This window comes from Schistocerca piceifrons, chromosome X (assembly GCF_021461385.2).
Source record: "Schistocerca piceifrons isolate TAMUIC-IGC-003096 chromosome X, iqSchPice1.1, whole genome shotgun sequence".
Taxonomy (NCBI): Eukaryota; Metazoa; Arthropoda; class Insecta; order Orthoptera; family Acrididae; genus Schistocerca; species Schistocerca piceifrons.
This window is the reverse complement of record NC_060149.1, coordinates 451,109,362-451,686,077: the sequence shown is the minus strand read 5'-3', so window position 1 is coordinate 451,686,077 and position 576,716 is coordinate 451,109,362. Positions and strand designations below refer to the sequence as shown.

Sequence of the window (576,716 nt, the reverse complement as noted above, 5' to 3'; positions counted from 1 at the left end):
GAAAAACACAAATTCACAGAACATAATAACACAAAAGTACAGGACAGGGTTTGTTTTACTGCAGTATTTTGCAAACAAAACTTTCTTTACTTCATGGAGATCTTCCTTCATTCATCATTATTCCCAAAAAGTCCTATCTATACCTCCTTTCTGTATTCTATTAATATTTCTTTCAAAATAATTATTTCTCATTGCACAATACTCATTTTGGCCCAAATCTTTTTCATATAACTTCTCAATGCATTCTTTCCCTTTTCTCCATTGTTAGGTTCTTATATAGTCTATCCCCTCATAAGCTACCTTAAATCTACTGAGCTCAGATATACACTCCTGGAAATGGAAAAAAGAACACTTTGACACCGGTGTGTCAGACCCACCATACTTGCATTGCAGCTGCGCAGCATTTGTGCACCGCCGCCGTCAGTGTCAGCCAGTTTGCCGTGGCATACGGAGCTCCATCGCAGTCTTTAACACTGGTAGCATGCCGCGACAGCGTGGACGTGAACCGTATGTGCAGTTGACGGACTTTGAGCGAGGGCGTATAGTGGGCATGCGGGAGGCCGGGTGGACGTACCGCCGAATTGCTCAACACGTGGGGCGTGAGGTCTCCACAGTACATCGATGTTGTCGCCAGTGGTCGGCGGAAGGTGCACGTGCACGTCGACCTGGGACCGGACCGCAGCGACGCACGGATGCACGCCAAGACCGTAGGATCCTACGCAGTGCCGTAGGGGACCGCACGGCCACTTCCCAGCAAATGAGGGACACTGTTGCTCCTGGGGTATCGGCGAGGACCATTCGCAACCGTCTCCATGAAGCTGGGCTACGGTCCCGCACACCATTAGGCCGTCTTCCGCTCACGCCCCAACTTCGTGCAGCCCGCCTCCAGTGGTGTCGCGACAGGCGTGAATGGTGGGACGAATGGAGACGTGTCGTCTTCAGCGATGAGAGTCGCTTCTGCCTTGGTGCCAATGATGGTCGTATGCGTGTTTGGCGCCGTGCAGGTGAGCGCCACAATCAGGACTGCATACGACCGAGGCACACAGGGCCAACACCCGGCATCATGGTGTGGGGAGCGATCTCCTACACTGGCCGTACACCACTGGTGATCGTTGAGGGGACACTGAATAGTGCACGGTACATCCAAACCGTCATCGAACCCATCGTTCTACCATTCCTAAACCGGCAAGGGAACTTGCTGTTCCAACAGGACAATGCACGTCCGCATGTATCCCGTGCCACCCAACGTGCTCTAGAAGGTGTAAGTCAACTACCCTGGCCAGCAAGATCTCCGGATCTGTCCCCCATTGAGCATGTTTGGGGCTGGATGAAGCGTCGTCTCACGCGGTCTGCACGTCCAGCACGAACGCTGGTCCAACTGAGGCGCCAGGTGGAAATGGCATGGCAAGCCGTTCCACAGGACTACATCCAGCATCTCTACGATCGTCTCCATGGGAGAATAGCAGCCTGCATTGCTGCGAAAGATGGATATACACTGTACTAGTGCCGACATTGTGCATGCTCTGTTGCCTGTGTCTATGTGCCTGTGGTTCTGTCAGTGTGATCATGTGATGTATCTGACCCCAGGAATGTGTCAATAAAGTTTCCCCTTCCTGGGACAATGAATTCACAGTGTTCTTATTTCAGTTTCCAGGAGTGTATATACTAAGGGACGAGGCAATGCAGCAGTACAAAACAATTAACACAAACAGCAATGACCAAAAAAATGCAAATTGGCATAGCTAGCAGCAGTAAATCTAAATTAGCAGAGCAAATGCAACATTATCACTAATATGAGCCAATGTGCAGCAAAAAGAAAAATAAATCAGTAGTAAAACTGGATTAACAAAGTAATACAAAGTGAAATTTAGTAGCACTACACCTGGCAAACAGCAGCAGCAAGTGCAATAACTTATACCTAAATATGACATAGCTCAAGCAGAAAAAATAGTACACTAAAGACAACAATGCAGATAAGGGAAATGTCTATTCACATTTTAATATGTATGTCATTAAAGTGGTGCACCACAAGAAGTTATTCTACAATAGAAAATTACCAAGTAGTTGAAAAGAAAATTATGTATGCAGTAACTGTTATTAATCCCTTCTTATTGTTCTTTCCTTTCCAAGTGCTCCTTTTTCGAAGAATGTGGATCATAAAATTATTATTTAATAGATCTGTTGACAGAAAGTTTTCACATTAGCAAATGCATTTAATTTAATTTTATAAAACCAATGCTGCAACACAGCTGGAAATCAGATATTTAGTGAAATAAGCAACTATGAAAAGCAAAGCATAAAAATATCATTCAATAGTCATGTGGCGTTTCATAAGTTACTAGAAATTCTCTCAACTGTCGTAGAAAGACACTTGTCATAATCAGGTCTGCAGATGTAAGAATATTTCCCATCAGTTTATAAGCATTTCAGTAAGTAGCACAAAGTACGCGCTCCACAATATAATCATATGTTTCCAGGTAATGAGCATGTCGTATTTGCGATGCTCTCTACAAGGGAATCTCAATAGCGAGGTTAATGGTCTCTCTTTTTTTCTCCACCTAATGGCTTTTTCTCCAGGCAGGTGGCACAGCTGGGCATCCACGACGCATTACGTGAAGTTCACTTAACTTTCTTACCGAAATATTTACGACAGCAGTGACAGTCACATATTAAAAAAATTTCACAGGTCGAGAATTTGCGTTACGAATGTGTAGAAACAAAATCCTGTAAATATAACAGCGTCCAAAAAATTTTTGCCGGCCTTGTGATACATTACGCATATATACACATTTCATAACTCTTAAAGTACGATTCTTGGTTTCCAACATCCTTTTCCACAAACGAGAGTCGCTAACCACTACTCATTATTCCTTAACTTATTACACATATACATATTCGTCGACACTTCATCAATATTTCATCATAATAAATACATATCATAATAAACATTCCTCAACAGCATAATACACATCGTCGTCGTAATAATAACATCATAATACCTCAGCCAAATCTCAAAAGCGTCGTAGCTTTCTGCAATAAGTTCAAAACCTAAAAAAAATTCTCTGTTCATTTAAATAGTGTCATCTACCTTAAACGTACTTTAAAAATCATGATCCCACACCAAATACATCATTCAAAGCTCTCGTAGTATCACAATGGTTCCGAAAAAATATGAACAGTTCACACAGTACAGAGAAAATACAATTTCGTAAGTGTGAAGTTATCCAACTGTGTAATTGCGTAAACATCTGTCACTGACGTAGTAATAAAAACATATTTGTCTCTCTCAGTTAAATGATCACATAGCTGTGTAATTTATGTTAGAGAAATATGGTACCGATGTGTAAAGTTGTATAAGCAAATACCATATTAGCTAGGGCTCCTTGTGCTTGCCAGGCACATGGTACACAAAGTAAGCGTGTACCCCCTGAGGATTAATGTAATTATACCCTCAGGTGTTACAGATTACAGCAATAGAATGAAATATATCACCGAAAACTTTCTTTGTATCTTTGTAATTCAAAAATCTTTAAAAATAAATGTCTTAAGTACAAAATTAATCACTCAAATGGGTGTCCTGTAGTGCTAAATGTGCGTCATGCTGTAAGATAATTCTGTGGAAGTGTCGTAGTTATCGTCCTCTGTAAGCAAAGTTCTGCTGAAGTCAATGTACTCACCTCATCATAAACAAAAGTGAAATGCTTTGCGTAGATATCGTAGTTATTATGCTTATTGCCGTGATGAAGAAAGTACTGTACTGTAACGTATTGTTGTGCTACGGAAAAGGCTGCCTCATTGTAGCTATATCACAAAAGTTACTACTAAAACATGTTTTACTTTCCAGAATAGTACATAAAAACTGTGCCGATATAAAACAGATACACCGCAAAAGCAACAATGTAAATTGTGTCACATATTAGTAGCGTCGTGATATAATCGTGTAGCTGTCAAAGAAACCAAATACTAAGTCATCTTTAATCTCACAGAAAGTACTTCAAATAAAGAATGTCTTTTCAACTAAATCAAAATGTTGCATTAAAATCTCATTAGCAGTATATGTTCTAAGTATGTAAGCCTTATAGTCGTTACGTAATCGTGCAGTTAACAAGCAAGAATGTACACACAACAATAACACTGTGTCGTCTGTTCACTTTAACAATGCACTCGTAAATGCTGTCTAAATATGTTCCCCAGGTTCTAGACTGGATATTTAACTTCAAACATTGTTGTATGTTAACAGATTATAAGTCTGACAAAGCATACTAGTAATGTAAAGTGAAAAATTTTACAGCAAAGACGAAGTTAAAAAAACAGATTATCTCTCAATAAACGGTTTTACATGTGAAATGTGGTGCAATCCTTTGCTCTTCCTAGTACGCAGAGTTTCAACTTCAACGCAATTATCACGTGGTAAACGTCGAATTCTGTAGGGTCCATTGTAAATCAGAAAGAATTTGTGACTCAGTGTTTCTTCTTATGTTACAGTGAATGAGCTTTAATGAGAACTTTCTGACCAATATATAATTTCTTTGCATTTGGTTTACCGTGTAGTTTTCTCCTTTTGTCTGCTGCAGATTTTATATTTTTAATAGCCAAATCAATTATGTCTTTGTGTCGAAGTTTACATGTATTCGGAAAAGGTACAAGCTCTCTGATGCTGTTCGGAGGTTCTTCATTCTTCAGTACAAGAATAGGTGGTAAAGCAGTGGAGTCATGAGGCATTTCATTCAGCACGTTTTGAAATAAGTGTAAATATCTGTCCCAATGCTGATGCTTCCTGTGACAATAAAGTCTGCAAAGCTTATTGATTTCTTTCATAATCCGTTCAGACGATTACAATGTGGTGAGTACAATGAAATAAAAACAGGTTTGATTTTATGGTTCCAAAGCATGCGTGACCAAACAGCAGACCTGAATTGTGGTCCGTTACCTGAAATTACTTTACTAACGTGTCCAACTTCACGTAAGAATTTTTTAACAAAGGCGTTGGATACAGACCGTCCAGTGGTTTTACGTAACGGAGTGAAAGAAACAAATTCTAAAGTAAGTTCAACAGCGACTAGAACGTACGAAAATCCATTCGATGTTCTGACAAGGGGTCGCAAGAGATCAACAGCAGCAAATTCTTTTAATTTAGAGGGAATGACAGGAAACAACGGAGCATGATGTGAGATAGTAGATGGTTTCGCCTTTTGACAAAGTTTACAAATATACAAGACTCTTCGAATTCTCTTTTCCATATTGTTAAAATAACAAGTCGTTCGAAGAATATGACAACATTTTCGTGGACCAAAATGTGCGTAGCTGAAATGAATGTACCAAATGAGCTTATTAACAAAATCGTCTGGAATGCAATGTACCCTTAGCTTGTCATCAACAGTGCAGCGTTTGAAGAGTATGTTGTTTCTAACCAGATAATAATGCCGAATCTGAGTGTGTGTCTTTTCATGCTATTTGCTTTTGATGTCTTTCCAAATCGGATCTTTATCTTGTTCATGAGCAATGTCGTTTAAAGGTGTGGTAATGAAGTTTTCCAAGGCGACTTTCTGAATGTAAAGAATACTGAAATTTTTCTCGAGGTTGCCTTCTGTGTTACTTTTCTCAAGCCCAGCCAGTGCGCGTGACAGTGCATCTGCAACAATGTTCTCCATGCCGGGAATGTAGAATATTGTGAAGTGGAATTCTTGCAGAAACAATGCCCAACGTTTTAACCTGTCATGATTTAATTTTGAAGACACAAGAAATTGTAATGCACGGTGATCACTGTATACTTTTACGTGCTTATCAGAAAGAAAGAAACGGAATTTGTCAAATGCTCAAACGATAGCTAAAGCTTCTAATTCAGTAATGGACTAATTTTTTTCAGATTTTGTTAGCACTCGGATAGTAAAAGCAATAGTTTTCTGAACAGTAGTGTCATTTTCTGTGGCTTCTTGAAATAAATGGGCACCAAGACCGACTTTAGAAGAATCCGTGCTAAGGCAGAAATCTTGTGACAGATCTGGATGAGCTAGTATTGGCGCGTTAAGTAACGATTCTTTCAAAGAGTTGAATTCCAACTGTGCTTGTTCGTCCCAGTTCCAAATAGTATTTTTTCCAGTGACAGAACAAAGTTTTGGTGTAAGTAGAATTTGCATATTCAGAAAACGACAGTAAAAATTTAAGAGACCTAGAAAACTGCGGACTTGTTTTTTTGTGGATGGAACTGGAATGGTTCTGATTGCTTCTAACTTTTCAGGATCCGGCTGAATGCCTTCAGAAGAAATAATATGTCCCAAAAACTTCACCTTTGTCCTACCGAATTCAGACTTTTCCAAGTTGACTGTAATTCCAGATTCTGCAAAAACATGTAACACGCTGTTGAGGATGCGATTATGTTGTTCCCATGAGGCTTCTGCTATCAGAATATCGTCCACATATAAGGTGATGTGACGTTTAAAGAACTCAGGTAATATGGAATTTAGCCCGCGAATGAATGCTGCCGGAAAAATATTCAAACCAAAAGGAAGTTTTCGAAACTGATAACAAACGCAGAAACAAAGGAAAGCTGTGTATTTTCTACATTCTGGATGAAGTTCGATCTGATAAAAGCTGGATCTGAGATCAATAGAAGACAACACTTTTACAGCATTAAAATTTTGAAGAAGTTCTTCCAACGTTTGCGGCCTGTCTGATTCAGGAATGATGATAGTATTGATTTGTCTCGAATCTAGGACAAGCCTGATCGATCCATTTTTCTTCTCAACAACATGTAATGGATTGTTGTATGAGCTTACTGCAGGCTCAATAATGCCCTCATCAAGCATAGATTGTATTTCTGTTCTAACACGGTCCCTATATTGTGCCGGAATTAGGTATGGTCTAACACAAAATTTAGTATGCTCACGAACACGAAATTGGTATTGAAATCCCTTGATTGTTCCTGTTTTGTGAGTAAAAACTGTGGAATGTGCTTGTAAAATCTCAAAAAGGTCCTGCCTATCAGTGTCATTACAATTCTCAATTGTTTGAATTTTATTCTGAATTAACTCATTAGTATCAAATACGCCGTCGATATCATCCCTGTCAGTACTTGCAGAGTGATCGCTAGTGTCAAGTTCCGTCGAAAATTCCGAACTGTTGTCTAACAGGAGGTAAAGCCGATTAATTTCCTCGTCATGGTTTGAGAGCGAATCTTCAAATTTCAAAGCTTTTGACTTACCTTCTTTCTCTAAACTTATTTCAGCATCGTGAAAGTTTAAGATTGCTTTGTATTCGTTCAAAAAGTCTACTCCCAATATAATTTCCGTCGACAATAATGGAACAATAAGAAAGTTCATAGAGAAGCTGTGGCTTTGACAAAAGAATTCTAAGTTGGTTTGTTGCCGTACATCTACTCTTTTTCCAACGATGCACCTTGTAATTTAATCTTACGTAACGGAAGTCTGGGGCAATCGTTCGATTTGTTGCATTTGATAAAGGCTGTTTCACTAATTACTGAAATGGGACTGCCAGATTCAAGTACTGCCGTAAATTTTACGTCATTTACTGTAATGTGAATCACAGGATATGCAATGTTGTTATGTTTTACGTCGTGTTCCTGGAGTAAGATGTCCCTAACGTCTTCCATTTTTACGTAATTACTAGCTACGGCAGCTGCGTCGTCAATTTCAGAAGTACGTTTTGTGGCTGCCAGCGGTATGAGTCATTCCCTATTGTCTCTTTGTTGGCGCGCGTCGTTATTGGGATTTGGAGACCTAACTTCTACAAAATCACCTTGTCGAGAGGGCCCTGCCCTGTTTGAATCCCGGCAGTTCTGATGCAATTGTGGTCTGTCGTTACGATCATATCGTCTGTCGTCATGTCGGTAGATTCCATAGTTTCTTTCTTGTCGGTCACATGGTGGAGAATTTCTCCCTGAATCGTAACTGCGCGCTGGACCGTTGCGTCTGAAGTTATTCTGTCACCCTTGATAATAATTATTTTGGTTCCCATATTGTCTGTTTCTCTGATTGTCTCTGAGATAGTCATTACTGCGGAGAGGTGATCTTTCCCTGTAATTATTACCTCTCTGCCAACGGTTGTCATATGGTTGGTGTCTGTTTTGGTCACAATTTACGTTGTAAGAATAGCCTTGTCGTGTCCATTTATTATTTCTGTCATCACGGAATTGTGACGGATGTGACCTGTAATTGTTTTGCTCCTGTTTTCGCGTTCCACAATTGTCAGTGTCAATTCAAATTCTTGTAACAGTCCCTGAAAAGCTTCAATGTCGTCTTTGCAACGTACTGCCAAAATAATATGTCGTAAATTTTCAGGCAGTTTGATTAAGCAAACGCGGATGAGTTCTGAGGGGCTGTAAGGGTTTGACAGGTACTGATTCTTGTGCAACATGTCTTCAAAATATTTCACAAGACTGGAAAACTCAGATTGTTCGAAATGTTTCATCATTATGATGCTATGTTTTACTCGGTCTTGTGTGTCTTGAGACCAATATGCTGAGAGGAAGGCATGATAAAATACTCCTTCACTGTGGCAATCGTGAATGACCGATCGCATTCTTACAGCTGCTTCATTCTCTAAGTAGCCACACATAAATTCTAATCTGTGCTCTAATGACCAGTTGGGAGGAAAACAATGAGAGAATTGATGGAGCCACGCTTGTGGATGAATGTCGTTGCCATATTTCTTAAATGTTTTGAATTTACGTGTAGTAATAAACAGCTTACAGTCAAAATCATCATGTCGGCGAGTCGCATGTCGGTCATTGTTACGCCGTTTCGGTGGTTCCATCTCAAAATTCGGTGTACCTTGCCAATTTCTTTCATAATTTCCGAAGTGCCCTGTGTTATTATTTAGTGGCTGTTCCGTATTTCTATGTCCCTCTTCCCGTATTGGAGCGCGAGTGTCCTCTGAAATATGTAATTCTTGTATTACCTGTGTCAACTGATCTTGTACTTCCCGGATTTCTCTTTGGTGTTGGGTATTAATTTGATTCTGATTTTGTTTGAATTTCTTAATTTGTTCATAACCTTCTGTGTCAGTGAAGCCTACAGGTCTTGTGTCATTCAGATCATCATCCATATTTGTAGATAAGTTACTGAACTGACCCGAAAGTTCGGCTACTTTCTCCGATAATGTACTTACTTCCTCAGTGTGTTTTTCTGAACCAAGTTTCAGAGTGTCCATTTGTGTTGAAATCGTATCTACTGTGTCCTTTAAGTTTTCCTGAGATTTTGCAAGTTGCGTAACCAAATCGGTAGATGCAACTGAGTCAATCTTAGCTTGCAAGGTCTCATGATTTTCATGAACAATAGTTTGCAGTTCTTTTATGGCTGCTTCGTGATTCTGTAATGTATTTTCATGCCGCGAAAAAATAGGTTGGAAATGCTCACAAATTTATGTTTTTACGTCATTACAGACTTTTTGACATTAAGATTCGATTTTATGTAACTCAGTAGTTAAATCTTCACGTGTTTGTTCAAGTGTGGTGTCTAACCTTTGAAGATTTTGTTCCATTGTGTCTAAAGTTTGAAGATTTTGTTCCATTGTGTCTAACTTTCGAAGATTTTGTTCCATTGTGTCTAACTTTCGAAGATTTTGTTCCATTGTGTCTAACTTTTGAAGCTTTTGCTGTGTTTTTCCCATTTGTTGTATTAATTGTAATAACAATGCACTGGTGTCTGAAACATGTTCCTCAGTGCTTTTCGGCAGTGAACTTGCACCGGCAACATTCACATTTTGACAAGCAGAAAATGTGTCTTGACTTATTTAAGAAAACGGTGAGGACCCAAAACCTGAATCTACAGTATTTGCGAGATTGTGTCCTGTCATTTCGGATTCCTGAGGCGAGCTGTTGCCGACCGATCGATCGATAATGCTTCCCTGTTAACTAATTGTTTCACTGTCCACGCCATTATTTGGCGCCCGCTCCATTTCCCTATGCATAATTACCAAATTACCACTTTGAATGTCTGTTAATTCATTACACAGTGGTGCTGATAAGCTACGCTCGTCGTCACTATTATTTCTCAGTTTACTTTGGAGCCTAGTGTTACATTTTTCACACGCCATTATTGTCACAATATTTCACACGATAACACAGAAAAGCACAATTTTGAGAGCAAAATAAGAAAACACATTAACATAGCACTGAAAATAATATCTAGTTAATTGCAAGCGCAGCTACGAAATACTTGGTGCAAATCTACATGCATGCCACAACTGTTTTACTGTACAACAATGAAAAACTAGAACTACAAAGGAAATTCTCTCTATGATTACGCGCTAGCAATAAACAATAGCTACACTAATTACAAAAACTACAAGAAAAAAATCAGAAGATTCCAGTGAGGTATCCTCGGCTAAGGGTCGACATATGAAACGTCCCCATAGAAAAATTACACATGACTGTGCTTAAACCTCTTACATTATTTGATTTTCAAACAGCTGAGCAGAACTGAACGTACTCAGACATTTCGCTCTTTACCTGTTCTGATAAAAACTAAACTGACACACAATATTTTTAGCGCAACGCAATCTGACTTTCAAAAATCCCTACAAAAGAATGACCCTGACTAACATTAACCTATACCTTTCACAAATCACTTACCTCACAAAATCGTCGTTACTCGAACTACTGCAATATAGCGAGCGCCACTACTGCCAGCTAAATAAAAGATTCAAACTACTGAAGGCACTAACTACTGATAAGCATAGTTAGCAAATGAAAGATTTTGATAGAGAACAAACAATGTATTTACCTTAATAGTGTTCAAAAGTCATAATATATATAGCAGTTCATGACATCCATTCTTACAAATGTACTGTTTCTGATAGACACACGTCCAGATCATCCGCTCTCAAAAATCCGCCATCTCACTTCCCCACATCCACCACTGCTGGCGGCTCACCTCCAACTGCGCAACGCTACGCGCTGTTAACAGCCAACAGCCCAACACTACAATAGTGAATATTACAACAATGCCACCCAGCCACAGACTGCACACAACACAGCCAGTGATTTTTATACAGACCGCTACATAGCGTTACCAATATAAAAACCTAAACAGCCTACTTACATCTGTAAATATCAACATGGATTCCGCAAACAGAGATGCTTCGAAACCCAGCTCGCTCTGTTCCTCCATGAGATCCACAGCTCAGTGAAGAACGGCGCTCAGGTTGATGCCGTGTTCCTTGATTTCAGTAGGGCATTTTACACAGTCCCGCATTGCCGTTTAATGAAAAAAGTACGAGATTATGGAGTATCGGAGCAGACCTGCGATTGGATTCAAGACTTTCTTGCAGATAGAACTCAATACGTCGCTCTTAACGGAACTAAATCGACAGATGTAAAGGTAATATCCGGAGTACTACAGGGAAGTGTGATACGACCGTTGCTGTTTACAACGTATATAAATGATCTAGTAGAGAGCGTCGGATGCTCTTTAAGGCTATTCGCAGATGATGCAGTTGTCTATATCAAAGTTGCAACGCCATAAGGTAGTAAGAATTTGCAGAACGACCTGCAGAGAATTAATGAATGGTGCAGACTCTAGCAGTTGATCCTGAACGTAAATAAATGTAACATATTGCGCATAGATAGGAAAAGAAATCCACTACTGGACAACTAAACTATTGATGACAAACAGCTGGAGACAGCGTCTGCCGTAAAATATCTAGGCGTAACTATCCAGCGACATCTTAAGTGGAATGACCACATAAAACAGATAGTGGCAAAAGCAGACGTCAGACTCAGATTGATCGGAAGAATGTTAGGGAAATGTAACTCATCCACGAAATAAGTGGCTTATAAGGCGCTATTTCGCCCGAATCTTGAGTATTGTTCATCTAACTGGGATCCCTGTCATGTAGGAATGATAGACAACATAGAGAAGATCCTACGAAGAGCGGCGCGTTTCGTCACGGGATCGTTTAGCTGACGAGAGAGAGTTACGGAGATGCTAAACAAACTCCTCCGCCAGATGTTACAAGAGAGGCGTTGTGCATCACGGAGAGATTTACTGTTGAAATTTCAGGACATTACTTTCCAGGAGGAGTCAGACAACATATTACTTCTCCTCACATACATCTTACGTATTGACCACGAAGAGAAAATGCGAGAAATTAGAGCCAATACAGAGGCTTACCGACAATCATTCCTCCCACCGACTATTCGCGTGTGGGACTGGGTTGGAGAGTACCGAAAGTATCCTCCGCTACACATCATTAGGTGGCTTGTGGAGTATGATGTAGATGTAGACAGTGAGGAGTCCTTAAGCACATTTTGCTCGGTCACAGACGGGTTTCCTAATAAGTCACAATGCAGCAAACAAACCGTTGTTTAACGGACAGAGCGTAACGTTTTCCTCCGTCCAGCCCTCTCGAACCAGTAGATAATTGCGGCTAACAGTCAAAAGCTCACCAGTCCCGATGCGGTCGTCCCATATTTACGTCCCTGGTTCGTTCTGAATTGACCATACTGCTGCAACCGCCCTTGTCTCAGTCGGCACGTGCTGCCATGAGGTCGCCGACCCCGCTGTTCCTCGAGATACGCTGCCAGCCCTTGTTGCGCCACAAGTGCAGCTAGCATCGCTCGCTCTGACCCAGGCCAGCCGTGGCCCTGAATGACGGCGGTGGTGCCAACCCGCCATCACAGCTGACTCTTTGTATGGCAAGGCACGTACCCCACATTGCCACCTGGCCACCCTCTTTCGCTGTTTCCATCCCAACGCCTCTGGAACGTCGCTTTTGGTCGTGGCTCGCATGATCTTCGGCGAGGCTATCGCAAACCGCTTCCTCACATTCTGACCCGCACAGTGCTTACACCAATGTACTACGCAAGGTCTTAAAGATAGCATAGTTACATAGATACGATGAGTTGGGTATAAGAAAATAAATGAATTTTACGCTGGTAATATTTTCTGTACTCCAGTTTTTTCAACTAGTTATTTCCATTAAGTCACGCAGTGTAGAAGTCGTATAGTTTGATCTCACATACTCTCAACTGCGATATGAGTACTAAGCGATGTTAAAACCAGCAATGACCAATAGCCTGTCACACTTCATTGGACTTATCACTTCATACTGCTGAGTCCAAACAAAAAAGATGAACTTTAAAATTTTTGTTTTCACGAGTATTCTAAGATTAAGAGCGTTAGTATGTTAGTTTTTTGGGTTATCTGTTCGTGCTGTACTTTTACTGCAATTGAAGAGTGGCGACATACGAGAGTTTGACTTCTACATCCATATACACTGATCAGCCAGAACATTATGACCATCTACCCAACATACCGGACGGAGTGGCCGTGAGGTTCTAGGCGCTACAGTCTGGAGCCGAGCGACCGCTACGGTCGCAGGTTCGAATCCTGCCTCGAGCATGGATGTGTGTGATGTCCTTAGGTTAGTTAGGTTTAATTAGTTCTAAGTTCTAGGCGACTGATGACCTCAGAAGTTAAGTCGCATAGTGCTCAGAAACATTTGAACCATCTACCCAACAGCCGGTATGTCCACGTTTGGCACGGATAATAGTGGCGACGCGTCGTGGCATGGAAGCAATGAGGCCTTGGTAGTCCGCTAGAGAGTTGGAACCACGTCTACACACACAAGTCACTTAATTCCTGCAAATTCCGGGGAAGGAGGCGATGGGCTCTAACGTCACGTTCAGTCGCTTCCCCAGATGGGTTTGATGGGGTTCAGATCTGGGGAACTGGGGTCTAGCACATCAATTGGAACTCGGCACTGTGTTAATCGAACCATTCCATCACATTCTCGGCCTTTTGACATGGCGCATTAACTTTTTAAAAAATGTCACTGCTGTCGGGAAACATGATCGTCATGAAGGGTTGTATGTGGTCTGCAACCAATATAAGAGACTCTTTGGCCGTTCTGGTACCTTGCACGAACTCCACTGGACCCATAGATGCCCACGTGAATGTTCTCCAGAGCGAAATGAAGCCACCGCTAGCTTGTCTCTGTCCTGCAGTACAGATGTCAAGCAGCTGTTACCCCAGAAGACGACGGATTCGCGCCCTCCCATAGGCATGATGAAGAAGGTATCGGGATTCATCAGATCATGCAACGGTCTGCCACTGCACCAGATGCCAGTATGATGTTCACGTGCCCATCGCAGTTATCGATGTCGTGGTGTTAAAACTGGCACATACATGGGTCGTCGGCTGCGGAGGCGCATCATTAGGCGTGTTAGGTGCTCTGTATGTTCAGACACACTTGTACTCTGCCCAACATTAAATTTTGATTTTAGTTTCGCCACATTTGGACCCCTGTCCTGTTTTACAAGTCTGCCCAGCCTAAGACGTCCGACATCAGTAATGAGGGGTAGCCGCCCAACCACACGACGTGTGGACGTGCTTTCACAATTGTTTCGCTACGTGTTGAAGACACTTACCACAGCACTCCTCGAACAGCCGACAAGTCGTGCAGTTTCCGAAATGCTCGTGCCAAGCCTCTGGTTCATCACAATCTGCCCTCGGTCAAACTAAGATAGATCGTACGCTTTCCCTGTTCTACACAGGGATAGCACGTTCACTGACACTACATGCACCGTGCGTGTGTCTGACCAGCAGTCATTCTTTGCAGGTGACGCTGCCATCGCCTGGACGGGTTTTTTATCGATAGCTGGTCGGTGGTCATAATGTTCTGGCTGATCGGTGTACTTACTCTTGTTACCGCGTCACGTGCCTGCAACGCCAACAAACAGCATCCAACGTCGCGGTGGGCAGTGTTCATAATGTTTTGGCTTGCCTGTGTATATCTCTTAGTGGAATCTGGACATATTCCGTACATGTTGTCACTCTCACTGCGCTGTATAGACTTCCATCATGTGCCCTGTTCCCGGTTCATTCGTTAGCTGGCAAAAACAGCATCCAGCCTTCGTGAGAATAAACATTCTTCGTACGCTCTTCCTGCAACATACAAAGAAAAACGGCTCAATCCGAACTCATAAATTTCACTTCCGTCCGCATTATAGGAAGCAACCTTATTCAGAAGCAACATCACGATAAAAACACGCGGTTCTCTTCCAAACAACGTAAGTCAAACACGCTGAACAGCTCCGGACACGTGTCCGCGTCACCACATAATACATTATTAATCGAAGGACGTGGGTCTACTCCGTAGTATCAGTACATCGATTAACCCCCCCAAAACGGGTAACCAGACAAATATTATAACTCAATATGAATACCAGAATATCATTTGAATAAACTGACAATTACACATTCCGAACCAAGTTCAAAATAAATGTAAATTACTATGTACACATAGGTATTCTCAGCACCATGCATGTTTCATGTCCGCCTTCAGCACGTGAGAAGTAACGGCACTAGCATATATGTAATGGTGAACAAATAAATTAATCATACAGATCCAATATTCTTCCAAATCGTTTTGCTGAAAGGAAAAATTTCCTTAGTACACCTTACCTGTCAACGAAGTCGACCGTAGCTACTAGACCTATTTCGCTCTCTCAATTAAATTCCTAGGCCTTAAGCAAAGCCAAGCGCAACTTTCATAGTCCTGCGCGGAATGGACGTATTCACGGCATACAGGATACACATTATTCACTTTGCTACATGGTGCACTATGATCAGTGAGACTACACTGCGTGCGTTTCGGTTATTGTAAGTATCCTGCTCTAGTTGAATTTCCCCTTCAACTGCCTCATTGCGGTGACTCAGTTCCTTACACCAATCTGAACCGATTAAAGAGGAGATGAGCTACAACGATCTATACGTAATTTCGCGAATTTCTAAAGCATCGTAAACGACGTAAACACTTGTAAGATTTTAAAGGCACTATTCTGACTTTAAAGTATTTGCTCACAGATATTATAAACATGAACACTTCTACATATCGAAACAGTGCATATAATGAAACCTAAGCCTACACATTCGCATTATAAGTAACTACAGGTACCTAAAATAAATTAATAAAAAATAAAAGTAACACAAAATGCGCCAGCAGATATTACTTGCTTCCCAATTTTTAATTACTGGTTCAGTCACTGAATACACCGTACCTCTTTCTTCATGTGATTATCTTTCAACTTTGACTTGTAACAAACATGTGACCCAAATAGCTACATGCTTTGCCAAATAGCACATAAACAACAAATAACCACTACACAAATCATTACGAAATTCAACCACTGGAGTGTGAAGCGATAAATGGAAAAGAAAAATTTTGTCTGAACTGTTCTGACTGCAGTATCAGAAGATGCCATGTGAACGAATCCTTGGCAGGGTCCACCAAATGGGAGGTGTAATTTGTGTGTGAGCAAGGTCGGAAATGAATTTAGGGTGTTAATTAATTATTTCAAAGATATGAATTTAAATTTCCAGAATCTTAGTAAGAAAGAGTTAAAGAGGTTGTTAATGATTATTTATTTTATCACTTACTTGTATGCTGTAGTTAGTTCTTCTTCTGCCATGATCTGCCAAAAATGGTAAAACAGTGAACTATCTACTCTATTTATGTCAAAAAAGAATTCTTGTACGTATCAAATGAACCCTGATTTACTATGTGCGCAAAGTTATGGACAATGCTAAATGATAGTTGATGTGGCTCCTGCTATGGTCATTAACCAAATAGAGAAAAACGCTGTCTCTTCTTTCGTATATAAGTACCGTGGTTTTTTGATCCTGCGATTTAAACTGTGATCCAGCGTAAATCATAATTACTCAAAAGTTTCTATCACGTGGAAAATTATCTCAAAACGAAAACCTCAGAATATTAACCAGAAACGGAGCATACAGCCCATTCGGTGAGGAAGTTTACTTGTCTTAGTTATATCTCAACAAAGTAATCCAGAACATAAGTAACTGGATAACTTCATGCTGGTTAACTCTGATGATGAGAGGATGAATGGAGAACAAATTGCTAAGTTTAACTAGAATGTTTATTGTTATACAGCCTTTATTAACTGACAAAACACAACTCAGTACAAACAGAATGGGCTTTAACTGTGTGTATTTGTATATAGATTGAATCTACTCAAACTGTCCAGTCATCAAACACCGGACTATCACACAACCAATATATGCCTGTCGTTTGTATCAGTAGCCGCACACATTAGATGAAAGATTCATTGTCTCTCACAGCGCAGCGCCAGAGCTGGAACAAATCACCCGATCATGGGTGTTTGGGAACTGCCCACGTCAACAATTTGGCTTGGAGCTGTGTTACATTACTGTGATCTGCTGCTTGCAAGACGCCGCTACCGGTGCACCATTCAAACTGCTCCATCTCCGCCGATGGATTGTCGCCAGTGCCTATGGAATGCAGCCGACAGCAACGTACTTACATCACGGATGGCTGCGTCCATTTTCAAATAGTATCGCGTCCCCAGACTCTATATTCCTACCTTGCATGTGCATTGTATGGCACAACAGCACTAGCTTTCATACTCACTATTAATTACACGCCGGCCGCGGTGGCCGAGCGGTTCTAGGCGCTCAGTCCGGAACCGCACGACTGCTACGGTTGCAGGTTCGAATCCTGCCTTGGGCATGGATGTGTGTGCTGTCCTTAGGTTAGTTAGGTTTAAGTAGTTCTAAGTTCTAGGGGACTGATGACCACAGATGTTAAGTCCCATAGTGCTCAGAGCAATTTGAACCATTTTGCCATTAATTACACACACATTGTACAAATTAATGTGTTCTACAGGAAATAACTTCTAGTATCAAAATAAGAGTAATCATCCACCAAACACACGCATGACCGTGAGTACTGCATGGAAGCACTTGTCTCAAACCTGCCACTTCTAGTACTCACTACCGTGTCTCCGCCACACGCAGACTCCTCAGCCGCTCACCTTATGCCGCCCGCTTGTCTACTACTTGAGGAAAGATCTGAGGCTTTCTTCTTCTACGAGATATTTTGGCGCCACCCTGGTTCACAAAGCGACTGCCAGCAGGATTTCTGTTTCCTTTCATTGCAGACACACCAGCCTACTCTTCATCCACATACTCATATGCAATGTAATTCTGACTCTGCCACCGGCAGTTGCTATAAAATACAGAAAGAAGAAGTTATTATCCAGTTGCTAATCTAATGCATTCATCGCTGCAATTCCTGTCAAAGATTAACAAAGACACTACATGTACAGCCTTAGACAATAAAACTGACCGCCGGCCGGCCGCCACAGAGGCTAAGTCCGAGTCATTCACTTAAGGTGGCCCCTGACAACTCTAAGTCCTGCCATATGCGCAATCTGGCAACACTGTAAGATGCGGAAGTGTTAGGAGGAAGTGTTGTCTACTTCCGAGACGTTGTAGGACTATGTGAGCCCGTGGTCTAGTGGCAGCCGGCACGGTAGCTCAGCGTGTTCGGTCAGAGGGCTGCGTGCTCTCTGTAATAAAAAAACTGAGTCAAGGAACCAACGATGAACTTGAACGGATGTCTTGTGACGTCCACCCCGACCAAACGCAACGAACTATATCGAACAAAAAAAAATAAAAAAAATAAAAATAAAAAAGTGGCAAGCATCGTGTGTTCTAAACTTATAGCCGCCTGTTCGCGTCCAACTGTATTTCTGGTTTTTTTTTTTTACCACAGTCGGTCTCAAGTTATGAGTCTCACTGAACATCAAAGATAATTCGCTTAACATTCTACCCACCAGCAATACCCAGTATTCCAGAAACAATTCCGCAGGACAGTTCATGGCTGCGCCGCGATCATAGCAGCTTACTCTCGAGCGTTTCCTCGCGCTGCAGCGGCTACCGACCACCGGCCAGACGCCACCCGCCGCCTGAAGTCCGGCGCCGCCCAGGTGAACGCGGCGCCACGCTGTCAGTGTATGTATCAACTGTCATTTTCGAATTTGAAGTTCTAGTTATCATCTTGCAGTTAAGCATTGGATTTTGCATACTAGAAAATCATGTACTACAGCTAAGCATTGTAAAATTGAGTCGCAAGTGGAAATAAGTGTAACATCTGCAACACAACGTTTACTTTTGGTATAACAGAGGGGTGAATGCAGAGGAGGCAACTAGAAAGATTTGAATTGTGTGTGGAGCGAGTGCTTTTGGGAAAAATACGTCAGAAAAAGATATTCTTGTTTCAACAAATATCGTTCTGGCATGAATTATTTTTCACATTATGGAAGTCTCGACTACTGATATATGTGATAGATTACCATTTTACCATCATGCGACATTTGCATTCAACAGGCAAAGTTCAGAAGTCTGGTGTAGGAGTACTGCATGCTCCAATTCGAAACAACAAAAATCAACGGAGTGACTATTATTGAACGTCATCAGGTCGCTCATTGAGCGTTCGTATGCAGTACTGTTACTGGTGACGTGTTATGATGCCTTTATCGTTAACTTCCTAAGAAGAAATGAAAGGCTGAGCCCCTCCAAAAGACATAACCTCGAGCAACGAGTAGTGTGAACGTATTTTACATCTGATAGCTCCAAAAGTGTGTTTTGGGCTACGAATTCTGCCCCAAGGGCTGTGTGCAACACAGCTGGAATTTGTTGCCAACAACTTAGACACCTTCCGGTCTCAGCGTAAGAAAATCGACCAACACAACTACGAAAGCAGCTTGCACCTGGTAGCCAAACATGTTTCTTGGGAACAGGCTACTTCCTAAAGTGGGAAGACATTCTTTTGTGGTTGAATTGTTGGCAAATGTCAGACGTGTTCTGTTGGTCTAAGCGTTTCGGTGTGTTGAATTAGTACCAATGACTTTTCTACAGGATTTTCTGTCCCAAATAGAAAGTTGAAGTCTTCCATTAGTATTTTCACGTCATCTTGGTGAAGTTTGCTCATAGCATTTTCGAGTGTGTTCCAAAATTTTTCGACATTTTCGGTGTTTTCCTTATTTTAGATGTTGGTGGGTGCATATGCATTTATGAGTGTATATTTTTTATAGGGGCTCTGAATGAGCATAGTCATAACTCGATTGTTGATGGGTGTGATTTCTTCGACAGAATTGTTGATAGATCTGTGTTCGAGAAATGCAATGCCGAAGAATGATGCGCCTTTCGCTACCTTTTGTTGTATTTTGGTCTTGAAGATGCCATGGTTTCCGTAATGCAAGTTTTAATTGTCAATTAATCGTGGTTCTTGAAGAGCAAGGATGAGAATTTTTTGGGGGACGATTTCTTTTGTGAGCTTATTTAGGTTTCTTGTTTGGATCAATGTATCGATGTTTAGTTTTCAAATGAATGTTTTCTGCTTGTAGGGAAATTTACCAGAGATCTTCGATATTCTCTGCCGTGCTAACCTGGACTCCCGAGAGTGCGAAAACCCAACTGCCGCCTATCGGCGGCCAGGTTGTGTACCACCTGGGGTAAAGTTACCTTTGCTTGCATAGTTCATGTTTTCTTGTGTTTCATTGGTTTGGCCTGGGTGATACCGGGACCAGACAGGACCAGAGGGTGTTGAAGCTTTTGGGAAGCAAATATTTTCAGCCAAGCTCATTGAGATAGCAGACGGTGACCAGAGTAGCGGTGATTTTCACTCAGATGTGTCTGGATTTTGGGTTCAACGGATTGAGTAGCCGTTCAGGATTGTGTTAGTATTTGGTTCACCCCAAGTATTTGATTTCCTCGGTACCACTCATATGGGGGAGGGTTTCCCCTATCGGCCACACTGGATTATTATTATTCTTGTCATTATGTCATCAGCTAATCTGATATGGAGTATCTTCCCAACACTGAAATAGATGAGTATTGTTCGATTCAATATTTCCATCAGATAAATATGGGTTATAATTACGTTACATTGCTGCTAGTCGACATATTTCTCACTTTTTCTTAGACAGTTGCTAGCTGTTACTCCATCATAGGAATTTGTGCGCAGCATTGTTGCAATACAGACGTTCAAATTATCCGATTTCTGTAATTTCAATTTCGATACAAGATCGTCCTAATCGGATTCAGCCAGTCAGTCTTAATTTGGATATCCGACTACGACTCTCATCATATGATAGACTGGGTGAACCACATCCTTAATCGGACTGTTGAATCCAGATCACTTATCTATGACAGGGAATGAATTCTTAAACACTGTGGAAAATGATAATCCAATGTGCTTATTACAAATACGTTATTTAAATAAAATATATGAACTAACGAGATAACAGATTATTTACAGGAGCAGAGACCCATCCATCATTGCAGAGTAGTGCGAGATTGGTTTCAGGGCCAAGAGAGGATAAAGCTGTTGCCGTTTGTTCCACGATCACCGAACATCAACCAGATAGAGAACATGTGGGCAGAGGTAACAAGGTCATTGTCATGTGTCCCTACAAATGCGAGCGACCTTTGGACGAATATAGAAAACGTATGGTTGGGAAATAAACCATCACGCTACACTGTCGACGACTTAATGAAATCAATTCCCCTACGCCCTCGAGAAATCTTACGTAATGATCGTGGGTCGGTTGGTTACTAAAAGTATACTCGTCCACAAAACCCATGAGGGCAATTATCTGATAATCGGTCAAGCTTTGCTTTGTCGCAGCTCTTTAGCATACAGCAAGTCCATTTACTTTCAGTCTCCTGCTTACAATTCTTGCAATGCAAGGTAATTGAAAAATCTCATCCACTCGACGCCAACTCAGGAACTGACTGGTGCATGTGTTGTTCGACACACAGTAGTTGTCACCCTCACTCGGATCAATGACTCTGTGTGTGTGTGTGTGTGTGTGTGTGTGTGTGTGTGTGTGTGTGTTTTCGTGTTCACGCACAATCTGAATCAATACTATTAACATTAGAGAGACAACCAACAATAAATATTGCATCAAATATGACTGAAGTATTTTAATGCGATGGGAAGTTACAAACTGAATTTTTACCCATCCCACGTCCTGCGTATTACGTTAAGTAAGATGTATTAACTTCATAGTATCGTTAGCTGAGACAGTGCGCTCTTGTTGTCGAGGCTCGCGACGAGTGCAGCGATTAGCAGTGCCCAATGCCGCCGCGATTTGTTTATGTTGGCTGAGCGTGATCACTGCAGCAGACGCTTCGCCCTAAACAGAAAGAAATCACCTTTGCTCTGACTGCAGTGAGCGGATGTCACTGCCTGCGTGTTCTTATAGTAACCAACGTGAGACTCTACTCACAGGTGGCATGGAGCAATTGCAACGGGTATCATGTCATTAGTCATCAGAATATTAACCAGTGATGAAATGTCCACTCTGTTTGAATCCCAAGAAAATAGGAACCGTCTCACAAAGGAATGTGAGGTGATATCAAAATTTATCCAACATACAAAAATTAACTGCTAGGCTTTCATGTATGCAGTAATAGCACACAAGGAAATATTATGTCTTGGAAGCGTATATTTCATTTCCTCTTCTCATATTAACGCCCTTGTTTTAATATGAAGTGAGAAAATAAACACGAAAAACTAAAGTTCCTGTGAAGGATATAAGTCATTTCCTCTTCTCATATCACAACTTTTGTTTTAGTATGAAGTAAAAAAATAAAAAGTTAGAGTTCTGAAGCATAATACGACACCAGATTCTTATCGTAGGCGCTATCGGAAACGCCAAAAGCAGGGAGCTGTCCATTCTTTTGTCCAACAGTCTGTTTCCTTTCATGTATTACTCCCGCTAGGAGATTCTTATTTAAAGACTTGTGGGCATCAAGTTCTTCAGCAGAACAAGCCTTATGTTATTGTGCTAATTACGGTATGGAAAAAATGCAACAAAGACGAGTTCCGCTAGAGCAGTGAGGATATTTGCACATGTGTGTATTCAGCAATGACTGCCAGCTGCCACAACACTTCACAGAATCCTTGCGGCAGGCAACACAACTGTGCGTGCACTTCAGACTTCATTCAGTGAGACGTCAGGAGATGGATGAAAACGTCAAATTAACGTCGCTTTCCGAGTCGTATTCGATCCAGAATGAGGTGTTAAGGTAGTTGAGCGTTCTAGCAATTACACTTTTATGATTCCCATATGAGTATTTCGATAGCCAAAAGAACCCGTTAGTGTGAAACTATCGGGAACTGCATTATATCAAACTGCAAGAACTTGAGACAATACGTGGACTCTTCTCTTCGCAGGGTGACCTATTACTGTTATTTAGCATTCTCTCCGTCCTAGTCGTAATGCAAATGGAACTTCAGAGGCGCTTTCCGCTATTCTTGACAAACATCAGCAACCTGTAATCACTGAGAGTCACAACTGCGTGATGATAATGGTTCAGGCTGTCAGGAATTGTGGTGGTGTTATGCTGTCAAACTGCTTACAGTAACGTTAATGGTGGCGCACATAATTTAGCGCTGACTACCTACTTAAGTAAAGATAGTGTTGTGGCGTCATCGCTTGTCTTTATTTGGCCTCAGCTTGAGTAATCCGATTCAACGAACATAGTACTCCAATCGTGGGCTCCTAATACAGTATGATTGCAGAGATTATCGTGCGGGTATTACATTAATTCTGCAATGAAATGCTTAACAAATCTTACCCTCAGCTATGCAGCTGGAATGACTCATTACACAGGTACTCCATGTTGAACTTGGTTAAGTGATCAGTTCGCTGCAATCCTGCTTGTACTGTTCGTAAATACTCGTATACTTCAGAAATGGTTCAAATGGTTCTGAGCACTATGGGACTTAACTTCTCAGGTTATCAGTCAGCTAGAACTTAGAACTACTTAAACCTAATTAACCTAAGGACATCAGACACATCCATGCCCGAGGCAGGATTCGAACCTGCGACCGTAGCGGTCGCGCCGTTCCAGACTGTAGCGCCTGGAACCGCTCGGCCACCCCGACCTGCATACTTGTATACTGACCATTCTTTATTTGACTAAATATGAACTACAATCTAATTCGCATGTATATGACATGGGTTAGTGCCGGCACAAAGGTATGACTAAGGGTTGGATGCCGTTGAAGTCCTGTTACATTGATGGCAAGACAAATGTTCGCAAATCACCTCTATTGCCTCAAAAAACAATTGTATCTTAAATATCGAAGGACCGACGTCCACACTGTCACAGCACGTTGAGATACAGCAACGACGGCAGATGAATATTTGTGACCGACTGGGCTTCGAACCCAGACCTCCTGCTTACTAGACAGACGTTCTGATCACTGGACTATTTTTTTTTTTTTAATGTTTGATAAGACTTTCAGCACCAGGTAGGCGAGTCGAAGATCCGAGGCCTGGCCACAATGCCTCTCCCATACCTGGCACTGAGCAGCTGCATTATTCCCATGTAGTCCATGTTTGCACCCGTATATTTTTTAAATTGTAGAACAAAATTGAAGTAGTAATTTAGGTAAAATAAATTACAGATTGCCGCCTCCAATAGGCTGCGTTCCTTGTAGAACATAATTTATAACAATGGAAAGGGTGACGGAAAAATACATAACGAACATTCATTCCGAAATATATTCACATTTTAATTTATTATGCACTGGATGCATATGAGGTCTGTAAGGAAGCCATATATTTTTCAACAAATAAAAGAAATTTCGGAGCCGGTGGGGTTTTGCCAAATTAGAACAGTTCTGATTTTAGATCCAACGTACAAGAATATTCCAGGAATAAAAAAAGTGAAAGAATAGTTTTCCTCTTCTAATGAATAAAACTGCCCACCTCTTTGTAGCCCACATAAAGCAATAGATAAAAAATTTAAAACCATTCCTTATATTTGTTATTCTTCTTCAGCTTAAAATGTTCTACTGTAATATAGAACACGTACTCTACTAAGTTCTAAGTTTTGTTTGTTATGACGTAAAACACAAACTGTCCCAGAAGCCACGAATAACTGTTATTCTTTGCGGACGGGTAACATTTCCAGTCGCGTTGTAAAGCTTCAGTTATCGGTATTTGACTTTCTGCGGTTCTATTGACAGTGCTAATATCTTCCTGGTCCAGTTCCAAATTCTGATTCCATTTTCACATGAGAAGATGTGCGCTACAGTTTCTACAAGCCGTCATTTGTCGCCGTATGGAGATGGTCTCAATTTGATTTTCCATACTCGTTCCGCTGTGGGTATGGTTTCGTTTAGAAAGTCGCACCATACGGCACTTACTCTAGTTGGTATAATTTTATTTTTGATATTTTTCCAGACGTTCCTCCAGTTTTTTGTAGGTTAAGTTACCGGAATTGGTTTGTGAAGACGATGTCTGGTAATATAATCATAAACGGTTCTAGTGTTGGTTTGTGCTGGTGGAAGTCTTATACAGCTCCAATCGCCACAGTGCTTTCGGACGTAATGTAGGCTGGCATGCTACATTAACAGGAGCGTTCCTATCCCCAGGATCTAACGAGAGGAACAGAAGTTTCGTGATGCCTGTCTTAGTGGCGTGTATTAGTTTAAAAGCACGTCTTTAATTCCAAGTCCTCCGTTTTGCCCCTGCAAAGTCGACGTGTTGAAGGATACTTTGATGATATTTTGTTTCCACACATACCAAGAGGCTACAGCTTATATTTTTATGTGCAGTGACCTGCAGTATCGGTAAGACTGCTCCGATGTAGCATATTTTTCTAAGTATGTATGTATTTATAATCTGAACTTTGTGCAGTCGGTCTAACGATCGCATGTCATGGTCCTTCAACAAGGTTCTGATGACATTAAGCTTCCGCTCCCAATTGTTCGTGGCCATGCGCTTGGGATTCGCCCTTAACTACAATCCGAGTTGGTGTCTTTCTTCAGTTACATCTAACCAGTGCGCACCTATTGCACTATTGTAAGAACCGAGATGCAGTATTTTGGTACTAAAATTTTGTGAATCCGGGTTCGAATCTGGTCAGGTACAAATTTTCATCTGACGCTGTTGTTCTATTTTAATGTCCATGACAGCCTGGACATCTGTCCTTCAATCTTTAATTGATTAAGAAGTCTGTCTATTTCGATTCGTAGTGTCTGTTCTTTCGGAAATGTCCTAAGAACAGACACACACACACACATTTATATCATAAGTGCTATTCGGAAAACGTTTGGCAACTCAGTGATAGTGCCAGACTGGAGCTGCATCAACATACTCATTTCACTAGATATTGTTGTAATTTTCTGAACAATTCCTGTTCAATAAGTGACAGGGACAGTGTCTCCCATCGTTTACTTTGTCGGAAACCTGCTTCTTTCTGCCCTAGGATATACTATAGCAAAGGCAACTTTACCACAGGTGGTACACAACCTGGTCACCGATAGGCGGCAGTTGGATTTTCGCACTCTGGGGAGTCCAGGTTAGCACGGCAGAGAATATCGAAGATCTCTGGTAAATTTCCCTACAAGCAGAAAACATTCATTTGAAAACTAAACATCGATACATTGATCCAAACAAGAAACCTAAATAATCTCACAAAAGAAATCGTCCCCCAAAAAATTCTCATCCTTGCTCTTCAAGAACCACGATTAATTGACAATTAAAACTTGCATTACGGAAACCATGGCATCTTCAAGACCAAAATACAACAAAAGGTAGCGAAAGGCGCATCATTCTTCGGCATTGCATTTCTCGAACACAGATCTATCAACAATTCTGTCGAAGAAATCACACCCATCAACAATCGAGTTATGACTATGCTCATTCAGAGCCCCTATAAAAAATATACACTCATAAATGCATATGCACCCACCAACATCGAAAATAAGGAAAACATCGAAAATGTTGAAAAATTGTGGAACACACTCGAAAATACTATGAGCAAACTTCACCAAGATGACGTGAAAATACTAATGGAAGACTTCAACTTTCTATTTGGGACAGAAAAAACCTGTAGAAAAGTCATTGGTACTAATTCAACACACCGAAACGCTTAGACCAACAGAACACGTCTGACATTTGCCAACAATTCAACCACAAAAGAATGTCTTCCCACTTTAGGAAGTAGCCTGTTCCCAAGAAACATGTTTGGCTACCAGGTGCAAGCTGCTTTCGTAGTTGTGTTGGTCGATTTTCTTACGCTGAGACCGGAAGGTGTCTAAGTTGTTGGCAACAAATTCCAGCTGTGTTGCACACAGCCCTTGGGGCAGAATTCGTAGCCCAAAACACACTTTTGGAGCTATCAGATGTAAAATACGTTCACACTACTCGTTGCTCGAGGTTATGTCTTTTGGAGGGGCTCAGCCTTTCATTTCTTCTTAGGAAGTTAACGATAAAGGCATCATAACACGTCACCAGTAACAGTACTGCATACGAACGCTCAATGAGCGACCTGATGACGTTCAATAATAGTCACTCCGTTGATTTTTGTTGTTTCGAATTGGAGCATGCAGTACTCCTACACCAGACTTCTGAACTTTGCCTGTTGAATGCAAATGTCGCATGATGGTAAAATGGTAATCTATCACATATATCAGTAGTCGAGACTTCCATAATGTGAAAAATAATTCATGCCAGAACGATATTTGTTGAAACAAGAATATCTTTTTCTGACGTATTTTTCCCAAAAGCACTCGCTCCACACACAATTCAAATCTTTCTAGTTGCCTCCTCTGCATTCACCCCTCTGTTATACCAAAAGTAAACGTTGTGTTGCAGATGTTACACTTATTTCCACTTGCGACTCAATTTTACAATGCTTAGCTGTAGTACATGATTTTCTAGTATGCAAAATCCAATGCTTAACTGCAAGATGATAACTAGAACTTCAAATTCGAAAATGACAGTTGATACATACACTGACAGCGTGGCGCCGCGTTCACCTGGGCGGCGCCGGACTTCAGGCGGCGGGTGGCGTCTGGCCGGTGGTCGGTAGCCGCTGCAGCGCGAGGAAACGCTCGAGCGTAAGCTGCTATGATCGCGGCGCAGCCATGAACTGTCCTGCGGAATTGTTTCTGGAATACTGGGTATTGCTGGTGGGTAGAATGTTAAGCGAATTATCTTTGATGTTCAGTGAGACTCATAACTTGAGACCGACTGTGGTAAAAAAAAAAAGAGAAATACAGTTGGACGCGAACAGGCGGCTATAAGTTTAGAACACACGATGCTTGCCACTTTTTTATTTTTATTTTTTTTTATTTTTTTTTGTTCGATATAGTTCGTTGCGTTTGGTCGGGGTGGACGTCACAAGACATCCGTTCAAGTTCATCGTTGGTTCCTTGACTCAGTTTTTTTATTACAGAGAGCACGCAGCCCTCTGACCGAACACGCTGAGCTACCGTGCCGGCTGCCACTAGACCACGGGCTCACATAGTCCTACAACGTCTCGGAAGTAGACAACACTTCCTCCTAACACTTCCGCATCTTACAGTGTTGCCAGATTGCGCATATGGCAGGACTTAGAGTTGTCAGGGGCCACCTTAAGTGAATGACTCGGACTTAGCCTCTGTGGCGGCCGGCCGGCGGTCAGTTTTATTGTCTAAGACTGTACAGAAAGATTGATGTCATTCAAACGCTGTTCAGAAACATAATTAAATGTTAAATATAAACCTAGCAATCCGTTTGCTGTAAGGGAACCAAATTGGCGACCGCTTAATTTTTGACGCATGAGAGGACCATTACACGTGACATTAGACTCAAATTATCTCGTATCAAATATCAGACACAGTGGTTAACGTAATGGACTTGCCGTCGAGGAAACGACGGTTCCAATCCCCGTTCGGCTATCCAAATTCATGTTTTCTATGATTTCCCTAAATCACTTAAGTTAAATTCCGGGAATTTTGCTGTAAAAGGGAATAGCTTATTTCCTTCCTTATCCTTCCTAATCTAAGTTTGTGCACCAGCTCTAGTCATTTCGTTGTCGACAGAATGTTCAAATGGGTCAAATGGCTCTGAGCACTATGGGACTTAACAACTGTGGTCATCAGTCCCCTAGAACTTAGAACTACTTAAACCTAACTAAACTAAGGACATCACACACATCCATGCCCGAGGCAGGATTCGAACCTGCGAGCGTAGCAGTTGTGCGGTTCCGGACTGAGCGCCTAGAACCGCTCGGCCACCGCGGCCGTACGAGGACACAGAACATCTGTGACGTGCCGCTCTGCAGTCAGAGTTCCCGCAATCACGACAACCGTGATCTGAAGTCATATTCGATGGCTCCCGACACCATATCGCCAGAAGTAACATCGTTGCGCCTCACCCAACCTCTGGAGGTGTGGGACCTCTCCCCATGTCGCCGCAATACTCGACGATGTTGGTCATCCAGGGTAGTATAGATCCACGATTCGTAGCTGAACACAATGCGACGCCATTTATCAGCATTCCATGCTTCTCATTCGCTGCACGACTCAAAACACAGCGGTTCGTGTTGTGGTGCAGACAGCATCTTCGCACTGGATAGTGATTCCCTCGTCACGTTGCTGCGCTTGGCGTACAATACGGCGATCCTGCCTTGTGGTGGTCAGATGTGGTCGACTGGTAACTTCACAATGCTCGTGCGTGCCCACATTCCCATGCAGTCCAACATCGGGGTACTGTCGCATCCGAATGCCCCACAAATCTGGATATTACAACATTTGACCAGCTGTCCACAAGGAGAACCACAGTGATACAGTTCCTCAAATGTAGTGCTGATCAGCTTCACTGAAGTTTGTATTTCATTGTATTAAACGCTCAGGGTATTAGTGTTAACAACATATTTCTTGAAAACATATACAGTGTCGACTACGAGTAGGGAGACGTTACTGATGGAGAACAGACTGCATCATTCCAACGTATCAAAGGGAAGTCCCACCATACAAGTGACATAGCAGTAACCCGTCAGCAGCAAGACTCTGTATCCAGTCACGACATGGAAAATGTGAGCAACATTCAATGAAATCTATATCGCAGGTGATAACAGTAGTTTGAAAACGGCAAGAGAACAAAATGGTGTATGTATCCCGAAGAAGAGCGGCCATTTGTGAAAAAAATTCATAAACTTCAGTTACTAAGCAACGTAGAAAATTTCCGTGACCCGTACAACTGATGGCAATTGATGTTTAATTCGAGTTCAAGGCAGTGTTAGTTGTCTGTTAACAACGATACACAGCACTATGAATAGGTCTGGTGATGAAGAATTGGCCAATATGCACCTACTGTGTGTGTAGTATGTCGTAAATTACGGCTGTATACCCGTTTATATTTCTCCTATTTAAGCGCCATCTGTGGCGAAACGAAGAAAACGCTTCAGACCGAACGTATACAGATTTTCCCATAGAATCGTAATCTGCAATAAAAAATGGGGCTTCCCATTGAAGATTTCAAAGTTGCCGCCCGCTACCCACGCACGGTATAGGGTGAAGGGTCGAGTGTGGTAGCATTGGATGTCATCCTCCGAGACAAACAAATTGGAATTAAAACCTTTTTCATCCAATTATGTAGTTTTCGAGATATTTCAGTGTCTTCAGTTAAAATGAGCAGCTTGTATCCGTACAAGCAGATAACAATGAAACCATGACTAGTGTATCTTGTATAGTTAAAGGCGCAGTAACGTCTTGAGTTTACATGCTTAGTTCATGGCGTTCACGGTTCTTCTGAAGTATTCGTAGAGATCTAACATTTTATGACTTCTTTTGTGGCTGAAAGCACCACAAATACTAATCTCTACCACGTAACAATAGTGACTGTGAGAAACCAAATGCCCCATTAGCGTTCGTGTATCAGCCTGCCCTTCTTCCAATTTCAGAGATTATCTAAAAGTGTCTGGTTCAAAAGAATTAGGCAACACATGGTGGTGGTAGGTGTATCACAGCAGTTAGCAACCTCTCAAATAAATTTTATAACATAAGCTCATAGCTTTACAGGTCACGTATCGACATCTCCCATAATATAAAGGTTCAACTGAGAAGTGTTAGTTCTCAGACACACATGGAAAATGCGAACTCACCAAATCAGACGACATGACCAACATATCTATCACATGCAACTCACGTCACAGAAAGACGGAGAATTATTTGTTTAAATCATTAAGATCAGCCACGTCTTCAACAGTTTTTAAAAATATAGTGTCAAAAATGTCACGGATAGATAAAGTAATGACGCATGACAGAGCTTTGCAAAAATGGTAGGTACCTTCGTTATGAAATGATAAGTACAATTACTTTTATCCATAACTTAAAGAACGGAAATCTTACAGGAGTCTATTCGTACGCACCAAAAGCACACAGGATTTGTGATGATAAAATTGCCACTAACAGCTCAATTAACAATAGCCGTAATAATGGAAATAGGGCACTAACAATGACAATGGAAATTATACAGGTAAGGTTGACTGTCGACTATAACATTCTAAAGGAATATACTGCAGAACCGCTACCGATCATGGGACCTCCAAAATGGAGGAATTTACTGGAAACTTTGAATTCATGTTTACTGGAAAATAGACAATTTCTGTTTGCTGTGCTGAATGCAGTGAGAGGTCATAGGGGGAGAGTATTATTCGTAAGGAACAGAGAACTGGCAGCTATGGCTGCTCAGAGGGAACTGGGTTCGCACCAATGACGACCTCATAAACCGTGACTGTGGCTATAATCTTAGCAAGGCTTGGGAACCAGCGATTGGGTTAATCAAGATTAAATTGAGCAAACGTATAGTTGTGACGACCACGGCGGACAGAGCCATCACTCCGACGTCATCTCAGACGCCGTCGCAATCTGTTCCACCGCGCGACCGTGGCGCGGGGCGCGGACAGCGGAGGGAGTGCGCCGCGGGCGGAGGGTATTTAAATCGGCCGCCGCCGCGACCGAACCCATTTCCCTCTGAGCAGCCATAGCGTACGAATCTCCGTGCCGGCACGTTCACAGGAGCTCAGTCCGTCAGTTCACCTGATGATGGCGACATGTATGATCGCCGAAATATTGTGCCCGTTGTACACTGTAGACCGGCAGTACACCCGCGTATATTTTGATTAATTTTTTACTGTTCTGCTCGTTGCACTGACCATAATATAGCATCGGTACAAATGTAAAAATGTTTGAGACAAAGAAAATCTACTGACTATTGAAGGTAAATGCATATCACTGAAAGTGCGCAGTACAAATGTGTATGGTGTTGATAGCTTAACAACCGACGTCACATCGAAAGGTGCAGGAAAACAGCTTGCATCACAGCATCTGTCCAACCCTGCAGTCGTGATATTTTGTGACATGCACTCAGTTTACATTGAAGAAGCAGACTGTCGTAATTATTAAACCGCTGGTGGACAGGAGATGCACATACTTTTTGAACGTTGAGACAAGTCAGTGTGTGTGAGATTCATTTCGCCAAATGAAAATTTGTGGGAGTTCAATTTTATTTATCTCTTCTCTCTACATTCTATGTATAGGGTGAATCACGTAAAACTAGCGCCGCAAACATTGCGGAAATGGAAAGTGCTACTGATGTGCGCTTTTCATTGAATGGGTAGGTAGTCAGGAGCTCGTATTGTTAGCCAATAACCAGATTTTAATAACACTTAGAAAGAGTATTTTCTGTACAAACATACATTTTTCTTAAATGGATCAATGCCTATTGACATTAACATACTAAGAGCAGGTTAAATTGGAATTCGTTGGTGTTGTAGCATGCTACAGCGAGTCGCTTATGAGAACTCGTATTCCGAAAATTTTCCACACCGATACTTATCAGTGCCATTCAACCTGCGTAGCTGTTGGGTACGATGTTATTGCGTTTTCTTACAGTGTACTTGTGTGTTCCTTGAGTGCATTGCGACCTGCTAATTAGTTAGAATGTGACAGTACAAGCGGTAAGTCGTGAGTGGACGCTGGGATTTTCCAATGTAGAAAAAGCCGCCCTGCTCATGGTGTATGGAGAGTGCAGGTTGAACGTATTTCGTTCTTCTACGGTGTATGCGGCAAGATACCCCAACAGACGTCAACCATCTCGGCAATTATTTATCAGTCTCTTCAACCAGGTACGTGAAAGTGGCAATGTAGCACCTAGACAACGTAAGAGAAGGAAACAAGGGGTGACAGAAGAGTGAGAAATGAATGTTCTCGCTGCTGTTGAAGTTTATCCGCAAGTTAGTTCCAGCGATATCGCACGAGGAAGTGACATGAGTCAGGCAAGTGTCCTACGCATTCTCTATCGATGTAGGTTCCTTCCATATCACACCTTCCTCCGACCAGAACTGCATGGAAACGATTATGAGAATCGTATTGACTTCTGTAAATGGGCGCTAAGATACTCTATACGTATCATGTATCCTGTTTCGTGATGAAGTCACATTTATCAGTCTTGGCCAAGTAAACCGCCGAAACATATACTACTGGTCTGTTGACAATGACCGTTGGATTTGACAGGTGGAATGTCAGCTTCCATGGAATGTAACCATGTGGTGTGGGATAGTGAACCATCAGTTCATAGGCCCGTGTTTCATAGATGGAACACTGAACTCGCCCAAGAATCGGAGCCTCCTAACGTACTGTCTTCTGCGGAGGATAAAAGATATTCGTCTCCAGGCTAGGAGGAACCTGTGGTACCAACATGATGGCTGATCAGCTCATAGTGCACGAAGTACCTCAGCATGTCTTCAGGAATTATTTCCAAATAGTTGGATTGGACGCAGGGAACCTGTACCTTGGCCGGCCCGTCCCACAAATTTGATGCCTGTAGACTTTTTTCTATGGGGAAAGCCGCAAGATGTTGTCTACAAGGACATACCAACTGCACCCGTTGATATAGAATGACGTATTACTGCAACCTGCTCGGACATCTCCGCTGAAATACTAGCACACATGCAGCAGTCGTTCCACAGCATACTGGAAGCGCGTATTGCCGCTGCCGGTTGTCATTTTCAGTACAACCGGTGATTGTCAATTGTCCCGTTACTAGTCAGAGTCCACATAAATAGTGTATGCACTTAAATGGTCTGCACATATTTTTTTTTCTTTCATCGAATTTTTATGAAGCCAAATACCAATTTTCAATGATGTAGCTTTAAAATGGTTTCACAATGAAATATTCTCATACAATATTTAACCCCCTATTCCATCCCCATAGGGGTTGAATTTTGAAAAACGGTGAAACACATAGTTTTATATTTCTAACTGAATAGTCAGATACTAATTTTCATAGATGCAGCTTTAAATACTTTGATAGTTGTTTAATAATGGCTTATTTTCCAAAACATTTACACCCCCATAGGCGTTAAGTTTCCAAAAATACTGAAATACGTTTTTCTTTATTTCTAACAGAGAATTCAAGTACCAATATTTTCATAGGCGTATTTTCAAAATTGCTTTAGTAGAGACGTATTTCGAAAAACCTTTCATCCACTATTTCACCCCACCCCCCTTAGGGGAGGAGTTTCGAAAAATCCTTTCTTAAACGACGCCAATAGTGTAAGATCAACACCCTCAGCAACTTTCAATTGTCAATCCTTAGTGATTTGAGCTGGGCGATGATGAGCCATTAAGTGAGTCAGTCGGGCGGGACATTGCTTTTTATAAATAGAGGTGAACTGCCGGCTCTCTCTGCAAATCCAACTGTTGACTTACTTTCTGGCCTATAACTACATTCGAAGAAAAACACGAAGCTTATTGTGAGCTGCAGTTTTGGGGAACGTGTATCTTAAACATAAAACCAGTCCACAGGACCTGGTGGGGTGATCGGTACCAGCCGACCGCCGTGTCAGCCTACGCCAATGGCGTCATTGGATGCGATAATGGTGGCGAGGGATCAGCACCTGCTCTCCCGGCCGATGTCAGTTACCGTGACCTGGAGCCTCTACTGCTCGATCAAGCACCTCCTCAATTGGCTTCATTCAGGCCTCTAGTCAAAGGAAAATCTCTGCAGTACTGGGAACTGAATCCGGATCCTATGTATGACAGTCTGCCGCTCTGACCACTCAGCTACCGAGGCGAACTAGTAAAGATGTGCGCTGACTGTAATAATGGTTCAGAAAAACCGATATCTCTGCTGAACACAGAACGTATACAGAACTATGGGAGATCGCTTGATGCCAGTTGCAAAGAGCGCATTAAGCCATAAAGATATCATAAGGTACTGACAAGAAATCATGAATGAAGCTCAAAATTTCTGCACTAAGATAATGTAATTCCATTTAAAGCATAATTATGGGCGCCATGATACATACAATATCCGTGTGTGGAGTATGTAGTATGATCACAATCAGTGAAGAATTCCAATATGCATAAGAAAGTACTGAAAAAGGCTCACCAAGAAAAAATGAGATGAAATCAGTAGACCTAATATTCGGATGTATGAGGACTTTTCGGAAAGTAAGGAGCGATTGGTCGCGAAATGGAAACCACGGTGAAAATACGATCAAGTTTTGCACAGATGTGTTGGGCCGTAGTAGTAGTAGTAGTAGTAGTAGTAGCTTTATTCATCCGTAGATCTCTTTTTACAAGGATGTAGGACATGTCAAAGTATTCACAAGTTTAGACCAATTTAAAATAAGCCAATTCGTATACACATACATTTACAGATTTCTACTTACAGACAATCATTAGACTCTTTTTTACAAATAACAAATTAAATTTTGTAATGCCACACTGTTCAATCATATCTCACTATCAGTCACTGCACACACTATACACACATTGTTTCATAAGACTTCACTCACTACACACACAAACACACACACACAAACACACTGGTGAACTCTGGGCCATTTTCTGTACCACAACTTCCCATTTGCTTCCCTGAAAAACTGAGTCAACATCCCTGTATAATGAGTGAGATGTTGAGCTCAGAAAGAGGAAGAGGTGTTAGTATTGTGCATTGCATAACTTGGGGGTGAGATTTTCTAGAAAAGGAAACAATAAGGGAAAAAACCGTAGTGTGAACGTGTTATGTGCAATGTTGGATGTTTTATAATAATAATTATTATTTATTTCTATAACTTTTTTTACCAAAGCCCTACTCAATTTTATCTAAGAAATCCTTCAGTGTATAAAATGTATTGCATAACAGGCACTTGTTAGCTGCCTTTTTAAATAAGTGTATTTTTGCAATTTCTTTTATCTGTTTTGGTAATTTATTGTACAGTTTTATTCCTTGGTAGAAAATGCTGTTTTGAGTTTTATGTTTATTTTTTCTTGGCAAATGTAAGTTGTTTTGAACAGATCTTTACAATGAGCTCGACTAACATTTTTGGTTATGATACTTATGGCTTTATTTCTGGAGTTGGAAAATAGTGTTCATATTTTGTGCATTTGTTCTCCAAAAAGGAATGCCATAGCTAAGAATTGAGCGTACATATGAATAGTACGTAACTAGAATAGTACGTAACTAAAAGGCACTGCATGTTACACACTAATGATAGGATTCTGAGGACATGACATGCTGAAGACATTCTGTTTGCAAGTACCTTTTTATGTTCACATCACTTCAACTGAGAATCAATATTCATTCCTAGAAATTTTGCATTTGTTACACAGTCTATAAAGGTGCCATCTACATTTAATTTAACATTGTCATTTTCCTTCTTCAAACAGAAGTTCAAGGCATTAGTTTTCTTTATGTTCAATTCCACTTTATTGCCTATTGACCAGTTCTCTTGTATTCTCAGTGACTATTATATTGCTGTTACCGACGAAGAGAATTTTTTCACCATGAGAAACACTACTGAGAAAGTCATCGATATATATCAGGAATAGTATGTGTCCTAATATACTACCTTGCAGAACCCCTATATTAATATATTTGGTTTCTGATAAGTGTTTTACTAAATGTAGATGTATTTGAAGTATGTGTTAACTCTATTCTTTGTACTCTATCTGCTAGGTATGATCGAAATCAATCATTAGCTACCCCTCTTATTCTTAATGATTCTAATTTATTTAATAGAATCTTGTGCTCAACCGTATCAAAGGCCTTAGAAAGATCCAAAAATACACCTGTGACACACTCATCTTTGCCAAGAGCATCAAGTACAGCCTTTGTGAATTCTACTATGGCTGACTCCGTATTTTTGCCACTGCGGAAACCTGAACTGTGATTCGCTTAAAAGATCGTATTTATTCAGGTAATTTATTAATCCGTCTTTCATAATTTATTCTATTATTTTTTAGAATGGTGACAGCAGGGAAATGGGCCGGTAATTTTCTAGGTCTTCTGCATTACTTTCCTTAAGCAATGGTACAAATCTTGCCTGTTTTAATTACTCTGGAAATGTCCCTGACGTGAAGGATTCATTTATTATATCTGTTAAGGGGCCTTGTGTAATCTCTATGCATTGTTTCAGTACACACATTGGTACTTCATCTAAGCCTGCTGACTTTTTGTTTTGTTTTTGAACAGTTTGATTGACGTCATTCTCTATGGTTGGAAGTAACATCATTGTACTTGGTGCACCATTATTTACAGATTTTATATTTGTTTTGGGGAATTTTTGCTGTAACTTCTCTGCAATACTTGAAAAATGCTCATTTACATAGTTTGCTAAGTGTTGTCGATCATTTATTACCTTATTCCCCTCCCCTAGCAGTATGTTATTCTGCTTTTCTTTACATATCCCCATTTCCTTTTTTATAGCATCCCAGACTGCTTTGCTTTTATTCTCTGCATTACACATTATTTTCTCATTAAATGACTTTTTTTGCAGCAATCAGCACCTTCCTAGAGATCTTTTTGTCTCTGTGATAGAAATTTAAGAATTCCGGATCATTGCGACTCATTTTCATGGGACTGAGGTATTTAAGTGTTTGGGAGTTATCCATCTGTTTTTGTGAGATGTTGATACAGACATGTATACTTTTGGAAAAGTCTTTTCAAAGTTCAATTTAAATAATGTGCAGAATTTGGCAGTTGTTCTTGATTCGAATTCTGGAGTATTTGTTTCGACTTCTTTTGTGAAGGACTTTTCGAGAAACAGTGTTTAGTAACTCTTCTTTAGTGGCACTATCATCAATAACACCTACATTGTTTTCACGCAGTGAAGGTGTTGCGAGTTTATATCTGTTTTTAAATAGAATTATTTTGCGTTTATTTTTGGTGGGTTTGGATGTGATGGTATTCAGTGTAGCTACAGCAACCTGGCAGTCACTAATCCTTGTATCTGTCGTGATGCTCCTTATTTGGTCTGGATTATTTGTTGCTAAGAGATCAAGTATGTTTTCAGAAACATTTAGATATCGAGTGGGTTTCTGAACTAGATGTTCAAAAAAATTTTCTGTGAAGGCACTCAATACGATTTCGGCCGCCGTTTTGTATCTACTACCGACAGTAAACATGTATTTTCGCGAACGTATTTAGGGTAGATTGAAGTCACCACCACCTATTGTTGTGTGACTGGAGTACCTATTTGAAATGACTCACAAGTTTTCTTTGAACTGTTCAGCAACCGTATCATCTGAATCGGAGGGTCAGTAAAAGGAACCAATTATTAATTTATTTCGGTTGTCAAGTATAGCCTCTGCCCACACTATCTCACAGGAACTATCTTCTTCAATTTCACAACAAGGTAAGCTACTTCTGACAGCAATAAACGTTCCACCATCGACGGTATTTAATCTGTCCTTTCTGAATTCGGTTAGGTGCTTTGTAAAAATTTCGGATGAACTTATTTGCAGTTTCAGCCATCTTTCCGTACCTATAACGATTTGAGATTCAGCGCTTTCTATTAGCTTTTGCAGCTTTGGTTCTTTCCCAACACAGCTACGACAGTTTACAACTAAAATATTAATTGTTCCTGTGACTGATCTCTTCCTGTGCTCGTCCTGTGCTCTTTGAAACTAAAGCCCTTTCCGCACTTTCCCGAGGCCCTCTATCCCAAAAACTCCCAGTCCCCACCACACAACCCTCGCTACCCGTGTAGATGCTTCATGCGTGAAGTGGACTCCTGACCTATTTAGCAGAACCCGTAAACCCACCACCCTATTGCACAAGTCGAGGAATCTACAATCTACACTGTCACAGAACCGTCTGAACCTCTGATTCAGTCCCTCCACTCTGCTCTGTACCAAAGGGCCACTGTCGGTTCTGTTGCCGATGCTAAAGATGCTAAGCAAGACAGGCAGTCTTTATTACCTCTGTTACCCAGCCGAAACCTTGGAGAATCTCTTCAAATCCAAAGTACGAACATGAGCCACCAATTGCAGTTGTCTGCGCCCAGTGCTCTTCATCGCATCCAGAAGCACCGGTTCCACATCTGGAATGACTCCTTTCGGTATGCTCATAGAGTACAATGGATTCGTTCCCTTCCTTTGCAGTCATATTCCTAAGGGACCCATTACTCGACTAACGCTGGAGCTCCAAACTATCAGTAATCCCCCCATCTGTGAATCCTCAGACCCTGCAGACCGAGAGTATTAGTGTGGAACTGGCTCAGGAACTTGATCAGCCACAGGTAGTACCAAAAACTTGTTCGTCAGACGAACCGGGGAGGTTTCCCGATCGGCCCCTCCTTGAAATAAGCCCCCACTCGACCACAGGTGAGGGATCAACCTCAGTTTGGGTTCAAATGGCTCTGAGCACTATGGGACTTAACATCGGAAGTCATCAGTCCCCTAGAACTTAGAACTACTTAAACCTAACCAACCTAAGGACATCACACACATCCATGCCCGAGGCAGGATTCGAACCTACGACTGTAGCAGTAGCGCAGTTCCGGACTGAAGCGCCTAGAACCGCTCAGCAACCGCAGCCGGCCTCAGTTTGGGCAGTACCCATGGTGGCCACAGTAGTTGTCCATCTGTTCCCCGACAGTGATACCCATTGGCAACGGCCTCAAGCTGCTTCACCGAAGCCAACACTGCCTGGAGCTGTGAGTGGAGGGCTGCCAACTCGGCTCGCATCTGGACGCAACAATGACAGCTCCTGTCCATACTAAAGATGGTCTGATTAATACACAGACTCGCACAAAATATAGGAGTTGAAGCTAAAGAAAGCTGACGAAACCTAAAGTAAGTCCCTTTTTACGAAAAGCTGTGTCAACAGTACTCTGATGCACTATTGCTACTAGGACAGCATGAGTTTCTGGTGGAAGTATTTTGGTCAGAAAATGCCAGGCTGTGTCATTGAAGTTGTACAGATCGTTCACACGATAATGCAAACTATAAATGAATCACATTCCATTCGCATATTGGACTCGTTCAAGCGATATTTTCTTTTATATACACGAATTTTGGTTGCGCTCATTACTTTCGCTGCAGTGGATTTATTTCTCTCATTATGACTTAGGTTTCCTATCAGTCTAGCTCTAAAGGCTCACTTCGTGAAAGCTGAGAGAAGGAAAGCCTGGAAACTGACCTATCATAACAAAGTATGTTTGGAAAAGGATATAGACCGAGCATCAGTTTCGACAGTCCATATTAAGGAAAATGCTGAATTACGAAAGCAGTCTCGTCAGTTTACATAGTACCGCACTTCTCTCCTTCTTTATTCGATATCTATAACAAAGACAAAATTTCATTAACGAGGCTAAATACGTCGTGTTACTATGTGAAATATACATTTGAGACAAGAAAAAAATTAAAACTACCTTTCTGACACTGCGTTATTCACGAAAGTACTGTAACATTTGCTATTCAAAACTGCGGTTGCATGCACATCACCAAATAAGGACAGTAGCCGGCCGGAGTGGCCGAGCGGTTCTAGGCGCTACAGTCTGGAACCGCGCGACCGTTACGATCGCAGGTTCGAATCCTGCCTCGGGCATGGATGTGTGTGATGTCCTTAGGTTAGTTAGGTTTAAGTAGTTCTAAGTTCTATGGGACTGATGACCTCCGATGTTAAGTCCCATAGTGCTCAAACCCATTTGAACCACTTTTTTAAGGACAGTAGTCCGCTAATGTTTCGGATTATCCAATATGGCAGCGCCAGCTTCAAAGAAATTTACAGCTTGTTGGTTGGTCGGCTGATTTGAGGCAGGGGACCAAACAGCGGTCCTATCGAGTGAGGGAAGGATGGGAAGGAAATCGGCCGCGCCCTTTCAAAGGAACCATCACTGCATTTGCAAGTGTGATTTAGGAAAATCACGGGAAACCTAAGTCAGAATGGCTGGACGCAGGTTTGAATCGTCGTCCTCCCGAATAAGAGTCCAGTGTGCTAACCATTGCACAACCTCGGTCGGTTTTGCAGCTTCCCTGTAACGTCATCTCCCCTTATTATACCTCCGTGGTCAAAGACATTCATGCGTTCAGAGATCGATCGTCCTGTACGGAATATATATTTGTAGAGTGTACGTGATACAGAATATGCGAAAAATCACTGTGACTGACTACTTTCACTGTTGAAGCCCACTTTATATGCATGTGGGTAAAGAAGGCAATGCCAAAAAATCTATTGATGTTTAAGCACGTACACTTGTCTGAAAAGCAAGAAGTCACCAAGAAAAGCTATACCTTTAACGAGATACCTACGCCACTAAGAAATAAACTGACTTTGTTATATACCGGCCGAAGTGGCCGCGCGGTTCTGGCGCTGCAGTCTGGAACCGCGAGACCGCTACGGTCGCAGGTTCGAATCCTGCCTCAGGCATGGATGTGTGTGATGTCCTTAGGTTAGTTAGGTTTAACTAGTTCTAAGTTCTAGGGGACTAATGACCTCAGCAGTTGAGCCCCATAGTGCTCAGAGCCATTTGAACCATTTTTTGACTTTGTTATGAAACCGTTTTGTAGAATCATCCCTGCTATCCCGCGTTTGAAGTAAACGATGTAAACAAATTTTTGGATTGTTAAGTGTTTGATAATACGGACACATGAATCAGTTTGTTAATGAAGTACGTGACAATGATATGTAACATTCTGTGGTTCCTTATCGCCGAATAAAGTTTCTCCTTTCGATGTTAGCAATACCTGTACATTGAAAAGTTACATAGCGTTGTAATACTGCGATGAAGAGAACAAAGTATCATTTACGGCAGGTCATAAATGTTTCTGTGTAATCCAGGTAGAATGCCTTGAACATGTACTACAGTATTTTAAAACCGCAGATTAGAAGTATGTATATATATGTCGCAACACACAAGCTGAAAAATCGGTATTCATATGCTGAATAACGTGTATAGAATGACATGCTAATTAAAGTATTGACAGTTGCTCTCAGTTGCTGTACTCGATTACGAGCTTTCAGCTCTGTTCCTGCGAGCTAGATAATTATTTCATATGGCAGTTTGCATTCTGAATATGTGAAGGTTTAAAATTTCACACACCTTCTTTTAGATCTTGTTACATTAATTTAGAAACTAGATATTAAAATAGTTTCTTTACTTCTATAAGTTTTATTTGTTTATTTTTATAAATACGGACCAATTACTCCAATCAACTATTAATTAAACAAGATTTAACAGTGTTTTATTTTCGTTCGCCAGCTCAGTTCCGCACAACAAGAAAAATTTCAAATGATATTTATGTCTGGAAAACTTCCAAACCGAAGCCTGTACCTAAACAGGAGACATTTATTCCCTGCACAGTCTTCGCTTCCTCTGTGGTAAGTTGTTGTGTGATTGTTACTATTCTGACTTGATGGCTCTTGTAATGATATGATAACTGTGATGCTCTGTCTGTGTTTTTTGTTATAGGTGCGGGTTTTAATGGTGCTGAAGATCCACAGGAGAATTGAACGAGAGAGTACCTCTCTGTATTGCTAATATCTTCGCCACAAGGAAACATACAACACTTCTGAGTTCCAAGATACCATCTACCTCGACGTAAACTTTCCTATACCTATAATGCAAACTATAATGATCAGTTACGTAATATCCAACTCAAACTGTTAGCTCAATGACCCCAAAACTATAGATAAACTCAAACTGTTAGCTCAATGACCCCAAAACTATAGATAATGGTTACCATGTGGTTTATAAGTTTCTTGACTTATGACAGGAATTCAATCCATCCATAAATTTTTATATTATTAGATAATATCTTTGCAACACGAAGGATGTTACTTAAATAACATAGAAAGAAATCACATTGCTCAGTACTTTATTTAGAGTAATTAATAGTGAACACTGATGTTTTAAAGTACCTTCTACCTAGAAATATAAGTTATAATGTTATGATAAAGTATCACAATTTTTTTATGTCTGCAAATGTGGAACTGGCATCATTCGAGTTTATAATAACAGATTATGTTAAACTGGACGAAATCCACAATGTTCATAAATTTACGAACTTTTTTCATGTCGCTCCACGATAGTTTTTCCCCTTTGTAGAAGCATTTTATAAGCGAACTTCACACACACACACACACACACACACACACACACACACATACAACACACACTTTAAAGGAGTAAGTAAACTACTAAGGCAGATACACGTGACTGACTGGTCATTGGACTAAATTAGGATGGGCGAGCCATTCTGCAAGACCCTAAAACGTCCGACATATTAGCTAAAGCTGTGACCTGGAGAATGCATAAAATTTCAAAAGATTTTCTGCACTGTCTCATCAGCTAAAACGGAGGGCAGGTTCATATATAAATTTGATTTCGCAGTCCCATCAAGTTATGAAATGCAATACGTGAAAACGCTGCGTTTGTGTGCCAAAGAAACTGCTTATTGTCCCTCACTGGAAGCCAGTCCTGTACCCAAAGCTTAACTGCTCTTTGGCCCAACAGCGCAATAACAGCCTGTAGCGGGACGCCATATGTTTTTCCCGTAGCCCTCTTTGGCTGTTTGGTCCTAAAATTCCCATGTGCTCTGGTGCCCAGCAGAATGATACCCGCTTTCCGTTCTGTTTAAGTAGGTGCGGTTTGTTGCTTGAATCATTTTCTCTGCTGAGTACATTTGCTGGAATACCTGTTTGACATGAATGGGAATATTTCTCTTTTGATTAGACTTCCTCTGCTCTAATGCTTTCAGGATCGTATGTAGACCAGCACTAAAGTTGTAAATTGGTTGGGAAAACGAAACCTGAAGACACGGCGGTGGAAGACTACTGAGCATTCAAAGTTTCCCCCTTACTTCGAGGAATTCCTATCTACTGCAATAAACTTGCGGATATGACCTAAAATATTATCTTAAAAAATATTAAAAATTTCATTTGGGGCACATAATTTCCTGAACATCATCAGTTCTAACACAATTCTGGACCTCTTAAGACGCCAACGAGGGATTTTACTTCAACCTTGGTATAGTAGACCAATATGTACCACCCGCATTTATAAAAGAAGTCCGTGGCATGTACCTTCAAACTCCTCGTCGCTTGTCGACGGATTATAGGTGATTATGTTAGTGACAGGGGGTCGGAATACAAGTTGTATGCTTGTAATGACAAATGTTTTGTCTCCAGCTTCAGCATTGAGGTTGGGAATAGGTTTGGTCCTAAATTCTGTCATGATAGGCAGCATTCAGTATACGGAAAAATAAAAGGGGCATCTTGTCGAAGAAGTAAAATATTCAGTACAAGCAAAAACGTTAGATAATTCCTAAATATCTTTTTCCATTTTTTGCATATTATAGTAACTAACTTCATTCTTTACACACTGGTATTAATTTGAAAGTGGTTTGAATCCAATAGGAGTCAACAATAACACAATCACCAATCGACGTCATTCTTCCGAAAACGGAACTCTTTTCGTTATGGGGAAATAACATTGGCCCAACAAGAGGCTCCTATCCCAAATCTCGCAGATGCGTGTGCAATGCTTCACAAAATAGTATCTCCTGAATTTTAGAGACATTTTAATAAGCTCACAGTAGCTTTGAATAAAGGAAGAACGTTTCGGGATTACGATAATACCAAACAAGGTAAGTGGTCCCATTCTGTATCAGAGATATAAACGCCTACAGATGTTGCCAATGTGCAGTTAGGAGCCCAAAAAGACTGCTGACAGCTGACGTTACGGTAGCAACAAAAACGAGTTTACACCCCGCTCAGTTTAAAGAATAAAATCAACGAAGACAAAATTGTGAAAGCACTACATAACATTGGTGTTGGCTGCAATTTATGTGATGAAGACTTTCAGGTATTCCAAGATTATTTCTCTGAAGGAACACACCTAGTAGTGACGTGGTAACAACGAGCAAGTAGTAGATGAGAGTGATGACTTGGAAGACTTTGTCCTGCTCGTGATCGATGACTGCACAGATTTTATTGACTCTTCTGGTGCTGAGAGAGCACGTGGTTTCATTTCAGAGGTTTTAAAAACGAGTTGTGGATGCAAGGAAAAATTTGGCAATAACTCTTGGGTTGGTGAGTATTTAGATATGTGACGTGAGTGTGCTGACATTGATCATTATGAAAACAATGTCAACACAATAGCTCAAGTAATTTTAGGCCAAAGGCTGCGTGTACCTTAGGATTCTTGAAAGTTAGTAATTAAATTATGGACAGAGGATACAACCACGAACTAAATACTTAGTAAAAGGCCGGCATGTTTTTAAAAACATTCACATGTTTGCCCACAATATCAAAATTAAAAGACTGAAACGCCAAAAATTGTATAAAAATACAGGTTTCATTTCCGAGGCACACTGTAAACCAAGAAAACTTATTTCTGAATCAGAGTTTGTTGTAAGCTTTATACACAGTTACACAGAAGAATATCTTACGAGGCAGAAGTAACGCTGGCCATTACGCAAATTTAAATCTTCTAATTGCAAGTGATAGTTAAGCTAACCTTTTTTTTTTACTTTACAAATGGCATGCCTCTAAAACTGTATCAAGTAGGGTGTTTTCTAACATTTGGAAGAATATCTGCCCACAATTAATTGTCATGAAGCCCAAATAAGAATTTTGCGCATTTTTGCAAATGTATTTCACATGTGGTACTGCAATTGCTTTACTGCCTGAAGGAACTAAAACCTAACTATTGAAAAAATTAGATCCCACGTACAACTTGTTGTAAAAGAAAAGGAGTTTTACAAGGGAAATATGAAAAACAATAAGGAAAATTCTGAAGATGGTGATAAAACTTTTGTACACTATAGTTTCTACATTGCCAAGCGCGTTTGTAAACCCAGTAACCTGTAATAGCCTAGGGCTATTTATTTCTTGGCCCCATTCAGATGTCTAAATGTGGGGTTATGTGTGAAACTGTGTGGGGTGGCGGGTAAACAATCATTATGCCCAATTGATGAAGGTTTCTTGGGTCCCCAGCCGGATGGTAGCGTTGATATCTCGCGACGTTTCTGGAAGTGTCATACTACCCATCTTCGCCAGAAGATGGGTAGTATGACACTTCCCGAAACGTCGCGAGATATCAACGCTACCACCCGGCTGGAGATCCGAGAAACCTTCATCAATAGTTTACGCCGGGAAAGCCTACAGTCACATTATGCTCAATGTTTCAGTATGTCGTTATGATAGGCACTTAAACTGTCTGTGAGTGCCTTGCACCTAACTTCACCGTTTACAAAAGCCTGAAAACTATTTTTGCGGAGAGCCATATAGCGATGAAGAACATACTGATCATAATTTCCAGTCTGCAAGTTTGCATTACTCTTTGTGCTATTGACACGCCGTTTGTCAACATTACTGGTGGCAAACGAACTGCTACTCTCGTGAAATCTAAGCGATCCAGAACTGTGTACAATCCTTGCGAATTCACTTACTACTTTCACCGTCCGCAGCTGGTGGTCTACTGGCTAACTTTACTGCCTCTGGATGACGGGATCCCCGGTTCGATTCCTGGACGGGTTTGGATTTTCTCCGCCCGGGGACTGGGTGTTTGTGTTGTCCTCATCATTTCGCCATCATCATCACCGTTAACGACAATGGCTAGATTGGACTGTGTAAAAACAAGAGCTTTGTAAGGGCGCTGATGACCGCGCAGTTCAACGCCCTTAATAAAAAAAAAATAAAAAAACTACTTTTACCGAAGACGCCTTCAAGTCTGTTCTGTTCTGATGTCTTCCGAGGTTGAGGCACAACGCGCACGGCCGATAGAGTGACGCTCGCAGTTCTATATGTCGGTGCGAAGCGTCTCTTCTTACTGCCTCTCTGGCTCTACATGTATATGTGGTGTGGGCGCATCGGACGGCCAAACGGAACATCTGCTATCAACCACCTTAGGCACAGGTAGCAGCATCTGAATTGCCCCGTTCTCGGACACCTAATAGTTAATATCTCCATCGTTTTAACAGTTTACAATGTCCTTAATTTTTATATAAATAGAGTTAAGTTTGCTTTAGTTACTGAAATGCTTTAGCTCGATTGCACTTAAACTTTGCGGACTAGAATTTTTACAACGGAAATGACAGTAGACCATGACCTCTCAACTGTTTCTTTATATTGCAACCGTAGCTGCTTACAACATAGTCTTGAATCTTGGTAATTCTGTTTGCAGCTTGAATCTAGTCAAGTGCTGTAATTAGAACTTTTTATTACAAATACAACTGATACTTAATCTACATTGAATGAACATGTTTTCTTTCAAAATTTGGATCTTAGTAAATAACTTGAAAACTAATGGAGGTAACTTATTGGTGTCACATATATAGGGTTTTTACTTGTAACTGAGGTTACATACGAATTTTCATCTCTCTGAGTGTAATATTTTGCGCGTTAAAATTTTCGTAAAAACACTGATTTTGACCAAAATATTGCTCTGATCAAGCTGAGACTTGTAAGTTTTAATTGTGTCATACATTTGCATATTCCGACCAATTTTTATCTTTCTAGTTTTATTATTTAGCGCTATTTATTTTTCTTGAGTTCGATATTTTGTTTAACATATTTATTTGATCATTCTGAGGCCTTAGAATGTTAACATTAATATACTGAAGCATACACTGACGGTTTGTTGTAATAGTTATTTTAATTTTTAATTTCACTCTTAGATTATGGTGCAATCCTTTGTATGTTAAGCACAGGCGCGGTAGGACGACGTGGTGCTGGTAGTAGTGAACCGGGGTAAGCCCTGGCACACTCGTCTCTGTACCTATTACAATGATACAGCGCTTGTATCGCCGCAACTGAACAAACAAGTGAACTATCTATTCCCAGAAAGTTTGAGAATAACAAAGGATCCCAATTGTTGTCAATACTTTCCACAATTATTTGGAAAATTAGTCATGAAGTATACAATGTCCACCCATGCCGTCAATTTTGTAGGACAAAAGAAGAACAATATCTTATTAGTATATCTCACTTCGATAATCTGTAGCGACGAAAACAAGAGAATTTTTTTGTCATTCATGCCAGTAGGCCACACGAAATTCGCATGTGACAGGGTATTTGGGCTTTTAAAGAAAAGATTTAGGATTAGTTATGTCTTTTCAATACAAGAATTCCCTAGCTACAGCGAGAAATCGACACCTACAACACATGTTAACTCTGGTGTAGTTTTTGGAAATGGAAAAGGTGAAGTTGGATTGAATACAATCATAGCTAAATTTCTTAAAGAATAGTAATTCTAACGAAGTACCTCACGTAACTAAAGACAGCCACTTTGAGTTGAACGTTAGCTTTAAACGTAGTGCACTTTGAGTATGGATACTGATGGATGGAAATGAATTTTGTGCACTGCATCTTTTCCGAAAACAATGTGCCCGTTGGCGTCCATGGTGAAGTTATTCCAGCATGGAGAAAACAAAAATTTTGTCTTTTTAAAAACAGCGGGATCTATTGCAAAGAGAAATACAAAGATATTCTGTGTCCTGAAGTAGAACCAGAACCTGAAACAGAATCTGAAGTCAGTGACAATGAGAATCCTGAGGGAAAACCTGACCAAACACATCCTCCAGAATCAAAGAAGAGGCGCGAAAACGTTGTTTCTAAACGAACCAGAACCCTTCCAGAGACAAATTTTTTAGAACCAGAAAATCAGATTCTTTGACCACTACACAATACGGGATCTCAGTAATCTATTTCTGGGGGTCTGTGAATTCAAAATTTTTGGTGGTTCTGGGCCCATTAATGGCTCCAAAATCAAAATTTAGTACAAAATATGCCACAAAATATAGTAAAAATACCAATATTTTGCATAAAAAGCAATGCAAGGTTCCCTAACGTTTTTCAGTTATTGCCAGTTTGTCAGATTTTAGATTTACAGGGTGTTTCAAAAATGACCGGTATATTTGAAACGGCAATAAAAACTAAACGAGCAGCGATAGAAATACACCGTTTGTTGCAATATGCTTGGGACAACAGTACATTTTCAGGCAGACAAACTTTCGAAATTACAGTAGTTACAATTTTCAACAACCGTTGCATACTATATTTTCGGCTATATGACTCATATGCATCTTCCTTTTATTTTTTAGCATTCATGTTCTAAAATTGTCGCACAGTCGTCTCTCAGACACCCATTGTATACTTCATCGAACCCATTAGAAACAGAATCCTTTCTTCATCATTCTGCCCTTACGTTGAAACATGAGCACGTAGGAAACTGTAGTTGTTGAACTTCTCTCCGATTCTGAGCCTGCACAATGTGGCAGTTTCATCTAGAAGTCCAGAATAAGATGCTATTTTCCTCCTTTTTACAACAAAACCACTGCCAAACATGTTACCTCTATTTGGCAGCTATAACATATCATATGACTTTTTTCTTCTTCACTTCCTCACCTAACCATCTCACCTTGAAAGCTGCATGTTAAACTGCACTTTCATTTTTACCCACAGTTGTTGGTTTTCTTTAAGAGGGGACGTTGATGAAATTGAACAAAAATGTCAATTTTCGATTTATTTTTTATTTGTTAATACAACTTATGGAAAATATGTTCCCAAAGTTTCAATGTTGAAATCGCATCCGAAGTGCCTGAAAATTAATTAACAGTGTGACGTGGCCTCCCTGCCACGTCCACGTTTTGAAGCAGCACTTCAATACCAGCTCAGTGAACAACGATTCTGTGTATTACTTTCAACCAAACGTGTGCTGGATACATCTAGAAGGCCGTGATACATACTCTTTGGTTTATAGATCATCTTTGGCCGATCCTGCACTTCTCAAAAAGTGTGTTCATGGCAAAACCCAAAATCCAAATGAGTCTCTAAATTCACTCACATGGGAACGATGCCCTAAAAACACATTTTCATCTGCTACAGTTGTCAGAATTGCAACTTATGATGCAGTTATTGTATTTAATGATGGCAACGTTGGGAGGATGAAGGTATTAGAAAGAATGGTCTTCAAGGTAAGAAATTTTACTCAAGACATCCTGAGAAAAATAGATTTACAGCGCGTCTCTGCAGCTGAAATGTCAGTTGAAGACCGGGTAAAGGAAAGAAGACAGACAACAAGAAACCGGAAGAGAAGCCTTGAAGGTAAAGACGACCTATAGTACAAATGTGGTGCCTTCTGAAGAAGTGACATAAGGAAAAAAGTTAGGTTGAACTTTAAATTGCGTTTCCTAAAAAGTTTGTTTTCTTGAAGTTTATGTACCTTTTCCTCAGATTCTATGAATGCTAGAACTATGAAATTTTGTACACATATTTCTGTAAACCTAATAAATGTTGTCTCAAGAGCAAATTTTGGAATTCAGATTTAAAGCTGAGATATGGGGCAAAATGAATACTTTCTGAGAAAAAGGAACATACATAATTTTTGAAAATAAAACTCCAAATTTCATTAAAAAGTTGAATATATATAATCAAAGGATTTTATATGTAAATGTGTTACTTTCACGTAAAGCGTGGAACAAAATTTCATTGCCATATCTCCAAAATTGTGGATTTGGTGCATTTTTGAAATAGTGTGTGTTTTTCATCAACGTACCCCTTTAAATTGTGTAGTAGTGTTTGGTATGTTCAGCAAGAACATCCAGTAATCAGTATCAAATAGTCGTGAAAACTCTTTAAGTTGTCTTTTTGTGGCGTTGCTGTAGTATGTTTATCACCTTTGGTGAGACACTTGGTCTCTTAGCCAATCGGGGATGTGTATAGTTTCCTGGGCGATGTCGCCAGATGTATTAGAAAACACCCTGTTCTGTGTTCTGGGATTCGAAGCGTAGCAGTTCAGAGGCGATAACTGGTTGTGGGGCAGCGGGTGGTAAATTTAGTTCTATTGTTGCCATTCTCTACACAGGCTCTCTAACTACAATGTTGGCAACAAGAAAGTGATGAGTAAAAACGTGATGCCTGTAATTAAAGTTCACTGTGCCCACTCTGATGGAGAAATGAAGTTACTGATCATTGCAGTTCATTACGCTGAGGATTTTGGATGATGTCTGGGATGCACAGAAAATGCGGTTTACTATAACAATTTTCACTATATTATGAAAACGATAGAGCGTAAAGTTTCAAATAGATATTTAACCAAGCAATGCTACTATCAGCTATTGTACTATCAGAGCTGTTCAGAGTCTACTGCATGGATCCGATCATCCCTAGATAACGAAACTGTTCAATAACTGTTATCGATGTAAATGTTCAAAATGAATGCTCGCCAAACTTTGATGTCGTCCTTCCGCATTTGTGGGGTTGTGTATGAGAGTTAGACGACGACGTCGGTGATCTGTGATGAGGTGGTACATTGATGATGTTTCGTGAAGCAGACGGTCATGGGACCAGGACCTGACAAGGGTCCCTTCCAAGCGTCGTCGCATCAGTGAAATGATCCGTGCTTTAGTACGACGCACTATCGACTGACGGGCGGGAGAGAATGCCGTCGAAGTACAGTCAGGCAGCATTTCCATGGTACTCGTATGTCAATCCTGGACGTCTTCACCATATCCCATCATGGTCCTGCATAGAGCCGGTTTCGTCCAGTATAGGCACCAGGACAGGGTGGATGTGTAGGTGGGGCAACGTCGACGATGGAGGGCCTACACATCCTCGACGATCCGTCAGAAGTCAGGAAAACGTTTAATTTCCACTGGCCACGACTGTACCACACATGTTGGAATGCTAGGTCGACATCGCAGATGTAGGAATCATGGTCGGAGAAAGCCAGAGGTCAAACAGCGGCATGTTCAGTGTCGCCATGAAGGGAACGTGTGGGTACGTATGATGAAGCCGACTGGACGAGCGCACTGTGTATTACGTGAATGTGAAGCTTGCGTGGGTGTCATGAACCTTTGTCCATGTGTCGATAAGCTGGAGACAATCAGTGATTACCGACACAGTCGCACACGGGGAATGTGGTGGAAGTTGGTCAGTAGGCCCCTGTATGTAGTTGAAGTCGCTACTGAGGATTATTTCATCCACTAGACCCTCAAAAGGAGCTTTACCTCGTCGACAAAAAGGTGTGTCGTTCGCGACGTCGACTGGAGCCAGATGGTGCATATACATTTAGGATGCAGACGTGAGGGCCATATCCCTAGCATTAGGAAGGTACACTACATTTTCAGCGCTGAGTCCTGGGTGGAGGAGGATGGCCACTCCACTACCATTGTCAGAGGCATGGGAGATATGGGCCGTGTAGCCAGGGGAGGCGTAGAAATCGGTGACTATCAGTTCTCGTAGGAGGGTATGTCGACATCAGCAGTGTAAATGGTGTCTCGGAACATTGCCAGTTTATGTGGAGTCTGAATGGTGACCAGAGTCATTGTAGCAATGCAGTAGTGTTGTGGACATGTTCCTCCTATTGGTATGGAGGGTACTGCAGAAACGTCTGGCTGGTGTGAAACATCTGGCGCAGCCACTGTGGCTGCAATCACTGGGTGGAAGCTAGGTCGGGCGCCACTGTGGGGCACTCTCCGACGGATGTGCCAGCTTCTCGATCTGCTCCATCTTCGACATCGCCAGCCCAGGAGATCAAAATCAGTGGCAGGAGACTGTCGCTCTCATCGAGGGCAATGGGTGGTTACGCTGCCGCAGCGGAATCCAGGGAACCTCCCTCCATGGGGTACATCATAGTCAGGTGGGATCGCGGGTGGTGGAAAGGACGCTCCTCAGATGGGACATCAGGAGCGGCAATTCCTGTCGTCGGGGCGCTCGAAGAGAGATCACTGTCTTTTAGCTGGTACACTGCCAGTGATGCCACATAAAGAAATGTGTTGTCGGAGGGCGTTCGATGTCGCTTGTTCCGTTTTCGGGGCCACCACTGCTTTCGAAGGTGCTGTTGCATGTCCGAATGTGGACTTTCGTTTCCAAAGATGTGCCCTTCTGAAGGAAAGCAGAGCTAGACACCGCACTCAATTCGATGTCTAGGGCAGTGGATGGGTCGTTCATCGAACTCTGGAGTGTCGATGTTCTCGTCGCTATCAGAGAAGACGGTGCCAGTGAGGCCTCGACAAACCCGTCGTTCCCGAAGGGGAGTGCCGGTGGATGAACAGGCGCGTCGTGAAGTGACACATCAGGGATGAGCACGGCTGAGGCGTAGGTGTCTGGTACGGAAGTGATAGGCGCTTTGAGAACTACGTCACTGTTCGGTATCTGTATCAAACAGCAATGGAAAAAATCGGACCTAATATGGCTCTCTTGTCCACATCCTGCACATGTGCGTGGCTCACTATCATATAGGACGATGACTCGCACACCACCTATCAGCAGATAGAATGGTACGTGTTAGGACAGTTCGATCTTCATCTGCTTGACACCAATTAACACGTAGTATGTCGTGAACATCTGCCATTTTTCCGCACTGTATCCCACAGCTTTGCTATAGGGTCGGAAGCCTTTGACGACCACGTCTTGAGGCACTTCACAAGGGAGCTCGAACACCCGAATTGTTCGATGGCCGAAACCAGCGTGGTCTATCGTCACCTCCCCAACATGCCCGTCAGAATGCTTAAATCTTAGTCCCTGTGCGTGTCGTCGAACTTCGTCAACACGTGCTTCCTCCGTTGACATTTTAATGTAGACGATACTGCCGGTGATAGAGAAGTGAATACTTATCAATTCTTGTGGGTCCAGGTGTAGCTCTTCGCGAATGAATTGTTCGGTTTCATAAGCGAGTGGTCGTGCATGTTCGGCTTGGAATGTTACTTTAACTATCGCCCGGAGGTAGGACTGCGCCATGGGGTACGATATTGATGGACGCTACACAACAGAAATACCGCGACGCGGTAGTTAACAAGCCGACTCTACTTATCGCGAGAGGTCACCTTACCATTGGGCTATGAGAGCATGACCCACGGTCCAACCCAGACTTCCATATGTCGTCAGCTATATGTCTACAACCTTTGTGTGTATTGTATTGTGTGTTAAACCGGGGACCTAGAAACGACGAAGAGGCTTCGTCCCGCCGTAGCCCTCAGTGGTTCACAGTCCCACAACAGGCCACAGCAGTCCATCCATGACACCGCCGCCCCACACCAAACCCAGGGTTATTGTTTATTGTGCGGTTCGGCCCCCAGTGGACATCCCCCCCCCCCTCCCCCCTCCTCCGCTGGAACATTTCATATCAGACGAGTGTAACACGAAATACTTGCGTGGTAGAGTAATTATGCTGTACGCCTACGTGGAGACAGTGTTCGTGCAGCAATCGCCGACATAGTGTAACTGAGGCAGAATAAGGGGAACCAGCTCGCATTCGCCGAGGCAGATGGAAAACCGGTTTAAAAACCATCCACAGGCTGGCCGGCCCACCGGACCTCGACACCAATCCGCTGGGCACATTCGTGCTGGGGACCGGCACGCCTTCCCTCGCGGATAGCAGCGCATTAGACCGTGCGGCTAGCCGGGCGGGCTTCTACAACCTGTACTCATACGTCCATTCTGTATATTCCCGTACGCATGCATGTCCGAAGGAACATTGCACAGTAATCCACAATAACACAGGCACTGCAATATCGTCTCAATCTTACAGTTCGATTTGTAAGAGCAAGGAAAACTAAGGTCTTTGAAATGTGGATTTACCGCAGAATACATAAATACAGTGGGCAACAAGATTAACTAACAATTAAGTATTGCGAAGAACGCACAAACAGAGAGAAATGATAATAATGTTTAACAGAAGAAAAACGGCATACATAGGACATGTCTTACAGAGCACCAAATATATGTTTCTGCACTTGACAACAGATGAAAGAAAGAACGAAAGAGCGAGACTGAATATCTTGGTTAGATAACATAAAGCGATGGACGGGATTACCAAATGCAGATCAACACACTGAGATTCACAGAATTATGATGCATCATGTTGTCAGCAACATCAAAAATGGTTCAAATGGCTCTGAGCACTATGCGACTTAACTTCTAAGGTCATCAGTCGCCTAGAACCTAGAACTAATTAAACCTAACTAACCTAAGGACATCACACACATCCATGCCCGAGGCAGGATTCGAACCTGCGACCGTTGCGGTCGCTCGGCTCCAGACTGTAGCGCCCAGAACCGCACGGCCACTCCGGCCGGCTTCAGCAACATCGATGGTCTGAGATGCTGCCTGATGAGCTTTGAGATCTTCCTGACATATTGATTGATGAGGGAAGGATAGGGGGAACATTTAGTGATCCTATATAGCTCATCATGTGCGCCTACTGCTTGTAAGTTGAGGAGCGATAAGTATCATCATTCAATATGACTACTCACCCTTTACCTCCTCCCTTATTAAGGCTGCCATTCTTGTGGAGGCAATATGCAGGTAGCACGGGGGGAGGGGGTGGGGGATACAAATTGAAAGCCTCAAAACTGTGTCACTTGAAGACACAAGCGAAATTGTTTTCGCTATACTTTTGGCTCTGAGCACTATGGGACTTACCGTCTGACGTCATCAGTCCCCTAGAACATTTTAATGTAGACGATACTGCCGGTGATAGAGAAGTGAATACTTATCAATTCTTGTGGGTCCAGGTGTAGCTCTTCGCGAATGAATTGTTCGGTTTCATAAGCGAGTGGTCATGCATGTTCGGCTTGGAACCTACTTAAACCTAACAAACCTAAGGACATCACACACATCCATGCCCGAGGCAGGATTCGAACCTGCGACCGTAGCGGTCACGCGGTCCACACTGAAGCGCCTAGAACCGCTCGGCCACATGGGCCGGCTCCCTATACTTTTGAGATGTTTCGTTTTCTCAGCATGAACGCTTTATTTTTCCCTCTGTCTCTGCCTAGGTGGAGAAACTGCGATGGTTGAGGTTTTAGTAGATGCGCTGGATGATTTGCATCAATCAGGCTTCATATTGTATCCCTCTTCGACGACCTCGTTCTCGAAGGGACGTTCAGTCCTAATTTTTTTTTTTTTTTTTTTTCCTTTTTTTTTTTTTTCCTTTATTGAATTTCAATTCCCCCCGAAGGGGGCGGGCTGGCAGCAGCTTAGGACGCCGCTCTGCAGCCTACAGGTTTTCTGACAAAGAGCAGGAGAATAAATAATAATAAAAAACAGGCGATATAATCGGGGACTCATTGAGTAACAAGGTGAAAAGAAAATGGGGAAATGAAAACAAACAACAGAGGGATGATGAAGCGAATAAAAATACATACGGAGCAGAACAATAGACAATTAAAAAACACGGCGACAGTCTGGATTCTGTTCGCAAAGTATATAAAACGCACACCCAGCGACAGCATGGTTTCTGTTCGCAACACAACACTGAATAGTCACTAGAACACAGCACGAAAAAGTCGGCAAAGGTGACACCACAGTCGAGAGCAGGTGGGGGGAAACTGAACAGGAGATGGGAAAACAAAAAGGGGGGGGAAAGGAGAGTAAAAGCGAAGGGGGGGGGAACCGGGAAAGGAGCTGATGGAGGATGAGGACCCATAAGAGGGGTGGGGGGCAGACGCGACAGGGAGGGGGGTAGGCAGAGGAGGGGAAGACAAAAGGACTGGGGGGGAGAAGGGAGGTAGGGAGAGGCGTAGTGGGGAGGAAACAGGACGGAAGGGGGGGGGGAAGAGGGAGCCCAGGGAAAGGACAGAGGAAAGGAGGGGGAGGGAGGATCAGAGTTGATAGGAAGGATAAATGGAGGGAGAGAGGGCATCATCCGGGAGGGGGAGTTGACGGAAGCCACCTTGGGAAAGGAGATGGAGGGTGTAGAGATGGAGGGTAGGGGGGACACAACGGTGAAGACGGGGCAGGGGGCGAGGATGGGAGAGGAGAGGAGCAACCAGGGGTTTTTTTTTTTTTTTTTTTTTTTTTTTTTTTTTTTTTTTTTTCCTTTATTGAATTTCAATTCCCCCCGAAGGGGGCGTTCAGTCCTAATCTTTCTTCGTTCGTTTTATACTCCATAGTCTCTGAAGCGGAATCATAAGAACCGGGAAACAAAATTATTCTGACGGCTTACAACGTGCTTCCTTCTCCGTTTGATATTTCCATCTTTGTTTTCTTTTGGAGTAGGCTATACGAGGTGCATTCAAGTTCTACGGCCTCCGATTTTTTTTCTCTAGACTGGAAAGAGATAGAAACAGGCGCATTGTTTTAAAATGAGGCCGCGTTCATTGTCAATACGTCCCAGAGATGGCAGCACCATACGGCAGATGGAATTTTACCGCCAGCGGCGAGAATGAGTACTGTTTTAAAGACTTAAAATGGCGACGTTTTCCTTACTTGAACAGCGTGCCATCATTCGTTTTCTGAATTTGCGTGGTGTGAAACCTATTGAAATTCATCGATAGTTGAAGGAGACATGTGGTGATGGAGTTATGGATATGTCAAAAGTGCGTTCGTGGGTGCGACAGTTTAATGAAGGCAGAACATCATGTGACAACAAACCGAAACAACCTCGGGCTCGCACAAGCCGGTCTGACGACATGATCGAGAAAGTGGAGAGAATAATTTTGGGGGATCGCCGAATGACTGTTGAACAGATCGCCTCCAGAGTTGGCATTTCTGTGGGTTCTGTGCACAAAATCCTGCATGACGACTTGAAAATGCGAAAAGTGTAATCCAGGTGGGTGCCACGAATGCTGACGGACGACCACATGGCTGCCCGTGTGGCATGTTGCCAAGCAATGTTGACGCACAACGACCTCATGAATGGGACTTTCTTTTCATCGGCTGTGACAATGGATGAGACGTGGATGCCATTTTTCAATTCAAAAACAAAACGCCAGTCAGCTCAATGGAAGCACACAGATTCACCACCACAAACAAAATTTCGGGTAACCGCCAGTGCTGAAAAAATGATGGTGTCCATGTTCTGGGACAGCGAGGGCGTAATCCTTACCCATTGCGTTCCAAAGGGCACTACGGTAACAGGTGCATCCTACGAAAATGTTTTGAAGAACAAATTCCTTCCTGCACTGCAACAAAAACGTCCGGGAAGGGCTGCGTGTGTGCTGTTTCACCAAGACAACGCACCCACACATTTAACTAACGTTACGCAACAGTTTCTTCGTGATAACAACTTTGAAGTGATTCCTCATGCTCCCTACTCACCTGACCTGGCTCCCAGTGACTTTTGGCTTTTTCCAACAATGAAAGACACTCTCCGTGGCCGCTCATTCACCAGCCGTGCTGCTATTGCCTCGGCGATTTTCCAGTGGTCAAAACAGACTCCTAAAGAAGCCTTCGCCGCTGCCATGGAATCATGGCATCAGTGTTGTGAAAAATGTGTACGTCTGCAGGGTGATTACGTCGAGAAGTACCGCCGGTTTCATCGATTTCGGGTGAGTAATTAATTAGAAAAAAAATCGGAGGCCTTAGAACTTGAATGCACCTCGTAGATCTCCCATGACAATGAACGTGTTTGACTGGTTTCTTAAGTCTGCCTGTTGAGATATCGGAAGCCTGTTGTTATTCGTTAATTCATTTCTATATTTTCGAGAGATTAGAGCCAATACAGAGGCTTACCAAAAAACGGGGCAGCCCGTTTTTAGGTCCATGCCATTTCAAATTGTATTTAAAGTTCAAATGGCTCTGAGCACTATGGGACTTAACATCTGTGGTCATCAGTCCCCTAGAACTTAGAACTACTTAAACCGAACTAACCTAAGGACATCACACACATCCATGCCCGAGGCAGGATTCGAACCTGCGACCGTAGCAGTCGCGCGGTTCCGGACTGCGCGCCTAGAAACACTAGACCACCGCGGGCGGCTGTATTTAAAGATGCGGTTGTTTGTGCAGGCAATACTTACCTACTTTTGTGCAGAAGCATCGGCTTCTCGTTGACTTTTTGCTAGGTGGTTGCAAATGAAGTAAGTATTGCAGAGTTACGTAATTTTATAGATCTGTACTTGTTCACTGTAGGTGACGCACTTCTTATGTTTTTAGATCCTCTATGCGAGACTGTATGCGAGATATACATAGTGCTGCGTACTGAGGGTACTCACGAAATTCTGACGAGCTGAGTTTCAGTATGTCATTGGATGCTTGAAGAAGGCTGGAGCCAACGAGAATGGTTGTTAAACGAATCCAGACAGTAAGTTCGTGATCGGAATGCTACACGCAAGTAAGCCTCGCTTAAAGGCTAGTGAATAGTATTTAGTCGCTGCCAGCGCAGAGGAAAACGCAGTACATGTTCAAAATATTTAGGATAGGCAGGTATCTTAGAAAATTTTCTACTGAATGTGGCAGCATTATTTAAAGGAAGTGGTGACGAACGAAAAATGGATACGAAGTACCAAATAATGTCTGCTATCAGTTCTAACCAGCAGAGGGGCTTTTCTGATTCTGACGACTCCACGAAGATGTTCGTCACAACTTTATGGTCTGTTCTGATGTATTCGAACACTTTACTTCATAGGTGAAGTACTGGGAGTTGAGCAGTGCTTTGAATCAGACAGGGAACCCTTGCAGTCTTCCATTGACAACTGCAAAGAACTCCGAACAGAACAGCGACACATTCAGAACATCACAGGGCCAAAACCAAAGACGACTGCCGTCAACGTACATTTTGCGTGAAGACCGCGAAGACAAGCTAACAGAAATTAGGGTTCTTACGGAAGTATATAGACTTCCGTTTCTCCCTCGCTCCAATTGAAAGTGGAACAGGAAATCTGACCATCTGTGGTAGCTCAGTCAAATATATGTTTGTAATATGCCTCTTGTTTGTTCTACTAACAGTCAGATGTCTCAGTGAGTACACTGGAAGTCTCTTCGATTAACCTAAGTTTATTTATATTTTTTCAATCAGTTTATGTTCTTTTCCAGGAAATGAACGTATTGGCTGCCCGACTGTGGTATTCAGTGTCTGGCGGACATCACCTAATTTTTCCTGCTGAATTTTAATTGTTTATATGCCTGCCTTACATTTCACTAGAATTATATGTGATCTTGCGATTATTCCTAATGAAATTACTAGTAGACGAGGGACGACATTGGTTGTATAGTACAACATTACAATAAATATGTGTATGAATTCATAGTAGTTCGCAACGTAGTAACCCATAAAGGAGATACGACGTCAGTACTATAGTGAACATTACACGTAAATGAAAATCATCACAACTGCGGTTCTCGGAGATATGTAAGATCCCAAGATCCCATAACTTTCTACTGAACTTCGGAAGTTTTCTGTCACAAATTTCCTTGCGCATGGGAATAATTGGAGGTCAGTGACTGCTAAATCTGACGAGTGAGATGGATGATCCAACAATTCGTACTTGATACTATTTACAGAGTATGTGCCGCTGTGTCGTTACATTTATAAGGTAATAATAAGAGTAAAGTCTGTATAATTACAGAAAACGTGGACCGTAAACTTTCGCATTTATGAAATCGTCTAATCTTTTTTGTATGGGGACACTAGTATATATTGAGTGCTTCGAGAGTTACTTGTTTCCTGGTGCTAGGTTCTGAAACCACAAGAAGTAATTGGCGCACGAAATCAGCAGGATTCTGTTTCCGACGACCCACATGATCATTGTCACATTTTCCTTTGGTTAGCATTCATCAAATGCAGCGCAAGTTGTACACAAAGATTTCACATAGGCGATTCCTCACGTGAAAGTTGCTGGCTTTTCTGTTTGTGATGGCTGTGAAGTCAGGTATATCATTCAACATTAACAGTTAATCACCTAATTCCAAATTGTGTACTTTCTGGGTGTATTTATCCATGTGTCCAATTTCGAAATGTCGGTCACGTGAATTAACTTCATGAGACGGACAGCCGTATTTGAATGCATCCAACCATTCCTTAGTTGTCTGAACTGATTGGGCTACTTGTAGACATTAAACAACTTCACATGAATTTCTGTTGTCGAATAAACGTCAATAAACAAATGTTTTGTGACGTAGGTATTGCCATAAATCAATCTGAACAAAACTTCTACATAATTACTTTAAAAACTGTTTAATGACACTATGTTGGCAGACCGAGTAGAAACTTGAGCTACATTATTTTGCGACCTTCACAGTCATACTAAAAACAGAATTTAATTGATATCAACCACATCTCTTCGTCAGGCCAAGAATTTTTAGAGATACAAACTGTCATCATTCCATTTGTTGTCGCAGTTGTGCACAAAAAAATCTCCTAATGCTCGTTCACGGTAACCAGGACGGATCGGTCGTTGCGGAGCTACAACCTCCTTATTGGATGTTACTGATTACGCCGACCACATCAGTAGACGTCGTACGTAACACCATATTGCCGAAAGCATACGTTTAACAGCACGTGTAATAACTCAGCTTGACCGTTTCAGACTTCTTTTCGAGAGGGGGTAACACAACGAATTTGAATTACTACAATGATCGGTTAAATTAACTTTCCGCAAGCTAGGAAGTAGAGAGAGGCAAAAATTCAATAATTTGCATAACGTCAGTTTCACAAAAGTTCCGCGAGTTGTCAAAAGTTGATATTGGGTGTATTATTTTTGTTCTTGCCTTTAAATATCGATAACTGATTCACTCTGAACTGCTATAACTGTAGTAATTTCAGCAAAACTCAATCACAAAGAACAATCAATCTGCTTCTAATAAAATTGGATTCAAAATAAAATAACTTTCTTTCACATAAATGTTCACTTCAACTTTATTGACAGATAACTAAATCACTTTTCACTTTCAATGAATTTTCTTATTCGAACACAATCTTTACTATAACCTCGAGGTTGATTGTAACTGGTCAAAGTAAGAACAAGAACTAAACTAACCAAAATTATATTTTGCTTCAAAACATTGATCTTTAATTTTTTTGTTAGTTACATACAATTAAGTACATTTATTTTATTTGAATGAGAGGGCGATAACTCACGCCATCAGGTCCTTCTACCGTGGGATGGCCAGGTGGACAATACAAGATTCCAGTTTCACAAAAGCACAAATAACATTGACACTAATCTTGTTTTGTAACTAACATAATGCTCATAGAATATGCGCACATGCAACATATGGTTACCTGCGAAGTGGGGAGACATGGTGTACCTCTATCGATATCTGGTTACACTACATCTTCCACTTTCGTTACCTCTGTTTGGCCCGTGATAGACTAATACTATCCCCTTTTGCCCTTTTTAAGAATTATAACAGCTTATTATTTCTCTATAGTGATTATTATGTAGTGCACAGTCAGTACTGTGCATCATTATATTATATGCTTCCAAATACAGCATCCATTATCTCTCCCAGCTTAACTCATCTTTACTTGTTTCTCGAGCTTCTAGCTAACGTCTTAAAGATCACAACATACCTTTCCGAAAAACCAGCACTTGAAAACATTGCGTTCTTAGGCAGTCGGTACCCTCCACCGTCCTTTATTCTTACATTAACCTGGCTGCAGTCTTTATTTTAATTATCCCTAAGACAAGCATTGACCTTACACTGTTAATTAATGAAATTATTCTAGACGTACTAACACTACTCTCTTTAGTTAGAAGCGTACATGCTACTCCCGTATCTAACATTAAGACACTCTACATATAATAAGGTTCCCCTTAAATTATAAATTGTCAGAACATGAAATTACGATTTTTTCTTTGCCTGGATCCACAGTATTTGAGGAAAAACTAGTTTCATCGTTTGTTACGCTTTGAACGGCGTCTGCGTCCCAAAAGTTGAATTTGGTAAACACTGTTTCTCTGTTTCTCTGTACTACGTTTTGTTGCAACACATTTTAAAAGCTGGTTACTTCCTTGTAGGAAGATAACCGGTGTGAGCAAAAGCTGACGCCCCTAGTCCTATTCGTTATCCGTGTACTCTTATAAAAATACCATTGGAAGTATTTTCTAAATCTGGTTCTGCTGATTCGGTCGTACCATTCGAACAATCGAAAACTCAAAACACATTTTACTACCTGTAATATAAGGGCTCCTGGATACTTTCTGCAAACGCTCCTCTGTCTATTCTATTTGTCATAGCAATGATGCCTTTTCTGTTCAGTGATCCTCATCACAGGGTGAAGACTCGTCACTAATGTTTTCTTTTAACGTATTTATTGGTTTATTGTTTCCAGTTACTTGTGTTTTTAATTTCTCTATTTCTCTATGTTCTTCTTCCACACGATTAATGATTATTGCCATCTCCCCACTCGGAGACAGTGCGTGTTCATCACCCCTAATGGAAGCGTCCTTCATACTTGCTAGTAACTGATCAAAAACGCGGTCAGTTCAATCCAAGATCTCTTCATGTATAAAAATACTATTTTTATCGTTATTTTATTTTTTATTATTATTTTTCCACGCAAACTACGACTCTCATATTTCCGCTCTGCCGAGTCCAACTAACAATATGCTTTTCCATTTGTGATTTCTCTTCTCTAGATTTTGCGTGAGAATGTGGTCTTCTAGTCTGGAATGAGTATTCGCAAGCTGAGTATCTAAGCTAGTTTATTCTGATTATAGTTAATTCAGATTTTGTCTTTGAGCTCAGTTTACCATTTTCCGATTCACTGCTTCATTTGACAGTCTTTCAACTGGCTGTATTTAGATTATTACCATATATTTTCTGATTTAGTATTCTGGCCCGCAAAGGCCATTCATCCATATCCAGTATGCTGTCTTCCGCCTTTGTCACTATTAATTCAAAACTAAGATCTATTTCCTATATGACAATACAGTTGTAATATCCCACCCGCCACACTGACAAAGCTAACTCTGATTCCTCGACAGAGCGAGGTGGCGCAGTGGTTAGCCCACTGGACTCGCATTCGGGAGGGCGACGGTTCAATCCCGCGTCCGGCCATCCTGATTTAGGTTTTCCGTGATTTCCCTAAATCGCTCCAGGCAAATGCCGGGATGGTTCCTTTGAAAGGGCACAGCCGACTTCCTTCCCCGTCCTTCCCTAAACCGATGAGACCGATGACCTCGCAGTTTGGTCTCTTCCCCCAAAACAACCCCAACCCCAACAACTGATTCCTCGACGCAGTACAAATTACTTGTATTGTTTATAGATTTGAATTATACCCACCTAACAAATTTCTGTAGACGATGAACTGGCTCGTGAAGTAGACTGCAACCCGCCATCAGCTGGAGTTCCGCCCGACTGCTACTACCCGGTCGCGACGTGCAGACCTCGTTGCTCACAAAGTCAGCTCTGCGATGGCCCCAGCAGGACGCGTTGGTCGATGCGGTTGACGCCACACAGCTATCACCGGGACGTGTTGCTCGTGGCCGGTGACGCCTGGCAGCTAATTGCTAGAATGATAAGTTTCCCTATCGAAACTACTCAGCTGACATCACACGAACGCGGCGTCTCGTGGTCGATGCACTCGAAGTCAGATGTCACAGGTGCTACCACCAGGAAGCTGCGCCTTGTCCCCGTCACTCGCTGGCCGAATGTCGAATGCAGTATGCTCCACGGCAGTCACTTACATTCCTTTCCACTCGTACGTCAATCGATGTCTATTAGTGCATCGCTCCTGGGTATTTATATCACACATCACCGTCTCAGTCATCACTATGTCAGTTTCCACTTGCGGCACCAGAGAAGGTTGGATGTTATTACTTAAACCGACGACATCAATAGATGTCATACGTAATAACCAGTTGACGAAAACTTTCAATCAGGTATATATAATAACTGAGCTTGACCGTTTCAAGCTTCTTTTCCAGAGTGGGCACCACAACGAATTTGAATTACTTCATCGAATTGGTTAAATTAACTTCCTGCGCCGGCCGAGGTGGCCGAGCTGTTCTAAGCGTTACAGTCTGGAACCGCGAGACCGCTACTGTCGCAGGTTCGAATCCTGCCTTGGGCATGGATGTGTGTGATGTCCTTAGGTTAGTTACGTTTATGTAGTTCTAAGTGCTAGGGGACTGATGACCTTAGAAGTTAAGTCTCATAGTGCTCAGAGCGATTTTTAACTTCCTGCAAGCTCCGAAGTAAAGAGAGGCAAAAATTAAGTCATTTGCGTAACATCAGTTTGATAAAAGTTACATTCTTTCTCAGAAGTTGACATTTCAGGTATTATCTCTGGTCTTGCCTTAAAATATCGATAAATGATTCACTTCAAACTGCAACAACTGTAGTAATCTCAGCAAAACTCGACCGTGAAGAAAAATCAATCTCGTTCTGATAAAATGAGGTTCTAAAGCAAATTATTTTATTTCAGATAAATGTTCACTTCAATGTTCTTGGCAGGTGAATAAATCACTTCTCACTTTCAATGACATGTTTTAATTTAATGTAGTCTTTCTCGTAACATCGATGTTAATCGTAAGCCGTCAAGATTAGAACAAGGACTTAACTAACTACCATTACATTTTCCTTTACAGCACTGATGGTCAAATATTTTGTTTGTTGCGCAGAATTAACTAAACTTACTTTATTTGAATCATAGGGCGATAACACATGCCGACAGGATCTTCTATCGCGGGATGAGCATCTCCTTGTGGACAATAGTGGTCAGCTCTCTGCTTGGCGGCTGAGCCAAATTTGCTGCCGTCGTCATGATACTGCGTTCTCCTCCACATGAAGCAGATGCATAACAAACCATTTATATACCTAATTCCGATTTTACAAACACACAAATAACCCTGATAATAATCTTCCTAAATACGTAACGTTATGCTCGTAGAATACATGAAAGACATGATTATCTGCAAACTGAGCGATACATTTCATGTAACTGTCTATATTTTTTGTTACGCTACTTCATACAGGCCTGAATGCAATTTGTAATATCACTAACAGGGAATTTAGTATGTACCAGACAGTATGACTTGCACGTAACAAATGGAAAGTGCAAGTGATGCTATATACACTATGTGAGCAAAAGAATCCGGACACCTGACTGAAAATGCCTTACAAGTTCTTGCCGCCCTCCATCGGAATGCTGGAATTCAATAAGGTGTTGGTCCACTCTTAGCCTTGATGACGTCTTCAACTCTCGCAGACATACGTTCAATCAGGTACTGGAAGGATTCTTGGGAAATGGCGGCTCATTCTTCACCAGGTGCTGCACTGAGGAGAGGTTATCGATGTCGGTCGGTGAGGCCTGGCACGAAGCAGCCGTTCCTAATGTTCCCAAAAGGTGTTCTTTAGGATCAGATCAGGACTCTATGCAGGCCAGTCCATTACAAGGATGTTATTGCCGTGTAACCATTCCACCACAGGCCGTGCATTATCAACAGGTGATCGATTGTGTTGAAAGTTGCAATCGCCATCTCCGAATTGCTCTTCAACAGTTGGAAGCAAGAAGGTGTTTAAAACATCAATGTAGGCATGTGCTGTGATAGTGCCAAGCAAAAAGACGAACACTTCCATGAAAAACAAGACCACACGTTAACACCACCACCTACGAATTTTACTGTAGGCGATAGATACACTGGCAGATGGCGTTCACCGGGCATTCGCCATATTCATACCCTGCCATCGGATCGCCACATTGTACCGTGATTCGTCACTCCACACAACGTTTTTCCACTGTTCAATCGCCCAATTTTTACGGTCCTTATACCAAGCGAGGCGTCGTTTGTCATTTACCGGCGTGATGTGTGGCTTATGAGCAGCTGCTCGACCATGTAATCCAAGTTTTCTCACCTCCCGCCTAACTGTCATAGTACTGGCAGTGGGTCCTGATGCAGTTTGGAATTCCTATGTGATGGTCTAGATAGATGTCTGCCTATTACACATTATACGACCCTCTTCAACTGTCGGCGGTCTCTGTCAGTTAACAGACGAGGTCGGCCTGTACGCTTTTGTGCTATACGTGTCCCTTCGCGTTTCCACTTCACTATAACATCGGAAACAGTGGACCTAGGGATGCTTAGGGGTGTGGAAATCTCGCGTACAGACGTATGACACAAGTGACACCCAGTCACCTGACCACGTTCAAAGTCCGTGAGTTCCGCGGAGCGCTCCATTCTGCTCTCTCACGATGCCTAATGACTACTGAGTTCGCTGATACGAAGTACCTGGCAGTAGGTGGCAGGACAATGCACCTAATAGAAAAAACGCATGTTTTTGGGTGTGCCCGAGTACTTTTGATTACATAGTGTATTAAGTACTACATTGTGAACACTCGCTGTTGTTTTTATTCTCTGTGGGTGCTTTTAGTATTTGGAAAAAGGGACCGATGACCATAGCAGTCTGGTCCCTTTAATCCCACAAACCAACCACTCGCTGTTACGAAGTTAGACCATAGAAAATATTTCGAAGGAATAACTCTTATCTAAACGAAACAAGAGGAAAAAACTGAAGGAAAGGTAGCTTGTGATAGGCCTGTCACACGTCGGAAACCGTAGATAAACGCGCACTGCCACATCATACTCTATCCTTTGCGTTTCTTTACTCTTCCATAACTAACTGTGCTTCAACAATTATTATGTATTGTTTTTAATGTACAATTCGCTATTTGCTTTGAAGTTTAATTAATGTTAGTATACTCTGAGAATGTCAGAACAGACGTTCTATCTAGATATGTTTCCGTAGGTGGATATTAGCATAATAGACCAAATTAATGTGACGTATCCACCAGTATCCTGTCTGCTTACAATACCAGTGAAAAGAATGATTATTCACTACCAATTACAGACATAAAGCGCATAACGATGTGGATCTCTACCTAGTTACTGCATTGATTCAAAGTGATTGTTACGTATCAGTGGTTAGATCACTTAGCATGGTTTGTTTATTTGCAGTTCCCACTTAATCGTTTATTTATGTCTATGTTTCGTACCGAGCGGGATAGCGCAGTGTTTAGCATACTGGACTCGTATTTGGAAGAATGAAGGTTCAAACCCGCGTCTGGCAATAAAAAAAATGGTTCAAATGGCTCTGAGCACTATGGGACTTAACATCTGTGGTCATCAGTCCCCTAGAACTTAGAACTACTTAGACCTAACTAACCTAAGGACATCACACACATCCATACCCGAGGCAGGATTCGAATTTGCGACCGTAGCAGGTCTGGCAATCCTGATTAGGTTTTCCGTCATTTCCCTAAGCCACTTCAGGAAAATCCCGCGAAAAGATACGGCCCGTTGCCTTCTCCATCCTTCCTTAATCCGAGCTTGTGCTCCGTCTCTAACGATCTCGTTGTCGATTGGACGTTAAACACTAATTTTTTTCCCCTCCTCGTCTAGGTTATAATACATGATACCCATATCATAGCACGTTGGCCACCATTTGGACACAAGGCAATAGTCAGTCACATGGTCACTTAAGCCTTTGGTACTGCGGTGGCATGAGATGCACCCACGTTTTTTACGCATTTCCCATAGATTACGAACAGCTATTAAGTGAGTTGTGAACTGGCATGCGATCTGTTCACCCAGTTTCTCTTACGATTGATAAGAGGAATTCAACATCACAGTATTAAAATCACTATAGCATCATTAATCGTCTAGCTGTGAAGAATCATGTTCAGTGGAGCAGATACCAGCCACAAAGAAACGGAAATGGTCAGTATCTAAAATTATATGCACTTCAAATACCTCGATGAGTTGTATAGCTACCGAATATCATAAACAGGCTTAAATGAATACAAACACGAAGTGGCCAGAATGTTTTATTTGCATACCCGGATCGTGTTCAGTACCTCGATATGAATCATACATATATTCGCTGCAATATTTTAGAGAATCCGTGGATGCAAACTGTTTTATTGTAGGTATCATATCTATGGGATTTTAGTCGCTTAGCCTGTTCTTACAGCTGCTGTTGACATGGCACAGCGGACTATGTATTGAAAGTACCCTTGAATTCAGTATCTGGAACAGAATCTGGATTTCAACAACAAAGACATCCAGACTAAGTTATTGCCCGAAATTGTGCGAAATTAATTACTTAAAGCAAAGTGTGACATATTACTTAGATAAAGTGAGAAAGCGTCAAATCATAATGAGTTTCTGTATGGAATATAATTGAGTGATTTTCTGGGCCCATCAACATAGTTTCAGTTATTTTTTTGTCATACCCATAACAGGACGATTGCACATTGTCATAAGTGACAGTAAGTCCAATGAAGGCTGCGCACCATCTTAAGCAGAAGCTAGGATTAGAATCTTTGTGCCTGTCTTGAAGCAGCGTCTCCGACGGCACGCAAATACCCGACTTTATACTGCCAATATTTGAGAATGAGAGTTCTTAGAGATTTTCAACAATCTTTAGACATAATTTCAAACCTTTAGAAATCTTCTTCTCAAGCTCTGGACGTTACGTTTTAATTTATTACTTTTTACTGCCAAATTTATTCCCAACTCAGTTTGCAGAAAACATCCACATATAACACTTAATGTATATGCAAAATTACTTCATTGTACGACATATAGTTCAGGAGATATGACGTCATACACAATTAGATGCGTGGAAAACTAGCTTCTGCTTAAGATGATGCGCAGTAAAACTTCAACAGCAGACATGATGTTTTAATTTATTACTTCTTTACTACTAACTATATTCGCAACACATTTTGGGATTCCATCAAGGACATTTCAACCCTTTTAAAGCTGTTCAAATCGAATGATGGCGATCTACTAAGGAGACTGCCTACACTATGCTTGTCCGTCCTCTTTTAGAATACTGCTACGCGGTGTGGGATACTTACTAGATAGGATTGACGGAGTACATCAAAAAAGTTCAATGAGGGGCAGCCCATTTTGTACACTACTGGCCATTAAAATTATTACACCACGAAGATGACGTGCTAGAGACGCGAAATTTAACCGACAGGAAGAAGATGCTGTGATATGCAAATGATTAGCTTTTCAGAGCATTCACACAAGGTTGGCGCCGGTGGCGACACCTACAACGTGCTGACATGAGGAAAGTTTCCAACCGATTTCTCATACACAAACAGCAGTTGACCGCCGTTGCCTGGTGAAACGTTGTTGTGATGCCTCGTGTACGGAGGAGAAATGCGTACCATCACGTTTCCAACTTTGATAAAGGTCGGATTGTAGCCTATCGCGATTGCGGTTTATCGTATCGCGACATTGCTACTCGCGTTTGTCGAGATCCAATGACTGTTAGCAGAATATGGAATCGGTGGGTTCAGGAGGGTAATACGGAACGCCGTACTGGATCCCTTCGGCCTCGTATCACTAGTAGTCCAAATGACAGGCATCTTATCCGCATGGCTGTAACGGATCGTGCAGCCACGTCTCGGTCTCTGAGTCAGCAGATGGGGAGGTTTGCAAGGCAACAACCATCTGCACGAACAGTTCGACAACTTTTGTAGCAGCACGGACTATCAGCTCGGAGACCATGTCTGCGGTTACCCTTGACGCTGCATCACAGACAGGAGCGCCTGCGATGGTATACTCAACGACGAACGTGGTTTGCACAAATGGCAAAACGTCATTTTTTCGGATGAATCCAGGTTCTGTTTACAGCATCGTCATGGTCACATCCGTGTTTGCCGACATCGCGGTGAACGCTCATTGGAAGCGTGTATTCGTCAACGCCATACTGGCGTATCACCCGGCGTGTTGGTATGTGGTGCCATTGGTTACACGTCTCGGTCACCTCTTGTTCGCATTGACGGCACTTTGAACAGTTGACGTTACATTTCAGATGTGTTACTACCCGTGGCTCTACCCTTCATTCGATCCCTGCGAAACCCTACATTTCAGCAGGATAATGCACGACAGCATGTTGCAGGTCCTGTACGGGCTTTCTGGATACACAAAATGTTCGACTGCTGCCCTGGCCAGCACATTCACCATATCTCTCACCAATTGAAAACGTCTGGTCAATGGTGGCCAAGCAACTGGCTCGTCACAATACGCCAGTCACTACCCTTGATGAACTGTGGAATCGTGTTGAAGCTGCATGTACACGCCATCCAAGCTCTGTTTGACTCAGTGCCCAGGTGGCTCAAGGCCGGTATTACGGCCAGAGGTGGTTGTTCTGGGTACTGATTTCTCAGGATCTAAGCACCCAAACTGCGTGAAAATGTAATCCCATGTCAGTTCTAGTATAATATATTTGTCCGATGAACACCCGTTCATCATCTGCATTTCTTCTTGGTGTACCACTTTTAATGGCCAGTAGTGTGTTATCGGGAAATAGGTGAAAAAATGTCACTAAATGATGCAGGATTTGGAATGGACATCATTAAAACAAAGAAAGGCGTTTTTCATTGCGGAGGAATCTTCTCACGAAATTCCCGTCACCAATTTTCTCCTCCGAATCCGAAAATATTTTGTTGACACCAACCTACATAGGAAGAAACGATCACCATGATAAGAGAAGGGAAATTAGAGCTCGTGCAGAAAGATATAGGTATTTGTTGTTCCCGTGCGCTATATGAGACTGGAATAATAGAGAACTGTGAAGATGGTTCGATGAACCCTCTGCCAGGCAATCAAATGTGATTTGCAGAGTATCCATATAGATTTAGATGAGACTGCGCTTCATAAACTTCCTACCCTCACCCTTTGTCTAGCGTTCCTAGTTCCCTTGACACAACAACAAGACTGTACAACCATCACTTACCAGTTGGGACACAACGAACGTATCAACGCTGTGTCAGCGACCTGTACGATTGCAAGAGAAATTTAAAGCTAACAATGGCGTTACAGCTATACCATGGGGATACTGCATACATCTCTCAGTGCATTGCAGTTCCTGTCTCCCTATCGATTTGTCAGTAGCCACAAACATTTAACATTGGTTGATACAACACAAAAAATTTAATATCAAAATTCTTTTTGTCTTAATAGTTACGTTCGGTTGACCACCTTACCATGGTAACTTGCCATCCTGGCAGGGTCACTATTATCTAAGATGTGTGAAACTGGTTCTGATCTATCTTCCTAAAACAGTTGTGCAAGGACGCTTTGTGAGTGTTTTAAGAATTTGGTGTTGAACCTACGGACCGCAAGGTAGGATGATACCATCTCATGCATGCAGAGTTCAGAAGAGTGCAGCAGTATCGACAGTGATGTAATCTGACTACGATCTCAATGTCGGTTCCACTACACTGCCTGTAAAGGAAACGTTATCGCTAACAGAAATTAGTGTACAGGTACAGGCGTAACTATATCTTAACAAAAATGAAAATGAAAGCTCCTGCCAGAATAAAACTGTTTGCCGGACTGAGATTCGAACTCGCGGTGAAGGTCTCGAGTTCGAGTCTCGGTCCGGCACACAGTTTTAGTCTGCCAGGAAGTTTGATATCAGGGCACATTCCGCTGCAGAGTGAAAATCTCATTCTGGAAACATCCCCCAGGTTGTGGCTAAGCCATGTCTCTGCAGTATCCTTTCTTTCAGGAGTGCTAGTTCGACAAAGTTGGCGGAAGAACGTCTGTGAAGTTTGGAAGGTAGGAGACGAGGTTCTGGCAGAATTGAAGCTTTGAGTAGGGGAGGGCGAGGGAACGGTTTGTGAGTAGTGCTTCGAAAGCTCAGTTGGTAGAGAACTTGCCCGTGAAAGGCAAAGGTCCCGAGTTCGAGTCTAGGTCAGACTCGGCACGGTAGCTCAGCGTGTTCGGTCAGAGGGCTGCTCGCCCTCTATAATAAAAAAAAACTGAGTAAAGGAATCAACAATCAATTTCAACGGATGTTTTGTGACGTCCGCCCAGACCAAATACCCGGCCAGGGTGGCTGAGCGGTTCTAGGCGCTACAATCGGGAACCACGCGACCGCTACGGTCGCAGGTTCGAATCCTGCCTCGGGCACGGATGTGTGTAATGTCCTTAGGTTAGTTAGGTTTAAGTAGTTCTAAGTTTTAGGGGACTGATGACCTCAGAAGTTAAGTCCCATAGTGCTCAGAGCCATTTGAACCATTTGAACCAGACCAAACGCAACGATCAATACCGAACAAAATGAAAAAAAAAGAAAAAAAGAAGGTCCGACTCACAGTTTTAGTCCGCCAAGAAGTTTCATATCAGCACACAGTACGCTGCAGAGTGAAAATCTCATTCCAAAAACGAAAATTTTGGATTTTCGTTACTAAGGTTTATTTTTCCTCTGAGTGTGACTTCATGACATAGCAATGTCAGCAAAATTACATGCATGATGGTAAAATATTTATATTTGGTGTTCACACTTGTGAAGCGGAATTCCTAACTATTATTCTATTATAAGGTTCTTTAATGTTAAGATTGTTGATGACCATACACTATGTGATCAAAAGTATGCGGACACCCCCGAAAACAAACGTTTGTTATATGATGTGCATTATGCTCAGCTGGCGGCTACACGGGTAGCGGAGGCTGTGTGGCGTGGACTGGACGGTTTTTTAGGTTAGAAGGCCTTGGGAAAGTACGGGGTGGGCTGCAATCTCAAAGGGTGCATGGCAAATACAGGACGTGCTTGGATCAAGGAACAGTCGGAATTGTATTTGTAAATTGTTGTAGTTGTGCGGGGAAAGTCCCTGAGCTTCAAGCGCTAATAGAAAGCACAGAAGCTGAAATTGTTATAGGTACAGAAAGCTGGCTAAAGCCTGAAATAAGTTCTGCAAAAATTTTTACGAAGTCTCAGACGGTGTTCAGGAAAGATAGATTAGCCAGAATTGGTGGTGGAGTGTTTGTGTCTGTCAGTAGTGGTTTATCTTGTAGTGAAGTCGAAGTAGATACTCCGTGCGAATTGGTATGGGTGGAGGCTATACTTAACAGCCGAACTAAGTTAATAATTGGCTCCTTCTAGCGACCCCCAGACTCCGATGATATAGTTGCTGAACAGTTCAGGGAAAATTTGAGTCTCGTAACAAATAAATACCCCACTCATACGGTTATAGTTGGTGGGGACTTCAATCTTCCCTCGATATATTGGCAAAAATACTTGTTCAAAACCGGTGGTAGGCAGAAAACATCATCCGAGATTGTCCTAAATGCTTTCTCCGAAAATTATTTCGAGCAGTTAGTCCACGAACCCACGCGAATTGTAAATGGTTGCGAAAACACACTTGACCTGTTAGCCACAAACAATCCATAGCTGATAGAGAGCATCATGACTGATACAGGGATTAGTGATCACAAGGTCGTTGTAGTTAGGCTCAATACCGTTTCTTCCAAGTCCACCAGAAACAAACGCAAAATAATTTTATTTAAAAAAGCGGATAAAGTTTCACTAGAAGCCTTCCTAAGAGACAACCTTCATTCCTTCCGAACTGACTATGCAAATGTAGACGAGATGTGGCTCAAATTCAAAGATATAGTAGCAACAGCAATTGAGAGATTCATACCTCATAAATTGGTAAGAGATGGAACTGATTCCCCGTGGTACACAAAACCGGTCCGAACGCTGTTGCAGAGGCAACGGAGAAAGCATGCGAAGTTCAGAAGAACGCGATATCCCGAAGATTGGCTAAAATTTACAGATGCGCGAAATTTGGCACGGACTTTAATGCGAGATACCTTTAATAGGTTACACAACGAAACATTGTCTCGAAATTTGGTAGAAAATCCGAAGAAATTCTGGTCGTATGTAAAGTACACAAGCGGCAAGACGCAGTCAATACCTTCGCTGCGCAGTGCCGATGGTACTGTTACCGACGACTGTGCCGCTAAAGCGGAGTTATTGAACGCAGGTTTCCGAAATTCCTTCACCAGGGAAGACGAATGGAATATTCCAGAATTTGAAACACGAACAGCTGCTAGCATGAGTTGCTTAGAAGTAGATACTTTAGGGGTTGCGAAGCAACTCAAATCGTTTGATACGAGCAAGTCTTCAGGTCCAGATTGTATACCGATTAGGTTCCTTTCAGATTACGCTGATACAATAGCTCCCTACTTAGCAATCATATACAACCGCTCGCTCACCGATAGATCTGTACCTACAGATTGGAAAATTGCGCAGGTCGCACCAGCGTTTAAGAAGGGTAGTAGGAGTAATCCTTCGAACTACAGACCTATATCATTGACGTCGGTTTTCAGTAGGGTTTTGGAGCATATACTATATTCAAACGCCGGCCGGAGTGGCCGAGCGGTTAAAGGCGCTACAGTCTGGAACCGCACGACCGCTGCGGTCGCAGGTTCAAATCCTGCCTCGGGCATGGATGTGTGTGATGTCCTTAGGTTAGTTAGGTTTAAGTAGTTCTAAGTTCTAGGGGACTTATGACCACAGCAGTTCAGTCCCATAGTGCTCAGAGCAATCTGAACCATTTTTTTGTATTCAAACATTATGAATCACCTCGAAGGGAACGATTTATTGATACGTAATCTGCATGGTTTCAGAAAACATCGTTCTTGTGCAACGCAGTTAGCTCTTTATTCGCACGAAGTAATGGCCGCTATCGACAGGGGATCTCAAGTTGATTCCGTATTTCTAGATTTCAGGAAAGCTTTTGACACCGTTCCTCTCAAGCGACTTCTAATCAAGCTGCAGGCCTATGGGGTATCGTCTCAGTTGTGCGACTGGATTCGTGATTTCCTGTCAGGAAAGTCGCACTTCGTAGTAATAGACGGCATATCATCGAGTAAAACTGAAGTGATATCAGGTGTTCCCCAGGGAAGCGTCCTGGGACCTCTGCTGTTCCTGATCTATATAAATGACCTGGTTGACAATCTGAGCAGTTCTCTTAGGTTGTTCGCAGATGATGCTGTAATTTACCGTCTAGTAAGATCATCCGAAGACCAGTATCAGTTGCAAAGCGATTTAGAAAAGGTTGCCGTATGGTGCGGCAGGTGGCACTTGACGCTAAATAATGAAAAGTGTGAGGTGATCCGCATGAGTTCCAAAAGAAATCCGTTGGAATTCGATTACTCGATAAATAGTACAATTCTCAAGGCTGGCAATTCAACTAAGTACCTGGGTGTAAAAATTACGAACAACTTCAGTTGGAAAGACCACATAGATAATATTGTGGGGAAGGCGAGTCAAGGGTTGCGTTTCATTGGCAGGACACTTAGAAGATGCAACAAGTCCACTAAAGAGACAGCTTACACTACACTCGTTCGTCCTCTGTTAGAATATTGCTGGGCAGTGTGGGATCCTTAACAGGTGGGATTGACGGAGGACATCGAAAGGGTGCAAAAAAGGGCAGCGCGTTTTGTATTATCACGTAATAGGGGAGAGAGTGCGGCAGATATGATACGCGAATTGGGATGGAAGTCATTAAAGCAAAGACGTTTTTCGTCGCGGCGAGATCTATTTACGAAATTTCAGTCACCAACTTTCTCTTCCGAATGCGAAAATATTTTGTTGAGCCCAGCCTACATAGGTAGGAATGAACATCAAAATAAGATAAGAGAAATCAGAGCTCGAACAGAAAGGTATAGGTGTTCGTTTTTCCCGCGCGCTGTTCGGGAGTGGAATTGTAGAGAGATAGTATGATTGTGGTTCGATGAAACCTCTGTCAAGCACTTAAATGTGAATTGCAGAGTAGTCATGTAGATGTAGATGTAGATGCTGCCACCTACTGCCAGGTACTCCATACCAGTGACCTTAGTAGTCATTAGACATCGTGAGAGAGCAGAATGGGGCGCTCCTCGGAACCCACGGACCTCGAACGGCGTCAAGTGATTGGATTGGGTGTCACTTGTGTCATACGTCTGTACGCGAGATTTCCACACTCCTAAACATCCTAAGGGCCACTGTTTCCGATGCGATAGTGAAGTGGAAACGTGAAGGGACACGTATAGCACAAAAGCGTACAGGCCGACCTCGTCTGTTGACTGACAGAGACCACTGCAAATTGAAGAGGGTCGTAATGTGGAATAGGCAGACATCTATCCAGACGAACACACAAGAATTCCAGCCTGCATCAGGATCCACTGCCAGTACTATGACAGTTACGCGGGAGGTAAGAAAATTGGGATTTGATGGTCAAGCAGCTGCTCATAAACCACAAATCACGCCGGTAAATGCCAAACTACGCCTCCCTTGGTGTAGGGAGCGTAAACACTGGACGATTGAATAGTGGAAAAACGTTATGTGTAGTGATAAATCACGGTACACAATGTAGCAATCCAATGGCAGGGTGTGGGTATGGCGAGTGCCCAGTGAACGCCATCTGCCAGAGTGTCTAGCGCCAGCAGTAAAATTCGTAGGCGGTGGTGTTACGGTGTGATCGTCTTTTTCATGGAGGGGGTTTGAACCCCTTGTTGTTTTGCGTGATACTGTCACAGCACAACCCTACATTGATGTTTTAAACATCTTCTTGCTTCCCACTATTGAAGAACAATTCGGAGATGGCGATTGCAACTTTCAACTCGATCGATCACCTGTTGATAATGCACGGCCTGTGGCGGAGTGGTTGCATGACAATAACATCCCTGTAATGGTCTGGCCTCCTCAGAGTCCTGCCTGAATCATGGAGAACAGGAACGCCGACTTCGCGCCAGGCCTCACCGACTGACATCGATACCCCTCCTCAGCGCAGCACTCAGTGAAGAACGGGCTGCCATTGCCCAAGAAACCTTCCAGCACCTGACTGAACGCATGCCTGCAAGAGTGGAAGCTGTCATCAAGGCTTAAGGTGGGCCAACACCATATTGAATTCCAGCATCAAAGATGGAGGGCGCCATGAACTTGTAAGTAATTTTCAGCCAGGTGTCCGGATAAATTCCATCACATAGTGTATCTGGGGTGTCGATAAAAATGCTAACAAATTAGATACAGTTGGGTCCAGAGATATCAATTACGCTAAAATGCGTAATGAAAATACTCCAAATTGAATGGGGTTCGGTACAGAGCAATCAAAAAGGAGTACACAGTTAAAACAAGTCCATAAATTAAGTGTATAAAGCACTCTATAGTGGCTGATGAATTTTTTTTATTAAATCTGATATCTTCCTGCTTCATTTAAGCCAAACAATCGTGAATATGTTTAACTACAGGTCATGGTTGAAAGTACAAAGATTAGGAGAGACGGAGACGACTGCAGTGCTAGGTGTCAATTGAATATCACTTGCTGGCGTAGCGCAAGCGCGTGTGTTTTCCTTTTATTGGCAGCGGCAGTGCCGGCTGTCGGCGCGAGATGTGAACCTGAGAATCTATTCTAAATCTCTCTCGACTGATAAACACCAGTCCGATTCATTTCCTACGTCGTCAGTGAAGTCGAGACTCCTAGATATACCCGAGCTAAGTTAATTGGCAAATGGTTCAAATGGCTCTGAGCACTATGGGACTCAACTGCTGTGGTCATAAGTCCCCTAGAACTTAGAACTACTTAAACCTAACTAACCTAAGGACAACACACACACCCATGCCCTAGGCAGGATTCGAACCTGCGACCGTAGCGGTCGTGCTGTTCCAGACTGTAGCGCCTTTAACCGCTCGGCCACTCCGGCCGGCGTTAATTGGCATGCTACACGCTATTTGGATGGAATAGCTCGTACGTCGTTGCCCTCAAATCGCTCGCAGGCGTTAACTGTGAGTGCTCGGTGCCATTCTGCGTACTAGGAGCCTTTGCAGTTTAACTCCTTATGAGTTAAGAAATCAGAATGGTTCAAAGGGCTCTGAGCACTATGGGACTTAACAGCTATGGTCATCAGTCCCCTAGAACTTAGAACTACTTAAACCTAACTAACCTAGGGACATCACAGAACACCCAGTCACCACGAGGCAGAGAAAATCCCTGACCCCGCCTGGAATCGAACCCGGGAACCCGGGCGCGGGAAGCGAGAACGCTACCGCACGACCACGAGCTGCGGACCATGAGTTAAGACGAGTCTGTGAACAAGTGCCCATGTAATGACTCTCGCAAGCGTCTCGCATGGCGCGAGTCGCCTTGCGCTAACATTTGACGATTTTCAGGAAGTGAAGAAGCGAATTGCTCTGTCTGCAGTTTGTGTTTATCAAAACTGGTGGCTACGCGTTTTCTTTCTGGCCAATCAGAGCGTTCGTACTTGTTATAACTCCACCCAATAGAGTTTTTGTAGCCTCTCACAGGCTTCTTTCGTAGGGCAGAGTTTAACTTCTACTCCGTAATACTGAGATAAACGCTTTTTCTTTCATGTGAGTTTTAACACATGTAGCTACGGTGAGCCACCAATGTTTTGAATTGAGCTGCTCCAGATGCTTATCTGGCATCTCCCATCTGTTCCTGTAGAAGGGGTTTCAGAAGGGTCGTCGTTAAAAGCAGGGACCAGAGGCGGCTTTTGCCGACGGCCTACGCAGTGGTTTCGGCGTCTCATTGTGTTCCGCTGTGAGGTTTCAGCCGAATGCGGGATATGCCATCGTAAAATTCTCCTTCCCTCGGAACTGCATCTCGTAGCCCTGGTCTGGGAAATAACTTGCATGGAATGATTACAGTGTGTTAGTGGTTTATAATCATGAAATCTGCATGTCAATAAAATTCGTGGATTTTCACATAACTATGTCATGTGAAACATTGATTTAACCGGAATTGTTTCAGGAATTCAATGAAGTTGTGCTATTTGTCTGACATTTTTTTTTTTATTGGTCATCAGTCCTGGTTTGATGCGGCCTGCCACGAATTCCTTTCCTGTGCTAGCCTCTTCATCTCAGAGTAGCACTTGCAACCTACGTCCTCAATTATTTGCTTGACGTATTCCAATCTCTGTCTTCCTCTACAGTTTTTGCCCTCTACAGCTCCCTCTAGTACTATGGAAGTCATTCCCTCATGTCTTAGCAGATGTCCTATCATCCTGTCACTTCTCCTTATCAGTGTTTTCCACATATTCCTTTCCTCTCTGATTCTGCATAGAACCTCCTCATTCCTTACCTTATCAGTCCACTTAATTTTCATCATTCGTCTATAGCACCGCATCTCAAATGCTTCGATTCTCTTCTGTTCCGGTTTTCCCACAGTCCATGTTTCACTACCATACAATACTGTACTCCAGACGTACATCCTCAGAAATTTCTTCCTCCAGTTAAGGCCGGTATTTGATATTAGTAGACTTCTCTTTGCCATAGCGAGTCTGCTTTTGATGTCCTCCTTGCTCCGTCCGTCATTGGTTATTTTACTGCCTAGGTAGCAGAATTCCTTAACTTCACTGACTTCGTGACCATCAATGTTAAGTTTCTCGCTGTTCTCATTTCTACTACTTCTCATTACCTTCGTCTTTCTCCGATTTACTCTCAAACCATACTGTCTACTCATTAGACTGTTCATTCCGTTCAGCAGATCATTTAATTCTTCTTCACTTTCACTCAGGATAGCAATGTCATCAGCGAATCGTATCATTGATATCCTTTCACCTTGTATTTTAATTCCACTCCTGAACCTTTCTTTTATTTCCATCATTGCTTCCTCGATGTACAGATTGAAGAGTAGGGGCGAAAGGCTACAGCCTTGTCTTACACCCTTCTTAATACGAGCACTTCGTTCTTGATCGTCCTCTTATTATTCCCTCTTGGTTGTTGTACATATTGTATATGACCCGTCTCTCCCTATAGCTTACCCCTACTTTTTTCAGAATCTCGAACAGCTTGCACCATTTTATATTGTCGAATGCTTTTTCCAGGTCGACAAATCCTATGAAAGTGTCTTGATTTTTCTGTAGCCTTGCTTCCATTATTAGCCGTAACGTCAGAATTGCCTCTCTCGTCCCTTTACTTTTCCTAAAGCCATTCTTCTGTATATTATTCTTGTAAGCAGCTTCGATGCATGAGCTGTTAAGCTGATTGTGCGATAATTCTCGCACTTGTCAGCTCTTGCCGTCTTCGGAATTGTGTGGATGATGCTTTTCCGAAAGTCAGATGGTATGTCGCCACACTCATATATTCTACACACCAACGTGAATAGTCGTTTTGTTGCCACTTCCCCCAATGATTTTAGAAATTCTGATGGAATGTTATCTATCCCTTCTGCCTTATTTGACCGTAAGTCCTCCAAAGCTCTTTTATATTCCGATTCTAATACTGGATCCCCTTTCTCTTCTAAATCGACTCCTGTTTCTTCTTCTATCACATCAGACAGATCTTCACCCTCATAGACATCTGACATCTTACAATACTTTAAACTTAAAAACACTGGACGTCCATGAATTCTACTAATTTGCCTTTCGCTGAAGTATCAATGTCTGGTACCACTTTCATAGCAGTGCTAATTTTAAGATAAGCTTTAATGATGCAGTGTGTGGGTGAACCTCCGAGGGTAGACTTGCTTCTCATCAACGCGATAAAAACTTGCTCAAACAACTATGAAGGTCCAGACATCGACATAACGGTAGCTGCAAACTTGTGGAGTGGAAATTTATGTTGAGGGAAATTTTTCTATGAGTCTACAAGGCTTGTGGTATTTTATTACAAAATTTGTTACACAACTGCCTGTCAAACTGTAGGTCTGTAGCTAGGTTGTTGGCATGTCTGTCCTTCAGTTTAAGTCCCTTACTGGGCCATAATGCAGCTTTTCGTCGATTCAAAAAGATCTGCTTTCCACATTACTCTGAAGACAGCTCTCAGGCTGCACTTCCTCTGCTCTACATAATGACGTCTCACTGTCCCGTTTTACCATGAGTGCTAACTACACAGGCAGTGATACAGTGTGAGCGCTCGTGTCCCCTAGCCATGTCCTGAACAAACCTGCTATGAAGTGTGTGGATGAGGATTCTCTCATTATATTCCTGATGCGTGGACTATATATATACCATTGATTACATGATTTGAAGAAACTAGCCTCTCAAAGAATGTCCAGCTGACACTGCAGAAAAATAAGGATAGCAGTTGATATATCTTAGCCTTTTAAAATAAGTCCATGTTTGCTAGAGATATTGATAGGTTTCAGTTTCAGCTGATCTTTAAGTGTATATAATTGTTTTATTTATGGAGTAAAAGTCATTTTATTTGCGAATAATGTCTGTATTGGGCTTTGAAGTACAGAGATGAGGTATTAAGATTCGTTGTAGCGTTTTGCAGAAGCGTCCTGGATCGATGTGATGCATTCACAGCTTTATCCTCCGGTGCCATTGAGAAGGAAGCAAATTTCGGCTAACGAGTACCGGTGACGTCCTGCAGGCTACATCTGTTCAGGACTACATATATATCGAAGCTGCAGTTCATATACACTTCTGGAAATTGAAATAAGAACACCGTGAATTCATTGTCCCAGGAAGGGGAAACTTTATTGACACATTCCTGGGGTCAGATACATCACATGATCACACTGACAGAATCACAGGCACATAGACACAGGCAACAGAGCATGCACAATGTCGGCACTAGTACAGTGTATATCCACCTTTCGCAGCAATGCAGGCTGCTATTCTCCCATGGAGACGATCGTAGAGATGCTGGATGTAGTCCTGTGGAACGGCTTGCCATGCCATTTCCACCTGGCGCCTCAGTTGGACCAGCGTTCGTGCTGGACGTGCAGACCGCGTGAGACGACGCTTCATCCAGTCCCAAACATGCTCAATGGGGGACAGATCCGGAGATCTTGCTGGCCAGGGTAGTTGACTTACACCTTCTAGAGCACGTTGGGTGGCACGGGATACATGCGGACGTGCATTGTCCTGTTGGAACAGCAAGTTCCCTTGCCGGTCTAGGAATGGTAGAACGATGGGTTCGATGACGGTTTGGATGTAACGTGCGCTATTCAGTGTCCCCTCGACGATCACCAGTAGTGTACGGCCAATGTAGGAGATCGCTCCCCACACCATGATGCCGGGTGTTGGCCCTGTGTGCCTCGGTCGTATGCAGTCCTGATTGTGGCGCTCACCTGCACGGCGCCAAACACGCATACGACCATCATTGGCACCAAGGCAGAAGCGACTCTCATCGCTGAAGACGACACGTCTCCATTCGTCCCTCCATTCACGCCTGTCGCGGCGCCACTGGAGGCGGGCTGCACGATGTTGGGGCGTGAGCGGAAGACGGCCTAACGGTGTGCGGGACCGTAGCCCAGCTTCATGGAGACGTTTGCGAATGGTCCTCGCCGATACCCCAGGAGCAACAGTGTCCCTAATTTGCTGGGAAGTGGCGGTGCGGTCCCCTACGGCACTGCGTAGGATCCTACGGTCTTGGCGTGCATCTGTGCGTCGCTGCGGTCCGGTCCCAGGTCGACGGGCACGTGCACCTTCCGCCGACCACTGGCGACAACATCGATGTACTGTGGAGACCTCACGCCCCACGTGTTGAGCAATTCGGCGGTACGTCCACCCGGCCTCCCGCATGCCCACTATACGCCCTCGCTCAAAGTCCGTCAACTGCACATACGGTTCACGTCCACGCTGTCGCGGCATGCTACCAGTGTTAAAGACTGCGATGGAGCTCCGTATGCCACGGCAAACTGGCTGACACTGACGGCGGCGGTGCACAAATGCTGCGCAGCTAGCGCCATTCGACGGCCAACACCGCGGTTCCTGGTGTGTCCGCTGTGCCGTGCGTGTGATCATTGCTTGTACAGCCCTCTCGCAGTGTCCGGAGGATGTATGGTGGGTCTGACACACCGGTGTCAATGTGTTCTTTTTTCCATTTCCAGGAGTGTATAAACCTAGAGAAAGATGTCTGTGTTACCCAGTATTGTGAAAGTTACTAGTGTTCCCCCAGTCTGTGCCAAAGGCATTAATGGGCATCTATATCGCCATTCATCATGCATGAAATTGCTCGCCAAGATACATCTTTACATCAAACACATCTTATTCAGCAAGACACACAGGTTAAAAGATGTTTTGGCTTGTGACACTAAGAACTCGTAATTGTTTGATTATGCAGGGCGTTTCAAATTCTTTACATCAGACGTCAAGGGATGATAGATCACATCATGAGAAACCCCTTTTGTTCGAGAAAAAGTGTTCACTGGCGCTTCCTGGCGACGCCAGGCCCTGGGACGATGAGATTTCACCGAACTACCAAGGTGTACTAACCACGTGTGCTGCATACTATCTACCCCAGGAAACTGATAGTGTGATTTTCAACAAGAGAGGCTTAAGAATGGGTATCTTGAAATGGAGAAACATACTTTAGAAGTGAATAAGGGACAGTAATTTTGCTGGGCGTACCCACTTCCACAAAGAGCACGTGACTGGACTATAGGCAGTTATGTTATGTTATGTTTACCCAGGACCTAGAAACGACGGAGAGGCTCCGTCCCCGCTGCAGCCGCAGTGGTCCACAACCCCACGACGACTATCGCAGTCCACTTCACCCATCCGCCATCCCACACCGAACAACTCTTTCAGGGTTATTGTGCTGTTCGGCCTCCGGTGGACCCCCCCCCCCCCCCCCCCCCAAGGAACGTCTCACACTCACACCAGACGAGTGTAACCCATATGTTTGCGTGGTAGAGTAACGGTGGTGTACGCGTACGTGGAGAACTTGTTTGCGCAGCAATCGCCGATATAGTGTAGCTGAGGCGGAATAAGGGGAACCAGTTCGCATTCGCCGAGGCAGATGGAAAACCGCCTAAAAACCATCCACAGACTGGCCGGCTCACCGAACCTCGACACAAATCCGCCGGGTGGATTCGTGCCGGGGACCGGCGCTCCTTCCCGCCCGGAAAGCAGTGCGTTAGACCGCACGGCCAACCAGGCGGGCTAATTTGATTATAGGCAGTACACAAGGCATGTGCGCGTCGCCCGTTGCCTACACCCTGCTTCCCCTTCGGGGCTTAACAAATACGATACAAGAGGACTCCTAGAGTTGTCAGGAAGCGGCTGCGTATAACTTGTTTCTAACGAAAGTCGTTCCGCATGACACGATTTATTACCCCTTGACTTTTGATTATAGTTGTAAAGCTACCGAAGGCTTCTGTAGACTACCGCAACTAAGCGTAGTTTCGTTAGTTTTCCTAGTAGCTTTGGTAAGTTATGGTCGGACTCGCACTATCTGTATATTGTCTCATAACGATCGCTTTCTTTACATATACGGACAGTGTCTTGCTAGATTCTCCTAAAAACCGGAAGTCGTGAACCGTCTAGAAACTGAATGAGGATATATAAAAGGCTGGGTAACCTACGGAACATTTTTGTCCTACTTAATTATCCTCCTTTCTGGTACTTAATAATAATTAGTATTTATAGCAAAACTGAAACTGCCAATGCTTAGTTGTGGTTTTGTTAAAAAAAATGCTGATTTCTAATGGACTAACAGTGAACGATGTGGGATTCTAACTACGTGCAAAACAAACAAAAGAAAGTCGTCAGCTCTCATTTTCTCTCTTACACATTCATTTATGTTTCTTTCCCTACCAATTCTACCAATACTACTGGTAATCCTACCATCTGCTACGTCATTTCTGTGGTGTTCCTAAACTATCAAACCGTATTTAGGGTAGAGCACTACTCTAAGTTTGATGTAAAGACTTTGGAACGTTCTGCATATCTTTCGATCAGTAAAACTGTTTGTATTTAGGTTTCGGGTGTAGGTGTAATTTTGTCATGTAGTGCATCTAGGGCTTATAAAACGTTAGTACGTAATCAACTATCTTGTTGATTGCACGGTTTTAATTCTTGGACGATAAATCACACCAAAATGGAAGAGTTTTTTAATGTCAACACCTAATTGAGAAAAATAAGTGACTGAAAAACCGAAAACAAAGAATAGTAGAGTATTGATGGTCTGAATTTGATTTTCAGTAGCTATAAGTAATGTAATACATATACGTAACGTATTTTATATGGAAGTTTCTGGTGCCACATTACAGCAATGAAAATAAATGTACGTCATCGCCAGTACTATGATCACATCGAACAACCATAAATGCTCTGTAAACCCATTTACGGCCAGTGCTATTCGTACAGGAGCCATCGGCTACAAACCTATTAAGATATAGTAAATTTCACCAATACCCACCACATAAATTGTCTTCAATCCGTGTTCCGTAGAAATCGGAGGGATTGTGAAGGTCCTTGACTGCAACTGTGAGTAATGACATACTGCCTTAAGCTCGGTCTTAAGAATGATGAGGTTTTGGACAACATGTATTCTAATGTTTTGTTTACATACACGTCAGTTGCTGGTAAGTGTAGCTTGTAGCTCGACGGAAAATACGTTACTAAGGGGTAATAGTTTTTGCTATTTTAATCTGCTTAGCTTGCAAAGTAATTGATGTTTGAATTTGTAACTTACCATTACTAAAAGGAAATATTCCCAGGTGTAAATAAACGATCTTGCTAAAACTTAGCGGGTATGTACAAGTATGTACAAGGTTCAAAATAATGCAATACTTTTCTTTGTTTCCCCCAATTTCACTTTTACTGGGTAAAGCACACCCTGAAAGGTAGTTTGGGATATTATGTTTAGAGGTAAGATCTTCGAAACCCTGAATTATATAGAACGCGTTTCACGTAAAAGTTGAAATGTAGTTAACGTTTTTGAAAGTTGTATAATTGTCTTCCGCAACAACGTAAAATTTTGCAAGGTATCCCACCATCATCAATTAATTTTGAAAAATGAAAACTCTTGTTAAAACATAAACTAAAGAATCTTTCACACTACATTTATTATCCATGTGTAATAAAGCTGCTATCTGAAATATGATTTTTGGGAAACAAGCTGTACATGATGTCCTGTCCGAGCACTTTCGACATAAACAAAAACTAGAAAAAACCGCTGTGTAAACAGTCTTTGAAGGCACAACAGTGCCGACTGCCCGCCGTATCGTCCTCAGCCCTTAGGTGTCACTGTATGCAAATATGGAGGGGCATGTGGTCAGCAGACTGCTCTCCCTTCTATCGTCAGTTTTTGAGACCGGTTCCGGTACCTCTCCATCAGGTAGCCGTGCAATTGGCCTCACAAGGGCTGAGTGCATCACACTTTCAGATGGCACTCGGCAGTCCCGGATGGTGACCCATCCAAGCGCTAGCCAAGCCCGACAGCACTTAACTTCAGTGATCTGGTGGGAAACAGTGTTACCACTGTGGCAAGGCTGTTAGCATTTTCAACATATCTAGTTAAAATACCTAAAAGTTCATTATTCATCTAATTGTTTGCTTTACTTATATTTGTTTTCTGACATAAATTTTTATTTTCATTTTAAATTCATGTTTCTTTTGTTTTTTGGTTTACCATTTCACGTAAGTACATTTTATTAAATCAAAATAATAAGTAACTCATTATTACGATACAAAACTACTACAATAATGATTACCTGGAAAGAAAAGCTTGAAACATAACTTTTTTAACATCACATACATAAAATGAAGGGGTTTTCTTCACATAATACACACGACGGACAACGCAATGTAAAACAAAATTCAGTAGGATACGCTAATTGAGGCAGGCGATGCTTTAAATATCCTGATCTGTATCGGACATATTTTCGTACACTGGAAAACTTTGACGAAGAGAATTGATTACGTACTAGTGACTGCAGTTTGAATAAATCGTTTCACAAGTGGGACATCATAATCATTAAATGTAACTAAATCTTAAAATCTTCTCACAAAGTTCTTCCAAAATCAAATGAACAAATTTCTTCTCCTCAGGAACGACGGACAAAACGATTCTTTCCCACTGACGAAACCAAAAACCTAACAATGAGACGGATTTCTCTCCCGCACTGGGAAAGAAAACTTCTGTCAGATATCTTTTGACGTTGTCAGACGTTATTTTACCAGATTTCGATGCCACCACAATAGCATATGGGGCTTGAAAAAGAGATTTTCGAATTCTCGGTCCAAACTCTCCATCAGTTTCTCTTAAAACTATGAAAACGGGTAGTCAGTGTGAAAGAACGTTTTTGAACATTGTACCCGAGGACATGGAACTTCTTCATCTTGTGATTCCAAACGGCTCTACGGCGCAGATACAGGCACTGGACGTATACCGCTGCAGACAATAAAAGAAATTTTTGAAAAGATTTTGCCGGCCGGAGTGGCCGAGCGGTTCTAGGCGCTACAATCTGGAACCGGGCGACCGCTACGATCACAGGTTCGAATACTGCCTCGGGCATGGATGTGTGTGATGTCCTTAGGTTAGTTAGGTTTAAGTAGTTCTAAGTTCTAGGGGACTGATGACCTCAGAAGTTAAGTCCCATAGTGCTCGGAGCCATTTGAACCATTTTTTTGAAAAGATTTTAAAATCTAGTGCTGCTGAATGATTATGAAGTCACGCACCACTTGAGAAACAATATAATCAAGCTGCAGTCACTAGGACATACACAGTTCTCTTCGCCAAGGTTTTCCAATGTACTAAAATATGTCTGATACAAATCAGGATACTCAGAGTATCGTTCACCACAATTGTCGAATCCTGCTGAATTTCTTTTATATTTAGCTGTTCTACGTATTTATTATGTGAAGCATTTTCGTTTATTTTATGTACATGGTGTAAAATAAGTTAGGATTTAAGTTTTTCTTTATAGATAATTATGTTGTAATGAATTTGTATCTATCGTAATAATGGGTTATTTATTATTTTAAAGCAACAAAATACACTTATGTAAAATGGTAAACTAAGAACCAAAAAAGAACACGAATCTAGAACGTGACGAAAACAATTTAAAACATAAAAACAAAAATAAATAGAACAGATAGAAGAATAATGAACGATTAGCTATTTTAATTAGGTATGTTGAAATATTCCTATAACACGTTACCTACAGCTTACTTTCCAAAAATGATATATCAGAAAACAGCTTTATTACGCATGGATGAATGTGGCGTGAAAGAGTCTTCAAGTTTTGTTGTGACAGAAGTTTTCAATTTTCGAACTAATTGATGTTTGTGGAGTACTTTGCAGAACTTCAGATTATTACGAAAGTTGATTATACAGTTTTCAAGAACGTTAATTACATTTCAGCTTTTATATGAAACACATTTTTATAATACATGGTTTCGACGACGTTCCCTCTAAACTTAATATCCCAAATTACCTTTCCGGGTGTGAAACTGGACAAAAACAAAAAACGTACTTATTGAATTATTTTGACCCCCGTACATACCTTCTAACTTCCATAAAGGTCGTTTATTTACATCTGTAATGTCCCTTTGTGAGTCGTTTTACAAATTTAAGCACAAGCCGTACTGTGCAGAATTTAATGAATATATATTGTGACCTCGCCGTTTAGCGTCCTAAAACACCAATCACAATACATCACAGTTCAGCAGAACCACCTTCTCGCATCATTACGGTAAAGCGTTCTGCGACATAGCCAATGTCCACTAATGTTCATGGATTTTAGATTTGAATGTCTTGGAGGACTAGCGACATTTAGCCCACAAAACATTCGAGAATAAGGGATTTTTTTGTTTTTGCCAGCATAGATTGACTATGGGCATGAATATCGATCCCACAGTCGTCCACCGCATCTGAATAAGTCTAATGGTACTGAGGTTTGCATGGGTCTATGGAAAATCACTCTTGTAAACACAGACCGCTTGTTTCATACACAGCTTTGCTGATAGTAATTTTGGGTGATTACGTAGATTCCATCTTCCTAGATTTGCGAAACACTTTCAGCATTGAAACCACATTATTACCTCATCACCGAGTTACGGATGTACGGAGTATCTTCAGAAAATATGATCTATTTGAGGAAATTTTGTGTAATAGTAGATGGTGAATGTTCAGAAGAGATGAAAATCACGTTGGGTCTCCCCCACAGACACATAACAGGACAGGTAATACTCTCCATGTACATAAACTACACTCCTGGAAATTGAAATAAGAACACCATGAACTCATTGTCCCAGGAAGGGGAAACTTTATTGACACATTCCTGGGGTCAGATACATCACATGATCACACTGACAGAACCACAGGCACATAGACACAGGCAACAGAGCATGCACAATGTCGGCACTAGTACAGTGTATATCCACCTTTCGCAGCAATGCAGGCTGCTATTCTCCCATGGAGACGATCGTAGAGATGCTGGGTGTAGTCCTGTGGAACGGCTTGCCATGCCATTTCCACCTGGCGCCTCAGTTGGACCAGCGTTCGTGCTGGACGTGCAGACCGCGTGAGACGACGCTTCATCCAGTCCCAAACATGCTCAATGGGGGACAGATCCGGAGATCTTGCTGGCCAGGGTAGTTGACTTACACCTTCTAGAGCACGTTGGGTGGCACGGGATACATGCGGACGTGCATTGTCCTGTTGGAACAGCACGTTCCCTTGCCGGTCTAGGAATGGTAGAACGATGGGTTCGATGACGGTTTGGATGTACCGTGCACTATTCAGTGTCCCCTCGACGATCACCAGTGGTGTACGGCCAGTGTAGGAGATCGCTCCCCACACCATGATGCCGGGTGTTGGCCCTGTGTGCCTGGGTCGTATGCAGTCCTGATTGTGGCGCTCACCTGCACGGCGCCAAACACGCATACGACCATCATTGGCACCAAGGCAGAAGCGACTCTCATCGCTGAAGACGACACGTCTCCATTCGTCCCTCCATTCACGCCTGTCGCGACACCACTGGAGGCGGGCTGCACGATGTTGGGGCGTGAGCGGAAGACGGCCTAACGGTGTGCAGGACCGTAGCCCAGCTTCATGGAGACGGTTGCGAATGGTCCTCGCCGATACCCCAGGAGCAACAGTGTCCCTAATTTGCTGGGAAGTGGCGGTGCGGTCCCCTACGGCACTGCGTAGGATCCTATGGTCTTGGCGTGCATCCGTGCGTCGCTGCGGTCCGGTCCCAGGTCGACGGACACGTGCACCTTCCGCCGACCCAGCCGGGAATCGAACCCGCGCCGTCGCGCTGACCACTCAGCTGCCAGGGGCGGACTTCGGTGTGATCACATGCCGTAATGTTTTCAGTCCTCATGTAATTATGATATGGAGATGTAGCTGTCACAATTCTATGTAATCTCTAGTTTACACTCAAAAGGTAGTTTAACCACACGAAATATGGAACTCAATATGCCAAATGCACACTCCGCAGTTGGACGAGCACGAGAAAGTCTGTAATTTAAAATTTTGTCTTTGTTATTAGGAGTAACTCTCCATTTGGGGTAGGGTAGCATTAGGTCTTATTAATAACGGAAATGTCTTATCACTTAAGAAACCTTAAGGGGTGCTAGTAGCGAACCAGCGTCAGAATCTGTGTAAGTAACTGCAGGGATCTGTGTTCACTGCATAGTCAGACTCACAGTGAACTTCGCAGGGCGCTCTGCGCTTCGCGAACACTGAGCCTGTACTGAGCTCTGCCGTGCCTCGGCTGCAGGCAGTGCAGTGTGGGCTGACCTGCAGGAACTCTGTTACTCTGCCAGGTTCCTGCTCTGCCTCTATTGCGTGCAGACAATGGCGGGACAAACAGTTCTGTGAACTGTGTGAATGTTTTACACTCAGTCGCTGGGTTTGAGTGATTGAGTTCACTTATTATTTCAGCCTTCTTCGGCCCCGGGGTGGCGACGTCATTTGTAACCGTGAGTGTGGTACCGCCGCCGGCAGACTCCGGCAGGCAGGGTTGCATCCGACACAAGAAGTGGCGTAGCCGCCGGGGAAGTGCGAAGTGCTGAGGCATGCGGCACGCGCTAGCTTGCCACCTCCCCGCGACGGATGGGACCCTGGTAGAGAGGCTGCTGACGTCGAACGCACGGCACACACGCACCGTCACCACTATCATTTTTAATTAATTAATTAATTAATGGACACCATCACACCGTTTCAGTATAACGATATACAACCAGTGGCTAAAATGTGGCAATGTTCTTTTCTTCCTCACGCACCCCTAACGAAACTTCTGCTCAGTTTTGTACCCCCAACGATACTGTTGAGCGCATCCCGAGCACCTTAAATCCACAGCAATGTGTTAATCAGTTTTAAAAAATGGCTCTGAGCACTATGGGACTTAACATCTGTGGTCATCAGTCCCCTAGAACTTAGAACTACTTAAACCTAACTAACCTAAAGACAACACACACATCCATGCCCTAGGCAGGATTCGAACCTGCGACCGTAGCAGTCGCGCGGGTCCGGACTGAGCACCTAGAACCGCTAGACCACCGCGGCCGGCGTAAACAGTTTTAAATGATAAAAAGAGGAATTTATCTATTCAGTATATAATTAATTACATACGTATAACGCTTATTTTAACTTTCGTGTACTCCCCACGCTGTCTTCACATAGTCAAGGGGAAGGGCTACATACCAATTCAGAAGAATGACTGAATAGAATAGCTCAGTGAACTAAAGTAGTAAAGAGTGGTTTCAGTTGAATGAGCGAATAAAGTGCATGGTCCAGGCAACAGAAACTGTAAACTGGTTTCACTCGAAAAGAAAGAAGGGACAACTCGGTCAATACGCGAAACTATGTCGACTGTTTTCATTCGTTTGCTCCCACTAAGTGGTATCACTCGAAAGAAATGAATTAATCCAATCGATAACAAGTTTGTTTGTGTGGCCATCTTTCGCAGCAAGAATATAATTACTTGTTTTGTAAATAAAACTGCCTTTTCCTGCTGCTAGTTACTTTATTTATCCCAGACGCGTTTCGCCTTCTCCTGTTCTAAGGCATCATCAGTGGGATCTATAACTATACAGTTTTGTTACTTATAGATTATCAAACAGTTCACTTCGCGATTTTTTGTAACAAAAAGTAATTATTTACGATTTGCTGATGTGCGTTTCCTCAGATCTGGTCTGTTGGTCGCACTACCTCCAGACCAGATGTGAGGAAACGCAGATCAGAAAAGCGTAAGTAATTACTTTTTTTACAAAAAATCGCGAAGTGAACTGTTTGATAATCTATAAGTAACAAAACTGTATCGTTATGGATCCCACTGATGATGCCTTAGAACAGGAGAAAGCGAAACCCGTCTGGGATAAATAAAGTAACTAGCAGCAGGAAAAGGCAGTTTTATTTACAAAACAAGTAATCCAATCGATATTTAAAACTGCAACCGACTGAATTAATTGTTTTCATTCAGTTGTTCAAATAGATTGGTATAGCTGGAGGAAAAGGAATGAACTCGAGAAAAAGGAGTGAATAATTCAACTGATACGTAAAGACACATGCGAATTAAACGACTGTTTACCAACAACTGCCTAAATTTATTGTTTTCATTCCGTTGTCCCCATCGATATTCTTCAACGTGAAGTAGCGGCTCCAGGTCATGAAAACTGCCGGCCGGGAGAGCGGTGTGCTGCGCCCACGCCCCTCAGTACTGCAAAAAATGGTTCAGATGGCTCTGAGCGCTATGTGACTTATCTTCTGAGGTCATCAGTCGCCTAGAACGTAGAACTAATTAAACCTAACTATAACCTAAGGACATCACACACAGCCATACCCGAGGCAGGATTCGAACCTGCGACCGTAGATGTCGGTCGGTTCCAGACTGTAGCGCCTAGAACCGCATGGCCACTCCGGCCGGCGTCAGTACTTCATCCAATGACACCATTGTTGTAGGATGACACGGCTGTCGGTCGGTACCGATGGGTCCGAAAGGGACTGTGAACGTTGTTCATGTCAAGACCTGATGTTACATGGGACAAAGCTTTGAAATAAACGGTAGGGAAGGAGAATGGAGGTAGATTTATTGGTGCGGTTCTGAATAAAAATTCAGTGTTTCTGTAAAGGATACAAGACGCCAGTGCAAGCAATTGTGGAATACTACCCAATGTTTGAAATCCTTAGAAACTTGACATGGCAGCAGATATCACGTGAATACAGAGACGTGCTGCTAGTATTATAACAGGTCAGTACAGTTCACATAAAAGAATAGCAGAGATGCTGAAGGAACTTATATAGGAATATTTGAAAAAAAGACGACTTTGTTCTCGCCACATCTTTATGAATAAGGCCAAAGAATCAGTATTCGGGGTAAACTGTGCTACAGTTCTGTTGTAGCCATCACATACCTCTTGTAGGGAGGTATACGGATAATCCGTTTTTCCTATCGCGGCATACGAGGCTGGTATTGGGACAAAGTATCACCGCCATACGTGGCACAGTGACTTGCGGAGTAGTAACTTACATATCGCGTCAGTTCTCAGCCAACTCCAACAAAACTAAGATATTATATGTGACGCTGGTGAGGGTGTACAATTCCATGGCAGACTGTGTGGTGCGGTGGTTCGGTGTTCGGCTAGACCCGTGACGGGAAGCAGGCGGCAGCAGAGAGGCAGCTGGTGTTGGCACGACTCGCTGGCCGGAGCGCTCCTGGCGAGAAGTTAGCGTCTTAAAAACCACTGTCTGTTTACCGAATTTTGCTCCCTAGTGGAAAAACATGAAAGGTGTGCTTTAACGATGTGTATAGGTATTCTACAAGAGAAATGTATCTCCGGTACTGTGAATAGTATGAGAAAATACTAGCTCCGCTGGAATTTCATAGCTTTTGCCTCCAGCAATTTGATTTTTAGATTAGCGGAAAAAACAAAAATGAAAATAGTTTTACCGGAGTGATTCCGGGTTGAAAGGTGTAAAAATAGACACGTGGCCAATTGTGATTGGCATTACATTGAGGCAGATCAGGACCTTTACGATAAAACGGAACATATGATGTTAAGTTACCTTTGTTAATCCTAATGTTATACAATCGTGGGATCCTATTACATTATTTCAAACTGATGTCTTGCATTGCGGATTGTCATCTGGTGATACCTGTCCTTTAGCGTTTACGTTGTACTCTAGATCAAGCCGTCAGTTACTCTGTCACAGCCAAAATGACATTAAACGATGAAACTACATTATGTGGCATGTATCTGTTTTGTTCATGCCATAAAAATTCTAAGTTGTACATACATTATGGTTTATTATCTGGTATGTTATTGTAATGACTTGGCTTGCTTATGTATGTTCTTATTTAATTTTACTTATTAAATGTATTCATTATTGTATTTTGACTCTGGACTGCATCCATATGAACAGAATTTCATAAGATTTCTTATCTTACAACACTTTTATGTTCTTCTTGTGAAAGAGTGGTTTATATCATTACAAGATATAACTACGACTGCCTGGTTTTATGGATGCGTTATTTTATTGCCATTAAGTTTCTGTGTATGCCCTACTGTGTTTTTGTATTGCTTCAAGCATGTATCCTAGACGTATTTTCTATTATAGATGTGAAGATGGCAATATATATTGCCGAAACTAGTAATCAACTGATGGGTTACCAGAGCGATCTCAGTACATAAATAAAAGTGTCCATAAGAAGACTACAGTATAAATATATGAAGCACAGAATCCGTAGAATGAACACAAGTGAATCTGAAAATCAGTTATAAATATTCCAGTAACAGTAAATATGTGTTAGCAATGCGACTTTAGGCAGTTGCGGCCCAATAAGGAGTTGCGGCCCGATGAGGATGTTAATCCCGTTTTCGTGATTGTAACAGTCAAATGCTGCGCAGGGTGGCTGCATGGTTAGAGGCGCCATGTCATGGACAGAGCGGCTACTCCCACCAGAGGTTGGAGTCCACCCTCGGCCATGGGTGTGTGTATTGTTCTTAATATAAGTTAGTTTAAGTAGTGTGTACGTGTAAGGACCGATGACCTCAGCAGTTTGGTCCCCTTGGAATTCACACACATTTTTGAACAGTCAAATATGAAACACTGGACATAAACACTCCTGCAGAATCACGTGCGGCGCTTCTCCAAGTAGCAGTAGCGTCATGACCTACCTTATTTTCCGTTAAATTCTTACCGTAGAACGGAAATAAGTAATTTTTAGAATAGGAGATGCTACACGAAAATAATCAAATGCATCAGTTAGCGGAGATAATTTTGTGTTCCGCAACACGCGGTCATGTAATGGCGGCAAAGGCAAGGTTATGCCATTACACTTAAGTGTCAAGTAGGTGACCACGATAGTTTAAATGAGAGAAAATATCTGAGTTACACGTTGAATAATTAATTCAAAATTCAGATGAACAGAGTAACATGTGACGTTTTAGCGGCATAACAACACGTGGCAGATAGGCCAGATATGCCAAAATCTTATGAAAGGAATTCTGTATATGTGCCATGTAAATCGTTCATAAGCTCAAATGAATGGGACAGTGAATGAGTTGACTGAACTACTTTTCTGATTAAATGACTGAATGAGTAATCTATACTACTTATCTCATAAGACAGAGACTTAGCAACGATATCTGGAACATAATTTCATGCGTAGTGTGCATGACACCTCCGTTGCGTAAATCAGTGAAAATTTATCTACTAGATGCATATACCTCAGGAACACTTAACAATCTCACTTTCCCGATTGGTAATACCTGTGGATAACCTCAATAACATAAAACACCTCAAACAGCAAAAGAAGCAATCGGCTCCAATAAACACACAATGACTAGCACACGAAAGCTCTTATTCAAAAATTAACGTTGAGTTCCTCACTCGGCGGGTGACGATGAGATTGGGTCACTGAACCAGAACAAAACACAACACTTTCCATGAGCTTTAAACTAACCAAACTGTTTGGAATCGATTCTTGATACAGAATATCATATTTGCATTATTGTAGCAATTAATTGTTCACGAAATCCATACAAATTGTAAAAATGTATATATGTATGTGTATGTGTGTATGTTCCACATCTCCTCCTAAACTAGAGAACCTATTTCAACTAAACTTGGTACACATATCCGTTACTGTCAGGCAAAAATCGCTGTGGGAGTAAGAATCACCTGCCGGCCGCGGTGGTCTCGCGGTTCTAGGCGTTCAGTCCGGAACCGCGCGACTGCTACGGTCGCAGGTTCGAATCCTGCCTCGGGCATGGATGTGTGTGATGTCCTTAGGTTAGTTAGGTTTAAGTAGTTGTAAGTTCTAGGGGACTGATGACCCCAGATGTTAAGTCCCATAGTGCTCAGAGCCATTTTTAAGAACCACCTAAGCACCATAGTGCAACAGATATGACGTCATAAACAATGAGATGCGTGAAAAACTGCCGCATAATGCTCGTTTAACCGCATTACTTCTGTGCTAGCACTTTTATTTTCAATCAATTTCGCAGGTGGTATCCACACATGCCCCTGAATGCCCCTACAATATTATATCGTGATACCACACGTAGTTCAGGAGATATGACATCATAAACACTGGGTTGCGTGAAAAACTGCCGCATCATTATGTTTAAATTTATTGAAAAATGAAATGATCGTGTGGCACTGTTGGCCGGGAGGTCCCATCCGGGAAGTTCGGCTGCCGGGTTGCAAGTCTTATTTCAGGTGATGCCGCAATAGGCGACTTGCGTGTCGGTCACGATGATGAAATAATGATGACAACACAACACGCAGTCCACGAGCTGAGAACATCTCCAAGCCGGCCGGGAATCGAACCCGGGCCCGCAGCATGGTAGGCAAAAAACATTACCACTCAGCTAAGCAGGGGCACCTACATTTATTATTTCTTTGTAACTAAATCTGTTCGCGACATATTTCGCTGACGGTATCCACGTATGCCGCTGAACGTACTTGCACACATACATCACCCTAACACACATACTTCAATAGATATGACGTCATAAACACTGAGGTAGGTGAAAAAATACCACATCGCGAATGAAGTTTTAATACATTTTTCTTTACTTCTAATACACTCATACCCTCCATTCAACTTAGGGAAATCCCTGACACTTGGGAAAGCTTTTAACAGCTTTGAACTGCGAAGAGCAAACGGCTGTATGTGAAAACGATAGGCGTCTATGCTGGGTGTTCGGAAATTTCCGTTACAAACTTCTAGGACTTGCAGAGGGGAGTGAGTAGATAATATTTTGAAGGGGAACTCATGACCGGAAACATAGCGTTCCGCGCTACAACCATTTGAAAACATGTTGGTAACGCGACAACGTTTACCAGTAACTGGTTAGGCATTAATCAGTTCATCACTTGTTTTGCAGTTCCTCTCATTAATAGCCAAAGAAATTGTTCGTATACTCGTTGACTGGTTCTCTTCAGCGTGATGCGGCACGGCCTCTTCCAATTCGGGTATACGGCCAATCCCTGGAGCACCGCCGTCACGCTTGCTGACGGTGAAGCCTCGAAGCCGTTGTGTATTTGTGGCGAGAAGCGTATGCGATAGACACGGACATTGTATAGGACGTTCTTGATAATAGCGAGGAGCAGCTCTTCTATTACACTAGTCAACAGTGGTTTTGGTACAGGCAACGTACATATAAAACTTAATTCTGTAGTGTAATGTGACATAAAATGTGAAATCAGAAAGCGTTCATCACGCCAGGATTAAGAGTTATGACCTACAAGTTATATAACATAGTTCAATTTACTGTACAATTTTAAGTGCTTTATGTTTAAAAGGACTGTGATAGAAGTTAGTGCAGTGACCTTTTATGTTCTCAACTTTAATATGAACTACTTTTTGAATGTAATATCTAACATTAGTGTACGTTACATTGTGTATTTAAATCCTCCAGTCACATAAGTCTCTGAATTTCTCTTTTCTTTTTCAGGAATTGATCTGGCTAAGTGCATTCGACGGAAAAGTGTTCCTTACGCATTTAAAATACAACATGAAGAAACCAGGTCGTGGATGTACAAACTATACCCACTCATTTTGTTATATATATGGTGAATTCACAACAAGGAAACAAAGACGACCAATTTCTAATTTACTGAAGACGTTTATCATTTATACTTCAAATGCCAACTGGGAGATTAGGATAGAGATTGAGCACCTCATATAACTTGCACTAGGTGCAATTCTAAACTAACACAATGGCTGAAAGGAAAAAAAAAGAGTACTTACCATTTGGCATACCAATGATCTGGAGAGTGCCTCATAAACATGTTGATGATTGCTACTTCTGTTTGACTAAAGTAACTTGCTTTTCATCAAAGAATAAGAAGAATATTAAGCATCCTAACCTACCCTCAGTAATTAGACCTGTTCCCCACGGTGAAAACCTGCCAGTTCCAACTCCTCCACTAGTGTGGAAGGAAGTTCCTTATTCTGATCGTGAATCAACAAACGCTGAGGAAGCACAATGTCAATCAAGTGAAGAGGAACACTTTCCAGAACAAATACCACATTTAATTACACAAGCAGACTTCAATGACCTAGCTCGTGAATTATACTTATCCAAGGAGCGTGCAGAAATTTTATCATCACGTCTTAAGGAATGGGACTTACTTCATGAAGAAACAAGAATTACTCACTTTAGGCAACGAAAGAAATATCTGACGACATATTACCGGATGGTGGGCAACGTTTGTGCTTGTAGTGACGTAGTAAGATTAACGAAACAATACCATACGATATTGCTGAGTGGTGCTTGTTTATTAAAGCTTCCAAGACAAGTCTGAAGGCTGTAATATGGTATAATGGTAATACGTTTCCACCTGTACCTCTAGCGTACTCTGTGACGATGAAAGAGAACTACGTAAATTTGTCAGAGATACTTGAATTTATTAAGTATAAGGAAGAAAATATATGGTGATCTTAAGGTGATTGGTTTACTAACTGGTCTCCAAAGTGATTTCACAAAGTATTGCTGTTTTTTTTTTTTTGTCCTTGGGACAGCCGTGCAACAGATAAACATAATACAGTTAAACAGCGGCCACCACAAGATAAAGTGTCTCCAGGGAGAAAAAATGTGAAATATGTACCTTTGGTGGATTCTCAGAATGTTTTCCTTCCCCCACTGCATATTAAGCTCGCCCTTATGAAGAATTTATTCAAGGGAATGGACACAAATGTTAATGGTTTCATGTATCTACGTGAAGTGTTCTCTGAATTAAGTGACGACAGTTTAAAAGAGGGTATTTTTATTAGGCCGCAAATTAGGAAGTTAATGCATGATAAGAACTTCGAAGAAAAATTAAATCAGTTAGAACTTGCAGCCTGATGTTCTTTTAAGGATGTCGTTGAAGGTTTCCTAGAGAATACAAGAGCAGAAAAAAGTGACATATTAGTGGAAACTCTTTTGGAGAACTATAAAAATGTTGAATGCACAATGTCACTAAAAATGCACTTCCTTTAGGTTCAGGTTTCTTCCCTACCAATTTGGGAGCGGTTAGTGACGAACACGGAGAAATGTTCCATCAGGACATTTTGCGAATGGAAAGCCGCTATAAAGGTAGATGGAACCCTTCAATGTTAAGTCACTACTGTTGGTTTTTGAAGCGTGAAGGATATACATCCCACAGAAGGAAGTTGTTATCGAAAAGACTCACCCCTCCACCATCTACACCATCATCGAGCAAATAAATGTTGCAAATTTTCTTGTTAAAATGTACATTAGTCTCCGGACACTACAGTAACATAGTTTTATGGCATTAAGTATGTTATGTATTGTATAAGTTTAGTGTATACCACCCTAGTCTCTGTTTTTAGATACAGGCACAAAAAATTGGAGGTGAAAATCAAACTGCATTTTCAGAGTGAGCAACTCCATATTAGTTAGGTCCACCATGTTTTATCTCTGTACCTAAAAAACGTTTTTTGTTGTTTTGTATAGCGTTACCGGAGCTTCACCTTTGAGAAGGATCATGTCGGAGTGTTTTACAAACGTGTATTCAACCATGTCGCTCTAATACATGAAATGTATTCACAGCTGGGAATATAAACAACCGTCAGCTGTATTATGGAATGACGACAATGAAAATTTGTGCTGGACCGGGACGCGAGCCCGGATTTCCCGCTTATTGCTAGCGATGGCCTTACCACTTGGCTACCCTAGCACGACTAACAGCCAGACCCAAATTTCAGTATGTCGTCAAGCATGTGTCTACAAACTATACTTATACATAAATTATGTATATTCCCGTTCAGAGAAGACATTTTACTTCAAAGTCGCTTTCCCCTTGTCGGTGGATAAATACGATATTGCAGTAAATGTGTTATTCCGAATTATGATGCATGATGTATGCATCGTAATTCGGAATAGCACAGGCACTGCAATATCGTATGTTGCTCTAACTCTCACAGACACGTGAATGACTCTCAAACCAGGTCAAAAAGTTAACAGCCGATCCGACATAACCACCACCCACCATACCTACCTACGTAACTAGCAAACATATTTTCAAACGGCTGTAGCAGGAAAACGGTACGTTTCCGGACACGGGTTCCCATTCAAAATACTACGCACTCACTCTTCTCTTCAAGCCCTAGAAGTTTGTAACGGGAATTTCGGAACAGTCAGTAGGGCTACAAAGAGGCGGTGCCATGAAACGTTTACAAAATCGCGCTGTAGACACTCGAAGCAGCTGCACTTAGCGTACAGAAACTGTCCGGGAACATGTTACTTACGACGGTTACCGTGAAAGTAATGCAGCGCATTTCTTTTTTCTCAGCCGAAAACAATGCTACGAATGCGAAACGTTACGTGTATATTACTTGAAGTCACCACAGAGAGCGCGCCAAGTATCCACCACTTCCGACAAATCGCGTAGCTGCAGGACAGTTTCAAAATGGCGTCTTTAGAGTAGATTGGATTAGGTTCAGTTTTCGTTCCATAGACCCAAAAAATGACATGATTTTCGTGGGTGTGGAACACGTCAGAAAGTATAATACAAAAACGTAAAACATTTGAATATAATACTTACCACCCTCATCATTTGCCAAGAGATTCTCGAAATAGGTGAATACAATGTGGTAAAATGGAACAGCTATTATTTACAGAATTAACACGCTGCCAGAATGAAACACTGTTATACACTATTAATAAATTTATCATACATAAAATGCCTAATCTTGAGTGTTGTGACCAAGTGCTGTCACAAATGAAATCTAACAGACATTTTTACTTAAGCTGGCTTAACAGTTACTGTTAAGATATTCATCTATGGAGTAGAAGGAGTAGCCTATCAAAAAGTCTTTCAAACTCTGTTTAAACGGTGCTTTATCTGAAACCAAGTTTTTAATGGTTGCTGGCAATTGATTGAAAATGTGTGTTCCTGAATAATGGACCCCTTTTTGGACCAAGGTAAGTGATTTTAGGTCTTTACGACGATTGTTCTGATTACTAGTATTTATACAATGTATTGAACTATTGGTTGGAAATAGAGATGTACCGTGAAATGTTCAAATGTGTGTAACATCTTATGAGAGTTAACTGATAAGGTTATCAGTCCCTAAACTTACACATTACTTAACCTAAATTATCCTAAGGACAAACAAGCACACCCATGCCCGAGGAAGGACTCGAACCTCCGCCGGGACCAGCCGCACAGGCCATGACTGCAGCGCCTAAGACCGCTCGGTGAATTCTGCGCGGCAGAGATGTATTACTTGGGTCAAATTTCATTAAGGAATAAGTATATTGAGAAGCAGTGGTTAGAATACAAAGTTTCTTGAACAGGTTTCTACATGATGTTCTTGAATCACAAATGATTCTTATCACACGCTTTTGCACCCTAAAATCTTTTGCTCGGTTTGATGAGTTACCCCACAATATGATCCCATATGATATAATAGAATGAAAGTAAGCAAAGTATGCAAGGTTTTTATATTTATATCTCCTACATCTGACATCTCTGTCACTGCAAATACAGATTTGTGTAGGCTCTTAGGCAATTCTGTGGTATGCCCTTCCCAACTGAATTTAATATCGAGTTGTAATCCAAGAAATTTAACACTGTCAACCTCTTCGATTTGCATGTCTTCATATGTTATACACATGCTGGAAGGAAATCTCTTACAGGTTCTGAACTGCATAGAGTGGGTCTTCTCAAAGTTTAATGACAGTGAATTAGATTTAAACCAGTTATTAATGTCAGTGAAAATTTGATTAGCAGCTATTTCTAAATCTGTACTTCACTTGCTACTTATTGCAATGTTTGTATCATCTGCAAACAAAACAAATATAGCATCTGGCAATGTAACAGATGAGAGGTCAAGTATGTATACAAGAAAAAGCAATGGACTCAAGATGTAACCTTGAGAAACACCACATGTAATTAATTCCCAGTCAGATGAAGACTGACTGCTTACTACATAGGTATTTCGCAACGGCAACATCCTTTGTTTCCTTGTTTCCTATTAGATAGATAAGACTCAAATCATTTCGCAGAATTGGCGGTGACACCATAATATTCTAATTTACTTAAGGTGGGGTACGTTACAAGAATTTCTCACCGCAGAGAAAGGGTATATTCACAAACGCTTGTGCAAAGTCTATGGAGCATCTGCTGTCGACAGAAGCTGGGCACGGAGGGTGAGGTCATCAGAAGACGGTTCGGCGGAACCCCACGATTTTCAGCGGTCAGGTAGACCATCCACGGCTGTCACACCTGACGTGTTGCAGCGAGCTGATGTTTGGGCTATTAAAGGGTGCCATTCGTAGAAGACGTTTTGAGGACGATGAGGAGGTGATTCACACAGTCAAGCACTGGCTCCGCCAACAGGACAAGGGTTGGTACCGACAGGGCATACACGCCCTTGTTTCGCTCAGGAGAAAGGCCATAGAACGGGATGGAGATTAACTGTAAAAGTAGGGTGTGTAGATAAAACACCGTTATTTCGTACTTCTGTTAACGTGGGTATACTGCCACGAAAATGAGGCAAGAGAGACATCAGTACGTTCCGGTTTAAGGTGTTCGAGATTCATAACCTTTACAACTTCTCCAAATTTGATGAAGTCACCATAGACGATGAAGACAGTGAAATCTATTGTAAATATACACAAATTTTCTCTAAATTCAATTTAATTTCTTGTTCCTAGACACAGTTATCGTTCTTATTATCCGCCTTCACACAAGCTGAAATTATTCCATCATCTTTCGGGTTTTCATCGGAGAAAGCAATGCTTCATTTTCCAATATGTCGGCTGTTAATCGTGCTGGTATCTTCAACATCAATCTGTGGCTGGCAAGGTGGCCGCTCCTACACGCCGTAACCGATTTCGTCCAGATTTGTTTTATATGCAAGGCTTAACCACAAATAAACGCGATGGAAGAGGGAGCTCCAGATGACAAAGCGTTCAGAAAAAAAAGCATGTTTGGCGCGGGTTGGTCAAAGTATTAGCGATTTACGTTGACGTAAGTTGCAGGCAGCTGTTGGCATAGCGGAAAGTGTGAAGAACGGTAATCCGAGGGTTGTGGGTTGGAGTCCCAATGTGACAAGGTATTTTTATTTTCAGATCTATCATATCTTGTACTACAAATGGACCGAAATGGTTTATTAATATTTTTAAAGAAGAGATGAAAATGAAAGGCAAAGGAAAATTTGAGACTGAAAATACTTCTTAAGACTAGATTGTAATTCAAGCGTAAAGGACTTCGTTGCGGGTGGTTTGCTTTCAGACTGCCCTGTGAGAGAGACTGTTTTATAAATGTAAATCACGTTTTTCCATAGAAGCTTTAAAAATGACCATTATTTATAAAAATGCACCGTTTCTAAAGTGTTCAAGATACCGAGAATATTAGTTTCTCCTGTTTTTACGACGAATGTTACCCCAGCAATAGCAAGCATTTTAAAATGTACAAGTATTTAATTTTATGTACCAAGTTCTCGGCACGCTCTTGAATCCCTTCCTGGAAATTTATTTGCAATCCAAAATTTTCCTTTGTCTTTCCTATTCATTTCTTTATGAATATATCAGGAGAGAAAGTGTACTGAGCGTCATTTCGGTTTATTTTCAGTTATTTCAGCATTATGACACGACCCTGCGGATTTGCGGATTACCGTTCTCTGCTCTGTCCGCTACGCCAACCGCTACGTGGAAACTGCGCTGACATAAATGGCTCATGACGCGCCCTATCCGTAACAAAAATGCTATTTTTTGTATATACTTCGCCATTTGGAGCTCCCACTACTGTCACTTCCACTTCAGGTCAAGCCCTGCATACACCACAACTTTGGGAGAATTCGGTGATGACGAATAAGTGCGTTCCCCTCGTGACTTAAAACCATTTGATACAGTGATTCACTTTGGAGTAAAATGCGCTGCATCAAAGATAAGGCAGACGGCATAACATCACCAGTCACAGTTAGAAGTCTAAGAATGGACGTCTAAGAATGAAACACAGCAAGCGCCAATTCAACAAATCCACAGTTAGTAATTATGTGGTTGATTACTAAAATGGATGGCATGTGGTGGAATACCTAGGAGCGAAGAATCAGAACAACAGTCGGTTAAACAGCTTCTCTGCTAATTGTCTTTTCTCAAAGAGCTTGAGAACTAAATGTCAATAGGATGAAGCTGTGGCAAGTTCCTAGGCCTTCCCGTAATACATGGAATGGTCAGCGGAAATACGATATTCATCCATTGCAGATTTGTTGGGCTGTTGAACGTGGGTGTGTCGCTGATGTTCGATGCACCGTTCTTGCGCAATATGTGTTGTTTTTCTATCTAACTTCCACCACAGATACAAGTAATATCATAAATACCTACCTTTCACTGATCCCAGAAGAGTTGTTGTCTTTCCGGTGGGCCGAAGATCCTATCGACTTTATGCTTCTTCGTTGTTCTGGCAATTTTTGAAGAAAAAGCTTCCGCCTGCCAGTCACGACTTCACCATGGACGAGTGCCGGGCATATCAATACGAACCCGAGACAAAGGATCAGAGCAAGCTGTGGAAAGCTGTGGATTCACTACAGCTGAACCAGGCGAGCATCTAGCCCTCATAAGGCAGCGCAATGATGAGTAAATTTTGGATATGTCACGGTGTGTTGCTAACAAATTATGTTCGTAAATGACAAACCATCACTGGAGCTCGCTACCCCTATCTCCTTACGAGATTAATGGAGGCTGTGAAGGCGAAGCGACGCAGGAAGTTGTGAAGGCGGTTGCCTTTGCTCCGCGACAATGCCACAGCACATTCTGCACAGGGCACAGACACATTTGCTGCTTCTTTGGCCTATCAAATTTTACTTCCCATGCAGTATTCTCCTAACATTACACCGAATAACTTCTTCCTCCTTCATCGAGTAAGAAAACCGTTGAGTGGTAGTACTTGTAGAACGATGACGAGACGATTTTCCAGTTGGAAAGTTTACTGAATAAATTTTTGATAGTGGAACAGCTACAAGTGTTTTGTAAATTGTTGATGATTGAAAATACCGCTACAATTGTATTAATTTTTATCACTGAAGTTTTGTCACAATGCTCCTGTGCTGCTATTTTTGTAGTGATATATTTAATTTCCTTATGCGTCTTGCACAGAAAACCGATTTCACAACAGTTTGATCTGTAAAGATTTTGTGTTCGTTATTTTACTGGTTTAAACTTAGGTTATTGTATTTCCTTATCCGTATTGCGTATACTGCTCATTTTCCATTAGCTTCGCTCTGTGAAGACTTCCGCATTCGTTGATTTTAGTTGTTTACCTTAGGTTTCATTTACTTTTTGGTTACCTTCAATTTTGTCGACTATGTTCTTTATTGAGTACGCATCTCTTGCATAGGTTCTGTCACCTTCGATGGATTACTGTTTTTTCACCATCTCCTTTATTTTGGTTTTTATTTGGCTCGTGTTGTGCGCTCCTTGCACTGTGTTTACTTGAGTGCAACTCGTAGTCACATTATTCAGTCTTCGTTCTGTTGATAGTCGGGACACATCGGAACTCTCTGCGAGTAACTGGTGTGTGCCAGATGTGCGTGGTTACGTCAATGTTTGACACTTCATTACTTAATTTTGGATTTTTGGATAGAGTTTTCTTCCTTTACAGTTACGTCAGTTAGCGGCGTTCAGTGACACCGCTGTACAAACTTGGCATCGGTTGGGTCTTTCGTAAGCGTAGTAGTACAGCTTTTAGCCTTTCTCCTCAGCTTTTGGCTAGTTTTTAATCCTGTTTTATTTGAGTTTACTTAGACTTCTGGCCCTCGCCGATGCTTACAACTCATGGTGGGGCTACGTCGGATACATCTGAAAGGTGGTTACAGCGCGGACCCTTTTCCGTGCGCCCTCTAATGAACCATGTAGGATAGACGCACTACCTGTTAATTTACCGTAGATGTGTACATTTAGGGCTGTTGTGTGATACGTTTAAGATTGATATTTTTGGACCTCTTTGTTTTTAGTAATGGTAGCTTTTTTTAATGATTCTTAGTGTTTAGACAACTGACTTCATTTCAGTTTACAGTGAGTGGCACCTGAAGATGAGACTGTGGCCCCGAAACCGCGCTGTGTAAGAAACGTTAGTAATAAAAATTAACACAACTTAAATTGTATTTTGAAATCACGAACAGTTTACTGAATAGCCGAAACGCAGACTTCTACAACCAAGATTTCAGTGAAGTCATTAGTCATTGGAAAAAATGTGTCGTATTGAAGGGTGAAAATGTGGAGAAGGACTCACATCATCATCAAGTTTCACGGTTGCAGGTTAATTTTTTGTTAGGTGGTGATTAATACTCCTTGACAATTCGTCACATAACCACACAATACGCATTTACTGTGAAATAATTTATTGAGAAAGCTGTTTACAAAAGGGCCGAGTGATGCTGCGGCTACTTGTTGGCCCAGTGCGCCATGTGCGCCTGCTCGAGCTTCTTGCTGGACCAGTCGCGGCGCCGGAGTGCCAGCTTGTCGCGGAAGTCGCCCAGTGCGGGGCCGTACAGCTGCGGCGCCTCGGCCGCAGACTGCGAGAACAGCGCCGAGTGCGTCAGCCGCCGGCGCGCCGCCGACCCGCCTGCGCAAACACACACAGCCACAGCTCGCTTCTCTCCCGCAGCTCCGCCAGCTCAAAGCGCGCTGCCAGTCGCAAGCGTAGCTGAACCCCAGGTACATTCCGCTTTCAGAGTTTTTTGAGACGACATAGACTGAATAAAAATTAGCGGGTATTTAACAGGAACAGAACGTGGTGGCGCAGTGGCTAGCACACTGGACTCACATTGGAGGAGACGATAGTTCAAATCCTCGTTCGTCTATTTAGATATGGGTTTCCCGTTATTTCCCTACATCGTTCCGGGCTTAGAGCTGTGCTCTACTAAAACTACGGTTCGGTAGTTTTGGTACATTACATAAACGACGTAGGAAATGGTAGGATTTCCGGCAGTATTGGTAGCGTTGCTAGGCAAAGAAACCTAAGTGAGTGTGTGAGAGAGAAAATAACCGAACACCATTCAGTGTTAGTCCACTGCGTACATTACATCCTTACAAAATACAAACTGCAATTTATAAGTGAGAAAAATTAGTTGATCAATGGCAAAAGTTTCCTGTTATCCTTGATAAATGCGAAACATGTTCATGAACAACAGAAACACAATTTATATAAGCTCCACGAAGTATTGAGGTGATGTTTTATATGTTTCTGTTATGCGCTTGTTTCAATTTTACCTTTTTCTTTTCTTTTGAGCAAATTGCGTTTTCTAGAGCTACATGATAAATCTGTATTGGTACAAAATCCACTGTTTCTACATCTACAGCTACATCTACATCCATGCTCCGCAAGCCAGCTAAAGATGTGTGGCGGAGGGTACTTTGAGTAGCTCTATCGGTTCTCCCTTCTACTCCAGTCTCGTACTGTTCGGGGAAAGAAAGATTGTCGGAATGCCTCTGTTTGGTCTCTAATCTCTCTGATTTTATCCTCATGGTCTCTTCGCGAGATATACGTAGGAGGGAGCAATATACTGCTTGTCTCCTCGGTGAAGGTATGTTCTCGAAATTTCAACAAAAGCCCATACCTAGCTACTGAGCGTCTCTCCTGCAAAGTCTTCCACTAGAGTTTATCTATCATCTCCGTAACGCTTTCGCGATTACCAAATGATCCTGTAACGAAGCTCGCTGCTCTCCATTGGATCTTCTCTATCTCTTCTATCACCCCATCTGGTACGGATCCCACGCTGGTGAGCACTATTCAAGCAGTGGGCGAACAAGGGTACTATTACTTACTTCCTTTGTTTTCGGATTACATTTCCTTAGGATTCTTCCAATGAATCTCAGCCTGACATCTGCTTTACCGACGATCAACTTTATATGATCATTCCATTTTAAATCACTCCAATTGCCTACTCCCAGATAATTTGCCGGCCAGAGTGGCCGAGCGGTTAAAGGCGCTACAGTCTGGAACCGCACGACCGCTACGGTCGCAGGTTCGAATCCTGCCTCGGGCATGGCTGTGTGTGATGTCCTTAGGTTAGTTAGGTTTAAGTAGTTCTTAGTTCTAGGGGACTTATGACCACAGCAGTTGAGTCCCATAGTGCTCAGAGCCATTTGACCCATTTTGAACCAGATAATTTATGGAATTAAGTCACTCCTAATGCCTACTCCCAGATAATTTATGGAATTAACTGTTTCCATTTCCTGACCTGTTATATTGTAGCTAAATGATAAAGGATCTTTCATCCTATGTATTCGCAGCACATTACACTTGTGTACATTGAGATTCAATTGCCATTCCCTGCACCATGCGTCAATTCGTTGCAGATCCTCCTGCATTTCAGTACAATTTTCCACTGTTACAACCTCTCGATATACCACAGCATCATCTGCAAAAAGCCTCAGTGAACTTCCAGTGTTATCCACAAGGTCATTTATATACACTCCTGGAAATGGAAAAAAGAACACACTGACACCGGTGTGTCAGACCCACCATACTTGCTCCGGACACTGCGAGAGGGCTGTACAAGCAATGATCACACGCACGGCACAGCGGACACACCAGGAGCCGCGGTGTTGGCCGTCGAATGGCGCTAGCTGCGCAGCATTTGTGCACCGCCGCCGTCAGTGTCAGCCAGTTTGCCGTGGCATACGGAGCTCCATCGCAGTCTTTAACACTGGTGGCATGCCGCGACAGCGTGGACGTGAACCGTATGTGCAGTTGACGGACTTTGAGCGAGGGCGTATAGTGGGCATGCGGGAGGCCGGGTGGACGTACCGCCGAATTGCTCAACACGTGGGGCGTGAGGTCTCCACAGTACATCGATGTTGTCGCCAGTGGTCGGCGGAAGGTGCACGTGCCCGTCGACCTGGGACCGGACCGCAGCGACGCACGGATGCACGCCAAGACCGTAGGATCCTACGCAGTGCCGTAGGGGACCGCACCGCCACTTCCCAGCAAATTAGGGACACTGTTGCTCCTGGGGTATCGGCGAGGACCATTCGCAACCGTCTCCATGAAGCTGGGCTACGGTCCCGCACACCGTTAGGCCGTCTTCCGCTCACGCCCCAACATCGTGCAGCCCGCCTCCAGTGGTGTCGCGACAGGCGTGAATGGAGGGACGAATGGAGACGTGTCGTCTTCAGCGATGAGAGTCGCTTCTGCCTTGGTGCCAATGATGGTCGTATGCGTGTTTGGCGCCGTGCAGGTGAGCGCCACAATCAGGACTGCATACGACCGAGGCACACAGGGCCAACACCCGGCATCATGGTGTGGGGAGCGATCTCCTACACTAGCCGTACACCACTGGTGATCGTCGAGGGGACACTGAATAGTGCACAGTACATCCAAACCGTCATCGAACCCATCGTTCTACCATTCCTAGACCGGCAAGGGAACGTGCTGTTCCAACAGGACAATGCACGTCCGCATGTATCCCGTGCCACCCAACGTGCTCTAGAAGGTGTAAGTCAACTACCCTGGCCAGCAAGATCTCCGGATCTGTCCCCCATTGGGCATGTTTGGGACTGGATGAAGCGTCGTCTCACGTGGTCTGCACGTCCAGCGCGAACGCTGGTCCAACTGAGGCGCCAGGTGGAAATGGCATGGCAAGCCGTTCCACAGGACTACATCCAGCATCTCTACGATCGTCTCCATGGGAGAATAGCAGCCTGCATTGCTGCGAAAGGTGGATATACACTGTACTAGTGCCGACATTGTGCATGCTCTGTTGCCCGTATCTATGTGCCTGTGGTTCTGTCAGTGTGATCATGTGATGTATCTGACCCCAGGAATGTGTCAATAAAGTTTCCATTTCCTGGGACAATGAATTCACGGTGTTCTTATTTCAATTCCCAGGAGTGTATAATGCGAATAGCAACGGTCCTACGACACTCCCCTGCGGCACACCTGAAATCGCTCTTACTTCGGAAGACTTCTCTCCATTCAGAATGACATGCTGCGTTCTGTTATCTAGGAACTCTTCAATCGAATCACACAAGTGGTCTGACAGTCCACATGCACTTACTTTGTTCATTAGACGACTGTGGGGAACTGTATCGAACGCCTTGCGGAAGTCAAGAAACACGGCATCTACCTATCTACCTGGGAACCCGTGTCAATGGCCGGCCGGAGTGGCCGTGCGGTTCTGGGCGCTACAGTCTGGAGCCGAGCGACCGCTACGGTCGCGGGTTCGAATCCTGCCTCGGGCATGGATGTGTGTGATGTCCTTAGGTTAGTTAGGTTTAATTAGTTCTAAGTTATAGGCGACTGATGACCTCAGAAGTTAAGTCGCATAGTGCTCAGAGCCATTTGAACCGTATCAATGGCCCTCTGAGTCTCGTGGACGAATAGCGCGAGCTAGGTTTCACACGATCCTCTCCAGAAAAGTCATTATACTCGAACATAATACGTGTTCCAGAATTCTACAACTGATCGAAGTTAGAGATATAGGTCTATAGTTCTGCACATCTGTTCGACGTCCCTTCTTAAAAACGGGGATGACCTGTGCCCTTTTCCAATCCTTTGGATCGCTACGTTCTTCTAGAGACCTACGGTACACCGCTGCAAGAAGGGGCGCAAGTTCCTTCGCGTACTCTGCATAAAATCGGACTGGTATCCCATCAAGTCCAGCGGCCTTTCCTCTTTTGAGCAATTTTAATTGTTTCTCTATCCCTCTGTCGTCCATTTCGATATCTACCATTTTGCCATCTGTGCGACAATCTAGAGAAGGAACTACAGTGCAGTCTTCCTCTGTGAAACAGCTTAGGAAAAAGACATTTAGTATTTCGGCCTTTAGTCTGTCATCCTCTGTTTCAGAATCATTTGAGTCACAGAGTGTCTGGACATTTTGTTTTGTCCACCTACCACTTTGACATAAGACCAAAATTTCTTAGGATTTTCTGCCAAGTTAGTACATAGAACTTTACTTTCGAATTCATTGAACGCCTCTCGCATAGCCCTCCTTACATTACATTTCGCTTCGTGTAATATCTGTTTGTCCGCAAGGCTTTGGCTATGTTTATGTTTGCTGTGAAGTTCCCTTTGCTTCCGCAGCAGTTTTCTAAATCGGTTGTTGTACCACGGTGGCTCTTTTCCATCTCTTACGATCTGGCTTGGCACATATTCATCCAACGCATATTGTACGATGGTTTTGAACTTTGTCCACTGATCCTAAACACCATCTGTACTTGAGACAAAACTTTTGTGTTGAGCTGTCAAGTACTCTTAAATCAGCTTTTTGTCACTTTTGCTAAACAGAAAAATTTTCCTACCTTTTTTAATATTTCTATTTACGGCTGAAATCATCGGTGCAGTAACCGCTTTATGATGGCTAATTCCCTGTTCTGCGTTAAATGTTTCAAATAGTTCGGGTCTGTTTGTCATCAGAAGGCCTAATATGTTATCGCCACGAGTCGGTTCTTTGTTTAAGTGCCCAAGGTACTTTTCAGGTACTGCACTCAAAAAGATTTCACTGGATTCTTTGTCCCGGCCTCCCGTTATAAACGTTTCAGTCTCCGAGTCTATATCCGGCAAATTAAAATCTCCACCCAGAACTATAACATGGTCGGGAAATCTACTCGAAATATCTTCAAAATTTTCCTCCAGGTGCTCTGCCACAACAGCTGCTGAGCCAGGGGGCCCATAGAGACATCGAGTTACCATGTTTGAGCCTGCTTTAATAGAGACCTTCACCCAAATTATTTCACGTTTCGGATCTCCGTCAATTTCCTTCGATACTATTGCACTTCTTATCTTTATAAACACGGCTCCCCCTTCACTGTCCACCTTGTCTCTGCGGTATACATTCCAATCTGAGTTTAGAATTTCATTACTGTTTATATCTGGTTTCAGCCAACTTTCTGTCCCTAGTACTATGTGGGCGTTGTGACCGTTTATTAATGAGAGCAGTTCTGGGACCTTTCTATAGATGCTCCTGCAGTTTATTATTAGCACATTAATTTTGTTATTCCCTGTTGCGTTTTGCCTAGTACTACCTTGTCGCGTCTCAGGAGGCGTCTTGTCGGGCCTAGGGAGGGAATTCTCTAACCTAAAAAACCCACACCTGCACTCCACACGTAACCCGCTACACTTGTAGCCGCTTCCTGCGTGTAGTGCACGCCGGACCTATTCAGGGGGACCCTACATTTCTCCACCCAATAGCGGAGGTCGAGAAATTTGCACCCCAGATTTCCACAGAATCGTCTGAGCCTATGGTTTAAGCCTTCCACTCGGCTCCAAACCAGAGGACTTCGATCGGTTCTGGGAACGATACTGCAAATAGTTAGCTCAGATTCCATCCCTCGAGCGAGGCTTTCCGCCTACACCAACTCCGCCAACCGCCTGTAGGAACTGAGGATGACCTCTGAAACCAGACGGCAGGAGTCATTGGTGCCGACATTAGCAACAATTTGCAGTCGGGTGCACCCAGTGCTCTCTATCGCTGCCGGCAGGGCCTCCTCCACATCTCCCCAGCAAGCAGACACAGTGAACACTGGTCTTCTTCCCCGATCTTTCCGCTATTTCCCTAAGGGGCTCCATCACCGGCCTAACGTTGGAACTTCGAATCACTAATAAACCCCTCCCCCCGTGTGCCTGCTCGGACCTTGCTGAAGGAGCGGTCACATGTCCACTCACAGGGTGAGCGGGCGATGCCACTCGGCCAGCCTCCACATTGACCCTCCGCCTCGTGCGACGCGAACGCCGCTGAACCCGCCACTCCCCTTGTGGAGAGGGTGGCCCAACCGCGCCCGGTACGCGCGAAGATGTCTTTATAGCAGGGACTGTGGGCGAAGCAAGTAACACCTGGGGTGTACCATGCGACGCACCAGACTCCCCACTGCCGCTACACTCCGAGGCAGCAGCCTGAAGACGGCTGACCGCGGCCATCAACACGTTCAGCTGTTCGCGAACAGTGGCCAGCTCCTCCTGCGTCCGTACACAGCAGTCACACATCCTATCCATCCTAAGAAATGAATTTACTGTAGAGAGTTAATCAACAGTTAACTAGAGTGCCAATTCACTAAAGGCGGCTGATAGCTGACTAAACTGTGGTTACTAGACACTTCATGTTGAAAACAATGAAAATAAGCATTACCTGTCTCTCGACTGTATTCAAAACAAACGATAGCACTACTGGCACTACAGCTGACTAAAGGGACTCTCTCTGACTGTATTCAAAACGAACACGAAATCTATGGAACACTATTACTAGTACTCGAAAATTAAAGCTTCCTAAAAACAAACACGGAAGAAGAAGTGAAAAGTAAGAAAAATATAGTTAATACTTAAATTAACGTAGCTTGCTGGACAGCATATACGAAGCAGACGGCAGTTACGACGTTACAAATCAACAATTTTCGACTAAAACTTGTACTAAACATTGACAACTTCAATTTTCATATAAATATTGTTTACTTCTAAGTAAAAGTCTGGAGGATAACCATGTAAAGCAAAAATGTTCCCTGCAATACGCCGCCAATTAAATATCATCACTCAGTTTCTAGACAGTTTACTCCTTATCGTTTCCAGGGGAATCTAGTAATACATTTAAGGTGAGTTAGAATGGCAATTTTTTTCACATTTTCGTATATTTATCTCATAAAATTTGCAATTTTCCGAATAAAATTATATATGTGTTGGGTCTTGTCCAGAAGAGGATGGGCACCAGGTTGAAGAATTTGAAACAATGTTTGAGAGACAAGAAACTTTATGACGGTAAAACAATAAGAGGCAGGCTGACAGACGAAATGATTGATGAACTATTGCAGTATTATGGGATGGCCATTAGAAATGATACTGAGAATTTGTTGAAAATGAAGCAGGCAATATGGGCTACCTTCTTCCACAAACTGTCAACTGATGAAAAACCAGTACACCACCTTTGCCCTCCTAGACTTCATTCATGGTGCAATTACCGCAATGCCCAGTACTCAAACAGTTCATACAGCTATAAACATCCCATCACAGCAACAGTCATGGATATCATAAACCTATTTAAAGGGTCCTGGCAAACCCTAAATTAATGAAGAAGACTCAAATGGTCAGACTCAAAATCCCAATGAGTCGCTGAATAATCCTATATGGACTCACTTACCAAAACATGTTTTTGTTGGAATGAAGACACTAAAGTGGGGGGTCAGTGATGTTGTTATTGTTTTTGATGATGGCAATATTGGTAGGGTGAAAATGCTACAGCATATGGGAATTAATCCTGGAGCAAACTGCATCAGAGATGTTAACGGATGGACAAGGTTCGCATTGATAAAGCAGAGTATGCAGCACAGTTGGCCAGTAAGGAGTCGAGAAAGAAGAAAAGAAGAAAAAACTTGGAAAAAGATCGAGTATGGTGCAGGGTGTTTCTGAGTGAATAAAAATAAAAAAAAAAAAATTAAGCATATATTAAGTGAGTTACAGGCTTTTGAAATTTTAGAAGCCGTTTCTGAAAATTTACATTTTCAGCTGCATTTTTCTGTGAATCTCAGAAATCACTTCGAGTAGAGTATTCAAATTTTCAGGTAGTAATAACATACATATCCTAGGTCTACTGAACTAAAAGAAGAACATAACGTTATGTATAATTAAAATTATATAGGATAACGTACAAAATAGTAAACCCAATTTTAACCGTGTAATTAAAAAACTATATTTTCGAAAGCAGAGGTTGAAATGCAATTATTTTAGTTCAGTAGACTCATAACATACAGTTTAATGTCCTGTAAAAGTTTCATGTCAATGTCTACAGTGGTTCCTGAAATACAGGGAAGCCAAATCACTAAATTTAACATTGTCGAGATAGGGCGTTCCAACTACCCTTAACGCATACGCAGCCAAAGCTATCGAAATGAGGTAACGCCCGATACGTAACACACCTAACGTACAGGTAACGCGAGTAGAATATAAACTGAACAAAGGCTTTTGAGAAAGCTACCGTAGTCTTCGTTTATTTACGACAGTCTACGGTAGCCTGAGGTAGTTCTACAACTCAACTCCAGGCAAATGCCGGGATGGTTCCTGTGAAAAGGCACACCCCAGCCGATTTCCTTCCCCATCCTTGAAACATTCAGATCGTGTGTTCCACTCTGTCTCTAATGACATCGATGTCGACGGGATGTTGAACCCTATTCTTCCACTTTTCGTTTCTTTTCTTAGCCAGTATAAGCAATCTGTATTACATAACGGATAGTGCGGTGCACTGTTCCAGTTGCAAGTTCTCTATTTAACAGGTTTCAGTGCAGTATAAATTTGGTTTGCAATAATTTTATTGAAAATTTTAAAACTTTGTCATAATCTACTCACTAAAAGCAATGATCTATTGTTAAAGATTTAACACAATAAGATAAGTATTACCGTTAGATACCGTGTATGTCTTGAGGCAGTGTAATTCACGGCACGTAAATTACCCACGCTATACTTGTCCAGTACCTGAAAATTAGAGCATTATCGAATTCCAACAAACTTTACACATGCGAGGGTGTGCTCAAAAGTAATACCTCTGAACTTTTTATGTGAATATTCTCAAAACTTTTTAAATAAAACAAACGTTACTAACGTTTTACACCTTCATTCTTCTTGTCTACAAATTTGCAGTCATTTGCCGCTATAGGGCTCCAAACTATAACGTCTTACAAGGCGGTGTGTGACGTAATTACGATAGTGTGCGGAACAAATCATGTTGTAACTGAGTTTCGAATTCAAAAAGTTCGTCCGCACATGGAGCACCCTCTGCTTCAGCATGAGATTGAGAGATCACACACGAGTGCTGTGACATTGCAACAAGCCGACGCCAAGTGTTCACTGTCATAGATCATCCTCTATACAGTCCCGACTTGGATCCATCCGATTTTCATCTTTTCCCAAAACATGAAGAACGCCTCTGAGGGCTTCACTTTGACAGTGATGAAGCGGTGCAATCAGAGGTGAGGCTTTGGCTCCGTGAACAGGGTCAAACATTCTACAGTGAGGGTATCAACAAACTGGTCTCTCGTTGGGAAAAATGTGTTCGTCACCAGGATGGTGAGAGATAAATATGTAGCCACGAAGAATAAAGATCTAGAATGTTGATAACTTTCGTGTTATTTTAAAAACCTTAAAAGTTTTCACACAAAAAATTTGGAGGTATTATTTATCAGCACGCCATCGTAATTCCAAAACTTTAAGAAAATGTTTCTCGGAGGGCTATTACATTTTCGCTCTTCACGTAATAAAACTTTAGCATTAAGCACGACGTTTTAATTTTGTACTAATTTACTACCAACTCAACTGCAGAGGCAAAATTTCACTCAGGAAACATCCCCCAGGTTGTGGCTAAGTCATGTTTCCGCAATATACTCCACTCCAAGAGTGCTAGTGCCGCAAGTTTCGCAGGAGATCTTCTGTGAAGAAAGGAAAGTAGGAGACGAGCTACTGGCGGTAGTAAAGCTGTGAGGACGGGTTGGCAGTCATGCTTGGGTGGCTCAGTGGGTAGACCACTTGTCCGCGAAAAGCGAAGGTCTTGAGTTCCAGTCTCAATCCAGCATACAGTTTTAATCTGCCTGGAAGTTTCATATCTATTATCATTGATAGTCCATAATTTTCTGTAGTATTCTGAGACTTTTTACATGAAGGACCGATCCTCATTAGCTCCCTTCCACGTTGATGGTACCAAAATACATTGCAAACGGCAAACACAATAGACGCAATATGGCACCGACATGTAAACTACAACGACCATTTGTGACAGACGAGCCTCAGTACTTGAACCACAAGTCAGCTGTCACGATAGTGGAGGGCCTTAACAAACGATAAGAAATGGAATGATCACATAAAATCAGTATCAGGAAAAGCAAATGGAGAGCTCTGATTTGTAAGAAGAGTTCAAAGAAAGTACAGTGCACCTGTAAAGAAAATTGCATGCAAAACCGTAGTGCGATCAATCATAAAATACTATACCAGGTTTTGTATGCAAGTGGAGTTATGACCATAGACAGTGTATTAGGTCAGAGACGGGCTGCTAGAATCGTAACTGGCTGAAAGTGTAACACTACTGTATGGGGACTTAAAATGAGAATCTCTGGAAAAAAGACGACTTAGTCCTCGCGAAACCCTGTTGGATAAATTTAGAGGGTGTGTTCAGCTTATTGATAGTCATTTGAATAGGACACAAAATCGATAATATTGATACGATATGCCTTCCACCATGCAATATATATTTGCATGATTTTATATATATATAGTTTTCTCCACAATATTAGTTTCTGAATAAACTAGCGGCCCTCCTCGGCCCCGCACGAGTATCTACGGCGGAAGACTTGTCTGGCGTAGCGATATCGACTGATGAAATCCGTATCAAAATTCCTGTAGCAGTTTCTGAGATTCGACTTTACAAACGAACACAAAAACTCGGCGAGAGATTGCCATTCGTTGCAGGTCAGCCAGTTTGAACAAAATATCTGTAAACTACACACACAAACCTTCCTCGTGAAACTGTCCATGTGTCAGTGATAACCATACCACAATCCCTGCAGTAATTACTGAGATTATCTTTCGCATACAGCTAGAGAAGTGCAGGGGAGTTAAATACACAGGGTGGTCAGAAACAGTCTGAAAAGCTTGTAAGGGTGCTGCAGGAAACGTTGTGCTCAGAAATAATTGTTAAGAAAAAAATTCGATGAGTTGCTACGTTTCCAGGTTGATCAGCATTTAAGTTAGGCAATCGGGCCGTTGAGCGCTCAAATTCAACCGCCCCACCAGAGTTGGTGTCACCAAACGTGTTTTTCGTTTGGTTTCCTAGAACCGAACAAGAGAAAGACTCAAAGATTGGACATAGGGCAGCAGTAAGAATCGAATCCAAGTCAAAGGTTGAGCAGTCTCGTGTGCTATCATCCACTCTCCGTGAAGAACTGACACTAATTGTATTTAGCGTGCCGCTTGAATTTGCGTAAGCAACAACATGATTGGCTAACTTCAGTACTAATTAAATTGGAAACGGCGCAAGGTATCAAACATCTTTTTTAACAGTCGCTCCTCAGAACAACCTACCCTGCAATACCCTTACAAGCTTCTCAGACTGTTTCTGACCACTCTGATTAGATATGTAGAAGACGTCATGATAATTCTCTTGGCGGTACACGGCGAAACCTGTTTTCGTTTTGCAACTAGACTGAACCACTGCACAGAAGTCATAACGTGTAGTTTTCGGAATATACCCTATAAACATCACTATGAGGTACACTGTTGGCGCTAACGAAAAGAAACACAGAAAGCGCCCGGAAGGTAATTGGTGTTAAGATCATCAGTTAAAAAAACGGGGCTAGATGCCTGACAAAGTCATGAGGACATCATTGATAACGGTTTGCCCGTTTAGTCTCTCTTCAGGAACGTTAGGGAATGGCTGAAAATGCACATCAGTTTAAGATGGGGCATCTTTTCACAGAATGTAGTCATTACCCCACTGGTTTTGAACGACTCAAGCTTAGGTAGAGACGCCTCTGAGAACGAGCAGACGTAGGAAATCCAAAACGCATTATCTTCCAACGCACATTATTTAACACCTCTAGACAGAACATCCCGTTTACATCCGATCTGTACGTGGCTGTAACAGACTCCGGGAAGAGGTGTGCAATTGGCGACCTAGGAAACAAAATCTTTCTTGTCGTTGTGTCAAGGGTGACTCAGATAGTAAAAGGTAAGCTCTTAAGTGACGACACGATGCGTCTGGAGCCCATACATCCATGGCTGGGTGCCTATACACACTCCAACACTCACACTTCCGACGCTGCCTAAACAACAGTAAAGGAGTGGTGTTTCGACATCTGGCGCAGGTCAAACACTTAGAGTTAAGGCAACTACTAACATTACCTTAGTGTTATGGTAATACTATAGACGATAGAAGAGACACCCTACATAACAGTGTTCGTATCACAGTAATATTGTTTTCGCGTTTATGAGAACTGCAGGCAACAGTGTGTCTCCTTCCGAATCCGCTCTTTTCGGTTTTATTATCTTATTCCGTCTGTCATCTACGTTTACAATTTACTTCCATATTGTTAGTACCATTATTGGTAATAGAAGGTGTTAACCTTTTCAGTTACAGCATTTTCCCTAGATTTTTTGTTGAAAATTTTATAAATGATAGAGGGTCCACCAATGAGTACTTTGACGTAAGAAACTATGGTCTAAATTAGATATGTAATTGTTTTACCATAACGTTGGCTCTTTCCTCATAGCAACAACTTGAGACAATAGAACCTGTTCCGAGTGATGACCACCAGTTTCAATACATGTTCAAAACTATTTGAGAGATATAGTGTCCCATTTACCTTGTTCGCCCAAAATAACTGTTTTCTGGTGGGTTAAGTGAAAAATTGTTTCAACCAATATTTTTTAACATCACTGGGTAGTTCTTGCTGAGGGTATACATTTTATGTATCCCACAGATGTAGGAGATGTAGGGTAAAGGCTAAATTTTTTAAATGGAACGATGCACATTTTATTTAAGGATACACTTACTCTACCCAAGAGCTATTCAAAAATATTTCACACTGCATCAGTTTTGTCAATAAAACGTAGATGTGGAAGCGATGAATAGTACACACGTTGTGAAGAAACCGATCTGTTTACTGCCTTGACTGTAAGCATGAAGTACTAGTGTAGTGCTGTCATAGAGGTGTGGGTTTTGTGTATGATTTCCGGCTCATGTAAACAAAAGTACTCATCTTCCCCTATCCCCCCCTCCTCCCTCTCACCACATTTGTTGTTGCTTTAGCGAACAGTACAATGCATATCAGTGTAGTCTTGCAGCAGCGTAACTTAGTAACTGCATGGCGGTAGTACACATTGTGAATACAATTTTTGATGTGTAAAGGTGTATGATGTACACGCATAACGATAAGGTAGAAATGCTGCTGACGTGCTGCAAAGCTACGTTGAATGGAAATAATTTAGTAACCTTCATTTTAATGTTCAGTACTGTTAGAGAACATATGTTATTATGTTTATTTTGTACTCTACTGTACACGGGAAGTTTAAATGCGGCGTCTCGAAATCGTCGTAGAACACGAACAGACGAAGCTGCAGAGGTCGCTGTGTTTACTGCCGTAGCCATGGATACTCAAGTCAGTGCACGACAAAAACAAGTGCCCATCGCATTCTGTCCTTAACATGGACATTTCGCTAAGAACTTCATGGAAATGACCTCAAAAGCAGGATTCAGGTTTGTCAGTGGGCTCAGCAACAACTTCTGACTATTCCTAATTTCTTCTTAGGTGTTCTTTTTAGCGACGCGGCGTCATTCTCCAACAAAGGAATTGTGAATATGGGAAATATGCATTATTGGTCCATCAACAATCTACGACGGCTCGAACACGTAGAGCATCAACGTCCATGGAACGCTAATGTTTGGTGCGGAATTATTGGAGACACCTTTATTGGACCTTCTTTGTAAGTGTCAACCAAAATGGTAGATAATATGCCCCATTTTGATGACACAAAATTCCTTTTCTCCTAGACGCCGTACCTCTGAAACAGCGGATAGTCATGTGGTATCAGTATGATGGATGCTCTGCACATAACGCCTTACGAGCACTAATCCTGGACCATAAATACCCTGGTTGGTGGATTTGACGTGGTGGGTCAGTTAGTTGGCCTGCTCGATCTCCGGTCCTTACACTGCTGGATTTTTTTCTGTGGGGAGCAGTCAAGAATGCTGTCCAGCAAAATGTTCCAGTAACACCAGAGAACATTCAGCAATACATCCGAATGATTTATCGAAAACAAATTTTCAGTTTTATCGTAAGAATGCATTTTTTATTTGAATCACTATAAACATTTTCCGCACATTCAGTTCAAGTAACAGTGAATTTCACGGGCTTCATTTGGATGTACTTTAAATTATCGTAATTGGACAACGGATACAGATAGTTGGATAAAAAATTTCCTTTCTGAGTTCGTGCATTTGTCTGCCTTAGTGCAATATTTTTAACCGATTCTTACAAGTCTAAATAAAGAAGTGACGTGCTCTAAAAGCCTCTCAGAAAAACGTGTTTCTTCACATGTTTCGAATTTTTTTACTTTTTAGTATTACTCCCCATGTGATGTTACATGATGTCGTCCTTTCAGTAACAAACCCACGCCCAGAAATTTTACTCCATCAGAAAAACTTTTTAGCTATTCAATGCAAAGTAGCAGAGCGTAGAAACTGTACTTTTATATGATAGAAGAGACAAAAGTGGCAAAAGAAGCTTGGCAAAGAAATGAATCAGAAAAATACAGTGACTTTTTGTAAACAGAAAGCAAACGAAGACGCTACAGGTGTTTCCTTGCTTTTATAAAGACAGGAGCTAATGAGGAAAACACAAACAAAAAACTGTTTTTGATAACGGCAACGTGTCTGAAACGATAGCTGTAGAGGCTAAAGTTAGAAGTGAAACAAACAAAACCTGCAGACGGCGTTGAGGTACTGAGAGAATGTCTTTGAAAATCTCCTCAGTAAACTGTTTGGTGTCATATATGATAGCGGGAGACTTCCCGAATATTCCGATGACGCGAAAACAAGAGCTTTGGAGACTCTAGAGGACGACTAAAACAAGAGCGGCATATTTGTTTTGAAGTTGCCTCGTGCCTCATTAATTTCCTGCGGCAATTTCACAATGGGATGCGGAAGTGTTGGAACCTACTTCAAGTAAGCGCTCTATGCAAACCATCTTGGCCACTCGTTTCCTCCCCGTCAGCACAGTATTATATTGTTTAATCACTCCGAGTGTCATTGCTCTGGTGACAGAAAATAATTTCTGCCACAATGCGCAGTTAATATAACTGCATCTCATAAGTGTCCAAGAATAATGATTTTGTTCGAAGCAGTAATGACAAAATTTTGGTAACAACAGAGGGACAGGAAAAACCATTACGATAAATATCTGTCCCAATGACGGCTTCAGCTGTTGATGAAAACCAACACCAGCAAGGCCAGCATAGCGAAGTAAGCAGCGCAGAAATGTACGATGCTGCGAAAAGCGTTGTGAGATTGTACACCACGGCTGCAGATAGGATGCTGAACGTTTTTGGTCCAAAAGTAACTAACAGTTTATTCCGGTCGCAACCGTGTTAAAATACACTCTGAGACAAAAAGGGCGACACACCACGAAGAATTTATCTGAATGGTATGGAAATCCGTAAATGTAATGTACTGTACATGTACAGAGAAACAAGTAATTACAGATGAAGAAAAAATGGATGAGTTATTCAAGATGGTTCAAAAATGGTTCAAATGGCTCTGAGCTCTATGGGACTTAACTTCTGAGGTCATCAGTCCCCTAGAACTTAGAACTACTTAAACCTAACTAACCTATGGACATCACACACATCCATGTCCAAGGCAGGATTCGAACCTGCGACCGTAGCGGTCGCGCGGTTCCAGACTGTAGCGCCTAGAACAGCTCGGCCACCCCGGCCGGCAGTTATTCAAGAGAATGAGCTTCATAAATAGAGTCAGTAACACGTAGGTACACTTCTGGCCCTTATGTGGGCAGTTATTGAGCTAGGAAATAATTGACAGAGTTCTTGGATGTCCTCCAGAGGGATGTCGTGCCAAAATCTATCCAACTGGTGAGTTACATAGTCAAATCCTGAGCTGGTTGGTGGACCCTGCTCGTAATGCTCCAAACGTTAGCAACTGGGGAGAGATATGGCTACCTTGCTGGCCGAGGTAGTGTTTGTAAAGCAGAAGGGCAAGCGGTAGAATCTCTCGAAGTGTGCGGGCGGGCATTATTTGCTGAAATATAAGCCCAGGATGGCTGCCATGAAAGATAACGAAACGTGGCGTAAAATAAAGTAGACGTACTAATGTGCTGTAAGAGTGCCGCAGATGACGACTAAAGGGGTCCTGCTGCGAAAAGAAACGGTACCCCAGATCATCACTCTTAGCTGTCGGGCCGTATGGCTGGCGATAGTCAGAGTGTTAACCCATCGTTGCCTGGCGCTTCTCCAGACACGTCTTCGCAGGTCATAGGGGCTCAGTTCATAGCGGGACTCACCAGCGAAAACAGTCCTACTCCAGATAGTGAGATTCCAGACCGAAGACGTGTCTGGAGATGCGGTGGGATACCAACATAACTGTCGCCCCGAATACGGCCCGACAACCAGGAGTGATGGTCTGGGGTGCTATTTCTTTTTTTAGGAAGATCCCTTTGGTTGTCATCTGCGGCACCTTTACAGCACAGTGGTGCATCGACGATGTTCTACGTCACGTTTCGTTGCCCTTCGTGGTGAGCCTTCCTGGGCGAACATTTCAGCAAGCTAGTGCACGGCACACACAACGAGAGATTGTACCGCTTATCTTCGTGCTTGGCAACAATGCCAATAATATTGAAGCATGTATAACTAGGGGAAAGATAGATATCGCCTACAAGAAAATTGGAGGGACCTTTGGAGAACAGAGAAGCAACAGTATAATATCAAGAATTTAGATGATAATCCAGTACTAAGCAAAGATGGGAATGCTAGAAGGTGGAAGGACTATACAGAGCGCTTGTACAAGAGGATTGAACTTGAAAGCAATCTGACAGAAAGGGAGGGAGAAGCAGATGAAGATGCAATGGGAGATATGATACTACGTGAAGAGTTTGACAGAGGAACAAAGCCCCTGGAGCATACGACATTCTCTCAGAACTACTGACTGATATCCTTGGAGGAGCCAGCCATGGCAAAACTGTCCTCCGAGGTGTGTAAAATCAATGGGACAGGCGAAATACCCTCAGGCTTCAAGAAGAACGCGATAAATCCAATCCCGAAGGAAGTTCTGACAGGAGTGGTTATTACCGAACTATCAGTTTAATAGGTTGTAACGCAGCAGAGGAAACTGTGGCAAACATTTGTAGAAATCTTTTTATTTTATCTGAAGTGTGGCAGATCGATACAGATGTGTCGACTGGTCAGAAACTCAGTTCTCTGTGACATCATCTAAATGAAGATGGATGACTAAATCATTTGTTATTAATTTAAGGCTTTTGCAACGTACGTTAATGTAATATAAAATGATTGTAGCTATCCCAGGCTAATTTAATATCAAAGAACAAAATATATGTAAAGGGAGACAACGTTGGGATACACTATGCTTTTAGCTCCGCGTTATCTGGAGGACGGTGCAGCGATGCATAGCGAGCAAGCGAAGTACCACTGTGAGTAACTCGGAGGCAGGCTTGAAAAGGGTGCGGACGCGGGCATCTGAGCATCCCTCCGCTCTGAGATGAAATTTTATATGTGCTTATTGAGAATCTTCGACGACAACATTAGATGTGGCTATATATTTCGTATTTAAAATTCGTCTCTGAAAAGTGCAAGCCGTAGGGTGCAACATTTTGCAGACTTTAAATACATGGAAACGTTAGGCGCTGCAACGTGAAGCGTAATGACGGCGGTGGCCAAAATGGCACGCTGCATTCTTTTTCTACATTACTGAGACATGAAGAACCAATCGTCGTTTCGAGCACGTGGTGCAATATTTTATTGAATAAATGCATGTTGTTCAAATTATTTATAAGGTTGTTCCCTTGAGTCAATACGTACATATTCCACATCCCCTCCTAAACCAATGGACCGATTTCAACCAGTCTTGGTACACATAACACTTAATGTGTGGAAAGAATCACTGTGAGGATAAGAACAGCCCGTCTATCAAAGCGGTGAGGATGGGGATGAGAAAGCAGGGCAGCCCACAACGCCTGAAAAACCATAATTTAGTCATTAAGTATTTCAGAATGGGAGCACTTAGACACTTGTAACAAACTTTACACTTTTCACGTCGACAACCTCCGCAAAATGAGGAAAGCAAGAAAGATTATCGTTTTCTACATGTTCACTGTTCATGCAGTAAAACTGCTGCATGAAACCATGAAGCATGACGTTTATACACTTTTATGCTACTTACTATATTCGTTACACATTCTGCAGATCGTATTCACATACTTGTATACCGATAAATTTCTCAGAAAAATTACATTGTTGTACGATATTTAGTTCGGGAGATATGACGTCAAAAGCACTGAAGTCTGTGAGAAACTTGCCGCTCCATGTATAACGTCGTAATTTATTAATTATTTTCTACTAACTCTATTCACAGCACATTGCACAGAAAGTAGGCACATACACTGATCAGACAGAACACCAGGACAACCTATGTAACAGCGGTTACGTGCAGCTTTGGCACGGATAACAGCACCGAAGAGTTGTGGCTTTGGAACAACGATGCCGTGGTAGATAGCTGGAGTTCGCATCACATCTTCACACACAAGTCTCCTAATTCCTATAAATTCTGGGGAGAGGGCAATAAACTCTGACGCCATGTTCAATCACATCCATGAAGTAGTGGAACTAGGGGGGCGTCGCCCCAAAGTACCGTAGTCCAAGATGGCGATGATGTCATCCAAGATGGCGGGAAGATCGGTCACTTGGGCTACCTCCACTATCCTAAGTCACGCGACCGCTACCTCTTCCTAGGGATTGGCTGGAAAATGACTCAGCCTGTGCTAGGCTGCTGGACAGATCAAGGAGGGTACTTTATCCATTTTGGGACGATTTATTTAGGGATGGTTTTTGAGAGATGGTATATTTATCACAGTGATAAAGAACACACGTTCTGACGTGGTTGGGGTCACACCACACAGCCTACAGACCTGTAAACTACCCCTAAATTACCGAAATAACCCATGTATAATGCTCTGCAGACGCGCTTGCTAACTGTGAACTGTCGAAATAATGCATGCAGTGCACAGCCCAGAGACCTGCAAACCATTCGTAAATAATGCAATACATTTATGTACAGAGAGCCAAACAACTCATAAATTGTCAAAATAACAATCCATCTAAAAGACTCTGCAAACATGCTTGCTAATTGTCAACTGTCGGAATCATGCACCAGTCTTTATTTAAACAATTTGAGGCACTACCGCCATCCAGTGTGTTTGCCACAGTCCAGAGTCCAACTGACCTATTACACAGTACAAACACCAGGGGGTGCTGTCGTCCATTCCGTGACGTAATCCAAGATGGCAGCCATGACGTCAGCTGATGACACAAGTACCATTATCCAAGGTGTGGCCGAGCGGTTCTAGGCGCTTCAGTCTGGAACCGCGCGACCGCTACGGTCGCACATTCGAATCCTGCCTCGGGCATGGATGTGTGTGATGTCCTTAGGGTAGTTAGGTTTAAGTAGTTCTAAGTTATAGGGGACTGATGACCTCAGATGTTGAGTCCCATAGTGCTCAGAGCCATTTGAGCCATTATCCAAGATGGCGCATTTTGGCGGGAAACAGTGAGTCCACCACGAAGTCTGGACCTAGTACACAGTACTGTCACCAGAGTGCACTGTCATCCCTCCCATTACATAAGCCAAGATGGCAGTCCAGGGTGTAGGAAATGGCGGGAACCAATAAATACCCTTAATCCAGTCATGTGATAGATTTCACCCAGTAGGATGGTAGTATCTGGTAACGTCATTGGAGGGGTTATAGGGATGGCTCAGCAGCTCTGGGATCCCAATGTTACTCAGTCAGCGGCAGCAGCAGAAGAAGAAGAAGATCCATGCAGCTTCAATAGCAGTTGCAATCCAACACAGCGCTGCAGAACATTAGGAAACGGAAAAGTAAGCATCGCAAATCACATCTTTTTCTGTGGTTAGCACTATTGTTATTACTATTCATTGTTTTCACGTCTTGGTCCATGTCTAATGCTTCCTCGTCTTTGTTCAGCAGAGTCGAGCGCCAACATGTCCATATCTGCCGTGTCCGGACCTGTAGCAACCTCGGTTGCCATCTTGTCAAGACCTGCACCGACCTCTAGACCTGCGACAGCGACAACCTCCAGCACGTCTGAACCAGTGGCGACCACATGGGATCCTGTAGCGCACGTAGCCCACTTGGTGGAGCAGCAGGACAAGGAGCTGCTATTGTCCATCCCACTCATCGATTTGTGTGATGAGGACACGCGATCTGACCCCGACACATCAAATGCTGGTGGTGGTCGTAAACAACATCAAGATGGAGGACAATACTAGTAACCAACATATAACCCATCCCAGCAGAACATCCCTGTGATAGTGCAACCACAGAGTGCAGATGCTGTGGATAAGAAGGCATCGAGTGTACCCATGCTTTTCACTTCTACGTACAACTTAACTCCCTGTGGAACGAAACATGTAAACGGTATTATGGAAGCACATCATGTCTGGGACTTGCATACGAGAATGGAAATTGAAAATGTATCGAAGGGTGTTAAAGTGCCAATTTCCGAGTTCGACTGGAACTAAATATGTCGTGCAGAGCGCTACATCAGTCAGTAGATGACTACAGAGAATTATCCAACTCGGTCTCTCCCACACATTTGCCTTACTGGTGTGACACTTTCTATTACAACAGCGTATGATGACTGTGCATTATGTGTGAAATCTGGTGACAAATGTATTTATCTAAGGCATGCCTCAGTTATGAAGTTATACGATCTGGATACTGCGTTACATCTTGCACTGGAGAGACTGAATCGTTGGTTGCCGAGCATAGACTCTGCATACAATGATGTTGTGAACTCCCTACGTGTGCACAGTGTACATGTTGATGATTTGAAGCAGCGCCTTTGTTTGCACATGAACGCTGAACCTAAAGAGAAACAGATTAAATGTGGTCGTGTGGCCGTGCGGTTAAAGGCGCTGCAGTCTGGAAGCGCAAGACCGCTACGGTCGCAGGTTCGAATCCTGCCTCGGGCATGGATGTTTGTGATGTCCTTAGGTTAGTTAGGTTTAACTAGTTCTAAGTTCTAGGGGACTAATGACCTCAGCAGTTGAGTCCCATAGTGCTCAGAGCCATTTGAACCATTTGTGGTCGTGAAAAATGTGAGTACTGTGAGGCATCCATTGGCATGAGTGAGATACGTACGGAATTTATTGCTTGTCAAAAAGCTTTGTTTGGGAAATATTGTACAGGTGTGAAGAAGAAGATACATAAAGAGTGTAATGATTTTCCTGAAATGCAACATCCTATGTATGACATTTAAATAAAAAACAATAATGTATGTATATATAATCTCAAACCGTGTTTGTGTTTTATTTCATCCCTCTCTCATTATAGTCAAAGTATAATACACTTATTAATATTTTTTTCAATGCTATACCAGTTATTAACATAACGAATGATCAAGTTACTTCATATACAGGGTGAGGCAGCTAAGTCATAACACCCCTTGTATCTCCCCATGCGTAATAGATACAAGGATGCCGTTTGGACAGTGAATTGAAGGGACAGGGGCTACTTGAATACATCACATTTCATGTTTGTGCTATTTTTAATTACAGAGATATGAGGCCATCATTGGTCTTTTTAAATGGGACCCTACGTTAAATTTTAGCGTAACATGATTGGCTTAAAAAGACTGTTTCAAATATGTGTATATCATAATATTTAGGCGAATAGTTTTTGAGACACAGATATTTTCTCGTATCGTGTTAGTCCTTCGTAGCGGCGTTGTCCAATGCGACCTTTCCTGTTGTGAGAGTACATGGTAAACGTCGCTAGTCCGTCCTTACACAAACACGCCCGTTAACCCGACAATAGTAATACATACTGCGATATTATGCGCAAAAATTAACTGATGATGTCACACAAATATTATTCGTTTATTTGACAACTGTGATACCAAAACAGCAGACAACATACCGTCTTAAAATACTACAAGACGTTAATACATTTTAAGTAACAGAAATACAAATGTAAATGAGGAGGCACTTATTGGTAACAATTATTTCGTATGTAGTTGTTATTTATTTGATAATATTTACTATTGTTCACAATACGGAGCAAATACACGCAAAGATGCAAAATAAATACTATACATGATACAAAACTTTACTGAAGCATGTGCTCAAAATGCTTCCCCTGTGCTCCAATGCACATTTGTAGTCGCCGTTCGAATGATTTGTGAACGGCTGCGAGGGTGTCAAGTGAGATATAAGTGCACGCTTCGATGATACGTTGCTTCATATCGTCTGGCGTAGTTGGTATTTGAGCATACACTTTATGTTTGATTGTTCCCCTTAGAAAAAAATCAAGAGGGATCAAATCAGGAGACCTGTCTGGCCAATTCACTTCAGCACGTCGTCCTATCCAACAACCCGGGAGCTTTTCATTTAAGAGCTCTGTAGCCATACGGGAAGAGTGAGCAGGACAGCCCTTAAGTTGGAACCACATGCACTGACGCGTAATTAGTGGAACCTCTTCCAGCAAAATGGGCAGAACGTTTCGCAGGAACTGTGCATAGTTATTGCCATTTAGTATACGAGGAATGACGTACGGCTCCACAATGATATTTCCGACGATTACGCACCACACGTTAACAGTCCATGGTTGCTGATGCTCTACTTGTCGAAGCCAATGAGGGTTCTCTATTGACCAGTAATGCATACTATGCAAATTCACATTCAAACCGGTAAAATTCCTGGCCCCGTTCAAAATCCACACCGGAGAGTACTTGATGTAATGAGAGGTGAAACGGGTGAAATCTATGCCAGTGCAATATGCGTAGAACAGTTCTCTGACTTATACCACAATCCGAGGCGATACGTCGCGATGAAACAGTAGGGTCGTTATGCGCCAACACTAGAACGCCCTCTTCATGTACCTCGCCAGTTGCAGTTTTCTGCCTTGTCCTCTCTATTGCGTTCCATGATCCAGATTCAAGTAGTTTCCTGCAACAAGCTGGCGCGTAGGACGCTCACGATCACGATACAGCTCTCCATATCGCTTTATTGCTGCATCAGCATTTCTTCTGCTTTTATCATACACTAGAAGCATATCTAACTTTTCTTCGTTGGTGTACATATCTGCTCATTACCCCAGCAGTACATTTATATCATTCTCTCCAGCTACCTCGTGCGTCACTTTGCGGCGTTATCGAGAAGCTGGAAAACAACGCCTTCTCTGTAAGTTCCTCAGTGGTCAACAGGAAAGGTCGCATTGGACAACGCTTCTTGGAAGAACGAATACGATTCGGGAACACATCTGTGTCACAAAACTGTTCGCCTAAATATTATGATATACACATATTTGAAACCGTCTTTTTAAGCCCATCATGTTACGCTAAAATTTAACATAGGGTTCAATTTAAAAAAAAAAAACAAAGATGGCCACATAGCTCTGTAATAAAATATAGCACAAACATGAAATCTGATATATTCAAGTAGCCCCTGTCCCTGCAATTCACTGTCCAAACGGCATCTTTGTATCTGTTACGGTTGGGAGATACAAGGGGTGTTATGACTTAGCTGCCTCACCCTGTATAGCTGTTTTCTCTGTGTAGCCAATATAGCTCAGTCGGTTAAGTGATGGAGCTATCGTGGTTACACATACTAATACTGTCTCTTCAAATTTATCTTTCTATATATGTCAACTACTTGTCAGCACCTGGCGTGGTTAGTATCACGGCAGGGTGGGTGAAACATCCTCATCACGAGGACTTTATTGGTGATTGGTCCTGTGAAGATGCAAAAGAAGACCTGAAGAATAAGAACGGAATTCTCCTTCCTGATAATATACGAGCAATTATTGTAGGTCCATGCGATTGTGGGAAGACTAACGTCCTTATGACGCTGCTAACACATGTAGATGGAGTGCAATTTGAGCATGTTTGCATATTCCCAAAACACCGTTTCACCCAAGTATCAGCTATTGCAAGAGATATTGCGCGGTGTAGATGGTGTTACATACACGACATTCAGTGAAAGCGGTGATATCCCTCCACCTGAAAAAGCAAAGCCAAACACAGTCTTTATATTTGACGATGTTGCTGTGGAAACCAGGACCAAATCTGAAAATATTTCTGTTTCGGTCATCATATGGGTGCTGATGTATTTTATCTAAGTGAAACATATTCCAGAATCCCGAAACAGTTGGTTAGGGATAATGCAAACTTCATTATAGCCTTCAAACAAGACAGTCTGAAATTAAAACACATTTGACAGGCACATGTCGTAACTGACATGTCTTTCAATGATTTTGTAAAGATATGTGCTGATTGCTGGAATCATTCACAGTATGGGTTTCTCGTTCCTGATAAAACAAGAAAACTGAGTGACTGTAGGTACAGACGAAACTTTCAAGAGTTTCTGCATATATAGCACTGTAAGAGAGTTTAGTACATCTGTATACGCTGCACCATGGACAAATTTGCGCGCATGTCTAGCTATCAACCCAAGAGAATGGGTGTACACAGACAGAACATTCGCCTATGCATGGATGCGAAAATTCCGGCTATAGTGCGTAAAGTTGGAGGTATGCGCAGGGAACTAGAAACGTATTACCAGACTCTTCTGAGAATGGTGAATGCGTTATATGAGTTAGTTAATGAAGTCGGTAAGAAAGTAGCCGACTTAACTGAAAAGGTCGAGGCTATTGAGGGGGAAATAGATGTAGACTTCCTTGTTGTTGAGTGAGAAATTACGATTGCTGAGGCTAGGGTATATGGATCGACAGCAAACACTAAGAGAGACCCTTAAGTCGGTTACTGAATCTCTCGGACACCTCTCATAAAAACCAAAAACACCCGATAACGATGGTGTTGCCATTGACGAATTCATTATCCGTCACGCCCCTGGTCAGATAGATACAACATTCGGCATTATCAGGGGTTCAAATGGCTCTGAGCACTATGGGACTTAACATCTGAGGTCATCAGTCCCCTAGAACTAGAACTCCTTAAACATAACTAACCTAAGGTACCATCACACACATCCATTCCCGAGGCAGGATTCGAACCTGCGACCGGAGCGGTCGCGCGGTTCCAGACTGAAGCGCCTAGAACCGCTCGGTCACACCGACCGGCATTAGCAGGGGAAGTCTGTACATGTTGAGTACACATCCTATAACTGTAACTGATGATACAATCCAGATTGATCATAGGCGGTCTGAGATAACACTTGGTTTAACGAATCTTATTTTTCTAAGACCTACAAAAAGACCTATAAATTATTGAGTTAATGATAGGAAAATCTACCGTGAAGTACTGCACATGACTGGTGTGAAGGCTAAAACAAAAACAGCAGCAGCAGCGGTGATGGTATTGACATTGAACATAAAACAGTGAACAATCGAATCCCTCAGTATATATATTATGACGACCCCAACGAGGTAATAGATCGACTACGGCTGCTCATGGCATCAGCTGGTGCAGGTAATACAGCTCATTCGAATGAGGTTGTTTCAGTAATCTCTGAGCTTAGAGAGCGAGGTATCATCGAATAAGATTGGAGACAGTAGTTCGAGAAGTGCACAAACCAGCACGCAAAACATACCCTCGTAGGCGTGTTGTGATCAAAGGTTTGGATGACTTATGGCAAACTGATCTTGTAGATATAAGGGAATATTCACATGAGAATAATGTATTGAAATATATTTTAATGATTATTGATACATACTCCAAATTTGCCAGGGCATTACCTGTCAAAACAAAAACCTGGTAGAAATGTCGCGGGTGTTTTTGAGCATTTCCTACTGACGGGGACGAATCCATGCCGAGACAACCTCCAAACCTATCACGGTGGGGAGTTTTATAATAGGTATTTCAAGACCGTGATGCAGCGGTACGGAATACATCACTACTCAACATTCATTCACCTGAAGGCAAGTATGGTGGAGAGTCTGAACAGAACAATAAAAAGTCGAATGTGGATGCGTTTTAACCTTCGCGGGTCATACAAATGGACAGATATCCTCCCAGAAATAATTGCTCAGTATAATCGAATCTAACATACCACAATAAAAGTGGGACCAATCGATGTTCGTGATAATGGACTCATGGATACGGTGTACTATGGCGTTAAAATGCTGGATCCACTCAGACAGAAATTTAATGTAGGTAATTTGGTACGTTTCTCAAAAGAAAAGACGATATTTGAGAAATCATACCAACCGAGCTGGTCAACAGAGATATTTACAGTTTCAAAGGTGCAAAGAACCATTCTTAGAACTTATATATTGAAGGATAGTAAAGGTGAAGAAATTGCAGGCTGCTTCTACACCGAGGATTTGCAGAAAAGCTCAGAACCGGATGTTTCTCTCGTGGAGAGAGTCATAAGACATCGTGAAAATAAAGCACTAGTCTAATGGCTTGGTTTTCCTGCTACACGAAACAGTTGGATTGATGCCTACGATTTGCTATACAGTGGGCGCGCATAGTCCACAACCACCGCAGTATCATAACATGCATGCTAGTAGGCGCATTAGAGGAGGTGGCGGGATTCTAGAAAACTGCCAGTGGAATTACACATACCTGGGTATAAGAACTGTGGACTTGGGAAAAAGCTTCAGAAACGTTTGGCACGAGGTGATACGGGGGTTAACCTGCTCTATGAAGCGTGTATGGAACATCACATTGCATACGCTGCAAATAAAGATATATGAAGTCGCCACATTGCAGATAGGATTCTAGCTGATAAGGCTAAGGCGATACCGAGAAGAAAGGATATTGGTATAGGTAAACGCATCCCAGCATTTACAGTTGATAAAACCATGCTAGGAAAAGTTAAGTTGGATATAGGAGTGACGAATTTCAAGCGAGTTATGAATGCTGTACGTTGTGCACTAAACGAGAGGGAGGACAAGGGCGGGAAGCAGGGCTGTTTGAAGAACTGTATCCTGGCAGTGATGAATGCAGCTAAAAACGCACTTAAGGAGAAAGGTGCGGGAAGAAGAAGAAGAAGAAGAAGAAGAGCAGGAGGAGGAGCAGGATCGGTTAAAGCACCTCGAGTTCTACCAATACCCAAGACATCTTGCGGTTTTCTTCCATTTCTCATCCCAGTCCTCTCCGCGCTCTCGGCTATAGGTTCCCTCGCTGGTGGAGCTGCAGCTATCGCTCGAACGGTCAAGAACGAGCAAAACTCCCAAGCGCGATTAGAAGAGGCAAGAAGACATAACGGCATGATGGAAGCCGCAGCCACCTGAAAAGGACTATACTTGAAACCGTACAGGAAAGGGCCTGGTCTATTCATAAATAATTTAAAAAAGCCCATTAGCGGTCCAACCAGATCGACCACTCACAAATACTGATCTTCTTAAGTTTGTTAAAAACAAATTCAACATACCAAGATTCCGTGGTGTGTTTATGCGAGGTTCATTACCGAAGACTATGTGGAAAACTGGTGATTGTGGGATTGTGAATTTAGATGTTGCTGGAGGCCTCGGCACCCACTGGGTATCATGTTATGAAAAATGTGAATACCGTCTACTATTTCGATTCATTTGGTGACCTGCAACCACCAGAAGAATTACAACGATACTTCACTCACAGAAGACGTGTGTTTTACAATTATCGGTGATATCAGGGCTTTAATACATACCTCTGTTGGCATCTATGCATCATGTTTCTCTTGACATTTGCAAAGAAGAAGAAGAAGAAGAAGAGGAGGAAGAAGAAAAAGTGCACTATATAAGGAGGAACCTTAAACATTCCTTCATCAGTGGAGGCTCAGATGCAATGTCCTACACTTTGACGTTAAAAGAACGATCATCTGTATTGCATGTAAATTACTACCCGCCAATTGATCTGAGCGTTGGTGAATGGAGTGTTGCATTGATTGGACTGGAGACGTACAACAGCATCCCAAATATCACTGAGGTTAACAACAAACTACATCTGGATATTAACGGTGAAAAACATATTCTGGAAATAGAACCGGGTGCATACGATATCGACGATTGAAACGAAGTCTTAAAACAGTCTGGAAAGCGTATTGAAGTACGTGCAAACATCAATACACTTAAATCTGAAATAAGGACTGTAAATGCAGCGATTGACTTTAACTAGAATGGTTCAATAGGGCGCCTGCTGGGTTTCGCAAAAAGGCAGTTTTTGAAGAAGGATCCAAGTAAATTTTACAAGTCAGATCAGACTGTGGACATACCTCCCGTCAGCACAATCCGAGTCGAGCGTAACATTGCAAAGAAATCCTATCTCTACGATAGTCTGATAGATACTATTTACCGATTCTTCCCCTCAGTTGCAATGGGGTATAAGATTGCTGAGACCCCTGCCAATGCAATATATCTTCCAGTGGCAGCTTAGACATTGGATTATTTGAAGCTGCGTATTGTTGGCCAGAATAACCAACTTGTTGACTTTCATGGTGAGGAAATCATTGTCTGATTTCATCTAAGGCAGCATGGGCGTACGGTATAAAACAAATGCACGCAATCCACAGCATGTCACTTTGCTACCGAACAGCAAAGTGATAACATGTGCAAACTACTAGTTTCTTAAATCAGTTGGCTTGAAACCGCGCAATGACGTCCTCACTCAATATAACCGGTCCGGTAGAGTATGATGAAAGAATTAGACGTCAGCAATACTTCTCTAATAAACCTTACGCTTCAACCACATTTAACAAGAACGATGAAATTAGGATTGTCATCCAGCACTCACGCTCCCATGCAAGAGTTTCATATGTCTACAAGGGTCATTAAAGAAAACCGACGGCAGCGATACAGCGGGATCGAAGCTTACACGTAATGTTTTAGCATTCCTGTTCCAAGAGATACGCTATGAACTCGATGGGTCTGAGTTCGACCGTACACGCAATGTCGGCATAACATAAACCGTCAAAACGTACGTCTGTGCATCACCCGCAGATTTGAATAGTTTAGAAAATGCGGTATGGTTCATAGACGATCCAGAGGATAGAACAATTGTTGAGTACAAGCGATTTACTGCATGCATACCTCTGAAAATGCTTATGGGGTACTTTGAGGACATGAGACAGATTATTACAAACGCTAAACAGGAGCTTATTCTGGTGCGGAGTGCAACAGACAATAACTCACACATTCATGGAGCCTAAGAGGAGAATATGATCACTATCAGTAAGATAATATGGAAAATGCGTCACATCAGCGTATCCGACGAGGAGCGCTTGAAGCTTTTAAAAGTTCTGAATTCCGGTACATTTCTGTCACTGACATTTCACTCATGGGAGATTTTCGAGTACCCAGCGTTACCGACTGCGAGCAGACAAACATGAGCTATTAAAACCTCTTCGCAGCTGGAGACACCTAGATTCATTATACTTTCGTTTCAGGCTGATAGAAGAGGTAATACAGTAAATGATTCCACCATGTTCGACAACAGCAAGTTAACTAATGCCAAAGTCTACCTCAGTTCAGAATTGTACCCTTATGACAATTTATATCTGCAGTGCAATCAAAATGAGTACAATCTAGCTTATGACATGTATGCAAGGTTTCGTGCTTCTTACTATGAAATTGCCGAAGGAGAGGGAGGAGGGTTTCTACTCAGTCCACGTAAGTTCAAGGAGCTTTCACCAATCATCGTAATAGACTGCTCGAAACAGAACGAGATAATTAAGTCTGGACCTATAGATGTGCGAATTGAATTTGAATCATCGACAAATTTCCCAGAACACACTCTCCAGTGTTGTACAACGAGCTCTATAAATGAATAGGTGCTGCACGATACCTAGCGCATTTCACAATGGCGTCTCAAGGTGTGAACATCATTGCGGATGCTCAGGGTTTTTATGATGGTGAGCATAGACAGTTCGTATTTAAAGATGTTGCATTTGTAGTGTACACACAGGATGCTGGAATGATAGAGACATTCTTAGCAAACATTGCATCACCAAGGTCTTTCAAGTATGTGAGGTGAGCTAAAACATGGAAGAGTGGAACATGGTTAACACATTTCTACATACTAGGATGATCCTGACATACCCTATAAAGAAATAGTGACTGCTCGTAAATTATTCGATCACACATATCCATCATGTATGTGAAGGGGAAGGAGAAGATCTCATGGATGCGTCGAATCTTTAAGTTTTCTACTATTCAATACCTGGAATTCTACGGTTGTCCTTCTCTCCATCGACTGAAGATAATGTATGAAACAATTGTTGTTGTATCTGTTTATGAAAATGTAAACCTTCTTTTAAGTTGGATGAGAAATTAATGGGTTTTGTACCTCACAACATCTGTTCCTTTTTTTTGTCTGGCAACCATGTTCCCACTGTGACAACATGCTATATCTGTGCTTTTCCTCAAGCACAGGAGATGTAATTTTAGACATGTCTGCTATATGTCTTTGGAAGCAGACACGGTCACATGCCTCCCGCTCCCATAACAGAATTCATGCTGTACTATAGATGTAATTCCATCTAACCATTCTATATATTTTGTTATCTTCCATGTTAAACTTCACCTCCTTAACAGCACTCATCTTCAGCAAAACTAATGGCATTTGACACGTGCACAGCCTTTATATATATATATATATATATATATATATATATATATATATATAATGGAATAGGGACAGGGTTTATTTTTGTAAATAGCTACAAAGATGTATGGTAACTAATTTTTTTCTTGCTTTATTCAGTTCACACAAATACGATGTAGTATTGTGGAGGTACAATATAGTATTCTTGAGATACAACATAGTATTCTTGAGGTACAAATTGACTCTGCTATTCAAATGCAGAAATGCATTTAAGCTACACGCTAAAACAGTGACACTGGTAGGAAATTTCTTTTTTGATTAATCTATGCTAAAAACTAAAGCGGAGATACTTTCCTTACTACTATAACTACATTCGACAGCCCCTGTGGCATAGCTTTTACAATAATTCTGATGGACTGCGCACACTTAGAATCTAATTTCAAGAGTCCACAATAGTAAAGGTTTTTACAATTACAATTCTTATCGACTGTGAGCTACATATATATATATATACACTTAAAAACTATTTTGACTTGGATGGCTAGTGGCAGGTGAAAAACGTAAAAATTATTCCATTTAAAACACGCACATGTTGTGTATATTTCCAGGGTACACATACGTTGCATATGAACAAAACAATATATAAATTTTTTTCTATTTTTGGGTTTATTTTTCAATTTTTTTCGGTTATGCTTTTCTCTTTCTATCACACACATGGTGTGCACATATCAACATAAATTTAGTTTTTTTCGTTTCATCCATTCTTTTCCACACATTCTCTCTCTCTCTCTCTCTCTCTCTCTCTCTCTCTCTCTCTCTCACACACACACACACACACACACACACACACGCACACTATCATTCAATCAGAGTTCCCCACCCCTTCTCTCACTACAAGTGAGTAGTGTGAGTACGGGTGAGTTTCAATCCCATCGTCACAAATGACCCTTTTATCGTCATGAGGCGACAGACCGATTTTAGACTGCAGTACAGTGTACACCTCGTGTCCTCTCAATCGAATACTGGTCTGCCGTTCCATATGCGGTGGTTGCGGTGCAGCACTGTGAACACCACTGCGCAGGCACTGCAAATAGTCTTCAACAGAGAGGGCTCTCGATGCCATGCGACGCACACCCTTAGCTCGCCTCTGGGTGACATCTTCCAATGTGCGATACGCATACATTTTTGAGTGTAGACCTACAAACTCCACAATCGACAATCCATTTGACTCGTCCTTCATAAGACCAATAACCTTTTTGTTATGCGGAATAATAGCATAAGGATTATCGGCTGTGTATGAGGACATGTCGAATTCAATTACTTCACGTGGGTCGCAGTTCTTCACCCAACAGATGAAGCTATCTGTATCTATATAGTGTAATTTAGGATCTGCAAACAGAGTTTTCGCAAACTCATAATGAAAGTGGAGGTTTGGATTGGTCTAGTATGCACATCCCCACATGAATAGGTTTTGTAAACTCTACTACTGTCTTCCCCATCTCCACAGCAACAAAGTTCTTGAATATGGTGAACTACTTAAAATTCTGTCTGGAAATGCATTTTCTTACGCCATAATGCCCATCCAATTCGGTTCTAATCAAAATTTCACGTCGTCCCCTCAAATTCTCCATTGTTTTACCGAAAACTGAATCATTCTGTATCACTGTGCTAAATATACTATCTCTCAAAATTCACCCCTAAATACATTGTCCCCAAATAAATGAAGTACTCTCCTTCCTGTGTCCACCAGGTCAGTGCAGGCTGAGTCAAAAATGGCTGGTTCAAATGGCTCTGAGCACTATGGGACTTAACTTCTGTGGTCATCAGTCCCCTAGAACTTAGAACTACTTAAATCTAACTAACCTAAGGACATCACACACATCCATGCCCGAGGCAGGATTCGAACCTGCGACCGTAGCAGTCGCGCGGTTCCGGACTGAGCGCCTTAACCGCGAGACCACCACGGCCGGCAGGCTGAGTCATTTTCCCGCAAATCCCTAGGTAGCGGTAGTGGTCAGGTGACTTAGGTTAGTTGAGGTAGCCCAAATGACCTATCTTCCTGCCATTTTCTTAGGATAGTAAAGGTGTGTAGCATTGTCCTGATGGAATTTGAACTTCCCGCCATTTTCTGGGTGAGGGGACGGGAGGATGGTTAGGTTAGTGGAAGTAGCCCAATTGACCTATCTTCCCATCAGAATTTAAACAACTGACCAAAATCCGCCATCTTGGATGATGTCATCGCCGCCATATTGGATGGCTTCATACGCTGTTGACAAGTCTACATGCCGCCATATTGGATGACGTCATATCCGCACATCTTGGATACATCTGACAACAATGGAGAGTGGGGTGACGCCTGCTTTGTTCCACTACTCCCAGACGTATTCAACTGAGATCTGACGAGTTGTGGGGCTAGTAAATCAATTGGAACTCGCCACTATGTTACTCGAAGCACTCCGTCACACTCCTGGCCTTGTGACATGGCGGATTATCTTGTCGAAAAATACCGCTGCCATAGGATGCATGATCGTAATGAAAGAGTGTACGTGGTCTGCAGCCAGTGTACAATACTCCTTGGCCGTCATGGTGCCTTGCACAAGCTCCAATGGACCCATGGATACCGACGTGAATGTTCCCCAGAGAAAAACGCAGGTGTCAAGGAGTTGCTGCCCTGGAACACGACAGATTCACGCCCGCCCATCAGCATGATGAAGAATGTATCAGGATTCATCACACCATGCAACACTTTGCCACTGCGCCAACGCCCAGTGCAGATGGTCATGTGCCCATTTCAGTCATAGTTGCCAATGTCATGGTGTTAACATTGGCACATGCATGGGTCGCTGGCTACTGATGTCCATCGTTATTAGTGTTGGGTTTACTGAGTGCTCAGATGTACTTGTACTCTGCCCAGCATTAAAGTCTGATGTTAGTTCCTCCATAGTTCGCCATCAGTCCTGTTTTAGAGTCTGCCCAGCTAACGATGTCCGACATCTGTAATGAGGGGTGGCCGCCCAATACCTCAGCCTCTAGACATGGTTTCACCTGGGTTTCGTCACGTGTTGAATACATTCACCAAAGAAGCACTCCTTGAACACCCGAGAAGTTGTGCAGTTTTCGAATTGCTCGTGCTGAACCTTAGGGTCATCAGAATCTGCCCTCTGTCACAATCAGATAGGCTGTACGATCTTCCCGTTCTACACATGGACAGCACGCTCACTGATACTACATGCAATGTGCGTGTGTCTCACTAGCAGTCATTCCTCGACAGGTGTCGCTGGTATCGCTCAGATGAGTTTATATCGACAGCAGATACGTTGTCACAATTTTCTGGCTGATCAGTGTATATCACCGGATATACATGAAAAATTGTGGCAATACACTACTCTTAGATAAGGAGATACGATGTCATAAACATTCTGGTGCGTGAAAATGAAACTGCAGGGCGAAATTCGCTAGACAACAGGTGAAATATATGTAGACACTCTTGCACTCTTGTGAAATGTATTAAATAATTGTAAAATATGTCTAACACATGTGTAGGCGGTAAAGCCACGTGTAAGCTCATCCTTAATCCCTGCAATGATCAGTCACATTTGGCACACATATTACTCACAATGAAAGAAATGTCCTAGGGATAAGAACCACCAGCCTCCTTTCGGATGGGAGTGATAACGTGAAGTGAGAAGGGGGAGGAGTAGATGGACACAGCGGGTGGGAAGAACGGCATAAGCAAAGATCGGAGGAGGAGTAGATGGACAGAGATAGGAGAGAGAGAAATGGACAGTGAGAGAGGAGAAGAAGAGATGGACAGAGAAAGAAAGGAGGAGATGGACAGAGACAGTGAGAGAAAGAAATAGGCAGGTAGAGGGGGAGCAGGAGATGAACAAACTGAGGGGGATGAAGAAATGGAAATAAAAATGGAAGAGGAGGTGATGAGAATGGAGAGGGGCGAGGATGAGATGGACGTAAAGAGGGGAGGAGGAGAAGGACAGGGAGAGGCGGAGGAGGAGACTGACAAGCAGAGGGTGAAGAGGAGTTGGAATTGGAGAGAGGAGGAGGAGATAGTGTTCCAGAGCAGAAGTCAAGCGCCGGCGCGACGATCAGGAACGATAGAGCAGAGAAGGCTGTGAGGAAGACATCAGCCAACAGTACACTGACCGACCTCTCTCTAGGTCGACACCGAGACAGCAGCGGACTCTAGGCGAAGAGAACATATGCCCTACGCCGCCTGGCCAAGGTCCGGTTGAAGATTAGCCGTTCTACTAGCTCTATAGCAGCGACTTGGGAACTGCATTGTTTCACTTGTATTAGGAGTTGTGTGCACTGAAGAGATTTTCTTATTTTGTCTGTCGCCCATTTCTTGCGACACACCATTCTCATTAATTAGCTTATTTCAATTAATATTATTTGCTTGATTTGTCATCGAGCGATCCGAGAAAGCAGGTTTTGCTATTTGGGCAGTAAAATAACTCATGATGACCGGAGTAGAGAGGATATAAAATGTAGACTGGCTATGAAACAATGATGCTTCGGAAGAACGATACCATGGAATACAAATTTAAGTGTTAAGATGTCTTTTTTGGAGGTATTGGTCTTGAGTTTAGCCTTGTGTGGAAATGAAACATGAACGATAAGCAGTTCAGACAGGAAGAGAGTAGAAGCTTTTGAATTGTGGTGTTATAGGAGAATGCTCAAGAGTAGATGGGTAGATTGCGTAACTGACGAGGAGGTATGAATTTATGGCACAACTTCGCTAAAGGAAGGGATCGGTTGATAGGACACATTCTAAGACGTCAAGGAATCATCAGTTTAATACTGTAGGGAGGTGTGGAGGGTAAAAATGGTAGAGGGAGATCAAGAGATTAATACAGTAATTGGGTTCAAATGGATGGATGTTCCGTAGTTATTTGCAGATGAAGAGGCTTGCACAGTATAAAAGAGGGTGGATAGTTGTATCTAACCACCAGAGTACATGCCATCGCTGCATGCAGACTAAAAGGGAACAAAAAGCTCAAATACCTTAGCTGCCTGAAGCTGACTGTCACTCTATGTGAATATCTAGTACTTCGACCCAAATGGTGTGTAACTAACAAGCGTAAGTCCCCATTGCAGCCCTTCAGGATTTAATCGTAAGATGGCCCAATGTATAGCCCGTGAAAAACTGAACACAGATCAAGCATGAAAACAGGAAGAAGGCATACTGAACTGTGAAAATAGAAGCAAAATAAAAAAAAGTGAAAGGTTCCGCTCACGATGTGCAACATCGAGCGACTGTGAATAGTCGTGGTTATGTGGTTATGTGATCATGGTGCTGGACGGTGAAGGGCGATATCGGTGTTCAAATCTTTCCTTTTAACCAAATTATGAACTGTTCGTCCCGTCGTTGACGTGTCTGTTCGCTGTAATCAAATTTGTATTTATTTCGTGGTGTAACCACCGTTTGCCACAACGAGGTGTAACGAAAGCACCTCCAGACGTACGTACCTCCACTTTGTTCTACACGAGTACCACGCGTTGTGACTCTTGAGTTCCGTTTTGGATGTTTTGACTCTTTAATTCCTTTGTTGCAACATGGTTCACACCCGTTTATTTGTTGTTTTCATGTCTGCGGCATCTCGCTTGCTCTCACTATTCACCACATTTCCTTGTTACGGTAACATATTCTTACCAAATGACTCATATTCTTTAACCCCTGTATAGTACGACAACTGTCAAGACTACAGAACGAGATCAAGCACGTAAATGACTGTACGGACAGTTCTTACTTCTGTAGAAGAAAAATAATGAGAGAGATTGAACACGGATCTCCCGCTTTGCACTTGAACACCGTAACTACGCAAACACGACGTGGTAGCTATTCAAACTCGCTCGATGTTACGCATCTTGAGCTTGGAAGATTCACTGTCTCTACTTTGCTTCTTTTTTTACAGTACACTAAATCTTCTTCCTTTTATCATGCTTGATCTGTGTTCAGTTTTTGACGGGCTATCCACTGGGCCATTTTGTCACTAAATCTGAAGGGGGTGTGATGTTGAGTTTCCCTTGTAACTATAAATGAAACGCATGGATTATGGAAGACATGGGCAGTGTATCGTGTATGACCTGAAATGCATGTATACGGTGTTTACTGTCTTTTTGAACACTAATCGTACCTGTTCTGTTGCCTAATTTCTGTTCAAATGGCTCTGAGCACTATGGGACTTAACATCTGTGGTGGTCATCAGTCCCCTAGAACTTAGAACTACTTAAACCTAACTAACGTAAGGACATCAAACACATCCATGCCCGAGGCAGGATTCGAACCTGCGACCGTAGCAGTCGCGCGGTTCCGGACTGAGCGCCTAGAACCGCTAGACCACCGCGGCCGGCCTAATTTCTGTCTATAGTGTTAAGCAGTCCCTTAGTCGGAGAAGCTGCAGACACAGTTCTGGGCACCAAAACACTGACGAATGAGAGAAATATGTTCGACAGAAAAAAATTACAAGCTCGTGATGTTAGAAGATAGAACATACCAGCATCCAGTCTCTCAACCATAACCCATAGTGTATGCTGATATTTTCAACGAAATTTAGCAAAGTTCCATACACTTTCGACCGGGAAACAGCTGGTTCTCTCATGTACCTGGATACTAAGAAATCGATAAACCAAAGAAGTGTATTCTACCGAACGTTCATTAGAGATCGCATACATCAGAACACCAGTAACACAAGCAAGGGAGTGGCATCTCTTCTCTAACAATTCACGAGATAATAATACAGCGGATCGTATTCTACCGGAGACAGCAGCGATGCTAACGAGAACTTCCCAGGAAGGGGTACGGAGATAATGAGTACATAACCTTGTGGATTCCAAATAGAGAGCATGCAAACTAAGATTGATAATTGATAGTCCACACGTAGGACCTGTATGAAATTATCATAATGTAATACAATGTATTGCAAAATCACTAAAGAACAGGGACATCCAAAATCGCGGGATCTGTTAAGAGTACAGCGCATCGATATATTCGCTAGACAAAAAATAAGAAAAACACCTTTCTTCATTTTGCAAGACCTAATAATCATGGGTACATCTGAAATATCGTTACTGCCAAACGAATGATTTCTTTTCCTTGCTTAGTTGTAATTGAAACTGAAGTGAATCTCATACAAAATCTGTATATATGATCCCCACTTTAACAGTTACACCATACAAGAAGGAGAGTATTATAAATGTCATGTCAATTTATAACCCACAAATGGAGGCTTTAATGAAATAGCAACTCAGAACTTTGTTTCATCTGGTTGCGCTTCCTGAAATACTACTGTTGGATTTCAGTGCTCACTATCTCGCTTGCGGCTTAGAGCGGGTAAACGCTCTCTCTTGAATGACAGTGGATACCTTGGACTAAAAAAATGGTGTATGTTTGATATCACCTAGGATTAACATTATACTTCACATTGCAGGCAGCACTAGAACAGTATAAACACAATCATCCACTTTAGCCGTGTCGCTGGAGCGACAAGTGGTGTCAACGTACCAGCTAGAGAAACATTCGAAAAGTAGCCTTGCATAAGCACACGACTATGCTTACGAGGAGACTGTAATTTTCAGAAAATGGCAGATTTAGAACTAAGCCAGATTTTTTTGCTTTCTTGAATTGAAGAAGCTGCAGTGGTTTCCGCAGTTCAGAGAAACCAAAGCTTTACCAAATTGGAGGAAAGACAAACGCAATGATGCACTGATGGAACAAAGGAGCATCTCTGGCCACTGTATGCTACCTAAGGACATCACACGCATCCATGCCCCAGGGAGGATTCGAACCTGCGACTGTACCAGCAGCGCGGTTCCGGACAGAAGTGCCTAGAACCACTCGTCCACAGCGGCCGGCTCCCCATACTTCTGCCTGCAATTACGGTGATAGCCCATGAAAATGAAGTATGTTGTGGAAAGACTATACAGAGTCGCACCGCAGCCATCATGTGAGTAGGATGCGTATGTGGGTGAGTAAAGGTGAGAATGTAGAAGCTCAGGAGGAATTTCGTTTTGGGGCGTTGTTATATAATTGAATGGCGATCGCACAGTAAAGAACCGGCATCAGTTAACTCCTCTAAGTTCGTGACAGATGAGGGAATGTAATCGTAGTGTGGGTGCCCTCTGAACATGTAGGAACGTGATACTTGAATTCAAAGAGGATTAAATTAACTGTGTCTCACAAAAGTGTGAACACATTACAACATTTTCATTGCTCTTAGAAAGTTTCGGCAGGGAATGAATTATAGAACAATGTGAGAAAATAGATGGGCTCAATTTTTTTTTGTCCAGCCTTTTAGCAGGAGGTCTCTGGGACGACGGCCGTCTACTATCGTGATGTTGTTGTTGTTGTGGTCTTCAGTCCTGAGACTGGTTTGATGCAGCTCTCCATGCTACTCTATCCTGTGCAAGCTTCTTCATCTCCCAGTACCTACTGCAACCTGCATCCTTCTGAATCTGCTTAGTGTATTGATCTCTTGGTCTCCCTCTACGATTTTTACCCTCCACGCTGCCCTCCAATGCTAAATTTGTGATCCCTTGATGCCTCAAAACATGTCCTACCAACCGATCCCTTCTTCTAGTCAAGTTGTGCCACAAACTTCTTTTCTCCCCAATCCTATTCAATACCTCCTCATTAGTTACGTGATCTACCCACCTTATCTTCAGCATTCTTCTGTAGCACCACATTTCGAAAGCTTCTATTCTCTTCTTGTCCAAACTGGTTATCGGCCATGTTTCACTTCCATACATGGCTACACTCCATACAAATACTTTCAGAAACGACTTCCTGACACTTAAATCTATACTCGATGTTAACAAATTTCTCTTCTTCAGAAACGATTTCCTTGCCATTGCCAGTCTACATTTTATATCCTCTCTACTTCGACCATCATCAGTTATTTTACTCCCTAAATAGCAAACCTCCTTTACTACTTTAAGTGCCTCATTTCCTAATCTAATCCCCTCAGCATCACCCGATTTAATTTGACTACATTCCATTATCCTCGTTTTGCTTTTGTTGATGTTCATCTTATATCCTCCTTTCAAGACACTGTCCATTCCGTTCAACTGCTCTTCCAAGTCCTTTGCTGTCTCTGACAGAATTACAATGTCATCGGCAAACCTCAAAGTTTTTATTTCTTCTCCATGGATTTTAATACCTACTCCGAATTTTTCTTTTGTTTCCTTTACTGCTTGCTCAATATACAGATTGAATAACATCGGGGAGAGGCTACAACCCTGTCTCACTCCTTTACCAACCACTGCTTCCCTTTCATGCCCCTCGACTCTTATAACTGCCATCTGGTTTCTGTACAAATTGTAAATAGCCTTTCGCTCCCTGTATTTTACCCCTGCCACCTTCAGAATTTGAAAGAGAGTATTCCAGTTAACGTTGTCAAAAGCTTTCTCTAAGTCTACAAATGCTAGAAACGTAGGTTTGCCTTTTCTTAATCTTTCTTCTAAGATAAGTCGTAAGGTTAATATTGCCTCACGTGTTCCAACATTTCTACGGAATCCAAACTGATCTTCCCCGAGGTCCGCTTCTACCAGTTTTTCCATTCGTCTGTAAAGAATTCGCGTTAGTATTTTGCAGCTGTGACCTATTAAACTGATAGTTCGGTAATTTTCACATCTGTCAACACCTGCTTTCTTTGGGATTGGAATTATTATATTCTTCTTGAAGTCTGTGGGTATTTCGCCTGTCTCATACATCTTGCTCACCAGATGGTAGAGTTTTGTCATGACTGGCTCTCCCAAGGCCATCAGTAGTTCTAATGGAATGTTGTCTGCTCCTGGGGCCTTGATTCGACTCAGGTCTTTCAGTGCTCTGTCAAACTCTTCATGCAGTATCTTATCTCCCATTTCATCTTCATCTACATCCTCTTCCATTTCCATAATATTGTCCTCAAGTACATCGCCCTTGTATAAACCCTCTATATACTCCTTCCACCTTTCTGCCTTCCCTTCTTTGCTTAGAACTGGGTTGCCATCTGAGCTCTTGATATTCATACAAGTGGTTCTCTTCTCTCCAAAGGTCTCTTTAATTTTCCTGTAGGCAGTATCTATCTTACCCCTAGTGAGACAAGCCTCTACATCCTTACATTTGTCCTCTAGCCATCCCTGCTTAGCCATTTTGCACTTCCTGTCGATCTCATTTTTGAGACGTTTGTATTCCTTTTTGCCTGCTTCATTTACTGCATTTTTATATTTTCTCCTTTCATCGATTAAATTCAATATTTCTTCTGTTACCCAAGGATTTCTATTAGCCCTCGTCTTTTTACCTACTTGATCCTCTGCTGCCTTCACTACTTCATCCCTCAGAGCTACCCATTCTTCTTCTACTGTATTTCTTTCCCCCATTCCTGTCAATTGTTCCCTTATGCTCTCCCTGAAACTCTGTACAACCTCTGGTTCTTTCAGTTTATCTAGGTCCCATCTCCTTAAATTCCCGCTTTTTTGCAGTTTCTTCAGTTTCAATCTGCAGTTCATAACCAATAGATTGTGGTCAGAATCCACATCTGCCCCTGGAAATGTCTTACAATTTAAAACCTGGTTCCTAAATCTCTGTCTTACCATTATGTAATCTATCTGATACCTTTTAGTATCTCCAGGATTCTTCCAGGTATACAACCTTCTTTCATGATTCTTGAACCAGGTGTTAGCTATGATTAAGTTATGCTCTGCGCAAAATTCTACAAGGAGGCTTCCTCTTTCATTTCTTCCCCCCCAATCCATATTCACCTACTATGTTTCCTTCTCTCCCTTTTCCTACTGACGAATTCCAGTCACCCATGACTATTAAATTTTCGTCTCCCTTCACTACCTGAATAATTTCTGTTATCTCGTCATACATTTCATCTATTTCTTCATCATCTGCAGAGCTAGTTGGCATATAAACTTGTACTACTGTAGTAGGCATGGGCTTTGTGTCTATCTTGGCCACAATAATGCGTTCACTATGCTGTTTGTAGTAGCTAACCCGCACTCCTATTTTTTTACTCATTATTAAACCTACTCCTGCATTACCCCTATTTGATTTTGTATTTATAACCCTGTAATCACCTGACCAAAAGTCTTGTTCCTCCTGCCACCGAACTTCACTAATTCCCACTATATCTAACTTTAACCTATCCATTTCCCTTTTTAAATTTTCTAACCTACCTGCCGGATTAAGGGATCTGACATTCCACGCTCCGATCCGTAGAATGCCAGTTTTCTTTCTCCTGATAACGACGTCCTCTTGAGTAGTCCCCGCCCGGAGATCCGAATGGGAGACTATTTCACCTCCGGAATATTTTACCCAAGAGGACGCCATCATCATTTAATCATACAGTAAAGCTGCATGTCCTCGGGAAAAATTACGGCTGTAGTTTCCCCTTGCTTTCCGCCGTTCGCAGTACCAGCACAGCAAGGCCGTTTTGGTTAATGTTACAAGGCCAGATCAGTCAATCATCCAGACTGTTGCCCCTGCAACTACTGAGAAGGTTGCTGCCCCTCTTCAGGAACCACATGTTTGTCTGGCCTCTCAACAGATACCCCTCCGTTGTGGTTGCACCTACGGTACGGCCATCTGTATCGCTGAGGCACGCAAGCCTCCCCACCAACGGCAAGGTCCATGGTTCATGGGGGGACTATCGTGATAAAAAATAAAAACACCTACAGCCGTCCTTATGATTTAAATTTATTTTGTCGCTACCAGTTTCAACGGTTCATTGCGTCGTCTTCAGGCTGTCTGTGATGCTGTACAGGTTGATAAGATCCCCATGCAAAACTCATCAGTTACCAGCATTAATAAATGGAGGTTGTAATCATGCATAATCTGCGAGGGGAAGTCGTTACAGGCTCCGATTGTTTGGTAGAGAACAATGCAGAGATAGATTACGAAGGAGAAAAGGAGAAAAAAGTGCAAATTAATGACAAAACAACAACAGATAGAACACAAGGTTTTTCCCGCATATACCGTTTAGAGTCTTGTGAGGATCAGGTAGAAGAGGAATGTTATATCTCCGAACAGTGATGAAGAAGTAAATGTGCTCACCTAGGAAGAAATTAACAGTAAAATAAGTGAGATTTCTAATACAGAATGTGTAGTAGCTGGACAGCTTTCCTTATTAGCTGGAAGATTCAGGGAGGTTTTTGGCAAAAGGCGGAAATAATAAGAGGCCAACCAGATCGTATAAAAACGAAGCCTCATACACAATATTTTAAGCCACCTTAAGCGATTCCACAGGCAAGAGAAGAAGCAGAAGAAAAAGCAAATACGAGGAATGGAGAGGACTCGAAGTCAGTACAATAGGTGTCATTGTGATCAAGAAAAAAGAAACTGGCAGTGTTGGAATAGCAAAATCTAACTGTAATAAATGTGACTGTCAGGAACTGAACAGTGTCAGTAACGGGTAGTTGGATTTAGATTCGTTTCTCTTAAAGGCAATAAATGTATGACTGCATGGTGTCTGTTCTTTCGGACATGTCCGAGATTCACAGATGTGATACATATTGCGTATACTGCAGTTGGAGGTGGAAGAAATGAAGGAATTATTGATGTCAGCTGCATCGGGACTTTAAGTGGAATCAGCGGCAAGTTGTGGAGAGGTGTGTGGGACTGGAATCCGAACCCGAAAGCTCCTGCTGATTGGCCAGTATAAGTTTACAATGACATGCGTTTATCTTGAGTCCGTTAAGGCCGTTGGCGAGACTTCAAGGCAGCGCCTGAAGGAGCCGACGGGAGGGGGAGAATCCGGCAGCCGGCCGGAAGTCTCACGAAAGCCATCGACCCCATCGGCTGACAACAGCAGGTGCGGGCCAGATGCGGCAGCTCGATTAGTCGTCGCAGCTCTATGCCAGTGCGGCGTGTGAGGGGAGTGAGTTTGCGCGCAACATGGTGATTAAGTACATGCGCGAACGCCGATCCTGTTTGATATCCCAGTTGTGCCTCCCACTGAGTTTGTGTAGTTTAAAGACGCGCTCTTAAATACACGAAATAATTTTTTCCTTATTTTTGGTAGTTTTTCCCCCTGTAGCAACTTGAAATTTTCGATCTCTGACATTTTAATGTTTATTGAATTTCAAATGTTCAAATGTGTGCGAATTCCTAAGGGACCCAACTGCTGAGGTCATTTATCTATTTACACGTCAAATTGCGTAGGAACAAATTGAGGAGCAAATCGCTAAGGTCATGGAAAGTATCAGTACATGAAATTACAGCATAAAAGTAATAACAGATAAAAATAAAATGTTTATGATCCCGAAAAAAGTCAATCCACAAGTTTAAGTAAACGCAGTCAACAACACAACAAGAATCAGCTTAATTTTTCAAGGAACTTCTCGACAGAATAGAAGGAGTGACCCATGAGGAAACTCTTCACTTGCGATTTCAAAGAGCATGGACTACTGCTAAGATTTTTGAATTCGAGTGGTAGCTTATTGAAAATGGATGCAGCAGTATACTGCACACCTTTCTGCACAAGAGTTAAGGAAGTCCGACAGAAATGCAGGTTTGATTTCTGAAGAGTATTAACTGAGTGAAAGCTGCTTATACTTGGGAATAAGCTAATACTGTTAACAAAAAGTGACAGTAAGGAATATATATATTGAGAGGCTAATGTCAGGATACCCAGACTCGTGAACAGGGGTCGAAAAGAGGTTCTTGAACTTACCCCACCTATTGCCCGAACCGCCCGTTTCTGAGCCAAAAATAGCCTTTTAGAATGGGAAGAGTTACCCAAAAATATAATACCATACGATATAAGCCAATGAAAATAACTAAAGTAGACTAATTTTCGTGTCGAACGATCACTCAGTCCAGATACCGTTTGAATAGTGAAAATGGAATCATTAAGTATTTGAACAAGTTCCTGAAAGTGAGCTTTCCACGACAGTTTACTGTCAATCTGAACAACTAGAAATTTGAACTGTTCAGTTCGCCCACTCTGTGAAATTGTCGAATCATGTGTTAGAAACTGTAAAAACTGAGTCTCACTGTGATCTAGCGTTAGTTTATCTCCTACAAGCCATGTAATTAGGTCATGATCTGCACTATTTGAAACCGAGTCAATGTTGCACACAACATCCTTTACTACCAAGCTAGTGTCATCGGCAAACAGAAATATATTAGAGTTAACCGTAATACTAGAGGGCATATCATCTACACTCCTGGAAATTGAAATAAGAACACCGTGAATTCATTGTCCCAGGTAGGGGAAACTTTATTGACACATTCCTGGGGTCAGATACATCACATGATCACACTGACAGAACCACGGGCACATAGACACAGGCAACAGAGCATGCACAATGTCGGCACTAGTACAGTGTATATCCACCTTTCGCAGCAATGCAGGCTGCTATTCTCCCATGGAGACGATCGTAGAGATGCTGGATGTAGTCCTGTGGAACGGCTTGCCATGCCATTTCCACCTGGCGCCTCAGTTGGACCAGCGTTCGTGCTGGACGTGCAGACCGCGTGAGACGACGCTTCATCCAGTCCCAAACATGCTCAATGGGGGACAGATCCGGAGATCTTGCTGGCTAGGGTAGTTGACTTACACCTTCTAGAGCACGTTGGGTGGCACGGGATACATGCGGACGTGCATTGTCCTGTTGGAACAGCAAGTTCCCTTTCCGGTCTAGGAATGGTAGAACGATGGGTTCGATGACGGTTTGGATGTACCGTGCACTATTCAGTGTCCCCTCGACGATCACCAGTGGTGTACGGCCAGTGTAGGAGATCGCTCCCCACACCATGATGCCGGGTGTTGGCCCTGTGTGCCTCGGTCGTATGCAGTCCTGATTGTGGCGCTCACCTGCACGGCGCCAAACACGCATACGACCATCATTGGCACCAAGGCAGAAGCGACTCTCATCGCTGAAGACGACACGTCTCCATTCGTCCCTCCATTCACGCCTGTCGCGACACCACTGGAGGCGGGTTGCACAATGTTGGGGCGTGAGCGGAAGACGGCCTAACGGTGTGCGGGACCGTAGCCCAGCTTCATGGAGACGGTTGCGAATGGTCCTCGCCGATACTCCAGGAGCAACAGTGTCCCTAATTTGCTGGGAAGTGGCGGTGCGGTCCCCTACGGCACTGCGTAGGATCCTACGGTCTTGGCGTGCATCCGTGCGTCGCTGCGGTCCGGTCCCAGGTCGACGGGCACGTGCACCTTCCGCCGACCACTGGCGACAACATCGATGTACTGTGGAGACCTCACGCCCCACGTGTTGAGCAATTCGGCGGTACGTCCACCCGGCCTCCCGCATGCCCACTATACGCCCTCGCTCAAAGTCCGTCAACTGCACATACGGTTCACGTCCACGCTGTCGCGGCATGCTACCAGTGTTAAAGACTGCGATGGAGCTCCGTATGCCACGGCAAACTGGCTGACACTGACGGCGGCGGTGCACAAATGCTGCGCAGCTAGCGCCATTCGACGGCCAACACCGCGGTTCCTGGTGTATCCGCTGTGCCGTGCGTGTGATCATTGCTTGTACAGCCCTCTCGCAGTGTCCGGAGCAAGTATGGTGGGTCTGACACACCGGTGTCAATGTGTTCTTTTTTCCATTTCCACGAGTGTATATAAATAGGGAACAGGAGTTGCCCCAACCTTGATCCCTGGGGTACCCCCTACTTGACCATACCCTTCTCAGATCCCACATCACAGCCTTTCTCAGAATTGTGATTAACGACCTTTTGCTGTCTGTTGCTAAAGTAAGAGGTGTACCAGTTGTGAGCTACTCCACGTATTCCGGAACGGTCCAACCTCCGGAGCAATATTCTCGCAGAAAAATCTGATTAGCACCGTGGTGTAGTGGTTATGATACTGAACCGTTGCCTGGAGGGTCGTGAGTTCAAATGTCACGTGGTATGTACAGTTTTAATTTCTATATTCGGTTCTAGTACATTCTTGAAGTATTCACAAATGTCAAGAATCATGGTACTGGAATGTTCTGTACTGAATGTATACTGTATGTGTTCTGGCCGGAGGTAGTTCACTCCGCGCTCTTGTATGTGCAAGTGCTGAATGAATCATCGTTAAGTGAAGTTAGAGTCTGTGATTTATCTAATTACACTTTCTTCTATGTGACATTATTCTGGTGGAGGCGCTGGATACTGGAGCTTGTGATAGCGTACGTTATCGACGACACAGTGGCTATCATCAGGCCACGGCAGAGCCGCTGCTTAGATGGCGAGAAACCCGAGTTCGAGCCATATTCAACAGATCGCAATCTAACGGAGACAGAAGAAGAAGAGGACGCTACGATGACAGCAACTGTGTGCCACCAACGAGACATCATTTCGGGTTCTCTGGTGAAGATCGTGAAGGCCCAAACAAGTGGTTGAGGGTATATGAGCGTACAGCCCAATTTAACAAATGGAATGACACCGTGTGTTTGGCTAACGTATTTTTTACTAGGAGGGCACTGCCAAGCAATGGTATGAGAACAACGAGGAGAAGTACTTACGCTGGGAAGTATTCCAGGCGGAGCTGCGCAAGTATTTCGACGACACACAACGACAGAAGTGCAAGGCTTAAGATATACCAAAGTACAGGGCACAGCGTCAGGGAGAAACTACAGCTTCTTACATTCAAGATGTCTTGGAGCTGTGTAAAATAGTGGATGCTTGAATGAAAGAGGAAGATAAGGTTGTGCAGCTCATGAAGGGTGTTGCTGAGGACATGTATCAAGCCCTACTCCTGAAGGAGGTTTCGACAGCAGACGACTTCATAAAATGGTGCCAGTATATCGAGACAATGCATCAAAAATGAATTACACGCAAGAAGTTTGAACGGCTTAAAAACGTCGTTTCGATGTCTGTGATGGAGGAAGCAACTGATTTCACAAGTATTCTTAGATAGTGAGAGGGGAAGTCCAGAAGGCACTTAGATTGCACGGCGAGCAAAAAAACCGACACTTCAAGAGGTCATAAGGGAGGAAGTGGAACAGACATTGAACCCAACCTCTCGTCCATAATTTCCTTTTAAAATGGTGACAAAGTCGATACCCAGATGAAGTTACGTTCCTACAATGTCGCATGAGGAACCTGTTTGGGCACCAAGGAAGACTGACGTCTGGAGGTCCCAGGATAACCAACCAGTATGTTTCCACTGCTGACGACCGGGACATGTGATGCCCTATTGTCAAGAAAGGCGGCGGATATTTTATGACGTCCGCGCCAGAAGACAGCGGACAGATCTTATCCGATGCCAACTCCGGGAAGACGAAGATGAACAGGACGACGTAGGTCACCATCGCCGCAAGCTAGCGGCTGGAGAGGGCGCTCTGCAACACGCCGATCAAGGTCTCCATCGCCGTTTAGATGATCCAGCCGATCACCTAGTCGCCGCAACTTCGAAACTAAAAAGTGTGACCTTCCTTGGATGTGTGGCCACCGAAAGAAAAGTGATAGGAAACTTCGTCGATATCCTCGTGGATGGCCGACCAGCGCAAGCTCATGTGGACTCTGAAGCATCATATTCAGTCATTTAGGAGAAGTACCGTCGTCAGTTGGAGAAAACCGTATCCATCGACAAAAAAACATCCCTGCTGAAGGTGGCTAGTCGGTAATACGTAAAACCTACAGGAAGATGTACGATTCGTGTAGGTATAAGTGACCATAAATAGCCCTTAGTCTTCATCGTCTTACAAGAGTGTAGTCATGACGTCATTCTCGGATGGGACTTTTTGAAAGCTTCTCAGACAATAATAGACTGGGGTCGCTCGACGATTATGCTAGACGAGATGAGATACTGTGGACAGGAAGATGCGCATCCGATTATGTGGAGACTATGTGTGGTGGATGAAGTGATCATTCCTGCAGTCAGCGCTAGAATGGTAACTGTCACATGTCATGCCATGCATCAACCCATGTATTTTGTAGTGGAATCTAAGAGAAGCATACCACTGAAGAATAACTTGGTCATCCCAGCCTCTGACGTTTCGTTTAAGAACGGTTTCGGTGAACTGTGGATAGTTAACTGTCGTAGAGAACAGCAGATTCTTCCAAGACACATGTGCGTAGCAAACGTTGAGCCGTTAATTGAAGAACAGCTGAGAGTCATAGAAACGTCCCACGACGAGTCTGTGGGCGAAATTAGCGCTACCTCTACGAGACAAGATCTTATAGCTCGACTATCACCAAATCTCACTAAGGGACAACAGAAGAAGCTACTTGCCATTCTTAAAGAGTTCTCTGAATGCACAGGTGAAGAGTAAATTAGACAAATCGACGGTGAAGCACCGGATTAGCACTGGAGACCATCAACAAATAAGGGAGAGAGCATACCGTGTGTCAGCAAAGGAACGTCGAATAATTATCGACGAAGTAGAGAAAATGATGAAGAAAGACATCATTCAGCCATCGCAAAGTCCATGGTCGTCACCAGTGGTCCTCGTCAGGAAGAAGGATGGCAGTTGGCGCTTTTGTGTTGATTACAGGAAGCTTAATAAGACAACTAAAAAAGACATTTACCCTCTTCCACTAATTGACGATACACTGGATTACCATGGACTTGTACTCGGAGTACTGGCAAATCGAAACAGATGAGAGTGATCGTGAAAAACTGCATTCATCACCCCTGAGGGCCTGTATGAGTTTAAGTTAATGCCATTTAGTTTGTGTAATGCACCAGCAACTTTTGAGCGGATGATGAATAATATTCTAAGACACCTGAAGTGGACGATGTGTCTTCGTCATTTATATGACATTATTGTGTTCTCGGAGTCATTTGATGACGACATAAAAAGACTGAGGCCGTTCTTTAGTGTCTGCAACAAGGCGGACTGAAACGTAATCTAAGAAAGTCTCTCTTTGGAGCAAAACAAATCAAAATACTTGGACACCTTGTGTCAAACGGAGGTGTGCGGCCAGACCCAGAAAAGGTGAGATCTATAACGGAATTTCCTATTCATAAAAGACTTTTTGTCATTATATTACTTGTATTTTAAATGCACCTTACGATATCGAAGTAAGGTAGTAGAAAGAAAATGTGCTGCGAGGAAGGAGAATAAATTTATTGATTTATTTATCCGGTTTTCTAAAAAAGAAGTAAGAGCCTCAGTTTCTGTAGACAAGAGACTGGATTTAGATAAGATACCAGAATTCATTCCATTTATGAAGGAGCATGCATTTAATTTCTATAAGGTAGAGAGACATGAAGAATTTCAGAAGTAGAAACTACTTTTCATCGTAAGGATAAAGGAATACACAGCCATGAAAAGGAACTTATGAATGAAGGAACATAGACCCATAAAGAGGGACTTTACTGTGTTATTAATTTTCTATTTCATTTTCACGAAATCAAAAATTTTCCATATCATTTATTTCACAATCAGGGAGAAGTTTCAACTAAATAAATAATAAAAAAAGAAGCTACCACATCAAATGGAACAGAAGGCACCTTTTGGTGAGCGAATGGAAGGGCTGTAAGGAGGGGAAGGAGGCAAAATAAATAATAAAATTTAGCAGTCCGGCTAATAACCTGCTCATACTCTTGCTTCACTGACTTTACCTTTTTTATAATTTCCCTTTTCTTAAATTTCTGTACAATGCATCCGTATCATGTGTCAAAGATTAACGACGTTTAACTCGTTAAATATGAGTTTTACGTACTAGAGTACGTTCGATTCCTTCCTTGTCCTACGCGTTCGAAGGTATTCTCAGGATTTCCCCACATAAGTAAGGGAAGCAACTCAAGTAAATTGAGAACATACTGTAAATAAATTTTATGCAACCACTATTGATGTAAATGAGTTAAAGATCGTTTGAAATAAATTTTATTCAATTCGACTTCATAGAAGTTGGATTAACTCTCCTCTGATCTCCTAATTAGTTGCTTAGATTGGGTTTAATTTAGTTTCTTACGGTCCTATATCAAAGGGAACATTTTCTACGCCTGAAACTATGGAAGCGGCTGATTCTCCGTAGCGTTTCCTTAGGAAAACAGACAGATTTCTGAATTATGAAACCTAAATATCTGTTACCGAACTGCAAGGAAATGCTTGCTGTATACATCGAAGGTTTTGAAGCTGTATAATTAGCAAAGTATTTCATTCAAATGTGATGATAAAAGTGTCTTATATAAAGGAACTGAGTTAGTTGTCCATCAGTTAGGCACCTAAGGATCTATATGTTTATCACTTAAGCTGTAAGTAAATACTCAAGTAATTCTCTTAAAAATCATTTTTCTTCTGGTTCTGTGGGCGAAAACCGCACAGGTGCACAGCAATACCTATTTCCGAAGAACGTCGGTACTTTTACGTGTTCGTTATCGTAGGACTGTCTGTATTACTCTTTTGCTTTACACACTACTTAAAGCGAGACGTTTTCATAATTTATGGGAGGCATTTCACTTACCCTCCATTGTTACGAAGAGCGGTGCTTCCCCATTTATCACTCGTGAGATATCTTCTGATTCGTATGGGTCGCTGCTTTGCCCAAACTGAAAAACCAATCACATTTATTATTTACACATATTGTTGATCACAAATTGCAGATCAGTTGTAAACATGAGTGCACAATGGAGGATGTCAAATTTATTATTTACACACATAGTTAATTATAAACTACAGGATAGTTGTAAACAAAGGTACACGATGGATGATGACTAATTCCAGTGCCTTTGCTTTACTTACAAGTAAACGAGTTCTAGAGGAATAGAAAGTATTAATCAGTCTATAAATGTAATGTTGTATGGCTCAACGACGCGTGCAGCTCTTTCAGCTGAACGCCACTTCGACGACTTGCGTGTCCCATAGCCAAAGGCACCATGTGTCCTAGGAGGTCGCCAATCCAAGTAGCAACCGAGCCCGACATTGCGTAACTTCTGTGAACGATTGAGAACCGGTATACTGTATCTAACATGCCAAGGAAGTTGAAAATCAGTCTATGAAAAAAGAACTGAAATTGGTCAAGATAAACAACGCTACTCCTAAGAGATATTCGTCCCTAGTATGAAGAACGAGCTCAGGTGCTCCCTAAATAAATACTGCAGTCATTTTCTGTTTTCTTCAGAGGTAATGAAACATAAATAAAGAATTCTTTGTCCTGGCTATAAGGACTGATTTATAAATCTTCTCTTCCATCCAATGGCACATTCACCTCTAGCACTTGATTCGGGCTGTCGTGATGGAAGCGAGACCTTCTTACGGACATAAATTAGCTAACGACATAAGTTTTTTCAGTAAGATATTTGAAGTGAATCGATGGATAGAACGAATTTGAGCCGTGGTTAAGACATTACATGATTTCCACGTTCATAAGTTGCTACCAACGATGGCGTCTTGTGTTGTATGTGGAGGCTTGTTGTTTCCAAAATTATATGTAGTGGACATGCTCTTCGGATGCAGAACCAATATGTTGCCCGCGTCCGTGGGCACAGCCTGTGGCACAGCTCTCGTGGTGATGTTACAGGACTTGTAGTAGGTAGCGCACATGTACAATGGCATTTCGAAAGAGAAGTTGACTGACCGGTGGTTAGACTATGCAATAAGTAGACATTACACTTGAAGTTACAAATATATATTGCTGAAAAAACGCAGAACTTCTTGAGAGTGTTACTTGGCTTTTATTGTTTAACTGCATCCACAAAACACAATCATATTAGCAATCACATAAAAAAATCACAAAATGATTCCAGAAACCAACACGAAGTAGTCAAATACAAAAACTAAGAATAATCAGGGAACCAAAGGGGTTCCGTAAGCAGTCATACTCCGCTGCGTTGGAACATCTCTGCTTTTAGCGCGACCACTCGAAATTACTGTCGTTCGCCACACAGACTCCCTGCTGGAAGTGCGGAGCACCCAGGACGTAAACGTACTTGAAGCGTACCTGCTGGCCTGCTCGTGTGTGTCTATGAGGTACTCGCTCGGGAGATGTCTGCTGACTGGACGGTGGAGACACAAGAGAAACTGTTTCCTCCGATATCCTCGCAGCTGGCTTGTTTGCTCGATGAGATTCTTCGTTACCGTCAGCAGGAATGTAAGCTGGCTTGACTCTTTCTATTGACACCACTATTGACTTTCCATTGTAGGAGATTTCCATCGTATGCGTGTTTCGGCGCAAAACTTCGTAAGGCCTCGAATACGGTTGTTGCAATGGTGGTTTGACGATGTCTGATCTCAGCATAATGTGGGTACAACTGCTCAAGTCTTTGTGCATGAAAGGTGGTTGATGTCCATGCCTATTACCTGGAATTGTGCCCAGACGTGACACTTGTGGTCGAAACTGCGCTATGAACGTAGGTGATGTATCAGAGTCGCCTGTCGTAGGACTCCTGTCTTCAATGAAGTCCGCTGGGACGTGGATATTCTGGCCATACACCATTTCTGCGGTAAACGCGCCTAAGTCAGGTTTGTAAGCAGTGCGCAAACCAGTTAATACCAAAGGCAGAGCCTGTGTTCATTTGTCCTCATGACACATAAGAGAAGTCCGATTCCATCTTTCAAGCATACAGTTACTCTTGGGATGATAACTGATAGTTTTGTGGTGGTTCATTCCACACAGCTTGGTTAACCGTTGAAATAAAGTTGACTCAAACTGTCTCACTATGTCCGAGGTTACATGTATCGGACATCCAAAGCGCGCTATCCACACGCCCAAGAAGGTCTTTGCTGTCGTTTCTGCTGAAATGTCCCCTATCGGAACGGCTTCCGCCCAACAGGTATATCGATCAATTAGTGTAAGCAGGTAGCGGAAACCATCTGAAGGCGGTAATGGTCACCACCAAGTCAAGATGGACATGAGAGAATCTTTCGCAACTGTCAGGAAAAATCTCTAACGGAGGATAGGCGTGAGACCCACTTTGCTTCTTTGGCAGTCCAAATATTCTTGCGTCCATCTCCTGCGTTCTTTGCTTACCCCGGGCGATACGAAACGTTCTGTCACCAGGCGGACCGTGCCCTCGTCGATAAATCTTTGCCATGTCTGGACCTCATTTGTAAGTCAAAACGCATATACATGTGTTCGAAAAGGCCAAACGAGTTAGTTATAGCTGTCTCTGGCACGTCTTCCGCCGCCACTGGAATTTGCATGTAAGCTCTCGCACAATCCACTACACTGAACACATGTGATGCCGCTGGCAAATTGTTAAACTCCTGCGAATTCGGAACCTGGTACTTATCTGGTATTGTCCTTGCGTTTAGTGCCTGGAAATCGCCACAAGGTCTCCACGTTTTATCTTTCTTGGGAACTAAATGCAACGGCGAAGCCCACGGTCTGTCAGACGGACGGATCATGTTTTCCTTCAACAATTTCTCAAATTCTTGTTTTGCTATTACTAGGTGGTCTGGTGGTAATTTCCGTGGCCGTGCAGACAGTGGTGGACATAATGCGGTTTCGATGAAATGTTACGTATTATGTATCACGTTCAAATGGCTCTGAGCACTATGGGACTTAACATCTATGGTCATCAGTCCCCTAGAACTTAGAACTACTTAAACCTAACTAACCTAAGGACAGCACACAACACCCAGTCATCACGAGGCAGAGAAAATGCCTGACCCCGCCGGGAATCGAACCCGGGAACCCGGGCGTGGGAAGCGAGAACGTTGCCGCACGACCACGAGCTGCGGACATGTATCACGTCTTTCTTCTTGTGGTGTAACAATCTCGGGAAAGTGTTCAAACAGCTGCGTAAACTCATTTGTGACGAATGCTTCTCGCACGTCTTTCATGGGATAAGGTGCCTGGATGCCTCTTGTGCTGCAACCGGAAGTATTGTCGATTAGACAGCCATTCCTGACCTCAAGCAGCAAGCTGAAATTGGGGAGGAAGTCTGCTCCTACTATTATTGGTTCTGCTACATTTGCTACAATAAACTGCCACTGATATCTCTACCCCAGTCCGAAATCTAACGGCAGAGTTATTTCACCAAATGTCTTAATCACAGAGTTGTTTGCTACAGAAAACTGTAAGGGCATGGACTGCACACCAACACGTAACATCTTGTGCGGGTATAAGGAAGCATCCGACCCTGTGTCTATGAGGAACTTGCACCGCGAAGGTTTGTCTGCCACAAAGAGTCTGTGCGAGAATGAATTGTTTTGTTGGAAATGTAAACTCCCGCAACCGGTCGCTCGTATTGCGGGCCACTCCAGAAGTTTGAGTAATTACACGGTGGTGAGCATCGTGTTGCACGTTCACCAAAACGCTCGTGATACCAACAATTGACGTCGATGTGGACTCGGGCTGTTGCTCCTAGTTGGTGGTTGAGAAAACGTTTTCCGTCGTCTCTGAATTTTTTTCTCTTTATCGTCAACTTCCATTTGCTCGTGCTGCACTGTTAACGTCTCTACCTGGCATGACAGTTGCTGTACTGCGTTTGACAACTGCTGCAACTAGTCCTGTATATGTGTATGGTACTTCCGCTGTGTTGCTGCGGCCATCTCTGTTGACGCTGCTGTTTAATGTCGTGGAAGCTCTGTGCTTGGGGGTAGCGGTAATGAAATTGTTTCCTGTACTCGGTCGGCCATCTCTGCCAGCTTATCTAAATTCGATTCAATGTGTGAATGTACGATGCTTTGCACTGATACAGATAGGCGACTTGTCCACAGCACTCGCAGCATTGAGTCTGGCATTTCCGTGTCCGCTGCGAGGCTACCCAGGCGTCGGAGAAATTGCGAGGGCATCTTGTCTTCCATCTATTCATGATGCAATAAATGTAGGATTTGTTGCTCAACCGACTTGGAAACCCGTTGTATTAACGCTTACTTAATGTGTTGGTAACAGTTTTCAGATGGTGGGCTGACAATTATATCTTCCACCATAGATGCGTAGTTTTGGTCCAACTGGCTTACCACATAGGCGATCTTTATTTTGTCATTTGTTATTCCACTATACAGGAAATTTACTTTGCCTGTGCAAACCAAATTTTAGGGTTCTGTGGGCAAAACGGAGGTAAACGTAGAGCCAACCACGAGATTAAACCTGTTTCTGGTTCGCAGCTGTTTCGAAACTGCACGGATGAATTTTCAATTGGAGTTGCTTGAACTCTGCTGCTTTCGTCTTCCTGCCGTCCACTTTCTGTACGTGATCGAGTCCCTTCCACTCTTGTGGTCACTTTTTCTTGTGAGCCAATTTTCGCGTTCGTATTATCGGTGTCACCACTGAAGTTACTAATATATGTTGCTGAAATAACGCAGAACTTCTTCAGAGTGTTACTTGGCTTTTATTGTTTGACTGCATTCACAAAACACAATCAAGAGTCCAGAAACTGACACGAAGTAGTCAAATACAAAAATTAAGAATAATCAAGGAACCAAAGTCATACTCCGCTAAGTTGGAACGTCTCTGCTTTGCTTTTAGCGCGACCACTCGAAATCACTGTCGTGAGCCACACACTGTTAAATTAACAAATTATGACATAAGCCTTCTAAAAAAGTCAGCGGACCTGATTTCGCAGGCAAGCTGTGAATGTCTAGATATAATTAAATGGTTCAAATGGGTCTGAGCACTATGGGACTTAACATCTGAGGGCATCAGTCCCCTATAACTTAGAACTACTTAAGCCTAACTAACCTAAGAACGTCACACACATCCATGCCCGAGGCAGGATTCAAACCTGCGACCGTAGCCGTCACACGGTTACAGACTGAATCGCCTAGAACCACTAAGCCACTTAGGCCGACTAGATATACGAGGGTCAGTCAAAAAGTAATGCCTCCTATTTTTTTTTCTACGTTTAATTGTCAGGAAATTTAAATGCAATTACGTAGGTTGAAAACCACAACATTGAGGATCATTTTGTCATTTTTCAATGTAATCTCCGCCCATCTCTACAGTTTTGGTCCATCTTTGAACAAGGGCATGTATCCCAGCACGGTAAAAATCACAGCTCTGCTTCCTAAGCCATTGACGCACGGATGTTTTGACGGCCTCCTCATCTTCAAAATGAATCCCACGATGAGCTTCTTTTAGTGGCCCGAACAGATGGAAGTCTGATGGTGCCAGGTCAGGGCTGTATGGGGGATGAGGCAAAACTTCCCATCCAATTTTGACAATCTCGTCAGAGGTGTGACGACTGGTGTGTGGTCTTGCATTGTCATGCAAAAGAAGAACATCTGCCATTGATTTTGTTGGGCGAACTCGCTGAAGACGTGCTTTAAGTTTGTTGAGGGTTGTGACGTATTGAACAGAATTTATTGTGCATCCCTGCTCCAAAAAATCAACCAGAATCACACCCTCTGTATCCCAGAAAACTGTTGCCATAACTTTCCCTGCCGATCGCACAGTTTTGAATTTTTTCTTCCTCGGCGAGCTTGTGTGACGCCACTCCATTGACTGCCTCTTTGATTCGGGTTCAAAAAAATGCACCCATGTTTCGTCCCCGGTCACAATTTTTTTCAGAAACTCATCTCCCTCCAAACGGAAGCGCTGCAAGTGTTGGGAGGCTATTGTTTTCCTTGCCTCTTTATTCTGATCGGTTAACATTCTTGGAACCCACCGTGCACAAACTTTTGAGTACCCCAATTGTTTAATAATCGTGATCACACTGCCTTTACTAAGAGAAATAAGGCGACACACTTCATCTGCAGTCACCCGACGGTCACCACGAATGATGTCATCAACTTGCTGAATGTTGTGTGGAGTCACTGCACTCACCGGCCTGCCGCTCCGCTTTTCGTCAGTCAACGGTGTTTGCCCTTCAGCTTCCTTACAACGACGAACCCATCGTCTAACAGTGCTGACATCCACTGTCACAACACCATACACCTTCTTCAGTCTTTCATGAATGCGTATGGGCGTTTCACCTTCTGCATTCAAAAATTCAATCACACAACGCTGTCTCAAACGAACATCGATGTCGGCCATCTTACAAACTTCTGCTGTGCTGCCACCTGTTGACACAGAAAGTTACTACTGCAGTGGATTGCAGAAGAAGGTTTGAGGAATGGCGCCAAATTCAAATTTTTCACTTAACTTAATTTCTTTAAGTAGAAAAAAAATGGGAGGCATTACTTTTTGACTGACCCTCGTAATTACATTAGTATAGTTTATTAGATATATATCAGTAGTATTAGTTCAGTTACTAACTTTATGTGTTACAATGAAACTAGGTAACCCAGCTTAATACTAATTGAACACACACACACACACACACACACACACACACACACACACACACACACAAACACAATCACACGCGCGCGTATACTGCAGAATGTTGGTCATTACTAATTAATTTTGCGTTTTTACCGTCCATATACTTTGTGTTAAGTAAGGAACCCATGACTTTATAGCATGAATTATTGGATAGGTTCAATCTGAAAAGAATCTGTTTTAATGTCCTTCCAGAATTGTTCATATTCTCCCATCTCGCACGAATTAAAGTTCAATGAATTTCCACCTGTTCAAGTAGTAGTTAATAGCTGACTGTCGCACTGGTACAATAAGTTCTTTGATGCTAGACTAGTTCGTGGTTTTTAAGGGTTCTTGGACCATTGATTTGGTCGTTAGTGCTCAGAGTAGCGCGGCATGCATTCTGTCGCTTTCGGAAATTCGAGGTGGTCTGAATCCACCAGAATGTAGAGTGGCAAATTGCTATGGACTGGCAACTATCATGCAGAATGCCGGTTCACTTTACGTATTTTGTTTTTCCCAGTCGGTTATATTCCAATGTAATATTTATTCAGTGAAGTTTTGAAGAGTTTGTAAAATCGAACAACCAGTATTACATGTGTGTTAACTTGAGAATTATCAGGATCACATTGTGTCAGCGAGAGAGAAATGCACATTCATCAAATACGAACAAGAAAATTGGCTCACAAGAAAAAGTGACCACAAGAGTGGAAGGGACTCGATCACGTACAGAAAGTGGACGGCAGGAAGACGAAAGCAGCGGAGTTCAAGCAACTCCAATTGAAAATTCATCCGTGGCGTTTCGTAACAGCTGCGTCTTGGATTTAACGACCCATATGTTCAACCGCCAAGAGTTATTTTGAAGTAGGTGATTTCCGCCTCTTTTCTAAAGACCATATTTCCGGTTTGTGTACTATCGTCAGACTGTGAGAGCGCATGGTCTGGACTCAAATGTTTCGAACTGAGTTTTGGCCAGCACTTGATTTTACGTTTTACAATTTTGTGTAGGGGCGTCGAAAAGTTCTCAGAGGTAGCTTACTTACTTTTAAATTTCATGCAATGGTATTCATTATCTTTGTGTGTCATTTGACCTGAACTGTATATTTTCCTGTGCCTTCCATATTGTAACTCATGTGGACCGGACCACATGGGGTGCTGACTTAACAGCGGATAGTAGAAGAACGCTAAAAGCGTATTGAAAGGTTACAAATCGAATGGCAAATACTCAGCATATTCATTTGCTATACATTTTCCAAGATGAACATGAGGACCACGCAGGCACACCAATGGCAAATACTCAGCATATTCATTTCTTATACATTTGTCACTCGTTTTGTAACCATTTAATACGCTTTTAGAGTTCTTCTATTATCCGCTGTTAAGTCAGCACCCCATGTGGTCCGGTCCACATGAGTTACAATAAGGAAGGCACAGGAAAATATACAGTTCAGGTCAAATGACACACAAAGATAATTAATACCATTGCATGAAATTACTAACATAACTGTATATTTACTTGTACCACTACTTTCAACTTTTTCAAATATGTATAGTAGTTTTAGTCATAGATTTCTTTTCCTTGGAGACTACATGGAACAGTTTCATTCACTAGTAGAAATGTTTTTCTTTTAGTATTTTGTTATATTTTCTCGGTAAATATGAATTAACTCTGTATATTGTCCCACACTCATGGACAGAGCTATAAAATTAATAAATAATAATGTTTTGAGCATTTGTGAGAAGTTAGAAATGAAACCCAGAAGAGGAATAATTTCACGTGCAGTTGCCTATTAACTGCACTTTCTGTGTAGGCCTCAAGAACCAGGTCAAAGTTTCAACTCACCTCCAGCCTTCCACGGTATCTTTCTTGAAAAGGAGAAATCTGCGCTAGAGTCCAATTAGGGCACTAGTTTTAACTTGTCTCCAATTTTCATCACAGAGATAACAAAAATATCTCACTGGATTTTTTTAATGCGCAGAATGGGTTAGTAGATCTACTGAGAGTGTCAGTTCGATTCATAAACTATGTCCACAGTCAAGAGTTTATTTTATCAGCTCCTGTTGTAGTATGCAAATTGTACCCGCATATTGTGAATATAAGTCCTCAAAATCGTTTCCGTAAGTAAGGGTATAGAGTAAATAGGAGTCATATGTAACTGAGAGATAGCAGTTTTTACCTACTGATGACATGTCGTCTACAGACCTAACACATCGATGAGATTCTTTTTGCTAGAGCTTTTAGCCGTAAAAAATAACAACGGGTATTCATTCCTATTATGTTTGTGTTTGTTAAATAATCCATGGACTTACCTACTCTCATTTCGACAAAGCTGAAATTTATTCTATTTCTTTTCTTTGCGTCAATGATAATTTATAATATATTCTTACAAATTGTATACATTCTTCAGGATTTTATTTGCCTTATGCAGGGTTGTCAGAAACAGCGAGAAAAGCTTGTGAGAGTGTTGCAGGGTAGGTTGTGCTGAGAAATAACTGTTAACAACACAAAAAAATATACGTAGCGCCGTTTCCGTGGTAATTAGCATTAAATTTAGACCATCAGGCAAATACGTGCGCAAAATTCAAGCGGTCCGCCAGAGACGGTGTACTTCGTTTGGTTTCCTAAAATCGAACAAGAGAACGATACAAAACTGGACAAGGAATGGTAGTAAGGACAAACCCAAACTAAAGGCCGAGCAGTATGTTTGCTATCATCTACGCTGTGAGAACAAGTGACACTAACTGTACTTTGCGGAACGCTTGAATTTGCGCGTACAACGGCCCGACTGGCTAACTTTAATGCTAACTGACTTGGAAACGGAGCAACGTACTGAATATTTTCCTAACAATTATGTTTCAGCACAACCTGCCCTGCAACACCCTGACAAGCTTTCCAGGCTGTTTCTGATCACCCTGTACACACTGTGTTATGGTGTTTTATCTCACTCCAATATTTGTTTTATAACCTAGTGCAAACAGATCCCACTCAAATTCTGCATAATACTCTTGGTGTGTACCGAGAAGAATATTGGTTCTCTTGAATGTCAGTTTAAGAGTAATAGTCGGTAGTACTCTCTCGGCCGCATCTCCAATATCTACTGTGGTTGAGTGCCTACAAGTCACCCTTGGGTAACATACTTGCATTTTCTGACGCTTTTCACACGCTGACAACTAAGAAAATTACTATTAGTGTCTACAATAGGACTCACAGACTGTATTCTATTTCTCACAGTCTGTTCAGCGGCTGACACTTCAGCCATCCTTCTCTCCTCTGTCTGCCACAATTGCCGGCATTTCTTTCTATGCTTCCTCCAATCTCAAGGCACCTGCTTCCCTACATGTTCCTTTGTCAAAATGCTTCCTCTGTATGTCTTGGAATTCTAGGAGTGGGGTTTATGACTTTTCAGGCGATATCCCTATGGCAGTGTCCCCACTGAAACCATTTTGTGCTGGAAAAACCGTATTTACACTACTTAATACACTGCTACAGTTCTCACATATTCCCTTCATTTTAATAGTTTAAAATGAAGTATACATGATAAATGAACCCAGACTCCTTTGAAATGCGTCCATCCGAGCAGGTGAGATGACCATTAAAGCTGGAATTTCGTAATGTGAGCTGACACACTGAAGTGACAAAAATCATGGGATAGCGATATGCATATATACTGATGGCGGAAGGATCGCGTACACAAGACATAAAGGGCAATACATTCGCGAAACTGTCATTTCTACTCACGTGCTTCATGTGGAAAGGTTTCCGACGTGATTATGGCAGCACGACGGGAATGAACAGACTGTGAACGCGGAATGGTAGCAGGAGCTGGACCCACGGGACATTCCATTTCAGGAACGGTTACGGAATGCAATGTTCGGAGACCCACAGTGACAAGAGTGTGCCGAGATAACCATATTTCAGGCATTACTTTACATCAAGGATAACGCAGTGGCCGACGGTCTTCGCTTAACGACCGAGAAAAGCGGCGTTTGCGTAGGGTTGTCAGTGCTAACAGATAAGCAACATTGCGTGAAATAACCGCAGAAACTAATGTGGGCAGCATGACGAACATATCCGTTACGACAGTGCGGCGCAACTTGGTGTTACTGGGTTATGGCAGCAGACGACCGACGTGAGTGCCTTTGCTAACAGGACGACCTCGCCTACATCGCCTTACCTGGGCGCATGATCATATCGGTTGGACCCTAGACGTCTGGAAAAACGTGGCCTGGTCAGATGAGTCCCTATTTCAGCAGGTAAGAGCTGATGTTAGGGTTGGAGCGTGGCGCAGACCCTATGAAACCGTGGACCCAGGTTGTCAACAAGGCGCTGTGCAAGCTGTTGGTAGCTCCGTAATGGTGTGCACTGGGTCCTCTGGTCCAGCTGAACCGATCATTCACTGGAAAGGGTTATGTTCGGTGACTTGAAGACCATTTGCAGACATTCATGGGTTTCATGTTCCCAAACAACGGTGGAATTTTTATGAATGACAATGCGCCGTGTCACCAGGTCTCAGTTGTTGACAATTGGTTTGAAGAGCATTCTGGACAATTCGATCGCATGAGTTGGCCACCTAGATCACCCGACATGATTCCTATCGAAAATTTGTGGGACATAACCGAGAGGTCATTTTGAGCTCAAAATCTTGCACCAGCAACACTTTCGCAATTATAGGCGGTTATAGACGCAGCATGGCTCAGTATTTCTGCAGACGACTTTCAACGAGTTTTTGAGTCAATGCCACATCTTGTTGCTACATCGCGCCGGGGAAAGTAGGTCCAACACGATATGACTTTTGTCATCTCAGTATATTTTACGATGTTCTCTTGGCATTGTTTATGTTCAAATATGGAGACTACTTGACTGCAGAATGAATTTAGCAGCTATACAGTATGATAACAATAAAAGGTGACTAAGAGAAGGAGTGGTTCCACGACAAAAATATAGAACAATGAGGGTCAATTTAAGTTTGTCTGGAAATGTATGGATTCCGCGCTACAGACCTTCTATTCAGAGGGTTTTCACTAGATTACCTTTGTTAAATATCTTCTCAGAAATCGGTTGCCAAAGTTTGCTCAAGTTGTTGACAATTACCGCCTATATTTTTAAGAGCAACTAAGATGGTAGCTACATCAGATAAGATTTTTGAGGAATTGTAGCTAGAAAAACTGAATCTATGCTACTATGACTATGGAAATTCGAAAGAAAAAGAGCCTTTTTCTACAATACACTGCGGAACGTCAAATATCAGCTGAAAATTTATACCTGACATTCTACGCACACACACACACACACACACACGTACACATGCACGCACTCACTCACACAGCATGTTGGATTGTGAAATAAGTAGAAGCATACTAAGGAAAGGATATATTATGGTACAACGAATAAAGAATCATTGTAATGTGTGTTCTCCCGGACTTACGGTTTGCAGTATATAAAACTTAGTAATGAAACAATATAGTATGTCAGGATACGATATTCGGACGTTCTTAAAGATGTGTATGATAAGATGGTCTAACTATAAATGGGAAGAAGAGACTAATAGTGCGGGAGAAAATTAGATTTGTAGCCTTTGTGATAAAACCTGAGTACCGGCCAAGTACCACAATAACTACTGCGAGATGCAAAAAACCTTAAATAGGCGTGATATGTAGGCTTGGATATGAAAATGAGTGGCATTTAGGCCCAACTGCACGAAGTCCGAGGGCTATTCGCGAAGTAAGGAACGATCGGCCTCGAAATGGAAACCACAGCGAAAATCAAAACTATTTTATTCGCAACAGGTCGTTACACCTCCAAGGTGCTACTCTACATAGTCAACGCTCCGACTTCGATATCTGTCGTAGCGTTGTACCAGCTTCCCAATACCCTTGTCAAGAAGGCAGCCACCTGCGGTTCAAGACAAAATTTTACGCTGGACTTCAGCGCGCTGTCTGTGGCAAAATGTTGTCTTCATAGCCAGCGGTTCATCCGAGCAGAGATGGAAAGCAGAGGGTACCGAGTCCGGGATGTAAGGCAGATGATCCAACACGCTGCAGTATTATCCTCATTGCCCCTTCAATGAGCGGCTGAGATCTGTCACGAAGAAGGAACTGCATGACAGTTACGTTACGTGGGTTTGCTTGAAATCAGGCGAAATTTGTCGGCAGGTAACAATACTTGGCGGGAGACACTGCTTTCGAGGCATTTTCACGAGCTCACTGTGCACTCAGTATTGATAAGAGCAAAGTGACTCTGTCTACCGTCATACTAAGAGACACTGCCCAACACATCTGTGCAAAGCTTCATGGGATTTTTTCCCAACCGATTGTTACTTACTTTCCAAATAGCCTTCGTAGTTAGGAGAACACCATCGACATTCAGTATAGAATGAAATATTCCGCTGCGGGTTTCCCATTCCGAAATCACATTTGAATGCAAATTGTTTGTGAAAAGATCGTGCTACGCGTCGTGTAAGTAGGAGAAACATTCGGCAGCATGTTTCCGAATTCAGCAGCGGCGGGGTCTTGGCCTATCGAGGCTGAAATTTATCGGTAAAAAAGTATCACTTCTTCGAAACCTCGTAATTGTCTCCCAGTGAGATGCGTAAGTTTGAAATTTGACTTAAAGGTGCCTAGAATCCTCCTCTGCAATGGTTCAAAACCATGGCGCCCTGCGACTTCACCTTCGGGCTCACCGTCGCTTCCAGCAGCAATGTGTCGAAACATGCGAAGGGAGGCCACAGCTCAAAAAATCATGTGAGATGTAAGGGGGGTTAGCGATGTTACGTTAGCACCAAGCTTCATCATATTACTGCCCTACGCCACTGTGGACGTGTCACACGATGGGAAGGTCATCACACTCCACCTTACCCACACTGCACTCTTCTCTTGACGCCACTGCGCTGGAAGTTAGAACCACGACACCAAGGGTTGAAATTCAGTATTTTTCTCATGGGTGGCCTAGGTAAACATTACAGACTGACCGCCGCCCAGAATCGATAAGAAAAGCCCTCAAGAAATGGCGTAAATGGCCTCAATGGAACCACCATTTTCCTTGAGGCGTTGATTCCCACACTCTTCGCGGTCTAAAACGACAGGTCACAGTGCGATGAACAACAAGACGACGTTCTTGACAAAGTTGCTGACACAACCAGACGATCTAAACATTCTCTAAGTACGTAGTGGTGTTGCAACCCTGTTGAACGTGATCCCACCCCTTTGAAATGTAGTGCGACTCCAATTTTTTCTCTTGTATAGAGGGTGGAACCATTGTGGACCGTTGAAAATCGTTAGACAAAGTTTGAACGTCGTCCGAAGCAGCAAAGGGACTTTACGCTTTTGCAGCCCTTCCGTTTCGTGCCCTCCAATGGTGTAATCATAGAGGGGTAAAACATTGATAGTTGAGTGAATAAAATGGTAAAGGGTCCCTTTAAGAACCCCAGTTCGGCAACTCTTTCGGTGCTACCTATGCACTTTTTTGATCACGTTAAAAATATACCTGTCAGAGACTTCATCACCGATTAAGCCGAATGGAGCCTTGCAGATGTTCTAGTTGCTGAGGGTAGACAAACCCTTAGACTTCTTTTAGGGGGCTGCCTGCCTTCACGCGCTAGAGCAGCCACGAGGCACCACTCAGCTGAATGAGTATCGAATAGCGCTGCGCTCTGCCAAAACTCCAGAACTACAGCTCGGAAGTTGTAAATGGTGGGATTACCAGCAGTATTGGTTGAGAAAGAAACATACAAGCGAATCTAGTAGTATTGGTGGGGAAAGAAACATACAAGCGAATCTGGGACCCGAGGAGTTCTCCTTGTTTGTTTGGTTGCTCGTTTGGCATAAAAGTATAGGAGCACATCACCCAGTGTTAGTCTAGTGTGCATTTTATATCCTTTGAGTTTATAAATTGCGTTTTACAAGTAATAAAAATTTGTTGATCATGTGGGTTCTGCGCTCTTTTGCAACCAAAGCAACTACTCTTTGTGCAAGTACCATTTACATGCAGAAACATAAAAATATATACAGTTATTCTTGTTATTTTGAACTCAAACGAATGTACATCATGATCAAAGGCAAGACTTCCTGTTTTTATTGATAAACGCTAAAGCTGTTTATAAAGAACAGAAACATGATTTATTTAAGTTCGACGAAATATTTTGATATACAACACCGGAAAAAATTATTACAACATTTTAGGGATTTCCTATTCACTCAAGATTTATTGCTGCAACCGTGCGTGTGGAGAATATGAAATGATTACTTTTACAGATCAATGGCACAAGCGGTTCTGAGGTACCAAGTATCGACTCATGCTGATACACCTACATTAGTACGTGGCGTAGCCTCCTACGGCCGCAATGTAGGAGCTGACTCTGATATTCAGTCGATCGTACAGATGGTGAATACTGTCCTGAGATACCATACGCCAGTCCTGTTGGACCTTTCCACGTGGTTCTGTAAGAGTTGTCGATGGCGAATCGAACTAGTGACGTCTCGTTCCACCATATCCCACACGTGCTCGATTGGAGACAAGTCTGAAGATCATGATGGTCAGTGAAGTTGTTACACGACTTGCAGAGCACGTTGAGTTTCACGGGCAGTGTGTGGGTGAGCGTTATCCTGTAGGAACAACACATCACCTTTCTGTTGCAAGACGGCAAAAGAACGGGTCTAACAACACTCTGCCATTACCGGGCGCTGGTCAGCATCCCCACCAGAAACTCCAAAAGTGAGAGAGAGTTGTACCTTATCGCATCCCAAACCTTTAGGCAAGGGGTGCGGCCAGTGTGCCTAGGACGAATGCACTCTACAAGACTGCACTCACCATGTCTACGTCGTACGAGCAAATGACCATCACTTGGTGCAGGCAGAATCTACTTCCGTCCCTGAGAACCACGGCGCCTCATTCCTTCTTCTAACTGATCCCCTAATAGCACCAGTAGAGCTGTGCACATCGATTATGTGACGTGATTGGAAGACGGGCTAGTGATGTGTGTGCCCGTAGTGCTACTGCCAATAACATGTTCGCAAAAGTTCGTGCTGACACGTCTGGTCTCACAAGCCCTCTTATCTGTGCTGTCGTAGTGGTACGATCTGCCACTGCTGCTCTTACAATACGATCCTGGGTGTCTGTTTTGCGTGGACGTCCAGAACCTTGTCTACGGGTGTGAGAATGTTCATCTGACCACTGAGCATCATTGCATAAGTAACACAGCACGTCCAGCTTGTGTGGCAGTTTTCCGGAATGACCATCCCGCCACTTGGAATACCAGTTTGACCCCTATCAGTCTCGCCCAGTTAACTGCAGGAAGCACGAGTGGTTCACCGAGGTATGATTGCCTGCTTTTTTCACACTTTTGCACCACGCTGAGCATTTTGGCTGTGATCATTCCCTATTAAAGGGTAGACAGAGATGGCGCACTAGTGGTTACGTCACTACACTATCCGTTGGTGGACGACGTTAAAACCGTTACCAGTACATCTACTGTTTCCCAGCTAGCATATACCGTCATTGTATCAAAATCGATGACGTATTTCCAGGTATACTAATTTTTTGCCGGCAGTGTATTTCTGTTTTTATTTTTTTAAGTTTTTTATTTTACTTTTGTTGATGAAGTTGGGTTTTCTAGCGCTACATGATGAATCTGTATTTTTTATTTATTTTTACTACAACATTCCTCTGTTTCACGTTACAAATCAACAATTTTCTAATAAAACCCGAATTCAACATTGATACTTTCAGTTTTGCGGTAAATACTGTGTATTCTTAAGTGACAGACAGGGGGATCATTATGTAGAATAAAAATACTCCGTATGTTACCCTGCCCTTTATATACCTTCACTCAGTTTGTAGACAATTTTTAGGGGAATCTAGCAAGGCAATGATCGCACACGTAAGGAAAGCGATTGGTATGAGGTAGCACCCGATAGGTACGCAACACAACCAACGTGTCAGTAACGCGGGTGTGACCTTAACTGACCTAATCTACAAAGAAAACTACCGTAGTCTACCCTTACTTATGATAGTCTATGGTAGTTTTACAACTCTAGTGTCGAAGTCTCTGACAGGTACGAAGACATGCTGAAAAGTAATGCCTCCGCTTTTTTTATGTGAAAAGTCTTAAAGCTTTCTAAATAAAACAAACGTTATTAACATTCTACGTCGTGGCTTAAGTTACACTAGTTTTATACTCTGCTGCTTCTTCATCCGCGGCACTACCGATTGTAGAAATGTAGTAATGATCAAGTACAAGTCGCGGTTCAACTATTCAAAGTAACACGTTGTGGTAGAATTCGATTTCTGTTCTGAAATTTTAGTTTACTTGGTTGCACTGTTTACATACTGATAATGGATACACTTTATAACCTCTCTCATAGTCACATCATAGAAGTATAATGGCAGATTTTTCGTGAGCTTAACGATATTTTGCCGTCGCGATATCCAGTCAATTGAACTTCAGACATCAGGGTAATAAATTCGTATTATGTATACATCGCATATTTGAATATGTTCGCGTTTAATCCTTGTGGTTTAGTTCACAGTTCGATGCGCATGGCATTGTGAACGCTTCACGGCAGATATTCTCGTATGTCAATCACTTCCCGAACGAAATGATTCAAACTAAATGCGGAAGTGCGTTGCTTGTCCCGTTCCATGACGTACTAGTACACGCGCCCACAGTTAATTACTTATTATAACACCATAACAGAATTGTTATCTCCATGTTCATCTACATGCGCTGTCGAGTGAGACTACTTTTACGTGACTTTCTCAGTTACTTTCGCGCTACAATTCTAAGTCCGCGCAAAGAAAGAAAGCCTTGCTACCGTGGACTGTCGGTGACGGCGTACGACTATACACAGGCTGAAAACTGCTCATGTAGGTTACTGTGTGCCATCACGATTAAAATTTATCTGTAAATTTACACGAGTTTCACACATACTTGATTACCTTGTAACAAAAAGGGCTGCAATACGAGCGTGTCGTAACATCACGAGGCTGTAAGATACGTCGCATTTGTGATCTCGAAATAGACTGTTATGCTCTGTAGATGCAGAACTTCAGATAAGAACGAGTGGATGCATGGTGATTAGAGTATATTTATAAAGAAAATAAATTAATAACTTTCCTACGACATACAGTAATCAATCACGCTGCATGTTCACAAAAGCACAGAACCGTAATCTGAAAATTATATCAAACAAAAATGTGGAAATGAGCAAGTGTATGATACTTTAAAGAATTTGAAGTTCATATTTACCACAAATAAATGATACTTGTCAGTCTGTTCATTTGTTCTATAGCAGAATTGTAAAACTACCATAGACTACCGTAGACTGCAGTAAGTAAGCGTAGACTACGGTGGTTTTCATAGTAGCTTTGGCGACATAGCAGCTGTAACAGTGCTACCGCTGAGTATGGGTAAACGTATTAGTATTTGTACTAGAGCGCTTGACAAATGTGCTACCGCGCGAAACTACATCAATATCTACATTCATACTCTGAAAAATACTTTGAAGTGCATCATATGGTATCAAGTGTTAGATTTTGTAGATAATATTCGTTGTAGACTGACTAAATTTTCCCAGTATTCCACTGGACTCGCATTCGGGAGGACGACGGTTCAATCCCGCGTCCGGCCATCCTGATTTAGGGTTTCCGGGATTTCCCTAGATCACTCCAGGCAAATGCTGGGATGGTTCCTTTGAAAGGGCACGGCCGACTTCCTTCCGCATCCTTCCCTAATCCGAGCTTGTGCTCCGTCCCTAATGACCTCGTTGTCGACGGGACGTTAAACACCAATATCCTCCTCCCTCCCAGTATTCCACCAATGATCCGAAATCTTACAGCTGCTTATCTACAGGTAAATCTACATGTTTACTTTATTTCATATTCCAGAGATTGTTACATTCAGGTATTTGTATGAGGTCTGGTTCCAACTGTGGCTAGTTGATATGATAGTCTCCTAAGATTTTACGTTTTTGAAGTGCAAAATCTAACATTGATGAATAGTTACCAAGTTTTGTCTCTATTTTGATATCTTAAGGAAGATCTGACCGTAAAAGAATCCAGCATTTTTGAGATAGCACATCATTATAGTTAACTGCAACATCTGTAAAAAATCTGAGGATGCTATTAATATTGCCTACCAGGGCAATAATGTAAAACGTGGAAGGGAAAGGTCCCAAAACACTCTCCAGGGGCGTGCATGAAGCCAATCCTCTACTGGTCGACTGTTCACCTAAGACAATAAGCTGTGTCCACCCAAGCATGAGATCCTCAACCCACTCCCAAATTTGCCCGACTCATACAATTATTATAATTGTAGCAGAGTTATTTATTTATTAACTTATTTTTTAGTCTTTCAAGGATCTTCACATAATGATATAGGATTTGCAAGGTAATACACTGCAAATCAATAGCTCAAAACATACAACACACAGAATACATAACATTCTTTCTAGGGATAGGACAGACAGTAGACGAGGATAGGAGAGATGGACGGTGGTGGCCGTTTTTAAGGAACCATCCTGGCATTTGGCTGAGTGAATTACAAAAACCATGGAAAACCAAATAAGGACTTATGAATTCTTCTCGGGTTATCAGCCGAGTGGTGGCGTCGTCTTGTCGCAAAGTTTCAATGAGTTTCGTACCCATCATCTTGTGGCGAAGTGATAATTGCTGGACACAGTTCCATCCTTCAGAATATTGTCACGTAGAGGAAAGTGTAATTAGATGAATCACGAACACTAACTTATTCAGCACTTGCATACACAAGAGCGCGGAACGAATTGCCTCCGGTCAGAACACATACAGTATATACACTCCTGGAAATTGAAATAAGAACACCGTGAATTCATTGTCCCAGGAAGGGGAAACTTTATTGACACATTCCTGGGGTCAGATACATCACATGATCACACTGACAGAACCACAGGCACATAGACACAGGCAACAGAGCATGCACAATGTCGGCACTAGTACAGTGTATATCCACCTTTCGCAGCAATGCAGGCTGCTATTCTCCCATGGAGACGATCGTAGAGATGCTGGATGTAGTCCTGTGGAACGGCTTGCCATGCCATTTCCACCTGGCGCCTCAGTTGGACCAGCGTTCGTGCTGGACGTGCAGACCGCGTGAGACGACGCTTCATCCAGTCCCAAACATGCTCAATGGGGGACAGATCCGGAGATCTTGCTGGCCAGGGTAGTTGACTTACACCTTCTAGAGCACGTTGGGTGGCACGGGATACATGCGGACGTGCATTGTCCTGTTGGAACAGCAAGTTCCCTTGCCGGTCTAGGAATGGTAGAACGATGGGTTCGATGACGGTTTGGATGTACCGTGCACTATTCAGTGTCCCCTCGACGATCACCAGTGGTGTACGGCCAGTGTAGGAGATCGCTCCCCACACCATGATGCCGGGTGTTGGCCCTGTGTGCCTCGGTCGTATGCAGTCCTGATTGTGGCGCTCACCTGCACGGCGCCAAACACGCATACGACCATCATTGGCACCAAGGCAGAAGCGACTCTCATCGCTGAAGACGACACGTCTCCATTCGTCCCACCATTCACGCCTGTCGCGACACCACTGGAGGCGGGCTGCACGATGTTGGGGCGTGAGCGGAAGACGGCCTAACGGTGTGCGGGACCGTAGCCCAGCTTCATGGAGACGGTTGCGAATGGTCCTCGCCGATACCCCAGGAGCAACAGTGTCCCTAATTTGCTGGGAAGTGGCGGTGCGGTCCCCTACGGCACTGCGTAGGATCCTACGGTCTTGGCGTGCATCCGTGCGTCGCTGCGGTCCGGTCCCAGGTCGACGGGCACGTGCACCTTCCGCCGACCACTGGCGACAACATCGATGTACTGTGGAGACCTCACGCCCCACGTGTTGAGCAATTCGGTGGTACGTCCACCCGGCCTCCCGCATGTCCACTATACGCCCTCGTTCAAAGTCCGTCAACTGCACATACGGTTCACGTTCACGCTGTCGCGGCATGCTACCAGTGTTAAAGACTGCGATGGAGCTCCGTATGCCACGGCAAACTGGCTGACACTGACGGCGGCGGTGCACAAATGCTGCGCAACTAGCGCCATTCGACGGCCAACACCGCGGTTCCTGGTGTGTCCGCTGTGCCGTGCGTGTGATCATTGCTTGTACAGCCCTCTCGCAGTGTCCGGAGCAAGTATGGTGGGTCTGACACACCGGTGTCAATGTGTTCTTTTTTCCATTTCCAGGAGTGTATAAAGCCACAGAACATTCATGTACAATGATTCTTGACATTTGTGGATACTTCTAGAATACACTCGAACCGAATGTAGATATTAAAATTGTGCAGTCCACGTGAGTTTTTACTCTCGACCCTCCATGCAGCAGCCGGCCGGAGTGGCCGTGCGGTTCTGGGCACTACAGTCTGGAGCCGAGCGACCGCTACGGTCGCTGGTTCGAATCCCGCCTCGGGCATGGATGTGTGTGACGTTCTTAGGTTACTTAGGTTTAATTAGTTCTAGGCGACTGATAACCTGAGAAGTTAAGTCGCATAGTGCTCAGAGCCATTTGAACCATTTGAGCCTCCATGCAGCAGTTCAGTATCATAACCACTACACCACGGTGCTACTCAGCATCTGCTGCGACATTGCTCCCTCCTCGAGAGAACAGTGTCTCGGTGTTACGTCCTCCTAGTCCGGGAACGAGTCATCGGTCCTGCATACTGTGAACTCCCGATGACTGATGCTTACTACGGGGGCGATCTTCTTAGATCTTCTTTTGGCACTACGCTCTTCGTCACCTTTCCGCTTGTTGCCTGTCGCTGGAGCTTCGAATTCACCCTGGCTGGCAGGATCCTTGTAGGGCTTCATTCTAAGGACGTGGACCGTATCTCTGACCTTTCGTCGTCTTGTGTTTGCGTCGAAATCTTCAACTTCATAAGTAACCCCAGACAACTGTCTTACAAACTTATAAGGTCCAAAGTAGCGCCTGAGGAGCTTCTCAGAGAGACCAACCGTCCGAACAGGAGTGAAGATCCAGACGAGGTCACCAGGCTGGTAAACAACAGGGCGGCGGCTAGCGTCATACCTTCGGCGAACTTTTTCTTGAGCATACAGCTTGCGGAGTCGAGCTAACTGCAGAGTTTCCTCAGTTCTGGTTAACACCTGGCCGATGTAGTCGTCGTGCACGTCATCAGGATGTAACGGAAACACAGTGTTCATCGTTGTAGGCAAACGTCACGAAAGGTAGCACCTCATACCATTCGCTCTGCTCAACACTGACGAACATTGATAGCATGTCGGTCAAGGCATTATTAAGGCGTCCAGTAAGCCCGTTAGTTTGTGGATGGTAGGCAGTCGTCTTGCGATGAGTAATTTTGCGCCGACGGTTTATCTCTATCACAAGATTGGATTGAAAAACTTTCCCTCGATCCGTAATTAACGACCTTGGGGCACCATGTTGTGATACAATGTCTTCCACGATGAATTTGTCTACCTGTGATGCTTCTGCTGTTTTCATGGCTTTTGTAATAGTACAGTGTGTCAGATAATCAGTATAAACAATAATCCATCTATTGCCACTAGCAGACGTTGGAAATCGTCCGAGGAGGTCAATCGCAACACGCTGGAAAGGCGTTTTTGCTGGTGAAGTTGCTATGAATCGGCCAGGTGGTTTCTGAGGATATGTCTTTCTCCTCTGGCACTCTCGACACTGCGACGTATAGTGACGGACACTCCTAAATAGACCTCGCCAGGAAAATCTCTTGCGGATTGTAACGTAGGTCTTAATAAATCTAGCACACCGGACTCGCATTCGGAAGGACGATGGTTCAGTCCCGTCTCCAGCCACCCTGATTTAGGGTTTCCGTGATTTCCCTAAATCGCTTCAGGCAAATGCCAGGATGGTTCCTTTAAAAGGGCACGGCCGATTTCCTTCCCCATCCTTCCCTAACCCGAGCTTGCGCTCCGTCTCTAATGACCTCGTTGTCGACGGGACGTTAAACACTAACCTCCTCCTCCTCCTCTTAATAAATCTTAAATATTCGCCCTCGGGTGTGTCATGGAATTTCTGTAGAGCATCTAAGCGCATGTGTTTGGAATCACTGGTAGCCACCTCTTTCCAAACGGATCAAAGTTGTTTTTGCAAAGCAATCCATTAACTACCATAAATTGTCCTTTCACATCCTTTGACCGATTTAAGGCGAGCATAATTTGGGATATCTTTGCTTCCTTCTTCTGCTCAGCAGAGAGAACCTGGGGTGCAGCGAAACAGTCACTATCTTCATCAAAGTCTTGTTGGTCTTGTACAGGACTTATTGAAAGACCGTCGGCATCTTGGTGCTTTCTTCCACTTTTGTACACTATGGTAACGTCATACTCTTGAAGACATACTGACCACCTGGCGAGTCGTCCTGTTGGATCCTTAAGACCTGTCAGCCATCAAACTGAATGATGGTCTGTAACAACTGTGAATGGTTTTCCATAGAGATACTGTCGAAATTTGCACATGGCCCAGATAACAGCAAGCCATTCTCTTTCTGTAGTTGAGTAGTTTCTCTCGGGTTTTGTAAGTGTCCTAGAAGCATAGGCTATAACCTTATCTTTTCCATCCGAAATTTGTTTGCACCAGAACAGCACCGATATCTTACCTACAGGCATCTGTGTGTAGTTCAGTAGGTGCTCTCTCATCATACAGACCAAGTACAGGATCAGTCGTCAGAGCCTTTCGCAGCACATCGAAAGAATGTTGTTGAGCACCACCCCAGATAAATTTAGCATCGGCTTTTAACAACTCTTGGAGTGGCCTAGCTTTGATACAAAAGTCTTTGATAAAACTACGGTAATAAGAACATAATCCGGAGAAGCTTCTCACATCGCTAATACTTTGAGGAACAGTAAATTCCGTTATAGGTCACACCTTCTCTGGGTGTGGCCGCACACCTCCGTTTGACACAAGGTGTCCAAGTATTTTGATTTCTTTTGCTCCAAAGATACACTTTTTTGTTGGAGACGCTTAAGAACGGCCCTCAGTCTTTTTATGTCGTCATCCAATGTCTCTGAGAACACAATAATGTTATCTAAATAACAAAGACACATCGTCCATTTCAGGTGACTTAGGAGATTATCCATCATCAGTTAAATAGTTGCTGGTGCATTACACAAACCAAAGCTCATTACCTTAAACTCATACAGGCCCTCAGGGGTGATGAATGCAGTTTTCTCACGCTCAGCCTCATCTACTTCGATTTGCCAGTATCCCGAGTACATGTCTATTTCTGAGAAAAAGTTAGCCCCCTTCTAGCCCAATCTAGTGTATCGTCAGTTCGCGGAAGAGGGGAAACGTCTTTTTTAGTTATCTTATTAAGCTTCCTGTAATCAACACAAAAGCGCCAACTGTCAGCCTTCTTCATGACGAACCACTGGTGACGACCATGGGGTCTGCGAAGGCTGAATGATGTCATTCTTCATCATTATCTCTACCTCGTCGCGAATTATTCGACGTTCCATTGCTGACACACGGTATGCTCTTTGGATTATTGGTCGATGGTCTCCAGTGCTAATCCTGTGCTTCACCGTCGATTTGTCTAATTTGATCTTCACCTGTGGATTGAAGCATTCAGAGAACTCTCGAAGAATGGCAAGTAGCTTCTTCTGTTGTTCTTTAGTGAGATTTGGTCATAGTCGAGGTATAAAATCTTGTCTCGTAGTGGTAGCGCTAATTTCGCCCACAGGTGTCTATGAGGCTCAGCTGCTCTTCAATTAACGGTCCAGCATGCGTCTTGGAAGGATCTGTGGTTCTCGGCGACAGTTGACTATCCACAATTCACCGAATCCGGTCTTAAACGAAACGGCAGAGGATAGGATGACCAAATTATTTTTCAGTGGCATACTTCTCTTACATTCCACTACAAGATCCATGGGTTGATGCATGGCATGATACATGACAGTTACCTTTCTAGCGCTGACAGCAGAAATGATCACTTGATCCAGCACACATAGTCTCCACACAATCGGATGCGCATCTTCCTGTCCACAGTATCTCATCTCGTCTAGCATAATCTTCGAGCGACCACAGTCTATAATTGACTGAGAAGCTTTCAAAAAGTCCCATCCGAGAATGACGTCATGAGTACATTCTTGTAAGACGATGAATTCTAAGGGTTATTTATGACCACTTATATCCACACGAATCGTACATCTTCCCGTAGGTTTTACATATTTCCCATTAGTCACCTTCAGCAGAGATATTTTGCTGTCGATGAATACGGTTTTCTGCAACTGGCGACGGTACTTCTCCGAAATGACTGGATATGATGCTCCAGAGTCCACAAGAGCTTGAGCTGGTCGGCCATCCATGAGCATATCGACGTAGTTTCCAATCATTTTTGTAGTGGTAGACGGTGTAGGATTTTTCTCTTCGGCGTCCTCACCTCCAAAGAATGTCGCACCCTTTTGTTTTCTAGGTTGCGGCGGCTAGGTGATCGGCTGCAGTTTCTATACAGTGATGGTGACCTTGATCGGCGCGTTGGGAACGTCCTCTCCCGCGGCTAGCTTGCGGCGATGGTGACCTACGTCGTCCTGCACCCACATCTTCTCGTTCATCTTCGTCGTCCCGGGGTTGGCGTCAGCTAAGATCGGTCTGCTGTCTTCTGGCACGGACGTCATCAAATATCCACCATCTTTCTCGACAATAGCGCACCACATGTACCGGTCGTCTGCAATGGAAACATACTGGTTGGTTATCCTGGGTCCTCCAGACGTCAGTCTTCCTTGGTGCCCAAACAGGTTCCTCAAGCGGCACTGTAGGTACGTAACTTCATCTGAGACTCGAGTTTTTCCTCGTTTTAATGGGGAATGATGGACGAGAGATTGGGTTCAATGTGTTCCACTTCCCCCCTTATGACCGCTTGAAGTGTCTCGGTTTTTTGCTCTCAGTGCAATCTAAGTGCCTTCTGAACTTCCTCTCTCACTATCTGACGAAGAATACTTGTGAAATCTATTGCTTCCTCCATCACAGACATCGATACGGCGTTTTTAAGCCGTTTAAACTTCTTGCGTGTAATTCATTTTTTAAGCATTGTCTCGATATACTGGCACCATTTTATGAAGTCGTTTGCTGTCATTCCATTTGTTAAATTTGCCTATACGCTCATATGTCTTCCGCCACTTATTTGGATCTTGGCCATCGTCACCAGAGAACCCGGAATGATGTCTCATGTGGTGGCACACAGTTGCTGTCATCGTCACGTCCTTTTCTTCCTCTGTCTCCGACAGATTGCGATCTGTGGAATATGGCTCGAACTAGGGTTTCTCACCACGTAAAGGGCGGCTCTGCCGTGGCGTGATGGGAGTCGCTGTGTCGTCGATAATGTGTGCTATCACAAGTTCCAATGCCCAGCACCTCCACCAGAATAATGTCACGTAGAAGAAGGTGTAATTGATGAATGACGAACACTAACTTCACTTAACGAAGCTTTATTCAGCACTTGGACATACAGGAGAGCGGAGAGAACTGCCTCCGGCCAGAACAGTTACAGTAAATATACAGCTACAGGACATTCCTGTACAATGATTCTTGACATTTGTGGATACTTCTAGAATGTACTCGAACCGTATATAAAAATTAAAACTGCACAGTTCAGGTGAGTTCTGGACTCATGACCCTCGATGCAGTAGTTTAGTACCATAACCACCAGACCACGGTGCTACTCTGCTAGTTTCGTGTCAATATGATGCCTTTGTCTTAAAAACAACATTGCTTTATTCGGTTAGTCCAATCTACCTTTTGTGCGTTGGCGAAAATACATGTTTAAAGCCAATGATAGGCGTAAAACATGCTCCGAAATTGTACGAAATGCATTTTATGAAATTTTTTCAGCAGTTATTTGAGTATTCTTCACGATGCGTAAATTATTGCGATAAAATAATTGACCTCTTAGCAGTAGATAGTTCTGAGGAAGTAGAGAGCGTTATGATGGATACAGAGATTAGTGACCACAGAGTTGTTGTGGTAAGACTGAATACCATAAGAGCCAAATCCACAAAACTACACGCAAAATGTATCTATTTAAAACATCAGATAAAAATTCGCTTAACGCCTTCCAAGACACAATCTCTCTTCCTTCTATCCTAACTATGTAAGAGGAAACCAGATGTGGTTTAAATAGAAAGAAATATTATTGACGGCAACTGAGAGATTCACATCAAGTAAATTAATGAGATGGAACAGATACTTTCTATTACACGAGACAAGTCAGGACATTATTGCAGGAGCAACCAAAAAAGCATGCCGGATTCAAATGAATGTGAAATATCCAAGATCCTCGTTGTTTTACAGAAGCTCGAAATTTAGAGCAGACTTGAATGCTACATAATTTTAGTAGTTTTCACAATGAAACCTTCTCGAAAGCTGGGAGACAATCGGAGGATATTCTGGTCATAACGTCAACACACAATCAATAACTGTCCGATGACGGCAACTGATGACAGCGTTACTAAAGCGAAGTTACTTAATAGAATATTTCGATATTTCTTCACCAAAGCAGATGCAGTAAATATTCCAGAATTCAGATCAAGAACAACTGCCGACATGAGTAACTTAGTTGTTGCCCTCGGAATACTGTGGCCTGTGTCGGATCTTGCTGTTGGAAGCGTTGCCGAGCCCGAGTTATGCTTCTCATTGGGAGACAACTATGGATTCTCGAAAAAGTGATCTTTCAATTGTATTGCGAATTGTGTATTGACTCTTGATTATTTCTTGCGTTCACATTGCACTGCGCGTTTCGGTCTTCCACCTCTCATCCAGTAGCCTCTTACGTATAGATACTCATAGAAATCCTTTATATAGTAGTGAGGTTAACTAATTAGACATACTGCAGCACTCCTTTTGTTGTGTCGTTGTCTGCACTGTGTTTAAAAACATTTGTGTAAGCACCTTCGGTACTACAATCTGCTGAATTTGTAAAAATTTATGAAAAATTACAACAGTTGATTCAGAAACGACGTCGTTGATATTATAACTACTCTTAACTGTAATCAGTATCTGGGGCAGTAAACCTTCCTTTATGTATTGGCTGCTGTTCAGAATGTCCTTAATAAGTAAGAGTCGAGACCGCATTTTGTATCCAATCATCCTATCATCCTTGAAATTTCTCTGCTGTGCCGTTGAAGAACACGGACTGTCAAGTTCCGATTACTGTGGTGGCGCGTAAGATATTCGCATCCATTACTGTATGGCAGATTGAAGTGAGACTTCTCCGGAAATACAAAATTTTGCTACTCAGAAGGCAGGTCATGGCGTTTATGTACTGTTGCAGTTTGAAAAGTATGCAGCTTTTGCATAATGGAGCAGAGGCAATGTAATCACTGCCACCAGTGCGGCCCATAGCAGACAGTATCGAACTGTGCGGACAGGTAGATCCATACCCGGCACTGTGCTCCAGTGTTAAACCAGCATTGTGGACGTAGTTTCGTTGTCCGTTACTTCCACGCGGACAAGATGAGAGTCACTTCACGCTATAGCCACGTCGGTGGTCCAGTCCCTTCCAGTCACTGTGATTATAGTCCGTCCATTAGTTACTGACACACATCAGTATTGCACCAGCATTATGATCTGAACTAAATGAAATGGCACGTTTGTGACAAACCCATTCCCCACAGACCAATAGTACTGCCATTCGAACTGCGACAAATGCTGAGACTGTACCATACGGTGATAACGACGCATATAAGCTACTACTTTCAGGTTTGAACATAGTTTGAAGAATTTTTAGTGGTTAAGCTTGGTGGAGCAGTCGCCACTTCAGTCTGGCAAAGGAGGCCGCTGCTAGTTTTTTGTGCATACCATACCTCAGTTCGATTAACCGCTTAAGCACTCATTTTTATAGTATTCTACGTATGCGGATTTGGATCTATTGTTGCCATTATTTCTAGGTGAAAAATTTTCAAAAAGAATTGTTACTTGAATTTTAGCTGCCACTGCTGAAAAAGAAATCGTCATTGTTATACACTACTGGCCATTAAAATTGCTACACCAAGACGAAATGCAGATGATAAACGGGTATTCATTGGACAAATATATTATACTAGAACTGACATGTGATTACATTTTCACGCAGTTTGGGTGCATAGATCCTGAGAAATCAGTACCCAGAACAACCACCTCTGGCCGTAATAACGGCCTTGATACGTCTGGGCATTGAGTCAAACAGAGCTTGGATGGCGTGTACAGGTACAGCTACCCATGCAGCTTCAACACGACACCACAGTTCATCAAGAGTAGTGACTGGCGTATTGTGACGAGCCAGTTGCTCGGCCACCATTCTCCAGAAGTTTTCAATTGGTGAGAGATCTGGAGAATGTGCTGGTCAGGCCAGCAGTCGAACATTTTCTGTATCTAGAAAGGGCCGTACAGGACCTGCAACATGCGGTCGTGCATTATCCTGCTGAAATGTAGGGTTTCGCAGGGATCGAATGAAGGGTAGAGCCAATGGTCGTAACACATCTGAAATGTAACGTCCACTGTTCAAAGTGCCGTCAATGCGAACAAGAGGTAACCGAGACGTGTAACCAATGGCACCCCATAACATCACGCCAGGTTATACGCCAGTATAGCGATGACGAATACACGCTTCGAATGTGCGTTCACCGCGATGTCGCCAAACACGGATGCGATCATCATGATGCTCTAAACAGAACCTGGATTCATACGAAAAAATGACGTTTTGCCATTCGTGCACCCAGGTTCCTCGTTGAGTACACCATCGCAGGCGCTCCTGACTGTGATGCAGCGTCAAGGGTAACCGAACCGCAGCCATGGTCTCCGAGCTGATTGTCCATGCTGCTGCAAACGTCGTCGAACTGTTCGTGCAGATGGTTGTTGTCTTGTAAACGTCGCCATCTGTTGACTCAGGGATCGAGACGTGGCTGCACGATCCGTTACAGCCATGCGGATAAGATGGCTGTCATCTCTAATGCTAGTTATACGAGGCCGTTGGGATCCAGCACGGCGTTCCGTATTAACCTCCTGAACCCACCGATTCCATAGTCTGCTAACAGTCATTGGATTTCGACCAACGAGAGCAGCAATGTCGCGATAGGATAAACCGCAGTCGCGAAAGGCTAGAATCCAACCTTTATCAAAGTCGGAAACGTGATGGTACGCATTTCTCCTCCTTACACGAGGCGTCACAACAACGTTTCTCCAGGCAACGCCGGTCAACTGCTGTTTGTGTATGAGAAATCGGTTGGAAACTTTCCTCATGTCAGCACGTAGTAGGTGTCGCCACCGGCGCCAACCTTGTGTGAATGCTCTGAAAAGTTAATCATTTGCATATCACAGTATCTTCTTCCTTTCGGTTAAATTTCGCGTCTGTACCACGTCATCTTCGTGGTGTAGCAATTTTAATGGCCAGTAGTGTATTCACCTTGCTTAATAGGCATTGACAGTTTGCGATTTTAACTAACGTATCTCGATTGTGGTCTTAGAAACTATTTTAATGTGAAAACTGAAGTATAAAAATAGACATCCCAAGACAGAGCTAGTGGCTGCGCGGTTAGAGGCGCCATGTCACGAATCGGGCGGCCACTCCCGCTGGAGTTTCGAGTCCTCCCCTGGGCGTGGGTGTGTATGCTGTCTTTAGTGTAAGTTAGTTTAAGTAGTGTGTAAGTCTGGGGACCAATGACGTCAGCAGTTTGGCCCCATAGGAATTCACACACATTTGAACACTGAAGACAAAGCCGTCTTATAAGTTTGTCACAGTAAAGAAGTTACCTGAAAGTACGAAGCTGGTGAAAAGTCTCGTTTCCGTTTCATCTTAATTTGTCTTTGGTATGTACCAAGATGTAAAATTTGAATCACTCGTGACTGAAGGAAAACATACACTATCTCAGCAAATGTGCCCGGACACCAATTGATGGACATTAATATTAGGTGTGTCCACCCTTTGCACTTATGAAGGCTTGAAAGTAGCTGGTGACACTTTCAGTTAGGTGTCTGAATTTCTGTGGAGGAATGACAGCCCATCCATCCCCAAAAGACGAATTTTGAGAGGGTTGTGATGTTCGACACTGGACTCAGGAGCGAAATCAAAGTTGTAACTCATCCTAAAGGAGTTCCACTGGGATCCAGTAGGGACTCTCGGCAGTCCAGGCCATTGCAGGAATAATACTGTCCACAAAACATTGTCTCACATATGCGCATCATGACTGGATGCATTGTCATGCTAATACAATGAAACATCATCTCCGAAGTGTTTCTCTACTGTACACAGTACGCAGTGTTGTACAATGTCTTCATATTTTTCCGTAGCAATAGGGAAACCACAACCTAGCCACAAAAAGAGGTCACCATACCTTAACACCACCTCATCTGTGCTTCGGTGTTGGCGCTGTAGATGATGGTATGTAAAGTTCTCTCGGTATTCACCAAACACAAAGTCTTCCATCGGATTTCCACATGGTACGGTGTGATTCGTCACCTAAAATAACTCGTTTCCTACCATTCACTGTCCAGTGGTGTCCCCTTTTACACCACCTCAAGCGTCGGTTAGCATTGACTACCCAAATATGTGGCTTATGAGGAGCTCCTCCACCACCGTACCCTATTCTTTTTAACTCCCTATGCACTATGATTGTGCTAGCTGGACTGCTGACAGCAGTTCGAAACTAACCATTGATTCCTTCCGCTGATAAAATGCGTCTTTTTACAACGACCCTCCGCAATGCTCGACGGTCCGCGTCCTCTAGCATATGAAGTCTGCTTGTTCTTGAATTAACTGTGGTTGTTACTTCTCGTTTCCACTTCACAATCACATCACCAACAGCCCTCTTGGTCAGCAATACAAGGGTTAATCTGTTCCTGAAGGTTTTGTTTCTTAGGAGACATCCAAAGAGTAGTCCACGTTCGAAGTTACTGAGCTCTCCTGATTGGCCCATCCTGTTGTTAATGATTGTCTAGAAGAAAAAAATTGTTCAAATGGCTCTGAGCACTATGGGACTTAACGTCTGTGGTCATCAGTCCCCTAGAACTTAGAACTACTTAAACCTAACTAACCTAAGGACATCACACACGTCCATGCCCGAGGCAGGATTCGAACCTGCGACCGTAGCAGGTCTATAAGAGAAGCATTAACAGCAATAGGTAATCTCTGCTGACAGCACAGTATTCTCCGCCTCCTTCTATACTGGTGGGTCTGCCTCTCGTTACATCTTGTGGTGAATTCCATATGACGTAAGAGAATCCAGACACTTTTCTTCACATAGTATATATAAGTAATAAACACGTTTCTTTTGCACTTCAGATGCTTTTTTGTTGCCAGCAGCAGATGTAAGCAAGGTGAACCTTTGAAGTTCAGTGTAGCAGTGTTAGCTCTGCTAACATTTCGAGAGAAACTAACTGATTTCCAGAAAAATTGGTTAATTCAAGAACCGATAATTCGGTGATGTAAGTTCGATTAGTACAGAATACAGCCTGCACTGTTTTTAGAAATATGAAGGATTATCTTTTGTGAACGAGCGGGACGGAGAAGTGCTTAGTGCTTGGTGATGATGGCACTATATCGCAGAATTCAAATATCAGTATGATATATTCGAGAAGAATACGTTCAGTATATTTCCATACTCCTGTACCATTCGAGATTGTGCTTCAACTCTAATTAACCTCGGAGTCGATGAGGCATTGATCCGTGGCCATCCTTCCTTTTCACGTCTCGTGAATGCACAGTGGATCACTTGTATTGCTATATTTAACTGTGGGAACTAACTAAAATGATAAAGCGTGGATTTCTGTGTTTACATTGTACACAAACCTTCATTAAAGGTATTTCATTAGTTATAACAATTGTAAATTTAATGTATTAAAAATATAGATATCTACGCACTTTCGTTGCCACTAACTTCTCTAAGAAGAGCTCATATAAAGGACATGAGAGCAATTCAATTTATACCTATGGACATTGGTTTAAAGTGAATAGTGGCTGTTTAATTTAAATGATCTGCTTATAAGAACAGGGATAATGCATTGAAATGATTTCATGCTGTTCCGCAATTATGAAGCTTATATCGCAAGGATAATATTGTTCCGTCGTGCGTTTGCTCTGCCTCCCCTAATTATAGATCCTTCGAACTAATAAACAAGAAGCCATAGCGACATATTCTAAATGACAGTTCATTGTTTTCGATCTGCAAACATTGTTCGAAGTTCTTCAAGCCCCCTTTCACTGGTAACAATTATGTAGGTGATGACAAATTACTAAAACATGCCACTTGTGCAACATTAAACATTTGTGTAAAAAGATGTACTGATGGTAGAGGTTATGGAATTGGAATGTATTGTAATTTATCAGTCTAAATTCTAATTACATATTTCCAGGACGAAACTGAGAGCTAAGTACTCGCAAGTAGGCCTGATGTTTCTTAGGTTCTTGTGGCGACAGCAAATAAACATATATTCCTGCCCTGTAGTTTCCCAAGCATTGTATCAAATACTGTCCAAACACTGTATCGTCACCATTTTTTGGAATACAGACAAATAACAAATGTGACTGTACCTTTTTTCTGATGAGATCCATTCTAATACTTCTCAACCGAGCAGCAGTTTCTTCCACTTTCTTCTCCACATCGTCAAGGTCTCGTTTCAGTGTGTCATCCATCGTCTGAAAGAGAAAAATGTGCATTTCTCAACTTTAGTATATCCAATAAAATCTGGATTATTCACAATGACTGTAGATGATGAAATTCGTTTACATCAATTGATTGCTCAAAAACATGTTTCACACCATCTGCGTACTTGTGAAAGTGTTTGGGCTTAGATGCTAGAGGAACAGGGACTGAATGAATAGGCCTTTTCGAAGTATATATATTAAGTAACGGACGTGTATTGGAAAACGCACACCTATGAATTCAAAATTTTCTACTGGGTAACACTAAAACTTTTGTTGCTCCATCACGCCCCTTGTAACGTACGTGGATCCTCCTTGGCGTGCGGTCGACACTGTACTCGGGATTTTGCATCTCAAGCCTGTCCCACTCTTCTATGGCGACCCTTCTGAGATCACCCAGTGTGTGAGTACGATTCTTGCGAAGACGCAGAGAAAGTTTCAGTTGGTCCCAAACACGGTCACTAGCCTTCATTTCAGCAGACACTAGAGACTTCTCATTTCGATTGATACATGCCTCTTGAAGAAACGTGTTAGCGTGGTGAACACAGTGTGCTTGTGCATTATCGTGTTGAACGACGAACACATTGCTGAAATTTTTCACGGCATGGTTGGAAAATATGTCGAAGGGTCTTACCACGATACTGCTCAGCCCTCATGTTGACCTCATCAGTTATGGAGGAGTTTAGTGTTTGGAGCACAAGCTCGGATTAGGGAAGGATGAGGAAGGAAACTGGCCGTGCCCTTCCAAAGGAGCCATCAAGGCATTTGGCTGAAGCGATTTAGGGAAATAACGGAATACTTAAATCAGGATGGCCGTACGCGGGTCTCATTAGTAGTTATACAGGCCCTAAACATGACTGACTCATTTTGTCGGTGTACACGTAATACTACAGGCCTGAGTTTTGGGATGATGCCAGGTCGTCTCCACACTCTCGCACCTCCATTCCGCGATGCAGACAGCCCGGTACTGTCGATCCAGATTCCATTCCTGGTGTTCTCTTCTCCATTTCTACGAGTACCATGGTGCCTGAGGGTTTGTAGCTTCTTCGTAATGGTCTTGTGACGATGGTTACGTACAGTGCGGGTCGACACACCCTTCCCAGTTTCCTGTTACATTCTCCTCGTGGTACCTAGGAGCTATGCCGTAATTTGTAGATAGCACTCACAAGACGACGTTACTGGCCACGGATGACCACTGAGAGGACTGTCTTCATTGTTTTGCGTACCGTTATAGCGGCTGAATGGTCAGATTCTGTCTCTGTGATTTATGCTAATTTAGCCGGAAACTTACTGTGCTGGGAAACCTTAATACTGTAAACTGTCACTGCGCTTACCGCCTAAGTTTGATAGCTTTTTTGGTGAGACATTTATCTCTCACTAAAATTCATAACAGTAATTGATAGCCATCGTTCTAATGCCAATGTGTGTCACTGTTTGTATATGGTGTCGCCTGAAGAGCTGAGCTCCAAGGTAAGGTTGGTTCCTCGGTCCGAAACCACAATAGAGTATAGCCGATACATGCCACACAGATGAATGAGAAACACTGGGGTGGCCACGCCTCGTAGATCTTCTCTCCACGCCACCTCAACGGCTCGTCTTTTTACGGCTGAGCAGAGGAACACATGGCCCAGTTTGTAGTCAGCGATCAAGACGACGGCATCGTCTTACAAGGGGAAGGTCTCAGAAACGGCCAACCGATTCGACTCAGATTTGGCAGGTCGCTTGTGTACAACCTAAAACGAAGGCATCTAAAATATTTTGGGTCAACATCCCCACGTTTTTGAGAAAATCACCCCTAAAGGTTATTACGAGCGATCAACTCAAAATTGGCGGGATCGATAGATAACTGTAAATAGAGCATTTTTCATCATGAGGTATGGGGTCCGAAAACGCATACTTTTCCGGAAATCGAGGTAAGAAACTTTTACAACTGCCGCGTCTGTACCCACATGGTTAACGCCTGTCGTCTACAGCGCTGATAGCGCAACGGCCAAGGTAATGCCGGCACGGTAGCTCAGCGTGTTCGGTCAGAGAGTTACGTGCTCTCTGTAATAAAACAAAACTGAGTTACTCGATTAACAACAAACTTCAATGGATGTTTTACGACGTCCGCCCTGAGCAGATGCAACGATCAAAAGCGAACAAAATGAGATTAAAAAAACAAAAAAACAAAAACGGTAACTGGTTGGGAATAGGAAAACCCGGGCTCGAATCTCGAAGAAACCTAGCGGATGTTATTCTTTTCGTTTGTATTTTTCCCTATCTCAATTGATAGGGATAGGAGGGTTAACAAGGTAAGTAAATTAATAACGAATGATAATAATAAGGTAGGCAAACTAATTTCCCAAACGCCGTGAGTTAGTAAAGTATTAAACTTTTAAGTCTTGTCACATGAAAACAACTCCGAGTAAAAGTGCTGCGACTTCCTCACGAGGGATCACAGATAGCCAACCGTGCGACGCTTGTTTACAGCGAGGCACGGGTGAGAATGCACGCGGGGAGAGTTATGTTGTCCCGGTTGCCTCTTCGTCATATCATAGGGCAAGAACAGTGTAGCTGTCGAAAGATTGCATTCATTAGATGCTCTTGGTGCCGCGAGTATATTTGTTTCGAATGTTTATATGACAAGTACCATCCATCTAGTCGTTCGAAGAAAAGTGAGGCACGTAACAGTGACAGGAAGAGCCATTGTAAAGTGACCTGGAGTAACAATTTAGTTGTTTACTATCCCAAGAGGTTTGAGAAATTTATTTGCCTACCTTATTATCATTCCTTGTTGATTTACTTACCTTATTAACCCTCCTATCCCTATCAATTGAGATATGGAAAAATACAAACCAAAAGAATAACATTCACTACGTTTCTTCGAGATTCGCATCCAGTTACCTTGGCCGTTACTCCATCGGTGCTGTCGGCGAAAAGCGTTGACCATGTGGGTACAGAAGCGGAAGTTGTAAAAGTTTCTTACCTCGATTTCTGGAAAAACATGCGTCTTCGGACCCCATACCTAGTGATGAAAAATGCTCTATTTACAATTATCTATCGATCCTGCCAACTTTGAGTCGATCGCTCGTCATAACCTTTAGGGGTGGTTTTCTCAAAAACGTGGGGGTGTTGACCAAAAATTTCTTAGATTCCTTCGTTTTAGGTTGTACACAAGCGACCTGCCAAATCTGAGCCGAATCGGTTGGCCGTGTCTGAGGCATTCCCCTTGCTAGACAGGCCAGTAGTGGTGTATTAAATGTCTTATGGGAACTTAATATGAATATTATGTCAGTCTTCAAAGGGAGAGTCTTGTAAAAGTGTCTGTATCAAGTCGTATTTACCCGGAACATTCCTGTGGGAATGAACTGTACGAAGTTTTTACTTGGTATCTATATTGTAATAAAGTGAACTAATATTTTATACGTTATAGTCTGCTCACTTTCTTCCCGAAGCAAACCAAAGAACTCACCATTGCGCCGGCGAGTATATTTTCGTAGGGCACAGAAAAAGACATATATTTTCAGTTAGAGTGAGCGAATCAGTAATTTTGTTAATACGCCCATTACCACAACATGTGCTGAAGACAATGTGGAGAAGCCACGGGTAAACCATCTTGAAACTGACAGCTGTGCATCCTTTCATCACTTTCACTGATGGTGTCCGTACGATAGTTGCACGAATAGATCCAGAGATAAGATGAAAGTGTCAATATTCAACTTCCTATTGGACTGAATTTTGTATCTCCAACAAATAATAACGAAAATACAGACTGCGACCAGATTCTTTCGTTCTTGTGCCTCATTCGGAGCACTCAGAACGGATTGCGCAAGTGGTTATTGTAGGCTCTAGAACAGGTCAGCCACGCCAGGTCATTTCAGATGCACCTCCACAGAAAGGGAGTCTCCTGTACTTTGTGATGTTGTCAGAGTGCGCCTACGACTATGACGTCAATAAGACCTCGCTATCCTATCTAGACTCAAGCGTCTGTAATGTTGCCCTCTTGTATTCTCCAAATTTGTCTTATCTAAACAATAATGATTTTTCGCTCATTCATGTGCTGGAATTTGTATTGATCGAATTGCAATAACACTCTACACCTTTATCAGCCACCGTGACCCCACTCTGTTCCTCAGTGCCGGCACAGAAACTGAAGAGATGGCTATTAAATGTGAAAGATACAAAACTTACAAAAGGAAAGTTAACTGAAAAGGTTTCAGACTAAATGATACACACTTCCTGTGCTATTATACGCAGTAGCAGTGATTTTCATCCCACTGGAGTGCTAGATTTAATTTTTTTTCATGGCCTTAAACACTGGTCTCAGATTTTTACATTCGGAACGAATATTCTACATTCTTCATTGTGAAAGTTGTTTCGAGACTACCAGACCACGGTTGGAGTAAGGATACTCTAACCATTTATGCCATCAGAGCTCGATTCTTGGAGCGGCAAGAAGTTTTACTTTGCGCCTTTTTCATTCAACTATGCGTACAGTAGGCGAAATCAACTGACAAACCCTTGGCATTTACAAAGAGATGTTGGCTTGTTATTTTAACACCAGGAATCAAATGTCTTCCATCGTCCATCATCAAAATCAGCATCAGCATTTTGTCATCCAAACTGGATAATGGCTACTTCTAGAGTTTTTGACTCATTACAGTCTTCAGTGATAGAAATCCATGGTTGTCCGGCATGTTTTCTTATATCATTGACCCAACTTCCATCAGGTCGTCACTTTGGTTCATTTTTTTTTCTCTTGGAATAAAACACGGAACTTTTTTGGTCCTCCAATAATCCATTCATCTGCATACATGTTGCGTCCACCTCTGTTTCATGTTCACTGCTTTCATAATTACGCCGGCCGGAGTGGCCGTGCGGTTCTGGGCGCTACAGTCTGGGGCCGGGCGACCGCTACGGTCGCAGGTTCGAATCCTGTCTCGGGCATGGATGTGTGTGATGTCCTTAGGTTAGTTAGGTTTAATTAGTTCTAAGTTCTAGGCGACTTATGACCTCAGAAGTTAAGTCGCATAGTGTTCAGAGCCATTTGAACCATTTTTTTCATAATTACGTCTGTCACTCTAGTTTCTTGATGATCCACTTGTTTCTTTTCTTGTCTTTCCCGGCAATTCCTAAGATGCGCTTCTCAATTTATCACTGTGAGAGCTTCAGTTTTTGAGTGGAATTTGCATTAAAAATCCACCTCTCACTGGCATCGGTCAAAACTAGGAATACACGCTGATCGTAAGCATTCTGTTCCAAGCACAAAGGAACACTACGTTGAAAAACTGTTTAGTTCACCAAAAACACTGCAGCCCACTTTTCCACTGTAGTTTAATATATTTTCTGTTCGTCCACTTATTGATGTCAGCTATCCTAAATACAAAATCTGAGCAACCGGTTTCTTGACATCATTATTAATTTTAACTATTTTCTTCCGTGCACAGGGTCCAGAGGTGTAACTGGCGATATTTGTATTGGTGACTAAGGACAGAGTACTGAACAACAATAAGTCAGTATTTACTTAACTTGCAGACTAATAATTACAGCTATTAGGAGTAGTATGTTTTAAGGTTGGTTAGTACTCCAAGTGCATGTGTCAAAAGCAAGCCATTGATGTCTATTTTCCCATGGCCAACTGGTCAGGTGCTGAAGTGTGGACACGTGGCTTCATAACTTTTACTCTATACTGACAGACGTAGTCCACTTTGTGACACAGTTACGACCGCGCAGAAAACACCTGGCAGTAAATTATGTGACGTGTTTGCGGGAATGCTGTTAGACCCAGAGTAAAAACAACTTACACGCTGAAGTAGGTTCATATTAAGGTACCAATGATCATAATATCAGCAATTTTACCCCTAACACTCTGTATATAGATTATATGTTACTATTGGCTTGCATATCTTCTTACGAACTTCCTACATTTAGTTCCTCTATTAGTCGTGACATATGTTAGAACTAGCGACACATAGTGCAATGCTACTTCGTTTTCAGTCACATCTTTAACAGCTGTGGCTGGTTTCAGCAGTTACAAGATCTTCGGGAAGCCTGCCCTCCAGAGAAAAAACCGTCACTGCTATACCTTGAAGTGTTGTGGTCATAAAACCCCTGAACTACAATCGCAATAAAACAGTAGTGTATCGGTAATAAAAACTACAACAATCACATTATGTTAGTTTCCAATATTTCATACTAACTGTGGTGATTTCACGGGCAGAGTGCTATACTCGGGCACAGTAGGTCCCTGGTTTCATCGCTGGTAGGAGAGAGGGCTTTTCCTCATTGCAGCCCCCCCCCCCCCCCCCAAGGATGCCATAGATCCACTCATGTTGCTATCATATTGAGTACCGGGGGTAAAAGGCGGCTGACTTGATCGGTTAATCACCTTCTCCCTCCTTTTTCCGCGGTTAATGAATGCCAACACTCTGGCTGTAGTCAGACCAGCAGCACGTTCTTGAGTTGACTGCCACAGACATTACATTTTTACCCGTAACTCATGATCCTATTGAAAATGCCGTCTTCTCCAATGTTCCACAAGCTGAAACTGTAGCTTCTAGTAACCTTCTGTTGAGGTGAAATTTTCAGCGTCCACATCTTGCGCACTAACAGCAGTTAATGGAAAGATATTTTATATTCACTTACAGGAAACTTCACACCTTACTGTCATAAGAAATCAATTTTTATTTAAAAATTTTGCATAAGTTGATACATTGTGTTTATCCCTGCATTTGTTTGGTTTAAAATTGTAAAAAGGGCACGATAAGAAAACACCAATCGGATTCTCCGAGACAGACAAGACCTTTGTAACGGCCAGCAGCTAAAATGTTCTAGCAGCGTCCCTTGAGTAAAAATGAAGTATTTTTGTTTTAATTGCCACAAGTGTGCTATAAATGAACTCCCTAAACTTCACCTCACCCGACCCCTTTTTCGTCACTCGAATACTTCCTGAATCAATCTCCACAAAATAGCTACTCAACACACAGGTTCTGGTATAATACCAATACCGCGTTGTCACACTAAAGATAGCAACGGGATTCGATACCACAGACATGAGCAAGGGCTCGCCGCATTCCGCAAAGACGTATGGGAGGGGCACTTCAAGACCACGCGACTACTCCTCTCAGCATGAAGGTCAATATAGTGTCGATCTAGTAAGAGCTCTGCTCGCGTTCGAGACCTCAGCTACAACATTCAGTATCATAGAATAGTACCAACGAGTCCTAAAGCTTCAGATGAACTTGTAGTGCTAATGTTGAACGTTGCACCTCAAGAGAACAGTTTGTTATTTAGTGCGTCAAGTGATGGTTTGCTAGTCAATGACAGTTGTAAATTATCCAGTATTCCTGTAGCCTCTTTCCAGAGCAATCAAAGAACACAGTTGTGGCTGTTCTAAAACAGTTTCGTCTGGTCACAAGACAGGGAGCACTGCTCTACCAGCGCAACCACGGAATCTAATCTTTAAAATTTCATTCACAGTCCTGTTGTTGAGAAAAATCATTTGTCCGTTGATTATCTCATCACCGACTGCAAAGTGGCCTTGCTACAAAAGCCTCCCACTTCTTCAGACAGTGTCTGAACCCTGCCTGTCCTTCAAATGGTTCAAATGGCTCTGAGCACTATGGGACTTACCTGCTGGGGTCATCAGTCCCCTAGAACTTAGAACTACTTAAACCTAACTAACCTAAGGACATCACACACATCCATGCCCGAGGCAAGATCCGAACTTGCGACCGTAGCGGTCGCGCGGTTCCAGTCTGTAGCGCCCAGAACCGCTCGGCCACTCCGGCAGGCCTGCCTGTCCTCTTGCTTTCTATACTTGTAATCAATCCCTTACAGCTTGAATTGTACGGTGCGAAGTCAGTACCCCGTCCACAAGATGAAAGCTTATCACACTCATCAGACCAATCAATAACGCCATCCATCCTAAGAATAACTTCCGCCCACCTCCGGCTGCCGAAGATATATGTTTACTAATTATTGTTTTACAAAATACACTTCTTTTCTCGCGACCACACATTCTCCAAAAATGCTCCCTTGTATTCAGTTTTATGTCCCATCCACAAACTCTAACCACCTATTCAAACAAATAAGTACTCGACGTCCTCGCCCACATAGACACCTATCTACATCTACATCTACATCTACACACACACTGCGCAAGATAGGTACGGTGCGTGCGAAGGATTCCATGTACCACTACTAGTCATTTCCCCGGTTCCAGTCGCAAGTAGAGCGAGGGAAAAAGTACTGTCTATATGCCTTCGTACAAGCCTTAATTTCTCGTATCGTATCTTCTTGGTCCTTACGCGCAACGTATGTCGGTGGTAGTAGAATCATTCGGCAGTAAACTTCAAGTACCGGTTCTCGAAGTATTCTCAATTGTGTTTCTCGAAAAGTAAGTCGCCTTCCCTCCAGGGATTCCCGTATCAGCGCCCGAAGCATCTCCGAAACACTTAAGTGTCGTTCAAACCTACCGGTAACAAATCTAGCAGCCCGCCCCTGAATTGCTTCGAATTCCTCCTTCAATCCGACCTGGTACGGATCCCGGACATTCGAGCAGTATTCAAGAACAGGTCGCACCAGCGTCCTATATGCGGTCTCCTTTACAGGTGAACCATAGTACCTTAATATTCTCCCAATAAACCGTAGTCAACCACTCGCCTTCCCTACGAGAGGACTCAGATGCTCCTTCCATTTCATATCGATTTGCAGCATTATGCCCAGATATTCAAATGATGTGACTGCGTCAAGCAGTACGCTACTAATGCTGTATGCGAACATTACAGATCCGTTTTTCCTACTCATCCGCATTAACTTACATTTTCCCACATTTATAGCTGGCTGTCATTCACCACACCAACTCCAGATTTTGACTAAGTCAACGTTTATTTTCCTACAGTCACTCAACTTCGACGCCTTACCATACACCACAGTGTCATCAGTAAACAACCGCAGATTGTTTCCCACCCTGTTCGTCAAATCAATCATGTATATAGAGAACAACATAGTCCTGTCACACTTCCCTAGGGCACTACTGACAACACCCTCGTCTCTGACGAGCACTCGCCGTCGAGAGCAACATACTGGGTTCTGTCACTTAAGAAGCCTTCGAGCCTCTCACATATCCCTGAACTTATTCCACCCTCTCGTAACTTCGTTAACAGCCTGCACTGGGGCGCCGTGTCAAATGATTTCCGGAAATTTAGACATACGGAATATGCCTGTTGCCCTTCATCCATAGTTCGCAGTGTATCATGTGAGAAAAGGGCAAAATGAATTTCGCACGAGCTATGCCTTGTAAAAAATGTTGATTCGTGGACATAAGCTTCTCGGTCTCAAAAAATATATTATATTCGATCTGAGAATATGTTCCAGGATTCTGCAGCAAACCGAAGTTAGGGATATTGATCTATAATTTTGCAGGTGCTTTCTTTTACTCTTCTTATGTATAGGAGTCAGTGACACTTTTTTCCAGTCACTTGGGGCTATGTTCTGGACGAGACATTCGTAATAAATGCATGCTGGCTAAGGGGCAAATGCTGTAGACTACTCTTTGTAAAACAGAACTGGGATTCCATCCGGGTCTAGTGAGTTATTTGTTTTCAAATCTTTCAGTTGTTCGTCTACGCAAGAGATGCTTATTACTATGTCGTCAATACTGGAGTCTGTCCGATGGTAAAATGACGGTGAGTTTGTAAGATTATCCTGCGTGAACGATTTCTTGAACGCGAAATTTAAAACTTCGGCTTTCATTTTACTGTCACCAGCTGCTACATCAGACTGGTTAACAAGGGACTGAATGGAAGCCTTAGACCTGCTTAACGATTTTACATAAGACCAGAATTTTCGCCAGTTCTCTACCAGATCCTTTGTTAAGATATGACGGTGGTAGTTATTGTATGCTCCGCGCATTGATCTTTTCACAGAAAGACGAATCTCTACTAACCTTTGTTTGCCATTTGCGGGTCCTCTTTTGACCCGAGAGTGCTACAATTTCTGATTCCTCAGGATCTTCCGAATTTCATTATTAAATTATGGTGGGTCTTTTCCATCCTTTATCCACTTACTGGGTACATAACTCTCCAGACCACGATTTACAATATGCTTACACTTTGCCCCTAATCTCTCTACGTCCATCTTACTGGAACTAAGTGACGTCAATTCACTCTCTAAGTGTGGTGCTACCAACTGCTTTTCAGCTCTATGTAGCAGAAACATTCTCCTAGCCTGCTTGGCTGATTTATTAAATTTGTAACTATATTTGTTATACTGACATGATTGTTAATCCCCATTTCTATACTGACATTGTCTATAAGATCGGAACTATTTGTAGCTACAAGAGCTAAGAATTTCCGTTGCGTGTGGGCTGCCGAGCTACGTCCTCTAGACAGTTATCAGAAAACGTGCCAAAAGTATTTCGCACAACTGTCGGTGTGTACCCCCCGCAATGAATACATAGACATACTAGTCTATAATTGGTAGGTTAAAGTCACCTCCAACTAACATTGCATGATCTGGGTATTTACTCGCTACTGATCATGAACTTTCTTTGAATGACTCTTGAAATATCACAGGGGAATCGGGTGTCCGCTAAAAACATCCATAAATTAACTTGGTTTCACCTACATTTGTTATATGCGACCAGATAACTTCACTGTCGCTCTCCACTTCGACCTCAATAGAGACATTACTTTTCTCAACTGCAATGAACACTCCCTCTCCTATGGGCTCTAATCTGTCTTTCCGATATACAGCCTACGACTCACTAAATATGTCAGAGTTTTCCTCTTCTGGTTTCAGCCAGCCCTCGGTCCCTTGGTTATTTTGAGCACGAGAGATTTCCTGTGGACAGGAAACACGGGAACTTCGTTACGAATACAGTTTACTGATGAAATTTTGACTGTCGATGTGTCTTTACTTTGAACGCGATCTGACTTCCCCTGGCACTTACCGACTGGCTAGTATTCATCAGAGTGCCTCATACTACTGGCTGGCCTAAAAAATCGTCATGTGCACTCCGTAAGTACTCTGCTACCTGAGTAGTTGCTTCCTTCGTGCAGTGCACCCCTGACCTATCAAGAGGAGTTCCACAAATCCAAACCCAATAACGCAGGGGTAACTCAGGTCCAGAAATTTGTTGCCAAGACAGTCACAGAGTCGACAAAGTCTTTAGTTAAGACCCTTCACTCGGCTCCAAACAAGAGGACAATGCTCAACTAAAGGAACAATGCTCCAAACTGGAAGCCCTGTCTGCACCCTGCGTGCGAGGCCAGCAGTCTTCATCACCTCCACCAGCTGCCCGTATGAACTGAGGATGGCCCCAGAGCTCACGCAACAGGCGTCGTTGTGCCGATGGGAGTCGAAACTTGCAGACAACTGCACCCTGCACGCTCGATACCCGCAACAGGGCCGCGTCCACATCTGTCTAGGTACATATTTTCGAAGCCAGCTTGTCCCTTTGGTTCACAATAAGCCATTTCTTTATGCGGTTGGTTATAATTTTAGAAAATAATATCTGTGCACTCCTTGATGAAACAGAGTATCTGCAAATTTGTTTGGAGAATTTCCCTTCTCGGCGGACATTTTGTAACTAATATTGCAAGTTCTTTTTGGTTTACTTTCCACTTCTCTTTAATTGTTTGTGTTGAAATGCCATCATCTCCAAAAAAATTTCCTTACTTCCTGTCTGAGTGATTCGACTCGCCTCAGTACTAATTACTCCATGATTGTCATTATTTTCATTACTGTCCATCTGTATTTCAGATTGAAGTAAATTTTCTAATTCTTGTACAATTTTCCCCGTGTTGTTAGTTAATGTACAATGTCTCCTGTCAGTAACTGATACATAATTCGAGTTTCTTGCCAGTCTTTGCCTTAATTTTTTAACTTTTTAGCTTTAGCTACCTTTACTTAACTATTTTTAACAAAGATTTTTCAGGCAGTCTTAGAATGCACACGTAACTGTGTCGTCTCGTTAACAATAATCTGGTCCAGATTATCCGTTACGATACTCATTATGTGTGATGCTACTAAAATAGTTCAACCGATTGCCGAACGCAATATTACTGCATCGCAAAACGGTGCGAAACATCTGATACGAAACTGATTTTTACGACACTATTTACCGACCTTTTGGGCTACACATAAACTAGGTCACAACATACACAATGACAAGCTCCTACCACGCGTTCAGAAAAAGTCTGAATGCAAACAGTTTTTAATCACACTGCTTTGTGAGAGCATTAATTAAATGACGTATGTGTATAGTTGCTGGTAGTTGATGTTGCAATGTCATTATACGCTCTACTAACATGTCAATAGTTGACGCAGTAACAGATTAGATTTTCTTTGTAATGTACTGGATTTAAGCTTTCACGTTTTGAGAAGTAGATAAAGTATAATGTTCTCATGTTCTTTTGTCTTTTAATAACGTACCGCAATCACAGTTTGAGAATATTAAACACCTCAGATATTTTATGCAAGTATGAGCTTCCAACATTCATGAAGTCTGCATCTTTACGCATACTTTTGTTAGATATCAGTTTACGACATATATAATTCGGAGAATTGAAATTATTTCCGAATACAGTGCGCAACAAGTGTTTTTATCACTATGTCATCACAGTCTTGCTTGCGTTGACGATGGACTAACACGATAGTTCACCCAGTTTACAATGTCCTTGTGTCTTAGCTTGTGAGCTAAGCGGACATGTTGCCTTAAAAAAGACATCGTAACGTCCATGGATACCACTGGTAAACTATTCCGACTTCCACTATGATCAACGTACCACTTAGCCGCTTCTACTTAATCCGTTGGATGCCTTGTTACATTTTTTATCTTGCACAATGAGAAGGTCGTCTACATCACTCACCAATTCACGAATGTCAAAATAATACAATAACACTAAAGCTCCTGTTGAATTCGTGGCTGTCTCATGAAAAAAATACCCTGAAAAATATTAGAAATTCCTATTTCGCACTTTACAAATTGATGTCTCTTAATTTCTGTGAATCATGCATGACGAGGATTTGTGCTATAGTTAATTTTTCACCCAATCTTTTACAACTGCCTGAGGTCTTATCGCTCTTGGGCTTTAGTAGAAGAAGGAAAAAAGGCTCTGGTTAAGTGAGCGTGAACTGACGAGTAGAAAGCATTTCCGGCTTCCTTCTTACTGTTACCTTTTGCAGTAAGATAGCTAATGATGTGATTCCGAAAGTTTTAAGAAAATAGGGTAATTACTACCAAAATTCTTACATTTTTGATTCTTTCGAATTCTGATGCTGTATTTCATAAAAACGGACTGTCATAAAATAAAGGCGTGTTTCATATGTAGAGTAAACATAGATGAAGATATATCTTAAAAAATTAACTTCCAAGTTAAATACAGAATTCAGATTATGGGCGACACGTCAATGCAAAGTTCTTTGGATGTGGTAAGTACCACGAAGTCTAGTTCTGGCGCTGCCTTGTTACATGTAAAAGAACACAGAACTTTACTTCTGGATCTACAATCGCGAAAGGGCTATAACGTGATGGTTAGCCGACTCCGTTCGCATTCGGGAGAAACGACGTTCAAATTCGCATCTGTAATCCAGAGTTCAGTTGTCCATAATTTCTCTAAAAAGATTAGGTTTATGGTTCCTTGAAAATTACTGAGTCGATTTATTTCTCCCTATCTGAGCCTATGCTCCCTTTCTAATTACTTCGTAGTCGACGTAACGTTAATCCATAATTTTTCTTCCGTCCAAAGGGTTACTAGAATCTGTCCAACGTTACACGAACACGTGAGTAAACTTTTTCGCAGCATCTTCAATATGAATAGTGGTTTCCCTGAAAGAGTTAAGTGTACCGCACGATGCTTCTTTCTAAAACTTACTGGGGCTGATTTTACCACCACGTATATCCAGCTGGGTTAAGGCTCCCTTGGAGTTCCAATTGGTGTCGACAGGACAATTACATCCAAGAATAGCTGAAATGTTACTCTAGTGGTTAGCGAAATGGAGTGGAAGTGAGTACACAATGGTTTCGTCATATCAGGGAATCGCACAGTTGTGGAAAGCGTATTCCTTAGTTTCCGGACTCGGTAGCTGCAACTCGAATTCCATGCTAAAATGATTGAAATAAATCTCTCTGCAAGATGGTATCTACACTCACCTATCAGTTTAGAACATAATTATTATGCGATACGTATATTTCATGTGAAACTGGATCAGATAAGTTACCGACATCCACTCTACACTTCGGAAACCTCTTGAAAAACAGTAAATACAATCTATTATTAGAAACGTTCAAAATTAAGTTAATTTAAACCTGCTGAGTCCATTTGGCGAACTGCTTCGTGCGATCGAGGAAGTTATTGAAGACTTCTGAAGCGTAGTCATAGCGTTCAGGTATCTGCATGTCAGTTAACATGTACACCAGCGCCTGCAAAAATTTTCACCAGTTACACATTCGTCATCTTTTCTCTTAATATTTAAGAATTGCGTTATGAGTTAATTTAGGTACCAAAAAAGAATAAATAAATAAATAAGTAAATAAATAAATAAAAAGTGTAATAACGTGGATAAATATTGACAAACAAAAAAGGTAAACACATTATTTGGTAATAAAACTATGAGATTTGCAGTAAACCACGAACTGAAGAGGTATGGTTTTAATAAGAATTGCTACGTAAACATCGCCACTTGAAACAGAGTATCAAGACGGAGCGACGAAGCGTGAAGGCAGTATTGTTGCTCTGACTGTTAGCAGTCATGTCACCACGGCATCATTTTTCTTCTCTACAGGCTTTTCCTACTAATGTGTTATAGAGCACGTATGATGATTTTTCTGACATGATGGAGAATTCCTGAGACCAGACTGGCTGGGAACAAACCATGCTTCTAAGACTTGCTGGAGCCACTATGTGGACGAATAACACCACTTCGGCATGAGATCGAATCAACAATAGGGCTTTAGACCTGTATAGTAGCATTGAGCGCAATGTCTTAGATGACTACCTTCGGTAACAGTTCCGGGAACACAAGGCTATAATCCAGTTGATTTATACTTGCAAAGGTAGTGAGGATGGCGTTTTAAAATTCTGTTAGTCAAAGATAGGTTGGGCGCGTTCTTCATCTGTTGTGGTGTGCTGTGATTTCAGTAATAAGCAATAAGCGTAAGGAGAGACATGGGGGAATCTCCATCGAACTCGAAAGTGAAAGCGAAATGTGACAGAAAATTCGAAGAACTTTTGGTCTTACGTCAAATCAGTAAACGGGCCACTGAAACTGAAACGGAGGACGAACAAAGCGACAGCCAAAATACTCCGTTTCGTTTTCCGCAGTTGTTTACTGAGAAATATCGTAATGCTGTTCCTCCTTTTAATCGCCACACGAACATCAAAAAGGATAGAAAATCAACTGAAATCGCACAACGTGGGATTCTATGCAGAGTATGCGAATGAGTTAGCGCCTCTTCTAGGACTCTAAGAGGAAGGAAGCGTTCCAAGTGATAGAAGAATGTGAGCTCATTAAAGAAACGACGTCTATCGTATGCGTAACTATAGACAACTGTTGTTGACATCAGTCTGTTAAATAATTTTGGATCACGCTTTATGTTCGCGTATTATGACCTTTCTGGAGACCGAAAATATCCTGTCTCGGAATCAACACCGATTCTGCAAATAACGACTGTGTAAAACCCAATTCATCCGGTTCCTCTATGCGATACAAAAAACGACATATGTTGACAGACAGGTTGATATCGTGTTGACCTTGAGAAATAGTTCGATACAAATCTCCATTGCTGCTTAATGAATAAAATTCGAGTTTACGGAATATCATATCAGTTTTGCAATTGGATTGAAGAGTTCTTAGTAAATAGAATACAGCATATCACCCTTAACGGAGGGAAATCTTCAGACTTAAAAGTAACTAGCCCTCACGTGAACCGTAAAATATGTGAACTAAGATTCTTCATCTTTCATAATCACCGTAGTTCACGGATTATTAGCAAATGAGATAGCTCAAACTGATGCCTTTAAGTTCTGAGTTTTTCTGCTTCATATAGCATTGAAGAAGTTTCAGATCATATTCCCTGTCTTCAAACCTTGGTTACGACTAATTTAGTGTAGGTTAACTGCAAACTCCATGACCTACTAGAGTGAACTCTCCAAAGCCGAACAACCATTGCATGATGTACGAAACAGCCGTTAGGGAACTCTTTTACAGTGGACTTACAAGGGAATGGTCCAATCCGAAATGTCGAAAACCACACTGAAATTTTTTAAGCAGGAAGAATGCAACGGAAGAAATGAAGTGTCAAAATTTTAGCTGCTAAGACGCACTGCAAGATATTTTTCAAAACTGTTGAAGTTACTCGTTTTTGTCGCACGAAGAACCCCTTTAGACAGCGGTTTGTACACATTTCCTTGTCTCGCTTGAAATCAGCCGTGACAAGAGAGGGTAGCGCCACACAGTGCAAGTACATGTAGTGACTCAGGCGAATTTGAAGCAAACCATTCAAAAAAGTCACGTAACATTAATATTTTGAATAAGAGGCAGTTCATATCGACAGCTAACTTTTGCATATGTAATTATTACAACGGTAACTGGTAGAGGAAAATAAATCAAAGCAGTGTTTGATGTTGCATTACAGACGGCTTCCCATCAATGGCGACTTTGATTTATCAGTATGAAATATTTCTTACACATACATTATTTTCTAACAAATCCTGTAGCACAGTTATTATGATAACTTTTGAATAATACATACTTTAGCGACAATGAGTTTCTAATTTATTTTCGATAGTTGTCACAATAAATCGAAGTGTCATTTGAATGACGAAAAGAAACATTTTCCTTACATTAGACACACCTAACAAAAGAAATATTAATGCTTTGCAGGCAGTTCACTAGTTTTATTTAGACAGAAATGTGGTGAAGTAAGGAATGTTTTGGGACGTTGCTCTGCTTATTGTGCTGCATACCGGGAATAGTTGAACCAATTCGGGAAACGTGTCGATGCAAACTTCTAGTGCACAAATGAATGAAATTTAAAGAGACTGCTCTTCCGATAAACCTCAAATGGCATGGAGCTATCGGAAATTACGGTTTCCGATAAATTCCTTAAAAGTATTTTCCACAGTCGGGAAACATGGTTTCATAAAAAAAATACTCACAGAACGTCACTCGTACAGATATATCTTTCTACATCTACATGTACATCTACATCCAAACTCCGCTAGCCACCTGACGGTGTTTGGCGGAGGGTACCTTGAGTACCTCTATTGTTTCTCCCTTCTATTTCAGTCTCGTATTGTTCGTGGAAAGAAAGATTGTCGGTATGCCTCTGTGTGGGCTCTAATGTCTCTGATTTTATCGTCATGGTCTCTTCGCGAGATAGGCGTAGGAGGGAGCAATATACAGCTTGACTAATCTGTGAACGTATGTTCTCGAAACTTCAACAAAAGTCCGTACCGAGCTACTGATCGTCCCTCTTGCAGAGTCTTCCACTGGAGTTTATCATCTTCGTAACGCTTTCGCGATTACTAAATGATCCTGTAACGAAGCGCGCTGCTCTCCGTTGGATCTTCTCTATCTCTTCTATCAACCCTATCTGGTACGGATCCCACACCGGTGAGCAGTATTCAAGCAGTGGACGAACAAGTGTACTGTAACCTACTTCCTTTGTTTTCGGACTGCATTTCCTTAGGATTCTTCTAATGAATCTCAGTCTGGAATCTGCTTTACCGACGATTAATTTTATATGGTCATTCCATTTTAAATCACTCCTAATGCCTACTCCCAGATAATTTATGGAATTAACTGATTCCATTTCCTGACCTGCTATATTGTAACTAAACGATAAAGGAACTTTCTTTCTACATTGAGATTCAATGGCCATTCCCTGTACCATGCTTCAATTCGTTGCAGATCCTCCTGCATTTCAGTACAATTTTCCGTTGTTACAACCCCTCGATATACTACAGCATCATCCGCAAAAAGCCTCAGTGAACTTCCGATGTTATCCACAAGGTCATTTATATATATTGTGAATAGCAACGGTCGTACGACACTCGCCTGCGGCACACCTGAAATCACTCTTACTTCGGAAGACTTCTATCCATTGAGAATGACATGCTGCGTTCTGTTATCTAAGAACTCTTCAATCCAATCACACAACTGGTCTGATAGGCCATATGCTCTTACTGTGTTCATTAAACGATTGTGGGGAACTGTATCAAACGCCTTGCGGAAGTCAGGAAACACGGCATCTACCAAGGAACCCGTGTCTATGGTCCTGAGTCTCGTGGGCGAATAGCGCCAGCTGGGTTTCACACGATCGTCTTTTTCGAAACCCATGCTGATTCCTATAGAGTGGATTTCTAGTCTCCAGGAAAGACATTATACACGAACATAATAAGTTTTCCAAAATTCTACAACTGATCGACGTTAGAGATATAGGTCTATAGTTCTGCGCATCTGTTTTACGTCCCTTCTTTACAACGGGGATGACCTGTGCCCTTTTCCAACCTTTTGGAACGCTGCGCTCTTCTAGAGACCTACGGTACACCGCTGCAATAACCGGGGCAAGTTTCTTCGCGTACACTGTGTAAACTCGAACTAGTATGCCATCGATATCTACCATTTTGTCATCTGTGCGACAGTCTAGAGAAGGAACTACGTGCAGTCTTCCTCTGTGAAACAGCTTTGGAAAAAGGCATTTAGTATTTCGGCCTTTAGTCTGTCATCCTCTATTTCAGCACCATTTTGGTCACAGGGTGTCTGGACATTTTGTTTTCATCCACCTACCGCTTTGACATACGACCAAAATTTCTTAGGATTTTCTGACAAGTCAGTACATAGAATTTTACTTTCGAATTCGTTACCGGCCGGGGTGGCCGAGCGGTTCTGGGTGCTACAGTCTGGAACCGCGCGACCGCTACGGTCGCAGGTTCGAATCCTGCCTCGGGCATGGATTTGTGTGCTGTCCTTAGGTTAGTTAGGTTTAAGTAGTTCTTAGTTCTAGGGGACTGATGACCACAGATGTTAAGTCCCATAGTGCTCAGAGCCATTTGAACCATTTTTTGAAGTGCTCTGAGCCATTTGATTTCGAATTCGTTGAACGCCTCTCGCATATCCCTCCATCTCTTATGATCTTGCTTGGAACATACTCATCTAATGCATATTGTACAATGGTTTTGAACTTTGTCCACTGATCCTCAACACTATCTGTACTTGACATTTAACTTCTGTGTTGAGCCGGCAAGTACTCTGAAATCTGCTTTTCGTCACTTTTGCTGAACAGAAACATCTTCCTACCTTTTTTAATATTTTTATTTACGGCTGAAATCACCGATGCTGTAACCGCTTTATGATCGCTGATTCCCTGTTCTGCGTTAACTGTTTCAAATTGTTCGGGTCTTTTTGTCATCAGAAGGTCTAATACGTTATCGCCACGAGTCGGTTTTCTGTTTAACTGCTCAAGATAGTTTTCGGATAATGCACTTTAAAAAATTTCACTGGATTCTTTGTCCCTGCCAGCCGTTATAAACATTTGAGTCTCCCAGTCTGTATCTGGTAAATTAAAATCTCCACCCAAAACTACAACATGTTCGGGAAATCTACTCGAAATATTTTCCAAATTTTCCTTCAGGTGTTTTGCCACAACAGCTGCTGAGCCAGGGAGCCTATAGATTTTTAGTAGATTTCGGTTTGCATCAATGTGAGTTTTGAGTTTGAATCCTCTGTGAATTTCGAAAGTAAAGTATATCTTTGACTCTGGACCATTTCAAGTCAAGGTTACCTCATTTCTTACGGTATATCTTCGAACTTGGCGCCAGATCTTTGCATTTACATTCTGAATGGTTGTCTCGTTTTAATTCTGCAGTATGATTGGCTGGAGGGGGGAAGAGGTCATGAGGAACAAAGAACAACTGGGCTGATTCCTTTGTCTTAGATTTTTAAATTTCTTGCCAGTTTTTAAATTTCCCAACAATTTCATCTTGCATTTTTTTTTAATTTCACACCATCTGCCATCCTTGACTTTTGTATTTCCTGTAATCCTCCAGCTTGGTGGCGTCATGAGTTCGGGGTCGTTGACCCTGCCTCTGCGTGTAGGCAACCCACACTAACATCTGCAGATTCATTGGATATCTAAGGCCATAATGGCCTGGAATGCCTATAGATATACTGCTGGATGTCACATTGGTCTATATTTCAAGAAGCCTTTTGAGGGTATTCCTCATAATGCACTTCTAATGAAACTGCGTGTGTATGGAGTATCAGCGCAGTTGTGTGACTGGATTCGTGATTTCATGTCAGAAAGGTGTCAGTTCGTAGCAATTGACGGGAAGTCATTAAGCGGAACAGAAGTGATATCTGCCGTTCCCTAAGCAAATCTTAGGTTATTTGCAGATGATGCATTCGTTTGCCGTCTACTAAACGCATCAGCAGATCAGACGAATTGTATAATGATTTAGTTAAGATATCTGTATGACTCGAAAAGTGGCAGCTGACCCTAAACAACAAAATGTGCAAGGTACTCCGTATGGGTACTAAGAAAAATGTCACATATCGGTTACACGATAAATTACACAAATTAAAGTAAATACCTAGGGGTTACAGAGGCTCACAACTGAAGTTGTAACAATAACATAGGAAACAATGTGGAGAAGGCGAACCAAAGGCAGCGTTTTGTTGGCAGGACACTTAGAAGGTGCAACAGGTCTACTAAGGAGACCACCTACACTACTTTCGTCCTGCCACTTCTGGAGTAATGCTGCACGGTGTGATATCCGTACTAGGGCGTACTGGCGGAAGACATTGAAAAAGTTCAAAGAAGGGCATCTTATGTTGTACAAACGCGCAAGAGGGAAGAGAGTGTCATGGATACGGTATGCGAGTTTGGGGTGGCAATAATTAAAGCCACGGCGTTTTTCATTGCGGCGAGACTTTTTCACGACATTTCAATCAGCAACATTCTCCTCTTAAAGCCAATATATTTCGACACCTACCTTCTCAGGGCGCAATGGTTCAAATGGCTCTGAGCACTATGGGGCTTAACATCTGTGGTCATCAGTCCCCTAGAACTTAGAACTACGTAAACCTAACGAACCTAAGGACATCACACACATCCATGCCCGAGGCAGGATTCGAACCTGCGACCGTAGCGGTCACGTGGTTCCAGACTGAAGCGCCTAGAACCGCACGGCCACACCGGCCGGCAGGGCGCAATGATCATCATAATAAAAATAAGAGAAATGATAAGTCGCACAGAAAGATTCAGTTGGTCATTTTTCCCATGTACTATTAGAATAGCAGTTCCCAAACATTTTTTGACCAGGGATTACTTTGATTCCTTTGTTCTCAGCAGAGGTCAGAAGTCCCAAGAAAAATAAACTGTATAAATCTAAAAAAAGTTTAATCAAAACTCTTAACATTTTCATCAAACTCAAAAGTAGCATGAGTTACCAGTACCATCATAATTGAAAACAAAATATTATTAGTAGGTAATTTATTTCGGTTTGCATCAATGTGAGTTTTGAGCTTGAATCTTCTGTACAAGTTCGGTAATCCTGAGGCTAACATTATTCCTCAGAGCTACAAGCATTTCATCACTTATTTTCAATCGATTCCTGGAATTGTTCTAAATTACTAACAAAGCAGAAAATTCTTGTTCGCATTAATAAGTTGCGGAGGAGAGCCTAAGATAGCGTAAGGCGATTTCTCGAATTTTACTGTATGAAATTACTTTTTACACCAAAACAGCTCAAGAAAATCAGATTCAAATTTGTCCTTACAGCGTATATCATTTTGGAAATCAGTGAGCTCTTCCTGGAGTCCTTCTGCATCTTCTACAGCAGTAATGCTAAGAGGGTTGCGATTCAGTTTTTGGTCAACTTCAGCGTCTGTGTTCTGGGAAGTAATGACTGAATTCATCAGTCAACTCTTGCAGGATGATCATTGACGTTTCCTTGGATGTCTGCCCTAAGGCTTACTTCACATCTACCCGGCAGCCGAGAAGCCGGCATTCTTACCGGGCCGACACAAGAGCCGCGTCTCTTCACACTCACCCGACAGCAGCACGGCATACCGTGCCGCGCCCTCCTTCCGCCAGCGGTTGCTTTCAGACGACAAATGGAGCCCAACCAGTTATTAGCGTGGCTTGTCTTGTACAGACGTTTGAAGAGAAGAAGAAGGTTGCATTGGGTTCATCCCCTCAATGTGAGAAGAGACGAAGTGGGTGCATCCTTTGTTCTTTTTGAGGAATTAAGGGGAGATGAAGATATGTTTTTTTAATTATTTTCGGATGAGTTTACGAACTTTTGACGATCTACATGATCGAATGAAGACTTCTATTCAGCGCCGCAACACGTCCTTCCGAGAATGTATGCAGCCTAAACAAATGTTGGCAATTACAATCAGGTTACTGGGATAAATAATAGTAAATTTTTTAAAAAGTTTATTATTCTGAAGGATGTACATTTTTGTAACCATATTAAAAATTGAAACATAGCTTAAAAATTGGACGACCCAGCACACGAATTTTCAGAGGTTTGTGATGGCGTAGAGGATATGGAACATGTCCCTGAAAATTGCTCCACTGCTTGTTGGTAACATTGCGTGTCGGTTGTGGGTCGTTGCCAATTGACTTCTGCATTTGTAATTGGTTGTATCTCATAAAGGGGTAAACATGTATATTCACGAGATGTACTAGGATGAGCGGCAGTATTATTTTTATCCCATGACTTTTTACGCTGTTTGATTTCAGAAACCATCTGCATAACTCTTAATTGAAACTCGACTACTTCATCGTCGTCAAATGTTTCCAGCGTTAGGACTATCCCGCTGAAAAAAGACATGGCGATTGGATTTTCTGTGAAGTGCATTGATCAGCTCTACCTCTACAGGGTCAAGCTCCCTCTTCTTGTTACTGCGTGATTTCCGTATGTCAGAATTACGTACTTCCTCTGTGAATGTCTCATTACATTTCAGGATCCTGAGTATCGTCAGTGAAGGAAAAAGTGTCATCAGAAACTGGTCTTTCCGTGGTCGCATTTTCAGTCAGCGAGAAACTGTCGGCAGTCGGACGTGCTTCTGTTGTTTTCTTCAAAAATTGAAGCTGTTGGCTGTATATGTACGTTCTGGGTGGTTGCCACTCACTCCCAGATTTTAGAGATGACTTACACATCCTCTCGCTTCTTTGGAAAGAATCGCGAATATTCGCCCACTTCTTCATAACTACTTTGCCTGAAACAAAAATGCTAGCTGAAGAGGTACATCACACTACTATACTTACAAAAAGAAGTTTAATGGTTTTCAACCTGTCTGATATAAAAGCGTTATGAAAGCCGGAAAAATTAAAGTGTCTAGTGGTCTAGAAATTAACGTTTTTAGAAAACCAGTGTTGCCCACAATATAAAAAGTATTGGAAAGCAGTAGGAGAATGACATTTTGCATTGTAAAAACGTATGTTGATAAGTTATTACACACGAAGTTAAGGTTTATCGTGCAATTTCTTCTCGACATATGAAAAGCCTGACCTCACACTTCTTTCAAGCGACTATTTTTTCGTCAGTCTTCTTTTCAAATCGCCTTTATGAAAATTGGTCATGCAATTTTGTTTGTTATTTCACGTAAGAAGACCAAAACGTTGTACAATGTTGTAGATTTGTTTCTTTCACAAATATATTGCCAGAGATATATCTCAACGTTGTCGAAAACTAGCGCGGACTGTTGAAAGGTGCACGATAGGGTCAAATATTTCCAGAAGTATTTAATTGGTTAACGTTAAACATTGCCATTGGTCATTGGGAATATGTGTCAATGTTCATAAAAAATTTAATCAAGATCCGTGATGTTCATGCAGGAATACTTTCCGATTTTAGATCACTGTGCATGGATTGGGCCTAATGTAGGATAGTTCATTTTATTGCTTACGTTACAGCATATGCTATATTAAATTTACTTTTCCAGAAAGCTACACAGACATTCTACAATACTGAAACTTTCTTTTCAGATATCTGGCCTGTGGCTGTACGTTCACAGATCTTCATTACAGTAACAGAGTTGGCATTTCCACTATCAGTAAAATAGTCAGATGTGTGTGTCAAGCTATTTGGTGTCTACGTTGTGAATATACGCCTCTACCCACCAAAGAAGACTTCGAAACAATTGCTGCAAAATTTGAGCAAAGAGCAAATTTTCCTCACTGCATGGGGGCTGTAGATCGTCCTTCCATCTAACTCAATGTATTAGAATTACAAAGGATATTCATCAATAGTGCTGATGGCAGTGGCAGACTCAGGCTATAATTTTATCAACGCACATATCGGTAGTTAGGGCGAAGAGGGTGATTCTAGTATATTTAAAGAATGTTCTTTGTGGAAATCACTGATGGAAAAGAAGTTGGTGATTTCTGTTCAAAATGGTTCTGAGCACTATGGGACTTAACTTCTGAGGTCATCAGTCCCCTAGAACTTAGAACTACTTAAACCTAACTAACCTAAAGACATCACACACATCCATGCCCGAGGCAGGATTCGAACCTGCGACTGTAGCAGCAGCGCGGTTCCGGACTTAAGCACCTAGAACCGCTCGGTCACAACGGCCGGCGGTAATTCCTGAAGACAGATGCCTTCCTAATACAGTAACTCCAAAGGTACCTTAGTTTTTGGTTGGTGATGAAGCGTTTGGACTGCATCAACATCTTCTACGGCCTTTCTCTGGACACCAATTAACAGTTGCTAAAAGAGCCTTCAATTATCGCCTTTCAAGAGACTGATGGTTCGTAGAGTGTTCATTTGGGATACTGACTAATAAATGGAGGATTTTCCACAGAGCTATAAATTAAAAACCCGTTTTTGCTCTTGACATTGTTAAGGCATGTGTTGTTTTGCACAATGTTGTTCTTAAAAACGAAGGCTACAACCCCGAGGATAGTCTGTCCATAACTGGACTTGAAAGTGTAAAAAGAAGTGAACGTGCACGGGGGGAATTTCTGTCAATAATGTACAAAGAATCATGACGGACTATTTTATAACACCTGAAGGATCTGTGACATGGCAATTACCTAAAATTTAATGTGCCACTGATTGTAAAAAATGTTGTGGATGAAGGATCTGTGAAATGGCGATTATCTAAAATTTTATGTACCACTGTTTATAAAAAATGTTGTGGATTTAACATAAAAAATAAAGATATATACTTACCATAGTTGTCTCTATCCTTGTCACACATCCGTTCAAAACCTTCGTTCAATTCTTTCAGACTTCGATCCATGCATTCCTGGTTTGTATTTAAAGTCTTGTACCATAAAACTGGTCGATCCTGCACTAATGTTATCAGAATTTCGACATCGATTCCCGCCATGGCACACCAGAAATCTTCAGAACAAGTTGAACCACCAGAACAAAGCAAAACGCAACTGATCGGCAGACGACAGTAGATGAGAAGCCGTCTGTTCCCTGCCCCATTACACGCGCCGGGTGTTCCCCATCTGATTTGGTGAAGACTGCCAGTCTCGCTAGCGGGATGAAAGCAGAGCTCACCATCTGCAGCATCGTCGACAGGACTGACTGCGGACCTTTGGTACAGAGCCGAGTGGAGGGTCTGAATCAGAGGCTGAGACGGTTCTGCGACCGTGAGGGCTGCAGATTCCTCGACTTGCGCCATAGGGTGGTGGGGTTTCGGGTTCCGCTGGATAGGTCAGGAGTCCACTACACGCAACAAGCGGCTACACGGGTAGCAGGGGTTGTGTGGCGTGGGCTGGGCGGTTTTTTAGGTTAGATGGCCTTGGGCAAGTACAGAAAGGGCAACAGCCTCAACGGGTGCGGGGCAAAGTCAGGACATGCGGGGACCAAGCAGCAATCGGTATTGTAATTGTCAACTGTCGAAGCTGCGTTGGTAAAGTACCGGAACTTCAAGCGCTGATAGAAAGCACCGAAGCTGAAATCGTTATAGGTACAGAAAGCTGGCTTAAGCCAGAGATAAATTCTGCCGAAATTTTTACAAAGGTACAGACGGTGTTTAGAAAGGATAGAGTGCATGCAACCGGTGGTGGAGTGTTCGTCGCTGTTGGTAGTAGTTTATCCTGTAGTGAAGTAGAAGTGGATAGTTCCTGTGAATTATTATGGGTGGAGGTTACACTAAACAACCGAACTAGGTTAATAATTGGCTCCTTTTACCGACCTCCCGACTCAGCAGCATTAGTGGCAGAACAACTGAGAGAAAATTTGGAATACATTTCACATAAATTTTCTCAGCATGTTATAGTCTTAGGTGGAGATTTCAATTTACCAGATATAGACTGGGACACTCAGATGTTTAGGACGGGTGGTAGGGACAGAGCATCGAGTGACATTATACTGAATGCACTATCCGAAAATTACGTCGAGCAATTAAACAGAGAACCGACTCGTGGAGATAACATCTTGGACCTACTGATAACAAACAGACCCGAACTCTTCGACTCTGTATGTACAGAACAGGGAATCAGTGATCATAAGGCCGTTGCAGCATCCCTGAATACGGAAGTTAATAGGAATATAAAAAAAGGGAGGAAGGTTTATCTGTTTAGCAAGAGTAATAGAAGGCAGATTTCAGACTACCTAACAGATCAAAACGAAAATTTCTGTTCCGACACTGACAATGTTGAGTGTTTATGGAAAAAGTTCAAGGCAATCGTAAAATGCGTTTTAGACAGGTACGTGCCGAGTAAAACTGTGAGGGACGGGAAAAACCCACCGTGGTACAACAACAAAGTTAGGAAACTACTGCAAAAGCAAAGAGAGCTCCACTCCAAGTTTAAACGCAGCCAAAACCTCTCAGACAAACAGAAGCTAAACGATGTCAAAGTTAGCGTAAGGAGGGCTATGCGTGAAGCGTTCATTGAATTCGAAAGTAAAATTCTATGTACCGACTTGACAGAAAATCCTAGGAAGTTCTGGTCTTACGTTAAATCAGTAAGTGGCTCGAAACAGCATATCCAGACACTACAGGATGATGATGGCATTGAAACAGAGGATGACACGCGTAAAGCTGAAATACTAAACACCTTTTTCCAAAGCTGTTTCACAGAGGAAGACCGCACTGCAGTTCCTTCTCTAAATCCTCGCACAAACGAAAAAATGGCTGACATCGAAATAAGTGTCCAAGGAATAGAAAAGCAACTGGAATCACTCAATAGAGGAAAGTCCACTGGACGTGATGGGATACCAATTTGATTCTACACAGAGTACGCGAAAGAACTTGCCCCCCTTCTAACAGCCGTGTACCGCAAGTCTCTAGAGGAACGGAGGGTTCCAAATGATTGGAAAAGAGCACAGGTAGTCCCAGTCTTCAAGAAGGGTCGTCGAGCAGATGCGCAAAACTATAGACCTATATCTCTGACGTCGATCTGTTGTAGAATGTTAGAACATGTTTTTGCTCGCGTATCATGTCATTTCTGGAAACCCAGAATCTACTATGTAGGAATCAACATGGATTCCGGAAACAGCGATCGTGTGAGACCCAACTCGCTTTATTTGTTCATGAGACCCAGAAAATATTAGATACAGGCTCCCAGGTAGATGCTATTTTTCTTGACTTCTGGAAGGCGTTCGATACAGTTCCGCACTGTCGCCTGATAAACAAAGTAAGAGCCTACGGAATATCAGACCAGCTGTGTGGCTGGATTGAAGAGTTTTTAGCAAACAGAACACAGCAAGTTGTTATCAATGGAGAGACGTCTACAGACGTTAAAGTAACCTCTGGCGTGCCGCAGGGGAGTGTTATGGGACCATTGCTTTTCACAATATATATAAATGACCTAGTAGATAGTGTCGGAAGTTCCATGCGACTTTTCGCGGATGATGCTGTAGTATACAGAGAAGTTGCAGCATTAGAAAATTGTAGCGAAATGCAGGAAGATCTGCAGCGGATAGGCACTTGGTGCAGGGAGTGGCAACTGACCCTTAACATAGACAAATGTAATGTATTGAGAATACATAGAAAGAAGGATCCTTTATTGTATGATTATATGATAGCGGAACAAACACTGGTAGCAGTTACTTCTGTAAAATATCTGGGAGTATGCGTGCGGAACGATTTGAAGTGGAATGATCATATAAAATTAATTGTTGGTAAGGCGGGTACCAGGTTGAGATTCATTGGGAGAGTGCTTAGAAAATGTAGTCCATCAACAAAGGAGGTGGCTTACAAAACACTCGTTCGACCTATACTTGAGTATTGCTCATTAGTGTGGGATCCGTACCAGATCGGTCTGACGGAGGAGATAGAGAAGATCCAAAGAAGAGCGGCGCGTTCTGTCACAGGGTTATTTGGTAAAAGTGATAGCGTTACGGAGATGTTTAATAAACTCAAGTGGCAGACTCTGCAAGAGAGGCGCTCTGCATCGCGGAGTAGCTTGCTCGCCAGGTTTCGAGAGGGTGCGTTTCTGGATGAGGTATCGAATATATTGCTTCCCCCTACTTATACCTCCCGAGGAGATCACGAATGTAAAATTTGAGAGATTTAGAGCGCGCACGGAGGCTTTCAGACAATCGTTCTTCCCGCGAACCATACGCGACTGGAACAGGAAAGGGAGGTAATGACAGTGGCACGTAAAGTGCCCTCCGCCACACACCGTTGGGTGGCTTGCGGAGTATCAATGTAGATGTAGATGTAGAACAGCCGGCACCGGGCCGACACAGTGGGGGCCGCCGGCATCCCACGCCATCGGCCCGGCTGTCAGCTGTCGTCCAGCCGGCCACGTCGTCTGTCGGTTAGGTGTGAAACGGTCCGTAAGCAGAATAAATGTTTTCACCAATTTTATCCATTCATTACTGAAGTATGCAAAGAAAGACACGAAGTTTATTGTCAAAGACAAATACGTTTTCAATGCCTTCTAAATGTCTGTTATCGGAACTTTGTAATGGCACGTTCAACTTATACAAGTGTGTTAAAAGCTCCACAAGGGGCAAACGCATCTGAGATGTCAGGGCAAAATGTGCTCTAGTAAGGCTTTCACTTTTTTTTCACCCAGAAACAACTCACTCACTCCTCTGAGTTCATATAACATTCCTAACAAGTTACCTTTCGACTGCCAGCGAACTTATATGTGAAAGAATGAAAGAGAGGGTTCTCATGCTCGGAACCATTTCAGGGCACTTTTTTTTTTTAAGGAGTATGTTTAAAGCGATTCTTTTGACAACATATACCACATTTGTGACCACTGCACGGTGTTATTAAGACATTTATGAAGCCACGCAACTGGCAATAAATGTGGTAAATGTTGTCAAATGGATCTCCTTAAATACAAGCGTTAAAAAAAAACTGTATCATCAAAAGAACTTCGACCATAAGAGCATTCTCTGATTATGCTGTCCTGGTCTAAAGAGCGGACGAACACGAATAGCTGACAACAGTTAGAAATGCCAGTAGATTCATCACACTGGAAAGCGAAGCACGGCGTAGATGGCTTTGTTGATAAATGAACGGAGAGAATGGTTTTAAGTTGATATATTATACAATTTATTCATTAATTGCATTCAAGGACATAACTGCATAAAATTTTACTGTCGAAGTATTCAAATGTGCTTAGAATAAGGGTAGGGGCACCTGACAATCAATCTGACGTTAAATTAAAATTAATGGCTCCTGATATGCTATCTAACATACAAATGTTAAAGATTATCGAAGTGCAATCAGGCTTCAAAATAAATCGAACACTCACTAACGCTATCTGACTGTAAAGTTAAAGAGCCGCTTATGATTGACTGTGAAAACAATGGGAAGCAGTTAAGTGAATCTAAAGCTTAGCACGGAGATGAAAATGCATCGCACATTAACTGTAGCTGATATGAAGTCATTAAAAAATGCAAGCCTGAAGCTGGATTCTAAGCTGGAATAAGTGAAAGCTATTGAGCATTGCTCGAATGGTTCTGAGCACCATGGGACTTAACATCTACGGTCATCAGTCCCCTAGAACTTAGAACTACTTAAACCTAACTAACCTAAGGACATCACACACATCCATGCCCGAGGCAGGATTCGAACCTGCGACCGTAGGAGCATTGCTCGTCCAGTAAACTTTCATACGCCTTATTTGCTGCTGGTTCGGTCTCACCATGTTATCGGTTGAGATGCCGAAGCGTGAGATGGCTGCAAGTATTACGCGCCTAGTGTGAACTTACAAATCTCGCGAGGGCTGCTCCGGATGATGGAGGTAGACAGCTACAACAGGTGTCGCAGAACGTCGCTTCTTGGACGAGGTCATCAACAAAAGTCTTACAGGACGGCAGCGACAAGAGTGTCTTCTGAAGTTATGAGATTTACAATTTTGTTACGGTTTATGAGGGCAAGCTGTCTTTCCAGTTACGTAGGATGGACTAGAGCGAATCAGAATTTGTGTTACTTTTATAAACTTCTACTTCCTATACTTTTGTGTATTGTGGTTAACTACTAGTTGTTCAGGTGGCGGAAATGTCCTCTCGACTCCCACTTCACTCTGTCCAGCCAGTGGTGGGGTTCCTTTCAAGTTCTAACATTTATCACAGTATGAAAGCTTTCACGACCGGATGACATATCTTCTGGTAAACCTTCCGGGATGTAAGGTCGTGGTCCATGAAACTCTTCAGCTCCTAACGTTTCGTCCAGAGCTGCGCTGGACATCTTCAGAGGGGTGTTTCTCCTCCGGTGAGTCTTGCCGACTGACGGGTCGGACGTCTGAGAGCGACTTATGTATCGTAGAGAGTGGGCGTGACCAGAGTTACACGTGATATGCAGAGATAACCTTTGTCAGAGATAAAACTTAACTATCGATCGTAATCTCGTCACGGATAAAACTGTCTAGCAATTCTGTAGTGCTACTGTCCAAATATCACTAAGTTTCATGGTCTCTTCTTTCCGATTAAAATTATCCCTATGTTTATATATTTCAATTGCTTCTCTACAAAGCCGTGGGTAATAGTTCGTCGTCGTAGATAAAATTTTTGTTTCGGAAAACTTCACTTGATGATTTCCTGGCTGAAAACCGTGTTCTGCTACAGCCGAGTTATCTGTTTTTCCAAATCGGCAAGACTTCTGTGTTCTTTTAACCGTGTATTTACGCTTCTTTTTGTTGTTCCAACATAAACTTTACCACATGTACACGGAATTTTATATACGCCACTGGCTGTTAGAGGAGCGCGTTTATCTTTTACAGACCGAAGAACATGACAAATTTTCTTCGTTGGTCTAAAAACAGGTCTAATATCATGTTTACTTAAAATCTTTCCAATCTGATCCGTTACTTTCTTTATAAAAGGGAGAGAGACTGTATTCCTCCATCGTTTTTCGGACTTGTCCTTAAGCTTTTGGTTGTTTATATATGAGTCCGTTTTTCCAAAATATGGTTGTATAAAGGACTCACGTCATTTTATAGAGAAAATTGAAGGTTTAATTCTGACTCCTGAAGATATTTTAGTAAGTTTCGATGTAGTATCTTTATTTACTATGATTCCAGTTAATGAAGTTATGGATTTTATAACGGATATTTTTCCAGAAGATCTGACTGCTCTTTTCAGACACTGTCTTACTTCCAGTCATTTCCAGTGGAATAATGAGTTTTATGAACAACTTAATGGCGTAGCAATGGGTAACCCATTGGGTCCTGCAGTAGCTAATTTCTACATGGAGAAATTCGAACAGTCAGCCTTGGAAAAAGCAGATTAGAAAAGGAACTGGAGCATAACAAAAGAATAGGAATGATTAAGAAATACGTATAAATAATTTATTTACTCTAGGATGGAAATAGAACGTAGCGTTATGCCTAATTCTTGTGTGTAACTGACATTCGTGCTGGGTAATCCTGTGAAAGGCTAGTGCAAAATTTTGACTGATTCGTGCGAAGTTGATCTCTCACCAATGAAGACAGCTTAAAAAACTACTGAACTGCATCGAAACTGATTAATGTTAACGGCAATGCAGTTAATTCTTTAGATTTATTTGTTTGAGTTAGAATCATATACAAGGTAGGAAATATTCTCAGTGTAACACCAGTATCAAAATTATTTTACCAATAGAACCAATCAAGTATCTACTGTGAAGAAGAGGGTGGAAACTGCAATTAGATATAGTTACTTCATGAAAACAGCATACATAACCAGAAAATTACGTTATTAGTCCACAAATATATTAAATGATTTGCATTTTGCTGTGTCTTTTACTGACGGTATTTCATTCTGATCGATGAGTTAGAAGTTTGTAAGAAAGGAAATAGTGAATGATTGTAAGAACCGAAATTAAGCAGTCATTTAGATAACTGATGTTCTGATTTCAGTTAACTGCTGCTGTTTCAGTCAAAGTGAACGGTATAACTGTTTCGGGTATCATATTAATTTAGTGCAAAAGGGGGAGTGGGTGGAGGATACCGTTTGTGACGTCAGATATTATGAAGCTTTTGATAGCCACGTTGCCGTGTCATATACAGTGGAAGTAAATTACATTTCACAAAAAGAACGTAGAAGTTCATTTAAATTTGTTTGGACAGTGTGTTTTTAATTTTATCGCTGTGAGGAGAAGAAATTTCCATTTACAGTATTTGATTTGAAGGATATGCCAATTATAGCAGAACAGTAAACTGCTCTGAATGCGCTTTACTCCAAGCTATTGAGCTAACTTCCGACGAATAAAAAGGAAAAAGGAGGGAGAAAGGAACAGACGCTACATTTCACATACGTATGTTATTACCTTCCTACGTAGATAACTTCCTCCATCAAATTTCAAAGTTAATAACGTTTTCCTCTACTGAGTGACATTTTACAGATTTTGTGTAGGATGTGTACTTATGCCGCATATCATTCATATACCATTACTGGACGCTCTGTTATTAATTTTGATCACACTACGGCTTTATCAGATTCGATCATTCATACTTCGGGACTTCATTTGTGCAGCTGGTATACGAGTATTTAATATAGTTAGAGGTATTTCAGAGGCCAGGACGAGCATTTCCTTATTGCCCAATAACAATCGTCTCTTGCAGATTCAGCTAGGTCTCTACGAGCATGGTTCAAATGGTTCAAATGGCTCTGAGCAATATGGGACTTAACAGCTGAGGTCATCAGTCCCCTAGAACTTAGAACTACTTAAACCTAACTAACCTAAGGACATCACACACATCCATGCCCGAGGCAGGATTCGAACCTGCGACCATAGCGGTCGCGCGGTTCCAGACTGAAGCGCCGAGAACCGCTTGGCCACAATGGCCGGCTCTACGAGCATGAAGCCTACGTTAATATCCTTTCTTTGTTCATCTACTGGGCACTGAATATCATTCAGAAATATTGACATGTAATTGCAAAATTAATTAAAAGTGTTATCCGAAAGGGCAGGTAAACACAGTTCGCGGTGGGGTGTTTATGGCTTCTAGGAATAGTTTAGCTTGTTGTGAAATTTAATTAGATAGTTCCTGTGAGTTAATATGGGCAGATATAATTCTTGGCAACCAGAATAAAATAATGATTGGTTCCTTTTAGGCGATCTTCCAATTCGAGTGATACAATTTCTGAAACGTTCAAAGAAAACTTGAGTCTTATTTCAAACACGAAACCGACTCATAAAATTATAGTTGGTGGTGACTTTAATTTACCCTCAATATTTTGGCGAAAATACATGTTTAATTTCGGAGGTACGCATAAAACCATACGAAATTTCCCCAAACACATTATCTGAAAATTATTTCGAGCAATTAGTTCACGAGCCTACACGAATAGCAAGCAATTGTGAAAACACCTCTTACCAACAAATAATCCTGAGCTAATAACCAGCATCAAAACGGATACTAGGATTAGTGAGCACAGGGTTGTTCGTAGCGAGATTGAATATTGCAATCCCCAAACCCTCCAAAATTAAACGAAAAACAGACCTATTCAAAAAAGCAGATAGAAATTCACTTGACGCCTTCTTGTGAGACACCCTCCACTCCTTCCAATTTGGCAATATAAGTGTAGACCAGATGTGGAGTGAATTCAGAGAAATAGTATCTGCATGAATTGAGAGATTTATACCAAATAAATTAACAGACGACGGAGCTGATTCTCCTTGGTATAAAAAAGGATCATAACACTGTTGCAGAAACAACGAAAAAAACATGCCAAATTTAAACGGACGCAAAATCTCCAAGATTGGCGATCTTTTACAGAAGCTCGAAATTTACCAGGTTGAGATTCATTGGGAGAGTCCTTAGAAAATGTAGTCCATCCACAAAGGAGGTCACTTACAAAACACTCGTTCGACCTATACTTGAGGTATTGCTCATCAGTGTGGGATCCGTACCAGATCGGGTTGACGGAGGAGATAGAGAAGATCCAAAGAAGAGCGGCGCGTTTCGTCACAGGGTTATTTGGTAAGCGTGATAGCGTTACGGAGTTGTTAAGCAAACTCAAGTGGCAGACTCTGCAAGAGAGGCACTCTGCATCGCGGTGTAGCTTGCTCGCCAGGTTTCGAGAGGGTGCGTTTCTGGATGAGGTTTCGAATATATTGCTTCCCCCTACATATACCTCCCGAAGAGATCACGAATGTAAAATTATAGAGATTCGAGCACGCACGGAGGCTTTCAGACAGTCGTTCTTCCCGCGAAACATACGCGACTGGAACAGAAAAGGGAGGTAATGACAGTGGCACGTAAAGTGCCCTCCGCCACACACCGTTGGGTGGCTTGCGGAGTATAAATGTAGATGTAGATGTAGACTTCAATGCGAGACGCTTACAGTACGTTCCACAACGAAACTTTGGCTCGAAACATGGCAGAAAATCCAAAGAGATTCTGGTCGTATTTGAAGTACGCTAGCGGCAAGACACAATCAATGCCCTTCTGTGCAGTAGCAATGGAAATACTATCGACGACAGTGCTGCCAAAGCAGGGTTACTATACTATTCGTTCACCAAAGAAGACGAAGAACAATTGCCAACACGAATAACGTAGAAGTAGATATCCTCGAAGTAGTGAAGCAACTTAAATCACTTAACGAAAGCAAGTCTTCGGGTTCAGACTGTATGACAGTTAGATTCCTTTCGTAGTATGCTGATACAGCAGCTCCATACTTAACAATCACATACTACTGTTCGCTTGACGAAAGGTCCGTGCTCAAAGACTGGAGAGTTGCACAGGTCACACCAATATTCAAGAAATGTAGTAGGAGTAATACATTAAATTCAAGGTCCATATCATTAACGTCGATATGCAACCGATTTTTGTAACATATATTGTGTTCTAACATTATGAATTACCTCGAAAAAAAAAACGGTATACTGACAAACACACTCAACACGGATTTAGAAAGCATTGTTCTTCTGAAACACAACTAACTGTTTACTCACACGAAGTGTTGAGTGCTATTGACATTGGATTTCGAATTAATTCCGTATCTCTAGATTTCCAGAAGGCATTTGACACTGTACCACACAAGCGGCTTGTAGTGAAATTGCGAGCTTATGGAATATCCTATCGGTTATATGACTGTCAGAGAGAGAGAGAGAGAGAGAGAGAGAGAGAGAGAGAGAGACAGAGAGAGATCGCAGTTAGTAGTAACTGACGGAAAGTCATCGAGTAAAACAGAAATGATATCTGGGACTCCCCAAAGTAGTGTTATAGGCCCTTTGCTGATCCTCTTCTATATGAAGGATTTGGGGGACAATCTGAGCAGCTGTCTTAGGTTGTTTGCAGATGACGCTGTCGTTTATCGACTAGTAAAGTCATCATAAGATCGAAACACATTGCAAAACGATTTAGAAAAGATATCTGTGTGGTGTGAAAATTGGCAATTGGCCCTGAATAACGAAAAGCGTGAGGTTATCCACATGAGTGATAAAAGAAATCCGTTAAACTTCGGTTACACGATAAATCAGTCAAATCTAAGGGCCGTAAGTTGAGCTAAATATCTGGGAATTACAATTACGAACAATTTACATTGGAAGGAACACGTAGAAAATGTTGTGGGAAGGCTAACCAAAGACTGCGTTTTATTGGCAAGACACTTAGAAAATATAACAGATCTACTAAAGAGACTGCCTTCACTACGCTTGTCTGCCCTGTTTTTTAGGCCTGCGCTGTGTGGGATCTTTACCAGATACAGCTGAGGGAGTACATCGAGAAAGTTCAAAGAAGGGCAAGACATTTTGTGTTATCGCGAAATTGGGGAGAGAGTGTCACTGAAATAATACAGTATTTGGGGTGGACATCACTACAACAAAAGCGTTTTTCGTTGCGGTGGAATCTTCTCACGAAATTGATATCACCAACTTTCTCCTCCGAATGCTGAAATATTTCGTTGACGCCGACCTACATAGGGAGAAACGATCACCATGATAAAATAAGGGAAATCAAAGCTCACACTGGAAGATATAGGCGTTCTTTTTTCCCGCGCACTTTACGGGATAGGAATATAGAGAATTATTGTGAAGATGGTTTGATGAAACCTCTGCAAGGCACTTAAATGAGACTTGCAGAGAATCCATGTAGATGTAGATGTAGAACACAGACACATTTTGCTTATAGTCATTCGACGGTAACAAGTTTTCCAGGCATTGGGTGTTATCAATAGCATTACATAAATTATTGAATCTTGCATACAGCTATAAGGGCTCGACATATGCCAGTGATATTAGAAAACAAAATAATTAGTTTATAAAGAAGGATTGACTTGTAATAGATTTAAATAGTCATAAATTATAGCCATAGCCACAGTCTTCATTAATATTATCTTACTCTCACATTTATTCATGCAATTTTAATGGTACACTAGCCTTTGCATTAGCTCCGAATAGCCTGCACGCTACATGCTACTATAGACCACTTATTCCTTCTGTTTACACACATACACACACACACACACATACACACACACACACACACACACATACACACACATATTGAGAGAGAGTATCTTAATTGTAACTGCTTTGATTTCTCTTTTAATATAAAATTTATCCCATCCAGGCGTGTGGAGTCCAAAGAGTTTCCATTCAGCTTATACTAAAGGTCAAAATCACTTCTTTCACTTGATACACGTAATATAAACTTACTAAATGAAAGAATAATATTAAAAAAGCAAAATAATTAAGAAAAAGGAAGGTAATAAATTTGCAAAACTCTATTAATACTACGTCTACTCCATGAACCACCGATCTTCTTCTGTTTTGTCGTGAAACAGAACGTTTCCTCCTCTATTGTTGAAGTACTGTCCCTAACCAATATGTTATTTATATTCTTGGCACCTTCGGAAAGTGGAGTCCAGGAGACGATCAGCCAGTCGTACATTGACTAATGTTCGACATGAATGTGTAACTTGTCTTCATGTTGTTGCTGGGTCCGAGGACCATTGCCATTCCTGCAGCAGCTCTGCCTCATTTCAGATGGTTAACTTCTGATTAAATTTTATTTAAACCATAAACAAATAACTATATTGTCAGTTTCTTAGTTTCACAGCCAAAACTGATGCTTCAGGACTGCAGATATCTATATGTGAAAATTTCTGCCAGCCGCTGTGGCGCTACAATGCGGAACCACGCAGCTGCTACGGTCGCAGGTTCGAATGCTGCCTCGGGCATGGATGTGTGTAATATCCTTAGGTTAATTAGGTTTACGTAGTTCTAAGTCTAGGGGACTGATAACCTCAGATGTTAAGTTCCATAGTGCTTAGAGCCATTTGAACCATGTGGTTGAGAATTTCATGTAGTCGTCTCTTGTTTTCTATTATTTATACAAACGTTAAAATAATGTGTACTCGTATAATCTTTGGTTTTAAAAGGTAAATATTCCATTGCCACGGTATCTAAGACTGAGCCGATCGTCAGTGTCGTAATAGGAATGGTCGATATCAGAACCGTTCATCTGGCCATCTCTGCATGTAGGCCGTGACAGTTCGTCCTGGGTGTCCTATATTGACTGAAACGTCAGTTGCTATATTTCCCAGCTTTACTTGAAAACAACGATTTGTACGGTCTGATTATAATGAAAGTGCAGCTATTCACGGAGATACAGTGTGGGCTATAATTATAGTATGGCAGCGAAACGTGGTAGGTATGGTGATGAGTTAATGCGGAACCGATTTACGCTGCAAAAAGTTAGTTCCAGTCGTCGCCACGAGGTGCAAACCTGGCACTGTACACTGTTTGCGTGACGGTGTGACATCCACGCTGGCATTTGAGAAGCCATAACGTGAGTGAACAGTTTGGTTATAGGGAAGAGAGACCGTGTGCTGTTAGTGAAACTGCTTTATATGAACTGTGGAAATTACAGTGCTGTATTGAAAGAGTATCACCGACTGAAAGGTCTGAGGAGAGTCCCGATGTCATTAAATGCTCTAAAGAAGATGACACCGTAATCCGAAAACACAGCTGACCTTAGTGTGGCAACTGGAAGAGGAAGGCATCCTATAACATTGAAAGTTATTAATGAGGTTGTTACTGGTATAACTGACCATTCAGCACATGCACCGGGTAATGCTAGTGCTCGTACAGTGTCACGAGAAATGTCGATCCCATTGTCAACAGTACGGAAAGTTCAGCGGTCTATTTTACACTGGTACCCTTACAAGACATAAATGCTGCAGCAACTGAAACCTAATGATCTGCAGCAACGTTCAAAATTTTCTCTTCAATGTCTGGCACCTAATCCATTACAAGTGGAAACATTTCTATGCGTCTTTTTGCACTCAAAGCACCAGATCTGCACCTGGTGGACAGAATTGGAACTAACTTTTTCCAGCGTAAATCGGTTCCGCCTTAACACATTAGAATAATTAAAGCCCACAATGGACCTCTGCCAGAAGCTGTATTTTAATCATAACCACCCAGTAAAAATGTACATAATGAGTTTTTGAGATCAATTGTTCTGTATAAAACGATGTAAAGAAGATTGAGGAATATAATCCCACAGTAAGAATGTAAATGAAAATTCTTATGACTGGTTTATCTACATCTACATCTACATCTACATACATACTCCGCAATCAACCATACGGTGCGTGGCGGAAGGTACCTCTTATCACAAGTAGCATATTCTCTCCGTGTTCCACTCCCAAACAGAACGAGGGAAAAATGACTGCCTATATGCCTCTGTACGAGCCCTAATCTCTCTTATCGCATCTTTGTGGTCTTTCCGCGAAATATAAGTTGGCGGCAGTAAAATTGTACTGCAGTCAGCCTCAAATGCTGGTTCTCTAAATTTCCTCAGTAGCGGCTCACGAAAAGAACGCCTCCTTTCCTCCAGAGACTCCCACCCGAGTTCCTGAAGCATTTCCGTAACACTCGCGTGATGATCAAACCTACCAGTAACAAGTCTAGCAGCCCGCCTCTGAATTGCTTCTATGTCCTCCCTCAATCCGACCCGATAGGGATCCCAAACGCTCGAGCAGTACTCAAGAATAGGTCGTATTAGTGTTTTATAAGCGGTCTCCTTTACAGATGAACCACATCGTCCCAAAATTCTACCAATGAACCGAAGACGACTATCCGCCTTCCCCACAACTACCATTACATGCTTGTCCCACTTCATATCGCTCTGCAATGTTACGCCCAAATATTTAATCGACGTGACTGTGTCAAGCGCTACACTACTAATGGAGTATTCAAACATTACAGGATTCTTTTTCCTATTCATCTGAATTAATTTACATATATCTATTTTTAGAGTTAGCTGCCATTCTTTACACCAATCACAAATCCTGTCCAAGTCATCTTGTATCCTCCTACAGTCACTCAAAGACGACTCCTTCCCGTACACCACAGCATCATCACCAAACAGCCGCACATTGCTATCCACCCTATCCAAAAGATCGTTTATGTAGATAGAAAACAACAGCGGACCTACCACACTTCCCTGGGGAACTCAAGATGATATCCTCACCTCCGATGAACACTCGTCATCGAGGACAACGTACTGGGTTCTATTACTTAAGAAGTCTTCGAGCCACCCACATGTTTGGGAACCAATCCCATATGCTCGTACCTTTGTTAGGAATCTGCAGTGGGGCACCGAGTCAAACGCTTTCCGGAAGTCAAGGAATATGGCATCCGTCTGATATCCTTCACCCATGCTTCGCAAGATATCATGTGAAAAAAGGGCGAGTTGCGTTTCGCAGGAGCGATGCTTTCTAAAGCCGTGCTGATGCATGGACAGCTACTTCTCTGTCTCAAGGAAATTCATTATATTCTAACTGAGAATATGTTCAAGAATCTTGCAACAAACAGATGTTAAGGATATTGGTCTGTAATTTCGAGGATCCGTCCTTCTACCCTTCTTATATACAGGCGTCACCTGCGCTTTTTTACAGTCGCTCGGGACTTTACGTTGGGCAAGAGATTCGCGATAAATGCAAGCTAAGTAAGGAGCCAATGCAGTAGAGTTCTCTCTGTAAAACCGAATTGCAATCCTATCAGGACCTGGCGATTTATTTATTTTCAACCCATTCAGCTGCTTCACAACCCCAGGGATGTCTATTACTATGTCCTCCATACGGGAATCTGTGCGAGACTCAAACGGCGGTATGTTTGTACGATCTTCCTGCGTGAAAGATTTCTCAAATGCTAAATTTAAAATTTCAATTTTCGTTTTGCTGTCTTCCGTTGCCAGGCCAGACTGATTAGTGAGTGACTGGATGGAAGCCTTCGACCCGCTTACCGATTTTACGTAAGACCAGAATTTCCTTGTGTTTTCAGCAAGATCTTTTGCTAAGGTATGATGCTGGTAGTGGTTGTATGCTTCGCACATCACTCTTTTTACAGCAGCACGAATCTCTACTAACTTTTGCCTGTCCCCATTCTTCCGATCTTTCTTGTACCGCGAGTGCAACTGCCTTTGCTTCTTGAGCATTCTCCGAATTGCGCTGTTAAACCACGGTGGGTCTTTTCCTTCCGTAAACCACTTTTTCGGCACATACTTGTCCAATGCATTATTTACAATGTGTTTAAAATTTGCCCATAATTCTTCCACGTCCATCGTACCAGAAGTAAATGAAGTTGATTCATTTACTAAGTGGCATGCTAACAACTAATTATCTGCTCTTTCTAGTAAGAATACTCTCCTAGCCTTCTTGACCGCCTTTTTACCTTTCGTAACCATAGTCGTAATGACAACATCATGATCACTAATACCTGTCTCACCGAGCGAGGTGGCGCAGTGGTTAGACACTGGACTCGCATTCGGGACGACGACGGTTCCATCCCGCGTCCAGCCATCCTGATTTAGGTTTTCCGTGATTTCCCTAAATCGCTCCAGGCAAATGCCAGGATGGTTCCTTTGAAAGGGCACGGCCGACTTCCTTCCCCATCCTTCCCTAATCCGATGAGACCGATGACCTCGCTGTCTGGTCTCCTTCCCCAAACAACCCAACCTAACCCAATCCCTGTCTCAACACTGACACCGACGATGAGGTCTGGTCTGTTCGTGGCTACCAGATCTAAAATATTTCCATTACACGTAGGCTGTCGATTTAGCTGCTAAAGACAGTTTTCGGATAATGTGTTCAAAAGTAATTCACATGACGGCTTGTCTGTACCCTCTGTAACGAATCCATAGACATCCCAGTCTATACTAGGTAGGTTGAAGTCGCCTCCGACTACTATAGCATGATCCGGGTACTTCTGCGACAAATGAAAATTTTGTCTGTATGCTCACGTTATGTGCAGACATGATTTATTTCACTTACTGACAAGTCAGTGACAGCTGCTCTATCTACGACCTAAAACTGTTTCGGCCGTATAGTTCCTGTCTAACTATCCGTGCACGTCGTGCTACATAGCTCTCAAGAACCTCCCACCGTAGTACAACTATTCGTTTTGGTGAGAAAATGTATATTATTGTTGTTACATTGTTTTACATGTAAAAATTTGTGATGAACCAATGTTCGTACAGTTTCATGAACTGTTGGCCGCAACACTTAATGTGCGATGTGAACACAGACAGAGTATTAGTTAGCGCCTGCAAGCGAACATTGAGTGGTATCACGGTGGACTGGTTATGTGACCAGTTTACCACTCCAGTAGTTAGACAAATGGCACATTGAAGTCCTTGACTTCATCAAGGCATAGTGAGAGTTCGATCGGCGAAGGTAAAACCACATAGAAAGAGATAGTTTTTTTACTTTTCAGCTGCGAACGACACAGGCAGCAGTCATCGCATCTCACAGTACTATGCGCTATAGTGTAGTCGAGCCCCATCTTTCGTCCATTAGAAATAACATACTTCATTCACGTCACTCCATTACATTTCTCACATGACAGCCTCGACCGTACTTAGAAAAATGCAATTGGATAATTATTCAAGCTGAGTTTGTGCAGCTCTCAGCCATTCTGCCGAGTAAATAACATTCCTAGAGAAAAGGGATAAAAGAACTTTCCCACCCTTTGTATATAAATTTCATTAACAGGATTCCTATTCTGAAGAGAACTCAGAAATTTGTGTGTTAGTTTATAGAAAAAAGTTTCACATGATTTCCTCAGATTTTACAATAAATAATATTTTCTGTTCGTTTAACGTTTTTCTTACACTAACTAGCAATACTCCAGTACCCAAACATCCCACTAGTTACGTAAGAAAATAGATATATTTTTGTGTCTTTTCCTTACAGCGGACGACTCTAGAAGATATTTATTGCTGAAAGTTTTTCAGGCATTTCTTTTTGGAACGTTAGGAGCGTCTGTGTGACTTCTGTTGTAGTGTGGGGTGGAAGTTGCTTCTTGCAGGAGCCAAAGGGTACTTGTCAGATTAGTCCATTGTGCAACTCGACAACATAACACCCACACATACTGACAATATAAACGACTCAGGAACCAATTTGAGCAGCCGTCTTAGGTTGTTTGCAATGAAGCCGTCGTTTTCGGTTAAAATCGTCATAAGATCAAAACCAAATGTAAAACGACTTAGATACATATCTGTATGGTGCAACGCTTGTCAATTGACTCTAAATAATGAAAAGTGTGAAGTCATCCACATAAGTGTGAAAAGCAGTCCGTTAAAGTTCGGTTACACGATAAATCAATAAAATCTAAAAGCCGTAAATTCAACTCAGTATCTATAAATTCTAGTTACGAATGACTTAAATTGAAAGAACACAAAGAAAATGTTGTGGGGAAGCCCAACCAAAGATTCCTTTTTATTATCATAACACTTAAAAGATGCAAAATATTTACTAAAGACACTACGTACACTATCCTTGTCCCCCCTCTTATGGAGTGCTGCTACGCAGCGTGGGATCCCTGCCAAATAGGATTAATGGAGTACATGGAGAAAGTTGAAAGAAGGGCAGTATGTTTTATGTTGTCGAGAAATGGTGAGAGTGTCACGGTAATTATACCATGTTACAGGATTTGGGGTGACATCTTCAAAACAAAGGCGTTTTTTATTGCGGTGGGATCTTCTCACGAAGTATAAATTACCAACTTTCTCCTCCGAATGAAAAAAGATTTTGTTGACATCGATCTGCATAGGGATAAACGATCGTCATAATAAAACAAAGGAGTTCAGAGGTCGCATGGAAATATTTAAGAGTTAGTTTCTCTTCCGCGCGCTCTTCGAGCGTGGAATAACAGAGAATTATTGTGAAGAAAGTTCGATGGACCCTCTGCCAGGAACATAAGTGTGTGTTGCAGAGTAGGTATGTAGATGTAGACGAAGGTATTTCAGACTGTGCGCAGTTTATGGTATTTGTGCCCTTTGAAGCAGATGAAAGTTTCATGGAAGACATTGTATTTTGCAAAGAAGTTATTGCGATTATTACTCTCTAGCTTCTGTACGACATTGTTTTAGAAAGCACCCGCAACCACGAGAATGACTGGACAAAATAGCCATTTGTAGTGATGTTGATAAAGTTACATCTGCCAATGGATGTAGGATCGTTGCGAAATTAAAATCAACAATACCAAACGTTTCTCGGACTCACTGCTTTCTTCATCGATTGGCAGCCACGGTTTTACCTTCTGATTTAAGTGATAAGACTGGATCAAAATTGTGAACTCTTCTAAAGGTTGCAAACTCGACTGTTTAGAATCATTTGTAAGGCATGGGTTCGCTCCATCAAAATCTCCTTAATCACGCAGATGTCAGGTGACTTTCCAAAGAAAATGTGTTGACACGACTCCTGGAACTAAAAGCTGAACTAATAGTGTTCTTACAAGATTCTAAATATGAATATACGTATTACTTTTGTGGTCCTGTTTGGCTATTAAAAGTAGAATATGTCGCTGCTCTTTTTAGCCACCTAAATATTTTAAACCAGAGCCTCCGTGGGAGAGGAGAAACACTATAACGACCAAGGATAAAATCGAAGGATTCCTTGCAAAACTTCATTTGTGGTCAACGTCTTAACAAGAGATGATTCAATATCTCCATATCATTCAGAAGACTGTTGAGAAAATGCAGTAGAACTTTCGGTCGACGCAAGTTCTCATTCCTTGCATGGTACAGAGACTGCACAATTTGGAAGAGGAACTATTAAGCTACTTTCCAGAACTTCACTCTGAAGCTGACAACGGGCATAAAAGGATATTAAATCCTTTTATAGATATGTCAGTACAGATGGCTGATCTGAGCACAAGGGTAAAAGAAACACTTCAATTTAAATGTTCTGGTTGAAAAGAAAAGAAAATACCCTAAGCTAGTAAGGGAAGCTTTGAAATCAATAGTGTCATTCGCCAGTTTCTACCTATGTGAATTAGTGTTCTCTTCAATGGTGACGATAAAAACTAAAAAGAGAAATAGACTTCAATCAGAAAATAATTTGGTTATTTATGTCTCAAAAATAGAAACATGATTTGAAAAATCGTTAATAAATAAACATACACAGTATTCTCACTGAAAATGTTCTAGTTTTACTGTAGTGTACGACCTGCAATAGTTGTTTACTTTTATCTGGCTAAGTGGCACCCATGACAAATATCGCTGGTGTCACCTTATGAATAAAAACTGTTAAAACAATAAAATACAGATGAGTGTCACAAATGATTTTAAATAAAGCAATTTGCAGACATTTGTAATTAAACATGGAATTGCAGTTGTGCCGATAAAGTACTGTGTATCTGTGCAAAATCGGTGAACCTTACCGTTATTGTTATTGATTTTACTCCTGAAGATATGGCACACGCTCCGCGGAAAAAAATTGACAATGAGATAGAAAACGCAGGAGAATAAACAGCCTGATGTGTACATCAGTGTTATTATTACGATGAACAAAGTACAGTCAAACCTCGCATAACGAGTACCTTCTATAAAGGGTGTTTTCCATAAACAGCAATACACAATGTAACTTTATAAAAGGTTGTATCGCTTAACGAACAATGTTTCTCATTAAGAGTGTGCATTCAGTATTTTTTTAGTCTCCGATAACCATTTCTAAAACAAACTTCTGACCTAGACAGGCCCCTTCAGGTGCTATAGTTGGACAGTAAGTCACTCGCTGTACTCTGACCTTCGACCTAGTACAAGCTTCGACAAATGACAGTGTCACCGAGAATTCAGTATTCAGATGAACTGTTAATTCCGTTGCACAGTTACGTGGATGGCCTCGCTGCGCTTTCCGAGCGCGGTTGGTACTCGTGTATTCGAATGTGGCACCACACAGTTGTGCGGGCGGTCCGCACGCGGCGGAGCCGTCCGTGCAGCCCTCCCGCGCCGCGGACCGCCCGCATCAGTTAAATACATAGAAACAAGTTGGTGCGTGGACAGTCCTGCGGATACTGTTCACAGCAGAAGCAGAGTGCCTCATTTACGCTGAAGCGTTCCACTAACGTGGTAACACTAGTGTAATTTAAGAAGTTTCCACATCGCCTAGTGACATCGATACCGACATGTTAATTAATGAACTTGAAAGAAGACCTCACATATGGGATCCATCACATGGGGACGACAAGAGCCGTGAAATGCGTTTGAAGGCGTGGCAAGAAGTCAGTGCAAATGTAATAATACTCGGCTTTGAACGCTTGAGCGAGGATATCAGAAAATGTGTGGTCAGTAGACTCATATTTTCCTTGTATTTTTATTGTATTTCTATATGAAATACAAAGCAATTCATTAAGAGAATTACATTACCAAATACACAAGTTCAGTTTCTGCACGGCATAATGGGTAATTATGTAGACAATTTCCACACAGCAGCAAATGTCTATCTCTGAGATAGGTGGACAGTGTTCAGCGAGTATTTGATTCCTGCCAGGGCACAGCTCCTGTACCAATAAAGTATTCCGCATACTTATCTCGTACAGTATTACCCGACCTACTGACATGTGCAGTTTCTGCCTCATCTTCGAAACCTGTAACATCCAGGGTGTCTTCGAAGTTGTGTGCGTCTCTTACTCGAACAAAATTGTGCAAAATGCAACACGTTTCGACAATAGCTACTGCTAGATCAAGACTGACATTCAAGGGTCGGTGAAAAACCCTCCACTTGTGACTTAACATCCCGAAAGTGCATTCAATAAACATCCGGGCTCGGGCAGTTCCATAATTAAAAACCTTCCTTTTTTTCGAGCATACGGCCTTAATCCGTGTTGTGTTAATGCGAAGCCTACATCTACCACCAGAACATACGGCACCGAGGATTCGTGTGAATCTGGCAGTGGCTTTGGGGGAGGGGGAGTAATGCTAATGTACCTTGTCCCATTTTCCCCAAAACGCGCTGTTTTTAAATATATTTGAATCACAGTCCCTTCCATATCTTCCGCAATCAATTAACATGAAGCAATAGTTAAATATCGCAGATGACCACGAGAACAGTGGAGAAATAATTCTTGTTACTGAAGAATAGTGACCCAGTTTTGGTAGGTTTTACTAGATGGATATGTTTTTCATCTGGGCCTCCGATGCAAGGAGGAAAATCGGAGACATTTAGGAAACCTTCGCTAATTTCGTTCCATTTGTTTGTTGAGGGCTCAGGTATGTATTCTTCTGTTAACACAGTTCAAATAGTGGCACATACTTGCCTCGTAATGTGTCCAATTGTTGATGCACCGATTAAAATAAGAGTAATGTAGATCCGTACATGTTACCACTTTAACATACCTGCAACGTATAAAGCACATATTTCATACTTGTGTACGTTCACAGAGAAAAGTAGACTTAGATGTGTAGTCGGCTAAGCTGACATAAAACTTGTATGTAATACTCCTCAAAATAAGAGACGTGTGTGTCCTCAGTGATAAAAGACTTATCGGGTTTGTACTTGTTATTTTACTTTACAAGGTCCATACGATACTGCACGACATGCCTATTTTAAAAGCCGTAGTAAAATGAATTAAAAACGGTCCGGATCAGCAGCAACTAAAATTCAAAAATACATCTACCATCTACCATGATCAACCACATTTTCTTGGCCGTCTCCGCGATGCACCAACAGAGAGTAACTTTGACTCAAAATCGGTCGTACAAGATAAAGATTATAACAACGATGTGTACTCACAGAAAACAGTCTAGACGAAACCTTTGCAGGACAAATAGATGATGTCCGACCGAATATAAACAACAAAAAATAGTCCTTCAAGAGAAAGGGCCTACCAAGACCATAACATTAGAAGAAAATTCGCTCACATTATTGAAAGATAATAAGGAAAAGGAGGAACACGACGAATGAGCATTCTTTGCGCCGTTGTTGCCCTCTTTGAAGACTTTAAATGTAGATCAGAAGCAATTATTTCGTAGTCAGATACAGAAACTGCTTATGTCGATTAAACAAACTAATCAGGATACGTTAAACATAAACCCCCCAGCTCCATCCAGCTCGTTCCACTCTTCACTGACATCCTTCACCTACGCTCCACGTCTATTATACCAACAGCATCCTAACCAATTTATGCCGTAACATGAGGATCCGGCTGTACAGACCCCATCGCTTTCCAGACCAATCAACGTCGACATCATCTTGGAAAAAGTTATAATAATTACAGGGATTCAATTGTAATATAAGTATAAAATTATATACCACCAAATTTAATATATTGACACGTAGTCAGCACTGATTCAGAAAATATCGTTCTTGTGAAACACAACTAGCTCTTTATACTCATGAAGTAATAAGTGCTATCCACAGGGCATGTCAAATTGATTCCATTTTTTTGTATTTCCAGAAGGCTTTCGACACCGTTCCTCACAAGCGTCTTCTAATCAATCTGCGTGCCTACGGAGTATCGCCTTAGCTGTGCGACTGGATTCGTGATTTCCTGTCAGAAAGGTCACAGTTCGTAGTAATAGACGGAAAGTCATCGAGTAAAACAGAGGTAATATCCAGCGTTCCCCAAGGAAGTGTTAGAGGCCCTCTATTGTTCCTGATCTATATTAACGACATAGGAGACAATCGGAGTAGCCGTCGTAGACTGTTTGCCGTTGATGCTGTCATTTACCGCCTTGTAAACTCATCAGATTATCAAAACGACTTGCAAAATGATTTAGATAAGATATCTGTATGGTGCGAAAAGTGGCAATTGACCCTGAATAAAGAAAAGTGTGAAGTTACTCACATGAGTGCTAAAAGAAATCCGCTAAATTTCGATTACACGATAGGTCACACAAATCTGAAGGCTGTAAATTCAACTAAATACTTAGTGATTACAATTACAAATAACCTAAATTGGAACGATCACATAGATAATACTGTGGGTAGAGCAAACCAAAGACTGCGATTCACTGGCAGAACACATAGAAGATGTAACAGGTCTACTAAAGAGACTACTTACACGACGCTTGTCCCCCATGTTCTGGAGTATTGCTGTGCGGTGTGGGATCCGCATCAGGTGGGACTGACGGATGACATCGAAAATGTACAAAGAAGGGCAACTCGTTTTGTATTATCACGAAATAGGGGAGATAGTGTCACAGACATGATAAGTGAATTGGAGTGGTAATAATTAAAAGAAAGGCGTTTTTCGTTGCGACGGATCTTCTCATGAAATTTCAGTCAACAGTTATCTCTTCCGATTGCGAAAACATTCTGTTGGCACCCACCTAAATAGAGAGAAATGATCATCACGATAAAATAAGAGAAATTAGGGGTCACACAGAGAAATTTAAGTGCTCGTTTTTCCCGCGTGCCGTTCGAGAGTGGAACGGTAGAGAGACAGCTTGAAGGTGGTTCATTGAACCCTCTACCAGGCACTTTATTGTGAATAGCAGAGTAATCACGTAGATGTAGATGTAGACATTGTTGTGGTAAAGCTTTGAATCATTAAATACATTCAAAAATGTGTGTGAATTGCTAAGGGACCAAACTGCTGAGGTCATTGGTCCCTATACGTACACACTACCTAAACTAACTAGAACAACACACACAACCACGCCAGAGGGAGGACTCAAAACTTCGGCAGGAGGGGCGGCGCAATCTGTGGCACGTCGCCTCAAACCGTGCGGCCACTCGGCACGGCATTAAATACATTATTTAAATTAATCGTCTTCCGTACAATTAAAAGGCTTTGAATCATTAAATATATGTAAATTAATCGTCTTCCCTAAACGTATTCACATTCTTGCCTTAAGGTTACTGCCACTCGTTCTGTCGGAATAACAGACTTTGAGACCTACATGTGTCAGGCTGCCTTGTAGTCTATCGACAAGCTCGTCAAAGGAACGCATAAACATACGAAAGTATGTATAAAATTTGTCTTCGCCGTTGTGCAAATTGGAGCACAGTTTGTCGAACACTCCTTTCGTACATCTTTGTCCTACCATGGGACACACCCAAAACCTTCTCTCACGTGTGGAATGTCTCTTTTTGTATATCAGATAGTCTGAAATGACTTAATTGCAGCGAGCTCACCTCTACTCATCCGATCAAACAGAACGACCTGCCACAGCACAGATTACAGAGCACAGTGCACGGACGCCCGCGTTCACTCGACTGTACAGAATCTCGTGTATTATCTGTGTAAACCATCGACGCGGGTGCGCCAACCGCGCGTGGAACGCGGAGCAGGCATCGTTCGCGTAAGTGTGCAACAGGATAAGCGATGCAGTTGTCTCCGGTACGTCCGCTCCGGTCTCCTCGATGATGTTGCATATTCTCTGTGACCTAAGGGAATGCAGCCGAGTGACGTCGTCAACAACCACCGAAATTTCGAAAGATGCACAGCTTATCATTTTCAAGGCAAAACTGCAGCAACTAAGTGGTGTGCGGATGAATTTAAAACCTCAGTTTACAGGGAAAATCTGGAAAAATGACACACACGTATACTGGAAACACAAGCGCCACCACACAAAGCAAAATGGCAGATGTCGGAAGTTATCGATAGTGAAAATTACTAAACAACGGGAGAGGTAGCATCAATTGTATCTCTGTTTTTTGACAAGAGAGAGCAGGATTCTACGTAGAAGTTGAGAAGAAACACCTTTCTCTATTTACAAAGTTACTTGTCAGTATAATCTCAGATGCTTCCTTAATAACACTGTCCTAATAGCTGGAATCACCATGTCGTTATATTCCATGGAATTACGGATGCCAAGACTATGTTGTGAAGTAGCCGATCTGTTCGGCTGTTGAGGCTTTTGTAAGCGCGTGTGACGTTTATGCTCTGTACACCGGTCCGCCACGGTCCTGAAACTTCTACCAATATACGAACGACTCAACTGCAAGGAATACGACAGACATCAGTATTACGACAACCAACATAATTCTTAGAGGACCCTAAAAGGACCCTGATCTTAGACGGAGGTCCGAAAACACACTTCTCATCATATTTCCCCAAAATACGACCGGCCAGTCTTGCTGCAGATGTTCCCTGTGCAAGGCAGAAATCCCGTAGACATTGGTGCTAAGTCAGTATTATCCTCAATCGCCCGGTGCACGATTAGTCGATATTTGCTAGTTTTAACAACCGACTGGCCATTCGATTGTTTCTTCGTTCAGTGGATTTTATTTTTCAGTCGAATGAAACAACCGAATTAAATTAGTCTGTGCGGGCACGTCCGCTATATGAATGTTTTGCACTCACTCCTTGGGATTGAGTGGTTCCATTCAATGTGAGATAACTGCCTGACGCAAGTAATTGACGTTTACGTCAGTTATACGAATGTTTTCATTCAGTCTCTGGGTTCGAATGACTTTACTTACATACTCCTTCAGACTTTCCGGCTGTACATGAACCGCCGGCCGGAGTGACCGTGCGGTTCTAGGCGCTACAGTCTGGAGCCAAGCGACCGCTACGGCCGCAGGTTCGAATCCTGCCTCGGGCATGGATGTGTGTGACGTCCTTAGGTTAGTTAGGTTTAATTAATTCTAAGTTCTAGGCGACTGATGACCTCAGACGTTAAGTCGCATAGTGCTCAGAGCCATTTGAACCATTTTGTACATGAACCACGTCTAGGATTACTAATATCTTTAGAGACATATTACGTATCTCATTCCGAGAAGAGGAGAATAAAAAGTATTTTTCTAAAATAAACGTCATTTTACGTGTTTCGCATTAAGGAACTTCCAGCAAACCATTGCTGGTTACTGCACAAGTTGTGAACGCCAACAGATGTGCTGATAGCCACTTCATATGAGCGGTAGGTTACTACTTATATTAACTCCTTATCTCCCTTCTTCACTCTTCCACCACATCCTCCACCCCCTCCGCCACCACCACCACCACCACCAATTTGCGTGCCGGCCGCGCAGAGCGAAGGGCACGCCTCATTGCGGCGCCAGCAGAACAGCCGATCGAAGAGAGTACACAGCGCATGCCGATGGCAGACGGCTGCAGCCAGCGGACGATACGCGCCACCTCTCCACTACTCCTGCTACCCTGGACGGCATCGCAGCTGGTGATGTAACACGTCACTCCCATCGATCCAGACTGTTTACAGTGATGGATAGAGAGACAGGCTTAACTGTGAATGTAAAGTATTAATATACGAATGAGGATAGCACTTCTACATGCCCGTTTATAGCAGCCAAGAAAATCGGCTATTGCAGAACATTCTCTCGGCACCAGTCATCCTATGGAATAAATACAACAAATATTGTGGCATGCACTTCCAGCTGTTGGGTCAGAGCTATTATGGAAGCAGTTGTATTAGCAAGTCACCTTGTAAATAGATATTTGTTGAATTCTGCGTGTAATCCTGATGTATCCCTTGCCGAAAACACAGGGACAAAGTTAATTCAACCTCATCCGTTGTTCAGTAATTTTCGCTGTGTGTGTGTGTGTGTGTGTGTGTGTGTGTGTGTGTTATCGTTCCGGAATCGTTCTGCTAACCGAAGTTTTAAAAAATAAGCACTACAGGACTTAACATCTGAGGTCATCAGTCCCCTAGACTTAGAACTACTTAAACCTAGCTAACCTAAGGACATCACACACATCCGTAACCAAGGCAGGATTCGAACCTGCGACCGCAGTAGGCGCTCGGTTCCGGACTGAAGCGCTAAGAACCGCTCGGCCACAGCGGCCGGCACGAAGTTTTAAAATCACATTCACAGCGCCTACTTGCTCCAGTTTTACCCTGAAAATGATAGGGTGTGCACTTGTGGAAATATCGGCGGTTGTCGACATCACCCGGCTGCATTCTTGTGAGTTATCAGAATATTGCATAGACCGGGAGAAACGCCGGTCTCGTCCTTCTTTGACGATGTTGAGCACTCTCCTAACTTCGAAGATTCATGTTAATTTATGGCCTTGAAATAACTATTTATGAATTACATCTTAGATATGTCGTCGTTAACCAAGACGAATTCACTAAAGCTGCCCAGTAATTGACACGCATAGACATTTTTCATTCAACTACTAGCCTTCTGAGTTGGACAATCATTTTGAAGAGTAGGCAAAAACAACTGTTTTTGACAACTTTCTAATAAAATGTGTGGTTGGTTGTTTTAAAAGAGGGGGGGAAGGGACAAAACTAAGAGGTCATCGGTCCCTATATAAATTGCATGTAAAGTATTACACATTATATTACTATTTTATAAACCGTTTTAGTACTATTTTTGGAATGAAACGTGTGTTCCTACGAATCATAACGAGGGTTTAACATTTTAGGTAAGACTCAGAAGTAAATAATGCTCGCTAAGCGAGATCCCACGGTATACTCGTAGTATATTTCTAAAGAAGTATATCTTTTTACGAATTTCACAGAGTTACTTAATGGATTTTGTTCGTTTGGTTACCGATCGATTCCTGATAACAGTTTCCAGGTTTTGCGTTTATTCACTGTTAGCACAGTGTATTTATTATAAAGCAATGTTACGGAAGCCCTAGTATTCAGACATGCACTGGGCTGTTTGTTTCATTTGCTTTCATCCACTTTCACAAGAAGAAAACATTTCGTTTTAATTAATTGAGAAGATATTTGGTATATTTTATTACAAATTCTTGCACTAGTTTCATAGGAGATAACTTTCAACTCTGTTAAAGGCACTATCAAAATAAAAACGATTCACTCCACGGCAATCACAATTAACAACACGAAAGAAGTGAGAAATGAACTATGAGACACCCAACGAAGATTTTGTGGGAACCCCGAACATGCTACAGACCTACGGAAACAGAAACAACATCAACACAGAGTGATTTAGTTGCTATCTGAAGTGAGCTCAAGCGTCCTAGATTTGCTCGTACAAATGGCTGTACTTCGTGTCTTCTCTCACGGCTGCCATTCCGAGCCGTCTATTGTATAGTTCAAAGCACGATTACTGAAATGCGTTCCAGTAATCGCGGTGTGAAGACTTGCACGTGAGCTGTGCGTGTGAGTGTATGCGTGAGTATGTTGTCGCGGCCATTTTGTGTCACACTGCAACGTGAGGATCTTTTAAATGCGCTTTTACGAATTATTCTGATTACGTGTTATATTTTTAACACAGCAGATGATTGTCACGAAAACTTAATTGCCGATACTGTGCAAGATATATCCCCACACGGGCGTTCTCACCCGGGAGTTAATGTGGTCCTTCCTCTCTCTCTCCGCAAACCTCTAAGAGGTGAACTCGTGAATACAGTCTGTACAAGACTTAGTGAACCTTGTCGCCCTAGTTCCGTTCAGCTGAAATCGGAAGGTCGTTGGGTATTTGAAACGTTGAACAGGTTTAAATTAAATTCGTGTTCATTACTAAAGGCAAGTACCACACCAGAACATTAGCTTTCAAGAAACCTTGCCAATTCCCTGTGGCATTTCTACCATAGCGGATGCTCGTCACGAATCATATGTTATTGGCCATGCTTCAGCTGTGGTTGCACAGTTTGAAGGAGGGGTATCCAACCCACCGGCCTGCAGGCCGCGTAGCAAAGCTACATTACACTGCAGCAACCAAAAGAGTAATAATACAACGTGGGAAAAATTTTCCTACTGGTTTGGTTAACTCTCTAACAAGATTATTTTTAAATTACACTGTAGGAAATATTGCAACCATCCACAAGTTTTCTTGAAATCATTTTATTATACCAGTGCCAGTTTCGGACCTGAGCCCATGGTCAGATGGTAACGTTGACTTCTTTTACATTTGTATCATCCTGAAAAGCCCTCCCATAATATGTAAAGAAGAGTTTTTCAGGACGACACAAACGTAAAAGAAGTCAACGTTACCATTTGACAATGGGCTGAGGCCCGAAACTGGTACTGGTATAACAAAATGATTTCAAGAAAACTTGTGGCTGGTTGCAGTATTTCCTACAGTGGAATTTACGGAAACAGCTGTGGTGTTCTCCAACCAAAACGGATAAAATAATACGATTATTTTTCGTCGGTGAATTCGGTGGTGAACTTGTTCAGTTACGTTCCACGATAACTACCCATTGGCAACACACAGACAAATACTGATCATGCATTTTTTTCTTCGTGTATTGTTTATAATGTATCAGCAATCAAAATGGGTCTAATTATTGCCAATCAGGAGTTATCGCGGAACGAAATTGACTGATTCTGCCCTCGAATTTAAAGGCGAAAAATTTTATTTGAGAGGCGACGAAATATGTAGTTAGTAATTGTAAGACTGCTGTGCTGTAATAAAACAGAATTAAAAATTTCATAGGTGTAGAAGTAGCGGTTTTCGAGAAAGGTAACATTTTAGCCAGAAAAACGGAATTTTTTACTGTTAATATTTGTATGATTTCTATGCCATAATAAAACAGCATAAAAATTTCATAGCTGTTTGAGTAGCAGATTTTGAGAAAGGAAATATTTTAATCAGAAAAACAGGATTTTTAGCTCTGTTTTCAAAACGGTAAATATTCCATTATTAGAGTTACAGGAATGAAATTTAACTGAAAACCAGTGATTCATGTAGAACAATGAATGAAATGCTGTTAGCTTAGAGACATGTGTGAATTCAACGAAATTTAGGATTGTCCTTATATTTCCTGCAAGCACTTTAACAGCCCGAATTTATTTTTCCGGGAGATAAAGAGGCGGAAGCTACAGGCAGAGGAAAGTAGTGTGATTATAATCAAGAAATTCCAAGTATTCTTTCTCTATTATTTCTACGCCATGAGTCCCTAAAGTTTCTCCATATGTTCTCCGAAATATTACTTAAATGCCATGAAATATAGACTTAAGGAAAAGTAAATGCGCACTAGGTTCATTATCATTTTTCCGGTTTTCAGTAACAGGACAATCTGTCCCATCTCTAGTATTTTCCTTCCGAATCACTACAGAATACGTCAGCAGCATTGTGAAAGGTCCACATTTGTCTACCAACTATCTCCAACTTATTTCCATTTCATTGAACAGAAAAACTTCTGGTATAAACAAAGAAATTTTCGACCAAATGGTAGTTTTCCAACTGTGACGGTGTCGGAAAAAACCGCCCTTGACCCTACTCTTTAAATAGTATAAAGACACCGATGCTGAGGGACTAAACTACTGGCCATTAAATTGCTACACCAAGAACAAATGCAGATGATAAACGGGTAATCATTGGACAAATATATTATACTAGAACTGACATGTGATTACATTTTCACGCAATTTGGGTGCATAGATCCTGAGAGATCAGTACCCAGAACAACCACCTCTGGCCGTAATAATGGCCTTGATACGCCTGGGCATCGCGTGAAACACAGCTCGAATGGCGTGTAGAGGTACAGCTGCCCATGCAGCTTCAACACGATACCACAGTTCATTAAGAGTAGTGACTGGCGTATTGTGACGAGCCAGTTGCTCGGCCACCATTGGCCAGACGTTTCCAATTGGTGAGAGACCTGGAGAATGTGCTAGCCAGGGCAGCAGTCGAACATTTTCTGTAGCCAGAAAGGCCCGTACAGGACCTGCAACATGCGGTCGTGCATTATCCTGCTGAAATGTAGGGTTCCGCAGGAATCGAATGAAGGGTAGAGCCACGGGTCGTAACACATCTGAAATGTAACGTCCACTGTTCAAAGTGCCTTCAATGCGAACAAGAGGTGACCGAGACGTGTAACCAATGGCACCCCATACCATCACGCCGGGTGATACGCCAGTATGGCGATGACGAATACACGCTTACAATGTGCGTTCAACGCGATGTCGCCAAACGCCGATGCGACCATCATGATGTTGTAAATAGAACCTGGATTCATCCGAAAACATGACGTTTTGCTATTTGTGTACAAAGGTTCGTCGTTGAGTACACCATCGCAGGCGCTCCTGTCTGTGATGCAGCATCAAGGATAACCGCAGCCATGGTCTCCGAGCTGATAGTCCATGCTGCTGCAAACGTCGTCGAACTGTTCATGCAGATGGTTGTTGTCTTGCAAACGTCCCCATCAGTTGACTCAGGGATCGAGACGTGGCTGCACGATCCGTTACAGCCATGCGCATAAGATGCCTGTCATCTCGACTGCTATTGATACAAGGCCGTTGGGATCCACCACGGCGTTCCGTATTGCCCTCCTGAACCCACCGTTTCGATATTCTAACAGTCACTGGATCTCGACCAACACGAGCAGCAATGTCGCGATACGATAAACCGCATTCGCGATAGGCTACAGTCCGATGTTTATCAACGTCGGAAACGTGATGGTATGCATTTCTCCTTACACGAGGCATCACAACAACGTTTCATCAGGCAACACAGGTCAACTGCTGTTTGTGTATGAGAAATCAGTTGGAAACTTTCCTCATGTCAGCCGCGCGGGATTAGCCGAGTGGTCAAGGCGCTGCAGTCATGGGCAGTGCGGCTGATCCCGGCCGAGGTTCGAGTCCTCCCTCGGGCATGGGTGTGTGTGTTTGTCCTGAGTACAATTTACATTAAGTAGTGTGTAAGTTTAGGGACTGATGACCTTAGCAGTTAAGTCCCATAAGATTTCAAACACATTTGAAAATTTTTTCCTCATGTCAGCACGTTGTAGGTGTCGCCACTGGCGCCAACCTTGTGTGAATGCTCTGAAAAGTTAATCATTTGCATATCACAGCATCTTCTTCCTGACGGTTAAATTTGGCGTCTATACCACGTCATCTTCGTGGTGTAGTAATTTTAATGGCCAGTAGTGTAACTTGCAGAGTATTACTTTCTGTGAGTGTCTCACTGTAGCTTTCTTTGCGTAGACGTCATGCAACAACATCAGGCAGAATACCTCAGCCGCACGGCTTCTGTCGCAGCACTGGTCACTGGTGCACTTCTGCGACGGCATCCGCACCAGGCGCGCGTCGCAACCCAAACGAACAGGTGGCCCCTTCCGTCGCGAGGTTTCCTGTCGGTGGTGCAAACCGCTGTCGCACCTTGGACAAACCACCTCCAGTCTGTGAACTGTTCGCGTGCCGCCGTGGTTATGGATTACGTACATGGCGAAATCGTGCTATCTAAAACCGATGCCGTGGCAACTGTGGTGCATTACGTGCCATAGATGACAGGACCGACCGACAGTTGCAAAGATGTGTACGGACGGATAAACCTGCTGCTGTTGTGAAACTGGTCGCGCAGATGAACGAAGGTGCTACCAGTGTCTTCTTGCCGAACGTTGAACGAAAGTTGCTGCGTAAGGGCCTCCGCAGCAGGTGTGTGTGGTTCATATACCCATGATGACGTCTCTTCATCGACGACGAAGCCTGGAATTTGCAAGTCTGTACCGCAACTGGACGACCACTGAACGCGACAAATAAATCACGTTTTATGCTCCATCTAACAGATGGTCGTTGGCGACTACGGCGTGAAACGCCTGAAAGTAAACACTCTGCATGCGTTATGGCCTGGGGAATGTTTTCGTGGTGTTCCCTGGACGATATCGTCGTTGAGGAATGCAAAGTGGATCAACACAAGTATGCATCTATTCCTGGGGACCACATTCACTCCCATGTTCAGTTTGTTTTTCGTTCGGCACGAATACATCTACCGTGACGAAATGAACGTCACACAGGCCGCATTGTACGTGCGTAGTTCGGTGAGTACCAGGATGAGTTTGCAGTACTCCCCTGGACACCAATCTCCACGTGTTTAAACCAAATCGAGAAGCTGTGGGACCATCTCGATTGAGCTGTTCCGTCCATGGATCGTCAACCGAGAAATGTAGTGCAGCTGGCCACGGTGCTGATGTCGGTATGGTTCCATATCCTTGTCGGTATGTTCCAGAACCTAAGTGACTCTTTTCCTTCACGTATCGCAGCGGTCCGCGCTGAAAAGGCGTTTATTTAGAGTTTTGACAGTTGGCCACATTAATGTGAGTAGGCAGTGTATAAGGAAATTAATTTATTGGAATAGAAACAAATTGTTTGTTATTTCTACACAGTTGTGATAAAGAACCTTTTTCACAGTAGTTCTCGTCATTAAAAGTCAGTCGAAGTTAGAAATCTTCGTGCGGATTGCAATTCTACCAATGTTTGCTATCTAACGTTACCGTAATTCGGTTATAAAAGATTTAATTTGATATCATATCCATTCCTACAAATACGAACCACATTTGAACATTATCGTCTCTGCAATGGGTTTTCACGAAATCTTTTTGCTTTCATGTGTAATTCATTTTCAATTCAGTTTCTTCATTCGACAGCCCATGTACTAGCATCCTATGGTATTGGATGATCGTCAGTTCCAGGAATTCTTCAGAAGTTTGGCTGCTGAGTAAGGTGATATCGTATATTTTACAGAATTAAGGTGGCTTAATCGAGGCCATATGTTAAAAAGATTATATAGCATAATTAATGAAATCAAATCGTTCACGATATCAAAAGCAAACTCTGTGCCAGAACTTGACTGTGTGTTAGATTTAGCATTGTTAGTCGATATGACTCCTCATTTAGGTGACTTAAAGAGGCGTCTTCAAGGTAGAAAGCGACTTACAGGGTGTCCAGAAAAGGGCTCCCTGATTTCAAAATTAAATATCTCGAAAACAAAGATCGATAGAGGAATGCAGTAAGCGGTATGTTTATTGTGAAAGCTGTAAGAAGTTTATACAGCAGTTTGAAATAATAGTTACAAAAGCTGCTAACAGACGGCGCTGTACGCTGTACAGCTCATATCAGCATACATAAGTGAAATAATCGTATGAAATCAATCTTTGCAAACAATCACATCACAATGTTTTCAAAATGTTCACCATTGGCACTACAGAGGTGGCGCAAACGAAGAATGAAATTCGCCATCACATTTCATAGTGTCTCAACCGAAATGGATTCACATGCCATAGAGATCGCCGATTCAAGCTCGTCCAGCGTGGCGGGATGCTTCGGGTAGACCATGTCTATCTCTGTGCCACACAAAAAAAGTCACAGGGAGTCAAATCCGGCGAATATGGAGGCCAATCCATGCCTGCACCAGTAAATTTGGGATATTCCAAAGCAATGACTCGATTCCCGAAGTATTCCTCAAGAAAGCGAAACACTTGTTCGGTCCGATGTGGTCGGGCTCCATCTTGCATAAACCATTCAGTACCTGGTCGATCCTCTAACGCTTGCTGTGTGGCGACAAATTGTTCACACACACTTGTATTCTGCCCAGCATTAAAGTTTGTTGTTAGTTCCACTACAATTTTCCGTCTGTCTTGTTTCACCAGTCTGCCCATCCTACGACATCCGATATCTGTAATGAGGTGTGGCCACCCAACCTCACGACGTCTAGACTTGGTTTCATCTTGGTTTCGGCAAGTGTTGGAGACACTCACAGTAGCATTTCTTGAACACCCGACAAGTCGCGCAGTTTCCGAAATGCTTGTGCCAAGCCTCCGACCGAGCCAGGTGACGCAGTGGTTAGCACACTGGACTCGCGTTTGGCAGGGTGACAGTTCAAACCCGTGTCCGGTCATCCTGATTTAGATTTTCCGTGATTTCCCTAAATCGCTTTAGGCAAATGCTGGGATGATTCCTTTGAAAGGGCATGGTCGACTCCCTTCCTCATCCTTCCTTAATCCGATGCGACCGATAACACACTGTTTGTTCCCCTCCTCCGAATCAACAAACCGAGTGTGGGTCAAACTTAGATAGATCGTGCTCTTTCCCCATTCTGCACACGGACAGCACGCTCATTGATACTACATGCACCGTGCGTGTGTCTGACTAGCAGTCATTCCTCGCCAGCTGACGCTCCTATCGCCTGGACGCGTACACATCAGTAGTAGGTCGGTGGTCACAACGTTCTGACTAACGGGTGTAAATGTGTGTACTAAACAGCAGGTTTCATTTTCAATAGGCTTCCAGGAGTATCGAAAGAAATACGAAGTATAGAAATCGAAGTTGAAACGTTCCCTTACGGCACACTTCTGTTCTGTACAGGAGTTACTCGCAGCAGCTGAGAAGCTTTCTGTGGAAATTGTTTTTCATTCTTATGCTATCTACATTTTCGTGTTTTATTATTTCTTTAAGTTTTTATTTATATTATTTATAAATTATTATTTATCAGCATTCAATAAACTATGTACAGACTCATTTCATGATCAAGTAGCTTTGACTCACACGTTCCTAAGGATCCTGGTAAATAAATAAGTTAATAGTACACCGGAAAAGTACATGTTATGAAAACTTATTATTATTAGGAACCTCCTTGTAACTGATGTTAGACAGTTATAATCCATAGGTCAAAATGAAACCAAAAGTTCTCAGAAAAGATAAGGTGCCAGGAAGTTTTGTGATAAGCTTTCAACCGAACTGTAAGAGAGAAGGCTGTAAGTACGCATAAGCAGTTCCATTAAAGATTGGTGTTGTGCTGAAGTAAGAGCGTTAATGTCGCCACGGCGAATGGAACATTTCGGCTTGCTACGTGGCTAGAATGTCGCTAGACTTTGTATAGGCTGTCGGCATGAAAGGCCAACAGAAGATGAGGAAATACGCTGGATGAACTGCAGTAAATCACTCGCCAATTTGATGGCGGACAGTAACATCTGATAATCAGTTACACGATTCAGATCCACCAACTCACGGTAGGATACAGATGCTAAGTTCCAATTTGTACCTTTGGTTACCACGTCTACAGGGGCATAGGGATTATAATAGTTTTAGTAACACCGCTATCAGGCGATGAAAGGACGAAGAGAAGAACAGTTGGAGTATTGAGCCGCTGCGCACGTTGGTTAAAGCTAATGTCAGGGTCGAGAACATGGGAAACCACATAAGTCGATGTATGCCACTTAACGACGTGTCACCTTTAAGTCAGGTGGTGAATGATTACGTGATATGAAGAGGGGTACCTGACAATTCGTCCATCTCTTACCACCGGAAGATGAAGGAACCTACTGCCTGAGCACGTGCAGACGATTCTTCGCGTACGGTATCCTGATGTTTATCCGTACTTTGACAAGATGACGCATAACTCCATCTCCTCGATGCGGTACTTGACTGTGTCTCAAGTTGCTGCACTTGTTACCCCTAGAAAAATCCGGTTCTCCACATATCTGTTAGTAAACTGGCTGCAACGAAAGCGCTGATTGATGAACAACTATTTATACTTTCTGTCTTACTTTATTCACAATTTCATTTGCTTCTTTATACTAGGTGCACTTCCTTTTTTGTTTTACTAGCATTTCGCTCACACACTGAGTTTTTGGTTCATGACTGGCTCTGCCCTCCATCGCTCTGTTTCTCATTGGTGCTTATGCCATTGATATGAACTTGTACGTTGAGGGTGGGTAGGGATGGAATTTGGGCTACTTTACACTTGAACTGATAGTAAGCAATTCCTGGTATAGGGTGGGGGACTGGCCGTGTAGAAGAACTCGCCATTTCTACATCACGTGGAAGCATCTAAAACAGAGGTTAGTGACGTAGGCCTGTTTGTTGCTACATGGATGCGTAGAACAACAGAAGCACCTCGCCCGTGCTAGGTGCTGTGTCTGCAGTTCAACGACTGTGAGTCATAGAGACGGCTGTTATTGTCCTGGACAAGAATTTTGGTTGCAGCTCTTGCCGTTACACTGCCGTCATGTTCTTCTGCAGTCCGGCATTAAGCCACTGTCACATTTGAAAGCCCCAAAAACCTGGATACTGTACGATTTCACCATCAGGTCACTATGACTCACTATGAGGTCCCTTTCAAACTGTGATGTGCTGATAATGTTCTCTCATACGAGTGTATGGCATCTCCGTGTCCTTCACAGATACCACTCAACACTGACGCTATTCACGCCCCTTATGTATCCCACATAGTCTGCATACCTGCCAATGTTGTGGACGTCTATGAAGTTGCACTGATATTCCACCATGGCTTCTGGGTGCTTCATTTCTACATCTGCATATACATAGCTACTCTGCAAAGTGCATGGCAGAAATTTCATCGAACCACCTTCGCATTCATTCTCTGTTATTCCATTCTCGAACAGTGCGCGGAAACGGAACACCTATATGTTTCAGTGTGTACTCTGATTTCCCTTATACTCACCATACTCAACATGATTCCCTGAGGTAGTCTTACAAGGCCTTCTGTTGTTCCTTATCTATATAAACTATTTAGGACACATTTTGAGCAGTCGTCTTAGGTTACCTGCAGATGATGCTGTCGTTTATCGTCCAGTACAGTCATCAGAAGATCAAAACCAATTGCAAGACGACATATATAAAAATCAGTATAGTGCGAAAATTTCAGCTGACCCTATATAATGAAAAGTGTCAGGTCGTCCATATGAGTTCGGAAAGGAATCCGCTAAACTTTGATTACAAGATATATCAATGAAATCTAAAAGCCGTAAATTCAACTAAATACCTAGGAATTACAATTACGAACAAATTGGAAAGAACACAAAGAAGATGTTGTGGGGAAGGCTACTTTCCAGTCTTTGGGTACGGATCTTCCGTCGAGCAAGCGGTTATATATGATTGTTGAGTATGGAGCTATTGCATCAGCATACTTTGAAAGGGACGTAATTGATATTGATTCTGCACCGTAGCACTTGCATTTATCTTATGATTTACGTTGCTTCACTGCTCCGAAAATATCTGCTTCTAAGTTACTCATATTGGCAGCTGTTCTTGGTTCGAATTCTGGAGGATTTACTCTGTCTTCTATGGTGAAGGAATGTCGGACTTACTTACTTTACTTTTTCGTGTCCGGAGATTTCAGCTCAATGTCGGGCCAAGCCCAATGTTTCTCTCTTCTCAAGCCATAGTTCGTCAGGGGTACACCTTATGGGGCAGATGGAACACTGTAGAAGGTGTTCCATATCCTGAACTTCATCACAGTCGCATTTGTTGTCTCCTTCGTTCTTGAAGCCCCATTTGACTAGGTTTGCTTTAACTGGTGCTACGCCTGCTCTGATGCGGTTCAGTGTTCCCCAAATCTTCCAGCTTGATGTACTGCCGCTGGGTATTTCTCGTGAGGCAGGGTAGTCCTTCGGAGGCTCGTTCAATTCACTAGTGAGAAATCTCTTGCGGGATTTAAGTCTGCTACGTCTACATGAAGAGCCATGCAGCGGGTGGAGCTCGTCGAAAATCTGTTTAAATTTTTCTGTATGTTCGTGCGCAATTCTTTGGGATTCAGGAGATGAGAATCCAGCTGCTTTGTGTATTTTACCAAGTGGAGTGGGTTTCATGCATCCTGTTGTTAGCCTGCATGTTTCATTAAGGACTGTAGTGACTTTTTTGGCATGTGTAGATCGAGACCATACAGGGCATGCACATTCTGCCGTGGAGAAGCAAAGTGCTTGAGCAGTTGTTCGTAATACAGTCGGACTAGCTCCCCATTTACTATTCTTCAGTTGTCTTAAAAATATTGTTCCTGGCAGCAACGTTATGGCAGGTTTTTTCACAGTGATATCTGCACGTCAGTGATCTATCCAGCACGACAAGAAGGTATGTTGGTTTGTCCGTATGGTCCAGTTTGTTGCCATTCCAGGTGACGTTCAGCTTCCTGTTTGCCTGTTTTGTGCGGAGGTGGAAAGCGCTAACCTGTGTCTTAGATGGATTTGGTTTGAGGGAGTTCTCTTTTTAGTATTCATACATTACGTGTAGCGAGCTTTCTAATTTCCCTTCTACTTCTTCGAAGCTAATTCCTTGCGCTGTAATGGCCAGATCATCGGCATACAAGAAATGGGTAGTGCGTTCCGGTGTTGGTTGATCATTGGTGTATAGGTTAAATAGTAGGGGGGCCAGCACACTGCCCTGGGCGAGACCGTTCTTTTGTCGACGCCATCGGTTTTTTTTTTTGTCCAGCATTAAATACAACTGTAGCAGAGATTCAATTATTTTTGTGAACTGATGATCGTTAAATGTACAGTACAATTTTTCCATGAGCTTTCTGTAGTTGACGGTGTGGCATGCAGAACTTAACTCCACCAATGCTAAACCTGTTATTTGTTTGTTTTCAAACCCTTCCTCTATGTGTTCTGTGAGTGCTACGATTTGACTGGTGCATGATTTCCCTGTAGGGGAATGAGCTTTTGGTTTGCGATATTTGCTATGCGGTTTAGGATTATTCGTTCGTACAGTTTGTACAGATGGCACAGGAGTGCTAATGGGCGGTAGTTCTTCGGTTGACCTGCGTCTTTCCCAAGTTTTAGTAGCGCCACTACCTTTCATTTCCTCCACATCTTTGGGATCTTACACGTTTTTAAGCAATGATTAAAGAGCTGCGGGATCCATTGCTTGGCACTAAGTCCGAGCTGTTTGATCTGTTCCACGCATATATTGTCGACTCCCGCTGATTTCCCGTCTTTCATTGAGTTCATTCCATGATTAAGATCTTTCATGGTAAATGGTATTTCGAACATGCTTGACTCTTGACTCTGAATTCTGCTGATTTTTATTTTCTGACATTTCTTGTTGGGTTTTCCATTTAGTAGAAGCTGATGGGCAATTTGATTTGGTGTTACTGAAGAGCATTGTTTAGCTGTCCCAAAGTCACATGTGGGTCATATCCATTCTTTCCAGAGCTTCGACCCATTTCCTTTGTCTTGATTCACTAATCATTTCCATTAGTGTTTCTCCACATTGGACTACTTATTCACTAAAGGGCTCCTGTTCGTAAAGCATTTCGTACTCCCTCAGGATGTTCTTTGATTCGTCAGAGAGACCTGGGATGAAATGCTCCCTGCAGCTTCGGGGTATGTGTCTTCGAGAAATCTTTTGGAGGGTCTCTACGAAAGTTTGATAATTTTCTGGAATTGGGTATAGATTTTTGATTTCTGCATCCAGTTCCACAGCGTATTCTGTCCATTTAGCTTTTTTAAAGTTGAAGCGTCTGCGGAATCGTATTTTCGTTGTTCTCAAAGCAGCGTATATTTGGATTCCGATAGGTCGGTGTTGTGTTTTAGGAAGAGGTGCGCATGCAGTTTTTAAGCATCGGTCTTCCACGTTTGCGCTTACAAAACCAATATCAGGGTTGTATTCGCGCTTCCAGATATTGCTGCTGAACGAGCATGGTAGCTTGGGATCATGGATCAGGGATAAGTTATTTATTTCCGCCCATTGCTCTAATTTATGTCCGTTGTCGTCTGTATGTTTGTAGCCCCATGATGTGCTGTGGCACTTGAAGTCTCCTAAGATGAACTGTGTTTTCTGGTTGTTGAAGTTTGGCGGCAAAGTCAAATTCAACTTCTTTCTGGGCGGCTTGTATACTGACGTTACAGTGAAGGTGCTACACTCGACAGTCAGTAATTCTATGTTATTGTATGTAGTTCTGTTAGATGATATTATGGCCATCTCAGGTTTTGTGAAGACAGCGCTGCCATATTTAGGATGTGGATTTTCTATGGCTAATTTCATTCCTGGTGTTATTGCCCCTTCTTTCTTGTGTGTTTCTTGTATACACAGTATGTCCCATTTGTGCGTGCGGCAAAGTTGTGATATGATTTGTTGTTTGTTTTTGGTGATACCCTCTACGTTTAGGCTTGCAACCGTCAGAGTTGACTCTGAGAAGGGCCCATTCTTTTTGCTTTTCCGGTGTTGGAAGGATTGGCCGTTGTCTTTTATTGCAACGTTTCCGGGGGACGCCGGCATTTACTGACAGATGATTCTCGGTCTCTTATCTCAGATACTTCACGCGTGGAGGCTCCTTCCTTGTCCCCCGGAATGTCGGAAGGCTGTGTTTGCTAACTCTATTTTTGCAGCACTTTCATCGATAGTGTTTCCATTGCTATCGTGCAGAGAAGACATTGACTGTGTCTTGCCGCTAGCATACTTTATATTTGACCAGAATCTCTTTGAAATTTCTGCAAGGTTTTCATACGAAGTCTCGTTGTGGAAACTATTATAAGCTTCTCACATTAAAGTCTGCGCTAAATGTCGAGCTTCTGTAAAAGATCGCCAATCTTGGGGTTTTTGCATTCATTTGAACTTGGTGTGCTGTTTTCGTTGTTTCTGTAAGTGCCCTGAATTGCTTCGTGTACCATAGGGAACAGCTCCGTCGTTTGTTAATTTATTTGGTATAAATCTTTCAACTGCTGTTTAGACTATTTCTTCGAATTCAAGACACATCTAGTATACAATTACATTGTTAATTTGGTAGGAGTGTAGATCTCTCTGACTAAAACGTCAAGCTAATATTACTTTCATTTTTGAATAAATACATTTTTCGTTTATTCTTTGATGATTTGTGAGTTACGGTATTCAGTCTCGCTAGTACAACCCTGAGTTCACTAATCCCTGTATGCGTTTTGATGCTCGTTATTAGCTCAGGATTATTTGTTGCTAAGATGTCAAGTGTGTTTCCACGACCGTTTAATTCGCGAGTGGGCTCAGGAATTAATTGCTCGAAATACGTTTCTGAGAATGCGTTTAGTGGAAATTTCGGATGATATTTTATGCGTACTTCCGGATTTAAACACGTGCTTTTGTCTACGTGTCCACGGTAAACTGAAGTCACCGCCAACTTTAATTGTATGAGTCCTGTACAAGTTTGAAATTAAACTAAAGTTTCCTTTGAACATTTCTGCAATTGTATCGTCTGAATTGGGAGAATACAAGTATTATTTCATTCCTGTTGCCAAGAATGACGTCTACCAACACTAATTCACAGGAACTATCTACAAAGTACTACAATTTCATTACAACATAAACTACTTCTAACGTCAACAAACACGCCACCGCCAACTGTATGTAGCCTATCCTGTCTGAACACCGTTAGGTTCTTCGCAAAAATTTCGGCTGAACTTATCTCCGGCTTTAGCCAGCTTTTAGTACCTATAACGATTTTAGTATTATTGATTTCTATTAGCACTTTGAGAGCAGGTACTTCCCCAACACAGCAACGACAAATGTTATAAGAAGGTTCGTGGATCTACTATCTATCTGTGTTCGACGTGCTCACTTCGACACCTAACCCTTACTGTGTTTCCCCGAGGCCCTCTAAAAAACCTTCCAGTGCACGCCACAAATCCCGCTACCCGTGTAGCCGCCTCCCATGAGTCACTCGTTGTATTTGATGCCATTGAACAGTATGTAGATGACTTGGACTAGGCTCTGTGAGCCGTGGGCCGCGGTTGAACGATCAAGGATCGGAACTTCTACGCATCGTGTTTAGTGTCATATGAAGTTTATGCCAAAACACATCGTCACTTTTGTGATGGTGAAAGACATCGCCTCACTAATGATATTGCTCACAACTGTATAGTCAAGAATGACCAGGCTCCCTGTCAGTTTACAAACCAAAGTTCCCAAATCTCCTTCCAAGAATGAGAGTACAGAATGCTGTTGACAGGCCATCTATCAGATAGAGATTTGGATTTCCGTGGATAGATATCCATACTTGTACATTAAATAGTTGATTATTGCATTAAGAAAAGCGGGTTTCATTGTTTATTTTATCACCATTTTCTACATTCAATACCTATTATTAAATAGAACTCAGCTTAGATAAAGTTCGAAGTGATGACCAATCCAGCTTTTAAAAGGAGGGTACAATGAGCCGAAATGTGCTCTTCTGCTAGGCAAAGTACACAGAAGGAAGGTTGTTAGATACCTGACTGACAGTGAGGAGATCCCGAGGCGTACAGTAGGGAAACTGAACACCCGGCAGAAGTGCCTGGGCCAGAGACACGTATACCACAGCCTCTAGCAGCGAGTTGCGCGCTGACACTGCCAATGTGAAACGGTTGTCTTCAGGCCTGCAATGTGAGATAAAATACACCTAAGTGAGATGTTAGTACGTGTTCCGAGTCTGTGAAAGCAATAATGCTTAACCCAAAACTTTGGTGATCACCATTGTTTTTATTTTCTGGAACGGTAATGTGATCCTTTAACAACAGCTGTCATTGAACAATACTTTCTTTCAAATTCAGCTAGGGCCTAGTGCCGAAAATAAACATTTCTCAATGTGTGCAACTGTTGCTTATGACAGAATTCAGTAATCCATATTTTTGGAACACAGGAGAGAACTGAATGACATGATAAACAATAAGCCATCAAATGGCTCTGAGCACTATGGGACTTAACTGCTGTGGTCATCAGTCCCCTAGAACTTAGAACTACTTAAACCTAACTAACCTAAGGACATCACACACATCCATGCCCGAGGCAGGATTCGAACCTGCGACCGTAGCGGTCACGCGGTTCCAGACTGAAGCGCCTTTAACCGCACGGCCACACCGGCCGGCAATAGCCATCGATTGTGTCTCTACTCACATTTGTTTCTGTAACATATTACGTTGTCATCTCTTTAAACACTCTGTGTTAGCTGTTGCGGAAATATACCACATGTTCCTTTTGCGGTGGTTACTCGTGCGTACCTTGTGATTAGGGTTTTGGTCCCATACTGTGTAGAGGAATAAGCTTTTCCACACGCGAATATGCCAGATGGTTGAGTCACGTAACAAAAAAGTTCAAGAACATAAAATAATTTTACGGTGACCAGTGAGGAAACATATGGCTTGTTTATTTCAAAGTTATTACGAGAGACTATTCCCAGACGAAATGCTAGGTGAATGAAAAGCCAGAAAACGAGATTTCGTTAGTAGTGCAAAGGCGTAAACTGAGAAATGTTTGCTTTCGACCTTTCCAATGGAAGTACTGTCACTCTAGGACCAACTACGAGATGCATTCACACGAAGCACGTGCAAGTCATAGCAAACGGAGCCACTGTGTAAAAGGGAAAAACATCACCAAAATATCACAAAATTTCTTCCATACCTCTATTTCACTAGAAATTGTCAACACATTTTCTTCCCATAAATTTTCTGAATCACTGACGAATATTACTTTTCTAGTTAATTAAGTACATTCGACGAACTCTTTATCCCAAATATTACAAAATTTAAGAATCTTACCACACTGACTTTAAGTTCCCGTGGTTTCCCTAAACGACTTCAGTTAAATGTTAGGATGACTCCTCCTGTCCGCAGCTCGTGGTCGTGTGGTAGCGTTCTCGCTTCCCGCGCCCGGGTTCGATTCCCGGTGGGGTCAGGGATTTTCTCTGCCTCGTGATGACTGGGTGTTGTGTGATGTCCTTAGGTTAGTTAGGTTTAAGTAGTTCTAAGTTCTAGGGGACTGATGACCATAGCTGTTAAGTCCCATAGTGCTCAGAGCCATTTGAACCATGACTCCTCCGAAAAAAAAGACCTCCTTATTTCTCTTCCATAAACACTAAGTTCAGCTGGGTGCACTTTTTTTTTAATTGCTGCATGCTGACGAAACTCTGAAATCTAAAAATATGGCTAATAACACGTAAAATAGAAAAGGAAGGATGATGCAAATGAAATAGAAGTCTGTAGTTCGTCAACTTGCACGTTACAACGATCAACTTTAGAGAATACCCGAACGAACGCTACTATTACCTCTTTCCCTTTCTGTCGCGTGCACAAACACGTCGTTCCTGTTATTCTGGCACGCCTTGTAAGGTAATACTCACAAATTCTCGGCGCATAGCTACCCTCTGATCGACAAACCTTCAAAGGATATATTGAAAAACATGGAAAGAAAATTATGCACGATAAAGAATAATAATAATAAAAAGAAGAAGAAGAAATCACGATTACACTGAAGCATACTGAGAGAGCTGTTAAATGATTAAGTAGCTTATTGGCAAATAAACTGATGGCCATTAAAATTGGAACACAAAGAAGAATTGTAAATAACAGTATTTTACAAGTTATGTGGATACAGTATAATAGGAAGAATATATTGCCATTAGGGAGTAAAAAGGGTAAGGAATTCAGTACACAGTGTCACATTTAGGAGAAACAAGAGCTCTAACCTGGGTGGACATCTAGTCGATCTGAGCTGGGATGACTGATACAAGTACTTCATTCCACACTGCTTCAGCCCTTTATCAGAATCCATCAATCTTAGTGGCTGGAGAATGGTGGCGTGCCGGTCACTCGACAACTCATGATCAGACGTTTTCATTGGGTGAGACGTTTGAAGAACGTGCTGATCAGGACCACAGTGGAACAGCCTCTCTACCGTGATAGGTCAGAATAGACAAGGAAAGTGTGGTTTTGCGTTAACTTGTTGAAAGGTAATGTCTCAGAGACCTCGAAAATAGGACACAGCTACAGCCACCAGAATTTTCGTTCTTCTGTGAGACCCTACGCATGGAGACTTCCATCGTGATGTTGTACGCAAAACACGGATTCGTTTGAAAAGACGACATAGTGCCTCTCCTGTATGTAGTTTTGTTGTTGGACGCACCACTGTCGGTATGCCTCCCTCTGCTGCCGCGTCAAGGGAAGCTGCAGTAACGGTCCCCGTGCAGACAGTCCGTAGGCTCCAGACGTTTTAGCACTGTCAATAGTGAGACTTGTCTTGATACAAACTAGCCCATCTCCTCTTGCTATAAACACGTCCATGTCCTGATATGGCGTGGCTGTACAATTTTGTGAAAAATTGGTTTGTCCTCTTGAGCGCTAGTCGCGTGGAACCATTGAGATCCTGCACGGCGCTGAGTGTGGCCCTCGTGGATCCTTCCATTCCATATTCGCACGACAGCCGTGTGGTCCCAACCAAACGACTGGAATATAGCGGAAAGATGAACTGCACTCTTCGATAGCCTGTGAACCTGCCGCCGTTGAATTCCGACAAGTGCTGATAAAAATTCTCCTTCCTATAAAAAAGCATAACATGTTTTTCTTAAAACCAACCAAGATTCAAATGCGATTTCTGAATATAAATCCGCTGCTTAATTATTTTGTTGTTTCATACTGACGGCATTAGTCTTACCTACTTTGTGTGATTGCGCTGAAAGCCAATCATTTGCATATCGAAGCATGTAGTAGACTTCACACCACTACCAAATGTGTGAGTGGGTCGATGAGGTCTTAAATAGTAGTATTCAGTACGTTGTCCTGGATAGCAAGAGTACATCAGAAATGGATTCACATATGGTGAACACATATCAACGTCAGCTTCTTGTGATACATGAAAATTTGTGCCGGACTGGGACTCGATGCTGGGTTTCCCGCTTCCCATGATCACGCCACCTGTGCTACTCCAAAGCCCCATATGTCAAGCAGTTACAGTCGAAATGCTCCTACTTTGGTGAAACTAAGCACAGGAAGCCATTCGTTACTATTTTGCATCGTCATATTAGTACCGCCAGGCGTCATTACATTATTAATGGTGTCGGTAACCGTGTTGGTGCCATAACTGTAATCATGCATGCCTGAAGGACACTGTATTCTAATAAATTCAGTTACAGCGTCGACATAGACACTGTCACCATTAATGATATAACTGCGCTTGACGGGGCTAAAATGACGATGCAATATAATAACCGAGGTCTCTCTACGCTTAGTTTCACGAAAGCTAAAGCTTTTTGACTGTGAATGCGTGACATATGCAGCTTTGGACGAGCCCTGAGGACGTGATCGCTTAGCAGTGTTAAAGGCCACTGCTCATGTTGGGTGGGAAGTCTGGGTTGGACTTCCAGTGCGGCACAAATTTTCATTTGTCACAAGTAGCTGACGGTAATATGTATTCACGATATATGAATTCATCTCATGACTTTCAGAGCTGCTAATCGTCAAAGACAGTGCATACATTTCAGAAGGACATTACTGTATTGTAATAAATATAATTACTGCGTCCACACGGGCATTGTCACCTTTGAGGACAGAGGCAAGGACATCGTCAGGAGTGCCTCAGGGAAGTGTGATTGGACCAGTCTTGTTCTCTATTTACTCGAACGTAAACGATCTGCCTGATAGCGCGAGCAACATTTTGCTACTGTTTTCTGATGACGCTGTAGTGAGTGTATGGGAAATTGTCGTCGTTGAGTGACTGTTGGAGGCTACATGATGACTTAGATAGAATTTGTATTTAGTGTGATGAGTGGTAGGTTTCCCTAAATGTAGGAAACTCTAAGTTAATTTGGTGAGTAGGCAAAACAATGCCTAAACGTTCGAATACACTGGTTCACTGCTTGAAACAGTTACGCCATTTACATATCTAGGCATAAGTTTGCAAAGCAATATGAACTGGAACGATCACGTAAGGACAGTAGTAAGGAAGGCCTCAGTTTATTTGGAGAATTCTGGGACAGTTTCCATCATCTGTAAAGAAGACTGCGTATAGAACAAGAGTGCGGCCCTTTCTTGAGTATTAGTGTTTGGGACCTGCACCACGTCAGATTAATGGAAGACGTCGAAGCAGTATAGGGGAATCCTGCTGTTAGACCAACATGTGAGTATTTTGGAGATACTTCGTGAACTAAAATCCGAAACCCTGGAGGAAAGACGGCATTCTTTTCATAAAACACTACTGAGAAACTTCAGAGTACTGGCAGTTGCGGCTGAGGAGCAAAATGATTGTACTGCCGCATGCGTACATTTCGCGTAAGCATCGCGAAGGCAAGACAAATTATGGGTTGTGCGGAGGCAGTCGCTTACCCTCGCTCCATCTGCGAGTACAGTAGCAGTGGTACAATGTCTCCGCCACGCACCGAATAATGGCTTTCGGAGTATGTATGTAGCTGTAGAATGTTGTTGCATGTCGCCTTCGTAGTGTTGCCATTTTAATGGCCAGCAGTGTAGCTGAAAAGTGAATGAAGTTAAATAGCGTTGGAAGATTGTGAAACTAATGCTATGACGGTTCGTGAAATGAAAACTGATAAAGATTAGCAGTCTTCTAGTAGCGGGAAAAGAAAATGTTATTTGCTACGGTGTAACGAAGTTGAGGTGGTAAGTATAGGTAGGTGCGGCAAGCCGTAGGCGGTGGTACTGACTGGGAGTCGAGCTCGAGCCAGGCGCGCGTAGCGTTCTCGAGGCTGAGGACGGCGTCTGCTGCGAGTGCGGCCGCGTCTCGCCACTCGAGGTGCGCGCCGGCCAGCGTGTCGCGGTAGCTGCGCGCCTGCTCCAGCTGCTCCTCCGCCGCCTCCTCCTCCTCGCTGCCGTGGCTCTCGCCGAACAGCGAACCTGTGTACCACACAGTTTGCTAAGCAGCTTTCTATCTATACCAGTAACACACGTCGTAACGTAATTTTATCGAGACTACATCTAAGCTACTACGTCACAACCTACTACAAAAAGTTGCAGTTTAAGGGCGTTGCTTCACCGTCTACCGGGTACTTCTCCTATGGGTCGTGAGCAGCATTTTCTGTGGTGTTTCTGCAGATATTTCCAATTTAGTTTTTGCAGTGTGTAGCTGGAGTCAACCCAAACCAATGCTACTCATTTTTCCTAAGACGCCAACGCCGACGAGAAACGCCGGTTTGTTTCCTGCTACAAACAAAAGATTTTTAAATTGAAATTTAACCAACACATTAGACAGAGCGGTCTCAAATTAGTCTAGTGCGATATTCGTTTTATCGATACATATTAACAGAGATAGTAGAACACGAAGAATAATCAATACTTCAGCAGCGACTGAGCAGCGCTTCTGCGTTGCGTTAGCAGTCGTCGCGGGCCAGGGCGGTGCTGGTTATTTTTGTATTTTACTGTGCCTGTTAAAAGATACCGATAAAACGAATATCGCTCTAAACTAACTTTGGAACGCTCTCTCTAATGGATACGTAATACTTCGATTTAAGAGTAATTTTGTTTGGAACGGTAAACAAACTGACACTTCCCGTCGGCGATGTGCGTCGCATCGAAGACTTGAAAAACAGTATTTGTTTGGGCTGACTACAGCTACACGTTGGAAAAACTAAAGGGCAAACAGCTCGAAACACCGGAGAAAATGCGCCAGACGACTCTTACGAAGGACTTCCTGCATGTAACGTAGCGCGACTCCGATATGGGTATGTAAGTACCTCCATGTAGGCAAGGTATTAGTGTGGCATTCGTGTCTTTTTGACGCGCTTGCGGCAAATGCGGAAAAGTGGACTATAGCGAAGTTATTAGCAAATACGTCCAAACAGCACCAACGTGCTTTTCTTGGTTTGTTAATGACAAATACCGACAGGCATCCACCGGAGAATGAAGCAGGTCTATCGTAAACCACCGTTGTGGTATTGTGCGACAAGGGGTGATGAAGCTTCATGATAATGCACATACCCATATCGCAAATGTGAAGTAGAATTACACCAATTTAAGTAAAGACATTCGAATACCTGCCCTATAGTCCTGATCTCTGCCCGTGCCATTATCACTTCTTCGGTCCTTAAGAAAGCCTTGGAGGGTCGACGATTCCTCCTTGACGAATATGAGCAGCAGGCAGGTACGGACGTTTTCACGCGACATCATATGGTGTTTTAACAATCGGGTACATTCAACATGGTGCGTCAGCGGAATGATTGCCTTAGTTCTCACGGCGATTGTGTCCGATTGGCACAGAAATTCCGGATTGTATGGCCTTCGAACCGAAACTCTTTGATCGCCCCTTACACGTCTGAGGTCGAAGTTCCACACGACGACATTTTAGTATATAACATTCTCGGTTTGAACGACGCGTCAAATATAGGTACAGCTTTGAGTTTCTTAAGAAATCGTTTATCGTGTTCGTCACAAGCAAATGACGGTCGTGGCAGCTGTTGTGGTAATTACTTATAGCCTATAGACGGCTCGCGATTGGTCGGGGTACGTCATCGTTAAGTCATGCTGCGAGAAAATTTTGATAAACGCCCATTAAATGTGGCTATATTTCATCCACACTCGTTTTATCGGTATTTTGATGATGGTACGTTTGTGCTCCGCTACCGAAGTTATGGAGCAGTTAATCGATCGAGTTCTCCTCTACGTGATGTGGATGTCCTCTTCAAAGTTGAGAGTGCAGCGTCTCCGTGGAGCAACACAGTCAACCTCCTAGTTGTGAACTTACCAGTTTGTCGCAGCCTTTGTTGTGATCGGGCGATAATAAATTGCTCTGCAAAACTTAATGACTAGATAGATACAGCATCATAACATATTAACTATTAGGTGGAAATGAATAAAAATGTAGTAGAAGTTGCCAAGGATCTCGCAGTCGTGCACAGAAAGGTGTATAACACATGGCGTGAGTTCGGTTTGACTGTACTGGGGTGACAAAAGTCATGGGATACCTCCTCCTGATATCCTGTCGGGACCTCCTTCCGCCTGGCGTAGTGCAGCAAGTCGCTGGAAGTTCTCTACAGAAATACTGAGTCATGCTCCCTCTATAGTCGTCAGCAACTGTGCAAGTTTTTGCCGGTGCAGGATGTTATGCAGGAACTGATATCTCGGTTATGTTCCATAAATGTTCGACGGGATGTATGCCGCGCGATCTGTTCGGCCAAATCATTCGCTAGAATTTTCCAGAATATTCTTAAACCCAATCGCGAAACACTGAGGCCTGATGACATGACATTGTTGTTTGAGAACGTGCAGTCCATGAATGGCTGCAAATGGTCTCCATGTAGCCGAACATAAGAAGTTCCAGTCAGCGATCGGACCAGAGGACCCAGACCATCCCACGTAAACACAGCCAACACCGTTATGGAGCCATCACCGGCTTTCATGGTACCTTGTCGACAACTGGGGTCCATGGCTTTGGGGGGCTGTATCGCACTCGAATCCTACCAGCAGCTCTTATCAACTGAAATCGGGATTCATCTGATCGTGCTCCGGTTTTCGATTCGTCTAGATTCCAACCGATGTGGTCACGAGCCCAGAGGAGGTGCTGCAGGAGAAGTCGTACTGTTAGAAAAGGCAGTCACGTGAGTTGTCTGCTGCCATAGCCTATTAACCCAAATTTTTTCGCACTGTCCTAATGGATATTTTCGCCGTACGCCCCACACTGATTTCTGAGGTTATTTCATGTACTATCGCCTCTCTGTTAGTACTGACAACTCTACGCAAACGCCGGCTGCTCTCGGCCACTTGGCCGCTGCGTTGTCCGTGGTGAGAGGTATTCCCTGAAATTTGGAATTTTCGGCACACTCTTGACACTGTGGATATCAGAATATTGGATTGCCTAACGACTTACGAAAGGGAATGTCTCTTGCGCCTAGCTCCAACTACCATTCTGGGATCAAAGTCTGTTAATTCCCGTCGTGCGACCATAATCACCTCGGAAAGCTTTCATATGAATTATCTGAGTACTAATGACAGCTGCAACAATGCACTACTCTTTGATACGTCGAGTATGCGATACTACCGCCTTTTGTATATGTGCATATCGCTATCTCATGACTTCATCACCTCAATGTATAGCGTCAAATGGGACTGGCGCAGGCTGGTGTGTCCGAGCGGTTCTAGGCACTTCTGTCTGGAACCGCGCGACCGCTACGATCGCAGGTTCGAATCCTGCCTCGGGCATTGATGTGTGTGATGTCCTTAGGTTAGTTAAGTTTAAGTATTTCTAGGTTCTAGGGGACTGATGACCTCAAATGTTAAGTCCCATAGTGCCCAGAGCCATTTGAAACATTTTTTGAGACTGGCCCCACAACAGGAGGTAGTTGAAGAGGCGGGAACAGAGTATCTGTCAGCCAGTGAGCAGTTAACGGTGCGCTGTGGTGATGTTCTTCATTAAAACACGACCTTGAGACCACATTTGGTTGGCTTGACACGGAGATTGTCATCGGGAAACTGGGAGAAGTACGAAATTTGACGAGGTTAGCCCAAGAGTTTTGTATTGCTCATAGTGTTGTTTCACTTGCGTGGGAAGCGTTCCTAACTGCCCTAAGGAATGGAGGTGGTCGACCACGGTCACCTACAGCAAGAGATGACCGATACACTGTGCAACAGGTAAGAAAGGACGCACGTATAACAGCAGCTGCAATTGCAGCCACATTTAACAAAACTGCAAAGCACGCAGTCTCATGCTCCACGTTGGCAGGATGACTGCATGGAGTCGTTCTCTTCGCCCGACGATCATTGTTCTCTGTTGACATCTGCAATTCGGCGGCTGCGTTTGCAATGGTCCGTACTGACCTGCAAATCTTTGAACACGGTAAACTCACTGGTCAACGTTACTATGACACTGAACTCCTTCCCCATATGCGTATTTTCAGGGTTGTGCTCTGTCCTGACTTCATTTTTACGGAGACAACGCTCGACCGCATTGAATAGCGCAAGTGGAAGAGCTCTTTTCCCCCAACTTAAAGCCTATCGAGCACGTGTGGGCTGTGGTGGGAAGACGTATTGCAGCACATCCATATGCGCCAACGACCATCCAGCAGTTGGTGACCCCGCTGGTCTACGTACTGAACGGCCTACCGCAAGAAATCCCTACCAGTCCTGATGGTCACTTGTTAAGCAGAGCATGGAGTGCTTCCCGTGGTGAACACGTATCCTGTCATGAATCATGTCCCACCTTTTGTAATGTTCACGGTATCACCATAAATTGCGGTGCCATAGGTTAATTATTGGCTTTGAATAGAACTGTCATTTCTGTTCGTTTCATTGGGTATTTCATTCAGTTACCTTCTACGTTATAACGTAGCAGTTCATTCTTCGTATGGTCCCAGTTTCATCGAGATATGTTACTTGGCAGTAACGCATCATGTAGATTTTACTTTCATCCTTAAGTTTTGGAGCTTTGGACATCAATGTAGCATGCGCTGTCAAATTACAATGGGGATGACGACGGCGCCCTTCTGTCAGTTTGTGTGGGTACTGTGATGTGGTAGATCTGAAAGTGGTTCGATTCACAAACTTATCTAATATAAATAATTTATTCCACATTTCCTGTTATGGATTCCTCATAAGGGCTTTTTCTACTAAGTTCTATCTACAACCCATAGAAGCCTGTAGCAGGCATTTTGAAACTCTGTGCATAGAACTACAAGTATCTATGATAAGGCCAGCTGCATTACTAGGTTAAGCGTCTGAAGTACATAATTTGATATAATGGCTATGGGGCTTGAGATATAAAGAAAGGAAAGAAACTAAAACAAGAAAACGTTGAGAAATCATGTGAAGATCTACGTGTTGTACTTCTTCCTTTCTGTGGGGTTGCATCTAGCAAAATAGATAGGTTTCTGTGAATAACAAGAATGAAGCTTATTTTCCATCCATCCAAGAAAATAAAGGACACCCGGTTAAGGACAGTCTCGACCTTATGGTCCCTGAAATTTATAAGACGCCTTATGAGTGTGGAAGCGACTAGATCGATCAGTCTATCTGTACCGTTACCGACCGTTTTGCAGAACACCAAAGACACATTAAATACCAGCAACTTGAGAAACCAACAGCTGCTGAACCTAGGCTCACCAGTAAACACAGAATAATGTTACATGAAACTACAATCTAGATCACGCTTCCGCATACTAGCATACTGTTATAAAAAAATGGTTCAAATGGCTCTGAGCACTACGGGACTTAACATCTATGGTCACCAGTCCCCTAGAACTTAGAACTACTTAAACCTAACTAACCTAAGGACAGCACACAACACCCAGCCATCACGAGGCAGAGAAAATCCCTGACCCCGCCGGGAATCGAACCCGGGAACCCGGGCGTGGGAAGCGAGAACGCTACCGCACTACCACGAGATGCGGGCTACTGTTATTAAAGAAGCAGTACAAATTAGAATGTGCGAGAACAGCTTCAAGCGGAACAGCGGCTGTGACGATAGCAATGCGTCTATGTGTATAAATTGTTGGCGCAGTATCAGTCATAATAGTAAATTTTTCCCGACGAAGATGATGCACGATTTAGTCGAAAACTTAAACTTGTACACATATTTGACTTCACAAATAAACCGAGACTGTGATATACTGAGGATCCCCATTGTCCACTACGTACTGCGTTCAATTTGCATATAGTGTGCCACTAAACCCTAATCTTTCATATTTATATGTGTAGTCTGTTCTTTGGGACATGTCAAAAAGAGCAGACACAATCGATAATTAATGACTTTAGCCGTCCGTGGACACTGACTTTAATCAATGGCGAAAGTTGAGAATTTGTCCCGGACACGGATTCGCACCTGGGTCTCGTGCTTACTAGGCAGATACGCTGACCACTGTGCCGTCCGCACACACCGGTCATCGCCACTGCACGGACTTTTGTAGCACGCCTCCCGTCAGACAAAATCCTCATCTTAACCACACACTTCTGATGTAGTCCCCCTTGCGCATTATTATCATTAATCGCGGCAATTCGCAGATTCCCGTAAGAGTTCGAGCGTGGTGTGCATTCACACTGAAGTGATAATTCGCAGTCCTCTCCTGAATTATATACACTGATCATCCAGAACATTATGACCATATATACGATATAATCTAGTCCACGCGATAGCAGGTGAGGAATGACTGCTAGTCAGACACACGACCGGTGAATGCAGTAAAAGCGAGAGTGCTGTTACTCGCTCCTGTGAACGGGAACGCGTTATGCAGGTCTTGAAGTCACTCGCGTCCATCTAGAAAAGTTTTTACTGAGTTTAACGAAGACGATGTTTGGCCTGATGTAATCAACGATGCCCTTTGGCTACACTGTCTAAAGGATCGGTCTAAGAAATACCAAATTAAGATCAACCTGCAGATGCCTAAATAAGGTGAAACGCGTAGTTGAAAAATAAAAAACTAAAATTGCAACCAAGACTGTTTTTAACCAATAGTGCCGTCCGTGTGTAGAATGGAGAAGGTGCGCGATGCAACTGAGTTTGAACGAGGGCAGATTGTGATAGCCCGGAGGCTTAGCACGAGCATTGTGGCCGGCCGCGGTGGCCGTGCGGTTCTGGCGCTGCAGTCCGGAACCGCGAGGCTGCTACGGTCGCAGGTTCGAATCCTGCCTCGGGCATGGGTGTGTGTGATGTCCTTAGGTTAGTTAGGTTTAAGTAGTTCTAAGTTATAGGGGACTTATGACCTAAGATGTTGCGTCCCATAGTGCTCAGAGCCATTTGAACCATTTGAACGAGCATTGTGGAAACTGCGTGACTTGTCGGGTGTTCGAGGAGTGCTATGGTGAATGCCTTCAATTGTATTTGTTGTCTCTTTGAAATCTTTCTCAAATAATAGTGCAATCTGGTACGTAAATACTGTTTAACCTCTCGTTTTCTCTATCGCGTGAATGATCGTGTGTTGTGGGACTCGAGCTTGTAACGCTTCCTGAAGTATCCACGTCATACAAAGACCTCGGATTGATGTTAAATGTAAAGACAGTTTAGCGCAAACACCTGTTTCATCTGAAGGTACCATATTGATAAGATTTGTCTCTTGATAGACAGTGTGTGTTGTGGAAGGGAAGAATTTGCTATTAACAAATGTCTGTTTCACGGAATTTTATTCGTATGTTGTACGATGAGAATCTGGGTCCGATGGGAGGAATGCTAGGGTAGTTTGTGCAGCTGCGATGATCACTGTGTCCAGATGGCGCGGTTGTCAGTGTCTCTGCCTTTGTAATCAGGAAACCTATGTTCCAATCCTGTTACTGCGCAGATTTTCAACTTTCCCCATTGATTTAAATCAACGCCCGCTGGCAGCTGACTTCATTAACTCCTTTGTGTCTTGTTTCTTTCATATTTTACTGTCCTGGTCATATGCGACATACATTTTGTCGGAAGGAGAATTGTTGTACAGTCTACGTCGAAAATGGGCAGCATTTATTCTAAATATTCAAGCCGTCTGGGACCTGATGTTACCGTTTCGTGTATGAAATGTCGACTCATTATTACATTAGAACGCCCTCTGTCACTTGATTGCATATCTGTTATCAAATGTACTTTATGAGAGCTTGTAAAACAGGGCTCAGTAACGTCTTAAAGTCTCCTCGCCACCTTCTCCTCGCTTCCGTGACGCTCGCCGAAACGCGGACCTGTGCAACAGACTCTATGATAAACAGCCTAACATCTAAAACACCAAGACACGTCATCTCGTAATTTATTTATGGTATTTTTTTACCAACCGCGAGAACAGCTATGTTATTACCTCAAATAACGACTGTATCATGTATGACGTAAACTCTCTATATTATATTATTAATATATTTTAGACTATATAATGGTAAGACAGAGATTCAGGAACCAGGTTTTAAATTGTAAGACATTTCCAGGGGAGATTTGGACTCTGATCACAATCTATTGGTTGTGAACTGTAGATTAAAACTGAAGATACTGCAAAACGGTGGTAAATTGAGGAGATGGGTCCTGGATGAACTGAAAGAACCAGAGGTTGTAGAGAGCTTCAGGGTGAGCATTAGGGAACGACTGGCAAGAATGGGGGAAAGAAATACAGTAGAAGAAGAATGATTAGCTTTAAAAGACGAAATAGTGAAGGTAGCAGAGGATCAAGTAGGTAAAAAGACGAGGGCTACTAGAAATCCTTGGGTAACAGAAGAAATATTGAATTTAATTTATGAAAGGAGAAAACACAAAAATGAAGTAAATGAAGCAGGCAAAAAAGAATACAAACGTCTGAAAAATGAGATCGACAGGAAGTGCAAAATGGCTAAGCAGGGATGGCTAGAGGACAAATGTAAGGATGTAGAGGCGCATATCACTAGGGGTAAGATAGATATTGCCTACAGGAAAATTAGAGAGATAGTTGGAGGAAAGACAACGACTTGCATGAATATCAAGAGCTCAGATGGAAATCCAGTAATAAGCAAAGAAGGGAAAGCAGAAAGGTGGAGGGTCTATACATGGGCAATGTTCTTGAGGACAATATTATAGAAATGGACGAGAATGTAGATGAAGATAAAATAGGAGATATGATACTGCGTGAAGTGTTTGACAGAGCACTGAAAGACCTAAGTCGAAACAAGGCCCCGGGAGCAGACAACATCCCATTAGAACTAATGACAACCTTGGGAGGGCCAGTCCTAACAAAACTCTACCATCTAGTCAGCAAGATGTATGAGACAGGCGAAATACCCTCAGACTTCAAGAAGAAAATAGTAATTCCAATCCCAAAGAAAGCTGGTGTTGACAGATGTGAAACTTACCGAACTATTAGTTTAATAAGCCACTGCTGCAAAATATTAACACAAATTCTTTACAGACGAATGGAAAAACTGTTAGAAGCCGACCTCGGGGAAGATCAGTTTGGATTCCGTAGAAATGTTGTAACACTTGAGGCAATACTGACCCTACGACTTACCTTAGAAAATAGATTAAGGAAAGACAAACCTACGCTTCTAGCATTTGTAGACTTAGAGAAAGCTTTTGACGATGTTGACTGGAATACTCTCTTTCAAATTCTGAATGTGGCAGGGGTAAAATACAGGGAGTGAAAGGCTATTTACAGTTTGTACAGACACCAGATGGCAGTTATAAGAGTCGGGGGACATGAAAGGGAAGCAATGGTTGGGAATGGAGTGCGACAGGGTTGTAGCATATCCCCGATGTTATTCAATCTGTATATTGAGCAAGCAGTGAAGGAAACAAAAGCAAAATTCGGAGTAGGTATTAAAATCCATGGAGAAGAAATAAAAACTTTGAAGTTCGCCGATGACTTTCTAATTCGGTCAGAGACAGCAAAGGACCTGGAAGAGCAGCTGAACGGAATGGGCAGTGTCTTGAAAGAAGGATATAAGATGAACATCAACAGAAGCAAACAGAGGATAATGGAATGTAATCGAATTAAATCGGGTGATGCTGCGGGAATCAGATTACGAAATGAGAGGCTTAAAGTAGTGAATGAGTTCTGCTATTTTGGGAGCAAAATAACTGATGATGGTCGAAGTAGAGAGGATGTAAAATGTAGACTGACAATGGCAAGGAAAGCATTTCTGAAAAAGAGAAATTTGTTAACATCGAGTATAGATTTAAGTGTCAGTAAGTAGTTTCTGAAAGTATTTGTATGGAGTGTAGCCATGTATGGAAGTGAAACGTGGACGATAAATAGTTCGGACAAGAAGAGAATAGAAGCTGTCGAAATGTGGTACTACAGAAGAATGCTGAAGATTAGATGGGTAGATCACAAAACTAATGAGGAAGTATTGAACAGAATTGGAGAGAAAAGAAATTTGTGGTACAACTTGGCTAGAAGAAGGGGTCGGTTGGTAGGACATGTTCTGAGGCATCAATGTATAACCAATTTAGTATTGGAGGGCACCGTGGAGGGTAAAAATCGTAGAAGGAGACCAAGAGATGAATATACTAAACAGATTCACAAGCATGTAGGTTGCAGTAGGTACTGGGAGATGAAGAAGATTGCATAGGGTAGAGTAGCATGAAGAGCTGCATCAAACCAGTCTCTGGACTGATGACCACAACAACATTTTAGTTTTAGTTTATTTGTTTACATGGTTTCATGGGACCATGCGAGCCAAAGATATAATGTTATGGAACGAGTCAGTAGGTAGTTTATAAAATGATCCTAGCAAATATGTAAAGAAAAGAAGTCAAACAATTAGTATATCAGGAAAGAAATTGGGAAAGCATGGCATCGTCATCCGACAACTACGAAGACGCAGGTATGTTTGACTTGGCGCTGCATGAAGATATCGATATGACCAGCGCAGGGCATATCGCTGGGAGGAAGAGCCCGACAGAAGCTGCTTACAGCGCAAGAGGCCGCTGCAGTCGATGACTGCACTAAGCAAACCCTCTGGCGCCAAGCGGCCTATGAAGTCCACCGCAGCCTACTCTAGACTAGGCACACTCAAGGGAAAGTCCCACTCCAGGTGCCATGCACGTTGCGGGGTGGACAGTTGACCCGGTGCCGATGCGCTCGATTTACTTGACTTTGTGCAGAAGCTGCTCGATTTTGTCGTCTGGAACGTAAGTCGTGCGCTGCTGGAGCAAGACTTCGTCTTTCCTTTGACTTTGCCTCGCATTCTGCTGCTCCACCTGCTGCCGCTCTCAGACGCTCCAGTACGTTCACGGCGTCTGGAAGCTGAAAGGGCATTAGAGTTCTGTTGTCTTGCTCCTGAATGGCTGGGAGACGTTTCTCAGTCGGATATTATTCTTGTAGTGAAGACAGCAGCACCCAATTTCTGCCCGAGATCTTCAGCGTGATACTTCCAAGAAAAATTTTCATCTATCCTTAGTCCTAGGAATTAAAAACAGTCGAAGTAGCATTCGGATTGAGAATACACTGACTATACATATTCCCCTACTGGTGGTCAAATATTTCGTATTTTACTGTCTTTGTCCCAATGTGAATACCCTTTAAAGGAAACATAATCGTTATAAAGGGTCATTCTATGATGATGTTACAGACTCTCAGGGACGATGGAGAAAGATACATGTATCAGTTTGCGGTAAGAGACCCTGGTTCGGAAACAACAGAGTCGATAGTTATGAACGAAAATCGTTCTGGTACTTCTGGCAGTAGACCTTTTCTACTTGAAGCTATTTCCTCTCTATATTTTTGGGAGAGGCAGTATGGACCAAAACAAGATAAAACTGTCTAGTAAAGAGCTGCATTAAAATCCATACCTTAAGGGCTGTGCACAATTGTCCAATCAAACAGATGTGTTTCACAGTAGCAAAGATGAACAAGTGCTCTCAGCTCTAAAGGTGTGCGCTTTAGAGCCCGTGTTTCATATAGTTTGTTTTCTTGTTTTAGTCCATATTACCTTCTCACAAAACATGGAAAACAAGGAGCTTGCAGTAGAAGATGTACAATGGTACAGGCATCAGAATGATTTTCGGTTATATCTATTGACTCGGTCGTTTTCGTAGCAGGGCCCCTTACCTCAAGTTAATACATTTACCCTTCTTCATGATCACTCAAACTTTGTAGGATCATGACAGATTGACCCCGTATAATGTACCTCGAGTACTGGCCATTTTTTCAAATGCTTCCAGTGTAAATTCCCTTATTACAGTAACAACGTATCTCCGAAATCCTTTGGCATTTGTTGTTAAGCAGACTTGAAATATACTACAAATACGTGCACAAAATGCTAAAATATATTGCAGTAACCACTTATATTCACTTTTTCTTAAAAGGAAGATGGGTTACATTTCCCCGGAATCCTGCTGACAAATGTACGTCTTCTGCTTGTCATCTGTATTACAAAGGTCAAATGTCCGTTTTATTTATTATCGCTTTTTAGTGCTACCATAAGATATTTAAACGTCGTAGGACAACTTTATTTAGTTTCTCGATAATACTAAAATACACGGTCGGCCACAGCTTCACGTGTGCGCCACGTACTACACTACTGGCCATTAGAATTGCTACACCACGAAGATGCGCTACAGACGCGAAATTTAACCGACAGGAAGAAGATGCTGTAATATGCAAATGATTAGATTTTCAGAGCATTCACACAAGGTTGGCGCCGGTGGCGACACGTACAACGTACTGACATGAGGAAAGTTTCCAACCGATTTCTCATACCGGCATTACCTGGTGAAACGTTGTTGTGATGCCTCGTGTAAGGAACAGAAATGCGTACCATCACGTCTCCGCCTTTGATAAAGGTCGGATTGTAGCCTATCGCGATTGTGGTTTATCGTATCGCGACATTGCTGCTCGCGTTGGTCGAGATCCAATGACTGTTAGCAGAATATGGAATCGGTAGGTTCAGGAGGGTAATACGGAACACCGTGCTGGATACCAGCGGCCTCGTATCACTAGCAGTCGAGATGACAGGCAGCTTATCCGCATGGCTGTAACGGATCGTGCAGCCACGTCTCGATCCCTGGGTCAAGAGATGGGGACGTTTGCTAGACAGTAACCATCTGCACGAACAGTTCGACGACGTTTGGAGCAGCGTGGACTATCAGCTCGGAGACCATGGCTGCGGTTACCCCTGACGTTGCATCACAGACAGGAGCGCCTGCGATGGTGTACTCAACGACGAACCTGAGTGCACGAATGGCAAAACGTCATGTTTTCGGATGAATCTAGGTTCTGTTTACAGCATCATGATGGTCGCATCCGTGTTTGGCGACATCGCGGTGAACACACATTGGAAGCGTGTATTCGTCATCGCCATACTCGCGTATCACACGGCGTGATGGTATGGGGTGCCATTGGTTACACGTCTCGGTCACCTCTTGTTCGCATTGACGGCACTTTGAACAGTGGACGTTACACTTCAGATGTGTTACGACCCGTGGCTCTACCCTTCATTCGATCCTTGCGAAACCCTACATTTCAGCAGGATAATGCACGACCGCATGTTGCAGGTCCAGTACGGGCCTTTCTGGATACAGAAAATGTTCGACTGCTGCCCTGGCCACCACATTCTCCAGATCTCTCACCAGTTGAAAACGTCTGGTCAATGGTGGACGAGCAACTGGCTCGTCACAATACGCCAGTCACTGCTCTTGATGAACTGTGGTAACGTGTTGAAGCTGCATGGGCAGCTGTACCTGTACACGCAATCCAAGCTCTGTTTTAACTCAAATGCTCAGGCGTATCAAGGCCGTTATTACGGCCAGAGGTGATTGTTCTGGGTACCTATATCTCAGGATCTATGCACCCAAATTGCATGAAAATGTAAGCACATGTCAGTTCTAGTATAATATATTTGTCCAATGAATACCCGTTTATCATCTGCATTTCTTCTTGGTGTAGCAATTTTAATGGCCAGTAGTGTACATTCGGGCGGTCGGGGCTTGGCCTGTTTTGGCACGTCTCGGATTTACTTGAGCCTTCTCGGAACTGCTAAGTACAGCGTGGCATTTCATTTAGCAGCGCGAAGCGAAATCGTTACTTCCGACATTTGGTAGGGAATTTTGCTGTCGGCACGACTTTCTTCGGTTCCGCAGAATAGTAGCGACAGCACTATTTATATCCTTAGTTATTTATTCATCGTATAAAGGAAATTCGTAGGTCCAATGGTTGTTAGCAATAAAAGTAGCAGTCTAGCGATCTATTGTGCCAACCTTTAAAAATAAATGGGATTACAGACCGGAAGGATGAGGGTTCTTCAATATCTATTATGCACTTGCATAATCAACGGGTACCGCAAATTTACTACGGAACGGCGTTAAAACACTGTAAAGAAATAATTTAAATATTTATTTGACGATTAAAGAGCAGAAATGACAAATATCGACAGACAATTTGACGGGATTCATTGTTCTGTATAGCAGGCTTGGGACACGTGATGAAATTTATGGTATGAATGGTAAATTTCTGAATGTCACACACATTATTACATCGTCAGTTGCATCAGTTTTTGATGGACTTGAGCGAATAGTATGGAGACGTTATTTACTACTTCAAAGAATGTTGGTTAAGTAAACGCGCACGCCTGGAACGAATATACCATTTAAGGCTCACTATTGCTGATTTTCTGTTGGAAAAAGGAAAGCAGTAATGAAAATTACAACACCCAGAACGAATTGCAGATCTCCCTTTTTAAGTGAACGTGATTGTACACTACCCATAGTGAGACGTTGCATGGTCGCAAACAAATTGTTTGTGATATGGTGGGAATGCATTTACACAAAAATAACATAGCAGAAGGCGTAACTTCTTATCAAAAAACCGAACATGTCCGTCATCTCACTGGCGTTAAAGAAAATGCGGATTCTGAAGAATTCATTGTGGCGTTGAAATAATTACGGCAATGATTTTCTAGACTTTTAGAGGATGCTGCTCACCTTACATCTATTTTTGAGCAGTTTTCGAAACCGTTTGTCGTTTCACATGAAAGTGCCCTTATACATGTACAGATGGAACCGATCCATCAGAAATGCAGTTCCCGTTCGAAAGACAATTTTTTTAGGTTTAGAACTGCCCACATGCGGGTTGTCTTCTTCGGGAAGAGTTTCCACGTCTCCATAATGAGGTTGCGTACGTGATAGAACGTTTCGATCACCATACATGCGAGAAAGGCTTTTCTCGAATATGAAACTAATTGAGTCACTATTGTGTAGCAACCAGAGTGATAAAAGTCTCTGAAGCTGTCTGTGTCTGTCCATATGATGACCGTTTGTACAAGATATAAGTTTCATTATGTCTTCAGCGCGCCAAAATAATTAAATAAACCTGAAAATGGTTTTGTTTGTAATCTGTCTTGTTATGTAATATGGAAACAAGCGGCATTCATGTCGTTCAATGTTCCTTGCGTGATTTCATTTCCTTCTAAATGCATCACATTCGTAGTTTTCCGCTCTTTACATTCATACAGTGTGGCGTGATAGTGGACGACGTTTGCAGCCAGGCAACAGGCCGCGGCACGCAAGCGACAGCACTGCACGTGTACTGAATTCTTTGCCGTCTCTATTGTAATCTGATACTATAGCGCTCTTTCTCTTTGTTATGGCCACAATCATGCATTTATGGATATTTAAAGATTACTACATTTTAGTAAGTTAAGTATAAATGCTGTCTAAGTCATTCTGTATTTTCTTAAATTCGTCGAGCGAAGATATTTTCCTGTAGACATCAGTGATCAAGTGGAGAGAGCAGTTGACATCGAAAAGGATCAGATACATTTCATGTAATAGAACTTTCGATGTAGAGTACTTTCTGATATCCTTACTGTATGAGATGGTAGCAACCCTCTGGAAAGGGAACGAGATGTACACATTTATTGCACTAATATTTTGTATTCCTTTACCTCTTCCTGTGAGCTCCTCTTCTGAATGGAAGCCAGGATGGCCGGCCGGTGTGGCCGAGCGGTTCTAGGCGCTACAGTCTGGAACCGCGCGACCGCTACGGTCGCAGGTTCAAATCCTGCCTCGGGCATGGATGTTTGTGATGTCTTTAGGTTAGTTAGGTTTAAGTAGTTCTAAGCTCTAGGGGATTGATGACCTCAGAAGTTAAGTCCGATAGTGTTCAGAGCCATTTTTGAAGCCCGGATGCATGTTTGTGAGGTTAATCTGAACCTGAAATTTTCGCGGGTGACATGAATCAGTGATGTATAGCGGTTTTCCCAGCTTGAGCTGGTGTAGGCAGAAAAGCAACCTGTCTGGAATAGGTCCTTTCTGCAGCACGGTCTCAGGGAAGTACCTGTACACGTAAATAGTTTCCTGTGTTTTCTTGCAACCGGGCATTTTCGTCACATTCTCTGGTCAAGGTAAAGAAAAAAAAAAAAACATACAGTTTACTACTACAAAGTTATCGATTCTGTGAGGATTCTTTGTTTCTGCAAATATTTCGTCTGCTGATGGCTGACGAAGTACTAGAAGGGTAATGGAAGTAACTGTGATGAATGTTTATTGCGGTACACACAGCCAGCTATCATCAACCCGTGACTCATTGAAAAATTACGAAGTATGTTCTTCGTTAAGGATGATGACAAGGGATACTTAAGAAATTTTTATAGAAATTAATGAACTCGGAAAATATCTCAGAATTGTAAGTACAAACAAAAATACTTTCAAAAAATATTTACAGAAAGGAAAGAAGTAGGAGGACTGAGGCAATTATTGAATCGCTGCTTGTGATATGACCCTTCACGTCAGCATTTCCGCAATATCGTAGTATTTGGTGTTTTCACTGTTACGACTCATGTAATCCCACGGGATATGATAGGCCATCCGTTTAATGTGCGTGCATTTTTAAATCGCTCAGGAGTCCCCCGATATATGCTACCCTGGGTAAAAAAAAAGGCAACAGCGCAAGCAAATCAGTTCCCGGCAATTCTCGACCAGAAAACATACCTGAATAAGTCGAGCGTGGAGAGAGGTTCGTGCCAATGGAAGAAAAAGTAATATGTTGCTTTACTCACAAGATGGTCAATGACTACCAGCAGCGAAAAATCTATAAGAACAATGTAGATGTTTCTTACGATTCAACAATACCCATCCGTGTAGTGGCCGCTTCCTCACTTTGCCCTAGCAGCGCCTACGTAACAGAATACACAGAAAATACGAATAGTAAGGAAATACTAGATCAGACTGTTCATATTCGTAACAAAATTATCGGATTTCGGTAACTTAGTGGTAACTAGATAAGTACTATATTACTATCTTCTGACTTACGCCTATCATCAAGTGCCGCCACTTCTATAATTAAGATTTCATTCTAGCAAAAAATATCGACATTACAAACTTTTTGAGCAAATCATTATGCTTTGTAATGATGCTGTACTGGCACGTTTCTGTGTATATGTTAACACGCCTGGCCATGCAATGAACAGCAAATCATTTCTGCGAATGTAAAATTTTCGCATACGAATTGAGTTAGATGTCGATTCGCAGACTACATGTGATTGATGTTGGATATAATCGCAAAAACTAGTATTGCGGCACCAAACGAATTATCGCTGATTGACTGGTTGCATACAATTTTATACAAAATTGAGAACTCAGTATAGCTAGAAAAATTGGTTCAGACGCCAGGCCTTAGTGGCGAAACGTTTTGGTAATTGTTATAGACATTTAAAGTCGTTTATTCCAGTGGCTGACAGTTTTGTGATTTTCTATCACAGAGCCATGGATCTGTAGCGTAACCTTTCTCTTGTAGGTTACTGGTGTCCGTGAGTGCAATCGGTCATTTATAGACATTAAACAATTCGCTCCGTGATAGAGAAATGATACTAATGACGGATGGATGGCTCTGTAATTCTGATGGGTCAGCCACCTGTGTTGGATAGAACAGTACGATCACTGATGAGAGGACACAATTAGGGGAAAGGCTGAAGTTTCTGTGAGAGACTTTTAAAACCGAACTAATGGCTTCTCAACTAGGGTTCACATGCGCCGCAAATATGGAATAGGACAAGGTTTTAATTATGCTAAACGTCAATGTTAATCAGAAATTAACTAGGAAAAAAGTAAAAATAAATACTTGGTTCATAATTAAGAGGAAAATGAGCGTAAAGACACCACGGCGAGTCCAAAGGACACGAACAATGAGACCACTTCACAGTGGTTTGAAGAGTAAAGATGTAGGTGTTGGTGTAGACTTTTGACTTTACTCTGAAGCTAAGTACAGTAGCTACATGCTGCAGGCCGACCATTTTGTGTACTCGCACTGTCGACCGCTATTCCTGGTGTGAAAAATTTTAAAATTTCTTTTTTAAATCTTCATTGTTGGAATGAAAATAAATTTGGACTTAGATAACGCGAACCTTCCACAATTATCAGGAGGTGATCTTACACATATCGTTCAGGGGGAGGTTCATGTATCTGTGACGGTATGCTTAGATAGGTAACAGCATAGCACTGCGATAACTACAGTATACTATTACCGACAAGCACTGTGACATCAACCCGAAGGATGTGAAGTAGAAAACTGTCTTTTCAGTCAGAACTGCCAGCCTATTTATCGAAATAATCGGCAAACAGTTGTAGAAAAGAAATTTTATTTCCGTAACAAGTTCAAAATGGCTCTGAGCACTATGAGACTTAATTTCTGAGGTCATCAGTTCCCTATAACTTAGAACTACTTAAACCTAACTAACCTAAGAACTTCACACACAACCATGCCCGAGGCAGGATTCGAGCCTGCGACCGTAGCGGACGCGCGGTTCCAGACGGTAGCGCCTAGAACCGCGCGGCCACTCCGGCCGGCTCCGTAATAGGTTTCAGGCACTTAGCGCCCTTCTGAAAGATAGCTGCACAGGTAAATATACCACAAATAAGTAGTAGTTGAATAAGAATTCTAAAATTACGAACGACAGTTTTAAAAATTTTAAAGGTAAAAAAGGTACGTACTTACAACTATCACATTATTTGCGAGTGTTGCATGCAGGATGCTGCGGTACTAAAAAATTCAAGAGCAATACGTAATAAAATAATGAATCCATTAATACGAAAAGGGCTCGTACATACTTACATGTGGTTCGTAGTGCCAGTATAATGGTAAGTATTTTTGTGCAGGTACTGTGAACCACATGTAAGTATTTACTATCACTTTTTGTATTAATGGATTCATTATTGTATTAAATATTGCTCTTGAATTTTCTTAGGACAACAGCAATGTCCTGCATGCATCTTATTGTTGACACTCGCAAATAATCCGGTAGTTATAGCAATGTACCATTTCCAGTTTTTATATTTTTAAAATTTTTATATTTTTCTTTTCTAAATTTTAATATTCTTATCTAACTTCTACTTACTTGTAGTATATTTTTCTGTAAGATCTTCTGAAGAGGGACACCAAGTGGCTGAAACCGGTTAAGGAAATAAAACCGCTTTTGTGCAGCTGATTGCAGATTACTTCGATAAATACGACCACAGTTGCTGAAGACGGATAAAATACTATACTATCAGACTAGCGGACCTGTGGAGAAAGGTGTACACCACGACCATTCACATTCCCTTTTAGTTTTTATTTTTCTCTAGAAAGTCGAGTAACAGATATTTAATTAGCAAAATTTTTGTTCAAAAAGGCGTAGAGAAAACTTTCCTTAGCTTCGTACTGTCTGCCGAAGTAATAGTTTATCTTGAGGCTAAGTCGGAATCGCTAGGTGAAAATGGGGTCTTGAAAAGATAAAAAGGTCGCTAACGCTCGCTTCTGCCGTGGTACTCGACACGAAAGTAGCCGGTAGTAATCATGTACTCAGACACCGACATTCAACAGATGCATTCAAGAGACAATTCTTACATGAGACGCAAATCCTTCAGGGCCTCTCAGAGAACAGTGTCATATGACAAGTTTTATTTGAGTAGTTAAATAATTACCTACGATACAGTGTTCTCAGTCTATAAACTGAGGTGTCGAAAGTCATGGGATACCTCCTAACACCGTGTCGGACCTCCTTCTGCCCGGCTTAGTGCAAGAATTCCACGTGGCATGGACTCAACAAGTCGCTGGAAGTCCCCTGCAGAAATATTGAGCCATGCAGCCTCTATAACCAACATAATTACGAAAGTGTCACCGGTGCACGATTTTGTGCACGAATTAACGTCTCGATTATGTCCCATAAACGTTCGATGGGATTCATGTCGGGCGATATGGTTGGTCAAACCATTCGCTCAAACTGTCTAGAATGTTCTTCAGATCAATCTCGAACACTTGTGGTCAGGTGACAGGGATTGTCATAAAAATTCCGTTGTTGTTTGGGAACATGACGTCCAGAAATGGTTGCAAATGGTTCAGAGGACCCAGTCCATTCCATGAAAACACAGTACACGCCAGTTTAGAGCCACCACGAGGTTGCACAGTGCCTGGCTGACAACTTGGGTCCGTGGCTTTATGAGGCCTGTGCCACATTCGATCCCTACCATCAGCTCTTACCAAATGAAATCAGGACTCATCTGACCAGGCCACCTTTTCCAGTAGTCTAGGGTCCAACTGATATGGTTACGAGCACACGAGAAGCGCTACGAGCAATGTCGTGCTGTTAGCAAAGGCACTCGGGCCGGTCGTCTGCTACCATAGCCCATTAAAGCCAAATTTAGACACGTTATCCTAACGGATACGTTTGTCGAACGCCCCACATTGATTTCTGCGGTAACTCTACGCAAACGCGGCTGCACACGGTCGTTACGATAAGTCCGTCGGTAACTGAATTGTCCATGCTGAGAGGTAATGACTGAAATGTGGTACTCTCGGTACACTCTTGACGCTGTGGATCGCAGAATATTGAATTCTGTAATGGAATATCCCATGTGTCTAGCTCCAGTTACCATTCTGAGTTCAAAGCCTGTTGATTACCGTCTTGAAGCCACATGAATTAGCTGAACAGAAATGACATCTCCGCCAATGACTCCTATCACCTCACTGTATTATTCTTTCCAAAATGTAGTTACAAGCACTATAATTTTGGTGAGACCACTAATAAAGTACCTCCGGGAAGGTACAAGACTAGTACCATATTCCTGAAATTATAACATTTTTTTCCAACGACTATAATTACTATTTCTGCTAATGGCCCATTTCCGCTGCGAATGCCAGTACTGGGGTTTTGATAATTTATTTAGCTGACACGCATTAAGCAATGTTCCAATTGTTATTACAGCTTTTAAATTGTATTTGTACCAGTTTTACTCAGTAATGCTTGTCATAAGTTTCATCTTCGTTCGTGATAATGCTGGTGGCTGGATAGCGTGAGGAGCTGTCCTCATGCACAACAACTGCTACTTGACTGTGGTGTCATGGCCAAAATTGGTCAACAGTGAAAATGCTCTCACTTCACAGGAATATTCTGTTTGAAGGTTCTAGACTTCGCACTGACCACAATTGTCCGAGACTACGTTTCCGTCTATTACAACTGATACGAAGCAAAATATCAACATCCCATTCAATTTTGTTCTCTTCTATTCCAAGAAACTTCGCTCTTATCACAGGGATTAGTAAAATCTGGACAAAAATTTTTCACATGTGTGTAGGCTGTTTGGGCAAGGTATGACATTGGGATTTTCAAACTCATATGTGGTTACTTACTTAAATTTTGTTGTGCTGTCGTCTTCAATTCTGAATCAGAAGCCAACCATCCGCCGAAGATCCACATTCAAGGCGATGTTCATCTGTGTCTGTCCCACGACACCGCATGCACATCAGGGAGTCAGCTAGACTAATGTTGTGCAGTCTAAGTCCTGTCCGAAACTTTTCGTTGACCACGAGGTGCAAGGTGGCGCGGATTTCCGTCGTGAAATATGTCTAAAGAGTCCCTCGCCACGCCGCAAGCCATGCCACTCGTGGATGGAGTCTTTAAAAGACATTCTGGGTGTGATTCGTCATCAGCTGGTCGTGCATATCACACACCGTAGATAATCTGGTATAGCGAGATTCGTGAGCACGTAGCTGCAATCGAGGAACAATATTTTGATATAGGAGAGCGCAGGCGCGCTGTGAGCCATTACAGTAGGGGCAGGCAGGACAGAGGCGCCAGTTCATCACTGAGGAGACCCGTGAAACAGTGTCGACGATGGTGTTAATGTAAATGGCGGCTGCACGCGCTAGAACGTAGGCAGGTTCCAGTCCTCCAATGTGAGGGGGAAGGGTGAGGGCATCGTATCTTGAAGAGAAGTCCATAACTAGCTACGTAATCAAAAGCCGTCTGCATCCGCTGTCCTATCACAGGAGTTATCGGTAGGATCAGCGGCCAATGAGGCATCCGGGACGCGCTGTTAATGAAGGCAACCCTTTGGACCATATCCAAAGCTCGGAAGAGGTAGCCTTAGACGCCTGCGCAGGGAGTTTATGAGAGGCCTTTATAGATCAACGCTGTCCTGTGGCGGAAAGCGCTGCAGTACACCCCCCCCCCCCTCACTCCCCCCCCCCCCCTCCCACGACGCTGAGACCATTGCTATGATGGTGAGAGACTGTGTCGTGGTCGTATTGGCTGAAGTCATTTACGCTTCTTATGACTCTTTGGGGACCGCCGCTGTTCCTGAGAGTACGTCTCTGTGTCAGACGACGGGAATGAGTCGCGGCGTCAAGGCACAAAGGCGACCGTGGGCAAAACCATCGTCTCAACTTTCATACAGCCATGGGGCATCTCCACACCTCCTTACAGAGCCGAGGGGGCGTGCTGGATGACTGTGTTAGTCGTCGGCTGCGCCCCTTTGTCCCGTCTTGACATTACCTGTTGCAAAACATCCCGTGCGTGGTCATTCACGTACATCTGACTGGGATCCGTCCGGAGTGCCGCTATGTATGTGAGGATTAAAGATAGAGGAGTGGTGGAGGGGATCAGATCCATAGATCGGAGCTCGGCATTCCGTCGCTGCAGACATTCTGAGAGAACGTGACCCTCTTTTCCGCAAACCGAGCAGGTCTTTGTGTAGCCATGATATATATGACGATTGCTCTGCATCCCCTGATACACAGGTAGAATGGAACATGCTTACTGAGTTCAATGCCTACCTGTTGCACTACGTTCAGTACAGTGTAAGTGGTGAATTGTGCTCACTTCTCCGCGACGTAGCTGTGAATAACACCGTAGTGCCTCAGTGCAGCTACCACATCACCCGCCGGCACTTCGAAACGGAAGATGAATCGGCGGATCGTCCTGAGTGCGATAATACCCGTGCGATCATCCACAGTCTCTGGACTAATTTTGGCGCCACATTGTCAGAACTTGAGCCCGTCCCTCGTCTTCTGCAAAATCACGTCGCATGCAGCAATTAATTTAACGTAAATCACGCTGATCACAACTAAGAGGTGTATTGGTTGGTTGATGTGGGGAAGGAGACCAAACAGTGAGGTCATCGGTCCCATCTGATTAGGGAATGATAGGGAAAGAAGTCGGCCGTGCCCTTTCAAAAGAACCATCACGGCGTTTACCTGAAACGATTTAGAGAAATCACGGAAAACCTAAATTTGGATGGCCGGAAGCGGGTTTGAACCGTAGTCCTCCTGAGTGCGAGTCCAGTGTACTAATCACTGCGCCACCTCTTTCAGCAGAGGGGTATTCCAGTATTCCAGCAAGATCAGTACAGGCGATCTTCCCATCGTCTCGAGGAAATTGCTCTATTCCCAGCACTTTGGGTTGTTAATATTCATTCGAGAAGCTGAATTTCAACGTAGATTTCTGATATGAATTGGCCATTTACTTCGAAAGGACGTAAACAGCTCTGCCAGGAACTCTCCGCTGACGAAGTCATACCATCAGGCTATCCGAACACGACGCACGGCCGGATCCAGACTTCCATTTATGACATGTATTCGCAGTTGCGAATATGGACAACCACCAGGTACTACACAACAACACAGGCACTGCAGTATCGTATTTATCCGCCGACACCTGCAAGTGACTTTCTATTAAAATGTCTCCCCAGTATGGAAAATTACATATGGATGTAAGACTACAGCGTGCAGAGACATGACTTACGACATGTGGAGGTTTGGGTCGAGAAGTGAGTCGTGCTCCGAAAGCCTGACAGCAAGGCGACCGCTCGCGATAAGCGAGAAATCTGGGTTCGAGTTCCGGTCCGGAACAAATTTTCATTGTCATCATTGCATTATACAGCTGATGGTTGTCCATATTCACAACTGCGAAAATATTTCATGATAAATGTAAATGTCGTGTGACTAGGGCCTCCCGTCGGGTAGACCGTTCGCCGGGTGCAAGTCTTTCGATTTGACGCCTCTGCGGCGGCTTGCGGGTCGATGGGAATGAAATGATGATGATTAAGACAACACAACATCCAGTCCCTAAGCGGAAAAAATCTCCAATTTCGCCGGGAATCGAACCCGGGCCATTAGGATTGACGTTCTGTCGTGCTGACCACTTAGCTACCGGGGACGGACATTTCATACCGAAAAGTGTATTTTACGTATTCTTACAATGACGTTATAAACAGTTCTGGCTGTTTATAAATTTTCTATGAAATCATAAAAGTTTAATTCCCTACGTACAAATTCCGTAGATTCTGCTCTCCATGTCTTCTTGTTCCGATTTTAGAGCTGCTATGCTTACTACAATTCGAAATTTCATTTGCACAGCATTAGGAAATGAAAAGTCATTTATTTCTTGATTTGTGACCGATGCTGTTCGCAACTGTTGTATGCCGTTACCAACTGTCTACATGTACATCTACACACATACTCCGCAAGCCATACTACGTTGCGTGGTCGAGGGTACCTGTACCACATGTAGTCGTTTCCTTTCCTGTTCCACCCGCAGGTACAGCGAAAACCCACTGTAGATACGCCGCCGCATGAGCCACAGTTTCTTGTATCTTATTTTTGTGGTGCCTGATACGGAGTTAAATCAAGCGCCGGCACGACAGTCGGAAATGATAGAGAAGAGATGGCTGTGAGGAGTTGCTTGACAACACGGTTCTCTCCCGCCCTAACCGTCACTGTGTTTCTGCAGATGTATTACGACACTGCCAATACTTTCTCTATATCCAGGTGCAAGACTCTGCTTTCAATATTTGTATGAAATTCATCTAAGCTGTGCGTTTTCATGTTAAGGATGATCAGGCCAGACTAATCCGTCGCTTCTTGCTAACGGCATGTAACTGACAGGTCTTCCGTTGCAAAAGTTCGCAATATAATAAAAAGAAAGTGTGGAGTAAAAAATGTGTTACATCGTCACTAGAAGACATTACAAGTTAGTGCCCTCTGCCCTAAATGTATTAAACCGTTAGAACAGATGAATCGTTTTTGTAAAACCCCACACACCCTTTCATCCAGCCTCGTCCTTTCTGATTTCAGAGATGGACATTTTGGGAACAACGAATCACCAGCATGCGGAACCGTACTGAAAAAGCCAGCTCTCGTAAATTTTGCCGCAGTAACAAGTGCCCTACGAGGAATTTCAAGCAACAGTCGCCTCTATATTTCATCACAGACATTAGAACACAAGATTCTGTACCGATGTAACACAAAAGCGAGCGATTAACCATTCTATGTATATCTCACCTAGAAAGAAAGGTCAGTCACAATCTAGTTTCGACATGAGTTGAGTGAAATTCGTGACCAGTCTATGAGTGGGTGTGACGCTCAGCATTGAAACTGAGAGACAGTGGGAAGATTCTAAGCGAGACTAGTCAGCGAGAGCTATTGCGAGGCACCAGCGCGTCAGTTGCGGATTCAATTAATCGACTATTCTTCCACTACTCTCTCCGAGCCAGCTCTTTGTTCGTCAGTGAAGTGTGTATCATAGAACACCTGGTGTTTTCATCCTTATTTGCCACGGCTTTTCAACCGAATGCATCCGCTGCTGTTTTCTCCAGAGAAGTGCGTGTTCACGTCAATAATTGCGCGGAACTATGTTTCGACTACAGTGCGTCGTCGGCTGCTAAAGTCACAGCCGCCCCCTCTACCGTTGCTGTGATGTATACTACACAATGTCCAAATGATAGCTATTCAAGATGAGTGTAGTTAAGGAGGCTATAATTCACACATTATTCTGTTAATTTGCCCATGAAATCTGTTAAGAATGTTGCAGGAACATTTAAAGGAAAGTAGTACATTCCCCATTCGCGAAGGATATATAACCGACTATAAAGGGCTTAACGGGTATGAGAGCAGATACATTTCTATTGGTAACTCAAGACAGTGTATTGTGCAACATTACATCAGTGTTTACGTCATTTGTAAGCTAATAATTATATCTATTTGGAGTAGTATGTTTCTAGATTGGTTAATATCTCCAAGTACATGTAGAAAAAGTAAGCTATTAATGCTTACTTTCCTCTGGGAAGCACGTGAAGTATCGACGCGTGGACGCAAAACAGGTAGTCTATACTGACAGATGTAGTCCACTGAGTGGTACTACTACGACGTAACAGAAGACATCAGGTCGTGAAGTTAGTGACGTGTTTGTGGGAGACGGTTCGATGAAGAGAAAAAGCAACCAACACAATGATACTGTATGTGTATTTGTTAAGGTACTATCAATAAAAATATCTGCACGTACACCCATTGCAGACTGTATTTATTATTTTGTTTTGTGACTCTGTTTACCAAAAATAAATGCTTCCTCAAATACACTATTAAATAGTATTAAATTCTTCTTGGTGTGGGAGTTAAATGGGTTTCAATAATATGGCAGTTGTGCACCACAGAAATCACTAGTGATCCTCCTTCTCCTCCTCCTCATACAACTACTATTAATAATAATAATAAAAGCAGTGATAATAATAATTGTAATAGAGTTCGGTGTTGAATTTTGTTGTGGATATTTATTTCTTAGGTACAGTCTGTGCTTCACGAGAAATGCACTTGGGGGCTGTATTTTATCAAAGAATCGGCATTCACAGCGTGGTAATGATTATTGCTGCTGTTGACTTATAAGATTCTGTGTGATTTTCGTAGACTGAATGGATTGCACTACAAATCTGGCTTGTATGTTAAAATGAGATGAGTTACAAGATTGGAACTCGGTCCGAGGTGCCTTAAGAGCAAATCGTCTGGCAAAATTTTCATTTCAGGATGAAATTTATTTCAGGATGAAATTTATCCTGGCCAGTGGCTCATCGGCTTCGCTGAATACCGCTGACATCGTAATCTTTTATCCCTCAGTCTCCGTCGTCGCGATTTTTTTGTTAGGGCTTCGCGGCCCAATGATTGGAAGGTATTTGTGAACGAAGCTCTTGTTTGCTTATAACGAGACTTAAAGAAGGAAGCAGCCGTGCCATTGTACAAGAGAACTACCCGAAGCGCTCGTGAAAAAAGGTGCGATAAACTTAAATCAGATCCATGCTACGCAATACACAATTCAGATAATTTTCTATAGCTCCGCCTCGCTCGGCATCAGGACTCTAATTCCCTTTAGTCCTGAAGATCATATTCGTTTCCTTTTTTCTTTGCCACACTCTCATTCTAACCTCAGTTTTACCATCCATCTTCGCCTTCTCGTCGCCTGCCCTATATGTGTGCATACGTAACTCTCAGTAACTGTTCAAACTGAATTTCTGAGGTATTTATGACGTAACACAGTATCCTTTCAATAGTGGATAATCTAGAATAGCACCGACTAATACACTTTCTCTCACAGAATCTTGAGAAATAGTTTTGATCACGACCACTAGTACATGTAAATTAAACAATGTAGCGCGTTCCCAGAATGCTGGTTGACACACCAGAATCATCATCGAAGAAGTGTAAACCAACTGATGAGCCAGAGTTAACACTAATCTCAATCAATTCAAGGGACTGTCGATAAGGTCTCTTCAGCATGGATAGCCTATTATACTCGTGTGTTCTTTTCATCGCCTTGTGTCTGTGCTCCGTTTTAAGTGACGCCGATCCTGACAGCATATTAAATTTTAGCCTTGTTCTTCACTATTCTTGTACTAACGCCAAATAAAATCATGTAACTCGTACGCCTCACTGTTTTATGCATGACACACCCGTTAAAAATACGGCAATACGTAGTGAGGCCAGTACAGATTCCGAATGTGAAATAATTTTGGTGAAAATAAGCGCTAAATGTTGATCAAACATAGTCATTGGTACCTTTATAGAGGAGCAATACTTGTGAAACATTTGAAGGGAACTTCGAGAATATCTCACGTAATTCCCTTATCATGTCAGAGTATTAGGTGACGATTTCAACTTACCACATATAGTTTGGGAGACTCGAGTGTTTAAGAGTGTAGTAGGAACAAGGAATCATACGAAATTGTTATAAACAGCCTTATGAGTTAACCGGGGAACCAACTACTGAAAATGCCATATTAGATCTCTTTGTCACCAACAGGCCCAAGCTTTACGACTCACGTGGAACAGTGAATCAGTGATCATAAGGCCGTCGCGGCATTACCGAGTGCGGCTGTAAATAGACAAGTATTGAAAGGTAGGAAGATATTTCTGCTTAGGCAGAGCAACAAGAAGTGGAATTCAGATTACCTTCGCGGTCAACATGAAAATATTATCTCCCGCACTGACAATGTTACGTAGGAAAAACCTCCCATGTCTGCCGCTGTAATTCAGTGGTCAGTTTATCTCGCTGCTATGCAAAGGGTTCGGATTCGATTCCCATTACTGCCTAGTAGATAGTGTCGGAAGTTCCATGCGGATTTTCGCGGATGATGCTGTAGTATACAGAGAAGTTACAGCATTAAAAAATTGCAGCGAAATGCAGGAAGATCTGCAGCGGATAGGCACTTGGTGCAGGGAGTGTCTACTGACCCTTAACATTTACAAATGTAATGTATTGCGAATACATAGCAAGAAGGGTTCTTTATTGTATGATTATATGATAGCGGAACAAACAATGGTAGCAGTTACTTCTGTGAAATATCTGGGCGTATGCCTACGGAACGATTTGAGGTGGAATGATCATATAAAATTAATTGTTGGTAAGGTGGGTGCCAGGTTGAGATTCACTGGGAGAGTCCTTAGAAAATGTAGTCAATCAACAAAGGAGGTGGCTTACAAAACACTCGTTCGACCTCTACTCGAGTATTGCTCATCAGTGTGGGATCCGTACCAGATCGGATTGACAGAGGAGATAGAGAAGATTCAAAGAAGATCGGTGCGTGTCGTCACAGGGTTATTTGGTAAGCGTGATAGCGTTACGGAGATGTTTAGCAAACTCAAGTGGCAGACTCTGCAAGAGAGGCGCTCTGCATCGCGGTGTAGCTTGCTGTCCAGGTTTCTAGAGGGGCCGGCCGCGGTGGTCTCGCGGTTAAGGCGCTCAGTCCGGAACCGCGCTGCTGCTACGGTCGCAGGTTCGAATCCTGCCTCGGGCATGGATGTATGCGATGCCCTTAGGTTAGTTAGGTTTAAGTAGTTCGAGGTTCTAGGGGACTGATGACCACAGATGTTAAGTCCCATAGTGCTCAGAGCCATTTGAACAATTTCTAGAGGGTACGTTTCTGGATGAGGTATCGAATATATTGCTTCCCCCTACTTATACCTCCCGAGGAGATCACGAATGTAAAGTTAGAGAGATTCGAGCGCGCACGGAGGTTTGCCGGCAGTCGTTCTTCCCGCGAACCATACGCGAGTGAAACAGGAAAGGGACGTAATGACAGTGGCAAGTAAAGTGCCCTCCGCCACACACCGTTGGGTTGCTTGCGGAGTATAAATGTAGATGCAGATGTAAATGAAGGGTTCATCCTTGGTGGGAGGAGTAGACCGGGCCCCTCTCAACCTCGTGAGGCCGGCTGAGGAGTTGCGGCTCCAAGGCAAAGAAAGCTGACAAAAACCGGTGAGTGCGGAGCGCTGATTCCATGCCACTCCATATCGGTTGTTTGATCCCGATTGGCCCATCAGCATGTTATTCTCAACGCAGAGAAATCTTCTGACGTAAATTTAACTTGGGATGTACCCCAAAAGAGCGCTATAGGACCATTACTTTTTACAATATATACAAATGACCGAATGGATAATGTCGGAAGTTCCATAAGGAGTTTTTCGGATGATGTTGGTGTATGCAGAGAAGTCGCAACGATAGAAAATTGTAGCAAAATGCTGGAAGACCTGCAGAGGAGTGACACATGATACAGGAATTGGCAATTGAGCCTTAAAATAAACAAATGTAACGTACTACGCACAAATAGCAAGAAAGGCTAATTGTTGCATGACAATACCACTTCAGAATAATCACTAAGATTTATAACATCCATCAAATGTGTAGGAGTACGCATATGGAGAGATTCAAAGTCGAACGATCATGTAAAACTAATCTCAGGTGAGGCAGATGGCAGACTGAGATTCACTGGAAGAATAATCAGGGAATGTAATTCACCCACTGAGGAGGTAACTTGCAACCCATTGTTTCTACCAATACTTGAACATTGCTCATCCGGCTGGGATCAGTACCAGATAGGACTGATAGAGGAAACAGAGAAGATCCAAAGAAGTGTAGCGCGTTTTGTTAAATGTTAAAGCTTCACGTAGAAGATCATCCAAATCCACTGACAGACGATGCGATAGAGGCGTTCAGCATCATGGTGTCCTTTGTTATAACGTTTCCGCTGGCGTACGTTCCTAGCAGACAAAGAAATGTACTATGTTTCATGGATCTGACAGCTTCCAGCGACTATGCTACAACTGTGTAATCAAGCAATAATGGATCTTTCTCCCTACGTACATCTTGCGGAAAAACCATGAATTTAAAATTGGATAAATTCGAGGTTATAAGGAGGTTTCTCAGCGGTTGTTCTTCCCGCGAACCATTCGCGACTGGAAAAGGTAAATGAAGAAGTGACAGTAGTACACAAGGCACCCTCCGCCATACAGCATAAGTTGACTTGCGAAGTACAAATGTAGGTGTATATATCTTCAGCAAAATCATTGTTCGTACTTCCACAGCAAATTCAGATGACTACCTCTTTGTCATCCACAAATGCACAGTATTTTGTAAATAGGTCTGAACACATAGAAGATAGAACCTGTCTAGAACGTATTGCATTCACAAATACAAAAATTCGTTAGCATTCCTTCACGAAAACAGTACAAGACTGAGAATTTTCCATCTTTGTAATTGTATGAGTAATAACTAGTAAACGTTACAAAGTATTGCCTGATAGGTTTTCGGGATAGATTGAATTTCCTGCCAAATTCCACCCAAGCTGCAAACTGCAAATAAATTCTGTACATTCAGATGTTACTGGCTGTAAATTCATTCCAACATAGAGCGGATGCGATGAGACCCGTTCCCACATATTTTAAATAAACTCTTAATTTACTGTTTCGTCGATGCTATACCAGTTAGCGTTTACCTCATCATAATGTCGTGATTAAATATGTATGCTAATAAATAACATCCGTTATTAATTTCATCATCTTTACCTAAACGGATAAAGTGTTTATCGAGCAAATGGAATCGCATTGCCCTACAGGAACAGTTAAAGCAAAATGTATAAAACCTCCGAGCCTTTAACCTTTGAATGAGATTTTGTGGCTGAATGTGCCAGTTAGATTAGATGGCAATATGATGGTATAATATAAAAAAGTTTACATTTGATATTGTATATCTGTCACTCGGTATACACATTTTATGTGCGTTTTGCGCGTTGTTTGTGTTAGGAAAGACCATTGACTTTATGTGGTGTGAGTATATGAATAATTTTTAAGAAAGAGTTTCCTAAATAATGTTAGTCAGATAGTTGATTTCTTCCCTGGATTTAGTATGAAAGTAGGTTTATTGTTGATTTTTCTTTCCTTAATCAGTCTGTGAAAAGGGTGCCAGCATAATCATTGACTGCAGCTATTCGCTTGTGTGTGTTCAGTTTCTGCTGCAAATAAATTACATTGAATGGCATGCTACTGGCCCCATCAATACTCTTATCACGGAGAACGATTTTGTGTTCGAGGGTAACGAGAAGAACATTTAAGTCGTGTTGTTCCTTTCCTGTGAACATTGAAGGTGTGTTTGTTGTGAGGCAATCTATGGAATTGTTCTTTTCATATTCTACTATCATTTATAAGATTTATTTTGTTTTTGAAGTACTTCAAGTACACTCCTGGAAATTGAAATAAGAACACCGTGAATTCATTGTCCCAGGAAGGGGAAACTTTATTGACACATTCCTGGGGTCAGATACATCACATGATCACACTGACAGAACCACAGGCACATAGACACAGGCAACAGAGCATGCACAATGTCGGCACTAGTACAGTGTATATCCACCTTTCGCAGCAATTCAGGCTGCTATTCTCCCATGGAGACGATCGTAGAGATGCTGGATGTAGTCCTGTGGAACGGCTTGCCATGCCATTTCCACCTGGCGCCTCAGTTGGACCAGCGTTCATGCTGGACGTGCAGACCGCGTGAGACGACGCTTCATCCAGTCCCAAACATGCTCAATGGCGGACAGATCCGGAGATCTTGCTGGCCAGGGTAGTTGACTTACACCTTCTAGAGCACGTTGGGTGGCACGGGATACATGCGGACGTGCATTGTCCTGTTGGAACAGCAAGTTCCCTTGCCGGTCTAGGAATGGTAGAACGATGGGTTCGATGACGGTTTGGATGTACCGTGCACTATTCAGTGTCCCCTCGACGATCACCAGTGGTGTACGTCCAGTGTAGGAGATCGCTCCCCACACCATGTTGCCGGGTGTTGGCCTGTGTGCCTCGGTCGTATGCAGTCCTGATTGTGGCGCTCACCTGCACGGCGCCAAACACGCATACGACCATCATTGGCACCAAGGCAGAAGCGACTCTCATCGCTGAAGACGACACGTCTCCATTCGTCCCTCCATTCACGCCTGTCGCGACACCACTGGAGGCGGGCTGCACGATGTTGGGGCGTGAGCGGAAGACGGCCTAACGGTGTGCAGGACCGTAGCCCAGCTTCATGGAGACGGTTGCGAATGCTCCTCGCCGATACCCCAGGAGCAACAGTGTCCCAAATTTGCTGGAAAGTGGCGGTGCGGTCCCCTACGGCACTGCGTAGGATCCTACGGTCTTGGCGTGCATCCGTGCGTCGCTGCGGTCCGGTCCCAGGTCGACGGGCACGTGCACCTCCCGCCGACCACTGGCGACAACATCGATGTACTGTGGAGACCTCACGCCCCACGTGTTGAGCAATTCGGCGGTACGTCCACCCAGCCTCCCGCATGCCCACTATACGCCCTCGCTCAAAGTCCGTCAACTGCACATACGGTTCACGTCCACGCTGTCGCGGCATGCTACCAGTGTTAAAGACTGCGATGGAGCTCCGTATGCCACGGCAAACTGGCTGACACTGACGGCGGCGGTGCACAAATGCTGCGCAGCTAGCACCATTCGACGGCCAACACCGCGGTTCCTGGTGTGTCCGCTGTGCCGTGTGTGTGATCATTGCTTGTACAGCCGTCTCGCAGTGTCCAGAGCAAGTATGGTGGGTCTGACACACCGGTGTCAATGTGTTCTTTTTTCCATTTCCAGGAGTGTATATTCTCGATTTTTGCATTACCGTCTGGCAGAAGCCATGTATCATCAACATAACCCAACGTATTTGCTCAAACTATAAGAAACACTGCAGTGAAATTGTTCGAAATGTTTAAATTTACTTCAGTAAGGAAGGTAAATGTAAACTTATACCACATTAAAAGGGAAATTGTTGAAAATAACGATGATTAGAAAAGGAATATATCGAATGGAATTAAACGTGCCTAATTATAGAGAGTTTAAGAAAAGACGGAATGTTGCAGATTGAGAATTTATGTAAAGTTTTACACTGCGGTAGCTATACAAAGTGCTGATGTGTCATTCTGGTACAGAACAAGTAAGGCCAGTACGCAGTGTGACTACAATTTCAGCAGTACATCATATTCAGATAGGCGTATTTTTATTAATGTTGACGTTTCTGAGATCAGTAAGAAGTGACGGCACTTATGGAACAAAAGTGGTGTTAACGAAAGGAGAGCGGACATAAGCAACATGAAATTTACGGCGGAAGATCGACGTGGCCACAGCATACATTTATTAGTTTCCAGTTGAAGATACTCGTCTACGAGATGAGTCTTATGTGGTCCTGTGTTGTCATCTCGGTTCTAGGCGCTTCAGTCTGTAACCGCGCGACCATTACGGTCGCAGATTCGTATCCTGCCTCGGGCATGGATGTGTGTGATGTCCTTAGGTTAGTTAGGTTTAAGTAGTTCTGAGTTCTAGGGGACTGATGACCTCAGAAGTTAAGTCTCATAGTGCTCAGAGTCATTTGAAACATTTGTTGTCATCTTATAAATGTAATCATCATCTGTTCTGTTGGTATCAGGACATACACACGTGAAAGGGGGTCCACTCTACATCCTCCACAGTCCTCCTAAAGATATACCACGCCAAACCCGGACACTGTCTTGACCCTAGGAATATCTTATACAGATATATCTTAGACGATAACGTGTCCTTGTCGCTCACCAAATCAAACCTCTCCCATCTTACGAGTAAAACCGTTACTCGTCTGTGAGCAGGGCAATCATCTAACTATCTGTACTTCAGAGTAAATGTTGACGATCCAGTGCAAACTTCATTTGACGAACTATTAAATGAGCACATGTGGATGGTAACTTCATAAATGTATTATTTTCATAAGGTCTGCTGAAAATACTCGGTGATACAGCTGCAGTGGACCGTAGTTAATGGTGTGGACTATTCGCGGTCGCTGTCAGAACGGGTCGGGGCAGTGTTGTCGCCGCTGGAGTACTCGTTTTCCTCGTGTTTTACTGTCCCTGTTAATACACAGCAATAAAACAACTGTCGCACTTCACCAATCTGGGACCGCCCTAGTGAACTGGGATGTAAAATTGTAAAATTCCACTTTAAAATTATTTTGTTTGTAATGGGAAACAAACCGACGCTTCCCATTCTCAATGGGTATCACATGAAAGACGTGACAAGCAGCATTTGTTTGGGTTGACTCCTGCTGCATAATGCGAAAACGAAGTCGCAAATATCTGTCGAAACACCAGAGAAAATGTGGTGACCACTCTTGGGAGAGACAACCTGTATAATTCCTGGTACGTAACAGCAATTATCGGTCATCTATACCTATTGCTAAATTAAAGTTCCCCGCCGTGTTTTTCTGTTTGTATGTGAAGCCTAATCTCAAGAACTACTGTAGGGATTTTGATACGGTTCCGGCTTGTTTGTATAATACAGAGTGTCCCATTTATCTCGACCATCCTAAATGACTGTTTTTTGTCCAGTTGCAAATTACAAAATGTTTCAAGCAAATGTTCTTTAACCATCAGGGGGACATCAATCAGCATAATTGCCTTCGTTGTAGCTTTGTTTTTTACAAACTTTTGTCCAGATGCAAATTACAAAATGTTTCAAGCAAATGTTCTTTAGCCATCAGGGGGACATCAATCAGCATAATTGCCTTCGTTGTAGCTTTGTTTTTTACAAACGTATGAACAGAGGTATGACTTTTTTTAATGGCACCCGGTATTTTTTTCAGTAATTCGTTTCCTCTCCTAAAGACCTATTCAAAAATGTATCACAGTATACAATTCACTGAAACACAACGTTATTAATTACATGACACAACACTGACTTTGAGCCCGGGGCCACAAACTCGTCCATTTGCTGGAGTTGTCAGAAAACAAATGAAAACCAAGTAAAAACGTAACACAAAACTGACTTTGACTCTACTGTATCATTTCACATAAGTAGAACATTCAAAGGTGCTCAAAGTGGTGACCCTGGACACTGATACATTGGTGCACTCGTTGAATGAAATAATTATTCACTGCTTCCAGTGTTGCATGCTAGAGAGAATTACAAGCAAGCACGAAACGTTCTTGCATGTCCTCTGGAGTTGTTGGAATATCGTGATAGACAACGTCTTTAATGCATCCCAAAAGAAAAATGTCCAGAGGATTTAAATCAGGAGACCTAGCAGGCCAAGTAACTGTTCCTCCTCGACCAATCCATCTGGCACGATACCTTCAGTTCAGAACACGACGTTCACGCAAGGCTTTATGTGCTGGACATCCATCTTTTGATACCACATAAGCATTCTGCTTCTTAGCGGCACTTCATCCAGAAGAGGAGGAAGAATTCGTCTGAGGAAGTTGTCATACGCTGTGCCGTTTAGACTACCTTTGATGAAATAAGGGCAAATAATTGTAGTATCAAGCATCCAACGCCAGACGTTAAGTCTCCACTGACGCTGATGTTCCAACTGTCTAAGCCATCGTGGGTTGTCGCTGGACCAATAATGCATGTTCCTTGTATTTACCTGTCCTTTGTTTGAGAAGGAACATTCATCGGTAAATAGAACATTGGAGAAGAAGTTCGTGTTGGCTAAGGTTTTCTGCAGTGCCCACTGAGAGGACTGTACACGATTCTGGAAATCATTCCCATGCAATCGTTGATGTTGGTGTTCAAATGGTTCTAAGCACTATAGGACTTAACATCTGAGGTCATCATTCCTCTAGACTTAAAACTACTTAAGCCTAACTGACATAAGGACTTCACACACATCCATGCCCGAGGCGGGATTCGAACCTGCGACCGTAACAGCAGCGCGGTTCCGGACTGAAGCGCCTAGAACCGCTCGGCCACAACGGATGTAAGTGTACATGGTAAGGATGGAACCGGTGACGTGTAAGAATATGATGTACACTGGTTTTAGGAATACCAATCGCGTGTTCAAGCTGTCGTGTGCTCACATATGGAGTCACAGCAACCGAAGCGAGAACAGTAATTCGGCAGCTTCGTCTGTGCGAGTGCTACGAAGATTGCGTTACCGTTGGTTAAAACTTCCCGTTTCCCGAAGCGTCGCAACAAGACGAGAAAACATCCTCTTCTTGTCAGGATATCGCTCTCCGTACAGTTCCGCTGCCTGAGTTGCATTTCGCCTACCTTCAACAACAATAAATGAAACTTTATATCGATACCTTTTGTAGGAAGGACAGCCTTTACTGTATGGCTGCTCTTCACAACAGTATTTAAAAGGACTAAACTACTGTACTAAATGTACCTGTACATAAGAAAACAGTATTGTAATTACTGTTCTGCTAACTTACGTTCCACATCGATGAGTAGTATTTCTACATTCTCTTCGTTGATATACATTCTACTCACACAAATCTTCAACTGACGATGGTTGGCGAAATGACGGATGTGCATTCTACTTATGTTAACATTTGTCCTCTGTGAACGTCAGCAAGAGGATGTGTTCCATTACCCGAGTACCTGCACTAAGCGCTGGGAACGTCAACTTCAGTGTTGTATTACGTAATTAATAATTTCTGTGAATAATTTCAGTGAATGGTACAATGTGATACATTTTTGAATAGGTCTTTATGAGAGAAAATGAATTACCGAATAAAAAATACAGGTTGTCACTGAAAAAAGTCATACCGCTGCTCCTATCTTTGTAAAAAAAAAAAAGCTACAACGAAGGCAATCATGCTGATTGATGTCCCGCTGATGGCTAAAGAACATTTGCTTGAAACATTTTGTAATTTTCATCTGGACAAACAGTCATTTAGGGTGGTCAAGATAATTGAGACACCCTGTATACTGGTGATCACGGCATTTTTCGCAACTGCTGAATATATATGGCAACTGTACATACATACTAAACTCTTTCTTCTCCTTCTCTCTTTCATCTCCTTTTCACCCTTCTCTTGGTCCATTTCCTCCCCCATTCTTTCACTCTCTTTCTGTGCATCACCTCCGTCCACCCTCTCTCTGCCCATTTCCTCTGCCCCACACCCTACGTCCACTTCTTATCTGTCCTCATTCTTCTCTCTCTGATCATCCACCTTGTTTATTGTTTTTGCAAATGAAACCTCGATTGGGAACTGAAGTCGCTTAAAATAAATCGATCAGTTGATTGGGATAATCGGTATACGGGGTATGAGAGACACTTCTCCAACTGCTCGATCTGTTAGGATATTAGCGTCTATGACAACGTTTCGCATAGTTTTAATCTGCGAATGGATAGAATAATGAAGTTTCTGACGATTGGCATTCCACAGTACTATTCTAAACATAAGCTGATTAGCCATAAACACAAATTTCTGTAAAATCGACAGTGTAGAAGAATAGAAGACCGCTCATGATCGGAATACAATTTTTGTTTGAATATATATTTAAGTAGAAAGTTAATACAGGAAAAAAATATTGTGCAGTAGTTTACATGGGCTATTGTCATAGTGGAAAACGGCTGCGAGAAAGAAATCGAACCCACACAGTTTAACAGCACAGCACACTGCTCGACAATCTGGAGTAATGGTCTGGGTGCCATTTGTTCTCTTTGGTTGTCACCCACGGCACCTTGCAGCACAACGGTACGTCGACGGTATTCTACTCCCCGTTTTGTTGCCCTTTATGGGAAGCCATTCTGTGCTTACGTTTTACCAATGTAATGGCTGCCTGATACGGCTAGTGTTTCTACTGCTTGTCTTCATGCTTGTCAAACCCTGCCTTAGCCGCAAGGTCGACGGATCTCTTCCCATTTGAGAATGTTTGGAGCTTTATGGACAGGTTCCTCCAACTAGTTCAGGATTTTGACGATCTAGCGTGCCAATTGGACAGAATTTGATACGATAGTCCTCAGAAGGGCATCCAACAACACTACCAGTCAATAACAAAGCGAATAGTTGCTTACCTAAGGGTCAGAGGTGGACCAACGCTTTATTGACATGCCCCATTTGTGAAGCTTTTTCTCTTGAATAAATCATCCAATGTTTCTGAAATTTTAATCATTTGTTTGTCTGTAAATGTACATGACATCCACCGATTTCGGCGAAATTCGAATAATTCCTGAGTGGTGCGTCTTATTTTTTGTTAATTTTTTTGTCCTAGAGTGTACTTAACGTTCGTGTCCACTCCTTTTCGGTTTCCCAGTTAGTGATGTTTTTCATAATTAGTACCTAATGCAGGTAAGTAATTAATATTTGGATAGGCTTCAGCGTATATTGGTCGCACAAAATGTTTAATAGTTACACCGTCATCCTTCCTTGATATTTTAACTGAAAATATCCTTGGGCTTCATATTATATTGCGAGAAAAGGTTTGTAAGTCTGTTGTTGTCTAGGTTATATCATACACACGCATTTGATATTCTGTATGTATTTTTATACTAGATGTTAAATTATTTTATGATTTGTGTTTAAGTAATGTTAAAGAAAACATCAAAATATTCTACCTATCTTAAGGCATCGTCATTCTGATCTTGTTGTCTCCTAATCAAGGTACAGTGTAGTTATATTTGGTTTAATAATGATATTTATTTTTTTATGACATTCGTTGGTATGCATTTGAATAAGGAATATTTTCTTGAGATGTCCCAATTTTAAAGTAATGTACAATTACCAGTCGCAATGCGTTATCATCACAATATAAAAATAATTGTGGTTCGTATACCGACTAATACTGGCTAACTGTTTCTTCTTCTTAGGCAGCCCACTGGTTTTCATTGAATACTCTGAAACTTGCCATCCGAAATATAAGAGCAAACCAAGGATTCTCCTTCCATATTAAAATTTACTAAGAAATCTAATGAATGACTGTCACACTACTACAAATGTCGTTACAGCCTGTTGAAAAAATCTACTATAGGAATGAAATCCAACTTTTCAGGTTCTTTGGATTTCCCACAGTTAAAGTTACGAGTTCCGCCAAATTATTGGGCTCACTCCCTTATTATTATTTTCGGTTCTCGTCGCTGTAGTGTGTCAGAGTGTTTGCTCAATATACAGGGTGTTACAAAAAGGTACGGCCAAACTTTCAGGAAACATTCCTCACACACAAATAAAGAAAAGATGTTATGTGGACATGTGTCCGGAAACACTTAATTTCTTCGTTAGAGCTCATTTTAGTTTCCTCCACCTACGCTCAATGGAGCACGTTATCATGATTTCATACGCGATACTCTACCTGTGCTGCTAGAACATGTGCCTTTACAAGTACGACACAACATGTGGTTCATGCACGATGGGGCTCCTGCACATTTCAGTCGAAGTGTTCGTATGCTTCTCAACAACAGATTCGGTGACCGATGGATTGGTAGAGGCGGACCAATTCCATGGCCTCCACGCTCTCCTGACCTCAACCCTCTTGACTTTCATTTATGGGGGCATTTGGAAGCTCTTGTCTACGCAACCCCGGTACCAAATGTAGAGACTCTTCGGGCTCGTATTGTGGACGGCTGTGATACAATACGCCATTCTCCAGGGCTGCATCAGCGCATCAAGGATTCCACGCGACGGAGGGTGGATGCATGTATCCTCGCTAACGGAGGACATTTTGAACATTTCCTGTAACAAAGTGTTTGAAGTCACGCTGGTACGTTCTGCTGCTGTGTGTTTCCATGCCATGATTAATGTGATTTGAAGAGAAGTAATAAAATGAGCTCTAACATGGAAAGTAAGCGTTTCCGGACACATGTCCTCATAACATATTTTCTTTCTTTGTGTGTGAGGAATGTTTCCTGAAAGTTTGGCCGTACCTTTTTGTAACACCCTGTATATTTAGATACTTCGAATCATTGTCAGACTGACCATATCTTCAATTATGTAACGAAATTCTATAATTTTAGAGTCTTATTTGTTCTTGAGGAGTTATATGCGGTTTGAAACAGAATTTCATAGTATCATATTGATGGTAATTCATGGTTTACGAAAAGGTTTAAAGCGCCTTATATACAAAGATTTCTCCGAACTAAGTGGCCCAGTGACCAAGTCAGTGGAGCTATCATCGGAAAGTGCAGTTACAAATTCAGTGCACAAAACAATCATTTACCATTTGTGTAGTTTCTCGAAGAAAACAAACTTTTTGATATTTCAGTTCACAGTTATTGTCGCTCAGAGCCACTGTTCGTCTCTGTCTTCATTGTCGATGAGGTGTTAATGTAAAGTCATCCAACCATCCAAGTTTTCAAAATATGTTAAATACTACTTTAAAAGGTAATAAGAGTCGTAGAGGGCCCCTACAGAAGTTCACAGCTTCACCGATGCCCATACGGCTGCGCCAATTTACGAACATAATCACCGGAGCATTTCTGCGCATGAGTTCTCGCCGGAAATTTACATTCTAAGGCATAGTTCCGCTCAACATAACTCGGTTGTAATGTACTTTTTAACCATACGGGATAATCGCAATGCGCTGTGTGTCAATGACAGGCCACGCCTTGTTGACCAACCTGTCTCTAAATATCAGGTCGATCATATGGCGGAAATATGAAGTTACATTCACTCCTCGTCTGAAACGTTAGTACGAAAAATACATCTGACACCTTCTCAATATCATAGTGAGAATACAAGACGTTTGAAAATGTCTCATTTTTCTTGTAGAATGAAGCAGAAGCTGACAAAAATATCGCATTGTTATACCTTTCTCTCCAGAAAGACGAACATCTGATTTATAAGCACAGGGCAAAGCCTTGAAATAGTCTCGTATTATAAGAAACAAATATCGCTTCCCTAATAATGACTTAGTTTCTTAACGGCATAACACAGTTAATGTTTAACGTCCCACCGACAACGAGGTCATCGGGGAGCAAAATATAGGAGCACGTCTTCATCAAAAAGATGGTGAAATAACTCGTTTGTAAGCCAGTAATCTGCTTGCTATTTTACGTTAACGCAGTTGCTCCAGTATGTAACACAGCGATAATAATGACAGAATATATACTAAATACCCAGAGAACGATAAATACAGGACATATATCGTCTGATATGACAAGAATATTCACATATGTTATTAGTAGTAACGTAATCCATGTCAGTTCTTTCTCATCCCGCCAATTTAGAAGACTGTCTTGGGAAATGTGATATGTGATAAAGCAATACAAGCCATAAACAGAAACCTGGTTAAATCAGCAAAACACACACACGAACACACGCGCGTGCACGTAAGCCAATATTGCAATAATTTCTGTATGAATGACCCTGTTATCATATTTTTTCCCGTGGCCATGAGTGAAGTATGAGCAATTGGTGGCTTTTTCAGTGGTGTTCCGCCATCAAATTCTGTTGATTTGTAGTCTCATCTAGCATGGGTTTTTAGCATGTAGTGTTCCTATATAAGCAGATTTGCGAAACACGTGAAAACAAAATATGTCCTGGCGCAAGCACAACGACAGCTTTGAGTATAATATGGTGAATGGATAGTGTACTGAAAATAACTTGCATTTGTGTCATCGGTTAATTATTATTGGAAGCAAGATTAGAATCTAGACAGCACTGTCATGTCGGTCGACTTTTAAACAAATAACGAACATCAATGACAGTAGGTTACATTGTTTGTGTTTATGCAGTGCTACTGGGTTACCCTTCAGCTTTTTTTTTTTTTTTTTGTTGAACGTAAAGTAACTGTTAGATGAGAATACATATAGTTTTTAAGTTATCTTCATCATATTCAAAAAATTTTAACACACATATATATATATATATATATATATATATATATATATATATATATATATATGTCCAAATACCATACGCTGCCCTTGTCTGTCTTTTGCAGTACAGCTGATATTTCGCTGTAGTTTGTCATCGATAACTAATATGCATTTTTCTTACGTGAACCGGGGTTACGTTAATTATGTTTATCGTTTCTTAACTAGATTATTCTAAGTTTTTGCGAAAAAGTGTACCTGCCTGTTAGTCGAGAGGCCATGACGCCATGTTACTCATGATGGGCGTCGCAAAACTTGTGAGAATCGGAGGTGAATGTAGCTTGTTTTGACTTGCTTTGTGAATCTTCAGACAGTTCTTTCAGAGCAGAGAACGTAATTCCTTTAAATTGAGCTGTGTATTCAGTTAATATTTTCCTTCATTCCACTTCGACTTCGGGTGTGGTGGTAACAGTATGAAAGCTCACGTCTTTATGAAAGTTGACTTTTTGTGACCGTGTTTGTTTTAACAATAAATATGTTTTTGAGGATTCTGCCTTTAACAGAACACAATTTACCGTTCTTTCTTCGCCCATACATATTGAATGTATCATAAACAATGGTAAATTGCATAGTGATTTGACACCATGGAACCTACAAAAAGTAAATTTAGGCAAATTACATCTGTACTCCAAATTCAAGAATTCCATGAAGTCCATCACATCTAACATGTCCTCTAAAATATGAAGGAGGCACATTTCTTACCAAACTACGCTACTAACCTAATAAACGGACGATAAACATAATTAACATAGTGCTGCTGAAAGTAAAAAATTAACAAAAGAACTGTAACAGTAAAATAAATAGCATTAACATAGAGCAAAATGACTCAAACCCTATTATATTTATTTATGGCTTTAAAATTTGTTTTCCTTCTATATAAAGCTCAGTATTTAAGAGAAACCCTTAATGGCTGAAGGTAACAAACTACTGAAATATCACCTATACTGCAGAAGATGGACAGTTAACATATATGATTTTGTTAAGACTTTTGAAATGTATGGACGGCTATTCTAGAACTACATGAATTCTCGCGTAACATTTACTTGGCTTTCGACGAAAGCGATGGTGAAAAATCACCGAAACTTGTGTGGGTATAATACAAACAAATATGTTTTGCTCGTCGTAGAATTTTTCAAAACGCATTTGCATCAGTGTCTCTTATTCATCAATATGGCTAGTTTCCTTGTAGGCCTACGAAATAGTACTTCGACCTAGCGTTCTACAGGAATTGTACACCATGTCATATTTAACAAGTAATTTTTCAAATGATAAATCTTAAAGCATCTTTTGTTGTTGTTAAGTAAAATTGATGTTGCTGAGCACACATATCCGATCCCTGTCCACTGCGAAACCGTGTTTTGCTGTAAGAAATCCTACACTGACGAGATGTCACAGTCCTTGCGTGGTCTGTAGAGCACTTGTACTTGCTGTCTCCCTCACAAAGTGGAAAGCTCGTCACGGCTAACGCAAGACCAGCGAATGGAACCAGGAAGCACATATCTGGCGTAGTTCTCTGGCACACAGCTTGCATTATAGAAAGCTGTTCTCTGCTTTGTCAACAGCCCATGACTGTCTTTTTATCTCTTCGGTGGGATTTGTGGAACAATGAGGAGAACTCAAAAAAGACTCTTCTCCAACAGGAAGACACATTTTTACTAGTTATCAGAGACCACCCGAAGATACTGTAACACGGCGCAGTATCCAGACCATTAACCAAATTTACTAAATCACTTTCTCTGTTTGCTAAAAAGTTACAATCCTGCACCTCGAAGGTGTTTTTCTTCCTCGATATTAGCTCGATAATGTAGAGGAGATGAGACAGTGATCGTTGATCATGAGGTTATCAGTGGACATCTTCAAGGAACATAAAATCTCTCACTTCTTCACAAGGTCTAGTTGGTGACATCGTGACATGATAGTATTTTTAATATTCCTAATGAAACTCTCGGCTGTAAATCAACTGATCTATTCTCTTAAAATCCCTTTATACAATAGTTGACACAGCTACTGTGGATTGTAATTAATTAAGCAGAATCGAGATCTAACTTTTGGCTCTGATTTCACATACGTTGCCTCTCAACCACTCCATCCACCTACAGCTCCCCCTGTTGCTTTAATATCCTGATATTATATATTATTTATATTCTGCATCTACACCTAGATGACTACTCTGCAATTCACACTTAAGTGCTTGGCAGAGGGTTAATATAACAACATCCAGACTATTTACCTACAGCTCCTCTATCGAAAAACACTTGGGAAGGACGAACACTTAGATCTTTCCGTATGTGCTCTGATTTCTCTTATTTAAAAGCGGTGGTCATTTCTCTCTCTGTTGGTGGGAGGCAAGAAAATATTTTTGCATTCAGAGGAGAAAGTTGGTGACTGAGATTTCGTGATAAGATCTCGCCACAACGAGAATCGTCTTTGTTTTAATGACTGCCACCCCAACTTGTGTATATACCCATGACACTATCTCACCTTTTTTGCGGTAATACAAAACTAGCAGCCTTATCTGATCTTTTTCGATGTACTCCGTCAATCCCATACGGTAAAGAACCAAAACCGTGCAGCAATACTTCAGAACGGGAGGGACATGCGTAATGAAGGGTGTGTAATAGATTTGTTGCATCTTCTAAGTGTTCTGCCAATAAAACGCACTCTCTGGTTCATCTTCCCCACACCACCATCTGTGTGATTTTTCCAACTTAGGTTGTTCGTAATTGTAATTCCCAGATATTTAATTGAACTGACAGCCTCTAAATTTGTGCGAGTTGTCGTATAACCGAAATTTAACCGATTCCTTTCAGTAAGGCACTCATGTGGATGACCTCGCACATGCATGCATGTTCCGAAGGAACATTGAATCGTAATTCGGAATGAAACAGGTACTGCAAAACCGTATTTCAAGAAAATTTCTGCCCTGTACGAGAATATACGAGTACATAATGAATGCACGAGTACATGTCATCGACACAAGGCTGACGACATATGGAAGGTTGGGTCTGGGTGTGAGTCGTGCCAAGACAGCCTAATAGTCAGGTAACCGCTCGGGATAAGCGAGAAATCCGACTTCGAGTCCAAGTCGGGTACAAATTTTCGTTTTCGTCATTCCGTTATGCAGCTGACGGTTATCCATATTCGCAACTGAGAATACATTTCGAATATTCCATAATGGCTGTAGTCACCGCAGTGCCTGTTGTTTCGGACATGCTTGCATTTTCTGAAGGAACACAGCATAGCAACTCAGAATAACATAAGCACTGAAATACCGTAACGATGTCTGACTTTGCTGATGGAGTCCTAGCCTCATCTCTGCGTGCACCGTTTCATCACAATCAAAGTGAAGCCCTCGAAGGTGTTCCTTAAGTTTTGTTTACAGATGAAATCTTGTGGGATCAAACCGGGATATGGAGAACTATCGATGACAGTGAACCTAAGGTGTCGGATTGTTGCAGATGTCGCTGTGCTGGTGTGATCTGGCATTGTTATACTGAAGAAGACGATACTCTGTCTGGGAATAACACTTCGAATTTGAAACTCGATCACAACGCACTGTTTCCCATTTGCCGATATTGTTACGTTACACACCGTCATGTTACACACTACAGTTCGGAGCCCTCTAGCGGCAGAGGGCTGCAAATATGTAGACATGAAGAATGAATATAACGTTTTATTTAAATAGATTTAAGAGTTTTCACTCAAAAAAATCAGAAGGGTTACTTTTCAGTACACCCTCGTATATGGTTACTAAGCATGGAGCTATTACATTAGCACACTCGGAAAGGAATCTAATTGGTACATAACATTGACTAGAAAACTTGCCTTTACTGAGCGAATGACATGCTTTTTTGTTGCTTCTGCAACAGTATCCTGAACTGTTTTGTGTACCATGTGCGATCTACTCGTCTCTTACCAGTTTGCTCGGTATGAGTTTCTCAGTTGCCATCAACACTAACATCTTGCCTTTACTTACACAGTTACTTTGAAAGGATTAGAGACTGTTTCTTAGGAACGCTTCAAGCAAAGTTTCATCCGATCGTGAAATAGGTATATGTTGCATTTATCGTTGGTCAATTTAGATGATACGGATTCAATCTTGATATAACATGCATTGTGGTTACTAATCCATTTGTTCGTCATGATTCTCGCTATTCGCTCAGGATTATTTGTTGCTAAGAGTTCAAGTATGTTATCGCACCTTTAAACTTCGAATGGGCTCGTGAACAAATTGCTCAAAATAATTTTCGGAGAAAGCATTGGTATAATTTCGGACTACGTTTTATGCGTACCTCCGACATTAAACACGTATTTTCGCCAACATGTAGAAAGTGGATTGAAGTCACCACAACTATAACTGTATGAATAGGGTAAGACTTTTCACTATACATTGTCAAATAGCTGTAGCTACTCCTGATCTATTTTTATATAAGAGATGTTGGTCTCCGGGACATCACTTTCGCCATTCATTACGAATTTGTGAAGAGCTCTATCCCCCTTGTAAATGGGAGAGACAGCATTTTCATATCCCACTTTCAAAGATTGCAATGCCATGCGAAGTCACTATCAAAATATATCCTACTGAACCTGTAAGTTAATTTAATGCGCAGTGGTAACTAATATGGAGCCTTTGACTCGATGATATAGGGAACATGTTTCATCACACCTTTGTGACACATTTGCGAAGCAAAATACTTCTTCTTTCGGTGATTTCAGAGGGGAGATGAGAATTCGGCGGAGTATGTTGGGAGGGGTCCGTAGGTGTGGTCTTTCGGTAGCATTCTTGCTTCCCGAACACGGGGTCCCGGGTTCGATTCCTGGCGAGGTCAGGGATTTTGACCCGTCTCGAGATGACTGGGTGCTGTATCGTCTTGAATATTGTTATTCATCCCCATCACGGTCGTAGGATGGCAATTGCAAACCACCTCCAGTAGGACCTTGCCTAGTACGGCGGTGCTGGTCTTCCGCATCGTTCCACTACGCTCTGTCAAAGAGTATGGGACTTCATCATCATCATGTTCGGAGAAGGGGCGGAAGGGAGAGGAAAATTTAGCCATATTCTGTAAAACAGACATTTGTTAATATCAGAGTTCTTCCCTCAAGAAGAAACAGATCTAGAAGTATGGTACCTTAGGTTGAAATGGGATTTGCACTAAACAGTCTTTACATTTAACATCAATATGAATTCTCTGAATAACAGCGATACTTCAGGAGGTGTAATAAGCTATGAGTCTCACAACTCATTATCAGTCAAGTGACAGAAAACTATCCGAGGAAATCACACAGTATTTATGTACCAGAATGCACTACTATTAAAGGAGATTTGAAAGGGACAAAAATCTAAGTACACCATAGTTGCCAAATTCTTAATACCTTTAATAAATCCCGATGGAAACCTTTTCCGACTTGTGGGCGTTCATTCTGCTCAGAAAACTGGGAAAGATACAAATACATGGATCTATCGTAGTTGGTCACCAATTACTGAAACAACCATCAAAAGGCGTGATAAAACTGGCAGTGTGTGACACTCGCAAATTCAGATACACGTACAGCTCACTGAGGTGAGGCATTACTGATTGGCGAGCCTGTTAGCGGAAAACAGAATGTGCTCACGTCTAAAGTGATGATTGCTACTACATAGTTCGGCAAGGCCAGCCTGCTTTATCATACGCGAAACAGGTTAAAATGACCAAAATGGAGACAGAATTTAATGAAAATTTGGTGGAAGCGATCAGTAAATAGAATAACCTGAGGAAATGAAATTATATAAGGGTTCAAGGGTCGCACTGGTTGTTCAAAAAATCGTTCACTTCAGACGATACAAGAGAGAGATACCCAATTCGTAAAGGCAGAAGCGAGTCCTCAACACAACTAACGAACGTTCTGTAAACAGTGGTTAAGCATCAGACCTAGCTCGAAGTATGAAATCACCAAAATTCCATAAAACAAAGGAAGCATAAATGCAGCTATTTCGGAATAAGTCTTGACTGTTAATTTAAGTAAACGCGACGATTGCCTACACTGCAATATGAAAAGCTTAAAGAGTCCCGAGCAAAATTGAAACTTCTACTAAGCGTACTCCGAGTAGCACGATACACAACGGCGTCCTCAAAAACTTCTCTAGTCGCCCCTGTCAGCCACCGTTTTCCACCAGTTCTTTAGAGGGTGGGGAAATAGCAGACCATTCGGAATGACGCTAAATAAGCCGTCTGCTGTTTCCTCGGTCGAAGGGGTGTTAAAGAAGGTGAGCTTCCGTTGTCCTGGGCCAGGCCTGTACACTAGATAAATTTGTGAATAGAAATTCAATTGAAAATTTCCACAACTTTACACGGTGGGTGCGTGGGTAATCAAGAGACTCTAAAGGGCTGGATGTCCTTTGCTCTTGACAACGCAAGGTTACAGGCGTATTTGAATAGGACATATTGGACATTTCCAAAGACTCAACACAGAAAGTAAATAAAACTACCCTGACAGCTACTGGTGCAAATTCTCTTTTCATTACCCACACGTCTAGGTGTAACAGAGATTGTTTATGATGAAGATTACTTGGAAGGGAAAGGGTTGCTGATGTGAAACACAAAATAAAACAATTTGGTCCCTATGAATTGTTTCTCCAAGCACAGGATAGAAACATTATTAAAAAATAGCAGAAACCTAGGCTGTTAGACTAATTCCAAAGCACACAAGCTATTATAAATAACGTTTACATTAATGGGAGATGGAACAGGCCCCTTTCAAGGGTATCAATTCAAAACGAGGCTCAAGTGTTATTTGAACCTTAAATCTGTGCATACATCATATACCATCGACCTGATCATAACATTCCAATTAAAATGCTGTAGTTGAAGCCAATCAAATTTATAAGATGCTATCAACGTTTATGGATATCACCTTTCATTTTGTGAGGATTATGCCTTACCATATGTTATACACTAAAGTATTTCCAAAACATTTTATAAGCTTTGATACTGTCAAAGTCTACATCTGTACACAAGAACATCGAATAGCTTATACGATGTGTCCTCGTTGCGAACACTGAACAGACTTTCTGCTTGTATCTCAAAGAAAGAAAATTCCATCTGTTGTAGCAGAAAAGTAATATTGCCCTTCTTTAGAGTCGTCAGGCGCTATTTCACTGGCGTTTCGGCACACATTTGTAGTTTGGTTTTGGAAAAGTGCAGCTGGAGTCGACCCAAACAAATATTGCTCATCACGTTTTACAGGCCACACCCATTCTCGACGGAAAGCGTCGGTTTGTTTCTCGATACAAACTAAATGGTTTTTAATGTGGAATTTTTCGTACCCCTTCTATAGAGCAGTCCCAAATTAGTCTAGTGCGATATTCATTTCATCGATATGTATTAAGAGGGACGTTGGAACAGGAAGAATACCCAGTACTCCAGCAGCGACAGCACCGCCCTGGCCCACAGCAACTGCTACCGCCATATGGCAGCGCTACTGATCCGCTTCTGGAGTATTGTTTATTCTCCCTGTTTTACTGTCCCTGTCAATACACGTCGATAAAACGAATGTCGCATTAGACTAATTTCGAACCACTGTAAAATTGCGCTTTAATAATCGTTTTGTTCGCAACGAGAAACAAACCGACGCTTTCCATCGACACCAGGCGTCACGTAAAAGACGTGATCAGCAGTATTTTATTGGGTCGACGGCAGCTACACATTTCAAAACCGAAACAACCAATATGTCCCGAAACACCGGAGAAAATGCGTCTGACGTCTATTAGGAGAGACACAAATAGATAGTTTCCTAAAATTTTGTGTTTTGTAAGAACGTGTCTCAGTATCTGATATCAGGCGGACGAGGCACATAAAAAGGTTTCACAGGTGAAGGAAGACGTTATTCCACGGTTTGCATTTTAAAATACTATATTCCGCACTATCACTATCGGGCATGGCACATTTTCAAGTGTATCTATAGCAACAGACGTAGATACGTCGTTCTCGCCTGTTACTATAGATGCACTTGGAAATGGGCTATGCCCGAAGCAAGTAGTATTTTAAAATACAGACCGGTGGAATAATGTCTTCCTTCAAACAGCCCACCTAGAAGGAAATGAGCTTCGCATGTACTTTAATAGCTACAATGCTTTTTTAACCGTCATAAGCCCAAAATCTTGGTTTAATTGCCAATAATGTGTTTGACATCTGACACAAATAAACAGGTCATACCTGAAGTTCAAGATTCCGGAATTGTTTAAATGATCATAATGTATGTTTTGTGCCTATAGTTCATAACGAAAGTATAAAATGGGTGTGGTCTCACCTAATAGCTCATCCTGGGCCTTATATAACTCTTGCAGCTCGTTCACTTTTTCGGCTAAGTTTTTAATTTCTTCCTCAGCTTCTGCTTCTTTCTTCATCAGAATTTCCATTTCGTATCTGATGAGCGCCTGAAAACAACCACACTGTGTTTAATATTGCAAATATACAGGGTGTTTCAAAAATGACCGGTATATTTGAAACGGCAATAAAAACTAAACGAGCAGCGATAGAAATACACCGTTTGTTGCAATATGCTTGGGACAACAGTACATTTTCAGGCGGACAAACTTTCGAAATTACAGTAGTTACAATTTTCAGCAACAGATGGCGCTGCAAGTGATGTGAAAGATATAGAAGACAACGCAGTCTGTGGGTGCGCCTTTCTGTACGTCGTCTTTCTGCTGTAAGCGTGTGCTGTTCACAACGTGCAAGTGTGCTGTAGACAACATGGTTTATTCCTTAGAACAGAGGATTTTTCTGGTGTTGGAATTCCACCGCCTAGAACACAATGTTGTTGCAACAAGACGAAGTTTTCAACGGAGGTTTAATGTAACCAAAGGACCGAAAAGCGATACAATAAAGGATCTGTTTGAAAAATTTCAGCGGACTGGGAACGTGACGGATGAACGTGCTGGAAAGGTAGAGCGACCGCGTACGCAACCACAGAGGGCAACACGCAGCTAGTGCAGCAGGTGATCCAACAGCGGCCTCGGGTTTCCGTTCGCCGTGTTGCAGCTGCGGTCCAAATGACGCCAACGTCCACGTATCGTCTCATGCGCCAGAGTTTACACCTCTATCCATACAAAATTCAAACGCAGCAACCCCTCAGCGCCGCTACCATTGCTGCACGAGAGACATTCGCTAACGATATAGTGCACAGGATTGTTGACGGCGATATGCATGTGGGCAGCATTTGGTTTACTGACGAAGCTTATTTTTACCTGGACGGCTTCGTCAATAAACAGAACTGGCGCATATGGGGAACCGAAAAGCCCCATGTTGCAGTCCCATTGTCCCTGCATCCTCAAAAAGTACTGGTCTGGGCCGCCATTTCTTCCAAAGGAATCATTGGCCCATTTTTCAGATCCGAAACGATTACTGCATCACGCTATCTGGACATTCTTCGTGAATTTGTGGCGGTACAAACTGCCTTAGACGACACTGCGAACACCTCGTGGTTTATGCAAGATGGTGCCCTGCCGCATCGCACGGCCGACGTCTTTAATTTCCTGAATGAATATTTCGATGATCGTGTGATTGCTTTGGGCTATCCGAAACATACAGGAGGCGGCGTGGATTGGCCTCCCTATTCGCCAGACATGAACCCCTGTGACTTCTTTCTGTGGGGACACTTGAAAGACCAGGTGTACTGCCAGAATCCAGAAACAATTGAACAGCTGAAGCAGTACATCTCATCTGCATGTGAAGCCATTCCGCCAGACACGTTGTCAAAGGTTTCGGGTAATTTCATTCAGAGACTACGCCACATTATTGCTACGCATGGTGGATATGTGGAAAATATCGTACTATAGAGTTTCCCAGACCGCAGCGCCATCTGTTGTTGAAAATTGTAACTACTGTAATTTCTAAAGTTTGTCTGCCTGAAAATGTACTGTTGTCCCAAGCATATTGCAGCAAACGGTGTAGTTCTATCGCTGCTCGTTTAGTTTTTATTGCCGTTTCAAATATACCGGTCATTTTTGAAATACCCTGTAACAATGGATAGAATCTCCCTAACACTATGGAACAAACTGCACACGTAATGAATTCTTGACACTGGTGGCAAACTGTGAATTTCTTGAAGGATGACCACCGTAATTGTAACGTAATAGCCACTACGAACTTTTCTGATTTACAAAAAATGGTTCAAATGGCTCTGAGCACTATGGGACTTAACATCTATGGTCATCAGTCCCCTAGAACTTAGAACTACTTAAACCTAACTAACCTAAGGACAGCACATAACACCCAGTCATCACGAGGCAGAGAAAATCCCTGACCCCGCCGGGAATCGAACCCGGGAACCCGGGCGCGGGAAGCGAGAAAGCTACGGCACGACCACGAGCTGCGGACTAAACAGAAGGAATAACGTTGACGGAATATGCAGAGCTCTTCCCAAAATCATTTTTGCTTTAGTAAGAATTCACATATTTTTCACAAAATTCGTAACGATCGACGATAGCTGGGGTGACAATATAATTACGCCTATAAATTAATGAAACCAAGATGATGCAGTTACTTCATTTCTTCCATACCGCTATTTTTACGAACAATTATACACACTAGAAGGAGAGCTTCATTTTATTCACTTTTGGACGGGGTGTTGTGTTGTCGTAGTCATTTCCTCTCATCAACATCGACGTGCAAGTCGGCGAACTGACATCAAATATGAAGATTTGCACCTGGCGTCAATAACACCAGCAGAGGCCTCCCTCCCAGTAATGCCACAATTATTGTCATTGTCTTGCAAATACATTTAAGTAGTTTTAGTTCAACAGTAATAATTTTCGGGCACTAGGAAAATGCTGAGAACCATCTACACAACTGGACTCACGCTAGATGGAATTATGTGTAGATTCCACTTTAAAAATGTCTTAATTTCTACAGTTGGCATGCATACACCTACAAAGTATTTTTAAACTGAATCTATAGATCTTACTTAACACCATCCTTTAGCACGATGAAGCTTGTAATTTAAACATCATTCACTGCATACTCACTGTAAAAATGTTTATGTCACGACGATTCATGACGTCGAAACTGTTCACTGCATATTTTATGTAGTTTTCACGCCCAAGTCAAAGGATTGAAAGACCGCATCAAAACATCTACAAACAGAGGGGAGAGGAAGATCGCAGTCAAACGACCTACCGACGAAGAGGTCATTTTAAGCGTAGTAAATTCTCTTATTATAAAAGATAGGGAAAGAAATCTACGATTTCGTGTTGAAAGGCTGCGTGAACCAGCTCAGTAAATCCTAAATCTGAGTGAAGAGAGATGGTGTTCAACACTGACACCTCTCGAATACGATTTCGTCACCTAAACCACTGCGCCACCAGGCTCGGCCTTCATTAACAGTAATTGCTCGTGACTTTGAACATTTTTTAATATGCAAGTTGTGCAAAAATGTGAAGTCCATTCATTTACACGACGCAAGATTCTGAGCTGTCAAGTCCTCTTCACGTGTTCATTGTAGAAATTGCTTCCATAGCCGCATAAATTATGTCGCGAAGACAGTGCTGGGTACCATCCTTTGGCGAGATGGAGATACGTGACAATATTGTCTACAATTCTTTGTCTAGCGATTAGCGTCGCTCTCTGTAGCTCGCAGGTTCCGGCTTCGATTTCAGGCCAGATTGGAAATTTTCTTATCTTCGGATTGGGTAATGTGTTTACTTAATAATTTAATCTCATCTTCATCGACGCACAAGTCACCCAAGTGGCGTCAACCAGAACAAATTCTACTTGCCAAGCACCTTAGACGGTGTCTCCCGGACAGGAACGCCATACGAATATTCCATGACAATATTGGCTCACAGGTTAAATCGCAACCCTTGCACGATGAAACATCTCACGCCATTTCTTGTCAATTCGTCGACTTCTTACTTCAGCCGATTCACATGACAGTCGAATCGATATTGACGTTACTCACTTAATGGTCATCACTGAAAGGCGGCTGAACGCAATCAAATGACTTGATTTTATTCTAAATACTGAAACTAACTCAGCAATCAGGCCCAGAGAAGCACACGTGGCCGACCATTAATTGTATCATTGTATGCCCTATGGTGTCATTCGGATGCAGTATGGAGAGTCATGGGGTCAGCAAGCCAGCCTCCCGACCGTTGTCGGCTTCCCATACGTTGGATGCGCTACTTACCATTCAAACAGATCGGCAGTTGGCATCACGAGTCTGACTGGACCGTATTTAAGATCTCCCATGAAAGAAAAATTCCCTAGCAGTGCCGATAATTCAATCCAGATCCTCTGTATTGCAGTCAGACGCGCTGGCCAGTCAGCTATGGAGACGGAGTGCTCATTATTTATGTATTCGAGCCAGAAACAAATACGATATGATGTAATTACCATTGAAAGCAAATTAAAGAAAGAATTACCAAGCTACAACTACTGTTGATCAAAATCTTGCATCTCCATCTGCCTTCGGGTTAGCAAGCAGAACATCTTCTTGTGTGGGAGATACAGGGCACAGCTGACACTCCAGTAAGTGTTTTATTGTTTGTACTTTTCTGCAGTCACAGTTGGTGGCATCCACATGGAAGTGCCATTTCTGGAGATTACTCTTGGATCTTCAGACTCCAGAACGATGACGCTTGAGTGAGGTCCACATGATCCAAATCTGTGCGTGCCCAGATAGGAGGTTATCCGAAGGGAAGAGGCAAACTGAGTTATTCGAAAGTCGTGATGACCCTGCATAGACGACTGGTTTAAAGAGTCTGGTACCGAACATAAGTACCTCAGAAGTAATTCAATAATCAAAATGGTTAAAAAGCGGACTGATTAGTGTTACTTACTCCTATTAACTTGTACAGGCTGATTCCGTGATGATGTTACAAACTTGCAGGGGTGATAGTTAAAGATAGTTTATCAATCTGAGGTTAGGGGTCCTAGTCCAGAAACGACCGAGTCGAAAGTTATAAGCAGAAACCGTTCTGATACTTCTGACAGCGAACCTCTTCTACTGAAAGTTCTTAGCTTCCTGTTCCGGCGTAATGTTAAGCGCCGGCACGTCGGCCAGGAACGTTACAGCAGAGAGGGCTGTGAGACGACGTCAGCCAATAGTACGCTGACGAACCCCTCTCTACAACGACATGGAGACAGGAGCGGCCTCTTCACGAAGATAATATAAGCGCCGCGCCGCCTAGCCGCGGCCGGAGACGAAAATGAGCCGTCCTCCGAACGCTACAGCAGTGAAATGCATTGTTTTGCTTGCAGTGGAATTCTATATACCGAAGGACACTGATTATTTGCATGTCGCCATTTGTTTGTGACACTTCTTTGTGAACATGCACAGTCAAGTATTGTTATTTATCTCACTGTAATAAACTTCAGTAATATGATGTGCTTGAATTGTCTAGCGATCCCCGAAGGCAGGATTTCCTAGATACCGTATATTAGACGAGTAGGCAGAGCACAACACTTCCCATATTTTGAAGGAAGTAATACGGACCAAAGAAAGGCTAAGGTGCAGTAAACACGGGTTCTAAAGTGCGTAGATTAAGAGCTATGAGAGCTTTTCCATCTAGTGCGAAACAAATTTCTTCTACCGATCAAGTGACTATGTTTACTAGACAATTTTTTGTTGTTTTGGTCCATACTATCCGCTCCCGCCGGCCGGTGTGGCCGAGCGTTTCTAGGCGCTACAGTCTGGAACCGCGCGACCGCTACGGTCGCAGGTTCGAATCCTGCCTCCGGTATGGATGTGTGTGATGTCCTTAGGTTAGTTAGGTTTAAGTAGTTTTAAGTTCTATGGGACTGATGACCTCAGATGTTAAGTCCCATAGTGCTCAGAGCCATTTGAACCATTTTTTATCCGCTCCCAAAATCGTCACAGTTTGCAGTCGAAGAGGTCCGCTGTCAGAGATATCACAACGATTTTCGCTTATAACTTTCAATTTGTTCGTTTACGGATTAGGGTCCCATACCTCAGATTAGTACATTTACCCTTCTTCGTCATCAATGAAAGTTTGTAACGTCAGCACAGACTCGAGCTATACGCAGATTAGAATGAACGACAAGATTCGCCTGTCTGTTTTGAGTTCCTGCTCCACTGTTGTACATTGCTGGTTGCATCACAACCCCTCGAACACAACCGGTAGTGCAAGAAGATACAGCTCCACCACAGCTGATAAACATGCTTTGGTGCTTGTGCTGAAACGAATCGTAAGTCACGTAATATAAGACACTGTGCTCTTCATTTTTATTGCAAATACAAATGTTGGAAACGCAACACACATTGTGTTAAACGAAGTATCCACAAATAATAAATAATAATCCACCAGTCGTGGAGCTCATTGGTATTTCGGATGCATGCAAGGTCTGGGGCGCTTGATTTCCGTTAACGATGATTGAGGAGAAATTATTAACCTAATGTCACCAGAATTTGCTCCGTATTATGGAAGTAGTCTTTAAAAACGCGGAATTATTTTGTTTCGATGGTGTAGAGACGAAATGCAGCATTAACATAAATGTGTGATAATAGCTGAAGATTTAAAAGTAATTAGTTTTGTACTTATAAAGGTAAACAGAGAAATAAAATAATTTCCAATATTTATATGATACCAAATGCGCAATGTGAATCCGATCCATTTGGTAAGGTGTCTGCAACAGTTAAAATTGATAATTTTTCCTGGCAAAATTTTAAGTTTTCTAGTCTGATTTGTGTACTTTCGATGTCTTACCTCTTTGAGTACATCAGTGATTAGTTTTGTCAGAGTATATACGTTTGTAACACTAAGCTTTCGTCACCAGCCTGAAGCTGTGCCAACCATCGAGATTTTAACGGTACGTCATGGATTGCTGACCTATGTTGTGTCTTGTGTCATGCTCATGAATCTGCTTACGCTTATGAACTACAACAACCTCTTCTGAAAACAGTATTACTGCCAACTGCAGCCAAAATTTTAAATAATATCGACGTATACAAGGGTTGGAACTTTAATAGTACAACTATTTATTTACAGCTCGTACAAAATAGATACGTTTTTCAAAGTTTTACTGAACTTCAAAGAAGTCACCAGAATCATGTATATCGCGTGGAAGTAGGAAGATACTGTTAGCAGTGCCGGTTGTGTTGACAGTTCGAGCGGCGTGGTCTATTGCGGGACGAATTTGTAGCAGTTCTGAAGCGAATGCCGTGAAGTGTTTCCTGCAGTTTAGAAATCGAGTTGAACTCACGAGGGCTTAAGTCAGGGGAGTGCAGTAGGTGGTATAGCACTTAGCAGCCCCATCAGTCAAACAAATCAGTAACAGCTTGCATTGTACATGCTTGAGCATTGCCCTGCAAAACGATGGACAGGTCCTGCAGAAAGTGTCATCACTTCTGTCTCTATGCTGATCGTAGGTTGTGTTCCAAAAACGAACAGCATGAAATTGTAATCTTGTTACACACTGGATTCAACTAGCATGAAATTATTGTACTGTTTACAAGGAATTAATTTGAAGCCATAGTGCAGAAAGACCACTGACTCTGATTATAGATTCAGATGCTTGTCACATGATTCCGTTGGTATTGGAAACTCCGTATGAAAGCAACTTAATCATTTTGACCATGCAACCACATACGGGCCCCATTCTTCAGTTATGAGTTGTTTCTGTGCAGAGACGACTTAAAAGGCCATGTCACGTAGTCATGATTTCCACTCATGTTTTTACATTTGTATCCTCATTTTACTTTCGAAAGTATATATTTATATACATATAAATCAATAATCCATAATATATGCCTATGATTTTCAGTACTTGTGATCTGTTAATTCCACTAAGACACCGAGTGACATATTCTTATAATGATAAGTTCATTGTAATACGATAACCGCAGGTGCTGTATGTACATCATTTACACTCTTCTTTGTACAAGATGCTTCATTTGTGTATAAGATGTAACTGAAGATAGCAATAGTATGTTTTTCCTGATTTAAATCATGCCATTGAACGACAAGGAACGCTTATAATCACCGAATAGATTTCGAAAACATAATGTAGTAGTTCTGGAATATTTTTTTAGATTCGGAAAGAATGAGGTAAGAGATTTTGGTGCATTTATAGATGTGAAAAGATAAGGTACATATAATGACCTATTGCGGAGTGGGAGATGAGGTATGTATTATGAAATATAGAGAGGTCACAGTTCGTTGTAATTGACGGAAAGTCATCGAGTAAAACAGAAGTGATTTCTGGCCTTCCCCAAGGTAGTGCTATAGGCCCTTTGCTGTTTCTTATCTACATAAACGATTTGGGAGATAATCTGAGCAGCCGTCTTCGGTTGTTTGCAGATGACGCTGTCGTTTATCGACTAATAAAGTCATCAGAAGATCAAAACAAACTGCAAAACGATTTAGAAGAAATATCTAAATGGTGTGAAATGTGGCAGTTGACCTTAAATAACAAAAAGTGTGAGGTCATCCACACGAGTGCTAAAAAGAACGCGTTAAACTTCGGTTACACGATAAATCAGTCTAATCTAAAAGCCGTAAATTCAACTAAATACCTAGAAATTACAATTACGAACAACTAAAATTGGAAGGAACACACAGAAAATGTTGTGCGGAGGGCTAACCAAAGACTGCGTTTCATTGGCAGAACACTTAGAAATTGTAACAGACCTACTAAGGAGACTGCCTGCACAACGCTTGTCCGTCCTCTTTTAGAACACTGTTGCGCGGTGTGGGATCCTTACCAGAAAGGACTGACTGAATACATCGAAAAAGTTCAAAGAAAGGCAGTACGTTTTGTACACTCCTGGAAATGGAAAAAAGAACACATTGACACTGGTGTGTCAGACCCACCATACTTGCTCCGGACACTGCGAGAGGACTGTACAAGCAATGATCACACGCACGGCACAGCGGACACACCATGAACCGCGGTGTTGGCCGTCGAATGGCGCTAGCTGCGCAGCATTTGTGCACCGCCGCCGTCAGTGTCAGCCAGTTTGCCGTGGCATACGGAGCTCCATCGCAGTCTTTAACACTGGTAGCATACCGCGACAGCGTGGACGTGAACCGTATGTGCAGTTGACGGACTTTGAGCGAGGGCATATAGTGGGCATGCGGGAGGCCGGGTGGACGTACCGCCGAATTGCTCAACACGTGGGGCGTGAGGTCTCCACAGTACATCGATGTTGTCGCCAGTGGTCGGCGGAAGGTGCACGTGCCCGTCGACCTGGGACCGGACCGCAGCGACGCACGGATGCACGCCAAGACCGTAGGATCCTACGCAGTGCCGTAGGGGACCGCACCGCCACTTCCCAGCAAATTAGGGACACTGTTGCTCCTGGGGTATCGGCGAGGACCATTCGCAACCGTCTCCATGAAGCTGGGCTACGGTCCCGCACACCGTTAGGCCGTCTTCCGCTCACGTCCCAACATCGTGCAGCCCGCCTCCAGTGGTGTCGCGACAGGCGTGAATGGAGGGACGAATGGAGACATGTCGTCTTCAGCGATGAGAGTCGCTTCTGCCTTGGTGCCAATGATGGTCGTATGCGTGTTTGGCGCTGTGCAGGTGAGCGCCACAATCAGGACTGCATACGACCGAGGCACACAGGGCCCACACCCGGCATCATGGTGTGGGGAGCGATCTCCTACACTGGCCGTACACCACTGGTGATCGTCGAGGGGACACTGAATAGTGCACGGTACATCCAAACCGTCATCGAACCCATCGTTCTACCATTCCTAGACCGGCAAGGGAACTTGCTGTTCCAACAGGACAATGCACGTCCGCATGTATCCCGTGCCACCCAACGTGCTCTAGAAGGTGTAAGTCAACTACCCTGGCCAGCAAGATCTCCGGATCTGTCCCCCATTGAGCATGTTTGGGACTGGATGAAGCGTCGTCTCACGCGGTCTGCACGTCCAGCACGAACGCTGGTCCAACTGAGGCGCCAGGTGGAAATGGCATGGCAAGCCGTTCCACAGGACTACATCCAGCATCTGTACGATCGTCTCCATGGGAGAATAGCAGCCTGCATTGCTGCGAAAGGTGGATATACACTGTACTAGTGCCGACATTGTGCATGCTCTGTTGCCTGTGTCTATGTGCCTGTGGTTCTGTCAGTGTGATCATGTGATGTATCTGACCCCAGGAATGTGTCAATAAAGTTTCCCCTTCCTGGGACAATGAATTCACGGTGTTCTTATTTCAATTTCCAGGAGTGTATTATCGCGAAGTATGGGAGAGAGTGTCACAGAAATGATACAGGATTTGGGATGGATATCATTAAAAGGAAGGCGTTTATCGTTGCGACGGTATCTTCTCACAGAATTCCTATCACCAGCTTTCTCCTCCGAATGCGAAAATATTTTGATGACACGGACTGACATAGGGAGGAACGATCAAAAAGATAAAATAAGGGAAATCATAGCTCGTACGGAAAGAAGTAGGTGTTCATTCTTCCCGCGCGCTATACGAGATTGGAATAATAGAGAGTGAACGCTCTGCCAGGCACTTAAATGTGATTTGCAGAGTATCCATGTAGATGTAGATGGAGATGTAGAAATGGAGTATGTATTATGAAGTGGAGAAGCATAATGAGAACATACGTTGTGAGGTATAAGCTGGTATTGTTGTTAATTTTTGTGTGAGTGGATATTGAAAAAAATAAAGAGCGTAAGGTATTTGGAAATGTGGAAATTTGTGGTAAGATCTTATGTGACCAAACTGCTGAGGTCATCAGTCCCTAAGCGTCCACACTGCTTAATCTAACTGAAACTAACTTACGCTAGAGACAACACACATAGCCATGCCCGAGGGAGGACTCGAACCTCCGACGGGAGGAGCCGCGCGAACCGTGACAGGACGCCTCTGACCGAGCGGTTACCCCGCGCGGCCCGAAGGTATGTTGAATTTGGAGAGAGTTTTTCTTTGTGAGTAAGCAAAGAAAATATTTTAACAAATGTTCGTTTCATGTGCAAAGAGTGGAATGAATGATTGTTGTGGTAGATGCATTGGAGGCAATGGTAAAATGGTGATGTGTGAGATTATAGTCTTATTATTTTTGGTAACATTTAGCTTAAAAAGAGAGGTAAGATTCGAACTACCATTAAGCTGATGGCCTCACAACTATCACACAATCAGGGTGTTAACAATTTAAAGTTTTCCTTACCATAGGAACAGATTGTATTACCTCTGAAGAGTATGGCAATATGAACTTAAAATTAGGTACGTGTTACTGACTGATGATTGACTGATATTTTCCGCAAATCTGATATTTTTTTCTGGTAATGTACACACAGTAGTTACCAAAGCCATGCTGATTACTTTTTCCTTTGCCATTACCTTGCGACGTATGTGCTGTAGTTTGATGCTATAGTTTAGAATCTCGTTGTTAGTAGATGCATCAAACAAAAAAATTTCGCGTAGATCGTTTTCCTTCCTTCTTTTGTGAATACATGCCGATTGAGATCTCAACATAATATAAATAGTACTCAGGTTTTCTATTATTCGATACACCTGCTGTACAATTTTGATGAAAACTTCAGGTGTCACGGTATAAAATAGATTTCATTAAACATGCGTGCTATGTTCACACTTAAATAATATAAACAGAACTCCAAAATGTTATAAGCAAATTTTGCTGCATGAGGTACATTATTCATCGTACATTTAACTATATACGCATATCTATCCAATTAATTTTTTATTCCAGGTTGGAATATAAATGTACTTAGCGTAATGTGTAATTATTTTTCACTTATGTCACATGTATTATGAATAAGCATGGTAGACACTCATCGCTATAAAAAATATTCACGCAAACATTACTTTGAGAGGAACTCCGATATTGATGGTACACAGCTCGACAGTTGCTGAGGTACAACTGACACTTGGTAAGTTCAAACTGCTCTGAGCACTATGGGACTTAACTTCTGAGGTCATCAGCCCCTAGGACTTAGAACTACTTAAACCTAACTAACCTAGGGACATCACACACATCCATGCCCGAGGCAGGATTCGAACCTGCGACCGCAGAGGTCGCGCGGTTCCAGACTGTAGGGCCTATAACCGCTCTGCCACTCCGGCCGGCACACACACTTGGTAAGGAACAACTAGCAATTGCTGGGAAGCAACTGACAATTGCTACAGAACACCCGACCAATGATAGTAAAAGGATATATAGAGGGCGAGATGTGTTAACTGCAGCAATGCCTGTGCGCGAACACGCTGTATGCATTGGACAGTTCATGCAGTGCGGTGTACGACGAAGGTTGTAGTGGAGCCGATTAGTTCCATGTGGTATGGTAACATATCTACAAAACATCATTTGAGAGCTTACGATCGTGGAAGAGTAGCTGGACGGCTCAAAGCCGGTCAAAGTGTGACTGCTGTGGCCACCGTAACGGGTGTGTCCAAAAGTGTCATCTCGCGATTAAAAGAGGCCGCTGAATGTGCAAACGCTGTGCAAAAGCATGCTGGTGCCTGTGGACGGGTCACCACACAGCAAGAGGATCTATACGTAGTCGTAGTGGCGAAAAGGAGCGGACATTGCACTGCTAGGCAGATAAAATAATGGCTCTGAGCACTATGGGACTTAACTTCTAAGGTCATCAGTCCCCTAGAACTTAGAACTACTTAAACCTAACCAACCTAAGGACATCACACACATCCATGCCCGAGGCAGGATTCGAACCTGCGACCGTAGCGGTCGCGCGGTTGCTACGCAGATCGCTGCAGACCTTGCAACAGCTTCTGGTACACGCGTTTCTGCCTGAACCACTTCGTGGTGATTAAATTAGAGTGGATTGCATGCTCGTAAGACTGTTACATGCGTCATACTCTAACCAAGCCATCGTCGAGAATGAGTTCATTGGTGTAGGGAGCATGTTGTTTGGGGTCAGCAGCGGTTGCCCAGAGTGATGTTCTCCGACGAATCCCGCTGCACTGTGGCAAGTGATTCTGGCTACCAGTTAGTGTGGAGAGGGAGAGAGAGAAAGAGAGAGAGAGAGAGAGAGAGAGAGAGGAACACGTTACATACCACAGAATGATTGTGAACGTCATCAGTATGGCCTAGCGCTGTGGGGGGGGGGGGGGGATAGGCAATATGCACAATGCTTTTCAGATTAATTAAAATCACTTCGTGTTTAAAAGTAGGATAGCAAAGGCTATTCTAGGACAGACATTAGAATCGGAATTTAAAAATTTGATTTCACATTGCTAGCCAGAGGTTTTGGATCACACACAGTTTCCAGTTAATAACTAAATCCGATTTGAAACTTTCAAGCCGGCCGCGGTGGTCTCGCGGTTCTAGGCGCGCAGTCCGGAACCGTGCGACTGCTACGGTCGCAGGTTCGAATCCTGCCTCGGGCTTGGATGTGTGTGATGTCCTTAGGTTAGTTAGGTTTAAGTAGTTCTAAGTTCTAGGGGACTGATGACCACAGCAGTTGAGTCCCATAGTGCTCAGAGCCATTTGAACCATTTTTGAAACTTTCAAAACACACACACACACACACACACACACACACACACACACACACACACACACACACAGAGAGAGAGAGAGAGAGAGAGAGAGAGAGAGAGAGAGAGAGAGAGAGTGAGAAAGAGAGAGAATATATACTCATGTATACAGGGAGAAGATTAATAAAACAGACAAACTGCTGGGACCAATTCCTGGCTGGAAATGGAGGAGAATAGGTCCTGCGAATATGTGACAGAAAATGGACGATGTACTTTCAACTACAACATATCGTCCCGAAACACAGTACAGATCTCCATCGCATCCACGTCACAACAAATGTTCAAAGTGTCACGTATGCGGTGCAGTGGCCGCGTTCATATGCAGCTTCCTGAATGGCCGCACTCTTTCGCAAGTTCTGACCTTTCTCCGAATAGTGTCACAGGCGTCGTGAACACGCTGTTGAAGGGTCTGCACATCAGGAACTGGGTCAGCATACACAACGCTTTCAGAATCTCCAAGAGGAAAAATCCACGAGATTTAAGTCTGGTGACGTAGCAGGCCATGCTACAGGACCTCCGCGTCCAAATTAACAGCCGGGATAGATGTTGTTGAGGTGTCGGCGAACTGTATTGCTTAAGCGAGTCGGTGCTCCGTCATGCAGGAACCACATAAATTGTCGTATAGCCATAGGCACATTCTCAAGCAGCCCACGCAGAGTATTCAGCAGGAAGTTCAGGTACGTTCCATCCTCGAGGCATTGTGGAATAATAACCGGCGCAAGTATGTTGTCGCCAAGAATTCCTGCTCAGACAGTTATTTTGAACCGATGATAATAAGACGCCTTAACCATTCTCCGAGGATTGTCTGTAGTCTATCGATGACGATTTTGCAGATAGATGATGCCAGTTCTGGTAAGGGTTGCTTCGTCGGTAAAGAGGACTGATGACAAAAATCCCATAATTGTGACGGTCTGGTGCAAAAGCCATCGACAAAATGCCTCTTGTAGAGGGAAATCCGCTGCTGATAATCCTTGCACTCGTTTCTGGTGATAGGGATGGTAGCGGTTGTAATCCAGGCAAACACATAATCGTACTTTGGCTTACACCATTTGGTGTTACCCTGAGGGTTCGTCTCAACATCCTGTAGAACTCGGACCACCACATGTGGTGTACGCACAGTCCGCCGCCTCCCTGTACCCACGACCACACAAACTCCCAGAAAGGGCTTGAAATGTTGTGTGATGTGGTTGGTGTCAGTAAGGGTCGTTGCAAAAACTTAAATACAAATAAATAGCCGGCCGAGGTGTCCGAGCGGTTCTATGCGCTATAGTCTGGTACCGCGCGACCACTACTGTCGCAGGTTGGAATCCTGCCTCGGGCATGGATGTGTGTGCTGTCCTTAGGTTAGTTAGGTATAAGTAGTTCTAAGTTCTAGGGGCTGATGACCTCAGAAGTTAAGTCGCATAGTCCTGAGAGCCATTTGAACCATTTTTTGAACAAATAAATTACATAGAGGCAATAGTGTGGCTGCGGAACTTATATTTCTAAACCAAAATAGTTGATAAAATGTTAGTTTGAAATTATGTTCGAGACATTTTATTGATGAACTACCCATTGTTATTTTATAACTAGGGAACGGCTGCATAATTTTACTGCTTACACTTTCAGCAGGGCCATCAGGAGAAAAGCATTGTTACAGTTGAGGTCATAGGGTGAACTGAGCTCTGATCAATGTTGGTGTATGATGTTGAAATACTCATCCTAGGAGCACATCCTATGTCTAAAACCAGACCGCTGACTCTCTGAACACAAGACGAAGCAGCGATGTGAATAAGCTGAACCTCGCTGAGTGACTGACTGACCTCTCATCCCAACAGAATATCTTCCCACACTGTCTCGGCACAACATGACGCACCTCGAGCAAGGCAGAATACGGATGTGGGTGCGAAAACAGATCATATAATTCCTATACATAATGACATGATAGTTTGTGAGCTCTGTGTTTGCCGCGCAGGGAGAGACGTATTCACTCATATTACTGTAGTGGCCTGTCTAGACAGGCCGCAACAATAATAAATAAGTCTTTACCTACACGGGAATCACAGCAAATGTGCGCGTGAAGGACATGGACACGTGGTAACATGTGGAGGAATGGGTCGGTCTGGAAAGTGTGCTCAGATAGCCAAAATTGTTAAGGTGACCGCTCGCGTAAGGTGGGAAATCCCAGTGCGAGTCTCCGCCAGGCAAAAATTTTCATATATCACTAATAAATTGTGGAGCTGAAATCTAATCGTACGCTCAATTGCAAATACATTTCTTCTAATTCATACAGTTGTAGATGGTAGCAGCGTCTATTCCTTCACACGCGCATGTACACATTGCATAGTACACCATCAAAACACAGACACTGCGAAACAGGAGTGAAAGTAGTTTTCAAAAACAGTGTAATTTGGTCATTCATAAATTCTATCACATTATTTACGTGACGTTTATTATGCCCATTGGTTGCTAAATACATGTGTACCCATGTATCTTATTCCTTTCTGTGCTACTGTTAACATCTTGAAGACATTATAGAGGTACTTCTTAGCAGACATGAAACTTGTAACACACTGCTGTATTCTGAAAATATTACCACTATAAGTTGATCTACCGAAGTTAAGCGCTGTCGGGCTGGATGTGTGACCATACGATCTGCCGAGCGCTGTTGGCAAGCGGGGTGCACTCGGCACTTGTGAGGCAAACTGAGGAGCTACTCAATTGAGAAGTAGCGGCTTCGGTCTCGGAAACTGACGTACGGCCGGGAGAGCAGTCTGCTGACCAAATGCCCCTTCATATCCGCGTCCAGTGACGCCTATAGGATGAGGATGAGACAGCGGTCGGTCGGTACCATTGGGCCTTCATGGCCTGTTCGGGAGGAGTTTAGTTAATAAGTTGATCTTCCGCAAAACTGATTCCGTAACTCATTACTGCATGAAAATATACAGAAAAAACTAAATTCTAAATTACCTATAGCATTTGCAGCCGATTAAAGCACTTTAGTAAGTTTTCGCAGTGAGTTCTACAATTAAATTTGTGGTCTATCAGTTGTCGCAAAAACTTCACTTTATACATACCGTTTTTCATTGCTTGAGAAGTCTAGTTTTGTAGCTAGTGGCGTACTGTGAGAAGTATTGGATTTTTCAACATTTAATGAGAATGCATTTCCGTTTCTGTAAAGGAATGGTATTAGTTTCTTACTCCTGTACTTGTATCATCTGCAGAAGAGGATGAAAATTGCATCTTATGAAACTGAAAGTGGAAAAGCATTTATATATATTAGAAACATCAAAGGAACCAAAAGGCAAACCTCTATTATGCCACGTCTGACTGTAGCAAATTTTCAGTGCTATTGTTACGGGAATGATATGGAACAGATACGCTCTGCTCTCTGTCATTGCCATCAGGGAAAAACAAAAAGTTCCAAGCAGTATACAACTGTTTGGTTTCGTTTGAGAATGTGTCGTGCCACAAGAAATAAATATGCGAAGAATTACATAAAACTATTTAATCTTAAACCCTTGATAGTTATCCAGTTAATATTCTTTTGACTGTAGATTACTGTCATAGCCTAAAGGTAAGCTTACTTCAATAATATATCCAAGTTATATTTTTAATTAACAGCTAGCTGTGTACGCGGCATTGCTGGTGTATGTATTTATTCCTATCTTGCGTTAGTCTGTCGCTTCCTTCCCCTCTCTCTGTCCACCCCCTCCTACCCTCCTGCCCCTCTCTCTAACCATGTGCTCCTCCCCCTCTCTCTGCCCATGTGCTCCTCCCTCTCTCTCTGTCCATGTGCTCCTCCCTCTCTCTCTGTCCATGTGCTCCTCCTTCTCTCTCTTTCCATCTGCTCCTACCCCCCTCAGCCCAACTGCTTCCTTTCCTTTGCCATCTCCTCCTCCCCTCCAGTAACTCTGTCTCCTCCTCCCCCTCTATCTCTTTCTCCCCCCCTCTAAGTCAGTCTCTTCCTCGCCTGCCTCTTGTCCATCTCCTCTTCTGCCCTGTCTCTGTACATTTTCTGCCCTCTTCACCCTGTCCATCTGCTCCTACCCCTCTCTCTGCCCATCTCTTCCTAATTCCTGTCTCTATTCATCTCCTCTTCTTTCCTTTCTCTGTCACTCTTCTCCTCTTCCCTTTCTCTGTCCATTTCCCCTTCCTCCTCCCTCTGTCTACTCCCTCCTTCCCCCAGAGGAGGTTGCTCGTTCTTACTCCCACAGCATTTCTTTTCCGATAGTAAGTAATATGTGTACCAAATTTGGTTGAAATCGAATCCAGGGTTTAGAAGCAACTTTATACCCATGGAATTTCCCATGTACACACGTTACATGTATTTCACACACATTTAACATACACTCCTGGAAATGGAAAAAAGAACACATTGACACCGGTGTGTCAGACCCACCATACTTGCTCCGGACACTGCGAGAGGACTGTACAAGCAATGATCACACGCACGGCACAGCGGACACACCAGGAACCGCGGTGTTGGCCGTCGAATGGCGCTAGCTGCGCAGCATTTGTGCACCGCCGCCGTCAGTGTCAGCCAGTTTGCCGTGGCATACGGAGCTCCATCGCAGTCTTTAACACTGGTAGCATGCCGCGACAGCGTGGACGTGAACCGTATGTGCAGTTGACGGACTTTGAGCGAGGGCGTATAGTGGGCATGCGGGAGGCCGGGTGGACGTACCGCCGAATTGCTCAACACGTGGGGCGTGAGGTCTCCACAGTACATCGATGTTGTCGCCAGTGGTCGGCGGAAGGTGCACGTGCCCGTCGACCTGGGACCGGACCGCAGCGACGCACGGATGCACGCCAAGACCGTAGGATCCTACACAGTGCCGTAGGGGACCGCACCGCCACTTCCCAGCAAATTAGGGACACTGTTGCTCCTGGGGTATCGGCGAGGACCATTCGCAACCGTCTCCATGAAGCTGGGCTGCGGTCCCGCACACCGTTAGGCCGTCTTCCGCTCACGCCCCAACATCGTGCAGCCCGCCTCCAGTGGTGTCGCGACAGGCGTGAATGGAGGGACGAATGGAGACGTGTCGTCTTCAGCGATGAGAGTCGCTTCTGCCTTGGTGCCAATGATGGTCGTATGCGTGTTTGGCGCCGTGCAGGTGAGCGCCACAATCAGGACTGCATACGACCGAGGCACACAGGGCCAACACCCGGCATCATGGTGTGGGGAGCGATCTCTTACACTGGCCGTACACCACTGGTGATCGTCGAGGGGACACTGAATAGTGCACGGTACATCCAAACCGTCATCGAACCCATCGTTCTACCATTCCTAGACCGGCAAGGGAACTTGCTGTTCCAACAGGACAATGCACGTCCGCATGTATCCCGTGCCACCCAACGTGCTCTAGAAGGTGTAAGTCAACTACCCTGGCCAGCAAGATCTCCGGATCTGTCCCCCATTGAGCATGTTTGGGACTGGATGAAGCGTCGTCTCACGCGGTCTGCACGTCCAGCACGAACGCTGGTCCAACTGCGGCGCCAGGTGGAAATGGCATGGCAAGCCGTTCCACAGGACTACATCCAGCATCTGTACGATCGTCTCCATGGGAGAATAGCAGCCTGCATTGCTGCGAAAGGTGGATATACACTGTACTAGTGCCGACATTGTGCATGCTCTGTTGCCTGTGTCTATGTGCCTGTGGTTCTGTCAGTGTGATCATGTGATGTATCTGACCTCAGGAATGTGTCAATAAAGTTTCCCCTTCCTGGGACAATGAATTCACGGTGTTCTTATTTCAATTTCCAGTAGTGTATTTTACACATTTTGGTACACATATTCCAATTGTATCTATAGCGGATTTTGCCCAGAAGTTTCATTTTCACGCATCTCAATACTTATGACGTCATATCTCCTGCACAATGTGTCGTAGAGCGATATAATTTTTCTGGTACATCCAGTGGTACACGTGAGTACTGTCTGCGAAACTTGTTGCGAAGAGAATCAGCAATAAAGAAGTCGGATGCGGCAGTTTCTCACGATCTCAGTGTTTATTACGCCATATCTCCTGAACTATGTGTTGTACCAAGATATAATTTTGTTGGTACATTTAGTAGTATATGTGAATATTTTCTGCAAACTGTATGGAGAATCAAGTTAGTAATGAAGAAGGAATAAATTAAACGTCATTCCTCACGCCGCAGTTTTATTGTGTGAACAGTGAAAATGTAGTATGCAATAAGCTGCTTTCCTTTCATCATTTTGTGGGGGTTGTCAACGTGGAAAAGTTTCATAAAGGTTTGAAATGATGTGTAACGTTTGTTGCAAGTTACTAAGTGCTCTTATTCTCAAATATTGTATGAATAAATTATGGTTATTCACGGGTCGTGGGCTACACAACAGTTTCATTCCCACTCCTTCGATAGGAAGGGTGCTGTAACCCCCAGAGTTCTTCTTTCCTGACACTAGCTGATATTCGTACCAGGTTTGGTTGCAGTTGGTGTAGTGGTTTGAGAGGAGATGTAGAACATATATACATACATGCATCTAGGGCGCCGTGTCACTTTCCGCGCGGTTCCTCCTGTCGGAGGTTTGAGTCCTCCCTCGGGCACGGGTGTGTGTGTTGTCCTTAGCGTAAGTCAGTTTAAGTTAGATTAAGTAGCGCGTAAGTTTAGGGACCGATGACCTCAGCAGTTTGGTTCCATAAGAAAAAAATGTTCAAATGTGTGTGAAATCTCATGGGACTTAACTGCTAAGGTCATGAGTCCCTAAGCTTACACACTACTTAACCTAAATTATCCTAAGGACAAACACACACACCCATGCCCGAGGAAGGACTCGAACCTCCGCCGGGACCAGCCTCACAGTCCATGACTGCAGCGCCTGAGACCGCTCGGCTAATCCCGCGCGGCTGGAGGCCCCATAAGAACTTACCACAAATTTCCAATATACAAACATACTTAAATACATTTTACGATATGTAGAGATATGAATATACATGTAGAGAACCCTGGAAAACAGTCATCAAATGGATCGGGTGAACAAGCTCTTAAAAGCCTAGGATTTAACCAATATGGTCTTAGTCTCCTTGGTTTGGCAAGTAATTGTATAGACATGGCAAGTAGACCACAAAACTTATAATCTACGGCTGGATGTCACGCAGTATTGCACCCCATATAGTTAAGGAAAAAACCCCATAGAGCTTAATAAGGTCTGAAAATCTATTCACACCAAATATTTCACCAACCTTTCATCATTCCGAGAGCAGCTATTTGATTTTTTGTGTGTATGTTTGGGTCCGCAGATGAAGTATAGGCGAATACAGCTACACTATAGTATGATCGTGTTCTTCAGACTCTTCTAAAATGGTTCCGACATGTAAAGTTGAGTGAAGCATCAGCAAGCCTTTACGGATCAAATGAAAACTTACTGTTGGGATTAAAATCTGCTAGTTGTTGGATCTGTCCCTTTCTTTAGGTCAGTAAAGGCTGTACAAAGCAGCAATGGAGAAAAGATCGGGCAGTCTATTTAGTCTGTAAAGGTCACCTGCCCACCACCCACCCAAATCATAAAACAACGCCGAAACCTTCAACACGACAGGTAAATGGTATAATTTCCCGCGAACAACTTGGCAACGAAGTAATGTAATGGACACGACATTTTTCAGGGCGGAGTATTTGCTAAAGACACTGTGCTACCTCTCGCATGCGGTAAAGTAGGATGAGAAACAATCATTTCTAGAAATATAAGTGAAATTTGAAATTAGTAAAAGGTCTATAACCTAGTCCATGAGGGATGAAGTTCCCCTCCTGCCTCTCCTTGCAGATGCCTTTGCTCTCACGTACAGTAGTATACGGAACTTAATGACGATATTAACTTTCACATTATGAGTCACTGTTATATAACATAGCTCGATGAACCTTGGACCATACGTGATAATGAACTGCTACACTGTAGTGTAGAAGGTAACTGAAAGAAATATGCAAAGAGAGGAACAAAAATGAAACTGTTATTCAAAGACAATTGTTACACTGAAGACACCAAGATTCGTGATGGTCCGCTAGACATTAAAAAAATGGACTTGGTTCTCAACAGGATGTGTGATTACTACTAAGAGCAAGGCATGCTCTACAACGTGTTCCCATGTGAACATCAAGGTTGGTAAGCCTTTCCACTCCTCCAGCAGTACGGTTGACAACTACTAGATTTTCGTTGACGCACGTGGAAGTGCTGCAGTATGTATCCCCACCGCATCCCGCACGTACTCGATGAGACTTACGTCGGGTGAATGGGCAGGCCAGTCCATTCGCTGAATATCCTCTCCTCCCAAGGGCTCCTCGAACTGCACCGTTGGATGTGGTAGTACATCCCAGTTCATAAAACAGAAGTCAGGGTCGAACGCACTCCTAAAAATACGCTCAAGGGGAAGAGTACATTGCCACCATAACACCGTCCGCAACCGGTAGCTGAGTGGTCAGCGAAACAGAATGTCAATACTAAGGGCCGGGGTTCAATTCCCGGCTGGGTCGAAGATTTTCTCCGCTTATGGACTGGGTGACGTGTTGTCCTAGTCATCATCATTTCACCTCTGTCGACGCCCAAGTCGCCGAAGTGGCGTCAGATCGAAAGACTTGCACCTGGCGAATGGTCCACCAAACTCGAGGCCCGTCACACGACATTTACATTTATTTATCGTAACACTGACCGTTGAGTGTTTTGTTCAAAGATTTGGAGGTCAGTACATTATGGCTCCTCACACCATAGCACTTGGGCCACCAAAACGATAGCTTAGTCCTTTTACTCTCCAAGCTAACCAAGCAACCAGCTAACCAAAATAATAGTGTTCGACAGTGCCGGACGTCTCCCCCCCCCCCCCCCCCCCCCCCATATGAGGAGAAGGTGGAAGGTTGTGGAACATTTTTGAACATGATCCTTCTGACGAACCAGATATTACGGTATGGGAAAGCAGAATGTTGCATGGGCGTACAGACATCCAAATCTTTGAACACGGTGCTCTCACAGGTATACGTTGTTGTGACACTGTACTCCTTCCCCTTGGGCGTCTTTTCAGGAGTGCACTCGGCCCTGAGTTCATTTTTATGGATGACAATGCGGGACCGCATCAAAAAACAAAGGTGCAGGAGCTCTTGGAACAAGAGGTTATTCGGAGAATGGACTTTCCTGCACGTTCCCCCTACTTGAGTCCCGTCGAATACGTGTGGGATGCATTACGGAGATTTATTACAGCACTTTCACATGCATCAACTGAATCAACGACCATCCAGCAGTTGTCAACTGTGTTAGTGGAGCAATGGAACGCCCTACCACAAAAACGTCTTACTAAACTTGTGGCTCGTACGTTGCAAAACACACACTGTCGTCTGTGGTGATCAGATCCATCACTAAGAACCATGCCTCGCCGTTTTTACTGTCCAGCGAATCATCATTAGTATTAGTGTTTTCAGTATGATTTTTGTCTTTGAGTCAAAGTGCTGTTTCTGTTCGTCTCACTGCAAATATCTTTCATTTATCCCCTGTAATGTAATGTAATGTATCAGTGTGGTATAAGTTTGATCGAACTGTGTCACAAATAATCCACACGCTACTTTCGCCCTTACGTTTTGCACACCAATGTATATGAAATGACCACGATGGGAAACTCAGAGAACTTAGGTGTCGTATGGGGCTTTTGGTTGTCGTTTATTCCACATACCTTCGCAAATAGAATGCGTACGAAAAGACTACGTGATAGTACTACCACAAGTACTACGGTGATTTGCAGATTAGAGACAATGTGGAAGAAAAGAAGTGCACGGTATAGAAGAATGCTATGTCATGTTACCCCCTCCCACTTCCACCCGCACCCCCATACCCCTCGCCTCTACTTTTTAGCATCGAAGTCAGGTTCTTATTCACTAGAGAGCCAAAGAAACTGGTACACGTTCGTAATATCGTGTAGAGCTCCCGCGAGTAGGCAGAAGTGCCGCAACACGACGTGGTACGGACTCGACTAATGTCTGAAATAGTACTGGAAGGAAATGACACCATGAATCGTGCAGGGCTGTCCATAAATCCGTATGAGCACGTGGGTGTGAAGATCTCTTCTTAACAGCACATTGCAAGGCACCGAGCGAGGTGGCGCAGTGGTTAGCACACTGGACTCGCATTCGGGAGGACGACGGTTCAATCCCGTCTCCAGCCATCCTGATTTAGGTTTTCCGTGATTTTCCTAAATCGTTTCAGGCAAATGCCGAGATGGTTCCTTTGAAAGGGCACGGCCGATTTCCTTCCCAATCCTTCCCTAACCCGAGCTTGCGCTCCGTCTCTAATGACCTCGTTGTCGACGGGACGTTAAACACTAAACACTAACCACCACCATTGCAAGGTATCCTAAATATGCTCAATAATGTTCATGTCTGGGGAGATGGACAGTGAAAGTGTTGAAACTCAGAAGAGTGTTCCTGGAGCCACTCTGTAGCAATTACGGACGTGTGGGGTGTCGCATTTTCCTGCTGGAATTACCGAAGTCCGTCGGAACGCAAGACGGAGATGAATGGATGCAGGTGATCAGACAGGATGCTCACGTACGTTTCATCTGTTCGAATTGCATATGAACGTATCAGGAGTCCCATATCACTCCAAATACACACCATCCACACTATTGCCTTGAGCAGCCGCTGGTGAAGTATCAGTGCAGCAGCAATGCAGTAGCGAGTCGCATATTTGGCTTTCATATTTGTTTTGTAGTTTGATTCTTAATTTTTTCCGATTATTTGTGCGCTTGCATATTTAATTACATAAAATCCTTCCGTATTCTCGTATTTGAGACGAGTAATATTGCTTATTGATAGCTGTAGAGTATAAATTCGCGGAGTCGTTAGATATTAGCAGTAGGATGGATAGGGTATGTGCGTGCTGTGTGCGGGTGCAGGAGGAGCTGGCCGCGGTTCGCGAGCAGCTGAGCGTGCTGTTGGCCACGGTCAGCCACCTTCAGGCTGCTGCCTCGAGGTGCAGCGACGACGGAGGGTCTGGCGCGTCGCTTGAGACACCCCAGGTGTCGCATGCTGCGCTGACTCAGCCGCCGAGGCACCTTCTAATGTACCCGGCACGTTGGGGCCGCCCTCACCTTAGGGTGAGTGGCGGACTGCAACGGGCTCGCGTCGCTCGAGGCGGAGGGCCAATGTGAAGGCTGTCTGGCTTACCTCGCCCGTTCGTCCTGTCAGTGGGCAGGTGGCCGCTCCTTCAGCAGGGCCCGAGCAGGCACTCGAGAGCAAAGGCTTGCTGGTTATTGGGAGCTCCAACGTTAGGCTGATGATGGAGCCCCTTAGGGAAATAGCGTACAGGGCTAGAAAGAAATCAAAGTTTCACTCGGTTTGTCTGCCGTAGTACTTGTGTCCGAAATGTGGAGGCGGCCTTGCCTGCGGATATCGAGCGTACGGGGTGCAGTAGTCTGCAAGTAGTTGCTCACGTTGGCACCGATGATGCCTGTCGCTTGGATCCTGAGGCGATCCTCAGTTCATACAGGCGGCTGGCGGATTTGGTGAAGACCGCTGGCCTCGCACGCGGGGTGCAAGCAGAGCTCTCTATTTGCAGCATCGTTCAAAGAGTGGATCGGGGTCCTTTGGTTTGGAACCGATTGGAGGGTCTCAACCAGAGGCTTCGTCTACTCTGTGACGGTCTTGACTGCAGATTTCTAGACTTGCGCTATTAAGTGAGGAATTGTAGGACGCCCTAGGTAGGTCAGGGGTGCACTACACAAAGGAAGCGGCTACTCGGGTATCAGAGTACTTGTGGGGTGCACATGGGTTTTTTTTAGGCTAGGCAGTAGTGCGAGGTGTCCTGATGAACACTCACCAGTCGATGTGCAGGCAGGAGAATCTGGTCGCGCTCAGTGTAAAGACACTTCAGCTATCAAGATATTAGCAGTAAATTTTCGGAGTGTTCGGAATAAAGTTCCTGAATTTACTGCCCTCCAGGAAGCGTGTGGCGCGCAAATAATTCTTGGGACTGAGACCTGGCTGAACCCTGAGATAGAAAGTTCTGAAATATTTAGTGAGGGTTGGAACGTGTATCAAAAAGACAGATTAGACACCGTAGGAGGTGGTGTCTTTATTGCAGTTGACAAAAATATTGTGTCTACTGAGGTCGAAGTAGGGTGTGATTGTGAAGTTATCTGAACACGTTTAACAGGGCTAGGGGAAATAAAGTTAATTGTGGGGTGTTATTATTGGCCACCAGGTTCCACCGTGACAGTTCTAGATTCATTCAAAGGGAGTCTACATTCTGTATCGCAGAAGTACCCGGATCATGCTGTATTAGTCGGAGGCGACTTCTACCTACCTAGTATAGACTGGGATGTCTATGGATTCATTACAGGCGGTACAGACAAGCCGTCGTGTAAATTACTTTTGAACACATTATCCGAAAACTGTCTTGAGCAGCTAAATCGACAGCCAACGTGTAATGGAAATATTTTAGATCTGGTAGCTACGAACAGACCAGACCTTATTGATGGTGTCAGTGTTGAGACAGGGATTAGTAATCATGATGTTGTCATTACGAAATTTAAAAAGTCGGTCAAGAAGGCTAGGAGAGTATTCTTACTAGAAAGAGCAGATAAGCAGTTGTTAGCATCCCACTTACTAAATGAATCGACTTCATTTACTTCCGGTACGATGGACGTGGAAGAATTATGGGCAAATTTTAAACACATTGTAAACCACGCATTGGACAAGTATGTGCCGAAAAAGTGGGTTACGGACGGAAAGGACCCACCGTGGCTCAACAGCGCAATTCGGAGAATGCTCAGGAAGCAAAGGCAGTTGCACTCGCGGTACAAGAAAGATCGGGAGAATGAGGACAGGCAAAAGTTAGTAGAGATTCGTGCTGCTGTAAAAAGAGCGATGTGCCAAGCATTCAACCACTACCACCATCATACCTTAGCAAAAGATCTTGCTGAAAACCCAAGGAAATTCTGGTCTTACGTAAAATCGGTAAGCTGGTCGAAGGCTTCCATCCAGTCACTCACTGATCAGTTTGGCCTGGCAACGGAAGACAGCAAAACGAAAGCTGAAATTTTAAATTTAGCATTTGAGAAATCTTTCACGCAGGAGGATCGTACAAACATACCGCCGTTTGAGTCTCCTAAAGATTCCCGTATGGAGGACATAGTGATAGACATCCCTGGGGTTATGAAGCAGCTGAATGGGTTGAAAATAAATAAATAAAAATAACAGAGAAGCTGCTGCCCATGCATCAGCACGGGTTTAGAAAGCATCGCTCCTGCGAAACGCAACTCGCCCTTTTTCACATGATACTTAGCGAACCATGGATGAAGGGTATCGGACGGATGGCATATTCCTTGACTTCCAGAAAGCGTTTGACTCGGTGCCCCACTGCAGACTCCTAAGGTACGAGCATATGGGTTTGGTTCCCAAGTATGTGAGTGGCTGGAAGACTTCCTAATCAATAGAATGCAGTACGTTGTCCTCGATGGTGAGTGTTCATCGAAGGTGACGGTATCATCTGGAGTGCCCCAGGGAAGTGTGGTAGGTCCGCTGTTGTTTTCCATCTACATAAATGATCTTTTGGATAGGGTGGATAGCAATGTGCGGCTGTTTGCTGATGATGCTGTGGTGTACGGGAAGGTGTCGTCGTTGAGTGACTGTAGGAGGATACAAGATGACTTGGACAGGATTTGTGGTTGATGTAAAGAATGGCAGCTAACTCTAAATATAGATAAATGTAAATTAAAGCAGATGAATAGGAAAACGAATCCTGTAATGTTTGAATATTCCATTAGCAGTGTAGCGCTCGACACAGTCACGTCGATTAAATACACTCCTGGAAATTGAAATAAGAACACCGTGAATTCATTGTCCCAGGAAGGGGAAACTTTATTGACACATTCCTGGGGTCAGATACATCACATGATCACACTGACAGAACCACAGGCACATAGACACAGGCAACAGAGCATGCACAATGTCGGCACTAGTACAGTGTATATCCACCTTTCGCAGCAATGCAGGCTGCTATTCTCCCATGGAGACGATCGTAGAGATGCTGGATGTAGTTCTGTGGGGCGGCTTGCCATGCCATTTCCACCTGGCGCCTCAGTTGGACCAGCGATCGCGCTAGACGTGCAGACCGCGTGAGACGACGCTTCATCCAGTCCCAAACATGCTCAATGGGGGACAGATCCGGAGATCTTGCTGGCCAGGGTAGTTGACTTACACCTTCTAGAGCACGTTGGGTGGCACGGGATACATGCGGACGTGCATTGTCCTGTTGGAACAGCAAGTTCCCTTGCCGGTCTAGGAATGGTAGAACGATGGGTTCGATGACGGTTTGGATTTACCGTGCACTATTCAGTGTCCCCTCGACGATCACCAGTGGTGTACGGCCAGTGTAGGAGATCGCTCCCCACACCATGATGCCGGGTGTTGGCCCTGTGTGCCTCGGTCGTATGCAGTCCTGATTGTGGCGCTCACCTGCACGGCGCCAAACACGCATACGACCATCATTGGCACCAAGGCAGAAGCGACTCTCATCGCTGAAGACGACACGTCTCCATTCGTCCCTCCATTCACGCCTGTCGCGACACCACTGGAGGCGGGCTGCACGATTTTGGGGCGTGAGCGGAAGACGGCCTAACGGTGTGCGGGACCGTAGCCCAGCTTCATGGAGACGGTTGCGAATGGTCCTCGCCGATACCCCAGGAGCAACAGTGTCCCTAATTTGCTGGGAAGTGGCGGTGCGGTCCCCTACGGCACTGCGTAGGATCCTACGGTCTTGGCGTGCATCCGTGCGCCGCTGCGGTCCGGTCCCAGGTCGACGGGCACGTGCACCTTCCGCCGACCACTGGCGACAACATCGCTGTACTGTGGAGACCTCACGCCCCACGTGTTGAGCAATTCGGCGGTACGTCCACCGGGCCTCCCGCATGCCCACTATACACCCTCGCTCAAAGTCCGTCAACTGCACATACGGTTCACGTCCACGCTGTCGCGGCATGCTACCAGTGTTAAAGACTGCGATGGAGCTCCGTATGCCACGGCAAACTGGCTGACACTGACGGCGGCGGTGCACAAATGCTTCGCAGCTAGCGCCATTCGACGGCCAACACCGCGGTTCCTGGTGTGTCCGCTGTGCCGTGCGTGTGATCATTGCTTGTACAGCCCTCTCGCAGTGTCCGGAGCAAGTATGGTGGGTCTGACACACCGGTGTCAATGTGTTCTTTTTTTCCATTTCCAGGAGTGTATTTGGGCGTAACATTGCAGAGCGATATGAAGTGGGACAAGCATGTAATGGTGGTTGTGGGGAAGGCGGATAGTCGTCTTCGGTTCATTGGTAGAATTTTGAGAAGATATGGTTCATCTGTATAGGAGACCGCTTATAAAACACTAAAACGACCTATTCATGACTACTCCTCGAGCGTCTGGGATCCCTATCAGGTCGGATTGAGGGAGGATATAGAAGCAATTCAGAGGCGGGCTGCTAGATTTGTTACTGGTAGGTTCGATCATCACGCGAGAGTTACGGAAATGCTTCAGGAACTCGGGTGGGAATCTCTAGAGGAAAGGAGGCGTTCTTTCGTGAATCGCTAATGAGTAAATTTAGAGAACCAGCATTTGAGGCTGATTGTAGTACAATTTTACTGCCGCCAACTTACATTTCGCGGAAAGACCACAAAGATGCGATAAGGGAGATTAGGGCTCGTAGAGAGGCATATAGGCAGTCATTTTTCTCTCTTTCTGTTTGGGAGTGGAACAGGGAGAGAAGATGCTAGTTGTGGTACGAGGTACCCTCCGCCACGCACCGTATGGTGGATTGCGGAGTATGTATGTAGATGTAGATGTAGATTACAGAGCCTCCACCGGCTTGAACAGTCCCCTGCTGATATGCAGGGTCCATGGATTCATGAGATTGCTTCCATATCCGTACACGTCCACCCGCTGGATACAATTTGAAACGAGACTCGTCTGACCAGACAACATGTTTCCAGTCATCAACAGTCTAATGTCGGTGTTGACTGACCGAGGCGAGGCGTAGAGCCTTGCATCGTGCAGTAATCAAGAGTACAAGAGTGGGCCTTCGGCTCCAAAAGCCCATATCGATGATGTTTCGTTGAATGAATCGCAAGCTGACACTTGTTGATGGCCCAGCACTGAAATCTGCAGCAGTTTGCGGAATGGTTGCCCTTCTGTCACGTTGAACGATTTTCTTCAGTCGTCGTTGGCCCGTTCTTACAGGATCTTTTTCGGGGCGCAGCGATGTCGGAGATTTGATGCTTTACCGGATTCCTGATATTCACGGTACACTCGTGAAATGATCGTACGGGAAAACACCCACATCAGCGCTACCTCGGAGATGCTGTGTCCCATCGCTCGTGCGCCGACAGTAACACCACGGTCAAACTCACTTAAATCTCAATAATCTGCCATTGGAGCTGCAGTACCCGACCTATCAACTGCGCCAGGCGCTTGTCTTTCATAGTCGTCGCCGACCGCAACGCAGTTTTCCGTCTGTGTGCATATCTCTGTATTTGAATACGCATGTCTATACCACTTCTTTGGTGCTTCAGTGTACATAGGGTGTCCCAGGAGGAATGGTCAATATTCAGAGACATAAAAGGAACGTTCATTCGAAGGCAAAATGTCTAGTAAATATGATTCTTTGTTTATAAGGAACGAACTAAGCATAACGTCAGACTGGAGAGGCGTGTGCCTACGTAGTGTAAACTGTGTGATCTATAACGAACTGTAATTAAATAAATTATTCACGAAATATTCAAAAACGCCTGCAAAACTTATAGAATATAAATTCGTTTGAATGCAAAAATTACAAATTTCTCCCGCCCATAAACAATTGATCGCTTAGAACGTAAGACCACTTTTCCTCCAAAGTTTTATTACAGGGGGAAAATGAAACTAGATCGGAAGACATTTGTAAAACTTACGTGGAAGTGACCCTTGTTAATGAACAGGAGAACTGCCCATTGGAGAAAATTCTTGAAAGCGTTATTTTGATCAACCAGTCGGTTGTCTCATGTCTGTATGTGCACATCTCCCAAATGCTCTGTCTCAAGTAATTCGCTGTGTAATTACTTCTTAGCGAGTGAGAGGAGCAGACGTGTTTAGTGACCAGCAGAGTGAAACGCAAAACGGTGCTCACGATAACACAGAGAGTGTTCACTGTTAAGTGTTATGCGAAGCACAGTTCATGAAAACCGTGTGCAGAACTAAATGCCCAAGTGTTTGATAGTGAAAGTGTTTTGTCAAAATCTATACTCAAGTCTGCAGTGCAAAACCTAGTAGCAAAATGGCGCCAAATGGGCTCTATGTCGAATAAACCCGTAACTATCCGAAAAGAGGTCGTGCACCAGAAAAAAAATTGCTTGATTGTAGGAAAGCATAGAACGAAGTCCGACGATATCTCAACGTCGTTTATCTGCGCCAGTGGGAATTAACAGATCGGCGTATCGAAGCATTTGCATCTTTGTAAATTTCTGTTGTGGAATCAGAACTTTTTGATCCTAGATATTTCATTTCATCAGATGAGGTCTGGTTCACCGTCTCAGGGCAAGTGAACTCCAGGAACATGCGTCATTATCTATCAGAGTATCCCCATCACTACTGTGAAGAGTGGTTACATAATCTAGGAAATGCTGTTTGGTGCGCAAATCTTTTTTTCATCTACCTGTTAATGCTAACCAGTATGGCTAGAAACTGTTAAACCCATATGTGGATCAGGTGACAGAACATGAAAGACTGTATGAATATTTTCAGTAACACACAGAAACGCTTTGAACACATTGTCACGAGTGCATGAGGTGCTCGGTGAGGAGAGGCCAATCAACAGAGACAATGGAATTTCCTGGCCATCTCGGTAGCCTCTCTACCTGCCATTTTTTAACTGGTGCATATTGATGATTCAGGTGTACTCAAATAGTCCTCCCGCATTGGAAGAGCGTCAGCACAACACTGAAAACGCTACTGCTACTGTCCCTCAGGCAGAGCCTCTACGTCTGTCTCACTGTCTGTTCAGTCGAGCGCAGCACTGCATCCGCGTCAAAGATTGCCATTTGCTGCATCTTCTAGATGTTCAGTAAAAAGGGTCAATGCTGCGTCAGTCTTATTGTAAATATTTTCCGGGGCAGTTTCATATTGCCCACCCTGAAGTCATTCTCTACATCAGTGATGCTCTGAGGCACAAGGAAAGTAAAATTCAAGTTCTATCAGCAGTTCAACTATTTTACACCTAATTCCTGCTTACTTTTTGTTTGAAACAGCTGAAACCTTCTAACCTTCCCCATTTAGCTAACTAAATTCCAACATTCGGAGAACTTCTCTCAAGAGGGTGTATCTGTCCACTGATTTCATCCAAAAATGGTCTAGCGATATTGAAACATCTTTCATACATAATTATGGAACATAATGTGACGTAAGTTATGAGTGTCTTCAATTTATGAACTATTATGGGATGCTAAATGAACTGTCATGTCTTTTTAATCTGTCCCCTTTCTCTTTCTTTCATCTCTCTGATTGTAAAATCATATAGAGTTGGATATGTAGGCTCCCACGAAATTAGGGCGTTGGTTTTTAATTGGGCACACTTCCTCCACTTAAAGAACTTCTTGGTAGCACCGGTAGTGAGTAGTTGAGCAAACATGTTTGGATGCACACGACGCCTAAAGGTGTTGCGTGTCGCTCCCAGATCGAAGTCATGGCCCAAATAGAATAACAGACGTAGTGACGCTATGAATTTATTAGCACTGTTCTCAGCGATGTACGTCCGTTAAGCGCTGTCACGGCTACCAAATTATGACTTCCAGAGAGTATAGAATTTTAAGCATTTTCTCCGCTAATAATTCTGTAAAAAATGTGCGCTTCAACAGTCCATTCATTGTTTACATTACATAAATCGTAACATACAATCCATTCGAAAAGAACATAAATCACAAACTTTTTTACAAAAAAGGAGAACAACATCTGATGTGTTACAAGGAAACATTGTTGATGTTCATTCTTTGTAAGTTCTGACAGGTATTTGCCTGATGAAAAGAATAGTTTTATTCGTGGAGACATGAACGTACGAATATTATATCGCCGGATCTTGAGAAGATGTGCAGGAGGCACTGAGCCAATAATGGTTTATCGGCAGTCTTGTGACTGGGCTGCACTTCCACCACTCGTATTCACTAACTCGTCTGAAACAAAGGTGATGTGTCTTAGTTCTCTTGTACCCTAGCGTCATTTTTCGGATTTGTACCCGCCTATTCTTAGTTTTGGATCCCATATTTCAGATGACAACCTTTCAGCCATTCTCAAGGTGAGTCGCTTGCAATACTGCAAAATCACTTTACGCTATTGAGTAAACGCACATGCATCAGACATAACACCACTGGTAACTAGAGTGTCAGTTATAGACGAAACTGCCGGCCGGGGTGGCCGAGCGGTTCTGGACACTGCAGTATGAAACCGCGCGACCGCTACGGTCGCAGGTTCGAGTCCTGCCTCGGGCATGGATGTGCGTGATGTCCTTAGTTTAGTTAGGTTTAAGTAGTTCTTAGTTGTAGGGGACTGATGACCTCAGAAGTTGAGTCCCATAGTGGTAAGAGACATTTGAACCGTAGACGAAACTTTATACGTCCAAGAGTAAACAAAACAAGCACAGAATCAGAGAATCCACAGTGCTTACGAAGTATTTGGTTGATTATTATGGATGGCGTATGTTGGAATTCCAGGCAGTGAAGTCATAAAAAGTTTCTCCCTTGAAAGCTCAGAGGTGAAATGATTAGTTTCCATGAGTTGTCGAGTTGGAAATACTTGCTTCGTTTGAGCTGGTGGTCTGCTAACTGTATTCCCACAACTCCCTTGACCACAGGATCCCAGTAGGATGACACTGTGGCCAGTATCTTAATTTGCCTGTAATTCATGGAATGGCCAGTGGAAATACGATGTTAAGTCACTGCAGAGCTGTAGAGTGTTGCACTGCGCACAAGCAATACATCCGCTTTCTACAGCGCAATACATTTGCAGTGATTGAACATCGTATTTCCACTGGCCGCTCCATGAATTACAGGCAAATTAAGACAATGGCCGCAGCGTCACTACACTGGTATTCAGTAGTCAGGAAAGCTGGGAAATACAACAAGCAGACAACCTCCTCAATCGTGACGATCGTTTCCAGCTCGACAAACCATGGAAACCCCTCACTTCACGTCTGTGCTCTCAAATGAAATATTATTATATGTCTTCACTGCCCGCTTATCCAACATATTCCACTCACAACAAACAACATACTTCGTGGGGACCGTGGATCCGCTAATTCTGCGCATGCCTTATTTACTTTTGGACGCATAAAGTTTTATTTATGACTGACGCTCTTGTTTCCAGTAGTTTGTCTCTGATGCTTGTGCGTTGACTCGACAGTGTAAATGGTGATTCACCTTGAGAATGGCTGAAATGCTGTCAGCCGAAATATCGGAACAAAAATTATGAATATCTCGGATGTACGTCCGAAAAATGATGGAATGTTGAAGAAACACACCAGAAAACATGTTCGAGTCGGACCACGGAGTGCCTTACTTAAAATTCATCAACACCTGCGTGAGGCAGAAACGGTCACATTACCCACGTGGTAAAGAAATATCAGCAGGACACAGCATTGGATTCGTATTAAGTGGGGCCCACGTTCAAATGGTTCAAATGGCTCTGAGCACCATGGGGCTTAACTTCTAAAGTCATCAGTCCCCGAGAACTTAGAAATACTTAAACCTAACTAACCTAAGGACATCACACACATCCATGCCCGAGGCAGGATTCGAACCTGTGACTGTAGCGGTTCCAGACTGTAGCGCCTAGAACCACTAGGCCACCCTGGCCGGCGGCCCACATTCAGCTACCAACACAGCTCTTCTTATTTTTTATTTTATTTAAATAAGGGATTGTACTGTCTTTAGAGAGAGTATTAATGTGTTTGCTTGAACCATAATGTATATGTGGTTTGTCATGTTAACAAAGGCTAATCAATACATACGAACTTATAGACACAAAACTAAACCACCCGTGATACTTTTGTGCACCTCATACACACATTCTAATTAATTGGCTATCGAAGAATATTTCAGGACTGGCTAAAAGGCATATTAAGACGGTAAGACCAAATTAGATATGAATGAATGTGAAAGCGTTGTATAAATTGTTGGATGTGGCTCAATCATGAGCTTCGACCAGATGGAAATGGTATTCTGTACCTAAATCGACAGGCATAGGGGTTCTGCATTATTTCAACAAAGCTCAGAACGTTTCTAAAATAATGCACAAAAATTCAGCACAAATGAGTAATAATCAGGACATTATGAATTTCCCATCAATATAGGCTTAATAATAATTTATTTTCACAGAATCTACCATGCCACTGACGAGGGGTGAACAATAGTAGTCCGCAGCTCGTGGTCGTGCGGTAGCGTTCTCGCTTCCCGCGCCCGGGTTCCCGGGTTCGATTCCCGGCGGGGTCAGGGATTTTCTCTGCCTCGTGATGACTGGGTGTTGTGTGGTGTCCTTAGGTTAGTTAGGTTTAAGTAGTTCTAAGTTCTAGGGGACTGATGACCATAGATGTTAAGTCCCATAGTGCTCAGAGCCATTTGAACCATTTTTTGAACAATAGTATTGCATTTACAATTTGGGTATAAATATAAACACAAACACCGAACGAGGAGGAGCAGTGCTTAGCACACTTGATACGCATTCGGGAGGACTACGATTCAAACTCGCGTCCGACCATCCTGTTTTAGGTTTTCCGTGATTTCCCTAAATCGGTTCAGACAAATGCCGGGACAGTTCCTTTGAAAGTATGCTGCCGATTTCCTTCCCCACTCTTCCCTAATCCGATGGGACCAATGACCGCGCTGTTTAGTCCCCTCCCCCAAACCAACCAACCAACCAATCATAAACACAAATTCTATTTAGTAATGTTTTTTCCTGTAGAAGTTTAGATTCATTAAGAAGCCCATATAAGGAATATGCTTCGGACACACTCCATCATTGTGAAAATAAGTGAAAATTTCCGTTTTTCACTGACACCAACATTCGATTTCATATTCTGGTCCAAAGACTTACCTTCACAGTATTTATTTACAAACAGTGCTCATCAAACAGCTCTCCCTCATCCACTGTTAAGCTCATTACAATAGATTTTATGTACCTATACTTCTAGTTTTCCAGAACTCTTTTGACACCGTTCCTCACAAGAACCTTTCAGTGGAATTGCGTATCTATGAAGTATCGTCCCAGTTATGCGTGCGAATCCATGGCATTTCTTTTTGCCACAGAGGTCACAATTCATAGTAACTGATGAAAACTCATCGACTAAAACAGAAAAGTAATCTGGAGTGCCCGAAGGACGTGTTACACGTTTTCTGTTGAAACTTCCTGGCAGATTAAAATTATGTGCCGGACCGAGACTCGAACTCGGGACCTTCGCCTTTCGCCGGTAAGATCTGTACCAACTGAGCTACCCAAGCACTACTCACGACCCGCCCTCGCAGCTTTAATTCCACCAGTACCTCGTCTCCTACCTTCCAAACTTCGCAGAAACTCTCCTGCTCCTTGCCCGCGAAGGGCAAAGGTCCTGAGTTCGAGTCTCGGTCCGGCGTCTATAACATTAAAACTGTTCAAAATTAGATGACTTCCCATAAATGTAAGTCTTCCGTTACACGACCACTCATACAAGTGTAAAATTGGCCATGAAATCAATAAGTATGATAGTACATAATGTGGCCTCCACATGTGCTCATCGCTAACCATCAGAGCGAAAACTGCCTCTAAGAGGTTTCTGCTGAGTCCATGTGGCTTAGAGGGTCTCCAGTAGTGGCGTACATCCAAGGCTTGAGATATTTTATTATAGCCCAAACAAGGTTTAGAAAATGGTACATGAAATACAGTCTTCATAAGCTGTCCATTAAATACATGCGGTAGCGTTCTCGCTTCCCACGCCTGGGTTCCCGGGTTCGATTCCCGGCGGGGTCAGGGATTTTCTCTGCCTCATGATGACTGGGTGTTGTGTGCTGTCCTTAGGTTAGTTAGGTTTAAGTAGCTCTAAGTTCTAGGGGACTGATGACCATAGCTGTTAAGTCCCATAGTGCTCAGAGCCATTTGAACCATTAAATATATGAATAAACATATAATACATTAAGTGGAATATACAAACATCAGCTAAAATGACGCCACAACTCGCGTATTAAATAACATCAATTATATTGTTAAAATCAATAAAATGCATTCCTAAAACTAGGTGGAATATGCAAACATCAGGTAAAATGACGCCACACACAGCGTATGTTAGAACGTTACGTCAGCAACACTGCGTAACAGGAATTGTAAATAGTACAGAATACAATTTTAAACGAAGAAAATTCTTTCTTGTCCGGTTGCAACACGTACTGGAGTAAGCTTCATAAAATATAAACAAAATGGAAGTACATCAAGTACCAGTGACACCATATACAACCTGTTCTAATACCGTCGGGTAGTAGAATAAAATATAAACAAAATGTAAGCACATCAAGGACCAATGATGCTACATACAGCATCTTCCAGAATCATAGAGTAGCAACACCACGTCCAAAGCTTTGGTTAATTTACTTCACGTAAATTTCAAGCAATTACTAAGATGTCATTATGACAAAAATTAACAGTTTAAATAAAATCTTACGGAATATAACAAGACCTAAGTATAAAATATAAAATGTTGCCACACCCGTCATATTTTAAGACCATTTAAACAGAACCTATTATTGATTATAGGTACTTAAAGTGAAATAAGTTAAGACATTGATTTAATGAGATATTTCACTTTAAGTGGCAAAATCCTTCTTAGGTCCTGTTACAATGGTTTTAGAATTTACCGGGTGTGACGTCAATTTATTTGTTACACGTAGCGCTACATATGTATGTTTCCTTGACATTCCCTCTAAAGGGAGAGAAAGGCTATTTACAATTTATACAGAAACCAGATGGTAGTTATAAGAGTCGAGGGGCATGAAAGGGAAGCAGTGGTTGGGAAGGGAGTGAGATAGGGTTGTAGCCTCTCCCCGATATTATTCAATCTGTATATTGAGGAAGCAGTAAAGGAAACAAAAGAAAAATTTGGAGTAGGTCTTAAAATCCAGGGAGAAGAAATAAAAACTTTGAGGTTCGCCGATGACATTGTAATTCTGTCAGAGACAGCAAAGGACTTGGAAGAGCAGTTGAACGGAATGGACAGTGTCTTGAAAGAAGGATATAAGATGAACATCAACAAAAGTAAAACGAGGGTAATGGAATGTAGTCGAATTAAGTCGGTGATGCTGAGGGAATTAGATTAGCAAATGAGACACTTAAAGTAGTAAAGGAGTTTTGCTATTTGGGGAGCAAAATAACTGATGATGGTCGAAATAGAGAGGATATAAAATGTAGACTGGCAATGGAAACGAAAGCGTTTCTTAAGAAGAGAAATTTTTTAACATCGAGTATTGATTTAAGTGTCAGGAAGTCGTTTCTGAAGGTATTTGTATGGAAGTGAAACATGGACAATAAATAGTTTGGACAAGAAGAGAATAGAAGCTTTCTAAATGTGGTGCTACAGAAGAAAGTTGAAGATTAGGTGGGTAGATCACGTAACTAATGAGGAGGTATTGAATAGGATTGGGGAGAAGAGGAGTTTGTGGCACAACTTGACTAGAAGAAGGGAGCGGTATGTAGGACATGTCCTGAGGCATCAGGAGGGCAGCGTGGAGGGTAAAAATCGTAGAGGGAGACCAAGAGATGAATACACTAAGCAGATTGAGAAGGATGTAGGTTGCAGTAGGTACTGGGAGATGAAGGAGCTTGCACTGGATAGATTAGCATGGAGAGCTGCATCAAACCAGTCTCAGGACTGAAAACCACAACAACAACAACAACAATACCTCTAAAAAATGAAAAATATGCAGGCTCCTGTGAGTCAACACATGACACTTTCAGGCTGCTATTGACGCCTTTGCTTCTCGACATGATCCAATAGATCACACATACACTAAAAATGCCATCTACTAAGAAGACATCCACTTACCACACCACATCGTGCCAGTACTGCCAGGCGATGGTCGGTGGTACAGGCGTGACTCCACTATCACCAAATTTCTGAGATGACAGCCAATTGTAACCCCAGTTTTGCGACCAGGGCAGATGGAGTAGCTTTGAGTCCAGGAGGCCGAGCACGGAGTGTGTGACAGTGCTCCAAATTACGCCCAGAGACGCTAGTAACACAACCATATCTGTAATAACAGGTTCGAATCCTGCCTCGGGCATGGATGTGTGTGATGTCCTTAGGGTAGTTAGGTTTAAGTAGTTCTAGGGGCCTGATGACCTCAGATGTTAAGTCCCATAGTGCTCAGAGCCATTTGAACCATTTTGTAAATAACATTTACCATTCAGAATGAGTCTGCAGAATAAGTGACAGTCATGTGTCTCCCGCCCCAAAAGTTTCTGTAGTACTGTGTGGCCCTCACACCTCAGCGCTCTCTTCGACAGCCCCTTCACACCCTCAAGTGAGGATACCCGACTACTTGGTCCTGGGTGCCGGTTGTCGTGGAGACTAGGTCCTGGTTATCCACAGTGGATCGACCAAGGCTGCAGCAGATATTCACGAGACGGCCCCTGATCTCGTTCATTGGTCTCGTTACTGCTCCTTGCTTCGCTGTAGTGGTTCAGTAATTATTCTGGGTCGTCGTGCTGTGGTCTTTCTGCACCGTTTAACTATTGCAGTGGAGCTCTATAGCTTGAAGTTACTGAGTGTTACATCATACTATGTTTTTATGTAGCATGTGGTGTTTGAGCTTTTGCTTTCCTCGCTTGAAGGCTGTGCGGCAATGCTTGCCTGATGACCAATCTTCCATTACAGCGGCGGTGTATCGTGTTGAAATTCCGAGTAGCATACCGGCCTCAGCTGGCCTCCTCGGCTAGGAGCTGGCTGGGTAGAACTTTAAAAAATTTAGGCATGTACAACGAAATTATTCTGCGGCGTAACAGTAAACTGCTAAATAATATGATTTTTTATTGTGTTCTTAATAAAGCAGACAAGGATCTCCAGCACTCTTTCGAAAACTCGCTTACAGCTGCACGGTTCTTTGCTTCGAGTCCATAAAGCGTCCCTCTGCACGGTCCTTTGCATCGAGTCCATAAAGCCTCCGTTTCACGAAACATATTCCTGCTGTATGGCTTCAAAACGTTATGGTTGTTCCAAATACAGGGTGAGTCACTTGAGACGCAACACCCCTTTTACACTGAACAGCCAAAAACCTGGCACACTTGGCTAATATCGTGTAGGGCCCCCGCGAGCACGCACAAGTGCCTCGCCACGACCTGGCATGGACTCGACTAAAGTCTGAAGTAGTCATGGAGGGAACTGACACCATGAATCATGCAGGGCTGTCAATACATCCGCAAGACGACAAGAGGGTGGAGGTCTCTTCTAAACAGCACGTTGTAAGGCATCCCAGATATTCTAAATAATGTTCATGTCTTGGGAGTTTGGTGGGCAGCGGAAGTGTTTAAAGTCAGAAGAGTGTTCCTGGAGCCATTCTGTAGCAGTTCTGGTCGTGTGGGGTGGCGTATTGTCGTGCTGGGATTGCCCAAGTCCTTCGAAATACACAATGGACATGAATGAATGCAGGTGATCAGACAGGATGATTACATACGTGTCAACTGTCAGAGTCGTATATAGCCGTATACAGGGTGTTACAAAAATGTACGACCAAACTTTCAGGAAACATTCCTCACACACAAAGAAAGAAAATATGTTATGTGGACATGTGTCCGCAAACGCTTAATTTCCATGTTAAAGCTCAATTTATTACTCCTCTTCAAATCACATTAATCATGGAATGGAAACACACAGCAACAGAACGTACCAGCGTGACTTCAAACACTTTGGTACAGGAAATGCTCAAAATGTCCTCCGTTAGCGAGGATACATGCATCCACCCTCCGTCGCATGGAATCCCTGATGCGCTGATGCAGCCGTCCACAATACGAGCACGAAGAGTCTGTACATTTGGTACCGGGGTTGCGTAGACAAGAGCTTTCAAAAGCTCCCATAAATGAAAGTCAAGAGGGTTGAGGTCAGGAGAGCGTGGAGACCATGGAATTGGTCCGCCTCTACCAATCCATCGGTCACCGAATCTGTTGTTGAGAAGCGTACGAACACTTCGACTGAAATGTGCAGGAGATCCATCGTGCATGAACCACATGTTGTGTCGTACTTGTAAAGGCACATGTTCTAGCAGCACAGGTAGAGTATCTCGTATGATATCATTATAACGTGCTCCATTGAGCGTAGGTGGAAGAACATGGGGCCCAATCAAGACATCACCAACAATGCCTGGCCAAACGTTCACAGAAAATCTGTGTTGATGAGGTGATTGCACAATTGCGTGCGAATTCTCGTCAGCCCACAAATGTTGATTGTGAAAATTTACAATTTGATCACGTTGGAATGAAGCCTCATCCGTAAAGAGAACATTTGCACTGAAGTGAGGATTGACACATTGTTGGATGAACCATTCGCAGAAGTGTACCCGTGGAGGCCAATCAGCTGCTGATAGTGCCTGCACACGCTGTACATGGTATGGGAACAACTGGTTCTCCCGTAGCACTCTCCATACAGTGACGTGGTCAACGTTACCTTGTACAGCAGCAGCTTCTCTGACGCTGACATTAGGGTTATCGTCAACTGCACGAGGAATTGCCTAGTCCATTGCAGGTGTCCTCGTCGTTCTAGGTCTTCCCCAGTCGCGAGTCATAGGCTGGAATGTTCCGTGCTCCATAAGACGCCGATCAATCGCTTCGAACGTCTTCCTGTCGAGACACCTTCGTCTGGAAATCTGTCTCGATACAAACGTACCGCGCCACGGCTATTGCCCCGTGCTAATCCATACATCAAATGGGCGTCTGCCAACTCCGCATTTGTAAACATTGCACTGACTGCAAAACCATGTTTGATGAACACTAACCTGTTGATGCTACGTACTCATGTGCTTGATGCTAGTACTGTGGAGCAATGAGTCGCATGTCAACACAAGCACCGAAGTCAACATTACCTTCCTTCAATTGGGCCAACTGGCGGTGAATCGAGGAAGTACAGTACGTACTGACGAAACTAAAATGAGCTCTAACATGGAAATTAAGCGCTTCCGGACACAAGTCCACATAACATGTTTTCTTTATTTGTGTGTGAGGAATGTTTCCTGAAAGTTTGGCCGCCCCTTTTTGTAACACCCTGTATAGACGTATCAAGAGTCCCTCATCACTCTGACTGCACACGCCCCACACCATTTCAAAGCCTCGACCAGCTTGAACAGTTCCCTACTGACATGCAGGGTCCATGGATTCATGAGGTCGTCTACATACTCGTACACATCCATCCGCTCGATAAACTTCGAAACGAGACTCGTCCGACCAGGCGACATGTTTCCAGTCATCAACAATGTTATGTCGGTGTTGACGGGCCCAGGCGAGGAGTCAAGCTTCGTGTCGTGCAGTCTTCAAGGGTACACGAGTGGGCCTTCGCCGACACTTGTTAATGGCCCAGCATTGAAATCTGCAGAAATTTGAGAGACGGCTGTATTTCTGTCACGCTGAACGATTCTCTTCAGTCTTCCCGTTCTTACAGGATCCTTTTACGGCCACAGCAATGAAGGAGATTTGATGTTTTACCGGATTCCTGATATTCATGGTACATTCGTGAAATGGTAGTACGGGAAAATCCCCACTTCATCGCTACCTCTGAGATTCTGTGTCCCATCGCTCGTGCGACTGTAACACCACGTTCATACTCACTTCAATCTTGATAACCTGCCATTGTAGCAGCAGCACCGATCTAACAACTGCGCCAGACACTTGTTCTCTTATATAGTTGTTGCCGACCGCAGCACCGCATTCTGCCTCTTTACATATCTCTGAACTTGAATACACATGCATATACCAGTTTCTTTGGCGTTTCAGTGTATTTCGTGATCGGTTACACATACCGGAACGCTGTTTTCGACAAACGCTAGAGCGTCGAGGGGCACGTATGTTTTGGTATGGTTAAGGGAACCGGGAACCTAAAAATGATGAAATTTTGGGTTGGCAGTTTATTGTGAAATAAAATACTAAAGATCTTCCTCTTTAAAATGACATATTAATCTTACCTGTAGCTCAACTCCAAGCATTGAAAGTACTATTTTTAATCATGGGCTGTAGAGGGCATGTCACGACATTGAATTTCCATGGATACATGTTCATTGAAAACATCGTTTTTCAAAACTTCCGGTCTTTCCAAGGACTTTATATTATGTTGACAACACGATTTGATAAGCAATTGTTTTGTCTGCTTATTGTAGTCTTTGGGTACTGTTGTTTACATTGAGCATTTGGTGGTTATTGCACGATTTTTGTTGCATTTCTATTGCGTAACTGGAACTTATCAAATATGCCTCGATTTAGTAACAGAGTTTAAAAGAGGGAGAAACCTCCTCAGAGGTACACTAGTGGAACTGTGATAATTTCTCCGACCTTGGGAAATGATTCTGGAAAAAGTGAGGTTATTCATGAAGTGAAATCTACTTCTGTCTCTAGCACAAGCAAGAAGTTGCATGGATCACCTGAAAAATACTGCAGTTTATTGGAGAAGTGTAGTGAGGATAATGTGAACGAAATAATTAACATTTCATTGCTCTCAAAGGTGATTGAGAGTTCATTACTGTGTAAGGAATGTTGCAAATTGAGTATGTCACCAAATGTCAAGCGACACGTAGGACTTGCAGCAGAAATCTGTCTCCATTGTACTCGTTGTCATTACAGTGTTTCATTTTCGAACTCAGAATATGTCGAAATAGGTCAAGGTGAAACTGATAGTGAGAAAAGCAAGTACTATGATGCAAATATTAGATGTGTTTATGCTCTAAGGTCAATCGGTAAGCGATACAGATCTTATTTCATAGATACTATACCAAAAAAGTGTCAATTATTTTCAGTAACAAAATAATTGATATCTTCCCAAAAAAACCAATAAATTAAAATCCATATGGTACGTGGTATTAAATATATGTAATATTATACCGTAAAAGTTTCATCATTCTGGTGTTAATAGTTCATAAGGAAATGTTCCTTACATTTAACATTGGAGGTATAGGACCTTCCGGATCCCCTTAATGTTTTTAGCGCTGGTATCAACGGAGATACTGAAGCAAGTACGTTTTTTTAAGTGGTACCGTGTACTTTTTATATCCGTGAGAGGTTGCTTGTCCCTCATCTGGCGCCTCCCCAGGTGGCGGATTGGGGGATGCTTGGCCAGTCAGATGTCTGCTGGGTACCGGGGAAATTAAATACCTTGGGTGGACCAAAATCAGTGACGAGGATGTCAATAGCTCGGAAGACAGAAGAGAATTTTTATTACAATCCAATAGTATAAGAGGTGGAGAAATCTCTACAGGGCAGGCAGAGCTCGGAGCCTAGGAAAGGCAGTCTGCCTAGGAAAGGCAGTCTGCCTAGGAAATGGTAATCGAAAATATCAATGAGCAAGCTTGGAAGCTGTGAGATGGCAGCCCCATCACCAATCCTAACCTCTGCTTCGCTCGTAACGTCCAGAAAGTAAGTTACGACTGATCGCGAAATGAAAATCACAGTGAAAATCAGAAATGTTTCATTTGTAACAGTTAGCTACATCTTTCAGCTACTTCTCTACGTCGTCGCCGTTCTGACTCAGACATTCGTCGTAGCGTTGTACCAACTTTCCAATACCCTCATCATAGAAGCCAGCCGCCAGTGCTTACCGCCAATTCTCTTCGCTGGCATAAAGCTCGTTGCCTGTGCCAAAATGTTGTCTTCATAGCCAGCGGTTCGTCTGAGCAGAGATGAAACTCAGTGGTAGACAATTACGGGCTGTATTGTGGGTAACCAAACATTTCCAATTGAAACGATGCAGGAACATCTTCATTGCCCCTGCAGAATGAGGCTGAGAATTGTCTTGAAGAAGAAACCGCACGACAGTTATGTAATGTTGGTTGCATAGCTTCAGGGGAAAATTCTCACCAGGCCCTCGTACTTGGCGGGAGACACTATTTTCTATAACATCTTTACGCGCTCACTAATAGCTCAGGAATGAAAAGAGCAACATAATTCTACCTAGAGTCATACTAGAGACACTGCCCAACACATCTTTGCAAAGCTTTATCGGATTTTCATAGTCGTTTCCATTTCGCGACCGATCGTATCGTACTGTCTGGACAGCCCTCGTACATAATGGCTCACATCAACGATATGCCTCGGATAATGGATTTAAAGGAGACAGACCTAGTCTACGGAACAAAACTTCACGAGATGGAAACAAGAAACAGGATTTCACATTCTGGACGTGAGCAATTCGGAATCTTAATAAAAGGGCTGCGACAGCTGCTTTGAAAACTAAAATGAAAATATAAAAGCAGACATTGTAGCTATACAGGAAATTAGATGGATTGGAGGATAATTGCGTCACTCTCTATGGGGGGGAGGGGGGGATGAAAAACAGCATGAATTTGGTATTGGCTTTGCTATGAAGAAGAAGATTGTTTATATGGTTAAAGAATTCCTTCCCATTAACAAAAGAATGTCTTATATCGTAATCAAACACCCGTGGTACGGAATAGCATTCATTGATGTTCAGCATCGACTGAAGGTTCAGCTGCGTATTCCAACAAGAAGTATGAGAATTATCCTAGGAGAGTTTAATGGGAAATAGGTAAAGAGGAAATGTTCACCCCCACAATAGGAAAATGTAGCAAGCACTCCACCACAAACGAAAATTGATGAAAAATGATAAACTTCATATTGTCAAAGAATATGAGAGTTTGCTTCACGATGTTCCCTCACAAAGAAATTCACAAAGTCACGTGCTACTCTCCAGATGTCAAAACTATAAAATAGATGACTGTGTTACGGCAGACCAAAGATGCAGTTCACTCATAATAGATATCAGAAAGTACAGAGGAGCAGATGGTAGCTCAGATCATTTCCTAGTGGTAGGAAAGGTGAAAATCAAGATGATTTGGAATCAACAACCAAAATCCACACCAAAACCTAAGTTCGATGTAGAACGACTGAAGGAATTGTCTGTTAAAGAAACCCAAATGACTGAAATTAATAACAGGTTTACAGCACTACAAGAAAATGGGGGAGGAAAATAATGTTGGGAAGGCGTGGGAGGGAATAAATGTAGTAGTAACAGATAAAACAGAGAAAACATTGGGCAAGAAAAAGAAACAGAAGAAACTGAAATGGGTCAACGAAAAGTGTCAGGAAGCAGTAGAAGGAAAGAGGCAGGATGCTGCGGCCGCATAATATGGAGATAGAGGACAGTAGAGAGACCTTCAACACAGTGAGAAGAGAGACAACAACAGTTCTACCAACAGACAAAAGGAAATATCTAACTGAAGTCTTGGAATGCATAGAAGCGGAAAGCATGAATAGAGACTCAACGAAGCTGTTCCAGCAAGAGAGGTCATCAAAGTGAAAAGCTTTTCATAAAAGATAAAAATCAAAACCTGCTCTAACACAGCTAGAAAATATTCTAGCACGATGGAAAGAGTATTTCTCAGAAATATTAAATTGCACGTACCCTCACATAACTCTCAACTACGTAATGACCGAAAGTAACAGCAGTAATGCTGACGAATACAGCATCACAGAAAAGGAAGTGGTACACGTCATTCAAAAGCTGAAACACAAAAAGGTTGCAATCGAGGAGCAGGTATCAGCATAGATGTTAAAATAGGGTGGAAACAAATTACACAAAGGAATTTATAGCCTTATGACAATGGTCTGGAAAACTGAGACATTACCGCAAAACTGGAAAACTGTAATAATTTTCTCCGTACGCAATAAAGGAAACAAAATGAAATGTGGAAATTACAGATGAAATGGGAGATATGATACTGCGTGAAGAGTTTGACAGAGCACTGAAAGACCTGAGTCGAAACAAGGCCCCCGGAGTAGACAATATTCCATTGGAACTACTGACGGCCGTGGGAGAGCCAGTCCTGACAAAACTCTACCATCTGGTGAGCAAGATGTATGAAACAGGCGAAATACCCTCAGACTTCAAGAAGAATATAATAATTCCAATCCCAAAGAAAGCAGGTGTTGACAGATGTGAAAATTACCGAACTATTAGCTTAATAAGTCACAGCTGCAAAATACTAACACGAATTCTTTACAGACGAATGGAAAAACTAGTAGAAGCCAATCTCGGGGAAGATCAGTTTGGATTCCGTAGAAACACTGGAACACGTGAGGCAATACTGACCTTACGACTTATATTAGAAGAAAGATTAAGGAAAGGCAAACCTACGTTTCTAGCATTTGTAGACTTAGAGAAAGCTTTTGACAATGTTGACTGGAATACTCTCTTTCAAATTCTAAAGGTGGCAGGGGTAAAATACAGGGAGCGAAAGGCTATTTACAATTTGTACAGAAACCAGATGGCAGTTATAAGAGTCGAGGGACATGAAAGGGAAGCAGTGGTTGGGAAGGGAGTAAGACAGGGTTGTAGCCTCTCCCCGATGTTGTTCAATCTGTATATTGAGCAAGCAGTAAAGGAAACAAAAGAAAAATTCGGAGTAGGTATTAAAATTCATGGAGAAGAAATAAAAACTTTGAGGTTCGCCGATGACATTGTAATTCTGTCACAGACAGCAAAGGACTTGGAAGAGCAGTTGAATGGAATGGACAGTGTCTTGAAAGGAGGATATAAGATGAACATCAACAAAAGCAAAACAAGGATAATGAAATGTAGTCTAATTAAGTCGGGTGATGCTGAGGGAATTAGATTAGGAAATGAGACACTTAAAGTAGTAAAGGAGTTTTGCTATTTGGGGAGCAAAATAACTGATGATGGTCGAAGTAGAGAGGATATAAAATGTAGGCTGGCTATGGCAAGGAAAGCGTTTCTGAAGAAGAGAAATTTGTTAACATCCAGTATTGATTTAAGTGTCAGGAAGTCATTTCTGAAAGTATTCGTATGGAGTGTAGCCATGTATGGAAGTGAAACATGGACGATAAATAGTTTGGACAAGAAGAGAATAGAAGCTTTCGAAATGTGGTGCTACAGAAGAATGCTGAAGATTAGATGGGTAGATCACATAACTAATGAGGAAGTATTGAATAGGATTGGGGAGAAGAGAAGTTTGTGGCACAACTTGACCAGAAGAAGGGATCGGTTGGTAGGACATGTTCTGAGGCATCAAGGGATCACCAATTTAGTATTGGAGGGCAGCGTGGAGGGTAAAAATCGTAGAGGGAGACCAAGAGATGAATACACTAAGCAGATTCAGAAGGATGTAGGTTGCAGTAGGTACTGGGAGATGAAAAAGCTTGCACAGGATAGAGTAGCATGGAGAGCTGCATCAAACCAGTCTCAGGACTGAAGACCACAACAACAACAACAGTTTGCTGAACATTAAATTCAAAGTTCTGTCAATGATCATTCCCGACAAAATTAAGACTTACACAGAAAACAATATTCAAGAGTATCAGGCTGCATTTCGACCAAACCGTTCCACAAATGATAATCTGTTTACTCTACGGCAGATCTTTGAGAAATACTGTAAATTTAACAAAAACATCCGCTGTCTGTTCATTGATTTCCTGCGAGTCTATAACAGCAACCACAAAAGTAGCCTCTACAAAACACTAAGAGAATTTAGGATGCCCGGTGAAATCATTATGATGATACAACTGTGCATGGATGGTTCACAGGCTTTAGTGAAGGTCAGAGGATCCACTCACTCAACTTGCCAATCAAATTAGGCTTACGACAAGGAGATGCTCTTTCATGTATTCTCTTCAACCTTAGAGAAAGTGGTCCGTGAGAGTAATTTACAGCTATAAAACGATCTCCTATTCGAACACAGTAAAACGCCTGGCTTACGCAGCCGATATAGTCTTACTCAGTAAAACAGAAGAAGAGCTGAAGGACATGTACCAATCTGTTAGGCACTGTGCCAGCAAAACTGACTTTGATAAACCAAGAGAAAACACAATATATGGAAACAGGTTGAGTCATAAACCCAAATCCGCACTTCGAAATTGACCACCATTCTAGACTCAGAAAAGTTCATCAGTTTATACACTTTGGATCGTGCTTCAGGAGTAAAAATTTCATAATACTGGACATAAGAGAGAAAATAGCCTCAGGATCGAGACGTCTGTACATTCTAAGAACCCCTCTTAAAAGTAAAGCTTTGTCAATCACCACTAAGATGAAGATATATAACGCCATCATCTGCCGAAGTAGTACTGTATCGTTCGGAAAGCTGGACGGTTACTGAGACAGAAAGAGAAAAACTGAATGTTTTCGAAAGAAAAGTGATGAGAAAAATCGGGGCACCTGTGTTGGTGAATGACATGTGGAGAGTTCAAAAGGACACTGAAATTTATTAGTTAATCAAGGAACCCACTATCGTCCACAAATTAAAAAGTAGGAGACTGCAACAGACTGGGCATGTGGCTAGAATGATGACCAACAGAGTTCCTAAGAAGACATTTGTGGGCGCTCTCCAAGCAACAAGACCATTGGTTCGACCTCTCACACTGTGGAAAGATGACGTAGTGAAGGACATCGCAGCATTAGGAATTCCGGCAGGGTGGAGGGAGACGGCAAGAGATAGAAGATGATGTAAACAGATCGTTGAGCCACCGCGTGGTGTGCAGGGCCTGTGATCGATGAAAAGGAGAATAAGATACTTTTTATAACTGCATTCGATAGCTCTTGAGAAGAAAATTACGGTGATATAGCGTTTCTTAATGTTGACGTTGAAACTCGTCGTAAAGAATTCAAGAAATGTTCTATAATTTAGCCGGCCACTGTAGCCGAGCGGTTCTAGGCGCTTCAGTTCGGAACCTCACAGCTGCTACGGCCGCAGGTTCGAATCCTGCCTCGGGCATGGATGTGTGTGATTTCCTTAGGTTAGTTGGGTTTAAGTAGTTCTAAGTCTAGGGGGCTGATAACCTCAGATGTTAAGTCCCATAGTGCTTAGAGCCATTTGAACAATTATTTTTTTAGAATTTGAGAGCATGGTGGCCGGAATCGGCATTAGCGGTAGAAACACTGCCAAGCAGACCTCTCGTGCTATTCTGTGTCAGAATGTCAACACATTTTCCTGTTTACGTGTCTGTACTGCAGGCCGCTCATTTCTGTTTCAACATTCGTAGCGTGCAGAGATGTACACCAGTGAGGAGAAGTTGGATATATTACTTTTATATGGCGAATGTAAAATAAATACATAAAAAACAGTACAGAGGTATAGAGCTATCAATCCCGATCGCAACCTGCGTCAAAAATTCCGAGGTGGTGAGGTTTTCGTGCTGATCGATTGTACCACAGCTCATACGGATCCTTATCTGGAGCCAGAGACCAAATCAAATGGTTCAAATGGCTCTGAGCACTATGGGACTTAACATCTGTGGTCATCAGTCCCCTAGAACCTAGAACTACTTAAACCTAACTAACCTAAGTACAGCACACACATCCATGCCCGAGGCAGGATTCGAACCTGCGACCGTAGCAGTCGCGCGGTTCCGGACTGAGCGCCTAGAACCGCTAGACCACCGCGGCCGGCGGAGCCAGAGACCTTCTAGTATGACTTAAGATAGAGACTGCTGTATTGCAAGCTTCTGCAGCATATGTCTCGGTAGTTTACTTGCATTCAGTATCGAACGTGCAGCTTCAACAGCTGTTCTGCTTTGATGCTCGACTACACAATTTTATTCAAGAGCACGTGGAGGGAACAGTAATTCTGTTCCCTTATATATAAGCAATTTCTTAACTGTATTATTACTAATTTTTCTGCCTCCATCACACCTAAATTACCCATTCATTTGAGCTTCATTTAAAAATTGCTTAAGCGCATTATAAACTTAATTGTTGTATTTCATAAAGATCATTCGTGAAATTTACTGAAGTCGTTTATAAAACATACATGATATCCACCACATCCGAACGACTGTGTACTCACTGGTTCATTCACATCTGTGTTGATTACTTCGCAGGTAACGTGGAACGGTTTACACGTTGTTTGAATGGTATTCTCTGCAAATTTCCTAATGCACAACCATCGCAGTATTCATCCTTTCAACCTTCTGTACTGATGACAAGTTTCTTCATGAAGTTCTTGACGTGTTGTTTATTTTCATGCCCGAAACTCCTATGGTACACTTCTGGTGTTTGAAAGGGTGCCACTAAGTTCACCTGATTGCACTTTTCTTGTCTGACAAATCGCGTATTTAACATATACTCCCATTTTTTCACATAGCATATCATGACTATGTCGCCGCCGGCTTTTTCCCAAATCCAAACATTTTCACAGTTAAACGTTATATTGTAGCTGTTACATGCAACTGCTCCGGTTGAGAACCAATGATCACTTGTACCAGATGCATGTAAAACATTGTCCGTTATACCATTGTACGATGTAATTCTTCGTCTGATTCCGATATCAATTGTTCGTTAACCAAACGCACGTATATTACTATCTTGGTTGGGCACTGAAATCACTTCAGGAAAATCAAATAGCCTATACGAAACAAAGTGTTGTTAGTTCAGAGCGATATGGTTCGTAACAACACTGTCACAGTACCATTTATTTGTATCAATGTAGTTTCCAGTTGATGCACCAATGGCGCATGAAGTACATACATACAGGGTGTTACAAAAGGGACGTCCAACCTTTCAGGAAACATTCCTCACACACAAAGAAAGAAAATATGTTATGTGGACATGTGTCCGCAAACGCTTACTTTCGATGTTGGAGCTCATTTTATTACTTCTCTACAAATCACGTTATTCATGGAATGGAAAAACACAGCAACAGAACGTACCAGCGTGACTTCAAACACTTTGGTACAGGAAATGTTCAAAATGTCCTCCGTTAGCGAGGATACATGCATCCACCCTCCGTCGCATGGAATCCCTGATGCGCTGATGCCGCCATGGAGAATGGCGTATTGTATCACAGACGTCCACAATACGAGCACGAAGAGTCTCTACATTTGGTACCGCGGTTGCGTAGACAAGAGCTTTCAAATGCCCCCATAAATGAAAGTCAAGAGGATTGAGGTCAGGAGAGCGTGAAGGCCATGGAATTGGTCCGCCTCTACCAATCCATCGGTCACCGAATCTGTTGTTGAGAAGCGTACGAACACTTCGACTGAAATGTGCAGAAGCTTCATCGTGCATGAACCATATGATGTGTCGTACTTGTAAAGGCACATGTTCTAGCAGCACAGGTAGAGTATCCCGTATGAAATCATGATAACGTGCTCCATTGAGCGTAGGTGGAAGAACATGGGGCCCAATCAAGACATCACCAACAATGCCTGCCCAAACGTTCACAGAAAATCTGTGTTGATGACGTGATTGCACAATTGCGTGCGGATTCTCGTCAGCCCACAGATGTTGACTGTGAAAATTTTCAATTTGATCACCTTGGAATGAAGCCTCATCCGTAACTAAAATGGGTTCTAACATGGAAATTAAGCGTTTCCGGACACATTTCCACATAACATCTTTTCTTTATTTGTGTGTGAGGAATGTTTTATTTGTGTGTGAGGAATGTTTCCTGAAAGTTTGGCCGTACCTTTTTGTAACACCCTGTATATCGTTTCCGCTCACCTTCTTCTGCTACGCGTTATTGCTGTCGCGAGTGAACTGTGTACATTACACTACCAAGTGCCCTAGTTGTTTACATTTATTAGGCTACACAGAAATTTTTGCTTTGCTCGCTGTTTCTACATATTCATATGACTGTTGGATTTGCTTTCACTGTATTTTGTTCACGCAATTCAATAGCACAAAGTTTTCAATAAGCAAATCCAGACTCTGGTTCTCCGATGGTATTGTGTCCCACATATCTTCGAAATCATCATAGCCCTATCCCAGGGTAGATATAATTCGACTACTTCATTTCGTTTCGGTCAGCGTATTCGTGTTTCCTGAAGTCATCAATCAGATCTACAAATTATTTTGCATCTTAGCTATCTGTGTGCTAAAATCTTCTGTTTCGCTACGCTTGTTCCAAAAGGCTTCCGTTAACATGTGTAAACTTTGTATGTTGCTACGTTCAAATAATGCACGTAGTTTTGTCCAACACTTATTTGTGCTTGTCAACACAAGTTGAGCAGTTGGTTTACGTAGCACACTTGCACTAAGACCTGCTACTTTCACGTCATCATTTTGCTGTTGTGCGTAAGCTGCCCTTTGTTCACTTGTCGGTTCCCATGGCAACACCGCATGTTAGCGCGTACCGTTAATACTGTTTCCGAGTTCGTGTAACCGAAGCACCATAGCGATGTTCCGTTCTCATTTTGATCTGTCGTGAAGCCCTTCAAGTTTATCAATATTTACTTCATAATTGGCACAAGTAGCCATGTTATTATGGAGGTTCCCGTTACCGTATGACGTGTTTCAATAGACGTGTCTTTTACGAGCACACCTCCAATTTACTAGTCTTCTTTCAAAGTTGTATATTCTTCATTTTTACGTGGGATGAGCCAATAATCTGTTGCAAAAGTATTACGGTCGACCAACAAAAATAAATTACGGAGAGTTGTTATAAAAATCTAAGATATTTCAAAAATACTATGGAATAGCAGTTTACGGTGAACCCTCAAAAATTTTTCAGTTCCTTCATTATTTGTTCCGGAGCAAACGGTGCAATCACGTTCAAGGTAAGTGATATAGCTTTCGTCTGCGAGCACGATAGCGTTTTGTTGGATAGTGATTTAATTACATCAGTGCGTATCTATGTCTGAAACTACATTCACCTATAAGCAGTTATCAGTTATTGATACTGAACAGTTAACCTGGAGATCAACTTTAAATCTGTTGGACTTCAAGTGGGTCACTATGTCTGTGCGTCCTCCATAATTGGTGAAAATATTGCACTACAAACTCGACACTCAGTATTCTTATCTTGTCCTTTAATAAACCGAAATTCTTGCAGTGTTTTACTGTTTAGTTTGTTGTTGCATTTTCCCACGACTGAAATAGGTAATATTAAGATAAAATTTATCTTAGTCACTACCGGACAACAAACCGAAGAACACGTGCAGTTCTTTACATGATCTCGGTATCATTTAGTTTCTGAACGAATCAATGTATTATATTGAACTTGGCAACGAATACAGTTCACTGTTTTCGTGTGAATGAAGCATGATGCCAACGTTCATAGTCTTTAGGTAAACAAAACATTGTGTCAGGACAGGTGATTCGTTTAGATAAAAAAAAAGAACGCACTATGTAAGCCGAAAATCCGGGACACAGGGACAGTTAACTAAAAATCGGCGCTGTGTCGGAAAAATCGGGACGAATGGGAACTTGAAACATGCAGCATACCGTCAGAGAGGCAGTAATATCAAGCGACTGGTTGAATAGCTGTCTATAAACTATTCACTGCAAAACTTTTGTGTACCAACGAATCAACATGTACTGCCGATGCACTCAGTGACATGCACAGCTGACACGTACGGGAGGATTAAAATATTCGCGTTGATGCGGAAAACGATTTTCAATGGCAATTTTTCTTTTCTTTTCTTGGGCTCCCAGTGACAATCTCACCCACTTAGCCATTTTATGTACTTGTCTAACAGAAATTCTGCCTTCAATTTACAAGAAATGTGTTACAGGAATAAAATTTGGATATTGCTCTGGGAAGAACTAATTGTTTTAAGTTTAATTGCTACTGGTTTGGGTGCGGTAATAGGATTTCTAGACTATAAGACTAATCGACACTCCTCCAATTAAAGAACCGTTTGTGACGCTGGATGACAAACGATTAGACCAGGGCTTCACAACATACGTGCTCGCGGAGCAAGCTGTGAGCAGCAAGGCGCGAGCATGGAGCAGCGCGGACACGCTACCCCCACTACCGGACCAGAGCGGAGAGTGGGGAAGTCACGTGGGGCACACAACCGCTGCCGCCAGTCAATGTAAATCCGCGGCCACCTGCAGGGATATCACTCACGAATTATTACTGCGACAAATGAAACAAATAAAGGAGAATGTACACATGCCACATAATTTTATTAGCTTAGTGTATGCCTCTATATTCGCATTAATTTGTGAACTGTTACACAATAAAAGGTGTCACTGAAGTATGGGATTCTCGGTTATCTTGTACTTTTTGCCCTTTACAATTGCGTCTATGTTCGGAGTAATTGTTCTCGTGCATTTTAGGCGCAGCGTGCAGTTTAAATTTCGATCAGACAATGCATTTCTCAGGCGCGTCTTGTTACATTTCATTGCAGAGAACAGTTGTTCACAAACATACGTGGAACCGAACATTGATATTATTGTAGCCGCCAGTTTGTGCAAACGAGGAAATCTATCCTGAGGGAAGTGTCTGTAGAATTCCAAAATGTTTTCTTGTTCTGAAATTTGTCTCTGTATTCTCTGTCACACTGCAGGTCAATAATTTCTTGCTGCAGCTCAGGACGAATCTCTTAAATATTCGCTGAACATGGAGAGAACAGATCAAAATCACTGTCTAGTGCTGTCAGATCTTGAAAGCGCTGATCAACTAAACTATGTGAATAACGTTCACAGTCTTTGTGAACATCTTGCATGGATGATAATTTAGGAAAATGAGCTAGGTTTCCTGTTTCCAGCTGATTCTCCCAAAGTGTCAATTTCATTTTAAAAGCTCGTATTCGATCTATGAAATGAGTAATTAGCGGATCTTTACCTTGTAGTAACATGTTCAAAGCATTCAGATGGCTAGTTAAATCTGCTAAGAACGCGAGATCACATTCAAACGTGCGCGCGCATTTTCCCTCCCTCCCCTCCCTCCCTACTCGGCGACCTTGCACCTTCTCGCGAGCACGTGCCTGAGCAGACGAGACTACTCGCGCTCAAAACCGGCCAGTTGTTAAGCCCTGGATTAGACGCATATTCGTACTTTTATCTCTTAAATTTACTTCAGTCAAGAACATTACATACATAACTGACCAGACTAGCAACGAAGCTTTCATTAAAAGCAGTTTGCATTCCTGAACACTTTTTATCAGACTAACTGGCAATTAAACTTGATATTCGAATACGGAAGTAATTATTTACCATCAAAGAAACGACTGTCATTTCTTACAGTCTCGGCATGTTACTTGATTCTTGCCGTATACAGGGTAAATCACCTAAAACTTGCACCGAAATTATTGCGCGAATGGACAGTGCTGTTGATGTCCGATTTTTACAGAATGGATTAGCAGTCAGGGGGTCGTATTTTTAGTCGATCAAAACATTGTAATAATACTTCGAATGTGTATCTTTCGTGCAAACATACACTATTTTACGTGGAACAACACCTATTGACATTAACAAACTAAAAGCTGGGTACAGTGATGTTTGTTTTTGAATTCTAATGCGAGTCATTTATGAGGAATCATATTTTGAAAAGTATCCACACCGACACTTATTTGTGCTAGATATGATGTTATTACGTTGTGCTTGTGTGTTCCTTGAGTGCGTTCGCTACTTGCTAGTCAGTTAGTGTGTAAGAGTCCAAGCAGTAGGTCATGAGTACAATATGGGATTTACCAATGTACAGAAAGCCGACATAGTCATGGTGCACAGAGAGTGAAGGAAGAATGCAATTCGTTCTTGTAGAGTGCACGCGGCAAGATATCTCAATAGGCATCAACCATCTCGGCAATTACTTATCAGCCTCTTCAACGAATTACGTGAAAGTGGTAGTGTAACACCTATACAACGTAATAGAAAGAAACAAGAGACGACAGAAGAAGGTGAAATTAATGTTCTTGCTGCTGTTGCAGTTTATCTGCACGTTAGCTCCCGTGCAATCGCACGAGGAAATGGAATGAGTCAGGTAAGTGTCCTATGCATTCTCCATCGACATCGATTCCATCTCCATCTCATCTCTCTCCATGAAGAGCTGCATTAAAATTGTAATGAGAATCGTTTTAACTTCCGTAAACAGGCATTAAAACGGGATATTCCAGATGTATCGTGTATTTTGTTTATTGATGGTCACGTTTACCAGTCAGGGCAGGTAAATCGCCGAAACATTCGCTATCGGTCTGTTGAAAATCTCCTTGGCTTCGTCAGATGGAACGCGCGTCCATGGAGTGTAAACATGTGCTGTAGGATAGTGAACCATCAACTCAGAGATACGATTTTCATAGACGAAACAACGAACGCGTACAAAGTACCTTAGCCTCCTAGCAGACTACCTTTCACGGATGATAGATGATGCTCCTCTACAGACTAGGGGGAACCCGTGGTAATAACATCGTGACTGTCCAACCCACAGTGCGCAAAATACTGAAGCATGTCTTCACAAAGTGTTTCTAAATCATTAACTTTTGTTCTTTGGGGCCCGCAGTGCAACATATGTCTTTTAATGACATGATTTTTATGATTAACAGCCAGATACAGTGCTCTGTAAATTGTTTTTATTTTATATAATTCACGATGATCCCATTTCGGCATATTGCCATCATCAGGTTGCAGTCATATCCTGTCTTTTTTTAGAATTATTACTTTCTCCTAGGTGTACGCTGGAGATGCAGATCTGATTTCAGTTGGTTTCCATGCATGCCACTTTTCTGATAGCTTGGATGACAGTGGATCAGCAAGTTACCATTATACATAAGTGATGCCCGAAATTCAGTTGTTTTTTACTATTTTTATAAGTTTGGTTCTAATTATGTTTTTATCTGGAGTTTGTTTTAGTTTTATTTGAGATTTTTATTTTACTTTTTCAATTTTTTCGTAATAATTTTGTTATTGTCTATGATTTATGTTGGTGTTATGTCTCTGTTTTGTACTCTTCATGTTTTTATCGCTGTTACTATGGGTATGTGTTATTTATCGTCTCTGATTTATCACTTTACCCTTTTCTTGATTTTTAATGTAAATAAAGCTTTCTATGCACTTTTTGTGCTTTAGGTTGGTTTTTTCGTTCGGTAAATTTGTAAAGTTGCTGTAGGCATGCGAATATTTTTCAACATCCTCAATGATGTTCATGAATGTTCTCTTCTGTGTAATATGGGTTTTAAGTCGTGTTTTTCTATCGAAATCGTCTGACTGGACGCATAGGACCTGCAACCTGGCCGGCCCGTTCCCCAGACTTGACGCCTGTAAACATTTTTCTGTGGGGAAAGATGAAAGGCACTGTCTATTAGGAGATACCAATGACACCTGATGATTTGCAACGACCTACTAGTGCAGCCTGTTCTGACATCTCCGCTGAAATGCTAGCACATGTACAGCAGTCGTTCCATACCATACTTGAAGCATATACTGCTGCTGCCGGGGGTCATTTTGAACACAACTTATGATGATCAGTTGTCTCGTTACTGGTCAAATCCACGAAACTAATGTATGCACTTGTGTTGTTCTTTAATGTATGCTGCAACGTGTATGGTTCCAGTCTCGGGGTGGAAACTTTTCAATATACGATACGATCTCTCGTAAACTACTCGCACTATAATCCTGCAACAATCACCACCGCCATTCTAAATTACTCTACATTTAGTTTGTTAATGTCAACAGGCATAACTGCAAAGATAGTAAGGCAAAGAAACCGAACTCGCATAGTAAATCTTCCAGCTTAGTTGTTAAATTTAGCGACATGATAAAGTATTAGAGAAATAAAGAATCAGTCCTCTTTACTCACGAAGAGAGATTCTAAGAGTTACTGAAGGACGTTCTTTCTCACTGTGTAAGTATAAACCCATTTTGAGTACTATCAGACTAGCTGAAGCCATCCATGTAGACATGTAGATGGGCATTCAGGGAATCAAGTAGGATTTCTTACAGGAAGATCTACAATGAACTATACAGGGTGTTGAAAAAAAGTGACGAATACTTTGAGAGGTGGTAGTACTCATCGAAATTAGAAAATTAAGTACAACAAACATGGGTCCAGAAATGTATACTTTCTGCGATAAAAGCGTGTTTACAGGAGGTGTTCAGCGTAGCGTCCATTCATAACAATGCGCCACTCTGAACTCCAGCGAAAGGAATGACGCACCCTTTGAAGTGTATCCTGATGTTTTTATACCTGCTGGCACATACTGAAAACGTGACCCTGTAGTATCCACACAAATATGGTCAGTTGTGAAGGAAGTTGTGGGGCGGCGGGTTAAAGGTAACCATTTGTTCGCCATTTTTCTCACGCGAGCCCGGCAACTAATTTTGTCGTCATCCAGAAAGCGAAGGGAAACATACTGACCTTAGTTTCCAATCTGCACGGCAACATCCTGGTCCAGCCCACTCAAAGAAAAGTTTCTGTCCTCCTATTTCTTTGCGGGATCCGGACTATGATTTAAAATAAAAGTGTAAAGTTCCAATCAAAATTATATTGCATAAGGTTTCCCTCATACAACACTTGAAAATTCACTATTTTCAATTGGAAGTAAGTCTTTCTGTTCTAACAGCACATTTATCAGTTCAGAGGCGACCTCAACTGTACGTTCCTACCAGCTTGTCTTTCTCTCTGACAAAAATTACTCAATGAAAGTTTGTAAAAATGTTCAGAATTAATGCTCGCCATAAAAGTGGAAACAAAGTCACCACTTGCCAGGCGGAATTGTAATTCTCAAATACGGCATACTAACAGTTACTTCAGCGAATTCTAAGCGATCCAGGGCGGCGTATAGTGCTCGCGAGTTCACTATCCGTTTTTACCGCAAAATACGCGCTTTGACACAGTTCGGCTCTGACGTCATCCGAGGCAGAGCGAGATCCGACGCTTGAAAGACGTGGATCTTACCATACCTGAGTACGAAGTGAGCCTTACTACTCGGGCTGCATTTATATACGTGCCGGAGCGGACGGCCGAGGGAACACCTGTTGTCTACAGCTATCTGCATACTGCAGCAGCCTCCGAATGACCGCTTTATCGGGCACATAAACTTTAATAATGTAGTTACAAATTACTTCAGAAACCTCTTAATTTTTATTTGTATTCAGTTAAGTTGTTTGAAAACATAGACCAAATTTCAGCTTACTAGAATGGAAACGTTGCGTTCTAGAATTTTTATAGTGGAACTAACGGTACCAAACCAAATTCTGGCTTTCTAGCTTTATTATTTAGCGCCACTTATTTTTCTCTTTAAACGGCATTTTTACGAAAACTATTAAATCTATAACATAAAGACTTGATATTTGGAACATTATAACACTAAACAATATTTTAACAAAGTTTTAAACATAAATTTTGATTTTTAATTTCATACTTAATTGTCGTGCAATACTTGTGCGCTACGTGCAGATGCGTTAAGGTGACGTGGCGCTACTAGCAGTGAACTGGGGTAAGTTCTGGAACACTCGCTCGCCTCTGTATCTAACACATCATACAGCGCTTGCTTTGGTTCACCACCCACTTCTTAATTTTTGAACAAAATTAAATATCAAAAAAGAAACAAACAAGCAATGTAATAAATTAGTTTACCTATTTTAACTAAAACTGATTTTTAGAGATTTCTTATTAATACATATTCAAAATAACCACACTTATATACACATAGAAAATATAGTACACAAGTCTTTCACAAAATCATTTACATAAATTTACACAGAAACATTGCATGAATTTTTCAATGGTTACAAAATTATTATTTTTTTTCATTTAAAACACACATGAATTTTCCACTTCACAGTACTCACATTTTTCACCGTAATCGTAGGTACTAAGGTGAGTGTCCGTATTACACTTTTTCACTAACTGATTATAAATGTGGGAGGAGAATATACTTTTATAATAAAAAAAGAAAAGGATATGTTTTACTGTAGTTTGGTCGTCCTTCCGTCCATTTTCACTACAGCTTGAAGTCAGTCTTTCATGCAGCCTCCATCTCCATGAGAAACAGACAACGCAGCGTAAGCTTCTGTTCTCTCCATACAGGTAAGGGAGGACAAAGTACATTATACAATTTATATTTTGCAATGGTTCTAATAACTGAGAAGTTGCCAGAAAGACAATTAGTACCATGTCACATCTGAGAAAACAATTCATTTACTTTATAAATTTAGCATTGACTATAAACTTTGCATTCATGCTTCCTTTCTTTCCTAAATGACATCTTTTACGTTCCTAAATAGTGAATATTTACCAAATTTGCAATTTACTTTATTACTTGAGATGTTGCTTTAGCTTAGAAGATTGAGTAAGCTTTGCAACTTTCACTTCAATTTAGCTCAATTATCGTATAGATTAGTTTACCAAAGAAGTCATTGGCTAAATAGCACTTACTTTGCTTTGTTGTATGCATTATTAACGAAACTGTTTTTATTTTCTACATATTGTGGAGCAGCGGGTGGATATTTTTGTTAATGTTCTTATTATTTATTTATGCTGTTGTATGCCGTTCTCAACACTGGCTCTCTAACTACAATATTCGCAACCAGAAAGTGATTAGCAAAACGTGAAGCCTGTAATTAGAATTCCTAGTGCCCACTTCATCTGAGAAAAAAAATGGCTCTGAGCACTATGGGACTTAACAGCTGTGGTCATCAGTCCCCTAGAACTTAGAACTACTTAAACCTAACTAACCTGAGGACTTCACACACATCCATGCCCGAGGCAGGATTCGAACCTGCAACCGTAGCAGTCGCGCGGTTCCGGACTGCGCGCCTAGAACCGCGAGACCACCGCGGCCGGCCATCTGAGAAATACATTTATAGCTACAGCTTATAGCTCTGAGGAATTAGGAGATTGTCTGGGATTCATAATCAAGAACCATTCTCTCTAAAATGTTCACTATATTCCGAAAGTCCCAGACCAAAAAGAATCCACACAATCCAACTACCAGAGCAGTTCAGAGTCTAATGCGCTGATGCAACTATAACTGTTCAAATTAAATTTTTAAGTGAATACTCGCCATAATTTGATGATAATGTTCATCAAACGCCATGCTAATAATGGTAGAATGTCTGTCCCGCGGCGGCACGTGAAAATACGACATACGCAAACTAAAGATAAACGTCATCCCAAAATTAACACTTCACTCGAAAACGATTTCATGGTTACGCGTATCCCGAGTAACTTATGACAGCATCCGAGGCTGTTTATATCAACGATACCGACGCGACGCGACTCCCGGCACAGATGGTGCGCTAATCAGCGTTTGGAGAGAACTGGGGTCTTTTTTTCTCGCGCAGCGTTCTTACATATAAAGCCGCGGTGCGGACGGCTGAGGGAACACCTGATCAAATCTGCTCTCCCGACTAGCCGCTGGGGTAGTAATGCACCACTTTAAGTTATCGTATAAATCATTGCTTCCTTTGCTGATGGCCGATAAAGTTTTCAATTTAATTGTGCAATCAGCACATAAGTGCCGGTCGAAGTGGCCATGCGGTTCTAGGCACTGCAGTCTGGAACCGCGAGACCGTTACGGTCGCAGGTTCAAGTCCTGCCCCGGGCATGAATGTGTGTGATGTCCATAGGTTAGTTAGGTTTAACTAGTTCTAAGTTCTAGGGGACTAATGACCTCAGAAGTTGAGTCCCATAGTGCTGAGAGCCATTTGAACCGTTTTCAGCACATAAGTAAGTAATCGTAATAAAAGTCTGACGTGGCTAAGTCAAATATTTGGGCGAGAGAATTAATTTAATTACGCTACACGCAGTAGACGAGCTCTGAACTTGCTCTTTGGAGATACGCTATAGCTATAGTTATATAGTTATACTGTTGAAACTTCTCACATTTTTATGATTATAGCGGATCACCCTTCTACTTAAATTTAAACATCCTAGCTTTATTTATTCGCCTACTTAATCTATCTTGCTTCCTCAATTTCTAAGACAAAAACCAGTAAATCATGAATTTCAACTAAAATTTTAATTTGTGAGATCCAGAATACTGTTTCTACTAAATTATTATGCAAAAGGTATCTAAATATAAATTTTTAAGTTTCTAGCTCTTTTCTGTTGCGCCAATGATTTTTACAGAAAAACATCCAAATTGCGAAAATGGTTAAAGTTTTTGAAGTGATATCCAACACATATTGATTGTGTATTACCCCTGACATGCTAGAATCGTTTCAGGTTATTTACTTCATTTTAAAGTATTGCACAATATTTATGACGTCAGAGCTAGTTACAGCGGACTAGGCTGGCACACAATGGGAAAACTGATGTGAATTTTATTAGGCGTGAGTATGCTGCTTCCCTACAATATCGGTTTTTATGATCTGCATTTGTCAAAATTTGTAGGATTCTGTTGTCTGTTTTATACTAACTAAATTTATTATCTGCCTTAGGCAAGATGAAGCGTTTTTCACCATTTTATGAGATGTGAGGGAAATAATTCATCAATTCTCCATCCAAGCATCTATTTCCAGCTACTTTCTTCATTTCTCCATTTAATCACACCTGAGCTTATTTACTTCATTTCTCCATTTTCTCCATTTCGAAAATAATCCAATTTTGCCACTTCTTTCTCCCTTTGTCCCTTCGCCTGCCTACTGACCTCCTTATTTCTCTATATACTTGGTGTGATCCTCACACCAATTGCACACATCTCCCTTTGCCTAATGTTAAAACGGTTTTGCTTGCCTCTGGGGGCATTACATTCTTATCCTTATTGCTCCTCAGACAACCTTATTTCCACCAAAATTATTATTTTATGCAGATTCTAGTGGATTATTTTTATGCATCCCTAGCATCATTAACATCTTATAGTGAAAAGTGTCTCTCTTATACTGTAGTTGCAAATGCTTTTTACAGATCTTATGTTTATCTATTTATTTTAGCCATGTTTTGTCTCTTATTGGTACTCAAATTTACTTTTGCCGTTCACTAGGAACATTACTTACTAAGAAGACTTTATAACCTAATAGAGTATATACAACATGAAGATATATGTGGTTCTTACTTCCTATGATAGAGCAGAAGAAGGGAATGAAACTTGAAAAGGAAATAAAGTTTCATCCAGCTGGGACTGCACGGTACGCCAAACTGTATATCCGCCAAAGAGTGGCAGACTCCCTACAGTAACTACACTACTGCACATTAAAATTGCTACACCAAGAAGAAATGCAGATTATAAACGGGTATTCATTGGACAAATATATTATATTAGAGTTGACATGTGATTACCTTTTCACGCAATTTGGGTGCATAGATCCTGAGAAATCAGTACCTCTGGCCGTAATAACAGCCTTGATACGGATGGGCATTGAGTCAAACAGAGCTTGGATGGCGTGTACATGTACACCTTGTACAGCTGCCCATGCAGCTTCGACACGACACCACAGTTCATCAAGAGTAGTGACTGGAGTATTTTGACGAGTCAGTTGCTCGGCCACCATTGACCAAACGTTTTCAGTTGGTGAGAGATCTGGTGAATGTGCTGGCCAGGGCAGAAGTCGAACATTTTCTGTATCCAAAAAGGCCCGTACAGGACCTGCAACATGCGGTCGTGCATTATCCTCCTGAAATTTGCAGGGATCGAATGAAGGGTAGAGCCACGGGTCGTAACACACCTGAAATGTAACATCCACTGTTCAAACTGCAGTCATTGCGAACAAGACGTGACCGAAACGTGTAACCAATGACACCCCATACCATCACGCCGGGTGATACGCCAGTATGGCGATGACGAATACACGCTTCCAATATGCGTTCGTCACGATGTCGCCGAACACTGATGAGACCATCATGATGCTGTAAACAGAACGTGAATTATTCCGAAAAAATGACGTTTTGCCATTCGTGCCCCCAGATTCGTCGTTGAGTACACCATCGCAGGCGCTCCTGTCTGTGATGCAGCGTCAAGAGTAACCGCAGCCAAGGTCTCCGAGCTGATAGTCCATGCTCCTGCAAACGACGTCGAACTGTTAGTGCAGATGGTTGTTGCCTTGCAAACGTCCCCATCTGTTGACTCATGGATCGAGACGTGGCTGCACGATTCGTTACAGCCATGCGGATAACATGCTGTAATCTCGACTGCCAGTGATATGAGGCCTTTGGGATCCAACACGGCGTTCCGTATTACCCTCCTGAACCCACCAATTCCATATTCTGCTAACAGTCATTGGATCTCGACCAACGCGAGCAGCAATGTCGCGATACGATAAACCGCAATCGCGATAGGCTACAATCCGACCTTTATCAAGGTCGGAAACATGATGGTACGCATTTCTCCTTCTTACACGAGGCATCACAACAACGTTTCACCGGGCAACGCCGGTCAACTGCTGTTTGTGTATGAGAATTGGTTGGAAACTTTCCTCATGTCAGCACGTTGTAGGTGTCGCCACCGGCGACAACCTTGTGTGAATGCTCTGAAATGCTAATCATTTGCATATCACAGCATCTTCTTCCTGTCGGTTAAATTCCGCGTCTGCAGCATATCTTCTTGGTGTAGCAATTGTAATGGGCAGTGGTATAGTTACTGTTATTTTTAAATCGCTTTGCTATCTTCCTGAATTGACCCTTACGCCCTTGAATAAACTTCTTATTTTTAGATCTTTCATTGGCTCTTACTGCTACTAGCTTATTAATGCTAGAAGTAGGGGGAAAAGCTTTTGCGTAGTGCCCTCTTTTCCTTTTTTCCCTTTTTGCCTTAGCATGTGGCAAATCCAATATCCCATTACCAAATCCAATATCGTCCTGCATATTTCCATCATTCCTTATTACTGTAATAGGCAGTACCCATGCTTTATTATTACTGCCTCTTTGCTTATATGGAATTTATTCTGTTGTTACTTTATTCAAATCAACTGATGTTAACGTCTCATGCTGTACTGGGCTAGAAAATTTTCCAGTAACATCTATTATTTTTAAACTACTTTCTCTCATGTCAGCTATTTTTTTCTCATTGGAAACAGGCACACAGATTACTTGGGACACAGTACTTACTTCACTACCACTTCCAAGATTACAATGCTGAGTTACTTCAGAGATGTCAGTTCCTATGATAGGGTAGGTTAATTTAGTCTGAAAAGGTTTCTCACAGACATCCTCTAAAAATCACTTTCAACCTGTTTTCTGATAAAAGTGTTTCGATCAGTTGCAAGTACATTTACACTAAAATTTTGGGGTTCATCAATCTCTAGTCCGCCCCCTGTAGCTGAGTGGGGAGTCGTGAGTTCGAAACTCACCCGAACTGCAAAATTTCTGCGGACACAGTAGCTCAGCGTGTTCGGTCAGGGGGTTTACCTACCCTCTGTAATAAAAAACTGAGTGAACGGATCAACGAGCAACCTGAACGAGTGTCATCGGACAAAATGAGATTTTTAAAAAACGAAAGTGATCAACGCGACAGAATGTCAATTCTCAGGGCCCGGGTTCGATTCCTGGCTGGGTCAGAGATTTTCTCGGCTCAGGGACTGGTTGTTGTGTTGTCCTAATCATCATCATTTCATCCCCATCGACGTGCAAGTCGCCGATGTGACGTCAAATTGAAAGACTTACACCCGGCGAACGGTCTACCCGACGGGAGGCCCTAGTCACACGACATTTACGTTTTAGTCACAATCTCTTCATATTTAGCTGCCTTTTCCAACCTATCCACTAATTTTAAATCAAAGCACTTGACGAATCCTTCCACTTCTGTTTGCTGCCTATAGGCCAATGTATCCTCTAACTCTGAGCAACTGCATCCCTGCACAACATTGCTACTTATAATAATGTCGTCAGATTCTACAATCTGTGGCAAGTTAATACAGGCTACTCGGTTCCTTCATCTCATTACTATTGCTACCCCCTTCATTCATGAACTTCTCCTGATTCTACATACGCTATCACAACTTTACCTTTCAAATTGCCATCATTATCGAAGATGTAAGCTTTTACCTCATCTTTGTCCATATCAGACTCAAATCCGTTAATTATTTCTTCCCTATGATCTACAGTGTATTCTTGTTCTTTGATTTTCTCCAGCGTATCCAAAATACTGTCCACTATGTTATGAGAGTGGTTGAACACATCACTGCTACTTCCTGCTCCTATTTCATCATCCCTGTGTTCTGTCTGTGTATGCTGGCTGACGTTTGTGCATTTATTACTGGCTGTGTTACTATTACCGCCTGTTGAGTGCCAGTTTTCTCACAGACGGGATTTAGTTTCCCACACGCGGCCTGTTGTGTTCATTTGCTACAGCAATAGATATGGTAGCATTTTGTCCTCCTTCTGGTCTTAATGGCACTGTGTTTACATTTCTGCTTTCGTCATAATAATTGTTACGAAAGCGTGGTGAATGTCTACCCCCTCTTCCTCTACCATGGCCTTGATTTCGATAATTTGCAGTTGTATTTCTAACTTCCATACTTCAAACATTCACGTTCCCATTGTCCTGATATCTGTTTTGTACGTGATTGTTAGACGATCTGTTATCACGCTGCATCTGCTCCTCTGCAGGAGCTATTCTTTCCACCCGCTCTAGGTATTCAGTGAATTTATCTACATTATCTCTAGGGGCAGAAATGATTCTTTTGTGCCAGTACCAAGGCAGCTTACCTTCTAAATCCAGAATAGCCATATCCGGTTTCAACTTTTCTGTCAAATGTGTCAATCGTGAAAACCACTTCCTATAGAAATCTTTTACTGATTCACGTCCTGGTGAAAAGTTTTTACCACTCCAAAATTATCTTAAAACATCATTTTGTTTATTGTGTGACCAGTATTCTTTAAGAAATGCAGATTTAAATTCAGACAAAATTTTACATTTTATCATTACATCAGCTGACCATCGCAAAGGATCTCCTGACAATGACTTCTTATAAAGGAAAATTTCTCCCTTTCTGACCAGGCATTAGGCAAAACATCTTCAAAGTCATTCCAAAAATCAAGTACTACAAAAACTAACAGAGGTTACTCTATTTTCTAGGTTAGCATAGTTAGTATTCAGTTGTTCTACTTGTAACTATACTTCTTCTACCCTGTCAGAACATCTTTTGTCCACCTCTTCACAAAATTCCGTACAAGTTTCTTTTACTTTCTCAATATTTTTCTAACATGTATCTGCCTTAATCTGTACCTCATTTATTCTGTTAGAACAAAGTCTGGATTCGTTGCCTATTCTTTCTGACAACCTCCCTTCCAAAAGTTCATCTGTATCTTGGAAATCTTTGCGAGCCTGGTCAATTTCGCATTTAAAAGTACTATGCATTTTAGTTAACTGTTGTCCTACTTTGACTTGAATATCATGATGTACCGCATCCATCTTGTAATTTTAATTGTTCATTTTTAATTTCATTTCATCTTTCAGTTCTTTAGTGGTATCCCTCAATCCCTTATTTCTTTATGATGCGATTCAAATTGAGCAAACAATAATTGCATCCAATTTGGAGCCTCTACTTTGCCACTTGGCATTTCCTGACCTGCCTGGACCTGAAACATATTGAGCTCAGTTTCATTGTTTGATAAAGTTATTAACTCTATCGGCTCCTTTTTGATTTATCTCTCAATGACTTCTTCATCAGAGATTGGTTCTAACCTGGCAGTCTCATTGAAATTCAAATCAGATTCTACTTTTGACAAATCAACCTCTAATTTTATATTTAATGGCTCACTGGAACCCTCCTCCTTAAATTTAGCTTCTGATTCTGGAGGAGGAGGAGGAGGAGGATATTAGTGTTTAACGTCCCGTCGACAACGAGGTCATTAGAGACGGAGCACAAGCTCGTGTTAGGGAAGGATGGGGAAGGAAATCGGCCATGCCCTTTCAAAGGAACCATCCCGGCATTTGCCTGAAGCGATTTAGGGAAATCACAGAAAACCTAAATCAGGATGGCCGGAGACGGGATTGAACCGTCGTCCTCCCGAATGCGAGTCCAGTGTGCTAACCACTGCGCCACCTCGCTCGGTCTCTGATTCTGAGGATTCATGGTAAGAAACCGGTTCCTTTTTCAAACTTACATAAGCTCCCATTTCTAGTAACTTGTTAGCAGCAATTAACAAATACTATAATTATTCTTGACTTAACTTAATTGCTTGACTTCGACGGATGCTGTCGGCGCGGTGTACTACCAGCAACCGTGATGCAACGCGTCGCGACGTATTGCAGGCTGCAGCAGCAGCTGTGGTGGTGAAGATGACTGCGGGCGCACCGTCATCCGTCATCTTCTACCTTCAGCGCCGTTGGCAGCCGCGATCTATTGTCGGCTTCCTTCCTCCTTCCGTCGTGATCCAAGTTCCTATGGTCGGCCTCCAGTGTTTATTCACCACACTCACGAGTAAATTATAACACTGTTCCCGCACTAGTTTCTGCCATGTCACTTCGGTATCCTGTTAGTGCCTACCGAGTTCGCTGATTTCCAAAAATCACTTTCACTGTTCAATCACATTGATTTGCTTTCAGTTTCCCAGCAGATAAGCACCATATGTGGAGTGGAGGGTAAAAGTTAATCATTTGTTCGCCGTTTTTCTCACGCGAGCCTGGCAAATAATTCTGTGCTCAGCCAGAAAGCGAAGGGAAACATATTGACCTCAGTTTCCAGTCAGCACGGCCACATTCTGGTCCAGCCCACTCAAAGAAAAGTTTCTGACCTCCTATTTCTTTGCGGGATCCGGACTCTGATTTAAAATAAAAGAATAAAGTTCCAATCAAAATTATATTGCATAAAGTTTCTCCCATACAACATTTGGAAATTCACTATTTTCAATTGAAAGTAAGTCTTTCTATTGTAACAGCACATTTAGCAGTTCAGAGGTCACCTCTAAGGTACGTTCTTACCAGATTGACTTCCGCCCTGACAAAAATTACTCAATGAAAGTCTGTAATATATGTTCAAAATTAATCTTCACCATAAAAGTGGAAATAAAGTCACCACTTGCCAAGGGGAATTGCAGTTCTCACGGACGGCACACTAACAGTTACTTCAGCGAATTCTAAGCGATCCAGCACGGTGTACAGTCCTCGCGAGTTCACCATCCGTTTTTAACGCAAAATACGCGCTTTGACACAGTTCGGCTCCGACGTCATCCGAGGCAGAGCGAGATCCGAAGTTTGACAGAGGTGAATCTTACCGTAGCTGAGTACGAAGTGAGCCTCTCGGGCTGCAGTTATATAGGTGCCGGAGCGGACGACCGAGGGAACATCCGTTGTCTACTGCAGCAGCCTCCGAAGGACTGCTTTATCGGGCACATAAACTTTAATAATGTAGTTAGAAATTTCTTCAGAAACCTCTTAAATTTTATTTCTATTCAGTTAAGTTGCTTGAAAGCATAGACCAAGTTTCAGTTTGCTAGAATGAAAACGTTGCCTTCTAGAATTTTTATAGTGGAACTAACAGTAAATTCTTACCTCTGAACCATATGTTTACTTTAACTTATGTCGGCAGTTATCAATGCTACAACTCTCAAATTTGGTAAATCACTTGGTATGTTTTATCATTCATTTTAACCAAAATTCTCTACCATTAAAGTCGCAGGAACTTAATCTACAGCCGCGCGGTATCAGCCGAGCGATCTAGGGCGCTGCAGTCATAGACTGTGCGGCTGGTCCCGGCGGAGGTTCGAGTCCTCCCTCGGACATGGGTGCGTGTGTTTGTCCTTAGGATGATTTAGGTTAAGTAGTGTGTAAGCTTAGGGATTGATAACCTTAGCAGTTAAGTCCCATAAGATTTCACACACATTTGAACATCAGTAATCTTCCGTGCAGCGGCAGTCTTAATAAATTGCCACTATATTTCGACTGGGCTTCCGGCCAGTCGTATTGAGGTGAGCCATCGAAGACTGACTAAGACTTCCTCCATTCATAAATATATAGTGCGAGTATTTCGCGTGTGCGCCAGAATGAAGCGGAAAGACGGTTCACAGTCAATGGAAGCAGCGCCATCGCTGGTGGAACCAGCTGTCCTCTGCATTACCGCTCGTCGCGACATTGGCATACTCTGTCGTCTCCGAGTAGAACAAATAGTGGAGATGATGAAGTTGCATGCACTGTCTTTCTGATAGACACTATCACACTTAATTTGCTTTTTCTCCCACAGAGCTCGCCCATCTAAAGACAGTGCTGAGAAAAAATGGATATTCCACCCAGCAGACACCCAGGAGATTAACAGCGCAGTCAGTTGAAACATGGAAACAAGAGGTGGATAAACAGGAGAACAAACCGGCAAAATATTTAGCTTTTCTTCCTTTTATGGGCAATATTTAGTTTAAAATAGAAGAATCATCTGTAAATTTCAGTTAAAGGTTATTTTCCGTCTATCATCTAATACTGAAGACCTTTCGGGATCAGTGAAGGACGACTTGTTGTCGCAGAATGCCGGAATTTAAAAAATACCTTGTCAGTGCGGTACTGCTTATGTAGGACAGCCAACACGTACTTTGAAAGAATACTGCACTGAACATCGACGTTGCCGCTACCTTTTGCAACCAAGCAAACCTGCTATTGCCGAACACTGTATTTCCACTGGACATTCAATGGAGTATGACAGACCTATGATTCTAACCACAGGAACACCTTTTTGGGACTCCATTATTACAGAATCCGTGAAAATACACTTGGTGGAAAAGTTGGTAAACCGTGATAATGGCCACCAGTTGGACAGTGCTTGGACCTCATCATCTCCACAATTTGTTCTAATCGAAGACGACAGAGTGCGCCAATGGTCGCAGCGAGCGGTGATGCAGAGGACAGCTGAGTTTCGTGGTTCCACCAGCGATGGCGTTGCCTCGGTGAAGTGTGGTCCGTCTGTCAACTTGAATTTGGCGCACGCACGAAATAGTCACTGCTGCATCCTGCCTACTAGTCAAATATGGGGTGCCTAGGAAACCTGCTTTCTCTGATTTCTAGACAACAATTCAAGCAAATCTTATTAGTAAATTTTAATACAAAAGGAAATGATTACAGTATTTAACTGTGTAAGATGCAGATGTATAACGTGCAAAGGACAACAGACAAACAAGAAATTCCTTCAGGATATACAATTCGCAATACAAGAGTAGTAATAATAATAATAAGCGTATGGCATTGGTGGCCGGGAGACCCCTCGCGGGGCGGTTCGGCCGCCGCTCCCAAGTTCTTTGACGCCACTACTGCGGCTTGCGAGTGAATGAGGATGAAATTATGATGAGAGACACACAACACCCAGTCGTCTCGAGGCAGAGAAAATCCCTGGCCCCGCCGGGAATCGAACCCGGGCCCCGTGTCCGGGAAGCGAGAACGCTATAGCAAGACTACTAGCCGCGGACACAAGAGAAGTAATACAGTTCCTAAGTCGCTGTTATAAAAGTGCCTATTATTGACGCCGCTGTGGAAGTCGTAGAACTGCTAGTCTTCAACTGGGCCGTGACCACGAGGCGCGGCGCTTAGGTCCTCTTCGTCTCGAGGGCGCTGACGTCGGGTTGTCGTCTTAGAGACAGGTCGGTCCGCGTGCAATTGGCTGTCGTCTTCTTCACAGCCCTCTCTGCTCTAACGTTCCCGACCGGCGTGTTCGCGCTTGACTTTACGCCGGAACACTCGCAGTGCGCTGTATACTGCCGAACGGAGTAAGTCTTCGTCATTCCCACCACTCATCAGTTAGCTATAGCGGACACAATTCTTGCCCAACAATAGCAGAAATATAAAGTACCACGATCCATCCTGTCAGACGATGGAGCGTGTCCTGCAGGTCTCTAAATGACTTCAACTCATGTACGACTCAAAGTGAAATAAAAGTACTTCCACCATCCCTACAGTCGAATGGACCCTTTGGGTGCTCAACACCTGTAAATAAAGAGCAATAAATATAGTTTGAAACCTCTCCCTTAGAGATTCGTTTGAACATTTTCGCCGGGAAAATTTGGAATTTCACATCAGACGTATTTACGAGGAGGAGATGGCCTCACATGTTCTAATTTTCGACAAGCTACGCGGCAAGAGAGAAAAACTGTCAAGTTCTTTAACATTTTTATTGAGATGTTAGGACCATGGTATAACACCAAAATTTTCTAGAGTGATGCAATTTATTAAGATTGCCGTGGCACTGAAGGTTACTGAGAAGCCTGGTCATGCTATTGTCAAAGAAAGCATTTGCTGTACAAGACGGAGACTGGATGCCGTTTCCGAAAACTTGTTCCAGTTACATCCGAAAGTGGCAACACATCTTTCTACTGTATCATGGGACTGGGCAGATGCACTGGCTTCGGCCAAGTGCGTTGGATCCATAAGGATGCGAGTTTTCAGCAGATGTCAAAATTTGATCGTCTGTTGCCACAGCAGTCGTCGTCACAAGAAGTAAATTCACGACTTTACGTTGACAGTTTCATGGAGAAAAATGTGGACAACGCAACCCTGTCTGTATTACGCAAATGTCTCAGTTCTGCACTGCACATAGAGCACCAGCTTCGAAAGTTTTGTGAGAAGTACTGAAGAAATCGTTAGACACCTTGCTTCGGATGCTGCAGACGAAATAAGAAGGGCTACGCGCCGTGTTCTTTCGAAAGCTTCTCCTCGACTTAGTAACTTAAACTCTGCAGAAAGGGTTGCGTTACAAAAACTACGAATGGACCCTGGTGTAGTTGAACTGAAGGCTGACTAAGGTAATGCTACCGTTTTGTTGTCTTCGTCATGTGTATGATGATTAGATTTATGGTCTGCTAAGTGATTCTACTTGTAGGAGGACTGATTTCGACCCTACAGGGCGTGTGCAGTGGAGAACTTCTGCACTACTTAATTCCTCCTCCTTGCCTCAAGAGGTCATCAGAAGTCAAGACCTCATGGTTGTGTACCACCAAGACTACATGGCCTTCCAAAAATTCATAAGAAATGTGTTCCATTACGTCCAACAGCAACATTAGAACTCCTACTATGATTTAGCCAACATTTCCCTTTTTTGCTGAGACCGTTGGTGGATAAATATTCTCATCAAATCCATAACTCAGCTGACTTAATCAACAGACTGGGGGCTCTCCAGCCAAGCAGTTCTGACCGTTTGATGATTTGGCACTAATTGGCAAAAGGTTTCAGATAGACACCACTACTTTGTTTCGGTAAGTCCTATCCTCCACCTATTTTATGTTCAACCAAGAACGTTTTGAGTCGCTGGCGATGTCGCCAATAGCAGCCCTCTGTCTTTGTTGGTGACCACCCTTTTATGGAATATTTCGAGGATAGAACGCTTGAATTAACTCTCTTAAACCAACTGAATTTTGGAGGTATATAGACGATACTTTCATAATGTGGCCTAATGGAGAAAAAAAGTTGATAGAGCTCCTTCACCTCCTCATCTCCAGTAATACCAACATTCGACTTACTATGGAAACAGAGAAAGATGCTTGTCTGCATTTCTTGGATATCTTGGTTAGATCAATGAATGATGCCTCTTTGGAGCATTCAGTTTATCATACACCTACTTATACTAATTTGTATTTGCAAGCGTCAATTTGTCATCACCCGTCGCAAAATATTAGCGTGCTTAAAACACTAATACGCAGAGCTCACATCGTTGCAGATTTAGGTAGTTTGCCTAAAGAGCTCGCTCATCTAAAGACATTGTTAACAAAAAATGAATATTCCACCCAGAAGATTAAAAGGGCACCGTCAGTTAAAACCAAGAATCAAGAAAAGAATAAAAAGGAAAACACCCTGGCAAAATCTTTAGCTTTTCTTCATTTTGTGGGAAACATTTCCTTTGAATTAGCATGAATCATCCGTAAATGGTTCAAATGGCTCTAAGCACTATGGGACTTAACATCTGAGGTCACCAGTCCCCTAGACTTAGAACTACTTAAACCTCACTAACCTAAGGACATTACACACATCCACGCCCGAGCAGTAGCGGGAAGTGTGGTCCGTCTGTGAACTTCATTTGACACATAAGCGGAATACTCGTAACGTACCATACAATTGGCAAAGGAGCAGGTCTTTGTCAATCTTCGATGGCTCACCCGAAAATGTCTGGAAGAGTCCAGTCGAAATACCGTGTGATGAATTAAAGGGGGTAGGAATTCAAACGGGCCGACTTGAGGCAAGAGGCGCCAAAGGACATTTTATTTTCAATTGTATATACTTTTACAAATAAATTCACAAAACGTTGTCAGCATGACCATCAAAGATTCACACTCTTACCAACGGAAGTTCAAAAAATAACAAAATATTTTTTTTACATGTGAAATTTCATCATCTTTTTCACTTACGATTGGCTGCATTTGTTGCTATAGGTACACTTTGCTTCATGAGTAAGAGGGATTCTTCGATGAGTTTTACACAGCATAAAAACCATTGTATTGTACTGTATGGAACTGAGGACCTAGAAACGACGCAGAGGCGTTGTCCCCGCCGTAGCCCTCAGCAGTTCACAGCCCCACAGCAGGCTACAGCAGTACACTCATCCCACCGCCGCCCCACACCGAACCCAGTGTTACTGTGCAGTTCGGCCCCCAGTGGACTCCGCCGGGAACGTCTCACACCAGACGAGTGTAGCCTCAATGTTTGCGTGGTAGAGTAAATAAGGTGTACGCGTACGTGGAGAAAGTTTTTGCCTAACAATCGCCGACATAGTGTAACTGAGGCGGAATAAGGGGAACCAGCCCGCATTCGCCGAGGCAGATGGAAAACCGCCTTAAAAACCATCCACAGACTGGCCGACACTAATCCGCCGGGTGGATTCGTGACGGGGACCGGCACGCCTTCCTGCCCGGAAAGCAGTGCGTTAAATCGCACGGCTAACCGGGAGGGCGCATACAAACCATACTTACAGGTACATGAAACTCTAGCATTTTCCACATCCATTAAAAGCTGTGGTAAAAATTGATATAATTAACTATAAAATTTGAGTTTTCCTAAATACGAAATTTTAAATGTAACAGTTCACTCATTTTTTTATAAATTGAATAAATTCTAGAGGTCATGCACCTGTAAGTATTGTTTGTATGCTGTGCAAAATTCGTCGAAGAATCTCTCTTACTTATGAAGAAAAATGTACCCATAGCAACAAATACAACCAATAGTAAGTGAAAAAATGATGAAATTTCACATGTAAAAAATTTTATTTTGTTATGTTTTTGAATTTCCATTGCTATGAGTGTGAATCCTCAATCCTTCCTGGTCATGCTGACAAAGTTTTATGAATTTATTTGTAAAAGTATAGACAGTGGTAAATAAAATATCCTGTGGTGCCTTTACTGCTCCAAGTCGGGTCGTTTGACGTCCTACCACCTTAAATGACAGGCGGCTGCAAGTCCGAAATTTGTTTGAAGAGTGCTCATAGTCTCAATGTTCACAACATACTTTTTTCCAAAGATGTTGATTGACATAATGAGAGTATGTACAGTAGAGATGAGAGCCAACGTAAAATACCAGCCAAACTGTCCAAGGAATTCAATATGCACAGATACCTGAGGGGAGATAATGTCATCACACCAATACACCTCAACTTTGTACGGGAGCGAGGAGTCCAGGAATTAAGACAAAAATTTTATGTATCTCAATGAAATAACGGGACTTTTGGCGTACATGAATGACATTTCAACACTGGCAGAAGTCGCAGAGACACTTACGTAACCTGTGACACGGTTGAGTGTAAATAGCATCGAAGTGAGAATGAGGTCAGTTAAGACACAAGTAACGTAATCACCTATCCATAGGAGCACTAAAAACTGCGCCATGTAAAGGAATCTGGCCGGCCGCGGTGGTCTAGCGGTTCTAGGCGCTCAGTCCGGAACCGCGCGACTGCTACGGTCGCAGGTTCGAATCCTGCCTCGGGCATGGATGTGTGTGATGTCCTTAGGTTAGTTAGGTTTAAGTAGTTTTGAGTTCTAGGGGACTGATGACCACAGATGTTAAGTCCCATAGTGCTCAGAGCCATTTGAACCATTTGCAAGGGAATCTGTATCGCTAAGCAGAGGATTCGATTTAATCTTGTAAACAAAAATCACAATATTTGAAACGAGTTATTACACAACGGAATAGTAACGGTACAGACAACGAGATTAAGAGCACTACTACGGACGCAAACATTTAAGCGTACGTATTTGCAATAATTCCGGTATTGCAATAAGGAACAGAGTCCGACCTTCACGAACACTGACGACAAGGAATTTTTAACGTTCAAGTTTAAAATCTTAAAATACGTTTTTTGATCAGGTAAAATGTTGATTACCGGAAGAGAAGAGCTATGTGACGTCCAGAAACGTAGAAACATTATGAACATAGTGTAAGTAATAAGACTACAGCTGACAAGCTTATGACGAAATATATATTGGCTTGAAAGGTAGCCAGGACACGTCCTCGAGACCAACCCGAGAAAAGTGTTGAAAGGTGGCATTGTGGAACATCTGCCACACGTAGATGTCAACAAAAAATGTGTGGAAATAGCTCTATATCGTCTTTACTGAAAGGAAAATGTAAGTAAGGCCTGCGTATTATTACCATCTGCTGAACAGCGTTTTTGTAGATCCATAATACAGATGTGGATGCGGAACTGCAGTTGACCAGTAACTCCTAGAAAAAGGATACCAACACCCGTAATTCCTTCTAACTATTTTTATTATTTAACAAAACAAATGTGAAAAGCGAATGGCAATATCCAGATATTGGTGCACGTAGAATAGGTGCCACGTATGCTGAAATGGATGCCGTCACTTCTACTTATTCGACGTGTAGACTCCAAATGCACTTCAAGAACTGTGGAATGACACTATCCTCTCTAGACAACACTAAATTTATCAATCGCTTTCGTGACCGTGGTCGTCTTATTTGTCTTTAGTGGTCATCTGTCTGGTGTTCTTCAATTGGTATTTCGTTATGACACTAGATACGTTACATCTAGGCGCCTTGCATAGATCTGTAACTGTTTGGAGCAGATGGATCAACTAATGAATAGTTTACCAATTGTAGCTGTTCTGGCGTATCAACAAGCGCCGGCATGGAGACGGAGAACGCAAGACCAGATGAGGCGGTGAGACGACGTCAGCCAATAGCGCGCTGACCAGGACGTCACCACGATAGGAGCGGAATCTAGACGAAGTGAATATAATCGCCGCTCCTGCCAGCCTCGGCCGGACAGTATTCGCATAGTACAAGCGGAGAGCACTACGACAGAAGTGACGTGTGGTCCATATCAATTGCTTACATGGATATTGTATACAGCAAAGGACTTTGACTGTTTTCATGTCGCTCATTGCTTGCGACACCGTTGCATATACAAAGTTAAGTATTGTCAATCTACTTTATTTAAATAAAAACAATTAATGTGACTTGCTTGAAATGTTGTACAGCATTCCGAGAACGCAGCATCCTGTAGGCACCCTATATGAGACGAGTGGGCAGGACCCCATAGTAGCCTCTTAATTATTTGCCTGTATTTGGTCACACATCTCAGATTACTTTTATGGCCTCTATACTTACTTTGACAATGCGGCATTTGGAACGCAACAAACAAATAATAAATATATTGTTCAAAATTCTTAAGTATATAGTAGCAAAATCTGTGTACCTTGCAGTAATAGCGTCAAAACTAGTTAATTATGAGGTGAACGCTCATGAGACGGACGTCAATAGCGCCAGTTTTGAGAGCTCTAACACCAAATTAATTGATCCATTCACATTAGCGACGCCGCAGTCCTGCTACTGCGGCAGACGTTTAACGTGCGGGCGGCAGGAACCTTACGGTGAAACTGTGTGACTTCTTCTCAATATTTTCTGAACATGTTGATCTATAAAATTACTTTGACGGTGTATTAACTGCAAAGTTATTTGTTTTAATTAGAACACCATTAATTCCTAGAATTTCTTCTGGTATGTTTTCACTACAGTTGGGCAAGCGAAGTGCGTAATTTTAGTTTTTAAACAGATACTTGTCATTGTGACTACTTAAATTACGCAGTTGTCAGTTACAAATGAAGGAAAAGAAGATTAGGATTTTTTAATTACGTTAAGTCAGATCGGTAGTTCTCAAGCTCATATCAAATATGTCAGAAGAATCTTTAATTAACGGAAAACACTGACCTGTTTTCACTGCGGGCCACTATGTGACAGCTGACAGAAGGATAATGAAAATGATTTCGAATCATAAGCAGCTGCTCTTCTACGAAGTATGTCGAATACCTTCCGACGAGGGTTGTACGTCTTAATTGTTAACAAATAGAGAATTCGGAGTCAGATGAAATTAAAATATTCAACTTTGGTTTTATTTTAGAAGTAGATTAATTACTTTACTAACCACTATTCTAATTTATAGTTAAAAATGCTCTACCGAGAAATGTGTTCCTATGCTCTATCACTAAACGCGCCTATTCCTTTGAGACGACGCTGCGAAGAACCACACCCTACCATGTCTTGGGACATGTGTAATCGTCCGTCTGCCTCAGGAGCGGCTACCCATGGCACAGAAGTACCATACTGACGCTTTTAAAAAAATTTCCACACCAAGAAAGACACAGCTGGTTGAAAATAAACTTACAGCAAAAGGATGTTCATGACAGTACACAAATAATTATGAATACAGTGCTGTACATTATCTCTGGCCTTGAGAAACAATTAGAGCGTTTATATCTTCCGGATTCGTATCGAAATGGGCATGGATATGTGGCGGCGGAAACTCCTTAGTTTTACGCCAGTCAACAAAGTATCAACAGTGGTTACTGGAAGGTTGCGATGATCAGGAACCATATCAACTATTTCCCAGGTTTACTGAATGGGTGATTAAACGAACATGCAGACCAGAGAAACAATGTCTCAGAAATTCTTCGAAGAACGCTTGCATTGGCTCACAAGACGTTTCCTGGCATTTTCCTGCTCACATTTTGTCTGTATGTTGCTGTCAGCGGATACTGTGAAAATTTTGTAAGCCTAACGATGGGAAACATTAAAAGAACGAAGAAAACAAATCATCGACTTACGCTGAGTAGATATTACGTTATACCAAATGGGATGGTAGGTGGCACAGTAACTAACTGCAGAGTAAAAATTCTACAAGCATTCGAAGAACTCTTTAAGTGTTTCTTAAAGACGAATATTTAATCAAGTTAATTAATAATAAATTAGGAAAACACTGGATGAGGACACGTGTGAAGGGAATCACGATATGAAGAAAGAAATTTGCCTGAATAGCATAATACATCATAAACAGTTATTAAAGATGGATGGAAATTAATGCAAATGAAAATCCCAAAATTATTTACAGAATGTCTTTGGAGTCACAAATCTTTCAAACCTGTACCAGTGCTATGGTATTACATAATGTTTGGTCATCACATCAACGCAGGATGAAGTCGGCCTTATCCGTAAACAATACGATTTGCCACTCGACATACCAGCGACGATGCTTGCGTGTCCATTGTAATGTTAGGTGTGTTTAAGCTTCGGGGAGTTGAAGCTGACGCAATAACATTCATACTAAGCAGCGAAAATAGTGATATTTGCAGATCGATTTTCAGTTGCTATTTATACAAACAGAATGTATCATCTTCTGCGTACACTCATCTAATAATGTATTGTTTATCGGAAAAGGAATCTGTGGTAACTACATTTAACCGCGCTTCATTATATGCCCTCTATAATATCCATGTACATGATATTTTCTTCCACTTTTACAGTTATGGGACACTTCTCAGGCCATTCTGCGTATTCTTTCACATCACTCAATGGTGCCTGTTGATAACTTGATGGTTGAAAATGGTGGGCAGGTATATTTGTCCCGTCGGTGAGAACCCTAAATTCCTCTGCCCATTTCACCTTTCTGGTCCCGAGGCATCCTATTATTTTTCCGCGGGACGCCTGGACTCATATCGATGCACAGCGGAATGGTGGTGCCTGATTTTGGCGTTGTGCGCATTTTGCTTCCCCGTTATTCATTTTTCCTGCATTATTCGCAGCGATCGGATTTCGGCTTTTGTTTGAGTTTTCTGTGTGCAGCGCCTCTCTTACCCATCATTCGACACAATTCAGCTGTCAGCCGCGGAGACGGAGCTCATTCGATTCTGCATGAACGCGCAGCAGCGTGTTTGTCGCACAGAGTTTCCAGCTCTTCCGCTTCCCTATCTGATTTTTCTGGTTGTCAGATTTTATCGTTGTAGCAGTTGAAGTAGTGTCCATACTACCGAAATTGTCTATTGCAACGAATTTTTGTTTAAATATATTCTTCGGATCACCCATGATGTCCCGCCTTTTTGGTGCTCTGTCCTTGAAACTTTCCTGGTGTTTCCGCTGGTCAAAACTGTATCTAAAAGCAAGCCAGTTTATCGTGTATTGGATTTTTATTGCACATCGTGTAGGCTAAACCCTGCTGTTATTTATCGTGGGACTAAACGATGCCATAGAATACCTTTTCATTGGATGGCGGTGGCTCCCTACAAGGGAACTGATACCTTTTGTGAATAACATAAACAAAATTTTTCTCAGGCGTATAAAAAGGAAGCAGACAATAAATCAGAGCCAGTAATCTCGAGATTATTCAAGGAACACATCATGTTGATGAAATCTAGAAACATCAGAGTTTAACGCCTTGTCGGTGAAAGGAAACAGACATGGCTTGTTGGAAGAACTATCTCGACACTGATTTGAAGTGACTTAGGAAATGTATGAGCAACCCATACCAGGATAGTTGTAAGAAAATTTGCATCCCGCTTCTCCAAAACCATAGTCAAGAAACTTGGCCACAGTAACATCTCACTCGTATAGAGAAACGACTGTATATGAGTTTTAATAATGTATTCAGGGCGTTTCTAAACCACCATTTCACACTATAAGGACGTCTAACAGCATCCTCAAACGGCATTTTAAATAAGAATGTACTTTTGTATGCTAGAGGAACCAGTATTTAAATTAATGGAGCCCATAAACTTTTACATTTACTATGTAACAACGCAACAGTGTTGAAGGTTTGCAAGCACAGGTGTTACATTTGTAACTGGTTAATAAATGTGATAATAATCACCACTGATAACTACTAATTAAAATGTGGAATTGAATACGAATTGCCAGGAAAAGAAGAAACGCCGTGTGTACAACCTGACACGTGAACGTATCAGCGTATGGACAAAAATAAGAGAACACCAAAAATACAACACATTACCATCACTAGTACGGTGAAGAAAACTGTTGGCATTCTAAGCAACTTCTAGTCGTCGCAGAATGGTTAACTGCAGGTCCTGTATGGTTATTAAGGGAATCTTATAACATACTTCCTGCAAAATAGTGGTAAGCTCTGGTAACAATGATGGAGGTGACTAGCGATCATGCACCGTTCCCTCCAAAGCAGACCACAAAGGCTCAATAATATTGCCATCTGCTAACCGTGGTGGACATGAGAGATGCGAAAATTCATCCACTTGCGCACAAAACCAGTCCCGGGGACAAAAATATTGTAAAATGAGATAGATCCAACAGGCAAAATGGTCACGTTATCCTTGACAGTAATTTGACCCGGCAGAATATCCATGAGGTCCATGGAATACCCGGATGTGGATGCCCAAATCATCACCGTACAACTTGGTATGTAAATTCAGCCAGAAGTTGGAAACAGTGTGAAACATGACTCATCCCACCAAATGACTTTCTTCCATCGCTATATAGTCGATGTTTTATGTCTTCGGCACCAAGTTTTCCTGCGACTAACGTTTGCATTGCTGATAAGTGGTTTTGGAATTTCAGCTCGCGCTGTAGTTCCCTGCTTATGGAGCACTCTTCTTGTTGTTTTGGTGCTGAGAGGGTTCGCGAATGCGACATTCGATTCCGTAGTGACGTCTGTAGTTATCGCCCCCTTATTTTTGTCACAATACTCTCCAAATTACTGTCCGTCACGATCAATGAATATATATTTTCGTCCACGTTGTGACTTAGCGGATGGTATGTTTCGCTTTTCCTGAAAGCGGTATATATCCCCGATACGATGAGCCGTGGAACACCAAACACTTTGACTACCTTGCTTACGGAGGCACTCATCACACTAGCACCAACCACTGGCTCACGTCTACACAGAACATTGTTCTGGCCACGACTGGCACTTGCAACGTACTGGGGACAAAGCACATGTTCCGCTCGTAACCAAGTACAGCAGCGCAACGTTCAGGCTTGACTAGCATCTGCCTTTACGGTCAGGTAGGTATTTACCGCGGTTTTTCCATATTTTTGTCAAACCCCTGCATGTTTCATCCATTCCTTAGCAATGAGCCCTTCTACTACATGAGGTAGAATATCGAAAACGTTGCATTTCGTGTCTGAATATTATTTTTATTAAAACAATACATATTCCACGTCCATTACAAGTCTTTAAAGTGTGAAGTGAGAAATCATACTCCGTTTACATCTAGCAACATAAATTGAAGACCTATATACTCCAATCCTAACGTACTGACTACCTGCGGTTATTCAAACTCAGTACCAAAACAACAGCACAGGGGAAAAGACAGTCTCAACATTTAAAATGCTGCATAAATTTCAAATTAAATTGCTTCATGTCGTTGTCCGTGTAACGTTAAGTAATGGTGATGAGAAAGTGGTAAATTAATAAATAGAGTAATTATTTTTCGGTTTCTATTCCTCGTTCACGATGCCTTTTGAAACAGTGTCTTTTACATGTGGTCTAAGATGTCCCTACCCTTGGTATTACTCGTTTCAGAGCCTTCAAATGAGCCTCAAAGTAAGAACCATGTAACTCCTCACGTTCTTCAATATTGGAATGCTTTCTAGCATGGTGTAAATTGAACTGAAGTTAGGAAATACGATTCATAAATCAAGAACTTAGTCGTACAACATTGTTCACAGAAGTATGTAAACGTGTCACAGTCCATAGCACCTATTTCGATACGTTGAATAAAAACCGGATCATTTTATTCATTACTTATTGTGTAATGTCTAGCATTCCTCGATAACCCGCCATTAGCAGTGTCCTTGGGAGAAATAAATAGGCAAATAATATAGATTTTATTTTAAAGAGTTAGGTGTCCAGAACTTCGATGACTTCAGTTTGTTATTCCAGACAAATTGGAAACGCTACCTATGAAGATAGTAAAGTTTGCGTAGAAACAGCCTTCCACAATTCATGCACATCGCCGCAAAACGCAGCACTGAAGAGACTACCGCATTTTCTGTCTTAAAAAGATATTTTCACATTAAAATTACTTACAACTTTACAACCCTGCGCTTAAAGCGCATTTACGCGGCCGCTAGGAATCTATGCAGAAAATTATGAAAAAGACTATATTTGTAGTTTGGGCGCACAACAGTATCCGCACTCAACTTTTATTAGACGAGGGTGAATAAAAGTGGTAGAATAATAAAACTTCAACTGCAATTACAATATAAAAGTAGCTCTAAAAACATGCTCACGCACGCGTGCGCACACAAGCACACACCATAGTCACGGATTATTTTATTTTTAGAACTTGCAGTACAAAGAAAGATCTGTGGCAGGAGGTGAAATACGGATATGGCACTGCAGAAATTGTGGCTGGCTGATGGCTGGAGTAACAAGGATGAACCAGCCGCTCTGAAATTTACTGAAATTTTCAGCCTAAAGGCTTAGGCTGGAGTCAGACTTATCACACTCGGGTGTGATAGACACGTAAACTTAAAATCAAATGTGAAGCCCAGAAAACTCACTGTTTCTTTACAATTATGAACAGTGTCTCTCATCTTGAACTCAAAGAGTTAAAACAGAATCTGAACGGTTGAAAAGAACACACACAGGCTTCTCTGTTGAGGGATGAAACCCTCTCTTCTCCACCCATTCTTCAGACCTTCTAATAGTCGGCTACAACTGATGGATTGTTGTTACAAAGACTGAAGGAAGAACAAAACATGGTACGTCGCTCATAAACAAAGCCCATTGAAGAGGATTCTTTAATGTCGACGTAATACTACTAACAACTATGGCAAAGCATTTCACACTTAAAAGCCTACCCTGAGGGACACTGTTTTCTTGTACAAACCGCTTCAGAGATGATGTCAGCGAAACAATAGTTAAAATACCGTGGCTACAGAAAGTGCAATACAGAGACGGGGACAAATATTTCAAAGCTCTATTTATGGAGCTATCCGAGGATATTGTGCCTCCGAGTATTCCCATAGGTCTTCTGGATGACAACAAATATACGTATTAAATGTAGCCTGTGTAGGAAAGCCTGTTGTACAACCACCTTCTGGAGGTCCAGGTATTAAAAGGTGGAGTGATAGAGCGATACTTTCTGAAGTCACACCGAAAATGCCTACGAACTGTCTGGATTCTAAGATACAGAATAGATGGCGGTCAACCATCAGCATCAAGGTCTTCTGACCAACCTAGTAAGGGCAACACTACAATGACTACTCTGGCTACAGCCAAATGAAGTTTAAAAAAGCGAGAAGGATTTTCATTGCGACTAGATAAGTTGTCATGAGCCGTAGATAATGCAGAATCCAGTTCCTACATAGGAAAGGGGCAGTTCAATTCTTCATCCCCCCAGCGGTCTCTCTATAGCATCAGAAAGCTGAGTTCCGACTGGACAAAAGGCATTTCCCATCGCTTCCAGATCTCTTCCCGATAGTCTCCCAAACGACTGTACTTTTAGTGGAACGCTTTACAGAGTTCAGCAACTGTTGCCACGATCTCTTTTAGCTCTCTCTCTGATAATTCTACATCTAAATCTGCACAGATATTCCGCAAGACTAGGTATGGTGCTTGGCAGAGGGTACCCTGTACCACTACTTCTCATTTCCTTTTCTGTTCTACTCGCAAATAGAGCAAGGGTAAAACTACTGTCTATACGGCTCCGTATGAGCCCTAATTTCTCGTATCTTATCTCCGTGGTCTTTACGCGCAGTGTATGTTGGCGGCAGTAGACTCGTTTGGCAGTCAGCTTCAAATGCCGGTTCTCTAAATTTTCTCAATGCTCTTTCTCGCAGAGAACGTAGCGTTCCCTCCAAGAATTCACATCTGAGTTCCTGAAGCATCTCCGTGACACTTACGTGTAGTTATAACCTACCGGTAACAAATCATGCCTCTAAATTGCTTCGATGCCTTCCAATTAAGTGATATTTCGCCATCCCTAACCGAAATGCTGTGAGGTTCTCCGCAGTTGGCCGGTACTTGAACCTACGCAGATTCGACGGCCTACCCCTCTTTGCGGAACGGAATTCATAGCAACATCAAACTGTTAGGCTACCAATTTAGCTGGCTTGAGGACTGTGGGATCAATAGGCTACACAACGTCAAATTTTCCTTACTGAACGATTCCCTAGGCAGTTTTATTTTGGGCATTGCGATTTCTGAAAGACGAACATTCCAGACCGGGTGGTGGTCACTTGTGTACGTTCAATGACCACCTCTCGTTGAGAAGGGTGTGTTAGGGCATCAAAGCACACCGAGATATCGATAGTAGTGAATGACGCTGTTGTAGTACTGAAGTTCGTCCCAGCCACTGTTCAACAGACTTGTGTGTGATAACATTAGGAGGCCATCACTGGATGCATCCGTTGGGCAGATGGCAGATGGCTGCGGAGCCCCAAAGCACAGATATTACGTACGCTTATATGGCGAGAGGTGGGTACTTCTAATGCTCTCAGGAACATAGTCGAACATGATCATTTTGGTACTCCAGGTGTGGCGATGCTGGCCTCCAAACCATCGAACACGGTACAATCACCGACCATCATTATTATGACACTGAAATCTTTCCCCACGTGCTTCTTTTCTGGGGTGTCTACGGTGCTAACTTCATTTTTGTGGATGACAATGCACGAGCGCTGGAGGAACTCCTGTAACGAGAGGATATGCGGTGTATGGACTGGCCGCCCCCCGCCCCCCTTGAGTTACATCCCACTGAGCACGTGTGGGCTGCGTTGGAGATACGTATGCAGTACGTCCACATGCACCACTGGTCGTCAAGTTCTCAGTCGCGCAATGGGGGGAGTGGAAAACCGTACTACAAAAACTCGTTACCAACTTAGTGGTCATCATGGGAGCACGATGCAGAACATGCACTTCCGTCGATGATGATCACAAACCCCATTAAGCATCATGTCCCAACTTTCGCAATGTCCAGGGAACCATCATAAATCGGGTGTGTCATTCTCTTTCTTTCCGATATCTTCTATACTATACTTCAGCAGTTCGTTCTATGTTTGGTCCAAGTTCCATCGAGCTATGGCCCTTGTCAGTGACAAATCACGCAAAAGTCACTTTCGTCCTCATGTTTTGCAAACCATTGTGCGGAGTTTGGAGAAAAATACGGAAACACTGCGACAAAAAAAAAAAAAATGGTTCAAATGGCTCTGAGCACTATGGGACTTAACTTCTGAGGTCATCAGTCCCCTAGAACTTAGAACTACTTAAACCTAACTAACCTAAGGACATCATACACATCCATGCCCGAAGCAGGATTCGAACCTGCGACCGTAGCGGTCGCGCGGTTCCAGACTGTAGCGCGTAGGATCGCTCGGCCACCCCGGCCAGCAAACACTGCGACATACCCACACTTGATCATGAATGTAGAAGTTAGCTAAGCCTGCAGGTTGTGCTGTTGTATCTGACCACAAATGGTACCTATGTAACGTCCCAAACACGTTGGATGTGTTAGTTGTGGTCATAACAATGTTCTCTGTGGTTTTGAGTGCGGCATATCGGATATAAGTGCTTTCGACGTTGTAAAATTGTTGGTGCTTGTATGGTGTGTGCTTCCGTAGCCAAGGTAGCCGAAGTGTTTGGTGTTTCAAGAGTAATCGTATCGAAGCTATACATTACATATAGGGAAAGCGGGAAAAAGTCATCTTCTAAGACACAACGCGGACAAAAGTATGTGTTGAGCGATCTTGGCAGACGGTCATTGAAGAAGAGTGTGACGAGAAATAAGGGGACGACAGCTGCAAAAGTAATTGCAGAACTGAATGTCACTCTCGCAAACAGTATCGATCGCAAAACAACACGAAGGGATTGTTAGACCCCGAGGCTTGCAGGGCGGTGACGATTTGGACAGCCATATCGTAGTATTCCGTGAGCTCAAAGATCACTCTGCACGGTCGCTTTACAGCCAATGATTATGTGATCATTACGGCTGATGAGGGCCATCTCATGGTTCATTGTTTGTTCCCCAATGCTGTTGCTGTGTTCCAAGACGACAGGGCCCCTTCTCATAAAGTTCGTATCGTTCTGGACTGGTTTTTTGAGCACTAAAATGAATTTTCACATCTCACCTAATTACCACAGTCATCACGTCTCTATATTATTGAGATTTTATGGACTACGTTGAAGAGAATGGCCTTATGATTGACGCCATTGGTCAGTGGATGTCTGTAACGAGTGATTTGGAGTCATGAATAACGCTATACTCTGTGGCAATCCGACAGAATGGTTTGAGTTTGCCGAATGAATGCAGAGAGAGTTACCTGTCATCATGCGTACTGCCAACAGCAAAGTACGGAGTAGGTTTTGTTGTGACATGAGGTGTTTTTCGTGATTGGGGTGGATCCCCTTTTCACTGTTAAGAAAACGCTCAACGGAGAAGGATATGAACACAATTTAGAGCGTTATGTACTGTGTACAGTAGAACACTTCAGAGACTATTACTGTATCATCATGACAACAAACCCTGTTTGAGGTAGCATCGGTGCTGTAATGGTTTGTGGTCAATAATAGTCCAGAAATTCACTGGCCTCCATAGAGTCCCAAACTCCTTGAACTCTTCTTTATGCTAATTTCCCAGTTACTTTTTGCCAGATGAGAGGTTTATCTAATGGATCATATGTCTATAGTGTTCGCTGCTAAGGATGTCTTGCTTCTCCAAAGATCAGGCAGTCTGTTGAAAAGGATGAAGGACTGTGGGACTGATGAGTGAGTAACATAGTGGCTAGCGCTAGTGACGTGAATTATTCAACCTAGCAGTGCCTCGATATTTGGGACATCGGGCTATCCTCATACATGACAGTTGTGGATTTCATTTGTTACCTCCTTTTTTTCCTTTTTTTGGTAAGATGTTTTATTCGCAGTCGTAATGTGAAATACCGACGGTATAGTATAAGTCACAAATTTTCAGGTAAGAATCATGAAGACGATAGAGATTCCTGAACTCAGCTTATTTGTATTCGAACCAACAGGCAGAAATGAATTTCTCAAGCTGTAACAGGTAATGAATGAATCGACATTAGTGGCGCTTTCTCGGAAACTAGCAGTCAGTCATCTATGTAGTTTGTCACCCTTTTGTAGTTCATAACTTATTTATCGAACATAGAGTATTAGTCAGTACACAAATGACATTTAATGTGTGGCGCAGCATGATGTCTGGAAGAGCGAGGAACATATAGAGGAACGTTTCGCAACTGGCGTCCTCCTAAATGTAAAAAATTTATTACCTTGAGTGGAACCATTCTAGATAGCTGGCCTAGACTTTTGACGAAGACTGATTTCCGGTTAGGGTGCTTAGTTGATTGTGCTGGGGCCATCTACATCTACATCTACATCCATACTCCGCAAGCCACCTGACGGTGTGTGGCGGAGGGTACCCTGAGTACCTCTATCGGTTCTCCCTTCTATTCCAGTCTCGTATTGTTCGTGGAAAGAAGGATTGTCGGTATGCTTCTGTGTGGGCTCTAATCTCTCTGATTGTATCCTCATGGTCTCTTCGCGAGATATACGTAGGAGGGAGCAATATACTGCTTGACTCTTCGGTGAAGGTATGTTCTCGAAACTTTAACAAAAGCCCGTACCGAGCTACTGAGCGTCTCTCCTGCAGAGTCTTCCACTGGAGTTTATCTATCATCTCCGTAACGCTTTCGCGATTACTAAATGATCCTGTAACGAACCGCTCTGCTCTCCGTTGGATCTTCTCTATCTCTTCTATCGAACCTATCTGGTACGGATCCCACACTGCTGAGCAGTATTCAAGCAGTGGGCGAACAAGCGTACTGTAACCTACTTCCTTTGTTTTCGAATTGCATTTCCTTAGGATTCTTCCAATGAATCTCAGTCTGGCATCTGCTTTACCGACGATCAACTTTATATGATCATTCCATTTTAAATCACTCCTAACGCGTACTCCCAGGTAATTTATGGAATTAACTGCTTCCAGTTTCTGACCTGCTGTTTTGTAGCTAAATGATAAGGGATCTTTCTTTCTATGTATTCGCAGCACATTACACTTGTCTACATTGAGATTCAATTGCCATTCCCTTCACCATGCGTCAATTCGCTGCTGATCCTCCTCTATTTCAGTACAATTTTCCATTGTTACAACCTCTCGATACACCACAGCATCATCTGCAAAAAGCCTCAGTGAACTTCCGATGTCATCCACAAGGTCATTTATGTATATTGTGAATAGCAACGGTCTTATGACACCCCCCTGCGGCACACCTGAAATCACTCTCACTTCGGAAGACTTCTCTCCATTGAGAATGACATGCTGCGTTCTGTTATCTAGGAACTCTTCAATCCAATCACACAATTGGTCTGATAGTCCATATGCTCTTACTTTGTTCATTGAACCAATGTGGAGAACTGTATCGAACGCCTTGCGGAAGTCAAGAAACACGGCATCTACCTGTGAACCCGTGTCTATGGCCCTCTGAGTCTCGTGGACGAATAGCGCGAGCTGGGTTTCACACGATCGTCTTTTTCGTAACCCATGCTGCCATCAGCGTGGCTGTCGTCACTTTGAACAGTTACGGTGAGCTAAATTTGTTGCTATACGGGTGAGTTTCTTGTGTGAATCTAAGACAATATACACTCTTATAAAAAAGGAAAACGACGCTCCACGAAGGAGTTATTCAGATTGTTCGCAAATCGATATTCATACAGATATCGACGGAAAATGCCGAACTGTAAACTTTGGCGACCAATGGATGAACATGAGACGCTACAGCGTAATTTCACCGTGTAGCCGGCAAGGATAGTAAAAAGGGGATATGTAGATACCTGAGAATAAATTATTTCCGAATTTCATTCAGGATACTCAATTGGACACTAACTATGCTTCGCAGACAGGCATGTGAGCAATATACGCAAGTGTCAGCATTTGAGAGAGGACATGTAGTTGGACTCAAAGAAGCGGGTAGGAGTAATCGGAGAATAGCTCGACATTTCAATAGTAGCGATGCCACTATTCCATGATGATGGCAGGAATGGGTAAACCATGGGCGAACACAGTTTGAAGAAGGAAGCGATCGACCTGGAGAGACGACAGAACGTGAAGAGCGAGCAATCGTCAGAGCGGCACTCAGAGCCCCGGATTGACCATTATCATCGATCAGACGTGCAAATGGTGCTTCAGTGACCAAAAGGAGCATTAACAGGTGGCACACAGAAAGAAAGCTGAGCTCACGGCGTCCCTTGCGCTGCTTATCATTGACCACTGTACACCAACAAGCCTTTTGCAATGGAGTATGGCATATTCGGTATGGAATTTCAGTGACTGAAATAGAATTGTCTTTAGTGATAAGTTCCGCTTCGGACTGAGACCCGATGATCAGAAAAGACACGTTTGGAGGCGCCCCAGACAGCGGCGGGGTACCATCCTGACCATCGACCGCATTGCTACCCGACAACCAGGAGTGATGGTCTGGGGCGCCATTTCATTTCATTGCAGAACCCCTTTGGATGTCATACGCGGTACGCTTACAGCACAGCAGTACGTCGAAGATATTCTACGACCCGTTTTGTTGCCCTTGATGGAAAGCTATCCTGGGCTACCTTAAAACAAGATAATGCCCACCCGCACACAACGAGAGTTTGTAATCGTTATCTTCGTGCTTTTCAAACCCTATCTTGACCAACGAGGTTGCTCGTCCCTAATTGGGAACATTTGGAGCGTTACGCGCACGGCCCTTCATCCAGCTCGGGCTTTGACGCTCTAACGCTCCAGTCGAACAGAAATTGGCACGGTATCCTTCAGGAGGACATCCAACAATTCTGTCAATCAATGCCGAGGCGAATAACTGCTTGAATAAGGATCAGAGGCGGAACAATGAGTTACTGACTTGCTCAATTTGTGAAGCTCTTTCTCTTTAATGTATCATCCAATTTTCCTGAAACTGAAGTACTTTGTTTGTCTGAACGTATTCATCATGTCTACCGTTTTCCGTCACATTCGGATAATTCCTTCGTGGTGCATCCTTTTTGTGTCTTATAGTGAAGTTCTCAGACGGAGAGAAGGAAGCGAAATTAAAACCCACGGTTTAATAGGATGTGTGATGTTGTTTCAGTTATTAAAAATCGAATCAAGTTTAAAAATAACTTGGCAGTATAAGTATGACATTGTAGCCCCTCTGACCTGGATGCGTGCACTGATTCGTTTGAGATAGGTACCATAGGGCTGTTCGATCCTCTCCTGAGGAACGATACCCGACAACCGTTGTAACTGGTGCTTGATATCCTGGATACTGTGACTTGGACTGAGTCGACGTCAGAAATTTTCTCACAAATATTTTATCGAGGACAGATCTGTGAACAATGCTGCCTAGAGGTGTACATCAACAACACGCAGACAATTCATAGAGACACGTGGCATAAACGGAGGAGCGTAGTCCGGTTGAAAAATGGTGCTACAATACTCCAATGTGCGAGGTAACACATGAGTGCACAAGATACCTGTGACGTATCTTTGTGCCATCAGAGTTCCCTCAGTCACTACCAGCTGAGAGCTGAGGTCAATCCCAGTGGTTCTCTACACCATGGCGCCAGGAGTAACATCGACAACATCGATGCGCTTCTCCAAAATTATGAAAGAATGGAACCCTTCACCAGGTAGCCGCTGTTTTCGGCGAAGATGGTCTTTCCGGATAGTGCAGAACCGCGTTTTATCTCTGAACACAGCAGCCCATGCTTCACGGTCAATCAGGATACAGCTCTCAGCTAATATACAACTACAGAGCAGCGAGTTAAGTGTTCACCTTTTTCTGTATTTTCGTCGTTGTATATTTATTAAATTTCGTGCTTTTTTCTGTTGCATCTCACGTTTTTGTAAGTGGAAATTCATTCAGTCTGTAGCGAAAAAGTTGGTCACTCAACAGTCAGCTACATCGCCCGTTAACGCACGAGCAACCACTGGTGAAATGTGAGGAGGGTAGCAAATCGCTTATCTAGAATTCTGTCTGTTCTTTAGTTTACTTCTTCAGTTAGTCGTGCTACGATGGCTAGGATGTGTGCATGCTGTGTGCCGACGCAGGAGGAGCTGGCCTCAATTTGCGAACAGGTGAATGCGCTTTTGGCTACGACCAATCACGTTCAGGTTGCTGCCTCGGGGTGTAGCGGTGGCGGAGAACCTGGTGCGTCGCGTGAGACAAGTCAGATGTTGCTTGTTTTGCCACCAGAGTCTGTTTCTGAGGTACCTTCTAGTGCACCCGACGCTGTGGATCCGCCCTCACAGCTGGGTGAGTGGCGGGTGGAAACCCGTTCGCGTCGCTCGAGGCGGAAAGCCAGTGTGGAGACTGGCCGCTTGGCCTCGTCCATTAACCCTGTGAGAGGACAGGTGATCTTTCCTTCAACAGGGTCCAAGCAGGCATCACGGGCGGAGGGGTCTCGTAGTTATTGGGAGCTCCAATGTTTGATGCGTTGTGGAGCCCCTTAGGCAGACAGCGTTCAGGGCTGGAAAGAAATGTGCACTCGGTATGCCAGCTGGGGGGCCTCATTCGAGATATTGAGGCGTCCTTGCCTGCTTCTTTAGAACGTGTAGGATGCTGTCGTTTACAACTTGTGGCTCATGTCGGCACCCACAACGCCTGTCGCATGGGTGCTGCGGCGGTCCTCAGCTCATTCAGGCGGTTGGCGGAGGTGGTTAAGACTGCTAGACTCGCACGCGGGATGCAAGTGGAACTCGCAGATTGCCGTATTGTTCCTAGAGTTGGTCGGGGTCCTTTGATACGGAGCCGAGCGGAGGGTCTCAACCAATGATTTCGTCGACACTGTGACGGTCTTGACTGCAGATTTCTAGACCCGTGTTATGGTGAGTGGTTTGTAGGATTCCCCTTGATAGGTCAGGGATGCACCACACCAAGGGAGCAGCTACTCGGGTAGGAGAGTACTTGTAGAGTGCATATGAGGATTTTTGAGACTAGGCAGTAGTTTTAGGTGCTCTGATGAACGCTTGCCAGTAGGTATACCGTAGGGGAAGTCAAACGGCGTTCAAAATAAAGACACTTAAACTGCCATAATTTTATCAGTAAACTGTCGAAATATTTGTAATGAAGTTCCCGAATTTACTGCCCTCCAGGAAAGTTCACGCAATCAAATTATTCTTGGGACAGAGAGGTGGCTGAAACCCGAAGTGGAAAGCTCTAAGATATTTAGCAAGTCGTGGAACGTACATCGGAAAGATAGATCAGAGACCACAGGAGGGGGAGTGTTCACTGAATTTAATAGAAATATTACCTCTAATGAGATCGAAGTTGAATGCGACAGTGAATTTGCCATGTAGCGTATAACAGGTGTAGGGGAAACAAAGTTAACTGTTGGATGTTTTTACCGGCTACCCGATTCTCTGTGACAGTTCTTGATTCATTCAAAGAAAGTCTAGGATCAATAGCTCGTAAATGCCCGTATCATGCAATACCAGTTGGAGCCTCCTAGTAGAAACTGGGATGTCTATGAATTCTTTTCGGGTGGCACAGACAGACTGTCATGCGAAATACTTTTGAAGCGTTTTCTGAGAACATCTGAGTTCTTCAGTCGAACCTGTGACCGTAGCGGTCGCGCGGTTCCAGACTGAAGCGCCTAGAACCGCTCGGCCGCACACATATATCTAGATTTCCAGAAAGTATTTGATGCTGTGCCCTATTGCAGGCTGTCTTGAGAAGCTAGCTCGGCAGCCCACATGCAGTGGAAATATCTTAGACCTTGTAGCTACAAATAGGCCGGATCTTATCGACAAAATCAGTATAGAGACTGGCATTGGTGATCATGATGTCATTGTAGCAACTACTATCACGAAAGTTAATAAATCAGTCAAGAAGTCTAGGAGGATGTTTCTGCCAGGCAGAGCAGGTAAGCTGTTATTAACATTTCAATTAGACAGTGAATTGGCATCACTTATTTCCTGTAAGATGGATGTGGAGAAATTACGGGCAAAGTTTAAGCAGATAGTAAATCGTGGTCTGGAGAGTTATGTGCCTAGTGGCTAAACCTTGGAAAAGGCCCACCATGGTTTAATAACGAAATGCTGCGAAAGCAGAGGCTGTTGTTTTCTCGGTTCAGAAGGGAGGCACAAATGACGACAAGTGAAGGATAGTAGAAACTTGGGCGTCCGTGAATGATCTGTGTGCGAAGCATACAACAGCTACCACCGTCACACTTTCGAAAACGATCTAACAGAGAGCACGGGGAACTTATGGTCTTATGTAAAACTGATCAGTCTCGTGTGGCAGCTGAAGATAGCAAAACGAAAGCCGAAGTTTTAAATTTTATGTTCAACAAATCGTTCACACAGGAGAATCATACAAACCACCTTTTGACCATCAGACAGACTCCCGTATGTATGACATAGAAACATTAATCCCTGGCGTAGAGAAACAACTGGAAGATAACTGAAAGATTTGAAAGTAAATAAATCACGAGGTCCAGATGGAATACCAGTTCTACTTTATGAACAGTACTCTACAGCATTGGCCCCTTACCTAGCGTGCACTTATCGTGAATTTCTCGCACAGCACAAAGTCCCAAGTGACTTGTAAAGGGCGCAGGTGACCAAAGTACATAAGAAGGGTAAAATACGAGACCTGCAAAATTATAGTCCAATGTCCCTAAATTCGGTTTGCTGCAGAAACATTGAACATATTCTCACTTCGAATATAATAAATTTTCTTGAGACTGACAAGCTTATAACCACGAATCAGCATGGTTTTATAAAGCATCGCTCGTGCGAAACTCTCCTTTCACTTTTATCACATGATATTCTGTGAACTATGTATGAAGGGCAAAAGGCAGATTCAATATATCTAGGCTCAAATGGCTCTGAGCACTATGGGACTCAACATCTGAGGTCATCAGTCGAACCTGCGACGTAGCGGTCGCGCTGTTCCAGACTGAAGCGCCTAGAACCGCTCGGCCGCACCAATATATCTAGATTTCCAGAAAGTATTTGATACGATGCGCTATTGCAGGCTGTTAACGAAGGTCCGAGCATATGGATAAGTTTACAGGTATGTGAATGGCTCGAAGGCTTCTTATAATAAAATCCAGTATGTTGTCCTCGACGGCGATTGTTCATCAGCTAAAAGGGTATCGTCAGGAGTGCCACAGGGAAGTTTGATAGGCCCGCTGTTGTTCTCTATATACATAATTGATTTGGCGGACAGGGTGGGCACCAATCTGCGGTTGTTTGCTGATGATGCCGTGATGTCCGGTCAGGCTCAAATCGTTCAAATGGCTCTGAGCACTATGCGACTCAACTGCTGAGGTCATCAGTCGCCTAGAACTTAGAACTAATTGAACCTAACTAACCTAAGGACATCACACACATCCATGCCCAAGGCAGGATTCGAACCTGCGACCGTAGCGGTCACGCGGTTCCAGACTGAAGCGCCTTTAACCGCCCGGCCACACTGGCCGGCTGTCCGGTCAGGTGTCGAAGTTGTGTGACTTACACAAAATTTCCAGTTCGTGTGAGGAATGGCAGATAGCACTAAATGTGGAAAAATGTAAGTTAATGCGGATGAATAGGAAGATCAAAGGTGTAATGTTCGTATGCAGAATTTCTAGTGTCAAGTCGTTTGACTATCTGGGCGTAACGTTGCTAAGTGGATCGCGCATGTCAGAGCTGTGATAGGGAAGGCGAATGGTCGACTTCGGTTTACTCGGAGAATTTTACGAAAGAGTGGTTCATCTGTAAAGGAGACTGCATATAGGACGCTAGTGCGATTTGTTCTTGAGTACTGTTAGAGTGTTTGGGATCCGTACCTGGTTTGAAGGAAGACATCGAAGCAATTCAGATGCGGGCTGCAAGATTTGAACAACTCGTAAGTGTTACGAAGATGCTTCAGGAACTCAAATGGGAGTCCCTGGACGTTCTTTTCATTCTTTTCGGGAAACACTATCGAGAAAGTTTAGAGAACTGGCACTTGATGCTGACTGCCGCACGATTTTACTGCCACCATCATATAAAGCGCGCAAGGACCACGACCATAAGATACGAGAAATTGGGGCTCATACGGAGGAACATAGATAGTCGTTTTACCTTCCCTCTATTTGCTAGTGGAACAAGAAAGGAAATGTCTAGTAGTGGTACAGGGTACCCTCCGCCACGCACCGTACAGTGGCTTGAGCAGTATCTACACTCCTGGAAATGGAAAAAAGAACACATTGACACCGGTGTGTCAGACCCACCGTACTTGCTCCGGACACTGCGAGAGGGCTGTACAAGCAATGATCACAAGCACGGCACAGCGGACACACCAGGAACCGCGGTGTTGGCCGTCGAATGGCGCTAGCTGCGCAGCATTTGTGCACCGCCGCCGTCAGTGTCAGCCAGTTTGCCGTGGCATACGGAGCTCCATCGCAGTCTTTAACACTGGTAGCATGCCGCGACAGCGTGGACGTGAACCGTATGTGCAGTTGACGGACTTTGAGCGAGGGCGTATAGTGGGCATGCGGGAGGCCGGGTGGACGTACCGCCGAATTGTTCAACACGTGGGGCGTGAGGTCTCCACAGTACATCGATGTTGTCGCCAGTGGTCGGCGGAAGGTGCACGTGCCCGTCGACCTGGGACCGGACCGCAGCGACGCACGGATGCACGCCAAGACCGTAGGATCCTACGCAGTGCCGTAGGGGACCGCACCGCCACTTCCCAGCAAATTAGGGACACTGTTGCTCCTGGGGTATCGGCGAGGACCATTCGCAACCGTCTCCATGAAGCTGGGCTACGGTCCCGCACACCGTTAGGCCGTCTTCCGCTCACGCCCCAACATCGTGCAGCCCGCCTCCAGTGGTGTCGCGACAGGCGTGAATGGAGGAACGAATGGAGACGTGTCGTCTTCAGCGATGAGAGTCGCTTCTGCCTTGGTGCCAATGATGGTCGTATGCGTGTTTGGCGCCGTGCAGGTGAGCGCCACAATCAGGACTGCATACGACCGAGGCACACAGGGCCAACACCCGGCATCATGGTGTGGGGAGCGATCTCCTACACTGGCCGTACACCACTCGTGATCGTCGAGGGGACACTGAATAGTGCACAGTACATCCAAACCGTCATCGAACCCATCGTTCTACCATTCCTAGACCGGCAACGGAACTTGCTGTTCCAACAGGACAATGCACGTCCGCATGTATCCCGTGCCACCCAACGTGCTCTAGAAGGTGTAAGTCAACTACCCTAGCCAGCAAGATCTCCGGATCTGTCCCCCATTGAGCATGTTTGGGACTGGATGAAGCGTCGTCTCACGCGGTCTGCACGTCCAGCACGAACGCTGGTCCAACTGAGGCGCCAGGTGGAAATGGCATGGCAAGCCGTTCCACAGGACTACATCCAGCATCTCTACGATCGTCTCCATGGGAGAATAGCAGCCTGCATTGCTGCGAAAGGTGGATATACACTGTACTAGTGCCGACATTGTGCATGCTCTGTTGCCTGTGTCTATGTGCCTGTGGTTCTGTCAGTGTGATCATGTGATGTATCTGACCCCAGGAATGTGTCAATAAAGTTTCCCCTTCCTGGGACAATGAATTCACGGTGTTCTTATTTCAATTTCCGGGAGTGTATGTAGATTTAGATGTACTCCAAACGCAGCCGTTTGTGTTGTGCTGCTAAGAGCAATCTACATGTGGGTCAGTAATTCTCTATTCCGATTATTGGGAGCCTCTGACCAACAGTGTGGGATGACAGAATGTGTCAGGGAGACCATTACTTGTTCTTGGATCTCATTCACAGATATGAGGGTGTTCTGATCTGCTTGGCAGCCAGTACGGCGATCACCCCTTGTGGTGATCAGACGAGATCGACTTCAACCTTAACGACGAGTATACCCGCTTTCATGTTCCCATGCAGTACATCAGGCACTGTCATATCCTAACGCCCCACAAATCTGGATATTGAACGATTCGACTAGGCATCCAAATCGTAACCCACAACGAGGCCTCGTTCAGACTCTACTGGTGCTAATAATGGTATCTCACACGAGTGTGCAACATTTCTGGTTTCTTCACAATGATCACTCAGTGCTGTTCATGTCCCCCATATACTCACTAGACCTGGTAACAACACCTACACGCACGACAATAAGGAACTCCACTGGCTGTTTTACCTGCCACTCTAATCACTGACATTCCCACAGATGGTCTGTATGTGCCAGAAGTTACATTGACAGCCAACCTTGTCTTCTGGGTGCTTCACTTGTATTGTTAGGCAGTGTATATACACACTTTGCAAGCCACGGTATGGTGCATGGTGGATGACACCTTGTACCACAGCTAGTTATTCACTTTCTGTTCCACTTCCAACTGGAGCGAGGAAAAATGACCGTGTACATGCTCTCATACGAAACCTGAGTTATCTTATCTTGTCATCGCGGTCCTTATGATAGATGTATGCTTTAAGACCCTTCTGCAGTCAGTTATTAATGACGGCCCCTTAAACTGAGAGAGGAAAAGTTACTCTTTCACCTATTTTTTGTATATGGTAAATTACTAAAGATTTTATTACAGTCTGACACATCTTCAGTGAGACTCTAGAAAGTTAACAGCCGTAGCAGACATTGATGGAGCCTGGTAGGGCGATAAAGGCATGAGGTATTTTTATGGTTCTTAGCTCATAGAAACGCCATGTTTAGATTTGGAAGCAGCTGGCGGTGAGCGCATCCCTCAGTAAATCTTGCCAGACAGGCCCACAGCCTTACAAGGCAGACAGAGCAGCCTCTTTTTGAGGTAGGTCTCCAGCAGAACAATGCCACTATACCTGCATTGGTGCCAGCCAAAGGCTGGGCAGAGGGCGATGGACTGAAGGGATGCATGTACACAGTGGAGTCGAAACTGGGCATTGTGTGCAGAGCCATGTGTAATAAAAATTCACAAGTTTTCGTGTTTGCCGATAGTGCAAATAGCCATGTGACCCACTTCCATCGGCTGCCTAGGTTGTATAAGAAACTACGGCATCTGAGAAACGATTAGAGACAGCTAGGACTAACAAGCTCCAAGGTACAGGCGAATTAGATAAAAATCTATAAGATTATATCTGTTCACTTCTTGCTGTGGAAAGCGATGCGACTTTGGATAAAAACATCTTCCCCATCCGCGAAAATTTAGAAAAGCCAGTAATTGGTTGTTATCTTTTTTCCAGAAACGCAGGTTTCGTAACTATTGCCCTGGTCCGACATGAGTCCGTGATGTTGTGTGGGAGGGGAGATTTAGCGCCTCTATACCTGTATGATCGGCTCAAGACGGCGTGAAGGCGGTGTCGTTCGTACACTGCGACAAAACGGATTTTTTTCGGAAGAGGTGCGAAGCACTCGGTTGCTGAACTTTGGTCTGCTAAGAAGGGACTTCTGGTCGATACACTGGCATGTTAGATTGGGGCTTGGGACCTGTCCTGACACTGACTTCACTTGCGAGTGGTTTGGACTGGGGAGCCTGTGGTGAAGTTCTTACTGTACCGTGTGACTTCAAATGTCTTGGACTACTCGTTTGCCGAGGGCACACTTATTTGTTTTTGGTTTACCAGTCTTAAAGTTTGGTATCCTTGAGCGCTCTGTTGTGTAAGGGAGCCAAATTGGTCCTGGCCACGACCAGCAAACGCGTGTGTCACACACTGAAATCTACAGTGATTTCAGGGTTCTGATAGAGAGTAAATTGCTATCCGTCTCTCGCTAGGCCGTGTGATTTTTGCTTTTCTTTCGTGGCCACGATCGACTCATAGGTGCCGCCTTACGTCTCGCCTCCGCCACACACATCTCGTCAGCTGCAAGTTACATCACTGCACGAAGCAAACAGGGTAACGTACTGTCACTCTGGCCTTGTCAGAGAATACAGATCTCAATCGTCACTTGCTCCCAGCTGCACCTATGTTGATAAACTTCTGTAGATTATCAGTCAAAGTCTACTCAGTGTCAGATCAGTTCAGATTGCGTTATCCGCATTTTTAGGACAGAGTACTTGACTCACATCTGCCACCCAGGATCCTTGTCCACTGCGGTTTTAAACCAACTGTTAGTTGTTCATGGTATACAATTAAAACTTGTGTAGCATAATTTATGTGTGTCATTGTTTGGTGGTCGAGCGGTTCTAGGCGCTACAGTCTGGAACCGCGCGACCGCTACGGTCGCAGGTTCGAATCCTGCCTGGGGCATGGATGTGTGTGATGCCCTTAGGTTAGTTAGGTTTAAGTAGTTCTAAGTTCTAGGGCACTGATGACCTCAGAAGTTAGGTCCCATAGTGCTCAGAGCCATTTGAACCATTTGTCATTGTTTTGGGAAAATAAATCTTATTAGTAAACTATATCTTGCATACATTCTCAATCATTTTTATACAGTCCAGACAGTGTTACCTTATAAAACTTTCTCAACAGTTTCGCAGAAAAACGTTTCCTTTCCTCCAGGATTTCCCATTGAGGGACAAGAAGCATTTCCGTAATTCATGACATTTGATCTAATGTACTCGTGCAGTACTCAAGAATGGGTCTCAAGAGTGTTTGTTTTTTTTTACACTGACTCCTGTATGGACGAGGTACACTTCCTTAGGTTTGTCCAAAATACTGATGACGAACATTTATCTTCTTTACAGTCGACTTTACTCTTCATTTCATGGCGCTTTGCAACGTTACTCCTAGATATTTAATCGATGCGAGTGTGTCAAACAACACTCTACTAATATTGTATTCGCACATTACAAAAAAATGGTTCAAATGGCTGTGAGCACTATGGGACTTATATGAGGTCATCAGTCCCCTAGAACCTAGAACTACTTAAACCTAACAAACCTAAGGACATCACACACATCCATGCCCGAGGCAGGATTCCAACCTTCGACCGTAACGGTCTCGCGGTTCCAGACTGAAGCGTCTAGAACCACTCGGTCACAACGGCCGGCCCGCACATTACAGGACTGTTTTTCCTGTTCATCTGCACAAATTTGCTCTTTGTCAGAGATTACTGCCATTCATCATAATAAGTAGCAATTTCTTCAAATTGTCCAGTCACTCATGGATGAAAGTCCCCGTAGACTAATGCGTCATCAGCAAACTGACTCAGATTGCTGGTCACCCGATTCCTCAAATCGTTTATATGAATGTATGAAGATTGATCAGAACAGTAAGGATGTTTCAGGGTACTTTGCGGTGAGAAATAATTGTTAAGAAACAAAGTCGGTTCGCTGCACCGCTTCCGAGTTGATTAGCATTGAAGGTTACCCAATCAGACCGTTGAGCGCGAAAATTTAAGTGTCTCGCCAGATAGAATTAGTGCCAGTTGTTCTCATAGCGTAAAGGACCGTGCAAATGACTGACCAGCTTTAGCTCAGGCTCGGTCCCTACTATCGTCCCATGTCCAGTTTTTTATCGCTCTCTTATTTAGTTTTAGGAAATCAAACGAAGAACACATTTGGCGACACCGACTCTGGCGACTCGCTTGAATCTGCACGCGCAACGGCCTGATTGGCTAACTTCAATGCTAATTAACTCGGAAAATGTGCAACGACCAAATTTTTACCCACCAATTATTTCTGAGCACAACCTACCCTGGAACAACCTAAAAATGCTTTCACGCTGTTTCTGACCCTCCACCTCCTTTATATGTATGAAGGTGATATCTTTCGAATATGTCCGAAAGAAAAGATACCATTGGTGATCCTGCAGCTCTCGAAGAATGAAATTACAACGAAATCCAGACCATTAGCTGCTTACAGGCGTTGATAAATGTCAACGGGAACAGTTGAAAACGTGTGCCTCGACGGGGACTCGAACCCGGGATCTCCTGCTTACATGGGAGGCGCTCTGTCCCACTGACCCGTTGAGTATAAAGAGGATAGTGGGACTTGAGGGACTTATCTCAGGCACGCTCCCCGTGAGACCCACACTTCCAACTTACTGTCCACACACTACATTTGTAGTGCCCCTGCCCACTATACCCATTATTCGCGGCAGTCAGTCTATCGATTCCCGTAAGACTTTGAGCAACGTGAGTGCATTCACACTGCAGAAGATCATTGGCCTGTAAGCCTTATCTATATGAATATGGTATCTGTTCTTTAAGACACGTCCAAAAGGACAGATACCAGCTACATACAAATGTAGTGTGTGGACAATAAGTTGGAAGTGTGGGTCTCGTGGGGAGCGTGCTTTGATAAGTCTCTGCAGTCGCATTATCCTCTGTGTCCTCGATTGGTCAGTCGGATAGAGCGTGTCCCCTGTAAGAAGGCTATCCCGGGCTCGGGTCCCGGTCCAGGCATACGTTTTCAACTGTCCCCGTTGATATTTATCGTCACCTGTAAACAGCTAATGGTCTGTGTTTCACTGTAATTTCATTCCTCTATATGTGTCTCGACCATCCCTTAGCTTGTGGACATGAGGGTCTGTATGTAGCGATTGATGCAGAACAGGTCAGGTACCTGTCTTTAACAAATACTGCTAACAGACCATCCTGCGTGATATTCTCTTTTATATTGAGCCCGTAATCTCTTGACCCTAGAAACTTAGATGTTTTAAAATGTCTATTCGGTTATGATATGAGCATGACTGTTATGTAAGAAGCTTACAGTTCTTTAGCTTCGCCGATTCGTGTTCTTTTACTCTAAAGGAGATAGTTTTCTCGGAGGACTGCATATTTGCCTGTGACTGTCAGTTTATTTCGATCACTACGTTTCTAATCTTGACTGTAGCGATATTTTCATACATAAGACTTCATGCATTTGTACAAGTCAATAATGTAAACATCTTCTTTTAGATACACACATCAAAAAAAGTTTTTCATCACCCCGGTGCCCAGAACTCCTAAAGGTAGACGTTGTCTGTGGATATTGTATCACAGATACAGTCCCTTTGACTGGTCAAAGATGTCATTAAACTCGCCCCAAGATGTAAACAAGCTTGTATGAGCAGCGCCTATTAGACGGAGGGGGTCCGACAGCCGATCAGTTCCAGTCGTTCCACCAGGAAGGAGGTACACGGCTCGTGTTGTCTGTAGTTCAACCATGCCTAGACAGTCGATACCGCGGTTCGATCGCGTCCGCACTGTTACTTTGTGCCAAGAAGGGCTCTCAACAAGGGAAGTGTCCAGGCGTCTCGGAGTGAACCAAGGCGATGTCGTTCGGACATGGAGGAGATACAGAGAGACGGGAACAGTCGATGACATACCTCGCTCAGGCCGCCGAAAGGTTACTACTGCAATAGTGATCGCTACCTACGGATAATGGCTCTGAGAAACCTTGACAGCAACGCTACCATGTTGAATAATGCTTTTCGTGCAGCCACAGGACTTCGTGTTACGACTTCACTCCCGACGTCCCTGGCGAGGTCCATCTTTGCAACCACAACACCATGAAGCGCGGTACACATAAGCCCAACAACATTCCGAATGGACCGCTCAGGATTGGCATCACATTCTTTTCAGCTATGAGTGTCGCATATGCCTTCAACCAGACAATCGTCGCAGACGTCTTTGGAGGCAACGCAGTCAGGCTGAACGCCTTAGGCACACTGTCAAGCGACTGCAACAGGATGGAGGTTCCCTGCTGTTTTGGTGTTGCGTTATGTGGTACCGACATTCGCCGCTGGTTTTCATGGAAGGAGCCGTAACGGCTGTACAATACGTAAATGCCATCATCCGACCGAAAGTGCAACCATATCGGCAGCATATTGGAGAGGCATTCGTCTTCATGGACGACAATTCGCGCCGCCATAGTGCACATCTTATGAATGACTTCCTTCAGGATAACGACATCACTCGACTATAATGGCCACCATGTTTTCCAGACATGAACCCTATCGTACATGCCTGGGATAGGTTGAAAAGGGCTCTTTATGGACGACGCGACACACCAACCACTCTGAGAGATCTACGCCGAATCGCCGTTGAGGAGTGGGACAATTTGGACCAACAGTTCCTTGATGAATTTGTGGATAGTATGCCATGGAGAATACAGGCATGCACCAATGCAAGAGGACGTGCTACTGGGTATTAGAAGTACCGGTATGTACAGCAGTCTGGACCACCACCTCTGAAGGTCTCGCTGTATCGTGGTACAACATGCAATGTTTGATTTTCATGAGCAATAAAAACGGGGTAAATGATGTTTATGTTGATCTCTATTCCAATTTTCTGTACAGGTTCCGGAACTCTCGGAACTGATGTGATGCAAAACTTTTTTGATGTGTGTATGAACTTTTCAGACTATTACGAGCTCCGTTGAATGAGTGGATTACGCCAACATTTTTGCATCACATTCAGAAATTTCAGCAAAAGTTTTTTCTGCTTTGTATACATTCATATTATGCAAGCATCTACTCTCAGTAAGAACCTGCAGACACTTTAATTATTTATCTTATTTATTTAAAAGTGAAAAAATTCGTTATGCCAAACATTGTATGTTATTTAGCAAAAGATGATGTTATAGGTAAGAAGACGCCTTGCTTTAGTTCACCCTGCATTTGAATTTCTTTTGGACACCATAACTCTCTTTGTTTCTGTCGTGTACAGTTAAGAGATCGATGAAACGTTTGAAAGTGTTTCACAAGAAAAGTAGAATTGCTGCTGTATGGGCCAGAGTGCGTATTTCTCATGCGCTAAGAGGCTTAAGGTGATGTTCTGGAAGCGTCCGGAAGGACAGTGAATTTCAGCGGAGATGACACAGAAGGGGGAGGGAAGGAGTGGCCACCTGACACGCCAGACAGCGAACGACAGTAGTCGCCAGATTGTTTCTCCCTGTTACGTGGACGTCAAGAGCAGGCGACGAAAAGAAAGGCAAAGGGATCAGAAACAACAACTGCAGCTATTCTGCGGGACACAAATCCTCACAGACGTCTTACGGAATAAGAAGAGAGCACTTCTGTGTCGCTCTGTAACTCAAGTATACACCAAGGATATTGCGCCGAGAAAAAGAATGGGTTTCTCCGATGTGTGCGCTCTGATAACTGCATCAATACAGCTCAGATATGAAATCTCTAAGCGTGTATCTTCTTTACAAAACTGGAGGAAATCTCCGCTGAGAAAACTTTTGATGGTAAATGTGAATGCATTCAGTTGGCTATGACAACTACGTTAATTCACCAGACTTGTATCGTTGGGATAAAGCTCTGGAAAATGTATTGCTTTCTCGCGTAACACTTTTTATGAAATCTGAGAATCAATCACAGACTGTGAACAAAGATACTCATTTCATATTGTCATAATAATCCACTGTTGGATTTCAGTGATTTGATGTACCCGTATTTGCAGGAACAATCCTAGAACTGGGTTCCACCTTTTTAATGAAATTCTGAAGAAATAATGTTTTGCAAGAAAAAATGGGACACAGCCCTGTATATGGTCGTAGCGTAATTACTGGTTAGCGTGCTAAGCCGAAGAGTAATTTCATTGTATATATTGTATGAAAACGTCAATAAATGAGGCAATTTGGAACACGGAATTAGTCTAATGAACTGAGTACCTCCTCCAATCTGGCGATCGAACTTCTACTAGGTATCGTGGTTAGATGGTAAATCTCTTTCAGAATGGATTCTCTATTACTAGTACGAGGCTTCAGAGTTTTGGTCCTGGGTGAGTAGCTGCGCTTCGTGAAACCTCACTATGTTGTAAAACTGCAACACGCAATTGCCAACGCTGAAGAGCCCATTCAGTGGCTAAATAATCAACAACACCATGACGTCTCCCAACAAGCGTTTCCTGAGAAGTCCAGAAGAGGAGGAGATTAATGTTTAACGTCCCGTCGACAACGAGGTCATTAGAGACGGAGCGCAAGCTCGGGTGAGGGAAGGATGTGGAAGGAAATCGGCCGTGCCCCTTCAAAGGAACCATCCCGGCATTCGCCTGAAGTGATTTAGGGAAATCACGGAAAACCTAAATCAAGATGGCCGGAGACGGGATTGAACCGTCGTCCTCCCGAATGCTAGTCCAGTGTGCTAACCACTGCGCCACCTCGCTCGGTAGAAGTCCAGAAGAAATCCTTAATATAAGTACACAGTAACGTGATTCGAGTACCATGCTCTCATATCTATCTCCCATCCTCCAACAGATAACACGGCAAAAAATTCTGTGATCTGTGAAACTTGAACCGACATAATCCGGTTTTCAGAGATTTCAGTACCAATAATTATCGTCTTTTCATGATAATTATTACGAACTTAAAGTGCTATGCTTATTGACGAACATTGATGTGAAGTCATAGCGGTTATAGTTTGTCGTCTAGTGGGATGCTTGTAATGACAGTGTGTGGAACGTAATGCCGGATTACTATCGTTGTAGATGACTATAGGTCGAAAGAAAATCTAAAGATGAAACCACATATTTCTAAGTAGCAAACACGCCTCGAACAGCACTGAGGAAACGTAAGATCCGCGTCAGAAGAATGGGTCATTGCAGATATTGTCTTAAGGTACTAGGAGCCCACAACTAAATTCCAGCTGCACACAGAGGTGCAATATGGACAACTTGGTAGATATTCTAATGCGTTAATGCGTAACCGATTTTTGCTGGAAGAAAATTAGCTCAAATTTTGCCACCAGGTACAAATTTGGCGCTGGCGTCAACGAGATTTTGTACAGCGCCAGATTTTCACCTGGTGGCCAGAAGTGGAACATTTTTTCTTTCCAGTATAAATCGCTTCCTCATTAACACATAAGCATATCTACCAAGTTTCGCTTCCATGCGATAGTTACAGCCCACACTGGAACTCTGTGAGTAGCTGCACTGTAATTATAACCACACGGGCAATAAAAACTGCATATTCCCGATCATATAGCACCGAAATGTGGCTTTGCATCCTTATCGATTGCATGAATTTTAGCCACATGTTCAGCAACATTGCCACCTACTAATTTCCGGCAGTATACAAGGCAATACAATTACGTCCTAAAAGTGTTTACAGGGGCCGCACTGTGGCAGCGAAACGGACGAAAGGGCACAAGTGGAAGTCAGTACGGCTCTCTTGCAGTTTCATTCCGCAAGGAAGAATGTAAGCATGAAAAAGAGAAATAGGACCTAGATGTTGCGTTTAGTTTTAGTTATGGGAACTGCTTGCGATACTTTAATATGTGAACGGATGCTACAAACGAGTTCATACCATTCTCAGAAAGCTTAAACACGATTTTAAAATACATTTCAAAACAATTGCGTTCAACTACTGGTATGTCCAATAAGAATATGAAATAATCTACAGGGTTATTCAAAATGGATCAAGAAAACTTCCAATGATTGTAAAAACTGTTTTTATTGAGGTAAGGTATTATATGATTATATAACGTGAATCGAAATTCGGGCACTCGGGCTTCGCAGCGCGACTCTTCACATGAGAGAAAAAAAAATGTATGTCACAAAATTTCGTCTGGCGAGTACATGCGGCAGAAAAAGGACGCTAAAGAGTGGCAATCTGGCAACACTGTAACCACATGTATGATGACCTGTCTTAGCACATTTTAGTTGTGCTGTACAGTTTGTCGCCGGCACGGTAGCTCAGCGTGTTCGGTCAGAGGGCTGCGTGCTGTCTGTAATAAAAAAAAGCTGAGTCAAGGAACCAACGATCAAAGTGAACGGTTGTCTTGTGATGTACGCCCAGACCAAACGCAACGAACTATATTGAAGAAAAAAAAAGTGCAGTCGGTATAGTATTGGGTCGACATGCAGAAGGTCGAGAGTTCGGTCCCGGTTTGGGCGATTTTTTTTTTTTTTTTGGTACTGTAATATGCACCGTTTCTTAGGTCACATGTATTCTAAATTTACAACATTTTATAGCGCTGAACATAACAAATACGTCGTTAAACAAATAAGAAATAGACAGTTGAAACAAATGACCTGTCATAAGATAGAATTACTACAAAAACAATATCAATTTAGAGATGCTACAGATGATAGCACAGTACAACAACATCTACTTCTCATTTGTAGTAGATGTAATATGAGCGCTCAGATGTCACGTATTAGCAACTAGTGGCAATAGTAATGTCCATATTAATGAGCGCAAGACCTTCTAAACAGAATACGTTGTCCTCAGAACAAAAGATGTTCAAAGCGACCTCCCTGCGCGTCCAAACATTGCGCAACCCACCAGATCATACAGCTCTGAAACTTTCGCAGAAAAGCTGTGTCCACAGTAACAACAGCAGCATGAACACGCTCTACCAATTCTTCCAGATTCGTCGGTGGAGCAGAGTACACGTGCTCCTTCAGGTGTACCCACGGGAAGAAATCCAGGGGATTTAAGTCAGGTGAATGCGGCTACCATACAACTGGACCTCCACTTTCGAACCATTTCCCTGTAAATGTTTTGTACAAATACTGTCGCACATTAATTCCAGAGTGTGGAGGTACACCATGTTGGAACCATGTCCTCTGCTGAACATATAGTGGAACATCTTCCAAGCATCAGGCATATCGTTTGCGAGGAATGCATAACTTCGTGCAGTGAACCGGTCAGGCAACATGTAGGGACCCAAACACTTGTCACTCAGTACTCTGCCCCAGACGTTGATACCAAAGCGAACTTCATATCCACAGTTACAGGTGACATGCGGGGTAACCTCACACCAATGGTGGGCACTGTGCATATTGAAGACACCCTCATAAGTGAATGCTGCCTCATCCGACCATATTACAGTTTTCACGAAGTCATTGTTGGGTCCTGTTTTTGTTGGAATTGCATCTGATGATGGCAATCTGCAGGATGCAGGTGTTGCGTGTAAGAATAATGATAGGGCTGCAGCCCATGCTTGTGCAGCACGGTAACGACCATGCATTGCGAGCCACGCAGCTGCCTTGCTATGCTACATGTACTACGCTGAGGGTCTTGGTGTATGACCTCCAGAATAGCTTCCTCAGTAGCTGGAGTAAGACGAGTCCGTGAACGACGTCTGTCACGCGATTGTGGAAGGAGAGAATCTGACTCCTGAAGGCACAGCTCCAGACGACGAAACACATTTTTATTTGGATGGCGTCGACGAGGATATCTAGCAGTGTATTCACGAGTGGCAACACCAGCCCGGTTATCAGATGTACCAAGGACCAAAAGCATATCCACATATTCATCGTTTTTGTTTGCCACGCGTCTGCAACACTCGTTTAGAGGTTTACAATGAGAAAATTCGATACGTGTATACATGTACAATGGAATCTGTCACGGGCACATTACTCCACTAGCTGCTAGTCCTTGTCTGGTTCACAGTGCGCACAGTAGAAACACGACGTCAGTTCTGTACGCTGTTACACGTAATGAGCGTTACCCCTCTGAGAGATATTGTTCTGCATGATTCATACCGACACCGCTAATTGTGAAATGTCAAGTTTCGAATTACACGGTTTCCCTAGCGGTAATAGATGTGATGTTTGCACAATCCCAAAGAAAGAATACTACTACTGCTACTACTACTACTAATAATAATAATAATAATAATAATAACAATAATGCACTGAGATTTGTACTAAACAGAATACAGTTACCAGATCCAATGTCGAAAGGCATAATTAGTGGGAACATGGTGATAACACATACAAATAGTAACCGAGTTTGGACATTATTCGTAAAGCATGTTGCTAGTCCTACTGGTAACGTAAGGCCCTAACGAAATGTAATCGACTTGAACAAAGCAAGAATAATAGTTGGTACTAATCTACTGGAGGATTGAACAAAGAAAACAAGTTTCGCGTCCAGTAGATGAAGTGGTGCAAATAAATTAACGCCCATGACGTGGAAAAGGCTTCTTTCAGAGCTCACCAATCTTCCATTCCTACGATTGTAGCATGTAAGTAGAAATGAGTTCTAGAGGACCCGCTGAAATCGCTGTTGACGATTAAGATGCCAGATACCGTACCACCTGGACTACAGTTACCAAATAAAAAACATATGCCTTACCAAATAAAAAATATATGCGCCAACCCAAGATCGAACCATCGATCTCTTGTTCGCTAATCCAAAGCTCTACCCACTACACAAACTGCACAGCAAATAAAAAGTGTGCTGACTGAGGTAGTTACCACACATGTGATCACAGTGTTGCCAGCTTGTCACTCTTTAACGTCCGTTATCTGCCGGATGTACCCGCTGGACGAAATTTTGAGACAGACTTTTTTTATCGCTGCCATGTAGGGAGTCGCGCTGAGAAGTCCGAGTGCGCTTCACCCTGTACTTATGGAAACGGCAACTCAAGAAGTTTTTTTTCTTTTGTTCAGTGATCACCATAAACATGTTTACCACACAAATGGAGAAGGCGTTTTACGTAGTTCATGCCGCAACTGCAGAAGGACTGTGATGATTTCATTTTTCAATAGGATAGTGCTCCACTTAATTTCCACAACGAAATCAGTGATTTCTTGGATAGTAAAGCAGCACGACTATGGGTCAGTCATGCATCAGCTGTTATTGACATCGATGTAGACACATTAAAGAGAATGTGGGTCTAACTAGACTACAGACTAGACTTGTGTTGTGTGACTAAATTTCCACATAATGAGCATTTGTAAATATGCCAGACTTGCTGTTTTTTATGCATGTAACAGAGTTAGATAATGAAATTTGCCGCAGTACAAAAACATGTGTTTGTTATGTAGTTCAGTGCCCCGATGACAGTGGTGAAAACGATTGTTAACTATCACATGAACTTTCTTCTGGAAATGCAATTTTCTCTGCGCTCGGCTGCGTTATTTATGTCGTCACGGAGCTTGTCACATTCTGTTATCTTAGGGATATTACTGCCTCGTGGTGGGCGTGGAGAGAGAAAGGGGAGATAGCCACTTCATAAAGGTTAAGGGAAGTTGCAGTTGCATCAGTCAACCGACTATCGACAATCTCACTATGATATCACACAGTATCCTCTCTTGACATGTGTACTTCCGCTAACGTGATTATTGTTGATGCGTCTTCGCGTGTTTCTTATGCTCAGCGATGTCTAGGAAGTGTGTTAATTCACCAAATCTAATCTCTTATATGAGTAGCGAGTTTAAGACTAAGTCCCAAAGACATCCGTCCACAGCTCGTGGTCGTGCGGTAGCGTTCTCGCTTCCCGCGCCCGGGTTCCCGGGTTCGATTCCCGGTGGGGTCAGGGATTTTCTCTGCCTCTTGATGACTGGGTGTTGTGTGCTGTCCTTAGGTTAGTTAGGTTTAAGTAGTTCTAAGTTCTAGGTGACTGATGACCATAGATGTTAAGTCCCATAGTGCTCAGAGCCATTTGAACCCAAAGACATCCCATTTCACTGGTGTCAAAAAGGCGCTCGGGTTGTAGTTTGAATCAAAGTTAGATGAGGATAAATGTTGGGCACACCAGAAGTGTTGTTCACGTTCAGGGGACCATAGATGTTAAGTCCCATAGTGCTCAGAGCCATTTGAACCCAAAGACATCCCATTTCACTGGTGTCAAAAAGGCGCTCGGGTTGTAGTTTGAATCAAAGTTAGATGAGGATAAATGTTGGGCACACCAGAACGGTTGTTCACGTTCAGGGGATAGGCAAAATAGTGTGAACACCTGTACTTACTAGGGAATGGTTTATTAGTGAGGGATTTGACCCCCAATTTGTCCGTAATACAGCTGCGATTCTTCTTGGAATACTGGCACATAATGATAGTATTTCCTGCAGTGGAATGTTGTGCCACTCTTCGATCAGAACATATTCTACCTCCTGTAGTGACGAGGGAGGCGAAAATCTTCTCCGGAGTCTGCACTCCAATACTACCCGAGAGGTTCCATAATGTTCAAGTCTCGGGACTGTGCTGGCCAGGGAAGACGCTGCAGTTCTGTCTTGGCTATGTGAATGGGTGCATTATCTTCCTGAAATATGGCATCATTATTGGGAAACAACCTATGAATCATGGGGTGCACCTGATCTCCTAAATTGTTCACATAATCGTTAGCTGTAACACGACCTTTGAGAGTAATGATGAGACCAGCATAATACCATTATACGGCAGCCCACACCATCACACATCCACCTCCATGCTTAACCATTGGAATATAGCAATCAGGATTGTCAGCGTCTTCTGGCGTTCTCCAGACACAAACTTGGCCAGATGTTGGAAATAACGAAAACGTTGACTAGTCAGACAATATGACGTGTTTCTACTGTTCACCCGTCCAGGATTTATGCTCCCGACACCATGTTTTACGCTTCATTGCGTTGGTTTCCCTCACTAATGGTTTAGGTATAGCAGTTCGTCCATGAATATTCGCTTTATGGAATTTTCGGCGGACAATGTCGATAGAAACGGGGTCTCGAATGTAGCTATTGAGCTCTGCAGTCGCTTTAGCCGCCGTAGTTTTGTGTTTGTTTTGACACAATTCGTGTTAATGTATGACGATCTCTGTCATTTAGTTTTGATTTGCGCCCACTACCACGTTTACACGATGATGTCTTTCCGTGTTTTGTTTAGGCTGTCATGACTGTTGAAACAGTTGCTCTTGAAACATTCAATAATTCCAGCTAATTGGGCCCGCACAATCTGCTCTCTTTGGAACTCTGTTAAGTCTTTCATTGCACGTCGACCTCAGCCTCTGGATGCAAATACGAAATGTGCACAACCCGTAAATAACTTGCACTGATGCGTACTCCGTTCTGAAGACGTACAGTCCAGTGCGACATGTACCTTACCTGCATTGTTGACCGTCAAACACAACCATCCCATTGCTACCACTGTCAAAATTATGTTGCCTATCCCCTGTTGCTCCAGCTCTTTAAGAGGCTGTTTGCTTGGAACCCACCCATCTTTTCCATTTGCCGTACCACAGTTTAGGGAACCCAGAGACCACAATAAAGATTGTTACTTTTGTTTAACGAAAGTAAAAGGGATCTCAAGTAAATCAAGACTCACAGTTTTTATCCAAATTTGGAATCTGCAAATCACCCAGTTCCACCTTCCGATCCTCTTTCTGTTCCAAAATCACCAAGATGAAACAGACGATAGTAATGACAAACCAACAGATCACGAAGATCATTACGATCTTAAGTACACACTATTAGCAGCACGGCTACATCCACAGCCATTGTTGCAGGCAGAATTGAACAATCTTGTAAGAGATCTAAATCTTTCAAAGAAGCAAGCTGAATTACTTAGGTCTCATCTTCAAGAAAAGAACCTGTTACAACCAAACACTAGTATTACATGCCATAAACGACAGCTTGAGCTTTCCACTTTTTTCACAATGACAGAGAGTTTCGTGTTTTGTAATGACATAAATTGGCTCCTTACAAAATTTGGGATGATTCACAATCCGGAAAAATGGCGCCTATTTAAGGATTCCTCAAATAGTAGTCTCAAAGATATCCTCTTACGTAACGGAAACGAGAAACCTTCGATACCAGAGGCCCATTCCTTTCAGTTACAGGAAACCTTGACCTACTCCTGACGTATACTGGCTATCTGAATCACAAATAGAATATCTGTGGTGACCTCAAAGTTCTAGTTACACAAAATAATGCTGTTTCTTGTGTCACTAAAATAGTGTGCCTTCTCATACAGTTTCTACCCTCTACAGCTTCGTCTCGTATCATGGAAATTATTCCCTGACGTCTTAACAGATGTCCCATCGTCCTGTCCCTTCTTCTTGTCAGTATTTTCTATATATTCATTTCCTCGCCGATTCTACGGAGAATCTCCTGATATCTTACCTTATCATTTCACTTATTTTTCAACATTTCTCTGTAACACCACGTTCTGAATGCTTCGATACTCTTCTGATCCGATTTTCCTACACTCAGTTTTTCTCTATCAAGCAATGGAGTGCTCTAAACGTACATTCTCAGAAATTTTTTCCTCAAATTAAGGCCTGCTTTTGGCACCAGTAGACTTCTCTTGGCCAGGAATGCCCTTCTTGACAGTGCTAGTCTGCTCATTATGTCGTTCTCGCTCCGACCACCATGGATTATTTTGCTGTCTAGGTAGCAGAATTCCTAAACTTCATCTGCTTCGTGATCCCCAATTCTGATGTTTAAGTTTCCGCTGTTCTCATTTCTATTACTTCTCATCACTTTCGTCTATCTTCGATTTACTATCAATCTACAGACTGAACTCATTAGACAGTTCCGTTCAAAAGATGCTATAATTCTTCTCCACTTTCACTGAAGATGGCAATGTCATCAGCGAATTTTATCATTGATATCCTCTCACCCAGAATTTTAATCCCACTCTTCAACCTCCCTTTTATTTCCATCATTGCTTCTACGATGTATGGATTGAACAGTAGGTACGAAAGAGTACATCTGTGTCTTACACACTTTTTTAATCCAAGCACTTCGTTCTTGCGCTTCCAGTCTTACTGTTCGCTCTTTGTTTCTGCACATAATGTATATTATTAGTCTTTCCCCACAGATTATAGTTTTGGCCACTGGCTATTAATACAAAAGTTTGATGTACCTCTTTAAAGCATACACCTACTTCTCGTCCATGTGCCTCTTTGTACCAGGCGTTTGCAACCCATCGATGAAAAGATCCAAGGAATTCTTCATTACTTTTTGAAAGAACAATAATTTGTTTACATTAATATTTTATTTCGGCTAACCAGTACAGTGTTAGAGCTAGGAATTTCATAAAAGCATTACATCTTCGACCATAGTTGAGGGACATGGAAAGTAAAGTATACAAAGATCTTGGTAATAAAAAAGAAGGACTATGGGCCAGCTGCTGCGGCAGTCCATAAACATGGAATCAAACGTGATGAAGGGTGCAAAATTGTAGATGTCTTAAGAAACTATGCAGAAAAGAATTATTGCTCTTTGCTACAGACCTTCTACTACGCCGGTAGCAGTGAGAACGACAGTTTTCGGATTACGGTGTTTGCACATACTATTTTCAGTGTTCCAAAGCTTTGGTTATAAATATACTCTTCATATGTATGGTTGTCTCGATTACCCACTTCTTCGGTACCATCAAGAATATTGCTCGGCCATTCCGCAGTACTGCTCTACATGGCAACCACATCGCAGCAATATTGACGTCCACACTATTACGCCCACACATTGCATAAAATATGACCAGTGTAAACGCACTTCGAAGCCCTCATGGCATGAGACCCTGGGGTGATCTCTACATCTGTACTCTGCAAACCACCAGGTGATGTGTGGCGAAAGATAAGCAGCACGCCAGACTCACTGCAACTTCTCTCCCCTTTCTATTGCGTTCACGGATGGTACACGACAACTAGACAGTCGATTAGCAGCTTAGAGTACATGTTAGAAATCATTCGGGACTCCCGAAAATTTATTGAAATATATTGCAACCAGTAAACATGCATCATCAGATTAAGTGACCATTACTAATACGAGGAATAGGCCCCTGCTGCCGTGTAAGCAGACTTGAAGTCTATTTTAGGACACCAACATAACCAGCGGGTTTACGGCGAAAGTCTGTAGGTTAGTATCTTTCTTACGGTAGTTAACTTTTTTAACTACCAAGTTTGATTATTACTTTTTTACTCTGTTTTGTTAATATTTCATGTAACAAGTTTCCTCTTGTAGCTGTATGTAGCTGTAAACTATTCGAAAAAATTTTGAAGCAACTTGTGTAATACAAATTTTCAAAGACATTGTATGGATGGGAACCCGATTTATACAATAAGACAAAAGGTTTAATAAACTGAGTAATAAATAAATAAGTATTCGATGCCCTTGCTAATGGGTCAGAATTTCTCTAGTTTCAGCATCGTGGTCATTAAGTCAGATGAATGTTAGAGGAAATGGTATGTTTCTTGGCTCATTTCGGAACATCGGCTCTCAAAATGTTCTGATCAAAGCTGGATGTGGTGCACATGGTCTCTCTTTTAGCGTCTTCTTTTGCAATTTCTTGAACAATTCTACGAGACCCTCATACTGCCTAAACCGACCTTTCAATACTTTACATTTGTTCCGTTAAACGAACTTGCTAAGTGTCCTCGTCTGACAAACAGAAAAATCGGACGAACAAGAGTGTCCTGTGTTACCTCTTTCGTGTATATACTACAGTTCTTCCCGATTCTTCCAGTAAATCTGAGCCTAACATTAGCCTTTCCAACGTTTAGATACATAAAGTGCAAACTACATGTGAAAGGCACTGCACTTTGGTATCATAAGTAAGCCGGATCGTTAGAGCCGGTAATTTCAACAACCGTTATAAATAAACAGATCCCATTACTATAACTGGACAGACTGCAAAGCATGAGGTATTTCAAAAAATAATTTAGTATATTTGTGTAGAAAGGTTTTTGAGTCCTAATTGGGAACACGACTGAGACATCAGAGAATTGAAAGCTCTGAATCAACGATACCGGGAGGAATCAAGGAGAAACAAGAAAAGTGAAATGAAGAGGCTGTAGACCAAGAGATTAATAAGAAGTTCCAACATGGGAACCACCTACAGCGTAAAAAAACTACACTTGTCTAACGATTCTGAGACTCTGTGAATCCAGTAACCTGTATGCACTTTACTCTTTCAGAGATGACAATCAGAAGCCTATAATTACTACAATAGAAGGAAATGACCTGTATTACTTATTAATAATGCAGCCAGTGGCTCAGAAACGAAAGCAGTATGCAGGCACAAAAACACTTGCAATATCTGACGTACAACAAAGAAAATTTTAAATCAAGCCTAAAACCATTTATTCTGGACAACTTCTTCTATTCCATAAACTAAAATTTATTAAAAAGTAGTAGCGTGTGTAGATATTGATAAAGTCTAATGCGTTCAGTCTTATTATATTTAAGTCATGCTCACAACTCTTATCATGGATACGTACCCTATAAACTGATTCGTTCCACACCATTTCGATAAAAATCGTGCAAGAGATATACGGAAAATGTTGCTACCTAACAAATTAATCTAGTCGAGCAAAGTAATAGTTCTTGGATCCATATGATTTTTCGAATCTCCCTGATATTTGTTTTCTAGATCCCGGATCGTCCTCTCTCGCTTGTAGACGACGTAGAAACTGAAATTCCGAATCCCGGTTATACTAACAGAAGAATATCACATACGCCTAACAACTTTGTGGGAATTTCGCACACGATCGTATTCCGAACGAGCTACCTGCGGTTTGAGGCGGTTATCGAGCTGAAGTATTGTAACGGTCTACTTAAGCTGCCAGGAAGGTAAGTATGTAATTTGAATGTGATCCCCTGTGATCCACCGTTCCTCTGTTTTTGTAACGTTTTAGTCAGGCATCCATCCTAATGAGCACTCAGTCTGACCATTAAGCATGATGTACAAGAAAATACTGTTGTTCGATGCTTCCTTATGCTGTTGTTTAATTTGCTCATAAAATAAGAATGCGGAGGGATACTCATGCTTCTGATTTCCACTCAGTACATCGTTCACGGTCGGTGTAATTAAATACACATACATAGCGTATAGAAAACCTATTTTGTCTGACAACGGCGGTGTCGTGTTCCGGCATGACCTGCACCAGACACTGAGAGTTATCAATGACAACCCAACCGCTTACATAAAGTTTTTTGCTAACCGCCCCAGTCTGTGTCGCCTGGTCACCAAGAGTTGTTGCATAACGATTTGATTCAGGGATCCAGTTATATGGCTCCTTCCGTGTATTGAGATTTTACGACTATGACGTATGGGGCCTGAAGATGGCATCAATATAATGCCGAAACTGGTAGCACATAAGAAGTTCATAAAATAAATTTCTGCAATACATACGGCTGTTGGTAAATTATTGCGTCACGAAATTACATCAAGGCTCACATGAAGTGGTCGGAAGTGTGTCCAAACCAATGAGATATCGACACCTATAGGAAAGAAAGAAGAATATGGCTTAATAACCAATTGATGACATGGTAACTACAGACGGAGAGCTAGTTTGTGTCTGGAACGGATGCGAAGGCTATCGACAGTGTCCTTTTCGAAGGAATCATTTCTGTATCCGCTTTAACCGATTTAAGGAAACCACAGAAAACAGATGAGGTTTTGGAATACCATCCACCTAAGTGAGAGTCTTACTGCTGCGCCACATCGTACAGTTACTCCAGTAGAGTCATGCATAGTAAAGCACTGCGGGGTTCAAACCAGTTCTCGAGTGGCTGATGGCTTTACCTTTCTTTTTTTGTCCTGAGTGGAAACAAAGAAATTACAGTGCGCATAGCGGTGTTGATTGCTATCCTAAGATTACAGTTCGTTAATCTGTACATTTTTGGAATATTATAACTGAGCTTCTAGTGAAAAACAGCCTATAGTCTATATATTTACAAAATTTCTGGGTTTAAACTGTTGTAAGTGAAGTAATTACAATAACAAGTTACGGAAAATTGTTGATTAAGGAAAACTCCTATTGGTCGTCTAAAGCGTGGATGTGTAATAATGAGCCTTGGGTATTTCTTCTCTGCCCAAAATATATGTTTTTGTTAGTTGTAACCCCTGTGTCAGAAATTGATTTTGTATTTACCGGGGCCGGGAAGCAGAAATTAGACGTGTAACACTAACATTTACAATGCAGTCTCATGCTGGTTTCTCGTTTTGTAGCTTTCGTAAGCTATTACCGGTCATAGGAGACCGTAGTTTTCGGGTACATGGAAAAGTTTCGACGTAAGTTACTTGGTTACAACTTTTCTTTTCTAAATAAATTTACTGAAGATGCCACATGATGGAATTACTATAACTGTGACGAAGATGGGGATGCCGAGCTGCGGAACGACTGCGCCAGCAGTCCTCGGTTGCAGTTAACTGTCTGTATACATGCTTCGCCGAGCACGGTTGTGTGCTCGTGTGGAACATGGTGTGCCACAAAGAAAGAGAGTCTCGGCTTTGCTACTGTTACCACGAGGAAGGAAATGATATAATAAAAGAAAGGAAATCTTCAAACTGGAGCTGAGCGTCCCGTCAGGGGATTAGACTAAACACTGTCTAGCGTGCTTCCCCTGTTGCAAGCGGTACACTTCAGTCGTGCTGCGTTCGCCCAGCAATACTGGTCTCTGCTCGGCTGAAAGTAATTTTTATTTTATATTTGGCAGGTGTTTAGTCGAAGAACGTATGTTAAATAAATTCCGACGACTGCTTTCCTCGTTGAGACGCTGGCAGTTCTTCACGCTATACAACATCTGGTTTGAGGCAGTCTTGTGTAACGCCCTCCAAAGTCTGAGATTAATAGCATTGCAAATTCAATACGTATGTTCTCACTTTATTTAACATACAGGTAACCAATATTATCAAACTTAAACAATTCCTAAAGAGGGGGTACATTTGTCTAGAGCTTGTACGTGGCGGTTCATATCTATGTCTGATCACTCGGATTTAAGTTTTCCTTGGTTTCTTTTAATTACTTCACACGAATAGCCGAAAGGTTGCTCTGAGAAAGGTGTCGAAATGATTAAAAAATATACACCTACCAATTCTAAATGAAGTGAAACATAATTAAAAGGAATCACGCGTTTCCTTAATGCAGAAGTAATGGTCACAGCATAACATTGTGGTAAGCACTTAACACATACATCAGTCATCAGACTGTGTAAACAGAATGGTCGCCGTTAAATATCTGCTCATTCTGTACATTTTTATTGTTTAAGGTAAGGTTATGTCTTGTTTTATCATATGGAACATTTAGTGATATCGCTAATATCTATAGTTATTGTCGGATGTTTAACAATGACAAGTTTCGTGGTCATTTTATTCAGCCATTTACGTATAAATCACATGATACTCATGGTCGTGCTTATTGGTACAGAAGGCCGAAAATTACTGCTTTCTTATGCTTCGTAATCAAATACGACCAGATATGTGTAGTTACCAGTATGAACTAATTTACTAGTACTACTGTAAGAACATCACTCATGTACAGGTTTTATACGTGTGATAATGTGTACGCCCGCCACTTGGTCCACACTGGTTCAGATCGTAGTGTGGGCTCTGTCAGTGTGAGTGGAGCAGCACAAAGGGGACGATGGCTTCAAAGTGGAGCAGCGAGTGTTCGTTGCGGAAAGTTAGGCGAGAAAAAAGTCGTGGAAACGGTGTGGTCAGTTGATTGCTGAGAAGCTTAATGGTGTCAAAGTGCCGGCAAAGAGTGCCATTCAACGCTTAGCCCGAAAATGGCATCACACGGGATATGTCTTGAACAAGTCAAAAAACGTTCCGAAACATGTTCGTACACCAGAAAATGTGGCTCCAGTTCATCAGTAAATGCTTCAGAGTCCTACCAAATCAACACGACGCCTTTCGCAAGAGACCGGCATATCACGTCGATCATGCGGACGAATACTCCACCCGGGCGGGCACTTGCATCCCCACCGATCGCCTGCTGTTCATACATTACAACCGGCTGGTGCTCCTCAGCGTCTCCAGTTTTGTGAGTGGCCGTTCATTGAGATAACAATGAACAGCTTGGACATGAATCTGTCTCATGAAGCCTGGTTTCACCTGAGTGGTTACGTCAGTTCACGAAACACCATTATATGATCACAAGGTTGAGGTATGATGTGCAGCGTCTGCACGCAATATTATTAGTCCCATCATCTTTGATCAGACTCTCACTTTGTTGCGTTACATTGCCAACATTTTGAAACCATTTGTGGCAGAATTAATGGAGGAGAGAAAGACTTACAATTACTCTCAACAGGATGGAGCAGCTGCCCATACAACGGCCGAACCTTGGAGCACATTTACACAAACTTCACGCCTGACAGAATTGTTAGCAAAGGTCAGTCTGGTCGTGGCCCTAACTGGCCACTCAAGTCACCTGATCTAAGTGTGCGATTAGCTTTTGGAAGGAGGCCTCAAGTCTAAGGTGTTGCGCAACAATCCTCATAACGTTCCGGAACCGCAAAAGAACATTTCGGATGAGATAGCAGCAATACTAGTAGTCCATCTTCGATCCGCCTTCAGTAACTTGCTGATCGGGACCCAAAAGTGCCAAGAGATGAATGGTGGTCACTTTCAACATCTGCTATAGTGAGTTTAGTACTGTATTTCCTTTCCTCTGCTGTGTTTCTTTGTACTCTGGAACTCCGTTCTTCGGGCCACTGTTATTTGCCCCAACATGTATTTGTTGTATGTACAGTGCATGTAATGTTTCAACAATGAGAAACACACTGCGCAATAGAACTGAAGGGTCACTTTTCTAAGTCGTTGTTCCCCATTTCGATGCAGATGGAAATTTGGCTCCCAAGTGCCTACAACTTTTCTTTGTAATGGTGCTAAAGTGTGGCACCCTATAATGTCGCCCTCGGGCTCAGCGACGCCTCAGACTGCTAGGTGTCGACACATGCGTAGTGAAGGCCAGAGCTCAGAGGTTCATGTGTAGTGTAAGGTGAGGGGTTGCCTGTTCTGTAGGCTCCTAGGAATTAGTGTATGGTTGTCCCTGTATAGGAACATTTTTAAACTGTTCACCAAAGTTAAGCTGGCGACGGCTTGGGCGTTCCTGAACTTGGGTGTTTTAGAGGAACTCTTAGGAGTTTTATTCATGCATATGTCAATGTAGCACCTACCCGTGATCATGGCGCAGGAGAGCACGAAGAAGGAGGTCTGGAAAAGCATAGCCACCCTTTGCTGCTTCGAATGACGTTGAAATTTCGTCGAATGGTTTTGAATGTCCCTAGTGGTTCTACCCTGCATATCAGAGCAAACATTATGGTCGTACCACACTCCATGGGGGTCAGATCATGTTCAAAACTGTTGAAGTCCCATTATGTCCTTAGACAAACATTAAGTCATCCGGGGGAAGGGGTTGTCAGCAGTGTCTAAGATTGTCAAGAACGTCATTCTGTTAAACACCTCAAAAGTGTGTAGATGAACACTCCAAGCCAAGGAGTGATTTAATAAACGCCCTTTATGCCATCTTCTCAAGCCTTCTCGTGTAGATTTGGAGCGACGAAGTGCCTGAAATGTTTCCCTCGACCACTCATAAACAAACAGCGGGATTCCAGCGCGGGTCGTCGCGGTTCTGACCTCCATCGCAGATACATCAAAAGTACCGGTTAGATGTGGTTAAAATGGGCTGTGACGACCTTCACATTGTGTGGCACGTCCGTGGTGGCTTTGAGCAGTTGTGGTGCCATTTGGTGCTAACGTAACATCATTAACCCCCCATACACCTCACATGAGCTTCAGAACTCTGGACTTTTTTTAGGATTTGTCAGCACCTTGCTGTTTGAAGCGTCGCCGAGCCCGAAAATGACATCACAGGGCGCCTCGCTTTTGAACCCTTACAGAGAATGGTTGTAGGCACCTCTGAGCCAAATCTGAAACTCCTGTATCGCAATGGGGGGAGGGGGGGGGGGGGGGAATGAAGAGGTTTCACATAAGTAACCCTTTAATTCTTCAGAGCAGTGCGCATTCAACGTAAGAATGATATTCTCAAATATACGAAAATGTGGGACAGAAAGGAAGTTAAATATGAAAGAAATACAGTAAATAACATCTTAGGAACGTTCATCCAGATGAAACACTGCATAAAATTTAACTACGGCTGATTTGTGCAGAGATACAGGGTTGGTTGAAAATATGGAAAAAGTGCGAGAATTGCATGTTCGAACACAAATGCAGATCTTCGCTACGCCTGAATGTTACGCTGCTGTATTTGAGCGCGAATGGCACCAGTGTAATGTCCTTCACACGCTGCAATTGCCAATAGCGGTCCAAAAAGTGTACATATGCTTCTGTGAACGATGTAGCCGAAGTGTTTGGTGGCACAGTAACGAAGATTCACACCACATTCATGGAAAACGGAAAAACATCATCCACTGTTCTCCATTGCGGAAGGGAGTGTGTGTTGAGTGATCGTAAGAGTTTGTCACTCAAGAAGATTGTGACGAAAAGTTCGAAGACTACAGCTACAACGGTCTTTGCCGAAACGTACGTCGCATTCGTGAAGCCTGTCAGCAGCAAAACATGAAGCTGTGAATTGCATTGCAAGGTGGAATCCCAAAAATATGCATCAATGATGCAAGAGCCCGTAACAGGTCAACATGGTGCCGAAGCAGCAAAACCTGCTCTATGGAGCAATGGGTGAATATCATTTGGTCAGATGAGTCTTCAGGCACACTGGTTCCATCTTCTAGCCGAGTATACGTCCCAAGAGTGAAACATGGCTGGAGTCAGTGATGATTTGAGTAGCCATATCGTGGTATCCACGGGCCTCATGGTTAGTCTGGAAGGTCAAATTACTGTCAAGGATTATGTGATCATTTTGGGTGATTTGGTGCATCCCATGATAAGGTATTTGTTCACCAAGGGTGATGCTATGTCCCAAGGGGAAGGGCCCCTGTTGACGCTGCACGCATCGTCCAGGATTGGTTTTGTGTGCGCGAGGCTGAATTGTCATATCTCTCCTGACCACCACAGTCACCAGATCTCAACATTATGGAGCCATTGTGCTTCACTTGGGAGGGAAGGGTGCGTGATCGCTGTACTCCTCCATCGTCGTCACCTGCACATGCTACTGTTTGGCACGAAGAAAAATGATTCCTTTGAAAATCACACCGGACCTGTATTTATTCATTCAGACACGAATGGTAGCTGTTTTAAACATCAACGGTTTTCGTACGTCGTTTTAAGGATGGCAATGCATTGTGTTTTTTATGTTTCCATAGTTTGACCATCCCGGAAGGAGTCAATAGCAGTAAGGTTTCATAAGTGTGAAGGTGACTGTTTTAAAACTCCAAGTCGTCCTAAACCCATTCTACATGTAAATCGTGTGACCTACCTATTTTTTATTGTTACCAAGTGTGATCTCTACGAATTAATCACGTTAACAAAATGGCGTAGAGATAGAACGCTTTGTTGTACGCACATTGAGCCATGTTGATACCTTTTTCATTATCCTCCTTATCTCTCGTGATGCAAATAAGAGAACGAAATTTGTACGTCTCCTCGTCTCGAGATTGTTACTCTCGCTGCATGCTAACACCTGAATGAAGAGCGCTAGGGGCACTGCCACTTCTTCACATGTCATAAACAATTACTGCTTGACATCTAGAGTACATACTCTCTCAGGCACTGCGGTTACTCTTAAATATCGATTTTCAAATATGAAATCACACGAAATTACCAAACATGTCCACAATTAAGAACATAAACAAATAAAAACTCACACGTAAGGCTTTTGCCTTTAGTCCTTTGTTTAACTTCTTTCCGTCTACACAAAACTGAACAGTACAATCTTTCTTTAAAAATTCGGAATCCGCTCTGTTGATAATGACATTCCCTCTGTGATGACTCTCTTTACTTCCAGCTAATGCAGCACGAAAAGGATGAACGGTTCTTGTTATCTGTTGCCCTTAATCTGTGCTAAAATCTTCAACATATACTGGGAGGTAACAAAAGTATCTGCCTGTGTGTTCATAAAACAGCCACAACCTCCATTTCGCCTTTTGAATGAATAAACTGCTGTATCAGACGGGCTCCCTAGCGCTATACTCATATATTTGCATATATATCTGTACTGTACAAACTGCCATAAAATGATCTCATAGAATCAGGTGTACTGTCGGTGGTCCGCGTCTTCCCAACACGATATTTCGACATCGTAACTCGGCGTCTTCATCAGATGTTCCCTGAGACTGGCTGACGAGCTGACCTCGTCCCATATTTATGCCTGGGAGGTGTGTGATGCTCCCTACGCCGTCCCCACCCGTTGTGGCCATTTCTGGCGGTAGTATCAATCTCTAGGCGCTCCCTCTTCGGTCCGCGCCCATTGCGGCTCTCTTCTGAGGTAGCGGGCATCCCAAGGCGTTCCGTACTGGGTCCGCGCCCGATGGGCGCGATCCTAGCACTATCATTCATAGCTCTGTTGAAGTTCCTTATACTGTCCGCGACTGCGGCGAGTTTCTCTCGCGGCCGAGCCATCCTCCTGTGCTTCTGAATCCGGTATGCGCCTGTGAAGAATGCTTCCTGCAGCGTCTGGCTGCTGTTGGAGCTGCATATTAGGATGCCCATCCTCCAAGGAGCTTGCTGCCGCCTGGTATCGCGTATGCCATTCTTTTTCGTTACTCACGCCCTTGGATGTCTGTAGTTCATTCCTGGAGGCGAGAACTTTCTTCTGTTGTTTCTGTAGTAGTTCCAAAGCAGGATTCCACGCAGTACTAAGCTGATATCCTGCTTCCCGGTTGATCAACTTCCCCGCCATCTTGATTTCAATCGTTTCATTAATGCAGAGAAGGCGACGTGGTACATGTTTTTGCCAAGATTAAACATCATATTACATATAGGGCGGCTAATAGGATCACGGATCGTGGCAGTATAGCCATGGTAAGGGAAAGGATCCGGGACATGCGGCATAGACTGGAATTCACCTCCAGGGAACTACTTCGTCTTCATCTGGAATTAGCCAGCAACTTGGCCCCTGAAGACTGGGACAAGACAGATAGTACATCGTGGGTGCTGGCGGCATGCATCAAACACAATGCTACAGCTCGGCAAGTGGCGAAATTTGAGCGCCTGAATAACAGAGTCCAACGAACGCATGACGCCCGCACAGTGGCAAATCCGTGTGGTCGCAGATTTGATGATATCGCCTTGAAAGTACTCAGTAAGGGCCTGAACTTCACTGTCACTCCCAGAGAGCTACCGGTTTCCATCTTCATCAGCTCTGTGGAGCAAGTGGTCAACACACTAGCGTCCAGTGTTGCAGAAGAGATTCGGAGAGAGACATGCAGGGCGCTAACCAGAGCCAAGCCGCCCAAAACAAACATCTCAAGAGATGAGAGGAGGGCGCTGAAGAGTTTGCCGGAAGAAAAAGACTTGGTGGGGTTACCAGCAGACAAGGGGAACTCTACTGTCATACTGCTGAAGACTACCTATGACCAGAAGATCTGTCAACTTTTAGAGGACCCTGCTTATAGTCCATTAGAGAATGACCCCACCGATAGAGTGAACAGGAAAACCCAGTCTCTTCTTAAGGAAACAGGATGGCCTGAGAAAGTTGTCAAACAACTAAAAGCTAAGGCACCAGTACCACCCAGACTGTATGGATTACCCAAGATCCATGAACAGGGTGTACCACTTCGCCCGATAGTCAGTAATATCGGCGCAGCCACCTACCCTACAGCCTCCTACCTTAAGAAGATGCTGGCACCGTAAGTAGGGAAGTGTGTCCACCACATCCGTAACTCTTTGGAGTTTGTGGAACGTCTCAACAACCTACGGATCTCGGACACAGACATCATGGTCAGTTTTGATGTGGTGTCTCTATTGACCAGGGTACCACTTCAGGACACACTCGATATAATTAGGGAGAAATTTGACAGAGCCTTGCTGGATCTTTTCAAGTATATTTTGACATCGACGTACTTCCTTTGTGGTGGCCAATTCTATGAGCAGACAGGGAGTGGCTATGGGTAGCCCCTTATCTCCGGTAGTGGCGAATTTGTTTATGGAGAAATTCGAGGATGAGTTACTCACAACTGCTGTCTACCAGCCAACGTGTTTCTTCAGATACGTTGATGACACGTTTGTCATCTGGCCACATTGCAAGAGAAGACTGGATGAGTTCCTGGACCATCTGAACACAAGACATCCCAACATCAAGTTCACCATGGAACTAGAGAGAGGTGGTCAGCTCCCATTCCTCGATATCCTGGTAAAGAGGAAGGCAGACGGCACCTTAGGCCACAGTGTGTACAGGAAACCAACACGCACTGACTTATATCAACAGGCTGACAGCTGCCATCACCCAGCACAGAAGCATGGAGTGCTGAGAACACTCGTACACCGAGCCAAGACACTCTCTGACCCAGACAGCCTGGCAGCGGAATTAGAAAATCTACAAAGAGTGTTCACAGATAACGGATACCCCACCAGGAACATCCGCAAAGCGCTCCATCCTTCCAGAAGACCTGAGGCTACAGGACAGGAGCAGGAAAAAGATACCAGGAAAGTAGCTTTTCTACCCTATGCTGGGCCTATATCTGCCAAGATCAGCAGAATCTTGAAGAAACACAATATCAAGAGTGTGTTCTGCCCACCTAACAAGATAAGGACGCTGCTTGGAACTGTCAAGGATGATTTTGGGTTAAGGAAATCTGGTGTCTACCATATACCCTGTGAGTGTGGGATGGCTTACATCGGTCAAACTACCAGAACAGTTGAAATAAGATTTAAAGAATACCAGAGACATACCAAGCTACGACAGGTAACTAAATCTGCAATAGCAGAACATTGCCTGGAACTTCAACACACCATGGATTATGAGAAAACCAGAATCCTGGCTCAGACCCCCGATTCTGGGCTACTGTCATTAATGAATCGATTGAAATCAAGATGGCGGAGAAGTTGAACAACCGGGAAACAGGATATCAGCTTAGTACTGCGTGGAAACCTGCTTTGGAACCACTACAGAAACAACAGAAGAAAGTTCCCTCCTCCAGGAATGAACTACAGACATCCAAGGGCGTTAGTAACGGAAAAGAACGGCATACGCGATACCAGGCGGCAGAAAACTCCTTGGAGGATGAGTATCCTAATATGCATCTCCAACAGCAGCCGAACGCTGCAGGAAGAGTATCTCACATGCACATAGCGGATTCAGAAGCCCAGGAGGATGGCTCGGCTGCGAGAGAAACTCGCCGCGGTCGCGGACAGCATAAGGAACTTCCTGCCGTGACTTCTATTAGGCTTCTTGCCTAGTTGATAAGTAGGTTAAGCAATCTACACTGCTGTTCCTACAACTTCCTATGTGTTCTTCTTCCATCTCTTTCTTGAATTGTCGTCTGGTTGTCAGTAGTGATGTCTTCTTCTTCTTTTGCTGCTGGTGCGTGGTCGCTACTCGCGCAGCAGGTCCAGCCAGCGTGTGGTCGGTCGCCAGTGGACTTGATTTCCAAGTCCCCTGACGAGTTGGTTGCCGGCTTCATTCGTTGCCGCGTAAAAACTTGCCGCTCCTTGCCGGAAGCGCTCTTTGAGCGGCGGTATTCCGGATAGTTCGTGCAATTCCCTCGTTGGGAAATCGCGTGGCAGGTGCAGTGCGAGCCTCAGGGCTTTGTTCTGCACGGTCTGGAGCATCTTCACTGAAGTGTCGGCTGCGTTTCCCCAGACAACGGAAGCGTACTCCAACACTGGCCTGATTAGTGTTAGATAGATTGTTCTGCCGCAGTCTGCAGGTAGTGTCGACTTTGGGTTCAGCAGCGGGTACAGCAGGTGCATCCTGGACAGCGCCTTTGCTCGCACCTCCCGAATATGCGCCTTCCACGTCTGTCGAGGGTAACGCCGAGGTATCGACCGGTACGTGACCATGGTATGGGGCCACCCATGATCTGCACCGGCTTGACGTCCGCTGGCACCTTCTTCCGCGTGAAAATCACTGCCTGGCTCTTGCCTGTGTTGAATTTGAGCCGCCATTTGGTGGTCCATGCTCCCAGCTCGTCTCAGGCGATCTGCAGGCGGCATCGCAGCAGTTGCGCGTTCATACTCCTCGCGAACAGCGCGGTGTTGTCCGCGTAGAGCGCCAGGAAAACCCTCGGCGTTTTCGGGACGTCTGCAGTGAAGAGGCAGTACAGTATGGGGCCGAGGACGGACCTCTGTGGTACTCCCGCTCTGATGGGGCGTGCCGTAGACTTCCCATCGTCGGCTCGCACGTGGAAGGTGCGTTCTTCGAGCTATGATTTGAGTAGGCGGACGTGCGACACTGGCACCCCCTGCACAAGTAACTTGTACAGGAGGCCGTACTCAAGACGCTCCAGCGCCCCCATCACCTGCTCCACGAGTCGCAGCAGCTGTTGTTGTGTCGAGTGTCCTCTGCGGAACCCGAACTGCTCGTCGGGAAGTAGGTCTTCTTCCCTGACGTGGCGGCGCAACCTTCTCGCATACAGGCGTTCAAACACCTTTGAGGTGGAAGACAGGAGGCTGATTGGCCTGTAGTTCTGGGCCAGCCTGTTGTCTTTCGCTGCTTTTGGAATGGCCACCACCTCAGCGTGTTTCCACGCCGATGGGTAGCGGCAGCTCTTCAAGATGGCGTTGAAAATAGTCGTCACGACGCGGATTGCGTCAGTCGGCAATTCCTTCAGCAGCGCGTTGGTTACGTCGTCGCAACCACCCGCCTTCCTGGTTGGCAGGAGGGTGAGTTGCTGTTGCACCTCTTCTTCGCCAATTTCTTCTATGACATCATCGTCCGCTCTGGCGGCCAGATAGGCGAGTAGCTGCTCTTCCACCAGACGGACGTGTTCATCGTCGACAACGTCTTCCAGTGGCGTGAATTTTGCCGCAAACGTGTCGGCTGGTACTCTGACTTTGGCGTCTGGTTCCGCAAAGACGTCACGCCCCACCTGCAGCGGCGGAATGCGTTGGCGGTGCAGCAGGAACCTCTTGGTGGATTTCCATGCGCTGCCGTTATCGATACTGAGCGTTGAAATCAGGGCCGCTCAGTCTCGTTTCGGTGGTCTGCTATTGCGGCCGCAATGTGGCGACGGCGCCGGTTCAACTATTACTTCATGGCGGGGTCTCTTGTGACCTGCCAGTCACGAAAGAGCCTATTCTTCTGCCTGGTAGCGTCTATGATGTCAGGAGGCAGCTGCCGGGAGTAGTCCCGTAGTTTCGTCGGGCCTTGCGGTGTGGCTGCAGCTGCTGAATCCAGCGTGAGACGCGTGAATGCTGTGATGGCCGTGTCTGCTCCCATTATGTCCGGGTCGGGCGTGGCGGCGACTGTCTGTGCCAGGTGCACTCGGAAGTGCTCCCAGTCGGTGTTGTGCAGCGGCATGCGGCTGTCCGGTGGTGCTACCTCATCTGTGTCCACGTCGAATATCACTGGCAAGTGATCTGACGATAGGGCACAGCGGGTAGACGCGACTGTGTTGTATGCGGCCCCCTTGATGATGGAGACGCCGAGGACGTGGGGTAGGCCGCGTCATGGGTATATGGTAGGGTTGTAAGGCCCTAACACAATCGCATCTTGGTTCCTGGCTGCTCGGAGAAGCCGCCGTCCGCTGCTGTTCGTCACTCGGTAGTTCCACCTCGAGTGTTTGGCGTTGAAGTCGCCGCCAATGAAGAGGTTGCCGCACATTGCCAGCAGCGCTTCGAAGTCCCTTGTTGTTGTAGTGTCCCTCTCAGTGGTCGGTATGCTGCGACGAACGTAATCTTCCCCGCCGACGTACTTAAAGCGACGCCAGTCACTTCCACCGTTGCCAGCTCGGGAAGTTGTACAGGGTGATGTCTCAACGATGTTTTCACGTACGCCGCCGTTCCACCTCCCGCCGTTTCTCTGTCTGTGCGGTAGCAGCGGTAATTTGCTGCCCGCACGTTGACACCGGGTTTCAGGTACTTCAACAGAGGCATGATAGTGCTAGGATCGCGCCCATCGGGCGCGGACCCAGTACGGAACGCCTTGGGATGCCCGCTACCTCAGAAGAGAGCCGCAATGGGCGCGGAGCGAAGAGGGAGCGCCTAGAGATTGATACCACCGCCAGGAATGGCCACAACGGGCGGGGACGGCGTAGGGAGCATCACACACCTCCCAGGCATAAATATGGGACCAGGTCAGCTCGTCAACCAGTCTCAGGGAACATCTGATGAAGACGCCGAGTTACGACGTCGAAATATCGTGTTGGGAAGACGCGGACCACCGGCAGTACACCCGATTCTACGAGATGACAACAAATCGCCGGGAAAGTCTTAGAAATTATATTGCGATAAAGTGCTTAGGGGAGTGTACTTCTGGTACCGTCGTCTAACTTCCTGTTTTCCTGTCTCAAATAGAAACATCCTGTTTTCAGGTAGAACCTTGCTTCAATCATTACATCAGATTCAGATCAACTAATAGCTCAGAGGTTCATGTGAGGTATAAGATGAGGTATTACCTGTTCTGCACACGCCTAGAGGTAATGTTCCCATCGTTTAGTGTGAACATAATCTGCTCACCTGTCCTTGCCAAGAACTTAGCTCGAAACTCGACATACGCAGTTCCCTCTGGGTACGAGATGAAAAACTATGAGACATCCCTCTTCTAAAGCGTTTGGTCGGAGTGTCACAAGTTTAAGATATTTTGTTTCAAAACGATCACGCTAGAATGTAATCGTATTTTTGTTGGACGGGTAGTGATATACAGGCAGCGTTAATTCTATACGTGATTCACGAGAAACAGCGCGTTCCCCAGATGTACTTATCTTTTCGAGAATATTATTTCTGAAATGCTCTTCCTCAATCCAAAACTGTATGACGCTTAAGGTACTCAGCGCTCTCTCGGCAAAGGCCGTATAATTTTCTAAGGTTTTAGGAGGTGAACTCTTCTATTCGTTTCTGTGACTGTGTCTTCAGTAGCGCTCACGTGTTCCTTTTCTATCTTTTATACCTGTCAGATCTCTTCTCTGTGCTCACGTAAGTTTTCTATTATTTCATCGTGGAGAATTTATAGTTTCCCATCAGTTTCCCCACAGATTACCTCATACCGTTTTGTAAACTCTCCTCGATCCTAGTGGACATCTTACTTCTGAAAATTCCTTACGCTTTACTCATGTCTCCTCACTTTCGATTTCTGCCTTATAAACTTTCCCCAGACTGTGACTCGTCTAGTTTTCGAGAAAGTCTTGCAGTCCTCGCATTCATGTTTGTAACGATCGTAAATAATTTCTCCAAAGTGTCTATTGTTACTTATTTCATACGTGCCCTATCATGCTCCTGTACATCAGTTCTTCGATTGGTCCCGTTACGTCTCATATGTTAGTTGACTCCGAGATCTCATCTGTTTCACTGTAGTTCTTTATTTGCTTCTCCCTGACGCACTGTGATGATTTATCAAGATATAAAAGTGTGGATAACCTGACAACCATCTTTGATATTAGCAGCTGTAGTGCAAGTCTACAAATATGGAAGAAAATAATTTTAAATTCTTACTACACACTACTGTTGTTCCCACATTTATATTTCGTGGAATGACGTTTCTCAAGAAGGGCTGCTAAGGCATATAAATCTAGAAATTTTCATCTACAGTTACAACTAAAACTTTTATAGCAATACGTTTTCCTACTGAGTATCGCGGTTACAAAACGGTGTCCCAGTCCTGCTTTGGGAGACTAAATGTTATGTCTCACTGCACTAACCGACGTAAAATTATGTTACGGTCTACACTTTCGACGCCAAAATTTAATGCCTGCAATTCTGATTAAATTAAATACACGTTGAAACTTTAACTATGCGGACAGTTAATTTGTGCTGTGTTAGTTTATGCTTAAAAGGTTCAGCTGAGTCACTAAGATGGGCTCCAAGCTAGTTGCAAGTCAGTTACTGGGATACTCCTAAACTAAGTTACACGTTACTGGACAGGCCAAGTAACTTTTATTGAATGCTGCGCTACGCTTCGAAGTGATACAGATACGTGACACTATTTTTCTACACAGTTAACAAGTCTCTCTAAACAACGGTTTGAACGTTCTGCCAGTCGTTAAATTCCTTGACGATAGTTATCCCCTCCTTGGTCACAGAGCCATTCTAAAACCTCTGTGTGAGGGTTGTCATCTTCGGAAAATCTGCCATTGCCGCGAATCATTTCCTCCATTTCCCTGACATTGTAGTCTGTGGTGTGTATCGATGACCTTCCTACTTCATCAGTTGTCACCCAAATCTGTGCGACCTTGTTTATATTGATGCCAACATTTCACTACGGTTGGAAGCGACATTGCATTTGGACCATATCCTGTCAGGATTCTACGGTGAATTTGTGTGTAATTTAAACGTGTTTCCCGCAAGAACTGTTCTGCCCCCTGTATTTCGCCTTTGGATACGTTTCCAGTTTCTGCGCCATTTCGCTTGCACGATGTGACGCATCTACATCTACATCTAAGTGATTACTCTGCTATTCACAATAAAGTGCCTGGCAGAGGATTCAATGGACCACCTTCAAGCTGTCTCTCTACCGTTGCACTCTCGAAAGCGCGCGGAAAAAATGAGCGCTCAAATATTTCTGTGCGAGCCCTGGTTTCTTTTAATTTATCGTGAAGATCATTTCTCCCTATGTAGATGGCTGTCAACAGAATGTTTCCGCAATCGGAGAAGGGCACTTGTGATTAAAATTTAATGAAAAGATCCTGTCGCAACGAAAAACGCCTTGGTTTTATTGACTGCCGCTCCAACTCACGTATCATGTCTGTGGCACTATCTCCCCTATTTCGCGATAATACAAAACGAGCTGCCCTTTGAACTTTTTCGATGTCATCCGTCAGTTCCATCAGGTGCGGATCACACAACTCACGGAAGTACTCCAGAATAGGGCGGACAAACATGCTGTAGGCAGTCTCTTTAGCAGACCTCTTACATCTTTTAAATGTTCTGCAAAGGAATCGCTGTCTTTGGTTTGCTCTACCCAAAACACTATTTTTGTGATCGTTCCAATATAGATTATTTGTAATGGTAATCCCTAAGTATTTAGTTGAATTTACAGCCTTCAGGTTTGTGTGACTTATCGTATAATCGAAATTTTTCCGATTGCTTTTAGTACTCATGTGAATAACTTCACATTTTCTTTATCCAGGGGCGATTGCCACTTTTTGCACCATACAGATATCTTATCTAAATTATTTTGCAAATCGTTTTGATCATCTGATGACTGTACAAGACGGTAAATGACAGGATTATCAGCAAACAATCTAAGAAGGCTACTCAGATGGTCTCCTATGTCATTAATATAGATCAAGAACGATAGAGGGCCTATAACACTTCCTAGGGGAAAGCCGGATATCACTTCTGTTTTACTCGATGACTTTCCGTCTATTACTATGAAATGTGACCTTTCTGACAGAAATCAGGTACCCAGTCGCGCAACTCCGGCGATATTTCATAGGCACGCAGTAGAAGACGATTGTGAGGAACGGTGTCGAAAGCCTTTTGGAAACCTAAAAATATGGAACCTTTGACATCCTCTGTCGATAGCACTCATTACTTCATGAGTATAAAGAGCTAGTTGTGGTTCACAAAAACAATATTTTCTGAAACTTGAGTGTGTGTCAATAAATCGTTTTCTTCGAGATAAGTCGGCCAGTGTGGCCGAGCGGTTCTAGGCGCTTCAGTCAGGAACTGCGCGACCGCTACGGTCACAGGTTCGTATCCTGCCTCGGGCATGGATGTGTGTGTTGTCCTTAGGTTATTTAGGTTTAAGTAGTTCTAAGTTCTACGGGACTGATGACCTCAGATGTTAAGTCCCATAGTGTTCAGAGCCATTTGAACCATTTTTCTTCGAGATAATTTATAATGTTCGAACGCAGTACATGTTCCTAAACCCTACTGCAAATCGACGTTAGTGATATGGGCATGTAATTCAGCGTATTACTCCTATTTCCCCTTTTGGGTATTGGTGTAACTTGAGTAATTTTCCAGTCTTTAGGTACGGATCTTTCTGTGAGCGAGCGCTTGCATACAGAGTGAAGCGAAATTCGCGCAATCGTGCTTCGCAGCGCGACTTCTCACATGCCAGCGATAAAAAAAGTCTCTAGCAAAATTTCGCCCGGCGAGTGCATCCGGCAGAAAAAAAAACGTTAAAGAGTGGCAATCTGTAATTGCCTGAGAAGCTTTCAAAATGTCCCATCCAAGAATGACGTCATGACTACATTCTTGTAAGACGATGAATTCTAAGGGCTGTGTATGGCCACTTATACCGACACGAATGACACACCTTCCTGTAGGTTTTACATATTTCCAATTACCCACCTTTAGCACAGATGTTTTGCTGTCGACGAATACGGTTTTTTGCAACTGGCGACGGTACTTCTCCGAAATGACTGAATATGATGCTCCAGAGTCCACAAGAGCTTGGGCTGGTCGGGCATCCATGAGGATATCGACGTAGTTTCCAGTCATTTTTGTAGTGATCTAGTGATGAACGGTGTAGGATTTTTCGCTTCGGCGAACTCACCTCCAAGGAAGGTCGCCCCCCTTAGTTTTCCAGGTTGCGGTGGCTAGAGGATCGGCTGGACCTTCCAAACGGCGACGGACACCTTGTCGGTATGTTGGGTAGCGTCCCCTCCAGGGGCTAGTTTGCGGCGATGGTAACCTACGTCGTCCTGCACCCACATATTCTTGTTAACCGTCGACGTCTCAGGTTTGCCGTCGGCTAAGATCGGTCTGCTGTATCCTGGCGCGGGCGTCATCAAATATCCAACGCCTTTCTCGACAATAGCGCGCCACATGTCTCGGTCGTCCGCAGTGGAAACATACTGGTTGGTTGTCCTGGGTCCTCCAGACGTGAGTCCTCCTTGGTGCCCAAACAGGTTCCACATGCGGCTTTGTAGCAAAGTAACTTCGTCTGACTTTTTCACCTTTTTGAGGAAAATGAAGGACGAGAGATTGGGTTCAATGTATGTTCCACTTACTCCATTATGACTTCTTGAAGCGTCTCGGTTTTTTGCTCGCCGTGCAATCCAAGTGACTTCTGAACTTCCCCTCTCACTATCTGACGAAGAACACTTGTGAAATTAGTTCCCTCCTCCATCATAGACATCGATGCGACGTGTGGAAGCCGTTCAATCTTCTTGCGTGTAATTTTCTGGACGCATTGTCTCGACATACTGGCGCCATTTTATGAAGTCGTCTGCTGTCGAAACCTCCTTCAGGAGTAGGGCTTGATACGTGTCCTCAGCAACACTCTTCATGAGATGTGCAACCTTATCTTCCTCCTTCATGCCGGCCGGAGTGGCCGTGCGGTTCTGGGCGCTACAGTCTGGAACCGAGCGACCGCAACGGTCGCAGGTTCGAATCCTCCCTCGGGCATGGATGTGTGTGATGTCCTTAGGTTAGTTGGGATTAATTAGTTCTAAGTTCTAGGCGACTGATGACCTCAGAAGTTAAGTCGCATAGTGCTCAGAGCCATTTGAACCATTTTTTTCCTCCTTCATTTTAAAATTCTAATGGCTCCGAGCACTATGGGACTTAACAACTGAGGCCATCAGTCCCCTAGAATTCAGAACTACTTAAACCTCTCTAACCTAAGGACATCACACACATCCATGCCCGAGGCAGGATTCGAACCTACGACCGTAGCGGTAGCGCGGTACCAGACTGTAGCGCTAGCGCCTAGAACCACTCGGCCACACCGTTCATTCTAGTATCCACTATTTTACACAGCTCCAAGACGTCTCGAATGTAGGGTGCTGTAGGTTCTCCTGGACGCTGAGCCCTGCACTTTAATTTATCTTCAGCTTTGCACTTCTATCGTTGTGTGTTGCCGAAATATTTGCGCAGTTCCACCTGGAATACTTCCCAGCTTGCGAACTTCTCCTCGTTGTTCTCATACCATTGCTTTGCAGTGCCCTCCAAGTAGAAAAATACGTTAGCCAAACACAGAGTGTCATCCCATTTGTTAAATTTGGCTATACTCTCATATACCTTCAGCCACTTGTTTGGATCTTGGTCATCGTCACCAGGGAACCTGGAAGGATGTCTCATGTGGTGGCACACTGTTGCTGTCATCGTAACGTCCTCTTCTTCTTCTGTCTCCGAGAGATTGCGACCTGTTGAATATGACTCTAACTCGGGTTTCTCGCCACGCAAACAGCGGCTCTGTCGTGGCATGATGGGATCCACAGTGGCGTCGATAAGGTGCACTATCACAAGTTCTAATACCCGGCGCCTCCACCAGATAATGTACGTAGGATAAGGTGTAATTAGATGAACGACGAACACTAACTTCACTTAACGAAGGTTTATTCAGTACTTGCCTATACAAGAGCGTGGAGCGAACTGCCTCCAGCCAGAACACATACGGTATATATACAGTTACAGAACATTCCAGTACAATGATTCTTAATATCTGTGGATACTTCTAGAATGTACTCGAACCGATTATTGAAATCAAAATTTCACAGTTCATGTGAGTTTTGAACGTAAGACCCTCCATACAACAGTCTAGTATCACAACCACTACACCATGGTAACTAAGCTGATAAACGTCTTCTGCGATGATATTTAGAGAGTAGCACAAATTAATAAAGAAGTTTTAGGAAAAATGAACGATTGAAGTTGCGGAAATATTATATTAGAACACATCAGTTTAAAATACATAATGTATTATTACAGAGTAGGTTCTAAAGAACTTAAAAAATCTAAAGTGGTAAAAGATCGATAGTAAGAAAAGGAAATTAGTTTTGTGAACTGTAATATATGATTTATCGATAAGTTAAAAATAGAAAAATGAATTTGATTAGCTATTATAAACTAGAATTATATATAGTAAAAATAATAAAACTGTTTTAATCGCTGATGATAATTAAAGGTTTATATTAGAAAATAAAATAAATAGTTTAGCACATGACATTATGCAATAAAAGAACTAAAAGTAAATATTTTAATATCTAAAATAAAAATTATAAATTTAAAATACAATCTTATAACTATGTAAAGCACAAACATGATTATTTTTAAAAAATTAAAAAAATTTAAACTATGTGATGTATATATACATGATTCCTTAAAAATTTAAAACTTTTTAATGGATAAAGTTGATTTGTTAAATGATGAAACTTTGGAAGTTTTGTATTGAACATTTATACTATGTTTAGGTTTAGTTGAAATTGTAGAGCTTTATAATGAATATATACACAATTATTTAAAGAAATTAAAATTTTAAAAATATTATGAAATAAAAATTAATTGTCATCAGTTTTCAATATTTTTTTCATGATTAGCTGCATTTGTTGTGTTTGGAATTATATTCTAGAAACAAAATGGCCACAGAGACATTCAACTTTTTCGTAATATATCTCTTCATATTTTTGATAATAAGCATTAATACAAAAATTACAAGATTTATTGCTATAATTTAAACGTTTTCAATATTTTTTTAGGAAAGCGATTGTCATATTTGTGAAAATAGTTAAAAGTGTTTATTTTGCTTTTTTTTATAAGGATATGTTACTTCCTTTCTATTATGAACAACTTCTTTTACATGTCCTACATTTTTTCGATATTCATGTTGATCCTTTTTTACACAATCAATACAATCAGTTCCTGAGGCTAAATTATTTTTTGTTGTTTTTCTACCTTCATTTTTTTTCTTGATAACATTAGGACAAATCACCTTAGCTGAACTCTTAAATTACGTATAAATATATTAAAAAGAGATAAAAAACGATAATTTTAGAAAAATTTCTCATATATAGATAATGATTTTTGAAAGAATAAAATATACAAATTATCTTAAGTATAGTTCCTTTAAAATCATTACTTAAACCGTAAAATGTATAATTATTTCTAGGATGAAAATAATTTCTGCTAAGGTAATATTATTTCTTAGGCCTTCTTTCATCCTATAATATAAATCAGTAGAATCCAGATCATAATGAAAAGTAAGTAATTAGAAATAAAACTGTTACTGAATAATTTCAAGAGCATTAATTTTATCCTTCATTGCGGATTTTGAGTCGATTAAACAACATTTTCTCTCGCAATATACATACTCCTAATTCTCAGAAAATCTGTAAATGATATATTTGATTTTTACAATTTTCTATCGTATTTATCAATTATTCTCTGATTTGACATTGTCCATATTTCTTTATCTATTGTAAAACATTTTCAAAAACTCTAACTTGAAATTTTCTGCCTATTTTATTTTATATTTAATAATTAATGGATATAGGCCCTGTCGTTAATAGCAACAGCATTTGGATGATCAGTTGTTGAGGGGAATTAAACGTTACTCTTTATATTTCCATAATTAGTGCTACATTTTTCCCTAATAAGGTCATGAACTACTTTTTCAGGATTTTCATATTCTAAAATTTCAGCCTTATCTTTTGCCTGTAACCATGCAGTATTTCATTCATCATTTATCATAAAAAAATTGTTTAACATAATACTTAAGTTCATTGTCTTTTATATATAAATTTTCTACACTTATGAAGTGGAAAATATTACATAAAAAAGAATAATTTTCTTTTAACAAAATCCAGGAGGAATTTTATAAAATAGTTTTTTCCTTATATATACAATTATTATTGGAGTTACGAAATACTAAGCATTTATTATTTTCATCATTGCAGCAACACCAGCAACTGTTACAAAATTGTTTCGAATGAAAAACAGCCCACAGTTGCACTAATTATGTTTATACTAAAACTTGACCATGGTTTCCACTCTAATAATATAGCCTTCTTCAGAAGTCCTAAAAAGTGATCAAAATAACAGTTAGAGCAGTAATACAATCTATACATAAACTTGTTTTATAAGAAAAGAAGGTTGTATACATGGAAGAAACCGGGAGAACTGACAGGTTTCAGACAGATTATATAATGGTAAGACAGAGATTGTTATTCAATCTGTATATTGAGCAAGCAGTAAAGGAAACAAAAGAAAAATTCGGAGTAGGTATTAAAATTCATGGAGAAAAAGTAAAAACTTTGAGGTTCGCCGATGACATTGTAATTCTGTCAGAGACAGCAAAGGACTTGGAAGGGCAGTTGAACGGAATGGACAGTGTCTTGAAAGGAGGATATAAGATGAACATCAACAAAAGCAAAACGAGGGTAATGGAATGTAGTGAAATTAAATCGGGTGATCCTGAGGGAATTAGATTAGGAAATGAGACACTTAAAGTAGTAAAGGAGTTTTGCTATTTAGGGAGTAAAATAACTGATGATGGTCGAAGTAGAGAGGATATAAAATGTAGACTGGCAATGGCAAGGAAATCTTTTCCGAAGAAGAGAAATTTGTTTACATCTAGTATAGATTTAAGTGTAAGGAAGTCGTTTCTGAAAGTATTTGTATGGAGTGTAGCCATGTATGGAAGTGAAACATGGCGATAACTAGTTTGGACAAGAAGAGAATAGAAGCGTTTGAAATGTGGTGCTGCAGAAGAATGCTGTAGATTAGATGGGTAGATCATGTAACTAATGAGGATATATGAAATAGAATTGGGGAGAAGAGGAGTTTGTGGCACAACTTGACTAGAAGAAGGGATCGGTTGGTACGACATGTTCTGACACATCAAGGGATCACCAATTTATTATAGGAGGGCAGCGTGGAGGGTACAAATCGTAGAGTGAGACCAAGAGATGAATACGCAAAGCAGATTCAGAAGGATGTAGGCTGCAGTAGGTACTGGGAGATGAAGAAGCTTGCACAGGATAGAGTAGCATGGAGAGCTGCATCAAACCAGTCTCAGGACTGAAGACCACAACAACAACAACAACAACAACATAAACTTCTAACGTTAAATAAGTGATGACATATTACTTACACAAGCGTTTATAAATGAAAAACATCTTAGCCCAGCGCCTGCCTCACGATCAATAAAATAAAATATCTTCAACAGACATAAGCCTGTTTCGATCACAAAAACAGCTACATACGGCATCGTATGTCATCCGCCACTACATCTGTTATACAGTGCACACGGTCGTCAAATGTGCTACATCCCGCGCTCCATAGGTGTCGCACCGCACATTGAGCTACAAAGCTCATTTTATCAGGAACCTAGTCGATATCTACGATACAATTCTAACCACAAGCCTACAAGTGCAACTGAAGGACCATATACTTATTAATACAACTTTCCAACAGTTAAAATGCTGTTGCATACGATAATTGAAGTGGTCAAACATTAACAAATTCATATAACAAACTTTGCATCACTATTTGAAGCATCATTTAAAAACGGGGCTATTATATGCAAATAAAACTCAGCTTACATCATACGCTCTAACAGCTTATACGGCTAATTCTACCAGCCGACCTTAATTGTTGCAGATAGGTATACAAATAATGAATGACGATAGTTCTACGAATAACAGTCTAGTGCATAATTGCGGTAACATGGCGAAGACTATGAAAGGTACATAACTGTCTCAACACAAACTACTATTAACATAATAACAGCTCATGCCTCTTTACGACAATTTCCTGCTAGAGCATTGTCCTAAAACAGTAGTTTATCTCAAATAATCATACAACACTATGACACAATCGAGTCATCACTAGTGCCTATCTGCTATGCCCAGTACGGGCTGAAAACCTTCAAGGAAGCTGGAAATCTTCAAATAACACTGACCATTCAGTAAATTCCTATTGTCACAGATTTTGTGTTTATATACCTGCACCTCCTCCAGTAAATCTAATTTCACGCCCTTGGCTTCTTTACACAATAGCTCGGTGTCATTAACAGGTTGGGGCGTATGTCCTCCTTCAATGATGTGTTTGGCAAACGTTGACCCATTCTTATTTGTACCCATCCTCGACGGCATATGTTCTTTATATCTCATGGCTATAGGTCTATTCGTCTGCCCTATGTAATACGCCAGGCTATCATTACATTACGGAGGCGTCTCAGGAAGTCGTCGAATCGAATGGCGGATAGAACCCCACACACATTGCCACCGACAGAATGAACGTGTGTTGGACCCTGTCAAAAGCATTATCAAAGTAGATTGATACCAGTACTGTATGGAGGCGACGAGACGTAGCGAGCCCAATATCCAAATTTTACCACTTGTCCCGAACTCCGTTACTTAGTACGGTGTCGTGGGGTTTCCTACCGTGGGGTTCCTACCAACAGTGGCGCACTAAACCTGTCAGAGGCCCGGTCCGGCAAAACAAATTGAGGCTCCCCTTGCTGCCCCCTCCCACCCTTCTCACCACACAGGAGTTCTCCGAGAGTTTCAAACGCAAACGGAAGGAAGTCCCACATTGCTTATTATCTTCATTTTGTGTCGTGATAATTTACAAGGTATAACGTTATTTTACGTAACACTGAAAGTGACTGCTCTCGTAATCTCGTTGCTATTATTTAATAGCTATGTTGCCCCTTATGCGACAGAAATCATTACATGATTACTGTTGTTCGAATCTATTATTTATGTTTCGCAACTAAGTCGGCGTAGAGCGAGCAGGGTGTATAAAAATGAATCCCTATTTCCCAAACCAAGAGGAAGGTCACTGTCTACATAAAACTTCGTTTAGTGCATGGTGGAGGGTACTTCACTTACGGATTTCAACAAAAGCCACAGTGCTGCTCCGATCTTGATGAAAATTTGTAAATTTGATCTTCAAAACAAGGGGAACCTCACCATCTACGTGAAATTTCATACGGTGTATGGCGGAGGGTACCCTAAAACAGAATTACACACCGTTTGACTGATCAGCTTGGGAGTTGGCTCATGTTTGTATGTTTTCGTGGTGAAGGCATTTATACAAGCCAACATATGCTGGATGGCGGAGGGTCGTCCTACCTTTAAATAAATTCAACATCGGTTCGTCAATGAGCATGAAAGTTGGCCGATATACGTATTTTTTTCATAGAGGGGGAAAGATGAGATGGCGTAACGGAGGAGGAGGAGGAGGAAATATACGGAGTGAGGAAAACGTGATGGGGGCGGGGAGGGGGGAGGAGGTGATCCAGAGAAGTGAGAGAAGCAGATTAAAAGAAAGAGGGAGCAGCAGGTAAACAGAGAAAGGGGGAAGGTGGTGAATGACTAATGAAACACTGTAATAAATACATAAATTAGTTGTGTTATTGTGAATTTGATGTACTATTAGAGAAAGCAGAGGTGGAGGTGGACAGAGACGTGAAGATGAGTGGAGAGGGAGAGGAGGATGGAGAGGAGGAGGAAGTGTTGCGAGAGAGGGGGGCAGACGGAGGAGATGGAAAGAGAGACGGATGGGCGGAAGGAGGAGGTGGATGGGGAGACGAGACAGGACTAAATGGACAGGAGAGATGAGGGAAGAGGGGATGAACTGACACAGAACTGGGATGAATAAACGCAACGCCGGGTTTACCATTAGTAATTAGATAAAGATTTACGTGACAATGGGCGTGTTCATCTGAAAGAAATTACAGAATATTTTCCTATGGTTAGATGCGGCGTATAAAGTCTCGATAACTAGAGTGTTGTTCTTGATGTCTACAGATGATAAAATTCACTGCTTAATATAGATGACTCCACCGAAGTTCATCTAGTTGGAATTTCATCTTTATAAAATGAACTATATAATAATCAGTTGAAAATTCTCCTGTTGGAGCACAATAAAGGCAAATATGATCGCGTTTAAAAGACTCTGACAGGAAAGTGGGCAACCAGCTGTCTGAGTTCTCATTCCGCCTTCCTCACCAAAAATTCTGGAAGCTTCACAGGTCGAATGACCATGTTATGTATGAAATTTACCAAGTAATATTTTAGTTTTGTTGAGTTAAAAATTCAGTAAATAGCAGATTTTGTATTAGAACCTTAGAAATACCGTTAAAAGCGTACTTTTGTGAATGAGATCCGCCAAATACAAATAATTAGTTTCATGTGACGTATATGACGGAACTCCAGAATCGGCAAATTAATTTTGCGAAATTATCGTTTCTGGTAAAATGTGTGCTGTATTTACACATACCGTTTTGAAACAATAATATTTTTAAGGCCCACAGCAAATCCCAGAATTTTTCACACAGAACATCACGGTAAATTTTTTATCATCCAGCTTCTCGAATCTCTAGACCCCCCTACGTGGTGACGCTCGTGTTTCCGACTACAAATAAATATCGTAACCGTGAACTCTCCGACTGACATGAAAATAAGAACATCCCTTCACATTTTGTCCAGGCTTAGGACTTGCTATGCACTTAGTACATAGGCATGTTTAATTTTTTTTTCATTTTTTCATTGTGTTTATTTGTATTTTGATGTTTTTGTTGTTATTGTTGTTTATTTTTTGTTGTTTTTGTTGTTATTGTTGTTGTTCAACATTACAGTAGCAAATTGATAACCTTTTTTTTCTTATCAATTTTAATTTCTTATTCAACTTTTTGTAAAAAGGCTAGAGATTTTAAACACCTTTATAAATCTCCAGAGTCTTCACATGTTTTCATAATGTCTTTTAATCTTTTGTCGAGATCTGCGTACCTTTTCTTTCTTTTTTGAAGAGGTAGGCCAATGGAATCGTTTTTAATTTCAATAATAGCATTCACTGCCTCCACCTTCAGCTTTTGAATCAGAAAGTACACATTTGGATGTTTCTGATGTATTGAGGAGTTCAGTTTTCTATGCCAACCTTCGACAGCATTCGTCGTTCTGTGTCGTTGGTTAAAAACATTCCACGTTTCAATAGGTATATTAGGACTTTTCATCCACTGATCAACCATATAGTATGCAAATGCTGTCATCTTCTCTCCACTGGGCATCTGTTCCATTATTAAAATCCACACTTTATCGACAGTCTTAAGTGGAAGACGTGCCACTGCAGCACACATGCGACAAAACAATCGGACTTCCTCCCTATCCCTGTATTCTTCCGTTAATCCCAGTTCCTGTATCTTCTTCCAGAGACACTGGTTAAAGTGAAAATTACAACCGGAAAGTTGTGTTTCAGGGAACACTGAATTCATTGCTTTAATTGTAGCCATTTACATCTCAGATTTCATTACAAAAAAGTCTTCCGTATGAATTTTGACTTTTGTCTGACAGCAAATTATATAAAACAGGAAACATCTTAGTTGCCTCTTCTGTAGTTCCGATGTCGACATGGATTGTGTACAATTGATTGAACTGTTTTGAACAGCTGTCAAATGTCCCATCCATAAGCACAGTTCCATTGTCACAAATGATTTTATTTGCTTTTTCACAAGCAAATACTAGATGTCTCTTGCCAGGAACAGAGCCATCATCAATCTTCAAAAAACTATTACCTTCCGTTAATTTCAAAAGGTCTTCGCTAAGGTGAATTTCCGAACTAGAGCCAGGGTTCTGGGTTGTCCCAACAGCTCCTCTTCTCGCTTTACACAATTGAGTCTTGGAGCTGTCATAATTCGGAATATATGACACGAATTCTAATCCTATATCTTTCAAATCTTGAAATTCCTGCTTAAAAATTTGGGCTATAGGCACTGTCTTTTCTTCACGAACTCTTTTTCTGCAATTACGTAGTCTTTTCTTTATCTCCACATTTGTTTTGTCAGGTGGACAAGAATGTTGCTGTTGAGCGGTGAATTCACCATTTGCAATTTTAGACGGCCTTTGCACCTACTCCATTCATAATTGACGCATATCCAGTTCGTATATTCTTCATTTTTCCTATAAATACGGTAGCTATGACCATCCTTCATAAGACACGTCCTCCTTTTCGTTGTTGTTATCACTTCCATCGTGTACACTGCATAGAACAGAAGTCGTATAGGAAAACGCACGGAACGAAAGCTATCGACGACGACACTGTCTGAGAAACGGTGACAACACCTGCACTGAGGGTGAGCGACTGGAGTAGACAAGCAGTGGGGGAAAAATGGCTCTGAGCACTATGGGACTTAACTTCTGAGGTCATCAGTCCGCTAGAACTTAGAACTACTTAAACCTAACTAACCTAAGGACATCACACACAGGAATCCTGTGAAAGACACATCACAGAATAGACGTCGATACTTTTATGTTGGGTAATATGTGTAAAGCCAGCCTTACGCCGCGTTGCTCAAATACGGCAAGGAACGAATGCAATGGTGCCGTCATATGACAGAATTTTACTGCATAATGCTCCTCAACCTTACGGAGCACTCGCTGTCCCAGGAACGTCACGTCGAAGTTCAGCTCCTCAAGACTAAGATTTTGGTCCTTACTCGGCGCCGATTGGAAGGGATATTTGTCCGAGCGCGATATCAGGACAGTATCAACGGAGAAAAAGCCTCAGTGCACCATATAATCACAGATCTCAGACGCCGCCGAGAAGCGCAGTTCCGTTTTTAGAGTTACCTGACGGTTATAGAGACGTCATCGTTATTGAAACAGTCTGTCGATCGCAGCCATCATTTCCGTCGACTTCGATCAAGCAATGAATTGCGCGAACATCACCATCGCGAAGCTGATAGAATGGATAGCTTTCTCATCTGCCTTCGTCCTCGTAATCATGCATCTACCTCGTCGAGAGTAATGGTCAATGGACGCATTACGACAGTAATCGCACAGTCAGTGCGACAGGGCTGTCGTCTTTCAATGATCATGTACGCCATTGCATTCTTTGTGGCTTGCAACGTCGTTTATCAGGGATCATCCTGCGGAGACACACATACAAATGCCGCGCCTATGCAGACGACCTCGTCTTCATAGTATGCACCAACAAGGAGGTTCAAGAGGCAACAAGGTGGTTCGAGTAATACGTGAGCGGCGGGGAGAGCCATATGAAGGTCGCCAAATCCTACGCGATGACAATTGCAAGGGAACTCCCGGATGAAAGTGTGGCTACATTCAAGACTCTACGCTGTCAGGGAATTATTTTTCACTCAAGCCATCCTTCACACCTGGTTAATGTACACGGGGGCGCTACGCTTCTTGAAACTATGGAATCACGGCTCCAGCATTATCATTGCACTTTTAGTCAACGAACTCACACCTCGTTCATGTCATTCTCCAGTCACCCTGACCCACATTGCATCAGTGCTATCACGTATCTTACTTTTTCTTTTTAAATACGCGAGATATTTATCACCTCTTAATGTCTTAATGCAGACAAACCCCCGGAATTCTGTCGAAGGATGTCCCCCCCCCCCCCCCCCCCCCCAGCGGTTAGGTGGCCCACCGTGTGGTGGCACGTTGTCTATCAGTGATACTTCACCACGGAGACGGGTGCTACCTGGTACATCATCTTTACCGGTAAATACTTGCGCGACACAAACTCCATGCAATCCCCTTGGCAGACACCCCTGGATGACACGGACGAACATCGTCTAATTTGCGGTGACGCAGCGGACGTATAGTTCCTTCACCAGCCGACACTATCCCTTCGGGTGCCAAAGCAAATAATTGTCCCCAATATGTTCCTCTATCCGGACGTAACGATATAGCCGTTCTTTACTGTTACAAAAATGGACCCAAGAACGTGATCAGTCTTTAGACGTTTATGCGAACACGACACCACATCAAGAGACGACACGTCGAATACCTGTCGACTTTTTCTATCTGGGCAACATTTTTTGCATCCCGCCTCGCAGTAGTAACTTCCCCAGTGAGCTGAAATGTAGGTGCATCTCTATTCTCATGACAATCAAACACTCGGCGTTTTTTTCCTAAGGCATGTTCCCAACTGGCACACGGCGTCTTAAAAACGAGCGGTCACCGAGATTTTTTCGCATATCAGGAACATCTTGGAGTTATTTTTTCCTGTTTTCTATGTCTATTAATGGAGTTTCCTGTTACTGTTCTTACACTGTACAAAATTCTTTCCTTAGTTGCTTATCTTTTGAAATTTCTAGTCAACGAATAAAAATTAATTGTAGAGAAAGTAATGTTCCATTTACTGTGAAATTGGAATAAGCCATGCAGTTATGCATCTGACATGCAGACTGTACGTTGAATCAATATGTAATTGTAGTGTAAGTAATTCAGTAATAATCGAAGGCCTTCAGAGATGAAATACACGGTATTGTATGTTCCTTTTTTGTCATATAGTATGTTTTGTGCCTCTTCCTCAGAACATTACTAAACAAAACAAAAAAGGCGGTTGACCGCTCGTGTAAAACGGGAAATCTAGGTTCGAATCTCAGTCTGGCACAAATTTTCGTTGTTACCAATAGATCGTGCAGCTGAAATTTCACTATATATGAGTCATGTAAATTCAGAACCGATTTTGAGGGAAAAATGTATTAAAAACAGGTCTGACTATACCATATTTCATAAATATTTCAAAACGTTTTGTCTGGAATCGATATTAAACTAGAATTCAGCTCGTAACACATGGATCATATCGCTGAGACTTGAACCTTCAATTTTGTTCCAAATCTTACACTTAATTCTCGCAATTAACTGAAACCCTTCTTCCTGAGGCACAAATTTTTAAATTTCTCTCGACCCGCCATCATAATATCTTCACGCGTTCAAGGTCACTGACATCACGTGACGTCACCAATGTTCAGGATCATTACTGATTTTACAGTAAAAATGCCCTCATCATAACAAAAATGTCCCCAGTGTGTCATGAAGCTAGAGTCTATGGTTCCAATTCGAGCGCTGAGAGGAGTGCAGGCAAATGGCGATTGGCACCCGCTCACTTGATCACCCGTTCGCCCGCACAACGCACAGCCCTGCATTTGGACCTATGGATCCTAGCTTCATGACCAGCTAAGGGCATTTTTGCTATGACGTCATGAGACGTCACCACGATTCAAGATCATTGCTCATAGCATGGATTCACGTGCATGAACAGCGATCAGAACCACGGGCACTACTGCCCGAAAGGGAAGAGGTTGTCGACCCCAGTCAACTACAGCGTAAATAACCGCTACATTACGCAGGAGGTAAGTGTGCGTGTGTGTCTCTGTGCGTGTGTGTATTTTTCAGGTGCGCTCAACGACGAGGTTATCAGCGCCCAGCAATAGGCAAGGACTCCCGTGAAACAGAGGGTGCAATAGCAACTACATTTAACAGGAGTGTACGGCATGCAATTTCACCCTCCGCAGTGGCATGTAAATTGTATGGCGGTGGTCTCGTTGTCCGATGACTAGTACATAGTGTTACGTTGACACCAGCACATCGGTGCTGCCATTTGGGATGGCGCCAAGAGCACAGGGACTGGATTAAGGAGGAGTGGGGTCGCATGCTCTTTTCAGATGAGAGTAGACTCAGTCTGAGTAGTCATTCTGGACATATATTTTTATGACAAGAGGTTATAACACATAATACGGCCCGGAACAGTGCCGAACATGATTGTTTTGGTGGTTCAGATGATATGGTGTGGGGATGCATACTGTTACATAGGAGTGATGACCTCCAAATTGTGGCACCCCATGTGCATCTGTTCAGGTGTGCATTGAGTCCCGTCCTCATTTGTATGGATTACAATGTGTGAATGCATCGAGCAGGGTAAGTGGAGGAGTTTTTGGAACAAGAAGACATTCGGTGAATGGATCGGCCTGCCCGTTCCCCCCAACAAAAATCCCATCGAGCACGTGTGGGTGGGGAGGGGAGACATGCTGCAGAACGCCCATGTGGACCAACAACCGTCCAGCAGTTGTCAACCGTGTTGGTGGAGAAAATTAAGAAATATGCCCTACTTTGTGTAATGTCCAGCAGAACATCATGAATCTTAGTGACTTCAGTATAATTATTGACTCTGAATTGTTGTTGTTGTGGTCTTCAGTCCTCAGACTGGTTTGATGCAGCTCTCCATGCTACTCTATCCTGTGCAAGCTTCTTCATCTCCCAGTACCTACTGCAACCTACATCCTTTTGAATCTGCTTAGTGTATTCATCTCTTGGTCTCCCTCTACGATTTTTACCCTCCACGCTGCCCTCCAATACTAAATTGGTGAATACTCTGAATTAAAGTGACATTTTGGTTCGTCTCGCAGTTTTTTACTATGCTGTCCATCTATTATCGAGCTATGTTACTTAGCAGTGAGCCATCGTGTGAAAGTTACTATTGTCCTTTACACACCAGTGTGATGAACTTGAGGTTCTGTTGTGCCTTGCCCTGTGATTGGCTGAAGCTTTACTTTTTAAATTTACTGTCATATGCTCTATTTAATTTTTAAGTTTTTAATTTCACACCACCCACCATCTTCAGTTTTTACATTTCCGGCTGTCGTGCAGAATAACGCCAAATTACACAATTAAATTGAAAAAGCTCGCATACATTTTTTGGAATTACTGTAGTATTGACAATACATTTTTTGAACATCATGTAGGAAGAAGCTACTCTAGTGTAATTTAATATAATGCAAAAAAATATGTTGCTCTAGCAATGGTTGAAAAATGTTTTCACCGACTTTATTTTTAAAACTTTACCGCCATCTTTAATATTTTGAAAAAAAAAAGAAGTTCAGATATGTGTGAATTCCTAAGCGATCAAACTGCTGAGGTCATCGCTCCCAGACTTACACTCAACTTAAACTAACTTATGCTAAGGACGACACACACATCCACTCCCGAGGGAAGACTTGAAGCCGGTGGGAGGTTTTTTTTTTTTTTTTTTTTTTTTTTTTTTTAAATTAACACCCATCACAGTGTTGTAAATTTTTAAACTTGCCATTCACCACATCTTTAATTTTGAAATTTCCTGCCCATCATTGCTATTTTACGTAACTTAGTGGATAAATGTGTCGGATAACATCAATTTAGAGCATTTAGGTACTTTTCGATAATCTGTAAAGTACTTCATGTATGTGTGTGTGTGTGTGTGTGTGTGTGTGTGTGTGTGTGTGTGTATGTGTATGTGTCTGTGTATCTAAATTAACCACAGTGTGTAATACTTAAATTCTCTACAAAATTTTCAAATTTGCCTCCAGTTTTCAAATTTCCCTCCAATTTTCAAATTTCCAGCCCTCCGCCATCTTGATGTCTACATCTACATCTACATTTATACTCCGCAAGCCACCCAACGGTGTGTGGCGGAGGGCACTTTACGTGCCACTGTCATTACCTCCCTTTCCTGTTCCAGTCGCGTATGATTCGCGGGAGGAACGACTGCCGGAAAACCTCTCTCTAATTTTACATTCGTGACCTCCTCGGGACGTATAAGTAGGGGGAAGCAATACAGGGCTATTACAAATGATTGAAGCGATTTCATAAATTCACTGTAGCTCCATTCATTGACATATGGGCACAACACACTACAGATACGTAGAAAAACTCATAAAGTTTTGTTCGGCTGAAGCCGCACTTCAGGTTTCTACCGCCAGAGCGCTCGAGAGCGCAGTGAGACAAAATGGCGACGGGAGTCGAGAAAGCGTATGTCGTGCTTGAAATGCACTCACTTCAGTCAGTCATAACAGTGCAACGACACTTCAGGACGAAGTTCAACAAAGATCCACCAATTTCTAACTCCATTCGGCGATGGTATGCGCAGTTTAAAGCTTCTGGATGCCTCTGTAAGGGGAAATTAACAGGTCGGCCTGCAGTGAGCGAAGAAACGGTTGAACGCGTGCCGGCAAGTTTCATGCGCAGCCCGCGGAAAATTGGCTCATGCCACAACTGGAGACCGACAGCACCGACTTCATCTTTCAACAGGGTGGTGCTCCAGCGCACTTCCATCATGATGTTCGGCATTTCTTAAACAGGAGATTGGAAAACCGATGGCTCGGTCGTGGTGGAGATCATGATCAGCAATTCATGTCATGGCCTCCACGATCTCCCGACTTAACCCCATGCGATTTCTTTCTGTGGGGTTATGTGAAAGATTCAGGGTTTAAACCTCCTCTACCAAGAAACGTGCCAGAAATGCGAGCTCGCATCAACGATGCTTTCGAACTCATTGATGGGGACATGCTGCGTCGAGTGTGGGAGGAACTTGATTATCGGCTTGATGTCTGCCGAATCACTAAAGGGACACATATCGAACATTTGTGAATGCCTAAAATCACTTTATGAGTTTTTGTATGTGTGCAAAGCATTTTGAAAATATCTCAAATAATAAAGTTATTGTAGAGCTGTGAAATCGCTTCAATCATTTGTAATAACCCTGTATATTCGATACCTCATCCAGAAACGCACCCTCTCCAAACCTGGACAGCAAGCTACACCGCGATGCAGAGCGCCTCTCTTGCAGAGTCTGCCACTTGAGTTTGCTAAACATCTCCGTAACGCTATCACGCTTACCAAATAACCCTGTGACGTAACGCGCCGCTCTTCTTTGGATCTTCTCTATCTCCTCCATCAACCCGACCTGGTACGGATCCCACACTGATGAGCAATACTCAAGTATAGGTCGAACTAGTGTTTCGTAAGCCACCTCCTTTGTTGATGGACTACATTTTCTAAGGACTCTCCCAATGAATCTCAACCTGGTACCCGCCATACCAAAATTAATTTTATATGATCATTCCACTTCAAATCGTTCCGCACGCATACTCCCAGATATTTTAAAGAAGTAACTGCTACCAGTGTTTGTTCCGCTATCATATAATCATACAATAAAGGATCCTTCTTTCTATGTATTCGCAATACATTACATTTGTCTATGTTAAGGGTTAGTTGTCACTTCCTGCACCAAGTGCCTATCTGCTGCAGATCTTCCTGCATTTCGCTGCAATTTTCTAATGCTGCAACTTCTGTGTATACTACAGCATCATCCGCGAAAAGCCGCATGGAACTACCGACACTGTCTACTAGGTCATATATATATATATATATATATATATATATATATATATATATATATATATATATATATATATATTGTGAAAAGCAATGGTCCCATAACACAGCCCTGTGGCATCCCAGAGGTTACTTTAAAATCTGTAGACGTCTCTCCATTGAGAACAACATGCTGTGTTCTGTTTTCTAAAAACTCTTCAATCCAGCCGCACAGCTGGTCTGATATTCCGTAGGCTCTTACTTTGTTTAACAGGCGACAGTGCGGAACCGTATCGAACGCCTTCCGGAAGCCAGGGAAAATGGCATCAACCTGGGAGCCTGTATCTAATATTTTCTGGGTCTCATGAACAAATAACGCGAGTTGGGTCTCACACGATAGCTGTTTCCGGAATCCATGTTGATTCCTACAGAGTAGATTCTGGGTTTCCAGAAACGACATGATACGCGAGCAAAAAACACGTTCTAAAATTCTTCAACAGATCGACGTCAGTGATATAGGTCTATAGTTTTGCGCATCTGCTCGACGACCCTTCTTGAAGACTGGGACCATCTGTGCTCTTTTCCAATCATTTGGAACCTTCCGTTCCTCTAGAGACTTGCGGTACACGGCTGTTAGAAGGGGGCAAGTTCTTTTGCGTACTCTGTGTAGCATCGAATTGGTATCCCGTCAGGTCCAGTGGACTTTCCTCTGTTGAGTGATTTCAGTTGCTTTTCTATTCCTTGGACACTTATTTCGATGTCAGCCATTTTTCCGTTTGTGCGAGGATGTAGAGAAGGAACTGCAGTGCGGTCTTCCTCTGTGAAACAGCTTTGGAAAAAAGGTGTTTAGTATTTCATCTTTACGCGTGTCGTCCTCTGTTTCAATGCCATCATCATTCTGGAGTGTCTGGATATGCTGTTTCGAGCCACTTACTGATTTAACGTAAGACCAGAACTTCCTAGGATTTTCTGTCAAGTCGGTACACAGAATTTTACTTTCGAATTCACTGAACGCTTCACGCATAGCCCTCCTTACGCTAACTTTGACATCGTTTAGCTTCTGTTTGTCTGAGAGGTTTTGGCTGCGTTTAAACTTGCAGTGAAGCTCTCTTTGCTTTCGCAGTAGTTTCCTAACTTTGTTGTTGAGTCACGGTGGGTTTTTCCCGTTCCTCACAGTTTTACTCAGCACGAACCTGTCTAACACGCATTTCACGATTGCCTTGATCTTTTTCCATTGTCAGTGTTGGAACCGAAATTTTCGTTTAGATCTGTTAGGTAGTCTGAAATCTGCCTTCTATTACTCTTGCTAAACAGATAAACCTTCCTCCCTTTTTTTATACTCCTATTTACATCCATATTCATGGATGCTGCAACGGCCGTATGATCACTGATTCCCTGTTCTGCGCTTACAGAGTCGAAAATTTCGGGTCTGTTTGTTATCAGTAGGTCCAAGATGTTATCTCCACGAGTCGGTTCTCTGTTCAATTGCTCGCGACTGCTACGCGACGACTACATCAGCTGCTAGTGACGGAAACTTGAACTGTGCCAAAGATCTCGAATGCCTACTACACCCATTTCACATACTCAGACCTAAAGCTTTCACAGGTTTCCCTAAATTCTTTAATTTATATGCCGTGATGACTCCTTTGGGAGCGTTGTTTCCTATTTCATTCGATATCCTTGCTCATTCTGAGCTTTTGTTCCACCTCTAATGGCCTCGTCATCGATGGGAGGTTAATGCCTGATCATCCTTCCTGCCTTCCAAAGACCGTACTTCACAACCGGCTGTCCGAGAGACGTATGTAAGAGTCGTCCTATGTTGCCATGCGTTTATTAAAACTCTCACCGGACCTTGTGAATAACCAAGTCACATCTTGTATTCCACATATTAAAAGAACCGTCGAAATAGTATCTCAGATCTGAGGTAAATGGATTCAACTCTTCGTTTTGAAATAACATTCCATAAAAATCCGTATGCTTTTTGGTTAAATGCAAATAAACGTTTCCTTTTGAGGGCAGTAGAGAATTTCGAAGTATCCAAAACGGTCTGTCGCACAGATCTGTTGTTGAAACCACTGTCGTTATTTAGTTTGGATCCGAACAGAAGCATGTCAAAGTTAACCGGCCAATATGACGTCAGAAGTGACTTTTACAACATTTCAAATGAATAGTAAACCATAGTTCCAGCTTATATCACAAAAAAATTGTTATTCCTAGAAAGTAACTGCGAGAACTATTAAGTTCCACCGAAAATTCAAAAATTATTAAATCAGTCTGCACCACAAATCACTGATCCATTCAGTGGAGACAGTCTATTGGTACTTAAGTTTCAGACACAGAACACCGTTAACATCCCTGAGTAACGCAGTAACACCAGAGACTTCAGTTTCTAAACAGCGAACACGGAGCGTCACATTATTTGGAGATGGACCAGGAATCTGTTGGTCGGTATAAATAAAAATGCAGGAACACTCTATCAAAAGAAGTAACTTAATAGTTAAGTGCTTAGTTCGTTGCGATACGTTGCGGATTTTGAGATCCAATCATGTTTATTTTCTGGATATTAATCGTGCCCCTCATTAGAAGATACTTAATTCTACAACTACTGTAGATACATTAACATTATTTGATGTAGTTTTGTAAAACGATATAGGCAAACAACTTCATTAAATGTCTGAGGTGACATTGAGGTGAAAATAGGAAAAAAATTAATAAATGTTTGTTTCCCAGCAAAATTCAGCACCAAGAAAAATATGTATCTAATACACTCCAATATGACTTCCATCAGTGTAACCACGATACTATTACTCAAAACGAATTCACCGTGCCATCTAGAGTGATACACATCTGTAATTGTTATTCGCACGAATCTACTGATACTATGCTACTCTTCTCTCCTACAGCTGAAGCAGTTTCTTTCGCAATAGTGGCATGTGTTTTGTTATGGGATCGATAAAGGCATGCGTCATAGCTACAAAAGTCTTTAAAATAATTCTAGAATAAACAGTTTTGTCTATACTAAAATTTAAAATCATGCTGAAGGTGAATTTTAGGGAGGATTCAGTCCGTTAAAACTAACACAGGAACCATCACAGATTGCCGCTTGTATTCGCATGTAAGTAATGTGTATAATATCTTGGTTGTACAACGCTTATATAAGAGTAATAGGGGCCAAATTCATCCAAAAAACATCTCTACAAAAAACACAAAATAAATTATAAAATGAATGTTACTCTTATCAAATTATTGTATTTCATGTGGAGCGTATGTATCCAAAATCGGTTTTGTCAAATAGAAGTATTTTGAAAGTTACCTATGCATTTTATTGATGTTTTAATTAATAATGATTAAAATATCGTCGTATAAGTGCAGCTGGATTACTGCAGTGAGGTGTTTTAACCTCATATTTTGTCAGAGACACCCTAATTCTTCTTTAACGAAGTGTTAAAAAGAAGTTGATGAGTGTTTTTTATCAGGCTTTGTGAATTTGTGGACGCTACCTCCCACAAAGCCATTACCTCGCTACGAATGAAAGCTGCTTATAACTTAAGTAAGAGTTGTTGATGTTGGTCATTAGGCACAAAAACAAAAAGCCAAAACCAAAACTTGAACCATACCATGAGAGTTGATAGAGTAAATACACTGTGTGACAAACAAAATGTCATCCACCCGGAGGGAGAGAGGAAAGGAAATGAAACTTAATGGGTTGTGATAGTATAAGATGTTATTTCAGTGATTACAAATTGACTCAAATTTTCAAATACCTTGGCAGTATTAGTCCACTTATCTGTATGAAGTTAAGTCCTAGGTTTGTTGCGATGCAATGCGGAGTGTGAGATGTACTTACGTGTATTTTCGGGACTTTAATTGAGTCCCTCATTCGAAGACACTCAATTCCACAATTACCGCAGACACACAAATATTATTCGAAGCAGTTTTGTAAAAGGAAACAGGAGCACAACTTGATTAAATGTCTGAGGTGATATTGAGGTGGAAATAAGATACAAAAATTTTACTAAATGATTTTTTAACATCAAAATTCAGCACCTAGAAAAATGTGGGTCTATTACATTCCAGTATGATTTCCATCAGTGTAGCCAATACACTGTTACTCAAAACGAAAATACCGTGCCATCTGAAGTGACACACTCTGGCCCAGATGCATGCACTCTGGCCCAGATGCATGCACTGATTCGGATGGGAATTGTGACATAAAGCCGTTTTACGCTCTCACAAGGCAAACTGGCCCACGGCTGTTATAATACGTGCTTGATATCCTGGATACTGGCACAGGGGCTGAGTTGACGTCCGAGATAGTCCCAGACACGTTTTATTGGGGACAGATCTGGGAATATTGCTGGCTACAGGAGTACCTCATCTTCACGCAGACGATTTGTAGAGACACGCTCCATGTGTTGACAGCTGTTGCCCTGTTGAAAAATGGCATAACGAGACTGTTGTCTCAAGCACTACCAGTCGTGAGCTAAAGCCTTAGCCGATTGTTCCCCACTCCGTGACGCCAGAGTAACACCAATGTGCATGTCCAAAGTTATGGAAAACTGGCAACTCTCCCTAAGACGCCGCTATATTCGTCGCTAATGGTCATCTGTGGTAGACCAAAACTATGATCCATTTACATCTACATCTACATTTATACTCCGCAAGCCACCCAACGGTGTGTGGCGGAGGGCACTTTACGTGCCACTTTCATTACCTCCCTTTCCTGTTCCAGTCGCGTATGGTTCGCGGGAAGAACGTCTGTTGCAGAGGCCGAAATGCGGCAACGTTCGCTGAACGATCATTCAGAAGACACCGTTGGTAGCCCCTTGGTTCATCTGGGTGATCGGATGCTCAGCAATGGCAAGTCTATCCACCAGGACACATCTCAGCAGCTGTCAATCAGCAGTGTCATCTATGGCCTGTCTCGTGCACCACAGTCACCTCGGCGCCAGTACTGGACAGCGCCACTTTTCCATTCACGGTATAGTTCAATCACGGTAGCAAGCGGACAGCTTACAAACTTAGCCATTTAAGAAACGCTTCTACCCTTGGCCCGAAAGCTAACGATAACGCCCTTTTGGGCGCCAGATAAGCCGCTCCGTATCCGCATTACAACAACGACTGTGCTGGTGTCTGTGTTCCCCCAACACTCTTTATATGTCCTTCACTGTTAGTGGTGCCACATACCGTCTGTGTGTCGTTATTGCACTTAGACACCGACCTAGGAAGGATCACATTAATGCGACGGGACTGGGTAGCATAGAGCATATGAAATTACACATGTCTGTGGGAGATTACTAGACAAGAAACTCGAAGCCTATGGGTTAATATGCTGAATGAGCTAGTTGTTGTTTTTTTGTTTATATTTCTGTGTGTGTCGTAATCTTAGGAGTGTAGATACATGCCTCCCGCAGCACCACAGCAGAATAGTTGGAACGTTTTGGAGCAGCCAGCTGGTAGTCTCAGCTCGACGTTGGTTGGCTGGTTGGTTGGTTGCTTTCGAGAGAAAGGGACCAAATTACAGAGTCATCAGTCCCTTTTTCCACATTAAAACAGGTCGCGGAGTAAAACCATGCTCCAAAAGAGTCTGGGAAGTAGGAAAGGAGTATAACAAATTAGGAAACACACTGAAAGAGAAAACGAAAGAGACGAGCCGAAAGGAAAACGTGCACTAAAAGCAAAAAGCGGTAGAAGCTATTAAAAGAATATAGCAGATGGCTTACGCTAGCTGGTTGTAAGAAGAAAAGAAGTATGAGCGAGCCGCTCTGTGACACACTAAAATCTCCAGCCTAAAGGACTATGCTGGAGGAACACAGATAGGGAGAAGACGAACACCAACGCAAACAACCAGCAAAGAAAGAGGGACGAAGAGTTAAAATGGAGGGATGGTGGAGGCTTCAGGGAGATCATGTGATAAAAACCCCCGTCACGGATGAAATGTAAAACTATATATGCTGTTGAGGCACTGTCTCTCAACACAGTCAGCAATGTGAAGGCAAGGTTAGAAGTCCGTCACAGAGCGGCTAAAATTCGGTAGTCTAACAAGACGTTGAGGACAGTCATGCGGGAACCACAGAAAACATTGAGGTGGGTCCTCGCGGTGTAGGAGGTGACCAGCCAAGTATGGCTGTTGCGGAGCCAGCATAGGGCAATGAAGTCCCTTCGAGTGGATTACATGGATGACCACCACACATTCGTTGTTTCCTTGATAACATGTAGTTTATTTGGGGTACTGAGGGTGCGCCATTCAGTATCCAGGATCCCAAAAACCTTATGGCGTAAGACCAATTGGAGATCAGTCTCCGGCCGGCCGATCTCCAGAGTTGGTTTACTGGTAGCCTGTTTGACCAGTCTGTCAGCTAGTTCATTGTCCAGGATCCTGATACGTCGTGGGCTCCAAATGAAGGACACTGAACGTCCACTGTCTCTGAGGGCATAAAGAGAGTCCTGGATAATCATTGCCAAAGAACGGCAGGGGAAGCAACGGTTGAGAGATTGTAGGCTGCCTAAGGAGTCTCTACAGATGACGAAGGACTCATCTGCCCAAGAGCTCAAGAGATGGCTGCCAACTCTGCAGTGAAAACACTGCAGCCATTCAGCAAGACGCAATGTTCAATATGCCCAGAGGGAACATAAGTAAAGCCTACGCGACCATCGACCATTAAGCCATAGGTGGAGACTATTTCTGAGCCCTGGTACTCGCCAAGAATAGAGAATATTTGCTGGCAGAGGGTTGCGGGTGATCTGAGCCTCTTGGCTCTTGCTGTAGGTCCAGACCAAGCTGTGGCCATGGAGACCTATGTGAGTGGACCTGCAGGAAAGGTGATAGAGGGAGAGTGTCAAGTGCAAGAAGAAGTGACTGGACATGGACTGCCACTGGAATCCCAGATCTGGGCCGCCGTTGCAGGAGATACATTGCTGTGTTATGGAAAAGGGGATGGTAATTTGGATGGTGAAATGAACTATGAATGATGGCAGTATAATTCGCAAGTGGTGGTTGACGCTTGATTTGCAATAGAGGAAGCTGTTCACTGGGTTCTTTCGGAAAGCTCCCGTCACAAGCCAAATACCACAGTTGTGTATATGATCCAGCAGCCGCAGCACTGAGTGCGATGCTGAACATTACATCAGGCTCCCATAGTCAAGACAGGACTGCACGAGGGCTTTGTACAGCTGCAGAAGTGTAGGGCGATCGGTACCCTAGTCGATGTGGCTCAGGCGTTGAATAATATTAAGATGCCACCAGTACTTTGCCTTAAGCTGACAAAGATGGGGAAGCCAAGTTAAGTAGGCATCGAAGACCAGTCCCAAAAAGCGAGAAGTCGCAACAACATAAAGTAGTTGGCCATTGAGGTTAAGTTCTGGATGTGGGAGGACAGCACGACGATGACAGGTGTGTATGACGCAGGTCTTGGCGGCTGAAAGCTGAAATCCATGAGTGAGAGACCATGACAGCGGCTCTTGTATGCCTCCCCACAGTCGACGTTCAGCCACATCAATAGAAGAAGAGCAGAAGAAAATACAAAAATCGGTAGCACATAATAATGTGGATACTGAGGACTCTGCTGCTGCTGCCAGACCATTAATTGCAATTAAAAAGAGTGAGACACTAAGTACAGAGCCCTGCGGGACTTGAATGGGGGGGGGGGGGGGGGGAGCGAACAGCGATAAGCACTGACTCGAACTCTGAAAGTGCGGAGCGACAAAAATTTCGTATAGAAATTGGGAGCGGGCTCCGCAGACAAAAGTCGTGCAGAGTAGCGAGAATGTGGTGTTGCTAAGAGGTATAGTAGGCCTTCATCAGATCGGAAAAGACGACAATAAGGTGTCGACGCCGGGAAAAGGCCGTTCGAATGGCAGACTCCAGGTAGACCAAGTTGTCAGTAGTGGAGCGGCCTTGGCCCTGGGACAGAGCCAGAAGGTGCTGAGGTTCCATGAGACAACACAACTGCTGGCTCACCATACGTTCCAGAAGCTAGCACAGATCGTTGGGGCGGCTGACTGGACGATAGCTATCCACATATAGCGGGTTCTTACCAAGCTTTACCACTGGAACGAGTGATACTTTCCTACTATTGCGTTGAGGATTCGCTATTGCTCCAAATGTGGTTGAAAATGGGAAGGAGGTGGTGTTGGTAATCCGCTGACATATCATTTGGGAATGGACGTAGTCAGGCCCAGGAGATGTGTCATGATAATCGGAAAGGGCACTGAGAAATTCTAACTCACTGAATGGAGAATTACATGGCTCAGGGTGTCGTAGAGAAAAGATAGGTGTTGTCGTTCCACCGGCTGTATTAGGACACGAAAGGTGGGGCCATAATTCCCAGACACAGAGGTGCGGGTATAATGCTCGGCAAGCAACTTTGCGATTATGTCTGGATCAGCATATACACATATACATATGTGGAAATTCCAGGTATAACCGAGCGAGGTGGCGCAGTGGTTAGCACACTGGACTCGCATTCGGGAAGACGACGGTTCAATCCCGTCTCCGGCCATCCTGATTTAGGTTTTCCGTGATTTCCCTATATAGTTTCAGGCAAATGCCGGGATGGTTCCTTTGAAAGGGCACGGCCGATTTCCTTCCCAGTCCTTCCCTAACCCGAGCTTGCGCTCCGTCTCTAATGACCTCGTTGTCGACGGGACGTTAAACACTAACCACCATCACCACCATCCAGGTATACCTGCAGGGGTCTGATATCTGTAAAGGCAACTGATCAAGGTCCAGACCTAGAAAGGAGAGGTTCTTGTTATTGTTCAAGTGGTGAAGATGTATCGTTCCCAAGACACCTGCTTCTGTCATTTGATGAGCTGACAGACCCAAACATGGGTCCGTTTGAAGGCAATGAGATGCTCCAGGGATGGGTGGCACTTATAATGTTGGGGGGCCTGCCTATGGTCTCTAATAACTGCAGGCATTTCCATCCACCACCAAGGCACTGACTTTCGCTGGGGGCAACCTGAGGAACAAAGGATTGCCGATTCAGCTGCAGCAACAATGGTAGGAGTGATGGTGTGAATAACTTCATCGACGTTGCCATGCAATGGATATTCTGCAGTGGTAGCAGAGGTGAAAACCTCTCAGTCAACCTTCGAAAGAGCCAATCTGGGCAAGTGTACAGCTGAGTGGTACTGGGGGTGGGACAGAAAGAGTGGAAAGTGGTCAGTACTACACATGTCGTCATGAGCTCTCCAGTGGATAGACAGGAGAAGGCCAGAACTGCAAACCGATGGATCATTGGCCGAGTATATTTCATTTGCCACACTTAAATGGGTGAGGTCACCTGTATTGGAGAGGCATACGTCGCGTAGAGGTAGTAGATCCTCAAAATATTTACCATGGCCAGTAATCTTGGTTCCATTCTACAAAGGGTTAGGATGTTAAAGTCAGCCGGCCGAAGTGGCCGTGCGGTTAAAGGCGCTGCAGTCTGGAACCGCAAAACCGCTACGGTCGCAGGTTCGAATCCTGCCTCGGGCATGGATGTTTGTGATGTCCTTAGGTTAGTTAGGTTTAACTAGTTCTAAGTTCTAGGGGACTAATAACCTCAGCAGTTGAGTCCCATAGTGCTCAGAGCCATTTGAACCATTTGTTAAAGTCACCCATAAGCAGTAATTTGTGCGAGGAGTTGGGAAATTAGAACAGCGAATACATGGTGTGGCATTTCACCATCTACAGAAAGGTAGATGTTGCAGATGGTAATAACCTGCATTGTCCTCACCCTGACAGCCACAGCTTCTAAAGGTGTTTGAAGGGCGACAGGTTCGCTACAGACAGAGGTAAGAACATAAATGCACAATCCATCTGACATTCTGTTACAGTCAGTACAGTTTTTGTAGTACCCTTGATAGACACGAACGCCAGGGGTTCACACTGCAGTAAATCAGGTTTCCTGAATGGCAATGCAGAAAGTAGGTATACGCGTAAGAGTTGTTGTACCTCCGCGAGGTGGGAGAATAAACTGCCGCAATTCGACTAGGGGATACGCTGTCCGTCATCTGCAAAGGCATGAAGGGATCGAGGAGACAGGGTACGCCTCAGGGTCACCTGTAGCCACCGGTTTAGTGGTCGCATCCAATACCATTGCGTTTGAGGCGTCAGCGAGATCTTGATCCTCAGGGGATGCCAGAATCTCCACCCAACCTCGGACGAGGAACTGTTAGATAGTGGTTGGACGGGGGCCATTTCCTAACAGACTTCTTCTTTGTCTGCTTTGTCAGTTTGCCCTCTTGCCTCTCTTCAGAAGCTTGCTGGGGGGGCTCCTCTGAAGTAGCTTCAGGGACTGAGGAAGACTGTGGAGCCCTTAGACCAGCTGCTAGTAGCTCCTTCAGTCACTGGCTGGTGTCTACCTTACCACAGGCGGAGACCATGTAAGGTAGAGTCCACGGGAACCCCTGCCACGTGGGAGGTGTTAGCGGTTGCTTCTCTGACTGGTGGCAGGGGACTGATGGCCCCAGTGTTTGTGGAAACGATTCTCCCAAAGCTTCTGCTTTGGGAGCAACGGAAGAAGATGTGCCCACAGCCACCAGGATGGGAGATGTACATGAGTGGCCCTGAGGGCCCACTGGAGAAAGCTTAGACGAGGAGCATAATGTTGTCAATGAGGGCGATGTCATTGTAGTGGCAGCGTAAGATGACAGCAGTCGGACCGAGTTCTAGTTTTCGTGTTTCAGTTTCACCTCATGGTAAGACGCCCTGTCGAATGTCTTGTATTCCATAATTTTCCGCTCCTTTTGTAATACCGTACAGTCCAGCTAGCAGGGGGTATGGTGCTCTCCACAGTTGACACATATGGCAGGAGGGGCATGTGGGGTATTTGGATGCAGTGACGACTACAAAATGGTTCAAGTGGCTCTGAGCACTATGGGACTTAACATCTGAGGTCATCAGTCCCATAGAACTTAGAACTACTTAAACCTAACTAACCTAAGGACATCACACGCATCCATGCCCGAGGCAGGATGCGAACCTGCGACCGTAGCGGTCGCGCGGTTCCAGACTGAAGCGCCTAGAACCGCTCAACCACAACGGCCGGCCTGACGTCCACAATTTCGACATGTGGCTCTGGAATTGCACCGGAAAGACACGTCCCAAACTTACAGCACTTAAGCACCGCACAGGGGAAGGGACGTATGGTTTGATGTCACAGTGGTATACCATCACCTTAACCTTTTCAGGTAACGAATCACTCTCAAACGCCAAGATAAGGCACCAGTGGCAACTCCATTGTCTCTAGGCACCTTACAGACTCGCAGGACGGAGTGAACCACCCTGCCGTTCTAAATAGGCTCGTAGCTCGTCGTCGGATTGCAACATAAGATCGTGATGAAAAATAATTCCCTGGACCATGTTGAGGTTCTTATGGGGAATGACTGAAATAGGAGTATCACCCGACGTGTCACAGGCGAGTAACGCCTGGGGCTAGACTGCGGATGCCGTCTGAATCAGGGCTGATCCATTGTGCATTTTGGAGGGCGCTGTCACTTCCCCAAACTTACAAACTTATCCCCCAGGTGTTCAACAAGAAATAGAGGCTTCGTATCCAGAAAGGAGTCCCCATTGGTTCTGCTGCACACTAAATAACGAGGCGAATATATGTCTCGTCTGTCCGTGATCCTACATTCCTCCCATGGTGTAGCTAAGGAGAGGAACGATTTAGGGTCATACTCCACAGCATCGAATTCAACCTTCCCTTTCTTACAGACTGCTGGGGCTATTCGGTCCCAGCAAAAGATGACTTGGTTCGCTTCATTTCTGGTCATCCGTCCTGATGCCACTCACTCCGATCAGGGGTTCCCCTACGGGTGTCACCCAGCCACAGCAAAGGCCACCTGGCGCGATGGTCATTGCCGGGAGTCCCGATGCTCCAAGGAGATGGGCTTCTACTCTTTGGCATATGTTGGAAGGTTGTAGCTATGGCATCAGTAGTGGGATCCCTGTGTAGTCAGAGGGCAACGACCGAGAGGGTACATGACGACCCATCCACCACAGACGACGTAGAAAACCAGCATTGTCATGTGGCAAAGAGGACAGCGTACAGTGGATGGAGATTATGCACCACATATGGTGTCCTCAACGAAATATCTGGAATGTTGAAGGAGTTGCAGTGCCATGACAAGAATAGGTACAGAAGATTTTAATGCATGAGGGATATAAGACGCAACACGTAAGGCATCCATCCTCAAATGGCCCACACTTCGGGTGATTTAGACAGTGTGGAGGTCAAACCCTAAAAGGGGACCGCAACGAATTAGGCCGAAAAGTGGGAGACTCCTTTTAGTCACCTCTTACGACAGGCAGGAATACCTTGGGTCTATACTAACCCCACAACCTGCAGTGGGAGTTCGACGTCACTTTATGTGCTGTCCAATTGTGTTCAGTGATCTAGTATGTACCTTAGGCTATAGTGAGAACCCTGCACAGCAAATTTTAGTGTTTCTTTAGTCTCCTCGTTTATATTTTGCGTACATTCCAACCCTAGCAGGGCCACAGTCCAGTAATATTCTCTTCTACGGGAGTGTGTTTGTACTTTCCCTGTTACACATGACTGATTTGTTTGCAATTTTTCGAGATCTTATTCATATTATATGCGGTACGATACGGATTGGGGTGTGTTTTTGTTGTGAGCAGACACAAGCAGAATTGTCTGTTGGCCGTAAACAGCTGAAAACAGTGTTGGGCCCGGTCGGCAAGCTTCTGGCTGCTGCTGAAAGCAGCCGCGATATCAGAGCGACAGCGATGAAACCTGGGTCACTTTTGGTGGCCTAAGAATCTCTTGGTGACGCGGTTGTCGCTGTGTCTTCTGATATGCGACATCGACCAGTCAGTCTTCACTCGAGCGTGAGAGGCAGACAATGGCAATTTCGCCTGTCACAGGGCGCATAGCGGAGGAGGGAACGGACTGTACAGCTGGCTCCTTACGGCTACATCAACCTCTACATCAACATCTACAGCTACACGGATACTCTGCAGATCACACTTAAGTGCGTGGTAGAGGGTTCATCGAACCCCCTTCACAATAATTCTCTATTATTCCAATCTCCAACGGCTAGAGAAAAAAAAAGAATGAGCGAGGTGACGCAGTGGTTAGCATACTGGACTCGCATTCAGGAACACGACGGTTCAAACCAACGTCTGACCACCCCTGATTCAGGTTCTCCATGATTTCCCTACATCGATTCACGCAAATGCCGGGATGGTTCCTTTGAATGGGCATGGCTGACTTCCTTCCCTATCATTTCCTAACCCGATGGGACCCATAACCCCTCTGTTTGGTCCCCTTCCCCGAATCAACCAATGAACCAACCAAAAGACGAACACCTATATCGTTCCGTATAGGTTCTGATTTCCCGTATTTGATTATGATGATCGTTTCTCCCATTGTAGGTCGGAGTCAACAAAATATTTTCGCATTCAGAGGAGAAAGTGGGTGACTGAAATTTCGTGAGAAGATTCCGCCGCAACGAAAAACGCCTTTGTTGTAATCATGTCCACCCCAAATCTTGTGTCATGTCTGTGACACTCTCTCCCCTCTTCTCGACAGCACAAAACGTGGTGCCCTGGTTTGAACTTTCTCGATGTATTCCTATCTAATAAGTATTTCACACCGCGCAACGGTACTCCGAAAGTGGACGGACAAGTGCCGAGAAGGCATTGTCTTTAGTGGATCTGTTGCATCTTCTAAGTGTTCTGCCAATAATACGCAGTCATCCACACAACATTTTCTATGCGTTGTTTCCAATTTAAGTTGCTCGTAATTGTAATATCTAGGTATTTGGTTGAATTTACGGCCTTCAGATTTCATTGATTTATCGTGTAACAGAAGTTTAACGGATTCCTTTTAGTACTCATGTAGATGATCACACACTTTTTTTAGGGTCAATTGCCAATTTCCGCTCCATACAGATATCTTTTCTAAATCGATTCGCAATTTGTTTTGATCTTTTGATGACTTTACTAAACGATAAACGACAGCATCATCAGCAAACAACCTAAGACGGCTACTCAGAGTGCCTCCTAAATCGTTTATGTAGATAAGGAACAGCGGAGGGCCTATAACACTACCTTGGGGAACGCCAGAAACCACTTTTCTTGTTACTTGATTACTTTCCATCAATTACTACGAACTGTGATCTCTCTGACAGGAAATCACGAATCCAGTCTCATTACAGACGATATCCACAAGCATGCAGTTTGATTACAAGTCGCTTGTAAGGTATGGTGTCAAAACCCATCTGGAAATCCAGAAACACGGAATCAATTTGAAATCCTTTGTCGATATCACTCAACACTTCATGTGAGTAAAGATTTAGTTGTGTTTCTCAGGAATGATGTTTTCTAAATCCTTGTTGACTGTGTGTCAATTGACCGTTCTCTTCGAGGTAATTCATAATGTTCGAACAATATCTATGTTATAAAATCGTACTGCATGTTGTAACGCCCCAAGGATTGAAAACCCCAATTAACAAACTTTGTGGAAACTTAAAGTAGGGAAGTGAGTGATCTTGACAGTGACGGCAACAATTGACGATAAAATCTACACTGGTTATGTTTTGATTAACACCTACATTATTAAAATACTGAGAATAGCATACAAAAAGGGTAGATAAAAGGAACGGATTATCGTAGACTCTATATCAAACATCTGTAGCCGGCCGGAGTGGCCGTGCGGTTCTAGGCGCTACAGTCTGGTGCCGAGCGACCGCTACGGTCGCAGGTTCGAATCCTGCCGCGGGCATGGATGTGTGTGGCGTCCTTAGGTTAGTTAGGTTTAATTAGTTCTAAGTTTTAGGTGACTGATGACCTCAGAAGTTAAGTCGCATAGTGCTCAGAGCCATTTGAACCATTTTGAAACATCTGTAGAATAAATTTAAAATGATATGAACGAAGGCTAAATCCAAGAAAGTAATTCAGTCAAAGATAGCATTTAGCATGGAAGAGAGTTGTAGCCGCATCTAAAAGGAAATTCAATGCGACTACAATGTAACTCTGATATGGTAATGTTCAGTTAGTTAGTTGCTCTTGAGTCGCTCTAGAGTACTTTTGCGATAGTTCTCTGGGCGCAAACGCTATTAGATTGTTTCAGTTTTGGAAGTTTGATAGTTCGTGAGGTAGAGACTGATGTGTTGCTCAGTCATTCGACTGATGAAAGTTAATCTTTACCGTTCTCAACGGGACGGTATAGTAAGACGAGTGTTAGACTTCGATTGAGTGATATTGGTTTATCGGACTTAGCCTTCGTACTGATTAACACTTACAAACCTTGAGAGCAATGGATCAATGACGGAAAAACAATTCGTAGTCTTGAGTAAGACACAATAAAACGAAGACACGAAAAAAGACAAGTACGCCGATTAGTCAAAAGTTGTCGTCACTGTCACGATTACTGAACTGAACAGAAGATAATCTTGAATGACATATCGGTGTGCGTGTGTTTTAGGGAGTGCGTGTGTTATAGGGACAAACAATTAATTACAGAAAGAACAACAAAATCTGAGTCAATAGGTAAATCTTACGTGTCGCCTAACTCTTTAAAGATTTTAAGTGACTAAGTGAGTACATGAATAATGGACAGTGAAGAGTGATTAGTTTAAACTAGTTTACGGCGTATTAAAAAAAATGAAAGATTTACTCCAACATAAGTTATCTCTGGAGTTACGTCGGACCGTTGTTAATAACTGGACTTAGTAACGGAATAGTAGACAGCAAATTTTCATCCTCGCTATGTATGATGTGAAGAACGATCGTAATGATGAAATCAAGAATCAAGATTTTATTTCATCACGGAACTAACCGGGCATAAAAATTAAAATAAACGATTGCAGTTTACCAGTTCGCACAAACTGAGAAGACTGTTGCGGACAGATAACAGAATATTTCTAAACCACGCGAGGGGTTGTGTTCTTACGAGATTTACAGATGCTGTTCCACGTCACACCGACGGGGACGAACATCGTTACGAGTCGCGTCTCTTCCCGGCGAGTGAAGAAGGAGGGAAGGGACGTCACAGTAACGACATTAATGACGTGGGCCAGTAATTTAGTGGATTACTCCTGCTGGCTTTCTTGAATACTGGTGTGACCTGTGAAACATTCCAGTCATTGGATACAGATCTTTCGTCGAGCGAATATGATTGTAATATGTCGTGCTACTGCATCACCATACTCTGAAAGGAACATAATTGGTGTACCGTCTGGACCGGAAGACTTGGTTCTATTAAGTGGTTTAAGCTGATTCACAACTCCGAGGATATCTGCTTCTATGTTAGTCATGTTGGCAGCTGTTCTTGATTCGAATTCTGGAATATTCACTTCGGCTTCCTTGGTGAAGGTATTTCGAAATGCTGTGTTTAGTAACTCTCTTTTAGCAGCACTGTCATCAACAGTATTTCCGCTGCTATTGCGCAGAGAAAGCATTGATTATGTCTTGCGGCCTCCATATTTTACATACAACCAGAATCTTTTAGGACTTTCTGGCAGGTTTCGAGAGAAAGATTTGTTGTGGAAACGGTTATAAGCCCACGGTTATAAGCATCTAGCATGGAAGTGTCCGCTAAATTTCGACTTCTGTAAAAGATCGCCAATCTTGCGGATTTTGCGTTTATTTAAATATCGTGCTTTTTTCGTTGTTTCTACAACAGTGTTGTGTGTTTTGTGTACCATGGGCGATTAGTTCTGTCCTTTGTTAGTTCACTTGGTATAAATCTTTCAATTGCTGTCGATACTATTTCTTTGAATTCAAGACACATCTAGTTCACACTTACATTGTTAATATGGGAAGAGTGTATATCTCTCTCACTAAGGCGTCAAGCGAATTTTTATTTGATTTTTTGAATACATATATTTTTTGTTTATTTTTGATGGATTTGGGAGCTCCGGTATTCAGTCTCCTTACTACAGCCTATGTTCCCTAATCTCTGTATCCGTTAGGATGCTCATTACTAGTTCATGATTATTTGCCGCTATGAGGTCAAGTGTCTTTTCACAACTGTTTTCTACTCGATTGAGCTCATGAATAATTTTCAGAGGATGGGTTTAGCACAATTTCGGATGATATTTTATGCGCCCCTGCTGATTTAAACAGTTGTATTCGCCAACATATGGAGGATAAACTGAAGCCGCCACACAGATATGTTACCTAAATCGTTTTGCAATTTGTTTTCATTTTCTGATCTTGTATGAGTCGGATATATATGTTTCAAATTAGACTCAAGTTTCTTTGAACCTTTGAGCAATTGCATCATCGGAGTTGGGAGATCGGTAACAGGATCCAGTTATTATTTTATTCCGGTTTCCAAGAATGACTTCTACCCATACTAACTCACAGGAACTATCTATTTCGATTTCGCTACAAGATAAACTACTCCTTAGGCAACAAATACTCTATCGCCAACTGTATTAAGCCTATCTTTTCTGGACGCCGATAGGTCCTTCGCAAAACTTTTTCTTGAATTTGTCTTCGACTTTAGCCAGCTTTCAGTGCTAGTCTACGCCACACAGCCCCACTACCCAAGTACCCGCCTCCTTTGTTTATTGGACTATGGCGCAAGTTGAGGAATCCGCAGTCTACGCGGTCGCAGAACCGTCTGAGCCGCTGATTCAGACCCTCCACTCGGCTCTGCATCGGTCCTGCCACCTGGGCTGCAAATGGTGAGCACTGCTTTCATTTCCCAAGCAAGACTGGCTGCCTTACCAAATGTTCAAATGTCTGTGAGTTCCTAAGGGACGAAACTGCTGAGGTCATTGATCCATAGAGCTACACACTACTTAAACTAACTTATGCTAAGAACAACCCACACACCCATGCCCGAGGGAGGACTCTAACCTCCGGTGGGAAGAGCCGCGCAATCCATGACATGGCGCCTCAAACCACGCGGCCACTCTGCGCGGCGCTGCCTTACCACTTCTGGTACGTGCTTGAAAGCAGAGAGGATCTCTTCCAATACAAAGCGAGACACATAATTGATCCCGACATGAGCCACCACCTGCCATTGTCTGCAACCTGTGGCTTTCAGGGCATCCCGGAGGACCCATTCAACGTCAGAAATAACTTCACCCGGTATGCACAAGGAGTGCACTTTGGCTTCCTTCCCCTACTTGTCAGCCATGTCCTTAAGGGCCCCATAACGCTCTCCCAGATATCAATAATCTCATCCTCTGTGACTCCTCGAATCTTGCTGGCTGAGAGGTTCCTCTGAAGCACCCTGCCACGCTCTGAGACGATCTCCCACTCGACCAGTGGTGAGTGATCAACCTCATTGTGAGCAGCAGCTGGACAGACCCCGGTGCAGACCGATCCGAGGAATCGTGGGTCGTGCTGGACGTTCCTTGGATCTTCACGGCTGGTCCATAACAGTGATAACCATTCAATGCAGCCTTAAGCTGTGTAACCGAAACCAACACAGCCTGGAGCTGACAGCGAAATGCCACCAAGTCAGCTCGCATCCGGACACAGCAAACACAGTCACTATCCGTACTAAAGACGCTGAATAACTACAATACACAGACAAACAAACAACTATCGACCCACACTACGAAACTCTTTAATAAATTAGATTAACACGCAGAGATTCAAAGACTAAACTACATGGCACACAGGTGAGACTAAACAGTTCGCTCATGGTTAGGAATTTGTATAATGTCAGAAAATCAGTTACTTTCTGACACTAATGTAAATGCGAGAACTATGTCTAACAAAAAATTAAATTAAAATGCAGTAATTCAAAAAACTAAACTGCTAATGCACACAGACGAAATTATACGAGTATATAATTCGCTCCACGTTAGGAAGTAGTAAAATGTCACAATATCGGTTACTTCTCTGTTGCTACTCTTTCAATCTCGGCGGCTGCTGCCTGACTGACTCACCAACGCCAACGGGCGATCACTAGCTTTCAAAACAAACGAACAAATGACTGTCAATTGCAAAATATCTAGGAGTATATCTCCAGAGCGATCTTAAGTGTAATAAAACTAAACGCCACCCGAACAGGCCATGAAGGCCCAACGATACCAACCAGCCGCAGTGTCATCCTCAGCGCAATGGCGTCACTGGATGCGAATAGGGAGGGGCATGTGGTCAGCACACCGCTCTACCGGCCGTATGTCAGTTTAGGAGACCGCCGTAAGTGTAAGGACCACACAAAGTAAATAGCAGGAAAGGCACATGCCAATCAGAGATTCGTAGGAAGAAGGAAGTGACTTACAAGGCACTTGTTCGAGCGATTCTTGAGTCTGCAAGATTCGGGCAGTCGCAGAGGGTGGGCTTACTGGTAGTTGGGAGCTCCAACGTCAGGCGCGTAATGGGGCCCCTTAGGGAAATGGCAGCAAGAGAGGGGAAGAAAACCAATGTGCACTCCGTGTGCATACCGGGGGGAGTCATTCCAGATGTGGAAAGGGTCCTTCCGGATGCAATGAAGGGTACAGGGTGCACCCATCTGCAGGTGGTCGCTCATGTCGGCACCAATGATGTGTGTCGCTATGTATCGGAGGAAATCCTCTCTGGCTTCCGGCGGCTATCTGATTTGGTGAAGACTGCCAGTCTCGCTAGCGGAATGAAAGCAGAGCTCACCATCTGCAGCATCGTCGACAGGACTGACTGCGGACCTTTGGTACAGAGCCGAGTGGAGGGTCTGAATCAGAGGCTGAGACGGTTCTGCGACCGTGTGGGCTGCAGATTCCTCGACTTGCGCCATAGGGTGGTGGGGTTTCGGGTTCCGCTGGATAGGTCAGGAGTCCACTACACGCAACAAGCGGCTACACGGGTAGCAGGGGTTGTGTGGCGTGGGCTGGGCGGTTTTTTAGGTTAGATGGTCTTGGGCAAGTACAGAAAGGGCAACAGCCTCAACGGGTGCGGGGCAAAGTCAGGACATGCGTGGACCAAGCAGCAATCGGTATTGTAATTGTCAACTGTCGAAGCTGCGTTGGTAAAGTACCAGAACTTCAAGCGCTGATAGAAAGCACCGAAGCTGAAATCGTTATAGGCACAGAAAGCTGGCTTAAGCCAGAGATAAATTCTGCCGAAATTTTTGCAAAGGTACAGACGGTGTTTAGAAAGGATAGATTGCATGCAACCGGTGGTGGAGTGTTCGTCGCTGTTAGTAGTAGTTTATCCTGTAGTGAAGTAGAAGTGGATAGTTCCTGTGAATTATTATGGGTGGAGGCTACACTCAACAACCGAACTAGGTTAATAATTGGCTCCTTTTACCGACCTCCCGACTCAGCAGCATTAGTGGCAAAACAACTGAGAAAAAATTTGGAATACATTTCACATAAATTTTCTCAGCATGTTATATTCTTAGGTGGAGATTTCAATTTACCAGATATAGACTGGGACACTCAGATGTTTAGGACGGGTGGTAGGGACAGAGCATCGAGTGACATTATACTGGGTGCACTATCCGAAAATTACCTCGAGCAATTAAACGGAGAACCGACTCGTGGAGATAACATCTTGGACCTACTGATAACAAACAGACCCGAACTTTTCGACTCTGTATGTACAGAACAGGGAATCAGTGATCATAAGGCCGTTGCAGCATCCCTGAATATGGAAGTTAATAGGAATATAAAAAAAGGCAGGAAGGTTTATCTGTTTAGCAAGAGTAATAGAAGGCAGATTTCAGACTACCTAACAGATCAAAACGAAAATTTCTGTTCCGACACTGACAATGTTGAGTGTTTATGGAAAAAGTTCAAGGCAATCGTAAAATGTGTTTTAGACAGGTACGTGCCGAGTAAAACTGTGAGGGACGGGAAAAACCCACCGTGGTACAACAACAAAGTTAGGAAACTACTGCGAAAGCAAAGAGAGCTCCACTCCAAGTTTAAACGCAGCCAAAACCTCTCAGACAAACAGAAGCTAAACGATGTCAAAGTTAGCGTAAAGAGGGCTATGCGTGAAGCGTTCAGTGAATTCGAAAGTAAAATTCTATGTACCGACTTGACAGAAAATCCTAGGAAGTTCTGGTCTTCCGTTAAATCAGTTAGTGGCTCGAAACAGCATATCCAGACACTACGGGGTGATGATGGCATTAAAACAGAGGATGACACGCGTAAAGCTGAAATACTAAACACCTTTTTCCAAAGCTGTTTCACAGAGGAAGACCGCAGTGCAGTTCCTTCTCTAAATCCTCGCACAAACGAAAAAATGGCTGACATCGAAATAAGTGTCCAAGGAATAGAAAAGCAACTGGAATCACTCAATAGAGGAAAGTCCACTGGACCTGACGGTATACCAATTCGATTCTACACAGAGTACGCGAAAGAACTTGCCCCCCTTCTAACAGCCGTGTACCGCAAGTCCCTAGAGGAACGGAGGGTTCCAAATGATTGGAAAAGAGCACAGATAGTCCCAGTCTTCAAGAAGGGTCGTCGAGCAGATGCGCAAAACTATAGACCTATATCTCTGACGTCGATCTGTTGTAGAATTTTAGAACATGTTTTTTGCTCGCGTATCATGTCGTTTTTGGAAACCCAGAATCTACTATGTAGGAATCAACATGGATTCCGGAAACAGCGAACGTGTGAGACCCAAGTCGCTTTATTTGTTCATGAGACCCAAAAAATATTAGATACAGGCTCCCAGGTAGATGCTATTTTTCTTGACTTCCGGAAGGCGTTCGATACAGTTCCGCACTGTCGCCTGATAAACAAAGTAAGAGCCTACGGAATATCAGACCAGCTGTGTGGCTGGATTGAAAAGTTTTTAGCAAACAGAACACAGCATGTTGTTATCAATGGAGAGACGTCTACAGACGTTAAAGTAACCTCTGGCGTGCCACAGGGGAGTGTTATGGGACCATTGCTTTTCACAATATATATAAATGACCTAGTAGATAGTGTCGGAAGTTCCATGCGGCTTTTCGCGGATGATGCTGTAGTATACAGAGAAGTTGCAGCATTAGAAAATTGTAGCGAAATGCAGGAAGATCTGCAGCGGATAGGCACTTGGCGCAGGGAGTGGCAACTGACCCTTAACATAGACAAATGTAATGTATTGCGAATACATAGAAAGAAGGATCCTTTATTGTATGATTATATGATAGCGGAACAAACACTGGTAGCAGTTACTTCTGTAAAATATCTGGGAGTATGCGTGCGGAACGATTTGAAGTGGAATGATCATATAAAATTAATTGTTGGTAAGGCGGGTACCAAGTTGAGATTCATTGGGAGAGTGCTTAGAAAATGTAGTCCATCAACAAAGGAGGTGGCTTACAAAACACTCGTTCGACCTATACTTGAGTATTGCTCATCAGTGTGGGATCCGTACCAGATCGGTCTGACGGAGGAGATAGAGAAGATCCAAAGAAGAGCGGCGCGTTTCGTCACATGGTTATTTGGTAACCGTGACAGTGTTACGGAGATGTTTAATAAACTCAAGTGGCAGACTCTGCAAGAGAGGCGCTCTGCATCGCGGTGTAGCTTGCTCGCCAGGTTTCGAGAGGGTGCGTTTCTGGATGAGGTATCGAATATATTGCTTCCCCCTACTAATACCTCCCGAGGAGATCACGAATGTAAAATTAGAGAGATTAGAGCGCGCACAGAGGCTTTCAGACAGTCGTTCTTCCCGCGAACCATACGCGACTGGAACAGGAAAGGGAGGTAATGACAGTGGCACGTAAAGTGCCCTCCGTCACACACCGTTGGGTGGCTTGCGGAGTATAAATGTAGATGTAGATGTATTGGTAATCAAGATAAAAGAGATAGAGAAGAGCCAACGAAGAGCGGCGCATTTCGTCATGGGATCGTTTAGTCGGTGCGAGAGCGTTACAGAGGTTATCAACTCCATTGGCAGACGCTACAAGAGAGGTGTTGCGCATCATGGAGAAGTTTACTACTGAAATTTTGAGAGAGTACTTTTAGGCAAGAGTCGGACAGCATATTGCTTCCTCCCACCACATCACGCGAAATGACCACGACAGTAAAATTCTAGAAGCTATGGCTAATACAGATGGTTACCGGCAGTCATTCTTCCCACGCAGCATTCACAAGTGGAGCAGGGAATGGGGGATCGATTAGTGGTACCCTCCAATAAACACCATCAGGTGGCTTGCGGAGTACTGATGTAGATGTAGATCGCGATAAATCCACCATATTCGTAATAGAAGACCAACGGTGAAGTAAATGGTCATGTGCTCTCCACAAAGGCCTTTCTTACCACCATGGACAAGTAAGAATTGACACAACGGCATCACATTATCTTCCGACCAACATTAAAATAGTCGGCAGGAAAGTTGCTAAAAATATATCTACATGGTAGCCACACAAATCTTTAGATCGGAACGGGGAACGGGAGACGAGGAGGAGATGACACGTGTGTGTTGCATATGCCTATGTACGTTACATATAAGGAATAATTTTACATAAAGGTGGTTAAAATTAATGGCCTATTTTGAATGATACAGATGGTCAGGAAAGTTTCAATATAAACTATTTTTTGGGTCTTTTAAAAGTTAATAAAATCTGGTAATTCATTTCTCATAAATACACTGACGGAAAAAAGAAATACCAAGAACGAGTTGTGCGCTATAACCAGAAGCTGATAGCTGTGTTCCTACGTCTGATGTCCATTCAAATTTCTCACCAGCAGCATAAGAGTGGCTCTAGTAGCGCCAGTATGAGTATATAGATCAGGTTTGCTTTAAATACACACCGCAATCATCGTGAGCGTTTAATACCCTTGACGACGTGGTTAGTTGTTGATCGTCGAGAATGTCTATCAGACGACAGACACGACACTGTCAATACCCCACTAAGTTTGAACGAGGTCGTGTACTAGAGCTTCCGTAAGCTGGATGTTCCTTCTCAGGTGCTGCATCATAAAGACTTAGCAGAAATGTAGCCACTGAACACGACTGCTGGCAGTGGTGTTCACGAGGATGTACGGTCGCAAGAAGACCTGGCTCCTGACGGTCACATTGCACTACCGAGATGGAAAACCATCGTGTTCGGCGAATGGCTCTGGCTCTGGCGAACCGTGGTGTCTCTTGTGTCATACGACACAAGAGACACCACTCACCTGCCCACGTTCGAAGTCCGTGAGTTCCGCGGAGCGGCCCATTCTGCTCTCTCACGATGTCTAATGACTACTGACGCCGCTGATATGGAGTACCTGGCACTAGGTGGCAGCAAAATGCATCTAATATGAAAAATGTATGGTTTTGGGGTGTCCGGATACTCTTGATCACCTAGTGTATGTTTACCTCCTTCTCTTTCACCATTCTAAGGTACAGCCTAGATTGACTCATGTACAGGTATCATTCCAGGCATCATCTCACCTTGCGTTTAATTCACGCGTAAACGCACGCACACACCCACCCACCCACCGACACACACAAACTCCCACCCCCACCCCGACGCTCACGCCCACCAAACAGTACTGCGTAGCTTCAGATAGTGAAGAGGCTCCAAACGCGAAAGGAGTGTCTGGCTGCCAGCAGCCGTCCTCTATCGCGGCATCTGAGGGCGCTAGCAGTCCAGAGGTATTCGAGGCGTGGTTCAGCAGGCGTGTTCCATTGGATCTGCCGGATCTCATAGGACTGCTATCGGCGTCTGACGCAAACTTGCAATTCCACTACCAACTAAAACACCAGTAGGGTGTTATCGATATGTGATACCACACTGAGGAATAATTGTTAAGAAAAAATTTGATCCGTTGCACCATTTCTGAGTTAACTAGCAATGAAGTTAGCCAATCAGGCTGTTGTGTTCAGAAAATCAAGTCAGTGTCAGCATGTGTGTTTTTATTTTGGTTTCCTAAAACCGATCAAGAAAGCGATACAGAAACTGGAAATGGGATAGCTGTAAGGATTGAATCGAAGCCAAATGTTCAGCTGCCTCGTGCACTATCATGTATTCTACGAGAACAGCTGACACTAATTGTATCTGGCGGGTCACTTGAATTTGCGCACTCAATAGCTGATTGGCTAACTTCAATGCTAATCATCTCGGAAATAGTGCAGATTATATAGCTTTGGCCCTAACAATTTTCTCGCTGCAGAAGCTACAATGCAACACTTTTACAAGCTTTCCAGACTCTCTCTGACCACCCATTGCATGTACTTATAGAGTTAGATGCCCGTACTTTGTCATATTTTCTAATTTTATAGATTGAGTGAAACAAATAAGTAATTGTACCAATAATGACAGGAATATTTAATAAAAATGCACGGTTTAAGATAAGAAAGATACTGCTGGCAAGTATTAGGGAAGAATCTGAGGAAACGTTTGTGGTGGTAAAGTAATTCATGCTACGAGAGGGAAGTAATTTCAGTTCTGAGTTCACCACAGAACAACACGATACTACATAATTTGCATTGTTCTAAGTGCCAGTTATGTGTTTTCGAAGAATGTGATACAAGAAATTGACGCATACTTTCTTGATCATAGAAACAAAAGTGATTTCCCGTTTTGAAGGACTGTGGTTGCTGTGTGCCTGTGCACATCGCTATTAGCGTGAGGCAGAATTACTTTCCTAATGTTTCTCCTGTATAGTTTAGTACATCGTGTTAACGTGCCGCTCTTCATACATTATTTGAATGGCGATTTGAAGTCACAGTCAGTGTGATAGGACCGTCGCGATTACGACTGATGACAGCAACAGCAACCACGTGCGCTCCGTTATTGTTATATGTGGGCGTTAACATCTTGTGGTAACTTAGCTTCGACCGATACTTTCTTTCAAGAATACTGTAAAAACATTGTCACTTTTGTGGCATGTATACAGATTATTGAATATTTGATCTACTTCTAATAAAACAAACCACTGGTCGTATGGGTTCAGTTGTTTTATTTTGTTTTAGACGAGCGTCACCATATAATCCACTCTTCACAGCTATCTTCTGTTGTTTGTTATTGACGATCGTCAGTTCAGTTTGGCACCTTTTAAAACCGAATTCCCAAGACAGAATAATTTTCGGATGGTTCTTCGCTAATTTGAAGACTAATCTAGCGGGACAAGAACTGGAAATTTTCATACTTTTAGAATGTTCCTACATTCTGCAACGCACGAGGGCGATCGGGAAATGAATGTCTCCGATTTCTTTGTGAAATCTCTAAAAGATTTTTAAATAAAACAAATGTTATTAATATCCTGAATCTTTATTCTTCTTTTCTATATATTTATTTCTGAACATAATCGTCCTGGCGATGAACACAGTTCTCCCAACGAAACGCCAGTTTTTGATACAGTCACTGTACGATGTTTGACTTTCTTGGGGGAACCACAACCTCACCTCTGCTTGCTCCGTTTCATCGTTTTCAAAGCAAAGTTCTCGGAGGTGTTCCTTATGTTTTGGAAGCAGATGAAAATCGGCTGGGGCCAAAGCGGGACTGTATGGAAGATGATCGATGACATCGAACCCAAGGCGACGAATTGTTGTGGATGTCGTAGCGCTCGCGTGTGGTCTGGCATTGTCGTACTGAAGGAGCAGATGCTCTGTGTGTGGCCGAACACTTCGAACACGATACTCGAATATAGAACGCTTTTCTTCACGCATCGACTTAGAAGTTCGCTGGCTGCAGAAGGCTTCAAATATGTAGACATGGAGAATAAAGATGTAGAATGTTAATAACGTTTGTTCCATGTAAAAAGATTGAAGAGTTTTCACATAAAAAATTATCAGGCACTACTTTTCAGCACGCCATCGTATAACACTGAAGAATCGTTAATGGATTAATGAATGAGAACAACTTCTTTCCGATTTACTTCCATTTATTTCCATCACCGTTATTTTATTTTTCTTGACATCATTATTATAATCTCTTCTGAAGACAATATGCATTCTGTCTAACTGATCTAATTCCTTTGCCGTCTGTAACAGAATTACAACGTCATCGACGAAACTGAGCTCATATTTCTTCTTCCTGAGCTAATTCTCTTTCCAAATGTCTCCTTGGTTTCCTTTACTAGTTACTCATTGTAAAGTTGGGGATGGACTAAACCCTTGAAAACTCCCTTTTCGACTACAGCCTCTTTTTAGTATCCTTCGAGTCTCATAACTGCAGTTTGGTTTCGGCACAATTGTAGCCAACCTTCGCACCCCATATTTTATCCTTGCTACTCTCTGAATTAGTAAGAGTGTATTTCAGTCGAAATTGTCAAAAACTTTCTTTAAATCTATAAAGTCCATAAATATAGGTTGGCCTTTCTTCGGTTTGTATCCCAAAAAACTTTCAAGATAATCCAAAGGGGCAGTGCTACCTAGCATGTGGCTGTATTTCTGCAGGACCTTAAGTGGTTCTCTCCTACGTATTCTGCCAGACATTCCATTCTTCTGTAAATACCTAGGGTCAGAATTTTTCAAACAATACTTGTTAAAGTGATTGTTCTATAGTAATTTACATCTGCCTTCTGTAGTGATAAGATTATTACGTGGTTCTTGAAGTCTGAGGGTATTTCTTCCGTCTCATTTTTCTCGTATACCAGGTTCAATAGCTAAGTCATGGTTGGTTCTCGCAAAGAGCTCAGTAATTATGAGGGATTTTCGTTTACTCCAGATGCCTTCCTTCACCCTATGCCTTTAGCGCTCTGTCAAAATCTTCTCGTAGCCATATCTCGCATTGATCTTCATCTACTTCCTCTTCCTTTCGCATCATATAGTCTTCAAGTTTGTTTCGTCTAAATAACCGTTCTACATTTTCATTACAACTTTTAGCCTTGCATTCTTTGTTTGCTACTGACCTGTCAACAAGCTCTTTACATTCATACAGAAGCCTCCAATTTCTCGCACAGCCACCATCTACATATTCCACAGAAACATATATTTCCAGTGATTTCGACGTCTCCTTTAGCCGTTCCGGCTTGCCATTTTATATTTTCTATACTGTATGACAGAACAGACACCAGTTTTGATACTGCAGCAACTGTGAATCAGGACACAGAGGAGTTACAGACATTAGCTGGCTGTTGGCATTGATTTAAAACAACAGGGAAAGGTGCTGCTAGTAAGCAGGAGGCCCAGGTTCGAATCGTGATCCAACACAAATTTTGAACTTTCCCCACTGTTTTAAATCAAGGCCCACTGGCAGCGACTGGATTCATAGTGGTAGTAGGATCAAAAATGGTACTTCTTCTTTCGGACACATCCGAAAGAAGAGACACTGCACATGTATATTTCAAGGCGATGATGGGCAATGATCCCTTCTGTGCATATGCACACCAAGCTGTAATTCTTACGGGAATAGGCGAGATGCCACGAGTAATGAGGATAATGAGCAAGGGGGACTACATTAGCAGTGTGTGGATAAGATGAGAGTTAGGATCTGATGGGAGTTGTGCCGCGTAATCCATGCAGTAGCGTTGACCATAGGGTCCGGATGGCGCAGTGGTCAGCGCATCTATCTAGTAAGCTGGAGACCCAGATTCGCATCCCCTTCTGGCACAAACTTTTTCATCTTTCGCAATTGATTTAAATCAATGCTCACTGGCGTCTAATGTCTGTAACTTATTTGTGTTTATATTTTCTGTCGAACTCATGTTTTAGACACGTCCGTTCCCTTTTTGCCTGATCCATTTGCAGCTTGTTATATTTTTCTCCTTTCGTTAATTAAATTCTTGTGAGTATGATTGATAGTTTGATCATGTGATGTGTTCACTCTTCCATCTCTCTAAACATCCCATTCGTCTTCTACTGTATTCCTTTACATGTTGTAGTCAGTCATACTTAATTTAGCCTATGAAGCCCTCAGCTACCAGTGTGCTTATTGTTCAGTTTGTGTTGGCCCCATCTTCTTTATTCCTGACCTGTCTGTAAGTACTTCTGCAGTTTATAACCATGAAATTGTTGTTAAGGTCCACTTGTGCCCCTGAATATATCTTACAGTTTCGGCATATAATCAGATAAGACAAACAATAGTAATTAAATTAAATATTGCTGACGGCTGTGAGCAAATACCAATACAGTATCGATTGTGTTCTTTTCCTCTATCCTAGTAAACAATTCCCGAAATCATAAGTATTGAAACAGTCGGAAAGCATTCGCCGAGAACGGACCTGGCGGTTCATGTTGGCGATGAACTCCTCGTGCTCGACGGCCCGCTGTGGTGCGCGGTGGAGGCGCAGCTGGTGCACGGCGTCTCGCGCCGCGGCGTCGGTGGCGTCGATGGCGGACTCTGCGCCTGCGCCGGCGCTGGGCTCGGCGTCAGGCAGCGCGTTGTGGCGCGCCGCGACAGCCGCCAGCCGCTGTCGCACGGCGCCGCGCCGAGACACGGCCTGCCCCAGCGCCGCTGCCGGCCCCGCCGCCTCCGCTGTGCGCACGCGCTGCTCCAGCCGCCACAGCTCCAGCGCCGGGCTGCGTCTCGTCTCCTCCTCCTGCCGACACACAATTCCTCACACTCCATTCGAACCATGTTCCACTCATAACACTGAACACCTTTGCGAAAGGTATCTATGTGCATTACCGCTCTTGTAAGAGTTAATTTCTTCATGTTAGTTTCACAGCCCCGGCGTAACTTCTGAAGTATGGACTATCAGCTCGGAGACCATGGCTTCGGTTACCCTTGACGATGCATCACAGATGGGAGCGCCTGCGATGGTGTACTCAACGACGAAACTGGGGGCACTAATGGCAGAACGTCATTTTTTCGGATGAATCCAGTTTCTGTTTGCAGCATCATGATGGTCGCATCCGTGTTTGGCAACATCGCGGTGAACGCACATTGGAAGCGTGTATTCGTCATCGCCATACTGGCGTATCACCCGGCGTGATGGTATGGGGTGCCGTTGGTTACACGTCTCGGCCACCTCTTGTTCGAACTGACGGCACTTTGAACAGCGGACATTACATTTCAGATGTGTTACGACCCGTGGCTCTACTCTTCATTCAATCCCTGCGAAACCCTACATTTCAGCAGGACAGTGAACGACCGCATGTTGCAAGTCCTGTACGGGCCTTTCTGGAAACAGAAAATGTTCGACTGCTGCCCTGCCCAACACATTCTCCAGATCTCTCTCCAATTGAAAACGTCTGGTCAATGGTGGCCGAGCAACTGGCTCGTCACAATACGCCAGTCACTACTCTTGATGAACTGTGGTATCGTGTTGAAGCTGCATGGGCAGCTGTACCTGTACACGCCATCCAAGCTCTGTTTGACTCAATGCCCCGGCCGGGTGCCACTGGTGGACCTCGTGTCAGGACAGAACGAGAGCCAGAACAGACATATCGTCTAGCTACGATCATTGTCAACGCTATCTGTGCCCCACATAATCTGGGATTTCTTCACAATATACTTCATACGGCAGCCTTCGAAGTGGTCCTCTTACGAGAAGTGCATGTCTATGGTCTTCTTAACCTGTTTGGGTAGATCTATTTCGTCCCCCACGCTTCGAATACTTGTAGAGGTATGCCGACTGTCGTGCATGAATGGGTAACCGTCCCTCCTTCAGGAATGGAGAGGCGAAGGGAATGCTTTGCCTTCTATGCGATGTCGGTCTTACTGCTTTTTCTGGGGTGGCAAGATGCGTTGCTGCAGGGCGCTGATTTCAATTCCATCCTTCACCCCAAATATCAGCTGCTGCGTCATTCGCCTTGCCCAGAGCTTGATGCGATCGTCGTCCGTCTCCAAGTTGTAGGCACATAGGAATACGTTCATGGCGACTGATACAGTTTCACGCACTACACATCACTTTCTACCAGTCTTCTTAATCACTCTTATATCTTACGCTCGCTGGTGAAAGGAACCCGATTGGCAAAGATTTGGCCTCTGTTGACTTTTGCAAACCATGCGTCTTAAGTCTGCACTGTCACCCTTGACGGTAAAGAGGATGTGGCATGTTAGGGGTGTTTGGAAACTGAATGCGACCGCACTGGTGTCTCTCGACTGTCAGCAACTTATCGAGGAGACTTGGTATTAGTGTCGATGCCGCCGTAGCACTTACCCGTCTCCGCTGTCGTGGCGGCTGTCCTGCACAAAACCTGGCCTTTGCCGGTCCATGATCGCATATAGCAGAAACTCGGCAGCTTGGAGGAGGCAGTCCCTGAACTTTTATTATGAAGTGTTGAGAGATTTCTCCGTGATGCCATTTTCATCTGAACGATGTACAGTATGAACTGCACCAAAGCACAGAGCACAGCCACTATTTTGAAGGGAGGGTTTTGGAACCCAGGGATTTTCTCTGCCTCGTGATGACTGGGTGTTGTGTAGTGTCCTTAGGTTAGTTAGGTTTAAGTAGTTTTAAGTTCTAGGGGACTGATGACCATAGATGTTAAGTCACATAGTGCTCAGAGCCATTTGAACCATTTTTTTGGAACCCGAATTGTGACCGTATGGTCCCTTGGGAAGTTCCATCTATGTACCACCTTCCAGCAGACAGGTGACGACAGTGCTGGGCGCTGATTCGAACCATCACCAATGGCGAAGGCAGACAACATGACACCCAGTGGCAGCATCTGACTCACCCTTCGCACCCATTACGCTATGTTGTGCGTTAACCACCTTAAGTCACCAGCTGTCATTGAAGCAGTCACTTGACTCACGTTCGGCGCGGTACCAGAGGACGCAGTATTGGAATTGGAGGTATCATTAACAGAAGACGAAGTCCTCGATGCTATCTGAGCGGAAGCTGACAAAGCGTCACCTGCCCTGACAGCATCCCCCTTGAATTTTGTTGTGACTCCCGAAATCTCTTAGCATCCATACACACTCTTATGTGCGGGAACTGATGGCCCCGGCGGTGAGGGGCCTCATTGCCCCTATTCACAAACACCATGGAGTCCGCAAATTAGTGACTATCGCCCCCTGATACAGATAAATAGCAACATAAAGATCTGTAGAAATCATTTGACAGCGCGACTTAAGAGGACTGCCCGCCATGTCGTGTCCTATGATCAGGCGTAGATAGGCGGAACGTACAACATTTGGACAATGCTCAGCTGCTACTGGGATCTGACTGCCCTCGCTCGAGCTCAGCATTTGCTAGTGGCTATGGAGCCTTAGACTTCAGTCAGGCGTTTAATCGGGCCGATCATTCTTACGGCTGTCCTCCTTCATATATGATACCTAGAAACCATTGTCGTGGTGGTCATACGTCTCCTGCGCAGTGCAACATCTCGGGTGCTGTACAATGGAAGGCTCACTCAGCTCGTCCTGATCAGGCACCCGGTCCGACAGGGGTGCCTCCTGTCGGCGCTGCTGTACGCCTTCACTCTAGACCAGTGATTCCCAAAATTTTCTAACGCAGGCCAATATTTTTCTGAAGACGTTTCCACGACCCATTATATACATATGTATATTCTACCATTACAGTCACTAGGCAGTAGTTAATAGTAATATAAAAATTATATGTAATATGAAACTGAACATAGTATTGTATGAAAAATGCTTTGCTGAGTAATAATTTTGAAAATGGTGAAGGGAACATAAATAAAGAAAAGAAACAACAATTTGATCTACAAGAATTTTATTTCATGCAAATTGAATGGTGAACTTAATGAGTTTGTGGTATTGTTTAGTCTTGGTGTTAATGATACTTTCTATAACTGGATTGAAGCTTGTTAGTTTTAGTCGTAAATCTTTTTTTACCCAAAGTTTGTTACTATATTTGTTTTTTGAAAAGAAAAACGAATTTGGAAGAAGCACCTCCACATTAGTAAGTAGTTGTGATTCCCATTAGGTCCTTCAAAGCTATGTTTGCAAGTACTCGATACTCTCCCTTTATTTTGATCCTAAATAGGATTAATTATTGAAATAAAGGTTTCAAAGAAGAATCTCACGGTAGTTCTATCCGGGAGTCTTCCTCATATGCCGCCAGTTTTAACTTTTTGAGTTTGACCTCTTCAAACGGATTTCTTATCCATAGCAGGCCATCAGAAAATCTTGGAAAGTACACTACTGGCCATTAAAATTGCTACACCACGGAGATGACGTGCTACAGACGCGAAATTTAACAGACAGGAAGAAGATGCTGTGATATGCAAATGATTAGCTTTTCAAAGCATTCACACAAGGTTGGCGCCAGTGGCGACACCTACTATGTGCTGACATGAAGAAAGTTTCTAACCGATTTCTCATACACAAACAGCAGTTGACCGGCGTTGCCTGGTGAAACGTTGTTGTGATGCCTCGTATAAGGAGAAGAAATGCGTACCATCACGATTCTGACTTTGATAAAGGTCAGGCTGTAGCCTATTGCGATTGCGGTTTATCGTATCGCGACATAGCTGCTCGCGTTGGTCGAGATCCAATGACTGTTAGCAGAATATGGAATCGGTGGGTTCAGGAGGGTAATACGGTACGCCGTGCAGGATCACAACGGCCTCGTATCACTAGCAGTCGAGATGGAAGGCATCTTATCCGCATGGCTGAAACGGTTCGTGCAGCCACGTCTCCATCCCTGAGTCAACAGATGGGGACGTTTGCAAGACAACAACCATCTTCTGCACGAACAGTTCGACTACGTTTGCAGCAGCATGGACTATCAGTTCGGAGACCATGGCTGCGTTTACCCTTGACGATGCATCACAGACAGGAGCGCCTGCGATGGTGTACTCAACGACGAAACTGGGGGCACGAATGGCAAAACGTCATTTTTTCGGATGAATCCAGTTTCTGTTTGCAGCATCATGATGGTCGCATCCGTGTTTGGCGACATCGCGGTGAACGCACATTGGAAGCGTGTATTCGTCATCGCCATACTGGCGTATCACCCGGCGTGATGGTATGGGGTGCCGTTGGTTACACGTCTCGGCCACCTCTTGTTCGGACTGACGGCACTTTGAACAGCGGACGTTACATTTCAGATGGGTTACGACCCGTGGCTCTACCCTTCATTCGATCCCTGCGAAACCCTACATTTCAGCAGGACAGTGCACGACCGCATGTTGCAGGTCCTGTACGGGCCTTTCTGGATACAGATAATGTTCGACTGCTGCCCTGGCCAGCACGTTCTCTATATCTGTCACCAATTGGAAACGACTGGTCAATGGTGGCTGAGCAACTGTCTCGTCACAATACGCCAGTCACTACTCTTGATGAACTGTGGTATCGTGTTGAAGCTGCAAGGGCAGCTGTACCTGTACACGCCCCAAGCTCTGTTTGATTCAATGCCCAGGCGTAACAAGGCCGTTATTACGGCCAGTGGTGGTTGTTCCGTGTACTGATTTCTCAGGATCTATGCACCCAAAGTGCGTGAAGATGTAATCACATGTCAGTTCTAGTATAATACATATGTCCAATGAATACCCGTTTATCATCTGCATTTCTTCTTGGTGTAACAATTTTAATGGCCTACAACAGGAAATCAATATTAAGTAACACTCTTGAATACCAGACAACTATCAGTGGGATTAACATTTAACTATCAGATTATTTTGAGTTCGTTATGTGGGGACGGCCCAACTATCATTTTGAAAATGCAGGTGGTCGAACTTAATTCTCATTTTTCTGTATCGGGTGAAAAACAGTAAAATGAAAATTATAAATATGTTTAATGAGGAATACTTCAAATCTAAGTGATTACTGTTAGAATTATTTCAGAATAAGTACCTGAAGCTAGAGGTCAGTGCTTCAAGATGTTCCTTCGTGACAGCTGCCGTTTCCTCGTTAACTGTGATTCCATATGTTCCTAAGAAATCACCGAGGAGTGGGAATCCATCAAAATAGCCCTCTTTCACTTTATTGGACCGTCTTTCAAGTTTTTAATAGTTGCTTCTATTTTATCTTGAACATAGTACTTGTGGACAGTCTTCCCTTGCAGCGATAAGTTGAGGCTATAAAGTGCACTGAATTTGTCACCCAAATATGAAAGACGTATTAGCCACTTTTCGTCATTTTATGTATCCAGAAACTGCTCACAGATTTCGCATCACTTTTGTGCTCAGCTCATCTCGAAGCTCAAATAATCTTGATCGCACTTTCCCTCTTGATAACTAGCTTACGTCACAGTGCAGGAGATGTGTTTTGTGGTCACTGTCCATCTCGTAGCACAGTATGGCAAACAACTTGAATTTTTAGGTCTAGATTTAATGAAATTCACAGTTTTCACTGTGTCATTAATGATTTTCTTTAGGCTTTCAGACAGACCGTTATAAACAACGGCCTCTAGGTGCAAGCTACAGTGAGTCCACTGAACAGAAGTTGCCACTGCCCAGAGCAATCAAACCTGCGTAAACGCCAGACATAGCACGGGTACCATCGGTCGTCAGTGCAACACATTTTGTTGACTCTGTTTCATTTTCTAACATAAAACCATCAAGACATTTAAAACTTTCTTCCCCTGTTGTTCTCATTGGCAAACATTTACAAAAGTGCATTTCTTCTTCAATACTCCCATCATATTCAAACCTAACGAAAGCTAAAAGAATAGCCTCGCCGGCTATATCTGTGCTCTCATCCAGCTGAAGTGAAAAGTAGTCACTTTGCTTGCAAACTGTAATCATGGACAGTTTTACAAACTCTGACATTTCATCGACCCTTCTCTTTACCGTTGTGTTTGAAAGGTGTATTTCGTCAATTAATCTTGTGTGCTTTCGCTAAACAAAGCATTACATATTATTTTGGCCGCTGGTAAAATATTGTCCTCTCCTGCGGTTGGAGCTGCTCCCTTTTTGGCTATCGATAATGACAGTCAATATGAAGCGATTTTAGCTTGATTATTTTGTTCCCCAAGAAATCGATTTTGTCATCACTGATTTTGACTTATAAAATTCTCGTTTTTTGTTTTGGAAAAAGTAGATTGACTTACTTATGTATCCTGGATGTTTCTTTGATAAATGTCTTTTCAGTTTTGAGGGTTTCATACTCTAGTTAGCAAGTACTTCAAAGCACACAACACACTGAGGAAGCAGCTCTTGATCTGTGCCAGAAAACACAAACTCATATTTCAATAAATCATCATTGTATTTACGAAAGAAAAATTTGGCCTTCTTCTGGAAGAAGTTTAGTTCAATAACCTCACTAACACAGTAACCTTTAGGTGTATTACGTGATGCACTGGTACCAGATGCGGAAGGTTCGTCGTAATTACATAGACTCTGTCTTTTATGGCACGATCCAGTTTTAATACACGCGTCCAAAGCGAAATAAAATGAAACAAGCTGCCACAATAAACACACATGCACACGCTATGCCAACATACAAACGAAGCACGCTTTCACAGTCATGAGTCACATTGTGCCAAGTGGAAGGGAAAGCGGTGTTGCATTATTGCAAATTACCGATGGGTCCTGCGCCTATGTTGTTCTCGTTTCGCCCAGAGCACGTTATTAAGCCACAATAGTTTCTTGCTTAGAATGATTTTGTATATACTGTTCTGATTATAAAACTTTCCGTTTGAAATACGATTTCATATTTTCAGTCGGTAATATATTTTACTTAGTTATTTTCAAAATCGTCCGGCGACCCACCTAAATAGGTCTCGCGACCCACTAGTGTGTCGCGACCCACAGTTCGGGAAGCACTGCTCTAGACCATTTGTTATGTAACCTACGACAACGACTGAAGGGGATGTCGTCGGGTGGATATCGGTTTTACTCCACCGCCTATGCAGACAATTCGGTCCTGTGCCTTTGAAGTGCCGACGGTACGTGCGTGGTACTTGCGTGGGTGGAACCCTACGGTGAGGCAACGGGCAGCTCCCTTAATGTACGTAAATCTCGAGCTATATATATATATATATTGTACAGACTTACCTCAGGGGATTATTGATCCACTCAGTGTGACCGACACCTTAAGCTGCCTTTGCATCGATTTTGCGGCTGACATGCGGCTGCTGCAACGTATGCGCTTTGGCTTCGTTGAACATTGGCTCCGCACACTTGACCTCCTGCAGCGTGCGCTCTATGTCAACACCCACACAGCGTTTCGGCTCCGACACGTGGCGCAAACTCTTCTGGTCCCTCACGCCCTGGCTCGCCGCATGTTAGTCGCGATGGGTTCCTTTATTAGGCAGAGGATGATATTCAAAGTCCATTATGATTTTCCCACCCATCTTCAGGCTTGAGGGTGTGTGTGTGTTATACCATGTTTCAGACAGAGCTCGGGCTCTTTATGTCAGCTCGCAGTCGACAAAGTGGTTGTGTTTCCCGACGTGTCTTACCAGCTTACTGCTTGATGCATATGCACTTGCCTCATTGGCATCTCCGGTGACGCAGGACATCTCAGCGCACTTCTACGACATCGGGCTCTTTCTTATGGAGCACACCTACTTTTCAGCCTCTTTGCCGCCAGCACGTTTGTCGTCGATGAAGGTAGCGTACGCTGAGATGCAACTGCCCCCTCCCCCTCCCCATTTCGACAGAACAGATGTACCTGCACTACAGGTGGCGCAATATATGGCAGGCTGTGAGCTCCCCTTTTCTTGACACTGCTGTACGCTCCACATGGTATGTCACCATCAACTGAAAACAGTCTAATCGTTCTCGTTTCTAAGTTCACCTCGCCGACTCCCTGCTTTGCGTCACATGCGGGGTACCAGATACGGACGACCATCGCATCTTTTGTGGTGCGGCAGTAGGCGTCTAGCACTTGGTCGAGCGAATTCTGACCCTCACACGGGCCACTTCTGACTGAATAACAATGCACACGATGTTTCCGGATGACGTGCACTACACGTAGACGATGGCACACTCCGTGAATTGGTTCCGCAGCCTTGCAGTTCATTTTTTGCCACTGGCGGTAAGAGTATTTTCCATTTTTGGTTTTATGCGAACGAACGACATTGTTCTATTGTCCGTAAAAGTAAAATGAAAAATAAAAATATCTTGGCTTTTTTGGGTTTCGTTCGGTTTCAGTGAAAGACTATCTAGTAGTGAGGTGATGGGTTCAGTGCCAATACCTTGGTCATTTGGCAATAAATTGCCATAAACAAGTAGTAATTTGTGGACATTGTGAGGAAGAGGTCCATATCAGAAAAGACTGTAATAAAATCAAACAAGCGGGAGTGTGTGTGCTATGCAAATATAGGGGTAAAAATGAACAGGGAACAGAAACGAATGTCACACTTATCAAACCTTCCCAACAAGGCGGATTTTAAGAATGGATTATAGGTAGGCCTCTCATTACAGTAGAAAGAAATGAGGACTGTAAAGACACCTTCCAGTGCCGTCTATGTAAGAAACATGAATCATCATCGAGGAGGAGGAGGGCTGCCGGACGAGCGACGAATTTCTGGCAGAAAGGTAGCTGTAAGTACCAAGGAACAGAGCATGCGACACAGACCGAAGTAGACCATCATCCACCTACGAAAAAGAAGGAAAGAAATTTTTGGCAAAAATTCGTATATATTCCGATATAACAGAAAAGCAAGATCAGAGACGTATTTAGGAGTGACATATGATAAAGGCGGACAGGATTTGGTGACACAAACTGAACAGTTGTTCGTAGAACATCCTGAGGATTACACCGCGCTACGTACTGAAGTTAAAAAAAAAAAAAAAGAAAAAAAGATTCGACAATGCTGGAAATGAATCTGCAACAAAAACAATACGAGACTCCGAGCCATCTCGCGCAGGAAACAAACACCTTCTACAAAGAAGCAAACAATAAAACACAGATCAGAACAGATCCGTGACAGATTTGTGAAAGTATAGAGAATGTTATGCAATTCACTAGACCGGAGGAGCCGGTGACTCTTACTACAGCGTTAAGACATCTACTAAGGTATAAGCATCCAGCATCCAGCATTCTTTCTCTGTACCTGATTTCGTAGACAGAATCCATCTCAAAGTAAACAATCTATCCAACAGAACTTGAAAATGAGGAGAAGTTACTGAAGCAGGTTTCAGCCAGAAGAAACGAATCATTCTCCTCAGATACCTCGTACAAGCACTTTGTGATGACGCATGATCTTATAGCATTCGATTACAGGCGAGTAGGGCAACACTGTCAAATATATATATCCGTCACCCCTAAAGTAATGGACATAAAGATAGGACAGCTTAATGCCTTGAGAAATGTCAGCGCATTGCATTAGGCTACAAGAGTGGCAGAGGGGTTGCAGTTAGATGTATTGTACCTCCAAGAATCGTATACGAAGGTATGAAAGATCCCCAGTATGCTTATAACTGCCTGGGTAGTCATACAAGGGCAGCGCCCTATGGCAGCAATAATAGTACTTCAGGCCACAACAGTGATAAAAAAATGACAGCACTGTTCAGAAAACGTAGTCTGTACGGAAATATTAACCGGTAGGGAGAGTTGCATCCTGGTTTCCACGTATTTTCAGTTTCGTGAAGAGATCGACGAGTGCCTGCTAACACAAAAGGATATTAGTAGCCTAGAACGAACTAAGTCTCTTGTGTATTCCATCGACGCAAATGCGAATTCAGTTTGTGGCATAGCCGACTGACTAATGGCCGTGGAAGACACCTAGAAGCCATTATGGAATTCAACCTGCAGGTACTGAATGCACTTCACAATCTCTCAACCTACGAAGGAAGCGTCGGAGCAACGTCAAATATTGGCGTCACTTTAGCAAATACGGCAGTGACGCGCCATGTGAAAGACTGGAAGACTGCGAGTGGAATGACATTCAGTGACCACAATATCAAACACTTTACCATCACTGCGAGGTAAATCCAAGATGACACAGAAAACGTGCTTATGAGGCCCAAATATAAGATCAAGGACGCTAACTTGGAAGAACTAAGAACAGTGTTTCAGTGTCCAGGAAGTCCATCGTGGGGTGATAATGTAGATGATAAAGCGCGAGATCCGAATAGTTGCGATACTGAACACATTCGTGGCCTTTTTACTATCTTCACTGAGAGTGAAATTCTCATTCTGGAAACATCCCCCAGGCTGTGGCTAAGCAATGTCTCCGCAATATCCTTTCTTCCAGGAGTGCTAGTTCTGCAAGATTCAAAGAAGATCTTCTGTAAAATTTTAAAGATAGGAGACTAGGTTCTGGTAGAAATGAAGCTGTGAGGAAGGGTGGTGAGTGGCGCTTGGGTAGCTCAGATGATAGAGCACTTCCCCGCGAAAGACAAAGGTCTCGAGTTCGAGTCTCGGTCCGGCACAGAGTTTTAATCTGCCAGGAAGTTTCATATCAGCGTACACTCCGCTGCAGAGTGAAAATCTCACTATCTAACATCAATCAGTTTAGTGCAGATGTAGATGAGCGGTTGTGTAGCCACGGAGGTAGACCAACCAGAGTAGAGCTAAGTGTCAACAACACTAGTGTTATATTGTGTCTAATGGTGTAATAGATCCACCATAAATTGATTATGTCACTCATCGAAAATTTTTGCCGTTCGATCCGAGTAAAAATGTACATAAAAAGGAATTTTGTAATGATTTTTAAGATGTGTTACCCAAATCTTGGAATGACAAACAGAAAATTGGGTTCATTACATCAAATATAATGGGAGGGGCTAGAATTTTGGGAAATTTTGCCTCAGATAAATATGATAAGTTAGCGGAATTTAAGGAAGCCTTTTTCGAGTAATATTGGGGAAAAAGGAAGCAAATAGAGATTTTGAATAAAATCTGGTCCGGAGAAAAATATGATCCCAAGAAAGAAAGCGTTAAAAGATTTGTACAAAAATGGGTAACAACTTTGTCCTATTTAAACCCGAAAGTGGAAAGCGAACAAGTTATAATGGGAATAGAGAATAAGTGACCACTATACTGCCGAAATAAAATAATATCGGCTCCTAGGGATGACAATGAGCGATTTGTTCATTATCTTGAAAGAGTAGAGAATACTTTGAAAGAAGAGGAAAGTGTAAGAAAAACTGGAACCTGAACCGAAGCCGGCCGGAGTGGCCGAGCGGTTCTGGGCGCTACAATCTGGAACCGTGCCACCGCTACGGTCGCAGGTTCGAATCCTGCCTCGGGCATGGATGTGTGTAATGTCCTTAGGTTAGTTAGGTTTAAGTAGTTCTAAGTTCTAGAGGACTGATGACCTCAGAAGTTAAATCTCATAGTGCTCAGAGCCATTTGAACCATTTTGAATAGAACCGAAGTAAATGTAAACAGAATCGGAGTACAACGAAATAATAATTACAGATGCAGATACAGAGGTCGAGGGGGCTCTGTTGGTAACAGATTCAATGACAGAGAATGAAACTTCCAGTACAGACAGCAGCAATCAGCTGACGGGACGGAGTGGCGCAGACCGCCAGCCGAAAGGAATGTCAGGGGCAATGACCGCGTAGAGAAGGAGGAAAACTAATGGCAGTCTGTAATGGCGCTAGCGTTTGCAGGCTGCAGCAGCACAAATTAAACCCACTAGGGAAACCGTTTGTGAGAAAGGCACCGACTGAACAGCTTGGGCGTAAGATTATAGAAACAAAGAAGGCTAAGGGGACAGAGAGTGTAGAAAATGGGGATTCTCAGAAAAATGTAGTGGCATTTTGCGAGAGAAAAAGTCAGAACAGAGAGTATTGGAACCAGGTTAATGAGGAACAATCAGCAGAAAGTGATGATTCAGAACGGGAGATGTGGGTGATTAAGCACTGCCAAGCAGATGAGGGGCTTACCATAAGCTATGGGATTAGCACAATAATAGGGGAAACGGTACTGGAAGTACCAGAGGAAGAGTATAAGAGGGCTGAGGAAGTGTTAAAGAGATTAAATTGAGTAATTTTAGAGAGTAAGGAAGAAGATACAGAAGAGGAGGAAGCACAGGATAATTGTGTAAATTCTGACAACATCATGGGAAGGGTTGCAGAATCAGATGTTATTACAGGAGGTGAGGATTTAGAGCAATGTTTCAATTTTTCGATAGTGGACAGGCTAGTGAAAGCTGGCACAATTAAAAAAGAGGCAGAGAACCCAGTAAATATGTGTGTGATTTCCACAGGAGGGTAGGTTTCAACAGATATGAGGTAGTGCAGGATTTATTAAATGAGCTGGAGTCTGAATTCAGAGAGCAAACTATAGGACAACCTTATCCGGAATCAGCAGTGTTGAAAATCATGGATGTATTTAGTGCCATAAATAGAGGAGCCGCCTTATTCTGGTTCTACATCTACATCCAGATGAGGGGCTTACCATAAACTATGGGATTAGCACAATAATAGGTGCTTGGCGGAGGGTACCCTGTATCACTACTAGGTATCTCTTTTCTTGTCCCAGTCGCAAATAGAATGAGAGAAAAGTAACTGTATGTCTCCATACGAGCCCTTATTCTCTTATCTTGTTTCCGTGGTCCTGGTCGGCGCCGCTTGGCCTTCATGGCCTGTTCGGAGACACTTTTTTTACTTTTTTCCTTAGGTCCTTACGCGAAATGTACTTCAGCAGCATTAGAATCGTTATGCAGTTAGTCTCAAATGCCGCTTCTCTAAATTATCTCAATGGTATTCCGCGAAAAGAACGTCGCTTTCCCTCCAGTGATTCCAGTTTGAGTTGCCGAAGCATCTCCGTAATACTTGCGTATTTTCCGAACCTACCAGTAACAAATCTAGCATCTCGTCTCTGAATTTTCTTCAAATTCTTCCTTTAATCCTACCTGGAGCGGATCCGAAACACTTGAACAGTACTCAGCAACAGGTCTCACTAGTGTCATATGTGCGGTCTCCTTTACAGATGAATGACGCTTTTAAAAGTCTCCTAATTAAACGAAGTCGACCATTCGCCTTCCCTATTACAATCCTTACCTGCTCATTCCATTTCATATGCTTTTGTAACGTTACGCCTGGTATTTAATCAACCTGACTTTGTTCGGCAGCGCACTACTAGTGTTTTACTCGAACATTACGGGTTTGTTTTTCCTTCTCATCTGCATCAGCTACATATAGAGCTAGTTGGCATTCGTCACACCAACTGGAAATTTTGTCTAAGTCATCTTGATCCTTGTACAGTTATTCAATTACGACACCTTCCCACACACCACAACATCGTCAGCAAACAGCCGCAGACTGCTGCTTACCCAGTCCGTCAGATAATTTATGTATATAAAAAATGACAGCGGTCCTATCACACTTCTTTGGGGCACTCCTGACGATAGTCTTGCCTCTGATGAACACTCGCCGTCGATGACAACATACTGAGTTCTTTTAGTTAATAAGTCTTCGAACCATTCGCATACCTGAGAACGTATTCCATATGATTTCACTTTTGTTAACAGTTGGCAATGTGGCACCGTGTCAAATACTTTACAGAAATCTATGAACCCTCCTGTTGCCCTTCATCCATGGTTCGCAGGGTGTCATGTGAGCAAAAGGTAAGTTGGGTATCGCACGAGAGATGTTTTTTAAGACAGTGCTGACTTGTTGACACGAGCTTTTCCTTCTCAAGGAAATTTACTATATTCTATCAAAAGTTCGGTGTCAACCAGTAACACAAACAGACTTTTCAGTCTTTGAAGATACTAATTAGTTTCTTGAAGGTAAAGTCAACTGGAATTCATTTACTAGCTCCTCACTATATCTTTAAACTATAATAAGCTGTTTTTAAAATTTATGTTGATCAAATATGAAAAGGTTCAATTTTTCATCTTTATATTTGTTGCTTCCTGCTGTTGCAACATTCTTTCAGTTTCGCCCCACAGTGTGCTGTGCTTTCCGTCCATAGCATTCCTAGATGTATTTCATCGTATGGGTTCTTCTAGGTTTGATATTTTCTTATACATACAGTTTTCTTCCTTCACTTGCGATTTTAAGCTATATACTATTTTGAGACTCTTTTATTTATTTACACGGTACTCGCTATTTTTGATTTATTTCTATAAATACGGGTGTTTGCGTATTGTCCCACACTGGTGAATGTATTTATGACCTAGTGATGTACCTGGCGCAGTTAAACGCAAGCTCCAGATATCGAGCACATTCTCTTTACTCTTTTGAAATACATTTCGTCTCACATAATTGTGTAGGTAAGGGCATACTGACCTTTCCTCGTGCAGCATATTATGTGAAGTTTATTGATATATGTAATCACGAGGGTAATGTAGTTTGGTGTAAAATCTCATGAAGACATTGTGTGGCGTCTTGGCCGGCCGGAGTGGCCGAGCGGTTCTAGGTGTTACAGTCTGGAACCGCGAGACCGCTACGGTTGCAGGTTCGAATCCTGCCTCGGGCATGGATGTGTGTGATGTCCTTAGGTTAGTTAGGTTTAAGTAGTTCTAAGTTCTAGGGGAAGTTAAGTCCCATGGTGCTCAGAGTCATTTGAACCATTTTTGTGGCGTCTTGTCACTTAGGTTGCTGTAAGTGTATCTATCAATCGACATTTTTCATTCGAGATTCTAAATTGTTCTTGCGGTGATATATTCAATGGTGCACATTGAAAGGTTATGAGGATCGTCGTTTAAGTTGTAGGAAACGGAGCGTGAAACGAAATAATATTCTAACATTAGTGACATTTTGTTCTCTATGGATTTAATAAAGGATTGCAAGCAGTGTAGTTATTTGGTACGATTTGATCCGTGTATGACGTAAGCGTATACAAGAAATCACGCCAGAAAGTAATTTTCTCATTTCAAGTAAGATCGTTTCGACACCACACTAAGACCAAACGGTTTTGATAAATGACATTTTTATCGTTTACCAATAAGGTCCACACGATTACTAGCAAATGTGATGAACTGCGACCATGTAATCTTCGTGAGACAGTTAAATTCAATGGGCAGTGCTCTACGAAAATGGTAAAAAAAGGATACTTAAGATTAAATGCCCAGTAAACTACGAGATCAATAGAAACTAAGTAGAAACTACTATTTGAAAGGATGGTGAAGGAAATCGACAGCAACATTTCCAAGGAAAGATCTCAATATTTGGCGAAATCGATTTAATGAAATAATAGGAAATCTTAATCAAAATAGTTATCTGGAGATTTGAACCACTGTGCTTTAAGTTTATTATCAGGAAACAATGGCTGGCCGTTAAAGTATCCAAAGCAAAGGGCATTATGAGTCTTAGAAATGTGTCATTATGCACCTGCTGGCAGAAAAACAGTGTTTTATGTTAAGAACTGCGTCGCAGGCATGTGTCCATCGCAGGTGGCATCGCTTACCAACCGCGACGCCTTTGGCTCGCGACATGCGAAAAGCGACTAACGGAAGTGCAAGAACTGTTAATACTGTACGAGAACGCCCATCTACACTCTGCCGAGTTCACAAAAGAACCTTTCCAGGTGCTTGGCTGGAAAGTAATCCCTGCCGCACTTTTTCTTCTGATCTTGCTCCGTTGAATGTTTACGTTCCTTGCTCCTATTGTATATGATTAGTTTCTCTTTTATATTCTGTTTCTATTTTTTGTGTTGTCTAGTTGTCACTGTAGGCTTGTATCATGGGAAGCAAGGAGATGTTGTTGTTTGGTGGCCGGTATCCGCTTTCTATAACACTACTGCACACATGTATTAACATGGTTCTTTATTCACAAGAACAAGAAGTTACGTACCTTAAGATAGTGGTACAAGCTCTTCCGTAATAGGCCACGTTAGCCTCACTGCTGGGGAAGTGCCAGTCCCGCTGTGTACACTACTCTGGTCGCTAGGTACTGACTGACACTGAGCTAGATGCTGAGCTAAATGCGGCGGCGACTCCTACTGGGGTGTGACTGACGACTCGACTCATTGACTCACTGGGTGACTGACTGGGCTATCCGGTCACCGGCGGCGATCTAAATACTAGCGGTCGAGAGGGCGTTGGCGACGTGTTCCTTGTCAGTCTCTGTTTGGCCTATCTCCTGATAGACGTGTTGCTTGTGACTACTATCGTTCTTCTCCCAACCTCTTTGCCTCCCGGTGTGCTGGTGACAGCTTACGTCAGCACAGTATTCAATAAACCAACGAGAAACGCCATAAAATATGCACTATTCTGATACAAATGAATAACCTGACAACAAAATTCTAATATAATAAAATAAACTGTATCTGTAAAACGACCCTGGCCCAAACATAACGCATTAGAGAGATATTACGTACTTTGTACCCCAATGTGACCATGTCCTACCCAAGAAGCGTCTCTAAATATGTAAACCTGGCAGTCAGAGTAGATTCCCCCCCCCCCCCTTCCCACCGTAAAAAATCGCAGTTAACAAATTCTTTTACGCTGCAAATAGTCAATATAATTGTGTATTCACCAAAAAAGCTAAGATATATGTCAGTATGAGAGGAGAAATACAAGTTTTAACAAAGGTGCACCGTCACAATTTCTTACATTTTCCACGTTTAGATCTAAGAGCCGCTAAATCGAGACTGCGATGAGACTTAAGATGACGAAATTAATATTTCCTTAATGGTTATCGATCTGGAAACCGGTTTTTGATCTGGAAGTTTATAGACGGCTAAGAAAAGAAGTAAAAAGCAGACAAAATGTTTATGCCTCTTGCAAGATTAGAACTTGGTGCTAAAGCACCTTCCCCTTCAGAAAGCAACCGCATTACAACATACCTAGCAAACTGGCAATGTCAGCAGAATTCTCTCACTGCCGTAATGATCGTTGACAGAGATATTTCGTAATGCTAAATATGACATTCGTTATAGACTCTATGCGGAACGACATTTCTGGAATCAATAAATATGAGAACCCAGTGTTACATCTAAAGTGAAAATCATTTAGATTATTTATCGGAAATGAGAACGAAATATCAAGTGAATTTAGCAGGACAATCGTGACCACTCCAGGAAGTAAATCGATGGTCACATACATGACAAACGTATTCTTCAGTGTTGCCAGTTCTCAATTAGACAAGTTACGTATAGAACACGTTTGTTCAGACAATGTGCATTTGGGAAACTGGCACTTCGAAGACACAGCGATCACGGCGGCTACCGTGTTGACTGGCAGTAGTTAAATTACAGCGCTGTGAGGTTTATTAAAATTTTAGCAACTACGATTTGGATCTAACCCGTAATTACGAATAATATTCAGATGAAGCGACTGCAACTCGAACACCGTAAACAAAGAGCAGGAGGAATTATTTGTATGGTCTTACTATTCAATATCTGTCGTAATTATTTTTTTCCGTCCAATTGACAGATTCATTCGCCAGAAGCGACTCACCTCCTTGTATTTCCAGCGTCACCCGTGGCTACACTGTAAACATTTATTATTCTTTCGATCATTATGAACTTAGAAACAATTTTCTTAAGAATACTGTCATTGGCGCTGTCTGGAAGGCTACGGATAACAAAGTTGCAAATCAAGAAAGTGAAATGGGCTCAAAATTATAAAAGAAATAGACACAGTGACATTGTGCAGAGTAAATCCGAATTTTGCCTCTGCTAAAACGAAGGGAAGAGCAGCTGTCATCAGCACGTGTAAAAAGGAGCACAAAACTCTGACACTATTGTCCGTATGCTCTGAAATATGCCTCATTGAACGAAACAGCCACTCCGTCTACAATAACGAAAATAACGAATACTATTGTCTACTCATAATGATTACCATCTGATCGCTGATATTGATTCGTCACTGACAGCAAATGCTTTTGATGAATGGCAGTGTCTACCTGCAGTACACTTCAGAGGGAGGGAAATCAAAGTCTTAGTGAGAATGTTTTGTAGAACAATTCAGACAGGAAATTAGCATTGTGCAATTAAATTAATGGTTTGCAGTTATGCTTTAGGAATCAGACCTTAATTACATTCTTCCAGCAGCTGACAGCAATGGAGTCTGCCTATTTGTTTCTGGACTTCTCTGCTTAACTTAGCATTTTTACCGACATGCGTTTTGAGCAGTTGTGTGGTTAGTACGGTTGGTTTTGATACATCGCCTCATTTAGGCATAAAAATCGAAAGTCAACTTGCTGCTTATTATGTTACTTTTTAGCCACATGTGTGTTGTAACATTTTAGACATGGAAATACAAATGGGTGGGTGGTGGGGAACATAATTTGAGAGTTTACAGTTGTAGGCATCAGTTTTGGCACATATATGAGTGTAAACTTTGCATTTTTCTGTTGCTGACATACTTTTGCGAATATTTGAGATGTTGAATTAACACTGCGATACTTGGGAAGCGTTATGTGTTTCATGGGATAAATTCGGTGCCGAAATATTTAACTTTATGGTCCCCTGCACTTATATCAAGTGTGGAACATAGGTCTAACTATAATCTTTCACAAGTGCTCCTTAACCAATACATTCAATCAGTAAAGCCAAGTAACATTGGTATTGTCAAAATCTTCATGTATTTTTGATAAATACCCGAATCCTTTTGTACGTGACGCCTATTTACAAAAAATTCGAGTGCAGCTCAAGTGTAAAAAAGTATTGTCAATCTCTTTAAACAGTTTTGGACATGGCGCAAATTTCAGATCGTTCAGATACTTTAGAAAAGGACTTTATAACGGATGCTAGCATAAGTGTGCGAGTTACTCCATCTTGCTTTTTTAATTTTTTTTAATTTTTGAAATTTCGTTTCGAATTTACTTCTAGGACAACAGTGTTAGCGTCTTCACCTGGGAATTTGTTTGGCTGTTTACTCTTAATGGTCTGTACATTTCTGGAATGTGACTGGTAGTTTCATTTTAATGGCCGCCGCTGTACCACGATACGAGTTATGGCTTCTTGGAACGTGAAAGGCACTCAAGCACTCCGTCATCAGGCCACAAGTGACCCATCGCGACCATCCGACCTCCGTGTCATCCTCAGCTGAAGATGCGGATAGGAGGGGCGTGTGGTCAGCACCGCTCTCCCGGTCGTTACGATGGTTTTCTTTGACCGGAGCCGCTACTATTCGGTCTAGGAGCTCCTCAGTTAGCATCACGAGTCTGAGTGCACCCCGAAAAATGGCAACAGCGCATGGCGGCCCAGATGGTCACCCATCCATGTGCCGGCCACGCTCGACAGCGCTTAACGTCGGTGATCTGACGGGAACCGACGTATCCACTGCGGCAAGGCCGTTGGCGGGATGTGAAAAGGCGTCGTAGTTAAAGGCGAGTGGCTTGACATGTGTTGATGACAACGTCATTGATAGCGAGGCATGGCTTGTGACATCGTGTGTGCTATTGTGAGAAGGAGGAGGTCTCACTTCAAACTTGGTACCTCACGATGGACCACAAGTAACCCAGTCGTTATCTGATGCAGTAACGAATGAGAGACGGTGGCGTGGACATGCTCTCAAGAGGTTCCATGCGCCACCACTGCTGGAAGAGTACTTTATCAGAGCGCTGTACCACTCAGCCCCAGTCAGCAAATATCACATACGACGACAGCATCTTCTTACTTCAGATCCAAAAGGGCGAGTTGTGTTAGAAGTCAAAACTGTATCGAAGTTTATGGCCAACTGTAAATCGACAGATTATCATTCTGAATTGTATCAAGTTATAAATTTTAGTGTTCAGTGACAGTAGCAAATATATAGACTTTCCTGTGGACATGGATTGTTTCCAAGAGGCGCATTTTATATTGTTCAGAGTTTAATGAAATGGTCCAAAATTTGATTAGTAATGTAGTATCTGCTCGTAAACTTCCAGAAGTAAGTATAGACTCACTATAACCCACTATAGTGCCGTCGCGAATGTCTGAAGTTTTTTCTCGCCCGGCACTACATTATGTGTTTGCCCGTTGCATATAACGAACAAATTCTAGTACTAGCACTTTTGAGAGCAATTATATAAATATCGCAGACTGGAGGTCAAATTTGATGTCAGGTTAGGAATAACTGAAATCTGTTCAGGGCTCCGCTCTACTGCATGACACTAAACTTAGCTCCATCGAAGAATGTTCTGTGTTGATCTAGGTTAGCACGAAACATGCTTGGCAACACGCCTAAAATCAGCTATCGACACCATTATTGCGCTTCGACCTCAGTCATTAATTGTACGTTAGAGATACAGAATATTTACTATCGAAGGTTTATTGTTACGAAGGTGGTTGGGAATACACAGAGAAAGGAACGATCGTCAAGCTTCTCCCGATAAGAAAAAGATTTAGTACTATAAATCTTTTTGTGATGATATAAAGACACCACAGAGTGCATGAAACAAGTGAAGTGACTACAGCCAACAAGGTACAAGCGTGGGAAGAACTAGCTCTTGACTTTAATTCGCAGAACTTCGGAACAGTTTTTAGCTGGAAGGATTTAAAATTGTCTAATGAAAATATTAAGAAAAGGACCAATAAATCAACTGCATGACGAAGGATAATTTTAGAAATCACTTTACAATTATTACGGTACATTTCATCTTCGTGTAATTGTTTGTAGAGTGTGAACTGGGGCAAACACAGTTTGATAATTTTTCAAGGTTGAAAAGCATAAAACTGGAGGCGATAACATTGTGAGGCATACGGTTACAGAAAGTGGACAGAATCTTACTGCAGTTCTAAAGCCAAACATTTTTCTTGTATTTCATTCATTTAATGGCGATGCGGATTTTCATCATGACGTAACATACAGTGGTTTGTGAACATTTTAGTACGTTTGCATAAATTCCTTTGAAGCGAATTAGCTGCGTAAAATGTAGTTTACAATATTATTCGTTACGTTCTTGATTGTATACAGATTCAGATGACACTGAAGGCTGTAGTTGTTCCGCAACACCAATAGATGAATATGTAGTAATATACAACGAATATACACTACTGGCCATTAAAATTGCTACACCAGGAAGAAATGCGATGATAAACGGATATTCATTGGACAAATATATTATACTGGACCTGACATGTGATTACATTTTCACGAAATTTGGGTGCATAGATCCTGAGAAATCAGTACCCAGAACAACCACCTCTGGCCGTAATAACGGCCTTGATACGCCTGCGCATTGAGTCGAACAGAGCTTGGATGGCGTGTACAGGCACAGTTGCCCATGCAGCTTCAACATGATACCACAGTTCATCAAGAGTAGTGACTGGCGTATTGCGACGAGCCATTTACTCGGCCACCATTGATCAGACGTTTTCAGTTGGTGAGAGAACTGGACAATGTGCTGGCCAGCGCAGCAGTCGAACATTTTCTGTATCCAGAAAGGCCCTACAGGACCTGCAAAATGCGGTCGTGCATTATCCTGCTGAAATGTAGGGTTTCACAAGGATTGAATTAAGGGTAGAGCCACGGGCCGTAACACATCTGACATGTAACGTCCACTGTTCAAAGTGCCGTCAATGCGAACAAGAGCTGACCGAAACGTGTAACCGATGGCACCCCATACCATCACGCCAGGTGATACGCCAGTGTGGCAATGACGAATACAGTCTTCCAATGTGCGTTCACCTGGATGTCGCCAAACACGGATGCGACCATCGTGATGCTGTAAACAGAACCTGTATTCATCCGAAAAAATGACGTTTTGCCATTCGTGGACCCAGGTTCGTCGTTGAGTACACCATCGCAGGCGCCCCGTCTGTGATGCAGCGTAAAGGGTAACATCAGCCATGGTCACCGAGCTGATAGTCGATGCTCCTGCAAACGTCGTCGAACTGTTCGTGCAGATGGCTGTTTTCTTGCAAACGTCCCCATCTGTAGCCGCAGAGATCGAGACGCGTCTGCACGATCCGTTACAGCCATGCGGATAAGACGCCTGTCATCTCGACTGCTAGTGATACAAGGCCGTTGGGATCCAGCACGGCGTTCCGTATTACCCTCCTGAACCCATTGATTCCATATTCTGCTAACAGTCATTGGATGTCGACCAACGCGAGCAGCAATGTCGCGATACGATAGACCGCAATAGCGATAGGCTACAATCCGACCTTTATCAAAGTCGGAAACGTGATGGTACGCCTTTCTCCTCCTTACACGAGGCATCACAACAACTTTTCACCAGGCAACGCCTGTCAACTGCTGTTTCTTTATGAGAAGTCGGTTGGAATCTTTCCTCATGTCAACACGTTTTAGGTGTCGCCACTGGCACCTGCATTGTGTGAATGCTCTGAAAAGCTAATCATTTCCATATCACAGCATCTTCTTCCCTTCGGTTAAATTTCGCGTCTGTAGCACGTCATCTTCGTGGTGTAGCAATTTTAATGGCCAGTAGTGTATTTTTCTCATTGATGACAACGTAAATGTAAATGAAGGAGATAATGTTTGTAACGGAACAAATTAAAGGCTTTACTTTACCGAAGTATGCGATACCCTCCAAATACAACCAGTTTAACGAGTAATTATGATTTTAGAAAAGTTATTGTGTATGTTAACAATGATTGCATAACATGTCTCCATAAACAGTCAGCCCATTAAATTATACTGAATAACTGACCCACACAAAAGTTAATATCACTTGATCACTGATACAGCAAATGTCATTATGTAAAAACACTAAGTTCATCTTAAATAATTAATATGAAGTACGAAAAATAGTGGCCAACTTAGGTATTTTGGATCTCCTTAAATAAAAATCACCCAATGAAACGTATTTGTTCACTAGGAGCGTTTCCACTCAGTATTCACGTAATCAATCGTATTTTAGACGAAAACCAATGTAATTCTGAATAATTCATGTTATTTACTTATTTATGCAAATTAGAGATGTCAATTGACAAACTTCTATAAAACGGCCTTTTTGTAACAAAGAATTATTCTGTCAAGTCAACAAATCTGTCTGTCATTTTAAATACATGTTAAATTATGTCACTCGATGCAAATTAATAACTTCTCTGCACAAATTATGATAACAGATGTACATGTGACTTATAAACTATATCTCTTTTTAGTAGTTCTTTGACAGTGTTATAAATACAAGCAGCAAGAAGTGTCAGGGCGCAGTCGGAATGTCACTTTGGTAAAGTGTGTTTGTGTGTTATTGTTTGAGGTGGATAAACAATGCAAAGAACATGTAAAGGAAGTACTACTTTGTGTTGTGTCATGGTCTTTGGTGGACAGTGGAATTAAGATGGCCACCAGAGTAATAAATATTTGAAGTTTACATATTTGTTGGTGTCGCTCGTTCTTTATCATCAAAAGCACATAAAAAACACGCGACCTCATGTTTTTAACCCTAGACAACCAGATTTAGAGCCAGCATCAGCATCGAGACACAGCAGCGATCCAGTAAGTAGCAGCGATTACCACAACACAATGCATTTTAATGGTGCCAACCTAACATCAAGTGCTAACAAGCTCCGAAAATTTGAGTGAAATAGTGCGATTATAGCAATTAGCAATATCTACGACTAGGCGACCATTACAAAAGTGGGGGCTCAGCCGGGATCTTTAAGTGCATCGATGATAATAGTCCAGCGATAAATTTCGTAAGTGCATAGCACTCCAAAAAAGTTTATTTGTGCAGTGTGGCAACAGTGAAAATATGTCAAAGCAAAAAAAAAGTGTGTTTGTGCGACTACGAAGAACTATCATCACACCGCTCCGAAGATTAACGTCTGGATTATGTCAATGGAATTCATCAAGCAAGACTTCAGCTTCGATAAAACCGAATAAAAGTGAAGAATGCCAACAAGAACACCGATCACGACATCATAGCATAGCTACATAAAGCAAGGTATTTTGTTGTTGGTTTCATTTAAAAAAATTAATAGTTAAGATGTCTCTACCTGAGAGTGATGAGATCGTAGGAAATGTAAAAATTGAACCAGGGGATGGTGAACAATTAAACTTAACAGAGTGGCTAGCGGAGTTTGCAACTCAAATAAGCTCACAACTTAAACAATCGAGTGAACAAGTAAGTTTGAAACTTAAAGAAAACACAGATAGACTGGATAAGTTAAGTTTGAATTTTGATCTATTAAGTACTCATCTCAATGAGAAGTGTGAAGAAATTAAAACTACCCTCAGTAAGGACACTAGAGAGCAGTTGGTAAACTTCAGAAAAGAATTTCAAGTTAAAGTTGAAAGTTTAAATGAAAACATACAAGCTAACACAGACAGCATTGCTGTCATCAACAACAGAGTAGATACTGAAGTAGAAAGATTAGATCAGAGAATAGACAAAACATCAGAAAACCTTAAAACAAGAATAAAACCTGTATACCACTAGTGTGGATACAAAAGTAGAAAATATACACACTAAATATACGCAATTGGAAGACACAGTGATGTCTAAACAAATTTTTTACAATCAAAATGCAATGTATGGGCACATCCAAGTTAAATGCTTTCCTGGTGAAAATCTGCATCGTATTGACTTTATTCACCAATGTAAGGATATGTTTGTAGTAGGAATGTCAGATAACATAAAAATTAAGTTAGTAATATGGTTTCTAGAAGGGGTAGCCCTATCCTGGGCTAACGAGAATAATGATTCTTGGAATACTTTTGAAGAGTTTGAAGCTAAATTTATTTGTAAATTTTGGCCACAATCCGTACAAGCCAGATTAAAGTCAGAATTTCTAAATGGACCAGTGTATAGAGGGAAAGTAGGGGAATGCAAAAATTTTGCAGAGATCAATTGAAAAAACTTGCTCACTTGAATAACTCTTTTGATATTATGACACAAATTGATGTTTTAAAAAGAAGGTTACCAGAGAGACTGCAGTGGGAATTGGTCCATGGACCAGACGATTAAATGGAAGAGTTCCTGAAATTTGTAGATAAATTAGATAGGGCCTTGGAAAGAGAAAATAACCAAAGTTTTGGCTCTGGCAACAACCAGTATGGGGGGTGGAACAGGAATATAAATAGAGATTATTATAGTAGGAGAGACTTTGAAAATTCTGGAAATAATGCTCCAAATAGGGGAGATAGGAGATATGAAAATGATTTTAGAATCAATACACAGGAGGGGGATGGAGGAGAGATAATAGGAATGTTAGAAATAGGTATTGGGGAAGAGAACAAGATAGAAGGGGGTTTGTTGAAACTAGTGAACAAAACGACAACTACAAACGGACAGACCGACTGAACCAGCCGGGAAACGGTGGACAGTCCCACTAGATGTCCGTAGTTTTGGGGCTAGACAATATTATGACAGGACAACACATAACCGAAACTGGAAAATGAGAGGATACAATGTAAAGAGTAAGTACCATGAAAATACTGATGTTGTTAGAATGAATAAATTAGAATTTAATAAATGGTTTTGGGATACTATGAGTAAAAGTGATACAGTTAATAAAAACAGTGTTCAAGCACAGGTAGTTAGTGAAATTGCAGAAGTTGAAGGTATTGCAGAGTTCCACAGTTGGGCTGAAAAAGATACTGGTGTTAATAACAAGTCAGACACACCACAAATAGAATCTATTTTGGGGGGTTCATTTGATAAGAAGGGGGATGACGAAGTGTTTAATGGAGCCAAAGACTCAGTTGCTGAGATTCAGATACATAGGGGGGAAACTGAAGATGGGGTTGTTGTGGAGGAGGAGGAAAAAGTAATAGAGGGACATTTAAATAATGATCCTAAATCAAGTGATGTTATTGATGAGAGTGTGGAGGAAGAAATAAAAGTATTTGTAGAATTGAAAAGTGATTATGTGGTAAAGGTAAGTGATGTGACAAACATGGGTAATAATGAGGTTAATTTAAGTGAAATGCAGACTAGGGAATGTGTATCTGAGGACAAGCTATTGCCTATTGGGAACATTGAAACACTAATCTATGAGAATGGTAATAATAATAATATTAAAGAAAATATAAAGGGGTGGAATGTAAATGTGTGTTTTCAAGAAAAAGGGGAAAAGTTTTTAGAAGTTTTGTGGAACAACTATGGAAACTGTATGAACATAGATGCCTTTTGGAAAGAATTAGCAACCTTGTATCCTACATGGTGGACAAGAATCCGTAGTGGACTTTATAAAAAATGGGGTGAAAACAGTAGTTTGTTAAGCGACAACACAGTGTTAAGAGGAACAGATGAAAACAAAGGTTTATGTTTAAATGTCAGTGCTTTGCAAACAGAGAGGGATGTGTCTAAGTGTAGGAAAGAGGGATTAGACTTAGGAACTAAAGAAATTGGAAATGATCTATTGTTTGAAAATACTGAAATAGACAAAGATGTTGAGCTAGGTTGTCTATATGTTGAAGTAAACATTGACGTTTGTCCATTTGAAATAAAAGAATGCCCACATCCTAATGTGTATCGACTTATCTTTCCCAGATCAAGAAGTTTAATTGGATTATGAAACATCACTGAATTAAAACCATATAAACATGATTAAGCACATTTCCCTTTTTGAATACAGTTACTTACCCATTTTCCATAAAGCATTTTACCAGCAAAGATTTTCACTGGGCGTGTCAGATAGCAACTAACACTCATCCTATAGACCATGGAAAAGTTCCAGATCTCTGAGAGAATGTTTTTATATTTTTATTGTCACTATTGAATATTAAATTTGGAGACACCTTCTTTACTTGCAAGGAGCAAGTTTAACCATGCACCCTAAGAGGTGACAAACATTTATTACTTTCTGTTTGTATTGTTGAATATGGGACATACTTGCACCAAATATAAAAGACAATGTAAAAATTGTTGTACAAGACCCATCATTTTGTTACCATTCTTTTCTTAGGCATAAGATTTGTGTACAATTTTCTACAGCTAATCAGATGTTCACCAAGTTTCATGTTTGTGTTATGTTGTGACCAATTTAATTGTGCAATTTTGGTATTCATATGTTCTTGTACTATCTTGACTATGTGTCTCAATGGGAGACAATATTAAAAAAAACTTTTCTTTTTTTTCAAACACATATTATATTCATACATGTGACTTCTCTAGTGTTTGTGTTTATATATCATGTCCATACTTATAATTATGTTCTTTCTTTTCATTTCGTTTATGTGGCTCAAAAAGAGCAGACAATTGCAATATTTTCCTATGGACATCTGACCTATCCATCTATGTAATATATTTATGTTCCCTCTATTATCTTGCTTATTCTGTGACTCAATGAGAGCTGACTTTGAAATAATTTACATATATTTTTTATACATCTAAAGATCGCATGTGATATATTTGTGTCTGTTTTTGATCATTTTCCATGTGGCTCACTGGGAGCAAAGATGAACAAATTGTTTTACTTTCATATATTACTAAATATTTTTATTATGCTGTCATACTGAGAGACACAACACAAAGTGCATTTGAAACAACACAACTAAAATATTTGCAGGAAAAAGACATTTTGAAACGGTGTAACAGTCATTGTACACATACACATTATGCATAGTAAAACAAAAAAATTATTAAAGTAGTACTTTTCCAAATTTTAACCATTTGACACATTTGTCCTAGTCAGCTAATATCATTAACATTCTGTAAATGATATTACCCAAGGGGGGTATTGTAACGGAATATATTAAAGGCTTTACTTTACAGAAGTATGCGATACCCTCTAAATTCAACCAGTTTAATGAGTATTTATGATTATAGAAAAGTTATTGTGTATGTTAACAATGATTGCATAACATGTCTCCATAAACAGTCAACCGATTAAATTATACTGAATAACTGACCCACACAAAAGTTAATATCACTTGATCACTGATACAGCAAATGTCATCATGTAAAAACACTAAGTTCATCTTAAATAATTAATATGTAGTACGAAAAATAGTGGCCAACTTAGGTATTTTGGATCTCCTTAAATAAAAATCACCCAGTGAAACCTGTTTGTCCACTAGGAGCGTTTTCACTCAGTATTCACGTAATCAATCGTATTTTAGACGAAACCCAATGTATTTCTTAATAATTCATGTTGTTTACTTATGCAAATTAGAGAAGTCAGTTGACAAACTTCTATAAAACGGCCCTTTTGTAACAAAGAATTATTCTGTCAAGTCAACAAATCTGTCTGTCATTTTAAATACATGTTAAATTACGTCACTCGATGCAAATTAATAACTTTTCTGCACAAATTATGATAACAGATGTACATGGGACTTATAAACTATATCTCTTTTTAGTAGTTCTTTGACAATGTTATAAATACAAGCAGCAAGAAGGGTCAGGGCGCAGTCGGAATGTCACTTTGGTAAAGTATGTTTGTGTGTTATTGTTTGAGGTGGATAAACAATGCAAAGAACATGTAAAGGAAGTACTACTTTGTGTTGTGTCATGGTCTTTGGTGGACAGTGGAATTAAGATGGCCACCAGAGTAATAAATATTTGAAGTTTACATATTTGTTGGTTTCGCTCGTTCTTTATCATCAAAAGCACATAAAAAACACGCGACCTCATGTTTTTAACCCTAGATAACCAGATTTAGAGCCAGCATCAGCATCGAGACACAGCAGCGATCCAGTAAGTAGCAGCGATTACCAAAACACAATGCATTTTAATGGTGCCAACCTAACATCAAGTGCTAACAAGCTCCGAAAATTTGAGTGAAATAGTGCGATTATAGCAATTAGCAATATCTGCCACTAGGCGACCATTACATGTTTACACGGAGCAGGTAAGAACGATATTGTACTAAAATAATGTTCTAATTGAATTGTGACAGCACAATATCGCGTATTTTGAACTAAAAGTAACCTCTGATTGCAGGTATATGGGCAGCACTCAAGCCAGGATTATATAATTTTGTCAGCATTGCGTTCCAGAAACAAAAGAACACAAAACGTTCTCGAAGTGAAACTTCAGTTTTACAAAACAAGATTAGAATGGCTCAAGAGTGAACAGAAACTCAAAGAATGGAGCACGCATGTGGAAGATGAAATGTGGGTGGAAATGTCAAAAGTAGACAAAGAACTTAAGGAATAGAAACTGAAGAAGATTAAAAGAGAGCCAGGCTTTCAAACTGAAACAATGTAAATTTATTTCAGTTTTGTAACAATTTGTTATTCAAATTTAATAAGTTGTTGAGTAAATACGTTATTAATAATGTTCGTATTCCTTGCATTGTGACTCTTGTTGGCTTCATTTCTTGTTGGTACCGGAATTTCTTCGCAGCAGTATTATTCGATTCTTTGTATACATTTTAATATGCTTTGATCCATATCTTTAGAGAGTTAGTTGCGTAAAAGATCGTTTATAATCTCATTCATGAATTTCTTGTCCTGATGTAGAATTATCTGACCAGGAGATAAAGGAATAACTAAAACTAAAAGAAAGAAATACAAAATCTTTGACACATTGTAAATTTACTCCAGTTTGGTAAGTTTTTATGTAAATGTATTGTTTATTGCATTTTGACTTCTCCTTGTTTAATTTTTTTAAGTACTGGAATTTCTTCATACACTCTTCTTCTACCGAATACATTGTAATCCGTTTCATGCACCTCATCCGATGCACTGACAGCTCTACACTGAGGTGGGAAAAAAACCGTGGGATAGCGATATGCACATATACAAGTGGCAGTGGTACAACGTAAACAAGGTATAAACGGACAGTGCATTGTGGGAGCTGTCTTTTGTACTTAGGTGATCCATGTGAGAACGTTTGGTACGTGATAATAACAGCACGAGGGTAATTAACAGCCTCTGAACGCGGAAAGTAATTGGGGTTAGATGCATGGGACATTCCACTTCCTGTTTCATTAGGGAATTCAGTGTTCTGAGATTCACAATGTCAAGAGTGAACCGAGACTATTGAGGCATTACCTGTCGCCAAGGATAACGCAGCGGCCGACGGCCTTCACTTAACGACCGAGAGCAGCGGCGTTTGCGTAGCGTTATCAGTGCAGACAGACATGCAACAAAGCGTGAAATAACAGCAGAAAGCAATGTGGGATTACGATGAACGTAACCCTTAGGGCAGTGCGGCGAAATGTCGTGTTAAAATGGGTTATGGCAGCACACGACCGACGCGTGCACCTCTCCTTGGTTCATGACCTTATCGGTCATGGCATAAATATGCATATGAAAGTTCCGGTCCATCCAGTACACATCAACACTTTAGAATTCTGAATGTAAACTCACATTTGTTGATGCTGATGTGTTAGTTAAAATTTACGTTTTTTTCACACTATTGAGTATTTATTGTATTGACAATATTTGAGAGTCACGTCTTGTTTGAGGTATCCAACAAATTGAAACCTATTTTCAATTTACATATTTCTGTTGGGGTACCTTCTTATGCATTTTTTGGTCATGAATTTCATTGTTTCAGTCAACACTCTTAGGTAAGTTCGGTTTTCTGCTCTCACTAAGTGATTTATTTGTATAACATCTTCGATCAAAATTTCTGAAAGCTAAATTGTCAACTGTAATCGAGAGGGCAGATTACTTGAACACCATATGAATTTTAGTTTAACTTTCTGATTTTCAGGATCTCAAATTCATAACCGTACATACGGAAATGGAAAGTTTTAGACCATGAAAATCTTGACAGAACCTTGTCAGACTGATACCCCATGGCTGTGGGACATGTTAATCAACGTTTCATTGCTATGCGAGATTCTTTTCAGTACAGAATAACCCATACCTACATTTAAAGACTTGTGTGACTACACGATGCCCGTTGGAACCGTCCAACTTTACTGGAACTTTTCAGAAGGAGATCGGAACTCAGCACAGCTAGAAGATGTGCAAGTGGAGCTTGTCACCATCTTCCTGACTTAGAGAAAGGTTGTATTATTGTCATAAGAGTATCATACCGACAGATCACACAGATAGTTTGCTGCAATGGACGAACTGCAGAATTAGTGGTGGCCAAATGGACTCAGGAAACAGGTGTGGCAAGAAGATGAGGCACAAGTCGATCCAGAAGTGCTACACATCGAGAAGATCGTCGGATTGTTTGAATGACTGACGAATACACGGATGACAACAGCTGCAATCCGGTCACAGATTGCAATCACACTGTCTCCAGGAACCGACATTACTGGAAAGAGTTTTGAGATTTTAAACTGCCTACGTCGTTTGTCATCGACACCATACCACAGAAAAAATAGACTTTCAGGGTGTGGAGCCAGAGTGAAGTGGGACACTGAGTGGCACTCTCAGGTTCAGATATGTCTCGCTTCTGTTTTTGGATATCAGACCGATACCAATGTACGGATATTTAAGTGGCCTGCGTCGTCTCCTGAACTGTCTAGCATAGACGATGTGGTGAATAGTCGATTCTAGAAACCCATACCTCTCCAACTCCTGGAATCATGGGATGAAGAACTACTGTATACCAGAGAGCTGATGTGACTAGTGCTGAAAATCGGCTGATTGCTCGCCAGCATGTGGCACGAATGGCAAATCCTATTGACATATCCGTCATTAACATGGTAGAAAATGGCATTAAAAACGATTTGGGAAATGTACAGATTTTTAAGTAGCCTGCGTCGTTCCCTGACATGTCTGCTATAGGACGTGGCTGGATGCGATGGGAAGACAGCTCCAGCTCCAGCCGGCAGGCTTGATCTGATGAAGCATGTATTTCGCATGACAAGAAATTCTTCAAGATGACATTTGGAGACTGTATGTTCTCATATTAAAATGAATATAAGAGTACACCGATGCAGGTGCCAGTCACACATCACACTGGTGTAGATGATGGACCTTAGTTCCGAAGGGAATGCCAGAGTAATCATTGAATACCCTTTATATGGTTACGATATCGACAAAGTTTCATCAGTAACTGATTGGTGCTTCATGGTGTAATGGTTGCTACATCCATCAGTGTTTCTATTGGTGTGCTATTTCACCCTTGAATTTCACTTTAGATAAAATATTCACTAGGAGTGTACAAACTGTCCTAGCCAAACTAATTGTAACACTAAAGTGTGATGATTTGGTCCAATGACCCTCTATTTACACACATACAGAAATCAAGAATTGTTACTATGATGCTCTGCTCTGTATATCTGCAGTGAATTTTATGGTGTGTGGAGAAACTTATTTTTCAACTTTTGGGAATCTTTTTATCTTTTGGATACCCTTGAAAATTCACTGTGGATCCCTTATAATTTTTGTTGGTGGCTATTTCAGTAAATTTCCTATAAGTGAGACGGCCGCATGTGCTTTGTTGTTTTCCATACTTTTTTCTGTTTTTTTTATGAGACGATATTCTGTTGACGTCTACCATATTTTTATTCACTTTATGTGGAATTCTAGGTAATATTTTGCTGCTGTTACTCAGCCGTGTTACGTTACACTTATGTAGGCGAGCTAATCGGCTGCTTATAATAAGTACAAGGTAAAGTAAATTTGTTTCCGAACCTGTGCGGCCCCAGGGCCGACAGCACGCTGCCAGGTGAACCATCATGGCCGCTCCAGACGAGACATGTGCGCTAGCAAAGGACTCTATGTGGGGAAAATCCCGAAATTGGGAACTTGGACGTCTGTTAGACGCGTGTCCTTTGGGCAGGAGATGCTCTAGGAAGTGGCGGAGTGTCAGAAAATCTCAAAGATAGCTAAGTTACAGCTCTTTGAGTTTCGACAATAACTCAGTCATATATCGGAGGGTTATAATTAAACTTTCCATACTTAACATGTTATAAGACGGAAAATAATTACCGTACGAGTAACAAACTTGCCAGTAATAATGTCGAGAGTATGGGGTGCATGATTTCCATGCGACACAATGGCACTGTACAGTTCCAACTGTAGCCACCAGGTGGCGTGATCAGTCATCGTGATTCACAGTCTCACACACCTGACTAGTCGCAGGGCACTTGATGATGTGTCAAAATGAGCTTGGACAAAAGGAGCAGAGCATTATTGGTGAAGCTCTATTGTCAGAACAACCGTAGTGCTGCACTTCAACTTCGAGAATATCGCCGGCTGAAAGGATTACGGAAGGGTCCTCTTTCTCCACCTACTGTGCGGAGCATGATGAAGAAATTCGAATCAACTGGAGACCTGGGCGGCTCTGCAGGAAGAGGCCGACGGCCGGTTGCACCACAGGTGGCTGATGAAATCGCTTTTGTTATGGCAGACAACATTGCGCGCAATTCCCGATCGTCAGGCAGGGCGCGTTTTGTGTCACGACAGCTGGACATCTCATGGTCCACTGTTCGGAAGATGTTTGGAGCCATTCTCAAATGGTATTCGTACAAGATCATTATCGTACAGCAGCTTGCACCACAGGACGCATAACGACGTATTGACCTCGCTCTGCACTTTCTAACAAGGACTCAAGTTGACGAGGGCTGGGGACAGACGAAGCTCATTTTTCTCTGACGGGTGAGGTGAACACACAGAATTGCCGAGTGTGGGGACATTCACCTCCTGTCACTGTGCATGAATTTCCTCTGTATGCTGAAGGTGTCACCGTAAGGTGTGGTTTCGCGGATACGTTCATCATTGGCCCATTCTTTTTTAAACAGGTTGACGCTCAAGCGCCAAAGACGTCCAGTGTCACTAGCCAGAGTGCTTCGCCACAATGTCATACCCGCCCTACAGGAGAGAGAGGCATTGAGCTCAACAGTTTTCATGCTAGATTTTTCCCTACCGCACATCGCTCGTGAAGTTCACCTGTTTCTCCGAAACTCATTTGGAAACGATCGAATTATCAGCCTATCGTCTCCAAATGCTTAGCTAGCACGATCACCTCATCTCACTCCCTGTGGTTTCTGGTTGTGGGGCTACCAGAAGGAAAGGGTTTACCAGGGGAACATTCACACATGTGCTGATCTAAAGCGCAGCATATCAAGAGAGGCAGCCAGCATACCTACGGACTTGCTTCGTTCTGCTGTGCAGAATGCAAACCTGCGCTTGAAGACTCTCCTGGACACTTATGGGCATAATGTACCGTAGGAGCACATTAGAAGTGTTTCAATTGAATTGATTCTACGTTGCATCGCTACCCCATGTCCTTGAAATTAATGCTACCAAGTTTGGTACTCGTAGGTTAATTAGTTTCCGTGTTATAACGTGTTATATAGGCAAAGTTTAGTTATAACCATCCGGTAAATCCAAATACATCTCTGATCTCCGAAAAATGAGACGCATTCAGAAACACAACGCTATCTCAATATCTTTAAAACTGCAGAAGTTAATATTTCACAGTGAGTAAACATTTACACAATGAACCTTTGAATTACTAACCTTTAATCATTTCATGAAACTTCAACGAACGGCACATCAGATGATTGCATTGCACTATAGCTATCATCCCTGAAAGCTACGTATTTGTATCTATTTTATTTATTGATTTACGACGTTTTGTACATCTTTTTCACTACGCAAATGTTTCTCAGAACATCGTATTACCCACATTTAGGCCGGCCGCAGTGGCCGAGCGGTTCCAGGCGCTTCAATCTGGAACCGCACGACCGTTACGCTCGCAGGTTCTAATCCTCCCTTGGTCATGGATGTGTGTGATGTCCTTAGGTTAGTTACGTTTAAGTAGTTCTAAGTTCTCGGGAACTGATGACCTCAGATGTTAAGCCCCATAGTGCTCAGAGCCATTCGAATCCCACATTTACGCAGCAGATTAATGCAGCAGGAATACCTCATATTTTGTTATAGACATGTTTTTGTTTACTGAACAGTTTATTATTTTGGCAGTCACGTTATTTAAATGTTGATCGCAAGTGCTATTAAAAAATGTGCTAATTTAAAACTGGTCAATCGCATGCGTTAGCGGACAACAAAACTGAAAGGAAAACCAAAGATGCTTTTGTTAAGAAGCCATAAATAATTGTTGAAATAATATTTAGCAATAATTTATAGTTATTTAACGTGAGCGCACCTCGCAAGAATGCTGGCTTATTTATTTATGAACCAACTATTACATTTGTTTATTGTAAATGGTCTTAATGCAGCTGAATGTTTATAACATTTATTTTATTGAAATATTGTTGTAATACGTTAGTTTAGTGCGTTTAGTGAGTGAAATCATATCTGTAGAACTTGAGAACGATTTTTATTGGTGGGGATGGCCTTCAGCAAATGAGAGTTGGGCAGTGGCAGAGTCAAGTGGAGACTTCCCGAATGGAGCCCTGAAAGAGGTGATTCTGGACTTTTTGTATCGAGCGCTGGAAGAAGGCAGACTAGCTATGATAACATGCGTGATTCAGTGGTGTAGGCAATTGATTGTGGGTGGTGAACGGCCGCTACAATACTCTAACTTTTGAAAGGACTATATCTGACGAGATATCTGAATGTGCTTCGCCGATATTACGGAACGGAGGACAGGCAGCCTATGGGCTACCGTTCTTCGTATCGCTTATGTTAAATACGTGAATCATCATGTTGAACTCTGAATTATTTTGAACTGATGAATATTTCGTATACTGGAATGACAAAATGGATTTAGTTTTCGCAAGTCTTTGATGACTGTTTAGTTTGGGAATTTTGCTGCGATTCTCGTAATGCTCTCGACGTAACTTTTCTGCGTGTGATAAGGGCATTTTCTGTCTGTATTTTAAATGAATATTGTACAACCACTTCCCGTTTCTTTGAGATGTCCTTTCTTGAATAAACATTATTCAACATAATTCTCTGTCTCCTACATTAATTACAGACTTCATAATGGAGCTCTTGTTATTAAATTCCGCGCTTAAGTCTTACTTTGTATTTCTGTGTATTTTATTAATTCACAGTTATATGAAATGCACAGACTATTTGACTGCAGGATCGCAGCTGTAGGTTATTATTTGTAGCGAATTAGCTGCAGGGCATGAAATCTGACGGGCGCGGCACGAGCTTCTGACTATATCGAGTTATTCCTTTTAAACAGAGCCGTGAACAGCCACAGTACCTAAAGTGCGAGTAACCGCAGGTAAAGACGCAACTAGTTTTCTCGTATGGGATGCTGTCTGGAAGAGCAACAACTCACTAGTAGTAACCGTTAGATACCGTCGCAGTTATCGGTATTTCAAATTTTAATTTTCAAACGTATGCTTGTTGGCTGATCCATGTTGAGTATAGTCTTCGGTGTAAAAAGAATATCTCGTAACCATTCGCCAAGAAGCTGAATTGATATTTTGGTCTATTTCGTTAAATATGATTATTCTTTCTTACGTTAGTTGAGTTTTTCTGATTTTCCACTTTTGTTCAGATTTTACACTTTTTCTATTTCGTTGTTCTTTCTTTTAATTCTTTTTCATGTTGATCATTCCACGATATGTACATATTTGTTACTTACTGGTACAAATATTTTTCTCTGCAGCTTCAATGTTGATGTTTTGCTCAGATTATCATTTTTGATTATGGATTTCTCTCTCATTTGTCGTACTATTTTCTTTAGTTGTATCTCACTATATGAGGCATTTATTATTGTAGTATCTAACACATTTTCGAGCTCTCTCTTTTATTTCACATTCAGCCCTACAGAGGAAGTACGAAAGATATTAGGCACATTTTCATTATTTTAACATGCATAGTTTTAACATGCATTTTAACATGCATTAACATAGAATTAGTTTTATTTGTTTACACAATCTGGAGGAAAATCTTATGAAACTGAATTTGGAGATATCCAAGGTTTCTAGGTAGATTTCGTGATTGTGCATATGTTAATCTTAAGTTGAACTTCTAACAAAGGGCAATCAACTTTATTTCATACCTGTTTAGGAAATTCACTTACCGGTACGATGTTCTGGAAATTATATATATATATATATATATATATATATATATATATATATATATATATATATATATATATATATATATATATATATATATATATATGCAAAATTGTATTACCGAGGAACGCTCTGACATTGTTGTCAGCTATTTATAAATAACGTCAACGGAGGACAGCGTGCGTGAGATACCTGGTATATATTTTGTCTCTGTCGTTACTATGTGCGTGGATGATTTCGTATGTAGTAAAGCGAAAGAAAGAAGATTATGTAATGTTAGTACCCTCTTGGTACACACAGGAATTACTCAGTTTGACGAAGTTGGAGGGAGAAACTGTTCATGACCAAAGCGAATTAACAATTCCGTCTTTTGCTTGAATATGTGTGTCAGGTATTCATCATTGCTGCCGTATATTTAAGTGGAAATGTTAGCAGCATGAGTATGAATAGTCCTTTAATATAAGGCTGTTATCCACTTCCGAGGCACTGCCATGTGATGGGCCCAAAGCTCGCGACCTATTATCACCAACAGGTTTTCACGATAGAAGCAACAGCTCCTTTTTTGAAAGCCGTCATTAATCGGTGTGATCATCACGTGCTATTTCAGTAAAGCTGTTCGATGATACATAACGCATGCTATGAAAGAGCCGTCCGATATACCGTGAGACCACTACACAATTTTACGTATACTCCGTAAAAGAGCTTTATACCCTCTTTTTCGTTATGTCTGTCTCTGGATATTATTCATTTGTAGAGGAGAAGTTAATAAACTCTGCGTTCTTCTGGACTAGTATCGAAATATTTATGAAAATCACATTCACTTTGGCCTGTGTTAGACACCAAAGCACGCTAATTCAGCGCGCTTATCCTGTTAGCTCGTGGCAAACCTCCCTTCTCGGAAGCAAGGGCGCTGAGTGCCTTTCGGTTTCCCAGTAGTCCGACTAGTGATCAAAGGAGCGAAATAGTAATTAAACCCCGGGGCAATTAAAGTGCATAGGGGCCAATGAAGGGGTTGTATCGTCGTTGCCTCCAAGGGGTTTTGATTTAGAGGCAGACTTCACATAATCACTTGTTAAGCAGGTGTTCTTGATAAAGGAAACCAGCTCCACTGCAAAAAATTTTGGCGACTAACGAGTTTCCTTTACCAGAACTTCCTGTTCCACTTTACGAAGAGCTGTGATACCACTAGAATGGATGTACTGTTAGAATATGTTTCATTAATGTCGCTGTACTTCGTGTGTGGCTGCCAGTATTTTATTTTGCTAGAAGCTCGCCTTGATGCAACTTGATACAAGTGAAGTAGCATATAGTACAAAAGTGGAGTGAGGTACAAGCGACAGATGGTACAGTATCTACCAGCCCCATGGGAGAGTCCCCCAGATTTACTGAACTTGCTCCTGATTGGTCGGCACGTTCGGGTGCTAGGCGCCAAAACGCCCAACCTCCCTTATTAATTATTTATATACTTTTCATTGTATTTAACCCAGTTTTAGTATACAATCTCTCATGGTTACCCTACAAGTCAATCGTTTTTGTTTATTAAATTTCACTAGTACTGAGGAACATAAGTGTAATGATATTGCAACTGAAGTGTTTCTAAAACCTTGGGGTCGCTTTGGCGCGTCTGGGAGATGAAGTACTTCGGGTGTGCTAGTCACTCCATTCCGGGCGTTTGTGGGGCAGTGGGTGGAAATAATTGTTAAATTCCTATTATTTATTTATTTAATGCTGTCGTTTGCCGTTCTCAACACTGGCTCTCTAACTACAATATTGGCAACCAGAAAGTGATTAGCAAAACGTGAAGCCTGTAATTAGAATTCCTAGTGCCCACTTCATCTGAGAAATACATTTATAGCTACAGCTTATAGCTCTGAGGAATTAGGAGATTGTCTGGGATTTATAATCAAAACCATTTTCTGTAAAATGTTCACTATATTCTGAAAATCACAGACCAAAAGAATCCACACAATCCAACTACCAGTTCAGTTCAGAGTCTAATGCGCTGATGCAACTATAACTGTTCAAATTAAATGTTTAAGTGGATGCTCGCCATAATTTGATGATAATGTCCATCAAACGCCACGCTAAATAATGGTAGAATGTCTGTACCGCGGCGGCACGTGAAAATACGACATATGCAAACTGAAGATAGATTATTAAAGTCATCCCAGAATTAACACTTCACTCGAAAACGATTTCATGGTTACGCGTATCCCGATTAACTTATTACGGCATCCAAGGCTGTTCATAGCAATGATACCGACGCGACGCGACTCCTGGCACAGGTGGTGCGCTAATCAGCGTGTGGAGAGAACTGGGTCCTATCTTTCTCGCGCAGCGTTCTTATATATAAAGCCGCGGTGCGGACGGCTAAGGGAACGCCTGATCAAATCCGCTCTCCCGACTAGCCGCTGGGCTAGTAATGCATAACTTTAAGTTATTGAATAAATCATTGCTTCCTTTGCTGATGACCGATGAAGCTCTCAATTTAAATGTGCAATCAGCACACAGGTAAGTAATCATAATAAAAGTCTGACGTTGCTAAGTCAAATATTTTGGGCGAGAGAATTAATTTAATTACAGTACACGCAGTAGACGAGCTCTAAACTTGCTCTTTGGAGATACTCTATAGCTATAGTTTTATAGTTGTTCAGTTGAAACTTCTCACATCTTTATGATTATAGTGGATCTTCCCGCTACTTAAATTTAAGCATCCTAGCCTTATTTATTCGCCTACTTAATCAATCTTGCTTCCTTAATTTCTAAGACAAAAACCAGAAAATCATGAATTTCAACTAAAATTTTAATTTGTGAGATCCAGAATACTGTTTCTACTAAATTATTATGAAAAAGAAATCTAAATATATTTTTTTAAGTTTCTAGCTCTTTCCTGTTGCGCCAATGACATGTACAGAAAAATGTCCAAATTTCGAAAATGGTTAAAGTTATTGAACTGATATCCAACACATATTGATTTAGTATTACTCCTGACATGCTAGAAACTTTTCAGGTTATTTACTTGATTTTTAAAGTATTGCACAACATTTATGACGTCAGAGCTAGTTACAGCAGACTGGCTGGCACACAATGGACATACTGATGTGAATTTTATACGGCGTAAGTATGCTGCTGCCCGACACGTTCTGGAAGGCCGGACACGTATCTCTGTTTCAGGCGTTCCAGAGGGTGGGACACGTATCTCAGTATCCTGCCTTACTTAGATGTGAATATGTAACAGTCACTGCGTCGAGTGTTCTTTCTTCAGAGCCGGACATGTTGTACTCTATATCGGGTATAACTTCGCTGTGAATATGTAATACTCCCTCTGTCCAGAGCGTACCGGAGAGCCGGACATGTGTATCATATTTCGGATGTTAGATGGAAAAGCCTTGTCGAGTGTTGTAAAATACAGTGTAAATGTGTGAATATTTGATAATAAACAAACAGGCCACATTAATGACAAGCGTCGCCTACCATCATTGTCAGTACTACAGATCTTGCCCTCTGTAGATACGTAGACTAACCTGGGCAAATGGCATCCCACAAAAAGCACAATCACAGGACCGAACTGACAACGTAGCGAGCTCCGCCGAAGAAGGTCCCACGACCTACGAGCGGTCTTCTTAGCTGGTGACACTACTTTAGAAGACGACAGGTTGGTGGAAAGAACGGTCAGAGAGTCTTATTCAATCTTTCCAGATCTCTCCAGCTTGCAGATCTGACTTCCAAAAGGACATATAATTTATATTCGCCTTCAATTATTTTCAAACAATTTATTCATCGTGGGTTGTCAGGAAAGTTAGTTTGTAGTACTGCCTTTTGGTGAAATATTTTACCTGGATTATGATATAGGAAAATGTATATTCTTCTACCCTAACGATATGGCTTAGCTTTATCTTGTCATCTCTAACAAACAGCAACGAAGCAAAACTAGTCATGTCTCCTACGCTAGCATGAATTTACAGGTTTGGACTGTAGCATTCCTCTGGCGTAGCGCCGGTGTTCCATAGCCTTAAACTCAAACACTAGATGAACTGAGGTACAGATAGAGTTATAAGCTACCAAAACTACTGTTCGCAGTTTTTGAACAGTACATAAATGATATAGTAACTGGTAGGATTGCCTGTGGTATTATTGGTATTGGTAAGGAAAGAAACATAACTTAATGTGTAAGAAAGGAAGTGGGGACCGACGACTTCTCTTTGATTGTTTGTTTCTACGTTTTTCACATTATCAGAACCGCATATCATTCAGTGTTAGTCCATTGTGTGTTTTATACCCTCACAGAATATAAATTGCATTTTATAAGTATTAAAAACAGTTGTTAACGCAACTTCTGATGTTCTATGTAACCAAAGCAATCACTTTCGATGCAAGTACAGTTTACAGGTACGAACATATAGAAATCTATGTATTGATTGTCGTTATTCTGTAGTCAATAGAACGTCCTTCATCAAGGTAAAAGGCAAGGGTCTTCTGTTGTTAATGATAAACACGGTAGTAGTTTATGAATAACAGAAAAACTTATATAATAAGTTATATAATAAGTTCGACTGAGTACTGAAGCGATGTTTGATGTGTTTTTGTTTTGCAGTTTATTTTTTAAGGAAATTGCATTTCCTAGCACCATATGATAAATCTGTATAGTTTTCTTTGTATTTACTACAACACATCTCTGTTTCAAGTTACATATCAACAGTTTTCGAATAAAACCTGAAGTGAACATTGACAATTTCAATTTTGCTATAAATACCGTTTATTATCAACTAACATTCAGAAGGATAAGCATGTAAAACAAAAATGTTCGGTACGTTACGCTGCCCTTTATATATCCTCACTCAGTTTCTCGATTCTTCACCGAATCCGGTTTAGAGCGGAATCTAGTAAGACACTGATCGCATACGTAAAGAAAGCGATCGTTACAAGATAATGCCCGATAGGAGTGCAACACAGTTAAAGTACAGGTATCGTGAATACAGCCTTCACTTACCAAAACTACTACGAATACAACCGTAATCTACGCTTGCTTATGGTGGATTTAGAACTGTAGGTAAAGATTATAGCGGAAGACAATATGTGAATACCTTTAATGAAATGATAGCTCACTTTATGGTCCTAGAGAGAAGAGAAGCGGATTATATTAAACCTTATTTAACGAACCTCATGTCCCACGGTTTGTGTCCATGGTGGTCTAGCGGGTACAGCACAAGACTCCAGGCCTGGAGCTCCCGGTTTCAGTCCTGAATATGGGTGGTGGGTTTTCCAGTCCCTCCAGGAAGATCCCAGGTCCACTCAGCGTGTAATCGGATGAGTACTAGGGATCAATTCCGCGGATAAAAAGCGACCACGTTGATGGACTTGCCACCCTCCCCTTCCTAGTACCATGGCGAAGAGAGGCTTTAATCTACCTTACTTTGTCCACCAGTAGCCCAGTCACGGGCTTCCGTTATCGACTTTACATTTTTCCTCTCATTCTACAGATTTATTGAACCGTAACACCAAACCTCCAGGAATGAAATTCTCATCTAAAGAGAAATAAAAACTAAAAACGTAAAAATGCTTTGTAAGGGCATAAACTCCGCCACAGTCCAGAGCCACAACCAGGCTGCTGTCTCTGTAAACCATCACGGACGGGGACCTGTTGACGCTGCAACATCTCGTTATTGGCCGCTTTGGCGTCGTCGTACTTCAACCGTCGACACACGGATCATGTATTCGAACGTCAGCGTTGAGCGCGTCTAGTTTCTGAGTCATAGCATGGAAAAAGAACGTTAGGGAGTCTTTCCGAAAGGGCAAGGCAATAACTAGCATGTCAGATATTTCGAACGTGCGTTTCAACGTGGACCAATGAGACGGATGAACACCACATACGTCTCAGAGGCGCTAGATGCCATATTTACTTTCAACTGAAGAACATGCGTGTATATGCTCTTTCTAAGCACCAGAAAATTGACACTCTTTCGAAAACCCTTCGTTAATTGTACGATTTGTTGTAATAATATGACGGGAAAGGTCACATTGGTGGCTAAGGAATTACTATAACTTGCGTAATATGAAAGTATGCCATTTCGAGGCAAGAGCATAGAGACAATCCATCAAAAAACATTTCTCTTGATACAGTTTGCTAGATTTAAAGGTCAGTTAACTGCATATATACGATCAAAGCTTTCAGCAGAAGTTAAGATGCAAACAATGGAGCTCTGTGCTACTCGGTTGCTCTAGCGTAATAGGTGGAAACAGAGACATGTAATACATTATGTAAACGGTTGCTGGTTCTCGTCTAACTGGGTCGTAAAATATTTTCACTGGCCTTCGCTTTTTCTAATACATTCTGATTCTAGACGTGTGTTCCATAATATTTGATATTACCTAAATATAAGTGCGGCCTTTCTGAGGAATGAGTTTGTTTGATTGCCTACATCTACAAGACAACTTGCACTTCTTGCAGTAAAGTATTTTGCACTTTCTTGTTTGAAGTTTCGTATTTCCATGTTTTAAAGACTGTGCTGCTAAACAGAAACGTTGATCAAGTAAGAATTGAACACAGCTACTGCGTGAGGTTGCCTAGGAGGGGGAGACTAGGCTAAAGTAAGAGTTGAACATCATTCGTGACCAAAATATTTATTGAACAATGTAAGCTTATAAGACCAATCAAACCAATAAAGAAAAATTTCCTTGTAAGCTTTCAACAATTAATTAAAATACATGTGAAGAACAATAACAACAAGTCTCAAAGGTGGTCAAGTTTCGCTAAATGTGCACATCCCCAAATATGTGCTGCAGTGTTTACTTTGCATTCAAATACGACGTTGATGCACTGGCATACTGACCCACATTTAACTGTTAAAAACCTACGAAACCCCAAATGTTGTATATGGTTATGAAAATATCTATGGTCAAAGACAACAACTGACCTTTGCACTTAACTATCACAGTTATGGAAGCATATACTTTGAACAGCCCAAATGACAAGTGCAAAGAAATTTTGTTGCAGTTTCTTATCACTAAGTTTAAATTCCTATAATCAGGTACCACATAATTATTAGGATACATAATTTTTTTGGTACAAACTTACGTGACAGAAGAATGATGAAAAATTTAACACAGCACCTGTGCTTCAAAACGACAGCTACACTAAGAAGAAACTGTGTCACAAACAATTTGGCAATTCACCTTATCGTATTTTCTGACAGCCTGTTTACTGATTTACAATTGCTTGATACAACAGTATGTTCCACAACACTACTGACTAAAGGAACGAAAACTTACTAAACGAATGACCTTAAAATCTACATCCAATTCCCAAAGGGACACACACACAAACACACACACACACACACTTCACGCTTCAAAAAATACATAATTTACAAGAAACGAAGACAGGTACAATGTAGCGTCAAGCAACTTTTTTGGCCACCCAAGTACTGTTGATCAATAGGCGGCGCACCCACGACCTCAGAATTCAACAGGTGGCACCCAAGTAGTTACTCATCTTAAATCAGATATAGACACCTCCCGAATAATAGAGACGAGCCCCTCAGTCATGAATCTGAACATATCTATGAGCGTAATTACACATCCATATATCAACAAAGGGACTAACACTGGCCGGCCGTTGTGGCCGAGCGGTTCTAGGCCCTTCAGTCTGGAACCGCGCGACCGCTACGGTCGCAGGTTCGAATCTGGCCTCGGGCATGGATGTGTGTGATGTCCTTAGGTTAGTTAGGTTTAAGTAGTTCAAAGTTCTATGAGACTGATGACCTCTGATGTTAAGTCCCATAGTGCTCAGAGCCATTTGAACCCTAATACTGAACACACACCAAAATCTCAGCAAGGGAATAAGAATATCCGCCCACCAACCGCAATTCAGTTTCAAAACAATGCCCAGTGGCGTAACGGTACGAAGGGGCCACCACGCGGGACGGAAAATCAACAAGATTTGAATGGATGCACACGGTTTGCAAACTAACCTCAGTTACCAAGAAATTGGCATAAAACCTTTTCTCTCAGAACTAACAAGTTAACTAGCAAGCATCAAAGCCACTCACAGCAACGAATAAGGTAACCATACCAAAGTCCACTAAGCTATCATATAAAAGAAGGTAAAAGTACAGTATATCTTAATTACAGAAAATGGCAAATTTACGCTGGTATAATAAGGAGTTCGAAAAAACACGTGCAGGCCTCTTGAAGTCGGAGTCACGGGACCCACAACCGGGACTTAAGCAAGCAGGAGGATTGAGCCAGTAGTTTCAGAGTCCTAATACTCGTGAAGGCGGGTAAGGTATGTAATCAGACGACAACACGTTGGGAAAGACAACAGAAAGGAGCACTTTGTGAACCTCACGCTGTCCCCAAATTCACTCAACTGAAGGAGGGTACCTCCTTCTTAACCAAGGAACTGCAACCAGGGACTTCCGCAGTAGGAATAGCTTCGACCGCCTCGTGCCCTCCGGAGCCGCTAGGATGAAAACTTATTATCGGACACGCGACCCCAAGCGGAATACCGAAGTCCGGTCGTCCGACAGTGAAACCGCACGGCCCAAATCACAATGCGCCGTGCCGGAAAATTCCTTACTGCTCCACTGCCTGCCGCCGTCCGACTCACTCCTCACACTGCCACTTGATTTCGTCACGCACTCCGCTAGAGGCAAAGATGGTACACGGAAGACGTTCCACGACGTATCGACACGGTGCGGCTCAAGATTTATCTTAGGGTTTTACAAAAACGTAAGAGTCATGAAATAATTTTTATCTTATGAGGAGAACTATTGTAAATTTGTGTACCACTATTCGTAATGGAAATTTTAATATCCAATGCCCTTATTGAAAGAGCACAGCACTTGCCTTTTTGCCCTAGAACATGTTCATAGATATTGGAATTATTATTTAGGCGTACTGCAGACAGAATAAGGTGACTAGCATATGGACAACGGAAGAAATGTCGTATTAATAGGGCCCAAGCAGAAATTTTACGCCCGTCCATTTCGTAAATAGTGTGATTTGCGATACAGTTACAGTCAACAACTGCCGCTTTTGGAGTTTTCTCATGGTGGGTATAAGGTACATATAGGCATGTCGCTCTATTTATTTGTTTTATTTACACACGGTGAGGAAGCGGGGTCACAAAGACGCAGTGGATAGTTCATTCGACGAGCCGGTGAACTCGCAGTATCCTCAGTTCGTTATGAGGGCGAGTGAATGGTGAGTGCCAACGGACCAAGGCCCGACGGACCCTATATTTATGCCATCTTTGGTGGTGGACAGTATCAACAAGACGAGGCTGACGGACTTCATCTCGTATGAGATCAACTTTTGTGATGAGCTAGGCGAAGTTGACTACACTTTTATCTTTCAGGTACTATTCCTGAAGAGCTGCATTGATTTCCGGTGTTCGAGTACATATGGTATCCCCTGTGCCGATCACTGGCACCTGTTCTCGATCGGTTATAATGAACGGATGTAGCTGTCACAACAATACGGCAGCTTGGGTTACACTGTTGACGGATGGAGCTGGTATTTGGTCTTCGCATTTAGATTCTTGCTGATGAATAATGGGATGAGCGCATTCATCATCTTAGTCTGGTCTTGCTTCAGGTTTTACAAATGTTGTGGAAAAGTCAATGACTTGTCCAATGTTACCCTCATGTGTTTTATCGATGGCGAGCACGGGATGGGTGGCCCCACCACCCTCAGCGGAAAACGATGTATTAGTATCCTCTTCTTTCTAAAAATCACAACCGCTGTCTTACCGGGGTTGTTAGTAATCTTGTTAAAGAGTACTCATTCTTCCATGGCATCGATTTGTTGTTGTGCCCTAGTGATAAAATGGTTCAGATTCCGGTACGATGTTATAAAAGCCATATCGTCTGCGTAAAGGCTGCAGACCACACGTGGTATCGTCGGTAAATCATTTATGTATGAGTTCAAGGACAGGGGCGATATGACCGAACCCTGTGGGATATCATCCTCCGGAATTTCCACTGAAGATCGTTGCCGTTCATAGCCAAGTAAAAATGTCGCCCCTGCAAGAAGTTCTCCACAATTTTTATATAACAATCGGAGAGTGGTGTTTCATAATAGAGCTTCGCTATCGAATTGTATGGCCATATTTTGTCGTACGCTTCCTAGATATCAAAGAACACGCTGAATTATTCCATGCTCTCGGAGGTTGCTGGTCATCCATTGCAGCATCACTCTTTCTAATACTTTTCCGGGAGTCGGTAGGAGAGTGATGGGTCATTGGTTAGTGGGCAGTGCAAAGTTCCGTCTTGGCTTTGGGACTGGGATGACTTTCCCTGACTTCCATGCTAATGTGAAATAAGCGTTGAGCAGTTGTCTATTAATGTTCCGCGTGAGCAGGACCACATCCCTCCGCGTTAGGTGACTTAGGCCGGCGTTGATTATTCGACCCATTCCAGGCACCGAGTCATTTGTTTTTCTAACGATGTTCGCCTCCTGTCGAGGGAATTCAGTGTGGCTCGGTCTCGAACAGGCTCGAATCTAAATTGTGCGGCTAATGTCCGTATATTCTCCTTGTCCTCTCGGAGTCTTCCATGAGGGTCTTGTTGGCCATTGTCGAGGATTGTCATTTACCGTACGTAAGGCTCCGCGAACAGTTCCACCTGAAGCAGTCTCTCGCATATTGGACCACCTGGCTCAATAATGGCTCGATTAACTAATGTCTCGTTTCAGAGTATCTTCACTAGTTTCCATCACTCACGCGTTGGGTGTAAGAACTGGGCCATGATTGTCTCCTATGTTTGTTGTCGCCATTCGATCACCTGCTTGAGCCGTTTGCGCGACAAGCGTGTCATCACACGGCTGTCTGCTGGTCCCTTTAGATCATATCCCTCCTGCATGTGCAGTTCATCGACGTCTTCAGTTCTTGAAGGTGTTGGGGAAAGCGGTCGTATTGCTGGTCCGGTGGCACTGCGACGGCCGCTCAACTCTGCGATGTACATGTTGAATCTTTGTCTTCAAAGCCTCCACGCTGCGTCGATGTCGACTGGAGCACGGACGGACAGCGACAACCTGACGTTGTTATTGAGATATAAGACAAGCGGTTGCAGGTCAACCTCTGTTTTTGCTTATTAGCGGAAGTAAAAGGCCGATGCGGGTAATAATTCCCACGACGGGTAGGTGGTTGGATGTCAGATCATGGGTGGGCCGCATTTACACATTTGGATCAATCGCTTTTCTAGGTGCCGTGTAGAGAACATCGGTCGTCTGACCCAGAAAGTAGCTGACTGTTGGGTTTTAACATACCATGGATGACGAAATTTAAGTCTTCCTACAGGTCTGGGCGAGTCCTATTTGGTTATTTCTCCGTGATTGCTAGAAGGTATGCTTCGCATTCAGATCACCTGCTACTAGGATCTTCGGGTATCTATCGAAGAAAGCCAGGAAATCTCCCGTGAAGAGCGGACTTCCGGGACTGATTTACGCTGCGACGTGTCACATCCCCGACCACGGTATGGACTGTAATGGCTGTTGCTTCCATGGATCGCTTAGTGGTAGCATCTCCTGGTGGTGTCGGATCGCACTGCGTACAAACATAGCCGTTCAACCGCCGCTTCGGTCAAGCCGGTGAGTCTGGTATGATTGCATATCCTGCAAGCGGAAAGTGACATAATCCGTAAGTTTTGTTTCCGTGACCATCGCCATGTCGAGCCGATGTCGTGAAACGAAGTCATTTAATTCAGTTTCGAGTACCATTCGGGTTCGAGTTCATGAAATGGGGGTGCCTCGTAGGCGGTCTATGATCTATTTATGGCGGAACGAACGCCTTGATTACTCATTCCACTAGTCCTAGGAAAAGGGTGATTTTTTGTTGCAACGATGTGAGCAGCGCCGCGATTTCCGTGGGTGCTTGGGAGAACAGTCGCATTACGTGTTGCAAAGTCTGGTAGCTGGTGTCGTCCGACGTAGGACGGGCGGTTACTGAATGCGTCAGAGAACGTTCTTGTAGTGCAGCGTCCCCCCGCAGTTGCAGTTTTGGAGCGAGAAGCTGACGGTTGTTGTGCAGCAGGTGACAGAACTTGTGCTTGCGGAAGCGTTGCCGGCGATCGATACCTTTGGTTGTGTTTGTTTTTGGTTCTGCTTCTACGTCTTGTATTTATAGTGGTCGCATCCCTCTATTTGTATTGGTAGACTCTTGATGAGATGCATGCACGGGTAACTTCTGTCATCGCCACTGACGCCGGGAGTCGCTTTATCATCAACTTCAAGTCCTTTGTCTCAGGAGGCTGATGTGTGAAGAGTGGAATTTGAAATTGCTGGAAGAATTTTAATGCTTTTCTGTGGTCTTCATGCGACTCCAAGTGATATTTTATGCGGAATCCTTGGGAGATCACCGTTAGACATCTCTGAAACTGATGTTTAAGGGTGTTGTTGAGTTATATGCAATTCTCCGTATAATAAATAGTGACGGACTCTTGCGCTGTGGTGGAGCTGTTGCGACGAGTCTTGACCGGCGGGGGGCCGTGGCTATCCCAACTGGCGTCTCTTCTTGTGCAGAAGTGAATATGTATATCAGCGTGAATCGATTGGCCGTTTCTACGACTGCCGATCGTTGTGACGGATTTTCGTCCGGATTTGGTTGTCGTTGGTGTAGGCATTTATATTGCACCGTCCCAACATCACCGTCTTGCGGTATGCACATCTGGATAGTCGTCCATTTCTTCCTCGATTTGCGACGATGAAGAATAGACAGATATACGATATTCAAAAAAATGGCTCTGAGCACTATGGGACTTAATATCTTAGGTCATCAGTCCCCTAGAACTTAGAACTGCTTAAACCTAACTAACCTAAGGACATCACAAACATCCATGCCCGAGGCAGGATTCGAACCTGCGACCGTAGCAGTCACGCAGTTCCACACTGCAGCACCTAGAACCGCACGGCCACCGCTGCCGGCTTTGTGATCTTCGTCCATCTCTTGATCGGGAATAGAGTTGTCTTCCACTGGTGTGTTTTGCGCTAGGGGTAGATGAGCCAGATGTTGTACGGCGTTGCTAAAGTATTGTACGTTGTAAGTACGAGTGCCGTCGGCGGTCGTACGATGTGTTGTTGTTGCTTTCTCAGTGTCCTTTGACGTAGCGTGAGTTGTCGTCCTAGTGTTTCCTTCCACCATAGTCAGGATCGTCAGAAGCAGATGGGCGATGGGGCCGGCAGCGGAGCAAACCCCGCCGGCCGGCGATCGACCGCCTCGGCCTCGCGCGCTGCACGGTCCTCTCAGGTAGACATCAGGCTCTCGTACTGCTGCTGGAGGGCGCAGCGATCACGTATATTACCTTGAGGCACCTTTGCTGAATGCACAAGTCGCATCGTTTCTCAGTATACAGCAGCAAGCTGATTGTGGCACGCTCAACGTTGAAGTTCGAAAGCAGCGTCCGTGTGCCGACGGCTTTCCGAGTAACGACAGAGGCGCCGCTCGAGACGTTTCGACATGACTCAAAAGCAAGACCCTTTCCGCAGCTGCAGCATTGGACAGCTCTAATTAAATCACCTCAGCGTCAGCCGGTCATCATCGAGCAGTTAAGCACGCATGTGATTTCCGGTCTGTGTTGGTCAACGCCGTGCCGATGACGCTGCCGCCACATCGCCGCACAGTGGGCCAACTGGACGGACATAATAGAAAAAATTATGTAAAATTCTACAAACCTGTGCGCTTTTTAGATTCTTAGGGTCGCTGAATAGGAACCCGATGTCAGAGTTACAAAATCTAAAAAGGGATATGCAATTTGGAGGATCAAAACTTATAATTTTGGTGTAATCGAATAAAACAGTGAGTATAAAGTATTGTGAGATGGCTGTTCACGAATGAGAAGTCGAAATTGCTGTCTTGAAATGTTTTATTCGATTTTTTACATTTTTCAATCGACATCATACTCACATTCGTCGCTTATATCATTATTCATTTCAGAAGGGGCGCTGTTGGGTTGTCCTCTTGGAGATAGTTCGATAAGCAGATCTTTTCCCTCTTGCTGCATCTGTTTATCTTCTTAAATGGTCGTTTTCTGGACCCTCGAGATGGATGGAGCCCAAGATGCCAGAAGCCGATGGAATGTAACATTCATCGTTATCTCATGGGAATATTTACTTGTAAAATCCTCTGGATAACACTAGGTATCCTTATTCCGAGGTTACTGCGATCTTCAGATAGCCGACCAATTGACAGCGGAGCAGCTTGAGTAATGGCATATCCGTGCATCAAAACTATTTAGACTTCATCGGGTATTACTGAAGAATACTATGAGTCCGGTGAAGGGGGTACCCTTCTTTAGAGAAATGTACATTTTTTCAGACTTCTTGATGGATATGGTTTAGTTCTAGAGTCTCTGTACAAAATCTGCAACATTCCACGAAAAGAGAAACAACATTATTAGGCGAAATTATAATCTTGTAAGGAAAACGTATTTGCTAACTTACGAAAAATCATAATTCCGAATAGCTCCCAAAGAATTCTACAGAAAACCCTCTTGACATTTTTGTGTACAGATAATAGTTTATGAGATAATTGCAATAATGAGGGAAGCATTTTTACCGTGTGACACTGCGCACATTATAAAAATGACTGTCCACTAAGAACGTGATAATATGAGTACGAATATACATTTGAACTCTTTAACTTCACTGTCAACGAAGTCAGAGAGCCATTTACTAAAGTGGAGCCACGCAAAGAAAATTTTGTAGCCAACGATTTCAGATAATATTGGCAGTATTTTAAAGTCGATATACGTGATTACACCGCTTAAAAAAAAGTTCAGATGTGTGTGAAATCCTATGGGACTTAACTGCGAAGGTCATCAGTCCCTAAGCTTACACACTACTTAACCTAAATTATCCTAAGGACAAACACACACACCCGTGCCCGAGGGAGAACTCGAACCTCCGCCGGGACCAGCCGCCCAGTCCACGACTGCAGCGCCCTAGACCGCTCGGCTAATCCCGCGCGGCTACCGCTTAAAAAGTTATGAACATACTTCATGGAGTGCTATCCATCCTATGTTGTCCTGACAACTAGGAAGGATCGCTGTCATATATTAAGTACGCCATAAAACCATATCTAAAAATATGTTGTTATCCGATTCATTTTTACCGTCAACTGTCACGGCATATATCATGTTGACTTGAAACTGGAATGACACCGCAGCATTGGGCATATATGAACCAGTGAAATTCACACAAGATCTCGTGGGAATAACGTTGGAACGCGCACCCTTTTTTTCTATTCTGTCCACGTTTTCAATAAAGTTGGCCCACTGTACGCTGTCAGGCTTCGAACCGCTGTCCACCGCCCGGCCACCCGGGCCCTAGCATCACGCCGCTCTCGACATCGATGGTAGCAACTTCGAAATCTAATTATTGTAAACAAACAGCAGTAAACATGTAGCTGTATCTACGAGCTGCCTATTCTCGCTGCACATCTAGTCATCTTCGGTAGAGAAGTTTCACCCACATCCAGCCACTCCATCAGCCGCGTTGTAGCATGAAAAAATGACAGAAAGGATGGGAGAAGTGTTTCAGTTTAGTGTCCCGTCGACGTCGAGACCATAAGTGACGAAGTTCATGCTCATATTGGACGGAGACGGGGAAGGGAATCGGAACTGTTTATCGTACCTTCCGAGCTTTTAATGATATAGGGAAACGATGGGAATCCTAAACAACAAGAATCAAACTGGGACTTTTATTCAGTTTCTCCTTACTTGCTGGGTGCGTCCTACAGCTGTCGCCGCATCTCGCATCTGTATCGCCAATTTTGTAAAGTCGTTGGCCTTGCCCTCTGTGGAATAGTTTTTGGTCACTCTGTGAATGCATACTACACAACTTGTTACGTAATCTCTTGAGAAAGAAGAGGGAAATGAATTGTTTACTATGCTACCACAGATTAGAAAGGGAATGTATACTCAACTGATGAAATTCAGGAGTGATTTAAAAGCATTTAAAACTCTTCTTATCGGGACGTAACTTCCGAAGGACGATTCGATGGTTAAAAGAACTGGAAAATTATGTCCTCAGTTTTTCAACGACAATTTTTCTTGTTTGAGGATTATTTTCTTGGTGCTGGTAACTGTATTATGATATAAAGATGTTTCTTTGAACATTTCTTGTCACATTCGACCATGTTGAGAGAGTAAGCTGTAACTGTATTGGTATGGTCAAGGTGAATCTTGTATTATACGGGGTGCTCCAAAATTACACCGACGATCTTCGAGGTAATGTAGAAGGTGTCTTGACTAACAAAATGGGATAGAAGCCCGTGTCTGAAAATGTCATCCAACGACACTACAGATCGTCAAATTTACAAGGGGGCAAGCCTGCCGACAGACCTGCCCCCTGGCGAACATGCCGCGGGCAGGTCGAGATATTTGGTGATCGTGGCTCACTGTCATGACCGCTAGTGGAACATGTGCTGCATCGACAGGTCTTGTCTCCTATGAATGGGATGCTCTGTTGCCGTGCTGGCTGGTGGCGTCGGACAGGGCATCAATCTACGCTGTGCTGTCTCCCACAAGCCTCTACACAATCTCTAATGTTTTGCGGTAGTATACAAAGAATTTAAAAGACAGAGAACAACAGAGTCCAGATTACAGGACGAACGAATTCCTAGGCAGCAGCTACCGCCGTCTGCTCCACAGCAGTGTGCGGTGATCTGCTGCAGTACGTGAATAAAGGCAGACATTCTGAGACGTTGGCGTTTATATTGAACTGAAAGGGCAGGAACCATGAATGCAAGGAAACGGGAGGAACTATACGCGTAGACGCTGTGGCAGGCCTCAGACAACATGATTCCACCGGGTTTCGTACACCACATTCTTCAGATGGTCTCACAGGGAAAAGTCCAGAACCATGAGATCAGGCGACCGGGCGGCTCCGTTACGCCTCTACAAATCCAGCGATATTTATCTATCCGGTCTGCTTTCTAGAAGCTTGACTGAAGTGTGTGGAACGAAATAAGTCGACGAATAGAAAGTGGCACCCCTTCCAGTAATTCCGGAAGCACTTAGCCGATTAACAACGTATACCTATCGCCAGTGAGTCGAGGGGGAAGCATGTGGGGGCTAATTAAGTAATCGTGGACTATGCAGGCCCATACACTGATAGCAAACTTTTTTTCATGACCTCGTTCGTGGCTGGAGTGGGGTTTCGCCTCCGCCGACCCATGGCAACTGAGACGTTGAACACCCCCTTGCGGGTGAAGGACGCATCGTCCGTGAAGAACACAGGCGCAGCGTAGTACGGTTGTCTTGTGCAACGCTGCAAGAATCCCTAACCGAATTCTACACGCGAAACAATATCGTGGACCAGCAGCGCCTGTCTTATGAAGATGGGATGGATGCCTTCCCACCTCATGCAGCAGCCATGAAACAGCTTAGAGGGAGTTTTGCATTGCGTGTGCCACAGCGCGGGGGCTTGCGGATGTGTGCGAGTAACGTCTCTAGTACGTTCTCCGAAAATCGTGGCGTGCGTACCCTTCGCGCGCGACCTCTGTTGTGTCAACGTCCTGTGAAATTGCCCGTTTCACCTAGACGCCGTTGAATGGCTACAAACACAGCTGACGCCTATTCAGATATTGTTGCCCGCAGATGCGTAACGCTGTGTACCCACTGCGTCTCGCCTCACCAAAGGCGAAATGTATGTCAGCAGCGTTCCTCTGTGGCGCTACTACAGTTAGCGGTCTCTACAGGGTTTGGTGTGACCGGTGCGACTGCGTTCAACCCTATCTAACGTCCAGACTACTGTCAGGTACATTGTGAGACATCTTTCCCGAGGTGTGTTCGAGTACAACTTGACGTCTGCTGCCGAATGGGAGGCCCAGTGGCAGGCGCCGGCGCCTGTAGCTTCGACTCTCTGTAGCGTAGTTGGAAGACGTTTCCTTAAGGCACCTCCTATATCTCCTCCAAGTTTGCTAGTGTAAGTTTGAAACACACTGTATAAGTTAGTGTACCTTTACATTATCCTACACATTAATGGTCACACTTTCTTTTCTTACTATATGAATCAGTACTAAATATCTTGTAGTTAAGTTTTGATGCAACTTGTTTAATATCATTTCAAGAAATTTGACGACCTGTGCTGTAAATTGACTGGTTGAATATGCTACAAATATTTAGTTTCTTAAATATTCCTAAAGGACTCAGTTACTGTAACTACAGTTAAGTATCTTCTTAGTTATACTTAACCTTCCGGCAGGTGCGCCTGTGCTTGTCACACTAGCAGGCGCACGTTGTAAAATTTACGACATGGACATTTGTCAGTAAAAACAAGCATGTGTTGAACAATCTATAATGTTTATTGAAGAAAGCAGTTCACTTTCACTATCTTCACCGTTAACAACAAAAAGTTTTGCTCTTTTAGCTCTTTTAATAACAATTTAGCCAGTTATTCTGACATACGTTCCCTTTCCTAACACCTTTCACAGGCTATTTACAAGCTAAGTTATTACATCTGTCACATTTAATTGATGTGGATCAAATGTTTGGATTCCACAAATGATATACGCCTCGCATTTTTTCACTGGACGTTCTGGGTGCTCAGTTTTGGAAGTCGATACTTCAGCACGAAACTGCATTAAGAAATACGGTGAAGTCGCATGGCAATGATTTGAGATGAGCTTTAGATATGAGTTGTTCTTTCATAAGACCTTCCGTTTGCTTGTTGACACAAATACGTCTATGCGAAGTTGTTTCTCGCTTATTGTAGAAAAATAATATTTGTGAATTAATTCCAACAATGTTAAAAAAATGAAAAGAATAGTCAATGGGCATCTCCTTGTAATTCTTGAAATTAACAGGCACACATCTTATCCATTACGTCAGCTACACCTTCTGTCGGATTGTAGTCGCCTATGACTGCAGGTTTATGTGTTTCTTCATCAACTGTATCGTGTCATACATAGTGGACAAAAGTATGACAGCACAGTTTTTACAAGGAAAATATGAAACTGGTCTTATCCTGCTGAAATCCAAACATTGTACTTCAAATTTCCCTTGTTTTGTTTGGGAGAATTTCTGGACAAAATTTCATGTCCGTTCTCTCTCATTGCACCACGGCAAGCGATTTTCTTCTGCAGTAAATATTCAGAAAGGAGGTAGCTTGTGTACCAACTGTCAGTTGTGAGGTTCCTGGTAGTTTTTTCTATAGGCACCACAAGCTTCTTCACTATATCCTCAGGAATATTAGACATCCGATATCGCCCTTTTGGTTGCATGACGCAGTAAACCCCCAGATTACTGCAATAAAACGTTTTTGCATCACATGGTTCAATCATTGTAATCCCATATTTAGCTGGTTTGCTGGGTACCTACTGAATCTATCCACAGCGGCTTCTGCAAGGGTGAATTCACTCAGGCTGTAATTAATTTGACAGTTAGCAACAAAAGCGTCCAATACTGCGCAAACTGCAGTCAACTTATCAGTTTTTCTCCCGTCGTTCCTCGTTTTCATGGCATCAAAGTGCATACTGCATACAACAAGCATAAAACTTTTCGAATTCATTGCAGTCCTAAGCAGTTGCATTCCTGTTCCATCTGCCGCCCAGAGTTCCAGTACATTAGGGTGATGGACTTTCCTTGTTCCAGTCGACAAAAGAATCCCAAACACAGACATTATTTCCTGTGTTAATGTCACTTTATTATCTCTTTTGTGCGGGAATTGATGTGTTCTTCGCTATCTGTTTATATACGTGTTTGTATAACTCACGATTTCATCAGTAACGTCAAGGTCAATTATAAAAAAAAAAGCACTAACTTCTTTAGTTATACCCATCACATTTCTCTTTTGATTGGTAGGATTTGCACAATCTTTTTCTCTTGGTTTTTGACGTTCAGCACACTCACTTTTACGTCAATGTGTAGCTTTGTCTTTTCCAATAAACAACTCCCACAGATCTGCTGTCTCTTCGAGACCATCACCATCCTCACCTTCAAGTCCCGATTCATAGTCTTATTCCCTATATTCAGTGTTTCCATCATTCAAATCTACTTTACTTTCTTCCAGGTCTGTAAAGTCTGGACGGACTTCATCATCACTTTCTAAGAACAGACTTCGAATTTTCTCGTCTGATACATTCTTTGAACTGAAATAAAACACGAAAAGAAATAAAATGAGTAAATAAATTCAGATGTCAGTATAACCAAATTAATGTTTAATATCCTTCTATACAAAATAAAAAACAACGAATAATTATAGTTAACTTTTTATTACATTTACGCCTGTTCATTGACTGCTGGAACAAAGCTTTCAAATATCACACCAGCAAGCGCTCGTTGTACTTTTTACAACATTCACACCTCGTTGCTTACAATTCAGAGAACAAGCTGAGAAAGCTAACCCCTTTATCATTGTCGAGAAAACATCAGCAGTGGAATCCATGGAAGCGGTGACACAATACCTGAAGGGTAAGGATGCGATTAGACATATAAACCGTCGGTGTTGTATATTTTACGACAGCGCTTCCGCTAGAGGGTTAATGCTGTGACTGTACCTTATAGAACATATACACTGCCTGATCAAGAGTATCCATACACGTATTAGTGAATATAAAATGGAGTGTGTCCATCCTCGCTTTTATGAAAGCTTCAGCTGATCTTGGGCACTTTCAATGAGGTTTCTGAGTGGCTGTAGAAGGATGGCACCCATTCTTCTTCAAGAGCCGAAACCAGATTAGGCAGCGATGTTGGACCCTAAGGTGTGGAGCGAAGTCGGCGTTCTAACTCACTCCAAAGCAATCTATGAGGTTCCGGTCGGAACTCTGGGCAGATCATTCCATTTCAGGAATGTTATTGTCCACAAACCATTTTTCACGGATGCTGCTTTATGACAAGGTGCATTTCATGTTGATAAAAGCAACCATTGCCTCTGTAGTGCCTCTCTCTTGTAGGCAGTACACAATGAGATTAACTGTGTTCATATGCTTCCGCATTTAGCGTTTCCTTAAGCGCAATAAGGGGACCACAACATAACCACGAAAAACATCACCAACTCTTTCGTACTTCACTGTAGGCAGATAACTTCGTCTAAGCATTTGCCAAATCCAAACGCTCCGGTTGGGTTTACACTGGGTATAGCATGATTCATGGTACCAAACTACTCGTTTATAGTAATTCACTGTCCAGCCGCGTCGCTCTTTACGTCGCCTCTACATAGCTTAACTTTCAATTGCTGAAATATGTGGCTCATGAGGAGGTGTTCGATAATTGTACCTCAATCTTTTTAGCTACCTAAGCACAATCATTGCACTAGCTGGGTCGCTGGTAGCACTTTAGAACTCATTTCACTAGATTTTTTTACAACTATCTTCCGCAATGCTCGATTGTTCCTGTCCGTGAGTACATGAGATCAGCCGGGTTTTAGTTTTAGTTGTTCCTTCACGTTTCCAGTTCACCACGAACAGTCGAATGGGCAATTGTAGAAGTACAGAGGTGTCCATTGTTGATTCGTTGTTCATGTGACCTCCAATGACAGCACAAAGTTCAATGTCACTGAACTCCCCTGACCGACACAGTCTATTGTTTTGTTTCTCTTCCGACAATACAGTACTCCCCCCGCCTCGTTTTATACTGGCGGATCTACCTCTCATGATGTCTACTGCTCAATTCCGCATTACACAGTGGTGTCCGGATACTATAGATAGCGAGTGTTTTTATAAGTCGAACAGTGCAAGTTTTTCGTAAGGTATCTTACACCATATTCACTAGTAAAAAATGAGAAACTTATGTCGCATTGAGATGATGAGCATTACATTTTTGAGCGTAAACAGTAGTACTTGCAATTTTAAAATACAAGTTTACATAGTAAAGATGAAATAACATCTCTTGCACCGAGTAAGACTATTATGACCAAGTCAGTTCTGTTTCCTTAGACCGAAACTTTTGTGTGGCATTCATCACATAACAGAGTTTATCCCAGGGCGGCTGATACAGGGCGGAAGCTGCCACCCAACTTTACGTGTGTTACTGGTGCGCTGGCACACACGTAGCACCACCTCTACCACAAAAAAATCTCAGGCGCATTTTACATGCCGTCATCACATTACTCTGCTACACTTAGGACACATTTATCAGTGGAATAGGTAAAGTGAACAAAGTTAAAGACAGAATACATTTAAATGTTGATAACTTATCATCTCAGGAGCTCCCTCAGCCAGTAACGAAATACAGCTTCATCTTTTACTAAGCACCGTCAATGAACATCTACATGCAAATTTGGTACCATCTTACGGTTTCTGTCATGTTTACCACACCACTGCAACCGCTTCGTATTCTTCAGATTATTACCCAACACCTTACATATCGCATTTCTAGGAAAACTGGCTTGCGTCAGTATGTGGTCGTATTGAATATTCTGAAGGAAAAATATAATACAAACGTATGATCTGTTCATCAGTTTCGCAGAGACATCTTCTTGAAACCTCTAGGCAGTGAACAGAGTATACAGATTAACAGATCTTTCTTGTTATGTAGTGTTATGAATATCCAGTTACAACAAACCTTCAACAATTCCGCTCTAATTTTTGATGGTACTCTACGATTCGGAGCTACCGACGACACTTTTGAAAGCGAAATCGGCAAACCAATAAAAAAGCTACAGTTTGTAATCACGATACTTAAAACTTTCCGGAGACAGGTGTTTCATGAAACTTGATACAGCGCTGATGTACTGTATTATCAACTGGCCTATTTCCATTGTCAAAAACGTCAAGTAACTTTGTGTCAGAAAACTTTGTGAGGTAAGTATTTATTTACATAATGATTAGCTTTTAGAATGGTCTATACTTTCGCTTATAATGGAATAAATGTTTCCGGTTAATGTGCCATATCAAAATCAGATAACATCCCATGCTTTCAATGACTGTCTCGATCGCTGTCGTCAGGGGCTAAGTCTGACTGACGTGATAAGAACAGCGATGACGATGAAGCGAGATCCAGAACTGGAGACACTGATCTTCCAGTTTAAAGTGAGATTTTAACATCGTGTGTTTTACTTTCAAATTTCTTATGCGATTTTAATTCTATTCGCTACGTATTACTGTCGTTGCGTGCAGCAAATTTGGTGGAACCTATTGCTGCTACCTAAGCAGTGGTGTTTTAATGTTTTATTTGACTTGAAGATAAATCCATGCATAGTTTGTTACATTTTAGTCATAACCTGGTGCATAGGTTTTATGTTTAAGATTTTCAATCTTTCTACAAGTTGTTTGTTTTAAGATATAACTGCGTTGGTCTTTTATCTTTGACAGTCATGATCTCAGTTAGACATGCGCTATGTTCCCCGCCATGTTGATTAGCGCGTTATCTAGTCCTACTTAGTTTCACTTGAGCTCCCGAGGCCCACCGCATGGCGTCCATGGAGACGATGGTTTTTTGTTGCTAGGAGGGGTCGCGTCAGAGATATGAAGTTCAACTTTGTTTTCTTTAAATGTGGTGCTATAGTTTGGTGCTTATTTTCTGATTGTGGCTACAGAGACGAATCCAATGATGTGTAACAGTAAGGTGTTTGAAGGTCAACGAAGGTCAAAAAGGTGGCATGAAACTCCAGCTACAGAAAGTGTTCGAGGTGATGATCGCTGGTAGCAATGCAGTGCAGCAATCTTCTTATCATGGATTGACTGGCATTCCTTATCACATTGGCACTAATCGAAGCACATTCTCTGACAGTTCTCTCTTGCATATCTTCAGGTCTAGTAGTAACGTCTTTATAAACAATGTCTTTTACGAATCCCCACAAGAAAAAATCCAGAGGCGTCAAGCCTGGCGAAAGAGCCGGCCACGACACATCTCCCCCGCGTCCAGTCCAATGATTTGGGTATTGTCTCAGAAACTCATTTCTAGCCATCAGCGAAAAATGTGCCGGACACCCATCGTGTTGATACCACATTCTGATCCTTGCTCCTAAAGGTATTTCTTCCAATAACGGATCTAATGTTTCTTGCAAGAATGTAGTGTACTTCCTAACATTAAGAGTCCCTACGAAGAAATAGGGACCTATAGTTCTGTCCTCCAGAATCTCACAGCATATATTCACCGACCACGGTTTTTGGTGTGCAGCTTGCCGCAACCAACAGGGATTTTCACTTGCCCAATAATGCATGTTATGCAAGTTAACATTTCCATGGTTCATGAATGTAGCCTCGTTAGTAAATAAAACCAAATTAATAAATGCTTCATTCCTCTGAATCAGAAGTTGAGACCATCGGCAGAATTCAGTACGACGCATACAATCCGTTCCAGTTAATTCTTGGTGGAGACAGATATGGTAAGGATGATATTTATGGCGATGCAGAACACGAACAACACGACTCTGGCCCATGCCAGATTTCCTTGCGATTTTAAGCGGACTAACACAAGGATCTCGAACCACAGTGGTAAGAGTACCAATTTACGTTTCCCCGTTAGTAACATTCCTTTGCCGGATATGTTTCCGATTCGTTAAATATCCACTTGTTCTCAATTTATCGTAGACATATTTAAATGTACGACGTGTAGAGCGAGTACGTTGAGGATATCTTTCACTATAAAAGTCTCCAGCTCTCACTGAGTTTCGTTGACATTCTCAGTAAATGAGAAGCATATCGACTTGCACTTCGAAGGAATACATCACTCACTTCGCTTGATTCGACGATACTATTCTTACCGTTCCTACTACTGTTGTATTAGGAAACCGTCGAATGGTGTTTGCATGTCAATGGCACGTTAGATGGATAAGCTGTATTCGGCGAACATTTACTATCTGCACTATGTGCCCTGACAAGTGCCGAAATGATAAGGAGTACCAGTAAGTCCATGATAATAAAAATGCAGCACTTCATTGATAACAATGGTCATCACTTCGAACACCTTCTGTAACTGGATGTTAATGCCACCTTTTTGACCTTCGTTGACCCTCAAAGAGCTTACTATTACACACTATTGGATTCGTCTCTGTAGCCGCAATCAGAAAATAAGTACTAAACTATAGCATCGCATTTTATAAAACAAAGTTGAACTTCATATCTCTGACGCGACCCCTCCTAACAACAAAAAACCATATATATATATATATATATATATATATATATATATATATATATAACACAAATATATATATATATATATATATATATACATATATATAAAAGGTGAGTCAATAACTACTGCCAGCTAGAATAACTCTGAAAGTATGATAAGAGCTGAAATGTTTGTGGGACAAATGTTGCATGGGACAACGGAGGCCATAATACGACGATGGTTTTTTGTTGCTAGGAGGGGTCGCGTCAGAGATATGAAGTTCAACTTTGTTTTTAAAATGCGATGCTATAGTTTGGTACTTATTTTCTGACTGCGGCTACAGAGACGTATCCAATGATGTGTGTGTGAGGTGTGTGTGTGTGAGTGTGTGTGTGGTGGTAAGTTCTATGGGACCAAACTGCTGAGGTCATCGGTCGCTAGACTTACACACTACTTAATCTAACTTAAACTAACTTACACTAAGGACAACACTCACACCCGTGCCCAAGGGAGGATTCGAACCTCCGAGCCGAGCGAACCGTGGCAAGGTCCCCCACACCGCACGGCTACTCCGCGCGGCGAGTGTGTGTGTGTGTGTGTGTGTGTGTGTGTGTGTGTGTGTGTGTGTGTAAGATAACATTGTGATCTTTTACAAAAAGACTGCAATTTTTTCTGTTGCTGACGTGTTTTTGCAGACATGTTGCCACCTGATCACGTTTTGCCAACGTTTTTCCGAGTTCGCTGTACAAGTTCCGCTGGTAGGCCTTTACAGATTCTCCATACAGTTCCGATCCCTACCGAAGCGATTTCCATATTTATGGAGCCCTGATGAAAGACTTTCGTGGCCGCCGATTTGCTTCGGATGAAGGGGTGCATACCTAGGTAGTATTATGTAAAAAATAGTAAATTTGTGGTAAAGTCTTATGGGACCAAACTGCTTAGGTAATCAGTCCCTAAGCTTATACACTACTTAACCTAACTTCAATTAACTTACGCCAGGGACAACACACACACCCATGCCCGAGGGAGGACTCGAACCTCCGACGGGGGAAGCTGCGCGGACTGTGACAAGACGCCCAAGACCGCGCGGCTACGCACCCAGCCTGCTATTATGAATCCGTATGCAGTTTTTCCATGAAGACACTGGTGGTCTTATTACGCAGTGGAATAAATGTATTAAATACAGAGACTACTTTTGAAATAATGAAGCCGGCCGCGGTGGCCAAGCGGTTCTAGGCGCTTCAGTCCGGAACCGCGCGACCGCTACGGTCGCAGGTTCGAATCCTGCCTCGGGCATGGATGTATGTGATGTCCTTGGGTTACTTAGGTTTCAGTAGTTCTAAGTTATAGGGGACTGATGACCTCACATGTTAAGTCCCATAGTGCTCAGAGCCATTTGAACCATGTTTTTTAAATAATGAACAATTTACATACTTATTTTCCATATCTCTCGTTTCCGTTTGATTATCCCTTATACCCTTCGTCATTTTGCACAGATTTTTGAGTACGGCCAAAAATACTGCTCCTTGTTCCCTTCATGTAATATGAGGATAAATTCTTTGCAAGGTAGCGAAAGAAAGGTCAGAGTGTTCAGATACTTTTCAACGCAGCCAAATGTACTTCAAGTTATACCCTTTACGTAATTTTCGGGATAAACGCTTTTGAACATGCTTAATAATTCTCAGAATTCGGATACTTTAAAAAATGGTTCAAATGGCTCTAAGCAATATGGGACTTAACAGCTGAGGTCATCAGTCAACTAAACTTAGAACTACTTAAACCTGACTAATCTAAGGACATCACATACATCCATGCCCGAGGCAGGATTCGAACCTGCGACCGTAGCAGCCGCGTGGTTCCGTACTGAAGTGCCTATAACCGCTCGTCCACCGCGGCCGGCCTCGGATTCCACTCTCGTTCTTCGAAATCCATGAAAAAATGGCCCATGACACCTGAGGCGAACCCGTGGCACTCCCATCGTCTTTTCACACTGCTGTCGTTGAAATTAAGACTCGATACCAGTGAACAAAGCCAGAAGGACAAACACACAGCACGGTGTCCATTTTGCGGTGCCATAACTAGTAAGATAGCAGCATGGGGCAGCCTCGCGGTCTAGGGCGCGTTGTCACGGTTCGCGCGGCTCCTCATTTCGGAGGTTCGAGTCCGCCTTGCGGGCATGGGTTTGTGTGTTGTCCTTAGAGTAAGTTAGTTTAAGTTAGATTAAGTAGTGTGTAAGCCTAGGAACCGATGACCTCAACGGTTTGGTCCCATAGGAACTTACCACCACCACTAGTAAGATAAATATATTCCTAAATAGGTAAAGCTTCAGGCCAGTCATTCCACCACCCACGAATATGAAAAAAAATTTGCGACATGTTAAAGACAATCTCGGCCTAGGAGGACGTAGGATTAACAATTCTAGCTGCAAGGCTGGCAGCTGTTACCTGAGGCAGTCTAAATCGACTACTGCAGCTAGCTGTGTTGAAAATCAGCGTCACCTTCAGTACCGTCCGCTGGACCTAAAGGGAGAGCCTCACTAGTTTGAGGACCAATGAGCCTACACTCTGGAGGGTACATGGTGGCCGAGCGTCTCTTCGTGGGACGCTTATTCGGCCATATAGACGCCGAAAAAAGTTCAGCAGATGTTCAGTTCGGATTCTGGGAAGAGCATTCCACAGTCCACGAAGCTGCGTGGACTATCCTATGCAGGCCTTCGACCGCCATGAGTTATTTGTAGGTCTGCTGCTCGATATCACCAGAGCTTTCGACTTCGTGTGGCACGATGGACTACTACATAATTAGCGAGTACAATAACTTTCAACATCACACGTGAGATAACTGCGCAACTACTTGCATGGACGTACCTTACATGTATGTGTTGCCGAGGTACTGTCATCACGTCATCCCATCGCCACCGGTGTACCGCAGGTGTCGGCTGTTAGTCCGATCCTATATACGTTGTATACGACAGACATCGCCACAACACGACGTCTGAAGCTGGCCTTACACGCTGATGACGCAGCGTTGTGCGCCGAGGACCTTAATGCACCGACAGTGCAACGGAGACTTGAGACGGCGGTAAATCAACTCGGGTGCTAGTCGCCAAAATGGCGATGGTAGTGCCAGCCAGCACCGTTAGAGACACAGCCGTAAACCGGATACCATCTGTCCGATACTTTGGCGTCACCCTGGACAGACGTCTAACGTGGTGCGAACACACAGAAGAAGTACGTAGCAGGGTTCTTTCGCCACTCAGGGACCCATACTCAGCTCTCAACTCACAATCTACGCTGTTCATCCATGCCGATCTTGGTATTTACAAGTGCCTCATACGACGTCTCTACGAGAACGCAGTAGTTGCTGGGGACAAAGCTGCCGACACCCAAATCCGACTGCTTTAAAGAATTCAGAACATGGCACCGCAAGTGACTCTCCACCTTCCTCGGGACTGTCCATCGCGAGAACTGCACCTACTGGTTGATGTGTCGCGACTGTAACAACGAAGTCGAGAAACTACAAGAATATTCATTCTACCAACAGACTGCTGGCTCTGAAGGTATATCCTTCCAAAACCTGGTTAACAAACGTGAGTACCGGGTCACTCGACCATGGCCAGGCCACTTTCGGGACTAGTATGGTGCGACAATAAATAAATAAATAAAATATAACAAAACCGCTACTTTGGTAGCAGCACTAGGTTTCACAAAATTTGCGACAAGTAACGGTAGCAGCACTACGTTCCACTAAATTTGCTACAAGTAATGTCAGCCGTGCACAAGGACCAAAAATAAAACAGTGCAAGAAGATTGAAGGGAAAATTCAAAGTATTAAAACTTTTCCTTAAGTTGAAAGTTAAGAGTTTCCAGTACTGAAGCTCGCGGCTGTTCACCACAGGCAGGTTATCGGGAAACACCACAAATCAGCCATCCCAGAATTCCCATTTCCTGGAGAACCGATCAACTGGGCTGACACAGCTAAATAGCTTGGAGTCGTTCTTTGCAGGCAACTTCCCAGCAAGCTACTTAACGAAGAGCCGAAATATCTAGAAGGATTTAAGAAGGTAGTTGTAAAATTATACAAGCGTACAGTAGAGTTAACAAACTCACATATGAGGCAACTAGAAAGGCTGGGTGAAAACTGAGACTTCCGTAAGCAGATAACAGTTTCTGCTAACGAGATGCCAATCAAACAAATAGGAGTCCCCTAAACACACAGTCTGTTAAGTAAGATCGTGGCTCGGTTAATTAGTAGAAAAACGTATCTGACAACAAACTAAAACATATAAATGCATCACATATAAACAAATGGAAAGTGATATTACAGTTAATAATATGTCCAGTCACCCACGACGTCGATAGTTGCTTGGCATCTCCGAGGTAAGCTAAGAAGCACGTTTTCCGCTTTTTAACGTGAAACAGACCACTAAATGCGTCGAATTTGTTTCAAAGGGAATTTTTCTTGTGCTTGATGCATTGTTAGGAATGGGTTTCTCGAAAAAAAGGTTAATAATCATTTTCTCTAATTTTGGATTCACTTTACCAACTGCGCCACATTCTTCAGAGTCATCAACGTTTTTAACCAATTTATAGCTTGTTACCCACTGTTGTACAAACGGCTTTGACTTCCTCATATATTTAGACGTCACGGAACGACTCATTTTCGGGCCTTTGGGGCGACTACGCAGAAACACAGCCTCAAAACGCGACGCGTAAGCTGCACTCTTTTCTTGTGTATCTCAGTCAAGAATTCGAAATAAACGAATGGTTTATGGACATTGTATAAATAGCAAAGTCTGCTCTATTACGATGTGAAAGAGTTAAGGCGGTATCTCTTACCACCTGTGGGTAATGCAGACCAAGCCCTTGCTTAACATACTGTATACCCAACCAACCCTAACACCAAATCAAATACTATAAAAGCAAACTGCACCTTGCTCCTTTGTTGCTTTTACGGAAAGAAGATAGTGGCCGCGTCTGGACAGTGAGTCTTAGCCCCTGACGACGATGATGCTGGCAGTCATCGAATTTTGTCCGAATTTGACATGGCAAATTAATCGAGAATTTTTTATTCAAGACCCCTTCGCGGAAGACTTGGTAACTGTATCGCTATTATATCTGGAGATATGAAGTGGAGCAATCAGTTGGCTCCATATGAGAGTAAAGATAACAGAAAAATTCAATTCAGTGTCAGCAATTTTGGAAAGTTCTGTATTTGAATGAGAAAGAGTGCTTACAAAATTCTTGTGAGATGCATTCAGGCATGCGACTCATCTTTGGATTCGCAATAAGTTTGAACAATAAGGGACAGTGCACGTATGAGAAGACGGGCAACGATAATGGCCACTAATCTATTTATCTCATGGAGAAATATAAGAGGAACGCTGGAAAACCAGAGGTGACAGCCAATCCAAGGTAGACGCGTAACATATCTTGTAAATTTATTTGAAAAATTTCAAACGCAGGTTTTCAGGAGAAAGGTTACGAATGTCCTTGGGTCCCCATAAGTACTGAACACGTAGAAAGTGTGAAGATTAATATTTAAAGCTGTAAGAGATAATTATTCACACGCTCTGTCCATGAACAGAACGTAAATAGAAAGAAACCATAATATCCGGTACAATAGTGCCGACAGCCATGAACAGAGTTTAGACGTAGTTGTTCGCATATCCTATCGAGACAGTCTATACAGGATGGCCAGAAACAGTCTGAAAAGCATGGTTCAAATGGCTCTGAGCACTATGGGACTTAACATCTATGGTCATCAGTCCCCTAGAACTTAGAACCACTGAAACCTAACTAACCTAAGGACATCACACAACACCCAGTCGTCACGAGGCAGGGAAAATCCCTGACCCCGCCGGGAATCGAACTGAAAAACATGTAAGTGTTTTGCAGGGTAGGTTGTGCTGAGAAATAACTGTTGAGATAAAAATTCGATACTTTGTGCCATTTTCGACTTAGTTAACGCTGAAGTTAGCCAATCAGGCCGTTGCACGCGCAAATTCAAGCAGCGTAAGTTGTTCTCGTGGCATAGATGACCGCGCTCGAGAATGCTCAGCCCTTAGCCCGGTTTCGATACTAACTATCGTCTCCTGAGAAGTTTTTCCATCGCTCTCTTCTTCGGTTTTAGGAAACCAAACGAAGACGTTTGGCCACATCGTCTCTGGTGGGCCGCTGGAATTTGCGAGCGCAAACGCCTAATTGGCTAACTTCAATTCTAATTAGTTCGGAAACGGCGCAACGTATCGAAGTTTTTCTTAACAATTATTTAGAAAACCTACCATGCAACATCCTTACAAGTTTTTAGACAGTTTCTGACCACCCTGTATATAGTGTCAACGCTAACTGTTTACAACGCTCCACTGTAGTGTGGGAGAAGCCGAGACGAAAAAATTGATACAGGACGAATGAGTTCTGTCAAGTCGGGACTTAGCCTTAAATTGGCCTGCAAATGTCACCGAACCTACAAAGCGTGCTCGCTGCGTGAGAATATTAAAAACGACTTGTTTTTATTGTTTTTACACAAATAAAATATAAAATTGACGTTTGTTTAAGCGTTACTCTAAAACATAGTGAATTTTAACACCATGAATTTAAAAATTAAATACGAGGGGCTTTCAATATGTAACGCAACAATTTTTTTCTGAATTACTCCGGATTCCAGTAAACCGTATTGTTGCCCACTCCTTAGGCTCCATACCCTATATTTCAACATAATCTCCGCTTAATGCTACGATCTTCAGCCACCTTTCTGGGAGAGCCTGTTTACCCTCATAGTGCTCGACGTCGGAGCCAACGTCATACTGCATCAATAACCTCCCCATCATCCACGCACTGCTTCCTGCGAAGTGCATCATTCATTGGGCGCGGCAGATGGAAGTCGGAAGATGCGAGATACGGGCTGTAGGTTGGATGAGGAAGAAGTGTCCGATTAAGTTTTGTGTGCTCCTCTCGTCAGCGAAGACTAATGTGAAGCATTGTGTTCTCGTGGAGAAGGAGAAGTTCGTTTGCAGTTTTGTGGCAACAAACACGCTGAAGTAGTTTCTTCAGTTTCCTAAGGGTAGCACAATACACTTCAGAGTCGATCGTTGCACCACGACGGAGGACATCAAACACCTTCAGAGATCCTGAAGGCCATCACCATGACTTTACCGCCTCAGGGTGCTGCTTTGAACATTTTCTTCGGAGGAAAAGTGATGTGGCGCCACACCATGTATTGCCGTTTTGTTTCCGGCTCGAAGTGATGAAACCATGTTTCATCGCCTTTCCGATGTTCAACAAAAAATTGTCGCGATTAGCCTCGTAACGCGAAAGATGTTCCACTCACATGGTACTTCGTTGCTCTACATGGTCTTCTGTTAGGCGGCGAGGAACCCAGTGGACACACACCTTTGAGTACCCCAACTGGACAAGTGTGTCAGAACTACCGAAAGAGACGTCCAGTTGATCAGCGAGTTGTTTGACTGTGAACTGTCGATCACCTCGAATGAGAGTGTCCGCACGTTCCAATATTGCAGGAACCTCAACTGTGTCCGGGCAGGCCGACAGACGGGAGATCGAACAGGTTTGCGCGACCTTGTTGCGCTGACAACAGACCCCCTGCCCATCGACTCAGCGTGCTTTTTTTCACTCTCAGGTCTCCTTAGACACTCTGTAAACGCCTACTAATACCTGCGATGCTCTGTCTTTCGTTCAAAAGAAGCTCAGTGACATCTCTCTGTCTGGAACGCACCTCCGTTACAGACGACATTTTGAAGGCTTCTTATAGCGTCGTCATCTATCGGAGCTTACTGAAACTACAGGGCATGAAGTGGGAATATTCGATAGTGTACCACCACAAATTTCACATTTTTTCAACCGAACTTTGGTTCAAATGGTTCAAATGGCTCTGAGCACTATGCGACTTAACTTCTGAGGTCATCAGTCGCCTAGAACGTAGAACTAATTAAACCTAACTAACCTAAGGACATCACACACATCCATGCCCGAGGCAGGATTCGAACCTGCGACCGTAGCGGTCGCTCGATTCCAGACTATAGCGCCTAGAACCGCACGGCCACTCCGGCCGGCAACCGAACTTTGCAGAGAACAGAATGTAACATTACTTATCGGATGTTCCTCGTAGTTTTGATTGTTTGACCTTCTTACTACGGAACTATTATGCTTGTAAACGTTAACTTTAGATCGAACTGAACACGTAATTAGTTTCTGCGTAACATTCACAAAATACTTTTACTTCTAGTACCCCCACAATACATTTTAAATTAATAATGATAACGATACAGCCAAGCCAGTCTGTTGCAGAAGACAGCGAAAGTATATTGAAAATCTCGCGCAGTGCGAAAGCACTGTATTTTTGGTCGCTTTTTTAGGTCAATGTGAAGTTATTTCCTGGTCTGATAGGCCACACGTGTTCTGTATCAAATTGTTCGAGTTCCATCACACCTTTGACATACGCTGTAGACAGCCATCATTTACTCCTTGTATACTGGGTGTAATATCTGAATGAATGTATTTTTTTAGTTGGTGATGTATACGTGCAGTTCACATAAACACATATACCTCAAGTAGCAAAATGTTACGCGCCCGGCGATGACTGAATTAACAAAGGTAGGAGAGTAGTAAGAAGATTAATAATTATCCGAGTGGATCTAATTGTATAGAGGATGTAAATACCATAACGAAATGCTTCAAACAGGAGCACATGTGGGAGAGCGCAGTTCTATTACGGCGGATGCACGGCCCTTGTGTTAGCGCACACGATGGTCAGAAGCCAACAGATCGATGCTACTCGCTGGGTTGCCACGCGTTAAGTGCGCCGCTTCGCCGACGCGGGGGTAAGGAGAGTGGCAGGCGCCACAGGACGCCTGTTCAGGAGGTGACGACGTGACGGGCAGCGTCAACGTGGGCGCAGGGTGGCCGCAAACAAGACAGTGCCCCCACTGCTCTCCACAGCTCAGACTCGCCCACACAGTTCCCAACACACACCATAGGCTGTTTAACGAGTACAGACAGTAAAGTACTTAAAAGGATAACGACTAATATTCCCGTTAATATTCACTGACGACTGAGATAGCCTCATTTACGGAGAAACAGATGACTGCTTTGCTGCAGTAATCTTCATTAAACACAAAAAGTTCTGTAATGACTTGTATGAGAACTAGAACATACCAAACAAAAAGCTTCTGAAATGTGTTACAATTATTCTGGTCAACTCAGTCTCAACTTTTTATTCCCTTTCAGGTACATCAGCGAAACTTTTCACCAGACCTTGGGCGTTTTTTCTTTGCTGGAAAACCGGTTTGATCGAACAAAGTGACTGAATAGATACAGTGACGTCAGTGAAAAGAGATCATTTAAGCTAAAATCAGTACACAGTCCATACACTTTAACTATGGTGGGAAAAGTGGCAACTGACCCTGAATAAAGAAAAGTGCGAAATTATTCACATAAGTACTAAAAGAAATCAGCTAAATTTTGATTACGCGATAAGTCACACAAATCTGAGGGCAGTAAATTCAACTAAATACTTAGGGATTACAATTACAAATAACCTAAATTGGAACGATCACATAGATAATATTGTGGGTGGACCAAACCAAAGACTGCGATTCATTGGCAGAACACTTAGAAGGTGCAACAGGTCTACCAAACAGACTGCTTACACTACACTTGTCCACCTTTTCTGGAGTACTGCTGTGCGGTGTGGGATCCGCATCGGGTGGGACTGACGGATGACATCGAAAAAGTACAAAGAAGGGCAGCTCATTTTGTATTACCGCAAGATAAGGGATATGGTGTCACAGACATGATACGTGAATTGGAATGGCAGTCATTAATACAAAGGCGTTTTTCATTGCGACGGGATCTTCTCATGAAATTTCAATCACCAGTTTCCTCCTCAGATACGAAAACATTCTGTTGGCACCCACCTACATAGGGAGGAATGATCATCAGGATAAAATAAGAGAAATCAGGACTCGCACGGAAATATTTAAGTGCTCGTTTTTCCCGCGTGCCGTTCGAGAGTGGAACGGTAGAGAGACAATATGAAGGTGGTTCATTGAACCCGCTGCCAGGCACTTTATTGTGAATAGCAGAGTAATCACGAAGATGTAGATGGCATTGATGGAAAGTAGAGCTGCCTCCACCAAAAACTACGGTTCGGTAGTTTTGGTACACTACATAACTGAAGTGAACAGTGGTACAATTGGTATAAGAGAGAAAATGAGAGCCGACGGCTTCGTTTTTTTTTTTTTTTTTTTTTTTTTTTTTAGTTGGTTGTTTTTCACTTAATTAGACCCACACACCATTCAGTGTTGGTCCATTGGGTACATTATACCCTTACTGAATATAAATTGCGTTTTATAAGTAATAAAAATCAGCTGATCGCCTAACTTCTGCCCTTTTATGTAACCAAGGCCATGACTTTTGATGCAAGTACAGTTTACATGCACAAACGTAAAACAAATATAATTATTGTTATTATTTTGAACACAGTAGAGCATTCTTCATCATGATCAAATCAAGAATTTGATGTTATGTGTAATAAATGAGAAAACTGTTAACGAATAACAGACATATTGCGAGGAAATATTGGAGCCATGTTTGATATATTTCTATTTTGTGTTTTTTATTGTTTAACCTTTTTGTTCAGGAAATTGCATTTTCTAGCCTGATACAATAAATTTGTATTGAGTTCTTTATTTTTACTACAACATACCTCCGTTTCACATTACAAAACAACAATTTTTGAGTAAAACCTGAAGTAAACATTGACAGTTTCAGCATAGCTGTAAATACTGTTTACCCTTAACTAACAGACAGCAGGATAACTATAAAGAAGTAAATGTTCCGTATGTTACCCAGCCTTTTATATACCATCAGTCATTTGCTAGATGGTTCATCGCTTCCATTTTTAGGGGAGTCAAGTAAGAAGACCCTGATCGCATATGTAAAGAAAGCGATCATTATGACGTAACGCCCGACAGGTATCCAACACACACAATGTACCCGTAACGCAGGTACTACCTTAACTGACCAAAGCTACTCGGAAACCTACTGTAGTCTATGCTTACTTACGGTAGTCTACAATAGCCTATTGTGGTTTTACAACTCTAAAGTACATAATTTACTGCAGAAAGAAAAATTGAAAATTTCATCTCCTTTATACTTTTCTTTCAATTTTTTTTAAAGAAAGGTGGAATTAAAGGGACTGAACTGTAACTCTTATTTTACAAGCACAGTATTAAAATTCACTATTGCCTTGCATAATCAAAAAGATCGTCTTTCACGTTGAATGGTTTTGAGGAATCAAAGCATCAACTTATCGAATGACGAGAATTAAATGCGGTGCTGCCTTACGCAGTGTGCGTTAGTGCCTCTCTAAGTACGACAATGAAGAAGAAGAGAGACGCTAAGCTTACAAATAAAATAAAAAAAGTTGCAGAGAACCAGGTTTCCCATTAATTCCTTGACTCTTGCTCTCTACTTGTGCTAGATTGTCATTTTACCGCGAGTGCAGTTAATCGCACTGTAAACTGTCTAGCAGTGAGCGAACTTGGTAGATAGTTTACTTTCCTTTTGCTACGTGGGTGCTAACTACAGAATCTCTAGTAAAATACCTTTCGATCTGTGAGGTGCCTAAAATAATTGTATTCTTATGATACTGTCAATAAGAACGTCCGAAGGACTTACATTCTGTACTGACAAAGGCGACTGTTTGATATCTGATCACAGTACAAGATTTGTGTTTACAGTATCGTTCATATCTTAACAGTTGCAGCTCATTATTTGTAACAATATTAAACAGTTGAAAGAAGATTAGTGTTCCTCGTAGATGGGAAAATTAAACACATTAACACCATAGTGCAACACGTTTCGAATATGATAACCTTCATACATTGCGAGGTGCCGGTGCTAGCAGTATATTTAACGCTAAATTCTTCTAGAATCTTCGTATGGAAATGATGTCCTAAGCCCCCCTTTTCTAACTCCGACTTTTGCTGTTGCACATAGATTAAGAAGAAGTGCGAACTGAGTGTAATCGACCCTGCAACTGGAGTAGAAAAGAGTATTTCACCGGCAATATTTTAATTTGATAAAAATTAATTCGATATAGGGAATATGAGAAATTTTTGAAACCTATTCAGCGATCTTAGAAGCGGTTAAAATTAAAATTTAAAACAGACTTGATCGCAATCTTGTTAAAATATTTTTTTATTGGAGTGAGTGACCGGTTTCACCTCTATGAAATTTTCCAACTCCGGAGCGGTGGACGGACATTGCTAGATGAGTTCCGCCGACCCTTGATGCTCGTATAACTGCATGTACAGCCCGAAACAAATTATCCAGTTCTAGTTGTTCCAGGCTAAAGACATCCTAGCAATACAAATGCGCCTCTGAGGGAGACAAAGAAGGCTCGCCACACAATCACTGATGGTACAGTGATTGATTTTAACAAGCGAAGTTACACAGTAACTCCAATACAGTCAACTTTACCGAAAACTGCTCAAGACGGACAACATAGGCCGCTTGTACGCAGAACGCTCAATTGCCAAATATACTCAGAAAGTTACGTTGAAGTAGAAACTTCAGCACCTTCGTCAAACAGTTACAATTAAATGAAAGTACATTAGACAGCCAAAGGAAGGCAGGCCGTCCAGAGCAGCGAGAGCTCAGTTTTATAACCTACTTCGACCGAAAGGCGAGAGCCGGCTATACCAAGAGCACCTGTACGAGATGAACACAGAACATTACCGCCCCCACCACAGTGGCCGTGGTTAAATGTGCCAATCAGCAACTCTAAAACAGGTGGAAAATTCCACTCTATTGCCGAAGCACTACTGTTCCACCACTGGAGATACTTGGCAGCAATTTCTGCGCCGATTTTGCTACGTCACGGAGCTATCCCCTGATCAAGCCAATCACAGTTATAATTTTGCAGAAAACGAGGGAATTTGCCCACCAAGACTGCCTGGGAACACAAGTCATTCCCACGCCTCACTCGTAGCCCGTCAGAAAGCGTTTCCACTAAGTTTCTGCGAAGTAACGGAATTTATAACCCCAGACACTCCTTCAGGCCCCTGTGGGCGTGTCGCCTCCGCTCTTATGACAATGTCAGCGTCAGGACAGCATCCACTCGGCTCCGTCACCCCCATCGGCATAACCCTTTCAAGATCAGCAGTACCCGCCTGTCACCGGACCACCCGGCTAACAAGAGACACTGCATGGGAAGTCCGCGTGTGAAGGAATAGACGCCGAGTGGGAAGTCCGTGTGTGAAGGAATAGCAACTTTTCACCACATGCAATTAGAGAGGAAAATATTCATATCTTCTGATTTCTCAAAACTAGCCTTGTAATGACCATACTTGGCTATACTTCCCCAAATCGAATTATTCAGAGTAACATATGATATGAGAGGGGGCAAGTCACTGTGTGCATCGTAAAGGCATGCCACCTCTCAACATATATCGAGTGAGATGATGTAACTTTCGTAAACATGTGGAGCTACCTACATAATATCAAGATTTTTTCGAGTATGCTGTAGAAGTTTCACTGGGAAGCCGTATCCTCAGTCCAGTCTCGATCTCCTCATATGAGATTTACTTATTTTTGGAGCTGTGAATAAAGACGTTAATGGCCGTCGATTTGTTTCGAACGAAGAGATGCACACATTGGTACAATCATGGTTCCGTAGGAATCGGCAAACATTTTTCCATGAAGACATTGACCGTCATGCCTCACAGTGTGATAGATTTATTCACAGTCTTAGCGGTTACTTTTGAAATAATAAACAGTTTGCTTACTTTTTTCCATCTCTCTCATTTTCATGAAGGGCGTATTTACTATCTCCAGTACATCCACATGTCGAGTCCTAAAGCCAAATTCAGTTAGAATAGGCCAATCGAGTTAAGTACAGTTAAAGAACCAAGTATACACCATATACCTCAATGGGCGCATTATGCTTCTCATTCTAAAGTTGCAGACTGATCAGTCTCCTGGATATGGGTTTCTCAGAACATAAAATTTTATTCCATACGGGGCATACTGCTACGACAGTGATGTACTGTACATGTGGAACTGGTGAAAACTGGTGAACAGAAGAGGAAGTGTACTGATGAGTGTGGACCTGTATTTAACGACAGTTTGATATTTTCTGCTGTGGGGAAGGAAGGCAGCTAGCTTTTCACTGTGTTGGATCCAGCATGCAGAACTAGAGATGGGCAGTCCGCTCCCGAATTGATTCAGACAGCCCGATCTTTGCAAAGAGTGGATGATGGATGATTCGGAAAAAAAATGAATGGTAGCTCATCAGATATCAAAATGCTTCTCTTGTGGCTGTAATGAGAAGGACGAAAATTCTGCACTAGTCTGCTGCAATGACGCCCCACCCCACATCACTAAGAACACGTTTCCCAGGCTACACAAGATGTGTCATAGACCATGTGCACATGAGGATTTGTATACCTTATTAGTACATGAAGTTTTTCTCACCCATAAAAAGAGAAAATTAGGAAACCTCCATTTCTTATTTTTCCAATTTATTGGCTCTCGGGCAGTACCCATTCAGCCATCTCAACACTAATACTAATTATGACGCTATGAAAGTAAGCATAACACAACGCCCAGTCTCCGAGCGGAGAAAAAAATATATTCTACCAATTAGGAGTTGAACCCTGGTCACTTGACTGAAGAAGCCGCTGCACTGACCGCGCAGCTGCCGAAAGTGACAGCCAGATGTGTTTCAGAACGACACGTTAAAGCAAACACTCCAGGATCATGTTTCCACTCTTAATTTCAAAAGAATGTCCCAAATTTCGGAAGCACAATAAATATTTACATACTTTTGAGTGAGTTGTTACTTCTTATCCTATGACTAAGCATAGCACACGGAATGAGTGTGTAGTCGGCATAAAAGCTGCCGTCGGAGCGTATCACAAAGCGACCGAGGCAACATTCTCCTCCCAACAGCTTAGAGTTCTCCATCACTCTCACCGATCGGACCTTTAGCCGTCTCCCTAGCTCACTGTTCCCCACCATTCTCCGGGATGAGATTACAAAATAACTCACTAGTTCATTGCCGCCCCACCATTCTTACTGATCGGATTTCGTGATAGCTCACTGCTCCTCCCTCTCTCACGGAGAAGATCGCACAGAGTGGACCTCACGGCGGCCTGAGGCGTCACTCTGTTCCCTGCGCTTTTGGCAAAATGGTACAGCTTGCAACTCGCTTTCTTGACTGAACACCACTCAATACGGGTTCACCTCTTTATTCCTTGCATCCTTACTTGATTTGTTCTAGTCGTTAGAAAAATAGTAAATTTGTGGTAAGTTCTTATGGGACCAAAGTGCTGAGGTCATCGGTCCTTAGGCTTACACACTACTTAATCTAACGTAAACTAACTTACACTAAGGAAAACACACACACCCATGCCCGAGGGAGGACTTGAATCTTCGACGGGGGCAGCCGCGCGAACCGTGGCAAGGCACCACAGGCGGTGCGGCTACTCCGCGCGGCAGTCGTTGTCTTTTTGTTTTGTTGCTGTACTTTTTTTTGTTGTGTGAGTGTTCTTGTTAGGTGTACTATTATGTCTTCTTCTGTGTCTGTTGCATTTATGGTTGCTGTTGTTGGGGGCCGGCCGGAGTGGCAGTGCGGTTCTAGGCGCTACAGTCTGGAACCGCGAGACCGCTACGGTCGCAGGTTCGAATCCTGACTCGGGCGTGGATGTGTGTGATGTCCTTAGGTTAGTTAGGTTTAAGTAGTTCTAAGTTCTAGGGGACTGATGACCTCAGAAGTTGAGTCCCATAGTGCTCAGAGCCATTTCAACCATTTTTTTGTTGTTGGGTTGTTCGTATTCTTCAGGCGGGTGTTAATTACTATGGGTGGATAGTATACTAAATATATCAGTATGTATTACACATAATTATTTTAACATACATGGTAGTCCATATATAAAGTATGTCACAGTACAAATGGTCAATATTCAGAGATATGACAGGAACGATCATTTGAAGTAAAAAACTAAATATATACATATGCCCTATTCCAAAAGGCTTCTGAGATGGAATGTATGTGAAGTTACTTTCGTTCGTTTTTCTTGAATAACACGATGTTCACTGCCTCTAGAGAAAACTTGTCGCAGTACAAAATTAAACTACATTAAATTTCCTTTAAAAAGGTCCTACTCATTTTTTCACGAGAAATTACAGTTTGTGTGAAGAGAGTGAAAGAATACGAAAAATCTCGCATAACGTACATGCGTTCAGGTGTAGGTAAGAAAGTCTGCGGTAGTTTCCTGACTTGATAGACCACGTGTCCTATATCAAATGGTTCAAATGGCTCTGAACTTTATGGGACTTAACATCTGAGCTCACCAGTCCCCTAGAACTTAGAACTACTTAAACCTAACCAACCTATGGACATCACACACATGCATTCCCGAGGCAGGATTCGAACCTCCGACCGTAGCTGTCACGTGGTTCCGGACTTAAGTGCCTAGAACCGGCTCCTGGCTCTGAGCACTATGGCTCTGAGCACCATGGGACTCAACATCGGAGGTCATCAGCCCCCTAGAACTTAGAACTACTTAAACCTAACTAACCTAAGGACATCACACACATCCATGCCCGAGGCAGAATTCGAACCTGCGACCGTAGCGGTCACGCAGTTCCAAACTGAAGCACCTAGAACCGCACGGCCGAACCAGCTCCTATATCAAAGTATTTGTCTCGACTTCGCCTACGCTACTATGGTACATTGTACACAATGACAGTGTGCTGAAGAATAAAGAAAATAAGGAACAATTTGTATTATATTAAATGCATTCTATCTCGGAAACCATTCACAGTAGTGTATATGTCCACATGAAGTTTTCTGCTTCAAATGATCGTTCCTGTCATATCCCTGAATATTGACGATTCATGCTGGGGCAGCCTATATATGACATTTAATTTCTTATTTATTCATTTAACCTGAACAGAGTAATGCCTTCAGGTGTCCTCTTACGTCAGACCAGAGTTTTATATATAATTACATAACTTATTACAGTCACAGTTACTTAAAAATCATAATATTTAAAACACAGTATCTCTTCTTCTTCTCTCAGCATGTATTAGGTATTTGCATGTTACGTTCTCTTGGTTGAAATTGTTGATTTTTCTCGGTCTTGCTAAATGTCTTCTGCTCATTGTGTAATTATTATCACCAATTATTGTAATCTGTCACCTTCCATTCTCGTGACATAATCCTTCCAATTGTTTTTGTATTGTTTAAATTGGTCATTGAAATTTTTCACTTTCAGTTGTTTCCTGATGTTTACATTCACTCTCCCGTCAGAATGAATGTACCCAGCTACTCTTCTAAGCAACCGGATCTCTACTGCTTGTATTCGGATGGGAACGATTGTTTCTGCTGTGTTGTCCAGCGGAGGGCTTCAAGGTCTAAGGAAAAGTAGTTATTATGAGCAGTAGTAGGTCAACAATAAGCCTCATCATCTGGACTTCAACGTCGCCCTACACAGTAAATGCTGAGCTAAAGGATTTTTCGATGGCATTGTGAGCTCAAGAAAGAATTTTTTGCGACTCTAATCATTTACCTCCGTGAAATAATCAGTCAGGCTATGTTTTGTTTGCGGTACAATAAAGGTTATCGCTAAATTCTAATACTGGATTAGTTCCTTAGTTGGGGCAACAGGATCAGCTGCAGCTTCTACTTTGCGTATTCATCCCTAGATCGCACAAGCTTTTCCATGCAGCATCTGGTCTTTATCTTCTAGATTAATGTATTAGCTTGTCATAGTTATCCATTCTCTCAGACTGATTGACTCTGTCTGCTTTCTGCTTGTAAAAAGTTTTATTTTCAAGGGTAGTAGGTCGTTTGTAAGTCCGATGTGCAATGTCTCCGAGATTGACGAACCGTTTAGCTCTTCTGCTAGACAAGGCGCAGGTTTTCCTTTCACGTTTCCGGGCGCTGGGGGAGCATATCTATTGTGTAATAGAGTTAGTTTGGTAGTAAATCCACGGAGCTGTTTTTTCACGTCCAGTAAAGACATGGAAGTTGTCTCCCAAATTGTCTCTTGTGCCTCCGCTGCAACTTCAGGTACACTAATACACTTAAGGTCTCTTCATGTTGGCACAGTTTATTCCCTGCATATTCTTGGGGTAAGTCATGAATATGACGATGTGAGCTGATTTCCAGTTACGAATATCTTTGCTTTTAGATTTCTTGACAAATATATGTGTGGGGATCTAACTATGATATGCATTACGGTAGGTGCAAGCTAAAATACTGCTATATTTGAAGAAGAAGTTACACACTTGAATTTCACGGTGAACAGTTAGAATGTTTATGTTAGTGTTCCTAGAATTATTTGAATGCTTTTGAGTCGAATCGAATTTTGAAAGA

The 576,716-nt window shown here is 42.8% G+C and overlaps 1 protein-coding gene across 1 annotated transcript; it reads right to left on the bottom strand.

The window, feature by feature from the left end:
* Positions 1–106,889: 106,889 nt before the first annotated feature.
* LOC124722415 lies at positions 106,890–504,280 on the bottom strand. Its single transcript, XM_047247581.1, has 9 exons — positions 504,251–504,280; positions 496,181–496,498; positions 315,205–315,331; positions 264,804–264,993; positions 259,608–259,752; positions 205,739–205,852; positions 191,332–191,436; positions 158,088–158,172; positions 106,890–107,071 (listed from the first exon to the last, which is right to left on the bottom strand). Exons 1-9 carry the CDS (start codon positions 504,278–504,280, stop codon positions 106,890–106,892), a joined length of 1,296 nt encoding a protein of 431 aa, XP_047103537.1.
* Between the last annotated feature and the right edge of the window lie 72,436 nt (positions 504,281–576,716).

Bases quoted from the DNA above. Each gene is read 5' to 3' on its own strand.
- LOC124722415 (XM_047247581.1), bottom strand. From the start codon at position 504,280: ATGTCCTGCGTCACCGGAGATGCCAATGAG. The intron at 496,499-504,250 runs GCAAGTGCATAT...GTGTGTCGGCAG, and splicing joins TCACCGGAGATGCCAATGAG to GAGGAGGAGACGAGACGCAG. The intron at 315,332-496,180 runs GTCCGTTCTCGG...GGTTGTTTTCAG, and splicing joins TCGCCAACATGAACCGCCAG to GCGCTCATCAGATACGAAAT.